Source organism: Drosophila yakuba, chromosome 3R, assembly GCF_016746365.2.
Source record: "Drosophila yakuba strain Tai18E2 chromosome 3R, Prin_Dyak_Tai18E2_2.1, whole genome shotgun sequence".
Classification (NCBI taxonomy): Eukaryota; Metazoa; Arthropoda; class Insecta; order Diptera; family Drosophilidae; genus Drosophila; species Drosophila yakuba.
Window position 1 is genome coordinate 6094688 of NC_052530.2, and position 555834 is coordinate 6650521.

A 555834-nucleotide genomic window follows, 5' to 3' on the forward strand; every position below is an offset into this window, starting at 1 on the left:
CCACGCCATATCTCTCTCTTGCTCTCCCTTTTTTTAAAAAAAGAATGCACTTTATCCCTTTCACTTGAGTTTCCCCATTCCACGCGGAATGAAATTTGGGTACCGACTTCTTTATTGAGCTATTCAAGCCGTAATAAAGTTCAATAGCTTTTTATACACTGAAGAAAATAAGTTCTGTTTTCCCCTCTCTTTCACCAAATAGAATTCCCCCTCTCGTTTTACTCGGTTATGAAATAAGCAAGCTGAAATATAATCTGTATTTCTAAGACTGAATAAAACATTATGAATAGAAAATAAGCTATATTTAAACTAATTTCCAATTTTTTTGAGTTCCTCAACTTTTGTTTAAAAACGCCATCCACCATCCACCGCATATCGAATTTCCCTTCTGCGAACCTTTAATTGATTCGAATGTTTGCTATAGTTTGCTGCTGATTAAGCATTAATAACACAATTTCTTTTGTTTGCCGGGCAGTCAACAATTATATTTCCATGAATGTCTATATAAATACACACACAAAACTGTTGGCTTCAATTGGAGTGGTTGGAAACACAAACATGCCAGTGAGAAACGCCTCTATAAAAAAGTATTTTAATGGGTTAACAATTAGGGGAAGATTGTTGGATGGGATTTAGTCGAATGCGGTAAAAAAAAAAACAAAACAAAAATGTGAAGAAACGATCTGGCGTTTCTTTGTATGGAATATCTTCATATCACATAACTACGTCGCAGAATCGGATTAAAGTTTTAGTGAGCTAGCTAACAGCTCTGAGTAATACGGCTTCATTTTTTAAATAAACTAAAAATTGTAAGGCTAGATAGACCATTATTCTTGTTATAGCCGCAAACCGGAACCATTTCTCCGAAAGTGCGAAAGCGTGGCGATCCTAAGAAGGGGTAAGGGAAGCCCTCAGGTCCGAGATCCGAGTGATAAGGGGCCTCGCCATCGAGAACACGTTCTCCCCCACTGATAAAGCTCGCTCTCTCTGCGCTCCACTCACTCTTTGAGTTGGCCATCCGATCCGGACTGGTTTGTGTCAGTTGTAACCAATTATGAGCACGGGCTCAGCTCCCAGTCGCATTTCCATTTCCATTCGCATTCGCGAATCGTACAATCGGCCGTGGGGCAATGCGGCGTATGCTCAACCAATGGCGTCAGCAGTTTTTCTCCATGAAATTACGAAATTACCAATACCCCGAAATAAAAAGCCACTTCAGCCACAAAGTGTCGTTAATCCAGCCCTCCATAAATACCAAATTGTTGGTTCCTCTCGCCACTCTATAATATACAGTCTACATATGTTCATGCTGCTCCCTCGTTGTTATAGTTAGGAGATAAAGCTCGAATGATACCCAGGGTTTGTAACAAAAAAATGAAATTCTAGACTGAGAACGTGATGGCAGGGCATGTAATAAAACAAAGTCAGGGGAAAACCTTGATGGTTATCTTACTGTCATTAATTTAATTTTAATAGTTTTACAATTTATAGCTCAGTGTTTTATATGTGTATTACTTTCATCGATTAGTCAATTTAAAAATCAAAATTCTACCCAAAGCCCAAACAATTATATATTTTACGTAAGCCTTGACACTGTAGTTTCTTGACCCACCCAGAAAAAGAAATGCGTTCACCAAAAAAGTGATCAAAATCTAAAGAAAGCCATTTAATTGATTGGCCAAACATAAACACAGCAATCAATTATTGCGTAAACAAATCGATGAATGAAAGTGCCGACTCACCCAGAAATGCTGGGCAATTGGATCGAAGTCACCCGAGATCCCGAGATGGACTATGCAAATGATGTCACGGCATCTCCATCCACACATTCATATATACATACATATTTGTATTTCCGAGATATATGCTGGTGGGGTGCCGTACCAGCATAAATGTTGGGAATATTCCATCGACAAGTGGGGGCAGCTCTGGGTCGGAGACAAAACAAATTGATCAGAGGGTTTCTGGGGACAGAGAGCTTTTCCGAACCGGTAAGAATCGGATTGCATGGTCCACACAAAAGGCCGCACAAAGGTTTACCTTTTGCAGCTGGTCGGCAATCAGTTGATAGCTGTAGGAAACAGATCCCCATACCCCGATCCCAGATCCCAGACCCCCGATCCCCGATCCCAGATCCACACCCAGACTACACATTAACATTTTACGATCGGGCTGAATAACAGACTTTCGATCGCGAAACACGTTGGGCAAGTCTTTCTCCGCGCCAGACACATAAAAAATAGTGCAAAACTAAATACTCTGACCCCCAATCAGAAAACAAAAAGTGAGCAGAAAAAATGAAACAAATCCACATCCACAGTCAAAGCCAAACGAGCTTGGCAACGATGTCTCCGGCATAAAAAGTTTAAAATTAAATTCAAACTATATATATTTCTGTTTATCGTTCGCACAAAGCAAACACGCATACAACCGAGTATATTTATGAAGGCAGCAGAGACAAATGAGTCAAAAACGTGACTTAACTTTTGCTTTAATTTTTCTGTTTGTTCTTTAATTTATGCCAAGAAAAAACATGCGCATAATCGATGGTTAATTAAATGGATGTGTATCGGGCGAACGAGCTTACGCCGATCTCGAGCATCAATCATCTAGTTATATATATACATACGTTCAGATACAAATGGGCAGGGTGGAGGTTTGGGTTCGGTATCTATCGGTCAAATGTCATTCGAGGGGTTTTGCTCAAAATCAAAACCAGTTACAAGCGCGAAAATCAAAACAAGTTATGCGATCCCCTACACTAAGGAGACTGTTTCCACGAATGCAATCAAGATTATCGTGCCAATATGTATCATCATACCAGATCCAACTGGTTGCCCCGAGATAATGGTTCTCTGTGGATCGGCTCATTTCCTTCCCGTCGCCGCAGTGCAAAAGACTGCAGTTGCAGCTCAGGTGCAATTGCCCCTAACAACTCTAACGGCACTCTGAAATGTGGAGTGCACTTCTACGGGAAGTACCGACACTTAAAATATTAAAATATTCCCCCAGAGTCTGAGAACGATTCAATCAATTAGTAAGAGGAGTTTTCTGTGCTAATTCAAAGACGAATAGCTACTAAATATTATCTTATCTGAATGTCTTTACTCGTATTCTTTACCTCTTTTTTACTTTACACTCTTTAAGAGTGTTTTTATTTAGCTGCAAAATTCTTAAAAATGAATATATGATAACGGCCCTGACACACAAACGCATTCCGTTGTACCTCTTTGGGAAATATTATTCATAATAAATTGGCACTGCCTTATCGACTGACATCTTTACCCACGGTCGAGTCAACTTATTTCGCGCTTATAGTAAATAAAGTGTGTGTATTATCTCAGCTTTCTGTAATATCACTTCTTTCCGCTGATATTTATACAATTTCCGCGCATGCAAATGTGCTGATTAAGTCAAATACCTCAGTCGCATATCAGTGCACTCCCCTCTCAGCATTTAAGTACTCAACTCCCACGAATCCTTCTCAATATGAGCCGAGGAAACAATGACATCAAGAGGATGCCATTGGCATTCAGATGCATTCGTTTCCAACGCCCCCGCCCACTTGGGTTTCCATTCCCAGAAGTTCCAGTTCGCCACTCCAGAGCCATTAAATTGGCCAAGGCCAATGGAACGTGAGTCTTGGTCGCGATCCAGAAAGGCTAAATTGAAACCGGTTCGGTGGGCGCGGGGGGTGCGGCCGCACTGGGAAAATGGGAAATAAATAGAAAAGCAAACTGTTTGCATTCATTCGGTCTATTTTTAAGGGGGCACAGTTTCATACACGTGCGCTTGAACATATTTATGTGTACATGAAATCATACAACTGACCGAAGTCGATTGCATAAATTTGTTAATTGCTATTTATATGGGCCGACACTTGGCGACAGAACGGCAATAAATAGATCGAATGCAAAACTTTCCACTTGCCTGCAAGAAACTCTTTGCACGCCGCCTTTCGCGATCGCCAACTGCACATCAATTGTCGTCAATTAATTGTTGCCCTGCTCATTCACTCTCGCCCATCAGACTGCACTTGGCACCCGCCGATTTACTCAAAGCACTTAAAGCACTGAAACACTAACACAATCTGGTTGAGGATCTGCGGAGCTACCGGGATGGAGTCCTTTAGTCAGAGGGCTGGGTAGTACTCAATGGATATACGGCGATTCGCCGTTGCACTTGCAATTCCAAATTTTCGCGGATGCGTTTACTGATTTCCCGGTTCCGTTCCTCAGCAAGCGCCGATGTGCGACTGTTCAATGCTCGTCAGGTACTCAAAATATCGGCCATGACTTTGCCAAAGAAAAACTAAAGCAAGTACGGTGGTAGTCGCGTGACCTCGACTGAAAGCTACCCTAGAAAGGGGTGGGGTACGTTGCACTGAGATCGTAGTACTGTACTTGCATGGTCGTATTAAATAAGCAATATATTAATACTTGAAGTTCACCGTAGTACTATTTCTATATATCAATGTTTTATAAAAGTCATTCATCCTTATTCATTACCATCTATGAATAGTCTTCAATAGTCGAGACACATTAATATATGTATTTCTTGGAATGTGAATTCGTTCTGAGAGTCAAAAGCAAAATTCACTTGGACTTGAATATTTCAAACTAAGCATTCAACCGTCATACCCACTGATTTTGTTAACAACTAGGGTACGACTAGAATTCTATTTTGTTGTAGTGCTCTCTCGCTCTTTAACGTTTTCTCTCTCTCTCTCTCTCTCTCTCTATCTTTTTCCTTATGTTTGTTTCTTCTCAGCTGCTAAATGCCGTCTTCCTGGTTTTACAGGGTGCATTCCCTAGCATGATCGTCCGTAGGGATGCTGAGCTGTAAGGAAATTTTCTAGCAGTTGGATTTCGAAGAAACCCACCCCCTTGAGGCACCCAAATTACGCATTTATCTTTCTTAGAATGCAGATCGGGGTCGAAAGGGTTTGTTGCAACATCAAGGTGGGTTTCAATCTGATGCGTAATATAGCAAAAACATGATAACAGGTAAATACAAAAGAAATTTAAAAAAAACCGAATTTGAAGGGAAACAAAAAGTTTTCCGCTAGGAACAACCCCATTCTACCTGTAAAAGTAACAAAAAGAGAGCTGTTGAGCAAAGTCGGCGCGAACAACAATAATGAATCTGATTATTGCAGTTCTTTGTTAACAATTATTTATTATATGAATTTCGATTAAACCAAACGGAACCGGTTCGATTTGCGCTTGATTTATGTTTGTTTTTCGAGGGTCTGGCCCCAAACCAATGACGTCAGTAGTCGTGTGTTCCCTTTACAAATGTCCAAATGTATTTATTTTTTGCATTGTTTGCCTTCATTATGCCTCCGATTTGTTTGCTAGCATTCATCGCCACTCAGCCGAAGAAGAAAACTCTGATAAGTACTCAAAATGTCAACGAGCTTTAGAGGTGGGAGTAATTTATTATCTGTATGCTCGCTAAACAATTCATATACTAACAATAATGAATATTTTAAAAACAAAAAAGGAAATTCGAATTATTTTTATATTTGTTATTTTCTGAACGACTATTCACATATCTTAACCAATGTTGCTTTCCTTAAATTCTATAGGAAACATCGTATTCGTGACACGAATGCATCTCCCCCAGCGACCTTCACATTGAGCAGAAAATTCTATATTTTCGTGGGATTTTTCGATTCTTGGCAGCATCTAACAAATCTGCTTACTCATTTGTTGGCTCTCACAGTTTGGCACATATACTATGTAGGATTATAATTAGTCTTGCACTCTATATTTGCACCGAGGATGCATTTGGAGCAGTTGGGACTACTTTGCAGAAGGGTTAATGGGTTCTTTGCGTTTTGAAAACTGCTGATTTTAAGATCCGAACTTTCGAATACCTTGCCCAGCTACAATTCATTCGTATTGCAACAAATGCATTTATTATGGCTGACATACTTGGATACAATTAGGACTGATTGAAATGAAATTCATGCAAGTAAATAAAAAAGACAAAATGCTATTTTTGCCTCAACAGATCATACATCAAATATTCACTTAATAAAATGCATATACGTTTATAAGAGCGTATCTGCTTATACCGCCTCACAAAAATTCAGCAATCAACTGTGATAGCAAGTAAATTTCCTATTCCTTAAGTATTCCTGCTGTATTTTATTGCGGAAATTAGAAGCTAAACGTTTCTGGCTGTTAAAGTGTAAGATATATTGTATACCATGCGTATACAATTGTATACCATACGTCATTTAAGAAGATTATGTATGTATAAATATCTTTCAAAAAATATATTTTTCTTCTACTAACAAATAAGTGTAAGGTTTGTTTAGTGGCTGGCGTTTATGATTGATAATTTAAGTAAAGGTAACCGAACGGATTAATCGAATTTATTGCCAATCTTTATATAATTATATTGGTTGTTATTGCAGCTCTTCGCAATTAGTTATGCTCATGCTGGGTTTTCGATTATAAGCTTGGATTTATGCGATCGCTAATTCAAATGCGAGTGTGGGGGAAAACAAACTAATTAGGAGTCGAATGACGCAGGTTGGGGTTGTTTATCCCACAACGAAACCCGATCAGCTTTCTCCACGGTAATCAAATCCGTCCCTTGGTGAAAATTTCAAAAAGTCATAAATCATCAGCTAGTATTGTGCGTGGTCCGCTCAATCACTGAAAATGACCATAAAATTTACCATTGTGCCAATACAGTGGCCCGCACTCGGGAAAAGCGACAAGTGCGACTGGTTGGGTCTCCTGGCGTGTAAATGGAACTGGAAACTTGGAACCCCACATCGAATGTCTTCGAGGGACTACGGGGGCCCAGTTCTATTTATAGAACTGCACGAGGACAGCGGAAAAGACACAGACAGACGTAGCCTTATTTATAAGCACGCAAATCGCGTCCGCCATAGTGATATACTCGCATATGATTTTTCATGAACGAAAAGCTTGGAAAGTGCATACAAAGGCCGAAAATTGTGTGACTCAGCGGTTCTTTGATTTCCTCCCATTATGCTCAAAGTGGAAAGGAAATTGCGTTCATTATGGACTTGTTGTTCTTTCGTGGCTTCTGTATTTTGATAACCCAACAATTACCCATGGCTTCTTATGGCTGTGCAAATTGAAGCCTTTGCTATTTATTAGTAAGGAAAACGTGGAATGAAAAGTAAGGCAAGAGAACACCATGTTGTAAAATTGAAAAAGAACTCAAATTAAATTTGCAAATTTGATGTAGTCGTTTCGCCTATATCAATAGCTTTTAGCACCGGAAATGTTCGTTTTCATACACGGCGTATTTGCAATTTGCGCAATTAGTTCGAAATATTCAGTTTAAAGCGGTTTCAATGAAGAAAAGTGAAATTGAAAGGTGAAACAAGACTTTTAAACTGCTGATTTATTAATTGTTAACACATTGCGGTGTATAAATAAAGTGTATGCTAATGAATGTTAAGAAGATATTCGATTGATACAAATAAATTAGAAATATGAATGTTGAATCCTCGGAAAATCCCTGACCTTTTACATGACATTCGTTGTTTTTCGCACACTTCATTGATTCAACAGGCCGGTATCCTGTTCCCTTTCAAAAATGTGTGCTCGTCTTAAGTGAGTTGTCAGGCTGAGTTTGATTGTCCCATGTTATTCAAAAATTGCACACTCACGCCTGAGAAAGCATTAATAACGCCGGCTCACAGAACACAGCGTAAAACATCATTATTCAATGTCAAGTCGCTGTCTTCCGAGTGGAGCAAACAGAGCTGGCGGCACCGAACTAGAAACACTTTGCACTCTCTGTGCATTATTTAGCGCCAACTTGGGGACATCAGGGGATCCAAGGCTGGGGCGACTGGGTGGAATATTGGTCGTGATATTCCTGAAGGGTAATTACAGGCAGACGGGACTTTGTCAGCTGGCGACTAAGCAAATCCATCGTATTTGTAAATAATTAAAATGGCCAAGCATAAGCGATGGAAGTCAATTTACGTCGGAAATGAAATAATAATCAACGGGGGAAGAGTGATTCACTTAGTCGGAATTATTAAATCAATAAAATTATCAATCTCATTAGCATGAAAGCTGCAAAAGTTTTTTGCCATTTCGTGGCGAAAGGTCCCCTCCCTCATGCAATTCTCATTTCTGTTAAAGTTCAAGGAACCTTTTGCCGTAAAAAGGAGGCAACTTTCGTTGTCCTTTTTGCACTGATATAAATCGTTGCCTGTTAGTGGGACTTAACTGTCTGTCAGCACAAAGAACCGATCTCCTAGCGAAGTCCTTCCTCCGGCCAAACGCACAAAGGACGCTGCAGTTCCTAAAAGGGACTTTAAAGCCTCAACTTTCGTTGCTTAAATACGAGTATGTGCCGGCGCCGGCACTAAAAATCAATATCTGGAAAGAGCAGGGGGGCAGGGGGAGTCACGCGGGCCAAACAAAACATAATTGCCAACATTGTTACCCTCCATCGATTCTACGCCCGTGTGCTTCAAAAAAGATTTGCATTTTAAACTTTCAAACTTTAATATTAACGATTAAAGTTTTAATTATTTATTTTAATTTGCATGGCAATCATTCAAGTCTATATCAAAATGTGATGGTTTTGGACCATGAAATTTTTTTTTTTTAAAACTAAATAAAGTGCGTCCAAAAATATAATTAGTGGAAATGTACTGCATTAAAGGTAATTAAAGTTTTTTTTGTCGTTGTTCCACCACTGTGAAAGCTGGACCACGGGGCGTATGTGTAACGGAGCTAGCCACAAAAGGTCATATGTTTGAGCTGATACCGCCGAATACTTTTTAATTATGAAAATAATAAAGACAAATGAAACGAGGGCCTGTACACTAATTGACTCACCCAGAGATGCGGGGCCTGACCCGCGGCAAGGACTGGTTACGAACTTCCAGTTGCCAGGACAACGGTTGTGGGAACTCGAGGAGGACCACTGCTTACGCGTAGATATCCCAGGGCAACGGCGCCAAAGGCTTCAACGCCTTGGGGCAATAAACGAATGCACTGCCAGGGACCAATATCATCGAGCCCGGCATCTCGACCTGCGTCCTGCGATGTTTATCCTGCCAATCCGCGCCGTAAACTGAACCCAAGTACCCCAACTAAAAGCAGGAGTCCACCGCTTGCTCGGCCTCTGCTCTGCACTGCGGAAAACGAGGCAAGCGAATGAAAATGTATGCGAGTTGTGTTTTCACAATACCGCCGTAGCGCCATGTGCGCGTAGCTGGCGGTCCAAAACAGCTGAGAGCGCGCACGCTTTTCACGAGTGACGTCACCGTTGGCGCGACTCATGCGCACCCACGAGAGAGAGCGAGTGAGATTCCCAGATACCCAAGATATTCAGACACTCAAATAAGCGTGCTCGTGTATCTGTATCTTGAGGAAGTCGCCTGCTGTGGCGCCGAATGTGCTTGGCCCAAATGCATGCTTGTTGCGCCACTTGGAACCATCCCTCCCCCCTTTCCATCCCCTTCACCAGCCCCTCAGGCTGCGGAAGGGGGTCGTTCTAGCCGAACAGGGATGGCTGATGGCGTCACAGAGCGCTACGATGTGCGACTGGGGCATATCGACATTCGGAACTGTACTATGCCAACGAAACGGGTTATAACTTCAATCTAAAACGGTTACGTTATAGTAAATATACCGAAATAGGTACTATAATTAATTACATTAAATCAACGAATAATAGGTAGAAATATTTAATAGAATACAAAAAAACTTACTCAATAAACTTTTTTTATTGATATAACCCACATTAAGTAGAGATTCCAGTATATCAACATCAATATACATACGGTTTAATGAATGCAATAAATACATTTATATATGTTACGCTATCTAAAATAAATGATCATGTACGCGTCATTTGAGAGCCTGAGTTATTTAACACCAGTGAGAGATTACTTTATACATTTCGTCATGTTCAATAATTTTTAAAAGCTTATTCAGTGTGCTCGTTTACAGATTGGCACTCACTTGGGCTGCATTAATATAAGATTGAGCCACTAAATAAATCGTCTTCAATTAACAGATCGTAAAATTGGATAACCTATATAACAATTGCAGGGCTCATACAAATAAATAAGGCATGAGTAAAGCTTGTCACAAAGTAGCAAACAAATTGCTACGGATAACTAAATAATGATAAAAGTGATGTCACAACCTAAGGTTGAGTTAAGTGACTGAAAGGAACATCCGTAACACAAATAATCACTTTAAATGATATTAAACTTAGTCGCTGAGTTTTTTGTGCACTTCGTCTAAGCAATCTGCACCGGAAATTCCTGTTATTGCATTTTCGCCGTGTATGATAGCATCCATTTCGATCTGGGTGAGGTTTTCATTAAGGAGCTTTTCAATGTTAATGAACTTGGCATTGGGCTCTTGAATGGAGGCAGCGTCCATGTCCTGGTCAACTGGCGTCTGGAGCACCGAACTGCTGCGCTTGGCGCGCTCTTAAAAGTGAGGTCAGTTAATTTAATAAACATAAACAAGTTAAGATTGCAGCACATACCAAAACGAGCACGGTGGGCCTCCTGCTCGATGATAATTTCATTGGTCACATACACTTCCCGTCGGATTTGGTCGCGCAGTTCCACGCTCATGTCCGGAATGCACCAACGCACCAAAATCATCACCAGTGCCACAAAGTTCTGAAAACAAAAGCAAGCCATCAACTAATTTAGGCAAAAGATTTCATCATCATACGCCCCTGATTTACAATTTTTTTTCTATGACTTTGCCTGCGAATTTGGGGTCAACTGAAGCCAACAAATTGACAACTTTTCAGCCAAGTAAATGGAATTGGCTAAATGCAGCTTAGACAGGTGCTAGCCTCAACCCTAATATAATGTGTATTGGGGCGAAATCGTCGAGTTCTATTTGAAAAAGAAACCCCTTAGAAACAAAAACCGCACAGCAGCACACCGTAAAACAAACATGCAACACATGCAACATACTTGACTCAATGGACTTTGGATTCTTGCAGCATAAGAAAAGCAGAAAGCCGGGAAAGAATGAAAGGTAAATGTAAAGAACCAAACGAAAACTAAATGGATAATGAGCCCTAGTTCTACTTAGAGTCAAAAACTTTAGTTAGTAGCTGTGAATTCCCCGAGCCAAGCGGACGCTCTAGAGCAAAAATTAAATACAAAACTAAAATTTTTAAAAAGGATACAGAATTTGAAAAAAGGAAATAACTACGGAATACACACAAGGATTACAAAAGGACTGGAAAACGGAGGAAACTAGACCATTCGAAAATAAAATCGGTCGAATTATTGTACAAAGTCGATAAGGCCGCCTTTAAGATGAAGTACTTTGAATTTCTAAGTCTATCGTCCGTGGGCCTCTGCATAGCCTGTGGAGACATGTTATTAGCCCTGAGCATACTGGGACCCTCGAGCTATTACCTATACCTCGATTTCATGGATATCGAGAAATGGGAACCGGATACCGAAGTGGAAGCTTTGACACCCATTGGAACCTTTTTTTCCACATTGGGTAACTAAAAGGCAAGAACCAAGTAAAATGGTTTTCTAAACACTATTATTACAGTGAACTATTTGTGGGTGCGGGAGTTCTCGCAGGTTTTCTATATGACAGCAACGTTTATAATTTGGGTAAAGGCAATGATTAACCTAATGGTGGCCTGTATTCTTGTCGACGGCATAAAGCAGGTAACATATTTTAAATATCCCGAGAACACTAGATATTTTATAATCTTATATAATGAAATATTTCAAGAAACGTCTCGTATGTATTGCTCCCTGGTTGATAAACTCATGTCTATCAATGGTTGTTGAAACGGGAATTTTTGTGAGTCTGGAGCTGAGAATTGATGAAGTTGATGCCGCAGTGGATCGTCGAATAGCGAGAAGTCTAATCTTTGGCGTATTTATAGGTGAGCTACCACTTTGTCATTATAGAATACTTCTTTATACTCTATAATATATTTCAGTGCTAAACGCGTTGTTTTCGTATGGTATCTATGCTCTTTATCGCAAGCTAAAGTCTGTGCCCAGTGAGAATGTTGAAGTCATTGCCCAAAGTCCTCACACATTTAATGCCTGAATATAAAGATATAAACTTTGAAGTTTGGGAGGATTTTATGTTTTGGAATCTATTAAAATAAAACTAAACTAAATATTATCCCAAGTATACTCACTTCAAAGACAACCACAAAACCCAATCGGCAGGCCAGAATTATGTAGAACATGCTGCTCAACGTGTATTTTTCTGGAGAGGATGGTGGAAGTCGAAAGTCTGTGTATCTAAAAGCAAGTTAGCTAATGAATAATGAATTTCATGAAAGTATTCCATATATTTTACTTACCTGCACGTTGTTATGTTGGAGAGATCGCCAGCTAAGCTATACAAGGTGGGTGAATCAGCGACCTTGAACTCTGATAGCGTAAAGTTGAGGTAACCATCGAGAGTGCCGTTCTTGTTCACGTAATGCCGGTACACCAAACGCGGAATCATGTCAGAGGTAAAGGCAATGATGAATCCCTAATTATGTGGCAAAGTATTTAGATTTTATGAGTCTTCCAACTTTACGAAGTCTACTTACATTTGTGATCACGCTAAGTTTGCCTATGCAGTCCAGGATCCGATACCACACTCCAATATCTCGAACTCTTTGTGATACTGGACGCTTGTGGTGGGTCAATAGTTTCTTTGCATCCAGACGCATTTCCAGAATATTATTTAGTAGGGCAAAGAATGGTGCCAGGGGAAAAGCGGCCACAAATATAGTTACAAAGCCGTACTGCAAGACCATCTCCAAATACTCTGGAAACAGACCTCGGGCACCCCAATCCAGTAGCTTGAAATCCCGCATCCAGCGTTCGTCTTTCGTCTTGTCTGGGTTCGGGGTGATGTTAAAAAGTCGCGACAGGCCGACCTGAACGGCCAAAACCTTTCGCCAGAACATGGGAAGATACACTTCAAGAATCGTGTTGAATGCCTGCTTGCCCACCATTATAATGGCTAACTGGATGCACAGCTCTGTTAAGCAGCCGCCGGAAGAGCACTATGCAAATTAAAGCGTTTATTTATTTAACTACAATAAGATTTAAAATGAAATGACTCACCTCCTCCTGGCGATAATCAAAAAGTTTATTATACTCCCCCGGATGACCCACGAATTTGCCCTTAAAAAAAGCAATGTAAAAAATGGAGGCATAATAGTTGACAAACTGCAGCAGATAAATTTTAAGGGTCAGCGAGTCATCGAACTGAGTTTGAGTGCGCCACATTTCAAGCTCTGTCAGATACTCCGCCAAATGATTGTACATCTAAAAATTGACCTGGTATTAGTGAATAAAATGTAATTAAATAAAACTATTTGCATACATAATTAAGTATGTAGAGCAGGCACAGATTCACAAAGGCTGCTGATGCGGTGGCCAGGACAATTGCGCTAGAGGTGGTCATGGGACTAGCACCCACTTTAAGAGCCGCCAGCATTGACATTCGGTATACAACCACTGCCAGCAGAGCCACAAAGGCCAGCGCAATTAGGAGCAGTACCACTGAAAAACTGAACACGGTGGCGGGAAGTTTCATGCGCCAAAAGGGAACTGTTGGCTCCTTTATGTTGGTCACATAATCCACCCTGGTCGGCGGTATGTGTTCCAAACGGGCCAAGTACTGTGGTCTCGGATGCTCTTCATGAACATCGAATCCCGTCAGATCCCAGCGGTGTGTTATTTCCGCGGAGTACCGCTTCCACAGCTCCAGGAACAGGGTCGCCCAAAATGACATAAAGACGGCGAAGAACACGGTGCTGGGATTGTCAATGAGGTATGTGACTTTGGCATAGTTGCAGGTCTCTTTCAGGTCCCAAAAGTTGCACCAATCACAAAGAGGGCACATAGTTATGTTTGTATTACCACTCTGGCAAATATCTTTCCTGGAAACAATAGTATTTAGTAAGATAACGTTCTATGAAAAAATATTTCAATAAACTTACACAGGCACATAGTTTTTAAGGGAGAACCATGAGTATAGGAAACAAATGACACCCACTATCGAGGCCAGCAGCAACATGTAGGTGTAGTAGCCCAGCCAGGCGAAGTACAAGCCTAAAATTGATAGTTAAAAGGTAATTAGGCTTTCTTTATCGAATTTTCAATTGTATAATCTCACCGATTTTGACACCAAAGTATTCTTTGATGTCATCCAAGGGCTGATAGCGATACCATTTGGGAACAGAAGCCCAATGTTTGTACAGCAGCGCTCTCATGGTTCCCGTCTCGGTTATTTCACCCTGCGATAAATACATGATTTAGTTTTAACACTTATCGTACAGTTAATCTAATACATCGTGGAGTGGATAGGCAGCAGAGTAGACACCCTCGGCAATCAGTCGCTCAATACCGAAGGCCATGTCATGTTGATTCTTGGCAGGAAATCGCTGGCGATCTAGGATGAACTCTACGATGCGGGAACGAACGGCGGTGGTGAAGAAACAGTCCTGTCGGATGTCAAAGCTGCCAGGCAATAATAAAACCAAATAAAGAGGACATTTTAAGTGAATTTTAATTGTACTCACAGATATTCCTTATCGCGACTGTAAATGGCGGTGAATCGATGAGCTCGCTTTGGAAAAATTTCCTCGTCCACATAAATGTTGCGCAGAAAGAATTGGAAAACATGTTTAAGACTAGAAAACACGCTTTTGGTCGATCGGTTAACCACGGACATTCCTGGAATCTGAAGGCATTAAAAAGTCAAGTATAAATAGTATTAAGAAACGTATTATAATAATTAGGTAATAACATTCAAGCAGGCGTGTTCTAAGTTACATTTTCTTTATACAAAATCTATCAAGGTTAGGCTGGGTATTTTAGTTCGATTTTAAACAACTCACAGCGGAAACTTAACGAAATATGATAATTAAACATTTTTAGGGGATTAATAATAAAATATTTAACTGGTTCAACTTCAACGCTTTGGCCAACCTTATTGGTCAGGTAATGGGCCGCATTTCGTAGGCGATTCGATCTTTCATATATGCGCAAATTGCATAACGACTAAAACATAAGAAATGTAAAATAATTCAAATTATAAATTTCAAATCCAATAAATAAATTACATTTTCGGAAAACTTTTTTGTTTAATTGGGCCTAAAAGAATGCTATATATTTAATTTTAGCGTGCAATAGAAAAGGGGAACTCACTTCCTTCATGGGCATGCGCAGCTTAAGAATTTCCGCATACCGTCGCAGGACCTCCAAAGGAGCATGGATCTAAAATCAACATATATAAAAACATAATGAAACTTGGTTAAGCACTTGAATCCTACCTTGACGAACCAGATTTGGTCCTTCTGACTGGCCTCCACCTCCAGTCCCTGACTAATGAGATTCGCCTCGAAAACACGACGCTTTTCCGTGTTTTCCAGCTCTGTGGGCTCGTGAGAATTGATCCTGTAGGCCAGGACGAAGTCAATGGAGCGGATGCAGTCCTCAAAGAACAGCGAGCTGTTAATCTCTCCCCTCTGGTAGAACTCCCTGGGGCAGCTGCACTCGCGATCATCGTAGACGCCGCCTCCATTGCCCTTCACAAAATCCGGATCAGTCATTGGCAGAAGGGGAGCGGCTGGGTTCGATGGGTTGGTCCTGTCCCCAGTGGGCTTTTTGCCATTGGCCCTTGGCTCGGCAGATTCTGGCAGTTGGAGTGTGGGGACGTTGCTATGGGGTGGACAGTGACAGATAAGGTTAATTATCGTATTTAGCTAGGTAGATAAAGGTTTGGTCAAAGCACATCGCAGACATACTTAAGTAAGATTAATGTACATATATGTATATTGTATAAATATGTACATAATTGTATGTCTAAAGAGATTTGAATCATTCAGAAAGCTTTAATCCGTCACACTAGAACTATAAACAATTGCTACGAAATAATAACAAGTCTTGGATAACTCGGAAATGCTTTCAGGCGTAAAATTCAATGTGATACCATTTGGGGCGAGTTAATAGGAGCACAACACGTTTGGTTCCCGGCTGGCGACTCTTGTCGTGCCGAAAGGTCCTAATGGGACGCACATCCCATCAAAACACCAATAACATATTTAGGTCACCTCCTGGGAGAGCCAGAGCTACTGGAATTTAACGACCCGCCACACTAAATGGGATATTTTTGCGACGAGAAGAAAACGCACAAGATAAGCTTAATTAACGTTTGCTCCGTTAATCCAAGTAAATAAGTAAAGGAACCAAGAAATCTCAGCATATGCTCGGGTTATCTTGAGTTCGATTTGCTCGGAACGAACAGCAGTGGCTGGCGTTTAGTGAGCTATATCGTAAGCTTTAACAAACAATACATCTTTTACATACAAACATTTGGTATTTGTTTGCTAAAAAGCAGCTCCATGTGATGTGATTTCTAGATGGGAAATACTTAATGATTCATAGCTTAGATTGATATAGAATAGTTAAGCTTCAAAGTGCAATGGGGTGAGCAATCTCCGCCATTTAATCCCGGGTTTCATTTAAAATGCATATAGCAAATGAGTAAAAGTATTGAAGGTATAATTTATTTAACTGATAAGCACACAAGCATACAATCTGACTTTAACTTATGAGTGTTATCAACAGTATTAGTCTTATACTCCGCTTTATATATGCCAATTAAATGAATAATGCTTAAATAATATAAAATTTTCTTCCATCAATATACAAGTACGTTTATGTAGATTATCAAGTTAAGAGCTTTATTCATGAGCTAGGATTCTGGTTCAAAATAAATTGGAACCTCCTTTTAAGAGGGGAAAACTTAACTAATGCTTAATTAACCTATTAAAATCATAAATCTTATTTTCCACTGTTTCGTTGCTTAGTTCTTTTTTGTATTATTGCTTGTCTAAGCACTTTTGGCCATTAGGCATTTTTTCACTTTTTTGGCCTTCTCACAACTCGAATCTATCTTTAACTTCTTTGATAAAAAATATAATTAAAATTTACATATAATCGCCGTTTGCTTTGTAGGCCCACACGTTTTAATTTTCGGCATTTGGTTTAATGAAGGCCAGACAGTGAGAGAGACATTAATTTAATAAACATGTGTGTGGGGTTTGTTTTCTGATATATTTTCTCAGTACTGAAAAAATCTTATATGAAAACTTATATAACTTAGACGTCACTGCTAAAATGCCACCGATCATATAGGCCACCGATTATATATGCACATTGAAGGCTTATTCATCCCACAAGATCGCAATACTTAAGGTGCTCAAAAAACGATGCGCGATGCACGACACACGAAGAGTATCATTGTCTTTTGCTTTTCGCCCGAATCGATGAGAAATGCTACAATACACGCAGAAATGTGTCAGAAAAACCCGTTTCCATGAAAGGTGCTCGGATTGCCTTGGTTTACAGAGCTTACAAAACCTAATCACAATCACATTTACCGCGGAAAACTGAAATTTTCACCTCTTGTCCGAGCAAATAATTAATAAACACTGAATTAAAGTCCACAAGTGTTGGCCATGGCAACCAACCAATTTGTTTGACGCGGACTGAGGGGCGACCAACGCGCAGCAGCGAAGACAACAAACTGAGAAGTGAGAGGCAACCAGCTGGGTTTACTTGCCGGTGGCCCCAATCCCCCCGAGCTACCTGCCGCCCTCTTACTACATACATCCCCTAGTCAGCTGTTTTTCTCTCGAGAGAGCTTTGAGCACATGTTTTCCCAAGTCCCGCCGTCTGATCATTCAGATGTCAAGTGCATACACCCACACACTGGCGGGATTAAATGTAAACAAGAAAGAACGCTTCAGTCGAGTTCCCCGACTATCTGATACCCGTTACTCAGCTAGTGGAAGTGCCTTTTTACCCTTTTACTCTGCGAGTAATGGTATAAAGAAATAATGGGTATCTTTGCACCTATAAAAGAAAGAGCAGAACGTTTATTTCTTATTTCCGGGGAAAATGGGATAACACCAAGTACTGAATAAGAGAGCAAATTAGCTCGATTGGAACAATAATACTTGCTCTTGAATATCCACATATCCAATGGTCTGTGGGGACTCACCTAACATCCGTGAGTCACTAAATAACTGAAGTGATTTCCCAGCAACTTTAAGTCAGATGTGAACCATCAAACCAAATATTGGGTGAGTTCAAAGAATCGCACTTCATGTGTTTGGGCAAATGTACTTTTCCCGCTAATGGTTATGTGCTACCTCAATGAGAGATAAAATAGAGTTTTATTATTTTAGAGTGCATACTGAAAAGAATTACAATATTATTAGTTTTATCGGTAATTATCAGTTCAGTTTCTAGACACCCTGTATCCCCTACAAGCGAAACTCAATTACAGAAGACTGACAACAAAAGCAGTCAGCTGCAATTAATTTTAATGGCCACTTCCTAGGCCCAAAAGGTCTGAATGCGGTATCCCGCTCTTTTCGAGCTTTAACGTGCTGGTAGAAGTGGGGCTTACTTACCTCTCTGCAAAGCATGCTCTCTTGTCGGCGGTGCTGAGTGATTCACGCGATGATGATAGTTGCTCCTGGTCCAGGAATCTCTGGGATCTCTCGCGCCCCCGCCAGAAGCTCTCCTTTCCCGTTAGGCGCTCGTGGAGATTGTGGCGCTTCATCAACTCCATATCGAAGGCCGCCAGGGGGGTGGTGAAGGGGGGCTCCAGCGGGACAGTGGAGGTTGGAGATAGGCAGGTGGAGTGGGGGCTGCGCTCTAACAGCTGGAAGCTCTCGTCTTTGGAGAAAGGTGGTGGCGAGGTGGCCTCCTCCAGAGCGGCAACTTTGGCGCTGCCTAAATTTAGCATCTTGTTGCTGAGAAATTCTTAAATTTAGTCAGTTTTGCTAAATCGCGCTCTCTCTTCCTCTTCTCCGGTGCTTTCACAAGGCATCTGCATCTGTGTGCGTTGGCGGCCACAAATTCAGCAGTCAACTTTCATCATTGCCGCCCATGGGAGCTACTACTACTAATATCACACCTAACTATTGCACTTTACACTCGTATTTTTTTGATAATTATGAATGAATCAATTTCCGCCGAATTAGCGACCGACAGCGGAGCGAAAAACCGTTTCTGCCAATGTTTTGTAACAAACTGAGAAAGACCTCAGATGGTGGGGTATTTTTAGTCGGTTTTCGATAACATATCGATATATGCTGGGCGGGTACTTTGAAAGAAAAAAGTTTGATAACAACTCAAAAATGGTTTAATGAATTCACGGTGATCTGTTGAACTTCCAGGTTCAGTGTGTTATATTAAATGTAGGTTGTATTCTTAAGGTAAAAGTACAACGATGATATTTGCGATGCATATGTCTGTTCTACTACTTGGGTACACATTACTATCCCATTGTAATTATACGCTTGATCACTATAACAAGCCATTATAATAAAACAAAATATGTGCATATATGTATAATATTTTACTTATTATTCCAAACTGGTGAGCTTCATTTAGCGGATTAATCTTACAATTTAATTTCGTAGGTAGCCGAAGCCGTGACTATCGCCATCTTCAGTGTTGGGAAGCGATGAAACGTGCCCGCCGAGACAACCTTATCACGCAGCAGCTGACACTGCAGTGCAGATATGGAAAATAATAGCAGCACCAAAATGAGGGAAACAATTGAAACACATGACTTTTCGGATAAAACAACAACGTGTATTGGGCAGAACACAAAACAAAGATAATACAATCCCGCGCGAGTGGGAGGCAAACTAATATGCTCGCTTTTTACATGGAACAACAACGAATTTTCACTTTAATGTATGGAATAATAATACAGCAGTGTTTTCAGTAGATTAACCACTATTATTACGGGTCTAAATTATGGATTAGAGTTGAACGTGGACATTGAATTTACAGCACACAGTTGGCGCCACCTCTTTACTTGTGGTTGTAGTTTTTGTGCACCTCGGGCGAGATGTTGTACACGTACTGCAGGATCTCCTGGATGAAAGGGTCCTTGCGGGTCTGGATGGCCCGGTCCATATCGGCTAGCTTGACGCGGATATCCGCATCGATCTTGGCCGCAACGCCCTCGCGACTGCCCATGTGCTGGAATCGGGGTTCACACGGTATTAAATGTAAGTTTCCCTATGTCGCGTTATGTGCCGTCTTACCTTGGCCTCGAACTCCTTGAAGGCGCGCTCGCGCTCCTGGCGGAACTTCTCGATCTCCTCGGTAGCCTCGTCCTTGGCCTGCTTCAACCTTCTTGCCTTGCCTGCGGTATTACCCAGAGATCCAGATGAAATCAGTGGCACTTAGCAAATCAGAACCCCGCAAGGCGACCTTCCATAACTCAAAGTGCCAACTCGCACAAGAACTATTCATTATAATCATTATATTCGTTCACCATAAGTTAGAGTTCAAGTATATATAAACAAGGCAATCATCGTTTAATTTGGCCTATATCTCGAGTTATGGAGGTTTGACTTGTATTTACTTTTTTCCACCACATCATGTGACCCACACACAACGGTGATGGTGATTATGGAAGAGCGGGGGGCGAGGAGGTGAAAAAGTCGCAGTTACTTTTCGCCCTGCCATTTCCAATTGGATTTATTTTTCCCTAAATTAAACTCACGTTTACGGGCCTCGGCGACCTTCTCGGCTGCCTTTTTCTCGGCAGCGAGCAACTGCTGGATTCCCTGCGTCTGGCTGGCCATAATTTCCCAAGTTCTCTAATTCCTCGCCGTGGTGTATACTGAGCAAGTCGAAAAAAGCAAGTGCGACAGAATCAAAATCGACGACGAACTGTGAAAAATGTCATATGACGAAGTCACACACACGCAAACTCACCACGTTGGCTAGTTGGTGTGGGTGCGCAAAGTGTTAGAAAGCTTGATGCTGGGTAACTCTTAGAGATGGCTCGGTCGATAACATATCTGTTGGCTTAACGCTATAAAGTGTTAAATATTTTTCCATGTATCATTTTTAAGCTTATTAATAAGCGTATACAAATATTTCCTTTGCTATATCCTATTAAAAGATCTGAATGCTTATACGTTTTGATTTACATGTTGTACACTTTGGTACGTGAAAAATTTGTTTTATTTATTTTAAACACTATAATTTACATGTTTTATGTTATATAAAAAAAAAACAATTGATACGTTAAATATATGTTATTTTATTTTAAACCTTATATATCAATAATTAAGAAATCTTAATGCTTGGTTTCGTTTGGTATCAAATAACAACCATGTGGTGGGGGCTTATACTCACCACACCAACACAATAATAAAATCTTTAAAAAAACATTAATCTACTCTATATAAATCTACATTATTGTTTATTAATTGTAACCAAATTTTGTGTTTTTCTTTTTAAATTTAAGTATATTAAAGTATATTAAAATTTTTTCTTGACACATCTCTGCGGTCCACTTATCGATATCATCGATAGTGTCATCTCTGTCTTAGCAGTAAAACTACAGATGCTTCGGCATTAAACAAAAATAATTTCGCAATTTTGGCAGTAAACATAGTTTAGTTATTTAAAATTCTCGTATAAATCGTTAAGAGGGGTGTCTAAGTATGTTTACGCCCAGCACGAACACCCCCATCGGAGGCGCTACCGCTGCTCCCGGCGCTTTTGCTTTTGGCGCGCGACCGGCGACAACGACTGCTCCGCCTCCGTCCTTTGGAGCAGCCACCTCTACGACGTCCTTCGGAGCTGCTCCGGGCACCACCTCCTTGTTCGCAGCTCCGGCGACCACTCCGGCTTTCGGAGCACCAGCTGCTACGCCGGCTTTTAGAGCACCAGCTGCTACGCCTGCCTTTGGCGCAACTTCAACTGCTACGCCTGCCTTTGGCGCAACTTCAACTGCGGCGCCCGCTTTTGGAGCAGCTACTGCCACGCCCGCTTTTGGAGCAGCGGCTGCCACGCCGGCTTTTGGAGCTCCAGCTGCCACTTCCGCTTTTGGAGCCCCCGCCTCCACGTCCGCCTTTGGAGCACCAGCAGCCTCGACGGCGTTTGGAGCGCCAGCTTCCACGCAAGTATCGGCCTTCGGAGCACCTGCACCAGCCGTGGGCACTGTGGCTCCCACCTTCTCCTTCGCCACCCCGGCCACAAGTGCCCCGACCACCGCTCCGCCGGCCTTTGGATTTGGCACCACCGCTACAACGGCGGCAGCTGCTATGCCAGCCTCTCTCGGCTCCGGCATTGGATCCTTTGCCTTTGCCAAGCCTCAGGCCACCACGGCGGCCAGTTTGAACTTTAGCACAACCACGACGACGGCCACCGCACAGCCCTTCAATACGGGTCTCAAACTGGGAACCACCAATGCGACGACAGCCTTAGGAGGAGGAATCTTTGGCAAGCCAGCGGGACAGGCAGCTGCCCCGGCAGCATCTACTTTTGTGGGTCTCGGAGGGATCGATGTGAGTGCCACGCAGCCAAAACTGGGGGACAACAAGCAGGATGGCATCAAGGTGCAGACAAAAAGTCTTTTACAGAGAATCAAGTTAATCATTTTATTTTGACCACTCCAGATCAAGGAAACCCAAGTGCCCGACGAAATAGTAAAAACGGTGGATGCCCTAAAAGCGTATATCAAGCAGCAGAAGACCATTTCCTCTGACATTGGACGGACTTCCACCTCCAAATTCACGAATGTGAGCCACGAGATCACGAACTTGAAGTGGGCGCTGCAGAATATGGCCAGTTTAGTGGAGGGCAGCAACCAGCAGATCCGCCTGATGCGACAGGAGACCGTAAAGGCAATTCAATCTCTGGAGATGGCCCAACGCACGCAGGACACCCCTGCTGGTCTGCAGTTCGAGAACAGTGCTCCGTTCCAGTACTTTCAGTGCCTGGTGGCAAAGTACGAGCAGGATTTGATCGCCTTTCGCCAGCAGATTGCTCTGACCGAACGCCACATGCACGCGCTTTCCAATCCGCAGAGTATTTCGCCGGAGGATCTGAAGCGGGGCTTTCGCCAACTTAACGAGAGCTTCATCTCTCTGGCGGGACGTCTTCACGAGGTGCATCAGCGGGTGGAGGAACAGAAGGAGCACTACCTAAACCTCAGACGCTACCGCCTGCGAGACGCCACCAATGTTTTTGAGCGGATCGACAATCCTCCGCTGCCGTCGGTGGAACCTCAACGAATTAGTAGCGGTCCCACGCCCTTCTCCAACATCTCGGCTCTGATGAACAAGTCTTATGCAGCAGCGGCCAATTCCACCAGCAATGCGGCAGCCAAGTGACAATGGCACTCTTAGCAAGTTTCAATAAATCGTTATGTACAATAGACCCTAGACTTTCGCTTTCAGTTATAGCATAGAATATATATTTCATCTGCAACAATCTTTATTTCTTGACCACCTGGATGACGTCCTCGTCGGCCATCACATGGGCAATCCCGACGCGCTGCGGCGAGTATTTCGTTGAGGTGCCCCACACCAGAGCATACTTAAACTGCGCCGCCAGTGTACGATGGATGGCGTGGCACACGTGCTCTACACTGACGCCCTAAATAGTGAAATAAAAAGAATTAGAGTTGCTTTACCAGGATAAGGAAGAATATTAGGAGATGGAAAACAGTCTTGCCTTTCTCAGAATCAATCCATCGTCGAAGTCTGGGGGAGCGCCTGGCTTCTTTGTGTAGACCCTGATGAGCTGCAGTGCTTCCCAGAGCGCCTCCATCATGTAGTCCAGGTTAAGTTTCATGTTGCAACTAACCACTATCGAGTTGGGCTGTCGCGCCAGGCGGTCCACTTCCTCAATGGAGATCTGATCGATCTTGTTGTAGACATACAGACAGGGCAGATACACACGGTTGGCGGTGACCACGTCGATGAACTCGTCCTCGGTGCAGTCCTCACGGAACAGCACCTCGGCGTTGAAGATCTTGAAGGAGTGCAGGATGGTCTGAACCATTTTCTCGTTGCAACGCGTAAGGGAACAGGTGGCATTGAAGCTCAGGCCGCCGCCCTTCTTCTGCTTGAAGTAGATGTTGGGCTTGCGCTTGTTCAGCCGAATGCCCACGCTCTCCAGTTCCCGCTCGAGCAGCTCCCGGTGAACATTGGGCTTGGTGGCGTCCAGCATCATCAGCACCAGGTCAGCGGTACGGGCCACGGCAATGACCTGCCGACCACGTCCCTTGCCCTGGGCAGCGCCCTCGATAATTCCGGGCAGATCCAGCAGCTGGATATTGGCACCCTGATACTCAATGACGCCCGGAATGCAGGTTAAAGTGGTGAACTCATAGTTTGCTGTCGGGATGGTGTAGTAAAGTTAAAATGCCAGATCTGTAAGGCATCCGCTTACCCGCCTCCGACTCCGTTTTGGTCAAAGTGGACAACATTGTGGACTTGCCCACGGAGGGAAAGCCAATAAGCGCCACCCGGGCATCGCCACTCTTGAGCACATCGAATCCCTCGCCCTTTTCGCCCTTCTTGGATGGCTCCAGCAGCTGGGAGCGGTACTTGGCCAACTTTGCCTTCAGCAGGCCCAGATGGTACTCGGTGGCTTTGGGATGGGAATGAAAAACACGCAGATTTAGCAAACATCCAGCTTCAGAATCCTAACCTAAATTCCGATGGCCAGCGCGGCAATCTTCGCAAACCTTTGTTCTTCTGCGTCCGCGCAATCTCGCGCTCGATCTCCGCGATCTTCTCTAGGATGCCCATGCTGCTGGCTTTCTGAGTCTGGGGCAGGGCATGCAAAGATTCAAATAAAACAAAAGTTCGCTTTTATTTATTGACCAGCGGTGCGTCGCCTGGAATTTCGATCAGCTGTTTTCGGCAGTCAAGGTGGTGGAGCGCTGCGGCTTTGGAACAACGAAACCCCGGGAAGTTATCTTAACATGGCTAATTCGTTAAAACATTTCGATGTACAAATCATAACTCAAGGGATATATTTCCCAGAAATCTTGCAATCTTAGTTGTTTCGTCAATCTTAAGGCGTATTCTATAGTATATTCTTAAAAATAAATTGATATAATTAATTTGTAATTGCAAGGATAAGTAAGGATGTTAATTGAAACAAATGTGGCCTTGCCCTTTTTGAATATTCCAATTTGAAAGGGGCGCAAATCAAAGCTGCAAAGTTTACCAGGTGTTTCTAACAACTAACTAACAAGATCGGTGGTCGGTTACCTCGACTATAAATTACCCGTTACTCGCACACACAGGCAGCAAAGCGACTGTCCCGAAAGTGCACACAGGCTCCACCTAGCGAAGCTTACACTGCGCCTGCCCATTTAGGACGTTACTCGTAGAGCAAAAGGGTATACTAGGCCCGTTGAAAAGTATGTAATATCCAAGGGGAAGCGTTTCCGGCATTAAAAAGTATATGTAATCAGGATCACTAAGCCCATCGATCTGGGGTGTTCAGATTGAAACTATAATTTAAATTTCGTCATAAGGTCAATAAGGAATTTATGATATCAGTTTAGTTTTGTCATTAGTGGAACAACAAGTCTCGTTATATCAATTGACTCACGCGCACTTTCTACACTTACTGCATGCGCTGACAGCAGTAGCTTTTTACACTCTGAAGAAATATGTTCCTCGCACTGAAAACGGGTTCTTCTATTGGGATCCTCATTTTTCTGATGGTTCATTTGGCATATCCTGGTAATGGGAGACAGGACATTAAAAGAGCTTCCAAGTTGTGTTATAAGTGGACTTATTTCACTGAATCTCTTTCATTTCTTTTGTTTACGAATTGCACAACAGAAATGGAAGGCAAAAATTGTTATTTATTAAAATTATGAATTTTTTTTCGTTTTTTCAATAGATAATGTCTGCCAGCAGGATGAGACGTGCGTCAGACTGCAGGATTGCCCACAAGTTTATGACGCTGTGAAGACAAACAGAATGTCCAGAGCCACAAAAAGGGAAATTTTGAACAACAGGCGATGTGGCTCCAGTGTTCGTAAGCAGAAACTTCACCATAGAACCATCTGCTGTCCCGAACCCGCAGACATCTTGCCCAGACTTTCGGCTTGCGGACAAATGAAAATGACTTTCCGGATTATGGGTGGCACGGAGCCGGATCTCAACCAATACCCCTGGCTGACCATGCTTCTATATCGGAACCTCTCGACTCCACTACGGAAACTAGTCCCCGGATGTAGTGGCTCCCTGATCAACACTCGCTATGTCTTGACTGCTGCCCACTGTGTAACCAAGGCGAACATGAATCTCCGACGAGTGCGCCTGGGCGAGCACAACACGTCCCAAAACCCGGACTGCATCAACGTGGGCGCATGGAGGCGTTGCGCTCCCCCCCATCTGGACATCGACGTGGAATCGGTCACGAGCCATGAGGACTACGACCCAGCCAAGTTCACGTCGCACAACGACGTCGCCCTGGTGCGACTCCAAGTGGCAGTGCGGTGAGTAAGCTTCTCGGACACGGCCTATTCCCTCACGTATCATGTAACATGTAATATGTAACCATCAGCTATACGGTCGCAGTCCATCCGATTTGTGTTCTGGACGACCACATCTCCCAGAAGAACTTCAAGTTTCGTGTGGCTGGCTGGGGAAGAACGGACATGTCCAGTGATGGCAGCGACGTATTGCAGCACGCTTTCCTCAAGGAACGGAATCCAAGAACGTGCTCACAGTTCTACGCGCACTGGCACTTCCAGCCCCAATCCCAGATATGCGCCGGTGGGTTGGATGCGATGAGCACCTGCGACGGCGACTCCGGCAGTCCATTGATGGGCATCGCTGGTCGCGGCTACGACGAATACACGTTTTTGGCCGGCATGGTTTCATACGGACGTTCTTGTGGACAGTCTGCCTACCCAGCAGTTTTCACACGAACTGCCACGTTCTTCAAATGGACACTGGCACACTTAAAGCCTTAGAAGCTGCAGAAATCGAAAATTATACTGCTGATTAAATATTACACATAATATGAAACCTAACAATGAGTTCGAAGTTGGGTTTTGGCATGCTCATGTACATTTATATGAAGATCTGATTCGCGTACGTTTTCGTATATAAGTGACGTACTTTTCTGGAATTCCACAGAATCGTTATCAAGGAAACATATACAAAATGCCCCTATGTGCTTGAGTGGTTAGTTAGTGAAAACTTAAATCTCGACGGCTCAACATGTTTATCCCACTGAGAGTTTACATTCCGTTCGTGATCCCATTCCTTCAATTGGCATATTCAACTAAACCTGGTAATTAATCGCAGCCGTCAACAGATCCCTAATTTATTTAACTATGTATAACAAACTAAACAAACCTTCGTAAATAACTGCACTTTAATCGTCGACTCATTTCTTTAAACTACCTAATTAAAATCTTATTAACTCAACACTGTGAAAAGAATTTTAAGTATGAATCATAGCGTTTTTCTGCGTTGAGCTGGAGTGCACGAATCATTATATGTTTTGTAAGTGATCAGTTTCCAAGGGGTTTTATTAATATGCAATGAGGTGGCATCAGAGAGTTTGTATAGCTTCTGCCACAAAAATATCCGAAAATAGCGATTAGAATAGAAACCTTTTTTTCCTTTCCGTTTCTTTGTATACCCTTTACTCGTAGATTAACCGACAATATAAAGTATATATATTCTTGATCAGGATTAATAGCCGAGTCGATCTGGCCATGTTCGTTAGTCTGTCCGTCTGTCTGTCCGTCCGTATGAACGTCGAGATCTCAGGAACTATAAATGCAGTTTGTTAACCCATTAACCCACGCCCACTAAATTTTTCCAAATTTTTTTACAATTTGGTTAGTCTTGTCACGCCCACAAACCGCCAAAAACTGACAGGGTTGAAGGGTCGCCGTTGCACTTCCACTTGCTAGTAACGGGTATCAGATAGTCGGGGAACGCAAGCAAGGCTATAGCGTTCTCTCTTTTTTATCATAATTTCATTCACTTTGAGCTTAATTCGCATTCAAGATCTAGGAGTTCTATTACAAATTTCGAATACCTAGCCCAACCTAATACAGCATGACATCAGCAGCAAGGCAATTCAACATTCCGAAGAGGGTTTGTCTGGTATAAGTCACCAAATTAAATGTGATTTCAGATTGCCATCCGGATGAGAGGTACGTATCTCTGTACGAGTGCTCCCATGTATATAAAACTGCCTGGTCCTGGACGTTGATGAGGGAGTATGATATTGATGTCTGGAGGAGGGACCGAAGGATCTGCTGCCCCCCGCCTGGCAATCGGATCCCGAGCACAGATATCTGCGGCCAGAGTCCACTTGTACCCCGAATTGTGGGTGGCTCGGATGCGCGGCCACACGAATTCCCCTGGATGGCGATGCTTCTGTATCTGAATAGATCCTCCTTGGAGATTTTGCCCCTCTGCGCGGGATCCTTGATCAACAATCGCTATGTCGTGACCTCGGCCCACTGTGTACTTGGAGTTCCGGATGACTTATCGCTCAAAAACGTCCGTCTCGGCGAGCATGACATCACCAATAATCCAGCCTACGATCCGAAGTGCAGAAACCAGGCCAGCCGATGTGCCCTCCCGAATCTAGAGGTCGGAGTGGAGGAAATCATAGTCCATGGGCGATTCAATAGCAGTTTCTTAGGAAGGATCCAAAACGACATCGCTCTCCTGCGACTGAAAATGCCAGTTCGGTGAGTAATGTTTTCGCGGAAAATATACATAGGAAATACTCTTTGTTATTCGCGAATTTTGTATTCGCACGTCCGTTATCAAGAAATGAATGCACTTTCATATCTGAATAACTCAATTAAATTAGAAGAGTTCCGGATCTAATCGTCTCGTTCATCGTCACCAAATGGATAGCTTAAAATAGATATGGACGTTTCTCTTGCAGCTACAGCACAGGAATCCAGCCAATTTGTCTTCAAAACCCCGACCCCTTCACCAAATCGAGATTTGAAGTAGCCGGATGGGGCATAACAAATAATGGAAGCTTTAGCCGTGTTCTGCAGCGCGGAGTCATTCGGGAGAAGGAACTCAGGGTTTGCGCAGGAAGGATTCGTTTTCTGGACTTCAACGTCCACTCCCAAATCTGTGCCGGCGGCGACGGCGGAGTCGATACCTGCAGTGGAGATTCCGGTGGACCGCTGATGGCGACGGTGGGACGCATGGACAATACTCGGATTTACTTAGCTGGCATCACCTCCTACGGAAGTCAAAAGTGCGGAGCGATCGGGTTTCCTGGTGTTTACACTAAAACGAGTGCATTTCTTGGTTGGATAAGAGGGTTATTGAGGCCCTAATGCTAAATACAAGGATAGTTTAAAGTGGATTAGTTTTATTTTGTCAAAAGAACTCGTAAAATATACACAAATACACGCCGGTAAATACTGTTACGATTACAAGAAACCCCACAACACGCAAATGACGATAAATTACAATAGTGACTGTTGACAGAGACATTGAGAGAAAGAGATAGGCTGGCGCGGCAGAAGTTCGGATCCAGATTCGGTGGCCAAAAGGACCAACTCCTCCGCCGCCGAATCCTCCGCGGCCAGCGATTAGCGATTAGCGTTTAGTGGTTGGCATAGAAGCCATGTCCCGAGTTCCCCATGAACTCTGTCCAGCGCTGCGACTCCGCGGGATCCAACTCCGAGCAGACCTCGCCCGGCCGCAGGGAGCGACAGGTGCACGTGATCCCGATGCGGGTCACCACCAGCTGCGACTCGAACTTGGGAAGGGCGGGCTCCGCGTCCACCAGACGCTCGCTGAGGCACTGCTTCAGGAACTGTTTGCGCAGCACGCGCAGGTTGTCGATGGTGTAGCCTGAGGAGCGCAAGTAGTGGTGGATTAGTCGGGAAATGGATCAGTGGGAAATCGTTACGGCTTGGGCTTGGAGTACTTACTCTTATACGCACTGACTTTCTCCTCGACGCAGCTGAGATCCTGGGGTGAGAAGAGTGGCGGATAGGCCTCCGACTCGCGGATGTTGAGGACGAAGGCAAAGTCCAGCGAGGAACTCACATTGCCCAGAGCCTTCAGCAAAACACCGGTGGATGAGATGGAAGCCAAGTACCAGTCAGCTCCGGTGGAGTCCTCTCCACCAGGGGAATCCTCGGCCGCTGTAGTCGTGGTTCCGAAAGCCCTCTCACGTCTTTTGCGACGCCTCTTCTGCTTTTTGTTACCCTCCTGGGCGTCCGCAGCTCGCTCCCGCGCCTCGTTGTCCAGCTCCAGATCCCACAGGCTCAGCGGGGACTGCGCGGACATGGGTTGTCCGGTGGAGCTGGGCGTGGCATGGGTGGTGGCTATGAGGTTGCTGCCACTGGCCCCAAGGAAACCACTGCGCACATCGCGATTTCCGGCGGTGGGATATTTGGACCGCAGGTGAATGGGTCGCTCACGTTCACTCTGCTCCAAAAGCGGAGGCACTTCGTCGTTGTATACCAGTTCGTACTCCTCCGGCAGGCGCAGCGGATTTGCATTATCTGGCGGCAGCTGTAAGGCATCGTAGTCCTTCTGCGGAGTTGGGAAATCGTTATTGTATGTTAAAAAAAGGTAACTACCTAGAAAACTAAAAAACTATAATATGTATGTTTTGCCTTCGTTTGCATAGAAGTTTATGAAATTTAGATATTACCAATTCCAAAATACTTACAAATTCCTTGGGGTAACCACCTCCGATTCCGAAGTTAGGTGGTTCGCTGTCTGCTCCCTGAGGCAGTAGCTCCTGCAGTTGCTGCTCCATCAGCGGATTGGGTCGATGGTGCGCTTTGGGGCGACGGCCGGGGTGCTCCGTCCCACTACCGATGGCATTTTCATTATCAATATCTGATCCGGCGGCCACCTGGCGCAGCAGTTGCTCACGGTTTCCGGCCAGCAGTTTCTTGAGCAGTTTGGGATGCTTCAGTGGGGATTTCTTTCCCGCTGCCGCCGGTCGTTGTGTGCGATTCAGCTGAACCTCCAGGTCATCCGTGCTGAAGAGGACGGCACCCGGCGGTTCGATGTGCCTGGCAATCCCGTAGAGCTTTAGTACAGTGGACTCGTTGTACCGTAGACGACATGTGTCCGCCCTGGCTTGGAGTATGATGTCGCTATCCGGCACAAATTCGTAGGCATCCCGGGCATCCGGACGGTTGCGGCACTGTAGCTCCCAGTGCAAGAAGAAGTCGCCTCCGAAGCTCTGCGAAATGGAGACGCCGCCAAGGAGACTATTGGCACCGCCCGCATCCGTCATCATGGCGTTCAGAAGGGGCTGTCCGTTTCGTCCGTCAAGGATGGTGGTTTGCGAGTAGTAGTATACCGGGAATCCCGGTCCAGTGTTGTACTTCACCATGAAATCCGTGACCCTGTCGTGATTGAAGAGACCCGGAACAATGGCACTGACGCACTCGCTGGCAGGGAAAGTGTAGTTCCACATCATGGTGTAGTTGGCTCCATCGAAGGCCAGAACGCTTCGGTTAAAGGCGGCCACCACCACATCCGAGATGCCATCTCCATTCAGATCGGTGAGCACGGCTGGCACCATCAGACCGGAGCCCTGTTGTCGGTGGAGCGGGGTGAAGTGCTTCTCACTGGTGTGCGCCATCAGGGAGTGCAGTCGCAAGGAGTAAATGCCACCTGGAGTATTCTGGCCACCGGTGACGATCAGTAGGAGCTCCGTTCCATCCGCCTGCGTGATCAGCTGAATCGGCACAAACATCTCTTCGCGGTATGGCGTTGGAATGCTCCGGATCACCTTGCCCGTCTTCCCCGAAATCAGTTTTATGTGCCCCGCCTTGGACTCCTCGCGTTCCTCCAGATGGGCGGCTATTATTTCTGGCACCGAATCGCCATCCAGATCGCGCAGCACATTAATCGTGTACAGGTCCATTACAATGGGCGAGTTGGTTTCCACTTCCAATTCCCGGAAGCTCCAGATTACGGAGCCAGTGCGTCCATTGATGGCGTAGATCATCTGAGTGGTAAAATAACGGGTAAGCTGGATTCAAAAATCGTATTTTTCCTAAATATTAAACTTACTCCCAGTCTTCCAGCTGCCACGCAATCGGTGCCCCCATCACCGTCCACATCCGCGCTGCAGTGCAGCGAGAAGACATTCGCCACGCTCCACGATTGCCAGAGGATGGATCCATCCAGTCCGTTCAAGGCCACCACTCCGCCCTCGCAGGGCACCTCCTCCCCTTGCTGGGCGGACTGGCAGCGCGGCAAGGGGATGCCCTCGTAGGGTATGTTGTCGTCGACCCCGTAGCCAAAGATCACATCCCTGATGCCATCGCCATTCAGGTCAGCCGCCCGCAGCGGACTCTCGCTGTTCATGCGCGCCAAGCTGCGAGACCATCGCTTCTGGACACTGATCTGGGTGCAGGGCACGAACTCACTGCCCAGCGAGCTGCCATATGAGATGCGGGAGGAGCCTGCTGAGATGGCCGCCAGCTGGGCGGGATCGGGGCGCCACCAGTGGCGGATTCGCTGCAGCGGCAGCGGGAAGAGCGTCAGCATGAGGGCCGCCAGGCTGAGCAGGGCGCAGAGCACCGTTAGAGCGGCCAGGGCGTAGCAGAAGGGCTCGCAGCAGCGGCAGCAGCGCCGCCTCCTGTGCTGCTTCATTATGGGAGTGGATCCCGACCCGGATCCGGGTGCGGATCCTGCACTGTGTTTGCGACGCGGCGCCATCAGCGGGCGCTTCAGTCCCTGCTCCTCGCTGCGCTGTGGGAGGAAAACGGATCAGAGTTGAATTATAGTTTATAGATTAGTTCACCAAAAATTGATAACTGCCGCGGAGAGAAAACTAACATTACATTACTCTGCATTTTCTTCTTTTGAAAAATAAGCATTAGCATTGTAAGTCATGTTGTATTTTAATATTCATTATAAAATATTCCTTATTTATTCCTTTATTATCTGCAGCATTATCTATATTATTATGCAATATTTTTTATTTTAATCGTCATACTTTCACGATTTATAGGTGTAATTAATTTTCAAAACAAAAGAAAATGTATGTATTTTAATAAAGTTGCGCACGGCATATGGTACCTTTTAATTTCGGATATGTTTTTGCAAACTATCTTTTAGAACAGAAAATACCTTTTTTTCATTTGTGTCTTGACCAAAAAGAAGCTGAACTTAATAGGTCACTACTTTTTTTCTCTGTACACTTGAAACTATGCACTCCTTCATTAACCCTTCTGTGTCCTGTCACTTGACTATGCTATGTATTTTCCCTCGTGGTTTTTGATTCCGTGCTCACCTTCGCCGACCTGGCATCCTTGATGAACACCTCGTCCTCCACATCATCGCTCGCATCCTCGTCGATGGACGAGTCCCGTATGGCAATCCTCTTGGAGGGCACATATGGCCGCAGTTTGATCATCGTTGGGAGTGGTTCCGCTGACGAGCTTGCACCACCAGGCTGCACCTGCAAGAAAGCTTCTGATTTAGCCGCTCGAAGGTTGCGTTGCGGATCCCTTAAAGCATCCTGCGGCTCCTGTTTTTCCGTGCAACTTTAATTGCAGCGATGCGCGTCCGGCGAGTGTGTAAAAATCAATAGCGACGTCACGGTTTCGCGCTCAGCTGTCCGCGAGCACGGAGCATGCGCCGTGGTGACCTGGCATTGGAACCACCCGAACCACCACCCATGGGAGCGAGCGCCACGTGTTGGCCAGCGGCTACAGGTTTGTTTGTCAACAATGAGCTGGCCCACCTGGTCAGCTCTCTCTCTCTTTTGGGCTCTGCCTCCCCCATCTCTCTCTGGCATCTGTTGCTGGTCAGAGGCACCACCCATACGCGACCCACCACCCATCATCCCCCAGCGAAAACTCCCTGATTAGCTCCTTCCCAGCGGTTCAATGTCCTCGCTTTGAGGCTTTTCATGAATGAAATGGGAATGGGTGGAGTTGGGATATGTGGGCACTGGGCGTTGGGTGTTGGGTGTTGGGTGGGACAGCGGGAGTTCCATTCAGCGAACTTCCGCGTACTGCCGATGTGGGTCACATCTTCTGTGGGATGCTGTGTGGTTGCCCCGCTCGCCAAAGTTGGCGATTAATATTTAATGGCATTTTGTCTGCATTTCAGTGGCAGGAAGTGAATCGGAAATTAGAAAGGATAATTGGCCGATATATCACTCTTCGAATAGGAGCTGGTTTTTACCAAGGTGTACTCCTTACTTGTAGGGTAAAAGGTGATAAAAAGTATAAATAGGATGTAGAATGGGTTTCCAACTTAATGAAGAACAGCGTTCTTATGAACGCAAGATTGTTTCAGAAGATTACTCACAAACAGAAATTTTTAAATTTAAGATTGCATTTGATTTATCAAATTCTGGTATACATTGTTGTAAAACCCACACTATCGCCAACAAAGCTCCCAAAACTGACCAAATTTGAAAATTTTATAAATTTTAAAAATTGGTATGATGCGTCATTATTTGTTTTACTAACTTCTATCGACATGCCAAATATATGAAAACCCAATGTAGATTTTCTAGCTAAGCTAAATTCCATAGTCCAAGTTTTGTAAATTCCAAGTTTTTTGCACATAAAGATATTAAATCGTTAGCGTAAATGTAACCGTCGCTTTCCTACTTGCATAGTCTCCCGCCTACTCCCATTATCTTAGTAAGGGGTACGTGATAGTCGACTCGACTATAGTGCTGCCGCTTACTTTTAACTTTGCAAACTGAAAAGTGTGATAGAACATTATTAAACTGCATTTTTCAATTACCTCCATAAGAATGGTGTACTCATCTCCAGGGTCTGTTGAGTTGGGTTTGGCTATCACAGTCCAATCGACGTTCATCGCATAAGTTCCCTGATTGCTTCAGTAGAGGGAATTAATCCAGAAAATCTTCGTTAACCAGGCCTAGTAACTCTGCAACCTTGGCTCTGTTTACATCACTGATATTTTCTTGCCAAGCAAAAACGCATTTGGCTAGATAAGTTTTCGCTTCTGTATCTATTTATCCTACAATATATTTTACAAAATTTTCTATGACGTAGACCGCTTGTCAAAAGCCAAACACAAGTAAAAAGTTTGCTGGTTTTTTTTTTTACCACCCAAAGTATTCAAATTGCAAGTGCGCCAAAACCTTTTGCGAATTTGCCATAGCCACCGCCCTCTGATGCTGCCCTCAGCAGAAACTTAAGAGCACCACTTAGTGGGGTTGGAATAGGAATACTGGGGTGGCTTCTGGCGAGGAATAGGAGCACTCAGAACAGGTCCAAGCTCGACTGCATTCGAATAAACTATAGAAAAATCTGCGGCTTTTTATAGCTGCCCCATCAATAGGGAGGAGCGTGGCGGGGAGTGGATTTGGATGGCTATGAGGATGAGCATGAGGACGAGGACGAGTATGACGATGTGGAGGACGATGAGGTGTGGTGGTAACTTAAGTGCGCTATTATCGCATCAGAGATAATTTAATAACGACAAGTCTTCTTCCTCGGTCGTGGGCCAGAAAGACAGAAAGGATGTATGGAATCGGTTCAAGAGTGTTGTGGAAAGGCGTTGAGTAGTTCTTGGGTAAATGGGCGTGGCAGGTCTGTGGGACTCACAAAATCTGCATACAGAAAACGGCCTCAGATTTTATAGTGGGTGCGAGCCGCATCAAGGTCGGCCGTAAGTCGAAGGGAAAAGCCAAGTGTTTATTATTTATGATTTTTGCAATTATAAATTGAATAACTACCTCCTTGTTAATAAATTACACACTTAAATAGCACAACAAATGTTTGCTTTTTGACTGGGCAAAATAAATCTTTCAAGTTAGCATTTCAAGTATAAAACAAGAGAGAACGCTATAGTCGAGTTCCCCGACTATCTGATACCCGTTACTCAGCTAGTGTATGTGCGAAGGCCAGTTTTTGGCGGTTTGTGGGCGTTAGAGTGGGCGTGGCAAAAAGTTTTTTTGCAAATCGATAGAAATTTACAAGACCAATACAAAAATTAAAAAAAAAATATTAAAACATTTTTCAAAAGTGTGGGCGTAGCAGTTTTGAGCGGTTTGTGGGCGTTAGAGTAGGCGTGGCAAAAAGTTTTTTTGCAAATCGATAGAAATTTATTTTCATTTTTCAAAAGTGTGGGCGTGGAAGTTTTGGGCGGTTTGTGGGCGTTAGAGTGGGCGTGGCAGCATGATTCGACAAACTTGCGCTGCGTCTATGTCTTGGGAGTCTGTATGCTTAATATCAACTTTCTAGCTTTTGTAGTTCCTGAGATCTCGACGTTCATACGGACAGACAGACGGACAGACGGACGGACGGACCATATATACTTTATATGGTCGGAAACGCTTCCTTCTGCCTGTTACATACTTTTCAACGAATCTAGTATACCCTTTTACTCTACGAGTAACGGGTATAATTATATCCTAATTCAGATCTCAGGACATTTGCATGGAACAGTAACATTTTTTAAAACCTTAGTACAAAACATCTATTCTTTAAGCATGAAATAAGAAGGTGTCAAATTACGTGCTAAAATTTTACTACGTTAAAGGTAAAATCGTCACTTTTATACGTCCTTGCTTCAAACAAGGCAATCGAATTTACCTCCTTTGATTTTCCGAGCTACATGCTTTTTACTTTCCAACTTAATCATCTCATTAAACTTGATTTTCCTTGCGATTTCCCTCTGGCGTTTATTTTCAACTCGTTGTTGTTCCAATTGTTCATTCCGTGTGACATAGGACGGGGATCACAGGATTACCGAGGTACTGCATTCATTAGCCAGTGTCCCCAAGAGTCGCGTCCCCACTGAGGATGCCACTGGCCCCAACTTCTGCTACGACAAATGCCACTTCTGGGGCACTTGGCATCTTGCGGAGAACTTGTTACGGAAGGACTAACGAACTAAATTGATTGAAAAATGCTCAAAACTACAGAATACAAGTGCGGACATATAAAAGCTTGAAACAACTGCAAGAAAGTTCCCCCGAAATCAAGAAGTCGAATCAATAGACACATGTCGCGTCTTGCCATGATGGGAATTGAAGGTCCTGCCCTCCACATCCTAGGGCGCATCATTGGGTTCTGGGCGAGAAGGGTGAGCCGACCACAATGCCGATGACGACAGAGCCTAGCAGATTATGAAGCAAATGGAGGCAATGCCAAAGTACTCGAGGAAATTATGTTAAGTGACAAACACACAGGCCCATGGCGCTTGCAGCCCTGGTAGGCAAAAGGATTTTTGCCTGTCCTATATATAGATGCATTTGCAAGCAGGCATTGGCTTCCTTTGGCGCCGATAGTTCCTTGTTCTCCCCAATATTAAAGAGCACGTTTCTGGCGGCTTTCACTTTTGCTTTTCCCCACTAGTCGAAAAAGAACTCACCCACATGTACGGACCCTTACACCAACATCTCGTCAGGCATCCTGCATCCTTCGTTGGTGAACTGTTCGTTCGTGCCTGTTTTAAATTCAAATCGGTTTGCCTCCAACTGTCAGTTGTCAGCGAATGTTTGAACTGCCAAGACGTTCACAACGGAAAAACGAAATTTTCAAGAATAATTCCAGTAAACTTTTAAATGCTGTAGTGTTTAAAATATTTCATAAAACACAGAAACCTTCTTTGACAATTTTATAAATCTTTAAAGTTCTTTCGGGAAGTTTATGAAAAGCGGTATTTTTAATCATGCCATTTGTGGCGTCAAGCTGATGGTTATGTAATCTCTGTGAAGATTCTCGAAAACCAAGCAAAGATTAGTTGACTGAAGAGGAAAGCTATTTTAAATTCATCTAAAAACTGTGTAAGATTTAAAAGACCGTGTGTAAAATAACTTTTTAAAATATCGCTTAATAATATTTCATACATCCCAACTAATATTAGTTAAAAATTTCTCAGCTTATTGAGAAAATAGTATCTGTTAAATTTTTTGTTGTGGTTTAATTGATTAAATTATTATGATAAAAACTACCTACCTAAAAGTGATGACAAGTTGCACAACTTTTAATTCAAACTTTTACTCAAGTTTAATATATTATGTTGAAGAAACCTATAAATTTCGCAAGATCTTAGAAAAGAACAATTAAGCTATTAAAAACGACTTCATATTCCTTGTTGAAGTATCATTACTTGTAATTTTCTTTTGATTAAATATTAAGCAATAAGCCATTTTGGGATCAGGAACTTTTTTTAATAGTTTAAATTATATTTTATCATAATACTTATATTTCTTGGACATCCCGTTAAACCTTTTTTCTACGAATAAAGCAATTAATGATACCATTAAAGTGTGTACTATCAATGTAACTTGAATTGTGATCTCAAAACATTTTCCCATCTCCGCTTTAAAGCGAATATTTATTGCAGCCTAATCATGAATTCATTATTTAAATAGCTGATTCTTTAAGTTGGCCCAATTTGCCGAGAAGAAAGAAATCCTCAGACTTGTGCCGCGCCGAGTGCCATGGCAATTGTCCTTGTCTAATGGGGGCTCTGCAGCATTGGCAGGATTCTTTCGTTGCCCGCTTTCTTCGGCGTGTTCGTCATGTGGGATGTGGGCGGGTGCACTGCCACGCCCTCATCCTCGCGGGCGCATGGCCACTTAAGGCGCATGGCCACTTAAGGCGCAGTTCGCCCCGCACCGCCCCTGCCTTCCGCCCACACTGCGCCCCTTCGAGTGGCTTTAATTGTGAATTAAGACGGTATTGTGCAGCGAGCGACTGGGACGACGGCAGGTATTGCTGTCTATGTCCTGCGGCCAGGGTTGCCAGGCTGCATTCGGACTCGGACTCGGATTCGATGCCTCCCAATGCCGAGGCTATCCATTGTCGACGGCAAATGGCTCATTGTCTCTTGGGCTCGGCCCCTATTTTATTTACTTGGTTAAGCGGCATAATTGTTGCTATTTTCGTGCCAATCGCTCTCGATGCATTGTCAATGCCAGGACGCCCCTTCAAGAGCCTTTGATCCTTTCCACCTCGTGGCAAGGTCACGGACGAGACCGGAATATCGTTTCAAGTTGTTTGCATCGTTGTAGACCTTTTGTCACCCATTCGGCAGGAAGAACCCTGAATATTCATTCTTATCATAAATGGGCTTCAGGAAGGTCTCACAGAATTTCGATACGTCAATACAAAGGGAACCATAGAGTTCAATCATAATTCTTGTAAATCCTAGTTTGTACAATATAAATTTTTATATTCTCTTTTCAGCACAGCTTATTGATTTGTTAGTGTTCATTATTAATAAATAGAATCAAACGGTGTATTTAAATTTATTAAATTTACAAACAAATTATTGTATATTTCTGACACAGAAAGAGCTCACATTGAAATGGTGTTCCAAATAGTAATTCTGGTGATCTGCACCATCTGCATGAAGCACTACGTCAAAGGGGAGTTTCAGTGAGTATAAACTCAAACGATAAACGAACGAAATATCGAACTAAAATTGTCCTGTTCATCCAGACAAAGTCTGGCCATAACCGACATCCTTCCCGAGGACATCAAGCGCTACGATAAGATGAGACCGCCGAAGAAAGAGGGTCAGCCGACGATAGTCTACTTCCATGTGACGGTGATGGGTCTGGACTCCATTGATGAGAACTCGATGACTTATGTGGCGGATGTGTTCTTTGCTCAGACATGGAAGGATCATCGCCTGCGATTGCCGGAGAATATGACACAGGAATACCGATTGCTGGAGGTGGACTGGCTGAAGAATATGTGGCGGCCGGATTCGTTTTTCAAAAACGCCAAATCGGTGACCTTTCAGACCATGACCATACCCAATCACTATATGTGGCTGTACAAAGATAAGACCATTCTTTACATGGTCAAGCTAACACTGAAGCTGTCGTGCATCATGAACTTTGCCATTTATCCTCATGATACTCAGGAGTGCAAGCTGCAAATGGAAAGCCGTAAGATTTCGTAAACTGGTTTTGAACGGTGAATCAGTCGAATAGCCAACAAGATCGCTGATCCATCATTTTCTTCTACAGGCTTTTGCATAATATATAAATTTAAACCCCTCTTCCAGTGTCACACACCACAGACGACTTAATATTCCAGTGGGATCCTACCACGCCCCTTGTGGTGGACGAAAACATCGAGCTGCCCCAGGTGGCCCTCATTCGGAATGAAACGGCGGATTGCACCCAGGTTTATTCCACGGGCAACTTCACCTGCCTGGAGGTGGTATTCACTCTTAAGCGTCGTTTGGTGTACTACGTCTTCAACACCTACATTCCCACTTGCATGATAGTCATCATGTCCTGGGTTTCCTTCTGGATCAAACCGGAGGCGGCTCCAGCCCGGGTGACTCTGGGGGTCACCTCCTTGCTAACGCTTTCAACGCAACACGCCAAATCGCAGTCGTCCTTGCCACCTGTTTCCTATCTTAAGGCCGTGGACGCCTTTATGTCCGTTTGCACGGTCTTCGTGTTCATGGCCCTCATGGAGTATTGTCTAATAAATATCGTCCTGAGCGACACGCCCATTCCCAAGCCGATGGCCTATCCACCCAAGCCCGTGGCGGGAGACGGACCTAAAAAGGAGGGCGAGGGTGCTCCACCTGGGGGCAGCAACTCGGCGGCCAACAAGCAGCAAGCCACTATGTTGCCACTGGCAGATGAAAAGATCGAGAAGATTGAGAAGATCTTTGACGAGATGACCAAGAACAGAAGGGTAAGTTAGAGTAAGATCTCTTTAGTTGTGACAATTAAGGTGTTTCGATACACCCACTCTTCGTATTTAGTTTGCAATGCAGTAGCTTGTCTTTACTAAAAAATAATTCTGCATATTTTCAGATTGTAACCACCACACGCCGCGTGGTGCGTCCGCCCCTGGACGCCGATGGTCCGTGGATTCCGCGCCAGGAGTCGCGGATTATACTGACCCCGACTATTGCCCCGCCGCCACCGCCCCCTCCGCCAGCGGCACCGGAACCGGAACTGCCCAAGCCGAAGCTCACACCCGCCCAGGAGCGGCTCAAGCGGGCTATATACATAGATCGGTCATCGCGCGTACTTTTCCCCGCCCTCTTCGCCAGTCTGAATGGCATCTACTGGTGTGTGTTCTACGAGTATCTATAAGGACTACGACGACTGTGCCCTGTAAATACTTTCGCTAGCTCACTGGCACTCCATCCGAGTGTTAAACGTTTATTGTTCGCATATATCAAATTGTATATCGCAAATTTAATCTTAAGCTTTCACGCACAAGCTTTAAGTCAATGAATTTTAAACATAGATGATTGTTGAACCGGAGGAGAAGGAAAAAGGAACAGATGGAGAATTACAAATAATCAATTCAATTCCTAAAATGCTTAAAGTTAATCAAGTGACGTAGTAGCTGATGTAGACTAAGTGAAATGTAATTTAATGTCTCAAACAAATGCTTTTAATTGTAAATAAATAGAGAATCCGTTTCAATTGACGAATAGATATAAGTGTGCCTAAGCTTGATAACATGATGATCAAGAAAGTTTAATGGTCTTCATCTTCATGGTAATACCAGTACTAAAACTTTTGCACAAAATAGTTTGTACCGAAACCCTTGATAGTGGAAGCTCTTACAATTCAAAAGCTTAAAGTAAGCTCAAAGCAAAAGGGATTCCCTTTTTCAGGTACTTCTTAAGTCAAATGTTGGCCTTCTTCCCCACTTGAATTACCATTTCTCAGCCACTTTTATTTTATTTTTAACACCCTTTTCTTCTTTTATTTTTACAGTACCAGTTTTATGTTTATTTCGCGCTGCTTTTTCTTTTAAAGGTGTCAGCATTGGATGGAACAATGGAACTTGCTCGATTTTCTACCGCTCGCAGTCGCCAAACAGCCGCAGGGTGAAGAGAAACAGACTTATGAATACCCAATTAATTATGTTGGTCACACGCTCTACACTTTTGCCTTTTCACGGTCGTTAGTGACGCCCGAGCAAAAACCATGATAAGGTTAAAAAACGAAAACAAAATCTAGCACTTGAGCTAAAGATGTGATGAAGACTACCACCAGCTGGGAGTTATTGAGGAGGTGGCAGATTGAAAAGTTGTGAGATGGCATTTGTAGATGAATCGAAAAAGCCTTGCATCTAAGTATTCTCCACCATCATATTTCCACTTAAATTTTCCTAATTTCTATGGGCTTCTCCTCTCTGTTCAATGATCAATCATATGGTGTATGGTGCTGTGTGAATATGTATGCTTGCGGTTAAAACATTTGCATTTGAAGTAGGCCAGGCCAAAAGAGTTTGCTGTTCGTTTTGGGGAATCCACACCATGATTCACTCAAAAACCACATTGAACACTGGCGCAGTACTTGATGGAGTGCGTTGAATTGGCAGAGGCTTTGAGAGCGGAAAATAAGCTAAGGTTGCGCAAATTGACTACATATTTTGGGCTGGGGAATACCTGGGGCCCAGCATTATGTGGGCGTGCTCAATGCAAATTTGCTCAACCTAGTGGCGGAGTTGAATGAGTTCGATGAGTTGGTTTTTCAAGGAACGCACAATGGCTAAGTTGGTCAAATTATAAATTATTTTCGATAAGGAAAATACCCAAATTGAGTGACTCTCCGAGTGCCCAAAGTCCCACCTCTTGCACACACAATGCCCAAAGTCTGAAGAAAGTAAAAATCCAGCCGACAACCTCGCGGCTACCGTCGCGGCTCTTAGCTCCCCCTTTGCCTCCTCTTTGCCACCTCTTTGCTGCCCCTATCCCCTCTAAAGACCAAAAACGAAAACGAAACGAAATGCTCCATCGGCAAAAACAACACTAAAGGCCAAAGCTGCCTGACAACGACGCCACAAAATGTTATGTTGTTGCTGCTGGCGTGGTGTTGTCTTCGGCTTTTGCATTTTCAGTTTCAATTTCAGTCGAACTCGGGCAGCAACGGCACACGGAAGCAGCAGATCGCACTCCGTTCCAACTTCGAAAAACCCTTCAAAAGGCCCAAAACAAACAAATCCAATCATAAGCCCAACTCCCATTGGAATTCGGTGCTTAAACTACCAGTACACAGTAAACGCCTTGCTTGACTCGAACAGGCCTATAAAAAGTGAAATTCGTCCACTTTTCCCAATCAGTTTCGCAATCTTATCGGGCGTAATAAAGATAAATATTACAAAATTCAATTAAAGCAATTGGCAGCTCGTTAAAGTTTACACCAAGGCTAAATTGTCTTTCAGCTAAGCCAAGATAACGAAAAGCCAAAGAAACGTCGCCGCGGCTTAAACACTTTTTAACACTTTCCATTTCGTTCAGAGCAGTTTTCGTTGGGTTCGTCATCGCAGCGGTTGCCTTTCGTCGAGTGTGTTAAATAATAGTAAACAAAATTGTGAACGAAACTACCACATTTTTCGGCAAATGTTCAACGGCTTTGTGAACTGAAAACGGAGACTGCATTTTAAGTTGATGATTGGCAAGATGCAAACGAAGGTGTTTCTGCTGTGCCTGGGTTGGTATTCGAAATAACAGCATGACTGTCCCCGAAATTAACAGATAATTAACCTAGTTTTGGGCATCCCAATTTTATTTGGTAACCATTTATCACCTTATTATGGTTAATTTGTGCTAATGTGCTGCGCAAAATACATCAACGAAAAACAAAAGACTTAGGCAACGAACATGCTGTTGCGCATCCGACGAAAGTCCGAATGCAGCTGATGATTGTGAATGATTTTCTTCTTTTGTGGCTATCATCACGATTCGTGCAACGTGAGGTAGCTTGCAACTTTCTTTGCCCGCACTGCCAATAAAACTTCCGCTCGGTGACGTCACAGACAGGTCGAAAACCAGCTGGCATGCAAATCACATAGATAACGCCACCAAGGCCAATCGGTGATCTCCCCTGGCCCAAAGAGTACACTTGTGTACGTGTTTCTTGGTATTACCGCAACGCCAGGCTTGACCATCTATTATGCAATAAACAACAAAAAAACAGAAAAAAAACTTGTCAACGCCGCAATTTGTTGGCTGTTTGGTCACTTCGGACGTTGCCGGTTGCCAAAACTCAAGGCGGTTTCCCGATAGCCTGACCATGAAGTGTACAATTTGATTTTTCTGCTTCGGAAGTTAATGCAGCCGCTGTTTCTTTCAATTCTCCCCTTTTTGTCCGTCTGTGCAGATTAGCTTGTAATTTTTTCCATCATGGCAATTGCAGCGATGACATTTCAACTGCTTTCTTCGGGATTTTCACTTTCGTTAGCCAAGCAATGATAGGAAGATTGGTTACTCGGAGCAGACAAAACTCCTGGCCTTAACTAATTGCATTTATGATTTTGTGGAACTCGATTAATAATATTAGAAATTGTCTATACAAAAATGGCATGTCATTTAAGTGTAGACGAGATTAAAAAAAATAAAGGCATGGTATAGTAAATTTCCTCAACTATCAGATACCCGTTACCTAACTATTGTATGTGCGAGAAAGAAAATATAATTTTTTAACGACAGAACATGACAGCTGTTGCGGCTTATGGCCTTTAGAGTGGGCGTGGCAAAGTTCTGGAACAAACTTGCACACAATCTGTATGGCTTATCTTTCAAATTTCAAGACATTTAAGTTCCAGAGATCTCGACTTTTATAAAGACACTCAGACAGACATGGACAGATCGACACCGCTGGTGACGCTAATCAAAAATAGTTCTAATTCCTTTTACCTGTTGCACACTTAACAACGAAAATAGTAATAGTCAACGAGTAAGGGGTACAACAAATTTTTTATTAATATGAAAATTCTGTCTTGATAGTGTAATTCTATCTTTGATATGTTATACATAGTTAGATAGCGAAAAGGAAATCTTGGGCTAATAAACCAATAATTTTTGTTTAACTAAGGTTATTAGCAGCAAATATCAGGCAATTTCTTTAAACAATCCTATATAGAACTCACACAAAATTTCATCTTGATTCATCAAAGATTCATCTTGATTTAAACGCGCTCCGCCTGAGAATTTTTTAATACAATTTTTACATTTAATTTTTGAACAGAATGTATATTTTTGGGTCAAAATGCACAACAGTATGATTAACAATGAACCGAAAAGAGAGCACGTATCCACAACGAATGTGCTTAGTCTGCCTAGGGCCTCCGGGGCATTCACTTTTCCGAAGAAATCATTTCTATATAAGCCCTATAATTGGCCAATATTTCATTGTGTTGAGGTGAACAGCAACAAAGTAAAGCAGTGCCATTTGGTATGGGCAATTTTATTCCAAGTGAAAGTGGCAAAGTTGCAGTGCACACCTCGAAAAATGTTAATGAGCCGCGTTCGAATCTGGCATAAAAGCAAAACAAGATAATCAAAATAAAGCAGAAAAAGGCGAAATAAAACCGAAACTATAGCAGCTTAACCCAAATCACTTTAAGATAATCAATTTTGTTTTCCTTCGCTGCGAGGTGAAATCTTTTGGCGACCTTGGCGCCCAGTAACTTACATAAAGAATCATCCGGGAGGAAGTTCCTCATAGCCGAGATCTTCTCCTTCCCAAAATGACAAGTCATTAAGCAAATGGAGACGGAGACAAGCCCACCAAAAAAAACCGAGCAATCCAAGCCCGACGAGCAGAGATTATGTCACGGCAGTCAAGCAAAATAAACTTACAACTAAATAAACATTAAATGCTTCAGTTGAACAACGACATACTTTCCCATTAAGGGACAAGGGGGGCGGGGGCGGAGCGCAGATGCGTAATGCCAATTTGTGACATTACTCAACCGGCGACAAAACCGAAAGACTTTGCATAGGACCATTGTTGAAGTGAGTTTGGCCAGTTGGGCGTTCGCGGATCTCCGGTGTTTCCTGCTTTCAAACTGTGTAATATACATATGTATAAAAACTATATGTCTTGAAACGCGTTATATTGCATCTTACCATTGTAGCTTACTACAATACATTTAGGTATTCCTTTTTCGATACATGAGTTAGTTTAAAGGCCCACTTTCCGGTATGAAGTAAAATCAATAATTTATCAACTAGTCTCCCTTATCAAAGTACTTCGTAATTAGATATGAATTTTGGATATTAAATGGGTGATAATAATATTTAATTATAATTATAGGAATGGAGTCATTTAAACCCAAATGTATACGCGTATTGCGTAGGAATACAAAAACAGCTCAATGGCTTTTTAAAAACTTAAGGACGCATTGATTGGATCGCTTAACTAAACATTATTAGATTTGTCTTTAAAATCAGTGTTGTTGTCCTAGGGAGTTTGAGAAAATTTTCTTTGACTAAGTATGTTATTATGTTAAAGAATAAAATACCATTTTAAAGCGACGCATTTAACTGATTTCATAGGCTCATTAGTTCCGTTAGTTATTACCTTTTTATGCAGAGGGTAAATTAATTGAAGTCAGAAGTTTAATTTGATTAAAGTAAGAAAACTATATCAATTAATTTTTTCACCGTTTCAGGACTCTCCTTGAGCACGTTTCTGGCCGCACAAGGACAATCGAGTGACGCCAACGATGAGGAGCAACCACTCCATTTGACCAACGACGGTAAGTGTGATCAAAATGCAGGATGCTGTGCACGGACATTCACAACTTTAACCCTTAAGGCAGCGTCTTTCTTTCAGCCGCATCTGCACGATCGACGACTGGGTCGCCAGTTGAGCGCGGACCTAGCCGATAGCCAGAGCTCGGCCAGCAGTGTCAGTAGCAGCAGTCAGTCCAGCTCCACCTACGAGGATGACGATGATGACGTTGAGGGTTCCAGCGAGTACTACGATAGCGACGAGGAACAGTCCGAGGGCAGCAACGAGTCCCTGCCTCGTTTGCTCTCCCAATCCACCTTCAATCGCATCTCTGAGACCTTGGGAGCGCTAAACCACGTGGGACACATGCTGGTGGACATAACTCGCGGTGGACAGGATCTGGCCAAGACGGAGGGGGATGAGAAGAGTGAGGATGCGGGCCAGGACAAAAGTCAATCAGTTGGAGCGCCCAGCTCAACCACAAGTGCTTTAAGCACCACTGAAGTTGTTCCCTCTTCCACATCCTCCCCACGCGGAAAATCGGAACCACTTCCAGGAGTCTCCGACAAACTTATGGATACTCTACCGATCACACTCTCTGCCAATAGCTTGCTACCAGCTGGGAAGCCCGCTAATCTGAGTGTTATCCAAGTGGCCACTAAGAGAATCGGTATAGATGACTCTAATCCCATGTTTGTGGAAAACAAGGAGCTCAAGCTAAAGAAGAAAAAGAAGAAGAATAAGAACAAGCAGAAAGTCAAGAAGCCCAGTGAAGAAGGAGTCCCGATTCCGGCAGCCCAGGGAGCTCAGCAATCGCAGCAGAAGATCAAGATACCCACCACTCCGCGCACCACAACTACGTCCACCACCACCACAGAAGCACCTATTACTCTGAGCCCATTGGATCAGTTGGCAGAGGCTAGTGATGAGGCGGGAACCGCGAAAGATGTGGAAAACTACTGCAAGACGCCAAGTGGGAGGAGAGGACGTTGCGAGGATCTCAGCAGTTGTCCCGCTCTGCTGCTGAATCTCAGCAGCCTGAGGGAGTCCCTGTGCTTCAAGAGTCTTTATGTGCCGGGCGTGTGTTGCCCCATTTCCTCATCCTCAACTGTTTTGACCACTCAAAAGCCTTTGAGACTGACCACTCGTCCCACGACCACCACCAGCACCACCAAGGCCACGCAGCCCACAAAGAAAACCACTGTTCGACCCACCACGCGCCCCACATCTGGTCTCGTGCTTATTCCCCAGAAGAAGCCACCCACTACCACGACGACCACCACGACGGAGGTGCCTCTTGAGCCAGAGGGTCTGGATGAGATCGGCAACAACATCGTGGATCCCGATGAGTGCGGTCAGCAGGAGTACTCAACGGGTCGGATTGTGGGCGGAGTAGAGGCCCCGAATGGTCAGTGGCCCTGGATGGCGGCCATTTTCCTCCACGGACCTAAGCGCACCGAGTTCTGGTGCGGTGGCTCGTTGATAGGCACCAAGTATATCCTCACGGCTGCGCATTGCACGCGGGACTCGCGACAGAAACCGTAAGACATTAGGAGTCTTTCACTTAGTTTGGTCTAATTCCTAGTTTCTTTTAGATTTGCTGCTCGACAGTTTACAGTTCGCTTGGGTGACATCGATCTGTCCACGGATGCCGAACCCTCAGACCCCGTGACATTTGCCGTCAAGGAAGTGCGCACCCATGAGCGGTAGGTTATGGCCCTCCTAAAGTGGATAGTATTAGTAACGTGTGTATCCTCAGCTTCTCCCGCATTGGTTTCTACAATGACATTGCCATTCTGGTTTTGGATAAGCCAGTGAGGAAGTCGAAGTATGTGATCCCTGTCTGCCTGCCAAAGGGAATCAGGATGCCGCCCAAGGAGCGTCTTCCCGGACGCAGGGCCACCGTCGTGGGCTGGGGCACCACCTACTATGGTGGCAAGGAATCCACCAGCCAACGGCAGGCGGAACTGCCCATCTGGCGGAATGAGGATTGCGACCGCAGTTACTTCCAGCCCATTAACGAGAACTTCATCTGCGCAGGATACTCCGATGGTGGAGTGGATGCTTGTCAGGTGAGTTGCTATTTGAGTTTTCATTCACAGAGGATCCAAAACTTATTGCATGTTCATTCTAGGGCGATTCTGGCGGCCCTTTGATGATGCGATATGACTCCCACTGGGTTCAACTGGGAGTGGTATCCTTTGGCAACAAGTGTGGTGAGCCCGGGTATCCAGGTATGTTACTCTCCAGTCGGAATACTTAAGCAGTATTGACTTATTTTATGCCCACTCAGGTGTCTATACTCGAGTCACTGAATACCTGGAGTGGATACGCGACCACACGAGGGATTAATCACTTTCCCGATCCAATCGATCCAACCGATCCACCTTAGCCGTAACTGTAGCCTAGATTTAGGTACGCACTAGTCTATGTACTCTTAATGAACATCCCCCCTGATCTAAGCAGTGTACTATTTATTAACCGCATCCCATTGCAATCATTGATGATTGGCATTTGTTGACTAAATTAATATATATTATATTTAATTTTGATAAATAAATTGTGTAAACAAAATGACACTGGAAATCGCTAGATAAAATGTTTTAGTATTTTGAATTGCTCTTTTCAATGTGACTTACTAATTATCAGTGCCTTTTTCACTAGAAATATATGTTTTTATCAAATAGCATTCATTTTATGTCAATCTTTTCTCTACTGAAAAGCCTGAGCTATGTATTTCAAATATACATATGTACATATGTTTATGTATACTGCGCAGTAGTTGGGGAAAACGTTTGTAGTGGTTGATTTCGTGAAATGATCTTACGCAATCCGAAAGCTAATGATCCGTAGCTAAGAGCGCCAATGAAATAGTTTTGGGGGGCTTATTCTTAAATTCCGATTATGTGTGACCCTTCCCTTCTGACATTCTAGCAACTATCAATGAGGAAGTGACTAACTGATAAGTTCATTCATCCGTTGGTTAGTGTTTATCACTTACCGGGAACTACTTGGTAAACAAACGTGAGCAATTGCATAAGGTTTTTTCTCGGTGCCGGTTCTCTCAGTTGGCCATAAGCTTTCACAGCTGACGGACGCGAATTGTTCACTCCAACCGGCAAATTTTTCGAGTTTCTCGCGAATGTTTGTATTATTTTTAAAAATCGACTACCTCAACGAATTTGAAGTAGTGAAATTATAAATTGTGCTTGTTCTGAAGATTTACAACACGAATAAATCATAATATTATACAATTAACTCTGATAATCACGAATTTCACATTGCTACTACTTCAGTGCGTGGACTCTGAAAGCTCTGAGTGTTTTGTTTATGCAAAGCTTTCTTGGGCTATCGCGTGGTAAGTACCAGGGAAGAGAAAGCTCTCTTATATTGGAAATAAAGAGTGTGATTCAGTAAAATTTATAAAAATAAGGGTAAAAAAAGTCGAGAAGCTTCTAGTGTGGTCTTAAGAAAGTGTGAAATAAGAAATTCCTAAGGTTTGAAATCGTTATATTTTCTCTTTCACATAATATTTATGTGTCCATCTTTGTTGGGTAGTGTAAAACACTAACTTAAAGCTTCAGCATACTTAACATATGTTAACTCGTACGGAAGCTGATTGATTCTGTTAACTGCTCTTAAGGGCTTTCGCCGGCCCTTCAAATCTTCAAAATAACAATAAATATTTCTCTAGACGAGCAAATTTGTAAATTTAATGATTTGATTCTGCTCAATTTACAATATATACAAACTTTTGTCATACAACGGCTCAGCACATTGTGCTAAGGTAAATTTAATTCCAATTAAACGTTTCGCACTGGGAAATAGTGACATATTCTCTGTAAAAGTTATTTGATATTCAATGTTATTATTCCAGTTATTACGTAATACGTAAACGTATTGAACAACGTTATGACTTCCTTTAATATGGAGTACTACATTTTGACTTCCGTTTATTTAATTGGTTATATATTATAAAATCAAGTGGTTTCTTGAAAAGCAAGCAAGCGGTATAAGTGTCAAGTAGCTACGACATATCTTTCTTTGAGCCTCCCTTTTTTGTGTTAAGTGCAAACAAAAAACATTTCATCATAATGATAAGTTAAGGTTATAAAATAAAGTAAAACAAAAAGAGACTTTCGACTGTTCCCGCCCGGGTTCGAACCGGGGACCTTGTGCGTGTGAAGCACACGTGATAACCGCTACACTACGGAAACTCTTGGGTGGACTGCGGTTAAGTCCAGTCAGAGGCAAACGAACGGTTTCTATCCGAGTATTTACTCATTAACTAGATTAGTTGATAGAAAATTCACAAGAAAAAATTGTCTTGTTTATGCTGTGGAAATCGTTCCCACGATGTAAAAAAAAAATTGCGGAAATTTAGAAATAAGTATGGAGATGGCGGCAGAAAAGTAGCCAATATATAAAAGTACAGATTAAAAACCTTTGGATAGTGAGTTTCCGCCGTCTTAGAGCCACCCGCTTGGCAGCAACAATGAAAACCCATTTCTTCGCCTTGTCATTCCGCTCTTAATTAGCCTTTATTTGTCCCCTCTTCACGGAGCCTTACAATTGGCCAACATTTGTGCTTGAGAATAGAGGGAAAGGGGCAAGGGCAAGGCATTCATGGCATGCCTGAAACACGCTGACCAGATTACCAACCAAAGAGCCAAGGGGCCAGAGGCGGAGCACTCTGTGGGTGGGGTGCTCCGATGGCCCACCTTTAAATAAATTCGAGCACGCTGATCCTTGATTAAAATTCCTATTGTCTGCTTTGGTCCTGCCAAGATTTCCTCCCCTTTCAGGACTCCGTTTTTGTGCGGCGCCTTGAACGTAATTAATATGCAGGCCAGAACGGACTCTAACTGCTTCTCGGCACTCGTTATAATTACGCATTTAAATTGGCACAAAGGTTGAGGCCAGACATGAACAAAACCGCTCACTCAGCAAAAAAAATCCTTTCCGTGGTCTAATAATCCCATATATTTGCAGGACTTTTGATTAATAGATGGTCGAAATTTATTTGCCCGAGTTGTCCAAATTGACGAAAATAAAATATTATATTTATAAAATAGTATTACTTTAAGGCATTCAAGGTGATTTTCTCTCAGTGCCAGCCAATCCAAGAGCTAAGCCAAGAAGAGTCCACAAGGAAGCGCCTTCAACTCTTGCGTTGAATATGTATGTGCGCCAGTGTGTGTGCGGCTTATGAGTGTGTTGGTGCACGGCCCCATAAATTTGGGTCAATGGGAAAAACGTCAGAATTGAGTAATTACAACATAATTTTCAATTTTGCAGTTTACGTTGTAAATTAATTTGCGGTCGACATTGGCGAAGCAGCCTCCGATCATTCCATCCCCTTTTTGCCTCGGCTTAGGCTCATTCGTAACGGGTTTTGGGTGGGGTCTTGGGGTTCCGAGCTCCGAGCTCCGGCTTTGGGTCTGGGATTGGGCTTGGGCTTGGGTTTGGGGGATTGCACAACAATTAAAGCAACAATTACTGGACAAACCGGACGGCAGACGTTGGACTTAGCGTTGTTGTGCTGCGCCATAGTACACGGAAAACGCACATACATATACTGTTGTCTGTGCCACACGGGTCGCCATTCGCCGGTTGGGGGTCATCTGTTTGTTGTGCATAATTAATTTGCAGTCATTCAGGCTGTCTCGCGTGTTGATACCCAGTAGGTAAAATGCCAATGAGTCCGGCATAGTGAGTTGTCACGCAGGTTCACTGCTTTAGTGCCTAACAAAAGGAAAGCATTAGAGTTATACAGCTGCTGAGAGTTAATCATTAGCAGCATTACTAAATGGATTTTATTATTTGAGCATCAATTTTAAAGATACCTAATCTAAAGTTTTTATATTCATTTTTTCAAATGGCTTCTTTGGAACTAAGATTCCGTTTGGACCTTGTGCAGTCAAACTAAAAAGTTTTAATATATTTAAACACAACATGTTTTTCTATGTTATTACACTTCCATTTATATTATTGTCCTTATAACTGAATGAATAGAACTTGAAAAGGGAACTTCGAGCAACAGAAGATGGACTTTGTTTTCTTCCTATTTTGCCCCAGTGGTTATCAATGTATTTTTAAGAGTGACAAAATAGTATTCTCATCACCATTATCAGCAGACCCAGGAGGTTCTGCTCTCTGCACAAAACTGTTTACGATTTTACAGCTGAATGGATTTTAATTGGAAGACACGCTAGTGTCAATGGCACTCGAAGGGAGCAAGGGGGGATTTGGGGATGGGATTTTTGGGATGTGTGTAGGGTTTTCCGGGGAAAAGCAGTTGCCAGCAGCTGTGACAAGATTTCGGATCATGAGGGTGGGGCCGGCTTAGGCAGAGGAGAGTCGAGTCCCCCGTTGCAATAAAAAACTGACCCGAAAATGTGTAACAAATGTTGTGACATATTTTCGCAACGTTTGCTCAGGCCCTCCCAAAAGCAGAAAACGATTGCGAACCCGCTGCCAATGATCCTGAAAAGCGCAAGCTCAAAGAGTCTCTGAAAGGACGCTCAGAATGGGTTTCCCCCAGTTTCGGGTGAAAATCGGTTTCGGGCAACATTTGTTTTGGCCCACATATAACACAAAATGTGCAAAAATGAATATGAAAGCGTGGGTCGGGCTTGTCCTGGAACTCTGTAACTGTAAATGTAACTGCAGCATGGCATGAACTTAATCTGCTGCCGATTGTTTTTCTTGCTTTTCCATCGGTAGGTGGTGGGGGGTGGGCGGAGGATAGTGGGTAGACGGCGGTTTTGTTGCTCAATTTGTACTGAGGGGTTTTGGAGAGGGCTACTTGGGGCGACGAAGACCCAAATACGGCGCGTTTTCAATATTGCGGCAACAATTTTCATGGATTTTACGCTTTCTTTGTTTTTGCTCTGTTTTTGGCTTGTTTGTATTTGGCAACTCGGTAATAATGAAACCAGCGATTCGGGGCAGCTCTGCTGTATAGTGGGTGGTGCTTGGTGGGCGTTAGGCGGTGGGTGTGTTCATTTAATTGAAAACAAGGCGTGGCAGCGGCCGCGGCAGCGTCGGCAGCACTTAAAGCGAAATTGAGAACAGATGGAATGGCAAACGAAAAACTTACAATAATTGCCCACAACAGTTTGAAATTGAACGAAGCCACTCAAATGGACTGAAGTCCCGGCAGTTTCGGTTAACTGGGATGATTACCATCGACGGCAGATAAAGTTTCCGCGGCCTCTTAATGGGTTATTTATGGAGTTTCCCTTCCACCGGCTGAGTGCTGAAACTAATTAAATTATACAATCAAAATTTTCTTCATATTTGATGGGAAAAACATTTGCACTTATCAGGGGAAAATGAAGGAAAGAGAAAACTTCTCGACTTTTGCAGGGTTTGCTTATAAAAGAAATAGTACAACCTGTTTGGGATTCCATCCGTTTTCTTGGCTGTTCACTAATTGATTGCCCTTTTCAAGGGGACTATCCCTAATAAATTTTCAGTTAGGATAACATTCTTTTTTTTTTTTAATATTTTATGTCTTTAAGATAGGCTATGGCTTCCGTCTTTCACTCTTGCTACATACATTTGCATGGCTTGTCATTAGCGAAGATGTATCATTTTTTCAACGATTTATTTAGATTGAAGTTTCATTTAGATTTTTCTGTGTAAGAATACATCTCTCTTTACTTCTCGGCAGCATCCTTAAATATTCCTTCTTCAAGGCTCAATTCCTCATACCTAATAGTATACAGCAATATAACGTGATACACAATTTTATTGCCATTCGTAAACCGATTCGCACAACAATGAAAGAGGGAAATATCTCAAATTTTGAAAGACAAATATGCACCACAAATCACATTTCCATAATATATGTCCTGTCTATCCTGGCTGCGGACATGTGCGCTGTATTATTTATATCAATTTGAATGGTATACAAATTTGTGTGGCAAACAGCTCGTGACTATAAACAGAGAGTGTAACCTGATACGTTGTTTGTTGCAGTCACTCGCCGATTTCTTTTGTGCAACACATATTTTCCTCCATTATGTGGTGTTGGCTGTTTGTGTGTTTGGACGCCATGGCGACCTTTTCTTTAGAGATTCGCCCACCCAACTATCTTTGTATGTGGCCAAACACTCACACACACATACATGACGAGGAAGGACATCTGACCGTGGAAAGTGGACAAGACAAACAGACGCCGCCCCTTCCATGTGAGTGGGTGGTTGGCTGGGCAAACAGACCGATCCACTGCAGCCTAGGGCTCCTTCTGAACGCATTTCCCATCTAGTACAACCCGCCACCCACCTGCTCCGAATCCTCCTGCCCGTTGCATTATGCTGAATCCGAGGGACTACAATCTCTTTTTCGCCTCGCCACTGAGGGCAGTGCAAAAACCAATAAGTCAAATGACCGAAAAGGCTTAACAGACCATGAAAAAAGGAAAAAGGTAAACCAACGTTGGAGTTGGGAGGAAAGCCCAACAACAATAATCGGAAAATCAGGAAAATATCACAAAAAGCGTTGGCAGGAAATCGATGGGCAAAGAAAAAATGAATAGCGAACGAGCGAATTAAGACGATAAATAAACAATCATGTTCCTTAAGTCGATGCACGGATTGGGTGTGGTGTTTTATAAGATTTTTTCAACAATCTCTAAAGATTTGTTAAAGAATTTTGTTATCTAATGAATATTTTGTAGAAATACTTCAACAAATTTTATTAATTTAAAAAAATATAAGTGGGAGACAAAGAGTTATGCTTTTAGGAAAATACTATGCCCTACAAAAAGCCATATTAAATAGCAATAGCGAGATCCCTTTCAAAAATACTAAGCGAAATGTACAAAACGCTTACTTTTGTGCCTTAAATTATAGTTCTTCCCCTTGGCAGCTCCTTTGTTACGGGCTGCAATTTCCTCAGCATTCCAGTAAAATTTTTATTAGCTACCATATTTTATGGAATTCTTTGGACAGAATAGAAAACCATTACAGCACTCACTTGATTCCTGAATTACCTTTGACTATTGCAGATTGCATTGAAAAGCTCTTCGACTCTTAAGCCAAAAACAAATCTCATTGTTGACTGTTTGCTGCCGTGATTGCCGCATAAGAGCCAAGATCTACGAGCCAGGCACTTCGAGTTGGGTAGGTGATTGGGGATTGGGGATTGAAAACTGGGGGCCAACTGGGGGTCCGAGGAAACTGGGGAGACGGTGGCAGACGGCGATGTCCCATTTGTGCCAAGTGTGTGACAATAAAATGTTTACTGATAGCAATACCAGCAGAGCAAAATGAAGCCTGGCTAGGAACAAACCGGTAAAGCAATTGAATGTGGCACAAAGTGCTCGAGTGGGTGGCGGATTGGCTAGGGATTGGAATTCCGTGCTGGGATTGTGGCTGGGGCTGCGTTCTGGTTTGGGATTGGGCCCATCTATTAGGAAAGGTTGCTAGGCAAAAAAGGCGAGCCGTCGACTATTATAAATAATAAATGCTGACTGGTCAGCTGGGCGACTAGCAGGAGAACTGTCCTTTTTCTCCCCTGCCACAGGCTAAGAAAGGCTACAAAAAATCCCAAGGAAAGACAAAAACAATTTGCCGGTTTCTCACACTTTCTCCATCTTCAAGTTTCGACCTGCTCAGATGCTTTTTTCCAGCTCACGCGCCCTTGGCTCATAAATCTCAGCCAAGAGTGAAATAAAGCTAAGCGTAGCTCCTGACGTTGGTGTCCTGGCACCTGGCAAATTGATTTGTTGGTTTATTTGGTATGCCGGAGAAAAGGAGATGGTGCCCAAAGGAGCCACGTAAATTCATGCGCCGCCTGTTTGTGTCATAAAATACGAGGACATAAGATGAACTGAGGTCCAAGGGCTCGAAAATGACATTACGATGAAGTTAAGCAGCCGAAGGCGCACATAAAGCAATTTTCGATTGGGAAAGTGTGCCGCTCCTTGGTGTCCTTGATCGATTAAATTCAACGTCCGGCCAACCGCTTAATGCCTTTAATTTAAATCAATCAATCAATCAACCAGCTGCTTCCACTTGAACGAAGATTGTCCGTCGCGTCCTTCGTCCTCCCCGTCCTCCGCTCTCTTATTATTATTTTAGTTTTTCCCCCGAATTTCCCAGATTTTCCAATTCCAACGACTTAGTTTAGATGGGCTGGCCATGGATATTTTGGGGGTTGTGATGTAAAACAGCTTAACCGTTTGCCCCAATGATCATTCTTCCTCAGCCTTTTGTCTTGCTAAGCTACTTAATTTATCTGGCCCAATTCGCTCAGTTTTTCCTCCATGTGTTTGGGCTAAGACAATTTAAAGTGGTCCGAAATAGAAATCAAATCAAATCAAAGCCGCTCATCCTGTTCAGCGGGGAAAGTTCCTGGGATCCCGGCTAGTGACCTGAATTGAATGCCCATTTGAATGCGTGTGCACTTCAGGGTGTACTTATCTATTAGTGTGTGGTGTACACACGCTATTAGTACAAAGCGATTTCTGCTTAGAAAGGGTTTTTTCTGACCTTCCACTATTATATCCAGCAGTGTTCTAAAGAGAAGTCATATTATGTAGAGGTAAGGTAAATAAATATAAATATAAATATATACGAGTTTAATGGTTAATAATATAGTTTGAATTAGGGCTTAATTTACACACTTGTAATTCAATTTCCTGATTTCAAACTTTAAATGTTACCTTTGGCTTATGTGCGTAGTTCATGAGCTTTTCTAGAAGGCAAATTGCCACGTCAAGTTTATTTCAGAAATTACTCGAAATCTTAGTCACTTTGCGGTGACCTTTTCAGGTTTCTGGAATGGCCTTGAATCAAATGCGAGTTGAATGCATGACCTGCATTTGCCATAGAAACAGCAGACGCCCCCAACCAATCCTTTTGCAATTTGCCTAACAATCTTTCAATATTTCATGACGCAATCAGTAACGTAAGCTAACAACACGTGCCCTGGCAAACTTTATAGATACAGTAGAACTTGGCTAACGGCTAACAATAACAAACATAAAAGGTTTTTAGTGATTTTAAAGAGAAGAAAACATTTCGATGACTTCTACGATGTATGTTACGAACTGCTTTTTAAATTTAAGTGATTCGCAAAAATGGATTTCAATTTTGGTATAGTTAGTACATAACATAAGGGAGTTTTCCGAAAAAGGTCACCTGGGAAAACCTTGTTTAAGGCGTGCAAAGGCAATTAACTAAGAAAATGTATAAAAAAAACATTCAACTATTAAAGTTCCACTGTTTTTGGAGCTATGTGTATCTTAACCCCTCAATGGCTGCCATTTTGCATGCATTTAGCTGCAGCTCGTTTCGCTTGCATATTTGGCCAATAAATTGAGCTTTCCGGACAAACTGGCGAAACTGGAAGAATGAGAGGCAGTAGCTGCGGCTGCAACTGCCAGATCCTATCTTCAATCGCTTCTGGGGCTGCCTCTGCATTGCTATCGTAATGTCAAAGTTCAATGTGCAATTTAAATGCAACACCCTGCCATTGGCTTTGCCTTTTGTCCGCTGCAGGTGGAGGAACACTAAGGCCGAGAGTGCCACCTCCCCTCAAAATAGAAGGAACTGCAAACAATTTGTATTTAAATTCGGCGCAGCAGCGGCAGCAATGCGGACTGGGAGATTCTAGAGAACGGAGCCTGCGGCTGTTTTTAATTGGCAAATAAAAATGCGGAGACGAGAAATAAAATTTTGCATATGAATGCAGAAAGCCAGCGAGCGTTTCAAAATTGAAATTTATGTGAAAAAATCAGCGAAAAAAGCGGAGTTTGCCATAGAAGGGAAAATAAACTAGGGCCTGGGCAAACACACAGCCCAGCACAAGGACCAACACACACACTCACACTTCCATACACACTCATACACGTGCGCGTACGCATACACACGTATGCATGGCAAGCAGGAAGCATCGATTATTCAAAACATCCGCAATTGGGAGCGCTTATCAACACAGGCGTCATCTATCTCCAGCGTACGCCATCCATGCGCAGTTTGTCAAAAATATTTTTTCCACCGCTTTTTAGAGCCGGAATTTATTAAGCCACGGACAGGTCGTGAAGGCATTAGGCAGGCACATTGGCTGGAAAGTTGTTTGGTTGCGGAACAATATTTCGTTTTTAATAGGTTCTGGAATTCGGAGATTGCTGGAAAAGTTTTTGATTGATTTGTTTACGACCTTTTAAAACTATCAGTACATACATATATGATAAAAGTGATTGTCTCCAATAATCTTCCATGACTTATCATTTCATTCAAAGTTTGGCAAGTAATAATAGTAATTAGAGGTACACATCTGATTTAGGAGCCCTTTTAAGTTATTTGTTTTTTTATACGACTTAGGTCCGAATGAATCGTAAAGAAGCCCTCAAAGTTCAAAAATTATAAACAGTGATTTTAGGAACTATAGCTAATTACAACTAAAAGTATTGCTTTAAATGAAAAAGAATTAAAAATGCTAGGGTAAAATTTGAAATGAAATTATATTTCTTAGAAAACTAGCAATATTGGTGAAAATAATTTCCTGTGAAATAAAATCTATTAAAATATAGGCCCTCTGCTGTACAGAAGTACAGTGAAACACCTCCTTTTTGAAATTCTGAAGCATGAGTTCAGATCAATCGACTGCAATCAGTCGAAAGCAGCTCAATTAATTTGTATGTAGGGTGCCCTCCAATTCAGCTTCCGTTGCGTTCGACCTTTTTTATCCCTCGCTCGTTTGATGAGTTTTAGTGTCTATTGTCGCTGGTGGGATGGCCACACTCATACACATGCACGTGTGTCCTGGCAGATACAGTCATTCTCCCTCACTCACACACTCTTACGCTCACACACTGGTACATTCACACATTGATAGGTATCCTGCGCCTCCTTTGGCTCATTCATATGCATGACGATGTGTCCATTTTTGTGGCTTGTCATTAATGCATAAAAAATGCTAATGGGCCAGCGTTTATGTCAACGCTTTTGCCAAAAAGGTGCAAACTGTTGTTGTCCTGCCTGTAGTTGTTATCCTTGCTGTTAGTGCTGGCATTGTTGTTGTCGTTGCTGGAGTTGTTGGCCAAATGTTTGTCGTAATGCCTTTTAAATGAAGTTGTGCGCCATTTGCCATTTGCCATTTGAAGTTTGCTGCGACTGTTTTGTCCGTGTTTTTGGCCGTTTCAATGATGGCCACCAAATTGAGTTGGCTATGCGGTGAGTGCTATCCCAAAATGGAACCCCTATGCCATCTGGCTCCTCCATCGTTTTGTTTCGGGGATAAGCTGCAATGTCAGATTAGGATGAGGATGTGGTGGTCATGGCCTTTGAGCAGAGCTGGTGTAATGCCAAAAGGGTTCTTATGGGTAATTGTGTGTGGATGGCTTCCATATTAACCCGGCCGAGGTGGCCGAGAGTGCGGCAAAGTGTTTATCACTGGATATTGGATTGGATATTGGTCGATGGGCCAAGGAGGGTCACTTTTCCCTGGGGAAGCCGTAGTCGAGTGCGATTTCAATGAAGATTAAAATAAAATCGGACAAAGGTTTCGAATGTTTGCAGTTAGCTGTTGAAAACTTAATGAAACTCTGTGAACTTCAATTGCCATTTGACATTCGTGTGGTGACCTTTGGCTTTCAATAGTTCTGAAATGGCCAATGCGGGCGTTTTGTACTTGTACTTTCAATTTTACGTTTTCAATTTAAAAGTTAAGGTATTTGTAACTAAATATAGCGGTTTGCTGTTAACATCACCATTTAAAGACTATTTATTGGGTGAATCTTAACTTAAGTTACAAAACACCAGCAAAGGGCATTACTAACAGCGTTTCTGCGGGGCTCCTTTCCTTTTTGTAATACCATTTTCTTGAAATCCATTAGTTTGCCAGGAGCAGAGTGGTCCATTTGGCACTATTGCTCCACTGTGCCGTCCTCGCCTTCAGGAATCAACGATCCGAGGCGGCCCATTACCGCTCCTCCATATCTTTTCCATCTGGGCATGCAGATGTGCCTGTGTGCGTGCCTGTTTGTCTTGGTGTTGGTAGTGGTACTGGCATTGGTATTGGTGTGCGTATTGGTTTGCATACTGGTGGGGGGCTTGCCATAGTGGTCCTGGTGTTTGCAAAGCCACGAATTCGCGTTTTAATGTTATCTGGGCGTCGACATCAGCGGCGCGTAACGCCAACATTTTTCAGCCCAGCCAATGCGCCAAAAACAGTTTGCGGGCCAAAAAGCAGAAGCAGCAGGCATTCGAGGCCAAAACAAACTGGGACTGTGAGGAGCTGAGTGGAGTGGAGTGGAGTAGAGGGGAGTGGAGTTCAGTTCATTGCGTTATTGCAGTGGCGGGGTCAATGTGGGCGGCCAGGGTGACGGGCGGGGGTTTTGTGGATTGGAGGCCGCACCAGGGACCGCAGTCAAAATGGCAATTTATCATTTTGTATTTAAGCGCGGTTCAGGTGAGAGAGCGAGAATGCTAGAGTTGCTGGAAAGGGAAACCAAACGAAAAACCAAACCAAACCAAAACGAACCGAACCAACTGAAATGAAATGAAAGACGGCATGTGGGCCACGTATTTTTAGATACTAACAAGTGATAAAAGCCAACCACGTACCACCCATCGCACACACACAATACACATCCGTGTGTGAACGGATGGACAAATGGACGGATTGATGGAAGGCTGTGATGACTGACTGACGAACTGAGGAACTGACTGACACCTACTGCAGGCAAAGGCTGACTCGGCATTCCTTAACTGCGTATCCATCAATGTCGTATCCTGTCGTCCTTCTGATCCTGCTACCGCTACCATCAACATCGCAGCTCCTGCTGCTTCTGCTTTTCAGGCTGCTCCTTTCCAAATTGCTGCTGCTGACGTGCCTGCATTAAACCTATACGAAGAACCAGGCGCCAGCAGACAGCAAAAAAATTGAAAGCCTTTTATAGGCAGCACACATACAAGGCTCAGCCCTATCTGCACTTGCAGAAAATGCTACAAATATCTAGCGAAATTGTGTAACGCCATTTTCACGAAACTCAAATTAGTTGTTGAAAATATATATATCTTGTTTATAAAATATTCCTAATTTATTTAGTTCAACCGTATGTTCAACCAACGATTACATTTCTTTCCCTACATTATTGGTGCAACTTTTTAAGACAATTTTGTATACAAATTTCGTTAAAAGACGAATAGATTTATGGTCTAGCAAACTAGTTCAGATTAAGTTTATAACAAAGGACAAGTATTCTAAAGAGATTTCCCTGATTATATTTTCTTGCCTTCTAGAAGAGCATGTATTTTTGAGGAGCTTGAAGTTCGGTATAGGCAATTCGCTTTAATACCAATTTACCACTGCCTGATTTACCCCGTATCCCGTTCCCATACCAGACCCCAGTTTCCATCATCTGAGCCTACTCAATCCACCCCAACCAAAGTCAGCCGAGCAGAAGCTGCTAAATTTTTTGGCAATTCAATTGACGAGCCCCAAAGGCGTTTGCTCTTAAATGCTCCACTTGGCCCTGGTTCCTGGATTCCTGGCTTCCTGTGTCTGCTGCGTCTGCTGTGCCTGCTCATCAGGTCCTGCTGCTTAAGCTGTGGCCCGGGATGCGAGATGCGTGGTTTATTAGCTGATCCCATCGCCGTGACAAGCTACTTTTGACACGCCCACTGCCGAAACAACAAATACAGGAAGTCTTAGGCGGTAATTTACTTTTCAGCGCTTTGCAGGCAAATTATGCAAGACTTTCGCCCACTCCGCCACTTTCCCGAGCGCCTTAACTCTGCTCCGCCGGATGGAGCATCCGCATTCGCATCCGCATCCGCATCCGCATCCGCTTTTCCCCCTGGCTGCTGACTTATGGTGGCAACTTAAAGTTTCCCCACTTTTTTCGTGTTCGGGGAAAGCATTAGAAGTTTTCAAGTGCCTCGCGGATTCTTTGGCTTTGCAGGGCGGCGGAAGTTCCTATGAAAATTGATAAAACAAGTTTATTGTAAGTCGCACCTTTGTGATTAGCACTTATGGCACTTAAGCTACGGGGTTTGGTTTGATTTACTGGTTATTCTTAGTGTTTTACCACGCAATGCCCATGGAAAATATACCTTAACATTTAGTGTTATGCGTCACGTTGCAATTATCCTAAATTTTAAAAATCTCGTATTTTATACAAAATGATTTATTTACTGTATTTGGTCAAGTGCAATTGTGGAACCCCCGTCCAAGGTGTTTGTAAAAGCCCCCCAACTAACGTTTCCACCGCAAACTCAAACTGCTTAACCTGAGAGCAGAGCAGAGCTCTGAAGTATCACGCAGTTGCCGGCAATTCATGGCCATCAAAATCTATTGGGGGCAAACTTGAAATCTGTTCCCTGCTCCGTGGCACAACTGAAGTTTTAACCCCCGAAAAACGCCACCTGGAAAATGCCACCCCCCCTTCTTGTCACCTTTGCAAGTCGAACTCATAATCGGGACACGTGCTGGCTTCGTTATTTCTCTCTTATTCTTGGCTGACTTTCATTTGCGGAACTTTCGTCCTTCCCCGTCGTTTCAAATTGTCAAAGTTTTTTCTTCAGCTTTTTTTGGCTGGTTGGTGGGGGCTAACTACTTTGCCGCTTTTATGGATGCTCTTTATTTAGTCAATGACTTTGACGTCGACAACTTTAATCGAAAGCAATCTGGGGAGAGGCCATGAGGTGAGGTGTGCGCACGCGTTCACTTAATGCCGCGTAAATTGTTTCGCAGCCAAAGTTTGCACATTTCGCGTTATCCGCCATTTACATATTAACCCGAAACCCAGAAGCCCGAAACCCGAGACCCGAGACCCAAGGCTCAAAAGCCCAAAAACCCAGGGATCTGCTGGCTCCCAGGAGGGCTGCCGTCCAAAAATAGTTTTCAATTAGTTTGTTTCGGGGCGCCTCTGACTTCACAGGGGCTTCGGATTGTATTTTCCCGAGGGGTGAGGTTGCAAATACCGGGAGATGTACTTAAGTTTATTTGGACAAACTTTGTGCCGAGCTCAGCGAAATTATGCGCATTTTTATCGCTCGCCGGCATTTTGTTCATGTTTATGTTGGTTTATCTCTGGCCAAAAGTTATTGGCCAAATGAAACAGCAAACTTGTTATTGTATCAGGGTATACATCTTTACTTGGCAATTTAAAGCGATATTCGGCGATCACTGACAGCCTGCCTTAGACTTGCCCCACCACATAAATCATGGACATATTTTTATTTTATTGCGGCCTTTTGTACCTTGTGCAGCCAACATATTGTGCATAAATCTTTAATATTAAGTAAACACACATACATTGCCGTCCAAATTTAAATTTATCGCCTGCTGCGCATTAGTTGTACTAGAAAAGAAAAAGGATGCCAGAATGGCACGAGCTGGAGCAGGACACAATGTTGGGAGCTTAGCTTGGGAGCTCTGGATGAAATAGGACTAAAAGTTAAATGGAAATCTATGGCTTTGTGGCTTACCGGGGAATGGAAAAGGAATGTGGAAAAGGGGTTTAGGCCTTGGGAAAATGGAAATGTTATAAGCTGCAGGTAAATGTATGCAGCCAAAGGAGATTTTTTTGTAAAACGAAACGAAACTCAAATAGAAGAAATCCGAAAACCGAGGCTTAAAAACTAATATCTCGAAAAGGCAAGTGTAACAAAAGATGAAAAAGGGAATGGAAGTGGTTGCAAATGCTGAGTTACCTTGTTAACTTAGATGAAAAGTTGACACTCGAGCGTGGAAAATCAGTCAGAAATGCCAAAGCAGCCAACGCAATTGGCCTTGTTAGCAGATGGCAACTCAAGAACCCCGCGCGCAACTGTACCTCAGTCCTTTTCCCCCTAAACTTTCCTTTCTTCGGATCCTTCAACTTCTTCCACTTATTTGACGCTTTTCAAAACCTCTCACATATCCACAACAATCAACTTCGATTCCCGACGTTCAGAGGGCCCACATTTCGAGGCTAAATGTCGAAAACTTTCATATTCACCTCCCGGTGTCCCGCCATTAACTTTGCCCCAAAAATCCGGTGAGAAGTTATGGTGAACAGCAGAAAATCACTGCAGATACAGTCGGAAAAATAATATTATATATTCATTGCTTTATATTTTAGACCTAAAAATAATCAATGTGAATACTTAAATTACAAATGACTTGAATGTAAAATGACTTTCTAAACTAGTGCATAAAGCGGCATAAATTCAATTTAAAAGCTCAATTTCAGATAAATATTTTGCACATTACGTAAATGAATTATCGCCAGGATTATTTTCGATGTCTAGGTGGATAAATCGATATTAATTTATATCAATTAGCAGCCTTTAAACTGTACACATATTACGTTACAGTTGAGTGCAACTATAAGTAAAGTTACCAAAACAATTCCTGTCTCCCTTTTAATATGAAGAAATAACATGGGGAGGAAAGATAAATCTGCTTCAGTGTAAAATGCGCACTTCCTTGATTAGGAAAAACGCCAGGTAATCGTCTGCGGGCGCCGCCACAAAAGCTTGGATGGATATGGATGGTTGAGTGGGCGGTGTGGCAGGGCGAAAATGGTGGGAGTGCCGCAGCCCGTACACGGTGAAAATCAAATAAATAAAATAAACCACAAGATGACATCGTCGCCATGACAATGCCCCGGCTGGCTGGCCAGGCCAAAAAGCTGTGGAGTCGTGGGGCGGGCGGTGTGTCTGTTGTTTATTCGATAAAACTATGGAAGGCAAGCGGAGCTTGGCCATCGAAACGAGCAGAAGGAAGTCAGCCAGCGAGTCAGCCAGTTTTTCAGTAACTGGCAAGCGTTCGAGCTGAACGGGCTAAGCCGGGCCCAAAGTAACAAGAACAACAAGAACAACGTGAGCGCAGAGAGTTCAGTGAGTGGGCGGTATGAGTTGTGGCTGTTGCACCCACCCACTCTCTTGAAAGAAAATAGCTTTTCCACCAACACCACCAGTGTTTACGTGTGTGGCCCTGTGTGTGCGGTTGTTATTATTGATGGCTTCACTTTAACTTGCAGCTGGCTGCGGGAGCTTCATTAAGTGAGAGTTCGCTGCTGGATTCGTTGGCAACATCGTCGCCGTTATGGATTCACCTACACCGCCAATTGTCATCGAAGATTCAAACGGATCAGCAATGGACGCCTGTTTCACGGCATTCGACAAGGATGGGTGAGTTGGTTGTAGTGTGGCGAAATCCTAGGGATTTCGGACTAATTGTATTATGTGCACCAGCAAATAGTCGACAATTTATAAATTAATCCTGTAATTATATAATCTCGAATTGGAACGCAGGCCAATTGTTTTTTAACACTTTCTTTTCAAAATTATATAATTACTCTTATAATTATATATGGGCTTGCTAAACACTGTTAGCACAAGCCACAAAGTAGATTATTTGGCAAAACAAATAATAAAACTCTGCTGAAATATATGTTCAAAGCTTATTCACGGTCGCTTGGAACAAATAAACAACTATTAAAATATTTCAGTTCCCGACCGGCAAATGGAATATCAATTTATTTTATAACAGACTGTCCAACGTAAAATGACGTACATTAATTTTAATTGACATTTTGAGCCTTTTTCTGTGAGACATTTTTAGAGTGAACCAATAAATGCAAATGGCACGAATAAAGTTTGCATGGTGTTAAAACGCTTTGCCAAACACTGCGATTTTTATTTCATCAATTAACAAATTTGAATAACAGAGCGAATTTTCTGATGCCGAGTGTTTAATAATTTGAGAATTAAGTGAATAAATAACATAACATAAAGTAATGAAAGTAAATATAATATATTGGAGAAGGTGTGCTAACAAACTTATAAGTATGACTACGAACAAAATTGCACTTTCAAACACTTTTATGTCAAACCTAATTGGTAATTTGCTTCGCTAATGCTCTCATATTTCCTCATACTCTTTCAATGAAAGAGTTTTCTAACATGAGTTTTTCCGATTTTTTACCCTTTTTCCCAGTGATGACCGCCTGAGTCTTGCCGAGTTTTCGATAATCTGCCGAGCTCTGTTCCGCAACGACAAGGGGCACATCTATGATGTGCCCCCCGAGCGCCTTGAACAGATATTCGCCGTCTTTGATACGAATGGCGACGGCTTCATCGACCGGGAGGAGTTTAAATTCTGTTGGAACCAGTGGATAAAAACGGTGAGCCAGAGTCGAAAGAATTTCGCACATCCTCGGTGCTTTTTCTCGCACTATTTATGAATTCTTGTTTTGCGGTTAACGTTTTGCGTTATTCCGTGATTCTCATCCGGGGACTCGTAAAATCATAAAAAATGTGATAATAAAATATTTGTCAACATGTATCCCACCACCAGCACGACACACACATGAGGCTAAAATTTGCAATCAAAGTGGCCGACTACTCGGATTGTGTGTGTAATTCAATCCTGATCAGTCCTTGGGACTGCAAGGAGTTCCGACGGGGAGGATTTTTGGGGGGATTCGGGTGCTTGGGCACTGGTAAAATGTCGCTTACAGCGAATGTCACACGTCACGGGTCTCCCAGGGATGCTTTCATCATCATTTCCATTCCGCATTTCGTATTTTGCGTACCATCTCCATTGCCATTTCCATTCCGAGTCCCATTCCCATATCCATTCCATCATCATCATCATTGTGCTGGCCTGTCACAAAGAAGAAGCAGCAGGCGGCGGCATATGCAAATGTGATAATCCGATGCCGGGACTGCCTCACACAGATACACACGCACACACACTTAGAGTGCCTCACACAGACACGCACACACACTGGCACAGTGGCCAGACACCGCACGTAAAGAGATAAAAGCGCGTGACAAATAAAATGCCACAGAAAACTGGGAACTGGAAGTTGGGAATTATGGACGAAGTTGCATTCAAGTCCTCTGCGTCTTCCGCCCCAGCATATTAAAATAGAAATGGGCAGAAAAAATTTCAAATAATTTTATTGTTGTAGTCTATGACTTTTGCACATCTTCATATGCATCACAACTTTGTTTGCCACAGTCTCTGCCATAAAATTGCGTACGTGATGGTACCAATTTGCAAAGACTTCTTTATTTATTGCACCCGGATTTAAGCTACTTGAAGCTCGGCGGTTTTGGATTTTTTTCTTTTCGTCGAGTGGAAATCAAAGACGACGACACACTTTCTGTAATGTTTAGCCTATTGATAAAAGAATCTTAATAAAATTCTTTATAAAAGTAAATGGGAGAAAAGGATTTTATTCGTTATTTGGGCAAAAGCCCCTATTGAATTTTTTGTTTAATCCTGTTTTCTGTTTCAATACTGCATTTAACAGTACTCTTAGATTTCGACAAAGATAAGAAGTATGTTTTAATGGTTTTCGTTTCAGTGAAAAGTAAAGTTTATCCAAGGTTCGGATACATTTTTTAGTAGACTGAGCTCCATTGAGTTATCATCTTAAATAGTCTTTGGCATTTAAAGTAGTCTTTTAGAGTATGATGGACAGAGAGAAAACGTAAAGATCCAGTAATTGCCTGGAACTGCTTTAGTACTAACATTTTTCGCAATGTATAAAGTTTGGCCATCCTTTTCTCGGTGTTCTTGCCGTCAGAAAAACTTTTAATGATGAGTTTCCACCTGATATACAGAATACCTTTAAGCTGCTTTTAGTTTTTAATTTTACTATGTTGTGGGGTAGGACTTAAGAACTGTTGCTAAAGACTTCCTGCCATTTGTAAATGGTTAAAAGGTGTTCAGGACAGGGATTTTCGCTTTATCCCGTTTTAATTCTGTATCATTTCACCATTTATATTAAGTCTATTTGAAAGGTTTATGCTATGTGATGGTAAACCAGCAGAGCGTTTATTTTTTTTTGTCCACCTACCACACGGAGGCATCAACTTTGATGGCCTTCTCTTAACAATCTACCCACAGACACATCCCCATTACGTATACGCAGTGGTGGCAGCCGATGTGTTGCCGTTGCCTGTTGAGTCCTGCCCTCCATTGTCACGCGACAAATTATTTTGGAGCGAGGAAAAGAATAATCATTTAATTTTTGATATGCCATTTAGCCCCGCCCACAGGGACCGCCCCTTCCGCTGGCGCACACCAAATTGTGTAATATTGTATAAAAAATTTATTAACGTATAAAAAGCAGAGCGAATGAAATCTTCCGGCAGCTGATATTGTAATAACGGCAACACTTAAAAAAATGACAGCCCCTAACGAAACCGTACTTACGCATTCGCAGTTTTTGCACGAAGAATGAAATAAAGTCGAGTGGATGGAGAATGGGGGATTCAGCAGAAAAAACGAAAAAAACGACAGAAAAATACCGCCCCATAAAATTGACTTTTGTTTGTATTTCCGCATGAATTGCATGAATGGTAATTTTGCAGTTTTGTGTTTGTGTGAAGGGCGGGGGCATGGGCAAAAATCAGAAAGAGAAACGCAGCGCCTAAAAAAAGGAAAAACAATAGACAAGCCGAAAAATTTGCATAATAAACAAATCAACTGATGGAGGGAGGAGAATTTCGGCTTAGCTTAGAATTATGAGGATGAAACTCTCGCACACACACAGACGCAAATTAAATAAACGCATAAATAGAACATTAACGCCATAAATCATTTGCATCGGTCGCTAAATATTTTGCGGCTCCTGCGGCTGTCCGTTTATAAATACGCTCGAACATTTATACGTACATATTTATATCGGTGTGGATAGGATTGCACATTGAAATCGATTGAACTTGCGGAAACGGAAATGGAAATGAAAGCAAATTTATGGAAATAATACGACCGTGGGTCCATCGAATGATTGCGCGTGTCCAGAATTCATTTGAATGTGAAAGGTAGTCGCGGACAGTGTCTGCCTGTCCATTATTTACCCCAATTTTGATTTACAAGCATAATTCAATATGAGGCGCGTTTTCGTTTTGATGTTTTTATTGTGTTTGCATTTGCCCGAAAGTGCGTAATTTATGTGCCTAAATGTGCAGAAAATTTTTTTTAACCAACTGCACAGAGTTCGGTTTTCCGTGTTCCATGTTCCATGTGGAAAGCGCCTCGAGCGTGAAAAGCTGCGGCTTTCTCGTTTCTGGGAGCGGAGCCGTGTTTTTGACGAGGGACAAAACCTTGAGGTGAAGTTTCAGTTTTTGGGTTCCTTGGGTCCCTTTACTTAAAATACTAATTGACAAAGGTGAAAGGACATATACAACACAGCGTTTTCCTGATAAACTCGCTGGCCTGGCACTTTATTTAATGGGAATCTATTCCTTTTGTTTGGGTCTCCCTTTGACATTTTCGGCCCTCTCAATTGACTGCGAGATGCCTTCTTTTCAGGTACAAGTACATACCGTTTTTTCATTTCGGGCTCTTTTGTTCGAAAATATTTCATTTCTTTAAACTGCTCTTATTTCTCGTATAATAAATTTATGGCCACCTCACCTGATCGTTTGCTCCTTTGTGGAAACACACACATACGTAGTAGAGAGTGGGCTGCTCTGTGGGATGTGAGCTGTTCGCTGTTCGCTGTGGGCGGTGGACGATGGGCGATGGGCGTGGTAGCCATAAATCATACAAGGCATCATCATATAGTTCATTGAACCCCCTGGCCATAAAGCAACTCAAAAATCTTCAACAGCTTTAAGTGTCTTACAATGTCTACCGTTAATATCGGCCCCCACTTACAAACACACTTACAGCCCACACACACTAGCACACACACAAATATACGGGCAGCGACACAAAAGCAGACAGTGTCGGTTATAATGTCTTCATTTATGGCATAAAATGTGGGACATTTTTTTGTACTCAGTTACGCACCAACACCGAAAAAGACACGGCGAGTGCTCAATATCTTGGCGGGCAGAAGAATTACAGTGAGTGCCAAAAGTCGCCTCACAACTTCCCTGCTCACCGAGCGGAAAATAATATCGTGCTATAAATTTTGCTCAGTTTTTCCTGTGCTTGCCACGCTCGATTCCAAGCCAAATTTTTCCGAGCTTAATTTTTGCTAGTCGATGGCTGCTGGATTTTCCCTGGGCGGCCATGTGATTCCACTGCTTCCACCGCCGACTGATGAAAGTTTAACGACCAAAGTTGACACGCTGCGGCGATTATTTAGAAAGTTAATGACTTATAACACACCCCCGAAAAAGTCACCGGAAATGAACAGCAGCGGACGAGGAAATCAGAGGGAGCGAGGGAAAGATGACCAGAAGGAGCCAGATTCACTGATTTAGTGACCAGTCTGAGAGTTGGTTTTAGTTGATTGGACTTTATTGAAAAATGAGTCGCCATTTCTTAAGCTCCTGAACAGAATCAAGGAAAAAATACGATAAATTACAGGTTAACTAGGGTTGGTCGATCCGGCCGTTGTGGTTCGAATGTAAATTTGGATTTCTTGTCAGTTGGGTTTGCTGGACATTTTTCAGGTTCTAAGCGCAGTTAAAGTATTATGGTAATAAATCATTTAATATTTTTTCCAATGCTCTTAATAATCCAATTTTTTTTATAGGTAAATGTAGTATAAGTATGTAGTATAAGTATAAGTATTTTATAAGTATGTAGTATTATTTGTATATTAATTGTCACAAAATGATATATTGTGTCACCGTCATTTTAGCCCATTTCCTTTAAAAGACTTTTTGTGTGATATCGTTGAGCAATGAAAAATGACTGCCGCATTTTCATTTCATTTTTGTATCAAACTACTAAGCCGTAAGTCTAGAAAAAGGGGCACCACCCATTTCTACACAAAGTGCAAGTATATACTAGTTACTTCGCAGAAACCTTCCCAAACTTCAGCCTTAATCGAAATCGGCTCAGCAAAACAATTTCCCAGCACCCATAAGTTCTGTCGGATCTCCAGCCACCTTTACCCGAAAAGCACCGTAAGTTCTGGGCGCTTATTTATAGTTAGTTTTCACTTCTTTTGGCGGCTGCACCTCCCACGTCCAACCTCTCACCTTCGAGCCTCCCACAGCCCGGCTGTCTGGCAGCCGCATAAATTGTATAATGTAATTTTCCAGCAACTGTCAGCCCCAGCCCTGTTCAGCCCACAAGTCCACAAAACTGTCAGGACGATGAGGACTGTCTGCCTATGCGAAATATATTTGTGTATATATCTGTCCCATATATGTATGTATTTATACAGGGATGTACGTATGTACGTTTGGGAGTCTCCGGCGACTGGCAGCCACCAACTTATGCAACAATTTCGGAGCGGAAATTGCTTTAGCACCTGCCTCCGCCGCCCCTCCCCCAAAAGGTGTACATTTTGGGGATATGTGTTATACCAAATATACGAGTATGTATGTACATATACATATGGGTGGCAAGTCTGCCATGTGGGTGTGTCTGGTTTGGCTTCGGCACGTTCGCCTTTTTGGCACATACTTCAATAGCAAGTTGAATTCCATTCGATTCGATTCGATTCGTGGCTCTCGTCTCGTCGTCACTCGTTTAGCTTGGCAACTTTTTTGGCTTAAAACCCATAGACACACGTACACTTTGACAGTTTGTCTGCCTGAATGAATTGAAGTTGGCCAGGGCGCCCGATTTGAGATTGGTGGCTCCCGGTAACCCCAAAAAACGTCGACGCTCTGGGTTTTACGGATTTTGAAATTTATTTGCCACCGAAATTGAGTCGAACCGAAAGAAGAAAGTTTTCCCTGAGCAAGAGTGTGTGTGGATCTGACAAAGTTATTCCTATAACTTGTTTCCTTTGTTCGAATTAAAGTGTAATTTGAATTTAAAATTTGCTGTGGTTACCGAAAGGTGCCAAGAATTTTCAGCTTCCCCAAAAAACAAACTTGTGGTTGGGCCCCACCATCTAGCCTTCCATAATTAATTTAAGTGTAGCATGTTTGTGGAAGGGGCAGTGCGGCAGCCTCATTCATCAGAGATTCATAGTTTTAACTTTAAATTAAGATGCCGATTTCCGGGAGGCTATGCCATAACAAAGGCCCAGAGGTTACTTGTTTATATTGGCCAGCAGTTGAGGATGGGGAGCGTGTTAATTTGCCAACTTTTGTAGCAGCCGGACAATGATGGGCGATGATGACGGAGCTGGATCTTGGGTAGCATCTGTGCCCGATGGCTCGTAATTGGAAGCCTGCCCCTGATTTCTTGAGGTGAGCGAAGAGCAACTTGATGTGCAAATTGCGGCAGACAGCGGGGATGCCATCTCCGTCTCACCCATCTCCATCCACTTTATACAAAACCTTTTGTGGCTTTGGCTGTGTTTGCCCCCAGTTATTAACTTGGCTCAGCTTCCTGGCTTGTCTAATGTGTCTGGCTTAATTGTTTGGAGTTGAGCTTTGAGTGAGAAAGGGTTAGCTTTGATTTGTAGTTGCATTAAACAAGGACCAAGTAGCCTACGGACTGCTTAAGTTTGATGTAAGGTATCGCGTACAACGTGTCGTATGAGCAACCAATCTTACCGAGAACATTTTCTCAGCAGGAGTCACTGTCATATTAGCAGCAGATTCTGTCGCTGCTCGTATCTCTGGCATTTAATCTTACCAGGCATTCCCTGAACCCAAATTACCCAACACTTCCTTTCACTTAGACACTCGGTTTCCAACCGACACACACGAACTTGGCTAAATTGATACATTAACTACCTTGATCCGGCTATTATCTGGCTGCAACACCCCTGCCCACTGCTCCCCGACTACCCTGATAGCCTCCTGGAAACTATTCTCAAAATGTTGAGAATGTTCGCCATGTAAATGTAAATCACTTCCTCTCGACTGTGGGCTCCATTCTACAGCCTGGCGTCTCCTATCTGCTGTCTCCTTTCTTCGCTCTTGGCATCCAAAGTGGTTGCATCCCAGTGGCAAGTGCGACTGCCAACATGGTGATAAATCATCAACTGCTTAAGCGCTGTCTCCCCGCTGCCCAGAACTCCTTGGTTCACCTGCTTGTGGATTCTTGCAGCTGCAGCTCACGTTCCAGCGCTTTAAGGCATTTAGCTGGATGACATATTTTAAATGCCCTGCCAGCCCAAACAACACAAATCAAAAGGAGCTGGAGGAGGTGGAGTAGCTGGAGCAGCAGGACGACAACAAGCCGGAGCAGAAGCAGAAGCAGGAGCAGCAGCAGGAGCAGCAGCAGGAGCAGCAACAGGAGCAGCAGCAGGAGCTGCAACTGCGTCTGTGTTTGCGCATAGATCATAATCATTCATAATCAGCGTGCACATAAATAACAAATTAAAAGCGCTTCACTAATTTTAAATATGCTCGAACATAATCAGCTTACAGTGAGCCACGAGGATGCGACTTGGGACGAGGATGAGCGGCATCAGGAGCAGCAGCGCAGGATTCAGATGGGAAGGGGGATGGGGGTGAAATGAGGATGGGGCTGTTGATGATGCTTTCGACACTGTTGATGATGCCGCTGCTCCTGCTGCCAGTCAAGATAGCAATGACAACCTAACGAGCTGCTCCCTGTGTGTCTGTGTTTGCCAAAGTCTGCGCGTGAGTTTGTGCGAGAAATTTAGATGCTCTTCAAAAAATAACAAAAAATAATATAATGAATGGCGCACAACGTTTGGCTCCAACTTTAAATGGGTCAAATTCAATTGAATCATCACAAAAATCATTTTTTTTTTTGGTTGGGAGCCACAAGTATTTGCATTTATAACAAACACGTGTGTAATCAATAAAGCGAATTACCTATCAAGTCAAAGCTAATAAAGCCAACTGTAAATGTTAGAATAAAACAGAGTTCAAAATAATTTGAATATTTTAAAATTGTGTAACAAAATATTTTCAATCATTGTTTTTCAATTTCAAAACCATAAAATACATATTTTTTCCTAATATCTAACTATCTATGAAGCGATATTAATTGTCCTACCTAGTTTATTTTATATTAAAAGCGTATCCATAATTTCGTATACGTGCAAATGATTCTTCTAGATTCCTATTTTATTCCCTTATTTTTTGACTGGCTTTTACTTCATTTAAAACGCATTTATAACGCCGGTCGGCAAAAAAGAAACTCATCAGTCGACGGAGAGCACACACCCGTACACAAAGAGTCCGATACACACGCACACGCTAATGCAGAGCTCATATATGTATACAAATTTTCTTTTTAGCTTTTCATGTTTGTGCTCCGGGTACTCTGGGTCCGCCCAGAAACGAGACCGCCCCTTACCTCGCCTCTCCTTTCACCTTCCACCCCGTACCGCCTTTGTGGCGCCTGCTTCACTTACTTTGCCCATACAATTTTTCTTACAATATTCTTTCATTTTCCGTTGTCCCTGCTCCTGTTTTCCTTTTTTCGTGGCTGCTCATGTTTCCCGCTGTAACATTTTCGTGATACTCACCATCTCTCGTTTTTCTCCTCTTCTCTGGCAGATTGTGCGACCGGTGAACGCGTTCCTCATTGTTGATGTACAAAATGATTTTATAAGTGGTTCCTTGGATATAAGTAATTGCAGTGCACAGCAGCAAGGACACGAGGTGAGCTCCGGAGTCACAAATGGTTGGGTGTGGGCGGGGTTTTCGGGTGGTTAATGTGGCAGCTACCTGGCCAGCAGCTAAGCCCCGACAGGTGCGGTAAGCGGTGACGACGGAAGGACATAAAAAAGTAAAGCGTAACAAGAAATGAAAATGAAGGGCCCGGCCCGGGCCGGGTTCGAGCCAAAGTCATTGCCGCTCTAGATGATGGGGATAAGCTGGTCCTGGGGGGTTGGGCGCTCTGCATGTCAGACCTCAATACCAGATACTTTCAGGGATAAGAAGAAGCGAGACGAGGAGAGAGACAGCGAGAGAGAGAGAACGAGTGGGGGAGTGCAGAGGCGGAAGCGGATATGCTTTACTTAAGTCGCTTCCGCGCTGCGACACACGCCGGAAGTCGTCGAGATCTCTCGTTCCTGCTCGCTCTCGCATTCACTGCCCCGCAATGCCACTCCAACGCCCACTCCATTTCCATTTCCATCTGGCAACTGACATGGCTCTGTGGCTGGTACATGAAAATTTGTCAAAATTAATAACACGCACTTCCGTCTCGTCGCTTTATGGACTCCGCCCGGCTCTCAAGTTGACTTTGTGTGGAAAGTGCCACCGATTCCCAACCAGCTTCTTATCCCAACTTCACCTTCACTGCAGATACTGGAGCCCATCAACAAGCTGCTGGATACGGTGGACTTTGATGCCGTATTCTACTCATTGGACTGGCATCCCAGCGATCACGTTTCATTTATTGATAATGTCAAAATGCGCCCCATGGACGAGTCCTCCTCGGTAAGACGTCGATGGTAATTGAACGGAAGTGTCGGACACTTAACAGACATCCGCTTTGTACATCTCCCCCCGCTCCTTAGTTGGACTCGGATTCCGCCAAGGTGTTTGACACGGTCATTTTCGCAGGACCGCCGCCGATGAAGCAGCGCCTGTGGCCACGTCACTGTGTCCAGGACTCGTGGGGAGCCGAGCTGCACAAGGACCTTAAGGTGGTGGAGCACGGCATAAAGGTGTACAAGGGCACCAATCCCGAGGTGGACTCGTACTCGGTGTTCTGGGACAATAAGAAGCTATCGGACACCACTCTGAATGCCCAGCTGAAGATGAAGGGCGCCACGGATATCTATGTGTGCGGATTGGCCTATGACGTTTGTGTTGGCGCCACAGCCGTCGACGCTTTGTCCGCCGGATACAGGACCATCCTCATCGACGACTGCTGCCGGGGTACGGATGTCCACGACATCGAGCACACCAAGGAGAAGGTGAACACCAGCGATGGCGTTATAGTCCACACTAATCAGGTTAGCTCTTACGCGGTGTCCACCGCGCAATCCACCGCTTTTCAAACCGATAACTAACAATGAATATTTTCCAATTCATAATATATGTCTTTTTATTCTAGGTCAAGGCAATGGCCGAGGGTAGGGATCGTCGTCCTGAACTGGGCTACAAACTGGCCATGGAGCTAAAAAGCCCCGATTCGGTTCTTTCACAGCGCAATGGCTTCAGGCCCTCATACTAAATCCGAGAGGCAACTAAATCACGCTAGGCTTATTTTCATGGATATAAAAAGACAAAAGGCTTTTGTGTAGTCGACGGTTAGAGCGTTTCGATTAGATTAGTTTAGAACACCTGTGAAGTGCCTCTGCAGTTTGGCTAGCTTTTGCTAAAAAATTCTATAAATGGTAACACCTTTTTAAGCCTGTTATCCATGTGGATTTTACATGACATTACAGTACTTACAACAATCGAAAACGAAAAGTGCAAAGTTCTTGCCTAAAGAGATAATGAGGTAAAGAAAATGTTTAAGTATTACCGAGCTCTCTCTATAACCCAAGCACCTTAAAATACAATTCCAAGAGCAACGAAGTACTAAGGGATCTTAATGTTGTGCGCTGCACCTGTTTGATTAAATTGATATTATATACAACCAACAAAAATATAAGTAGAACAAAATTATTTATTTTAAAACAAAATAGAACAACTGCTTCAGTGAGAAATATTGTATGTACTTAAAAATGTTAAAATAAAAGAATGCAAGTGTGGAAGTCAAATTGAAATGATAATATTCAATAAAGGGGCGAATGAAGTAAAAACATAACTTGCGTAGAGATTGGTGTGACAATAGCAATACTTAAAAAATTGCGTATATATCATTTAGTAATTTATTTTTTATGGGGCGATTCACACGCTCCAGTTTGTCGAATATCTGTCAAATCAGTGTCCAATCGAAGCCATGTTCAGATCCAGGGAAGCCATAGAAATACGGTTTACTTATCCCCACTTTGTCCACTCTCCCTGACGAATGAATATATGCGTGTTTTCTTTAAGCGAATTTCAAGTTGAAAGGCAAAAACTTCAAAACAAACCGTATAAATGTCTTGGCCGAAAGTGTGGCACAGACTGTTAAACGTTTTTTCTAGCATGTGTTTTTCTGCTTTTATTTTCGAGCTCAGGAGCAGCATGAGCAAAACTGAAATAACAATCCATGCAGCGTTTAAGGAAACTTTTCTGTTTTCTGTTTTATGTGTCTGTGCTTTTTTCCTTGCCTGCCTTCCTTGCGCTGCCCGAGGTTTTTGTTTTTGACCAATTTTTGGTGTTTTTGTTAAAGGCAAAGAATGAGCTGGAGAAAGTTCTCGCCTGTTACTCTTCGAGCAAGCGACTAAAACCAACTTTAAATTTATTAACACCCGGCCACTAAGCAGAAGCAAAGTGGGCGTGGCACATTGTGTGCCCATTGTAAAGTGCAAACTTTTTATTTTTCACATTTCAGCATATTTTTCCATTTGCCAAATGGGCGAGTCAGTACGAGAGTCCGAGTCTGGCCAAGTTTTATGGTAAGTACTCCCCCCAGAATCCAGAATTTCGCCGACCCGTGTGGTGTCCCTTCTAAGCACTGGCTTTAGGTCTTTTATTTGGATCGGGAACAGAGCCTCAAATCGTTTACCTTTTGTGGCGTCGTCTGCCGTAGACAATGAACTTTAGCTCCGGCTCCAGTTCCCAGATCTAGCAGAAGACTCAGAGCCCTACCGAAAAAAACACACACATACATTTCCATAAAATCACAAATTATAAGTTATAATATTCAATTTTAGACTTGCAATCTTATAGAAGAATTCAAAAATATATTTGAAAAATAAGAATGTAAGTTATTTAATTTACCCCTTTAACCAAAATCCCTTAGTTTTGTAATATAATTTTTAAAATATTAGTTTCTTGTTCCTTTAAAGAACTCCAGCCAGATAAATGGAGTTCATGTTTGAGGGGCTTACTTGGTGCTTTGTTAAAGGGCGAACCACCGTAATGTAATTTTTTCCCTGTGCACCAAACTTTTGTTGTCATGCCCTGTTGTTGAGGGAACTGTTGTAGCTGGCGGTGGCGATGGAAATGGAAATGGCTATGGCGCTGGTGGCGGTGGTGAAGGTGGTGTTGGTGGTGGTATGGTGTGGAGGTGGTAGCGGCATCTCTTGGGGTCATGCCTCTGAAATCCACACGCTGCCAGCTGTCAGCGGCACTGGAAAATGTTCCACTCACACAGCTGCACCACAGGCAGGCACACACGCATACTGACGCGAGGATGCGAGGATACGAGGATAGCAGGAGTAAAAAAACCAAGAATCGCTGATGAAAATAGCTTGCAAGTGGTTTCTGTTTCTGTGTCTCTGGCTCTGGCTCTGACTCTGCCAGCCCTTTTGCCATGTAATGGTCTCTCGTTTTGCTTGTAAAACTTTTGGATTATTGTCAGGCACACATAGGCAGCAACTCACACACACACATACACACACACACACATGCACACGTGGGCTGGCCATTTGCCAAGAGGCCGGGACTTGGACTCGGACTGGGGACTTTGGACTAAGGACTACGAACCACGGACAACGGACAACGGACTGAGGAATACGGGCACGGACATGAGCGCTTCGTTCGCGTTTTGCTCTTAACAGGATATTCTCGCATATTTTTCTCAACCGGTTCTCTTGTGCTCTCACTCTACATATATACCCATCCATCTATCCGGCGCTGCTGCTGCGTAGGCGTCGCCATTTTGTCCATGACCTGGAACTGCAAATTCAACTGTGCGTGTGTGTGTGAGCCAAATGCAGATGAAGCCGGTAAACTCGAAAGCTGGAAGCTGGAGAGAATTCCCATCTGCCGTTCGCCGTCTGCTGGCGACTGCTTGACTTGTAGCTTGTTCAGGGGCGCTAAGCTCGAAGTTCGTGGCAGGAAAGGGGCGCTTAAACCACTATGTTGCGCCCCAGATCTTAATCGGTTCGACAGAGTTACCCCGGGAAAACAAACTGACAACGACGTGCCCCAAGGAAAGCTGCCAAAAGAAGTAATGTCAAATATTATCCTAGAGCCAATATACAATATAGAGCCATTACAATATAACATTTTAAAGAATACATATATACATATGTGAGAGGAGGAGAAGCTTTTATAAGTTTTATCATTGTATTCGATTTTTTTATATTTCTGTGGTAAAAAATATTTAAGATTATCGTCAAGCTTACTTGTAAGTCGGAACAAAAATTAATAAGCAGTTTAATTTATTTTTATTTTTGTATTATTCATACGGTCATACACAACCTTTGCTGCGGCGGATCGGCAAACTCTGGCTATCAGCTGGCAGTAAAGTACATTACTGTTGGTTTTGTCCCCAAATTGAGAAGCTGTCTTCACGAAAATGCAGCGCTCAGAACAACAAAATCAGCTGGCACAATAACTACAAAGGCGATAACAACTAAAACAACAAACTGCTGGCTTAACTGGCGGAGGCTGTCTGCTACCATTTTCGGGGGCGGAGTGGCAAATTAGTTTTTCAGTTTGGGGCTGCCAGCGAAAACCTTATTGAAATTATAATTTATTTATTAGCGGCAGCAGCCGTTGGATGAAGGGTGTGGAGCCGTAAATAAACTGAAAATGTCAAACCAATTTGCTGCGGAAAATTTCGTTCGCTGATTAGATTGGATGCCATGGCCAAAAGTTTTAATTATGAATAAAAATGTTCGTGCACTCTTGGCTGGCGAAACGAGTTGTAATTAAATTTTTGCGCAGGTGAACGAAGTTGTTGCAGGGCGAACGGGGAAATATCTTATTGTTTTTGTTTGTGGGGTTTTCATAACTGATTTAGTGAGAAATATATTGGATCCGAAGGTGAAGTGTAGCCCAAGTTGCAGTTGAGCTGGGTGGCAAAACTTTTAAGCGCCGTTGAACGGGTCGTATGCGCAATGTTCTTCCGCCTTGGATGAAGGAGGGAAATGCATACAGGAAGTTGTTGCTCCGGCAGCCTCGGCCACTTCTTCGTCATGTTAATTCTAATGCAGCCAAATGAGTTTGCCATGCTGGCTGACTGACTGAGATAGAAAGTTTTGAGCTCCGCATGTGCACTTGTGCAGGATGTGATTATGAGCTTTTCGCATTCCAAATATGTGTGTCACCCTCACTTTCACCCTCGCCCTCACCCTCATAGTTATCCATCCCATCAGCAATCCCTTTTTCTTGGCAAGTGTGTGGCAATAAAATGCTTTACTGATTTGCAAAGTTTTGTCATTAAGCACACTTGCTGCCGCCGCCATCACTTTGCCCTGATTACAGTTTAGAATTTCACAAATATTTGCCAGCCAACGTTTCATCTTTCTGTACGTCCGTATTTTTGTATGTCTGTCTGTCAGTTTGGTTATTTAATTGCTGGCTGTTTGTTGGCTTACTTGATTATTTGCCATGCATGATAGCGTGTTAAAATTGATCGACAGATTTGTTGGCGAAACTCTAAAATGTATTCAATAATGCCGCTTTTTTAAGTGGCACTAAAATCAATCAGCCAAAAAATAATTTAATTACCAGCTGGGAGAAATGACTAAATGAAACCTCCAATTTGTTTTGGCTATATATATGTATTTATATATATATAATCAGGACTCCAAAGCCAGTTGCTATAAAAATGAAAGTCAAACTCCGAAAAATGTGCGTGCTTCTTTGGCAATCAGCCATTACTCGCGGCGAGTTGCGGATAAAAAATGTCGTGCTGGTCGGTCATAAATACCCTCTACAATCGGTCCCTTGGGGCACATGCGTCGTATACGTGATATTTTTTAATTACATTCAAAACGCTTTGTGCTGCGTGCGGAAAATTCGCTTTTAATTGCCCCAGCAACAAACGCTTGCGACTGCTGGCCCCAAAAGACGGGCCGAAAATTCAATTGGAAAGCGTACCCAATGCACAGGAACTGGAACCTAAAACTTTAACCCTGCAACACAGATGGAAAGTATCCTTAGGAAATAAAAATTTAATTAATGCCACCACTAAAAACCAGAAAAACCATAACTCGCTGGGGAACGGAATGGGAGTGAAAATTCTAAACTAATATAGAAAATATTTTGAATTTGCAGCAAAACTTTTTCCTCCAGCTGCGACCATCTGCAGCGGATGTGAAAAGGAGGTGATGTGCGCACGACAGAGAGAGGGGATGTGGCAAAGAGCAGATAGCAGATAGCTAGTGTCTGGAGGATATTTGTACACATGTGAACTTGGCATAGCAGTGTTTAAATGTCACATGTCATTAATATTTAAGGATACGAGTATTTAGAAATCATCATCTCAGCTTGAGCACCATTGTGATTCCGTCTGCTCATCGTAGCATTTAGTGGTTCATTAAAGCCTAAATACCAATGGCTTTAAGCTGGTTTTTGGAACAGATTTTCCTATATGGCTAAGGTCAGACCGCACTATTCAATTAAACTGACTGCCGAGTCAAATTTGCGGCCTTAAAGCACAAATTGAACGAAATTAGCGCCCAAAGCGTATGGAGTGGCGGGAGACAAATGAAAAGGCATTTAAAATGTCAACACGACCGCAACATCGTGTGCGAAATGGTCAAAAAGGTATGCTAGTGTGTGCCAGCGTGCATGTGCAGAGGGATAGGTACGGCTGTATGGGTGACAACTGCCTGTGTGTGCGGATTCTCCAACAGCAACAACGACTTTTGCGGTTGCACAAAAGTAAACCAAAGTGACATAGAGTCAAAGGTGAGGGCCAAACTGGTTTTTTGGGGCTGGGGTCCGGAACGCTTAAATGCTTGACCACGAAAAGGCCATTAGAAAATGGTCGCATGTATGGGTATGGGTATGGGTGTGTGTGCGTGTGTGAGTCCCGGGGTCCAAAAGTCATCTCGGGTGACAGTTGGAAATTAGGTAGAGGCCAACCAGAAAGACAAAAAAATAATCCAGAAATGAAACCGCAAAACGTTTGCCAACACGTGTAAGCCTTTGCAAGTTTTTCTGCTAAGGCTGAATGCTCAAGGTGTGTGTTTGTGTAATTATATCTATATCTGTATCTGAATCTGAAACTGTATGTGAGTCTGTAGAGAGGATGGACCTCTTCCCACAGGGTTGATAGCGAGTCCTTCAACATCACACACATCAACTCGTTAAACTTTAATTCAAAAACTTTAATATTTTCTGAAAACTCTTTCCCACTTTCCCTTGAAAAGGGATATTTTTAATCGCAAACGCCTCAGGGAATGTAGTACGGCTCTTAGGTCATTTTGTTTCCACTTTTCCAGAACACCGTCATATGAAACATAAATATTTTATATTATTTTAATTCCTCTTTCACTTTGCTTGTGAAATGTTGCTGGACTAAATACAATTAAAATAATAGTAAGCTAAAACTTTTTCCATTTTAAAACATAAAAAAATAAATATGGAAAGAAAATGAAAGAAGTATGTACTATATTTAAATTGTGATCTTATTATACTATATTTGAACTAAAGCAAATTCTACAAAACGTTGCCACGCTTAGGTCTTGTTAATTTTTCATGAAGCTGCCTTAAGGCAAACTCTCATCCACTGACAAATGAAATGTATTTGGGCAGTGCCGACCCGAAAATCCCACAAAGTCACGCTCTGATTCCCACCTCTAACGACAATGCACACACCTGGGTATCTGGATATTTGGATTCCTGTGTCTAGGTTCACGACTATAATCTCCTGCCGCATTGCCGTTGAATGTGTAATAAAGCACATGACTTCGGTCTTTTATGGTTTGGTCGTGGAGAATTTGGCCGCAGCTCACCTTGAACCCGAGTAACAATGACCAAAGTAAACCCAGATTGTCCGTTGACGTGGATGTCGTGTTTGCTTCGCCATGCTCCTTGCTCGGCCACAAGGACAACAATGTGCAACAATTAAATGTCAAACAGGAGCTTTTGATGGACGCTTAAAATCACTGCATCTGTCAGCTGACACTGAAGCCGGCTTCGTTTTGCGGCAACCGCCGAGCGGAGGCGGTCGGAAATCTGGGGCGGATGGGGCACTGGGTGTTTCTGGTGCTTTGGGGGAGAAGTACAAGTCACGGAACGGTTATACAGGCACTGGCACATTTAGGATCACACAAAAGCAGCCACACATGATGGCGGAGCAGGTGCTCATAGCGTTTAAAATGTACACCCATAAACAAAAGTGCAAACAAAGCCATAAACAAGAGGAGGACTGCAGAGCAGGTGGCAGTGGGGATGGCGATGCTGATGGAGCTGGTGGTGGAGGCCAAACTTTTACCCCACCCATTTGCAGGGTCCTTTTGCCAGGACCCGCCGATGTCGTTCGTTAGTTTTTCCTGCCTGCCAGTTTGCAACGGACACTGATTTAGCACGTGGCCGAGAGTAATTTTATTTCAAGTTTATTTTGCAAATTTGATTTGGGGTATATTGAGGTAAATGATAAAGATCTTCAGTTGAAGGTGAAGCCGAAATTATTAAGTTTAGAGTAACGAACGAAACATTGAATCGTAATTCAGCAAATGGTTTAAATAATATAGAATTTTATTTTAATTTTCAGAAAGTATTTGGTTTTCCCAAAAATTATTTTAATTTTAAATTTTTTGGCTTATGTAGAAAAAATTGAGAGAAGTAATTTACTAGTTCTGGTAGCAAGAGGACACTGTGCTCGTAAACATCGCTGGCAGCCAGCGAACGACATTGAATGTCTGGGCTGACAGCCCCACCCCCTTTGGCCCAGTCTCTGTCCACTCCCCTACGCTCACTCACCCCTCCTTGTCGCGCCACTGCACTTCCTTCCGCTCGCTGGTCGCCGCTATTTGTGCTCCGCTCCGCTCACAGTTTGTTAGCTTTTCTTTGTAACGGGCTTCTGTTGCCGGTTCGCAGGGCTTCAGCGACCATGGGTTTCACGGGAGTTGCTGGGGGATATTGAAGAAGGGGTTCCAAGAGCAGTAGATGTCCTCCAGGATCCCCAAGCTGGTGCTGGTGCTGGAGCTGAAGCTGGAGCAACCGAAGGCAAAGGGCCTGTCAGCGTTTTCTGTGCTGCGCTTTGTTTTTAATGCATGTACGTGGTGGCATCGTTTATTATTATTTTTTGTGTTGCCAGCATAGGGACCGAAGGACATCCCTGCATGCCACAGTATGCGTGTGTGTGTGTGTGCTGGTGTGTGTGCGCATATATAACCCATGGGTCCATGTCACGCACACATTAGAAGGTAAACACGCGTTTCGCCACACGATGCATAAACATTTGGACATTCCATTCGCCCCAGCCATTTTCCCAGCCAAGGCGAAAGGACCTGCGTGTGTGGCATCGTTGGGTTACAAACCAAATTAAATTTTTACATCAACATTTGCGCTTCATTAGAGATGGGAAAAGTGGCAGGAGGGTGTCGGAGGATTTGTGTGGGACAAAGCCAAGTGTTGCTCGTCGAGTGCCCCGTGCGAATGGATTGGCAACGGAATGGGAACATGGACGGGGATGGGTATGGGGATTGGGATTTGGCTAAGCAGTCCCGGCCAGCAGACAAATGAGTTGCGAGTATTATTGGTGGGGAAAATGGCAAAGCAAACTCACTAAATTAGCCCAGGGCCTTCCGGCGGGGAATGGGATGGACTCACGGATGGTGCACGGCCAAAGGATGCTGGCCAGACAGAATGTTAAACTTATCGCAGGCATAACGATTCAATTGATGGACCAGTGGAACTGATAGTAGGCCAGATAATTGGATAGAGTTGGACGTGGATGTGAGTGATGGCAGCGATGAGAATAGTCCACGACTTTAATTTTTCGTGAACCAAATTGTTTAACGGTGTCATTACAAGTTTAAAAGGTAAGGAATGTATATAATTTTACTTTCTATGTACAAATCGTAATAAAAAGTGAATAAAAACGATTTGAAAGATGCTCATACAAAATGTCACACCATCTAATTTACAACATCTACTTAGACATAACTAAAAATTTAGGATCGTCGGGTCCGGAATACTAATTTAACTTCATTAATCCATTGTAATAAATTGCCTACGAAATGATACATTCAATACAAGATATGGTTTGCAATATGAGTGGTATGTCCTCCAAGCGAACTGGCTGTTTTGACATAGGAAGTCTCCAATCCAAAGGACCTTCACTCGGCGTAGTATTCGGCATCCTGAAGGCTCTTTATCTGGACCGTTGACATGCAGCAGATCTTTCGTTTGTTGATACACGTGGTGCGAACGCGACTGCGGAACCTTTCCTCGCAGTTCCACGATTCCCGGCAGGATCCGCCTTTGAGGTAACAGCTCTCCAGATCTGCAAGAAGTAAGGGGTAAGGGGTCACAATATCGGAATAAGCTAGCAGCACGCTGGAGACGGAGACCCAAACTTACGAATCTGTTTCGGGTGAATAATGGTGTAATATCCGCAAGCAGCTAGGACGAGTACGATTAAAACAAGCAGGATCAAAAGACATGGCCACTGACTATGCATCTTCAAAAGGACCAAGAACGCAGCATGAGGCCCCTAACCGCGTGTCCCTCAATTACTTTGTAGTGTGCGGCAGCAATTGTGTTCCAAATATTCAAATATACTTCCAAATTGAAAGCTATCTCATTGCCTTTGGGAACGAAGGAAGTGAATGGAGCGGCCTCGGAAAAAGCCCGTCGACAATTATGCTCTGGAGTGCCCCGCCCCAACTAAGTGAGTAAGTAAATTATTATGATAATGCGCTTTTCGAGAGCGAAGTGCAGTCTATGGGCAATGTTAAATTGAAACTTCTTAATTAAAAACTTGCTGCATAAAAACTGGCAGCAGCAAATCGAGGAAAGCTGCACTGCTGGAAAAGTTTCCTGACTGCGAAGAGTAGCTGCAAAATAATTAGCTGGGAAATCGACCTTTTGAATCATCTCACATTTTTAATGTGTATAACAGCATAAATTAAAATATAAAATAAAAATATGTGACCTATGTTCGACCAACAAATGCAATTCTAATCTTAAAGTTGCCACGCCTGAAAGTTGCTGAGAGAGGTCAAGTATAAATTATCTCTTATAATCGCATAACTTGTATTTAGATGGCGCTAACCCCCATTTTTAGTTTGAAGTGTAAGGGGTGGCAAGGACGGGTCCTCGGGACACCTCGCTGCCTGCAAATCAGTGTGAAGCAAAATAAACCGCTTAAGGACTTGCGACTTGGCTGCGCGTTGGAAATAACAAGAAATCTGCCCTCCAGCAAGAGTCTGCTGATGCTGCGGAGGCTGCAGGTTGGGCGATGGGTCTCGGAAGAGTGGGAATAGAGGGAAAGCGGGAAAAGCGGGAAAAGGGGCACCGGCGGAAGTGGCGGGCGGATGTGCTTGGTCAGGCCATTGGACCATTGGCTGGCCGCAGCGGCCAGTTAGGTAGAAAGCTACAGCAGTCAGGAGCTACAGTGGGAAAAAATTCAATTAAAAGCAACAGCACGTAACTGAAACTTTTCTTTTTCGCTCTCGTTTTTCCAAGTTTTGTATCTTTTCACCGTCACCCTCTATATGTGTATGTGTGTGTGTTTTACTTGTTCGTGGGGAAAAAAGGAAAGGAATTGCTTGGGGCCCAAAGAGCCTTAGCACTTTGAGTTATAAGTTGGTGCCAGCTGTCAGTTCTCCCTGCGTTAAAACTTGCATGTCGACTCCTCCTCTTTATTCTGTCATCCTACGAAGTTGCAGCTGAAAATTGAAGAAATCGGTTTTGTGGCTGGTCAATGGCGGAGTCAAAGTCAAATAGAGTGAAAAAGGAGAAAAGGGACTTTAGTTGAAATGAAGACTGTGACTGTGACATGGCTGCGTCAACTGAAATAATATAATGTATTCCCATTTAATCAAGTTATCCACTTGCCATGCCGGTTCCACCACCACTTTCAGCCTAATGCAGCGCCGCTTCGCACATTACGTATTCGCCGTGAGGCCTACCCTGCGAATGACGTCACTAGAATCAGGTCAAATAGGGCGGCTTTTCGGAAGGGGGCGGGGGGTCTGGAGGCTGGGGCATACAAATTATGTTGGAGCAGCAAAATGGCAACTCACTGTGGAATATTTTCGGCTGGCTTGCTCTCTCTTTTGCACTCTCTCGATAGCCCGAATGCCCGATAGGCCCTCTCTCTCTGGCAAACTCACCTTGAGCTTGAGCTCCTTGGGTCGTTTTTCTATGGGTGTGCTACTTAATGGCCATTCATTCGCCAGCCAACACTACAGCCTAGGAATCACCCAGCAACCCCCTGGAAAGTTCATTTTCGTTTTTGACATTTTTCAGTTTTTGTTTGCCTTATTTTCATTTTCAGCAGTTCGTTTCGTTTGGTTTCGTTTCGTGCCCTGCTGTTTAGCTGTGTGTTTTTGCGGGGTAAATTAAATTCAGATTATGCGGCTGGCAGAGGCTCTTAACTAGATGAAATGAGATGGGGACGAATGGGGCTGGGTGACTGGCATTTATTTTCCATATATTGATTGCTTTTTAATGGATATTTTGCTTTGCTCGCTCAAAGGCATAAGGTGGAACTGTCCGGTGTTATCCAGGCTCTCCCTCAAAGATCCCATTCCCATTCTGGGCCAGCTTCCACTTTCAGGGAGCATTAATTTTATTTACATAGTTAAATGGTTCAATTGTTTGGCTGTTGATTTAGTGCTGGAATTTCAGACAGAGAAATTAATTGTTTGATTTGTGGCGGCCGCGTTCGTTTTCCCAGTGTGCCGAGTTCCATATATTTTATTTTCCCCTATTTTATTATTTTTTTTTTTTGGCCAAGCCTGCCATCTATATAGGTCACTTTTTCCCGACGGTCTTTCGCTGACTGTGTCCCTAGTGATTTACAGTTTTATTTGCACAGTTTATAAATAAAACTGTCAAGTGAGAGACGCCGTTCACTGACGTTGGCAGCTGCTCATCTAATGGCATTTCCCATGCCTGTTTAAAGTCACCACCCACATCGCCACCCCACCGCAGCCATTTGTTATGCTGCAGGGAGTTCGGGATCCCTCTACCCGGTTCTACCCTCCCTATGCCCTCCGATTTCAGTCCAGTCCGTCAGTCACTAGTCTAGTCAATCAGTTGGAACGTCAATCAAGCAGGAGCCAAAGTTACTGCGCTGAGCTCGGCACAGCAGGTAACTAGCTGGAAGTAACTGGCAACCGGCACAGAAAGCGAAACAAAGCAAAACTATCGGGCGGAAAACATTTCCCGGGCAACACTTTAAGCCAGCAGTCTTTATTTTGTTAACATGTCGTAACATTTAACATTTGATTTCTGCACTGGGCAAAACACTAGGAAAATTTGTAGAGAACGTATGCCACATCCAGATGATTGCTCTCTAATTATAATTATATGTCAGCAAATGTAACACACACCAAAAGGTGATTTTCTCGACTATCATATACCTGTTACTCAGTTGGTGGAAGTGCGAGGATATAAGTATGAATGATTAATATCAATCTTCTAGAGAAAATGCTGTCCTAAGATCCTGTTTGGAAAACTAGGGAAACATTAGGTATTCTTCTTACTTCAGGAATAATTTGATATCTGGTGGCTTTATATCATGGCGAGGAAATATGACTTTTTAAATTATTTTCTTATACATTTTTGGATTCATTCCTTTAAAAAAGGTGCAAGCCCTACTGCTTGCACATAAGATTGTACCATAATTTTACATGCGATAAACTTGTATTTTTAAAGCCTGCACTTATAGAGGTCCTATGCCTTTCTACAAAGTAGGGATTATATTTTCCCCTGCGCAGCATATCCCTTCTGGCCTGCAGGGTATAACAATAACAAATCCATATACACACAAGCAGCATACAAAAATTCACCACGCTCTGCTCTTTGGGGCAACAACTCTTTGACGCTGCTTTTGCTTGCCTGCTGCTGCTTTTTGGCTGCTGCTTTTCTGCTTCTGCTTAGCTGCTTTCTCTTCTGGCCAAATGAGCGGGCCAGCCTCTTCTCTCTCCCCGTCTCTCTCACGCATAGACTGGCAACAAGAGTGGTGATGGTAGTGGCAGTGGTAGTGGTAGCAAAGGCAAACGGCAAAAGGCGGCTTTCATCTTTTTTTAGCACACGCGCCCAAGTTGCCTGCTGCGTGGCCCAAAAGTTCGTACCGCATTCCGCATTTCGCATCCCGCATTTCGGTTCCCCTTGGTCGCCTGTCGACTGTCAAATCAATTTGTCAGAAATCACTGACAGCTGCTTACAGCCAAAACACACACACACCGCCACTCTCGCACTCACACACATGCTGGCAAGGACATGGTCGGCCATCGGAATCGTCGTTCGCCTGCTGAAGAGTTGTCATGCCACCAGCAACAAGGACCAAAGGCGAGTCACAGACCCACAGTTCGGATTTTCGAATTTGCGATACCCAATACTATGTTTGATGTGCAGTCCAAATAATGTGGAATTACGCAATTAAATTACTGATGCATTCATAAACTACTTAGCTCTTATTATTTGGCTTGTTTGTCAATTCAGGCGCCTGTAAATTATTGCCGTTCAACTTAAGAATTGAAGATGAAATCTAGGTACATAAACTCGCCTTCTAGCAAACAAAACTGCGCCTTCTTTTGAAAACCTGTTTTCTCCAGAACATTACCACATGTGATTTCAGAATGCGAAAAACAATCACATGGTATGCATACCCCGAGTGCTCCACGGGTAACGGGTATAAAAATAACGACAAGATCCAAACATGAATTGATAATAGAATGGGGCCGTGGCATAGAGGGAAAAAATTGCCTTGGGTGTAAATTATTGCGCATATTTTCATTTCTTTTCAAATTGCTGTGCAGATTGCCAGCATTTGAAAATTGTCTACGGCATCCTCCGAACGCTTTTGACATTTACAACTCATTTTTGTTGTTGTTCTGGCGTTTTACACCCGACTCAACCTAAAACCAAAAACAGGAGCAGAAAAAAATGAAGAAATCTCAACGCAAGAAAGTTTTCAAGTTCGAGTCTGACAGACAAGCGGCTTTTGTTTGCATGCCACACACACTCACATCAGCCGACGGTTGGAAGTTGTGCGCTGCGAGGCGTATACGTAATTTAACAGACAATGCCAAAGCGAAGACGAGAGTCCAATGCGAAGGAAAGGCGCTTCAACAAACAAAACAACGGAAAAAAGGTGGATAAAAAAACAGAAAAGGTCTTTGACTGAGGCGATTCGAGATGCCCTAGCTTAAGGAAGGGCTCTAATAGTTTTGGCATAAAGCTAATGGGTATTATTAAAGGATAAGGAAATACTTTAGCCCCTAAGTTTGAAAGGCATTTCAAAAGTAATTGCGATAATACCATTACTGATAGTTAAATATATATAGAACTGAAGGCGCTCGAAACTAATTATATAGATAATCCTCGTAAGCAAACCAATATTAATAGGTAGAGGAAATATGAAATCTCATAGAGATAACGAAATTTCAAACTAAGTATTATTTTTTAAATTCCATCGGAAGCATGAGGATATCGGGTTGATTATGCAAAGCCTAGGATACCAGCGGAGTTGTGGTAGCGTAGAATGCTTGAGTAATGAAGAGATTTTGGCAATTCTCCATTGTAGCATTGAATATTCCTGCAATTAAGCTAGATTGAATGCCTCAGTTACCGTAGGTTGGAGAAACTTTTGAATACCCAAAGCCGACCCAAAAGTTATGCCAAGTATTTCATACAAACTGGAAAAATGACTCCACTTGAATACATTTTCCGGCTGCAGAGGCCCAAGGGAATCCAAACTTCGTTCATCAGCTCGTCGGCATTGTTTCCTTTTGTTTTGTTTTCCGATTTTCTTTTTCATTTTTCCCATTTTTGGTTTTTGTTGCTACTATTTTGGCCTGCCAGTGGGAAAGGCAGCGGCAGCAACAATCAGTGAGGAGAATCAGTAAGCAGCATGTTACTGCTGTTGCTTTTTATTTATTTTTCGTTTGTAATCTCTACCCCTTTTTTGTTCCAGCTCGTCTTCTTTTCTTTGCCGTGCAGTTTTCCGATGTATTTGCTGTTGTTGTTATATGGTGTGTTTGACCAACTACAACATACTAGCTCATAAATAAGTAGGCAAAGGCCCATGGTCGAGGATGAAAAGGAGGCGGGGCAGTTGACGGGGGCCCAGGCTTGTGACTGAAAATGAAAAATGGATTTCTGTGTCAGTTGGTTGCCATAATTTCAGATTGCTTCGCTTTCGACTTCATCTGCATGCCACGCCCCCGCTTTTCCCCCGCATACCCGCTTGCCCGCCCACCTCAGCCGGCTTTTTCTCAAATTTCCCCTTTTGCCTGATCCATTTCATTTGCTTGGGCTGCTTTGACGCGCATTCATCATTTGGCATACACTTTGGTTTTGTTTTCGGCTTGGCCGCCTTTTTTTCGGCCTGATGCCCTGATGCTCGCCATTTCAGGGAGTCCGATTATTTAATTAATTATTTTAAAGATTTTCGTCCTTTTTCCGCTCGCATTTAATTAATTAATCGAGAGCACAAATGAAAATTGGTTTCGCCGTCGCTTCTTCAGCGCCGCTGGTCCCTTTTCGTTTATGCTTGCTTAATATTTTATTTTATTCTAAATAAAACAAACTTTAAATTAGCCCGAGAGCGCCCGACTTAGACGAGGACAACGCCGATCCCCTTGTGCATAAGTGGGGTTAAGGTGCGTGTCGGTCGGTGTGCCGGTGGGTTAAGCCAAGGCCAAAGTTGTGGCAGAAAAAGTTTGCCGGGCCCCGTCAGCCGGCCCCTACCTCGCCATTCGTTCACACAATTTTTCCGCCCAACTCTCAGGTCGCTGCTAATGCTGATAGGTCTAATAACTCCCCGGGACGCTGTAATCCTTTGGGTTTGGTTGTCTTGTCCGTGTGGTTGTAGTCCTAATGGACACTGTGAGTCACGTAATGAGCCCGGTGATTATGAAACGACCATGATGGCCGTGGTGATGATGATGCTTATGCCGGCTACGTGTTAATTTCTGTGACAGCGCGGCCAAACTTTTGCCCCATGCAAAACTCCCCAATAACCCCAAGCAAGAAATTCTGCGTATACGTAATATTCAATGAACAGCTGCCTGCCAATTTCGAATGTATTAAATATTAATTTGTGCAGCATTTTCGGCCACTTTGCATATATTTCTCCCATACGCTAGCCCGAAAACGGAAATTAGTTACAGAAGTTATAATTAAATTCCATTGGATGCATGTGAGTCCTGGTCGCTCGTTATATCATCCTGGGTGTGTGTGTGTATTTGTGCCCGGCTGAGTGTGTGCAGCAAACTGAGCTTGTAAACAGCCCTGGAGTCTTGTGTCCGCACACATTTGCCAGCCGTTGCCATAGACAACTCTTGAGTGCACAGCCAGGAGAGGCGACAGGCCTTCCTCCACTTTCCTGGGGGCAGCCAGGACAACCCAGTACTGGTCTGGACACTCGGGCCATCGAAGTAGGAGTCCTGATTAGTAACCATTTGAGGCTGAATGATTGCCCTTGGTGTAGGTTCTTTGTTCTCTGGACCTCTGGTTCCCTGAAGATACCATTATAGCCATCGAAGGTCACACGCTTCATTGGATTTTAATTATTGCTTGCAAGACTTTAAAAAAAAAACATGATTTTTTCACATAATAAAAATAATAATTGAATAAAAACCTGGGAGAGTTCTTTATAAAAGCCTCTTCTCGCATAGGTAAGCAGCAAAGTGGCTTGTTCTTGTTAGTTGCTCATAACTTTCTGATTGATAAGTAAAAAAGCCCAGAAAGAAAACCAGTTTTGGGAAAAAAAGATGTTATAATCTTGGGTATACCGATCAGGATCAATATCGGAATTGTTTTGGTCATGTTCGTCTGTGTGCTCTTATGAACGTCGATATTTCGGGTACTATAAGAGCTAGAAAGTGGAGATATGAGACATGGACGCAGCGCAAGTTTGTTAACTGATGGCCGCACCCCCTCTATCGCCCACAAACGGCAAAAAAACTGCTGCTTCCACACTTAAAAAATTCTTTTGATATTTTTTAAGTTTTGTATTGGACTTATAATAAAACGGGAGAACTCGAAACGTATTTTAAAAGTGTGGGCATGGAAGTTATTGTTGTTATTGTTGTTTGTGGGCCTTAGAGTGGTTGTGGTAAATCGATTGAAATTTACAAGACCTATACAAAAATGAAAAAAGAAACTTTACTTACTAGCTATTATAGTTTCCGAGATCTTAACGTTCATACGGACGGACGTTCGACTCGGCTACTGATCCCGATTAAGAATATATATTCTTTAAATGTATACTTTCCAGTATCGGGTAAACAAATTTCAAAAAATGTGTGCACCCAAATATAACGCGATATGATAAAAAACATCAAGGCGAATATTTATTTTTCTTAATTAGTTGGTAACTTTAGGTTCGTTACAACGTATTCTACCTGCAATGGAATAACTTTTGAAAAAGACTTATGCAGCTTTAAAACTTATAGACAAAAAATTTTAATTGTAAAAAACATAGTGCTGTTTTATTTAAAATCTTTATTATCAAAGAAATCTTAAATGCCTAAAAAAACTTTTCAAAATAAAAATAAGTCCGATATCAAAGCTTGTTTTTATATTGTTCTTAGAAATTGAGGCAAACATGAAATATCGGGAATCGGATGTTCTATGACTAATGTGTGCTCTGTACAGCCCAGCATTTTTCTCCAACAACACAGAGCTTTTCAAATTGGGTCCTTCCTTGGGCCTGCCAGTGCCATCAGTTTCTGCATCAAGAACATTTTAGGGAACCGCAAATTTGGGCTGAAGAGCTCTCCGGGGACATTCGGGCATGTGGGCTTGGGTGTGGGTGTCGGTGTGGCTGCCACACCATGGCGCACACACATGTATCTATTATTTCATTTCGATCATAGCCGCCAACTGGTTGTCGATTATTGAAATTGATTTGCACAATTGAACGTGGTGGCGAGGACGCACATAAATCACACATGCATCAATTATGGAACGCTCGTCGTCAACGTAGCTGTGCATCAATATTTGATTCCGCAAAAAAGAGGAAAACAGACAGGGCCTCTCATCCACTTCCGCCCACTTTAGCCCAGTCCTAACAAAGGGGCGGAGTTCGTAAGCCTGCGAAGTTTTCATCTAACTCAGATGGAAACGCCACAGGAACGAAGTCTGGCTGGCGATTACAATCCACGCCAGCGACTCGCTCCCGATGCCGATCAATTATGCAAATGGGATTGGAAAGGGGCGTATGACATATTCAATAATAAAGTGTCGCCGATGACGACGCGACGTCCCTGCAAGCATGCCGCAGCATTTATTACAAGCACTGCGTATACGTAATGTTTGCCAATGGAGTTGCCCTTTTTTCGGTGGGATGTGCACCACCAGCAGACAATTGCGGAGAAAAACAGCTGGGGCGTATACGTAATGTGAGGTCAGAGACCATATGATGTTGTAAGTGGAGCAACTCGATTGAAGTCTGCTGGGTTTTTGGTTTTTGTTTTTTTTTGTCTTTTTATTGGGTTTGTTTTCGGAGTTTGCTGCTGGGGATTGAGACTTTGGGAAATGGGATTTCCAGCTGGAGATAGCTGCGCATTTTCATGGCCTGCTTGGCTGCGAATCATAATTGGATCCGGTCCAGCACTACGCATTCAAGACCAAACTCTCGCCTTCTTGGCCCATTTATTATGGGGTCCATAATTAACATCTTTTGTAATATTTATCCCATATCCCGTATCCGTTTCCGGATTTGTTCCCCCAGTAAACACTTGCCCGCGACCGCCATTAACACATTTTGCTGAGGCCAGTTGAACCATTTTCGAATAACATTACCGGAGCCCGAAAACTGACCCGCTAAAAGACAATAAACTTCAATATTAATGCACCCTTTGACTCAACTCGGCCATTGGGAGGAGTTAGCCGAATCAAGCGCCATAAAAGCAAGACAAACAGGGTACTTAAAATGCGACCCGAAAAAATTTTAATGATCTGTCATAAAAGTGGGACGCTCCTGGGGAGTGGGAGCGAAAATTGAGCGCTGGCCACATAAAACCGAATTTATTAGCATTGCATACTTCTGGGGGCAATCAAGTAACCAGAGGCAGGAGCAAAGGGATGCCCGCCAAAAACTGTTGCTGCCGAACCCAACTTAACTCCGCTGAACTCGGGGCGACAGGAGACGAAATCCTTTAAGCACTCCTACAGCGTGGCGCCGCCAAATATGCGCCTCAGCTTGTGTGTGGTGGCAATTAATTCCAAAATCACAATAGCCCATAAAGATGATGATGCGACTACAATTTGAATGCCCATCCGCCGATTCCCCGCCGAAACCTCGCCCCATCCCCATCCCCATCCCCATCCTCATCCCCATCCCCATCCCCATCCCCACTTCGCAGCTGTCAAAGACAGGACCAAATTGACAACAATGGCGACAAGCGGCGTTCGTAATAAGTAGTTTGGCTGCTGCGGCTCCCCTGGCCCCGCTACGCCCCTGGCCCTGACCCTCAGGGGTGGCGGCCATTAAATCAACGCAGGACATGCCTGGCAGGACACTGCGCCTATTGCCGCACACAATATATCAAAGTTTATGTTGATTTGAGTGGCGCAGCAAACTTTTTGCCCCGAAAGCACACCCACTTAGAGCAAAATGTTACTTTTTATTATATTTCATAATTATTTACTTAACGATAAATACTTAAAAATAGTAGAAGTATACTTAAAGCATTTCTGTTCAGAATAGTTTTAAAGAAATTATAAACGTTAAGACTTGGTTTTACAAAAATAAAAAGGGTAATAGATTAAGCTCTAAAAATGTGTGTCATAGCAAAAGGCAGTTAAAACTATAATACTTATATCAATAAAAATTATTATTTGGCCACATATTTTTCTCACTGCTCCCACAGCGACCGAATTTCGTGTTATTGTCTCCTTTTATTGATTTATTTGGCTTGTGTCCTGCTCCTGCCGCATTCCTTTTTTATCATTTGCCATTTTATTTGTGTGCTTATTTTTGATTAGATTTATTTATTTTTATTTTCGCTGAGCCGTCGTCGTCGTCGGCGTCGTCGATGAAATTTAATAATTCCACTTAATGCAATAATAATTTCGTCGCCTTTTGTTGCCGGCCACAGGATCAGAATCAGTATCCAAATCCGAATACTGGCCGGCCATCCCATCCATTGCCCATTCGTGCCATCGTTGTCGTCATCATTTTTGTGGCCAACGCATAATTTGTGCGAAATTTGTCAGATTGCTGCCACCGCGTCGGACGAGCTCTTAAGGCTGAGTAATGCCTGGAATCGTGGAAATCGGAGGCAGTTGCGGGAAATCGGGGAAACTCTGGGATCCGTGTTTGCCGGGGGTGTCGGAGGTATCGGGGGTGCCGGAGTCATTTGTAATATGTTTTATTTGACTTGCGGCAGCTGCTCCTCTCAATGAAGGCTAAGTAATTGACGCTCCGAACTCTCTGCGGAGGCAAAGGCGGCAACTGATTACAATTAGTTGGGGGAGTTTCGCTAAATTGTTGCCAGCCGGGAAAATTTGCGGAAAATGAGTGAGTGGGTGAGTGGGCAAACGGCGCAGGACTGGCGCCAAAGGGGAGTTGGCGTTTACTCGCCATTTATATTATTGTTACCTATAAAAACACGCACCTGACAGCTCACTTTAATGTATGTCAAACCTCAGCACTTCGGGACCAGTACCCGGCTGGGAAAAAATAACAAAAACACAAATAAGAATGGTACGAAATTCCAGCGGCCTCTTTTTGACATTTTGAGTGACATTATTTGTGTCAACAATAAAACACTCAAGCGGCAAGAACAAGATGAAGACGGTAAGCGAGAGGAAAAAGTGTAATTGCACTGCGGGAAAAGTGGGTCCTTTAACTAAATCCAAATTAAATTATGCGTAGGAAAATTTATTATAGTTAGACAAAATCCAACAATCAAATGTTAAACTTTTGGCGGACACTAACTCTTAAAACTCTTCATTATAAAATATCTTCTTTATTTAAAAACTAATTTACATCTTTCGTTTTGGGAATACACGTAATTCTGGGATCATTACAAGTTGTCTTGTGGACCTTTGCAAATTGAAAAATCAAAGAAACTAGCATAATATATCCGGAAAATGAAAAACAAACCATAAGGTGCCATTGTTACAGCAGATATAGTCAATAGCTGTAAAGAGAGGATAGGAATTTCTTTGTAGTTAGGCATATATATTTATAGCCATAGCGATTTCTTAGGCGAAACTCCGGATTTTCCCAACGTGTTCATCGGGAGTTGCCTGCAAATAAGCACAAGGACAAAGTGGAAAGTGAAAATAAGCAGCAGAAGGAAAGCGAACTCAAACCGAGGCCAGTGCAATTTAAAATTCAATAAAACTTCAATCAGCGTTTAAAAATGTGTGTGTGGGTGTGTCAATGGGTGTGTGTGCGTGGGCTTGTGTGCGAGAGTGCGAGTGTGGCAAGTGGAAAGACAGCGCCCAGCAATTTAAACAAATTGAAAGCAAGCGCAAATAAAAAACAGTTTGTTGCCACTTTTCACATCAATTACGCACTTCAGCCGAAATAGGAGACTAAAACGAGATGAAGACGAAGACGAAGAAGGCGAAAAAGAAGAAGGCAGCCCGGCAACGACGAAGACGCAGAACGAGTCCTTCGACCTGCCTCCCCCTCGACCACCCGCCACCCACCACCCGCCATCCTTAGAGCACCCCCACCACCACCTCAATCTCTTCGGCTGCTGCTGCCGCTGCCTCTAGTACAAAAATAACACTTGAAACTAAACGCGCATTCAGGCATCGCCGCTGCTGCTGCCGCTGCCGCAGTCGACGTCACAGCCTGCCACGCCTACCAACAACAATTTTCGCCTGCGAACACGGGGCGTATTTTCCACGTTGCTGCTGTTGTTGCTTCTCCCTATGACCAGCGGGGGGAAACGCGATTGAGTGGGGTGGTTTGGGGACTGCTCCAATTGCCACCCACAATTTGAATACGTGCCTTTCCCTGCTTTCGTGTGTGTTTGTCTATGTTTTCCTTTGCGAAAAGCGAAAGTAAATGTTTGAAAATCGCAGGAAAGGAAAAATCAAGTAAGCATCTGTAGAAAAAGTAAAACATCGATGGGGGATGACGAAGCTTTGATGCTCTGGGGGTATTTTAAAAAGGATGATAACCGATTCCGCAGGAAAAAATCAGGGCAAATGACTAAAAATCCTTTGTAGAATTTAACTTGCAGCGAAAAGGACCTGAGAGCTCTAAATTTGTAGTTATATGTTTTCAAACCTTTATTCAACCTGAGATTCAAATCATCAAATCATCAACGGTTATTGTTGATCCCTGGGATAAAAATGAGAATAAAGTATTTTCTCCAAGGAAAGCTTTCACTTGGAACGCACTCTGTACCACTTTAAATCCGAGTAGTAAGCTCCGATTGTTGCCCTTCAAGAAACTCCCACAGCCCAGAGCAGTCGTAAGGCGGGAATCTGCAAGTCCGCACCGTGTACCATGTACCGTGTTTCCCCTGGAGAATCTCGACCAACGCTCCATACCCTTTTCGCAGAGTATCGAAGCGGGCGGGCGAGAAGCGAATTGCTGCCGAGCTTTTTATTGCGCGTGATAACAAGCGGGGAGGCTGGTGGCCGGAATTGTCCTAAGGTGCCGAAGGACGTGGGGCGTGGCAAGTGGGGTTGCGGGCGGAGCGGTACGCAGAACTGCGAGATTTGAGAGCTGGCAAGCTGGAATCCGGTGGGCCTCTGGTGTCCGGACAGTGCGCCGTTTGATGTTATTATAGATGACGATGAGGATGACGATGACGATGATGATGGCGGTGACGACAGCGCTCGTCTCTTACATACACGCACACTCACACTCGCACGCACACTCAGACTCACACTCACATAGGCCGCCTCAGTGAGGATGATATCGCCCCCACCTCCTGGCTTCTGGCTGGGAAAACCCCCTACTTTTACCAAGAAGGCTGCCAATCAAAGTCGCCGCGGCAAATGTCTTGTTCTTTGGCTTGTTCAGGTTGTCAAGGCTCCTCAAGTATATGCGTGTGTGTCTGTGTCCTTTCACTATGAGTGTCTTCGTTTGACAGCCATTACTTTGTTGCCTAGGTGTTGCCGTCGCCAATGACAATGATTTGCTCTGGCTTAAAGACGCCCGATCCGCCTGGAATTTAATTCGCTTCGAGCAGATTCCCAGGTACCTAGATGAGCCTAGAAATTCTGTTCTACCTAGCCATTTAAATCTTACTGGATTTCTGTGCCAATTTTCGACTGCCGAATGTAACCGTCCATTATAAGTGCCTTAATTCAATTGTATATAATTATCTTTGTTATTAATGCTGAAGTGTATCAATATTTTACGTAATAATTCAATATACATTTTGGGAATTAAAGTGTGCTATGGAAGTACAATTTTGTCATTGTCGTTTTTATTTGTATGAACAATAATTAATATTGTTCTTAAGGAAAATTTAACTTCTGTTTTTATGTTTTTAGAGTAAAACATGTATGGCAGACTAATATGCATTGTTATTCATAAAGCGAAATTTCTTTGAAGGATTGTGCTTTAAAACGTTCCTTTTACAATTTTAGCAAAATTAATGTTGTATAATTATAATTCAAAAGCAGAAAGCAGGCGTGTCCAAGAACAAGTATTTGGTATTCATTATTTAATTCGCTGAGCGACATTTGTCAAATCTATGGGAATTACTATTTCCGGCGGAAGTTCGCCGCACTTTCCACTTTCTTCGCCTGCTGCGTTACCTGAGCAGCGCTTAGCAAAGAGTCCTTGCCGGAGCTGTTATCCTGTTTCGCGGCTGCTGCTGCTGCTGCTGCTGCTGCTGGCGCCTAACAATATGCAATAATAACAATTTACATATTCATGAGACGCCCTACCCGCAAACAGCAGCAACAACGCAAGGACGAGCGGAAGGAGTTGGGTGGTTGGGTGGGCAGTGGGCGGCAGTGTGTGGGGTCGGAGAGGTGAAAGCGGAGCGGCGACAGTTTGCATAAAGAGCAGCAGAGGCCGCTTAAAAAAATCAACAATGGTGCCCGCCAAACGTTGCCCGCCATCTGTATAAACCCGATTGGGCAGCAGCCCTTTTGTTAAGCCGGGGCGTAACTGTAGCTCGCCAAATATTTATATTTATTCCGACTCACCCTAACCCGCCCCACCGGGCAGATCATTTATTTATTTTTCATATTTTATGATATTTATTTTTGGGGCTGGTATTTTGTTTGCCCCGGCAGCGCAAATTTTTGCGCTTCGAATACTTTTGCGAGTTGGATTTTGAATGCTGATTGCCGAGGGGTTTCAGGGGGTTGAAGGGTTTGAGGGGTCGGGGGGTTTAGGATCGGGTGCCTTGCTGGGTTGGAAAAGGTTAAGCTACAAGTATTATTTTTTAGTCGGGAGCCCGCGATTGAGGCTGTGTCCGCTCTTAGCGTTCTGCTTCCGCTCTTTCGGAATCTCGGAAAGAACCTACCACAAAAATAAATCAAAACAAAGGCCGTTGGAGATGTAAGAGCAGAAGAGAAGGTCTCGCCCGAACAGCATCCACATGGGATTCTCAGATTTTGAGAGCCACTGCTCTGCTTTCTCTCGCGCAGCGACGCCTTTTGAGAATTAAGAAATCGAGAACGGAGAATCGAGAGCTCTGAACAGAGAACTCGAAACATGGAAACTTGGGAACTGCGAGGTCCGTCAGTCAGGTGCAGACAGTTGACGTGTTCGGTTGACAGAGGCGGAAATGTGCACTAGTTTATTTAGCCAAAGATAAAAAACCAACTGACACACACAGAGCGCTTGAGAGAGCAGGACAGCAAGCAGCGGGCGAGCGAGTGAGAAGATAGCCAGTCGAAAAACGAGGTAGCCCCCAACACAACAGCGATGTCAGCGGCAACTAGATAAATGATAAATAGAAAATGTGTAAAATAAATGCGACAACTACTGGCAAATAGCAAATAGAGCAAGACAAACAGCAGCAGCAGCAACAACAAGCGCCTGTGTGTCCGTGTCCCCGTGTGTGTGTGTGTGAGAGAGAGCGAGAGCGCGCGCGTGTGTGTGTGAGTGTTTTGTACATGTGCCAGTGTGAGTGCGTGTCACATATCAGCAGAAGAAAAAACCAGCAGCAGCAGCAGCGGCAGCAGCACTAGAAGCAGAAGCAGCAGCAGTGGAAAAGCGCGCAGCCAAGCAGGAAAATTTGTAAGCCAAGTCGGCAGAGCAGAGGCACCGCGGGAGCAGCGCAGCGCAGCAGCAGCGACGCCAGCAGAAGGTAGGGCCAGGAAAATTTGCGTTTTCCCAAACAGCGGCAGCATAGCAGCATAACTCACCACACCCTGATCCTGCAGCAGCAGCATCTGCGCAGAGATTTTTCCGAAGAGAGATGGGTGTGCAGACAGAGAGAAGCGGCGAGAGAACTGAGAGAGCCAGATTAGCGATGCTTTTCACGTGGAGTCTGTGCACAGAAATTTCCATCCATCCATCTATCCAAACAGGACCTTCCCCCTTGTGAACCGCCCTCTTCCTTTTCCCCTTTCCCAACAAACGCACACGCTGTAAGAGTAGTAGAAAAAAACATACACACAAAGTTATGAAAGTTGGTTGCAATTGTCTTCGGTGATTTTTCATAGCCCGCTTTTCTGGGCCACGTTACTTTTGGCCCGCGGGAAAACGAAAAGCAGCTCAAGTAATTGCTTTAAATTGGCGCAATGTGTAAACAGAGCTGCGGAAAATTCAATTTCCCTGCCAGTCTGACCTTGCTCCGAATTGGTAAAAATTCATTTGGGATTCCGATGCCTCGCCAATTACTAACTGGTAATGCAATGACTTTGATAAACTCTTACTCGCAGACAGGCGCACTTTGGCTAAAGGATGCCAATAAAAATGTAGGATACTGTGTCACATACCCACACAGATTGAGTGTGCGAGTGTGTGTGTGTGTGAGTGTGTGAGTGTGTGTGTACGTGTAAATGACCGGAAACTGTGCTCAAGTGCTCCCTGGCAAGCAATGAGGCTACTTTGGTCTCCTTTCTTTTGGGGGCTCCTCTCGTGAAGAAGCACTTCAATTGTCAAATTGCTCTTGCTTATTGTTGCAATAGTTCTGCTGATGGACAGGTTTTCCCAGCAGAGCTACCCCAGCTCTTGCTCCGGCTTGTGTCCTTTCACTTGTTTTTAAAGCGATTCCCGCAGACATAGTCGCTTTTTATGGGCGTCGTCCTGCCGTCTTTAGCAGTTCTCCTCGCTCAAGAAAAGCCGGGAAAAAACAATCAACACGGAAGCAGATTCCTTGTTGTTTCTCACTCCCGTCTTTGTTTTTTTCTAAGTTTCCCTGTTGTTGTCCTGGCTGCTTGTTGTTCCTTGCCGTTGTGTTGGTTGTGCTGGTGCTTTTTCTATGCCCGGCTGTGTACAAATCAGCGTGGCCTAGTGCGCTGCTTGAGGTTGGTTCTTTTGTGCCGTGAAATGCGAGTTTTATGGCGGAGTGGCTCGGCTTCATCGGGTTGACATTTAAGTTGTTTCTTTCCTGTCATTAAAGTGTGCGAGTGTAACAGTGTGTGTGTGCAAAAGTTCACGAGTCAGCCAAGTCAGCAAAGTTCTGGGAATTTTCTATTTCCCTGCCGGTGCGCACGGGTCGTATGAGCAATGCAAGGCAGCGCGAAGCTATCCGTAGCGCATACGTCCCATGTACGTCGCTCTGCCGAACTGAAAGCCACAACTATCGCCAATCAATTGAATTCAACTCGGGGGGAGGGGCCAAATTCCAGTGCACGTGGCAGCAGGCAGCAGGCAGCCAAAGAAGGAAAATTGAAAATTGTGAATTGCATTTCCCCACTGTCCCACTTCGCCAAGCAAATTGATAGCTGTCAGCCAGCCTGATTCACCGTTCAACAAGCGAAGGCGAGCCGAAGTTGCGAATTTCATAAACAGGACAACTAAAGATGTTGAGATACTCTGGTTCTCAGATACTCTGATACACACAAATAGACACTGACACACAGACACTTGACGTTGGGCTAGACAAAGGCAAAAAGGCAATTATAGAAATACAGACGAGCGGCAACAAATAATAAAAGCAAGTTGCCATAGACAATCACAACAACCACGGGGGAAAACTGGGAAGCTGGCGAGATTGGAGGCTGGGAAGGACTGAACGATGTTGACGACAAGTAGCTGCAAAAGTTCTGCGACGTTTTGCGCATATTAAACAAAGTTGACGACAGCGACGCCGGCAGTGGCCAGCAAACCGAGAACTCCGGACTGAGTTCCCCGGACTCCGGACTCTAGACTCCGACTCCGGACTCCACAATCCGCATCCCCACTCCGGTCGGAGAATAGCGAATTGCGAGCAGAGAACTGAGAGCTCAGACAGCGGCAGCCACAGTCGCCGTCTCATTATTTATTTGATTGCCCGCACAGGCAATGCTCGAATTACCCCCTGGGAAAAGATTGGGGGTGGTGGGAAAATCCAGCGGGAAAGAGGAGCAACAGAAAAAACATAATAGTCAGAAGCATAAACGTAATTAATAAGGCAAATTAATGCAAACAATAATACAAATTCATTTTCGTGCACAAATGAAACTAAATTACAACAACGTGAGCGAAGGGAACCCAAACCAACCCAAACCAAGCCAACCTAACCGAAGCCAAGCATCTAACAATGGGAGGCAAAAAGCTTGGAAAACCATGGAAATTGAATGCTAATTTGGGCTGAGCCGAAAACTTGAATACCCTCCTGGGCATTTTCCGGGTGTGTTCTTGGGGCAAATTAAGCATGCTAAAAGATTTTGCTTTAATTAAACCTTTTGTGGCGCATAAATTGAGGGAAGGGAAATATTTAAATCCACGTTTGAACTTCTTAAATCATTCGCCCACAGTGTAATCCTTCACCTTAAAGCAGAGAGAGGTGGGATGCAAACGCACAGGATTATTATTTCATTTATTGTCACTAAAATGTCTTGCAAAACACGAGTGTTGAATTTCAAAGCATATTCTTGGACAATGCAAATTGAATTATGTAATTAAGAGTTATTCGACCTCTTTCATTCTCTTTGTTCATTTGTTTGACTGGACACATGTTGGATAGGAGGGTTACGTTTCAAAATGTAATTGCAATATTTACTTACCTCAGAAAGTGCTCAGAATGCACGAAAATTACGCAAGTAATTATTTTCAGAATGTCCAAATGTAGACAACCTGTGATGTTACGCATTACTCCTATTACGAAAATACATTCAAGCGTTTTTAGCCCTGCTTTCGATTTTGATACTTTATCATTAAGTAAATATCTTAACCATTAAATAACAAAATATGACTTTTTAAATATTGAACAGTTTACGAGGCAGTAGAGGGATTACTAATTTCCGCAAAAAGCGCAGTGTCGGTTGTCACATGACTAAAGCTCTTCCTAATAAATAAGATTCAGGTCCTAATATTTTCGCAACCTCAACGCCCAAGTTATTATACCCTTTCCTACTTGCAGGAACAACAATAAATGGCTACTAATAAGCACAGGTCACCAACACCCACACCTTCAAGCACATTCAGACACACAAACACACACACACAGAGAGCATCGACAACTAAACAGTTCGTCGAGCAGAAAAACGAGGAAATCTACTTAATCACGTTTAATTAAGGTGAGTTTATAAGTAGCCCTCCGTACGAATGTGGATATGGATGTGGATGTGGCTGCGGGTGTGGGTGTCGGTGTGGGTGTGTATATCTGCGGGTGAGCACACACACTACATCTACACATGCGGATTTTTTGCGAATTGCTTTTATTGCCATTTTGCGGAGGAGCCGTCGACGAATGACACAAAAGAGCTTGCCAGGCAATCACAACTGGCCCCAGTCCCACATAAATGCAAATTAGGGCTAGATGTTTACGAGTGTATATGTGTATAGATGGCATTGGGTGTTTCCAAAGCATAAGTGTGTGCGGCTCTGGAACTATAATACTAATAATTATGCAAGTGGCTTGAATGAGTTTATTGCATGCACCCATTTATTATAAGAAGGTCTCATTCATTTCTCGAATTACCTTCATATCCTCACTTTTAGTAGGAAGCTCTTCATTTTGGGCAGACCAACTCACATGAGTTGGGCAATTTGAGAGGCACTAGCAACCGAAAAATCACCAAAACTTGCTTCGCTTCTTGCTTTCACTTTGATTTATGCCCGGCCAAATGGTTGTCACTGTCACAAACGGAAAGCAGCCTACTATCTGCTTTCCGTACGTCACACATTTGGTTAATTGAAAAAGCATCAAGGCCCTCATCATTAGCAAAGCTTCGTGACTTATGTCGCCATTCGCCCGACCTTTGCTCCTCCTGCCTGCAAGGACCCACATCCTTTGCCACCCAGGATCTGCACCCCCACCACACCACACCACCCCACCCCACCCCACCCATTTATGTAATCGATGCATGTCGAACAGCAGCAACAAAGCCAACAACAAGTGAATGGCGTGTGTGACACGAGCTGAAAAACGAAACGAAAACGAAAGAGCCAGAAAGGAGAGCACACAGGACCTAGAACACACAGGACCTAGGGATATAGGAGGAGGAGGGGTATGGAGGCGGGCTAAAAGGGAACAAACAAAAACCTATCAAGTTGTATGCTCGTTGATTTCAATTTGTGAATTGTTGTTCTTTGGCGAATGCATTTGCATTTGCATATTGCACATACGCCATGCTGGCCGCCTGCAAACCCTTCATACGTACGTATGTGTTTCTAACTAACGATTAAAAAAATAATTAAAAATGCCCGAAAAAACGATGGGGATTGGGGCTGCACTAGAGCACAGATAAGGGAGGAATTTGCTCTATAAATTGCGATGTTTGCCTTTTTTCGGGCGCTCTGTTTGTTTTTTTCCCTTTCTGCTTTCTGCCCTGGCTATAGGGTATATCCTTGCTTTTTGCTGGCGATTGGCTAGAAAGTACATAAATTTCAAATAAGTCACGTTTCCGGCATAGTGTCCCAGCACGCATACAAATACACAGAGTCCCCCCGACCCGCACACACACACTCACACACGCACACAAACACATGCCTGCATGGCGTCTAAAAATATGCTTTGTTGCGGCGTCTGCTGCCCAAGGCAAATAAATAAAAAATAAAATGGGATAGAGCCACGACTTTTTTAAAAACAAAATGACACTAAAACGGACAAAATATTTGCCTGTTAGCTTAGTGTGAGTGGAATTCGCTCTTCCAATCGCTTCAACTTTTAATTTTTGCCACTCTGTCAGTCTATCTATTTGCTTTCGTGAAACTTTTTTGGGCTGTAAAGTGCTTGGTGGTCAGAACTCATTTTAATGCTGATTTGCAGATTATTGTCAGTCAACAACAGTGAAAATGTAGTCATAAAACGGGCCAATGAAAATGTGTAAATAATAAAAAAAATGTGGGAGACTATAAGTTCTATCACATATATTTCAAATGAGTAAATAACTTATTTCCGGCACTATAGGTTGAACTCTATGTAGGTCATGGATCTATCCTTAGTAATTACTTTTAATGGAATTTTTTAAACACAAAAATTTAGTTCTTAGAAAACATGTTCGATTATTTTTAAACGAAATAAAATTACCAGGGCCCCAGTTTATTACTACAATAAGAGTTCCAGGAAGAATGTGGGGCTAACAGAAGACTTATCCGGCTGGCTGCACTTCCTGAAACTAGAAAGTTTTCCCAAGAATTTCGGCACTAGACAGCAATCCCTTTCCGTACGTTTTCCGCTCCGCCTCATGAAGTCACGCAAATAAACCCGAGCAAATGGTTTACAAGCGCCTTCACTTGCAAGTGACTGCTGATTTATTTGCCACATTTGTGTGGTTCCTCAGTTGGTTTTACTACTTTTTAGTCCTCACTTTTTACAGCTGCAACCCACGGACCTGGGCTGCGATATTATACACACTTTATGTGCATATTTTTATGTGGCTTGGTCTCGTTGTTATGGCATTTGGCGTTGCTGTTTGCTCGTTTGCTGATCGCCATTTGCCTTGCCATTTTACGACAGAATTTGTCGTCTGTTTTGTTGCCCAGAGGGCGCAAACTTTAATTGAATAAGTTTTAAGCGGATTTTAAAGAGAATTCCCCAGACAGCTGCTCCTTCTATTACACTTTCTTTCCACTCCCTTCGGTTTCACGGGGCGTATGTGTAATGCTTAATTGAAACATGCAAAGCGCCAAAGCGGCGAGCTCAGCGATTTTTGCATAACAAATACCGCTAGCAACAGTCAACGGCAGCAGGTGAACAAAGGTGTTGCAATTTGATTACAAAATCCTCCAAGCCAGATTTGCATTTCAAATGCGGAGTTCCTAGTAAATAAGTTATTAATTGAGCTTCTCTAAACTACCCAAAACACAGGAGGTTAAGATGGCCAGGAAAATAGTTGGGATAGTATTCAGATAGTCCCCATTTGCTCACTCTTTCTCTCTCGCACTGCGATTCAGAGCCGGAAATCTGTTGGCCTGCAAATAAAATGTCAACGAATAAATGGATTTCTGCTGTGAATATTTTTGCGAAAATTAACAAGTGGAATACGGGATCCGGAATACTCAATAATTCAAGGCTGCGACTGCGGATCGATAAAAATGTATTTCCCGTTTAATTTACCCGCTTGATGGCTGATAAATCAATTTAATAATTGCCCAGGGATTTCTCTTTCGCCCCGCCCCGCCACCGCCCCCGAACTCTAAACCCAAGGCCTTCCCTGCGGAATCTATGGAGAAGGCAGTAGATCTCGGCGGGTGCGGCGGCCACAAACGACTTCATCTCGAACGAAAGTCACTTCCCTTTTGGGGCGCAGTGGAAAGGCTTTTGAACATTTTTACATAAAAATCAACTCTCGGCGTGTGCAAGTTCTTCCTTTCCTACCTTTGAGCAGCCCGGCGCAGTTTCGGAGAGGAAACTCACGTTGAAATGTAATTTCATGGCACACAAGTTTTTAATTAAATTTCATGGCAAAAAGAGCTTCAGGAGCAGCAGCTGCAGCGGAGTCGCCGGCGAAGGCCTTTTAACATGCAATCAGCAAACCACTCTGGCATGCATATAGGGCAGCCGTACAAGAGCGTATTATGGCACATACACACACCCACACACACCCACATATATCGTATAATATATATAATATACAAATGCCACACAAAACTGCAGCCTTAATGCGTTTTTCAAGTGGCAGCCAAGCAGCAGCGCCATGGAACCATTACAATTTCTGCCGAATGGCTCGTGGACCCCGACTACAGGTTGGTGACTACTGGTTACTGGTTACTGGTTACTGTTTTCTGGTTACACTCTCCGCCGGCAATAATCGTCACATAATTTTATTAAGCCCTAGGCCCAGTCATTGCAGTTGGTCCAAGACCCCTTTTTCCGGCTCTCCAGCTTTTCCAGCGCCTCTTCCGGATCCCATTTTGCGGTGGGTGCCAAGCTGCCGGCTATTGCCCATCAAGAGGTTTCGAATAACTTTGTAAAGATGCGGCCACCTGCCAAACTGTTTATGCCGATACTTCGCATTTATGAAGTACAAAAATAGTAACCATCAATTTTAAAAATACGAAAGCGAAGATCTGTGTACAGCAGGAGACATATCAAATATGCTGTGGGAACTATTACGTTTCAGTTATTAGTTAGTGTAATGAATACCTCCTTGTACCCAAAATGTTTCAATTCATTTAAGCCTGGATTTTTTTAAAAAAGATAACCAATAAAAAGCTCTGCTTTAGTTGCCACAACTTCACACAATTTTCACAAGTTTTACTCTGTACACTTTTAATTGCTACAAGCTTACAGATTTCTATATGTTTTACCCCCAGGAATTTCATGTATCCTTGGTTTCCTTCTGAGAAATTGTACGCTTGGACTAAAAGTTGAGATACTTAGCAATTATTTAGTTAGTCTTCCGCTCAAAAGATAGACATAAAATGTGTTTTTTTAATTCATTTTGTATATTTTTGCATGTTTCTCTCTCTGATTTTCCTCTTCCGTTTTGCAAACAGAAAATAAGGAAATTAATTTTGCAATATATTTCTAATAGTTTTTCCTGAAAGCTATCCGCTTTATACTTGCAAATCGGTACCTATAAATGTATTTCATCAGCCTGAATATCAAACAAAAATGCTTGTCAGGCTGAGACATTTGACTTTGTTTATTGTAAACAAGCGACAAGCGATGAGGCCTCGTGCCACGCCCCTCCCGTCCGCACACACTCACACATCTTATGCAATTCGCAGTTGCTGTTGTTGTTGGCAATAGTTCTTAGACAGACGACAGCCGCCATGCGACCATATAGTACGTCTGTCTATCTGCGGCGTTTATTACACACACCCCACAAAATCACACTGTACACATACACAGGCCTCTTTGGGGGCGGGGTGCACGGCTAGTAGGAAGAGGGCGTGGCTCCGAGGGGCGCAACAAGTTATGTCGCCGCAATTAGTTGGCCTTGCCCCTCCGCAAAATTTCTTGGCACTAATGCCAAAACCAAAGGCAGCCAGACCTCCGATTGTGTGTGTGTGTGTGTTTGCACTCATGTGTGACTGTGTGCGTTATGCAATTGATGAGACCCATGGGTAAACACTCTCGAATTCAATGATATTTATAATAAACCTCAAAAGCTTATTACAGATTACACAGTACAAGCGATTTTCAGATTGGCGTATGTATTGCCACTTCGTATGTGCAGTAAACCCATTGGCCTTTTTCGAGTTTTTGAGTCAGTTATGAGAAATAGGGGCTTTAAGTGGGCTTAATGTTTGTTTTCCAACTATATCGCCAGGCTACGACGATAATTAGTTTTGATAATTCATTAAAATGGTATGCAAAATGCTAAGCACATTTAAATATCAAATTAACCCAAAGAACGCCTTAGCAAAGACAGAATAAAATCGTGTCGGGGAAATCCCCTAAAGTCCCAAGGCAAATTTATATTTAGCCATCTAGGCTATTTAGAATTTCGGTGTCCCGTGGTATTTATATAAGTGCATTCCTGGCAAATCATACGTTGAATATTATAGTTAGCCGGCGGCGACCTTCTGACGACGCCCACATATCATCGCCCAGTTTTCCATGTGGTCGTGTCGTGTGAGAAAATTTGATTGCATGCATTATGCAAATGCATAAATATTTAGCAAATTGTTTGGCCAGTGCTGACACTGTGTTTATAATAAAATATCTTGTAGTTTTCGCACATCCTTTGCTTTCAGAATTTATGTGGCAATTATCAACACTCTGAGGGGACCAAGAGTTTCGACCCGAAAATATTCATTAAAATTTGCATTGTTTGCATGGAAAAGTTTCATTTTTTTCCCCTTTTGGATCCGTGTCCCTTTTGTTTGGTATGTGGCTTATCGCAAGTGCAATGTGTCTTCAGTGTCTCTTGTGTAAATTTAGAAATTTATGGTTATTTAAAAATTCATCCCCACACACGGATGTGGTACACTGAGGTGGGGCAGGGGATAGTGTGGCCGAATATGAATAAATTATCGTGTCCATTGTTTGCCGAACTGGGAAAGTAACCAAATTGGGCAAGGGCCAGGAGTTGAAGTTTGTTTCGCTCCTAAGACTTTGGCCACTAGCAACACGGATAAGGGGACACCAATACCAACACCAACAACAACACAAGAGAATCCCCAGCCACGCACACACTTACTTGGGCTCACGGATACACACGCAGGGCATTGTCTTAACTGGAACTCGAACCCCGAACCCTTAAACATGCTGTTGACATGGCTTTTGTCATTTTCTGGTTATGGCCAAGCGGACAAAGGCAGGAAACTCCGAGGGATGAGGAAGCTGGACAAACTTTGGCCACAGTTAGTGCCATGTTGTTGATGCTGTACTGTATCGCCTTTAAAAGTGCCAAAATGGAGAGGGACAGGAGAGAGAGTCAGAGTCAGAGAGAGAGAGAGATGATGTGGTCCTGATGATTTGGTCACATCCTGCATTCAAGTGGCGAGAAATGATTTTAAATATTTGTGGCTCATGCATTTTAATTGGCATTTGCAAACGTGTGTGGCCTGCAAATTCAAGTACTTTCTCTACGGATTATAATAACTAGTTTCTACTATTCTGTTTGCGTGTAAATTAATTTAAATGAGCTTCGCTGCGGATTTTATAATTAACATGAATCGAGTTCCAACCAATTTATTGGCATTTTTGCAGTTTCGCTGTAGAAGTGAAAAGTTTATCAATATTCTCTACATTTTCTTTTTTTCCTCTTCAATTTCTCTTTATTTTGTATTTTTCTTGCCGCACTTTATTTACCTTGCCCTCGTAATTGACTTGAATGTTTGCCCATTTGAGCTTTATGCCATTTCTGTAATTAATAACGGCCTTTCCCCCGCTCTGCCACTCGCGCCTGTCGACCCGCTTTAATGATTAATGAAGCTAAAAATGTCAGCTTTTCCCCCTTCCGCCAACCGAGAAACGCCGAAAAGGTGAGGCGAAGTTTTTGCACCTGGTCGAAAGTCGCCGCCAGGGTTTCGCATCAATTATGCATTAATCAACACTAAATACATTTAAGTTGATATTAATTTCCTATGGAAATTAATTAGCGGAAGTGGATCTGCGGTGCCGTGAATATTTCCACAGACAACTTTGACCGGTGCAAATACACATAAATCGAAACAAGTTGCAACAATTTCAATTTGCAGCGTTAACTTGCTGCAAGCGAGGCGCTCAAAAACTTCGCCCGTAAACAACAAAGAGTTGTTGACGTTCCGCTGGAGAATAAAGCGAAAGAGGGCCCACACGTTGCCATCATTGAAGCAAACCGAAAGCAATAAGCAGTTGCCACTGGGCCATAAAACAAACAGCCAGCTCTTGGCCCGATGGGGAATCACCACCCACTGCCCACCACCCATTTCCCATTGCCCATTGCCACCCTATCCAATCTTCTCTTCAGTCTGTGAAAATGCAATCAAGTCGCTGAAGCTGCAGCTGCAGCTGCTGTTGCATCTGCAGCTCAAATCGCCGGCGACACCAAAGGAGAAGGCAACGGCAACAAAAAGTGTCAATTGACAATGAAACCGAAATGCGATGGTGGCGGTGCTGGTGGTGGTGGATCCTCTGCAAGTCACTCTGTGAGTCAGCAGGACATAAAATCCCCGCCCCAGTAAGTGGGTCTGCTTTCGGTTAACGATTTGGTCATTTGGCCAAGCACTTCCATCCGCCACCTATTGGGGTATCAGCGCGGCCATGGGCGTATGGCGTATGGCAATGCCAACTATTTGCAAGACGTGGGATATTCGAGCAAAAAGTTTTGGCGCCCAACGGAACCTTCAATCTTGGCCAAAACTCTCGGCCAACTTAATTGAAATGCGAAATAAAACATTCCAGCGTGTGAGTGTGCTTGCGCCGGGAAAGTTATTATGGATAACTCCGATTACCCATCAACTAAAGTGAAAGGCACTCTCTCTGGTGTGAAAAAGTTTTTGCCATAGATGATCAATAGCCAATAAATGATTGGGAGCCCGGCAAACGAGCAGCGAGCTCGAATATTTAAAAATTTCTCTGATTTCGTTACCTACTGATTGGTATCATTTGAACATGGTATTGAACATTGGTATTATTTGAACACTCGACAAAATAAGTTCGCAAAAAGTTAAAGTTCATCAGCATTACTTTTTTCATTCGACGTCGATGTGCGCCGTGAAATGAAAGCATTGCACGAAATTTAATTGCTTTGGCCATAGTGATTATATGGCATTTTATTTCAACTAACGTGCGAGCTGCACATTTACTGACATTAAAATGCACTTTGACAGACATCGGATTGCCCGCAGGCTGCCCTCCAGTTTGCACAATGTTTAGGCAATTATTTACTTTGGTTGCACAGTGAAACAGTGAAGCACACACATTCACGGCTATGTGGGGCCGACATGAAGCCCAAATAGAGAGCCCCAAAGCTTATCTTGACAGCCATTAAATGGCCGCAAAGCGCTGGAATACGTGATTTATGTGTATACTGTGTGTGAATAGATCGACCGTTTGGTGAGGGGTGTGTGCGTGCGTGTGCATTTTTAAAAGGGGACCAAATTAGAGGGGCATATACTAACTTCTAATCGCGCTTATCTCGCGACTCCACTGCAACCCACCTCCCAGGACCCCAGTTTTATCGCCTTCGGGGTGCTGCCTAGTTTATTGACCCATTTGACTAGGTGAACGAGGTCCCTGTAACGGGTAATTTGTTTGTGGCGATAAATCCATCAAATTATTGCCCAATTTTCATGCGAGTTAATTTCCAGTTAAAGTTCAGATTTCGCCCGAATATCCTATAAATAGAGCAGGCATGTACATATATATGTACTCTTGTTTGATAGATGATTCCGCCTTTCTTGGAAAGCTAATAATAAGGCACACACATTTCGGCTCCCAACCCCCTTACCCCAAACCCTTATCCAAGGAATTCCTCCCGGCTTTCATTAATATTTTTGCTGGGTCGCACAAACAATGTATTGACATTTCAATTAATTATGAGTGAGCAGGCGGCGGAGGGGAAGTGGGCTGGAATTGTAGATGGCTGGAAGTAAGCTGTGACCTTTTGGACCTGTCAGCTGAGTGATATGAAATTCTGGCTTGGCATTTGCGAGATGAGTGCGGAAAGTTCAAGACTATTTTCTCCGCATATATATCCCAAACGTAGTGCTCTCTACAGAAACATATATGATTTACGATCTATAAACGTTTTGGTTAGTTAAAAGAGGTATTTAGATTATTACGAACTTTCATCGGGAAAATACATTTTTTCTTGTCGAAAAATGACTATGCACCTATATAAAAGAAAAGAAGCGATTTACAATTATCTTAAAGTATAATAACAGAGCACAAATGTAACATCTCGTAGAAAGGCATCAAATCAAAAACACCTTTCAAAGAAAAAACAAACAATTTAATTAGTAATATAACCTTGTAACATAAAATGATTAAAGCTATATATTTATTTTTTTATATGCACGCTCCCAATTTAACAAACCCTTTTCAAAATTTTGATTACTTTCAAAGTACATCGTTAGTGGGATTACTATCAGCTTGAAACGGGCTCTGAAGTGGTGTTCCTCGTTAGAGCTACGTAGTAGGGTCCTCGTGTTCAGTAGGCTTTTTGCAACCGTTCGAACCACTCACGTATGCAACGCACTTTGACCTTTCGATCTCTCCCCCGCTTTGTTCATCCAGCACTTCATTTTGGGGCGCACCAAACGTGTCATCAGCTGTTGCTAAAACGGCTTGTGCCTCATCCACGGCTATTCGGGTGTTTATGAAACTGTCTCCTGAATGTTAAAGTTAAGGCGCCCGTCTGAGGTGAGCTTTTGCAAATCCTGGCTGCAGAATATTACTCATACGCACCAGTACCCGCACCCACATACACATACACAACCAACAAATGGCAAAATGCTACTAAGCCCACTTACTTACAATTTAGCAGAAAAATAAAGCGAACGAGCGTCAGGAAGAGAGGAACAAAATCATATGGCGAAAACGAGAGTGTAAAATTTTTTGCATACATAAAACGAGGAGCAAAGCGTAAGGGCAGCAAATAAAACAACAACAAAATGAATCCTGCTTTATGGCACGCACCCACACAGGCGCACATATCATCTCACAAATACGCCACTTGACTTTATTCAGCAGCTATCGCAAGTGCCTTGATAGTGTGCGTGTGTATCCCTGTATCCGTGTATCCACGAGGCCTGCTCCATGTGCATGTGTGTGAGTGCGTATGTGTGTGTGGACTACTTTCTGGTGCGGGCGGCACAAAATCCAATCAGCATAACGAGCTACAAGCGTTGCTGAGCGGCATAAAACGCAAAAAATATATATGGCTGTGTGCGGGCTGTGATTGTACGGCCTGCGAGTGTTTGTGTGGGTTGAGATTGCACAAGCACAGCACGCTCTTTAGGCCAAAACACTGCGAGAAATAATTCTGCGGATGGAGACAAAGCCATAAGTCAAGAGCAGATTCTGAGCCTAATAAATCGCTTCTAAATGCCACCCAAAGCCTGGAATTAATGAATTTACCGAGAGAGTTCAACCGATTCCCCGAAAACAAATATTCAAAAACAATCAGGCTTCTGTGTCTGACTTTTTAAACAGGGTATAAATCAATTATTTCCATATAATTATACCCGTTACTCGTAGAGTAAAAGGGTATACTAGATTCGTTGAAAAGTATGTAACAGGCAGAACTAAGCGTTTCCGACCATATAAAGTATATATATTCTTGATCAGGATCAATAGCCGAGTCGATCTGGCCATGTCCGTCTGTCCGTCCGTCTGTCCGTCTGTCCGTCTGTCCGTCCGTATTAACGTCGAGATCTCAGGAACTACAAAAGCTAGAAAGTTGAGATTAAGCATACAGACTCCAGGGACATAGAAGCAGCGCAAGTTTGTTGATTCATGTTGCCACGCCCACTCTAACGCCCACAAACCGCCAAAAACTGCCACGCCCACACTTCTGAAAAATGTTTTGAAATTTTTTCATTTTTGTATTAGGCTTGTAATTTTCTATCGATTTATCCAAAAACTTTTTGCCACGCCCACTCTAACGCCCTCAAACCGCCCAAAGCTGCTACGCCCACACTTTTGAAAAATGTTTTGATATTATTTCATTTTTGTATTAGTCTTGTAAATTTCTATCGATTTGCCAAAAAACTTTCTGCCACGCCCACTATAACGCCTACAAACCGCCAAAAACTGCGTTTAAGACTCTCCTACTCTCTTCCACTAGCTGAGTAACGGGTATCAGATAGTCGGGGAACTCGACTATAGCGTTCTCTCTTGTTTTCAAATATATTCACTAGCTTTAAAAGAAAAAAGAAATTTTAATAGTTATTGCATTGAATTCTACTTGAGTGGCATTTAAATCATTGAAATCGAAGGAAACAAATAGATCTGAATTTAAATACGTCTGTTTGTATAGATGATTAAAGATGATAAACCAAAAAAAGTCAATCCGGTTAAATATGTATCATTGTTCATATTTTAAACCTGAATATAGTTCATAAAAACACCTAAACTTTCAGTTTTCTTAGCCAATTATTAATTATATAGGATTGTTGATTTTCAGATTAGTTAGAAATAAACTCAAGTGCTGGATTACAGTACCAACTCAGTATCTACATCCATTTCAATCGGGGATATTTTCCTCATTTTTGCACGTTCATTCAACTCGCAGCTTGGCAACAACAGACGAAGCGGCCAAAACGGCTCAAACTCAAAGCTTTCGCTGAGGTAGACAAGCGCACAAGTGTTGTTGTTTTTATAGTCGGTGGCGAACAGTAAAAACATTGCCAAGCTCAAAAGTGTGTCGACTCGTCACAACCAAACATACACACTCACACTCACACTCGCACTCACACTCACGCACAAACAAATGAAATAAAAGTAAACCCATTTACACCACACACACAGTCGGTAGTCCTTTTTCCTCAACCACCCTCCCCACCCTCCCCTTTCCACCACTCTTTTTTTTTATTTTCCGAGGGAAGGAGGATTGGCGCCAACTGCTTGGCAAGCTGCAAATGTGGGACATTTGGCAGTCGCAGTCGCATTGTTAACTTTCTTTGACAGCGGGCCAATAAACAAAAATAAGGGTGTAGAAGGAGGCTGTTGAAGGCGGGAGAAGGGGAGGATGCCAGCGAGGACCGCCCGGGTCCATGTCCTCAACTCAGCGCCAATGTTGCCGCTGCTTTGCTCGATGCAGATACAACTGCTCGGGTGCATGGTGCATGTTGTATTTATGGCACAAAATTGCAGGCACTGCAGCGGCAAATTAACACAGCACGAATGCAAATTTGGAGCGGCCAGCCTGTTGCCGTTTCAGCCATTACCATTCGAGAGCCCATTCCCATTTTGACCAATTGATTATTTGCCCGGGCATCCCACATGGCAGCAACTGTGAAAGCCCCGACTCGGTCATGGCCAATGTTCCACACATGTATATGTACATACATATATTCATATATACAAATATATATAGACTTTCCTTGTTGCGTGGGCGTGGCATCCCGGTCACCACAACGCACTTATCGCCCATGCACAGCACGTCGGCCATTCGGAGTGGAGAAAAATGCTTATAAAGGATTAATTCGATTCCAATATTCACATACGCATACGCATACGCAAACGCATTTTGCATTTCGCATTTGGCATCCGACATTCTGAACTCGGCATTTTGTATTTTGCATCTCCAGCCTTCCCAAGAGGTGGTCAGCAGTTATATCAGGGATATTGCCGGTCATTGTTGGCATTGTTTTAAATGCCCCGACCGTAATGATTGTTGCAAAATGGGAGCGAGAAACAGAAAGTGGACTTTTCAGAGTATTGAGTGGCAAGCACCTTGCAGGCCAGAGATAAAAGTGTTAAATGCTTCACTTAATAAATACTCGTTAGCTTTGGAACGTTGGAACCCGAGACTTGGGTAACTTCATTTGAATTTCCTGACAAAGTGAAAATCTCTACTGAAGAAAATCACTTCATCCCATCTCAGCGATTTTCCTATAAATGACATCATTGGAAGTACCATCCATTAATACTTGTTTACAGAGCATTCGTACTTCAGATTGAGCTGGACAAAAGTCTTTTGTAGCTCGTTGAATGTGTTGAGATTGCGATTGCAATTTGCATTTTTCATGAATGCCAGGCAACATAATGGATTCCCTGGGCAACAGATTAAAGCTGCATTACGATGTCAAGACCTTTTAAATTTTCAATTTCCCACCTTCAGTGTTGGCCAGAAGGATATTGCAAATTTAATTGCATTTATGGCTGCATTTCGCATTCGCAAAACGCATTAACACACCGACAAAGGCCGAAACCGGAGAGTTGTGTGTGCGCCATAGATTGAGATGCACATGCGTTTGATGCACCGGGACAGATAGCCAAATGGCATGTTAATTTGCTTAATTCGATAGCCAATTGAATTAAACACCACGCTCACACATGCTTAAGACCGTGGAGGGGCTTAAATCACGGAAATTTTCGCTCGACACAAAATGATTTAGTGTACACTTTGATTTTGAGGCAGCGACATCGATATGATTATCAAATAATTCGGTCAGTACCTCGGCGCTAATTGTTAATTACCAATGCATTTCAGGTCGCATCGCACACCACAGGAGGCTGCCACGCCCCACGCCCCCTTTCCAGGAAGCAGGACGCACGACACACCACACCCCCATTCCCAACATGGGCAGCGGACACTATTTCTGGGCGATCTTATACTTTGCCAGCCTGTGCAGTGCTTCACTGTAAGTACCCATCGTACTTTCCACCAATCCAATCCACACAAGTACTCGCCACTCGCACCACAGTAGCTGCAAAATGTAAACCGCTTCATAACTTGCCTCCCGCTCCACTTACCATTTATTTAACACACTTACTTTTTACTTAATATATTGGTTGCCGCGCGGCTCTTGTTCCGCGTGTTTCACACTGCTCTTGGGCGGAAGTGGCGCTCAAAATGCGATTTACATACAATTGTCATTAATTTGGCCAGGCCACGCCTCGTTGTGAAGCAGCAATGCCGATATATTCATCGAAATCCATGTGAATATACACTGAGAATGGTTTCTTACCAGGACATATCTTAGGTGCAAAACAAGTAGTTGTCTTCAAAAAATTAAAAAATTAAAATATATATTAATTAGTTAATTAGTTATTGAAGGATATAGAAGTAATATCAATTATAATTAAATAATCTATACAATTGGAGAGATATTGCCTAACGATAAATTGATAGAAAAACTAGGGGAACGCAGACTGATAACAATATAAAACACTATATCTAGAATATCTCTGTGTATATGCTCATATCGGATGTGGTGCTTCACGATGAGTTAGCAGTGTGGCTTTAAAGCTATAGTTTGCATTTCAGTTGTCGCTTATTTACGAACACACGCTCAGCATTTAGTCGCCTCGATCTACTTGAATTTCCATATCCTTACACACACTCACGAACACACTCTACCAGCAGGACACATTATTAAAATGTAATTAATTTTCGTGCAATTTTTTGTCGGAGCATAAATTTTGGAATTATTTACGCTCAAGTCGAGGTCAGAGTCAGCAGCTATGTGACTTTGCCTGGGCTTTTGATAAGTGCGGCAGTGTATAATAGCAACTATAACGATAAAGCGAACTCTAGCCCACACTTTCGATGATTTGTACATACTTATCTTTAAATATCAACAATAACGTGTTGTAAATTGTATGCAATACTTTTTTTTTATGTGATTTTTCAAACCAAATATTACTTACAAATTGCTCAGCTAATGTTTTTCCAAAACTTCAATACCATTTAAATATTTCAACTTTCAAATTGCCCAATTAATTAAAGCAAACATTTTAAATTATACATGCGTACCTATCCGTATCCTGATTTCAGAGCAAATAATGCCAAAATAAATTTCCGAGAAAAGGAGAAAAAAGTCTTAGATCAAATTTTAGGTGCAGGCAAATACGACGCCCGAATACGACCATCTGGAATAAATGGAACAGGTGAGCATAACTTCCGATTACCCCATATAAAACTTAACTGAACCATACCGTAAATATAACTTTTAATGGTTATTTCCGAATTCTAACAACATTCGTTTGCTTTTATAATTTATTTTTATTTTGCCTTTTTGTTATTAATACAATATTGGTTAAAGCTATCGTTAGGAAGCTATATAAACAAAATTACGAAATTCTAGTTAATGTAAGCCTCTGTTTAAGTTTAACGAAATACAATGTTTAATCATCTGTAACGTAGCCTAGAGTGCCAATCAGATCAAGCAATACATAGCCTAGTTAGATCAGCTCAATAAGTTAACCGTTTTACATTTACGTCGAAAACTCACGTTTAAACCAAACTTTATACCAGATGGTCCCGCCATAGTCAGAATCAATCTATTCGTTCGCAGTATTATGACGATTAGTGATATTAAAATGGTAAGTCGCACTGAAACGGAGCCAGTAAATTCGATATCGTCACTCGAAATCGATAGATGCCCCCACCATCCCTTTTTGTCTTGACTCTCTTAGTCTGTTTCTTGCTATCTCACTCTGCCTCCTCATCCAGAATTAGAACATACTAAAGTTGACTTGGTAGCTCTTGCAACTTACACACACACTTAAACTTACACATAGCCAAAACACAACTCACTTGCAACACCCACTTAACACACTTGTACTTTGCGTTTTACGTTGACTCGTTCTCTAATTCTCTCGATACATGCTACCTTATATATATTGCGTATATACATACATCCAATGCTAAGTATTTGCTTTTGATTTTTGCCACATTTCGGCAGTTTGTACCAGTACCTGTTCTTCCTGTTTGTACATTTCTGTTTCCGTTTCGATTCGTTTCAATCAACAGCGTTCGTTGAGTTTCATTTAAGATATACAGCAAATAATACTCGGAAAAAACGTGAGCAAGAAACATTGCCTACTTTTCTGCGCGCCTTTGCATTGCGCCTGTATTGGTGGACAGGTCCAGGCTTCAACACAATTCTGCGGATTTCCCAAATTTAAAAACTCTTTATTTAATGTATTAATGTTTACCAACTTTTTAGTACAATTATAAATTCAAATACACAATTTTAGTGATTTATGATAAAAAGGTAATAAACATCCTCGATCTATTTATTCCAATTGTTAACGAGTCAAAGCTTCGACAATAAGTTTTCCATTTCAAGTTAAAGCATTTGGCATTCGAAATAAAATACTTTATCAACCAACTATAAGCACCCTTTGCAAGTATACAGTTTTTTTCAAAGGTTATTTCATTTCAATTATCAAAATGTTTTGATTTGATATGCAGTTCATTTTATTGTTGTCATGTTGACTTTTAGCGCTGCAATGACATCATTAAAAATGTAAAGGCAGCATAAATATTTGAAAAAAGCCCGACACAATTTCATTCACATACAAATAGTCTGAATCACCGACTGGGAATGGCCATTAAAAAGGACCCATAAATAAGCTTTTAAATATATACTCCGTATATTTGCCAGTTCGATAAATATTAACTATTAAGGCATATCAATTAGCACAGCCCTCTTTGCCCTTCGGCATTTGGAATAAAATCACACAGATTCAGTTGTAATTTGTTCATACCACACATTCTTACGTACCACACACCCAACACCCCAACACCCCTACCACCCCCTATAAGCCACCCTCGAAGGTCACAAAAACAACTCATAGACAAACAACGCAACTTTAGTAACGTACATAAATTCTAGCTTAACTTAGGTATATAAAAAACGCAAACAAAACGAAACAAAAATCGAGAAGAATATATTCTTTGACTTAGCTTAGCTTTGTAAGCAAAACTGGAAGCGAACTTGCTTAGCAACTTTTGTATCCTAGCAAGTAAGCAAAAAGGAAAACAACAACCGGGAGGAAGGCTATAAAATAAAACTTTATTGCAGAGAGAGAGCCACATAAAGGCATAAGGACCGCCTTTCCTGAAAATTTGGTAGATGGAGGGCAGCATCTCCGTCTCCACCTCCATCTCCATCTCCTCCGCTCCGCTGGTCATTTTAAGTTTGTTTTCAGGGGTTGGACTCTGCGGCAGCTGTTAAAATTTGTAGTATATTACATTGAAAGTTTTGTGCAAATCGGTGAATATGTCTATCTATCATGTATCGCCTGCAGATGGTCCAGCTGTGGTGCGCGTCAACATATTCGTTAGGAGTATATCGAAAATCGATGATGTAACCATGGTAAGTCGGCGCATCCGCAGCCAATCAAATCCACATTAAAACCCGATAGAAAGTCAGACCCCTTCCCCTGACCGCAAGTGGATGCTCAAGTCGTAACCCCCGGTTCACTAGGTTCTTAAAATCCCTGAACTGAACTGTTGACCCCGTTCTCTGTGTTCGATAGGGCTGTGTGTTCTGATCCTTCACTCGATTTTCTGCTGCTAGGCGTCGGAAAGTAACCAAGACACTCGAAATGATACTAAACTATATATGTATAAACTTTATATTATATATGCTAACGTACAAATCTTTATCTGATATTGGTACCTATAATACATAACACTATGTTTGACTATCGATGTGATATGATTTCGTATTTGAGTTGTATGATTTACGTAAGATTTGCCTCTTTGGTTTGGGTTTTTAGAAAACGAAATTGCTCAATTGGTTGGATATTCGGTTGAGAATTGCATTAAATTAGATTTCTTCGTTTGAAAGTTTGCATTGGTAACTTGAATTAACTCACTGTATTTTTCTTTTTTCTCATATTAACAAATTGTAAGATAAACCATTCGGTTTGCTGTTTTGTAGACAACCAAACGAAATACAAAACATTGTGAAAAAATGTCTTTTTGGATCTCTTTCCCACTCAGTCTCTGTCTATTATTCTCTCGCAGCCTCGCCTCTATACCTTTGTTTCGAAACATAAAATAATCAAACTTAGTTAAATTTTCCTTACTTCTCTATCTCTGTTTCTCTTTCTATCTGTATAAATTTATGAATTTATATTAATAATTATTAATTAACTAATCAAACTCATTACGAATTATTTATAACTATGATGAGTGTTGCAGATGTGAACCATCTATTTAGCCTCGGTCTAATAATTATATACAAATTTAATTTTATTATGCCATTTGCTTATTAACAAAAATTATCTGTGAAATGAACAATATTCTTTTATTTATGCTACTCTGTGTACTTAGTGAAACAATAAATTCGATTGTGAACTGTTAATTTTAATCGTGTGCTTTGTATGTGTGTCCCCAACTATGGTTTCCCAGCCTATATCCCGAAGAAGAAAAACAATTTTCACCCAACATTCAATGGATTCGCCATTTAAATATGGTCCTTTTATTTTACGCCCTTCAACAAACACAACGCTGACATGGAAATTATCAGACGCTGTTAGATTTGGAAGCAAAATTTAAACAATCCGTTCTAGCCGACAGAAGGAAAACTAATTGAAAATGTGTGGCATGCATTTTTCAAAAAGTATTTTCAGTAAGAGTATTACACAAATAAAGGGAGAAAAACGTGCACATATTGGCAAAATAACTAAATACATTTTTAGATTTTAGATGACACAAACATCAATATTGAACAGAAATAAACTAAACCAACCCAATTTCATTCTTCAATGAGATCCATGCAGACATTTTCTCTACGCATTGATTCGAATTTAAATTTGCGTTCTCGTATATTTTAAATTCTCGTTTATGTTTTTAATGTAACAACATACATACATTTTGGTCACACATGAAATTCATCAAGAAATTAGAAATTAAGAAAGCACATCCTATTTAAGTTAGTGTGTAAGTGAGCGTAGATTAAGGACCATTCGGCGTAAGGATGACGGAAAAATGAGAAAGGTGCAGAACCAATTTTGATTTGATGATTGATTTTAAATTATATTAAAGCCACCAATGTGTCGGTGAACATGTTCCTGCGCTCCATATCGAAAATCGACGACTACAAAATGGTGAGTCCTGGATCAAGCACAGCTACAAGCACACTACTACTACTACGACCACTCCAACTACCACAAATACAAATGATTAAGTCCCAAGCGCTTACTCTCACTTTGCTCTAATTGTGCGTGCGTGTGTGTGTCTACAAAAGTTAATCCAGTAATTTGGGCCTATTAAATAATTGCATTAATAATACATACGTGTCCTTCGGTGTGTCTGTGTGGGCGTACCTGGGTGTAAAATACATTAGTCAAGTTGCGACGATTCGTCGAGTCTGTGTCAGTGGAATCTGTAAATTTTCTTTGTACCTGCAAGCTGTACTACTTAAGCAAGCTGAATATGTTAACAATACCAATGTACTTGTATCATACAAATATCTATAAATACTCCCTGTACCTAAAATGTATAAACGAATACTTAATATTATTTTACCTCCTATTTTCTCATGATTTTTGAACTTGAAAGGAAAACCTGCTTAATGCTTTGTCTCCACAACCAGCCGACGTCACTGCCAGCGAGCCAAGTATAAGCAAATCAAAACCACGATTCTTTGAACTAAGTTTAAGTTGTAACTTAGGCTAGACTTAAGGCTTAGGTCGGAACCACCGCACGACAAAAACAGACGCTCACCACCACCATCACTACAGCATTTTACCACCGACATTGAAGACACACAAATGCCGCCCACACCACCGCTCATTCAGTTCAGTTCTTGTTCCGTTCGATTCGATTCAGTTCGGTTCGGTTCGGTTCAGTTCTTTCATTTACCTTCATCATTTTAAGCCTCCTTGTTGCAGCCAGCCAGTTTTGGGCTCTATTAAACCAAATGAAAATGCTTACCACACACTAATAAAAACGAGTGTTTCAACTCTGTTTAGGTACTACGGTAGGGCTAACTGTAAGTACAAACTAGGAGATATCATGCCAGTGCCGATAAGAAAAAAGATAACTAATAAAAAACTAAGGAGAAACGAAACGAGGAAAACCATTTACAATCTCCATTTGTCCAGTTCGGTTTCCGCTGTCAGGAAAAAAGCTGGTATAAAGCGGACAGCTCCGGCAGCCAGCGGCCGGCACAAAAAACTCACAGCACATTTAATTTGCATAAAAGAAACCAGTCATAAATAAAAAGCAATTATTTGTAATAATTATTCAAATTTATTTGTTTTCACTCTGCTTAATTGGCAAGTGTTTACAATTACATTTCCCCTTTCTGGGATTCATTAAATCGCGAATAAAATATTGTATAACATGTTAGTTTACTTACATAACAGCGATTTTAGTTGGATTCAGTTGATCATTTAATTAAAATCCCATTTACTTTTTCCAAATCCTATCTCTTGTGGAATGGCATGAGTGTTACTAATCAGTTTTGTAAGCATGCAATTAGCGATTTCTTAGTTGATTATTATAAATAAACTCTAAATAGGGTTTGAAATGGCAACCAGAAGATTAGCTTCTGGAAGTCAATGAAAGCCTTACGACTTTTTTTTAAGTCGTTTCAACTCATATTATTTTTGGCTAACAAGCTTAATATATATAGATATTTTCAAGAATATTTATATGTATTTGACCCACCATTTTCCATCAGTATTCAGAGCACATTAAAGAACTACTAAGATAGTTTTAAGTTAAATTTAAATATGTTTTCAGCTTTTCTTTAAGAGAAAGACTTGAAATAAGTTCTGAATGTATGTATAAGATGCCTTGCTTTTTTCCACTTCGCCTGCCTGTTTTGCTTTTGTCTTGACGTGTTTTTTGCCTGATCTTAGCCTGCTTGCCCGTTTTGAAGTTTGAGTGTGCAACACGTCGCATGCGGCATTCGGTTGCATTTTGTGCAGATATAAAATATTTTTAGCCATGACAAACTATACCATCAGCCCGAACAATGCCGAGTACAATCTAAGCCAGCAGAAGCCCAAGCCAAACGACAGTTATAACCACCATACTCTCTACTATATATATACGAATATCAATAATTACCACTCAGTTATACAAATAACAACTACTTCGCATCGCCTTGCTCGCTCTTTCATACTCCAACAAAAACAAACTTTGCAAAAGTAAAGCTAAAACCCCCCCAAACCAAAAATCAAATTCAATTAAATAAATCGAACTGCCACCCCATTGAAAAAGTCCTCTTAACACACAAGCTTAAAAATTGAGAAGAAAAGAAAACCTGAAAGAAACTCCCCTTTCAATTCGACAAAGAGAAATTCGCATTGTAGTTCAGATTGAATTCCCGCAAAGCCCCCAATTTAATTCGTCTACTAATGAGAATTTTCCCCTGGCCATTCAACTACCAATCGGGCGAATCCGACGTCCACAGGAGTACAGTGTGCAGTTAACCTTCCGTGAGCAGTGGACGGATGAACGCCTCAAGTTCGATGACATCCAGGGTAAGTTCAATATCACTGAACTTTAGAGAGTTTTTAGGTGTTTAACCCAAATCCATTTTCAGGTCGCCTAAAATATCTGACCCTGACGGAGGCCAACCGCGTGTGGATGCCCGATCTTTTCTTCTCGAACGAGAAGGAGGGACACTTTCACAACATCATCATGCCCAATGTGTATATTCGCATCTTCCCCAACGGCTCTGTGCTATATAGTATACGTATCTCGTTGACATTGGCCTGTCCAATGAACTTGAAGCTGTATCCGCTAGATAGACAGATCTGCTCACTACGGATGGCCAGCTGTAAGTAGCAATCATTTAGGGAACACATTTGTAACGAGTTACGAGTTATGGTTATAAAATATATAATATATTTTAGATGGCTGGACCACCAACGACTTGGTGTTCCTGTGGAAGGAGGGCGATCCCGTGCAGGTGGTGAAGAACTTACACCTACCTCGCTTCACACTGGAGAAGTTTCTGACTGATTACTGCAACAGTAAAACCAACACCGGTACGTGCGTTCAGAATGCGTGTTCCACAGTGTTCCTTATGTATAAGCCGATTTTGCCAGATTTCAATATTAACTTAATTCTCCTAGTACTCCCACTCGTATTCGCACGCGGCTTGTTTCGTTTCCTCGCTGCGTTGCGTATTTTGTTTGCATTTGTAATAAGTGTTCCCTTGAGATTGCATGCCAAGTGGTTTAACTTTAGCTTCAATCATATCGTAAACGCTGGGTCCCAACTGGAAAATATTATAAACGGACCCATAACCACTTCATAGCAAGCACATACACCCCATACCCATACACCCATACACCCGCAATTACCCAACCCACACCCACGCCCTCACTCGAACACATCCATTTATATATAGACGTAGCGACTTTCATAAGATGCCGTTCACACATGCGCCATTTCAATGAGCATATCGTTTTGGGCCGTTATCAATGCCCAAAACGCATAGAGCCATCTTTTTACGATGTAATTCGCACACTTGCACACACGTGCCTCTATATAAATGTGTATCTGTATATATATAAGCCCCCACGCCACCATACAGATCGTTTACCTTGCCGTTTTTTATGAGCACTTTGAAATCTGCGCGCGCTTTAAGTAAATGTTTACCTTGGCGAACAACTATTCAGTCGAGGACGAGGCGGCGAGAAGGCATCGAGGGGACTCCCCATCGAATGCGAAACGGAAAATGAAGGCAAAAATGGCAAAAGCCGTACGGAAAGTAAATTAATCGAGGAAATTGTCTGCGACGTTGTTTAAACTTGCACAAAGACGCTGGCTGCACCGAAGATGATGATGATGGCGGCAACAAGGATGTGAATGTAGATATAGCTGAAGAAGTGGAAGTGGCAGTGGGAATGGAGACAAACAAGAGGGCCAGATTTTTCTACAAGTTGGCAAATTGTGTGTCAGCATATTAGGATAGTTTACGGCAGCCAGAGCAAACAGAATTGCGTATTTGTGTAGTGGAGAAGCTTCACCTGAATCAAACCCAAACCCGCTGACACGAAGTTTGTTTGTTCACAAATTAGTGAACGAAATCCAGAGACTACCACTCCCTTAGTTGATAGGGCCATTCCCATCCCCATCATCCATCCACAAATAAGTTAGCATGAGCCTGAACTTCATCATTCCCGATTAAAAAACAAAAACCAAATACCTAAAAATCATTCTCATTTTAGCTCAACTATATTTAATCTCAACTAAATATGACTTTTTCCACCTAGACGTTGAGTAGTTGTTGCAATTTAGATCTCTCGCCTTGAACTTAGTTGCTCACCTAAAGTTTATTAATTTCATATCTTCTATGAGCGTTGAACGTTGAACGGACTTATAGAGCCACGCGAACGAACTCTAGAAACGGGCTCAAGAGTCGAATGCGAATCTCGGCCAAGAGAAAGAGTCATCGCTTGATTGATGATGGCCAGTTGCACAGCCAGAGCCGATGGCAAAAGCAAAAGCAAAATCAAAGCAAAAGCCGCAGTGCGATTTGAGCCAGCTGCGAATTACGGAGACCGTAGACCAGACCCAGATTCAGACCCAGATTCAAAGACCCAGACCCAAAACCCAGACCAAAGAGCCGAGCAAATAAACCACACACGCAGCAGCTTAATGCAAACAGGGCGTAGAGTGCTCCTCCTCACATGCAGACACTGAGAGAAATTCTAATGCGCCAAATCGTCGAAAATCGAAAAATGAGAACCAATCAAAAGCAAAAATATGAGAATGTAAAATAATAAACAACTTTGTCTTGAAGAGTATGGAACGCTTTGCCAACAAATTAACGGAAATGAAGCACAAGAAAGGGGCGTGGCCCATCGCTAACGCGGGGGGGCGGTTTCGGGGGCGGGGGCGTGGCAGCAGCGACTGCCGACCGGAAGCTAACAGAATGAAAATCAAAACCTTCAACAAGATGCTGTTTCTTGCACACAAGCACACAAGAGCCGTCGAACTTCATTTCCGTTAAGATTTTTGTTGCAAAAGTCAGAAATTGAATTCATGTTGATACTTTTTGCCTATGATGCAATTTTTCATTTGATTTTATAATTTTCCACTTTCTGTGTGCCAGCCACCTCCCTCTCCCCCACTGACTTTTCATTTTTGTTTTCCTGTAAATACATTATGTCTTCTTAAGCCCGCCTACCGCCAGACCCCTACCCACTGACTTTGTATGATATGTTTTTACCCGAATTTTTGTTTTTTATCTCTTTGTTTTGGAAAACCCACTTATTGTATATACCCGAAAAGTCTTGGCCCGAACAAAAAACCGTCTGTAAATGTGTTTTAATTTCTTTTCTTGGCAAAATTTCTGAGCAAGACACTTTTTATGTTCACTATTTATTGGATGGCATTTCTCTGTACCTTGTATTGGATATCTATCTGTGTGTATATACCTACTAAAACTGTGTGTGCGTGAAATTTAAGCAAACGAAAGCCAAAAGCTGCAAACGATACCTCTCTTATGACATCCTCCCGTACATTTTGAGTTTGACACATTTTATATACCTTGTATACTCATAGGTGAATACAGTTGCCTCAAAGTCGATCTACTATTCAAGCGAGAATTCTCATATTACTTAATACAAATTTATATACCATGCTGTATGTTGGTCATTGTATCATGGGTATCATTCTGGCTGGATCAAGGAGCAGTGCCGGCGCGTGTTTCACTGGGTAAGTCTGCACTTTTATGTTGCCTAATCTGCCTGAAAAGAAGATATGTATGTGTTTTAATTTTTACCTAATGTTTGACTATTTTATAGCCATTACCTAAAGTATACTTGATTTCAAGCTAAAAAAGATATGTAATGGATGTTTTGGAATGATTGTATCATTTCCCTTAGCTATTTCTAAAATTACAATTTAAAATTAGGGCAATATTATTAACTTTAATCAGTTTAACAATACGAATTTTGCATTGCAGAAAGAGTAATTTTTAGAGGATCTAAAACGACGTAAAAAAGATCTCTTGAACGAACACAAAATATGTTTTGTTTTTTGATACCTGCTCCCAGGATCGTATTTAAAACAAAATGCAATTAATTATTTATGCACAATTTCCGAAAGTAATGATGAAAATGATATATAAAATAAACCCAGTGGCTGCAGATTTGAGATAATAAACTCTTACTGGAAGTTTGCTGTTAACAAAAGCTTTTTTGAGGTGATCCAAGAGTTCACTTCAATGATGAAATAGTCAAGTATAAGTAAATATTTTGGAAATGTATATATCTGAAATTTATCCTCCAACGATAGCTAGTCCTTCGGGCCAGTGCCACGGGCTCTAGTTCAGCAATTTTTTGGGCACTACTCCATTACCTACTCCGTCTTGCAGGTGTCACCACCCTGCTGACGATGGCCACCCAGACGTCGGGCATAAACGCCTCCCTGCCGCCCGTTTCCTATACGAAGGCCATCGATGTGTGGACAGGCGTGTGTCTGACGTTCGTGTTCGGGGCCCTGCTCGAGTTCGCCCTGGTGAACTATGCATCCCGATCAGGTTCGAATAAAGCTAGTAATTGAACTTTTATATGCTTCTTAACCACGTATAAATGTTAATTAATCGATGGTGTTTATCTTTTTTCTGTTGTTTTATTGTACTGAGTGATATCGAATATACTATACGTACATATCTATAGTACCCACATATAAATGTCTACGCATACTGTACATACAACAACTCTGAAACTATGAAACTCTGAACCAACGTCACACTCTCAATATCTCACACACACACGAGTACCCACTGTGGACCGTTATATCAGAACACTCACACACGCAGGACCGGCGTGGCTCACACAACAACAACAAGAACTACAACCAGTCTCGGGCTATATGTATATCTATCTATCGAAAATCGAATATATCCATATAGAGTACTCGTCTATATGTCCGAGCGAAAGCCCAACGATTTAGCCGTGGTGTTTTTGATCGACTTTTTTCCCTTATTTACTTTTCACTTTGATATCTAACCACAAAATGGGTTCATCGTGTGTATTAAACTAATCCAACTTTTTGTTTTACTCTCTTATTTCATTGTGCGCCAACCATTCATCGACATGCATACGAACCCACACATGCACAATCCGCAAAATACACACCTACACTCTCACCCACACGCACACACTAATACCAATACCAATACTGATACCGATACCAATACCAATAACAATACCCACGAACCACGAACTTTAAACGCGTTTGAAAAAACACATTAACCGAAAATTGTAAACAAATTGGTCGAATTTCCTGTCGAATTACTACGATTTGTTCGGTTCCTTGCTGTTGTATAACAAAATGCTTGTAAATAACTACAAACTGTGTTTATATCCACCGATCTTTGTGGTAATCGAACTGTGACTTGCGTACCCCGACCTCGTCGATATAATTGCACCCGATGTAATATTTGGTTTTATATTGTATTTTTTGGTTGGTTAAACATTTCGAATTGTTTAACGTTTTCTGTATGTGTGACTCTCTTTCTGTTTTTCTCTTTCTGACTGTCTCTATCTCTGTCTCGCCTAACACTATCGCTGTCTAACTGTATTATTCGTGTTTTACCTGTGCATCCCAACTAACACACCCAAAAAACCTGTAAAAAAAATCCAACAAAAATCAAAAAATCCGAAAACCACCCAACTGCCGTGGAACAAATAAATTCTTGTCAAACATCTTCCATCACATGCAACATATATCTATGATATATACGGATCGGGCCGCAGACATGCATAAGGAGAATATGAAAAAGAAGCGCCGCGATCTGGAGCAGGCCAGTTTAGATGCCGCTTCAGATCTGCTAGATACAGATAGCAATGCAACGTTCGCAATGGTACTTACCTCTTGATATATCTCTTTAAACTCCAAACAGCTTATGGTTTACTGGGGGTCTAAGCAACTAAGTGGGGGTTTTTATTATTTCTTGGATCTGAGTGGGGGCCTTCTCCGAAGGTTTTACTTCTTGCTTTCAAAAACAAACTACAAACTATAATTGGCTAAATCAAAATTGTTATGATAAAACTATTAAAACAACTATTTCCTTTTATATTTGCCTCCTTTTTATTACCACAAAACAAAACCAAAACAAAAACCAAAACCAAAAACAAATGCAAAATTCAACAACTTTTTTCAAACGTGCTCATCCCAACTACAACTACAACCACACCTTAACATCAACAACCAACCACAAATAAACTGAAAAAAAACTGAAACTGCAAACAAAAAAAACCAACAACCAACCTCCCACCAAACAACCATCACCGAACTTCGCTCGCTGGCAACCAAAACAAACCACTCGACCGGAATTAAATTGAAAAATTGCGACGAAATTAAATCAAATTACGCACATGCCAATGCACTTTTGCCCCACCCGAATCACCAAACCTCCGAATCACCGAACCACCGATACATCGAACAACCGAACCATCGTATATTCAAACCACCAAAACCACCCACCAACTGACCAACCCAACCACTTGCGACCCTTCATTTACATCCGACTACAATCGCAACTTTCATGTCAAACGGCGTCGCAATTTGCGCGCGGTGGTGGCCAACAGAAACCGCTAGTACGCCATCCAGGCGATCCGCTGGCCCTGGAAAAGCGGCTCCAGTGCGAGGTGCACATGCAGGCCCCGAAGCGACCCAACTGCTGCAAGACCTGGCTGTCCAAGTTTCCCACAAGGTAACGCACGGGATCGAGGATCCCGAACCACTCGATCCTACCATGTAGCGACCTCGTTTAGTTCCATATGTGTTCCGTAGTAGTTGATGGATTTACTTTTTGATGTTGTGAACATGTACTATTCTACTCTTTGTATCTCTTTCACTAACTCTTGTTGACTTTTTTGCTATCACATAACTCTAACTCAACTCAACTCAACTCAACAGTCATTGACAAATTGACCTGTGAAAGATACCGAAACGATAACCAAAGAAACCAAACCCGATATCTGCCGCTTGCTTGCCGTTCGTTCGATTCTGTTTGCCCGCTGTCTTTTGTTGCCAAATCAAATCTGTTCAGATCAAATCGAATAATACTACTAATGATAATGACGTGGTTTAATTGCTTGCTGAACTGAGCCAAGTATATGTGAAATATAATTGAATTTCAATTTCTATGTTTTTATTAAGCCCACCAAGTCGAAATGACCTTCGATGGGTTTATGCTTTGCCTTTCTGTCATTTTACGTGCGATTTGTTTGTTTTAAAATTCGTATTTAGTTGTAGATCTTGAGATTCGAACTCCCCGACCTTAAATACATAGCTATCCCCAACACCCCAACACCCCAACACCCTGGCATCCTGGCACCCCGGCATCCTGGACCCACCAATGCCAGTTCTCCCCTTGTTGATATTTATCCCCAGAAAACGCACTTTTCGTTTCCAGCACGTAGTCTTACTACCCCTTTTACCCTTTTAAAACAAACAAATTATTTGCCAAATTTGGAAAGTTTTCAAAACGATATAAAACAAAAGAATAACCAATCAAGTAATCACAAAAATCAAAAAGCCAATCTTTAGATGATCAATTAATTTGCATTTTCGTACTTGTTTAATATCCAAAGACAATGTTCTAGATCCAAGAGAATCGATGTTATATCGCGGATCACCTTCCCGCTGGTCTTCGCCCTGTTCAACCTGGTCTACTGGAGCACATATCTCTTCAGGGAGGAGGAGGATGAGTAAATGCCGTTACCTATTGCCAAACACCAATTACTTTATAGAAGGGTTGGCGCTATTGGCCAACATGAATGTACTAACCTATTTCTTTCATTCTTTTCCATTTCGGTTGTCTTCATTTCGTGCTTTGTGTTGCTTATGGCTTTGTTGGCTTCATTTCCGATTTGGTTGATTTCTTGACACCTTGATTGACACCTTGATTGAATGGTTTAAACCACTAAAGGACCTTCTAAGGCGCGTCTCTGAAATGCGGTGGCTATGTAGAATCTAATACGAAATTAACTAATTATACCGAGGGATACTTTGCGATATCGCTGTATGCTACAGGCTATGTGCCACGTGCTACATTTATGGTTATGTCTCGGAACAGTGCAGATAAGTTAAGCACGGTATCCGGCAAGGCTCCATGGCACTTCCACTGAACAAATAAAATATAATGTTTGATGAATGACGAAATTCTAGTTAATTGTAAGTTAATTGATCAAGAGTGACTGCATAGTAGATAATGTTATGAATAATTATACTATACACAAACTGACACACACCGCAACACTTGTTTGACTTGATTTGTTTTGTGGATGCTCTAAATTGTTACAAATTGATTAATTATTTTAGCTGGTTATCGACGATAATCGAGTTTTGTTCCGGACTCTAGCTTAGTTTTAAACGAAATTCCAATTGATTTGTACTTAAATGCGTTAAGATAGTTAAGCCGTAAACAGCGAGAGGAGGTCGTAAAAAATCCGACTTTTGTAAATATGTCATACAATAAGTTTTAAGCGAAACTAGTTTATATGAATTCTAATTGTAAAAATCGTGTAGATAAATTTAAGTTTAGTCGATAAACAAACCACTAACCGATGCGAGATACCTAGGTAAAATCAATTTAATTATGTTCACCATCAAAGTAAATAAAAATCGAATCGAAAATATCAAAGAATCCTTCAAAACACACAGAAACAAATACAGAACTTTCTTTTTGCATTTTTTACCCAAACTACTCTTAAATGATAAGTTCAACAGAAACTGGTGGGTATCTGCAAGGTATTTCTACCCAAACTTTATTAGAAACTTTCTTCATTATTTATATAGATACGGCTTGCTTTTTGTTATAGAGTTGAATTTTTATAGTAGTTAACTTGTTCTGGTATTCACGGGAAGTAAAGCCCTCGAGATCTGATTTCTTTTTATTTTGAATCGTTAGAATATTATAATAAATTTACATTTACCTAATTATGTATTGGGCCCAAGTGCCGCTTAGCTAGTTAATTTCCTTAATTAGACTTACAATATAAAAATATACAACATGCAAACCATAAACCAATTAACTGACAATACAAAATATTTTATCATGTAGTCGAAGTCCCTAAACAACTTAATGGATACTACACATAAATTTATTAAAATCAGTATTATAAGACATAAATTAGATCCAGATATACATATACGGTTCTTTTCATATCCAACAATATCTTTGGTTATTTAAGTGCCTTTTGTATGCCAAGAAGATTTTTCCCCTCTTTCTTATCTTCTCTATCTCTCTATCTATCTTCCAAACTTTTGAACGACTCCGATCCTTTTTACACTAAACTCCTTTCCGAAACTCAATTAGAGAAATGCACTAACCGACACCATAAACTATGCAGCTCTAATTTTAGAATGATAACTAAAGTGAATTCTACATAGCAACAACAGAAACAGAAACAGAACCAGAACCACAATAACAACTTAAATACTTCAGATAAATCGAATAAAATATTTCAGTAGTTTTTTAATATTTTTATTAACTTGAGCCTGTTTTATCCACATATTTTCTTAAACTTTTTCTTTGGTTAAGGAAATGCTTTTCGTTTGCTATAATTTAAAATCTAAAGGTAAGAAACTAAACGTAAAAGGAAATCAAAAATCAATTGAAACTTATTCTAATATATAGACACTACACAAGGCACCCTGCATAATAATTGTTGTCATTAAACAAGCGTCATAAGTACGATCAGAACATATAGAAAAAACGAAAACGGAAATATTTATAGATACTTTCATGTTGTAAAAGTTGTGCCAAGCAAAGACGAAACCAAAAACTAGTCAAAGAAAGAAAATTGAATAAGATCGCTAATTATAACTATAACTCTAGCTATAGTTGTATTGTATATGAAGAAGCTATTGAACATACAGGGTTTTTAAATGTGAGCATATAGTTGATGAACCAGATGAAATCGGCAAAATCGAACCAAATTGATGGCAGCCGGAAACGGGCTGATTGATTGAAATCCGTTGATTGATGTACGCGATGAAAAATAATCAAGACGTTGGAAAAACAATTAAACTAGGTCATACACAATGGGCGGGGGAAAAACACCGTTTTCGGCATTTATTTTTAGTGAAAAGAGGAAACATACTTAGGTTGTGTGCTGCTCTTCATTTGCCGTTCTCCAATTCGGTCAATTATCATTTTTTCCGGCAAATCGTTTAGCAGCGGCAGTCCAGTTCAGTGTAAATAGTTTGGATCAGAGCATGTAAATGTCATTAAAAAGTTAGGTTAACGTGAAACACAACTACGGGAATCGTAACACGAAATGTGCACAACTTTATATATATATATAGATGCGTTCCAAAAAGACTTACAGGTTTTGATTAACAGACGAGCATAGAGAGTAAATCATTTACCAATGCGATGTAAACACGAAAAGAAAGAACTAAAAGAACGAGTAGATCCTAAGATAACGTATGTGTAGATCTTAAGAGGCAGTCCGAAACCAGACTAGCTAAAGCATGCACATAACTAAGCTATTAAACTACTAAGCGCCACGGCAAATTGCATTCACCACCCACTATCTGAACTCACTTGATCCACTCACTCACTTACCACTCACACCACTCACTCGATGTTTAATCTTTGCTAACCACACGAAAGAAATCAAAAAACGACACCAAATCGAAATCGAAAATGAATCTAATCTTTGCACAGTTTGTCGGGGACAGACGAGTTTGAGTAATGCAAGTAAAAATTTAGATAGATCATAACACATATCTTCCAAAATGGGGGCGGCTCATGGCCCATTGATAACAATCAAGCAACTCAAACTATAATTTCTAGAGAAGTGTAAATATACGAGCGACAAAAAGCCGAATCATTCGAATCGATGTTACGATGGATCGATGGCGATCGAAAAGTGAATCAATAAACACTGCAAATCACCTTACTTTATAGAGCTAAGTCAGGACATGCACACCCGTACACCCCCAACAAAAAAAAAAAACCACAAAACACACGATCCCCGACAGGAGAGGACTTAGCAAAGATCACACTCACACGTTAGCCTGTAAGACCGATTCGATTCGAAGGGAAAGATCGCATGAATTTCTCTGTAGTGCAATCCAATACTGGAACATAACCCAAGCCCAGAAAGAAACAACGCCAAAACCACAAACGAAAGAAATTCTAAAAGTACATACATATAGACCCGGCAATAACACATCCATGCCGTCGGTGGGAAATTAAAAAAGAAAATCAAATGCCTAAGTGAAAGATTAGTAGCATAATTTTACAGTATAGTTGAAATAATTGTTGTCACCCGAAAGGAAGGAAATCCTAGAACGGAAACCAGGATGAAAACGAAATAATTGTGTAAAACCCCAGAATAATGATGTTTGTGAAATGTTTATAAATAAATGATGCAAAACGAAATGAAACAATACACAAAACACGCAATGACTTTAACTTCTCATGGTTGCAAATAATTAATCGTTCTTTAAAACTAAACAAAGTATACATTAGTACTTCAGTTCTCTCCTTTGTCTGTATAGATTTATCCATTTCTAAACAGCTAAGAAAACAGCTAGTAATCGTGGTCGTCCAAATTAATACCTTTAAATTATTGGTACTAACGCAGCCGAGGATGACAAAATAATCAAACTAATAAAAATTTACAATAAAATTTGATTTATATAAAACTATGTCCGATTTTACTTCCTAAAAAAATCGTTCAACTCCTTCTACTCTTTACATTCAAAAAATGGGCCTTATTGGCCATTCGATTGGTCTTTCCATTGGCACTACGCTGTAGGTCCTCAACAATAAGGGCTCCTCCGTTTAACTGCTTGTATTTGGAATCTGTCCGATAGCTCACATAGTCCACCACATCCTCGGCCTCCAGCTCACAGCCCGTTTTCTTTACGACAGCAGCTGCAGCTTCGTCTCCAAAAATGTCGCTCCATATCCCAAAGACACAGACTTCGGCGACTTGGGGCATCTCCGAGATGATGTTTTCAATATCGTTTGGATAGTACATGATGTTCTGGTACTTCAGCATCTCCTTCTTTCGGTCCACTATGTACAGAAAGCCATCTCGATCCATGTACCCAAGGTCTCCGGAGTGATACCAACGCAATGAATCTCGCATGGAACGAGTCTCAACTTCGTTTCCGTAGTATCCCGACCAATGCTGGTTATTCATGATGCACACCTCCCCAACTTCATCGGGTCCAAGCGACACACCCTCATCATTGATAATCTTCAGCTTTAGCCCATTGACCAATCGACCCACCGATCCGGCTTTCTCGTCGAAATGGTAGTTGACAGTGGCCATGGCTCCAAGCTCGGTAAATCCATAAGCAAACTGCAGGCAATCATGGCTAAGACGGCAACGGATGGCTTTCTGAACCTCCAAGGCAGCCCGAGATCCTCCGAACAAGTAGCACTGAAGGCTCGACAGATCGCAAGTTTCAAAATCTGGGCAGTTAATCATTAGAGCCATACACGATGGTGGCTGTATGATCCACGTAACCTTGTACTCCTCGATGATTCGCATTGCAAAGGCGGGATCGAAGGGATTATCCGCGATGATGCGGGTAGTGCTGAACACTCCAGAGGTTATGGTGGTAAGCAAACCGGTGATCCAGTCAAGGGTATTGTGGGAGTACTGTATATCAGCGGTGGTCAGATGACTAGAAGTGCAAAATGAAACAAAATTTTCAATATGTTTCAAGGATTCTGTATAGAATAATTTCTTACTAGTTGGCTGCGAGGATATGCCGACTGTTCGTTATGGTTACTGCCTTTGGAGTTCCAGTTGTTCCCGAAGAGCATAGAATGGCCAATGTCTGATCGTTGCCCCGTTCCAGCTTAGCTGGCTGGAAGTTTCGTTCGATGGGAGTGGTCAAAACTTCATCGATCTTTATGGAATCCAATGGATGATTGCGCATGGTGACAATCTTTACATCCAGTTGGGCCGTGGCTGATCGAACCTTCTCAAACTCATCTCCGTCGCAGAAAATAATACAAGGCCTTGTGACCTTGAAGATCTTTTCGATCGTATCGCGATCGTAGGAAATGTTGAGCGAGTGAAAAGCTATTCCGTTGAAGAAACAGGCGTAGGCTACGGCGAGCATGTGGGTGGTATTCCGGCCTATAATGCCCACTATATCGGATTGAAGGAGTCCCTCTGATCGCATATAGCTGGACACGCGCATGACGTTGGCAAGGAGCTCCCTTCTGGTCAGCACAGTACCCTCCGTTGCAGAGATCTTGAAGATATCATGTTTAATCATCTGTTTAGTGGGTGACCTTCAAAGTACCCACCTGGGCAGTAAGCTGCGGATGCCGCCGCATCTCGTGGAAAATGATCTCTCCGATGGACAAGTCCGGATCGAAGTATTTAATAACTGGCTCACCACTCCAGATCTTTTGATCATTATCGTAGGAATTCACTGGGGTGTACGACATTCTGTAAGTAGGCAAACTTTGTACGTCCGGAAAGTCAGATTTCAACTGTTTCAGATCTGCAACCACAATCCGCTTTTATAGTCACAGCCCTCCAAAAGCTTATCACACTTAGATAAAAAGTTCGGGTGGCAGAGAAAATAAAAATACAAATTCCATGATCAACAAGATTTGGTCGCGATATCGTGAGAACTGTTTGGTGGGTTATCTTCATAAGCAGTAGTACAATCTGTTTGATCAAAGACATTATAATAACAAGAAGCGTGATGGCCATAAATTGGCTATTTTGGTGACGGCCAAAATTGCTCTCTTTTCGCTCGCCTAAAATTGAAAGCGTAAAAATCGAAAAATAGAATTTCCTTGATTGTGTGAGTAAAAACATTAATTAATTAATTCGTACTGAAGGGAATCGAGATAGTGTGTCAGTGTACGTGCTTGTGCTAAAAGACGATTTTCGGGCCGAAATAAATTTTGATCTAATTTACATATTTATAGTTTTGGTCAACTTTGTTATAATATCATCTAATAAAATATTATTGAAAAATATATGTCGTAACTTTTATTTTTATAAAGGAAGTTTTTTTAATATTTGTTTGATAAAACATATTTTACATATTTATATTTATAATAACAGAATGATCTTGTAGTGATGTAAAATGAACATCAACAGACCGCTGAGTAATCTATTTTTGTCCCTTAGTAAATAAGATCTGATTAGATATAAAACAAGAGAGAACGCTATAGTCAAGTTCCCCGACTATCTGATACCCGTTACTCAGCTAGTGGAAGTGCGAAGGAGAGTCTTCAACACTAACAGTTTTTGGCGGTTTGTGGGCGTTAGAGTGGGCGTGACAAAAAGTTTTTTAGCAAATTTATAGAAATTTACAAGACTAATACAAAAATGAAAAAATATAAAAACCTTTTAAAAAAGTGTGGGCGTGGCAGCTTTGGGCGGTTTGAGGGCGTTAGAGTGGGCGTGGCAACATGAATCGACAAACTTGCGCTGCTTCTATGTCTCTGGAGTCTGTATGATTAATCTCAACTTTCTAGCTTTTGTAGTTCCTGAGATCTCGACGTTCATTCGGACGGACAGACGGACGTACAGACGGACATGGCCAGATCGACTCGGCTATTGATCCTGATCAAGAACATATATACTTTATATGGTCGGAAACGCTTCCTTCTGCCTGTTACATACTTTTCAACGAATCTAGTATACACTTTTACTCTACGAGTAACGGGTATAAAAAGGCATTTACTTTTCATTTCGGCCAGACAAAAATGCCGGTTTTTCAAATCAAAATCGTAAAATTCTTACGAATTCGATTTCCGGAGCATTCCTGATTGTCTTCTTAATTTTTTCACACACCGCAAGCTGAATACTCTAATTTCTTGAAATTTATTATGTATTATTATCTACATAGATTGGCCTTTTATTATTTCTATGTTGTATTTAAATAATTGTTATGTCAAGGCAACACAAAATCCGCTCTCTGGCTTTTGAACAAAATTTCGAGTGAGTTCTTGGTTCGATTTTATTTGATTTCGGTATTTAACTTATTTAATCAAACCAAAACTTGCTTATGATAAAATCATGTCAGTTTTTTATTTCTGGTGAAATTATAAACTCGTGGCAAATAATTTTACGATATTTACACCAACGTCTCTAGTATAAATCTACGTAATTATCTTACCTTGTAAAAGTCATGGGACATGTTTTGCTGGTAACTTCTTGGCCAGTTGCTTATCATCAAATCGCACGAAGAGATTTCATTACATATCTGCTTAACTTTCTATCTTATCATCGTTGTTCTTTGGTCCCCTGAAGTTTACGGCAAATCATTCTGCGTTAGCGAATCTTGTTCCGATCTGTGTTTTATCTGACTGAGAATTGCTCTTATCTTGAATTGCATGCGTCGTTTTCCATCTTAAGGACGGGCGTTTTTAATGAATAAATTAAATAAAATTAAAATAGTAATTTGTATACTTTTTTTTACATTTTTTTGTATAGACTTGGAGTCATCCGTATCCGCTTTAGTGAACGTGAACGGCTTGTCTTTGCAAGGCACAATGGCATAACTTTGTATAGCACTTCAGATTTTGGGCTCAGCAAATGTAAAATAAAAAGGCTGCCTTTTATACAGTTTAGTTTATGAACATTTTTTTACTTGGCATATTTAAAAAAAATATATATATATTTTAAAGATCCTAGGATAGCCATAAAAACTGAAGCATTAGTTAACATTTAAATGTAATATATATTGCATTAGTTCAGTATGGGATGTCATGTATTTTTTAGATTAACTACCTGGATAACATGTCATGTAGATATATTTACACGCTTATAACATGTTATGTAGATATGTTTAGACATTATTAACATGTCATGTAGATATATTCACGCGTTATTATGTAGATAATAACATGTAGATAACAAATCATGTAAACGTGTTTACGCACTTTATGTAAATATATAAACTCGTAGTTCTGAAAATAGATAAGTAGGGGGCGCATCAAGAAAAACATACCAGCCGTGAAATAACTTAAATCAAAGTATTTAAAAAAAATTAAAATAAATATGTATGTTCATTAATTGGCAAATAAACGAAACCATTACATATGGTTCAAAATTAGTCAAGTTAACTGCTAAATTAGTTAACTAATTCCTTTCTAACAAAGTTTTTAAACGAACGCGATCTTCCCACTTAAAATTTTCAAATACTTTTCACCTTTAAATTTGTTGATCTTAAAAAACCTTTTACTTAATAACAAATAACGGCTGTCGAAAGCTCAGTTTGATAATCATCCGTTTCGGCAAACGGTTTTCATCGCTGATATCGTGTCAAGAGAACAGCTTGGCAATCAATAGGTAAAATTAAATATCCGGACACTTTAACTGCTAAATTGCCGGCTAATTTTTCCAATTTCGTTGACTTTTAAATAGACGTGGCAGGCGAGTATGCAGCAGTAATAAACCGCGCGTGCATCACGATGTTGGACCTCAATGGCAATCCCGCAACCAGATTTGATCCCGATCAAAAGGTCTGGAGTGGCTGCAGCCTGCAGAGTTTCTACAACGAGGATCTGACCGTGGGCCAGATCATCTTCCGGCAGCTGCAGCGGCAACCCCAAAGGATATTCCAGATTTCTCACACGGATAATTCCCGGCTAACGCGCTACCAGATGCTTCAAAATGCCACCAAGATTGGTTGCTACCTTCGGGATAAGTGTTTCAAGAAGGAGACGGACTTGGTGGGACTCATGGCACGCAACTCCACGCATGTGGCTGCCGTGGCCTACGGCTGTTTGTTCAACGGAACTCCGTTTCACGCCGTTAACCCCAGTCTGGAGCACAATACAATCGCCAGTCTCTACAAGATCACCAGGCCACGCATCCTGTGCTGTGACGTTGCAGACTACGAAAAGATTAAGGACATAGGAGCCTCGCTGGAAGCTCTGATCATCACTGTTAACGGAAAGCTGCCGGGTGTAATGAGCGTTGCGGATCTGCTGCAGACTCCCCTTCCCGATGACTATGAGCCCGCCCAGTTCCAGCGAGGTGTCGATCGCACCATGGCCATCCTCTGCTCCTCGGGCACCACAGGAACTCCCAAGGCGGTTACCCTCTCGAACAGCCGCAAGCTATTCGAAATGCACAGGTACATTTTCAATTACTAACTTACTAAACTACTGAACCTAACTTATCATGGCAATTCAATAAAAACAGCTGTTCCTCTTTTGCATTCCAGCTATCTGGGACCCGATGATGTTCAATATGCTCCGAGCACTTTGGATTGGCTAACAGGACTCATTACCCTGGTCACAGCTGCAGTATTTGGCACAGTTCGCCTGATTTCCAGTGAAATTTTCAGTACCGCACACTTCCTGGACCTTTGTGAGCAGCACGAAGTCTCTTGGACCATCATGGCCAACTCCCATGTGGCCATGCTGGCCAATTGTCCAAAAACCAATGCTCAAAAACTGAGAAGTCTCAGACATCTGCTCTTTGCCGGAGGTCATTGTTTGGTGACGACTTTAAAGAAGATGCAGTCCTTCCTACACGGATCGGGCATTCTACGAAATGCCTATGGCTTGACCGAGGTGGGAACACTAATATCCTATAACTACGACACCCAATCCAAGCCCGCATCTGTGGGTCGCCTATTGGCAAACATTCGAGTGAAAGTGGTTGACTCGTCGGGACAGTTGCAAGGTCCGAAAGGATTGGGTGAGATTCTATGCCACAACGGGCAACTCTGGAGCGGTTATGTGGGAAATTCTCAGGCCACCGCCGAGATGAGAGATTCAGCGGGGTGGTACCATACTGGAGATGTTGGATACTTCGATGAGGATAACTACCTGCACATCGTTGAGCGCAAAAAGGACATGCTGAAATACCTGGGCATGATGTACTATCCCCACGAAGTGGAGGAAGTGATCGCCCAGATGCCCGACGTTGCAGAGGTCTGTGTTTTCGGGATATTTCGGGAGATGGAGGGCGATGCCGCTGCTGCATCCGTGGTTCTGAGGTCCGGAAGCAAACTAGAACCTAGGCACGTGGAGCAGTATGTGCGGAAAAACATATCCGTGCAGTTCAAACATCTCCACGGCGGCGTCCAGTTCGTTCCACAGCTGGCGAAGAGCGCCAACGGAAAGGTCAATCGGCAGGCGGTAAAGGCAGCCTACTTGAAAGATGCGACCCAGTCCAAGGATCAATTTACAATCACAACCAACAATTAGTAGGCAGAGCCCATAATGAAGCAAGCTTGCACTTCCTTAGCACATTGAATTATTGCACCATTGTTATTATTGTTGCGAATAAATAAATATTAGAAAATTATGATTTCAAATTCATCTCTTACATTTCCGAGTGGGTTCGATTTTATTCAACAAACGTGCTATTAAAACGTTTGTTAGCACTGTACTTACGCGAAAAGTTGTTTCTACATGCAGTAGAAACCTACTATTACAGCAGTCTATTAGCGTGCTATTTTATTTTATTTTAGGGCGGCGTTACTCAAACTTCTAATCGATATGCCAATATTTGCTGCAATGCCAGCCAATGTATTTACATTGTCCAAGCAGTGCACATCATTCTCAATTAAAAATCTGCTGAATCATGGCGAAAGCGCAGCCTCACCGCGCTAACAAATGTTGGAGGTCTATCGCCAATTACACGACGAGAGACTAGTGTTTTGTTATGGAGATTGACTCACTTGCTCGACTACTTTGATCTTAACTGCTGCTGTAATCGCGTGTCGGTAATCAGTACAAACGTACCCGTACGCCCCGAAAGTTATCTAAACCGAATAGATAGCTCGACGCTATAAAAGGAGAACTGACACTGCAGCTTGCACTCAGTCCGGAATTTACACCTTATACAAACAGCACGCGGATTGCAATTACTCAGAATGCCGTACAGACCAGCAAGCTATTACGATGCCGACCTCAAGATTTGGAGCGGTGGGCAATTGGAATACTACTTTGACCCACATCTGTCCATCGGGGAGATAATATTCCACGAGATGCAGAGGCATTCACAGCTCATCGCTCAGGTTGGTTAATGGAAAGGAAACCTTTGAGAATTGCACATGGATGACAGATACTCACCTTTCAGATCTCGGCTACGGAGAACACGATACTGACCAGGGCGGAACTCCAGGCCAACTCGATGCACATTGCCAGCTATATGCGATCTTTGGGCCTCCTTCAATCTGATATAGTGGGCATTATAGCGAGGAATACTACCCACATTTCAGCAGTGGTCTACGCATGCTTCTTCAACGGAATTGCATTTCACTCGCTTAACATCTCATATGAACAAAGTACAATCGAAAAGCTCTTTAGCATCACCAAGCCACAAATTATTTTTTGTGATGGGGATGAGTTCGAAAAGGTCCGATCTGCCACGGCACAACTGGATGTAAAGATAATCACCATGCGTAATCATCCATCGGGATCTATACGGATCGATCAAGTCTTGACAACTCCCATTGAGAAAAACTTCCAGCCAGTACGACTGGAACAGGGCAACGATCAAACTCTGGCCATTCTCTGCTCCTCAGGCACAACGGGAATCCCAAAGGCTGTGACAATTACCAACAGTCGACAGATCCTTAACTCCAGCCAGTAAGTAAGGACTTTGGTGACTCAGTTCAATAAATAATCAATCTTCTCCTAGTTCCTTAACCACCAACGACGTTCAGTACAGCCACAGTTCTCTCGACTGGATCACGGGTCTGCTAACCACTGTAACATCCGGGGTCTTCAGCACCAAACGTATCATAGCAGATAATATCTTCGATCCGGAGTTTTTTATGCGACTCGTAGAAGAGCACCAGATCACGTGGATAATTCAGGCCCCATCCCACATGGCCATGATGGTCAACTCTCCCGCGTTCACCACATGCGACTTGTCGAGCTTGCGGTACTATCTCTTTGGGGGATCACGGGCTTCGGTAGAGACACAGCATCGGATCAGGAGTCGCCTGAGCAAGGACTGCCTACACTTTGCCTACGGCTTTACAGAACTGGGCAGCATGGCCGCCTTGAACTTTCACTTCGATGAGAAGCCGAACTCGGTGGGTCGTTTGGTGGCGGGAGTTAAGCTTAAAGTGACCTGTGAAAAGGGTGAATCCCTCGGTCCCGATGAGGTGGGTGAGCTGTGCCTCTGGAATGGTCAATTCTGGGCCGGATACTATGGCAATCCGGAGGAAACACACAAGATGAGAGACCCCCAGAAGTGGTTCCACACGGGGGACCTCGGCTACGTGGATGAAGATGGCTTCATATACATTGTGGAGCGCAAGAAGGACATGCTGAAGTATCAGAACATCATGTACTATCCCAACGATATCGAGAGCGTCATCGCAAAGATGCCAGACGTGGCCGAGGTCTGTGTGTTCGGGGTGTGGAATGAGATAAACGGGGATGAGGCCACCGCCGCCGTGGTCAAGAAGCGGGGGAGTGCTCTTACGGCCCAGGACATTGTAAACTATGTGGCCACTCAAATCGATGCTAAGTACAAGCAATTGAACGGTGGAGCCATCATTGTGGATGATCTGGTGCGCAGCCCCAATGGGAAAACCAACCGCATGGCGAACAAAGCATATTTCTTGGAGGGCAAAAGTTCTGGAAAATAAGACAAAATCTAGGTTACAAATCCAAAGTTTTTATTCAATTAGAACTTGTAAATAGATTGTTAAATGAATTGGTTTTATTACAATTATGTCAATTTCATACTATAAAGTAGTCGAATTTCGAATTAATACATTTATTTTATACACTTATCTAAGACATGGATTAACGGTAAGTGCGTCACGAAAAGGGCATTCGTCCGGTCAAGGTCTTTCCTTTTATCTTCCTCACTCACTCAATTTGCGTTAGCCAACTCAAAATTCGTTCGACTTTGTCTTATCTAGCTGGAAATGCCTTTTAGCGAGCTTTTCGAGCTTCGGCGATTGGAAGCGATAAGATTGGAAGCCACGGATTGCAAATGCCCCGAACTTGTCGGTCGGTCTCCAGTTGCTGAAGAACCGTTAATCGATCCGGACCCGGATTCACGTCCGGACAGAAACCCGTTTGTTGATACTCGGGCTAGGCTTATCAGTCACCGCAATGGATCGCTCGACCACGCAATTCGATAAATACACCAAAATTTGGAGTGGACCAAGGCCGGCGAGTTTCTTCGATGTGGACTGCTCGATTGGTAAAATTCTTTTTGCCTTCATGCGGAATCATCCAAGCAGCATATGTCAGGTGGATAAAGTCCTCAATCAATATATTATATTACACATTAAGTTATTCCCCCGCAGATCTCTGATACGGAAGGCACAGCTTTAACCAATGGCGAAGCTATCACCTTTGCCATTCGCATCGCCCAGCAACTGAAGGCTCTGGGCCTCAAGCAGGATGATGTGGTGGGCATCGTGGGGACCAACACTACCTACCTCATGCCGGTGGTACTGGGATGTCTGCTAAATGGAACCCCCTTTCATGCGGTCAGTCCCTGGCAAGACGAGGATACCATAAAGCATCTGTTCTCCATCACCAGGCCAAAGCTAATCTTCTGCGACGGAAAGTGCTTCCAGCGACTGAGCATCATTGCCAGGATACTTAAGAGCCACGTATACACGCTCAAGGATCATCGACTGGGCATGCCGCGAGTAGAGGATTTGCTGGAGCCAACAAAAGCTGAGCTGTACTATGTGTAGGTTTTGCTTTTATCCTTCCTAGAAACATTCCTAAGAATTCTGCTTCCCTATTCCATAGGCCCGAAACCCTTCTACTCGGAGGTGAACATACAGTCGCCATTCTGTGCACTTCGGGAACTACGGGTTTGCCGAAGGCCGTTTGCATTAGCAACTCAGCTTGTCTCTTTGATTTCGGGTAAGATATATGGATATTGATAACTTTTGGGCTTACAATATGCTAACAGAAATAGTCAATACTCAAATACAACCCACGATATTAAAATCGCTAATTATTCACTCTATTGCAGCTTCGTCACTGGCCAGGATGTGCTGCTCTCCTTCAGCACCATCGACTGGTCGGCGGGGATGTTCAACATGCTATTCAGTTGCTGCCATGGCTCCACGCGGATAATCACGGATCGCCCATATACGCCGGAGTATATGATCCAGCTGGTGGAGAAATACAAGGTGACCTTGTTGACAGTGGTGCCGCAGCAGGTGGCCTCCCTATTGAAGGCGCCCACCCTCAATAAACAGCGACTAGCCAGCATACGTTTCGTCAGCGTTGGCGGTGGCTCCTGCTATGTGGCCAATCTTCTGAAGCTTCAGGAGTTCCTGGTCAGCGGGCAGATATCCTACGGCTATGCCTTGACTGAGTGCGGAGGAGTCGCGGCAAATATGGGCGTGGCGAAGCCATCGTCGGTGGGCAGGATTGTTCCCGGAGTGAGAGTCAAGATCTTAGACGAAGCCGGTCGAAGTCTGGGACACGGAGAGACGGGTGAGATCTTGGTGCACAATGGCAAGGTCTGGAACGGCTACTACGCCAATCCCAATGAATCAAAGCGAATGCAGGACTACCAGGGCTGGTTCCACACCGGGGACATGGGCTATTTCGACAACGAGAACTACCTGCATATCGTGGAGCGAAAGGAGGATCTTCTGCGTTTCCATGGCGCCCAGTATTGTCCCCAAGAAATTGAGCAGGTCATCGCCGAGCTGCCTGACGTGATTGAGGCCTGTGTTTTTGGCCTGTGGAACGAGGTGGATGGTGATCCTGCGGCGGCGGCTGTTGTCAAAATTCCTGGAAGTCGTCTCACCGAGATGGATATCGTGGAATATGTGGCCAAGCGCCTGGTGGTCGAGCACAAGCAGCTTCACTGCGGCGTCTTCTTCCTGCCCGAACTGCCAAAAACTGGAAGCGGCAAGGTTCTACGTCAGCAGGCGCGCGATCAGGCACTGGGAAAAAAATGGGCCGATCACGGCAACGGCCACTAATCGGCCACATTATAGACATAGTTCTGTTAGGCTTAAAGACAATTAGCTATTACCAACGGGTGACTCATCCACTTCAGGAACTGCCGAAAAGAATAAAACACGCACACATACCTAAGCATACGACAGTTTTTACCGATGGCCGACACATTTGGGGCTATTCTTTGATATCGACAGCTTATCTCCTGTTGATTAGCGATTGCGTTTGAGGTGCGATAGTTCACTATTCGGTATGTGGTTCAAGGTAATGGCTCCGCTCCGTTGACACTTTTGAAGTTCGGAATTCCTGGGGAAATATAGTACTATGTTAATGACAAATACTTGATCGGTTAGAAACAGTTAAACAATTATTGACGAACCTTAAGGTAAGATTAAGTCTAATTGAAAGGTGCGGACTTGCACTTGTATTTGTAGTTCGGAATGTTTTAACCTGATAAGCAACACTTAAGTTATTTTCAGTGGTAGGCTCTGTAATTATCAAATTCAACGAAGAAAAAAGAAATAAAGGTATTAGCAGTAGTATTTACTGATACTCCCCGTATCCATATTGTTAAAAAAAAATAATGCAGCAAAGGTTAATAAATTGAAGGTAATTATACCCGTTACTCGTGAAGTAAATAGACGAATCGATTTGGCCCGTCCGTCTGTCCGTCCGTATGAACGTCGAGATCTCGGAAACTATAAGTTCAAGTGAGTTGAGATTCGACTTGTTTGTTGTAGACCGTTCCAACGCCCACTCTAACGCCCTCAAATCGCACCAAATTAGCACTTCTCCAAAATATTTTTAATTAGTTTGTTTTCAAAAGTATGGGCGTGCCTGTTTTGAGCAGTTTGTGCGTCTTAGAGTGGGCGTGGCAGCATGGGTCAACAAACTTGCGCTGCGTCTATGTCTCTGGAGTCTAAATGCTTAATATCAACTTTTTAGCTTTTATAGTTCTTAAGATCTCGACTTTCATAAGGACACACAGATAGACAGACATGGCTAAATCGGCTCGGCTATTGATCCTGATCACGAATCTATATACTTTAACGCTTCCTTCTGCCTATTACATACTTTTCAACAAATCTAGTATACGCTTTTACTCTACGAGGAACGGGTATAAAAAGGAAATTGTTATTAATTTCATGTACTAAATATCTTTCGCCTTTAATTCATCTTTACTTTAGATAAAAGTTCGGTTATATAGAGAAGTTCATATCAGTAGATTATCACATCCTAGTAATCTTCCGAATACCAATACTTAGGACAAGAAAAGATTATAGGATCACCTTAGGACAGACAGCTGAAAACATCAAGACGCCGTCGCAGCGACTTATGGAGTACCTAATGGTGCACATTCCAGTTGAACAAACCCTTTAGTTTTAGTGATGGAACGGAATAACATCATTATTTGATTGACAGCCAGGCAAAGTTGCACTTTGTGCGTGATCTTGTCAGCATTGCAACGTGATCCTTTTGGCCCCGCACTCAAATCTGCCCTTCTGCTACACAAAACTAAATGACATGCCCCCGAATGAATTCCGATCGATGCTTGGGTGCACTCCCGAAATAAACTGCAACAATTAAGAGCCACTTAGGACCAGAAATTAATTTGGTTGGGGATCAGTGATAATGATCGCACGATTCCCCTGCTAAGCGGATTGACAGGCCATGGAGCATCTTCATCTTGTGCCTTCGCCGATGTTTTCAATGTCAAGTTCACGAAATACGATCTCATCCTTGTGGCGCATTTTCGGGAGCATTAGTGCTCATTGATCATGGACCAACTGTCTGGAACTCTCGCAAACCGGCTCAAATATGCAGGAAGTGCTTGGCATGACCAATGGCATTTGCCTCGGACTCCAAGCCAGCTTCTCAAAGACGCCTGGCGCCCATCTGATCCGATCTTGGCAGCTATTCTTGACGGCGATTCTAATTGTCATGCAAATACCAATTATCATTTGTCAGTAGCGCCACTAATAGTATTGTGTGCTGGCGCAATTAAATACCTACGCTCTTTATGCGATTGTCTGAATGGTTTCCGATCGGAGATCGCAGATCTCAGATCCAGAATCGCAAATCTGCGATCTAATCTGCACGCTGATTAATTCATTAGCAACTGTCGACCAGTTTGTCAGTTACATGGCAATAACTGCTGCAAGCCGCCATTGCTGCGATTAATTGGCGTTATTAATCGTGTAGAAAATGCTGGAGCTGTTTGTGCTTATTTATAATGCTAAGCACTAATTTATGTCCCGCGAAGTTACGGCTTGAAGGATTGTTTAATTACTTTTTCCATTTGCATATGTCACAGCAGTCTCAGCTAATACCGCGGCTGTTCTCTTCCCCCTTGAATCCATTTGAAAGGGGATCAAATTCAGCTGCCCAAGTTGCCCGAACCATGCCAAACGAAAATCTTATTAAGTCATATAATCCAACCTCTCATTATGGAACGGTGCTTGAAAGGGCATTATGCTTGAGTAAGTCTGAAGGATTGGTCAACCGAGGGGTTCGATTACGCATACCTATTACCTAGCCAGTAAGTTAAATATGTTACATTTCTTTAACGAATTAGTACTACATATTTTATTACTACATTGCGATCCACGCTAAAGACAGCACAGAAACGTACATAAACAAAGAATTCAAAGGGAAAAATATTTCATGTTAATTTCAGAGAAATTTCGAAATGGGTGTACCCTTTTTAAAGCTATCTAATATTCTATTATTAATAATTGCCAATATAAGTTTCAACATTATATTAAACATTTCTTTACAATTTTAGTAATCGAATTGTTCTTTGTCTGCGCATTCCGCTGCTACCCTGTATAATGCAAGGCCACATAAACTTTGACATATTGCCTTCGACATGGGGAGCTGCGAACAGAATTTATGGCGCTTAAATTGCAGTCATGCGCATGAGCGGCAACGGCTAACAAGATCAGATGTGGCCCCTGCCTCCGCGATCCTGGTTCGGATCAGAATCGATAGCTAACCCTAACCCCCTTAAAGGGGCTGCGGCTTGGAGCGGATGTTTGGTGTCAAAACACAAGCGGGGCGAAGCTGGATGCATTTTCCCTGGAATTCTATACCGGCCCTGGTCCTGGCCCGTAATTTATGTAAGCGATGTGTTCGCCAGTGAAAACAAGAAGAACGGCGGATCGATGATCGTAAAAATAGTCCAAGACCGCTGTGGAGCGCCTCATGTTGTTGATGTTGCTTTTATTAATTTGTGTTAAGTTCGCTTCTAAGCACGAAGCAGGCATAGATCATAAAATGGCACCCCCCGGCATCCGATGGATTGTAGGAGATCGAAACGGAACGGATTGACTGGGATCCGCTGGTATCGGCGGGGAAATTTACATAATTACCGCTGGCGGTGCTTTGGTGAGAGCCGCCCGAACGTGTCAAAATGAAAAGTGTTGCATGATTAGCGAGTAAATTACGCCGCCGAGGCATAAATCTATCCCAAGCCAGTCCGCTGTCCCCGAAGATAATCAAATAAATGGGGCGATTAATAAAAGATGAAGATGCAACCGCAGACAGGGAAAGGAAGATCAATGTGCCTGCTGATGGCCCGCAGCGGTGTTTTGGGGTCTAGGTCCGATCAAATCCGTAGTTCTTGGCCAGTCCAGCTGGTTAGGATCGGCTGGCGCCGCAAGCGTGCGAATTTCTGGACGCCTGTTGTGGGAGGTGTGAAGAATCGCTCCGGCCATCCAAGCCAGCAACTCTAGGAACCTGGCCACATCTGCCCCTGGCTGGCGGCCGACATGACAAGTCCTTGTTCGCGTAGCATAACTTGGTCAACAAGCGATGATGTTGATGATCCGGCCAGTTGCTGATGCTGATGATGATGGAGGTGATGGCGCAGCCTGCAGCCAAACGCAGTTGAAACCGGCTCACGCACTCAGAGAAAGAAATGGGAATTTAGGAAAATACATATTAAATATATTTGCCTTAGGATAACTTATTGCAGTTGCATAAAAATTGCAATTATATATACGCTACTGTTATTTTAAAATTATGTTCCTACTAAGGGAATATTCCTACCAACAAGGTTCGAAATCCAGACAGGATTGAAGGAATGCAGTTATGGGGAATATTCAGCCAATTTCCTCTCCGTGCCATTGGAAATGCTGATCTCGGCGATAGATATGCTTCCTTAACACGTCTTCGATTGAACAGCCTTGTAGCTAAAGTCGCTGAAGTTGTTAAGAGCAAAGTGTTGTAAGGCGGTTATATGTTCTTCACTTGTTGCGTTTTAGCGGTGGTTTCGTATTACCGTTTCCCAGCCGGGACAACCCGGTCAAGGTCTCTCCTTCTTCAGGTGCCAAGTGTCTCCAAGAACGAAGAACTAAAAGCCGACTTTCATTGAGCAACAGCAGCGAGGCGTCGACGGGTTTGCAAAGCATATAGCATATGGCAAATAGCATATTGCATTCCAATTCATCGAATCGAATCGAGCGGAGCAGCCACTAGCATTTCCTGTCGCATGCGCCACATAAATTAGTTTTCCATGTTCACTTGTCACTTGTATCGCCATTGGCCAGTTGAACCCGTTTGCCCGGCCATTGCGGGTGTCCACTTAGAATCCGCATCCGACCGATTGCCCTTATCAGTCGCAGAGGAGCTCCTGCAAAGCCATTGCCGCATCCCGGCACAATTTACAATCAATTTTGGCAAGGAGCCACCTAATTGCTTTTGCAGTTTATTTATAGACGCGCCGCACGCACCGCCTGAATAAATGATATAAACGCTTTCCTTTTATAGAGTTTGACCAATCGAAAGAGTTGATAGTTCATATCGAAAGGGAGCTAACCAAACTCTCTGATGCACCAGCTAGTTTCATACTAGTATAAGTTTGAGCCCAAAAAGCGAAGAGATTCATCAACCAGCACATTCAAAACACTTTTACTCGCTTATCGGAATGTCCATAAATCAGGGCTTTCTGTCAACAACTTCTTGCGTTTTCCCGCATGGAAATTATGCAAATCGAACAATAAACAATGATATATGTGGTAGTTTGTAAAACTTTAAAGATGATTTCCTTCTTGAAGGCAAGCAGCTAAGTGTAAAACGGGTTATTTGCCACTACATCTCCATGTGTTTCCGTAGTGTAGCGGTTATCACGTGTGCTTCACACGCACAAGGTCCCCGGTTCGAACCCGGGCGGGAACAAGCTTTCATTTTTTTTGCATGCATTTTTGGCATTTATTTTCAATGTCAATTGACCCCCCCTGCCCGCTTTTACTATGTTATTGAAGTTTATTTTATTATTTTTCCTCCCGACCACATTAATTTTTATAACGTTTTAATGAGTCTGTGCTGACTTTACGATCAGTTCAGGTGTGTTGCATTTATAAACATGCCGACCCTCGGCACGCACCAAATTTCAACTGTTTTACGACCCGCCTGCAATGTCAGCATCCCGGGTACGACTCCAATTCACGGGAATTTTTACGACTTTAATTTGTTGCAGCCCTTGCAGAGAACCACCCAAGTCGAAAGGTTGGATGTCTGGAAATAGGATTGCGTCCCATTAAAGAAAGTGCTGTTATGGGCTAAATATGTTGCACCATGGAGTGTTATGTCATTCGTTGACAAGGCGTGTGTGCTTTGAACTTGGCAACGAAAGCAGCAGATAGAAGTGGGCCAATAATGACTTTCCCTTTCGTTATTTTAGTACGCATACTGTTTTTTATAGGTTAATAGGTTTATTATATATAACACAAATAATTGATTAGAACATTTGTATTTATAAGAAATTATTAAAAAAAAAAACGTTCCTTGCCAACGCTCTCAGTTTTCTTTTAAAGCTTATGCTAAAAGCTTTTTTCTCAAACATAAAGGGCTTACCGCACTCACGTACATTCTACGACATTCATTGTCCGTCAGGGGATGTAGCTCAGATGGTAGAGCGCTCGCTTAGCATGTGAGAGGTACGGGGATCGATGCCCCGCATCTCCAAGTTGATTTTTTTCACAATTTTTTTTTTCTTTGAAACAGGAACATTAGCATAAGCCACTAGTCACTTTGATATACATGCTCTGCCATCATAGCCGACATTTGTGTCAAATTATTTAGTAAATAGAATATCATGGCGGTTACAACTCCATTTCACACGCTTTTCCAAACGACTGGTCGAACCGGCTTGTTATGCAATCGCTCAGTGACTTTGGCTCTTTGGCCCGCCTCCGTCTCCATTTCCACTTCCCGGCAGACGTCGCAGCTAATCCAATTAAGCGTACTCATCATATTCACGCAATACAGGCCATGAACTAGAAATGCAGCTAAACCGGACTCTACAGAGGGTGGCTTGCGCGGTGACCAACGGGTAAGGCGAAGATTCTGACATTTCCGTCATGTCCGGATGATTGAAATCTGTTTAATTGAATTCAACTATGGAATGCGTTTTGCTGCCCCTTATTTGACCCCATTAATTTTTATTTTAATAATCAACATCTTTTATAAGCAGATTCGATATCTTCCCTTTGCATATCTAGTTTAAATTAAGGTGATGATTATCTTTGTATGAATAAAACAAGTTACCGAATCAAAGGAGGTTTTTGAAGGGGAAACATATTCCTATACCATTTTTTTCTGAGTATATATTTTTTAATAGTGACTAGTGTATTATTAGCACTGATGTGAGTTTCAGATTGAGGCCTAAGTCACTTGTAACGTATTCTCACCGGTAGGGTCATAAGCCCTATAATATACTCATAATTTCTAAGCGCTTTGTAAACAGCGCTTAACAATAATGAAAAAATATATTTGTTTATAAATGTTATTTCTATTAACAGCTAATATATTCCAATGTGATATTTGCTTTTACAATTTATTAAATAAATACTATATTTTTTTTTCTAAATATGTTTTTATAACCACCACATGCAACACGCTGCTTAACGTTTTTAACCTTAATTACGCAATGGGGTATTGCTTTGAATGTATTCTAACAACTTTACTACATGTTTGCTCATAAAGGAACTTAGTTTAGTTTTTATTTCCCGGCTGCAGCCCACTTGTGATGACAGTTAACAGTTGTTAGATCTCACGACAGTATGCTAGTATTGCCCGATTCGTGTGGGTGTTCATTAATAAATCTATCTAATCTGCCTCTCGAATTTGCTGCTTACCAATTGGCACTCGCAATGGCCATGGCATTGGCATTGAGCAGGTGCAGTTGATTGGACGGAGGATCGTTTGGGTATGCCCACACTAAATTTCACCGCTGTGAATCACCACGGGTGTATTCTCCATACGTCACGTAGACCCGAAAATCGTAAAGATTTACCTGCAATCTGCCAAACTGAAATGTCATTTTTGCTGTGATGCTTGTGCGACTATCAGCAGAATATAAACTACAACAAGAGCAAGAAACGGGACCTTTTAACAAGCCGAAATCTATATACTCTCGACTACATTAAACTCATAAATTCACAAAATTGGCTAATGACACCTAATTTATTTTAGAGTTTGTTGTGAAATATATGAACATTAGGACAATATTACTGGCTAATTGAATGTCTATTAGAGAAATAATTAAATAATCTGCAGTTAATATGCATCCTAAATTTAAGCAAAAAATCTATTCCTAACGCAATTCTTAACCCTATTTGCAATATAAAAGTTATTTTTTTATTAACTTGCATTTGCCATTGGATTTATACACACATTAATCTCAACTAGTAATAAGGCTGGAAACCCCATTGAAAAACAGAGCAATATAAGTCTTTGGGGGATACTCCAGATAGAAATTATAGCGGTCGTAAGCTGATGACGCCAAAAACCCGAAAGGTAAACAAAAACGACAAGCAATATTGTGACATTTAAGCACCCATTTAAGTATATTATACGTAAGCGCCGGTAGTTCGCTGGCTCTCCCGATTGAACTCTTTTAATCGCGCGACCAGTTAGCGTAACGCTCTCAGACAGCTGACATAGTATCAGGCTATGGCCGATAGGACGGTCGTAGCCATATGATATGATCATCGCCGCAGCAGCTGATAAGTGCGGAAGTGCCGTGGAGAGCGTGCGACCAACTTTCGGGCGGCAACGTCGACGTCACCCGTTCATTTATGCTTACGTTAGCTTTGCGATCGGGGGACTTTACTTTCCATTCCATTTTATGTTGCCAAGAGAACTTGGACACTCGGCTTGTTGGTTTTGGCTTGGATGGTGCGGTTCGGGGTCTCCGGCGAGTCTCTTTATTTTTTCAGATCGGGTTCTCTGGTGGGCGAGCGGTGTTCTTTTCATGCTCTTCCCCCTTTTAAATTTTTGGATTTTCATTTTTTTGGCTGCTGTGGGGGCTGGTTGTGCCTCGTGTTTCGCCTATTCATGCGAAAAATTCAGCAGCGTTTGAATGAACGCGAATGCGGGAACATGAGCGACCGCGAGCGGCAGCAATTTCGCCATTTCAAGGCCTACGTGACTTGTCTCACGCAGGGAAACGATTTGAACTGGGTAATGCTATTACGGTTCCGACATGGGGAAACTGGGCAAACTGGGGAAACCGGGGGTACCAGGGTCCGGGTCTCCTCGCCGTAATCCGAGCGCAGTTAGCTCCACTTTGTTCTATTATCCATTTACAGGGGAGCAACTGCAATGGGAGCTTCTACAAGGAGTCTCTGGCACGTGCCGCCACCCGAACTGCTATAACCTTTATTTAGAACTAGAAAAAAATTCAGTATTATACCTTTCAATTTTAACATAACCCTCATACTTAGAGAAATTTACAAATTTCCCTATTGAAAACCAACATAGCTGCAATTGAGCCCCTAAAGTTGGTATCCCCAACTAAACCCAAGTTCTACAAAAAGCTATAAATCGCCTAACTCTGATATATGGAGATTTGGCTGTAGCTTTGAGATCGTCGCCTCTCTCTGTTCCGCGATCTCTCAGTATCTATCTGTCCATCTGACCAGAGTCTAGTCGCAACCACATGATCCATACGTTCTCAGCACGTGTTTGGGGCCGGCTCTTCTAGAAAAGGTCTTTGACTGAAGTCAGCTGATATCAGCATATTGTAGCTGGATTTTTGTTCGGCGAGGTGCGACCTGCTCTCCCAAAGCAATTAGCTCTATCTGCGCACCTGTTCGCGGATCGCATTCGATGTGTCCCAAAATGATGAGAGTACCTAATAAGCATGAATATATTTCCCCGTAAATCATTAGATAGCAGCCAAATTATATTTTCAGCGCCAAATTATATTTTAGAATATTTTAGTTTATTTACAGTAAGTTTAGCTTAGTTCTCTTGTGTTCTCTTATCAGTCTTAAACGATAAATACGAAAATACTAAATGCTACGTGTAGTTTTATGCTTAAGATGCTTAAAGATCAGGAACTTTAGCTTGTTGTGTGGATCGCTGGTCCATTGGGTTTCGACGATACATCGAAGGATCTCCACTCACAGGATGGCTCTTTTTCGGAGCAAAACCAGGACGATTAGCTGCAGGCACAGGCTGTAAAGGGCACAAGATATTATAGGGGGGTTTCGAGCTATGGATTTTAGGAAGGATATGTAAAACTGCATTACAGAAAACCATGCCAAAAAATGAGTGAATTGGAATAATTTGTTGAGTTTAACTCAGGCAACGTGCAAATTCTAAAAATAATTCAATTCCATGCAGAAAACCCGGTTATATTGGACATGATCATTACGACTAAGTCTCCTTACCATATCGACAAAAACACACTCGCATTTGATATTAATGTATTTTTATACTTTATTTTTTAGTTTAGTTTTTTCGCGCTTTTCTCATGCTCTTTTCGTTGATCGTTTACTGACTTATCTGGAAAATGTTGGTTTAATGCATTAAGTTATAACAAAGTTTGTTAGTCTAGGCCTAGTAGTTTATAAATAAATATTTTTAAATAAATAAATAAATCCATCATACAGCTACAACTATAATTTCACGCTTTTATCTCGGTGATCAAATAAATTAATAGTAATGTTATTTTAGTATGTATTGTAAATGAAAATACAATCTTGTGATTTGTGAGTTTTTCTTTCCTACATTTCGTTTATTTATTTCATAATAGTTTTTGATGCTTCGTTTGCTTCATTCTTTTGCAGTGGGATTTTTACCTTGAGTGGGAAAAATGGCTACGCGAGGTTCGACAGTACAGACAAAAAATGGATCTTACTTCACTAAGCCGCTTATCTATTTACAATTGTATTTTCTCGACATATTCGAATTATCTGACCGCTTTACTCGGTTACAGTATGCGGAAAGCGTTTTGCAAGTTTTCAAGTTTTGTTTCTGGTAGACTTAACGGAGTGGTCGTATTTTTGAGTATTTTCATCGTCAACCGATCGTGAAAGTTCCGCCACAGAGACTCAAGTATTTCAATAGACTCTTTTGGGTCGTTCGTGTTGCGTAAGGTTAGGGCTTCGAATTACATCTAGTATCTGATTGGATGGGCGAGCGTTTATAATACATTTCCATGATAATTATACTCCAAATGGGTGGTAGAGAGGTTCTTATAAAATACTCGAGACTCCGTCGTAATACATTGATATTCATCGTCTTTAGTGGGATCTTGGTTGCATTTTGGATCATCGCCGGGGGGACAACAGTCCGCTGCATCAAAAATACTTTAGTGAGCCACAGGCGTATGAAGAACATGATATTCAATATTTACACACTGGCATATGATATACATGAATATAGTGTTGTTCTGGTGCTGAATGTGCAGTGTAATAGAGTGTGTTTCTGTTGGTGTCTGATCGTGTGTGGATGTGTTGTGGAAACTTGCAATTACAATATCTTTGCATACCCAAGACAGACTTTTTACATCATTTTAGGTCCTTTCCTCCCTTTTCTTTTTTTCTCAACAGTCGCACTGATTTTTGATGAATTTACCACATTTTGAACGATTTGATTTATGTGCAGCCCAAAGTTTAATTTTTAATTTTTAAAAATAAAAACTTACGAAAATAAAATACAACAACCAAATTAAAATAAATCAAAAAGTACAAAATGTGCGCAATAAATTCGGAAAGTACTCTATGAATTTTAAAAGTTATTAAAAATTTCAATCAATGTTAATGCCAAAAGTAAAGTATTTAAAAAATTTAGAAAAATGTATAAGTGTTTCATATCCGATCCATAAAATATATAAAAATGTTATATCAATATTCAACAAATAAATTTCGAATAATAATATTTTAAATAAAATTTAGAAAATCTAAATAGCGTTTGTTTTTGTGAGAAATAGATGAAGGGTTAGCTTAGAATTTGCTCATGGAAAACTCACAAATCGTAGTAGAGCGAATCATCGCCAGCTGCTCCGCTGCGTCCTTGGGCCTCGGAACTTGCGTCCTCGTAGCTGGCATCCTCCAGGGATCCCCCGTCGCCCTCGGCCTCCTCCTCGCCCTGCTCCGCCAGATCAGCCTGCTCCTGATCCTGGTCGTTATCTTGCTCCTGCTCCTCACCGCTACTCATGCGCACGTTGCGCTCCACCCTATCGCTGGTTTCGCTGAGGGAAAATGCGGGCAAGGGAGAGCTGCTCTCCCAGTGGCTACTTGGCGGCGTGGCCAGGCTGGTGGCCATAGTGGTGGTGGTGCTTGCATCCACTTTCCGGTGCTTCCTCTTGCCACCGGAAATGGATTTGGCCGGATGTTGCTGCGGCTGCTGCTGCAACTGCTGCTGCTGCTTTTTGCCGCCATTTGGGCGCTGTTTAGCCGCCTTGTTTGGCTTCTTTTTGCCTATGTGCTGGATGTTCCCCTTGGGTCGTTGTTGCACCGCTTTGGCTGCCTCAGTGGGATTCTTCCTGGCCCCATTTTTCTTGCCACAATTGGGCGGAGCTCGCTTCTCGGCGGCAGCCTTCTCGCGCAGCTCCTTGCACCTCTTCGCCTTGGGCCCCAGTTTTCGCAGTGCTCCCGCTCCGGCTCCACCGCGCTTTTGGCAATTATGAGTGTCCTCCTGCTCGTGCGGCTTGCACTTGGGCTTCTTCTTCTTGTTGGCCTTGCTTACACTTGGTCTACTACTATTGCTACCGTTACTGTTACTATTACTGTTACTGCTACTGCTATTGCTACTACTATTACTGTTACTGCTACTGCTATTGCTACTACTATTACTGTTACTGTTACTGCTACCACTAAGGCTACTGCTAATATGGCCGCTCTCGCTTTGACTACTGTTACTAATACTACTCAGGCTGCTGATCGCAGGCTCAGGAACGTAACTGCTACTGCTATTGCTACTACTTTTACTACTGCTACTACTGCTGCTGCTGCTGCTGCTGCTGCTGCAATGTGGCGGCCCCTTGAATCTGGCCACATCGATCAGCTCGATCAGCGGCTTGCCCGTATCACAGAGTTGCCGCACGCCGTGCCTAACGCGATTGGCCCCAAAATTCTTGGCGATCAGCTGCTCCACCCGCTCCTGCGGCACCGTCTCCGTTATGGCGTTTGTGTAGGTGCTCAGCTTGCCCAGCGATCGGCTGGCCGGGATCTGGGTGCGGCGGGGCTGACCACTGCCATTCAGAGCCAGGTAGAAGACCCGCCGCGCCTGAGAGTGGTACGTGGAGGAGTACGTGTTGTAGTTCTGAAGACCCATGTTCTCGTTGAAGACGCAGTCGTCGGTGAAGTCTTTCTGCAACAATCAAAGGCTATGATTAAATGACTTGGCTAAGCGAAAGGCAGCGGGAATACGGAGATCACGATATTTTATAGTTTAGCGTTAGGGCTTCATTTCTATATAAATTCTACACTGATTATCCTAAGGTCGCTCAGAGATAGTAATATAAATAATTTATTAATGATCAAGTCCAAGTTTTCAAAAAATTATAAATCAACACATTAATCTAATCCCTATACCGATTTTGCACATAACATTTAGACTTATCAACAAATACAATGAGATAGTAAAAGGTCCTATAAGGTAGCAGAAGCCATGTTCCGTTTTAAAAAATATATTCAAACCAAAATTATATTGGAACCTTTGGTGCCACTTCAAAGGCCACTTCTCTAACCAACTAACTTCTTCAGAACCCTAACCCAATAATAAAACTTCTTTGAATTTGCTGTCCAGGGGCGGCGTCTGTTTCTTTTGTCTATCAGCACCGAAATCAGATGGACAAATGGATAAATGCGCTCATTATCACAGGATGTGCTCCTATCGGTGTTGACCATCGATAGGAGGCCCCCGACCTCGAGCGGAGTACTAACCATAAACATTTCTACTTTATGAACACCTCATGACAGGCGAACAAAAGGACCAAACAGCCAGTTGAAAGAACTTCCCGGCTAAGAATGAGAAATTGTGGGCTGGGTTGAAACGATTAATGTAAATCAAGAGCGGTGAAAGGATTTTCATTAGCCCTTCCTCAGTGGCCTTTGGGATGCGCCGACTGGCAGACATCCTCAGATCAAATTCAATTAACAAACACTGAATTAATTCGCTTGTCAGGCAATTAAAATTGTTTCGTAAATAAATCGCCAGCCAGGCAATTCCCTGCCCGATTGTTTACCCGGTAAAATGTCGCTGCTTAAATTTAGAAATTAATCAGGCGAAAGGCGAACCGCAATGAGCCATCAAATGGGTGAGGGCCAGGCCATGCCAGGAGTGTAGACTTGACGCCATTCGGGTCGAGTCAAGTCGAGACTAGTTTTTTGACATATGTGACAACAATGTGGATCCCCTCCCTGAAAACTCTTTTATGATGTGTATTTCCAGGCATTTCCATTTATTTTTAGCCTTCCACGGCTGGCAAGTGAAAATTGGCAGCCGCCGAAGGGAAATGAAGTTGTACTTGGATAAGGGAAAAAACCGGGCAGGGGGAGTGAGGAGGGAACTGGACGAGATACCCAGAACCATTAGCTCTGCGTGGCCTCTCTATCGGAGCTTATCGAGTGGCGCCAGGCGAGCCCAGAAAGGGTCAACCTGTTAGCTAGATTACTCTGGGACACCTACAAACGGAACCACTTAGGGCGCGCAATCGGAATTCCATCCGAACCCTACGTGACGCGTTCCGCCAGCCACTTATCGCCCCTGAACAGGACAATAACGAAGATAATGATGCAACATATTCATTTTCGGCCTCGGGTCGGCATTAATTGACCAAACCCAAGTTTGTGGACTCCGCGGGCGGTCCTATGTATACCTCGCCGGAGTACAAATTATGCAAATTAATAAGCAAAACCGTAATGTTAACATTTATGGCTACGACATTTTAATTGGGCGAGAAGCTGACTCACGAGGTTTGCTTTCTGTTTTGGGATTGAATTTATGAATTGGCAAGCGATTTGTACATTTTCCCCTGCTCAATGAGCCGAGACCCGAAATCACCTGCCTCGTTTGTCACGAGGCACAAAGCGTTTACAAAACATTTTGGTGAAATGTCGGAAAATCAGTCACATGCCTAATATTCAGTCACTAAGAATAGAAGCGACGAAAAACACTAAAAACACCACTAAATCAGGGCCCATAAATGCAGCCATTTTTGAGATCTTAGAACTCTTGCTGTGAGTACCGGACGCCTTGGTCGCCAAAATAAACAAGACGGCCCAATATAACCGCCCACTTGACCAACTTAGAGCAATGCTGGCTATGCTTTAAGGCATGCGGCGCTTCAAAGGGCCTCCTACAAAGTGGCCGGTGGTGAAGCGCATCAATCAGCAAGTATCGGTGAGTATCAGCGAGATACAGATACAAAAGCGCGTACAAGAAGACACGCCTCGGCTGACAGAATTGGCACACTCGCGACTATTTTGGACGACGAAAGGTCAAAGTGCCTGCGACGGCGGAAAGAAATGAAATTAAATAAATAAAATTAAAAATGTCTAAAATCGAATGAATCGTCCTCCGACGGACCAATGAAACGGTCACATGGCGCCAGCCCAAAAAAGGCATCCGATGATCGTGGATTTCGAAGCGCAGCGGGGTAAAGTGTAGCCTGAATTCCAAGGGTAAGGAGAAGGACATCCCAAGCCAAACCCAGCCGACCGACATCAGTTGCCACTTGACATCCTCACCGCGCATTAGGACATCCACCCGGGGCAGAAGGGAAGGGACCCGACAAAAGGACTCGCTTTGTGGCTGCTGATCGTGTTGCATTGTTTTTGTTCACATTTAATTTTTTATTTATTGCTCGAGCCCTTCGGGTGCTCTTTCATTTATTTGAGGGTCCCTTCGGCTTTTTCGGTTTACCTCAATCTCTTAACAGGCCTTTGTTTGTTTTTGTTTTCGTCAGAGGGGTGGCAACAATGGTCTAGATAGGATTTCTATATGTTTATCTTAGTACTACCAAATGTAGTTATCCGAGAATGGCAAATTGCCATACAAAATCAATTTCGCGGTTCAAAGATTACTGAAACCGGAATGTTACTGTGTTGGAATATATTTTTGCTATGCGGATAAGCATTTCATATATTTCTTTTGATAAAGTACTACAAAATATGCAGTTCTGATTATCCTAGAAACAGATTTAGAATATTTGAGTAGTCTATTTGAATTCTAATCCACTAATCAGCTGATTAGTCCTCCGCATTGGGTTGGTGAAATGAATCTAAATACTGTAAACTGTTTTTTTGTGTTCAAAAAATACGCTTACTTACCGAGCCGTAGGGAACACCGCACGCGTCCATGCAGAGATACAGGCAAGTGGCCACACTCTGCAGCTTGATGCGTCCCACATCCACCGTGGATCGCTGGAGAATCGCTGCAAGTGAAACGGAGAAAGCACATTAATTAATTATCAATCAAAGGTGGCAGATGGAAAGACCTGATTGCGGGCTGACCCAAAATCTGGTCGCAGGTGTCAGGATGTCAAAGCGGCGAGAACCAAAAGGCCCGGTTAAGAAGTGGTTAATTACGACACTTGGTAAGCCGTCCGCCCAGAAGAGTGAGTTAGGCCCCTTCAGCAATAAGTTAAAAAAATAATTTAAAATTAATCAGTGTAAGGAAACCCAGCTGGGAACCCCCTAAATCATAGATTCCTTGCTATGCAAATTTGTCAACTGTACCAAATCGAAAATGCCTTAAGTGCGATTATGGCGGATATTATTTATGGGGAGTACGGCGGCGGGTTAATTGAAATTGCCGCCTTGCACTTGAGAAACGAACATTAAAGACGCACTGCAGCCACACCAAATTCAAGTTCAGCAACGTTTAAGGTCAAACCACTTGTGTGGTCCACAGTCGAGATTCCGGAGTCCGGAGGAGAATACCGCCTGCCTCTTTGTCAGTTGGCAGTTGGCTGGCCAAAGTGTGTCAGCACTTTGAGGCAACGAGGCACTCGTTCAATGAACTTTATGCACTTTGTGCATAATAAACATCAATTTATAAATACGCAGCTTGTTACGGGAGCAATGGAAATTGAAATCTTAGCCAGCTGCTACGGCAGCCAAATGGTTGCTCCTAATAAAAATTATTATTAGAGATTATATAGCCAGCGGAGCACGCTGGGTAGGAAAATCGAAGGGACTGAGTGGCCACTTGAATAGAGGAACTATTCACTATCACACGATATGATAAGACTTAACTACGCTTTATTCATGTACCCTTAAATGAGCTGAAATTATATCTCTGACATAAGAGTTGGCATATGGAAACGCATACTGGCGCGTTGGTATGCTGGTGATTTAATGTCCCATCAAATACTCGATGAATTATCTCATCTCCCTGAAACTATGCCAGGGCATAAACACACGCCCAAAAAAATCATAAAATATTGCCGTCAATAGGTGGGCAATTTATGGCCCACATGCTTATCCCGTATATGCAACTTTTATTGCAACTGCAACTTCGATTGCAACTTCGACTATAAACAGCCCACCTATTTAAAAGGCATGCGTTTTTATTTACAGGGCATCAATCGCCCATCCCCCTTTAAATACGGAAATTGTAAAGTTTCAGCGAAAAGGAAAAACGCATAAATAGTGTAACCCAAACGGAAAACAAAAAAGAAGAGGCTTTAATGCCTTTGCTTACCCGATACCTTCCCTTTCCCGATTCCGTTCCCGTTTATCTGACGGATTTACAATTTCCCTCCCACAGATATTTCCCATCAGCACTCGAAAAAAACGTATAGATTTCGAGCCTAATATACAATTACCGTAGGTCATTTTGCGTTTAATTTTTGTTTAACCTTTTTTTTAATTTTTGCATACATACATTTTAAAACAAGAGAGAACGCTATAGTCGAGTTCCCCGACTATCTGATACACGTTACTCAGCTGGTGGAAGTGCGAAGGAGAGTCTTAAACACTGACAGTTTTTGGCAATTTGTGGGCTTTAGGGTGGGCGTGGCAAAAAGTTTTTTTGCAAATCGATAGAAATTTACGAGACTAATACAATAATGAAAAAATATCAAAACATTTTTTAAAAGTGTGGGCGTGGCAGCTTTGGGCGGTTTGTGGGCGTTAGAGTGGGCGTGGCAAAAAGTTTTTTTGCAAATCGATAGAAATTTAGAAGACCAATACAAAAATTAAAAAATATTACAACATTTTTCAAAAGTGTGGGCGTGGCAGTTTTGGGCGGTTTTTGGGCGTTAGAGTGGGCGTGGCAACATGAATCGACAAACTTGCGCTGCTTCTATGTCTTGGGAGTCTGTATGCTTAATCTCAACTTTCTAGCTTTTGTAGTTCCTGAGATCTCGACGTTCATACGGACAGACAGACGGACAGACGGACAGACGGACGGACAGACGGACATGGCCAGATCGACTTGGCTATAGATCCTGATCAAGAATATATATACTTTATATGGTCGGAAACGCTTCCTTCTGCCTGTTACATACTTTTCAACGAATCTAGTATACCCTTTTACTCTACGAGTAACGGGTATAATTATTTAAGGCAAATAAATACGTTTTGATTTACCTAATATCTTTAAAATATATAGTGTTTTTGAATCACAAGTTTCTTTTACTAACTATCTACTTTCAAATGAATTCATTTTATAAATAAAATCCCATTAGATCGAAAGTAATAGTCACAATATATTTTTCACTGTTGGTAATTGTTCCCTTTTTCTGGAGGATTGTAGTTTTTTTCGCTTTTCAACTCTTTTGAGAGTCCTAAAATATATACAAACTAAACAAATGACATGCTAAGCGCGTCAGTTCATTTGTTAAAATCAAAGAACTCGCAGTGGGCGGGGTTTTTGTGTGAGAGAGAGGGAGAAAGAGTGCAATGGGGGGAGGTTAGGGAGTCAGTGACAACCTTTCACTTCGGTGCCATGTGGTGTTGTATTTCACTTGCGTCGTGTTTGTCGTGTGTGACTTTTTTCTTCGAGGCTCATTTAAAAAACGATTTGTTTTGCTCGAGTTAACAAAAGTAATTTTTCTTCTTTTTATCTACTATGCGTATGTGAGTCTGAGCATGTGTGGATTTAGACAGCAACAACTCTTAGCGTATTAAATTGTTTAAAAAAATAATTTCTTTTTTTGTTCTTGTGGGAAAGTTTCCTCTGCCAACGTGTGTCTATCTCTTTCGCGCAGTGAGCTAATTTTAGCTCTGAGAACGTCAACAAGCTGTGAGAGCGCAGAGGGATGGACGCTCTCTCACCTTGTTACTGAACTCTGGACACTGAAGTCACATGTGGCGCCGTGGCTTAGTTGGTTAAAGCGCCTGTCTAGTAAACAGGAGATCGTGAGTTCGAATCTCGCCGGGGCCTAGCTATCTGGAAGCATTTATATTTTTCTTTATTGAACTATATATATTTTTTATGCTTTGTATTTTCTGTGATGTATGTTGGTATAATTATATCTGCTAGAAATATGTCCGTAGGTTATGACGTTCTTTTGGTTCATCTATCTTTGGATTTGTTATAGCAAGTAAAATTAATAATGTTAAATTAAGATGATGTTTACAATTAACATATAATATAATAAGATAGTAGAACTTATATATGTGCGCCGTTTTCTATCAAATCCATCTATTCTCTAGCAATATTCATAGAAATCTTTTAATTTACTCAGCTCATTATTATGTGTGTTATTGCAGGCGGAACAATAACAATACGAAACGGCTTGAGGTGTGAATTAAATGCATATGGATAATCAAATGATCTTTTATTGATCAATCAGATGGCGTGTGGCAGTTCAATTAGGCGTTGAGTGCAGTTCATTGAACCAAAAATGGGAAACCGAAAGTTCGAACTCCAAAAGTTAATGTATCCAAATTCCTGGCACGCTTCTGAGCTGCTTTAAATTACCCACATATTAAGCACGTAGTCGGTCGAATATGGGGATTGTGGGGAGAGGTCCCCAAAAACCACAATAATAAAATCGACTCCAATGGATGTCACGCCCGGGCGATAATTAAAATGTCAAAAAATATGCCTGTCAAATCGAAGTTTTGGAAGGTGCTCGATTGAGTTATGTTGTGATTGGATGTGTTCTCCTTGGCATCAATGAATCGATGGATCGCTGGGACTCTTTGGTAACCGTTAAAGGGACAGCCGCTCAGTTTATGCAAATGAGGCCTTAATTTTCCACAAGACGACAGCAATGGTAATGTCAAAATTTATGTGCAGGCCCTCAATATAACTTGAAGTTGACAAAAGGAATGGTATATAGTCGGATATTTAAATAAATCCATGCATATATGTATGGATTGGCATTTTATTAAATCTTTAATTATGCTTACAAAAAAAGTGTGACATTTTGGCGTGACATTTTATGAAAATTTATGATCACTTTTGTGGTTATTTAACATAATGTGGTATGCCAGCCATGAATGGTCGTAAAAAATATCTCTGGGAATATCTAATGCCTCGCATTATCCGCTTTGTTTGGACGTTCACTACTGTGCCACGCCGTCTTTTGTAGTTTCTTGAGGCTGTTTTAATTTATGGTCGTGGGCAGCGTATTTTGACAATTTGATTTGAATCGGAGGCGAGCATATCAATCAATAGAGGCCTTACTGTATTCAGATGTTCCCAGATCCAGATGACAATGAAGAGTTAACAGTCGCCGTCTATTAAAGCCCAATTAGTGGCACTTAATAGAGTTGTCGTTTGGCCGGGCAATAAATCTCTCTACTCCACATAAGGCTGCTGTGCCGCCTGCTGCCTGCACTTTCTGCCTAGATAAACGGCGATAAATCAAACCGTGGGCGGTACGATAAGCCGATCTATTTAGCATTGCAGGTGATTGCTTTTTAGATGGGAAAAGCAAGGCAGCCAGACTTCCAGCTTCTTATATATAAAAGTATATCTGCGAGCAGGGCCGTTTCTCACCCTGAATCAGTGGTATTTCATGCTCGACTGGAGAAATTGCAATCCATATCTATTCCGGTATTCGCATCTCAAATTAGCACCCATCCGCACAGACAATCGCTTGAGTGCCAAATTCAGTTCACAGTTGGCTAAACCTCGCACCCTCTCGCCTCTTTGTATCGCTTTCTTGGGCAATCGAAATGCATTTTTTGCGTTTCGGGAGGGAAAGGATATCCTGCAACCGAAAACCTTATTGGCCAATATCCGATAAAACCAAATGCGCAAAAGAATAAATTACATTCGCGTTGACAGGAGGGAGAAATGCTCACTCCAGGGGTTGTTTACCCAAAAAACGCCCACTAAAATCCGTTTTTGCTGCACATGGCAAATCTAAATGGGAATCGTTGCAATATCTGCGGATTGGCAAATTATAATGGAAAATATGCAATATCTCCAGGAAGAGATCTTTTCAAGCTGATGGGATTTGTCACGACCACTTTGGTTTGGAATTTCTCTTCCGACCATCTTCATTCCACACGTGGGGGATTCTGGCTTTCTCCCTGGGACAAATTAGATTTATCATCGCTACCGTTTTCGGTCTAGAAGAGGCTTCATATCAATAGGCTTCCCATCTGGGCCCAATTCATTAATGAAAAATGAACGCGGCTATTGAGAATGCCTTCATTTGATTAAAATAGACTAATAACGTGTAAAGTATGGGCAGTTCCACATTGAAATGCATTGTCTAATCGAGTGGATTGGCCCACCAAAGGAGAGCCCTAAAATAAAAGCCGATTAGGTAAAAGTTTCCCAGTGAAAGCTTACGATATTTGAATAACACCGAAATGTGCGTTCTTACAAATTAATACAAGCTGGAAAAAACAAACGAAAAATTATGTTAAAATTGTAAGCGGAAAAAAAGTTGTAAAATGTAAAATCAAACATATATAAAATATGCCAGAAAAAATAACTTGAGCAAGATGTTAAAAACTGTAAAATGTTTTTCATGGGCCGAAAAACAAGCTCGGCCACGCCCCCACCTCGCCCCAAAGTGCGTGACCAGTGACAGGCCAATTTCGGAGGCGCCCGCAGAGATCCCCGTTCTCCGGACCCAGTTTCCATTCCAGGTTGTGTTTTCCGCATTTTCTGAGGTGGATGTTGTGGCCGCGGCTTTTTCTTGTCCACTAAACAACCAGTTGGAGTGGAAATGAAATATGTAGATGAGTCTTTAATTAATTTGAGACACGACAAGACAAGTGGCGTCGTCTGTGGCTGCGTCTGCGACAGCGCTGTCTGCCCCATCCGCCGTCTCCTGCCGCTCCACCTGCTGCTCCGCTTTCCCCGATCCCCGCCAGAATCTCCCCCTTAAGGCCAGGAATCTAGTCTAGCTGCGAGTTGGAGGAGGTACCTGCTCTTTGGCAGGTGTTGAGTCATTTGGTTGACTGGCCATTAGAGTCCCCATTGATCACCATTGATCATTGATCGAGTGGCACGAGGCGGTCGAGACTATGGCATGGATAGCCCTGGATAATAATCACTGGATGACTTTGACTGGTCTATTACCTAATCTCTTCTGCAATTATTGTATCACTAACAGATGGTTTTGTTAGGTTCAATATTCGACCCGCTAGCATCAATTTAATGAAATACCTCTACTTGTTTTATCTCTATAATCAAGCAAGTGTTATTAGAGCGACTTCTGTCTTCCGTTTCATGGTCACACTCTAGGATCCAGCAGCAAACCGAACGTGAAACTATCTGCTCTGCCTTAGATCTCTGACCTCTGTGCCAAATATTTGCATTTGGCATTAAGTCGGTCATAAATTTTAGACCCGAGCAGCAGTCGTCTAGTAAAGCCCGTTTCGCTCGAATGCGATTCTGTGTCAGTTGGCGAAAGAGAGTGGGAGTCGGAGGTTGTCAACATTGTCGCCGTGGCCGAGAGATAAGCGTTATGACATTATCAGGCCGGGGTCCAGACCAAAGACCAACCGAGTGGGCGTGTCCCCGCCCACCATATGATCCGCCCGCATCCGTTGGCAAATGACAAGCGGGACTCATTGTGCGAGAAACTCTCATCAATGCGTGCCTAACGCTGGAAGCGTAGGTTCTGTGAGTTTACGACCCTTTTGCGTAGAAAATCAATCATAAGAATTCACAGAATGATCCTAAGCCATTTTGGCTAACTGCTTGCGGTGCCACAACGGCCTATCACGAATCAATTAGCCGAGACGAGATGGGGAAAAACATTAATTTTGTAAGATACGCTTGGCTGTGCTGATTTATGCAATCCAACAAATGGAAACTCTTAATTATTCGACAGGCATGCGGAGCTAGGAAAATCAAACTTAAACTGTTATAAGTCGCATATATATTATTTAGCTGGCGTTGCCTGTCAAAGCCGTCGTTGTCAAATTGTTAACCGTTGTTAGTTGTTAGTTGTTGGTTGTCGGACGTTGAGGCCAAGTTGCCCGGCCTGTCAGCCAGTGTTCCACTCTTCCAGTGTCTGGTTAGACGGCATTTTTCGCAGGCCACAGCCACAAAAACAGAAGTCCATAAAACATTTTTAGCATGTGCAGACTGGCGGCTTTTAAAATTATTCACTACGACCGAGGCGACAGATGCGGGCTGATGATCTGGTCGTGTCAATGGTTTGAGGTTTTCTCATTTTATGGTTCCATAGATTATGGTCCATCAAGCACTGAGAGTTTGAAGGAGCCAATTATTCGGGGACACGGATTAAATATTGTTTAGATATGAAGATTGAATGATTGAGTTGTTTTAACATATACATATATGTATCGAAATTGTATTTGAATAATGATTTGGTAGTGGCAATTGTTTAAGGTTTTCTCATATTAAACTAGAAAATTAGCAGGAAACGGAGTTTTTTTTTGTAAACTATCATTTTCAAAATGTTAGCTGGTATTTAAACTTTTTTTTCTAGTGAAACGACCAGAAAAAACGTATATTTTGTTCCCCTAAGTTATTTCCCTACCCTGAAACATCACACATCAATGTATCTACTAGATACATTCCCCAGGCAAAGAAGTCTCTAACCCAGCCGTGACCAGATAAATAAAGCCGCAGTCAAAGTTCAAAGAGTTCTCCCCCATCGACGACGTTTGACATGGCAAACGATTCGTTAGTTCCCGCCTCGCTGACACACATATTATCATTGTGCAGTTCCCCAAAATATATATACATTTGTAGTCGGCCAATTCGGTAATCTCCAAACTGGAGCGTAGCGAATGCGGCAAAGGCCCGCAGCCAAACTGTCGCCTGTCAACTTGGGAGGATTGGAAATTGGGAGTGGAAATGGGAGCGGATTTTGTGTATTTTTAGCTGTCACCAGCTCTCGGGACATTTGACATGAGAAATAACATTTCAATTAGTTGATCCAATGCTCGATTTGAGGCGAATCGCCACTAAGGAGAGAAGCTCCAAAAAAGTCCCAAAAGGGGGCGAATGGGAATGCGGATGGTTACCAGCACAGCGAATAGCTAATGCCTCCTCAAATGTTGAATCCCAGATACATTTGCATCTGATCCAGATATCACGTGTTAATGTGTCTGTATTTGTGCGATATCGCAGAGTGCAAAGCCGTATCTATCAGACACACTCTACAACACTTGCAGCTGTGTTTGTGCGGGGGGCGTAACTAGTACAGAGCGTGCTTAGTTGCGTTCGCAATTAATTCACAGTAAACAGCAAATGTTGCAAATAAATTAGCAGCGACAAAAAGTTTCTGCAAGTGAAAACAAATGCAATCGAAGCCGCATGCGACACTTTGCTTATCGCCTGCAAACATCGAATGTGTTTCAACTCGATTCGATTTTCAATACCTATTACATTGAAAGAGCGTTCCCAACCTTTAAAAGGGCTAAAAATTATATGTATGATTATTATTAAAAACTATGGGAATTGAACTATGTCAGTAATTCATGAATGACTTAAGTAGAAAGTAAAGATGATAATTTTTTGATAAATTAACATAAAGACATTGTGTGAAGCTGTAAAAATAAATTTAAAATTTGTTTTAGTTGTATAATTGGGGGCCATTTGATATTTTTCCATTTCAAAAGTGTTTCGTTGCTAACTAGAGAGTATGGCCATTTCGGTGAGTCAGCCGGTCTAGGAACCCTATCGGAAAACGTCATAATTATCGGGGATAGCAGAGTGGGCCGCCAGTGAACAAGTGAGCAGATACAGATACAAGTGCAGGGAGCACAGAAACAGATACAGATACACTTAATACTACGTTTGTTTGCCTGGCGCAATGCAAAATATATTGACTTAGGTCAGTGGCTCATTGAACGCAAATGCAAATTGTTTTTGCTGCCGTTGCCGCTCGGTAATTCGCACTTCACACCCTGATATGCATGTGTCTAAATGCTTAAATGTATGAACGTGTTCGTGTATCTGTGTATCTGAAAGATACAAGACTGCAAGTAGCTGGCAAAATGTGATAAACAAACCTGACGCCAGACGCCTTGTGAGCAGTTAAATTTAAAGGCAAACAACAGAAAATATTACCTCATCAGGATGGCATAAGTTATAGACCAGACCGATATATCAGCCGATCAAGGTTGAAATTCACATTAACTCCTTCAAAATACTGAGTTACGGCCCAACATAACGTAAAAACCACGACCCGTATGCCACTATCAAGTTACTCGGAAAATAGAAACGAAACTGGAAAACCCAAAATTATTGACCAGTCCGCAGTTAAGTTTTATTGGTCGCGTCAATCTTCATGAGAAATGCTCGAAGAATATTCTGGGAATTTAAGTCCTCTGCCAAGTAATGTCCATTTAAATGCTCATTAATTAGATAATCATAAAGATATTATTGGCTAAGGAATCTTGCTCAATGGGAGTGGAAACAAGCAATAAAAATTCCAAAATATAATAGAGCCATAGGAAATCTGTCAGTGCCTGACAAGATAATAAAAGCGCACACAGCCAATAAAGAAGTATATAAATATTTTCTAGCCTCAAGAAGACTCTCCCCAGAGAGAGTGAAAGTGACGCTCAAGTTCGAAAACCAAAATCAGCATAAAAACTGTTAACTAAATTGTTATTCAACAAAAACTCACAGCCATTATAAACAACAGACTACAAGCACAAATTTAGATAGGAAACTTAGGAAGATATCTTAAGATAGCATGTTTCGCTTTATTGTCGCCGCCATGCATCATTCAATACGATCCAATCCGATTCGATTCGATTCGGAAAGCTGGAAATTTTAGCTTTCAGCGCTGCCATCTGCCTATGCCCGAAAATTTTTACGATGTGCTAGACTATTAAAGATATTTAGATACTTCTGGGGGCTCTATTTTTGGCTCTACCTTTGACTCAATTTGCTCCAAAGTGTGTTTGCATTAATTCGACCTCAAAATGCGCCATGAAATTGGATTACACTTGGGTGTAGTGTGTGCGTAAACGGTTGGTTGGTTGGATGAATAAATGTTGGCGGCTGTGCCATGCCATGGCATGCTCCACATAATCGGATGGATCGCCAATGGATCCAATTATCGCGTCCATTATGCACCAAATTGCATTGTCAACGGACCACCTGCATTATGCATTTCCAGAGCACGCGACTGCCATCGACTTCCATCGGTTGACAGGCAGTCTTTTGTAGAAAACATGAAACACATAACCACATTTGTCATACTCCCGCGGTACGAGGCACTTGTAGATTCAGATAGCCACGGCTTCAGGTGGAACTCCAGTCAAATGAACAACTGGCTTTTAACAACTTCTCCCCCTCGATCATCGATCGCTTATCGACTGACAATGTAATTGTGATTTATGCAAATTGCCACGCTCGACACCTTTTGGCGAATTTATGCATTGGCATTAAATCTGACCACCTCCCGATTCTCCGGCCTCGACGGACTTTCTTCTTTCTTCGCGGAGATTTGCTTATTATGCTTGGTCGTCTCGGAACTGTTTATTGACTTGGTCTGCGAAACAAAATAATTGACTGCAGCCGAGGAACTCACACGAACTCTCCCAGCTTGTTTTGATTTCTATTAATATTTTCGTTGGAAAACGATTGTTGCACCCCATAAAAAATTGCACAGAGCAGCACGGACAGGCATTAATCAGTTAGAAAAAAAAAAAAAGGAAAATGATCAAAAACTAAATTCAAGACGTTCTGTTTGCACACTGCCTGTGTTGTTGCTGCCAAATATCTGCAGATGGGAACATTTTTGTATGGGGAGCTCGGAACATGCGTCAATAACCCCATTCCGATTCCCAATCGATCGATGCGATTCTGCTAATCCTTCGGCCGCCAATGATGAAGATGCTTTTCCTGTATTTTTATGAGCTCTCCGGCTAAGTGGGCAATATAAGCGGTTAGAGGAACTAAAAGTGGTATCTGGTATTTGGCACCCAGTATCTGATAGTGGACCAGACACACTCTCTGCTTATCTTTTGGACCGGCAACAGGCCTCCTCTAACCACTTTCCTGGCCAAGTGTGGCAAGTGCAATTGGCAATAGTTGGTGCTAGTTTATGCGTGCTCTGATTTCATGATGTGTGAATCGGCTCGTTAAATGTTTGGCCAGATGCAGTGAGAAATTTGCCAGTTGCCAGTTTGCCGTGAATATGCCACATAAAATGCAAAAGCTTCACTTAAGAGTGCCAATTGAATATATTTACTTAAATTATTATAAGTATATTTAACGGAAGCAAAACTAGAAAGTTACTAACGATCTACTTACACTGCTTAAGCTTAAATTAAAAATTTTCTTTAACCTTGTTATATACATATAAAAGGAACTTGAAGCGGAGTATAACAACATTTCACCGATCGCATTTAATGTAATGATGCATTGCATTCCTTTTGCTCGGTCAAATTTCCCAACATCTTTTATATCTGCTCAACTGATGCAACTTTGTTGCCTAATGGAGCACCTGTGCCATATTTTCGCTGGACTTTTGTAGGCCATGTTCCAGGCAATTGTTTTTTGTTCACTCGAGTTGTTCGATGTTTGTTTGCTCTGTATATACATACATGCATGCCAGAAACAAATAGCATTGCATAAATCAAAGATTTAACTCGCTGAAGTGCGTGAATAATGAGTGAGAATCAGGGTGCGAAAAATAGGAGTAGATTAGGAGTGGAACACCACTTAATAATCCGTCGACTGCTTGTGTGTGGCTACTGTGCGACATTCTGTCTGATGTCCCACTCGAGTGCGTTTTTATGGTCGCTCATTAATTTTATGGCTTTTCATTTGTCGGATGTGGAGGCGGAACTGCGCGATAAGGAGGGTCCCACACATGGGAGCGTAATATGCGCTTGTTAGAGAGACCCACTGGCTATAGATGGATGGACGCACTTGCTCCAATGACCGCATTGGCCCCTATATCATGCACCGATCGCATAACTCGTCGTGGCGGGATTTCACGCAGGATTGTCAATTCGGTTTGATTGCGAAAACGTTTGCCAAAACACGTCCCACAATCAGCTAATTGGACGGACTTACTCGACTCCCCAGTGTCGCTTTCATTAGCATGCAAATGCAGATCGCGGCGATATCTGAATCCGAATCTGCTCCGCTTCTGTTCCTTAATGGTCGCTACGTGTTTCGGTGCCTGCTCTTTTGTAATTAATGTGATCCGCCGACTGACCTTAACTGTGTGTTGTCAGCCTGATTAAAGAGTGTTGAAAAACAAGTTGTTACTGCCCCCACCTAGCTACCAAGCCAATGAAACGGAAAACGAGGATCCACAACCTGGACTTGTGGACACTCGAGGATCCTGAAAACGAAACTGGCTGTCGGGGCATTCTGTCATTTAAATGGTGACTCTGGGATTGGCTTTTTGGCTTTCGATTTTGAGTCTAATTAAGGCGAACATGTGCCAAGATCAATGTCGGCGGCGCCACGGTGGCGTGCGTATCCGAAAGATACTTATGCGTTTACTACATAGCGGATAAAACCAATATGCCAGCCATAATTGCACTTCGCCAGCAGACAAATTGCACTCGCGTAATGGCATTTTCGACTGGCATTATTAGTGCGTTTTTAAATCCGATCCGCGAATTATGCGCATTTTGCATGCCATTTATGAGAGGCATGCGACATCTGTATGGCATTGAACTCTCAAGGGATGTCTTCATCGGGCTCCTCGCCGTTTGCCGTCAAGTTTAAAGCCACCGAATGAAGTTTGTTTGCGGGAGGATATGTACAATACACAATGTCATTCAGAGTGACACACCCACTACACCCATAAGGCACACCAAAAAAAAATGTTCAAACTGAATTAATAAACGTTTTAAAGAAGTAACTTTAAAGTAGTAAAAAAAAATTACAATAATCGCCTTTACTAAAGTAAAACATGTTTTATTAGGTACAATTAACGAGTGTAATATTTGTGTGCGGTTTCATGTAGAGCATCGCCATTAATATACAAAATTTTAAACTATATTGCTTATGTGAGATATATTTGTTTACTTTTAATTTTTGATCTATTGAGTAAAAGTGAGTAAAAAATGGCGTAATGTCCATGGCTTTAATAATTGATTAATAGTAATGGCTGAATTCAGGCCAAAATTACTCTCACTAAATTTCTAAAGTTACAAAATGTTTTAAATACACGAAACTTTTTCCAGTGCACGTTCTCGCATGCAAATAAAACGTAGTTCGAGTGTGGGCCCTAGGCTCAAACTCAAGTCGTGAGGAAGTCATGGACCGATTTGATGAGTTGGGACTGCCTTCCAAAAGTAATGTCACCAATTTGCATGCAAATTGCACGCGGAAGTTTCTGCTAACAAGGCCGTTAAGGCCATTAAACTTGGCCCAGGTTGAGTCAGTTAGAATCCCTGCGATTCCGACTCCATTTCAGCCAGATGGAGCCAAAGGGCCAGGGAGTCAAAGTGCAAATATGTGGCCACCCGACGCCTCCACATTACTCAAGCTCACGCCTCTGAATACAATTCAATCCAAAGGTTCGCCCGGGGTCGCATGCAACTAATGAAGTTGAAGCACATCCCCCGGGTTTTCAGATCGAAGTCTTGCTAAATTTAGACCGAATGGCGGGGTCCTCCGGCCAGGCTTGCCACCTACGATAAATCAAAGTTAATCAGATCTAGTTTCGATTGGGTTTTTACGGCTCGCTGCGCTCCACTGCCATTCTGCTCCATTCGATGCCATTTAAATTAGCTGCCGGGTAATTTATCGCATTGTTGGCTCTTTGCAGGTTTCGTTTAGCGCCAGGATGCCGCTAGATCCGACCGGCCGGCCCAGACACAAAGGCCTTCGAGCCCCGACTTCAGCCAGTACTCTCCATTCCTAAGTCCCAGTCTACATTCTTCAGGCTGCAGCCTGTCGACTCCTGGCTCTTTGGCTCGAGACTTGTCCGAGTCGTTTGCGCCCGACTGAAACTGAATGGGCTACCAATACTAGTCGATAATTACACATATTTTGTTACCTGTTTTGACGTTGGTTTTTATTTTTATTCAATTTTATGCAGTCCGGCTGGTAAGAGTATGAAGCGCTTGGCTGACCGAAGCAGGGGATTGCCTATCAGCATATAAATTTCCACTTTTATGATGAGCTAAATATTTAAAAGCCTCATAATCAGAGCAAGAGCTACAAACCAGTACAAATCTCAGTCCTGTTTCCAAGAAATATGACTGACAAAACGGGCCAATTAGAACAATTAATTCTCAATAAGTGGATGTCATTTAAGTCTTTGTAAGACCGGAATTGTACAAATTATAAAGGTACATTAAATTTAAATAAAATTCAATGGATTAGTGTACTTAGTTTCTTTTAAAATGTATTAATATATTTTTTTTTGTTGATCAATGAAGAGGTATTATTGACTTCCTTATTTTCCCGACCATTTATTCCTTTGATCCCGCACTTTAAAACTAAATTGACCATTAAAGCAATTTGTTCTCCATCTAATAAGCCTATTTATAGTAGTCTTGTTATTATTGACCTCTATCATTGATAGTTTACACAAGTAGGCCTAGGAAAATAATCCACAAGGGCATGAAAACTTCGGCGCTCCAATAAAAGTGCGCCGGCGAGGTTTTAATATTATTTTCCTACACTCCATTTAGCATGTCGAGCATTGTCTTGGCGTGAGGATTGACCATCGTTGTGTTTTTAGTAGCTGTTAAATGGCACGGACGCAGTCGGTGGTCTCTTCGATTTTTCTTGGCAGCGAGATCTAGTGCTCGGCTTGTTTTTAGCACCCATCCAGAGTCGGGGTTGCCAGTTCTGGATCGGATCTCTGGGTAGGAAACCAAAATGGGTTTCAATTTACACACTTGTCGCCAGGCTCTTTGCTTCGCTTTGCCCACATCGGAGCAGATTGGAGTGCATGTGGATGGAACCTTGTCATCGCCTGGAATAAGGCGCTTATTTATTTGCAATGGCTTATAAGAATCTTAAGGCATCGGAACGGATCGCCTGGTATCGCGTTGCAGAGACGTATCGCAATTATAAATCAGTTTAAGGCTATCTGCAACCCTGGACCCCCGTGACATTAAGCAATGAAACCTTTTGAGCTCTGTTTGGCTTTGTCTTTGTCAAGTGGGCTGTCTGTCCAGTGCGTCAATCCTGTCCAGACCACCTTCCACTGGAGCATCCACGCTCCGTGTGGCACCTTTGTTTGCATCATTCTGACGATGTGGCGATCGCCGCTGATTGCCAAACACGAAAAAATAAATGATTGCCCCAGAGCCCAGTTCAAACGGATCCATCACGGATTTCTCTCACGGCTATACGTCGTCTATGTTTGCTAATAACTCAACAGCTAATCAGCGAGCAGCTCCTCGCAGCATGTAGTCCGCAATTAAGCGAGCAGAAATGTATCTTTATATCTTTAGATCTTCGAATCTTTGGTATCTTTGCATCTGCATCAACAAACAGGCCTCAGCACATGCCGTGCAGCATTAGACAAATCAATTATGCTGACTTTATTTGGGTGGGGCTCGATCTGTTTGACTATCTAATGGAGATGCAGATAAGCTGATCAGAGGTACTGCGTGTGTGGGAAAGCATTACGGCGAGGAATTCTGAATTCTGAATCACGAATTCAAATTGCAGAAAGACTTTTCACACTAAGACTCTTCGCCTGACCTGCAAAAATAAATTTGTAGCAAATTCCATCAAAAGTTGTCAGCTGACGGGAATTTGATCGCTATCGCAAAAGTTTGGGGCAATAGCCGATAAGGCAGTCATATTTAATTTATAATGTGTAGCTAAAGGAGCCGCCCTCTTAACGCACCGACTATTAACACAAGTTTCCGCTTTGGGGCCTCTATTAATCAACATAATTGATGACAATTGGCCTGGTGCTTTCTGGTGCGTTGTGTCGTAACAAAACGCTTATCGGCCATAGCTGAATCTAACACTATTAGTCAATGGATCGCTCCAGCTGCCTATCATCAATTTATCTGCAAAATACCCCCCGCACTTCGTATTCGTACTCGCAGATAGAACTGCATTCTTGTCTAACTGATTTATGAATTTGACCGCCGATCCATTTGCAAGGCAAGTTGGAGAAGCTCAGTTAATGACCCTGCCTACTCTTTTCTTTTGCATTTTCCACTGATTTTCCATTGACTTTTCCCCAACGTAGATCAATGGCCTTTCAGTAAGTTAGTAGGCAACCGATCGGCACAGAAATTGAAATCAATTCAAGGCACACACTCCTAACACACAAAAGCCAGATGAACTTTGACGGTTGAACGGCTTGATTGCTCTGCCGATTGACGGGGTGACTGAGTGACCTAGTGTAGTTCGCGGAACCGAGACACTACCAAGATCAATACCCATTCAATTAAAATCGATCAGAAAATCGCAAGTGGGTGATGCAAGGAGGAAATGCCTGCGCCAAAAGTAGTTAGTCATTTGAAAGAAAACTAAACGCTGTGAAACAAGAATTCAATAATATTAAATATAACTAGTACCATCGTAAGCATTTTTTGTACTTTATTATTATTACATCAGTTACTTAATCTCCATTAGGGCGCGTTCAAATTTACCCTAATGCTCCCATAACAGATCGGTAAAATTCCCATGAATAAGTTTTCCATCATTTGCATGCAATTTCCATTCTTACAGCAACAACTTTCAATGATCCAAATACTTAGCACAATTTTCTTGGAAAAAATCGCGCGCACTTTTAAAGCCACTAGCTTAGTGGCCACTCGCATTTGCTTTGTTCAGCTTTGTTTTTCAGCTATTTAGTCAAGCGATTAGTGTCAATTTGTGCAGAGCATAACTTTAAGTACACACATGGTTATGGCCACTGTGGGTTGCTTTCTCGCGCCAGATTGTGTGTCGGCGTGTTTATTCAATTAGCATACATTTTTTACTATTTTTGCTATTTGGCAACCCGAAGAGGGGTTAAAAAAGAAGTAGCTTGCTGGAGAAGGAGGATCCGCAGGCGGAAAAGACGGCGATGACATGGACATAATTGCAGGCTATTTATCATGGCCAGTTGAACTGGAGACAACTCACTGAGCAAACTACGCAATCGCAGAGCTGGAATTAACACACCTAGGCCACGTAGCAGATGCCATTGGATCGGGAACACCGGCCCCGCTGGGCCAAGTTCAAGTCCCAACCTCAAGTGCATCCTCACACCCATAGCCATAGCCATAGCCATAGCCAAACCCCTACCCATCCCCATTCGCATCCCAATTTAAATGCAGACAAAGTAATTGCCGAGCACCGGCTGATTAAAATGGATTTATAAATTATGCAGCGGTGCGATTAAAATCGCCTCAACAGTCGCGTCGGCGGCGCTTCCAAAAGATATTTCCTCTACCAGTGTCTTTATATATATAAATATATATATCCCCTTGTTCCTTTTGGTTCCTTACGTGCCCGCAGTTTGGCTAATAGAAAGATTTATCACCCCGTCGGCGACTTGCAGGCCAGGCTCGATTTCCAGCTCAGCGATAAAAACGCCTTCAATTCGCGACCGCGTTACGATTTCAATTTTCATTTCACTTGCAAGGCGGCGCGTCAATTCCTCTGCCCTAGGGCATTATTTATGTGCCGCACTGTACGGGGCTTGTGGACTCTATCTTCGCTTTTCCTTTTAATTTATGGCATTTAAATTGCAATTTCATGTCGCGGATTGGCGAGAAAGAGTGCTGAAATGGATGGCACTCTCGGCTGCCATCGATTTTCACACCTTTACAAAAATGCAACGCTTTTTTGGGTTCTTTCTATTAGCAACTTCAAACTGGCCTGGAATTGATTTGGCTCGGACGCTGGGCCAGCCCACATGAGATCGCCACCGATTTCCCTGATTTGTGGTCAACACGGAATCACTTTTCATGGGAAACAAATTTTGTTCAATGGCCAGAGTAACGGGTATGCTGCGATTCCCCGCTGATTTGATAGATTATGTGGAGCACATGGCTCTGCCAGGTGCGAAATCTTAAACGTTTCTCGTGTTTATTTTGCGAGAATTCCATAGATTGGCATTGAATTGGATATGGTTTGGCTATAGTGAATTATAAAGGAATAAATAATCTTGTATAAATAAATGCTTCGTATGAATATTAAAATATATTACAATTATAAGGCTTTTTTACGTCTCAGCATGGAGGGTATATACTTTTAAACGTTTTTACATATTGGAATAGAGAAGATGTTATCAATTCATGTTCCCCATTAACTCTTCTCGTCAATTTGTTAACTACAAGCCATAGCTATAACATTATAATGTTCCATTTTACACACACTCACATCAAACGATGTGCATTAAAAAACCAATAAAATGACGCAAAATGCCCAAGCGAATAACAAATAAATGCGCATACGTCAGGCGTCAGACAAGGTAAACTGTTTGACAATCACGCCCTGAACTCTGGACTCTTAAATGAAAGAAAGTAAATCCCAGTGAATTTATGCATTTAACGTTGGCTATCAATTAGGCGAGAGCGACCGCCCAGCTATTGAACGCGGGCCAATCCGAGGGCATTTATCTTCATTAGACCGCCGAGATGCAAATCAATCTGCCAAGTGCCGGCGAAGATTTGAGCTTGGAGGCTGGACTGGCGGTACAGCATATGTAAATATCGACGGATCGCTGATGTAATGCCGCAGATAGGCAGACCCAGTGAGTTTTCCTTTTGGCCAACTGTGTGGCAATGGTGTGGAAAGCCTGCCGGCGGCCTGATAGGCAAATCAACAGGTTGAACGGGGCGCCACTCACTGGACAAACTGGTAGTGGAGCATCTCACCTCGCTCAATCTCAATCCCAATCAAAGCAAAATTGTATCGAAAATGGATTGAGAGAGGGCACCGGGGAAAATCCGATTCGGAGGTGAGTTGAATTGAATTGGATCTAATCAAGGTCCCGTTAGGCCAAAATCCCCCAGATCAGTATCTAATCGGGAGCCGTCCAAAGAATTTCCATGCAATTAAAAGGCAGCCCCATGACGGATGCTCCACCTTTCGGCACCTAGATCCCCTCCCTAAATCAGTGCAAACAAAATGCAGTTGTCCATTATCGGATCAACTGCTTCAATCGACACCCACGGCGCTCGAACTCAAATAGAGCTAATACACTAATACTTTAATTGATCATGCCGTAAGTAAATCAATTTCGGTGTTGCAACAGAGCAGCTCCCACCCACGGCTACAAAATCAGCTAGCCCCAGATACAAATATACGTTTCTGTTGATTCTTAGCTGCTCAAGCACAAGGAAAGTGTCTTGAACTGATTATGGATGAATTCTTTTTGGATGCGGGCTGGCGCTGTGACTCGTGCTAGTGTCAAGCAGCGACGGTGTCTGGTGGTTCCCCTTTCCCAATGATTAAGTGCAGCGGATTCCCGGATTTGGAGAACAGCAGTGCAGCCACTTAACAGCGTAGTCCGCCGTTTGGAGAGAACATTTCACTTACATTTAATATTCTTAAAACGAGAGCATCTGAATGTAATGGAATTTTTCGGGGTCTTCACAGAGATGCTGTAAATTCTGAATGAAACAGGTCTACAGACTTCGCTAAATTGTAACATAAACAAGTTCTTTTTCTTCTTTGATGATAATTATTGTTTTGCAACGTTTTTTTTTAATTTTCTGAATTACCGCTGAATCACATTTATGGCCAGATTAACCGATCACCTAAGTTGTCGCATTCCCAGGCGGCCAAACACAGATATATTACCATCCGAATCCAATGGGCTCGAAGTGGGTGCGCTGCTAATTTGGCACTCGGCAACAATTCAAGTCCGCGAGTCCAGCGCGACATTTCCCATGGATCACGGCTGTCTGTGGACCTCGCCCCGAGATCTCTTGGTCTGGAGGTCTCGAGATCGCGTGGGAGTTGGAGTGTGAGTGAGGTAGCGGTAGACGGGCGGACTGTCACGGACTGTCGGAGACGTTGCAAAGGTAATTAGCATGGCACCATGCCATACGAACGCCGGTGACATTTGTCAACAATCTGTCAAAATAAAATGCAACAAAGGCCGCTGCGACGGTCATAAATTTAATGCAGTGCCTATTGACCGGGTTTGAGCAATTTTTATGGCCGATATGCGATATGCGGTATCACCACTCGGTTAGTGGAATGGTCAATTAGACGGGCACGATTTCAGTGGGCGAGATGGGAGCCAAACAAAGGCCAGTAGCTCTGCGTATTACTTACATTGTAGAATGCTAATGGAACTGGCCTTTGCCAGCCTCCGAAATTATCATTCATAAATGCACGAACTGCGGCTTATAAATGGGTCAATCAAGTGAAGTAATCGAGACGCGAGGAAGAAAGCCAGAACGAGACCAGAAAATATAAGACAGAAAAAAGAAACATACTGTTGAACAAGTTAACAAGTTGTTGGCCCCCAGGCAGCGGAGCACTTTCAATTGTCGGGGGCCCAGCAAATTGGACGTTTAAAATTTATTGTCGCTGCCCCTGTGAGCCCAGACTGCCCACGTGGGTGGTCATTTTCATTTTCCCTTTTTGGAAAGCCCATCGATGTCGGGGGACTCGAGTTAGTGGGTCACTGGAGTCCGCCTCATTATGCAACTGCAACTGCATTGGCCATTAAATCCGGTCATAAAATCAAGCATCCATCCTGCACTTCAATTACCCGGCAGAAGAAGAAGCCACTCATCCGTGAACTCCTCCGCAGATCTTCTGTTTGTCCGCTGTAAATAACGCGGAATACCATGGCGATGTGGGTCCTCTGCCGGCTGTTCGGCAAATTAGCAAGCTCGTTAAGAAGCCGCTAAGGCTGTTCTTCTATTGGCCAAAAAATGCCATTGAAAACAAACAGATTGCAGCTCTTAAAACTTCTCCCTGCACTTTAGTGGCGCTCATAAAATTGACCCGCCACGGAAGCGATTTCTGGTTGTCTGGGGAAAGTGTTTGATCTTCCACGAAAGTGTGCTCATAAAGCCCACGATCCGATGATGATCAGCGGAGCAATCAAATTGGATAATTAATAGCTCGGCTGTGATGGGGCACAATGTGAGCACGAAAATAAATGAAAAGCAAAATAATTTTCACCTATGCGGAAGAACTTTCCGTAGGAATTCTGCGCAGAATGTAATGTCATTCTGGGAGAGCAAGAGCATTTTGGGTTGGGGGCAGTTCAGGGAGCTCAATCAGCTGCCCATTCAACCAGACACACTTCCTCATTGCCCTGGATAATCCAGCGTGCAGTCATAGATACTAATTGAAACTTATTGTTCACTCTTGACGCCCATCAATTGCCCGGCGTAGTGACTGCGATGACGCTGCTGCCCGCGTCGACCAGCCCAAACAATTGACACTTTTCCAATTGCACCTTTGCACACATGGCCGGAATGGGGTGGTGGGGAAAATGGGAAAAGCATAGGGTGGGGGCCGGTGGAGCGGCATATGCCTGGGGAACCCGCACACCTTGCACACCCGCCGCTGGCGTCAATTAGTTTAAATAATGCGTGTATACACAGAGAACGGGTTAGAGTCATTGGCCCACACTCAGAGAAAATTGGGGATCCAATCTATGCAGTGCAAAAACACTTTGATTGAAGGGTACAAATAAATAAAGTTACGATTGTAAAGAAGATTTGATCAATAGATATAACAGATTTCAGACGGTTTCTGTGACAGCCTTGTTAATATATTGTTCAATAACGATAATTAGTTTAGTCTAAAATAATGTGAAGGTGCTCCCTAATTTTTTCGAGTGCGTGCTCAGTCAGACCTTCTCCCAGACATACCCCACCCATTTAGCCACCACCCCCAACCCCGTGCCCCTGAAACCTCCAGCATGGTCATTAGAATTTTGTATACACTGCACAACATCAGAACGCACTGGGACTCGGTGTGTGTGTCATCACCTCAATTGGGTTCACTTCCTACTTGCAAGATGCAGACACGGGCACTGATCACAAAATGTATCTGCAAGATGCGCGGCCAGCATTAGTCGCTATTCGCTTTTCACTTTTTCCAACGGAAGTCATTTTCAAGTTGAATTTTCCTTTTGCTTTTTTCGTTGAGACACCATCGGGATTGAAGCCGCGTTTTATCTAAGCAAATTGCACACGCACATAACCCGCTTCCAGTAGCTAAAATATCTAATATAAAGCGGGATCCGAGCCACGCGGGTCTCCAGACAGACCGCCATCCACATTTTTTATGGCCTTCCTTCCATAGTCGCGCATACTAAGGAGAATACAGCCCCCTTCTAAGAAATGGGGAACAAAGGGGGGACTGAATGCTTTTTACATGCAAAAATGTATACAGCAGGCCGAAAATTGTTTCGCCGGGCATATTAGTGGCTCAATTTGTCGATTGGCTCTGTAAACTTGAGCTATTAAGTGCGAACATATTTGAGGAGGAGGTGTATCCAATCCAATCCGATCCCCAAGAGAGAAGGCTTTCGTGTAAACCGGATTCATAACGAGCAAACGCCTCCTGTAAATTGAAAATTTGTTATTTTGAGCGCGTGTGCGGTTGTTGTGTGTCTGGTAATGGCAGCGAAACGATCATTAATATGTCATTTACAAGTCGGCAAATTGTCGCTAGTAAATGGCAAGGAAGTTAATACCTATCTTTTTTCCAGGTTATGCCATGTTGAGCCGTTCAAAGGCTCCCTTTCGATTGAACTTTTTCGAAGATTTGCCACTTGTTTACTGAAAATCAAACTAAAATTTCCCAAGCTCGTCCGTCAATTTCGCTTTCAATCACTATCACTCAGCACCCATAAAGAAAGGCAGAACTTTCGCTTTTTCCATACCAAATGTTTGGCTTGAGTAAACAACAATTTCTCAAATCTTTTGGAAAAGTTCGGTGTGTGTGAGTGCCAGATATTTTGAAGGTGTAACTGCAGTTTACTCAAATAATTCTCGGAACTCCGTGATGCCCAACACTTTCTTATCAACTTCTATCGGTGCGCTCACTTTTATTTTACTCGATTTTAGATTTACGATACCACTGGCAATTGGCAATTACAGTGCAATTAATTTATAATCCCCGGGGGCACTACTAGAGACCTACTTAGCCGCAGAGTAGGTGACACACTTAAGTCGAAACATTTATGGGGCAATTGCAAAGATAACATAAGCTTTCCGATATGATATTTATGACTGTTGAACTTCGAAGTGGGGGAATATCTTTTCTTGGCGCCCAAAGAATTCTCAGATATATAATTTATACTGCGATTGACTCCCACTTTGGGTGTTGAGCAATGAGTCGAATTATCTGCGCTATCGGTGAGCAATTTCGGTTCAAATTAATCACTTCATTCGCACGAAATCCGGTTGGCTAAAAAGGCTTCGAGTTGCAGGGGGAAATCGTGTAAAAAAATGCATTTGCATCGCCAACGCAAAATGCATTAATAAATTGATCCAGTTTCGGCCTGGGTTTTTCCTCCTTTTTTGCAACTCGTAGGTGGCCGTGTTTTGATTATTTACCACTTGTTCAATGGCCTCTGTGAAGTTGACCGCTTTTTGGATACCCATCCGATATCGTGCCAACCCAAATTTTTCCAACTTTGCGAAATGCATGTCTGAGCCCACAGATTTACGACTCAAATGACCATGAACGTGTCGGTATGGAAATGTCTATATAGACGAGTACGTATCCGGTTACATTATCGCTCTGTATGCGAAAGAACGAAATGAAAGGAAACTCTACTAAAAGTGCAGAGAATTATAGGACTGTAAGCAAAGTTTTAGAAAGTCTTGCCAATGCTATGCATAGAACAAATTTGAATATGAGGTCTCATAAAACTTAATTGGTAATACATGTACCACATAACTATAATTTTCCTAAAAATGAAATTATAAATATACATCAGACTAGTATCACCCAAAAGCCTATTAATGTCATAAGAAAAACATAAATATTTTTCTAATCTACTGGGTTACTAATGGAACTGAATATAAAAAAGTAACTCCAATAGCCCCATGGCTACATGTTCAATGAGAGTTATATTATCATATTACTCATACGCCCCATTTTACCTTGCAGCCTTCAGTGTTAATTCATTGCCAAAAATATGGTTATGTTTCGAGTGGTTTCTGTGCCACCGGGCACCGCTGCAATATCTGCTGGTTGGACCTGAATGTGAATCGACCTGGGTGAAAATAAATTGACCGTAAAAATGATTGTAAAACAACGCCAATAACCACGGCAGCAACGGCTGTCGAGAACTGCGTGCAAAATGTCATTAATCATTGTAATTTATATAGCGGACCGGCTTCATAAACCATCGACGACTTCGAGGGCCGTTTACAAAATGTTTTCGGTCTTACGAATTTACGCATAATTTCAAATTATTGTCAATGCAGGCGGGGAAGCGGTAATATCAATACTTTTGACCAACTTATCTGGCCTAGACCTTTTTATGTAACCGACAAGTGGAGAGGAGACCGAAGACCGAAACGAAACAAAACAGTTCATTGCCACCTGGCTAAAAATATAGAAGTCAGCGCCGCAGAAAAGACGAGCGGCTGCCGGAAAAACATTTGCAGAGGAAGAGCTCCTCCATCCAAAAGTTTAGCCCACGCCACGTTTGCTGGCAAATCCATTTGACATATTGCGTCGTCCGCTCGCCCATTTTCCGTCCCTGTTTGGCTACCCAGAGAACTGTGGGACATAATCTTATCTAAAACAAAACACTTTCGCGGTATTTTCAAGCCCCTATGCTGCCCGGCGCATAAATCAGCACCACTACCGGCACCACCAGCACCACTGCCACCACCAGTGCCACCGGTGCCACTGCTGCCACTGCTGACTGATGATGAGCCACATCGCTGACAATAGCTTGTCAAGTGTTGTCTCCTCATCTGCCCGCCACCCACTCACTTACACGCAGATATATTCACCGAAAATCGGATCTCCAAATATTTCTCATGAAACGACAGATGGAAAAGTCCACGGGAAGTATATGTATACGCTGTCACTTTAAATTCGGACTTTTAATTATGATTAAAAGTGTAATATCGCTTAGTAAAAAAAACGTCGAATCTGATTAAGGGCTCTTATCCTAACATTTTGAAAAACCTATATTTTCAATACTTTTTTATATAAATTAGATTTACTGAACAATTAAGGTTACAAAAAATCTACCATTTTATTGCTCTTTAAAGTATTAAATAGTCTCTTAGGCTTTCCTAAAATAAGCAACACCTTCCATTTCCTCTACTTCTTTGTCCGATCTGAAAATTCCAACAATAATTTTTGGTCGCCGTCTAGCCAGCAGAAGTGAGATCGCTCACTAGATTGCTTGGGATCCGTGACGTAGCCAGCGGCGAAATGTTTGTGTAAAATTAATTTATCGTATTATGTGCCGAAAGTGATATAATAGTCCGGCCATTTGGTATACTAAGGAATTAACAGTGTTGAAATTTCCTTTTTTCTTTTCATGCCTTATTGCCGTGCCGAATCTATTTATCATGATCTCTGGGGATTAAAATTGATGCAATTATCTAAATTTACATAAAAAAATTCTAGGCCTGCGTTAAAAATAACTCTGAGAAGCTGGAAACCAATCTTTAATTGAGAAATTCGTTATGGATGGGAAACCAATTTTAACGAGTTAACTTTCCCACAAAAATAGCTCGACAAAGGCAAGGTTTGTTGACTTTTTACGCACTAAACATAAGACAAAGACTTTGTGTGTCAAGTCTAGAACACCCCCAGAGCTAAAGGCTTGGACTAAAAATAAATAATAATGTAGAAGGTTTTTATTTATAAAGACAATTAACATGCCGGAGTCAAGAGGCAGTGACAGTGAAAGTAACTGCAGTGGGATCGATGCAATGTTGTCCAAACTGTCGGAGCAACTTCATCAACTTCACCGGCCAAAAGAGCGAAAGACGTGCCGTAAATTAAGTTATTAAACGAGATGCTGTCGGAAGCTTTTAGCATCCACCAACTGCAGTTTGTCTTCTGGGATTTCGGCCGACTTGGGCTTCACTCAACTTCACACCTCGGTCCACGCACTAAATCAGTCGCATAATTGCCGCCTGGCCGCCGGGCCAAGTACTCTCCATATATCATCTCGAAAATATGGTATGCACGCCCCCCATGCTAAGGTTTTCTTTATTTTACCCCGGACTTGGACTTGGGATCAGGTCGGATCGGATCGGGTTGGGGTTCAGTTCAGACTCGGACACCGTTATTCGGTGCTGCAATTTGTGGGCAACTGCAACTGGCGTTGAGCTTCACCCGACTTTTGGAGGTCAACTGGTTGATGAGCCTCGCGAGGTGCCTCTGAAGATGCCAGCTGACAGAGTGGAAAATGCGCAATATTTGGCACTTTTCATTTTGTTTGGACAGCTTTAATTCAAAGCAGTTGTCACTGCCTGACAGCGGTTTTGTAACTCAACGTTTTCCAACGTTTTATATGGGGTAAATATAAAATTTTGTTAATAATAAATCAAATTTAAAAAATCATTTGTTTATTCTAAAAATAAATTAGAATAAAAGCTACTATGAGCCAAGTTCTGAAAATAATGATCTAGACCTTCCTAAACTTCCTTCCTTCCTTTTCAGTAAATATAAGACTTCATCATTAAACGTAATTTTAAAGATATGACTGTATTTCCTTTCGTCACCATCTCATCTTACCATTCTGGGCGATAAAGCTTTACTACTCCAACACAAGTTCAGCACAATATCCGGAGACGTGATTTTTGGAGCACTTTGTACAATTTACAGCCCATAAAAGACTCACTCAGTCACTAATAAACACAAATTGCTTGGTTAGTTGCCACTGATTTGGCTTGTGAAAGTACCAAGTTCGAGGGTGAGAGCACCCACAACGGCTAGAGAAACCTCCCAGCATTTTCCTCTTGCTGCTTGACCATAAAAATCATTCCCAAACCTCACAGCTCCCACAATCTCTCAAAAGCTCTTATACGCGGCAATTTCAATCTTATCGCACTCCACTCGCATTATCGCCGCCTGATCGAGTTTAAAATCAAATTAACACCTGAGGCTGGTTCCGGGAGATATGTAAAGTACAACCGCAGTGGTGAATTAAAAAATTTGTACCCCGGCGAAACAAAATCGCCGCTATCTATGCGGCATCTGGGAAGCTCACGATGATGTTCCTCAATGACGATGATGCGTTCGCCCCGATAAGCGAAAAACCGGAATGAGGTTGTACAACAAGTTTTTCGGTTCCTTTATCAGTGCTGCAAATTGCTGGCCAACTGGAGGGAAGTCAATGAAAATGAAGCTGTAAATTAATTCGACTGGCGGCCCAAAAGTTATGCAAATGCTGCGTGCTGGAGGAGCTGATCTCATGATCATCTTCATCAGACTGAAACTGACTCATTTCCCACTGGGAGCCCGGCTAATCAGGGCAAGCGGTTAATTAAGGCAAGATTTATGCCCTTAGCCCACTAAAGAATTTATATGCCAAATAATACAAAGCCGGGGGGCACAGGCATTGCCAAATCAAGTGTCTAACTTAATGATGCTCAACATAAACAGACGAGAGCCGCGGAAAATACGATTTCTTTGGCGGATCTCAGTGCGTGTTACGCAGCTTTTATGAGAACTTTCAACTTGTGGGCGCTCTACATATGTATGTAGGTGGGGTACACGGACTGCGATCGGATGTGCTGATGACTGTGGGCATGTATTATTTCTGATATTCTAAATATTTCATATGGCCATTGGCATTAGTTTATTTGGTTGTTCATGCAGTCCAAGTGGAATGGGTGGTTCGAAAAAAACCAAACCAAAGAACCACCGAAGGAGTAGAACATAAAACAAATCAAAACCGAAATACAAGATGAGTAATGAGGGGGTGCGAGGATGGGTGGCATCCACTTTGAAGTTCATTATAGCGGCATCCAGTAATAGATCTTTAACAATCATATCTGGAGAAGATAGAAACTACTGTATTGCTACCTCACATTCTAGAAGAACGTATTTGTTAGCTCTCTAGAGCTCACTTCAACATATGAGTACTGTTTTGAAGATCAAACTATATTGTTTATCAGATCGACAGATAATATTAAGAAAAATATCATCACCCAGCGAATTCATGGATTCAAGTTTTATATAAATTGGTTTTTCTACTTACTGAATTCACTATTCTCGTCCTGGGTTCCGTTGACAACGCCATCCCGCAATATCTGAAGGATGCGATTTTTAATATACAGCTGGATCTTGCGGGAGGTCCAGGCCAAATGGGACTGTGGCACTGTGGAGCGTTCGTTACGGTCCAGATTGCTGATAGGTGTGTTACTGCTACTGCTATTTGTGTTAAGACTACTTCTAGGGTTGCTCAGTCTTTTCGATTTCGAACCAATGAAATTATTGTCAGCGGGCTGCTGGTGATGATGATGCTGCTTCTTCTGCTGCTGCTGATTCCGGTGACGAATGCTGCGTTCAGTACGCGACAGGACCGCCAGATGCTCGTTCGGCATCGCTGAGATGACGAATCCCAGCGGCTCCTCCATCTGATCGAAGTCCTTCTCCTGGGATGGGTATTGGGATTGGTCTTGGGTTCGGGGTTGAGCTTGGGTTTGCGGTGTGCTTGTTATGGCAGTTGGATGCGTGCTTAAGCTCTGATTAAATTCAGCATTAATACTTTGATTTGTGGATTGATTTACACTACGTTCACTCACTGCGCTCGGCACTAAACTACTACGACTATGATCACTTTGTAGATAACTATTACTAAGCAGATTGCTATTGTTCGTGCTGTTGGATTTTGATGTGGATTTGTATGTGGATCCGGATGAGTCTGTCAGGTTGTTGTCCATGGCCATGAGGGGCATCGCAGATGCAAGACCCCGCCAGGCAATGATGAACGAGAGGAGGGCGCCCAGCAGCGCCAGGGCCCTCCAGTCCAAGCGCAGGTTTCTTCGCATCAAAGATCACCACTTTGGTTCACAGGAGTTTCTCGAGTTGTTGTTCGGAATCTGAATCCGAATGTTTATAATTTTTGTATAAATCGCTTGTCTCGAAGTTGTTTATAGATTGTTTGCCAGTTTACTGGGCGTTCGCCACGCCCTCGGGTGTCGTTGAAACATATGTACGCCCCGTTTTCAGTAATTTTTTACTTTCGTTTCGATTGCGTTTTTTCTTTCTTTTCACTGACTTTGCTTTGTTTAAAAGTCTCTCTCTGAGCCCGTTTAAATTTGCTTTAAAATCGTTTCGCCTCTTTCCTGGCAGGAAATTAGGTTATCATATCGTGGACTTGTTCAACACTTTTCAATTGCTGCTGTGGCTGTTGCGGATCTTCATCTTCGTCTTCCCCGCTGATAATGCATCTTATCAACGCCAATGACTTTCTTGTCATGTCAGAAATTCCCGCTTTTAAGTTGGGGAGCGAAAAATGAAGCAATCTCAGCTTTTTTATGCGGACAAATTTTGGTTGGCTAACATAGTTGACGAGCTGCAATGAAAAGAGTTTTGGAAGAACATTTAGTTGATTATGATTGACAGAGTATAAGTCATTAACTAAGAGATTATCTGTACCGTAAAATATCTCATCAGGAGAAACTCACTTGCTCAGCATTAAATTTATGGCCTTCGGGAATTGGCTTTGAAAATTCCGTAGCAAACATATGCAACACAAATTTGGATTAAGTCAAATTGTACATAAATTCTTCAGCTAAGCGCTTTTAACGCAATTTTTGACATTTTAATTAGCGTGTGCCTATATAACGAAGAAACGACAAAGTGGCACAGTTTCATTTTAGCCAACGGTCTATCAACGGACCAAAGATACAATTGTATATATATGGGCGACAAGTGATCGGCAAGAGGTTACATAAAAACGGCCCAAAGGGAGCAGTTACGCAAAGGAAAAACTCGGTGAAAACATCGAAAATGACTTTCCCAAACGGGGCAAGTGAGAGGGAAAGCCCCTTCAAGAGTGGCGGACAGGCAAATTGTTTAAAAATAAAATGTGCAACAAAAGCAATTCGCTCAGAAAACTGTGTCGAATTTGAAAATAATCACGCACTAACTTCGTCGGCAAATAGTATCCGTGTATCTGTGTATCTATGTATCTATGACATATTCGCAGGGCCGCCCCGGCTGAGTGACGTTGCCGCTGCACTTCCACTCGACTTCTGTCTTTTTGGCACGTGTTCAGCTAGGCAAGCCTACGCAGCAGCATTTTTGCTGCAACATTTAAGTGCACCCCGTTTTAATTACCATAAACAACAAAAACAGCAGGAAGAGCACTAAGAAATCCAATTGGCGACAAAACAGAGGCAACACAAAATTCTGTTCCATCAACATGTTAATTGCTTTTGCGTCCTTCTGTCCAAACTGCCAGCAATGTTATGCAATGCGTTGACTTTGAGATGAGTTTTTAAAAATCAAAACCATCCCAAAAAGTTATGGAACCATCCAGATCGTAATGTCCGACATTTGCATGCCAGCTAAGCTATAAAGTTATAAAAACAAGAGGCCGATGTGATAAATGAGAGAAACCCAATATTATAAGTGTAATATAAAAATCAGCAAAATTCTTCAGGTTTTCATCATCCTTCAGCATATAAAGAAATTAATTTAGGCCTTTGACTTCGCCGGTTTAATGCCTTTCACCCAAATACGACGATGAATAAAAAGTATATGTGCCACAACAGGCAAAATGTGTGCCAAGCCTGCTGCAGATTCGGTCTCAAGTTGTTGTTTATGTTGTTTTTTCAGTAGTAGAATTTATGAGGAATTCTGTAAGGGCAACAAAAGTTCCAGCCTCAACGACCACAAAATCACCGGCAAGAAAGAAAGATAAAAACCCCCAAAAAGGGAAGCGTGTCTTGACACATGCCGAAAGTTATAAAAATAGCGAGGGAAGAATAAATACCTAAAATGTAGACGGAGTATACAAATAACACCTATGATTCGTAGGGCCAAAATTAAAAAAGTATCTGTTTTTACGACCTCAGGCCATCGGCTCATCTGTCATTTATAAGCCTCCAAAATTCAACAAATTATGAGGGGCATAAAAAAATAACAAAATCTTTTGTGGTTCTCAATATGCATATATTATCGAACGCCATATTAAATCAGAGTAGAAATTTGATTGCCGTAATTGCTCTGGCAAACTACTAAGCTCTTAACGAAACACCCCCATTTCATTAAGTACGGTTGAAGAACTTGAGCTGTCATCTGAGTAGATTGTAGTCTGTTATAAAACTTTGGCAATGGCAATCTTCGGTGGCAGTCGCCTAATCAAATTAATGTCCAAGCCACAAAAAAAAGCGATCACCAAGACCAACAACTAAAAGATAATGTATATTATACAGTGTATAACAATGAATGGCCAGAGACCTGTGGCGGCGTCTTTGGTCAGCAAATAAATTAGTTTTATAATAAAATGATCTTAAATGCCCACAATGGGAGTAATTAAGATATTTTTGAATCAAAATGGACAATAAAAAGACGATTGAGCAAAGGTTTTTTTAAAGCGTAGATAATTTTTAAACTTAATAATCAGCGAAAATAAAAAAAAAAATGCTTACTTAAAATTGTATAATGTCTTAATAAATTGGAGGTATAAATAAATAAATAAAGATTATTCGAAGTGTCAAGAAAATATTTTATAAAACCATCCCATTGTCCATTCAAATTGCATATTGTCTGATGAATAAAGAATATAGTCTGTGCGGCTTTCCGCTGCGAACAGCTTGACAACCAGTCATCAAAGTCGCAAAGCAACAGCCCAGTAAAATATATAAATCGATGTCTTCAACTGTGGGTTTCCATGACGGCTTTGGGAAGCCACTGAAATCGGAGACAGGCCTAGTCATCGATCAAAAATGGCAGTCGCTCCACAACCTGATTAGCAAATTTGAACTGTTTTGTTTTTGGCTTACTGCCCCTTATCAAAAAACGTTAAGTTTATTCGTTTAAAATGCGTTTGACATTCGCGCTAGCCGCTGTTTTAATGGCGGCGCTGACAGATGGGTTTTGTGGCATTCGGAAAGTATTCAGCAGATCGCATGTATCTGGCGGATCGCATTTATCTGGCGGATCGCCTGGAGGGCGATAAATCTAAGCCGAGCTGCGCAACTTAATTAGTTCATGTCAAACGATTGGCTACCCCAATATTAAGACAAAGGCGAGAAACGCTCTTTGGACATTTATTACAAGCTAAAATGTCGGACATATGTAAATTGTTTAGACCCTTTTGAGGTTTTTGCTAATATGCAAATGATTCACGCAGATTGCCCGCTGAGAAAAATGTATATAATTTATAATAACTGAATAACAATTTAAATAGGCTAATAAAATAAATACGAGATTAAATTAGCATAAATTTTAGTTTCCAATGTATATAACACGGTAACCGGTTTAAGCGTTTAAAAAAAAATGTTTCCTGTTTTTAATGGTATTTATTAGTATTTTGGCAATTTTAAAATGTTTACTTTTATTAGTGCTCTTGTAAGGTTTATTTGTTTGTTTTCAGAAGCGGTGCTACTAATTCATAATATTTATTGCGCGAATCTATTACCCAGAGAACCCTTTAGTAATGTCGTATTTCATTCTTCTTGCGGTTGGCAGTAACAAACAGTGCCAAAACCACAAATTCCCAGACTCTTCACTTACATAAGTGTGTGCAATTTATTCATGGCTTGTGGTTATGGTTTTTGACCAACTTTAGTTTGGGCAATAAAATAAATTAGGCCCACAAATAGGCAAAACAATGTTGTGAGCTGCAACACTTTAATTATTAATTATTTTGCCTACTATTAGAAAAAGTATTTCAATGCCACGTTGAAAGCGAAAAGAATTTAACAAATGTGCAAAGATATATATGGGCATAACAATGAAATTCTAGTTCAAGAGAAGATAAATTTGTATTTATTTTCCCCGCCAAGTGTCTGACGTTCATTGTCGTGTTGATACTTGTCACAAGATTGGACGAGAATAAATATACATACAGTACTTGTTTCCATACGTACATTAGTGTATTATTTTGTATTATGGAATGCTTAGCGAAAGATTGATGTGCGGTGGCATTCACTGACAACTGCCCTATAGATAGTATCCACCAGAATGCAAACAAGGCGATGCATTTGGATGAAGATTATTGTCGCTGATCTGGTTCTCTTTGGATCCCATACCCCGTCCCTCGATTCAACTCTCGTGTTTACAAAACAATTAATTTTCTTTGGAAAAACAAGAGAAGCGTCGAACGGGGGAAATGAAGAAGATACCGAAACATAACTCAGGCAGCCAGCCAAATGCACTAATCGATGTGCACTTCATTCGTATGGAAACGAGCATAAGATACTTGAAGGCATCACTGTTAGATACTTGCCAACAATCCGCGGGGAAAGCACTGCCGCCAGGGAAAAGTAGAAAAGAAAAGTACGTTGGAAAACCTGAGCGCTCAAAGACAGCGCTTTTGTGTAATCGATTTGAACCGGAAGCAATTGGGTTGCCGCAGTCGCAGCGGCAGCGGAAAAAATCCTCTCAAGATGCAGCTATTTTAAATATTTAGTGCACGAGACAGGCGAGGGCACAATCGCAGATACACGCATACAAGCCACACAGCAATTCGATTCAATCACACGCGGCGATGCTAACAACAAAGTAAATATCGGTCGCTAGATATATTGACAATATATAGAAAAGTTGATATAGGTAGGCCGCTGCGATTTGCACAAGGAATATAAAATTAAAAAGTTACTTCCATAGATAATCTACATATAATTGAAAGCACACATGGAAGTGCTTAAAAAAGTTTCTTAAAGAAAAAGTTATAGTCAAACAAAGTATGGCAAAATATGTTACTGTTTATTAAAGTATTAATTTATTAAGATAAGGTTCTTCCTTAGAAATTTGAATCGGATCCTGTCACCTTCGCCACCATGCATCTCACTTAAAATGTATCTTGCCTTCACCAGCACATTGCCAATAGGCAGACTAATCTCCCACACATTTTCGCACAGTTATTGTAGTCTAATTAAAAGTCACGCACTTTACGTGCGAAAATTAAAAGGAATACCGACGTTTTAAAATAAAAACAGCAGAAAACGACGAAATCAAAGACAACGCGACGTATTAGTAATGTGACAAACAGACAGCCAACAAAACAACAATTGCGTCTAGGATATTTTTAAAATGCGTCAAACAACCCAAAAAAATATATAAAAAAGAAGAAAAACCGCCAAAAAAGAGAAACAACAACAACAACAAACCTGAGTAAAATACGCGACGATTTTCCCATTTTCATTTTGCCTTTTTGTTGCTTGTTTTTTAACTGAGCGGTGTACCTAAAGCTGTTGCCATGTGAAATCGTCTGTGTGCGTCTCCAAATGTATGCCGCACATTATGTGGTCTAGTGTTCACGCTTCATTAAAACAAACGCTACATTTTTACTGAGTTTCCCGCATTTTCTGCCTTCCTTCGCCGACTTCAGTCGATTTTATTCCCAGTGCAATGCGCCCCTTTGGCCAAAAAGGAAAACGAACCGCAAAACTATTTACGCACGGCCGTAAAACTTTTTTCTTTTGCATGCGATAAGCTTTATCTACGAATTATGATCGTTGTATTTCAAACTTTGCCTTCACTGCTTGGTGCCCATCAATCAGGTACAATTTGTAAATGTGTCACAGGCCAAAGCGAAAAGTTACCCAACTCACGCGTTTCAGAACTAAACCTGATAATTGGACTGCTTTATGACATCTCAAGTCCGAAGGTAAACACGCCAGACTCCGGGGTCCAATAAATATATAAATTCCACACTTAATTTTTTACTACCAAAAAATAAATTTCATTTTCAATTAATTCGGGACTGCCATACAATTTAATGACTTCGGTTGTTTTTTTCTGTATTTTGTCTTAATGTCTTTATTTTACGGTGGGCGTTTCAATTATTCAATCGTTGACGTAGCCAGAAACAGTTTCGTACTAAACAATTATCCAATTATTTTCTTTGCCCTTGAGGGATCTTGGTTTTTAGTTAATGAAATTGTGACGTAAGAACTTTAATGGAAAGAGAAATTGAATTTTATCGGACTATAGATTTGTATGTTTAATCAATTTATTAACCCTAATTTTTGGTGAAAAGGAAAAAGGGTTTGGTAAAAGGCTACTCAACTTGATTCTGAAGATAATTTAATTTGAAATTACATTTAACCGATATTCAATTTAAAATAAATTCAAATTATATTTCAAACTATAAATCACAATTGCCCAAACAATTTTTAATACAATTGTAAATAAAAGATAACTAAAGAACAATTTTAAATTTTCCTTAGACCTGAAATGAGTTTGAAAAATGTACCAACAAAATCTCAAAATACCAAATAGTTAATAGCTTCTATAAATAACGTACCTGATTTGAGTTAAGCACTCTTCGCTGCCATTAATTATGAAGGATATCACCCACTAGTCCACTCAGCCAAAATTCATTCAGTTTATACTTTATCGCGATCCGCACATTTCGCAGTTTATCTGTCGCTGCGCTGTCCAAACTGTGATCCGGCATGTGATTACCAGTTGTTGAACCCGACACACACTTGCGTGCGGCAATAACGCAAATTCGCACACAGATACAGATACAGATACGCAGCGCAAATCAGACGCAGGAACAGCAAGAACAACAAGCGAGCTTAGATAATAGCGCACAAATGTTAGATAATAGTCAGCGCCGCCAATTTATAGGACAAAAAGTGCACGCGCAGAGTGAGCAAGAAAAAAGTTTATAGGGAAAAAGTCGCGAAATGAGATTAAAAGCGCCTGCGTGCGTTTGCAAATAGAGATACGCACAATTCGCAGATACATAGATTCGCAGATACAGATACTTTTAAAGACGGCGATAAATATTCACAAATGTATATGCGTTTTGCAAAAAAAAACTATAAATAATCCCCAAGAGTGTGTGATTAAATTTAAATGGATTTCGCTTTTATAGAGTAGGTTCTGCTAAGGTCGTTTGCTTTCACCGGTTTGCAAAAAAACATTTTGCTAAATTTTGTTTTCCTTACTTATTGTTTATTTGGGGCAAATTAACACGGAAAAGTACTTGAAAGCCAAATTTAATTAAGTCAAATTTAATTTGTTTATAGCTAACTGCATTTAGATTACGTTTTAAGTGATATCATTTTCCATAGTTGTGGATCAATCAAATCGAATATGAATTCAATTATTTCAATTAGCATACCACTAATATAAAATTATTTTTTTTTGCGTTTGCATTAGCTCGCTATTTGTTTGTTGAAATCAATTTATTTCGTATTTATACATTTGGGTATTTAATTACTTTCCCTCGTCGGACATTTAAAAACACTTATTACTTATTATTTTAAAAGTTACCAAACAAACTGCCACAATCCACGAATTCAAAATATTTTATTTAAATGCTCTTCTTTAAGCGACCAAAGCACTGAAATATGAATTTTTATTTCCAAACATCAAATCTAATAATAAAGAAAAACATATTCGAAATACTTAAAACTTTTAATAATTTCAGGCTTTCTTTTACTACGCTCTGAAGACCGAAATTCAAAGAAACATTTTGCAACATTCAAGAAACAACAAACAAATAAATGAACTTATGTAAGAGCGTTGAAACAAAAAATTACGCACCTTGTTTTTATGTTTGTTTGCTTTTTACAATTTTACGATTCTTCGTTGATTTTTAGAGAGTTGCACTTTGCACACTTTAGAACTTACGGCAACAACAATTCAACATATTCATAATATTTTTCTGATATTCCTTTTTAAAACACAGCACAAACCATATTTTTATATATTTTCAGATCTTTGAATTGCTCGTATCGTAACGATTTTAGCGGCCTTTTTAAATTGTAACGACTCTCTTGGATTTCGAAAAGAACTTTCGTGTTTCAAACTTCCTATCCGCCGAGATTATTGTTTCGATCTCCTTTGGACACGATTGCACACAAAACCGGAACATTAAGTGCGGCAAAACGGAGCGATTTAGGGCGCGATCACGATGATTAGATGGTTAGGATGTGCCAGATGGATCGGATCGAATGGAAGGTCGGAAAAATTCGAAAACGCTGCGGATGCGGCTGCGGATGCGGATGCGGATAAGCGGACTTCGAGTGCTACTGCGACTGCGGACGCTCCGCTCACTGTGTGTTCCCAAAGCGTGCTAGTCAGAGACTGAAACCATGAGCAGAAAGACCCTGTCGATGAGTCGACGCTTCGTGCGTTCATGCCGAGCACGTTTGCGGCGGGGCGAGCGCGAGAGAGAGAGTGCGATGCGGCGCGGTGCGGCGGGAGGGAGATGGGGAGAGTGAGAGCGAGTAGTGGGCGAATCAGGTAAACGACAAGAATGGTCAGCTGTAGTGAATGGGAATAGGTGTGATATGGGGTTTATCCACGATTCCCAATTCATCCTTGCGATCTGACGAAACTGCGGCTTAAGTAAATGAGACGGTGCTAACTCTCTTATTCATCCATTAGTCCACTAACGCTAGTATCAAAAATACCGTTAAATTTATCATTGCTTATATATACTTTGTAGCTAAAAAAGTTATTCATTTTAATAAGATATTAATATTTAATTACAAATATGTAAAACTATTGTTTAATTATTTGGGGCTTAAAAACTACTGTTACCAGCTCAGCATTGTACTGAAGTATAAAATGCAAGCTCTGAATAAATGTATATTTGTTTTTTATATATTTATTCCTTTTGTACAAAGTTTATAAATTTTTAGTGTTGATAATTCTTAATATTGTACATGATTTCACCTTTTTTAAAATAGAAAATTGTTGGAAAATACAATTGATTCAAGTCGATCATATATTTACATTTAATGGGTTTTCTAGTTTAAACCCCGTTAAATGTAGATATACTCATATTTAATATAATTTTTATATCAATAATTTGTATTAATTTCTATTTATACAGAAAATAAGTTTATCTTAGTTTTTCTTTTTACACGAATATTTTTTATATTGGTTCGGGGTAACAATCAAACTGAATGTTCTGAAATTTTGCGCTACAATGTAGGCTACAAGGTGGTAACTGTTAGTATAAGAACAACTTTTGCACTTAAAGCTCAACTTAAATGTTCTATAAAATATTGTGTTAAAACTTTTGAAACTTTTAAAAAGCGCTTAAGTTAGTTTAAATTGTAAAATATACTAGTCCTCTAATTTTTGTTAGAGTTATGCGAATATTTTGAGCCCCCAAGTCAACAAAGTCCATCACGTGACAGTTTTCAAACAGACACTGTGAACGGCGAGATTGCAGTTGCTTTTTGTTTTCGATTGGATTGCCTTTGGTGGCGGTTGTGCTTTTTGGCGCGTAGACCTTTTTCAGTGCATTTGTCGTATTTCGCCAGCTAGCGTGGATTTGAACAAATACCAATTAACTAACAACACAAAGTTCAACAATAAGCGTCACACAGCTTTGTATTATTATTATTATTATTGCGTTAAATATTGCCAGTAAATCAGTCGCGTGGGAGAGCCACCTTTTGATATGCGCTAATCAGATCGATGTATTCGCACTGATAAGGCCTAAACTTTGACCAACTCATTTGCCTATGGCTGCAATAATTCCTATATCACAAAATCTATTTCTGATCACCCGAACTTTTGGCTAATTTTAGGTGTTGACCAAAATTCAGCCCAAAAATACTGTTCACGTCAAATGAAAGTTAAAGCCGCTATGCGCGAATTTCGTCGAATACAAGTTTATCTTATCTATTTAGAAGGCGCTTATAAAAAATCACATGGTGCAGATACCCATATGTGTGTATGAATGAACTTGACTCTTGACACCATAGAAATCGCATAAATATTCCAGGGCAGTCGCCGACGTCATTCTTAATGACTTTGTCATTTAGTGGGTGTGGCCGGCGGGAAGAGCAGGTTGGCTACTGATTGGCAAGTCGCGAGAACGCACAGTTTTTATCAAAGTTATAAATTATTATTTATTAAGGCTATAGCTATTTGTAAGTACCAATTTTTTTAAACTGTTTTGTTTGTGTTATGTTATATTATGTTGTGTAGAGGAGAGGTAAATGTGATTAATGAGACATAGTAAATATATACATATATATAAATAGTATCTACATATATGTTATAAAAACTATAAATTATAAACATGAATTCGAATAAAAGAAACTTTCATGTTTGTAAGATTAAATAGTGTGGAGTGGAGGTAAAGGTGATTTATGAAACATAGTAAATATATATATAAATAAATAGTATCTAGATATTATCAAAATTGTAAATTATAAACATGAATTGGAAAAAAACCAATTTACATAGAGCCTGAATTTAATTTGTAGTTCAAATGTGTTTTGAAATGCTTGCTCTTAAGTGGTCTAAGTGATTTCGCCAAGCCACAAAAAGGTCTGCCCCAAAACAATTAACTCAATTAACCGGAATGAAAACATTTTGTGCCCGAGAATTTGACGCCTGGTGTTTTGGAGAAGCACATGCCAAATATGCCTATTCCAATAAATAACCTACGACAGGGAGAACTCCCCCGCAGTTTTCGAAGGCGACCTTTGGAATGTCGATCTGCCCTTTGCGCACTTCATACTATCCATACTATCCCTGTTTCCCCTTTGTCCTTTGACAAGAAGTCAGACAATTAAAATGATTAATTATGCGCAGGAGCAGCGGCAGCAGCAGGACACTTTCGGGCTAATGACTTAATTAACCCAGCAGTCGAGTGTTCCAGCCTAATGTGCTCGCCTCAACGACCTCTGACCCTTTTTCCGCGAAAGTCGGCCAAGATGATAGACGCTAGATTAATTAAAAACCGTGCCCGACCAAAAATGTGGCAAGTGAAGACCGTTAAGGTGTTTAAGTAGCCCGACTTATAGCAGCTGGTTTTGGGTAGCCCCCAACTCTCCAAGGGATCCTCGTAAACCTGACTTCCAGTCTTTTACCTTATGATCCCATCGCACGCGTTTCCCCGGCGACTGAAATCGCGCCATCAAACCGCCTCAAGGCTGGCGCCTTTTTCTTGTTCACAGATCACAGAGCGAACCGTATTAAGATTGCTATCGGTGCGATATACAATTACAGAATATATTCATATATTTATATTGCCATGTCCAGTGTCAACCAACATGATTTCCCAGCTTGTAGCAAATAATAACCAAAGCTTTTTCGAAGATATGATAAGATCGAGTGTCAACTGAAAGCAAATCAACAGTCAAAAGCGCGTTGGGTCAATAAAGTAATTTTGGTGAGGAATTCCACCACCAAGCATTAAAAACCATTAAGCTTCCATTAGTTGTAGGCGACTTACGTACTCGCGATTGGATCGATCTGAACGCAATAATTTATGTTAATAATTGTAATAGCGCCTGTCAGCAAATGGCGACGAACACACTGCCAGCAGCCGACACACAGACTGACAGAAAGTCAATTCAATTCAACTCGAATCGAATCGATTCGATTCGAATCAATTAAAAACAAATCTCAAACAGATTCTGTCGCCAAAGGCTGTCTTTTGTCTTTAGCCAAGTGACAGGCTTTAAGTTGACTGCCGATACGAAAACACGTTAACCCCTAGAACTTGAAAATAGTTAGATATTTTATTATTTATTTATATTTAACATATATTTTAAATTATACTCATAAAAATGCAGCGAATTAATGCAAGTTTTCTCTAGTCCCAACATCCCAATACACGGAAAGATAGTTTTATATTTTAAATAAATTTTGAACTGTATTTCAAGTCTTGTCACACTAAATCTCTTTCTATATTTGACAAATTGAAAACAATTCTAAAGATAAAAATTTAAGAATTTGTTGGTCAGTAATGAACTTAACGTAATACAATTTTCAGCTTACTAACTACACAAAACTACACTACACAAAATAATGTACGTGTTTGATTAATGAGATGACCCTGTCGCAATAGTTTTTTAGAAATTGTATATCTTGCAACGGGTTAAGGGCAATGCAAATTATGATTACTCTGAAATGCTGTCGTCGCCAGCGAGTCGATTGGGAGTGGGGTTGGGGTTCGGATCGGATCGAATTGGATCGTATGGATTACGGAACTGCGACCTGATCGAGAAATGCCCAGCTGGGTGATCGATTATTGTGGAAGTTGCGGCGGCGTTCGCTAATCACAATAATTGGTTTGTAAATATTTTGATTTAGATTGCAATGCTAATTATGATGGCAGCCACTGCCGCCATAAATTATGAGAGCACTATCCGAGTGGGCCTTGACTCTCCACGCAGATCTATCGGAACAGAAATTAATCACAATTTCCCCGCACACGGAAAAACGTAAGGCTCTTTGTTTCGGCAATAAGTTGTTGACGTTAAAAAAAATGAAACAAAAAACAAAAACACCAGACGTCATGATGTGTCTATCCAATGGCGATTTTGTAATATCATTTATTTTCGCCTGTAATGGCAATAATCTTAGTGTCTTGGAAACCTCCTAGGGAAAAATCATTTCAGATTGAAATGGTTGAGAGAAACTCATTACCAGATGACCAACAAACATGTTTTTTCTGTAGCAAATGTATAATTCTAGGGCGGCGTTGACTCTTTTGTTGACAGTCCTCAAAATGGTGGAAAACTTGTGAATCAACATTTTTACCCTCGTTTTGGGCTTCTAAACATTTTTTTAAATTTGAAAGTCACACTGAAATTGGAAGGACGAATTTGGAAAGACAAAATTGATAGTAGAGCAATTCCACAAAATGCCAGTACAGGAATTGTTTATTGTTATCGACAACATTTACCATGGATTCCGACGCTGCTTCGGACCCGAAAAGTAACTAATTTTATCTCAGTATATGTAGAATATGGAATATTTTGATATTTTCCTTAGTCAGACTGAAACCAGAACGTTTCTCGCTTACAATGCGATGAAAAAAATTGGTAAACGACGTCGCAGAATATTTAAAAGTAAACTCGGTTGGCAACATGTGCGGAGGAATCATTTTTCCAGCAGCGAAGAAAGCTTCCAAAATGTGACTGCCACAGAACTCAACGGGTATTTCACCAGGGGCAAGTTTACAGCTCCAATGACTGTGAGCCATGATCCCGATATAAGCCCTTCCATTGGCCTGGTGCATCGTCGGAGACTCCAGAACCGCCCGCTGATGTTGAATGCCCGGCAGGTTCTTCAAGTTCAGTGGGGCGGTTGGTGGCAGAGGTACTGGCCCACTCTCGTGGCAGCCAGTATGCAGGTGAATCAAATATAATCCAAACAAATATTTACGAAAGTATATTTGAATAGCCATAACCCCACAGATGAGCTGCGGATCTTCGGTCCTTTGCCATTCGCTGTTGGGGCTGTACGATGACGAAGAATCAAGTCCACCAATCGTGGTGCTCATTTGTCACTTTGGCCAGGCGATTAAAAAGGTATAGTCGCATCTTCATATAAACAGATATGTTATCCCAAGTATCTATTTCGTCCTTTAGCTTTGCAAAAAGGTTGACTTGGCCATTTGTAGCAATGGCCGTAGTCCCAATTATGTGACCACTTCGGCTGCCATGGAGTTGATCGACATTCGTGGTTTTTTTCAACATATTAACAATGCCCTGGTAGACTTCCTGCTCAGAGCCGCTGATTCTGGGATGTATATGTTATAGGCGATCAAGTGGATTACAATAACTGAGAAATCGGCCAAAAAAGTTATGCAGAAATTGGCAAAATAAACTTTAAAAATCCAGCTAACCAGCATCTAAGCCTATGGTCTAATGCACTGAAACGAATACTTTAAATAAATAAATAACTTACAACTCCAACTTTTTTTTACAAACTAACTTCAATCTGATACAATTTATTGTACGTACATAAAATGTAGGTTTATTAAAAATTTAATAGTATTCAATTTTCGTCCTTGGACATAAATTACGTAGCTATATAGTTGAAACTCTAGATATTTAAAGATCGAGAAGTCTGAAAAACATTTCGGTGCAGTTAACTAATTTAAGAACTTGTCTCTGTGCCATTGCACTTGATTTTAGTGGTCACTCCGAGTCCAAGGTGTGGCTGGGCACATAAAGAAGTCTGTCCAGGAATTAATTGATAGATGGAATCACCAAGTAGAACCAGTTACAAGTTATGATATGCAAGGTAGGCACTAAATCCGTACTCAAAATGGGAGGCAGGTGCTTCGACTGTTGGCTTTTGCACCCATGATGAAGTTTCCACATTTCGATTGTGGTTAGTACTCGATTTATGGGTAAGTTGGATGGCGCCTTCCACCAAAGCAATGAATGTCATCATCAAGTGGCCCAAATCGGTAAAGAATTATGGGGGCGACACATGCAATGGTCGTCGGAGGATCAGATCTGGGCGAGATCGGCGTGGTTATGCTCTGCATTCCTTGGCGCGGGTGCTTACCACATGACGATGACAGGCAAATGAATCTCATTTGGTTTGGCAAAATATTTATGCATCGTTCGCATTGACTTTGATTTCGCTGCAGTGCCTCTGGGACTTTCGGCTTTGGGCCACGCCCAAAGATTTGGCGAGCTTTATTTATGGGTTCCATGAATCAAAAGAAATCTGTCAAACAAGTTTATGACACTTTTTTGAGCCCACCTCCTGCCCCGCCCTCTGGTTTCGGTTTCGGCAAGCCGTTGACATTTTAATTTGGCAGCCATCGATGGCAATTTAATAAATTTGCTGCCCGCTTTTAATTGGGTTCGGCTGGAGAAGTGTTGAGCAATTGATGGTATCATCTGGCCTACGCCCAAGTGAAGGGCACCTTGGGCACACGCGAGACCCTGAACTAGGTAATGGCATTGAATTGAAACTAAGGAATAGGGTGGCATTTGGGGCACTATTTTCGGATCTGGACTGGGGGTGCTGCCACCAAACATAGACGTATTGTGTACCTATGCAATATGGGAAGACATAACATTATAGGAAGCATCTGTACTTAAAATACCCAGAAACAACACAATCATTTTCCAACAGATGTCTTTATAAGAGTTAGTTACTTTAATGTGTTTTTAAAAACAATCAGGTTTTTGAAATTATTGGTTATTTCAAAGACAGTTTTAAGGAAAATTCTTAAGCATCACTTTATTTAGAAACATGAACTGGGTAGATACCTCTAATAAAAGAAAATGTTTGACTCACTAATTCGAATAGAACCATTAGGTAGATCAATGGTCATCCAGATTTCATCAATTTCTATTCACATTTATAGAAGACAACCGCGCCATCTTATCTTATTGAATTCGGATTTCGAAAAGCTTCTAGTCTTTGAGCTGCTGCGTCTGGAAGAGATTCTTCCACCGGCTCTCCCACAATCAGTCAAGCTGTCCCATAAGAATGTCGGAGACACTCAATAGATCTCCTTTCTTCCACAATCTACATAAATGTGAGCAATTTTTATTGTGCCTGCCAACGAAATCGATATCGATATCGCGGCTATTAACCAAATCAGTGGAACGGCTATCTATCGCCATGCATTGGATAAATTTATGTAACTGTGCGGCAATAACAATTAATAAAATTAAAAGAAAGGCTCGAGGCTGTCTTCAAAGTTGGTGGCCAGAGCTCGGGTTACTCTATAAGTCCCCCTCCTTGTGAAATTGGTATCAGAACTTAATCAAAGCAAAGAAAACAAAAGAGAGAGCATCGAGAAGTTTTCTTTCGTTGTATGCACTTGAAAGGAAACAATTTACTAGAAATATTTAAATATATTGTAAACACTAGTTAGCTAACTAAGGATAAATAATTATCCTTATTTTAGAGTATTAATATTTCTATAACGAAACGAAAAGCATTCGTGCTGATAATAAAGAACATTATTTTATTTAGGAATAAAATACAACTTTCTCTTGTTTTCACTCACCATTAATATTTATAATGTGTATACCCGTGTGATCGAGTATCTTTCTATTAATAAACTGAATTGAAACGTTTTTTCAGTGTACACATCTCTTGTTTTGACTCTCCTTATTTTGGTACATTTTCAATGGGCTAGAAGCAGTATATAGCGCCGATCGTAAAGTTGGCCAAACCGGCTGTTGGCCAACAGATGGACCGTTAACACAGCCGAGATCTCAGTGAGAAGAGACCCTGATCGAAGATCTACGCAGATCCCAAGTCTAGACTGGTAATCCTGCGGAGATCTTGTCCGGCGATAAACTTGGCATTCTGTCTGATTATAACAGCCTAATGTGACAGCCGCGCGGAGTTCCAGTTCCTCGGAGAGTGTTTTTTGGTCACCTTAACTGTGGTTTGAGTGATGTAATTGGAGCGGCTTCTATTTGTTTGCCACTGCCAGTTGGCCAGCAGCCTGGTTTCCTGGGCTCTCATAAATCACCATGTTAGTGGGGCCTAAGAACTTGCTACGCATATAGAACATGTACCCAAAAACCGGCTTGTCTGCATCCTTGGCCAAGACCCCTTGGCACCCTTTACTTTACGATTTTTTTCCGGAGGTTATGGTGATGCATCAGCTCCCAGAGCTGGAGATCAGATCTCCCCGAAAGTCCCGCATTTACCATTGAGATTTATGTGTACGGCAGGCAGCGGATTGCGTGTGGTCCCCATCCCCTTAATATTTTCTTGCATTCCATCACTTGAGTTTGTGTTCTGTTTATTTTTTTTAATTACAACTCAATGAACTTCGGGTGTACCGGCGCAACAGGTGGGCCCCTTTCTCTCACCTGACACAAAGTGCTCTTAAACTGATTGAGCCGCCCATCAAGCATTGACATTGAACTTTTTATTTGATCAGCCAGTGATATCATCGCATATACGCGGTTCCAGCTAAATCAAAAATCTGATTTCGTATTTGGCCCCGCTCAGGAGTTTTTGTTTTTCATTTTTGTATTTTCGATGTCGGCTCGTATATCAATTTCAATTTTACCGTTAAGTGATGCGGCAAGCCCGAGGAATGTGCTCTGTGGCAACCCAACCCCCCGAAAAAATTACCTAATCACACGGCCTAAAGACCGAAGACCCAACCCAAATCGGATAGGAATCGACTGCATCTTCAAGTCACGGACAAAAATACAATGACTTTAGCTGTTTTTGACATTCTAATTATATATCACTTTAATGTACGGTATGAAAAAATATGTGAACGTAGTATCAAACAATTTATTTACATTATATGATTGTTATTTATAAGTAAGTACTTTCTCAAACTTTAATGTGATATTTCTGAAACTTCCTTTTTGATTTTTTTCTGCGAAACACTCTTAATGTCAGACTAATTAAACAGTAAAGGAAAACCACGGATTGAATTTAAAAAAAAAAAGCCCAAGGGCTGGCGCTTACCAAAATTTTGTAGCCGCGCTTTTTTTGGGACTTGCGAGCTAATTGAAACGACTTAATTACTACCAAAAGAAAGGTGGAACGGAAAAGGAAACCAAATACTCATTGCGATTTAAACGACTTTATTACTACCAAAAGAAGACCGAAATATTGTGCATTTATATCGATCGTTTTGTGGATTCGAGTTGTGCCCTTGGGCAGTTTTACAAGTCGAACCCTTGGAAGGCGTCAACACAAGCATTTTTATGTGCCAACGGATCTTCTGGACCATCGGATGCTCTGTTGGGATCGGTTGGCGCCTTCTTCTTTTACAACTTTCGCAGGAAATGGATTGGAAAAAGGAAACACAATGCGCCGCTTAAAATCGAAACTAATAATTTACGAGCTCATAACTGGGGAGTAAACGAATCAGGCTTAAAAGGGCGACTTCTTGGCGACCCCAAGATCGAGTTAGTGGAGCAAAGCCTCAAAGTGTCAACTATCCTGGGTTATGAACTTCACCTGAATCGAGCTGGGAAAATGGGAAAAGGACGGACTGCGTCTTGGGTTTCGCGCGACAGCGGAAAATCGAGTGAAATTGATATTTTCCGTTTCGAAAACGAAGAGCAGATAACATTTCTATTGAATTTACACATTGTAGGGGAAGTGCAACAGGTTTCTTTCGATCATTTTATCGTCTTTCAATGGGGACATTTGTTTTCCCATAAAATATTTCGACATTTTTATTGGATTCTAGTTGCATTTTTGTCATATATCATTCCTGCCCATCGTTGCGTACAAATGAGTCTTTGGAACTCAGAACGATTGACGGTCAATAAGTTTATTTGTTCTCGATTTTAGCGTAAATAGAGACGCGACACATGCGGATTTTGGGCATGCCCAATAAAAATCCCCAATATTTTAAGGTCAAATATATACATTTGCGTCAAGAGCGCGCCGCGGAAATTCACGTCGGCAGGATTTTTAATTAGTTTCTGGACGGATCTGTGTGGACTTGAGCACGTAGTCCCCTTTTCGAGTGACTCAAAATTTGCAATAGTTAATAATTTTTAATAGTATTGTCAGTTATGCAGAAATAATTTGGGAAGCCCGGTCAGGTGGGACAATTCTTAGTCATATTTGAATTTTAGAGCTAGTATACTAATGTTGGATACAATTGATTTGAAAATTCAATAAGGTGTGCTTTATTATACGAAAAAACTCTTTATGATATAAATATAAGGCAATTGTTTAAATCTGGAAGCAGGTTAAACGCCTTTTTATACCTTAAACTGCACTAACAATATAAATATTAATTTATATATCAAAAATTAATTAAAGAGGGAACGCTATAGTCGAGTTCCCAGACTATCTGATACCCGTTACTCAGCTGGTGGAAGTGCGAAGGAGAGTCTTAAACACTGGCAGTTTTTGGAATTTGTGGGCTTTAGGATAGAAATCGATAGAAATTTAGAAGACCAAAACAAAAATGAAAAAATATTAAAACATTTTTCAAAAGTGTGGGCGTGGCAGCTTTGGGCGGTTTGTGGGCGTTAGAGTGGGCGTGGCAAAAAGTTTTTTGGCAAATCGATAGAAATTTAGAAGACCAAAAGTGTGGGCGTGGCGTTTTAGGCGGTTTGTGGGCGTTAGAGTGGGCGTGGCAATATGAATCGACAAACTTGCGCTGCTTCTATGTCTTGGGAGTCTGTATGCTTAATCTCAACTTTCTAGCTTTTGTAGTTCCTGAGATCTCGACGTTCATACGGACGGACAGACGGACATGGCCAGATCGACTCGGCAATCGATCCTGATCAAGAATATATATACTTTATATGGTCGGAAACGCTTCTTCTGCCTGTTACATACTTTTCAACGAATCTAGTATACCCTTTTACTCTACGAGTAACGGATATAACTACTATCAGCATTTGAACGAAAATATCTTAAGAACACTTCTCTCAATTTTAATTACTACATTTTTATTAACAAATCGTTTAGACTATAATCAATTAACATATGTATACATCTAAAACTATTTTCTATTTCACTTATAATTCAAATGCCCGCCAAATTGCCGCAGGCAATAGTGTTGATCTGGCAACTCCCTTTTAACTACGTGAGTAGTTTTGGCGTGTTTTCGTTGCTTTTACTTTTTATTGGTTTAATACAATTTAGAATCAGATATAGGAAAAGTCATTATGTGGTAAAAAAAAAACATTTATATTTTTTTTGTATAGTGGAGTTTACCTCATGCCAATAGAACATTACCAAATATATGTATATGTACCGCAACCACAAACTATCGCATAAATCACGCAATTGCGATATCCTCTATGAATAAATGTACCTGGCAACCCTAATACGGTACGCATTCCACGTCTTACGTTGCACACCTCACGTAGTTCTATTTGTCACTAGTTTACTTTTTTACTCTGTAAAACTTGGTCGAAATGGCGGGTGCAGTGGCTAGAATAACGGTTAAAAGTGGTACAATAATCGCCCAGCGGTCAAGTGTGGTCGTCGGTGTTGCTCGATCGGCCAGATTTGCCAGCAGTACGTCACAAACAGGCGGAATTCCGGGACACGAATCGCGACGTCTGCTGACTTTTGTGGGCGGTAGTGCCATTTCCTTGGCCGCCCTGGCGGCTTTCATTAAACTACGGTCCGCGGAAAATCCCGTGAATGCAGTTAGCCTTAAGAGGCGCATGGTAAATGAAGGGCGTGAAAATCGTTCGCAAGTGTTCCAAGTGTTTGGTGTGGAAAAGTCAATAATTAGATGAAAAAAGACCTGCGCAGCTATTTTTAGCTTGTGGCATGTCAGTGACTACGTTACACCACTACGTTACTACGTAACGCAACGGAAGTGATATCTTATCAGCTGTTTTTCAGCGTTTTGTTGTGCTCCGCGCATTCGCTGCATTATTATTGTTTTTCATTACCAAGTCGTTTACCTAGCCCATAAAATGTATTTAATACATATGCATTCTGATTGATTACCAAAGAACAACAACAAAAGCCAACCAAATTCAGTTCAGGGTCGTTATTAATGATGTAAATTGAGCTTTGTTGTTGTGCGTGTCCAAGTTCAATGAAATAGCAACCACTACAACTATGTGCCAACCTGTTGACATTGTCTCTGGGTAGACCTAAAAAACTGGAAAACATGTTGACGTGAGTGGCAGGTTGATAAGCATTTTGTGGTGTGTGATTCAGGGTGTGAAGTTTAAATATTTACATGAGGATTTTTGGCAAGTGCTTATCAGAGATTACGCCTAAAAGGCGGGGAATACCCTAACAGTTTTTGATTAGCAGTTCTACATGTTGAAAACTAGCTAATGAGGATGATATTAGTTCACAAAAATTAGTAACCTTTGTACATATAATATAAGTTAAGAAAAGGAAAGTTTGTTGTTTATATATTTGCGCAAGTAGTAACATTTTGTAAAAGTGATCAACTTAATTTTAATTAATTAATACAACGATTTTGAATTTTTTATAGGCCTTTAAATAGTATTAAAATTATATTTTCTTAAGTTCATGAAGTTAAATAAAAATAATAGTTTTTGACTGACAGGCAGAACTCAGTAAATTACTTAAGTATATCTTCCCAGATCTTCCTTTCCCCAGATGGCAAATCGTCATCTATGATCTGCTTATCTTGCCATCGAAAATATGTAAGCTCCCAAGGCTGCAGCCTTTTGGAATGAATTCCAGCGCCAATGCCACACACCTTGAAACATGATGAAGTGGCAAAGTAGTTAGTCCGATTTCGAAACGCCCACGCACCTGCAGGCGGAAAATGATACGCGGTGGAGCTGCAACTCCCCCGAACGCTGACAGAATGCCAGTTACTGAAAATTTATCTATCAATCGATCTGGTTGCCGATTTGATACACCCACTAATATCGGAGGCAGCCATAATGCCCAATGCCAGACGCGGGCGTGGCTTCCATTTCAGTTGCAGTATGAGCCGGAGTTTGGGACTTGGTTTCGGATTTTGATTTGGTTTCGGTTGTGGTGTTGGCCTGGCCCTGACATGTGTTATGACAACTGCGGCTGATGATGATGAATGAGATTTAATTGTTGCCTATAAATCCAGCGCCTGCAGCCATTTCGAATCTCCTTGTTCTGGGCGCAGGGTTCCAGAACAGTGGTTCTGCCTTATCAAATATAGGTGTAACTAAAAATTAATAAATTAGCTCTTTTAATTTAAATTCGTAGGGTTTATTTAGAGCACCTTTAATGTTAGAGTTAAAATGTAACTTTTAGGATAATTCAATTATTAACACATTATAAGACGAACTACTGTAGCCTCTGCTGCAGTCAGAATGATGTCAGCTTTGCTTTTATGAGAAATTGTCCCCAGCCCCTCGACTTTTCTTGGGGCATGGGCGTGGTCGTGGCCGCGAAGTGTTTGCTGCACATGTCTAACATTCAAAGTGGCCTTTGTTTGAATCAGTTTTTTGGGAACAGGAGGCAGGCAGGCAGGGCTTCTGTGGTGTCTCCAGGGCGAGAGTTATGGCCTGGGAGTTGTCTTTGCCACTAACCACCAATAAAATACAATTGAGTCATTCGCCCTGTCTACGAGTATGCGGGAAAAATGATTGCTGGTTGTGGGTGGCATTAAATGTCAGATTTATGGCGGATCACCGGGCACAACATGTTCTCAAATCAATTTGACACTTTATTTGCCAAACGGTCAACGTGGGAATCCTGTCTGGCGGCCGTCAAAATTCGCATTTCGAATTAAATGCAGATCATACATGTAATTCCCGATGCACGGGGAGTACGGCAAACCGGATCAAATTAATATTTCTGATCGCGGTGCGAGGTGCCATGGCCGGGCATTAATCAAAACGTCACCAGATGAAACCCGTCCAGACTCGAGATTGCAGGCTCAGCTTTTGTGCCCGGCGGTCCGCCTTTGTGACCAACAGGCGGAAATTCGCCTCCCCGCAATCCAATCGTTGGCTGATTTATTTCAATTATGTTCCCCACCAAATACGCACAACGGCATATTAAGTTACCTTCCATCGATGGCCTGATTAATCTCATCCACATCCTCGATCTCTGATCCCGCAGCGCGACGATAGCGAGCTGGAGAACGTGAAACTAACGGCGCGGGAGCGCCGCTTCATCAAGTTTGCATCCGTGGAGTACGATGATCAGCTCTATATGACCCCGCAGGACTTCCTAGACTCTGTTGTGGAGCAGGAACCCAGACGTAAGTGCGGATTTTTAATTATTTAGTATCTGAGAATATTCATCACCCAATTCATCTGCAGCTCGCTTGAAACGTCGGCAGTTGTCCAGCGATGAAGTGGATAAGTACAAGGAAAACACTCCTGCTTTGAAGAAGGGCTCCACACGTCTGTTTCGCAACCTTCGGGATAAGGGTAAGATTTCTTAAATACTATATACAGTAAATGTTAAAAATTTAAATTTAACGGAAAAAAAATTTCTATTTGATTTCTGTTTATATATTTATATTTAATGTTCTATTCCGTTCCACGTCAAATTAACGACGAATGAATATAAAAAGCGGATCTTATTATTAGTCCAATCCAATTATTAATACCTGCCATCAAGTTTTCAGATATATTAGAAAAGTCTTACAATGTTATCGCTGTATCTGCGATAAATAATGATACTTTTTGCATGAAAGTCACTTATCATACATTTTGAATAAATTAGAATAGTCAAGCAGGTATGTTTGTTACCTGGCCATTTCAATAAATTGAATAAGCAGACAAGATCTGATAAAAGCAACTCCTTAACTTAATTTATTGATTGGTGTACTATTACAAATGCTTACGTACTATTTTGTACCGATAAAAATCTTGACAACTTCCATTTTTAAAATACATCCGAACGATAATATAAACAATTAATTTTCCTTTCAGGCATTGTCTCCTATACGGAATATTTGTTTTTGCTATCCATTCTTACAAGTAAGTGGTATTTGAAACTGATTAAGGTCGATTCTACTATAGTTAAAATCATTACAGAACCCAAATCGGGTTTCCGCATCGCCTTCAACATGTTCGACACGGATGGAAATCAGCGCGTTGACAAGGACGAGTTTCTAGTGGTAATTAAGGAATCATGGCCCCATTCGTATGCTCATAATTCCTATGGGTTCCTCGAATTGATTTTATTTACTTATGATTTAATATAATTTTCTAAAATGTTTATTATTAGATAATTTCCATTTTGGCCGGCGCTTTAAAAGACACTCAAAATGTCGATCCGCAAACCAAGCAAATTGTAAGCATTTTATTTTTTAAGTTAAGCTATAATTTAATCGTATAATTTATGAATAATGAAAACTCATTTGAAATAGCTGGCCCAAGGGCACTGAAGTAAGCTGCACAACACTTACCCTTTAGTTTAACATTTCAACTTACGCCTTCTGATTTTTGTATAATTTATTTTATTTGGTTTGTGAAAATATTTCGATGGCAGCTCTCGCGTTTAGTTTCCTACGATGAGCAAAGTCAAATGACGAAACCCATGGCAGTGCCTCAGGCGAAGAGGGGTCTAGTAAGTGTTAGCCACCAGAGTTCCCAAAAAGTATTGACTTTGCTTCGCGAAAACTCCGCTCAAATTGTACAGAACTCGATATATGCCTGGAGCATATGTAGAAGCTACGCTAAGTTACGTTGTGTTTTGTTCTATTTAAGAAGGATACGTTTTCCTACTGGCTTTGCTTTAGTTTTTTGTCTTTTGTTCCATAGACATACCCATACTACTAGTATTAAAGAGTTTTTGAGTTTCAGTTATTGTTACGTTACAAGCTTTTGTTATGTTGAGTTTCGTTCCTGTCGCTTTGTTTTTGATACCAAACCGAAAACAGGCCTACACCCTAGAAACGCTCCACCACTGTCTTGACCCTTACTAAACCACCTAACTTTTCTTCTCTCCAACCTAACCCTCAATCCTGCACAAACAAAAACCTGTCCCCAAAAACTGGCATGTTTATAAAATCCCAGATGGAGCGCATTTTTAGTGGCGCTTGGAAGGAGAAGCACGGCGAGCAAGAGCCAGAAGAGGAACTCGCAACGCCCACTTCCCTTGAGGTAAGGTCATCCCGAGTCCCAAGCATGAGCCTGGTGTAACTAACTAATGGGTAATCTACCGCAGACAGTAACTAATCCTCAATCCCTTAAATGCATTCCAGCAGAACTATGTGAACGATGGCGAGGGTCTGCAGCGACGTCACATGGTGCCCACCACCCTGCAGCTGCACTTCTTCGGAAAGCGGGGCACTGGGGTGATTAACTACGATAACTTCTACCGCTTCATGGACAACCTGCAGACGGAGGTGCTCGAGCTGGAGTTCCACGAGTTCTCCAAGGGCAACAGCGTCATCAGCGAGCTGGACTTTGCCAAAATCCTGCTGCGGTACACGTACTTGGCCACGGACGAGTATGATGTGTTCCTGGAGCGCCTGCTCGAGCGGGTCAAGGATGAGAAGGGCATATCTTTTCACGATTTCCGGGATTTTTGCCATTTCCTTAACAATCTGGATGACTTCACGATCGCCATGCGCATGTATACGCTGGCGGATAGGGCCATTTCAAAAGGTGAGTGGATTATTTTAGTCAGCAGATACAAATTTTGACTCTATGACCAATTGTTAGATGAATTCTCGCGCGCTGTGAAGATCTGCACCGGCTATAAGCTCAGTCCCCACTTGATCGATACCGTGTTTGCCATTTTCGACGCGGATGGCGATGGCCTGCTGTCCTACAAGGAGTTCATCGCCATCATGAAGGATCGCCTGCATCGCGGCTTCAAAGTAAGTGGTCGTTTCTTTGATTACAACGAAGCTCTGGACGCCTACGATGAGCCCGATTATCCGCTGTTTGTGGCCTGGCGACATCGGGTGTGTCGCCACCTGGATTACTTCATTGACAGCGATGCGCTTTGGCACTGATTACTGATTATTTAGATTATCTTAATTTATTTTAAGTCATTTAATGAATACCTCGTTTTGTTTGCCGCTCTTGTCCCTTTATCGCTGACCAGCATTGAATGTGTGTGTTCATTTGATTTTGTCTCGACTGTAATCGTTTTTGCTTTAAGCTTCATGTTTAACTGCGTTAACTTATAATTTAGTTAAGGACATTAACCCGATTTCATGACATTTATTATTATTATTATTAAAATTCGCTTTAATTTGAATTAGCCATATAACCATTAAACCCTGAAATATACACAGAATTGGCTTTTTATTTATTGCACCTTGTATGTCCAAAAACATCACTGAAATGCAAAGGACAGAACTTCTAACTATGCAAATGTATTTTTAGTTTATAAAAAGTGTGTTTCCTCTTAAGCCCATTCCATATCATATTATTTTCATCGCATTGCTCGTCCAAGGTCTATTTTCTGTGACTCACATGTCTAACAACGAACTGGGCTACGAGCTGTGCTTTATTGTCCAGGTTAAAAGTCCAAGCACCAGGTGATTAGCAATGAGTTGTACTTTTTTTCCCTAGCAAGATGTAGACCCCGATGAGCGTGTAAAGGTTTCCATTGAGGTAGTCACACCAAATGGAGAAGAGGTCAGTGGGCGAAGGAACCCACAGTCTTTTGTTTCTTGCTGCTTATCATCACTTTTGTGTCTCCCCTTTCATTTTCACATGGTCTCCAAGAACTTGCACACAACTAATCCCAAACATATTGCTTACAGTCCGTGGCCAAATCGGAAGGCTGGGATGCCTTCAAGTATTGCGTGCGCAACGAGATGAAAACAATGATGAAGTCAGCCAACTAAAATTGACAAAGAAGCGAAAGCGCACAAACAACGAGGAAATGACGCCAAAGTGAAACAAATTTCTAGTTACAAAGTTTTCTTCTAAAGAACCAAAATCTCTATAGCCTTTATATTTGTTATTTATGAATTTGTTATTGAACTAAGCTCCCGTCTCTTATAGCCAAAATATTGAGAAATTTTATAAATCGGCTGTTGGTTGATTGCCACTGTTATAAATGTATAGTGCAAATAAAATTGTATTGTAAAATTTGTTTTACATTTTTATTTAGTTTTCATATTGTTTACGATTTCTTAGAAAATGCAGCTCGTTATCAAGCATGAAGTTATCCATCAACTGAAACATTCCATTATTAAACATTAAAACTATGTGCTTTTATAATGATATACAAACTAAAAACCGCTTGTCAAGGGCCTCCACGAATGAGAGGAGTGTTGGATAGGTATCTTAACTAATGCATAAATATACAATAAGTCTAGGTACTATATATAAAACTCGAACTATTTGTCTAGGTCAACTTGCACTTGGGCATTGAACAAAAATCAAAAATTATCACAGTTAAATTGCGTGCATTCGACAGAAGACACACTACATTATTCTTACTTGGTATATAAAATAGTTTCATCTGTTTACTTATCGTTGAATATTTTTGCTAAAAACTGAATTGGGAATCATTTTGGAATAGTTGCATATACACAAATTGCACAATTAAATAAAAATAAACTTAATTATTGATTAAAACTAAAACTTGTATAATCTGATCTGGTTGGGTCTATGCCCTAATCCTGTGTTGAAGGTGGCAGCGTCCAGCTTACGTACTTCTCCTTTTCCTGTGTGTCCTTTTGGCCACCGTTGTAATTGCGATTGTTTCCCGGCTTCGAGTAGCGACGAAATTTGAAATTGGCAAACACATCCCGCTTGCCATCGGGCTCCAGTGATTGTCCATCTAGCTCCATATTACGCTGCAGACCAACGCCAGGAATCGGCAGCTCATCGCAGGGCTTACGGAAGTTATAAAGCCCTTTTCTTTGCTTTAACTGCTGAATTTGGCTGCTAGCAGGCGAGGGCAACTTTTTAGGACTACCAATCTTGGGTAGGGGCTTCGGATCCCGCATTAGCATGGGGAACAACGCATCGTCCGCATCAAAATACCACGGACGTGAAAAAAGATAGCCGGCACTGTAGTACGGCTTGAAGATCGCCTCGTTTGAGCAAATACTGAACGCGTGGTAGGCGTGTGAAATAAGCTGCGGGAAACGATCCACCCAGTAGTTTGTGAACTCGTGCGGAATGCAGCCCAGCATCTCCTGAGCGGCTGGTGTTAGCTCGTGATAGTGATGCTTCTTGTTGCGCAGAGCACGGAGCAAATCTCTTACACTGGCGCCCATGTATCCGCGGTACTTCCTCAAATCATCTGTGATCATGGGGTCCAGATGTACATTCCAATCGTCTAAAACGACTATCCGCCCGTTTTTCTCCAGCGACTTGAGCGGCTCGGCATGGAATTGCAATTTCTCCACACGATCGCTGACATCCTGAAGGAACGAAAGCATTTTAGGCTCATCCCAAAAGAGCGGATGATTTCCGATACAACGAGCTGGAGGTCGCGATTGCGGATCCTTATGTATCATATCCGATATTAATTGCTCAGCTAGGATCTTTTGAACAATATTAGGTAATTAGAACAACTAGCTGCAACTTTTCTTTTGAAGAACACTTACAATTCGACTGTCCTCACTGTCGTCCTCTGGGCGCAGTTTGGCCAGATTGTACTCGTGAGAGAGTATGTTGGCTTGACGCTTCAGATTGTCCCCAAAGGCGTGGTGACCGCCACTCAAAACATAATAATAAACGCAGCCCAAAGAAAAGATATCCACTGCAGTTGTCTGGAAATAAATTAAAGACATCGATGAAGATGTGGAATAGGTTACAAATAAAAATCAGATCTCACCGTTCGCTGTGATCTCATCATTTCTGGGGCTATCCATCCATCTGTGCCTGTTACACCCGATCGGCGGGAGAAACTAGTCTTGCCAAAATTCAGCTTCTTGCACAGTCCGAAGTCGGAGATCATGACACGTACTTTGCCCTTAGCATCTGGCAGCGAAATCAGAACATTCTGCGGCTTGATGTCGCGATGCACAATATCGAGAGAGTGAAGGTGACTCAGTCCAGATGCAGCCTGGCTCAACACTTGCCAAACATCGATGTGGTTTTGCAGTTCCAGCGAGCGATCCCCTTCGGTATAGTCCTGCAGAGTGGCCGCGCAAAGTTCGACGGCTATGTAGCGGAACTGTCGATCCTGTTCGGTGCAAAAGTAGCGGACCACATTTTCGTGAGCGTCCGATTCCCGCAATAGAGCCACCTCGCGATCAGCAAAGGTGAAGCATTCGGGGAGCAGCCGTTTTACGGCTACGAAACGTTCCTCGAATGTTCCCTTAAAGACAAAAGTACCCTCGCAGCCCTTTCCCAGCACCTCATTTGTGCTGAAGCTGATCTTGCCCACACGCACTTGTCCATTACCCAAGTCAACTAGGTCTTCAGCGTTCGCATTGCTTCCATTGCTGCCAGTGCTTCCATTGGATCCATTCTGGGCTATGGCAAAGGTTTTTGATCCGTTTTCGCTCTGCTTTTGCAATTCCCTCATGGTGCTGCAGGTGTACCAGAACAAGGCAATCATGCCCAGAACGATAACAATCAGAATCTGATGCACCTTTCCGCTGGGATGCTCCATAAACCACTCGTTAATAAAGGCCTGCACCTTATTGCTGTTTTGAATAATTATTGTCTTCGTCCGATTAATGGTGTTCCCATTTGTCCGCTGATCAATGCCAATTTCGACCAGCTCGGGATCCGTTTGCACGCCAATGTCGGCGGCGTTCTTTTCATTATTGGCCAACAGTCCGTAGCCATCGTTATAGTTGTGAATGGTAGCCAGACTCTGAACCACCTTACTGCTTGCTGTCGTCGGGGATAGCTGCAGGTTTCCATTACCCTCATTGGGCATGTTGTAGTGCCCCAGCATTATTCCTGGATGCTCTTGCAGCACATCATTAATGTAAATGGTACGCGGGTCTGTCTCTTGGTTGCTGTTCTGGTCTCCTGTAGGTCCGTCAAGGAGTTTTATAGGTGGTGTTGTGGAAATACGAGGCGTGTTCTTGTCCACCAGCGAAGGCAGAGCGTACAAACCCTTTTGATGTTCACCCACATAAAGGGATTGGCTGTTAAAAATTGTACTATTAGTATAGAAATAAGTACAAAAATCATATGTCCCTTACAATAGCTTTACGGTGTTCACATTTCCTGTTTTCGACTCCTCGAGGATAGCCTGGTAAGCCTCATCGGAGACCGTGGTAAATGGGACGCTAAGGAGCCCATCTGGTCCCAAAAGGAAAGCGGCCACAACTGGGCTGCTAAGATCCCGCTGCCACAGAAATTTACCCTGTTTGCGATCCAGAGTCACAATTTGGCCATTGGTGGTGGTGGTCAGATGTATATACTCTGCGGGCGGGAGATCATTAGCAATTGTATATAAATTAACGTAAGTGTGGCTGGGGGGATCCTCGCTGCAGTCACGGATTTTATGTTGAGAGGAACTTTCCTCTTTTAACTGCCAGCCTTGTGGTCTGGCAGAGTAATTAAAACAAATATATTTTACGACGTTCAGTCGGAGTAATAGGATTGACGAGCAGCCGCTCTTTATTAATGTCAAAAACAAACTGAACTTAAAGCTAACAAAGACTCGCAGCGGCCACGCAAATATGCTGTGTTTGCCGGCTGCGCACGGGTTTCCGGCCCAATGCTGGGTCAGCACTTTTACATTTTGATATTATATTTCGCACACTGAGCCAACTGTTCTAGTTCGTTGGCTTGTGTTAACTACTCCCCCTTCAAGATTACGGCCGTCCTCGGCTGGTCCTAATTCGGCGATCATCCCGTTTAATTGGATTGCAGATCTCCGCGCTCCGAGGAACCGTAGACAGGTGATACCAATGCAAATCAATGCACAACAAATCGCTGCTGCGATAAATATTATGCGATGTGAATGATTAGTATCAATTTCTCTCCCGAACTCTTTGATGAACTCCAAGTTACGTTCACTCAGCTGGTGAAGATAGGGGAGACTCAGAATATCTCTGTTGGCGGTGATATTCAATGATGGGGAACTCGCTACCCCTGGAGCTCGTATTTGGGCCTTGTCGTGATTTATAAAGGTGGTGTCATTTATCACGACGCGATCATTGAAGGTGATGAGATGAGTGCCACGCAGGTAGACTTCTGTTCCGTTGTCCACCGTGACCCTGGCTGGCCGGTCATTGATGATGATGATTCCCTCGTCCACGCGGGTAAGCGGGTGTAGGTCGCTTGGTTGCGACTCGCAATGCGCTATGACACCTGTGTGTAGTTCCCTGGCGCATGAGCTTTCCGTTGATAGTTGGCAAAAGGTAGCCCCCGGTGTTGGGGTGCAGTTTTTGATTTTATGGACTTCTTCTCCACACTTTGCTACCATGTTGTCGGTTATCCGCAGCATAACTCCTTTGCAAGCTACTGGGAAAATAGTGACCTTCTTACAAGACAATTTTATTTTGGGAAATTTGATAATAAAGTGTATCATGTTAGAGGATTGTAGTATTTTTACAGACGATGCGGACATAAGATCCCCTATGGGGGTATCTGTGGGTTCTTTCAACCAAACTGATTTTAAGTCTGCATGATCTAGGATATTTGGACTGACAATATTGTTTTTCGCCAGTGTTACAGCCAACATTAAATTCTGTAACTCCATCATTAGTATTCTATTCCTAGCCAGCAGTGTCTCATATAAATGGCCGGTGTCAATTTGTGTATTTTTATGTGTTTGCAAGATTTGATTTACAGTTGTTGTTAATTGGTTGATTCGACTTTGTATTCTAGTATTAATTTTGATTTGCCTATTGTTTGACTGTGTCAACTGCCACTCTGTGAATCTTATTCTTTCTAGATCGCCGGCATCCGGCGTCCCCGCTACTACCTTTAGCATTGAGCCCAGAAAATCTAAACTCCTTGCGATTCTGTGGTGGACTTTTAACGAATCCAGCGTGTCCCGAAGGTGCGAGGTATCCACTTCTAGCAATTTCCTCATATGAGACTGTGGAAACATCTCGTTCATGCTGCTTGTTTCTTCTATTACGCGCATGTATTCCGAAAGATTTGCCGAGTGGGTCACATACGCGAGCTCCTCCCACACCAGGATCTCTCCATCTATGATGGGGATATACCTTGCTTGTGAATAGTTAGTGATGTGCGCTGACACCAATGACAGTGAAAGGAGGATGAAAATTCTGCACCTGTGGAAATGTATTCTTTTAGTCGCTTTTTCTTGTTCGCTGAGGTTTATCCCATCACCAATTAATTTTATAATAAACTAAAACATCGTGCCTTTGGCAACGGACTTAATGTCTACTAAATGGAAGTTTGCCAAACGGCTGATGATAGGTAGTAATAATAAAAAATTTAAAATTAAGCGAGAGAGTCATTTTAAGTTGTCCTTGTGGACCACCCTCCCTTCAATGAGGACCGTGGTCCCCAGGTCTGCCTGTATGGCTTTTTCCTCACACAAGGGAGTGAGTTTATTGCCGAGCCTTCTATTAGTTTTGACCAAAACCTTTTCGCCCACTTCGAAGACTCTGTTTTGTCGAGAAGCATTCTCTCGAGACCTTAGCGCGTCTTGGGCATTCTTAATTTTGTCAGCAATCCGTTCTTGTGTGTCGTCCGTGCATTCTTGTATTGCGTCGACTGGCCTCTTATCGATGACCGAATGGATTGACTTGTTATATCTGGTAGTGGCTAACAAGATTATTTCCACAGTATCACTTATGCCCTTGTCGATTTTTAGGCACCTGGCGAGCTCTAGTAGAGTGCTGTGAAAACGTTCCACTTGCCCGTTTGAGACACTGTGAAGGGGTGGCGCATTCGTGATGCTGACGCCAAAATGGTTGTCTAGCATGGCCGTGATCGTGTGCGAATTTAGCGATGGCTCGTTGTCGCAGTAAATCACTTTGGCCTTTGGGAAGAAATTCATGACCTGCAATAAGGCTGGTTTCAAATCCTCAATTGTTCTTGACGGCACATGCTGTACGACGGCGAATTTCGAAAACTTGTCGATGCAAGTGAGGAAATACTTTTTATCCGTTGAGAAAATGTCTATGTGTAGCATTTCTCCTACATGAGAGGGAATCGGTGACTCGCCAATCTCTTGTTTCTTCGGATGCCTATCATATTTAGCTTTCGCGCACGTTTTGCAGTTTTGGACAATTTCATTGGCCAGTTTGGCCATTTTTGGGAAGTAGTACTCTGTGATAACCTGCTTCACATTTTCTTGGGCCGACCGGTGGGCCCTATTGTGTTCTGCTAATATGACTTCCCTTCTTTCTTCGACCCCAAAAATGTCTGTAACACGGTTTTTGCAGTGCCAGAATTTTGTAGTCGGGAATCTCCGGACTAAGTCGTCCTGCACCGTTGCTAGCGTGTGCAAATCGCAATGGAGGGCGTTTACGCCCTTGGGGACTATTGCATCCGCAAGGTCATCGAGTAATGACTTCTTGTCGGTGAAGTTGATCGAATGTCGTTTCTTATTTTTAAAGAGAACGAAAGAGCGTTTTAGCGGAAAGCGGGCCTCTTCTAGAATTAGTTGGTTCTGGAAGCAATTTAGGGGCTTATCCGTTGTTTCTATGGTGTGAGTGAGGGAAATCTCACTGTGAATGGTCGCAACGCATGATTCTGCATCCTGTTCTTCTATGGCGTTAATTTGCTGCCTAGACAGGGCATCAGCAACCAAATTTTCTTTTCCCGGTTTATAGACTACCTTCGCACCCGTTTCCTCGATGCGACCCTTCCACCTTTTGATTTTCGCGTTAGGGTTAGAATCTGATACCGAGAATGACAATGGCTGATGGTCAGTGAAGATAGTTATATCTTTCACCGCATATAAATAGTGTCGCAGCTTGGCCAACGCCCAAACGATGGCTAATAATTCCCTTTCATTTGTGGCGTAGTTCATTTCCCTATCCTTTAATGTCCTCGAGATCATTGTAATAGGACGATTCTCTTGTGAAAGCACTGCTCCAATACCGTAGGCTGAAGCATCCGTCGTTAGATGGAATGGCTTCTTGTAATCCGGGTATCTGAGCATAACATCTTCGGATGCCAAAATGTTGCGCAGTTTTTCGAAAGAATTTTTTTGCGCCTCATTGAATTGTACTTGGATGTGTCGCGATCTATGTCTGCTTACACTTCCATTTTCGCCCTTTAAGATGTCCGAAATAGGCCTTGCTATGGCTGCAAAGTCCCTAATAAAGCATCTGTAATAGCTCGCGAGACCTAGGAATGATCTAACCTCAAATATTGTTTTTGGTTCGGGGAACTCTTTTATGGCCCTGACCTTTTCTGGATCGGTGGTAGTGCCATCACTGGTGACTATAAAGCCAAGAAAGTTTACGCTTTTTTTAAAAAAACTTGACTTTTTTACTGAGACCCTCATATTTGCATCGCTTATGGTTTTTAAAACCCAATCCACGTGCTTGACATGAGCATTCTCATTTTCTGAGAAGATTATTACATCATCGACGTAGACATAGCAAGTCTTGCCGATTTGCTCTCTGAGAATGTCATCAATGGCTCTCTGGAAGATGCTGGCAGCATTTCTCAAGCCAAAGGGAAGCCTCTTGAATTCGTACTTCCCTCCGCTTACGGAGAAGGAAGTTTTTTCGCGGTCATTTTCCGCTAAGACGATCTGGTGATACCCGGACTTGAGGTCCAATGTCGTAAAGAATTTGGCCTTGCCCAAGTTGCCCAGTATCATGGAGATATCTGGCATCGGGTATTTGTCTGGGATAGTTCTTTCGTTTAGCTTACGAAAGTCTATGACTAATCGTCTATTTTGATTGCCGGCCTCGTCGGTTCCTTTTTTATCAACCACCCATATTGGGTTGTTATAAGGAGACACCGACCTTTGAATTATACCATTTTTAAGCAGGTCTTGGATTTCGTTGTTGACGAAATCTGCTGCCCCCATGGGGTATGGATATAATTTGGCGTAAATGGGCTCTTCGCTAGTCGTCCTAATCGTGGCCACTACCGATGTGTTATATGGCAGGGCCTCGTTGGGATCTGCGAAGGCGTTTTTTCGGCTCTTTATCATTCCCAGAAATGCCTTCTTCACCAAAGGTGGTGCATCTGCGCACTCCACGTTAGTGAAGTTGACGTCAGTGCATTTATGGAATGAAATCTTCTCAACTTCGTTACCCCATTTGAGCTGGGCGGAAGCGAGGCAAAGTGATGTGCCGGCCTGTGTTAACAGATCGGCCCCGATTATCCCGTCGAATGTTGTAAAATCTGGTAAAATGAAAAAAGTCGCTTTCAGATTAAAAATCGAGACGAAGCATTTTTTTGTAACAGTGGTGGTGCCGTGAATTGAGTGAATTTCGAAAGGAGAGTCCACCGGGCGGATACCCTTTAGCTCTTTGCGAGGTCGGATGAAATTTTTTGACGCGCCGGTGTCTAAAAGGAAATTCATTGGTACCCCTGCTACTCTTCGTCTGATGACGGGTAACAGGGATTTTCCCCTAAAAAATTGACGTAGTCAGAATCATACTCGGCGATGGCATCGTCGTCTATTTTTGATTCCGCTTTGGAGGCGGCGGCGGCATACGCTCCTGTCTTTTCTTCCGTATTCCGCGTAATGAAGTTAATTTGTTGTTGTTTCCTCACGGCGCCTGTGCGCTCAGAGGTGGCTGGTCTTCTGTTCTGGTAGGCGTTTGCCTGAGTCGGCTGCAGCACTCTAGAAAATGAGGGATCGACCTCCATAGGTTCTGGTGTGCCGTTGTTCTTGTAATTTTTGGTACTTTGCGGTTCGGCGTGAACCTGTGCCTTATGCTGCCTATTGAAATATGGGTTTTTGGTATTATTAGGTTGTGGGTCATGGTGGTCGTGCTTGTCAAGTTGACGACCCTGCGCTTTTGCAGTAGGTTTGCGATCTTTATCTTCTTGACTTCTTGCAAAACTGGCTGCAAAAACATATCTCTCGTGGTTAGATTCCACTTCTTGCGCTAAGGCCAGAGCTGACGGCATGTCTTTCGGCTTTGCCGCGAAAAGCACATCAGTGAGGCTGCGTTTAAGTCCCGAGATGAAAATACGCAAGGCGTCCTCTCGGAATTTTTCGCACAATATTTTTGCCGTCGATGGCTCGTGAGACATATGAGCTTTATTTGTGAGTAAGGTGAGTTTTTTCTCGACCTCATCATAATACTGTAGCAGGGTCATGTTGTGTCCCTGTCTTAAAGTGCTCATGTCCTGTTCAATGACATGCATTGGACGCTTGTCACTGTAAGTGAAATCGAGCCGATTTATAATAGCATCGAAATTCAGTACAGTGCCAAACGAGGATAAAACGTTATCGGCCGCGCCCCTAACTTTGTTTCTAATAATTGTCACTGCCTCATAATGGCGAGAGGTGCCGTTGAAATTTTTAAATATGCGATACGCAGCAATCGCCGCTTGTCGCCACGAAACATATGATTCCTGTGACCCCGAGAATTCAGGCAAATATTTAACGGCGTCTAAAGTCACGCCACATTGAGAATTATTAGTTATGTCTATGGGCTCGTAGGCTTTAATTACGGGGGCCACAGCTGAGGTGGGCGCGACATGTGTTGCTGCCAACTGGCTGGCCAGTCCCTGAATTGTCTGACGCAGTTCATTTTGTACGAGTTGGTTTTTGGCGGCCTCGTCCGCTAAAGCGTTGGTCACAATTGCCTGTATTATAGCTTTGAGTTGTTCTGGATCTATCGACATTTCGGGGGGATTCGCGGTTACACGTCTTAGAGAAGAAGCTAGATTTTCGCTGTCGGACTCTGAGTCGCTGGAGTATGGTTTTTTATTCCTATATTGTGAGAACCCGGGCTGCATGAGCGTTTTAATTCGCCTAGGCATGCAGAGACTGCCTGTGTGGGTAGCAGTTGACCACAGACAAACAAACAATAAATAAAGACAAAGGCTGCAGCGTCAAGTGTCACGCTTGAATCGAATGGAAACATAAAACAACAATAAAAAATGAAAAGCTAACGTATGCGCTGTTGTAAAAAATAATTACATGATTTTTGTTCTTATTCACACTGATATGAGACCACGTTTTAGTGTATCTGCTGGATTAATAATTTGTTTTTGTTCATAATAATTTTTGCTGAAAATATATTTTTTTGTTTAAATTATTTTCTGTTGAAAATAATTTTTTGTTCAAAATAATTTCTGTTGAAAATAATTTCTTTTTATTAACTTTTGTTGGAAATAATTTTTTGTTTAAAATAATTTCTGCTGAAAATAATTTTTTTTTACTGTAACATTAGCGTTGATTAACAATTGCTTTATTAAAAAAAAAACGCTTCTGTGCAGCGGTTTGTGGTACATAAAAATATTAACGGACTTAAAATGCGTTTAGCATCGGTTCCCACTCACATGATTTTTTTCGGTGTGTGTGTTATTTTATCACTAATTCCCTTCACTTTTCCCGCGCCGCTGTCTTTTGCTTTGCCGCAAATTTAGAAGCTGTGTGGGCGGTGTTGGTGATGGTGGTGGTGGTGGGTGGTGGTTTTTACCACTAGTTGAGCGCCAATTAACGTAAGTGTGGCTGGGGGGATCCTCGCTGCAGTCACGGATTTTATGTTGAGAGGAACTTTCCTCTTTTAACTGCCAGCCTTGTGGTCTGGCAGAGTAATTAAAACAAATATATTTTACGACGTTCAGTCGGAGTAATAGGATTGACGAGCAGCCGCTCTTTATTAATGTCAAAAACAAACTGAACTTAAAGCTAACAAAGACTCGCAGCGGCCACGCAAATATGCTGTGTTTGCCGGCTGCGCACGGGTTTCCGGCCCAATGCTGGGTCAGCACTTTTACATTTTGATATTATATTTCGCACACTGAGCCAACTGTTCTAGTTCGTTGGCTTGTGTTAACTTATATACATCGTATATATTATTATTATTAGATGCACTCACCATATTCCTTGGCCAGCTCTGGGGGAGCACTCACAGCATTGTAGTCATAAAAGGTGATATTCCAGGGCTTTGCATCCTTGTTCTTAGCCAGACTGTCGTACATCATGACCGTGTACTGAGTCCGTCCCAGATAAATGGCCCGCGAAGTGGCCCAGCCGATCTGCTCGCCCTCCTTGCCATCCATTGAGGCATCTCCAAAGCCCATTACCTTTTCGCGTCTACCCGTCTTGGGATCCACCATATACCACGTGTCGCTCTTTTTTCCGGAGTACAGGATACCATCGGAGGAACGACAGGGGGCATTGGCCACCAGTTGGGGAATGGTGTATGGTAACTTCTTGAGGCTGCCCATCTGACCCAACTGGTAAATGCTGCCATCTCTGGGATCAGGCAGAAAGTGCGGAACCTGGACATTCTCCTGGTGTTCTGCTACTATAGGAGGATCTAAAATGAATACAATTAAAATTTAAAATTCAAGTAATAAAGAAGAAGCAGTTAATAAGCATGGTTGCAAATTCTACATCGTGAATAAATTTAATTCCTATGCAGCCCAGTACAAGCACAATATATGCATATCACCTTAAGTGTATGCGAAGTGGTGTTAAAGTTTTAAAACGTGTTCTGCATCGAACTCATTATAAGTCGTTTTGCTGCGACAAAATTAACTAATATGTAGATATATACTCCGCGCCAAAAACACTTCTGAATAGCCGGCAATAATAGTACTTTCATGATTTATTTTGCTGCCGTATTATATGTATCTATGACCTAGTACCTAGTATACACGAGTGATAAACATTTCATGACAATTTTTGGCGTTTCCAAGACGTAAAGCAAAGAAAAACATAGATATACTTGGATGAAATTTCCAGTGTTATCAATTGAAATTCTAATTTAAGATTAATACTCAATATCCAGTTCTGTTAAAAATAGTACAGATTTATTATTATTATCTTTTTAATTTATAGTGATGTACTCCTTTTACAATAAATTATTTTAAGTGTGTACAGTAAAAACATTAAACAAAATTGCCTGATATCGGTGCAACTAACGTGGAGTAAAGTAAGGAAAATATAATAAATTATAACCAGAACCTGTTCCCGATAACGCTTATCTCGTTGTACTTATACCGAAGGGAACAAAAGTGTAATCTATACATTAACCCCTTACAAAGCAAAGCGTACATTTTCTGGTGCACATTGAAAAACGGAACGTGAATACTTTCCACCAAAAGGCCCGAATAAATTAAGCGGCTTTTTGGCGCGGGAGACAAAGTCAAAGCAAAGAGCAGTTGAGTAAATACGAAATAGACCTGGGACCTGGATGGCTGGCTGATCAAATCCAAAGCGTTTACGCCAGTCGTGTTGGCAATTTCTGTTATCGCCAACAATTTGCTTAAGGCAACAGCGTTGAATTCTGACTTTGGCGAATGCAAAAGGCCACGATCCCAGTAATGCACGAGTAATACAAGTATTGCCAGGCAAGATCGTCGTCCACAATATCGGGTAATGAAAGCAAACCATTGGGAGTACTTCCCATTCTTATCAGTATTTAGTTTCAACCCCAAACACACGGCTGCGTGAAGATTCCCGGCACTAACCGAGTGTTGCCACAATTTCTGGGGCAGGTCATTTAACTCGCCGCGGCACTTTCATTAGCATGGGCATTCTAATTGACTAGCGGTAGTTGCAGACAAAACCTGATTTCCTCTCGTGATGAGGTAATAGAACCCGCCATATCGGTACACAGATCTGCCGTACTAGAGCCGGCGAAACGGTGTAATTACGGCGAATCAAAAACATATTATTGGCTTGAATAACTCGGATAAAAACTACCCAAATACTGCGCTTTGCCAGCAAACCGCAGGTCAGATGCTGTCCACATGTTTGTCTCCATGAATTTTCAATCATTTGCAGTTCCACGAAGTCGGACGATGAGCGGGCAGCATGAAATTTCTAATAATACGAATGGACATGTGTACCTATATACATATGTATTGCAGCTATCACGTTAAAGAATCTTCATGGGGCGTGAGTTTTTTTATTTCAGAAATTAAACAAACATGTGGAGGGCGTATTGTCCAGGGAGTCATTTGGCACAACTCCAATATTTCAGTTGGGGGTGGCATTATTAAAAAAAGTTCTTGAAGCAACACTTATCAGGAAATAAAAAGGAATGCTCTGAAGTGGAAAATCAATCACAAAGCCCGTGGAACTATAAATAGCAAGAGCACTAACGTTCTGGGACCAGGCTTATAGCAATACCCGATAAATCGAATTGGAAATGCCCTCTCCTTTAATTTGATAAGTGAATCCCCATTTCGGTGATCTATTGAATGCTATATACACCAAGCTATCGTAATAATAAACGAAAGCTATGCACATACATGGACCCACTTAATCGCGCAGTTTACTAACTAATTTTCCCTGCTGACTCATATGTGTGTATTTAGAGCTCACCAACTACCAGCTAATCTCAGAGGTTAATACGGAGCAGCCAAATGACCGCAAGATTAACGCACTTAAGCCATCGAAAATCAATACGTCACGCTGATAAATCTTAGGAATATTCAATGAACCGAAAGGAAAATGTCTCAAAGTCCCAACCACCCACTACGGAAAGGGTATGGGAGAACAGCAACTGGTGATATCGCGCACTGGCTAGCAACTTAATTGGTGGAATTGTGTGCCGAGAACGTTTGTCAAGATTGCGTTATACGTGGGACCTTATCAGCTCCCAGCGCAATTCAAAACATTAACAGCGAGAGTGAAAATAATAGAGCAAGAATGGCGGTGGAAAGATCTATCCTAGCCTCTTACATCTGCCAGATACGAAAATTGCGATGAGCTCATTGAGCGCATGCATGTGCTACGCATTTTGCACTTCAAACGGCAAGTGCAACAGCCTGGGGAAGTGGTAATTTTCCAAAACACATATCTAAACCCGAGAGGGTTCTTAAGATCTTTAAATCTACTAAGAAGCGGGAACTATAAAGGCAAATAAATCGATTTCAATTTAGTTTTTAAATGGTTTGAAGAAAATTGCAACATTTGAATGGAAAAAATTATGTTATTTCTGAAACCTTTGAGTTCTTTTTCATAAAAGTTATTTTAGTATTTTGATTTTTTCTAAGAACATAGTGCTTCTACGTTGGATGTTTTTAATATCAAGCAATATAGTTTCTCAATCTTTAAAGACTTTATATACTGAGAACATTCAGTTTGCGAGATATCTGCTGGAAATTTCCACTTCGACTAATAAGGACCCCTTCTGCCCATCATATGTTTCGAGTGAATGCGGAGGACTGCGGAGTGCCCGCGTAATTACCATCTGCTATTGTCCAGCGTATTTCGCTGGTCACCGGATCGATGGCTGTCAGTCCGCCGCCCAATGTGGAGAACACCATCAGCGCCTCCTCGTCGCGGGCGAGGTCCGTGCAGTCCTGCGGGTTGTGGAAGAGCGGGAGAAACTTATGAACAACATATCGGGGAAGGTGATGAAATATTCAATGGGCCCAGTATTAACCCTTAGTGGGTCATACGGCCGCCCTAGCACTTGTGCCGCCCCCACATACCGTCTTCTCATCCTCGCCGCTGCTGACGACTTCTGCCGAGTCGCCCTGTTGTGATTTTGCTGTAGCTGATGCAATAGGTCCGCTGCCCAGCAAAAATAACACGCAACAAACAACAACGCAGAATCTCATTTTGTTTTTGCAACCGGTAGGGCTCGGGGGGCGGAGGTATTAAGAGGGACCGAGAGCGAGAGAGGGGGAACTAGTTTCTGCGATTTCCGATCCGTTTTCAGTTTTGCACGTTCACTCACTTTTGGTTTCTTGTTTGTGGCATATTATCGCCTCTTTTTGATAACTTTTCAATCTCTAAACACCGTTGCAGCTTTGACCGTTGTTGAGCTCACATTTTCTTCGCACTCGCGTTCAATATTTTCCAATTACGTTCGCCATTGTTGAGTTGAGAGTTCATCGAGTGAGCGGAGTAGAGTGACAGTGGGCGGATATTTGGAAAAAGACCGTGCAGGTTTTCAGTGTGACCAAGGCGCAAGCGATTTGAAAAATGTCTAGTAAATAATACCCCTTTCACAGTTGCCGTCGAGATAGCAGTAACAGAAAACTGTTTGTGACCCATCACTTTTGCCATGAATGCTATTTTAATTTGGAAAGACCTTTTTTTAATCCGCCATGAAGAAAATATGTAGCATATGCGTAGTGTAATGATCACAATGAAGCGCAACAACGGGAATGTGAGCTTTTGCATTTGCTGCGTTTGCAGCGTAAACGTCGCAGAAATTGTATCAGCGTTGATATCAGGTTGATACAAATCGATAGCCGTGCTAATTTCGATATTACACAATGCGGCTTGTTTTTACGGGTAATTGTGTTTTTAAACGCCTGCTGCACACCGAAATAGGTGGAAAGTATGCCAAACAGCAGCCGCGGAACCTCAAGGGCCGGAGCAAGAGCTCCCAGGAGTGGCTTACGCGACAACTGGCGGATCCCTACGTGGAAAAGGCCCGTATGATGAACTATCGCTGCCGGAGTGCATTCAAGCTACTGGAGATCGACGACAAATACGAAATCCTGCGCCCCGGAGGCACAGTTTTGGACTGCGGAGCAGCTCCTGGCAGCTGGACCCAGGTGGCCGTGGAGCGGACCAATGCCAACGGAAAGCAGAAGCGGGCTTCACAGGGAGCTGTCTTCAGCATCGACCTGTTGCATTTCCATGCTGTGCCGGGTGCCACAATCTTCGGCGGCATGGATTTCACTACTTCTCTGGCGCAAAAGCGACTGAATGAGGCGTTACAGCACAGAAAGGTCAACTGCGTGCTGTCCGACATGGCGCCCAATGCCACCGGAGTGAGGATGCTGGACCAGGAGAGCATCACCAACCTCTGCTACGAGGTGGTACGCTTTGCACTGGCAATGTCTGCTCCGCAGGCCCATCTCGTAGTCAAGGTGTGGGATAATGGGGACGTGCCCAAGCTGGAGCGGGATATGCTTAGGTTTTATGAGAAAGTGAAGAGAGTAAAACCGCGCGCTAGCCGCGGAGATTCCGCCGAGCACTTCCTGGTGGCCAGAAACTTTAAAGGAGCAACGGAAACTTAATTGTTAATTGCCTTTTGGCATTGTTAGTCTACATTAGTTTTCTTTGTGATAGGATAATTTGTTTGTTTAAATAAAAAATGACTGTTGAACTTGCATCATCTAACAATATCTTTAATTTATTTTGTTTTGTTATATCTTTATAGATTAAACTTTGTTATATATTTGTTTTGTTATATATTATATGAATTTGATTATTTACAAAACAATGCCTAGCTTATCTCATCAACATATTTATACAGTAAAAACTCAAACCAATTTATCTATGATCGATTTTATAAATGGAGATATTTTTTGAATGAAGACCAAATTTTTAGAATAATTCAAGTTTGCAGTTTCTAGTGTTTATAGTGAGTAAGGTGATTAATCATCTCGTACAGCCACTTGGGCTGATCGTGAGGAGCCATGTGTCCGGCATTGCGCACCATGATCTCCACCAGATGTCCGGCGTGCTTGACATAACCGGCAATTTCCCCATCAATGCGCCAGATTTCACGGGGAGCCACCTTGTACTTGTCCGAGCCGGGGAACTTTAGATGGTTGAGGTAATTGCGCGTCAGTGGATAGGCCACAATAATGTCCAGCTGGCCGCTGTAGATGCACACAGTGTAGTGGGCCAGCAGTTCAGCTATCCACGGGGCCACGCTATCCATGACATCCTTCTTCAGGTGAAGTTCCACCTTGTTCTCCTTGTCCAGATCGTGGAATGGCTTATTGCCCACATGAATTGCCCGTCGAGTGGCGCCCGCTTGCAGAAAGTTACCCAAGTTGGCGCCATCATCGTCATGCGTCTTTAAGTAGTTGTAGTACCAGTTGTATCCAGTGAGGTTGCTGAATAGCGAGCCATTGGTAAGGTCCCCATTTATTAGGGAATCGAATACGTCGAAAGCACACTCCATGTCGCGCTTCTCGATGCATGCCGCTCCCTTTGCCTCCGCATCGTGGAAACTCTGCAGTCCGTGCTCATCGATCAGTCCCAGCTGGTAGAGATAGTCGCCGTACTTCAGCTGATGCAGCGGATCCGAGAGACCATTTCCGATAGCCACGCCCTTGAGCGGCACATAGACGCGGGTCTCTATGGCATTTTGGACCTTGTGGATGTGGTAAGCCAGGGCGGGGACGTACTTTCCGGCATAGGACTCACCGGTGACCCAGAATCCAGATGAGTTTCTCCATTCGAAGAGTTCATACAGCTGCATCACGGCTTCGTGCAGATTGCGGCCCACATCTTTCTCGTTCTTAGCATAGCCGGCATCGTTGTCGGTGAAACTAAAGCCAGTGCCCACGGGATTGTCAATGTAGATGAGATTGTGTGTTTTGCTCCAGGTATAGTTGCGTTTTTGAAGCTTCCCATTACCGTCCAACTCCAGAGGGCCGTTCTCCGTAAACAAACCAAACAGGGAGGAGGCACCTGGTCCACCCTGAAGCCACAGGACCACTGGAGCATATTCCGGTTCCTGCTCGGCGGGGAAGTACCAGAAGAACATGTTTGACTTGAAGCCAGGGTCCACGGTCAAAAAGCCAGAGTAGCTCTCAACTCCATGGAACTGGGAGCCCACCACGCGGGCCAGCTCCTGAACCTTTTGCTTGGACATCGAAGCATTGTTGATGAGGGGCGTCAGGAACAGGGGCTCGCCGGGATCAACGCCATCATCGAAGAACTGGCACCGCGGATAGGGATTGATGAAGCTCCGCCTGTAGGGACGTTCCCCGTCGACAGCTTTTACCCCGTTAATGGCGACTACAGTCGCGATAATTAGAAATGCGCAATGAGTTGCAGTTTTCATTGTTCAACTGCGCTGATTCGACTGGAAAGCGATCGAATTGTCAGTGGTTGCTTTGCCTCGGCAGCTAATATATGTTTACGCCCCGACCTGCTCACGGATCGGCCGATAAGGGGTTATAATCAGTTCTTGCACTTGCCTTGTTTCCTTCTATTCGCAGAGCCGGCAAAAATAGTTTTCCAAATTGCGCACTGATTTTGCAGTGTACCGCACCGGTCAAATGGTAGGGTTGTCAAGTGAAGCGAATTCATCAGCTATGGTTTTTTTTTAGAGGGATTCCTGAGATATGGATTGCTAGGTGTTCGATTGTCGGAATTATTAAGGAACACTTATCTATCAACTAACTCTATAAAGGACCGCTTGAATTTGAATGGAATGGAACGAAAGAACCAGGGACCGGAAGAGTTTCCAAAGTATTTATATTTGTTTTGTTTGGCATTTTATATCACCATTTCTTCTCACTTCAAACGTTAAGAAATTCAGCTTTACTTGGTTTTCATTTTCCCAGAATCTAATCGATTGGAAACATCGACTAGACCGCCAATCCGGCAACGCCCGGGCATTTTGCGTCAAAATTTTAAGTAGCGCCGCAGCTGATTTTTCAGCCGCAAACGAAGTTTGAGCAAACAGTACACAATGTCAGTCGCCGACACCATCGAATACGTGACCCTTGGCAATCCTGTCAGCAAGATGGTAGCCTCGTCCGCATCCGCCCTGCTCCGCACCCTTGTAACTAATCAACTTTTCCCAGACGAAGTACCAGGTTGATCATCCCTTTCTTCTTCCTGCAGGGTCTGCGTCCCAAGAAGGTGCCCGTGCAGGAGACGAGCATGGCGCTACTCCCTTCCGCGCACAGCTACGTGCATCCACACGGATCGCTTTACTGCCTGGCCGGCAGCCACTACCACTTCGTACGGCTGGCCGGGATCAGCGGCGCGTCGGCCATCTTTATGGGCGCCTACTGCAAGTATGTCCTGAAGGATGTCAGCGACCCCAAGGAGCAGGTGGACTCACAGGCCTTTGCTGATGTGGCCAATCGCATCCACTTCCTGCACTCCTTTGCCATGATGGCCATGCCTCTGGCCCATTATCCGGTATTCGTAAGTATAAATGGATGAATTCGATTGTTTCATTTGGAATTGGATAATGTAGTCCGGTCTGATATACATATATTCCAGCGATACTATTATCGCAAAGTTTGATGTCTATACCCTTTTGAATGTATAAAATCTCTCGGTCGGCACGGAATTTTGTAACCATTACATTTTTGAGAAACTTAAGCCTAGATGAAATTTAAAGAAGTCGAAATGTGATGTCTTAAATTTCTTGCACATGTTTTCGATATTTTTTTGGAGGTTTCCACATCCTTTCTGTTTAAGTCCTACTTCCGCAAGTTCCATCCTCAGTCATGTAATAATCCCAAGAAAATCAAAAATTTTTTATTATCGATCTGGATCGTATTTGGTTTATTTGTAAAGCTTTTCTTTGTCGGTTTGTCGTTTACATAAACTCTGTGTAAAGTTAAATTTTTGAACGGAATTTATAACAACTCGCGTTACCCTTGAATCGAATAATTGACTTTGCTTAGCTAATCTAAACCGCTGATTGACATTACAAAATTGAGTTGTGAATGAATATTGGTTTAGGGCAAGCGCTTCCAAGTTACTTCTTTATAATATAGGTATGCATATGTATATTCATGTTGTATATGAAATGTTTCCAAAGCTAAAGCTAAATGTTCAACAACCACTAATTGCAGCTTACAAAGTAATCTAATACCACGTACGATACTTGTATAATTGCGTTAATTCGGATAATTCTTAGGTTTGTGATATGAGCAGGTTCATAGCTGATATGGGTTTGGGGTATTGGGTAGGAATTTGTTGAGTACTTCATTATTACAATCGTATTTTAAAAATTTACCAAAAAGGCATAGATTCTCTTGTTTTTGTTGTTATCTTGTAATTGGTATTTGTTGTTATCAGCCTTATTTATTAAGTAAAATTTGAGCTTTCTCGAGCTCCGTTTTGTTGACGTTAAAGCTAACAACTAAAGCTAACACAAAAATATGCACTCAAAACGCTGGCCGTATTCGCTATCTTCTACTTCTAGGCTATAAAATATGGGGCCTGTTCCCTTTTTGAATTTAAGATGTAAATGCAGTTTAGATAACAATATGACTTGTAGCTTGGGCCAAAAAGGGTATTTTCGCTGCTGGTAAACTAATTGGAACTTTTGACTTTCTTACAGGAATCAAGATATATTCCTGACTGAATTTAAGTGCTATAAATTCTTTGTATCCTAAAATCATTTGGTTACAGTAGTCGTTTAGCTTTGATTTTATATAAATTTCGGAAACTGTGGAGATCGGAACAGGCCCAAATGACAGCGATTTCTTAAATTAATTGATTTGTTTCCTCCTGCAGACTGGGTCTTTGATGATTATGGGCACGATGCTCTTCAGCGGCTGCATGTACTACCGCGCCTTGACTGGCGAGAAGCGGCTGCAGCCATACGCGACTGTCGGAGGATTCTGCCTAATGGGCGCGTGGCTTTCGCTGGTCCTGTAGGATGCTAGGAGGGAAGTCTACCTATGTATATCTTATGTAGCACACGCTAAACAACAATGCAGTGCAGAGGCAAATTAAGCTAAGCCAACTCAAATATACAACATCAGCTAAACATGAATGCCGTTTCGTGTTTCTCTAGCCGCATCGGGCCGTTATTTACAATAATTATAGTTAGATTAAAGTCAGCTCTGTGAGGGCCTTGCATCTAATGGAAGATACTTTTGAGTTAAATGCGTACAATTTCTTAATTTATATTTCAGTAGGCAAATGTAAGTCGCTATAATAAAATAAACCAAATGAAAACGTTTTAACAAAAGAACCAACCGAGCTGTTACATTTATTGTACACTAATAAATTACTATAAAAACACTCGTATATAGGCGTAACACTAGGCGTAACATTTCATAGAATTCTCTTGTTTTTTTTTTTTTGGGTTTTCGATTTTTTTCTTTAGGGTTGTTATTGTCGTTTTACTGGAACACATAATACAAATGCAATGCGACCTTTTGAAGGTCAATGCACAAAGTTCAGCTAAAACTAATTATTGCACGGTTTGCCTTTTATATCAATCTTTTTTTAAGGTACAAAAATATTTACTCCCTACGCTCCTCTAACTTCAGCTTATTGTCTTGCTGTTTGATTTTCTAGTTTTATACACCTGACTAACAATTAATTTGATTTGTACACGTATTGTAAAAAGTTCCTCAACGGCCGCTCAGTTGGGATGTCTGCTAGCGCCGCTGATGGTGTGCTATCCTAACAACTTCTGCTTGGAGGCCTCCGCAAAGAGGAAGGTCTTCTGAATGCCCGCATTGGCCGCCGGATGATTCGTAATTGGTTCCAGTATCTTAAGTATGTAGTCTTTAAAAGCCTTCGGCACGGCGAAATGTCAAGAATCCTTCTTGAGCCGCAGGTTGTCGTCATGGGCCTGAAAGCAACACAAAGTATGAGCTTATGTATGAGGAGAAGTTAAATTGAATCCTTAAACGAAATCCCACCTTTTGGGCAACCTTCAGCAGAGCATCAAAAGTGGAGTCTCCTGTCTGCTTCACCATGCTGTGGAACACCTTCTTCTCGCTGGTTGTGAGCAACTCGAACGGAGATCCGAACTCCACCGCCTTTCCTGCGTCCATTACCAGCACCTTGTCCGAGTCCATAACCGTATGCAAGCGATGGGCAATTGTGAGAACCGTGCAGTCCTTGAATTTGTTCCTAATTGTCGTCTGGATGAGAGCATCTGTTTGCGGATCCACGTTAGCCGTTGCCTCGTCCATCACCAGAATGCGATTCTCTCGGAGAATGGCCCTAGCTAGGCACACCAGCTGGCGCTGACCCACGCTGAAGTTGGTGCCTCCTTCGGATATCTTGCTCTGCAAGCCACTGGGAAGATCAGCCACCACATGCTTAAGCTTAACCTCCTCTAGAGACTCCCACAGCTTGGCGTCGCTATACTCGTCGAAGGGATCCAGATTGTAACGCATTGTGCCCGAGAACAGCACCGGCTCCTGAGGAATAATGGAGATCTTGCTGCGCAGATCGTGCAGTCCCAGGTCGTTGGTGTCGCGCCTGTCGATCAGGATGGCTCCCTCGTTGTAGGACAGACGGAAGAGAGCGTTGATCAGCGAAGATTTTCCGGCACCAGTACGTCCCACAATGCCCACCTTTTCGCAACCCTCGATGGCAATGTTCAGAGATCGGAGCACGTAATCGGCCGCCTTATCGGGGAAGTACTTCAGCGAAAGGTCGTCGAACACGATTTTTCCATCCTCTGGCCAATCCTTTGGCGGCTTCTTATTTGGCTTGGACTCGAAGTCACCCTCCGGTTCAAGATCCTCATACTCCACTACTCGCTCCACTGCCGTCATCGTGTTCTCCAGCTCTGCCGATTGTCTCATTCCCCACTGGACCATACCGGTCATGCCCATGGCTTGGGTAATGGCCAGGCCGACATCACCTCCGTTCTCCGGGGAGAACAGGAAGAAGCTCAGTGTTATAACGGCTATGTAGACGACACAAACGCAGTCCAACCAGTATCCAAAGGCTCGACTCGTAGCAAGGAACATATAGTAGCCAGAGCTGTGGATATCCTGGTAGTTGTCGAACTCGGCAATCAGTTCCTTCTGCGCTCCAAATGCTCGGATGGTGGCCAGGCCATTAAGGGAAGCACTCAAATGGGAGTAAATGGGGGAACGTGCTGTGAATTTAAAATATTGATTAAATAAATGTGATGATACTGCAACCCTATGTGCACTTAGTACAATATAAAATCTACTTACTGACAGCTTCGAGCCGCTTTACGTCTCGGGATGTGCTCAGATAGAAGACGCGTAAAAGGTAGAAAACGATCACAAGGACAACCGTGGCCAGGATGTACCATACGTTAACAATACACAGCACCACTACGATGCCCACGATGGCGAGGAAGATTTGCATGACGTCCATCATCACGGAGGGAAGAATCTCGTCCACTTGACCCAAATCCTTGGAGAAGCGGTTGAGGATGCGTCCGGAGGGGTTGGTGTTGAAGAAGTGCATTGCCGCTCGAGTCACACCTTGGAACATGGTGTTGTGCAGTGTCGTGGAACTGCGCATTGCCAGGTAGAAGAAGAGCATGCTCCGCACCAGCGAGAATATGATCACAGACACATTGATACCAGTGAAGTAGTAGATATCTACGGGATCGGTATCTGCGTTGATGCGGGTTTCGGGGAAGGCGCGTCTCAACCTGGCCATAAATGTGTCACGTTCTGCCTCACCATTTTTGTTCACCCTGGATATGCAATTAAACGGTTAACAAAAAGATTAAACTTTTCTTCGGGTCTCTGACTTACCAGTAGGACAAGAAGAGATCACCACCAGAAGCCAGCACCTGGGCACCAATGCAGAAGAACGCAAACACGATAAACAGTCCGTAGCCATTCGCTCCAAAGTACTTCTTGTAGAGCTTCATTCCTATGCGTCCCTCCAAGCGGCCTTCCTGCGTCTGCATGGGAGACTCCGCGGCCAAGGATTCGGCAGCTGATTCCATGGAGGATATGCTACCGTGACGGTCGCGCAATTTACTATTTTGTCGCGAGAGGCTCTTCTTGTCCTCGGCATCGCCGGCACCCTCATCTTTCTTACTGGGATCCGTCAGCATCTGGGCGAAGTCCAGGCCGCTCTTGGCCATGGACTCGTAGGTGCCCATAGCGCTGATCTTGCCCTTGTCCATGATCACAATAACGTCGGCCTGTTCCAGGAACTGCAGTTGATGGGTCACAAGCAGTACGATTTCCTCGCGCAGGAATCCACGCATGCACTGATCGAAAAGATGACGTCCGACGTGGGTGTCCACGGCACTGAGGGGATCGTCCAACAGGTAGATGTCAGCCTTCCGGTAAACAGCTCTGGCCAAACTGATGCGTGCCTTCTGTCCTCCGGAGAGAGAGGCTCCTCTCTCGCCTACAATAGTCTTGTCAGCATAGGGCAACAGCTCGAAGTCCCGCTCCAGGGCACACCTTTTGACCACAGTGCGATAGCGATGCTTGTCCATGGGCAGTCCAAAAAGAATGTTCTGGCGCACAGTGCCGGTGAAGAGCCACGGCTCCTGGGAGGCGTACGAGAGAGTGCCATTAACTTTGACCGAACCAGAATCCGGATTTAGTTCTCCCAGAACAGCCTGGATCAAGCTGGATTTTCCGGAGCCCACTGGCCCAATAACTGCCACAAGCTGGCGGGGCTTGAACTTTAGCGAAATGTTGTCCAGCGTGTTGTCCGTGCTCTTCTTATCCCACTTGGCCTTCAGCTTGCTAATGACAATACTGTGCTCCGCCTCGCTGGTGCGCCGACTGCTGGGCTTCAGGACCCCAGTGGTCTGGGCCACTGTAGGTTCAGCAATTAGACCCGCCTTGCCCAGCTTCTGCTCGTCCATATCCTCAGATTTGTCACGCACCTTCGTCTCCTCGTGCAGCATGAAGGTCTGGATACGGCGGATCGAGACCAAGAGCTCTGCAAACTGGGATATTCCCATGGGGAAGTAGACGGTCATTGTGTTACGCAGGATATTGTAGTAAGCGGTGATCACGAAGGCCTTCTCGGCGGTCAGTAGCTTTCCAAGCAGCACGAATCCCACCAAGCTCACGAACACCGATATCCTCGTGACGAACATGATGAAGCTTTGCAGTGTACCTCGGATGTAATTCACGTTGCGTATGGCGTTCATCTCCTTGGTGCGCACATAGTTTATCATCTTGCTGAAGGGAATCTCCCACGCGTACATCTTGATCACCTGGATGCCCGAAATGATCTCGTTCATCATGCGCACTCGTTCATCCGTCCGCAGAGCCGTCTTCAATCGCAGCACCGAGGTCTTCTTTCCCAGATAAGCTTGCAGGGGTATAAACAGCAACATCACCGCCACGCCGAAGAAGGCGGAGATGCCAATCTGCGAAGGAAGTGGATGTTACAAGGGTGTATGACTTTCAAAGTTGCATATTGAATTTATCAAAGTTCAAACATTTTAAAAGAAACTTTTGGGAGCCATAACAGAGGTTCGTATTACAATGGAACTTCTTTGACTAATAAGTTCTAATCTAATATGCTCTTCTAAATTTAGTTTGGTTTTAATTTTATGCGTTAAATATTAAAAAATTAAAAAGTTCGGATTTCAGTCTTTATTATACACATGTATAATATAGACCTACCCCAAATATATTTTTTTAAGTGCGTAAACTTTTAATCTTGTATAGCTTATAAGTTGATCTAATCTTGTAATAATGTAAATTTTCTTAAAATAATGATATGATATTATATTATGATATAACTATCTGCGATTACATACCTCCCTGTACATGAGGTATGTGATAATGCCAATCTCCACCGGGCCCAGCCATAAATAGTTCATGTGGATGACGGAGACGTCCAGCCGGCCCACATCGTTGGAGATCAGATTGACCACCTGACCAATTGTGGTATCGCCCAGCGCCGTTCGACTCAATCGCAGCGCCTTTCGATATATCATGCCTGGAGGGGGATCGTTATTCATGTGTCACAAAGGGAACAATCCCCATCCCAACTCACTTGTCATGGCTATTCTGGCCTTCATGCCGACGTGGAACATCCCCAGCATGTAGGGATGCATGAAGAGCACGTTGCAAGCGCTTGTCAAGATCACGCCCAGGGCGTAGAGGTATGCTTTCGTCTGGTTATCGCCCTCCTGGTTGCTCGCGTCCGCATAGTAGGCCACCAGACCGCCCAGGAACAGCGGCTGGGTAACTCTGAGAAGAGTATGGGTTACGGGTTATAAATCAGCCAGCTGTCGGGAGGTGGGCGTGGCGCAGCAGCTTACCGGAAACCGATCTCCAAGATGAAGAGGACCAGGCCTAGACCGGCCAGGCGCCAGCCAAACACGTTCATGGAGGCCTTCAGCAGGCTGGGGGTCTTCTTCTTTTTGCGCTTCTTCTCGACCTCCTTCTCCCACGCCTCGCTCAACTTGCTGCCCAGGTGATCTGGAAACAAATGTATTAAGATATAAACCAGGTGCACTCCACCCGTGGACATGTTATGCATTCTCCTGACTGAATAACGAGGCATGTTGACATGTAATTGGCAGATGGTGCTTCGGTGTTTAAAGAAGCCTCCGCATTAAACCCGCAAGAATTGAGTCACTGACGCTAGTTGCTTATGTTCGTAAGGCAGTTCTTAATACTAACTCCATTCCCAAATTGTACACAAGAAACTTTATTAAATTTTTACTCAACTCCACAGTGCTCGTACCAAGGAATATATATATGTATGCCTGATCTATTTTTGAGCTTATCATCATTTAAATTGACTATGTTACGGAACTTATCATTGTATAAACCCTTCAAATTGTCAGGCTGGAAAAATAGACATGATAATCAGATTTTCATTTGTGCTATCTGCTTAATAATAAACATCTCTCTATCTGCTTTATCCAACGTTTAAAAGGTAAATACTGCAATACATTTCAATATTTCATTGGGAATAAGAGAACCACAAATCATGCTAATTCAAATGAAAAACTATTAAGAAAACTAATTGATTATGTTTGTTTACAATAACAAAATGTTACTATTCATGGCAATGTCATGTCCGGGAGTAAACAATTGCGCTTATCGATAACTACTAGCTTCTGTGGTTGAGGACTTTAATGAGCAGTATAATTGCTATCAATTCGCCCGTAACCGTGGCTAATAAATCCAGTAAATTGTCATTTCTTGTGCTTTGGTTTAACTGTAAATTATGGCTGGCAACAAAGCAAATCCCGACCAGCTGCATTGCCTCTAATCGATCTTATCGACGAGCAGATTTCCTAGCCAACTACAGCAAATGGGGATACTGATTCAGGCACTTCCGCAAGGCTTATATCAGCCTCGAGGGGCCTTAGATTGCACACCGATTAGGAACAAAAGCTTCCCATTTCATGTTTGCGCATATTTGGCCAGATATGAGCCATTAAAGTTGGCATTGCATAAGCCCATCGGCACGATCCACTCAATACTATATCTTTGGGGCCCATTTATTATAAGTAAGTAAATAAGCCTGAGTGCCTAATTGCGTGCCATATCGGGGGTGTTGAGAATTGAGAAGGCGTTATCAACTATGTTGGGCAGTAAATTCAATTAATTGTGGCCAGCGGACGTTGTCAAAGATATCAGGATTGTCACTTTTCGGGGCACCTCGAAAGTATTGTGCGAGGAAATCAAAGGTCCGAGAGTGCCAGATTGGATAGCGCTATCTCTGCCGATCGTATAATTCAATGAGAATGAGTGATGGTGCAGAAAGCGCATATCCAAAGACTATCTTATCATCCGGATTAGCCTCGGCCATAGTTTCGCCAAATGATCTCAATGAAATAGTGGTATATGGTGCAAGCAGAAATAAGCAAGCGCTGATATCTAATCGCAACTTCCCCTTTAGAGAAGAGCCCTTCAATGCTCGCTGATCCTTCGAACCCGCGGAATAACCGAAAGGCTTTACAACCACCACAAAGAGTGGGCGCATGCTAAGCCCTATCTAATCGTAATCGTCGGGTGCCTTGAAGTGTCTCCCTGGCACTTCATTCGGGTGGTGTCTGAATGCCGGAGATAGTGTGGTAAATATGCGGTTTAGTTGATTATATAAATTATATACTCCATGCAGGTGGAGTAGGGGGAGCACGGAAGCGTTTGAGACAAGTCGGGTACCTGGGATTTCACACGCGACTAATGTCCATCTTCAGGAACCACTCTAAATAGCTGGGCAAAGGGCGAAGAAATCAAAAGTCACCCCATGTTTGCGTTAAGGAATGGAACTGGGCATGGTGTAAAGCACTTTTACTAGGTGACTAATAGATGGCATGTGGTCACCTAGTAAAACCCAATCTATTGCCACATGACGTCACGTATGGCTTAATCTGGCTACGTGCTGATAAGAAATTCTTCTCTCATTCAAACCTCCTTAAGGGTAAACGAGCTTATCTGACGCGCCGGGCGATTTCTATATAATAATTCAATTAATTTGATTATCGACTAGTCCGCAGATATGTCTATAAATTATCTTAGGCCGTATTCGAGCCCATTTATTATGCAAGGCATGTCGGCAGTTCGTTTTTGGTGCTTTCATCTTTTTCTTTTGGAACTTGGACTGAATCCTACCGAAACTCACCTGATCTATGCTCCTGTAAGGCGCGGTACAAATCACTCTCATCCAGAGTCTTTTTGCGTCCCTTGAAGAATGTGGGCATGGCAAAGCTGAGGATAGAGTTACGATTTAGACAGGGTTTGGTGTAAATCAGAGTGCAAACTGACCAGAACATCAGGGATGAGAAGATGTTCGACGTCTCGCGCGGATTCTCCGGCAGTTCATCGGCTTTCATTGACTGCATCTTGGTCGGATTGGTCTAATTCTATCGATTTCCTAACTTCAGGTGCCAAGTCATTGGTCGGGGTGTACGTATATCCTGTACAGGTGTCGCTGTAATGGGATTACAACTTAAGCTATTACTCGTTACTATACCAATCAGCTGCTACTCAATGAGCTGAATCTTAAGATTGCGGACGCATGATGATTGCGCTCTTTCCGTTCTTTTATTATTTGAGCACTTTTCACGAGCGGTTTGTTTGGCCCGCGATAAAAGCAAAGTGGTAAACGTGACCCATAAATGTTTGTTTTAATTCAAATGCTATTTAGAGCACATATATCAATATTAAAACATATAGTTAGGGTTACACATATTTAAAACAATTAACATTTCTTAAACTTTCAAGTTAAATAATTAAAATTGGTATGCTTATCCTAAGAGGTCATTTAAGCTGCATTAAGTTTCCAAATTTTCATATGTACATAAGGACCAAGTTCAATTTAGTATCATTTTGTTATTTTGTAGCCAATAAATTAAGACTTTTACTGGTTCAGATCACTTTTATGACACTCATTTCTTACAACTTCCTGTAACCGATACTGAATACATTTGGTTTCCACACGCGTCACTTTTTACTAATGGGAAAATCCTAAAGACCGAGACTCACGCTACTTTAACACCTGGCGGATCCGGCGACAGCTTCTCGTTAAAACTTAATGGGCTCGCCGTGAATGAATCGCCCTTTATATAGGCGCCTGGATGAACACCCACGCACACCAGTGCACGCGGAATTATCAAGAGATCGCCAAAGAGCGAGAGAGAGTGAGAGAGCGAGCGTTATCACATCTCACCTCTTTTGTTTATATTTACACATGGAGCACTTGCACTTTGTTTTTACCTGTCTTTCGCGGGCGCAGCGGGAGCGGGAGCGGGCGGTGGATGCCGAAAACGGTGTGCAAGGAATAACGAAAAACTCCAAAAAGTCGGGGCAAATCAATAGGCCAACAAACGGGACTCCTACTACGGTGCTCTTTCTCTTCTTCGTGCTGGTGAAAGTAAATGGGCCTTCCCCTCCCGCAGGACACTCGGAAATAACTGTGCGCGGTTTTAAATGTAGTGTGCTGATTTTACAAAGTTGTGCAGTAAAAACATAAAAATTAAACAAGTTCTAGTGCGTGCGCGTCGAATCTGCGCAGAGATGAAAAGCGGGCTGTCAAAACCAGAACGGAAAACTGCCAGATGAACAGTGGCGAGCAAAAGTATTCGCACTAGCACACGATTGTGCGTGCCTACTTGGGTGAGTTTAATTGCTGGTTGAACTATTAACAACTGTTACGAAACTGTTCCGTTTTAACACTCTTTCCATGGAAACTTAAAATTATACTACAAAAAATAATGTCTGCTGTTTAATGCTTAATAAGTAATTCGTAATATTTATAAGCAGACATACAATTCGCAACGAATAAAATTTGTGGTGTTGTGTAGCTCTAAAACTGTAACCCGATTCTAAAGAAAACTTCAATTATACAACCGTTGAAAAATTTTAAAATTGAAATTCTTTATTCTTAATACCAAATAATAATAACACTACGCAACTACGTGTTTGTATGTACAAAAGCACACCTTTGCTTTCTTAGCTTTTCTCATTTTCATTTTAAATGCTTTATAGCACTCTATCAATTTACTGGCTACGAATAATTCTTGACTTCAAGAATTTTAACTTATCAATAATCAAAAACATGAATACATGATAAATATATCAGGTTTGGTCATTGCATTGATTATACTCAATAATTCGGTGGCAATTATGTTCTTAAGTGTTACCAAATGAGTTGAAAAGCTACAAAGCTACTTAAAACACGGAGAATGACTCATTTATTCATTGTCCAGCGCTATATAGTAGCAAATATCGTCAGGACTGTCTTCAGTGGGCAGGTACACGATCTCCTCGTAAACATTTTCTTCGGCAGTTGTATATTCTATCACTTCGAAGCCGGGCTCTGTTTGAATCACCCCGTCAAGCTCCACTAAATTGTTAGTCTCTTCTGGTACATTTTGCTCATGTAACACTTGTATATCCTCTACAACATTTGACTCTTCCATAACATGAATATCAAACTCCTCCACGAGCGTTATCTCCTCTCCGTGGTCGATATCCTCCAGGTCATTTTCCGCTTCCAAGTATTCAACCGGCTCAAGGTCTTCACTTTCCTCCACGCCATCAAATTCAGCTTGAATCTTGGCCAGGTGCCTTGCCGACCGCATGTGGCGAACGAAGCAAAATCTTCGGGCCGTTCTGTATTCGCAGGGGGCGCACTCCAGAGTGGAGCTACATTCCATCTTGTAGGCCAGGTATTCGTCCTCGGTCGCCACAGACTCCCCAGATAGATCCATCATCTGTTCTTGTCCTTGGGGCACATACTGTATGTACTCATTCGATTCCAGCTGGGTCTGCAAGATCTCGATCTGCGCCTGGCTTTTCGCTTGCAGTTCTATGCGAGATTTTCGAGTGGTGCTGTAGGCACATGGCGTGCAGCTGTGCAGGGTGTCCTCCGCGTATTGTGTTTTTACCGCATCCGAAAGCCCCAGCTCATCCACTCTTTTTATGCGCTTTATGGGCGGTTCTGTCCCCTCTGCCTCGTCCATTAGCTTCTCGCACTCCTCCTGCTCCTTCATTATGTGGCGCCTTGACTCCTTGTGCCGGTCGAAGCAATACCGCTTGGCAGTCTTGTAGCCGCAGACGTTGCACGAGAACAGCGACGATTCCACCTCGGACTCGGAGTCCGAGCAGGACTCCAGCAGCATGTGCTTCTGCGATCGCCTATGGCGCCTCATGTCTCTCCTGCGGTCCGTGGAGTAAGTGCAGCCGTTTATGTTGCAAGTCAGTCGCTTTATTTTCACCGCCTTGGCTTGTTCCTCCTTTATAGGCGCTTTTTTGAGCTGCAAATCTGTAGAAGGGGAAACTGTATTTTTGTTCAACCGGCCTAAAGACCATCGTTAGTACTCACACTCCATTTCATCCTCGTAGATGAAATCTAAAGCCTCTATTGTCAGGGTTTCCATTTTTGTACCTTTTGGGTCGCGTTCTTTCAATAATAATAACAAAACAAATCAACAATTATTTAATGGTACCAACATTATCAAGCTGGATAATGTGGAATGCACCCGCGAACTCACAACTGTAGAAATGTAGTATTTTTCAGGCGGCATGAGGCAAGATTTGGTAATTCCCGAAGAAGAGTCACCCTATAAAAGCCACTTGTTACATGCACATACAGCCGGTACCCGCCTCTGGCCACACTGTCAATTTTTAATTTGTTATAATAGTCGATTTTTTTTTATAATCTTTTATCCGGTTTTTGTGCAATAAATTTATTTAATCATAGTAAAAAATAATCCCACACAAACATGCAATTTGTACTCACCCGCTCGTTAAGCATTGGTAAGACCAGCTGATGCGTGGACTTTGAGCCCCAGCCATTGTAAAGTTCTCTATAAGCAAGATCCTAAGCCAGATATTGATATTCAGCCCGCAGATCTTTAAGTGCTCGGCAGATCGCCTCGTTGTCGGCGCTTTCGGAGACGCATCAGATGCTGCAGAAGTCCTGTCGGGATTTTGCCAACAATGAACTCATTGGAAACGCAGCCAAGTTCGATCGGGAGCACCTGTATCCAGAAAAACAGATCCGACAGATGGGCGAACTGGGCGTGATGGCAATTGCGATCCCCGAGGAGCTAGGTAATTGATATTAAAGGCATCTTAGCCCTCCTTATTGTATCTTTATGTTGTTATACAGGCGGCACTGGATTGGATTATGTGGCCTACGCCATTGCCATGGAGGAAATCTCAAGGGGTTGTGCCTCTGCTGGCGTCATCATGTCGGTAAACAACTCCCTGTATCTGGGACCCCTTCTCTCCTTCGGTAACGATGCCCAGAAAAAGGACTACATCACCCCGTTTACTACTGGCGAACGAGTGGGCTGCTTTGCCCTCTCTGAACCTGGAAACGGATCCGACGCTGGAGCTGCGTCCACCATAGCCACCGACAAGGGAGATCACTTTCTGCTGAATGGCACCAAGGCCTGGATCACCAATGCCTTCGAGGCGGAGGCTGCCATTGTGTTTGCCACCACCAACAAGCAGCTGAAGCACAAGGGCATCTCCGCGTTCATTGTGCCCAAGGCTACCAAGGGCTTTTCCCTGGGCAAGAAGGAGGATAAACTGGGCATTCGGGGATCTTCGACGTGTCAACTGATATTCGAGGACTGCGTAGTGCCCAAGGATAACATGCTGGGCGAGCCGGGTTTCGGTTTTAAGATTGCCATGCAGACGCTGGACGCCGGCCGTATAGGAATCGCTGGTCAGGCGCTCGGCATTGGTCAGGCTGCTCTGGAGCTGGCCGTGGACTACGCTCAGAAGCGACAGGCCTTCGGCAAACCCATTGCCAAGCTCCAGTCCATCCAGCAAAAGATCGCGGACATGTCGTTGGCCATGGAGTCGGCACGTCTGCTCACCTGGCGCGCAGCCTGGCTAAAGGACCAAAAGCAGCCGTACACCAAAGAAGCCGCCATGGCGAAACTGGCTGCTTCGGAGGCAGCCACCTTGTGCTCCCACCAGTGCATCCAGATCCTGGGAGGAATGGGTTATGTGACCGACATGGCTGCCGAGCGTCACTATCGGGACGCCCGCATCACCGAGATCTACGAGGGCACCTCTGAGATCCAGCGGCTGGTCATCGCGGGTTCCATTCTCAAGGAATATGCTAGTTAAGATCAAAGTTAACACAAAAGTCTTTTAAATCCGTACTATCATTAAAATTGTAACTTGTACTTTTGATTAATAAACGATGATAATTATAAATAATTATTAATTTGCTAATCGTATTAGGAAAGATGTTTTCCAAAAACAATTAACATATTTACCACATTCTATTTTTGTGTATAAAAGGTAAAAATACAAGACAAAAACCACATATGTATATATAAACATTTAAATAATAAAATTTTCCAATCGCATTCAAAATAAATAGAAAGTCTTTAAATTACACTCCACTTGCACTATATGATTTGATTCTTGAAAATTAAAGTAAAATATCAGAAACTAATGATCAGAATTATAATCAAAATGATGAAAAAGTGCTTTAAAAATATAAAAATCAAAATACGTAAACTTTCAAAATGTTACCATTTTCTAAACTCTATTGAATATCTTTTAAATCAAGTTTTAAAAAACTCAAAAAGGCGCACTTAGCGCCAAAACTCCGGCAAGGCTTTCCCGTTTAGCATATTTTTGTGGTATATTTATGGCTCCTTTCGGTATATTGCTAGTAGCTCCGGCACGGTCACACCGCAAAAGCAAAAAGTTTCTTTATTTATTTGATAATTATTCGTTACGCGGTAATTAACGCGATGCAAGTGCAGCAGGAACGTGGTAATGAGCGTTTTTGCCACTGAGGTGCGCGCGTCGGCCGTCCAGAAAGTGCAGAAATCGCGCGAAGTGCGCGAAGTCCGTCCAAAAGCAGAAAAGTGCCAAGAATAGCTGCGATCGAATCAGAATCCAAATCGCATCGAACCAGCGATGGATGTGGTGTGTGTAATGGATACGTCGGTGGGCGACCATCTGGAGGATCGCCTCTGTGCGCTGGAGGAGATCAAGCAGGCGGTGCAGTCGGCGGGCGCCAACTTTCAGCGGGTTCAGGTGCGCCAGATGGGTTATACAATGGCATATAGGTGGCTTTACTCCAAACTTGGCATCCTTGCAGTTCGAGCGCCTGGACTTTGGGGAGACAAATGTGCTGGAGACGTTCTACAACGCCGATGTGGCCGTCATCGACCTGAGCATCCTCACCCAGCAGCGACCGCTGTCCTATCACTACGGCGTGAGGGAGAGCTTCGGCATGAAGGAGAACATTCTCACCTACAACGATATCGAGTCCAAGCAGACGCTCAGTCTCAAGGTGCGTTCGGAACTATTTACATGACCAGGTGTGCCTGGTCAAAAATGCGGGCGTGATCGGGAATCCGATTCCGATAAGATAAATGCTATGACCAGCAACTGCGTGGACTCCTGTACTAGTTACTCTTGCTGATCTTTCCACGGTCGAGCTTCCACAACGCGAACTAACGAAGTTTCTAACAGCTGTGCTAAGACACCACTTTAAAATTAATCTTTGTATGTACTTAGTATTGAGCTTTTACAATCCGCAGAAGAAACCGAAAACCTTCTGTAGGACTTTTTCGAAACTAAAAAGTTTTTAGCTACATATTTCCAAAACACTTCCGCAGAGGTCAAAAACTAATTATCTGAAATCTCTTTCCCATATGGTACACAATAATTTGTACCGTGAAAGTTCGACTGTATATCCGTCGAACCGTTTTCGTTATTTTTGTTTTGGCCGCGGCCATAAAGCAACAAAAGCATTGGCCTAGCAATAACAATAACAAATGCGAGCACGCCCACGCCAACACTCAAAGAGGCACGCACACACTTACAGCGCGGCGTACACCAACGCAGTGTGGCCTGCATTCACAGTGGTGGGCACTAAATTGGGTACACTCTACTTCCCTTGCAGCTCTCGTGTGCCAACTACCTGTTTCTAAGCTACAAGCGGAATGCGGAGACCAATTCCTGCCACCTGACCAGCCAGCCCAACAGCAACAATAACAACAAGGAGCCCGCCGCCGAGGGACGCGTGCCCACTTTGCAGTGGCGCCTCAAACGAAAGCTGCAGGATGTGGAGATCCAGTCGAAGTGAGTACCCCCTGGGAGTTCCCTTTGCAGTAATTCATGCACGGTGATTGCATATCTGAGCACTATTTTTAACCTACCCCTGCGGTAGATTGGCTGCTTAAGTCACGACTTACATCTAAAATGAATAAGACCGTTTTATAGTGTTAGCCTTGGAAACAGATGCATATAAAAGATCATTATTCATGCATATAAAATATCATTATTCCCTGTTAATTTTAAAGTTTCCTTATAGGTTCATAATTGTCCTTCCAATTAAAATTACTCGGAACGCTAGTGACAATAACAATAATTGGTCAATACAATTATTGTTCGAATATATGCGATAACAAAAGCTCAAAGTAGCTGGGTCCGCAAAAATCGAATTTTTGAAATTGGAAAGGTGGAACTTCAAAAAGTTGACTTTTATGAACTTTTTTTTTTTTAATCGCAATAACTTCGTTTAACCACCCTTTAGAATTTTGAAAAAACTTTTAGTTTCGAAAATATAAGCACTTAAGCAATTAAGCATTTTTCATACCTCAAAACTAAATATTTTCAAACAAAATCGTTTTACCATCCTTTAAAAATGCTTTTTATCGTTTGACCACCCTTTAAAATTTTTTTTTTTCATTTGCTTACCCTTAAAAAATAATATTTTCGTTTTCCCAACTCTTAAAACTAAATATTTTCAAAAAAAATCGTTTGACCATCCTTTAAAATTGCATTCTATCGTTTGACCACCCTTAAAAAATAATTTTTTTCGCTTGCTTACCCTTAAAAAAAATAAAAACGTTTTCCCACCTCTTAAAACTAAATATTTTCAAAAAAAAATCGTTTGACCATCCTTTAAAATTGCATTCTATCGTTGCTTACCCTTAGCAATCAAAAAAAATAATTTTTGAAAAGTGGTCAAACGATAGAATGCAATTTTAAAGGATGGTCAAACGATTTTTTTTTGAAAATATTTAGTTTTAAGAGTTGGACAAACGAAAATATTTTTTTTTAAAGGTAAGCAAATGAAAAAAAAAAATTTTAAAGGGTGGTCAAACGATAAAAAGCATTTTTAAAGGATGGTAAAACGATTTTGTTTGAAAATATTTAGTTTTGAGGTATGAAAAATGCTTAATTGCTTAAGTGCTTATATTTTCTAAACTAAAAGTTTTTTCAAAATGCTAAAGGGTGGTCAAACGTGGTCAAACGAAGTTATTGCGATTTAAAAAAAAAAAGTTCAAAAAAGTCAACTTTTTGAAGTTCGAAAATTTTCGAAATTCCATATCTTCAAAACTGGACGTGGTCAAAAAAAAGTAATTGGTGGTCAAACATGGTCAAACGATGGTCAAATGATTCCACCTTTCAAATTACAAAAATTCGATTTTTGCGGACCCAGCTTCTTTGAGCTGATAACAAATCTTAAATCTGCTGTGCGAGATGGATGCTTAGTTAATTAGTCTTTCAGCCAGAGCACGAAACACTGTTCCTATTATGCATTATTTATGTACCTACAAACTAAACAGCTATTTTCGGTTATTTACAGAGCCCACATGCGTGAGAAATTTCTGAGTGACATGCGAACGGCGCGGGACACGTACGCCACCAACGGCGCCAAGCTGCAGAGCATCTTGCACGAGATGCGGAAGCGTCTGGACGACCCTCATGTCCTCTCCGGCGAAGTGGTACACAGCTTCATGTGCTCGCTGAGGGATGTGCAGGACTACGATGCCATGGTGAGGCTGGTGAATGACCTGAAGAACATACCCAACACCCGGAAGTACGTAGAGACGGGCAACATGAGTTTTTTGTACGCCTTCGCCTTGAACCGAAGAAATCGGAAGGGAGACCGTGAAAAGGCTCTGGAATCTTCACTGAAGGCGCTGGAAAAGAAGGAGAACCACTTTCCGGACATGCTCTGCTTGTGTGGCCGCATCTACAAGGACATCTTCGTGGAATCCGATTACACAGACGCAACCAGTTTGGCGCACGCCATTAAGTGGTACCGCCAAAGTTTTGAGGTGCAGCCAAATGAGTATGCAGGCATCAACCTGGCCACCCTGCTGGTTATCGAGGGCAAGGAGTTTACCAACACGGAGGAGTTGCAGCACATCGGCATGACCTTGAACAATTTAATTGGCAAAAAGGGCAGCCTATCCTCGCTGAGTGAGTATTGGGATGTGGCCACTTTCTTCGAGATCTCCGTTTTGGCCAAGGACTACGCCAAGGCGATTCAAGCTGCCGAGTGCATGTTCAAGCTAAAGCCACCCAACTGGTATCTGAAGTCCACCATCGGAAATATCTCTCTTATTCATCGGTTTCGAAAGAAGCCCGAGGAGCGCCAACCGCCCATCGAGGAGCAGGTGTTCCAGTTCTGGATGGACTTCTTTCTGGAGGCCACCAACACCGAGGAGGTGAAGAACAGCATTCGTTTTCCGATTCTGGTTCGTACCCCTAATCTGCAGTATAAACTCTATTGTTAACTAAAAATATATTGCAGATCCTCGAGCCGCAGAAGATTTATATGCCCAGTTATGTGACCATTAACATGGATGCGGATGAAAAGTCCATTCAGATTGTGAACAACTGTCTCGCCCACGCAAAGAATGCGTGTAAGAAAATCCACGACTTCCTTTTCGTGGCATCGAAGATCAAGTCCGTCAGTCTTTACAAGCGCGATGATCGTTGTGCCTACTTGTACGTCCATCACAACTCAGATGATTTTCAAATATATTTTCCCTCCCCTGAGCGGCGACAAAAGTTCTACGATTTGATCCTAGAGATGACCGCTGATCAGGTGGTGTTTGTAAATCTCAGCAATGATGACGCTCAAATCGAGGTGAGTAATTTACTATTCATATATCCCCGCCACATTTGCTAAATATTGTTAATTGCAGTACGAGTACGACTACGATGAGCAGAACCGCAAAATGGTGCTGGGCAAAGGCACTTATGGGACAGTGTACGCCGCGAGAGATAAGCAGACGCAAGTTCGAATCGCCATCAAGGAGGTGCCGGAAAAAAACTCCCAGGATGTGCAGCCACTGCACGAGGAGATTAAGTTACACTCTCAGCTGCGACACCGCAACATAGTTCGCTACTTGGGGTCGCGCTCGGAGGACGGCTTCTTCAAGATCTTCATGGAGCAGGTGCCGGGAGGCTCGCTCTCCGACCTCTTAGAGACCAAATGGGGGCCGCTCAAGGACAACGAGTCCACCATGGCTTTCTACTCCAAGCAGATCCTCGAGGGGCTAAAGTACCTCCACGAGCAGGACATTGTTCATCGCGATATTAAGGGTGACAACGTGCTGGTTAACACGTATAGCGGCGTGGTGAAGATCTCCGATTTCGGCACCTCTAAGCGGCTGGCCCGCATCAATCCGATGACGGAGACCTTTACGGGCACTTTGCAGTACATGGCGCCGGAGGTGATTGACCAGGGCGTGCGCGGCTATGGCCCGGCGGCTGACATCTGGTCCTTTGGATGCACAAACGTTGAGATGGCCACGGGAAAGCCACCGTTCATCGAGTTGGGTTGCGCCCAGGCGGCAATGTTCAAGGTGGGCTACTACAAGAAGCATCCGAACATACCCGAGGAGCTGTCCGCCAACGCAAAGAACTTTATTCTACGTTGCTTCGCCATAAGCGTGATGGACCGACCCTCCGCATCGCAACTTCTGGAAGATCCCTTTTTACAAGAGTAAGTTTCTTAATTGACTAGCTTAAACCCTTTTTAATTGCACTTTTAATTTTCTCAAAAAGTAAACCTCGCAAGGTGCGCCCAGCCTTGCCCATTAATACTGAGTTTGGACGCAGTATTTCGGTGCCGGCTGATCGATTTGTGCACAAGACCACACCACCGCTGAGCTACAACACAACCTGCAATACGCCCACAACGCCGGAATTGGAGTAAGTTAATCGCTGGGACTATTCTTATCATGTTTGACCTTCCTTAATTACAAGTAAAGGTTATCTTATCTGTAACACTATTATCATTTGTATTTTGCTAATTTGAATGTCTATAAACCATTTTTCTTGTTTCTTTATATTTTACCATATCGTCTTCTATTAAACAAATAACAAGTGCCTTTGTTATTATCGTTAGTTAACATTGATTGTTGCTATCAGTTAAGTGCATATTTTTTAATAATTGGAAAATCCGAACATGGATGTAGATACCGAGAAGGGCATTATGTGTACTGTAAATGTAACGTCATTTTAAATTGTTCTTTCTTTTCCCCGTTTCAGCATAACTCATACATCGTCCGTAGACATTGATGAGCTCCCCAGCAACCAGTTTATGCTTGAGCGTCGAAATTCCCATGGATTTTTGCTATCGCCAGAAATTGAACCCTCCACTCCGTCCTTGCGTACGAGCATCAGTGAGACGAGCGAGACTGACGGTTTTTACAGGCTAAAAAAGGATTCGCAGCGGCGAACAACGCTATCCAAGGTGCTGGCACTTGATGAATCCAAAATCTGCGATATTTGGCTGAAGAAGGTCGACGCCGATCAGCACTCGATTGCGATTAGGAAGAGCGATTTGGAGGTGTTGATCCGAGGCCTGCGGGACTACATAATGAACGAAAACGAAAAGCATTTGGAGGCGACTATCAACGAACTGAAACAAAAGCTGAACAACGACGCAGTGGCTTTAGACCATCTGCACTTAGCGCTGTACTCATTTCAGGACGCCGTGGTCTGCGTACTGCGGTACCACTGCATTAAACCTCACTGGATGTTTGCACTAGATAATCTGGTAAAGCGGGCCGTTCAGGCAGCGGTAACGATTTTCTCTCCTGAACTGGGTGCCAATCTGGCGGACAAGGACCTGTCGGGAAATGATGATGAGAGCTTGCATACAAGTCTAATGCAGCAGGCTTCCACCGAGAGCCAGGAAAAGCAGAGCCTGGAAAAAATGCTACCCACGAGCAGCACTCGCGAAGGTATGGGACTAACGCCTGCGGAATCGGGCGGGGATGCCCTGTCCAGTTCAATGGAGTGCGCCCGCATCCTGAGAGACATCCGTGACAATCAACAAAAGCTGCAACGCCAGCTCCTTGAGCAGCAGCGCCAGAGCATGAGGGCCCTGCATAATATCAGCCAGGAACTGGCTCACATTTACATGGGCGGCAGAAAGAGATTAAGGTGGGTAAACAGTAGGGCATTTTAAATTTCTAGGTTAAATAAAAACATCTTAACAGACGTACTATCAACGGCTTTAACAAAAAGTGCCATAGAATGAGTCCCAGTGTGGGCGGAACGTCCGGAGTCCGTACAAATACAGCGAGCAATCCCCGGAGGCAGCTTAATAAGCATCACTTTGGCCTTCACGAAATAGACGAGCAGTTGGAGCAGTGGCTGACCCAGCAAGAAATAGACGAATTCTCAAAGACGCTCATTCTGAATGAAGGTTTTACATTTGACGATTTTATCTATAACATGGAAAAGCTGGACCTCATGAGGCTGGGACTGCGGTACGTTAAAGCTATTCCGAAAATGAAGTTAATCCATGCTTAGCTAACACTTGTATTTTGCAGTGTTGGCATCGAAGTGCGCTTGTGGAAACTCATTATACAGGAACGCGTCTGCACCTCCTCCGATTGTGTGGACAGTCCCCCAAGCACTTACCACAAACCCATTGGAGGCAATAGCTCTTTTGCGCTAATTGATAACAACAATACGCTACCATCACCCACAACCACAACTCCCGGAACGCCAGGCATCAAAACGAAAATAAAAAAAAGCGAAAGCGAGTACGATTCTTGCAGCGAGTGACTGGAGTTGGAAGCTTTCTAAGTTGTGCCTTTACAGATACTACTGATTAATTGTTTATGTTCTCCATGTGCTACTAACCGCTGCGAGGCTCAGCTCAATGAGTTTCCAGCAGCCCTGGGTAAAATTCTCCTATGCTGACTCATGTCCTTTAAACTTCGAGTTCGAAAAGACATTGTCTGTGTGTCCAGTTTTTACAATTGCATGTTAACTTATAAAAATGGAATTTAAGTGCCTTTAATTTAAAAAAAAATGAAATATAAAATATATTGTGAAGTGCTTTGCAGAAATTTGATGTTTTTTTTTTCAACTGGCAGGAATTTTAAGCTTCTGACTCACTTTAAACGTAGTAACGAAGCGCAGAACGGAAATGTGCGAAGAAAACTTTTATATAAGCACGAATAAATACAAGACTTCTGTGGTTGTTTATCAACTAATAGGGGAAGATACCAGATACCAAGAACTTGAAAAATGGGTGATTTTAGTTGATATTAAAATTTTTGCATTACTTAAGGTGCGATCGTCACCAGTATTTTACCACGCTGAGATCGGTTTCTGTTAGATATACCATGATATAGGAAAGGCTCATTCAGTTTATAACTTTTCTAGTTCGTTTGCATTTATTTTTTTTTGTTGATTTTTTGTAGTCCTTAACTGACATTGCATGAGATTTAATAATTGAGTTTACATTGCTTTTTGTTATGTAAGAAAGTTGCATAATTTGTTTATTATTGTAGTTCTTGATGTTATTCGAAAGCGTTTCGTTCTGTTGCTGCAGTTGTTATTGCTGTTGTTTTTGTTGCTGTTGTTGTTGTAAGTAGTAAGATGTTGTTGTTGTTGTTGCTGTTCTGGTTGTTGCGCCAAAGAATTTATGCCTTGGACTCGGCCTCGCTGGCGGTGGCCTGGGATTGGGCATCGCTCGATTTGCCATCGTCGACCTTGCCAAAGACGCAGCAAGGACACTTTTCCTTGAGGGCCAGGCGGTACTTGGGATGGCTATATGGTAACAAAAGAAATTAGTAACATATTAAAGGATACAGTTGCATAACCAAAACCCACCTGATGCCGTATACAATTGGATTGTAGCAGGCGGCCGACTTGGCGAAGCATGCTCCCCAAATGGTGTTCAGTGGTGTGAGACCCTCGAACTTGAACAGTCCCATGCAGTTGATCACCAGGTATGGAGTCCACGCCATGAACCACAGGGTGATGGTGACCAGAGCAACCTTGGCCAGCTTGCCCTCGGCGCTCTTCTCGGCATCCTCAGAGGAGCGGAGGGACTTGACATTCATCTTCTTGGCCTGCTCGCGCATGGCCTTCTCGTGGGCGGAGACAGCCTGGGGGATGATATATCGGGATAAGTCACTGGGATTAGCGAGCCTCCTAGCCACTTACAGCAATGATGAACCAGTAAGAGTAGCAGATCAGGAACAGCGGAATATAGTACACGAATATGGAGTAGAAGATCAGGTATGAACGGGGGTTCCAGTCGCGTTCCAAGTAGTCAATACCGCAAGATGTCAGGTTACCCTCCGGCACATACCTATGACAAGCAGGATAAATATTTGTGAAAATGTTATGTAGGCAGGCACAAGATAAATAAAAGAAGAATTTCATAACCCTCTTATGGAAGTGGGTCCATAAATGGCTTTAAAACCCCATATAATTTCAGATTTTCATATTGTTTGTTGTTTTAGAATGTTTAAGATTATGTTTAAGTATCCCATACAGAAAAGACCAAAATAAATAAGTTCACAGATGGTCTACCAGGTAGAGGACTCACCTGCTCCAGCCGAAGGCGGGCGCCAGGCACCAAATGCTCGACATGAACCAGATGTAGGCTATCTTGCCCAGGGCCAGCGGAATGGTCATTGGCCGGCCGGCCATGCCCTTGACGATCACTTGGTATCGATCCAGGGAGATCATGCACATGGACCAGATGGAGCTGCAGCCGAAGGCCGAGCCCAGTCCGGCGTAAATGTCGCACATCATCGGGCCGAGCACCCAGGTCTCGAAATACAGATTGATGCCCATCATGGGCGTGTTGGTGATCATGATGCCAAAGTCGGAGATGGCCAGGTTGATGACCAGCAGGTTAGCGGGCGTGCGCAGAGATTTGGTGGTGGCGAATATGTAGATCACCACGCCATTTCCGCACCAGGAAATCATGCCGATGATGATCATGTAGGCGGTCAGGATCTTGGCCCAAATGGGGTCCATGGCGGGGAACTGGTTCCAGTACGGGCTGATAAGGTGGGCCATGTCGGGCGTGACCTTGTCCACCACCGATCCATTGGACAGGGGGGCAAAGTGTGGCCCCAGTTGCGCGGCTGCTACTGCAAAGCTGCAACACCGAAGCAAAAGTTAAGTTGCAGACCATTACTCCCAGTGGATCCGCGGATCGTACCTCTCCATTGTGTTTTGGTTACTGGCTGCGTCACTATATCCCGCCTATATCACACTGTCTACATAAAAAGCAGCAAATTCACTAACAATATTTCTAACACTTTTTACATAAAGGGTTCCTGGATTCTGAATATTTCACTGGGCGGACTATTCGCGGCGATTGGTCGTTGGAAACCTGCATTGTCTGCATTCTGAACCCTGGCTTTTATAGTTTTCGTGGCGCTCGTGTAACCCCTAGTCTTGAAATTCAATTAGGCCAGCCTAAAAATATGTGTGCAGTGTGCAGAGGAAAGTGTCGACAGCTTTTGGCTTATAATCATAATAGCCATAAGAAAAGCAAGCGCGCATCGCAATGGGCCAATGTCAATAGTTAAAGGCATTTCAAGGGTTTCCAAGAGGGTTCTGGCCGAGCATTAGTCTTCTCCCGAGGCTGTGCAGAAAGCAACGGCGAAAGTCAGCGATTTAATGTGTTAATGCCTAGACATATTTAAAGAACAACATGAAAACATATCGCAGCAGAAGAAATGTCAGTGTCAATCGCCTGCGACACCAGTGCGTATGCGCAATTAAGTATACGCAGCATGTGCGCTGATGAAGGCACATCTTGAGAGATCGGTTAATCTTGGATTAGATGAGGAACGCCAGCTGTCGGGAGTCGTAAAATAATCTATTTAAATGAACAAAATGAACACCCTCTCCCAGACGCTAAGCTGCTTATAGATTTTGTGTGTCGATTGATCTTTTCGCACCTCCATTGAATTTTCCGCACATGTTTTGTTTTTTTTTTGTGTGGCAGCTTGTATTTTAATTTGTCAGCCCACTTTTGGCATAAAAGCCTTTTGTTCGCCATTGTGCGATGGCTCTACACATCAGCTTAAATTGGGTCAAGTTTTAGGCTAATCCAAATGGCTGGGATGCCACGCTTTGTGCCCAGCCCAAATATGGAAATCAACCGAAACAACTGTCAAGCAGTCTGACAGTCGACACATGTTGGCAGATCTTTCGGTTTAAATCAATTACACACCGCAAAACAATAAAAACAAAAACGCTGGTAATAAATATTCATATGAAGTTAGCCAGCGCAAAAAACTAACAAAAATACCGAGGCGCAAAACCGGAAGCTGCGCTCATATCGCCATTTTCATTACGATCAATTTGATCATTATGATCGTTATACCGGCGTCATCGTTAGCCGCACTTGCGGTTCCCATACTTGCGTATTTACCTACAAGTCTGTGTGTGTATATACATATGTATATAAATACTATAATCTGGCTATAAACCAAAACACGAATCGCATTACAATTTATTCGGCATTTTCGGGTTCTCTAAACAAACAAAAGTAACCCGCCCACCTGCTAGATGCTAGATGGCCCAAACATAAAAAGCCAAGAAACGAAATGGCTACAGCAACAACGGAGACATATGGACAACTAAATGCAACAAACATTGCGATGTGAAGTGGCAGAAGGCTGCCGAAGGCGGGGAAGAAGACGATCATTTAGCATTAGCAAATAAGCGAGATAAACGCTTCGATCCGTAGTCGTTGTTATTGTTGTGGAATTTGTTGTTTTCCTGCTCAATGAGGCGGACAAATTTGAAATTGGAGAGGAAGAACCAAACTTACCTGGGACTTTGAATACCCTATTCAAAAACATCTTTTATTTAGCTGATCATTTGCTTTTTGAACTAAGAGTAAGGAACGTAGACTAAATATCCCAAAAATTATATACAATTCTGTTGATCATGTGATCAAGAGGAATACAAAAGAGAGTTTAGGGTGTGTGCGCCTGAAAGTATGCTGTACTTATTCTACGAATTAATTAAATGTAATTTAGTGTGGAATTTGAATTGAACCCATATCCTTACGCGAACGTATTCAATGCAAATTCGTTTTATTATGGTACGTGCTGTTTACGTGACTCGTCAAAACTTTTCAAACGAACCGTGACACCCTGCCTCCAGGGCACAGTGTATAATTAACAAACACCTATGATTTGATTTTTGTATTTTTATGTTCGACACTGGATTGTGTGAGTGAGTGTGCGTGTGAGTGGGTAAACGACGGCAAGTGTTCTGCCGACGTCGCTGCTGCTGCGCCGTCGTGTGGGGGTAGGTGAGAGCGCAGAGAGAGCGAGAGGATGGGGATGGTGGAGCAGATGCTCAAAGAACGCCAAAGTAATGGATCTTTTCGGGCGCCGCTCTCTTATTCTCTCACTGCGACTGCGCTGTTCTTATAGCTATTTTCTAGCTCATTTTAAAACACATAATTTAAATGAAGTCTAATATGGTCAAAATGGTCCTTTCTATTTTTTACACTGTTATAACTTTAAATATTCTACTATTATTGTATTTATTATAATAGTGATATTAAACTACTTACGTAAAAACAATTCAATGTAGCTCTCTCTTTACAAAATGTCCCCATTTTGTTTAAATATTGTATTATGTTAATTTTGCCAACTGAATGACATTTTACATACATTTGTAAGGTCTGTGAAAATTACTTTCTTACTGGCAAGACCTTGACCCAGAAGGGTCAGTATAATCGCCCCCTTCAAAATGTTTGCTTAATCCGATCTGTCGGACTTCCCAGTCGATTTGTCAGCGGTTTTTTCCGTCGCTTGGCTCACCTCTGATTTGATCGCAAGTCGCTCGTGTGTGGGAGCGCTCGTTCTTGGGGGCTGCGAGTGTCATTAGCGTAGTTGCAGCAGTAGGAGCAGCAGCAGCAACAGCTGAGATCACCGCGGAGCACTCTCGCTCATCCGCTCCGTTGGCTTGTCGTCTCTGCGGACCGACCGATTGGATCGCTCGCAGAACGGAGGCTGATGTTATATTCAGCGGCCGAAGATTTACAGTAACAACACGGACCTTAACAGCATCGCGTGCACCGCTAGTCGCTCGGATATACGACGGTTTTCCGTTTTCGGACTCGCATTTTCTGATCTGTGGATTCTGCCGTTCTGTTTGCTGTTAATTTTAGACTCGTCAAGCGGAAGCTTGCCAGAGTTTTCCAAAATATCCCGCTGCCGCGAGTGTTTTCCCCCGTTTGTTAATATTTCGCGCATTTCGCCAAAAAAATGTCGTGACGCGAAAATTTCGATTAACCTCTAGTCGGTTTCGGTTTCGGTTCGGCTTTGTTAATTAATTAATGACGGAATCTCTCGGTGTCGCCGTTGTTGTCAGCACGCGCCCTCCGGGCCCAAATGCAATTAAATCATTAATAAAGGCAGACAAATATCAAACTATATGTACGTCATGCACTATACACCCCACCAACCACACACACACATACGCACACACTGGGTCGTAAAGTGTATGTAAAGTGCATTGGGCGAGTGTGCGTGCACGTGTGTCTGTGAGCGGCAACTACTTCGAAATTTATTTTCGAATAAATAGTACAAAGTTGAAGAAGCAGCAGCCGCAGTCGCAACGCAGCTCCCGGTTTCATCTCGTCCCCATCCCCATTCCCATATCTATCCCAGTGGAACCCCACGTAAAAACGGCGAAATAGTACAACCGACAGCTGCGCCCAAGACAATAGCAGAGCTAAATGCATTGGCAAACGACTTTTCTTTTTGGCTATCTATGAACTTTGTTTTGCACAATGCTGAAATTTAAAAAAACCATTTAACAGAGACTAAAATTGAAAACAAAAATGATTATCAAAGTTTTTACAAAAGATACTGACTCAATATAAGTACATGTGTAGGTCAGTTTCGTTCGTCAATGCAATGCATGGTCACCGTCAACAAAATATCTTTGATAACGCTAATTTATAAATGAGGCATTTTGTTAATTTATAAAGTAAGATGAGACTAAAATGCCTTTCTAGTAATCTCAGATTTAAGTACTAATTGAAAATATTTATTTATTTATATAACTAAAATCAAGTTAAATTTAAGTAACTGCAAACAAACAGGAATGATAACTTCTATGAGATCACTTAGTGCTACAATTTTGGCCGCTCTTGTCTATTTCTTACGCATGCACAGTGGGTTCCCGTTTATCTTTGACCCGTCAAAAAGATTCAATTAATTCAATTGATTAATTGATTGTTTTTGCACAAACATAACCAAATGGAATGTCGAGATCATTCAACGTGACACTATAATTGTTCACGCTTTTGGCGCCAAAGGTGTGGGCCATTAATTAAGCCCCTGATATGTTAATTGCTCCTGGCAGTTGAATGTCTATTTTTTCTGGTTTTCAATGGCTCCGCAACCACTGTGCCCGCCGTGTACGCGTCTTACGTATCTGCTCGATATTCCTATGCCGATGCGATGCCTAGTCTGAATCCGTATCCGTATATTTTCGTGTGGTGCGTCTGTGTTTCGAATGTTTCGTATTCGGCGTCTGAAATAAACGAAATAGGAAATTTTGGTATTTTCCTTTATATAAATAGATTTTGCTATACGCAGTCTACGTAGAAAATGTTGAAAACGCTGAAAATGTGAAAAGTGAATGAAACGCATGTGAATCTCGCAGTGCCAAACGACGCAACAAAGCCGGGAAAATTCAATAAAACCCAATTAAGATTTCAATAAATTATTTAAATGAAAATGTGAGCAGTGAACATGTGAATACCCAAACAGCGAAAAAGAAGAATACACATTTTCCGAGATACTGAATCAAAATGCAAGCCAATTCGAGCACCACCACCACAACAACGACCACCAAGACCAAGAAGCTCAGCAGCGGCACGGGGACCAACATGATCAGTTCGGTGGCGGTCACGAGTGCCATCAAAACCACCACCACGACTCGTAAGCCAGCGGGATCTGGAGTCAGTCCCAAGACGTCCAAGGCACAAGGAGCGTCGAACAGCACTTCAGCCACCAGCGATTCAAATGCGGAAATAGCCGAGTTGACCAAGAAGATCAACGACCATGCCGACGCCATCTACCACACGTGGAAAAGCCAGGGCATTCCGCCCCCAGAACTCCTACAGATGTACACAAACGCCGCAGCCTCCGGCGACCTTTCGGATGTGGCCTCGCCCACCGCCGATGCCGAGGGTCTCCAGAAGATGGTCACCAGCTTCGTCAACAAGGACAAGGAGCAGCGCGGCAAGACCAACAGCCTAAAGAAGTCCGACATCACAGCCAATGGCAAGGTGAAAAAGGCAGTGGTCTCCAGCTTCAGTCCGGTGCCTGATCAAGCACTGCAATCGCCCAAAAAAGTGGCCGCCGTTTCCGTCAGCAAGACCCTGCCCGATGTCAATCTCAACTACGACATCAGCCTGGATCTGGACGTAAACAACCTCTCCTCGCAGCAAACCCAGAATCTCCTGAAGATCAGCGAGCTCATCCAGCAGCAGAAGGACGCCCCAGCTACAGTGGGCAAAAAGCGGCAGAACAGCAAGGCCAACAGCAGCACCAGCAACAACCACATCGGCAACTCTGCCAGCACCAACAAGTTAACAGCCTCAGAGCAACCCACCAAAAAACAGAGCAAGGCCAGCAGCGGCGGGAGCGGTGGAAGCAGCAGGATCGGATCGGCTGCTGTTAGTCTAGATGTCGTCGATGGGCCATCGGCTGCGAGAATGGCCAACAGCACGGCAGTGAGTGATAAGGGCGCCGAGCCAGTGGCCACCACCAGTCGCAAGTCGAGCAAAACCAAAGAAACAAAAGAAACTAGCGCCGATTCGAAGCCGGCAACCAAAGAAAAGCCCACAGGGGTAGCCACAGTAGCCAACGCACGCAAATCAACAAGTCGCATCGCCACTGATAACGCCGGCAACATAGCGGCAGCGACAACGGCAACATCGGCAACATCGGCAGCATCGGCAACATCAGCAACATCGATGGATGCAGCGCCAGCGACAGCGGCCAGCACAACGATGCCAACGTTGAATAAAGTCAAACCGACCAGCGGGGCGCGGGCGGCCCTCACCAATGGCCAGGACAAAAGTAATACCATCGACTTTAATCCCATATAGTGCGATAGCTATCCATCCAGATATCGGTCTCTACTTCCAGTGAATCTCCTCACCCGCGGCTCCGTGGCCGAGCGCGTGCTTATGTTCGAGAAGTGTCCGGATGTTCGGCACGCCTTCCTGAACATCAAACGACCCCAGACGGACCCTCCGCCCAAGAGTCTCTTGAAGGTGAGTTATGAAAACCTGTGCAGAAATCTTCATTTTCTGCGGCCGAGTGTAGTGTGCTCGTGGTGTTATCTAATAGCTGAAAATGCCAGAAGACAATGTGCAAAAAACCGAACCAATTGCAATCGCCCATTTGTTTTCGTTCGACTTTTTGTGGGCTGCTCTTATCGGTGCGAGCGCACTGCATCATTGATTGATTTAAGGTTACCCCAAGACGCCATGCGAGAAACGCTTGCCAAGTGGCTGGCGAAGATCGGCGTATCGGCCATAGAAGCGCCGAGTGAAAGAGGTTCCTCTGACCTAGAGGGGTTTCATTTCGCAAGCAATATGGCTATCCAATACTATCAACCGAAAACATATATATTAGCCAGAGACTTAAACAGCTCACATTGTTTCATTAATTGTTTGTTGTTTCTATTGTACCAATTTGTATACAAGAATAGCAAATATTTGTTAACTTACGGTCTTAAAATGTAATATTTAATTATTATTTGCCTCATTGTATACAAAACTTCCAAGACCGATTGATTAAATATTTTGGATCATATAATAAAGAGTTAGAACTTTAGGGACGTATAAAACTCAAAGTTGTAGCATTATAAAAGCAAGCAAGTTTTGGCGAAATCCTTAGTCTGCGTTTTAAAGCGACTTCTTTTAATGTACATAAAGTTAGCTCATACGTCCAAGAACCTGTTGACTACTCATCTGCTCAGCAGAGTTTGTTGGGAATCATAGTGGTCTCGCATGCCCACATCGAGTGCTCCCAGTGTTGTGTGCATATTTTCGTATATAAACAATCAAATCAAGCATTTGCGATCAGCACAATCGTGCATAAGCAAAGCAACAAAAATAAACTAAATAACAACCAAACCGAATTCAACACAACCCCAGCACACGATCATCATCACTTTTGAGCACTTCGAAATGCAATTCGCTTTGCTTTTTTCAGGCTTTGGTGCGAATTGTTGCTTTGGTCGGGGGTTTTTGTTTCAGAATTGTTTAATTGCTTAATTACATGTGCGGGCGGGCGCGGCATATTTGGTTTTTTTATGAATGGCTTACCAAACCGAAAATCTCTCCAGCTTAATTGAACTTTGCTTTACTACGAGTGTCTGAGAAATTCCCCACTTCTTGCCAAGCGTCTGATCAAAGCAAACAAATCGGCTAAAAATAGCTATAATCCTGAGAAAAAAACAAATTTTTTGCAATTTTGTTTTAAGCAGGGGGCAGACACAAGAATCGATCTGCTAGTGCTTTTTGGTCTTTGTCTATAAATTGGGCAACAGTGCGTATGCGTAATATTTGACTATAAACTATGTGTAGCCGGGCGTATACGTAATGTGCGCACATGCCAATGAATTGTTTTCCCTTCCATAGGGGCTCTTCGACGTGGTCGAGTGAGGAGATTAATATTTATGTCTCCGTTGACAGTTTTAAAATCATGAATGGCCTGGCCATGAATTATAATAGATTAAAAGTTCTCACAAGAATAAAAACCAAATAGAGTGATTTTATGTTAAAGGGAAAAACAGGAAAAACGTTAATAAAAGAATTTAGATTTAGTGGACTGAATTTACAAGTTAAATCTGTTTAAATCGGCATAGCTCAACAAATTGTTGATGTTTTTTTTTTAACTTAAATTAACTTAATCTTTTAAATTTATAGCAAGCGATCTTTTGCCTCCTCTTTTTCGAAACCATTAAAATCCCACGTAGCAAATATGTTTCCATTATTTACCAAATAGCTGCGAGGTAATTTAAACAAAAAGTATTTACTCTTGCGCCTACACTCACCAATTAGACAAAAATTTTTTGATGTTTATTTGAATGGCAAACATTTAATAATAAATTCAAAGGTAAAGGGCGAATGTACGTCGATATGGACGTGGCAGTCTGTGGCTTTTAGGGCGAGAGTGGGAAAACAAATTTCCGCAAAAACGTAAACAAAGCCAAAAATTCAAGAATAAATTGCACATTTTATTGAGTGGCGCTTTGGCAGCCACAACAAGGGAATGTAAACAATTAGTGAGTGAAATTCATTTTCGCATTCATATTCGTCGACAGGTCAAGCTACATGCCACACCGCCCCCGCCGCCCCAAGAGCAGAATCTGCTGCAGAAGGAGATCCGCTCCACAAAGAGCGTCTACATACCCAGGTGAGCGGATCCATTGATGTGGTTTCTAAGGTGTGCATTACCTATCTATCATCCGCCAGATTCTACTTTCCACACGGCAAGCCTCAGCCCAACATCGCCATGGAGCGCGTGGTGCGCGGCATCCTCTCCGCCTTCGACAGCTTTCCCAACAACCAGGTGACCAAGGACGAGCTGCCGCGCATCCTCAAGATCTGTGGCCTGCCCTTCTACTGGCGCATGCCGGTGATGGTCTTCTGCCAGTCGGCCAGCTCGGGTCTCGTCGAGCGTCAGAGGTTCGTCGAGTTCTGGAAACAGTAAGTACCTCCTAGATCCTGAAATATCCTTACAATGTACCTGTTCAGATATTGCCAATGTGATGAATAAACAGCACAAGATATCCTGACATATTATACGCTTCTGTATTCAAATTGTAAAAATCGTTTGGGTTGATTTCAGATTTTAATTTGATTCTTGCAATATTTTACCTCGATATTACCACTCAAAATAAATAAAAGATACCAATTCAACCGTAGGCGTTGGAATGTGCGTTCGCTAACACATTTTATAAGGCAGATGTAATATTACACAGAAATAAGATTTGACTCAGGAATTTTATGATTTATTTTTATTTTCGTGTTTAAATGGAAAGAAGAAAAAGAAAAAAAAGTGAATCATCTTATTATTATTATTTATTAGATCGTCTAGAAAACAATACTCGTTCTGGACGAAGAAAGTACTAAACTCCACTCACTCATATGTTTGTATTGTATTGTGTAAATCTTTATAGGCTCAAATATTTTTGTATTTATTATTTTATTTATTTTAATTTTACTTGCAGAATGAATGTTTATTGCCATGAGGCGGCCTCGAGATTCGTGTACATTCTGTCGCGTGGTCAGAGATTCCGTTCATACATCGTGCCCGAGGACCTGGTGCCCATGGTGCAGGATGTGGTGGACACACACCCCGGCTTGGCCTTTCTCAAGGAAGCCACGGAGTTCCATTCCAGATACGTGCACACAGTCATCGCGCGCATTTTCTATTCAGTAAACCGCAGTTGGAGCGGCAAGATCACAATAGCCGAACTAAAACGGTCCGATCTGCTGGAGGTGAGAAAAGTATATCAGTGATCTATCTAAAATATAATTATATTAAAACTTGATAAAACAGATGATCAGTCTGCTCGAGGAAGAAGAGGACATCAATCAGATAATGGCCTTTTTCAGCTACGAGCACTTCTACGTGATTTACTGCAAGTTTTGGGAACTGGACAAGGACCACGACCTGCTGATCAACCAGGAGGACCTGGCCAAGCACAGTGATCATGCCCTGTCATCGCGCATCGTGGAGCGCATCTTCTCGGGATGTGTAACGCGCAGCGATAACAAAAAGGCGCCGGAAGATGAGGCCAAGATGTCCTACACGGACTTTGTGTGGTTCATCCTCTCGGAGGAGGACAAACGGACGCCGACGGCAATCGAGTATTGGTTTAGATGTATGGACGTTGACGGAGATGGAGTGCTGTCCATGTACGAACTGGAATACTTCTACGAGGAGCAGCAGCAAAGAATGGAGGGAATCGGCATTGAGTGCCTGCCTTTCGAAGACTGCCTGTGCCAGGTGAGGATCAGATATTTTATTCCAATTTGAAGAAATTATCAATTTTGTTTATATTAGATGCTAGATATGATCAAGCCCGCAAATCGGGACTGTATCACCCTGGGCGATTTGAAACGCTGCAAAATGACGCACGTCTTTTTCGACACTTTCTTCAATCTGGAGAAGTATCTGGATCACGAACAACGAGATCCGTTTGCCTCTCAGCGAGATGAATATGTAAGTGGTTCTAGCAACAATTGGTGAAGCCCTTCTCAAACTGTTATCTATTTCGCAGACCTCCGATTGGGATCGCTTTGCGGCACAGGAATACGAACTGCTCATTTCCGAGGAAAACGATTAAGGGTCGCCAAAAGATATTTATTAACTTACAAATTTTTATACAAATTTATACACTACGAGATGAAAAGAAAACGTAAAAACAAACAAGAAGGAACTACTATTAGTCCACTATGTGCAATAAATTCAAATTATTTATTATGAGTTCTGCAGACTTAGTTGAATTTGAATGACGAATAAAATAAAATGAACGAAAACTGAAAATTGATATCTACGTTGTTTACCAACGTTACGTTGTGAATGGAAAACCCCTTGACGCATTTCTCCAAAAGTTAGCTTTCAGCTTTTTATTTTGAAAAGTCAGAGGAATTCAATTTTTTCATTTTTTTATTTATTTTTTGTTTTAGAAATGTATTTTTCAACTTAAATTAGTTAAAAGTAGAACGTGCTTCTCGTTTGTCATAATTACAACGCTACAAGAACTCATTTAGAAACTCAATTAAGACTATGCAAAAATTTGCCTAGATATATGTTTACGTTTGTATATATAATTGGTATATGCAAGAGAGGATCCTAGCGCCAATTGACCACATCATTGCCAACATTGCAGATTTCCGATCTTTGTGTAATATAATGTTTAAAAAACTGTGGCTCTTATTCATGAATCACTTTTGGATTTGTTATTCCACTTACAATTGCTTCGGGCTCAAAAGCTTGCGCTGCTTGTCGTTAATGAATCACAGATGCATATGGGATTGAGGAAATATTCTTTATGATTGTATGCGAAAGCATTCATACACTCCTCAGCGGGTCATATTTTACAGAGTGATGGGTTCGAGGAAGGGATCTACGATGAACCAATCAATTTACCATTCAAACCAGACTAAAAAATATACATGTTAAAGTAGGAAAAATGAAAGTATCATAAGGGTTCAACATTAAATTGTGTTTATGAGAAAAATTAGCGCTGACGATTCGAAATTAAGCAGCTGGACAAGCTTAATAAGCTGTATAGGGAATATAAGATAAAAGAGTTTACAGAGAAGAAGCTATTCGGAAAGCGTTGCGAATTAAAAGGTTTCTCTTTGTTCAAGTGTGGTCTCAATTTCGGTTTTGGTTGGCTTTGAATGTGGATCTGTCTGATTACTGTTTTAGTCGTACTTTCTCACTATTCTCAAAGTTCTTATCATTATCGGTTGTGGTATCGGAATCCGTCGCAACCGTCCCAGATGCCGGGGCGTCTGCATCACGACTGTACTCGGGGGTGGAGCTGCCCTTGACATAATCGGCGGTTATGTGAACACCTCGAATATCTGAACCAGGCACTATGAACATGGGATCCAGCAGCAGTTGTTCCTGAAAAGGATGATAAACATATTTATGGTTTATCTCTTATTTGTTTCACAAATTCAATGTTTTACCATTATGGAGCGCAGTCCACGAGCTCCCGTGTGCCTTTCCATTGCCAGCTGGGCTATCGACTTTACAGCATCCTCGGTGAACGTAAGATCTACCTCATCAAGACCCAGGAGTGCCTTATATTGCGGCACTAGAGCGTTTCGCGGTTCGGTAAGAATACGCACAAGCATGCTAACGTTCAAACTGTGGAAGGGAACGATAACCGGGAAACGTCCAACGAATTCCTGCAAAACAAATTGGGTTTTAAAATAATCCAAGATTGTTTTATGACTACATAGTAACTACTCCTGATACTTACCGGTATCATGCCGAACTCAACGAGATCACGAGCCTGCACTTTGGTCAGGCATTTATCACGCTCCTCCTGGTCGTTGTCCATTGGACTGGCGGCTGATTGAGCTGCACGACGGCCAGATCCGCTGGTCGAAGGCATGCCGAAACCCAAATACTAAAAAGTATAAGAGGCAATCCGTAAGTAAACGCTGAGTGAATAAAACTAACTTACCTTTTCGTTGAGACGACGTGCGATAAGCCTGTCCAGTCCTGTGTAGGCACCAGAGGCCACGAAAAGGATATTTGTGGTGTCCACCTGGACTGTTTCGCCACGCAGCTTGCGCGGGGAGTTCCGCTCCGGCACGTTGACCACTGTGCCTTCGAGCATTTTTAGCATGCCCTGCTGCACGCCCTCGCCTCCAACGTCACGAAGCTGGTGAATTCCGGGGACGGCACCGATTTTGTCCACCTCGTCGAGGAAAACAATGCCCGTCTGTGCGCGCTCTACATTGTAGTTGGCATCTTGCAGCAGCTTTGAAATAACGCTCTCGATGTCCTCACCCACATAGCCCGCCTGTGTCAACGTCGTGCAGTCGCAAATGGCGAAGGGCACATCCAGGCACTTGGCTATGGTCTGGGCGATCAGCGTCTTACCGGATCCCGTGGGACCCAACATGATTATGTTACTCTTCTCCAGTTTGACATCGCCGGACTGGCGGTCAAGTATTTCTGATCCGGATCGATGGTCGCCACCTCCACGCGCATTGCTGGATGATGCACCCGTTAGTCCTGCTCCAAGTCCAGGTCCTCCCATTCCCCCGCCCATGCCCATCTGAGACGGCGACTTTGGAGGCAGTTCGTTGCCCGGGGAGCTGTTCAGAGTGTGTCCTATACCGGTAATGTGTAGCAGGTCGGGCCGAGGAATACCATCTAGGCCGCCCCCGGATCCACTGGCACCAGCTCCCTGGTTTTGCAGTTGCGGCAGATTGTGGTGGATGCGCTTGTAGTGGTTGTAGACGGCCACCGCCAGCACCTTTTTGGCAAAGTCCTGACCCACAACGTGCTTGTCCAGGTACTCCATTATCTTTTGTGGTGGAGGTGGCGGCTTGCGCTGGTTCTTGGGTTCGTCCTTGGTGCGCTGCTTGGTCTCCACTTCCGAGAGCACAACGAAGAAGTAGTTGCACTTGGCGCACTTAACGAACCGCGTCGAGCTGACAAAAGTCTCAACCTGGGTGCAGGCGCTGCCGCACTTTGGGCACGAGAGGAACTTGTCACTGCCGCCGCCTGGCGGATCGGCGCCACTAGTCGAACTGGCTCCAGAACCAGCCGCACTGCCGGGGCTCTTCGCTCCACTACCTCCTGACGCACTGGCTCCCCCTTCGCTGCCGCTACCACTGTCGCTGGAGTCCCCTGGCGTTCTGGAAGTGGCGTTGGTTACATCAATATATGCTGGTATTGCCATCGCGGGCTCCAATCTCATCAGTCGATTCCTCGCGCAGTTCCGTGTTGCTAGGTGGAAGCGTCTTACGCCGCAGTTGCTGTCATCCGCAGATCCTGCGCTTAGGATAACACATCTTGCCGAGCGCTGTGATTGACCAGCCCCGCTTCCTGGAAATAAAGAATATGTATCAATATAGATAACTGTGCTATAAAGGGTTTCTTTAAAAAGTCGAGTTTATAAATTGCGTACAATTTGGTAGTCATCTAAGGTTTGTTGTCACTGTGCATGGATCCGAAAGATTTAAATTGCGTCTCGTGCACAAAGCAGAAAAATGGAAGCATCGACCCCATGTGCGGGGTTAATGCTTTCCAAAGCACAGGCAATTGATAACAACAAAGGTAATCCGGGGAACAGAGTCTTTAGATTGGCCCACAAAAACTAACTAACAAGTGGAGGCCAAGGGCAATTAGCATCTTCCAATATCGCAGATGACTCGCACCTTTTTCGCATTAGTGCCATTCGAACAGGGCACTGATAATGGCTAATCTCGGAATTCACAGGTGCTGTAAATTAGACAACAGAAAACAATCTCTGCTGGTTTCTTTCAGTGAAATTTGTGAGGTAAACTTCCGGCTCTCGCTTTCCTAACCTGCAGGCCAGCAAATATAATAACCAACAGTTGGCCATTAAATATGTGTAAAAAATTGCTCCACTGCAGACATGTAATGATAAAACAAAACATTATTGCGTCAGAGCGGCAAGCAGTAGTTGCGCTACCTGGCCATTCGGGCCTTATAAAACAATTCAAGTTCAGTTGGTCCAAGAGCCACGCTTGTCTGATTGGAAACGTCGAGGGGGTGGCCTCCAATCAGATGCGTGTGGCTTGTGAATGTAAATTCAGTTGGGCGAAACCCCTATTCAGCGACGCCACTGTGGCATGTTGACCGCGAGCAGCTTTTTGGTATCAAAAGAAGACGACCTTCACTCAGTGTTTTGGTTGCTTGACACTAGACAAGAAAAGTTTAGCAAGCAGAGCAGCTAGAAAATTCTGATAAGCCAAATGGCGGGGGGAGGGTTGGGATTCCGATTCGGATTGGTAAACTGCAGGCTGTTTTTTAGTTGCCATTGCCAGTTGTTGTTGATTCACGGCTAATGACGCAGTTACGTATGCGATTGGCAGCACAGCAACAACAATACGGGGCAGCACTTACCCTTTGCCCACACACTGTATTTGGGGCCCAGCAGGATAATCCGCCGCACCATGCTCATGGTGGCTGCTGCCCGCCGCCTCTGCGCCTTCTACCTCTGTTCCTTCTACCGCTTTCTCCGCGCCCGCTGCAGTTGCTCCTGGACTCGGATTCCCCTGCGCCCCTGCTTTGCTACGATACTCAGCTGGCCGCCGCTTCTTCTTCTTGCTCTGCTGATCTGCAAAGTTGATCTGGAAGTTGTTATGACTCCTGCTGGGGATGGCTCGTATTTCAGGGATTCCTTTTTGTATCCACTTGTTGGTTTTCCGTCGCTCTCCAAAATGCGTCGCAATTTGGATTATTTTCCGCCTGCCTTGCTTTATTTTCGGAGGAAAATGGGGGGAATAGATTGCGCTCAGCACGTAATTTTTGTGGCTGTGTGCGTGCGTGTGATTCTCGTTGTTTTGCTTGCCACACTCGCTATGCTTCTTCTTGCTTATTCGGTGGTTATACGGTATTAAAAGATCCGCTAATTTGTAGGGTCTCCACCATTATCTGATCCAATTTTTGTCTCTTGTAAGTAAGTACTCGGAAAATCCGGAAAAATCGAAGCAATCCAAGTAAACGATTACGATAGCAATCGATTGTTACTATCGGCCTCAGCTGTTCGCCGCTCTTCTTCTTCTCAATCTTCGGTGAGGCCGCGCAACGCACAGTGGAACACAAAGTGACATAAAGTGGACAAAAACGAGGAGCCAAAAACTGTGGCTTTGAAACTGGGAATTTTGTTGTCTGCTGGAATTTTGACTGTGTCGAGGCCGGAAAAGTAAATTTTTAACACGAAAATGTAAGAACGAGAATTTCGGAAAGATAACTCTGTTTTCTAAAGCATTCTGAGTTGAATTTCAACGTGGCATACATTTACACTACTTTACACTTAAGGCTAGATCATAGTTAATAGCCGGGTATGATGCGACCCTTCTTGCTGGCCGTCTTTAGTTTCCGGTTCTTCTTGTCCTTGCTGCGCTTATCCAGGTTCTCCTGTCGCTTTTTCTGCCGCTTCTCCTTGTCGTGCTCAACCTTCTGTTTGCGTTCCGTCCACTTGGTCTTAGACTTCTTCTTCTCCACGCGCCGCTTTTTAATGGCCTTTTGCAGGAGCTTGGTGTCGTCCTTGACCTTCTTGCCCTCGACCTTGTCGAAGGCGTTGCGCCAGGCGATGTCCGTCTGAATCTCCGCCGCCTTATTCGTTTCGCCCTGTTCGCGCAGCTCGCTTAGGTGCTTCTTGGTGTCGCGCAACTTCTTCAGAATCTCCTTGGGGTTTTGGTGTGACTTCTTGGCTTTGCCTCCTGGATTGGCGGCAAAGTCCACCTTGGAGTAGACGATCTTGGCCTCCTGGTTGTACACCGGCTGCACTTTAACCGGCTGAATATGTTCCTTGCTGTCCTCTGTCTCCTGTTCGGCCTTCACCAAGCCGTTCTTCAGCTTCTGGTGCTTGACGTTCTCGTTCTTGAGGTTTTTGGCAGAGGAGAGGAGCAGTTTCTGAACGCCCTTGCTGCGCTTCAGCTTTTTGGACTCGCGCCGTTTCTGCTGGCGCTCCGTGGTGGGACCCTTCTTTTGACGGAGCTTGTTCTTGATGGAGGCAATGCGCGCCTCCACATCCTCGTCGTCTGAGTCTTGTTTTTTCAATTTTCCCTGGTTTCTCTTTTTCTTGTTGCCCGATTCCTCCGTGTCCGACAGCAGGTACTCTTCGTAGGTCTCTTCATCTGTAGGAAAATCGATAAATTTAACGAATAAATGCTTTTTATAAATGGTTTTACCTTCTTGTTTGGAGTAGGGCACTTTGTGAGTGGTCAGTAGTTCCAAGACACGCTGATGGAACTTCTTGGTAATCGTGAGCAGGTCCTCCTTCTTGGGCTTCTGCTCCTTGTTGTGCGCGATTTCGTACTCTTCCCGGAGGCATTTCACGATCTCCGCCTGGGTCATTTTCGGTATAAAATAATAATAAAAATATTATTTACGCACGCACACGTGCAGAAAAGCAAGGCGGTTGGATGCAGTGTGACCCCAAAGAATGTGGTTAAAATGTTTTCACTAGGGCAATGTCTGGCAACACTGCAAGGTATGAAGGGTGGTCTCTTACTCAAAGAAATAAAGCATTGATTTCAGATCTAATGAATATTGAGAAGGCATAGGAGTTAGGTAACCGCAGTTCCATTTTATAAATCTCGCTTAAAACCGTAGAAATCTCTATAAGCAGTCATCAAACAGTGTGACCAAATACACACTTTTGAAAAATGCGTTCTCCAGCCTTTTGTCATTTCTTAGCGCTCCCCCTACGGTCACATCCGTCTCACTTTTCCGTAAAACATCGTTGAAGAATGACTAATTTGCCAGTTTTAAGTATTTACTCAATGCCTAGCTAATTGCACATCGCAAACAAACACACAGAAGTTCAGTTTAAGTTGGAGACGCGAGCGGCACCAGCGAATCAGCCAAGATGAAGAGGCAGTTTGCGAAAATCAAAATAGCAGCCGAAAATCTGTCAAGGTAAGTTCAAAGGCCAGTCAGTCGGATGTCTGTGGGTGTGTGTAAATGCGCTCCAGGTGGACAGACAGGTGTGTTGCCTCATCACGAAAGCAGCAGCAGCAGCAACAACAACAGCAATAACGATAACAGACAGGCGACCACAGAGCAACTGCATCAATAACAAAGCGCAATGACAGCAATAATAACAACAACAACCACAACAGTGGACTACTGATGATGACCTAACCCGTGTCAAAACCTCCTTTCGCACCCGCAGATCGAGCAAGTCGGACAGCAAGGACTCCGAGCTCGAGGCGATCGAGCGGCAGGTGGACAGGTACCGGGACACCATCGAGAAGATCGTCCGCAAGCTGCCGGCTCTGAGCGGCGGAGGCGGAAGTGGCAGCGGGAGCAGCGAGGAACAGGACAAGCGGACCAAGAAGAACAGCCACTACAAAATCGCCCAGGCCCTGGACGAGTCCGCCAAGGAACTGCCCAAGGAAATGCCGCTGCAGAAGGTCCTCTCCAATTGCGGTTAGTTATCGGGCAAGCGGGATTTCAATGTGGGAGTCAGGGGCGTATGCGGGCATTTCTTAGAGGGGGATGTAATAAGCCATTTCTTCATTAAGTGATTATATATTGCAGTCAAACTGTTCGTCTTGCTTCAGTTACCTACCTAGCTAATCATAGTTTGTTAGCAACATCTATTTGCTTATTTTGACAGTCTTAAAATAGTTACCATTCCTACGGCCCTGTTGGCAGTCATGTTGTCGCTGCTGATAAGGCGCACAGTGGTTGTCGTTCGTTACAAATCCGATAATCGCCGCCAGACATGCACAATGGCACACGAATACGGGTACGGGTACGGGTTCGCAGGGGACTTGGAGAACACTCGCGGATGACTGTGTCACGGGCTTCGGTTTGTCTGTGTGTATTGGAGGCCTCGCCTTGTCGCTTGGCCTTGTGGCATTTACATTTCTCAACTGCAAACGGCAACATCAACATCGACGGCGTTTTTTAATCATTATTATAATTTTTATTATGACTTTTTCGCTGCTTTCTTTCGCAGCCCGTTCGTCGTATGCCCGCAGCATTGGTATTGGTTATTATTTGCGGTTTCGGCATTGTCTATTTATACACCTTTTTGTTTTGCCAGCCAAGTTAGCCCGCCCCCATTGGCGCCCGCTTTTATTGCCCAGCTTCTATACAATTCACTGTCCGATTTACTGTGCATTTCATTTAAATTTGTTACACATCGCGCGCGAAGTGGCATAACAAAGCCCGGTAAACGGCGATAATTATGCTAGCTCGGTTAGTTCACTATCTAGCTGGTTAATAAAATTAAAAGTCTGGGCCAAATTCATACATCATCGTATCGTCATGATCTCTTCTTCGCTGCTCATTTATTTCGTGGGCGCTCCCCCTATGCCGCATTACTCATTCCGAGTGTTATTTTTATTTGGCTGTATTGTTTCCATTCGCTGTTTCCCCCTTTCAGGCACTTTGCATTCCACATACTCGGAGATGCGTGTGCGTCAATTGCAATTGCCGTTTCTGCCACAGTTGCAACCTCGCAGCGGTTCAAGAGCATCTCGGTGGTTGTGTAACGGCCAGGGATCTGGAGAGCCCCACGTCCCCCCGGGTTTTGTTCCCCACGTTCCTGATTAGACACGAACGTTTCCACATGCAACTATCGCAGCCACAGTGAACGTGTGTCCGTGTGTTAAGTAGGAGCTCCAATTGAACGTTCAGGAAATCATAATTGGGTCAAGCTGGGGAAATCGATCGCCAAACGATGCAAACTTGCTAAAAACGGTTTTTTTCGATCGGGCTAGAAAGCATAAAGCATTGTCACAGTTTCCCATACAAATTTTCGGTGAATTAAATCCTGTTTCTTTGCAAATGTTTCGAAAGTACATATTATAAAATCAAACTCGATTTCAAGTTGACTTTAAGTAAAGATGGTTATATATCGGTTATATTCATTGTGTAACTCCAAGCTATAGCTTCTTTAACTCGAAAATTTGGGAGACGTAGACTCCCCATCATATTTGAGAAAAGTTGTTGTAAGTCATATTTACGACTTAATTTCTTTGGTAAATAATATATCAATGTTTAATTGCGAGCACAGCCACTTAAATGTTAGGCAACCACTTGAATGCTCGGGAGAAGCTACAACTCCAGACCCACGAAAACCAAAATTAGCGCACCAAAATGAGCTTTTTGTCGCCAGTGTTATGTCGGTAATTGCGGTGAAATATCATCGCACTTTAACCCACTGTGCGCCCTTTGCAACTTTTATTGTTAGCCACGATGCGCTTCAATTCAATTTATTCAGCAAGGGGAGCCAGAAGCGAACGTACCTCGAATGTTATACTCCAGTGCCGACGTCGTCTTCGCTTTTGACTCCGACTCCCTCATTCTCCGCCACCGCTTCCGCCTGCGCCTGTGCTTGTGCCTTCTGTGGTGCGACCTTTTTGCCTCTACTTTGCCTCCATGGCGGGTTCAGCTGCTGAGGCTCGAGTCTCGGGGCACTCAACACAATTATCACAATTTTGCTTACTCAGCTCGTCAACCTATTCGCCGGGCACCTCCCCCTCGGATTGCCCCAATCTCGCCCCGCATCTAAGCGGAGCTGCTCCAGCAACTGGAAACCGGCACGCCAACATCTTTGCAGCTACCGCTTGGCGATAAGGTCTTAAATAAGCAGTGACTTCCTCACTTGCGGGTGGAATGAAATGGAATGCAAGAGGCTGCGCGATACACACAGCAAACTATCTCAATGTACTTGCGATTCACTTCATGATTGATAATGTTAGCAAAACACTGAGTGTTATAATTTCCATTCCTTTGAAAAGATAGATTCGCTTTACATAGCTTTATAAATTCATAATTTAGTTTGGCTCTGGTACTAATTTTGGTTAATGTTTAAGATTCTAAGGATCACGAAATTAAAAATTAGTTTTGCAATGATAAAGAAACTAATATTGCCACTTGATGTGTATATAAATAAGAGGGACATATTATCTTTAGTATGCTTCTAATATTCCCGACATTTATTGAGTGGCAGATAGGTGAGGGCTATGGAGCTCCAGAGCCGATACTCATGTCAGTGTGTGTGTTTCCCCATTGCAGGCGAGCTGGAGAAGACGATGGCCGAGTGCATTATCGAGAGCGAACTGGAGACGGAGACCAAGGTGGTGAGGCGGCTGAAGAACATCTTGGACAAGGAGATCCAGGAGATCTCCACGCTCAAGCGCAACGTGTCGCGCACTCTGCAGGAGTACACCTCGCTGAAGCGCAGTCATGAGGTGAGTGGCGATCATAAAACTAGCGCGGATTCGGCGTTACGTGTATGCTCGGTGAATCGGTAAATCGGTGAACAGGCCAGAGAGAGTGAATAATGTTGGATTTCCGTTTTCGCCAAACTGTGCACGATGACAATGGGATATTGTTAAATTAATTAAGAAATCTGCTCGGTGGAAGTGATGGGCAGCCAAAAGTTACCTCAGCCGGTCAAGTAATTCGTTTTTCCCCAACGCAATCCAATCGCGAGGTTGTCTCTGATTGACGAAGAATAACAACGATTGTCGGTCGTTGGGGTAGACTGTATCCCTCTTGGCCAAAGTGCACCGTGGTTTGATTTCTTGTGTGTCACACCAGTTCAAGTTTGATTAGAAGTAAACAAAGTAAGAAAGTAAGAATTCCCAGAATGAAAGCAGCCGAAAGATAGTCCCGTCCCAGAATGAAATGCCATAAAGCTACCAATCAAAGCTGAGCCTTCGCTTTTCAATCAATGCACAACCACTGTACTGAGGCGGATGCGAAGAAGCGCCGGCCAAAGAAGCAATCAATTTTTAATTTCCATTTATTATTATTACCATTGTTGTTGGTCTTTCTTTCATACTGGCTTTATCTCACGCCAGTTTCTATTGTATTGTTTGTTTGCCGTGCGTTTCGCTTTTGTCGTTTACGTTTTTATGATTCGAATCCGATACTCGACGCTGCTGCCTTATCGCCGACTTGGGACATCTGGAGTGGGATGTGGCGGACCGGGGGAGATGAGATGGCATGAACGGCTCTTTGGTGTTCCAATTTCTAGGCGTCCGATTGGTTCTGTCCCTTGGCGCCTTCAAGTGTGTTCGGTTAGAACAGTTATGGCCGGCTTCTGGACACAAAAACTTACTTTTCGAGTTTCATTGTTTTCTGTCTTATCTTCGTATATTTTTCGCCCATTTTTTCCTTCCGCTGTATTTTGTACAAATCACGACGCCGTTTGCCATATGGAGACGTCGGTCGGGGATGACTAGTCGCTGTAAATGTTGATGTATGTTGTCTTGCTTTCTGTTTAAGGTGTCGGGAGACGTTCATTGACTTGGCGACAGTGACATCATAATTGAAATGGGCGACCGCTGGCCACTGGCCACGGGTTCTATCAGAAAATTCGAAACCCAAGTTATTTATACTCCCCAGTAATCTTATCGCCCATTAAACGCCCGTCGGCTTGCCATAATTCGCTAATCAGGCGCTCACCGATGCCTCGGTGCTGTTCTAATTGCACTCCCTGACATAAATCCGATCCGAAAACAATACGTACGCGTATGAGCACACGGCTGCCTTTGGAAGTGCTAAGTTTGGTGCCCGGAATGTGTAACTTGCGGTGCCAACTGGGATGTAGGTCGCCGAAAGGTTGCGGCTCATGGAAATGATGTGACTCAGTCACACTCCGATCCGATTTGCAGGTGGGGAGGGCGAGGAAATTGATAGGTGGATGCCATTGTCTTCTGGAGGCAGATAACGACGGGTGCACTTACAGCTATTTGTCACGATTTGTTTATATTTAGCGCTGTTGTGATACGGGAGCCGTGGGGTAGGATGATGAATGCCACCACCCCTTTGCTTGCTCACAAGGCGTAATGCTGTAGTAAGCAAAACTTACATCATAAAGCGGAAACTTTACTCTACTCAAAGAATCTCTGTTTTGAACGTTAGCGCACCAAAATTCCGCAGAGGCAATGCGATTATGAATTATCTGAAGAAATTTATAATTTCAATCTTGATAAATTACAGTAAACATTTTTATAAACGCTTTTATGGGTCAATCCTGAAACGCATTGTTCGTTTAGTTTTTCTCATTGATAAGCCCCTTTCTCTTTCACTCTTGATGAAAGTATTGTACGGAGCTCAATTGCCCTTCTTATCAGCCTATGTGCTTCGGGAGAATGGCATGTTCTAAAGTCACCTCAGTCAGTGGCCCCAAGGCAGCGGTGCATGTGAGCTGACTCTCAAACCAAACCCATTGTCGGAAGTGGGTGAAATGAAACAACGTCCGCAGTGAGAGGGGTAACAGCTGGTTGGGCTGCGGTAGAGGTCGTTCTATTTTTAATTGGCCCGCAAAACATTCCTCTACAGGCATCTTCCATTAGTCATTCGGGAAACTATTTTAAGATAAGATTCGTTTGGCGCTTGCACTTTGCTCCTTTTAAAATGTGACGATGTCCGAGACATTGCTTCTTATCTGACAAGGTTTAATCAGTGCTTTGCTTTACTCCCGCAGGCGGCAATCCGTCTGGAGGAACCGGCGGCCAAGGTTAATCACATCAAGAGCCAGCAGGAGGAGTGCGAGCTGAAGCTGGAGAAGGAACGGGATGCCTGGGCCGCCCAGATGCTGGAGCTGATTGCCAAAGAGGACGAGATCGTTAGCTGCATCCGCGACTATGTACTCAACCAAAGAAACTATCATGAACGCGCCCTGCAGCACGTAAACGCCTCGCTGGCCCGCATCCAGGATACTATCCAGGGCACAGAGAAGTCCCGCTTTGGCACCTCGCTCAAGGAGCACCTGACGTCCACTAACCGCGAGATCTCTTACATTGTGGAGCTCTGCTGCTGCTGTCTGTTAGAGCACGGCCTGGAGGAAGAGGGTCTGCTGCGCGTGGGATGCGCCAGCACGAAACTGCGGCGCATGAAGCACGCCCTGGAGGCACAGCATGTAAAGACGCCGCTTCCATTGGACTACCAGGACCCCCATGTCATTGGTTCCATACTCAAGCTGTACTTGCGCGAGTTGCCCGAGCCGCTGCTCACCTACAACCTGTACAAAGACTTCATCCGGATCGCTGAAAGGCACAGCGAAGCCGAGCGCAAGACGGAGATTAAGGCCATTCTGACCAAGCTGCCCAAGGAGAACTATGCGAACCTGCGCTACCTCACCCGCTTCCTGTCAATCGTGCAGCAGCGCTCGGCGCTTAACAAGATGAGCTCGCAGAACCTGGCCATCGTGATGTCGCCAAACATGCTGTGGCCACGCGTCGACAAGAGCAGCAACGCCCCGGCCGACTACATTGGTCAGGTGAACAGCTCCTCGGCAGCCAACATCATCGTTGAGCTGCTGATTAGCCAGTGGGACTACTTCTTCACCGGCGAAGTCGAGTTCTATTTGACCCTGCAGAAGCAAAAGCTATTCGTCGAGGGCAAGAGCAAATCCAACTCCTCCAACGAGAACCTGGATAGAAACGACAGTGGTAAGCATACTACACAGTCGGACATCTATGAAACGGGCCAATATACAGTATTCGACCTATGACGACTTTTTCTTTACCCTTCAACAACGAAACATACGAGAACTCCACGTTTAGTATTTTCCCGTGCCTTATATTATTTTTCAAAATGTGGTTTTACGCACCAAGAAACTGTTTAAGTGCAATATTAGTGATAGTATTTTATTCAATAAAATGGATTGGAACTATATTTAGTATTGTACTTTTGGAAGTGAATGGTGTCATAGGAATAATGATTCAACATTTTTGTTAACTTAAACAAAATAGTTTGACTAGTTTGAAATTTAAGTTCTTGTACTTGTACTTTTCGATTTTAAAGTAAATTCTATTTAACAGAGTCTGGAAAAATATATAATTTTATAATATTTAAGTAATGATTTAGTTTCTATAAATGATTGTTGCTCACTTAAAAGCTCATTTCATATTTAACGATCCATTTTCATTTATAGAAGTCATGGAAAGTCCACGCTACGGTACATTGCGAAGGCAAAAAGCTAATGCACCTTCGCCTCCCACCACCAATGGAAACGGCACAATCCTCACCACATCACAGACTTCGCACCGACCACATGCAAAGGAGCTGTTCCCACAACAGACGCTGGACAAGCAGGAAAAGCCCGCCAAGCCGCCGCTCCCGAATCTGCCGCAGTTTCAATCGCCAGCTGCTAATCAGCCGACGCAGACGCAGCTAGAACCACTTCCTCCGCCGCCTGTAACGCCAGCCAAGCCTGTTCCGATGACGCGGACACAGTTCTTCGGATTGGACAACCTGCCCTCTCCAACGGCCGATCGCAAGAGCACCGACAGCATTGGCAGCTTCAAGCTGAAGCCAGATGTGCCGCAGAAGCCTCTGCTGCCCAAGCGACCGACTGTGCTGGGTGTGGGAGCGGCTAAGGCAGATGGAAAGAGCGATGATGAGGGCGGTACAACTCCCACTCAGGCGACAATTGATAATGGCAATGGCAGTGTGCGATTTAAAACGGAGCATTTTCTTGACAAGCTGCGACAGGAGAACGGTGAGACGAACGGAACGCGGGAGGGGCCGTCGACGGCGAAGGAAAGCAATCACAACCACGATCCGCCTCCTACGGCTGCCGAGCCAAATCAGCAACAAGCTCAGCCCCAAGTCACGACGCCCATCTCTCCGAACTCATTTCAAACGCCCAAGAGGCCAACGGTGCCAGCGCCGCCACCGCCCACAAATTGGAAGTCCTCGGACTAGAGGGAAAGGAGGAGACGCGGAAGGGAAATGGGGTCAGAGTCATTAGGTGTTACTGTTTACTCGTTAAGACTTGAACGCACAGTAATATATATATTTATATATAATCGAAATGATCCTTTCGGTAGGGAGGCATTGTGCATTATAGAGAGAAAAGCCTCGGCGTATTATGCATTTGTATTTTTGCCTTGTTAATAAGCAATCTAATTTGTACGTGTTTAGCCATATAACAATATCACACGATATCCATTACGTATATGTATGCATATATAGGCCTTCATAAATCAATTGTTCGAAATTCGATTTGTTAGCCCGAGCAGCTCTTAATTGTTATTCCTTGTTTGAAAGGTTGTGATACTTCAGAAAGGTTTTGTGTTTCCTTAATTTTTTTGCATTGCTCTTGAGTCCATTTTGTTTCCGTCTCCAGCAAAAGACATTGTGATTCCCTTTTATTAAAAATTATGATTTCGATTAAAGCTCCATTCTAAATTCGGGCTAGTACAGCAGTAGAATTCCAATGTATTATTCAACTCATGAAGTACATTATCATTGAATTATTATTTCGATGTACGATGTACTATACTTTGTATCTTTGCTTTATTAATTTGTAATGCAATTATTATTATTTTTATTTTATAATAAAATTATGTACGATAAACTGTTGTGTATATAAAATATACATAAAAAGATGAATATGATTTTGTCTTTGTTCGTTATTGTTTGTTAAGTTCATTTCACGAAATTGGCGGGCATGGCTTATGTTAGAATGTCGATCTCTTATAAAATTGATAATACCTAGCTTTTAATCACATACAGACCTCTTTAAATCAAATGATACTAAAGATATCTTCAGCTTTGCGGTATCTTTAAAACTCCACAATTTGTGCCACAAAAAGAATACCTGAACACAAACGATTTGTAGACAGCACTTATAAACCTAATGGCATAGCTTCCAAGTCAAATACCTAACTACTTCATATCTGCATATAACTATTTTTCACACGCTGCTTCAGATATAAACTTGGAATGACTAGATCTTGATGAAATAGAGCTTACTTACAGGCCCAATCAATATATTCTCTTATACTTATAGAAATTAGTGATTATAAAGTTTTGTGAATAGGTTAGTAAGTGAGCTGATGCTGGAAATACTTCAATATATTGTGAACAAATTTGAATAAAAAAGTGAAAACCACAGGTTGAAGTAAGTTTGTATTATAATTCATAATGGTGGCATACAATGTTTTCTTCGAATGTAGAGAAAAAGACCCATAAGTATGCAATTCCGTTTTTAGTGCTATGCTTTATTTTTCGAAATCCATATAAAATACACTAAATATAATTGATACTTTATAATTATAGGATGGGCTATCTTAAGTTGCTCGTAATTAATTCAGGAGGTGCAAGAGTGCCGGTAATCTCCAAAAATCGTAGAAGGATGTGACAATGGGCTTCTCCTATATGCCAAGTTTCATTTCCTTCCGCCGGGCTCCTAGCCACCTCGTCCGTAGAGTCCAACTCCCTAACATAATCCATAAAGTTGTCCACATTGATGGGTGTCTCTGCCTTCGCCTTCGCTGGTTCCGTTTGCAACTTCCGCTGGAACTCACTTCTATAGTAGTCGTTGATCATGGACATCATCCCCTTGGAGTACCAGTAGATGATGCCAATCAAGAAGAGGCCCTGCATGAAGGGGCCGACCATTTTGTTGCCTTCGACTTGATTTACTAATTTCTTCGATAGATCCCTCGTATTTTACTGCTGATGCTCTTCGCGGAAGCTTTCAAGCCATTGGTTAACCATGTAGAACTGTTCCTTGATGTGCGGCCAGGCCATGGTGACAATTAACATTATTGTATTGGCGAAGACAAACAGCTTCATCATTTCAAATGCTGATGGAGAGGATAATAATTAATAGTTAACTTGAATATATTTTTAAGGAGCCTTTATTTCAGACCCTCCGGAGTGCGAAGATAGTCGCCGAAGCCGGAATTTAGGTCCTTGTCGTCCTTTTCGTCGACCTCCTGCTTCTGCCTCTGATCATGCTTATGCTTAACCTTCTCCTCCCGGTTCTTGCCCTTACCACCACCCTCGGCTTTATCCTTGCCAGAGTGTCCTTTACCGTGCTTGTTCCTGCCGTATCCCGTGGAAGAGTTGGCAAAGGCCGATTTCTTCGGTTTCATTGCATCCAGATAGCAGCAGTTGGTCAGCCGGCCGCCTGCATTTGATTGGAGATGACCCTGGAGCTGCTCCCCGAATGGTCCTTCCTCGCCAACTGCCGCTCCGCAAATGACACGGTCTTTGTGGTGCCAATTGGCGTGGCGCCGCTGCTGGCAATTTTATGGTTTCTATTTTATTGATTTGCGATTTCTGCTTGTCGCTTTGGATGGGTGGGAATAGTGGGAGTGTGGGCCGGGACAGGTGACTAAATAGAAATATGTTGTTAGTAGAGCAATGCGCTTGGATATTTAGCCAGGCATGTGTGCTTATTACACGAGTCACACGAAATGTGTGTCAGCTTGGTGGATGAATGTGGTCGACGGGTGAGCTGGTGTTGTGGGTGAACATTGGTCCCAAAACGCTTGGCGTCATGAAAGCTTATCGAAGAACACTATTTAAATACCATGCAAGCATTTTTTAATATATTTAATGCATTTATCTGCCAAATACTAAACTTCTTCGTAAAGTAAAAAGTACTAAGAAAAACTTAAATATAAACTATTTCAAAGTTTTTTGATAAGTTTTGTCATGATCAGGCCTGAAAATAGGGAAAGATGTACATTTGAAACAAAAAACGTGTAGATGTGAAACCTTTGTGTTATGCCCAAAAGTATGCAACCCAATATACATATTCGGTTCGCGTTAAGCGAATGTTTAATGAGCTAAATTCGAATACTGTTTGCGAATACTTGACAGACACTAAAACTAACTTATCATATACACCTAACCATATTTTAAGTATACGTTATTACGTGAGCCCTATTAGTTGCTGTCTCTTATTAACCGCAGCTCCTACCGGTTGCTGCTCCTTGTCCCGCGTGACCAGGCAACATGTGCAGAGGCCGCCCAGGATGGCCAGAAGACAGAAGGCGGACAGGGAGAGGGCGGGGCTCACCTGCCTGAGCAGCGTGAGAAAAGAGGCGGAGAGCTGCCACACCCTCGCCCACGTGACGGCGGAAAATGAGAGGCAACTACGCTGCTCCAATGGCACCAACTCGCCCAGGCAGGCCATGATCATGGACTGGGCGCAGGCCACGGCCGCCTGGGGAAGCGAGGCCATCAGCAATCCCATCGTGAGTCCATAAACCTCGGGCATATTCCCCTCGGCCAGGAACCAACAGATGCTACCGATGCAGCCGACCACAATGGCAAATCCTCCGGCCCACTGCCACTTGCGTTCCCTCTGGTTGAAGGTCAGGTGCAGGGCCAGGAGGCAGCCCAGAATCTCGGCCACGCCCATGGCCAATGTGTTGGACACCAGGTGCTCCCTGCCAAAGGACCGCACATGGAGCAGCAGCCCGGTGTTGACCACCATGAAAGTGGCTAGTGCCATGTGCACAGCCACCAAGTGGAAAGTACTCTTCCGCTGCCCCATCCACAAATGCATCCAATGCACTGCGGGCATTGGCTCCAGCATCATTTCCCTCAGCTGTTCCAACAGCTGTGGTAACTCCTTGGATACCTTGTGCATCCTTTCATTGGTACGGGCTGCTTCCAGCAGGATTCCCACCGTTCGCTCGATGGCCAGTTGGGCTTCCTTGGTGTGCTGCAGCTGCCAGCGCGGGGAATCCGGAGTCCAGGGCAGCAGGAAGACAATCACCAGCAAGGAGAGAGTTACACCCAAGTATATGTGCTGCCAGCTGGGAGCACCAGAGGCCATGCCTGGGAGCAGGATCAAGCCCACAGCCCAGAAGCAGTCGTAAAGTAGAACTGCTCCAACGCGATATTTTCCCGTTGTTATGTCACTAACTGGAAAGCATGTTATTTAATATTAAAATATTTCTAAATGTAACACTTTACTCACATATATAAAGCCCGGAGGTGATCATAAAGCAGCATGAAACAGCAGCCAAGCATCGGAGTCCGCAGTGCAGACTGAAGTCCTTGACCAGACCCATCAGCAGACTGCACATGAGAAGGCACCAGATGCCAGTTGCATAAATCTGTCGGGGACTCAACACCCGCATCAACTTGGTGGCCGCCACTCCACCGATTAGAAGGCCAAAGAGGTGCCAGTACTGGGACCAGGCCACAAAGAAGTCGCACAGACACACCAAATCGAACTCCATGGTCAGGGAGTGGAAGCCCGTGGTGTAGAGGAACTTGCGACACTGACGCATGGCGTAGCCGGACTCCCCGTAGTTAACCATCACATAGCAGTGGTCCAGCGAGACGGTAGAGTTAACCTCCGGCCCGAAAGCCCTCGCATCACACTTGTACTCCTCCTCCGGGTACAGATCCGGCGCTGTGAACAGGATGCAGGCCATGAACCAGGCGGCGGGAATTTTGCAGAGGAACAGGATGAGCAGGGAGCGAAGTTGCCAAGGCCCAAAGTCCCCCAGGACGTGTGCGATCACATCATCATCACTGCCATCTACCGTTTTGTTGGCCTTGGTAGGTGGAGTTTGATCGTTGGCTTTCGTATCGGTGCAGGTGAAGTTGGGCGCCATATGGCCCAAATCCAGGGAAAAGGTTACGTGTCGGTGTATATTAGGCATCCAGCCTTGGTAAAGATTCTCCTCCTTCATTCTTCGCTAGCGACGGAATTTAGTTACCACGTCTTGGGAGTGCCGACCCTCCAGCATGACTGCGACTTCGCTTAGCACCTCACCTGGGCAGGTAAACTCGAGGGCTCCGGTTTGCGGTGCCTGCCTACGACGTCGTCGCTAATCAAATCATTCCAAATAAGCGAAGCAACGTTCCTAACCGATTGTGCAAACATTTTGGCCGTCGAGCTGCGATCTATTTCGCGGAGATCTTACGGATTTAAGGGAGGATCTTGTCGGGGAATCCGATCGCGGTGGCGGGTAATTGACATGATTGAAGCTAATGAATTGGAGAGGTAAACAGCATCGCCATTCGATCTTATTGGAAAGCTGCGCGGCTGTGGAATAATTTGGTGGTATAACCAAATTTGCTGTAAAGATATTTGTTTATCTCTAGTTTTCAAGTTCATGGCTTTTAAATTATTAAAAGTACGTAGATGCTTGTTAGAAATGTACTGTTCATATAACAAAATTCAGCAGGTTGAACGTGGACTATAACTCTTGGCCAAAGCTTTGATTTCCCATTTTATTTTTTTTTGAATGATCATGAACCAAGGCCTAGCGTTGTCCACATCCCATCCCCATCGAAATATGATGCAATATGTTTGTGCTCAAGTGTTACATCTGAGCTGCTACTTTCGTTGGCCAATTGCATTCTCCACTTGCATTTTCAGGGAAAACTTGTTTCAGGAGGACCAAGGCATTTCTTTTGCCAAGCCAGTTGAGCGTTGAAAGTGAGTAGCTCACCGGATCAGTAGCGATCGTGGCTTTAAAGTGGCCACACCATGGACAACGCCAAAGTGAATACTGTGGAGCACCAGACGGATATTTACCAAGATGCTGTGGTCTTTATAACGGGTAATATAGAGGCGATCTCCAAAAGAGGCTGCTCAAAGATGGTAAACTTTATTAGGAGCAACTGGTTTTGTGGGAAAATCGCTGCTGGAGAAGCTGCTCTGGAGTTTTCCGCAGATCAAGCGGATCTACATACTCATTCGACCAAAGGGCGGGGTTACAGTGCAGGAACGATTTCGAGGATTCCTTCAGAATCCCATTTTCGAACGCCTAAAATCGGAGCATCCAACGCAACTGAAGAAAATCGTTCACTTTTCTGGCAACATTGAGGACGACAACTTCGGTATAGCTTTTTAGAGAAACTGTAAATGACAACTCATGACTTCACCTGAGTCTTCCACCAACAGGTTTAAGTGAGTCCGACAGATCGGTTTTGTGTGCCGAGGTCAACATTATTTTCCACAGTGCAGCAACAGTGAGTCCGAGGGGGATTCCCCAAGATTTTCCCACTGATTTGAATATTTAAATTCCAGGTACGATTCAATGAGTGTCTAAAGGTGTCGGCTCGAGTCAATTCGCAGGCCACCTATAATCTTGTAGAGCTTTGCAGACAGATGCCTCATCTGAGGGTAAGGAGCTTCAGTCCGTTGATTGCACCTTACCAACTTCATAATAACCGAAATCTCTAGAGTTTTCTGTACGTTTCGACGGCCTACTGCAATCCGGGTCGCAAGTACGTGGATGAGCAAGTGTACCCCACCATGCCGCCGGTGGATTGGCGACAGTTTCTGACCGCCACCCAGAAAATACCCGACGACTATCTGAATCGCCTGGCCGATTATATAAAGGGTCCGCATGTCAACACCTACACCTTCACGAAGTCCATTGCCGAGCAGATTGTTAATGCATATAAGGATGTGATTCCCATTGTGATAGTGAGGCCCTCGATAGTCACTGCTGCGTATAGGGAGCCCTATCCCGGTTGGATTGACAACATCCAGGCCATCAGCGGGATAATGATGGAAATTGGGAAGGGCGGCATCAGCAGCATCCTAGGGGATAAGGATCTTATATGTGACATCATCCCTGTGGACTTTGTGGTCAATGCCATGATCATGATGGTCGGCAAGGCTAAATTAGGGAGGTAACTGGAAATAATCTACTCCTTACCAATGTTAGTTCACATGTTGGTATTCCACAGCTTAAGCATCTGTAACGCCACTTCTGGAGTGACCAATCCAATCACCTGGCAGCATCTTGGAGAACTCACAATGAAGTGGTCCAGAATCTATCCCACCCGGCGTATGATCATGTTTCCAAACTTCAAGTACAGGTGCAGTGCTTTTAAGCATGAGTTGGCTGTGTGGGTTCTTCACTTTGTGCCCGCCTTGCTAATGGATTTGCAAACGCTGCTGTTGGCCCAAAAGAAGCGACTGGTGACACCCATTGCCAAGAAATTCCGACAGGCTTGTCTAGCAGGTGACTTTAGAAATACCATTAGTATAAACTAAATCATTCAGTGGACTGCTTACAGGTAGCTTTTTTTCGCTGAACGATTGGATCTTCAAGAACAAGAGCCGCTTCCATTTCAAGGAGGTGATTGAAAATGGTACATATCCCACTCTCTATTGGAATCTCGAAGAGCTGGACTACGATGAGTATGTGCGGCGTCACATGATTGGGATCAACAAGTACCTGCACCGCGAGAAGTTCTCCGTTGACTCAAACAAGTTTATGGTGACCAGGTGAGTCGTTTGCTCACCATTTCTGTCTTTGTGTCCAGCTCAGTATGGGATTGTTGTCTAAATTACCTTTTGCAAGAAACTTTTAGAAATTTGTCGTATGCCATGTATTTTATTTGTAATATGTATTATATTTTTACAGGATTTACTGGTTCTGGATATTCCTGCATTTGATTTTCTACATGTTGCTTGTCTATATAACATTTTAGTGAAGTAGATTATGAGTTATTAGCGATATGCAATTGAATTAAAATAAGAGTAAAATGACATCATTTAAATATTTATTAATAACTTAAGTTTCAGTCTCTATGGTCCTCCTTAATGCCATCAAATGTCTTTTGAGCAGTAGTTTCTTGTCTGTGGTCCAAAGCCGTCCTGACCCATGGCAAAACTATCTAAGAACTTATCCACCTCATTGTACAAATCGTTCCCTGGCTGAAGTCTTCTCCGACACCCACAAAAACAAAGTATCCACCCTAGGCTGTGCATAATCCGTTTTTGTGGGAGTGGGTGAAGGCATCCGCCTAGGAAACGATGAGATGCAATGAGATGCTTAAAGACTATGTCCTAGTAATGGGGTTTTATTTGCATTCCATCGGTTATCCACCAACTGTTTGACCATTCAACAAGCCGCCACCTTAAGGGGTCAGTTTAATCAAATTGGTAATTCGAATTATATTCTTGCTTACTAGAATGTCCTCATTGTCCTGTCTGTGGACCTCATTGGTTGCAATATAAAGTCTATAAGTGGAATTCTTATAAGCTCGCAGTGCTAGTACGTCTGACCTGTTGAGTTTCAACTCTTAGTCTATGACTAACTACCTTTTAGCTCGTAGTGCAGAAACACACCATTTAGGAATTCTTACAAGTTTGCAGACCAAATTAAAAATTGGCTGAATATAATTTCAGCCATTGTCACTGTCTAATTACGGACTAGATTTCCATGCTCTAAACGTCACTTGTATCGTATCTTGTTTCGTACCTATCGTATAGTTAAAGTGATATTTGTTGGGTAGTGTTCGATAAAAGAACTAATATCGCCCATGCCGAACACGGAAAATCACACGAATATGTCCTCGGCTATGGAACTGACGATGGACATTGAGAACGGAAGGAAGGAACAGAGTAGCATCTATACGAAGGATACTATGAGTCATGTGGAAATGATGCGGCTTCTTGGCTTGCGATCTAATTCTGAGGAATCCGCGGTTGTGGCTAAGATGCGCAACAGTCGGAAGAGATCTTTTAGTGTAGATCCTGAAGAGCGTAACAACGGCAGAATTTAAAAATTCAGAACCATAAGACAAGGTGATCAGCGTACTTATGTTATCGTTTTATAAATAAAATATATAATACGGTTCTCTAAGCAAAATATTTGGTGGTAAGATAATCGTGTCAAGCAAAACAATTCAAGTTTTACTTTTGTCAAATCAACTGCTTTCTATGAATATTTTCAGAGCTTTTTTAATAGTTAGAAAGAGCGGGGACGAAAGTACCATTTTTATACCCGCCACGCCTAACTTTTGAAAAATGTTTTGATATTTTTTCATTTTTGTATTTGTCTTGTAAATTTCTATCGATTTGCCAAAAAACTTTTTGCCACGCCCACCCTAACGCCCACAAACCGCCAAACACTGTCAGCGTTAAAGACTCTCCTTCGCACTTCCACTAGCTGAGTAACGGGTATCAGATAGTCGGGGAACTCGACTATAGCGTTCTCTCTTGTTGCTATTAAGTAACCAGATAAGTAACAAGACATTTATGATAAGAACAATTTATTTGTATTTTTATTATTTGTTCGACCAACTTTAATCGCACAAATATTCTTTAGTAAAACTTCAAGCATTTAAAACAACAATTTACTTAACCTAATCACAGAAGAATGTCGTTTCATCAGATGACTAATACAAAGACTATTAATTGGCAAAATTACGCTGTCGTCCTGCGCTACAATCGAGTATTGTTCACATCAGACTCGACGGTCCACACTGGGGCGTTCAATGGGGACTGCTCCTTCTTGTTGCTCGGCTCCAAGTGCAGCATAACCGGCGACACACTAGTCCTGGGCGTGAGGAGCAGGCTGGTGCAGATTCCGCCCAAAATACTAAATACACAGTACGAAGTCAGCGACATGGCCGTGTCGATCTTCTTCAGGACGTTGAAAAACGGAGCTGAGAGGAGCCACACCCGGGCCCAGGTAACTACGGAGAAGACGAAGAGCTGCTTCTTGTTCGCCGGCATCAGTTCGTTCATGCAGGCCAGGATCATCGACTGGGCACACGAAACAGCCGCCTTGGGAATGGTGGCGATGATCATCCAGAGGCTCACTTTTAGATCAGCATCCACTGAAGAATAATCATATTAAATGTATTACATCCATGAAGTTATAAACATACTTACTTGAGTCCGCATTGGTGAAGATCCAGCCCATGCAACCAAGGATTCCAGCTAAAATATTAAACACCCCTGCACATTGCCATTTCCATTTGTTGTGCTTGAGTGCAAAGTGGAGCGCCAAGAAGCAGCCAATGATTTCAGAGAAACCTGCAGACAGAATAGTTTATAAAAAATTAAATTAAATATTTCAAAAGTTCTAAAAAATAATTTTAGTGAATTTTTATCCTAATAAGTGGGTTAATAAATTAATGACATTTAATACACTAAATTAACTGCGAACGCCCAACTCACCCATGGCTATAGTGTTTGGTACCAGATAGTCTCTGCCAAATGATCTTATGTTGAGCAGCATGCCCATGAAATTGATGACGAAGAAGGCCAGTGCCAAGTGGGCAGCTACCATGTGCGTCTTGGCCCGCTTTCCCTTCCACAACTCCCTCCAAGGAGCCAGAGGGGGTTGAGTCTTCAAGCGCTCACTTAGCTGCTCCAGCTGCATCCGGAAATCCGGAGGGATCTTGAACGAGCGATCATTGATCGCCGCTCCCTCACGCACGATCTCCTCCACATTGTCGATGGAGAAGCGATTTACGGCGTGCCGGAGCAGCCAGCGAGGTGAGTCCGGGGTCCAGTAGAGCAGCAAGATCAGCATGACAGTGGGGAATGTAATGCCCACGTAGATCAGGGACCAGCTGTTGAAGAACGAGGAGAGTCCTGGTAATAGGATGACGCCAATGGACCAGAAAGTGTCGTATAGGATAATGGCACCAATTCGATGCATTCCCGCCGTGATATCGACAACTGGAAGATTGGATTTCTTTATAAATATTTATACTGAATATCTGTGATTGTACTTATAAATACACTTACATATTGCTTGACCAGCTGTGAACATGATCGCACAACAGACAGCAGAGAGGCAACGGAAGGCGCAGTGGAGACTGAAATCCCTGGCGTATCCAGTGACTACTCCGCACAAAATCTGGGCTACAGCTCCTACACAATAGGTGCTCCGCGGGCTTATTCCCAGCATCATCTTGGTGCCCACAACGCCGCCTACAAGAACTCCGAACAGATGCCAGTACTGAGTCCAGGCCACGAAGATGTCCCTCAGACAGACCAGATTGAATTGCATGATCAGGGAGTCGAAACTGGAGACGTAGGTGAACTGCTCGCATTCGGAGCTCGTGCCAGTGAGTTCGTCCCTGATATAGCACTGGTTATCCGAAACACTGAAACTGGAGTTGCTGCTGCTAGTCATATAACTGGTGTCGCAGGTGAACTCCGAGCCGGGATAGAGTTCCGGTCCAGTGAAGATGATGCAGGCCATGAACCAGGCGGCGGGGATTTTGCACAGGAAGATGATGAGGATGGTTCTCAGCTGCCAGATGCCAAAGTCGCCCACAACATCGGTGATGACATCGCTACTCGCAGGGGCAGGAGGTGGCGTTGCCACCCTCTTGTCCAGGTCATTCTCCATCTCATTGGGGAGGATGTGGGGGCCAGTGGATTCTCCACCTCGATCGGGCGACGGATTGACCATGGCTCCTATTTAGTGGAACATTCTGCAAACGATGAGTGAAATGGACGCATATTTGATGATTTCCCATTTATTTCTTTCTTTTTTTTCAATACCCCTCATAGTAGACAGATGTACCCTCCCATCCCAATTAATTTAAATTGAAAGCGGTTTACTGATGAAATCAGTCGAACAAGCCATTGAATATCACGAGTGATTGTTGAAATATATGCGGTTACTTTTCATTTGACTGACTTTCATTATTACATTGACAAGTAAATGCCATAAGTAAACACCTGGGCATAATTCACAGATTATAACAGACTTTAAACTTTCCTAAAACACTTTACATGAAACACCTTTGTATCTGCTAATGCACTGATTTCTTAACTTATAACCCTGTAATCTCGTTTAATTGAACTCATTAATAAATTAGCTAAGCTCTTGATTTACTTTAACCAGTTCGAAGTTCTCGCTTGCTTTATTCTTTCTCTGATATCATATCTCAAATCATGACTGCCTGTAGTTGTATCGATAAGCCAGAAGGAAAGATAATGATCATTCCATTTCGAGACCTTATCTGTTTGCTAGCCCTTATTTGCCAAGGGCACTCATGGCGATTTGCAGCCATATTATTTAGTTGTTAATTCGCAACAGATTCGCTTTGTTGGATCATCTGAATTGACAGACTCTTTATGCTTCGGTTTCACAGGTGCTAATTCGCGATTGTCTGACGCACAATTGGTTCCACCTCTGTGGAGGTGGTCTGTCCACCTATTGGTAGCGCAAATATTTTAATTTCTAATTTTCCAGGCAATGCTAATTGCAGAAAACTGGTCGTGCCGGTGCTAGATATTCGAATTTCCTATTCGGCATTCGATATTTATCTGGGCAATGACTGAGGAGGCATGTCTTTCTATCAAAGCGACTTGTTTCGATTCAAGCCCAAATGCAAATTAATAATTGCTTATGGGGCAGGCAAACTGAGACACTGGAAAGGCGTTACTCGTTTCAAATTAATGGAATGCTCGACTTTTCAACAAGAGTATGATGAAGTGCACTGTGTATAGACTCACGTCTATAATGCACTTTTCCAGGGTAACCAATAAACGAAGATAATAAATCGATATGCATAGTGAATAGTTTTCCTATTTAAAAACCGACCTTTATAAAGCAAAATATCACTTTTTGATTTATCAAGGGTTTATTCACAAACACTTAAATATTTTTCAATACACTTTATTTCTCGCGATGATTCTTTGCTGTTTGTGTTTGTTCGATTGATTTCATATAAATTGTTTTAATTAATTAAGCGACAATAAAAGTTATTCACGCCGCTCGGATTTCGGCGGATCCCCGTTCGAAAAAGGCAGCTTTCCGATTCGCACGTCCCAGCCCGATTTCTTAATAGATTCTTGGAGCACACGCGTCCCAATCGGCCGAGAATCAAATAGCAACTGAAGCCAATGTCGCACTGGGAGCTATAGACAGGGAGTGAGCCGACTGGCTGTCCACTCGGAAACTCGAGGCGTTAATTTACTTAATGAATTTGCTCAAATAATAAAAAGTTATTGAACGGGTTAGTTTTTCCAGCATTTCACTCTAGTTTCTATTGTGTTTTATGGTTCATAAAGTATTTGGCCCGGACGGGATTTTCTTTTGGTTACTGAGGCATTTTTTCTTTGTTTGTCCATTAAACATTTAATTTTATTGAATAGCTGACGGATCGATACGGTGTCTTTTAACGCTCTTTATGTTATTAGTTTGAGTTTACCCCTATCGAGTGTGCATTATCTCAGGTGAGGAGCGGAAAGTGTCCAAACCGGGGGCTGCTGGCTTGGGAGCCATAACATTATTGCTTCACAATATCAGCGATTGGCATTCGGGCTTGTACAAATTCCTCAACGCCTTCCTAGCGGATTTCTATTTTAATCTTTATTGTCTAGGTCGCTTTTTTTAGCGCTCCTAGTGACACATCGATTGTGGTGCTCTTCATTAACCTACATTAATATCGAGCTATAGATTAATAGCTAATGCGGTCTTGAATTCAACACAAAATATTCCTTCCAGGATCTACATAATCATTTCAATATCATATATTTGTCATTAAAATTAGTTTAATTTTGTGTCATTTGTTGCTCATTGCTTGCGAATTAGGACTGAAGAAATAAATAATTTAATTAGCAATATATGACGAGAAATGATCGAATTTGGTGGGATTCCGGTTACGTTTAACTTTGAGCAAGCCTTTAATTTTGTGGCGAAATTCGATAAACACGTGGTTTATGGATCATCTATTTAAAATTGGGCGGGTTTTCTATCACGAAAATTTCCTACATCGGTCAGATAATGTAAAGAATATGTTAAGGGATAGGGATGATATTTAAATATATTATAATTATCGGATACTGTTACATTTATTGTTATAATCGCCAAATAATAGAGTGTACACTGTACACCTAACAACTTAATATCTTTAGATCGAACAAAGCCTACTTTCGGGCTCTGCAAAAGCTCTTCAAATGGTTTCCGAGCTGTGCGCTCTGTGAGCTTCCCCACAATTCCGATCCACTGCCAATTCGATTTCACTGGAGGGATGGAAATTGATGTGCCATATATCGGCTATGCTAACTGCCATGTTCCGCTCAAAGTTGCTGAGAAGTTCATTGCTATAGGCACTGCAATCCGAACTCACGGTGCTGCAGCGGCGCAGGATGATGGCCGACTGGCGACGATAGGTGTTGGGCGTGGGCACCTGACTGATCTGCGGCTGCTCCGTGTTCCAGTAATAGCGGTTGAGGCGGCGCAGGGCCAAGCCGTAAACCCAGCCCATGGTGGCCAGGATGGTGATGGGAACCAGGTGGTGGATGACAGTGAGACAGCTCAGAAGGGGGCAGAAGACCAGGCACACTCGGCTAAATGAGATCACAGAAAGCATAAGGAGCACTCGCTTTTCCTTGGACACAATTTCACTGGTGCAAGTGGTCAGCACTGCAATCGATGCGGAGTTGCCTATCTTTAATAAGAGCCAAAATACCAGTTCCAGTCCCACGCGTCGCGAATTGCGTTCTATAAGAAGAATGTCCGATTTAGAAAGTAATTACAAGATAACCAGAACAATGCTCACCAGTTTCGGGCAGCAGCCAAACCAGATAGGTGCTGAGACCAGCCATGATCATCAGATTTCCTGCCCACCGCCAATGACGACGCGTGTATAGGATCAGATAGAGACCAACAAAAATGCCCACCATCTCAGCAAATCCCATGGCCGCTGTGTTTACATGCACTTGTTCGGCGCCCAGGTTTCGAATCATCAGCAGAATGATGTTATACAGCACCATAGCACCGCCCCAGATCAGGTGGATGTACACGAGTTGGCTGCGTTTCGTCTCGCCATCCCAGACTTGGCAGTAGCTGTGCTTCTGTTTGGATTTCTGGTCCAGGTCATTGGCGTACATCGTGAGCTGAACATCGAGTGTAAGTGGAACCTTCTGGTTATTGTATGTGGCTGATTCCAGCAGCTGCCGCAGGGCAGCCTCCACTCGCTGGTGCCGCAGCAGCCAGCGAGGAGCATCAGCTATCCAACGATGCAGCCATACAAGCACAATGAGGGAGGACGAGATGGCCACGTACAGGTAGCTCCAGTTGTCAAAGTATATCGATATGGCGGGCAGCAGGACGAGACCCATGGACCAGAAGAGCTCCGATAAAGTAACCACTATGATGCGAGCCTTACCCGAGGTAATGTCGTTCACTAAAAAGTGGAAGTGAATTAGTTCGTGTCTTGGGTCTTTTGATTTGCATAGATGGAACCTAAGCTAGACACTATTCTTGCATACTTACAAATAAATTGCCCGGAAGTGTACATGAGAGCACAAAATATGGAAGTGAGGCAGCGGAAGTAGATATGCAACTGATAGGTGTCCACTAAGCCGGTGAGATTACCGCAAAATATCTGCCCAATCATGCCCAGCAGCATTAAGCGACGCGGACTGATTCTTCAGAATTAAAAAGTCGAGTTATCACACTAAAATAATATAAATATTTAAACCAAATACATACTTCTTGAGAGCAGAATGGGCCATGAGTCCGCCAATGAGGGCACCAAGTGCATGAAAAGATTGCGTCAGAGCCACTAGCACGCGACGGGAGCAGATTAAATCAAACTGACTGATCAGGGACTTGTAGTCAGTTCGATGTTCCACGTGCGCGCAGGGCAGCGAAGGTGGGCCACCTAGTTCCTGTGATTCCGAGGCGTTCCACTCCTGACCATGTCTACGCACGAACCCTCGGGCCAGGGAATCGGAATACGCATTGCACACGTCCACATTAAAGAGCCGATCCGTGCTGCGAGCATCCTGCCAAAGAGCATGGTTCCGGTCCACATGGTCCCCCTGCGACCGGCTAACATTCCAATCCGCCGGGTGGCAAACGAGTTCTCCCTTCCAGGGATACGGTGCCGTATAGATAATGATGGTTGTGAACCATGCGCTGGGAATCTTGCAGAGGAATATCAACAGGATGGTGCGCAACTGCCAGCGGCCAAAACTGCCGTTAACCTGCTCCACCACGTCCAGTTCTGGAGAGGACTTCCTCGGAAAGCTACCCGTCGACTGCGAATCCGGCATTTCGGAGCTTACACCGTGCCGTACGTACGCGTACTGAGCTTGCTAATTTTTCATCGATCCCATGGGCTTGGAATGACGGGAGGGAAAATTATGTTTGCTCTTCCGTTTAGTTGTACCCTCAAATTGGTGCAAATTAGTCGCAGATTTTGCGCTCCGTCTGGGTGATGTCTTATTATTAGGTTTGTTTTCTCCGTGCTTATAACATCTATGACGTAGTGGCGTTGAAAAATGAGGAAGCTCTGTTTAGAGCCTAATAAATATTTATTGTCTTTAAAACGGAGAAATAAATTTTCCATTATTGCATGGTGCATGGTGCCATTGCACTAATTCATTTCAGTAATTTTGTTTATTTTATTTGTCAACAAAGATTAGCTTTATCTATATTTGGACCAGTAGAATGCTCCGCGAGTCAACAAATATTTATATTTGTAGTCAAACGATAAAAATGTTTACAATATGAATATCCGTAAAACAAATATAAATAACTTCTGAACATTACATTTTTAAATTCGCGGCACTCCTGAAAGAACACACCCTCTTTAATAATAAAAGGGACCACCTAAAAGAAGGCAACACAAATAGTTTGTATAATATTTATACATCCGATTTTACAATGGTCTTTCAACTATACTTTATGACCCACTGACCAACATTTTGAAGCCCAGGCAGCCAAGTAATAAATAAAGGCAGTGTTGTATATTCAATAATTCATCTTTTATTAAATTATCCTGCTTTTATTTGTTTTTCATATAATTCCCATTGTGTGTTTGCTTCCTACAAAATTGTTTGTTTCCCAAAAAATCGCAAATAATATTGTTTCTTTTATACCTGTTATATAAAATGGCCCATGCGTGTGCCCCATAGATTAAATTGCAATTAATCAATATTTGAAATATATTACATTAATTTTGTTATGGGAAATGTTCTATAATGCATTAGGCAATTGGCTTTGTGTGTATTTCGTTGGTTTTGTTTGATCAATTTTGCTTTTTCGATTTTGGTATCAATTTCCAGTTATTGTCTGAAATAATGATGTCAGCTAACAAATCCACATGTGTTCATTTTAACTGGTGAAAACAATAGGTGAAAAAAAGACGATACTAATTGCATTTCGTTGCTCCTAATTAAATTGTTTCCGTTTAACATTATTCTGCAGTATTTACAGTGATGCCTAGTAGTAAAATAAAATAAATGCGTTGTTGGATCGAAACATTTTCCAAGCACTATGCTTTTAGACTAAGTGTGGATTTGGCTTTGCAGAGACTTGGCGTAACAATAAACGAAAAGCTACGTGTTACAAATTAATTATTTAATCTAATTTATGGCGGTGTAGTGTGGGTGCGTTGTGAAGGTGAAAAGTGGATTCAAGTGGGCTCGCACCTCACAATGTTTGGAAAGGGAACTCGCGTTTAAAAAATACACATTTTATGCAATATATTTACATTATTAAAGATCTTCGGGGTGCGACTTAAGCCTGGAGTACAGTTGTGGTCATAGATTTTAAAGATTTTCTTAGGATTAGGTTTAGAGATAATATGCGCTCTGAGATTTTGCTCGTTTGCCATTAGTTGTGTTACTTTTGAATGAAAGAAGCCAAGTCCGCTAGATGTTTTTTGTCTGCTTAATTAACATTATTCTTAATCGCTAGTTTAAAGTCCTTCGGTTGATTTTTATGCTGATGCTTCTGCGTATTGGTAACCTTAGTGACCGCCCCCTATTTCGCCCCTCCCAGCTACATAATTATGAGTTGGTGTGTCCTACATCTAGTTTCTAATCGGTAATTTTTGGTTTCGAGTTCAATGATCCGTGCTGAGCCCATCCTCCACGTTGCTGTCCCAGTTGAATTCCGTAACGCCCTGCTTGAAGTAGATGTTGCCCAGATTAGCGTAGCGCTGCTCAAAGTTTATGTCCTTTGCCTTCAGATGTTCGAAACTGAAAAGAAAATATATGTAAGTTATTATTAAAATAATAAATAAAATATACAAATTTGAAAAAATCTAAGCCAATATCGCATGGGAATTGGAAGCCGTGAGGCGACTCCTATAAATACGTACGATTTCTTGTTACAAATTTGGTATCGGGGAAAATATGTCTTCAGGTATATTAAACAAAAGACTGCTTTGGCTTAATTTTTATACCTGTTACTCGTAAAAGTAAAAGGGTATACTAGATTCGTTGAAAAGTATGTAACAGGCAGAAGGAAGCGTTTCCGACCATATAAAGTATATATATTTTTGATCAGGATCAATAGCCGAGTCGATCTGGCCATGTCCGTCTGTCCGTCTGCCTGTCCGTCCGTATGAACGTCGAGATCTCAGGAACTACTAAAGCTAGAAAGATTAGATTAAGCACACAGACTCCAGGGATATAGACGCAGCGCAAGTTTGTCGATTCATGTTGCCACGCCCACTCAGTGTTGAAGACTCTCCTTCGCACTTCCACTAGCTAAGTAACGGGTATCAGAAAGTCGGGGAACTCGAATATAGCGTTCTATCTTGATTGAGTTTGAAGTATATAGCTCTGGCGTAATTGATATGATCCGTGGAAATGCAAATGCTGTTGGTAGTAGGTAGGTGGACGAATACCTTAATCACCATTTGTCTGAATGCGTAATCTACTTTCTTCGGGGATTTACGGTGCAACTTGTGTAGGCATTTCCTCTTCGCCATCCTTGGCAATATTTCCACCCGACTCTCTGCATTGTAGCCCTCCAATCCTACAAAAGCTGCTCAATTTACTTCTGCGCAATAGAATGGTTTCCTATATGGTTTCCTATATGCACCCCACCATAAAAGAGAACCTTCAATTGTTGATGCAGCTGCCCGAAGTACAGCTGTATATACCTATGTGCACAATGAATAAATCCATGTCTTGGGCAAGTCTTCAGTTACCTTGCCCGGGGCAATGTGAGCATTGCAGAAAATGTCAAAGGTCATAAGCGGCTATTATGCGGCCCAAGACAAAGGGTCGCTTGGGATGCATTCAGACAGGCAACCAGGCAGCCAGAGATTTTTACGGGGAAGGAAAAGGAGCGGAAAAACAAAGAAGGTGAGGGAAAACCCGGTCCACAGGCTTAAGTCACAGTTAATGAAGCGAGCTTGCAACTACCAGTGGTTGGTGGTGCATGGGTATTTCCCTTCGTTTTCGGCCCTATTTACAAGACGGTTGAGTTAAGCCACCCTTGAGGAATAAGCGCAGGCGCAGCTGTTCCGATTCGCTCGAGAAACTTAGGAACTGCGCAACTCTGGAACCGTTCCCATCGAGTAGCCATCGGGGATAAGGCGGTGCCAAGGGACACGTGTGCGTAATCAGCGTCGCAAGAATCCATCGGATTGCGTGGCAGCCCTCACCACTTTTTTTTTTTTCTTCGAGGAGGTTCAGCATGAGAAAATTCCACCACATAGAAATCAAAACGAGTTCTATGGGGTTGGCATGAAAAATGTAAACAATTTCCGCATCCTATAGGTACAGGCTTTTTTTAATGCACATACAAGATATGACGTCCTCTAAAACCGAAGTTTTCAGAATTATCAAGCTGCTTTGTAATGATGAAACTGTACACTTCTACATTTTAGATCAGAATTTCATTTATTATTTTTTTACAGCTAATGTGACCATAAATGTATACCTTTTCTTAATAAATGGATAAAGTAGTTGATACACAAAAAGGTTTTGGTTACATTCAAGTATGAGTCTATATAGACTATTTATTAAAAAATATCTTTAAAAAAGCTCGGAATAAAATCCACGTTCAATAACGCCTATAATCAAATGTCTATGAAGGTTTGAAAAGACTGAGTGTAACGATATTTCCCGTCTTAAAACCCATTAATAAATAAGGTATGGTATATAAGATTTATATAATCTCATACAAAAACGCGAAAGATATAACACAAAATATTTGATATTTAGTCGGAGTGTGCCCGAAAGAGATTTCGAAAACACCTCCGGCTGTGTTGTGTGCAACGTGTATTGATTATATTTCGAATCGGATCTTAGCTAAGGTATATAATTTATAATAGTTCGATAGAGTAGTTGGTACAAAGGAATAGCCTAGATGTTGCGTGCCTTGAGCACCTGCTTCTGCGGCGGACTGGGCACGTTCTCCTTGCCGGCGAACAGGACAGTCTTTTTGGGAGTACTGGCCGCCGAGCGAGGTGTTCGTGGCGTGTGGGGGGTGCGCGGACTGCGCGGGGTGTGCGGCGCCGCCTTGGGAGTGCGGGGGGCGGGACGGGGCGAGCACTTGCCGGCGGAAAGGAGCTCGCTGATCTCGCTGGTGCTGTCCTGGCGCACGCACTTCTCCGAGGAGTTGAGCAGCCACGAGGTGATCTTCTCGCAGTCGGATCGCAGCTCCGAGTCGCACAGCAGATCCTCGATCTTCTCCAGATCGGTGGTGTTCGAGCGGTTGGCTTTGCCAGGTGTTCCCAGCAGGGAGGCGGATGCCGGTTGCTTGGACTTGAGGGCAATGTTCTCCAACTTGAGCTGCTCGCACTCCTCGCGGACCTTCACAAGCATTTGCTCCTTGTTGTCCAGCTCCAGCTGGGCGAACTGCAGCACAGTGGCGAACTCATCGAGCGCCTTCTTCATGTCCACCATATAGGCCTCGCGCGTCTCGTCCTTGCGGCGCAGCTCGTGGTAGTGGGCCAGTTGGGCGTCGCCATCGATGCGCTCCTGGAACGAGTTTGCAATCTGATTGAATTTAGCCAACGTCTCCGCCTCGCCGGCGAGCAGCTCGTGGAGCAAGGACTCCTTTAACGATACCTCGCTCTGCAGCGTCTGGGAGGAAGATCTCAGTGCGTTGAGCGCATCCTGGCTCTCGGTCAATTGCTGGCGCAGTTGCTCTGCGTCCGCCTGCAACACCAGATAGCTCTGCTCCAGAGCTCCCTTGGCCAGCTGCACCGATTCGAGCTCCGCACGGTACTGCTCCACGTCCGCATCGGACTTCTTTAGACGCTCCATCAGTATGTTGACGGTGGCTCGAGTGTTGGTCAAAGTCAACTGATAGTTGTACTTCTCGGTGATCGTCTTGGCCATGTCCTGCTTAAGCTGCACCAGCTGCTGCTGCAGTGCGTCGCTCAGCTGGATGTAGTAGTCGATGCCGTTGCGCAACTGGTCCTCGCACTTCTGCAGCTTCTCGTCGCGCATGCGCAGCATATCATTAGTGGTCTCCAGCAGTACCATCACGTCCTGCTTCTCCAGCTCGATCTTGATCAGCTCGTTCTCGGCCAGCTTCTGGCGCTTGTCCAGCTCGGCGCGCCAGTAGCTCTTCTCGCGCTCCACAGCGCTCTCCAGGTCACTCTCAACCTGCTGCTGCACCTTGGCCACCGCCTGCTGCTGCTCGGTGTGGCGCGCCTGTTCCCGGCACAACTGGCGGATAGTGTCGCAGTGAGCATCGATCTCGCAGTTCTTGTCGAGGAGCTCGTCTTGCAGCGAGCGGATCAGGGTGCACTTGTTGGCCAAGTCGTTCTTCAGGGTGTTGCGCTCCACCTTCAGACACTCCAGTTCCGCCTGACAGCTCTTGGCCTCCTGAGCGTAGGACAGGGCATCCTGTTCGATCTGCTGCTTCAGCTGGACCACGTCGGCCAACAGGGAGGCATTGCTCTTCTGGAGATTCTCCACCAGCTCAATGTTCTCGGCAGTCTTGGCCTGTTCCAGGCTGCAGTGCTCGCGAGCCTGAGCCACGTCTCCTTGAAGGGCAGAGAGTTGTGCTTGCAACTGCTCCTCCACCTTTTGACGATCGTCATTCGCCGCCTGGAGCAGCTCGTTGGCTAGACGCAGTGCCTCGCTCTCGGCAACCAACGCCTCCACTTGGCTCTCATGCTCCTCGCGCTGCTGCTGCAACTGATGCTCCATGACGGCCAAACGCTCCAGGAGATCAGCGTGCTCCTGGCCCATCTGCTCGTTCAAAGCTTTGTGCGACAAATTCTCAGTGGTCAGGGCTTCAATGAGCTGGTCCGTCTTGTTGGTGGCCAACTCATGCTCCTCGCGCAACTTGGCCTCGGCTTCCTTTAACTGATCCACATGGCGGCGCAGTACGTCCAGTTGGCTCAACTGGCTCTCAATCAGCTCGTTCTTGTGACGGATTTCGTACTGGAGTGCCTCCTTGCCCTTTAGACGACTGGCGGACTTGGCCTCCTTCACGGGTGTGGTGGCTGCCGAATGCAGCGGAGTGGATGCCGCTGTTGAGGCGCCACTTCCGCTTCCGGTGGCCGTATCTGTGTGACTGGGTGTCGGACGGAAGCGCAGGCGCTGCGGCAACGAAGGAGTACGGAAGAGGCGTAATCCCTTGGACTTTTTGTCCTCCTTGGGAATGGCGAATTCCTTGGCCTCCTTCGAGCTCGACGCGAAGCGCACGGCGTCCTTGAAGAACTTTTCGATCTGCTCCTTGCGCTCCGGTTGAACGGTGGGCGGAGCAGCGGCTGCCGAAGACGCGGTGGGCGTGGCACTGCCCGCCGATCCCGCCGAGCTGTTGGACGCAGCCGGCGACCCGCAGATGGCCACATCCACGTCGTTGAAACGCTTTAGCTTAGCCTTGGAGAAAGACATTTTCGAACTGCTTTTTCGTTTTTTTGAACTTTCGGTTTAACTCGGTAACGATTATTTTTGGTATTTTTCTTAATATCTCAATAACAACGCTCGTTTAACTTTTGAAATAACAATAACTCAACGATTAAACATAAACACAACTTTAACTTTCGGTTTGGTTATCTTTTCCTTATGTTTTTGGGTAAACTGTTTAACAATATCGTAGTCTGTAGTCGTTTTTAATTTTTCTGTACTTTGTGGTCTGTTCTGTTCTACACTAAACCCGCTACCCGTTGCTACCCGCTTCGCTGTACCTACGCGTTCCGCTGTCAAAACCTAACTGAGCTCACCTTCTGTCCAAGATCTCTGAGGCAGACATCTCCTCCAGCTGGAGTGAGCGAGCGAAAGAGGGATGGGTAGAGTGTCAGAACGAGACAGAGCCAGGGGAGGCACAGAAAACAACCCTCGAGCAGGGGTCGCTTCAACGATCCTGTATTGCTTCACCTATGTGGGTTATACCCTATATGTCAGGTTGGGTATTTTAGAGACCTTAAAACGATAACTGTCTATATGTGCGGTGTTATATGTCTCATATGGATCTGTGGACACAGGAAACATAGTCACAAATGCACGCTTTTAAGTTGTCTAGAACTGCATAGAAGAAGCTCTATACAAGTTCTTATTCTTTAATCAGTCTGATGTTAATTCATGAATAAGAATACCATTTTTACAAGGCATCGTTTTTTAGATCTCGATACCTTTAAATTAAAATTGTACTTGTACTATAATCTCCCAAAAATACTCTCCTAAGAGTATCTAGAATTCAGATAAGCCGAGTTACTTCTTTTCTCATTTCTAGATTTGGTGGTGGTTCGTGCCAGAGTCCTTGATCCCCTGGTCGTCTTATCTGTGTGTTTGTCAAGACGTCGGCCTCGTGTATGTGAAGGAAATGTTTTCATTTTAGCGCGCGCAAATGTTGCAATTGTAGCTCAAGACAGCACGAGGAGGGTTCGAGATCGGAGTTCGGAGTGGGGGTAGGAAGATGGTTAGGGGTGGAGATAGGACCACGGGGTTCCGCATTCCCTGGCTTAAATACATATAGGAAATGTGCCGTGGCCGACGAGCAGAGACATACGCACTCACATCTGCCTGGGCTTCTCCTTCCCTTTGAGGACTACAAGTAAATGCGATTGCTTTCGAGGATAGCGAGGCTACGAGTGAGTACAAGGATATGAGTTGATGGCTGGATGGGCTGCCTTATCCGTTAGCTCCAACCCAGCTGGCAGCCAGCATAATTTGTTAATTCGATACGAAATCCGATGCCAGCATAATTAAAGGAAAATGCGTCGGAAATGGGCGAGTTGCGCCTGCGCAATGAGTTGAATGGCATTGAGGCGAATTGAATTGCATGGAAAATGGAAAGGCGTCGGGAGAACTGATTTTTCAGGTGATATCACCAAGCAGTTGTGCAATCGACCGTCCTTAATTTGGATAGGGACCCTCATGACATCCTGCTGGTCCTGCGGTGGCTGCCTGTGTATCCTGCCATTTTTCGGCTTCTTCTTTCCAGTGAGTTTGTCACAACTGCCAACTGCTCAGCTGGTTTTTCCTTTGATGGCAAACAATGGTCGGCAGATTCTAGCAACTGGGAGGTGATTATTCTAGGTTAAAGCAAACAGGCATGAAATTCTGGGTGGGTCAGCCACACACAGCTGTGCCAAAGACAAGAAAAAAATAATTGACATAAGGAAAGATAATAGAGGGCTCCATAGATCAATGGATATCGTCTGGAAATCGATAAAATATCAATAATCAATAAGTAATTTTTAATTGATATGGGTTCTTCATAACCTGTGTAAGTTTATATACAGCACGTATCTATTATAAGGTAATATTTTCCCACTTATAAATATTCATTTTGAAAATACTTAGATTTCGTTGAACAGTTTCATGTTTTGTTGCCTTTTTCGAACTCTCTTATAATAAAAATGGAAGTTGTACGAGAAAGGGGTTTCACAATTGGCTGATCCGATGATGTTCAGCACAGTAATATAAATGATGTTAATGACATTTACCCTACGCAGCGACACCTTCAACCATATTTTCCCATGCCTGGCCATGCATAAATGCTATTCATTGAACGCGCTATAAGGTAACGCGATCTGATGGTTCCATGGGATCCATTCTCCCTTCTTCGCACTCTCCTGTTCCAGAACCAATGTCATCACAACACTAAGTGAGTGCAACAAAGGACTGACTTGGCCCCTGATGACTAAAAGGGTTTCGCACCCTCAAGGCATACAAAACGCAACTAAAGGACGAGTACGTGGACCTGAGTCACTGACCTTCGAGCGACGTCCCGATGAAGCTTTGCAGGAAAGGATCCAGGAAACCGGACCCACGACTTTGGATCGGGTTTTTCCCGACCAGATAAACTAGCTGCTACTACGGTAACTAAGAAGGGGCACACGGAAACAACATAACTAAAGCCATGTTCTATCGGCACATAAGCCAATTAAGCAGGGTGTTATAAATATCAATACATAGGTCGCGACCAGGGAAAGATCCTGATGCCAGTGTGTGGTACTCACCGCTGAAAGAGCAATGTCTTGGCAAAGGCGTACAGCTCGATGTCCAGGCTGTTGAGCTTGTCGATGCGACGCTTTTGGTCGGGTCGAAGATTCTGGACAGCAGTCGCCGAGATTGTGGTGTTGTGCTGCTCGAAGGGAATGGCGAAACGCAGGTTGAAAGTCTCCTCGAAAATGTACTGGGACATCTAAATGCAAACGGGAAATTACAATTAGATATAGTCTTTGGAGTTCACTATAGAAACTCGCCTTTTGATATTCAGTCAGTCCAAAGTAGGCCATGGCGGCTAGATTGCGCTTTGCGCTGGCAAGCATCACGCGATCCCGCTCGTGAGCGGGCATCGAGGACTTGTTGTAACAGCCGACGAGGGCGAGGTCGGCCAGCATGCGGGTCTGCCGGTTAGCCGCCAGATTGGACTCGCAGCCGGCGAACTGGTCGAGATCCACGTCCAGCCAGTCCTTGCCCTTGTAGCAAGCGGGCAGCTCGGCGGCGGTGGCCTGGCGACCCAGGCACCAGTGGCGTGATCCCTTCCAGGTGGCGCCACGCCGCACATGTCGATACTCGGACATGTAGCGGGCAATGGGTTGTCGCAGCAGCGAAATGTAGAAGTACCGCCGCTTGGCCGTCTCCCCTTCGTTCTTGTCCAGCTCCACGTCCACGCAGCTGGTGAGCTCGGTCCAGTCGGCGTGGAGGCCGCACTTCCAGCCCGTCGAGTAGCGGGAAAAGAGCCAGTTCTCATTGCGATGCGGTCGGAAGCAGTAGCAACGCTTCCTTTGCCGCTGGCACTCACAGGGACGCTGGATATGATTGGAAAACATATCAGTTACTGGAGCTCATTTTGGGATATGTATATCAGTTACTCACCTTTAGGTCCAGATCCCTGACCAAATGGCGGCCAAACGAGGTGCCGCCCGTCTTCTGGATGTGCAGGAAGACCATCACGTCGTGGCCATCCATGTCGAACTGAAAATCATCGTTAAGCACATCCTCGTAACTCAGCCCTGCATTGGCGATGATGTTTTGCGGGGCGGAGGACTTGGAGGCCATAGCCGTGATGCCGCCCACACTGTTGCCATTGCCGTTCGCATTGCCATTAATGCTGTTGGCCTGATGGAGTGGGAGCTCATTATAGGCGAGGATATCCGAGGACTGCAGTATGACGGCACGTTTGGATAGGGCACATACCTGCGGTTACGAAGAGGAGGAAAAACATTAAATATTACACAGAGTTCAATGGGAAGGAATACCGACACGCCCTATACCCATTAAATAAAGCTCTTAATTCCCATTTCAATGTATGGAGTAAGTCCATTTTTATTTAATGTACTTCACTCAGGGTGCAAGAATATTTCACGCTCTCTCAACTTTAATTTTTAATACCGCCAAGGGCCTTAAAAGTAAATTTATTGGCTGCAAAAACTGCAAAAAGTTCGCAAATGTGTGCGCGGCGAGGTGTTTACTCTGCGCATTAATTAAATGCACAACAGAATTAAATGCATATTTTTGGCTCAACACAGGTTACTCCTCCAACTACACGCAACTTAATTTAACGCAGAGTGAATGGAGGCTTGTGGAATTTTCCCACTCCGTTCGCATTTTCCTTTTTTCCTTTGTATGCGCACTTTATTTACTTGGTGGAATGTGTACTTTTATTGATGGCACGCACTCAAGGCTTATTAATATCGAACATGAGTTTATCCCCATTTTACTGCACTCACAACAATTACATTGGATATGAGCTGTTTAAAGATATTTAATATTTACTTGCCATTATTTCAATGGAGGTGGATAAAAGTGCAAACAGCTAAAGAGCTAAAGGATAGTAAACGTTTTGTGGCATATCTTCAGGCTGTGAAAAAAATGACTATCAAATTTGGGGTATAGTTTTCAATTGAAATATTCATATTCCTGGATTCCAACTGGATTGTTTGCTTTTCCTAATTGGATTTACAACAGGATAGGCCATAGTTATAAAAACCAATATGTCAATATTTTGAACTAAGAATGTATATGCCCGTGGTTGATTATATGAAACCATCAACAAACAATTAAATTTTTCGTAAATATATATTAACAGTCGCCGTGTGTAGTCTCCTGGGGCGCTTTGGCACTACGTAAACTTCTGTCCACATTGATAAGCTCTTATTTCAAGTTGATGGTAGATTTGTTTAACTTTAGTTTGTTTTTTAGAACACATATAGCAATATTCAAGCATTTTAGGACGTCGACTTTTTGCATTTCAAAACTTTATAATTAGAATAAGTTTTGCGCCTTGTTGTTGTCATTATTCGTCAATTTTCCCCTCAGCCAGGCCTGAATAGAAGATAAAACAAGACCTCAGTTGTCCACAAGCCAGGGACTGCCACACATACACATAGTCACACTCAGCAATCAAACTAGACGAAAGTTTCTCGATTAAAATGAGCAACTTTTGTGAAATTCTCTTATCTAACAATTTCCGCTGCTTAGTTGAACCAAAATGAGCAAAGCACGCAACAAGAAAAGCGGGGAAAAACAAGAAACAACCGAGGAAAACTCAGCTCATTAGACAATTGGCAGGCAGGCGGAATCGTTGCTGGCCATAAGGAATTAAGAGCTCCTGGGTTGCCAAGGCCTTTCGTCCTCCCAATCATTAAGTCTTTGCTCCATCGAACTCAGTGCGAGTGGAACCATGAATGCATGTAAGCTTGTTTCCACAAAAGTTCACCATTTAAATGTCCAGCAAAAAAGGGTGATGGAAGAGGGGAAATACCCAGTGGTTAGGTGTGCTGCCCTGGGGCGAAAAGTTTTGAATTTATTGTGGCCGCCACCACAGCGCACCAATTTGATATTACAAAAAAAAAGAAGAAAGGAAAGGATATCGGGGGATATCGTTGGGGCCTGGCAAGGACTCTTTACCCTAATCCCCTTTGTGGCTCTCGTTCCGTTTATTTGTTTCTTATTTATTGTTGTCAAGTTGTTTAGTGGCTCAAGTCAGTTACTAGCACTTGAAATGAGCTTTTAAAAACAAGATTTCTTTTGAGCAGAACGCATTAAATGCGAGACAGTGTGTCCAGCGGCTTAATGACGACCAATAAATTCAAAACATAGTAAATTTATATGGACCACGTAAGTTCGCATTAAATATACAATTTGGTGAGTCGAAAATGAGAGGAAAGTCTACCACTAATGGGTCATTTAATTTTGTTTTCGGTGCTACAGCGACATAACTAAAATGGAATTCACCCAGAAGGCCCACAGCTTCCACAACGAAAAAATGATAATAATAATAGCTGTTTTGTGTCCGGCAACGTGTGAGCACTTTGCCCAGACGTTAATTGCTTTTATTCCCCGAAAATCGGTGCCCAGTCTTGTGAAATAATATAATAACAACCATTATGTGGTAAATTTGTTAGTAATTTATGCGTATTGGACGCACACACAGCGGAAGTATAAACATTTAATTCAGCTTAGCGGAAATGCAAAATGATGTGTGCACTTTTTTTTTGGCATTTCCGTTGGGAAATCAAATTGAGAGCCAATAGAAATTTACAAAATACGAGTATGCTAAATAATTGATAGACACGACGAGGCCAAAATTTTCACTGAGTTTGCATTCAAAATATATTCCGATTCCACCCAATAATGACGGAATAATTTGAAAGCACATTTTTTTTAGTAATCTGAAAGGATGTAATTCAATTTGCATGGCCAGTCCCTAGTTGAAAGATTACAATGTGCATTTTCTATGCGTAATCCACTAAATTACCCAGAACAGTGAATTTGATTCCTTGGGGGCAGTACCGGTTTTGTTAAATATAATAACATCAACAATCAACCGAACAGGTTGACATCATAAAATGTCTGATCTTGCTGGTGATTGCATTCATAAAAGCCAACAAAGCAGCCATTTAACTTCGGCATGAGCATGACGAGAGCCAGCAATAAAAACATGCTGAAAAATAAAAATGCTCGGCTATAATTTCCATGAAGTAAAGTCCAAGCAAACAAATGACACACATCAAAAGCCACAGCTAAAGTCAAAAAAACGTAAAAGAACGAAAGAAACTGCGGCTAAATTAATATTTATGTTGTAGAAGCAGCACAGATTTAAGATTGTTCGCTTTATGAACTGGCAGCCGGCCACAAAAACCAGATCCTCCAACATCAGAAGGAAGTTCCCTAGAAATGGGGTCAGGACACCGACGAAGTCGTAAATCTCGAGCACCGCAAAAATCAACAATAAAACTTTCGCTGCCAAAAACGTTGAATTCCCAAGATACAATTCCGTGCCATTGTCGTTAAAGAAAAGAGAGCTACAACTGAGTCGGGAAAGAGCCATAGAAATGGAGCACGCAGAACAAGTCTGTAAAAATCTCGGAGCATGTGAATTGACAAAGACCTTTGGAATGTAGAATGGCCATTGGCAATAAAGTTAAAATCTCTACAATTTGTTTTATATCTTATATGGTGTAAACATATTTTCTAAAAACTGTATCCCATGTAAACTGGGATGTACGTACAATTAATTAAGTTTATTATACGTGCTTGTTTGGAAAGGCATGAATTTGAATTTAAATGAAATATGATTAAGTACACTTTAAAAAATGGGAACGCTAAGCTGGCGCACTGGCATTTTGCACTCCAGGACGGAAATGCATCGGTAATCGAGATCATGGCGAATATATCCAAACTTGCAGCCACATCCAAGTCGACACCTTTTTATGAAAACGCAAAGGGGCTCTTCGATGTAGGGATGCGAACATTTGGGCTCAGTGCAGAGTAAGCAGGCTCGCTCCTCGTTTTCCCCGCAGGCTAAAGGAGTAGAGACACACAGTTCCTGTGACTTCGGTTTATGCAACTTTTTGTCTTACCTACGTTGACTTAACGGGGAAACTACGGAACGACCCATCAGAATAAATAGAGAAAAAACCTTCAAAGTTATTTGCCGATGCAACATGGGCGTTGTGCGAGATGAGATGTTAAACTAAGAGCAAGCGTTCTAGGCCATTAGGCAAAAGAAATCGTTTTCATGGGACAATTAGCTACGGCGTAAAAATTATAAAAAATAATGGGTTTAAGAATATATAAAGCAAATGTTAGTAACATGTGGTTTCCTTTACAAATTGTTATCCATTTCCTTTGGAATTTAACTTTATAATAAATAAAATTCAACAACGTGAATTCTGATTACAATAAACAACAAACTACAAGTAAGTACAAGTAAGTTCGCTCAAAAGCCACATTCCGCTGCATTCAATGGTGTCATTGGTTAGCTACAAAAGCTGTGGGCATCCACTCCAATCCATTCCAATGGTCAACAGCCACTCGGACGTACAAATATTCGCAGACAGATAATTAAAGTGTTCCGCCAAAGGGCTATTTAAGTCGTCATTCAGGCCGGCAGAGGTAAACAGCATACCCAAAAGCCCTTGTGCTGCGTAGATAAAGCTGAACTATGACCTATGCCTCGAACAGGGATTTCGGAAAACGAAAAGGTAAAAATATTACCCAAACTGGCCAACCGAATGATAAATGAGGGTAGGGCCCTGCATTTGATTATCATTCGAACAAATATGCAGCTAAAATTGCGTTGGCGGGTGGAATTTGCAACGAAAATCGTGTAGATTGCGGTCATAGCAGGGTTTAAGGTATTGGCATGCCAGCAACCCCCAGTTCTCCTGACTTTGTGTGGGTTTTGGCCAAGTCACGCCGTTAGCGAGCGAAGTAAATATTTTATTGCCTGCTTTTGAGCGCTGCTCATTTGCTCCTGCCAATTGCTTCCCTATGGGCACTTGTTTAATTTGCTCCGATGGTGGACAATGACCCTACCAGAGAGTCTTCTCTTCTACGGTACACATTTCAATTAAAGACTTAGTTGCACATCGTGGGAACCAAGAAAGTGGTCTGTCACTCAGTTGGCAGGCAATTCGTTTAAGAGCAGACGGCCGCCATGGCTCGCCTATTTTTTGTACAGCAAAAACCATTGACAATTTGCATAAATAAACCATTCTACGTTATTTTTTCATTCCCCCATTGACCCCTTTTCTTCGTAACCTATTTTTTTTCAAGGATTCTCCTTCAGCAGAACGATTGAGCGGCAGCTAATATTTTTGCCCTTTTTTTGTGGGCCAACAACGGCGAGTTGGAGGAACAATAATAGCTGCGGCAACAGCAGGACACAGATTGCGATGATGGGGCCGCATGGAGCGTAGGAGCATTTTTAGTTTGGCCTTCTCGCAGACGATGATGTGAGATTGGGGCCCCAACGCTGCCATAACTTTGAAGAAGCCGTGGCGAATGAAATGAAATATGAAGGGGCTTGGATTGGCCATCAAGTGAACAGATCCTTTTCAGTAGTACGCAGTACTTGGGGCCCATAATCGCTGGCACTTAAAGGTTTTCGGCTGAAAAAGGCAAATAAATTGATTCTCCTTGAGATAGTACTCCCTTATCATGGCTTTTTATTTTCCACCTTCCTGATGTCTTTATTCCGTTGTGACCACTTTTCCCGGATGGTGTAGACCATGATTGAGAAGCTGTTGGCTTTCGAATGTTTGCCATTTCATTTATCAAAGTGTCGTTTTGTCCGGGGTCCTCGAACTTGCCATTTCTGCGACCTGTCACCTATAACTATTTCTGATTTTAGACATTAAATCACTGACAGTTGCTTATGTTTTCAATGGCTTTTCTATTGCATGTGAAGGGAAGAACTCCTCCAGAAACCTAATTGAATTATGGTTGGGCCATTTATTATTTCCATTTTGGTTTTTTTTCAGTTTTGTTTCGCCTAAGAGCTCGAAACGTTGAAAGCTAATCTATTTTAAGTGGCTGTAAAGCATTCAAGGATGTGGGAATGCGTTTGTGTGAGTGTTTCTTTAATGAAATGTAGCATAATATTTCCATTTCGTCCTGGACATGTGTGTATGTGTGATAAGCGTGTAAATCCCCAAAAATAGCCAAAGACAAGCACAAATCCCACATGTAAGTAGGATGCGGATGCGGAGTGCGAGGAGCATTTGGTGGCGACCAGTGACCATAAATCCGAGTAAAATGTATTTTGACATTTTGCACGCAAAGCGTGTGGCAGAAACTAACTAAGCGTGCTCGGGATTCCACAGTGCTACATGCCATACACGCCCCAAAACGAAAGGTCATTCCAATGATGACGAGAAAGGACATCAGGCCAGGACGACTGGCTACCCGGCTGGCTAGGATTTGCCATGAAGTGTTAACATGCGATAACAGCGGCAACGAATAAAACACAATGAAGCGCAACTGATGAGGATGCGGTGAATGGGCATTCGAATGGGGGACCTTGATGATGCCTAATGCGAATGGAAAGACCCAGATCCCACCCGAGCGAACCCATTCTCGTTGCCCATACCACACCCAATTCCCAAGCGAAACTGAAACACAGACCACAAACGAAATCAATCTTGGCTCAGGCTTCAGTTCGAAGGAAGTAAATGATGTGAAATGGCTTGAAACGAAGGATAAGGGCGAAATCAATGTCTGCATTTTTGTTTTTATACTTTTGTATCTTAGCATTGAGTTATGAATTTCAAAATGGAAACTAGCAATAGACTGATACGATATATAAGAATTACTCCATATATGAAAACAGCCTGGCAACCGAACAACTATATAACTATTTAACTATAATCTTTAACACTGTAACATCCCAGAACTTTAAGCTTTGTAACTTAAAAACATGTGACATGTGACGTCATAGTAAAAAAAATCTTTTAATTACCTTTTTTCCTGGAGCATAAAACAGTGACTTTATTTCGCAAAAAAAGGAGCAAAAAATTTGAGGAAAACAAAAACAAGTTGAAGCGTTTCGAAGCTCTAACCAGTAAACATTTTTTCACGCTCATAAACTCGACGGAAAATTGTTTGGTTTACCTTGGTGTGGGCGAGGAGTGTGATATATAATGGAGGGGGCTGGCTGGCAGGCTGGAAATGGAAATGGAAAATGGGAAATGGAAGTTGCGAAGGGGAGAGTGGACGAAGACCAGGAGCAGTTTCCGTGGGCACCTTGGTCGCACTGTCACGGTCATAAAAATGTGCAAAGTATTTTGTATAGCGCTGCCTTCTCCCTCATACCGACCGAAGCTAATAACAAGCGAGGGTATGAAAATGGTTTTAATGCATAGAGCAAGAAAACAAAAAAAAACAAGAGAGAACGCTGTAGTCGAGTTCCCCGACTATCTGATACCCGTTACTCAGCTAGTGTAAGTGCGAAGGACAGTTTTTGGCGGTTTGTGGGTGTTAGAGTGGGCGTGGCCAAAAGTTTTTTTGGCGGATAGATAGAAATTTACAAGACTAATACAAAAATGAAAAATATCAAAACATTTTTCAAAAGTGTGGGCGTGGCAGCTTTGGGCGGTTTGTGGGCGTTAGAGTGGGCGTGGCAAAAAGTTTTTTTGCAAATCGATAGAAATTTCAAGACAAAAAAAAATAAAAATTTAAAACATTTTCAAAAGTGTGGGCGTGGCAGTTTTGGGCGGTTTGGGGGCGTTAGAGTGGGCGTGGCAAATATTTTTTTTGCAAATCGATAGAAATTTTCAACACCAATACAAAAATGAAGAAATTTTAAAACATTTTTCAAAAGTGTGGGCGTTAGAGTGGGCGTGGCAAAAAGTTTTTTGGCAAATCGATAGAAATTTACAAGACCAATACAAAAATGAAAAAATATTAAAACATTTTTCAAAAATGTGGGCGTCACAGTTTTGGGCGGTTTGTGGGCGTTAGAGTGGGCGTGGCAACATGAATCGACAAACTTGCGCTGCGTCTATGTCCCTGAAGTCTGTATGCCTAATCTCAACTTTCTAGCTTTTGTAGTTCCTGAGATCTCGACGTTCATACGAACAGACAGACGGACGGACAGACGGACATGGCCAAATCGACTCCGCTATTGATCCTGATCTAGAATATATATACTTTATATGGTCGGAAACGCTTCCTTCTGCCTGTTACATACTTTTCAACGAATCTAGTATACCCTTTTACTCTACGAGTAACGGGTATAAAAATGTTTATAAAAACCATTTTCTTGTTAAGTGGACTTTTGGACTTTACATTTTACTTGCTGGCACGGCGTTTCGTTGCGGGCAACTGTTTCACATTTGCTTTCATTGTACTCAAGTTGGCGCGTAAATTTAAATGAAAGACCATTTTTTCTGGAGGGTTTAGTGCAGAGCACTTCCGCGGACCCTGGCCATTTTTCATGTATTTCCGGGGATGCCAGGACAGGACTTACATCAACCTTAAAGCGGAAGTCCCTGAATCATATGTAATGTTGGGCATCAGAGTTCTGAGACTGACGGATAAGGTTAGCTGTCTGTCTGTGGTCAGGTAGTAGAATTTATATAATACATTTGGAGGGGAATTCATTTAAGGCAAATGGGATAAACTGCGTGGAATAAAAATTGCACGTAGCAATAGCTTGACATTCATGCGACCGCAATCTGTAATCAAATTCAGTTTCCTTTTTTAATTGATTAATAATATTATTTTGCTGTTCTTCTGTCGCCAACATGCTGGGCAAAACGTGTTTTTTCAATGAAATTACTCATACGCCGGGTGTACACCATATAATGCGGATATACGAACTTTTACTGCGCGTTCTATTTTGGCACTGTCATCTTTTTGCCACAAATTCAATTTTCGTATGGCATTTGTTTTGGGTGGACATGAAAAATGGTCAAATGTTTTCCTATAATGCGATTTTCTTACCGTTTTCTTTTATGTGTTTGTGTTTAAGTGCGAGACGCTTGAAAAATGCTGATTGAAATGTCAAAAAAAAAAGGAAAAACATTGGATTTGTCCTTTTTTTATCAGGAATTTTCCTCCACAGCCTTTTGTTTGTACGCTCCTATTTTATTTCGGTTTCTGGTCCGTTTTGTTTTGTGTTTTTATCTGATTTGATTTGGCTTTCGGCCATTTGTTGTTAAATTCTCCCACTTTAATCAGAAGGAAAAATAATGCTCTGGCTAATCTGCTAAGCGTTTTATGTCCCCTGGGAATCTGGCTGTTATTATTGGAACCCTGTGAAACCCAGGGAGGGAGACGCACTTTGCGAATTACTCATTTGACAGGATATCAGAATAGTGTTTAGTTCCCGGCAACCAAAGCCATGAAGTCCCTAGCCGGGTTGTCATAAACGGACAACAAAATGTAACTTAATTGGGTTTTTGTTTGTAATTGAAACTGCAAAACTAAACTGCACATTGTCCGGCCATGAGCTGCACACAGTGTCCAATTTTAACTTAATTAAATTCGAAGCACTTTATATGCCGCTATTTTCGGCAGTTGCCGGCGCAACACATACCATCCTGTCTGGCATCTCAAAACTCCACATCCCGGTAGTGGTGCTGGTGGTAGTGGTGGATCCGGGCACATGCCTGGCACGTTTGCTCGTTTCTGAATATGTGCACTAGCTGCGATACATTCTCAGATCTCCGATGAAGTCGTTGCACTTGGAGAATAATGGCGTTAGTAGATACAAATTACTCTACTAAATGATTGCTGCACTTTTTAATCCGTTAGTGAAACATCAATTTAAACGGACATTATTTGATTTTAAATGTTCGTTTTTTATAAGCTTTATGTATATACTACTTATATTACCAATAAAATGACAATTTTAAGTGATAAGAGGTACAAAACACAAAGAATAATAAAACAGCCAAAATAATTTAAATGCTTCTTTTAGGATTCTATTTTAAACTTTAATTATTCTGCGTGCACAGTCGCCTGTTGCCTGCGTTTCAAAATGTGATACAATATGCCACAACAATGAAGCGACTCGTGCAGCAAGCCGTGCAACGAGGCGTATGAGTGTTGACTGCCACCCGAGCAGGATAAATTGAGGGCGGCGGGGTGGAGCTGAGCTGCTCGCTTAGCTTATTATGCTATTGCAAGCAAGGCTGCACCAAATCATGACGAATGACAACCCATTGTCCCAGAAAGTAAACCATCTTTTTACCGCTTTGAAACAAAAATAATAGCAGCGAAAATACCCTAAAAGGAAAGGAAAACTTTACTGCAAATAATAAACCGTAGGGGGAATTACACCACTTGACATTATTTATGGGCAGATACTCTACCTTTATGGGCTGAGTGTTGGACAGATAAATATTCACATATTTGCGTGCACAAAAATTTGCAAAACGTGTCATCGTCTTCGATTGCACTTAATGTTATTTTAGGGGTCTTGTTGGGTATGGCTCAACTGATTGCCCATTCATATGCTTCACAAAGAATATCAAGATTCTACAGACAATGTCTTTTCCGGGCCATTATTGGACTTGCTCCCAGTTCTTCTTATGTTTCGGACAAGAAAGGGGAAAGACAACACCCTTTTGTGGCTGTCCTACGCTCATTATGGTGTGTTTATATGATAAATTTTACCTTTTTAGCTTCCAAAAAGGGGAGACATAAAACAATATAAAAACAGGTGACTTGATATTGCTCATGCGCGCCTTTGGCCGCAACGAACGCATAATAGCCTGCAATCAAAAAAAAAAAAAAAAAACAAAAACAACTTAAATAGTATTTGCTTGGTTTTTGGTTTCAGACCTTATCCTTCACTTTTGGCCAAAACATGCTGGCAGGCCATTCGGAGGTGAGCTCTAATTCATTTCTATTCCGTTTCGGCTTGGCATTGCATGCAACTTTCGGTTTTCAATACATTTTTTTTGTGGCGCTGTTCCGACTTTATACTACCTTATCGCACTCTATGGCAAAGCGAGGCGATAGCCTCGAGTGGCTCGTGAATAATAGCAGGTGAGAACACAAATAACTCACATTCGCAATCAGTCAGTCCGACACCTGCGACATGAACTGGGCTACAATAATAATTGCAATTATCCTGCTGCTGCCAGCCAGCCAGCAAAGGTAACTCTTTACTTTAATCAAATTACAATCAGTTACACTAAATACGTTCAAACTTAGCTCGCAAGGCTTGGAACGCAAAGTTCTGTCGTACAATCCCACATACGATTTCTGGTTTTTCGTGCCAACTGGCAGACCCAAGGTGGTTACTCAGAATGTACAGAATGCATATTGGGCTGCCCGGACAAAAGGAGGTGTTTGCTTCACAGATCTTTGGTTCTACTGCGCCACTGGCATAAAAATAGAGGAGTAAATACCTTGGAAGAAAGCAACACACACCACTTCCTTTAGGTGTAAAGGTTCATTAAAAGTAAAAATAAAAAATATGCGTAATGATAACGTTTCAGATAACGCAACTCTTAACTGTGTGCTTTATCGGTCATGTTAACGCCCAAGTCGTAGAAATGTAAATCATTTGTGTTATCTTATTTGCTTTGAAAAAACAACTTTTCCTTAAGAAACCAAATTCTCTTCACGTTTGTCTTAAAGAATAAGCTACTTTTGGCAATTTCCTCGACTATTAGATACTCGTTACTCCCGTGCGCGGGAGATGCAGACATGCAGTTAAACAGCAATGTTTTTCCCTTATCAGCTACAAGGCCACCTAATGGACTGAACCTCATTCGTTAGACTGAAAACAGGGTTTTGTAATTGGACTAAGAAAGGGCGTGAAATTGAAAAACATATAACAAACACTTAAAAATTCATTCAATTTTCGAGAGTGCGGTCGTTGCAGTTCAACTTGTAGGCGTTTCAGTTTCAAAAAATATAATCAAATTAAAAAGAAAACAATTTTAAAAATTATGCCAGTGACAGATTTAGCACACGAAACTGGAAAATTAAACAAAACTAAAGCTTGTATAAAAAGTATTACACTTCAAATCCACTAGCTTACACGCTACTTGAACACAGTCACGTTTGGCGTAGATTTATTGCATGAAAGCTGATAAAAACGTAAATTGCAGTTCAGTTCAAGTTTATAATATAGTCATTCTTGCTTGCGCTTTATTTTCCCAGTTGCCTCTGCTTCCCCTGATGTTATCACTTTCCATTTTTATATTCATTCTTTGAATGGACATGTTAAAGTATTTTTAAGAGGAAAATTGAAGTTGCAGTTGAAATTATGATTATTGTGTTTACTTTGGCTGTGCTTGGACAAGAAACGAATAAAATCAGCAGAAGCAGACATTTTATTGCATCGCCGAGGGGCAGAGACTGAAATATAGTCCTTTTTGGAGAGGCGAACTGTGATTCTGTGTATATTTGCTTGTGCTGTTTCCCATTTTTGTATTATTACTTTTTTGCTGCATCACGCAGAGGAAATGAAATATCAAATAATTTATGAATCAAGGCGGTTCCAAACTGCCGCAGATATGAAACTGGGAGAGCCAAAGGAAGCCGCATTAAAGCAATGCCATTGCAATGCGCAGTCAAATGTGTGATAAATATCCTGGCTACATGGAACGCAAAACTACGACTATACTCGTACAGATGTATTTTTATGAATCAGAAAGTCAAAAGTGGAAGTCAGTTTGATTGCTCATCCTCTTTCTCAGCGCGATGGCATTGTTTGGTTTTGCAGAGACTGACGAAAACTTTTGCAACAGAAACATGAAGTGCGTGGAAAATGAGTCATTTGTTGTAGCTGCTGTCAGTGTTGCTTTCGCACAAAAAAGCAAATCAAAAGTGAAGACAAGTTTCCGACAATCCCCGAAATCCAGCTAAGAGTTGAGCCAACGAAAACTAAGAAGTTGCCGAGGAGTCTCTGAAATGTTAAGACTTGAGCATTCTGTTGCATGTTATGTTGAAATGCACCACTTCTTTCGCCGTATATTAAGCGTGAATCGTGCAAATTCAACAGACTTACTGAGATCCTAAAAGTGTGCAACGCCTTTTGACATCACACATACGCCATGTTAGACAATTGCTAGGTGCAGCTTGGTAACAGTGCACTGCAGAGACACGAACAAATTCGTGAATATAAAACAAACAACTCCATTTTAATTTATAATTAAGTTGGTTCGTCTGTTTTTCATATAAATAAAAAATCTTGAATACAAATATTGCCCTAACTAATTGACTCGATCATTGGCATCGGCTTTCGCAAAGTTTTTCCCACAAACTTGTCATTTAAACGGCATGGAATTTTCCACAAACCTGTCGCAAAGTTTTCCAGCACCAGCAGTGCCTAAAAAGTGAAAAAATAAACTTATTCCAAACTAATCAAATTGTCATTCTGGCTTAAAAAACTTCGTCCAACAGGGAAACCAACTGCCAACTAAATGTCTGCAAATCAAAACATATTTTATCGGCCAAAAATCGAATATATCTTGGGGCCATTCGTACTAAAATAATCTCGGTTTTTACTTTCCTTTTGTTTGCCCATATCGAAAGCAAATTGATATCCTTGCTGCGTGGATGAACAATTTTTACTGGCCAACATTTTCAATTTATTTCGACAGGTTTTTCGAGAACCAAATGACTTTCTACATATTAAAACAGCTCGTTTAAACGTGTTTTTACCAGCAATCAATGGCTTTGTGTAGCCAAAGTGATTTTTTGTTTTCATTTCTCATTTTAATTCTGACCACATATCATCGGACATCATTTGCCTAAGCTGCGCTCCAGACATTTGAACTGATATTGGTTTTGTCTGGAATGCATAGGAAAGATTGTGAAAGCGGTATTTTACGTCGGTATCGTGTTTAGAAAATTTGCGTTATAAATATTTATGAGTATTATGATGCAAAAATGCTGCAACATAATCAAAATGCTGAACGGAGCGAACGAAAATGCAGGGAGGACAAAGAAAACGAACGAAGTAATAAAACAACCAAGAAGCGAATCTCAGTGCAATCAAATCAACCAAGATGGGGTGGAAAAACCGCCGGAGGTCCAACAGTAGCACAAACAGCCATCCGCATCTCCGCCAGGAGTGTGAAAATTATACACCGCCGACAATAAAAGACATCCACACCCAGAACATCCACTGAGTGAGCATCCGCACCTGTGAGTGCAATGTCATAAAGACTTCATGTCTCGCATTTCCTCCTTGGCTCAATCGAATGGTGGGCCAGGTAAACAGGACCAGTACCTGTGGGGCGGGTTCTCCAGTTGGAAGCTCACAGCTGGTCATCTTCAATGTGACAAATATGCAAAATATAAAAAAATTACGACGGGCGGGGGATTACTTGTGCATTGATGCAGGGAAATTGGATTTTTTGAATAACAATTTCTGGGAAATCAGTAAGCGAAATTTGAACCATTCAAGCTTAAATTCAGCTTTTTCAGGGATTCTTTGGGAAAGCGGGGGACTATTGCGAAATTCGTCTGGTTGAATGTGGTACTTTAGTGAGACTGCTTGCTGAAGGTAACGAATAAGAGACAACTAAAAGCAAAGAGTAACAAATTTGTATACCCATTACTCGAAGAGTTAGAGTGGGCGTGGGCGTGGCAACATGTTAACAATCTTGCGCTGCGTCTACGTCTATGAAATTTGCATGCTGAATCTCAAATTTCTAGCTTTTATATTTCTTGAGATCTCGAAGTTCATACGGACAGACAGACGGACGGACAGACGGACGGACAGACGGACAAGGCCAGATCGACTCCGCTGTTCCTGATCAAGAATATATATACTTTATATGGCTTAAAATGTTTTCCTATGCCTGCAACATACTTTTAACGAATCTAGTATACTGGTGTAATAAAAACTACATTTACCTCAAAACTACATTTACCTAATTAGGTTTTAAATTAAAGATACTCACACCGCAAAAGCGAAAAGGACCGAAATTAAAATTTTATCTCTTGTTAAAATAAATCGCTCAACAATGCATTCCTTCTCGGAACCTTTATTTTCAATTTCCCCCCATAAATAGCCGCAGAATGCTGGACAATTCCATATACCCATGTGTATGTGTGTGCGACGGGGCACGGAAAGATGGTCCTTACGGATATTTATTCCATTACCGAGGAAGTGACTTTTGTTTTCTGGTGGTGCACAGCAGCGGCTGTCTCCGCTGTCCACAATGAGCTATTGCCCTGTGCCCGGCACTGAAAGGATGAGAATTTGTGCCTCCCTTTCGGGACTCCGTTTCTGGTTACCATTCATTTCACACACGGAAATTTACGATTTACACGTATGCCAAATGCAATGGCAACTGCAAATGGGAATTGGGAGCAGCAGGATTGGGAGAACACGGCTGTCGCTGCTCTTGGCGATAATGGTTTGCCAGGATGCGACTGTTTTCCTTATTGTTTCGGGTCTGCTGGATGGCGTGCAAGATGCAATCGATGGCAAATAGCGTGGAATGCAGTGGTATTCTCAAGTATATGCAGCACATATGCAGACGTGCTGAGAGCTCCAACAATTATTGCCTAGGCTGACAACAATAAGGGAGATGGCATTGAAATTCCATTTCATTGTTGTGCAGCAAGTAGTAGCACCCGTTCCCCAGTTCCATTCCCATTGCCGATCATCAGTTTGTTTACACAATCAGCTGTGTTTGCATGGCCAATGCGATTCCCTTGTTCTTCTTTTCAAAAGGATGAAGCCTGGGTAACTCTTTTGCCTTGGCTGCATATTTTTGATTTATCGCTACGCACGTTGCAGCATTCAAATCGGGGTTGTTGTGCTGCTGTTTCATGCAAATTTCTACTCTGTTTTCCTGTTTTTTTCTTCCCAACCAGCTCTACGAGTCAAGCAAACCAGCCACAAATTTTCGGTTCTTCGCTGGAGAACGACGTAAACCAGCAATTAGAAGGAGAACAGGGATAGTGTTCAATTGAAACCAAACTGAGGCAATTCAAGCAGGAAATGAGAGTATGAGAAATATGTAGTAGAAAACCATATAAAGGCTCTCTGCAGAACATTTTGAAAGCAGCATAATCGTTTGATTAACGAGTTTGAGAAGTAATCAGAATAAGTCATTCTCTGTTACTTGATTCCACCCAGCGAATCAGCCTTGGGCATTTTACTTTGATTTTCAGTGGCCCTGACTCACATACATACCTCCCAGCTGCCAATACCAGGCTGTCATTAACAACCCGAAAGGTCTATTGACCATTTACATAAGTTCAAAATGGCCAGCAAAGAGAAAGCAATGCTTTAGAAAGTGCAAAAGTAGACCGAGAAATGAGAGAAAAGAGCAAACACAACACACTCGAGGACGTCAGGAAGTCATGCAAATTTTTGCTGCTTTTGTCTACTTGTCTAGGGAATATGTTTGGCCCTCCGGACTCCTTGAAGCCATGTGTGTGGGCAGGTTCTACCTTATTTTTTCCCCCAAAGCTGTTTCTTGGTTTTTGGCCGATGCCATCAGGTGGACCCTTGGCTGGTGGCTCGTTTGCTGATTCGTATCATGATTGCGGCACTTGTAAACAAAAAGCGCTGGGGACCAAGTGGCTTGGGCCACCGAGACAGAACAGTGACAGCTGATGGACCGCAGAATCAATAAGCATTTGAATATGCTGCTGGCTCAGCGAAGCAGCTCATGTACCATTGATGCTCATGTCCTGATGCCATGAGCAGTCCGCCGACAGACAAACACACAACTTTCCACGCACGTGACCCCACGTCTCAGTTTTCGAAATTTATTTGGTCCCTCTGCATGGCCAGGGAATTTCACATTTGGGAGCCATTTTGAATAAGAAAGTAAACGATATACATTCGTTGCAGCAAAGAGTATCGCAGGTTGATCAGATGTTGAATGAAATTTAGATTATTTGGTTTTAAACAAATTGTTTAGTTAAGTTTTTTGGTTGAGTGAATTAGTCATTTGGAAACGCATTACTGAAAAGTCTAAGAACCGAGTACATCAGATTATATAAATCTTTTTAACCAACATGTTTCTACTTAGAAAAAGTAGAGGTTTACAGATAAAATACAAGATAGAGAGCATATACAAACGTCAATGCTAAGTAGTTGAGATAGCAGGATGACGGCCAACAGCATTTGCATAAGAAGTGACTGATGGCGTCCGATGGGAGACAGGTGGGAGAATATGTACATATATCAAAAGGCAAACTTAATTATACCAGATGCTGGCGAAAAACGAGGGAGCCGGTACGCGGTGGAAAAAATATAAATCCCAATACTGCATGAGCAACATCAGCAAATCCCAAATCCAATAAATAAGAACAGACGGGGAAATGCTTTCGCCACGAGATGGCATGTGTGAAGAAGCCAATGAAAAGTCATAATAATAAGCCTGGGGAATGCCAAACAAGAGCAACAAATTAATGGAAGCCTGCGGAGCTTAGACTTCGGTGTACATAAATGTAATTAAATTGGGATGTGTTTTTTTGTGAATAGGAAAAGAGTGGTGGATGTTGACACCTATATGTCAGGCCACATGATTAATTAACGTTAACTAACGAAGACTTTGCCTAACAGTGAATAAGATAAGTTACACAAATCTGTCTTTTCAAGTATCCGAAATTCATTAGTGTACAAATGGGATTCAATTTCAGAGACACTAGTAATCGTAATCACGTAATTAAAACCATTTATATTTAGGAAGGGCAATGTTTGCATGTCATTGGTTGTGTAAATAACTGGAGCTTCTTTTATTGGAGTTTTACAAATGAATTATTTTGCTACTTGCAGACAAATGTTTTCAGCAAGATTGTAAGCTATAAGTGTTCGCAAAAGAAAGCCGAACTAGACATAAAATATTTAACGCTTAGCTAGAGGATGATTTGTATTAAAGCTAGCTAGCCAATCTAGCTATCTAACAAATTTCTTTGACACTAAGCGAGGAACGAAACTAATTAAAATCCTAAACTTCACCTGAATTCGCAGGACTGTGCCCCAACTATTCTTATACAAAATCGCTGCCATGCCAACCGGCGAACGACAACAGTCCAACTTTCCCTTGATGGGTGGGCGTGGCCAATTTGGAGCAAAGTTTCTCATACAAAAGTTCGGCCTGCAATAATGCCAAAAACAAATGAGAAACAGCTTCAGGAAACGAAACCAGAACCAGAACGAAAAACCCAAAACCCCAAAACCAGCGCGAAACTATGTAAAGTTTTTAATCATGATGCCTCTTTCACAAAATCAAAATCAGGCAGCGACAGTAGTAGTGGAAAAAACCCACTCGCGACAAACCAATTAAAATTTACCACAAGGCGGCTTACATGTCGTATGCGTAACATTGCCGCACGCCCACAAACGGAAAAGGCGATTTAGCCAAAGACCATTTTGGGTTTATTAAAATTTCATTTATCACAGTGGCGACTGGCGCGGCCAAAGTTTGGTCTGCATATTTTCTCTCCATTTTGGCAGTGTGCATTTTTCCATTTTTAGGCTTCGAAAATTGGTTTTTCCGTCCAGCCTCTGCTGAAGTGTAAGTGTAGTAGTTTTTGGGGCTATTTTTTATTATTTGACGCTGGGAAACTTTTAACCAAACTAAAGGTGCTTCAAATTTTGCCGTTATGTCCTCGAAAAAAGTTGTGGACGCTTTTGAATATCAGCGCCTGCGGTTGAATGAAGCCTTTGCCCCGCACATACTAAATTCCAGTAACAATAAATGGGAAGCGAACTGTACTTTAAATTCAACGGCAAAGCAAATTTATTCCGGGTAGGGAGAAAAATAGTTTTCTCATTGTTCAAAACTTGTTCAGGAGCACAATCTGAATTGCATTATATATTGATTTAAACTGGATAAAGAATCTCAAGGAAATTAATAAATATGATAATAAAATGAGCAAGAGTTTGAAGAAAGGAAATAGCTAGTTTGGAAAACTTTGCATTTGTCGAAAAGGTAAACGAAAACGATTTTTCCTTTTTTTTGTATCAGACGAAGCGGAAAATTTCAAGAGTTATTAAAATTTCCAATTGAATGCCAATTTTTTGTTTTAAGTAATCATCAAAAGTTTCATCTTGAGTTTAATTTTAGAGTTCAATAAAGGTGAAATGGCTTCTATTGTAATCAATATAGCCTTAGCTTTTGTGGTAAATTGATATGCGTAATCTGCCTTTTCTTGTTTGGCCAATTTGTAGTTTCCATTCTTTATGGTCAAGCAAATTCAATTAAATTATCCATTGCACATAGCTGAAGTGATTTTCTTGGGAGCCTTCAAAAAGTCTGTTCGGATTGTCAAATAGCAAGGAATTTGCTGCCAAACCAGTCGAGTGTATGTGCGAAACGCAACAACAAGTAACAAAAACAGAGTCATATCAAATAATGCACATTTCCGCTTCCGCTGCGAGAATGTAGAACGTCGAAAGTTTAAAAGCAGCAAGGATATGTCTTTGTCATAAGTAGTGGCTCACTCAATATTGGCTCTGCCCACTTTTCGCCTTCTCGCAAGTGTTTCGAAATAAACAACTTCAGTGTAAATTGCCTTTGGCAACGGCTTTTGACTTGACTTGGGACTATATATGTGGGTGTATCATAGCTGAGCACTGCCATTTTCTTCATGAAGACAAACAGTGTATCCTTGGAAGACATTAAGAAATCAACTTTAGACGCCAACGCGCCTTTTGTTATGGCCACACCAAATGCTACAGCTACAGTCTGTGTGTTTTTGCACTTTGTTTGCTGTTTTAGTCTTTGTCCTTGGCGGGCCTTCCATCCTCTTACCCATCGTTGTTATTGTAAATTTCCTCAAAGAAAGGGACGAAAATCTACAACATAAACATAAAGTTATTATATAAATATGAAGTTACCAAAGGCAAAAAGTGGCATGGGTGGAAATCTGCTAAACGAGAGGGAAAACTTTTCCGCCTCGAAGGGAACTTCCTTTCCCATTTCTTCGGTTTGGGATGGTATTTTTTTCTGCCAATGCTGTAGGTTCTTGGTTTCTTCGGTTTTGGCCTGTCATGATGCAGAGGCTTTTGAGTTATGCGGCACATAAAGTCCCAAGTGCATGCCTTCAGAGTTTATTTAGTCCCGTCCAAACCAAAGAAAACCCTCGTCGAAATGATGAATGAGTATGAAATTTTTGAATTGTGTTGAAGGGTTCATCAGGACAAACAAAACAAGCTTAAGAAATAGATGGCAGGATCAGGATTACTTACTGTATTACTAGCTTAAGTGTAAAACCAATTAAATGCTCTGATTGTTCGTTAAAACTCATTTGAGCATTTTTTTTCTGCAGAAACCAAACAACAATTCCATTTTTATCGACCAAAAGCTCTAGAGGGAAAACCCCTGTCTTTTTCCCTTAACAAAACACTACAATGTATTCAATTTAAGCAAACCAATTTGACAATGCAGGAAAGAGGCAGACAGTAATACCAGCAGCAACACCAGAAACAAAAGCACCACCGACGCAGAACAGATATGTGTACTATATCGCATAGTTTCGGATAAAATCCATGCATATCCATGCATATGCGATTGCGGACAGGGACCGCCAAAAGGGGTGTAGTGTGGAGGGGCTGTAAACGCGACCGCAGAATAAACAAGAACAGAAGCTGCAACAAAAATTCCGACAGTGAGAGACAAAAGCAGGGCAGGCTAAAGCCATTACTCATACGTCATGTGGCACCGGCAAAAGGGAATTTACTCGCACAAATACAAAATTCATAAAAAGCAACTATAGCGTCAGGGCGCAAAAACAGCAAACATATATGTACGACGGATTGGCAAGTGGATCAGAGAGTAAAATCCACATTCCCATTCCCATTCCTATCCACCAATTTCCCCGGAGGGATTTCGGTATCGTGCAGTTTTTCTCATGCGTTTTCTGGTTTTCCTTGGCTTCGCATTATTTCTATTCCCCAATTACCCGTTGCCAGGACAACTTCTTAATTTTTGCACCCCTTTCAGCTCCTCCGTGTTTTCGGGGCTATACTTGTCGTCTGGGTTGCGTTTAACCACAAATTAAATTATCTGAAAATGTACAACTGCATGCAGCACCAGACCGTACCACAACACACCGCTTTCCCCCTGGAGTGGATAACTCACCCACAAATGAAACCCTTCAATGCCACACGCTTAGAGGTCTTGTTGCATAACATTTTTAGAGCATTGGGGATTGAAGCACAAACATAAATCCATGTATACCAAGGGCACTGAATCGGAAGCATACCTGCAAAGGAAAATTAATAACGGTTATTAAATTAATGCCAAATATTAAATTGAATAAACTAGTTTCCAAATATATAATATAATATAATATACCATATAATTATTTCTTTTAAAATTAATCGAAATTTTTTTTTCTTATTGTTATCAAATTTATTGGTCTTTCTGGAATAAAATGCTTCTATAACTAAAAGGCATTTAAAGTGGGGAAACTGTTTATTATTGTGCTTTAAATTTAATATGTACATAATTACCACATGAAATATGCATTATTCATTTATTTTACTTGTAGATACCGTCGAATTATAATATATTAAATAAATGCTCATATAACTTGCAATGAGTTATGTGCATATTTATATTACTGTCCAGTCAAAACAAAGACAACCTTATAAGGTGTACTTTTCAACACACTAACCACAAGTGATCGATCATGACCCAACATAGAAATGTCAATCAATTTCCTCAAAAAAAAAGGAAAATAGAATGTACAAAATGTATTTTAGAACATTATATTAGGCATTTGCAGCACGTAGCTGACAAGCAAAATCAGGAGTCTAAATAAATAAAATATTTATATACGTACGGGCATTCTGGCCCCTCTTCCCAGCACCCAGCATAAAACGTCAGCCGGAACTGACAAGGACGTTTCCTAAATGATTCCTTCCTGGTTATGTCAACAAGAATTCACCGGTCTCCCTAATTGCCAAGTATTCATCACACGTGCGTCCATGCGACTAAACGTGACAGATGGCGAACCATTTATGTACAAGGAGTTTAATAGAAACAGGAAAAAATAGGGAAAAATATATCATCGAATTTGGTAAACTTATGAGATTTGCTTTAAAGTGTCCACCGAAAACATAACGATTCTCGTTATTCGGTCTAGAAAGCGTAATGCATTTTTCTTGTTTAATATTGGGTAAGACTTAGGACAAAGAGGGAACATGAAATGAAAACGGATGGCTAGCAAAGTGGAAAGATTTTGGCCCAGTTGCCTGCCAGAAAAGCAAAATGAAGCGAATGTGGCGATAGGAAGCTCCTAGAGAAGATTGCTCCTGCTAGCATTTAGATAACTTGGCAAGTATCCTAAAGCAAACATTGAATTATGGGCAACGACTGCTTTTTGGTATTATCTGGATATCAGGATATCTGTGCGTTTGCTAATGCATTTAATATTTTATAGGTAAAACTGTCTAAGACCTTCGGACGATTTATCGCAAAATGTAGGCAATATATTTGCCATTATCCGATGAGCAGCTGGCCAAATGCATTCCTTTAAGGGTGTCGGGAAAATATTGACAGCATGCTTGACTTGGAATAATCTGTCTCGTGGGAGCAGGCACTCGACCACTCGACTTATTTGAATCCAAGTAAGCGGCTTATCCGGAAAACACCAAATGGGATGATGTACAGCCAAGTGGAGCTCATAAACATTGCGGGCGTCGCACCAAATCCATTTGCAACCTTGTTTACGCTGCGTATAGGTAACAAATCAACGGAGCGAGGAACACGGAGCAGTACAGAGTGCAACCGCAAGCAAAATGCCTGATTGGCAACATAAATCTGAGAGGACAGGCAGCTCCACAGCAGCAGCCACAACACCTGCCCGCCCCTTTTTCGTTCCGCCCCAATCCCGCTTGAAAACCCGACAGTTGGGATGGCCGCAAAATAGTATCCCCCAAAAAACAACAGGAAAGGAGGCCGGCATCGCATACCAAAGCATGGAATACCCTCCCAGATACACGATACGGTGATGTGGTTTATGCCAAACCAAAAAGTATGTAAGAAACATTTCAAAACATGACTTTGTTGGAGTTTCGCGGAAAAAAATACCTATATATGAATGTAGTACCAATAATACCTATAATGGGCTTAACAAGAACCTATTATTTATACTAACCATTCTTATGCAGCAACGAAATGGTTACTCATCTGTTATAATGGAATTGAGAAAAATGTAGCAATCTAAAAATAAATTTAGGTACCAAAAGTTAAAATCACACTTGTAAATGGAAATGTAATTCAAAGTTACATTTCGTTTAGAATTAATTTAAAAGGCTGTCTCAGCTATATATGTTCTATAATACAAACTAAGCAGTGCCTTTGCTTTACAAGATCGGAAGTGATTGTTAGTCGGTAAGATAGTAAGAAAAAAATAGTACCCTTCAGATAGAGTGTGCCAACACACATGCCACAGCGACGTGGCAGAGTGGCAACATAATGAACGCAGCTTCGTGACGCGCTTTTTGGGCAAGTTGCAGCTGCAACCAGGTGGGCTACCTCCGGTTCCCAGTTCCCGCAGTCCTGTCGAGCTTCATGGCCCCTCGAAACTACTGTGACACAAACGCTGAATGACTTCGTTAGCGGCACATGCACATGGATAGAGAAAGCTGTCAAACTTATGCAAAACAGGGCAGAGGGACAGGTGAGCAGCCGCTGACAAAGTGAACAAGATAGAGCTGCAGGCAGGTGGGCCTGCAATCCGTGCGAGTTCAATTGAGCAGCAAATTGTCATGGCAAATGTTCAAAAAAAGTATATGTGTATGACTGTGGAAATTCGGGAGGAAGGGGTCTGCTTACTTGCAGTTTGCAGGCGACAAAATTGTTAGCACAAATAAATGGCGAACGGCAGAAAGTCAAACTGCAAGGGAAAAACGTTTCAAATTTATTGCGCCAACCTGCGCTATTTGCATTTACTCCAGTCCTCTTGTGGCCCCTTTTTAAGGTTTATGGGGGAAAACGTTTGTGGTGTGTATTTCGGGCATGGAACTTGGTTTGCCATAAGCTTCACCTTTTATAGCTAGCAATCCTCATCGACTTAAAGTTACTTTATCGAATTATTTTGTGAATATTTTAGACGTTTATTCATGCATAAGCAAACAAATCAAGTTAAACACATTTTATCTGTAAAGCTAAAAAAAAAAAGTTCTGTAGACAACGAAACAAATCCGTTTAAAAGCAAAGAAATTAAAGACAATCGTTCTGAAAAAAGTATTTGTAGACTTTCACATTCTCAAGGTCTTCATTGTACCCTTGAGCGAACATCAAAATTAAGAAACCGAAAGAACTTTTAATTTAGCAGAAGAATTCCCTTTTACCAGAAGAACCTAAAGGAGATCAAGGAAAGTGCACCAGTACGGAAAACTAAGGCACGTGTATCCTTAATGTCGCATCCCCCCAGTCTCCCCGGTTGCTTCTCAACTGTTCGATTACTCAAACTCCGATTGGCGATTTCCTTCGCTTTTTGTGCTGCCGTTACACCTTTTTGCCGCATTCCGAACTGATTTGCATGCTGTTCGCTTCCTGCCGCTTGTTTTTCCGCCGATTTAGCAAGACTACCTGGCGTTTCTTTGGCTCTTAACTTTTTCTTTGCAGCAGGATTCTAACGAATTTGCTCTGCTGCCCGAAAATGTAGTTCAACTCGTTTCCATCCTTTTAGTAACTGAAGCTGGTGAAAGTATTTGCTTTAGCTCTAGCCCGAGCTTTATTTATTTATGTCCCTTGGCTGCTGGAAATTTTTGGTGTGTAAATTAAAATGCAACTCAAGTTGATCTCGCTCCATGTGGGTTAAGCAAAGTCTGGCTGAAATGAAATGGAAATGCTCCCAGTGCCCGTTGGAAGATGTGCCCAGTTCCCCAGCCAGAACAGAGAAGTCCTTGTGTAAGCACTTGTGTGGTTCAACAATTAAAACGAAGCGATTTCCTCCATTCCGCTCCGTGAACCACCATGGTCCTCCTAGTTGTCGTAGGTTTGTCGGTGTTTACCCATGTGTACGTGTGAATCTGTACGAAATGTGAGCTTGTTGTTCTTTCTCTCTGCTCCGGGTTTATTTTTTGTATATTTTTTCGATGCTATTTGCTGAGAGAAGACAGAAGCGCAGCTGTGCGTCAACTACATTCCCGGCAGCCGTCAGAATGCTAAGGGGAATTGTAGCTATTGCAGGGAACGTCGTCTCCTTTCAATGTGCAATATTTCTAATGCACTCTGAGAAAGAAAATAAGGCGAGAGATCTTGCAATCAGTAAAATCGATTGGATGGGTTTTAAGCCTGTCACCTCGAGTGCTGATTTCTGCTAAGTAAATTGTAAAAATATTCCTATTTCTTAGAAAAAAGTTTATTTGAGTTCTGGGTCGCATCAAAATAAAAAGTTATACGTATTAGCGAATACAAGCCATGGATTTCCACTCTATTCTACGCATGTCCATTTACGTGCTCCAAACTTTCACAATTTGCATTATCCACCCTGAATCCCATATCAACTCCAAGTAAATATGCTTCAAAAAAGCCGAAGTAAAGTCATTTCGGGTTCAAGGGAATATTCAATATGTTTGAGCGGGCGATTCAGTGGTGTGAGTCCAAGGAATACTATAAAATTTGCCTGATAATCCAATAAAGTCAACGAGCAGCATGGAGAGCCACTCGGCTAACTGCTTCATTGATACGCACAAGCCGCAGCCACTTACACACTCGCCCAAACACACACAAACACAGACGGCGTGTGCTGTGCACACACTTATGACAAAACCAGATGGAAGCCAAACCGCATTTATAAGTCGGCACGGTACGGACAGCCGACGTTCTAACATATAGTGCAATGCCTGTCGCTGAATGATTCACTCAGTGTCTGTTCTGTTGACATTAGATTGTGTTTAAAGTGGTAAGACACACACCAGCATTAGGGTGGACCTGTCAAGAAGTATGTAAGGGAGCTTCAATGTTTCGTCCGAGCAAAATTCTATTTCCCTATATTCCCTTGACTTAATAAAATGTAATAAAATATATGTAAGTACAACAAAATATGTAAGTACTAAAACCACAAAAAATTACTAATTGGTTCTTGAGCTTAGTTTTTATTGAGTAACGTTGTGAATGTTTAAATGATTAAGTTATAAACCAACTCCGAAACAGCCTAAAACACACTCAAATATTCACTTAAAGCCTTGAAAATCGTCAGCATATGTACATTTATACATTTATGCAACGGCGGTATCACATGCCACATTGTCACATACTTTGTGGCAGGCATGTGAATATGTGCGAGTTTATGTTTGACAATTGTATGTTCTTCAGCCGTTTTTTGTTGCTGGGAAGGGCGGATGTCTAAATGACATTTACTCAATTTGCGCGAAATTGATTTTTCGCTTAGCCCAAGCACAAACAAGGGAGACCGAAAAAAAATAATGAAATATAAATACGTGACTTCTAGGGATATGAAAAGTATAAAATAAGCAGCGGCAGCAAATGGGAGAAATAAAAAAGGCCAAAGTCGAACCACTTCGCCATTGAACCCTATTCAAGTATTCCCTTTTTTTATTAACTTCACACAATTTGCTCTACAGAGCTCCCCGTTTTTTCTATCCGCAATATGTTGGCTGGCTGACTGACGTTAAGGGTCTTAGAAGTTGGGTGGTCTGGGCTGTGCTGATTGTAGTCGATATAATCGCACATTATTGACACATTATTCTAGGGGCACTTGGCCCACACTTGACTGCCAAGTCGAATTTTTGTTTCTTAGCTCGATCACATTTGTTTTCATTTATACATAGCACTGGCCATTTCGGTTTTTATTTTGCCTTTCATTTTCCTCGGTTAATATTTTAATTCAATATTTATAATGATTTATGGTTAATATTTGAGCACACATATGTTATGCATACATTGGCCATCAATTATAATTATGCAAATTGGCCACTTTTTTCAATGGTAAAGGGAGTGCAACAATTGAAAGGAGTTACGCATGACAGGCAGTTGATTCGTTAAATTGATTTCAGTGATAATACGAATATGTTTAACCTTATTAATTTCACTGCACCGTACATTTTTATTTAATGCTTTGCTGAATTCCGTGTAAATAAAATCAAAGAACAGGGTATCCTTCAACCGAATACTTTTTACATTTATTACATCTGCCATTAATTAAATGAATGGCGATTTGCAGGCTGTGAGTTTGTGACGTGGCAATTAATGCAACGTAAATCAATCGGTACGTGTTAATTAATGTGCCTTGCATTTAAATAAATACCTCAAAATTGTTAACAGCGAAATTTTAAATTAACGAGTGCTAGAAGTCTGCTCAACAACTGGCATCAGTCAGCAGACAAAAAGAGGCCATAATTGAATTTTTATCTCATGCAGGGAAAACAAGGAATGAAACATGGCTGAAAGGCGCTAGAGAAACGTTCGAAATTCGATTCAATGAACAAGAAAAACGAATGGGGATATTATACTTCTTTATATATGTACGTATATGAACGCATGTACATATATATCAGCCGAAAAGTATGCTGCATAACTTCCAAAAGTTGTGTAGTTAAAGGCATCGCCAGTATACGGGCATGCAGATACACAGATACATATACACATACAGATACGTGACCCACTTGGCAAGCTCCGCAGAGGAGCTCGACGATACGGAATTGATACCCAGAGCTCCGCATCCTTTGACGACCATTTATGCATGCAAAATAGCAATAAAGTATAAATGTTTCCAACACTTTGGCCTGCATGCGTAAATAGCAGGGGAATCAAGTCCAAAACCTAATGCAATTGGCAGTGCTCCGCCTGACCTTTCCACTGTATTGATTTACAGAGCAGAGTCATAATCGTATTAAAACACTGCTCCGTAGATACTTGCAGATCCAACAAAAACCGCAGCCCTGTTAACTCAATCTGCAAGTAAACACCTCTTGGACAACTTTTTATTAGCAACATAATCCGTCGAGTAACGAGCTCGTAAACAAGAACTGAACCTTATTTTTAGTTTGTGGGAAAATATTCAAAACTTCACACTCCATTAAGCGCGATGGGGATAATCGAGTGGCCGATGGCAGAAGTGTTTAACGAGCTCTCTCTAATTTGACATCATTTTGCAGTAAGTAATCTCACTATGCTCCATCCTGCTGCCACATGCCCCATTTAACTTGCTGGGAAAATATGAATATTTAAATTTTTATTGTCAGTGCATCTAATTGATTTTAGTTTAATTGCTGTAAGGACGTCGTTTTGGGGCTTGTCTAACTCTAACTCTATTTGTGTGTGCGAGTGTTTATGTGTGCTGAGTGCGAAAGGATTTGAGATCTGTGCCTTGTGCGAGAGATTTTGAGGGTGAGTTTTCATTTAATGGAATTATGCGCTTAGGGGCAAAAACTGATTGTAAGTGTAAAATGGAAAATATTCTACATTTTTGAAAGTTACTAAGTAATTTCTGTAGAGGCGTTGGCTGAAAAACTTAGTCAACGTTTAATGAACGATTAGCCCAAGGACTAGCTTACACTTATACGTACTCCTCCTGTTGCCAAAAACGGAGATACTTTGGTAGTGTGGGCACCTGACTCCTTTAAAACTTGCCTTCAATTGTCGCTTTCTTTTTTTTTCCTCTGCAGAGATCAAATGCCTTGCGAACCCATCTCGGAAAATCCCCAACTTATTTGTTATATTAAAACCTTTTTCCAAGTTTCACTGCCTTAGCGTCTCTGCATAAATCAAACCAAACATTAAATTATGCACACCAAACGACAGACAAATCCTCCGCCAGGATCCGAGGACAAAGGAAAGAAAGTCGGCGACAAAGGCAAAAGAGAAATGTGAAATCTGGTACAATTATGTGTTTAATGCATAAATCAAAACTCATTTAAAATAAAATCATGGCTCTCAACGAATCGTAACAAAAAGTCATAGCAGCCAAGCACCCTGAAAGCAATTATGTACAAAAATCGTGAGGGGGAAGAAACGTATGAAAAATTCAGAAAGCTCTACACAAAAACGTGTGTATAAGATGTTTGTGAAAGGACATAAATTGAATGCCCGAAGAGTTTGCGGGAGAGCAGCTATTAAACGTAATGCAGCATACACATTGTAATTTAGGGGTGGCGCTTACAGCAGTCATATCACTGAGCAGTGATGAAAAAAGTGATTATATGCATTAAATACATTGTGATTAATACGAGTATAGGACAAATATTGTATGTTTAAATATTATTTAGAAAAATAAATCAAAGCTAAACCGTTTTAAAAATCCAATAAATGTAAGTCCTTACATATTATTTCTTTTAAACATCAAGGGAATCCCTTTTCAAAGTTCTTCTTAGTAACCAGAGCTTGGCATTCAATTCAGTACTTTTATTACTTGCAGCTAAAAGCGGAATGCTTTCCGTATCGAGCTTTTCGAGTGAAGGATGTTGGTTGGCCTGAAAAGGGCCAAATTGGCATCGCTGGTGGCAGGACTTGTCTCTGTCGGAGGACGAGTTCGAGTCTGTCAGCATGTCAACTGTCATCCGCCGCTGCTGCTCCTCACACGTGATGTCAGACACTCCAATGGCGCCTCCTCGGGAGCGACGGCAGTTGCATTGTTCGACGCCATTGCTGTTGCCACTGCCGCTGCACTTGGAGTTGCAGGAAGTGAATGGAGCACTCGACCAGACAGGCAACTTCAGTCGGGCGGGGAGGCAGTGGAGATGAGCAATAAGCTTGGCCAGAAAGGATGTGATCCTATCAAACTGTTCATGTTCTCCCAAGCCAAAGTAATTAAAACGCAAATGCATATAAGGAATTGTTGTTTTTTTTCAAACTGATTATCATAATTATGCTTTTATGCTAACTTATATTTCTAATAAAATATATTATTTCCCTAAGATTAAGATTAAAGTCTGTTTTTATCGTCAATATTTGATTAATAAATACGTTTTGTCTTGCTAAATTTCATTACCTAGTTATAGCAAATTTTTACAATATTTTAATTGGATTTAGGGCCACATAAATACTTTGTGGATCATTATAAATAATTAAATGTAATTATTTCATGGTTGTAGAATACGTATAAACACACTATTGTTTCCACACCGTGTGTGGAACTCAAATCAAGGGTCACCGACTCTTTTGAGACTATCTTTAGATAATGCTTTTGTTCGCCACATGTCAAAGGGACGCAGTGGGCAAACAATTAAAGGTTTGAAGAGTGCGGAGAAGTGTGTGTGGGCCAAGCCATGGGTCTCCTTTTGGCCTCCTTTTCTTTTTGGCCCATATGCTCTCTAGTGGGTGTGACAAGTAGTTGGCTTCATTTCAAAAAGCCATTCGGTCAAATGGCCCCAGCACCGCACAACGTTGAGGAATTTTAAGTGGAGCAATTCAAGTGTTGCTCCACAAAAATGTATTGACATCAATTTGATATTAAACTAGTCTAAGCCAATAAGGACAAAGTGAAAACCCTCGAATTTCAATTGTAGTTGCACATGGAAGACTCACAATTTATGTCTCTCCATTGTATAATTCATCAGCCCTGGATGGAAGTTACATTTCTACATTTTCTAAATTCCCATAAGCTTAGACCCAAGCAAGTGCACTATAATCGCATTTCATATGCATACACAAAGTTATTTGTTTACCGACGAGTGCACAAAATCCAGTCTAAGCCAATATTGCGCCACTCAGCAGTATTATTTCAATTCAAACACTCAACAGCGGGTAATGCCTGTGCTTATTTATTGTGTTTGGTAACTTTTTAACACAATCCCATTGAAAGTTGGCTACTTCACCCTTCATGTGCCTCATTTTCCGCCGAGAGTTTGAAAAGTGCTTTATATTGATGGCTCCCATCATACATTTTACAACCGAACTGGGCGTCTCCTCTCAGGACTTTTGTCCCCGATAAAAGAGGGGAAACTCTTTTATCTCTAGAGCTCTGGCAGATAGTCGCTGGTAATAATTCATAACCATAAAATATCAATTTCTCGTCTACAGTTTTTGGTTTGCCGCGCATACATTCCAATCCTTTACGTCTGCGGAGTCCCATCCGTAGGACTTGGCAGTAGTGACATCAGCACCAGGAGGAGCGGCATCATGGCAGACAGGCAGACAAGTGTATCGAGGACAAGTGACAGTTATAACGGCAGCAGTTACAGCGCCAAAAACAACCAGATCTACAATATACATATACAAGGCTGTGTGTCGAGAGGAAGGAACAGCTGCAGGGAAGCATATGCCCAACAATACAAATGTACCCCTGATTGGAGTTTGAAAGATTGCGATTTTTCACTTGCATGCAAAAAAAAAAAACAAAACAGCCAGGTGGTATTTTGCGCTGAATTATTCATAAAGCGTTTCTCGACCTACTAATTGAAGAGCTGGTTGATACTCAAAGATGGTTTTAAGAAAACACAGCCCTTAGAATTTAAAATATATCCTATATTTTGAAATATTTCTAATATTATGAAGTATTATTATCTTTTTTTTTTGTGCAAACACTTTTGACCTAGGTGCAGCAATATCGAACGCATGGACTGCTTTGTTTAAAGGGCATTTTAATAAATATTCGAGAAGCAACAAGCAATGTTAAATCATTACAAATAAAACAGGAGCTAGAAGGAAGGTGCTAAAGAAAGCAAGCCGTGACAGTTACAAAACATTTTACAAGCAATTCACCAGAAACAATTCAGGGACAAGAGCTGAAAGTAGTAAACGGAGTGGAATGGGCTTGAATTTAGAGGAATACACCATCACCAACCCCAGCCAGAGTCAACGATAAAGTTGTCATAGTGTGAAGCGAACAATTCATCAGCGTCAATGTGATAAATTGTACTTCCACCGCACCGAAATTGCTGGAAATTTTTATTTCAAACCCAGGCGGGGGCATTGAATGAGAAGAGATGGTATGCATCGCCAAGGAGAACAAGATAAATTAGCCCACTCAATTGAAATATAAACAACACAATACTAACATTAAGCATACGCACCGTGAACACAGCGATGTTGACGATAAGAAACTGGATGTGCTTGAATCAACTGGCGAATTCCGACTTTAATAATTAGCATTTTAGGTTGAAGTATATTAATGAATGAACTAATGAAAATACAATCAGCAATCGGTAACACACATATTATAAATTGTTAAGAATGTAATGCTTAAATACCAATAAAAAGCCAAATGTTGCTCATTTGATAACTATTTCTTTGATGCCAATCATTACGTATATGTATGAAAGTCACAGGGATAATGACCGCGAAAAGTGAGAGCTAAACACAGTTATCAGTTGGCATGTTTGTGGTAAGTGATAATCACTAATAGGACTATGAAACCACGGTCAATGCTTAATTTGCTAACTATAAAAAGAAAAAGGAAAAAAATAAAATCGGGATATTAAAATAATTGCATTTTTTCTTATGTAAATTTTGGTTCATATATAACAATTTCCAAAACCACCCCTATCCAAGAAGGCATCAACAGGAGCCTTCGAATAAGCTAGATAATTAAGCGTCAAGCTTGAAGGATACGCACTATGAGTGGCAGACATACTCGGTCTCCGAGCTGGGGGCCAATGTCTAAAGTTGCGTTTTGTGGCACGACCAACTAACTAAATGACTGGTTGAGTAGACAACTGACTGATATACTGACTGACTGGCTAACTGACAGAGTGACGACCGCACACAGCCTAGTCCCCTAGAACCTTGTGAAAGATTGGAGGAATGGTTTGCCACCGTTTGGAAGGAACCACAAAGCGCCAACCACGGCTTTGACTGACAGCTGTTGACTACTGGGTGGCTGTCGACCGCATATTCCATTGTTAACGACTCGTTTTGACATATTGAATTAAAATGCAAAAGAGCCCGGCGCAGCTAAGGAAATTACAGTCACTCCAAATAGTGGATTCGTCGAAAAGTCGAATTTCCAATGAATCGCTGCCTATCGAACTTGCCATTATGCGTGTTTATAAATTTGTAGAAGCGCTTTTTCGAAGGGCTGCCAAGATCATAAGTCTGCATAGAATTTAAATGCAAATGGAAAAATTATTTCCAGCCAATGGAAAACGCAAATGATGCTATTAAAATGCAAAATATTTGTATGTATATGAGAATTTACACTAGACGTACAGGCAACAGAAGGATAAAATATTTCCCACATTAAAATAACCATTTGTCTGCAGTTTTTCTTGGGCTATGATAAGATAAGTAGAACAGATATTCAAATCTTTGATTTTTATACGCGTTACTCGTAGAGTAAAAGGGTATACTAGATTCGTTGAAAAGTATGTAACAGGCAGAAGGAAGCGTTTCCGACCATGTAAAGTATATATATTCTTGATCAGGATCAATAGCCGAGTCGATCTGGCCATGTCCGTCTGTCCGTCCGTCTGTCCGTCTGTCTGTTCGTATGAACGTCGAGATCTCAGGAACTACAAAAGCTAGAAAGTTGATATTAAGCATACAGACTCCCAAGACATAGAAGCAGCGCAAGTTTGTCGATTCATGTTGCCACGCCCACTCTAACGCCCACAAACCGCCCAAAACTGCCACGCCCACACTTTTGAAAAATGTTTTAATATTTTTTCATTTTTGTATTGGTCTTCTAAATTTCTATCGATTTGCTAAAAACATTTTGCCACGCCCGCTCTAACGCCCACAAACCGCCCAAAGCTGCCACGCCCACACTTTTGAAAAATGTTTTGATATTTTTTCATTTTTGTATTAGTCTTGTAAATTTCTATCGATTTGCAAAAAAACTTTTTTCCACGCCCACCCTAACGCCCACAAATTGCCAAAAACTGTCAGTGTTTAAGACTCTCTCTCGCACTTCCACTACCTGAGTAACGGGTATCAGATAATCGGGGAACTCGACTATAGCGTTCTCTCTTGTTTATTTTGTTTACGTAAATATAGGTAAAATTTCGGTTTAAACAGCAAACAAAGCTCTCTTCATTTGAGAGTTATTAAAATAAATTACATAACAATATAGCAAAAACAAGAGAGAACGCTATAGTCGAGTTCCCCGACCATCTGATACCCGTTACTCAGCTAGCGGAAGGGAGAAGGAGGGTCTTAAACACAGTTTTTAGCGGTTTGTAGGCGTTATAGTGGGCGTGGCAGAAAGTTTTTTGGCAAATCGATAGAAATTTACAAGACCAATACAAAAATGAAAAAATATCAAAACATTTTTCAAAAGTGTGGGCGTGGCAGTTTTTGGCGGTTTGTGGGCGTTAGAGTGGGCGTGGCAACATGAATCGACAAACTTGCGCTGCGTCTATGTCTCTGGAGTCTGTATGCTTACTCTCAACTTTCTAACTTGTGTAGTTCCTGAGATCACAGCGTTCATACGGACGGACAGACAGACGGACGGACAGACGGACATTGTCATATCGACTCGGCTATTGATCCTGATCAAGAATATATATACTTTATATGGTCGGAAACAATTCCTTCTGCCTGTTACATACTTTTCAACGAATCTAGTATACCCTTTTACTCTACGAGTAACGGGTATAATAAACCCCACCGTTATAAAAAAAAGTAATTGCTTTGTAATGGTTCATCTCTATCCTGCGCTTTATATTCTAATTAAGTTCAGCAAAGTAAAATATTTTGTTTTATATATTAAACTGTGCAAATTTTTTCCCATTTTATGGCTGGATGTGCTGGTTAAGTTGCCATTTCAACTGCAATACCACTTCGGCGCCACCTGTAATGGTCATTTAAGGTAATAAAACTACCAGGCTAATACTCCTAGCCACGTGGGTACTTTTTAAACAGTTTCGAAATTAATTAAGTTGAGGTAGATATACCGTAAACAAGAGGAAAATCCAATTTAAAACGTAGTTTCACAATTGCATTGGCTATGCCATTTACGAAATTAGCTTAGTTGAAATAAATGTAATAGCCATTTCCAAATTATTATAGTGAGACACCAATATAAAAAGCTTTAATGGGTAAATTGAAATAAAAACCTATTAATAGTTATATGTGGTCCTTATTACTTGATTCTTGTTATGCTTATTATAATGAATGTAAAACCTAGGTTTTATAGGTATATATTGTGCAGTTTGCAAAGTTTGCACTGTTTCTTTTTAGGTTCGCAGGACTTTTTATTCATTCGCGTTCATGGAAAAGATGGTAAGTGGATTAAACTTGGGTTGGATAAACGCCGTCGAATCATGAAACTCAAATGGCAATAAAAATGAAACTATGCGTTAATTGCAATTCCCAAATGACCACACCACGAACACGAGCCACAAAATTTCCAAAATAAGCTTGACCGGGTACTTTGAAAAACGACTGTGGATGTGTGGGTGGCTGTGTGGCAATGTGTGTGTGGGCCGTGGCATAATGTAGCTAATTGCCGTTAGTTATGTTGCCACCCACAAAATTCCGCAATTAATGTATCTCCCTCTAGCGGAAAAATGTGTGTGTCGTGCGGTTAAAAGACCAGCAAATGTTCGTCCTGGAAAAACACAAAGCGCAGAAAAGAAAGCTACATGATGTTTGCTGTACTGCGGAATTCTACTCCTTTCTTCAAAACATGTAGTATTTATAATATGAAAATATGGTAATTATATAAGATTGTTTCTCACAAGTAATGCAAAGACTGTCGCATAAACTGAAAAAATTCGATTTGATATTATGCAATTAATGCCACTAATTAAAAGTAATTACTTAATCTTACAATATTGACAAAGAAAGTGTGTTAACTTTCTGAGCAAACGGGTCAAAAAAATTGCTAGTCCCGCAATTCCAGTATGAAAGTACAATTAAAGTTTCATAAAATCGTAAACTCCTTGCGATATTGGTCATCTTAACAATCGGTGTACATATAAGCCATTGTTTCTAGCCAATGGCCCTAAAACTAAGTCCATGTTTCTCTTCCCTCATCTTGTTTTCATTTTAATGTTTATACCCGTTACTCGTAGAGTAAAAGGGTATACTAGATTCGTTGAAAAGTATGTAACAGGCAGAAGGAAGCGTTTCCGACCATATAAAGTATATATATTCTTGATCAGGATCAGTAGCCGAGTCGATTTGGCCATGTCCGTCTGTCCGTCCGTATGAACGCTGTGATCTCAGGAACTACAAAAGCTAGAAAGTTGAGATTAAGCATACAGACTCCAGAGACATAGACGCAGCGCAAGTTTGTCGATTCATGTTGCCACGCCTACTCTAACGCCCACAAACTGCCACGCCCACACTTTTGAAAAATGTTTTGATATGTTTTCATTTTTGTATTGGTCTTGTAAATTTCTATCGATTTGCTAAAAAACTTTTTGCCACGCCCACTCTAACGCCCACAAACCGCCCGAAGCTGCTACGCCCACACTTTTTAAAAATGTTTTGATATTTTTTCATTTTTGTATTGGTCTTGTAAATTTCTATCTATTTGCCAAAAAACTTTCTGCCACGCCCACTATAACGCCTAGAAACCGCCAAAAACTGTGTTTAAGACTCTCCTTCTCCCTTCCACTAGCTGAGTAACGGGTATCACATAGTCGGGGAACTCGACTATAGCGTTCTCTCTTGTTTTTATTAATCACACGCAAAAAAAAAAAGAAACAGAAGAATATGCCATGTTACTAAAATGGGCTTGGCAACCCAATCTCATTAAGTCAGAAAAATATACAAATGTTATAGTAAATATTTTGGGAACAACAGTGATTCCATAGACACTGGCGTGGTCACAACAGTGGAGGAGCAAAGTGGTAATGAATCGAAACTTGACCTATTGCCAAAAGTACCGGTTACTTCTATGGAAGGACATAAAACTACAACTTGCAAATGTGGTAGAACTTGTTATGATCATTTTGCTTTTTGCTTTAATGCCCATCATTTTTACTATTGGCACAAAAGTAGCAAGATCAGTATTTCCCCCTGATATAGAAGTAGAAAAGACTCCCGGCCCGAAAAGTGTCAACACTAGTTTGTAAGTAAATATTTCATTAAAGTCAACATTTATTTGATTTTATATATATATATTTAGATTTGAGAAATTATATTTTACACCTAACAATGGGATACTTGAGCAATTAATAAATCAGCTTGCAAATATTTCCGGCATTAAAGATGTCGATGTGTATGACTCTAACACTGAACTCTATTTGAATTTGATGACCAACAAAAAAGCAATGGGGATTGCGTTCCCTAGTGAATGGCATGACATAAAATCTTGCCCGAAAGTGCTAAATATAACAATATTTATGCCGTTATCTATAAAAAGGAAAGATTTCAAATATTTCGAATCGGGCTTTTTGTTGCTTCAAGAGCGGATGTCCCAAATCTTCATATATCATAGGAATGCTGGCAAAGAGAAGATTCCACGTGTTCTGATGAATCATTTTCCATACCCCCTATATGTGCCCAATCATTATGCGCAGTCGGCAAAAGCCATGACATACCTGACCCTGACATCATTTTTTCTTCCCTGCATCACGATTGCCAAGGTATGATAAACTAACTAAGTACATTAATAAAATCCCTAAACCTTATTTTGTTGCAAAGTATGTAGTAGCTGAAAAGGAGCGCCGGCAAAAAGCTATTCTACGCGCGATGGGATTTGGTAATAGTGTTCACTGGTTCGCCTGGTATACCAAATCAATGTTGCTTTTGATACCATGCGTGATGATTATGATTATTATTTTTGCTATTGGATCGGTTTATGAATTCAGCAACCTGATTTGCCTGATCTTAATTTTTATTGTATACGTCCACTCACTAGTACTTTTTGCCTTCTTCGTAAGCTCATTTTTCTCAAAAAGTTTATCGGCTGTCGTGGCCACACTTTTGATATACTTGGCCACAGGTATTCCCTTTCTGATTGTGGGTGCGGAAGACTCTAGTGTTGCATCCCAAACGGCTGCCAGTTTTGGACTCAACTCTGCGCTGTTCTACATTTTGGCTTCCGTGGCCACAATGGAGATGCAGTCGGTGGGATTGCAATGGCACACCATGGACAGTACCGCCTCTAACGGCCATAAGCTCAGCATAGTAGCCCACATGCTAATCATGTTTGCGATCAGCTGGATCGAGCTGCTCATCTGCCTGTATGTCGAGGCGTTGCGTCCTGGTGAGTTTGAAGTGCCTCAGCCATGGAACTATCCATGCCAAAAAAGATATTGGTGTCCACACCGATATGTATCTTCAGTTTTCCACCAAGGGCCGCTTCTTCCCCTTTCAAAGAAATCATCCAATGGAAATTCACCCATAACTTCTCCATTGGGACAACCGTTTACTAATCTTGATGATCGAACACAAGAAAATTTTCAAAATGTACCCATTAACTCAAAAATTGGCGTGGAAATCAGAAGCCTTTCCAAGAATTTCGGATATCGCAATATAGTAAGAAATCTATTTTTGAATGCGCACGAAAATGAGATTACAGCTTTGGTGGGACATAAAGGTTCTGGCAAGACTACCACCATAATGATGCTCTGCGGGATTTTGCAACCCACTACGGGAACAGCTCTGATCAATGGATACGATATAGTTAGCGAACCAAAATTAGCAAAAAGTAGTTTGGGAATCTGCCCGCAGCATAGCGTTCTTTTCAAAGGAATGAGTGCAAGGGATCACATATACTTCTTTAGTCGCATAAAGGGCTACACAAAAAAAGAGGCCATGTTGGAATCGAATATCTACATCAACAAGCTTAGCTTGCTCAATTTCCAGAGGAGGGACGCTATGAAACTCTCACCAGGGAATCAGCGGCGATTGTCACTGGCCTGTGCCCTTTGTGCCGGCTCCAAGGTAATACTCTGCGACGAGCCATCCTCCGGTTTGGATGCCGTTGGCCGCCACGAGCTATGGCGATTTTTGCAGAAGGAAAAACGTGGACGCACCATCTTAGTGACAACCCAAATCTTGGAGGAGGGTGAAATCCTTGCTGACCGCATAGCTATCATGAACGATGGTCAGATTCTGTGCTTCGGCACTTTGGGATACATAAAACAATTGCAATTCGCCAGCTTTACACTCTCCTGCCAGATGGCTCCCAACAGCAAAGCGGAGAAACTGACAGACCTCATTATGCTCTATATGACCACCACTACACCGTTGTTCCGCGGATCGAATGTGAACTACAAACTGCCACGATGCAAAATGAACCGCTTCCCGGAGTTGTTCCAACAGTTGGAGAACAATAAAAAAAGTCTCGATGTCGTCAGTTTTGGAGTGAGCGATACAAGTCTGGATGGGATCTATCTCAGTCTGGATTATGGTCAGGGCTTACGCAACAGGGGCGGTGCTGATCCAGAAGATAAAGGTAAGATTACGGCTTTCTATATATACTATAGGTCTTTCAATATTCAAACTATAGGGGTCTATATTATGTACACTGTTCCCAATTTGATTTGCAGATAAAGCCGATTTTTCACTCCAAACTGAGAAGTCAGTTCGGTCGAAGGAAAGAGCAACCAGCTCACTAGTTAGGTATCAGCAGACGGTGGAGTCAAGCTCGAAATCGGAGTTCCAAAACGATTCTATCCTAAAACCGAAAGCGTCCATATACCCAATAGAAACTTGGGAACCAAAGAATCGGAGAAAAGGAAGTTGTATGGCCCAATGGCAGGCAATGATTATAAAAAAAACTAATTACATAGCGTCGCGAGCTCTCATATTTATTATTATCCTCATCATTCCACTTCTTTATGGTGTCGTAGTACTTTGGACTGCCAGCTTAGAAAAATGTACCCGTCAAACAGATATACCACCTGTGCTCCCATTGTCATTGGATTATTATAGCTATGATGACATGACCGTCTTACTCGAAATTGATAATGACTTGTACAAGAGCGCAGGAGATGCCTATGTCAAATCGGTCAAAGAGCCTGCCACCGTTCAAAGGATACGCTCAATTTTTTCGTATCTATTGAAAGCATCGCCATTAGTACGCCGGGATATTAGGCGAAAATACGTCTCTGGTGCTACTTTTAATAATTTGTCGACTGTCACAGCCTGGTTCAATAGCGATGCCTTCGAACACTCGGCACCTATAGCCATGAATTTGGTGTACAATGCCTTAGGAAAGGCAGTGCTTGGAGAAAACGATTTCAGTATTTTTGTAAACAGGGGAGATCTTCATGATTTCGTTTTTAAAGATATAATATCAAGGACAAAGCGCAGATCTAAACGACAGAATGATCCGGACTATGAAGATTATCCGGACTACGAAACTCAAGAAGATGATAATATTGTCATCAAACCAAGTACCTCCACCACACCCGCTGATAACTATGATTCTCTTTATAAACCTGGTGATGGTAATCAACTTGCTGCTCAGCTGTCTATTCTGGAAGCCTCTTCAACATTACTGAATGAAAAGGGCAAAAGAAAGCAGCTCCTCGGTTCACTTCTTATAATAACAGCATATATTGCCCTAGCTTTAAGCATTTTTTCCGTATTTGTAACAAAGGAGCGAGTGCAGTATCTAAAATTACAACAAGAAATTTACGGAGTGACCCTATCTCACTTTTGGTTAACCCACTTTCTTGGCGATCTCCTTATTTTTGCAATTTATATGGTGGCTTTAACAATTTCAATATATCACTTAACAAAGTGGTACCAAGTGTTTATAATGCTTCTACTTATTGGATTTGCTTGCTTGCCATTTGTGTACCTATGTAGTTTCTTGTTTAGACAGCCTACTTCTGCGTTTGCTGGAAACTTTACGATTTTGGTAATGACGGGTAAGTAACAAATTAGATTTTGTATAAAATAAGACAAACCAAATGGCTATTTACAATAATATAGTTCAGTCGATCTTTACAGCTCTATGTAGGGAATGTAGATTGTACATAAATTCTTTTAAAAGGCATACGCAAATCTGCAAATAAAATGCAGATTCCATTTTCAATGATATAAATAAATAATCTAAGTTGTCTTTCTCTGTAGGCGGACTGCTATTTTACATTCTCTACATGTTCAAATTACTCACGGATGTTAATTTTAGGACAGTATTTGCGATACTTCCAATGTACGTGGGTGCCTTTGGCCTATTTAAATGCCTCGCCTCGCGTGAATATTGCGACCGTGAAGTACTTCCTCCCATCGATGATCTTGATTGCAAATTCGGATCTTGTAACGTGTTCTGCGCGTGCAAACGTAAGTACTTTTATTTTACGTAATGTAAAAGAATATATTTACTTGTTTTATTGTTGACTAGCCGAAAATAATTGGATAGAGGTTTGGCTACTAATTATCCACTGCTTAGTTTGGTTTTTATTTCTTTGGTTTTCGACTTTTGGATACGAAATTGGCTACAGATTTAAGCAAAAGCAATCTAACCGGAATTGGAATATTAGTGAGAAAAATATTCGAGTTCTGGACGAGGAAAAACGTGTCAGTCAAATCCCGAAGTACGAACATGATGAGTATCCTATAATTGTGGACCAGGTTACTAAGAAATACTGCCGCACAAAAGCCGTCCAATTAGTGTCATTTGCGATAAGACCGTATGTTTTTAACTAATTAATTTCCTAAATATCTTTACAATATGAGTATAAATAGCGCCGACTGTTTTGGCCTTCTGGGGGCTCGAGGCGCTGGAAAGACATCTATTTTCCGGATGATTGCGGGCGAGACCAACATGACCAATGGAAACATCTATGTGAGAGGAAAAAGTCTTAGGGAACACAGGAAAGCTGCAAAAATGGAGGTCGGCTACTGTCCCCAGGGCGACACGGCCTTCAAATTTCTCACCGGTCGACAAGTGCTGAGGATCTATTGCCTGCTCCATGGAGTGCCGAAAAAAGACATTAAGACGGTGTCAGAGCAAATTGCCATCGAATTCGGCTTTAAGGATCAACTTGACAAGCAAATTCGGACATATAGCGGTGGGAACAGGAGAAAACTGAATATTGCCCTCGCTATCGATTGCGGATCGGTAATTTGTCTGGATGAGTCGAATGGTTATGTCGATCCAACGGCCCGAAGATTTATTTGTCAAAAATTGGAGGCTGTAAAGAAGAGCGGCAGACCCGTACTTCTGACCACCCAGAGCATGGAGGAGGCGAATGCACTGTGCTCAACAGTGGGTTTGTTAGTTTCCGGCACTATGATGTTTGTCGGGTCGTTGCAGCAACTGCGATCAGAAGTAACTAATACCATAATGATAAGGCTTAAAGTCAATGCCAGTGCGGAAGAGTAAGTACCGTGTTTCGAAAATGTATCAGGACAAACAGTTCTTAAAAATCCTAGCTGCTTGGCTAAAGAATTCGTGAATTTTCAGTTAACTAATGAATATGAATCATAATATTTATTGTTAATTTGTTTTCAGACAGAAAGGAAACATTCAGCAAGTAATGACTGATATGGAGGAACTTTTTCCATTGGCCACGTTACGGTAAGATCCAGTTAATTACTTAATGGACGATAGTAATCTAATCTTGAGTGGTATCCTATTTAAAGAGAATTCCTTGGAAACTATCTCATATATAACATAAACAATAATGTTACAACGTTGTCCAACTTATTTTACCAAATGGAAAAATTACGAGATAAAGGAAAGTTGGAGGACTATTCCATAACGCAAGTTTCCCTAAACGAAATATACAAAATACTAGATGAGGAAGACGATCCTAAGCTCATAGACCTAGACCCTACTGAAAATAGCGAAGGTTCAGATGACAAGCAAAGCCAAAGAAAAAATATAGAATCAGATACGGATACAAGAAAAGAAAAGGATGAACGGAAGAGAGTTGAAAAGGAAGATATAAATAAGCAGAAAAGTAACGAAAATAAGCAACAATTTAAGAAAAGGCCTACCACCTCATCTGAGAGTACTGATAGTGATGATATGGTAGTTAAAAAAGGCGGAAAATGAAAAAAATGGCAACAATTCATCGCGATATGAAAATCAAAATTGTTTTGTATTTTATATTTTTATATTTTTTTATATTACAAGAAATATTTATATTATATCACACCTCAACTTACATAGCTTTTAAACCAAAGAAGGGGAGCAAAGCAGTCGACCGTATTTGTATTCATTAAGGAATTTCCGCAAGTTTTACCGGTTTTTTTCCGTCATCCTTTTGGGGCTGCACTTAAGCTTTTTGGTGTGCCTGGCTGACTTCTGAGGGCAACGGTTGATTAAAATGTCAAATGCCTTGAATATTTTAAATGCCATCGCGTCAGCCCCCGGGAAAAATTTATTCGAAAATTGAGGCGCAGGCCGAAAAGCACACAAGGACCATTCGACGGGGCAATTAAGGATAAGAAGAACTCAGCTTAAACCAAGGATGAGCCCCAGAATATGAATGGCGCATACTTAATTGCCTCAGCAGGTGTTTAAGAAATGCGTATATGGGGAAGAAAACGTGGTACAATTTGTACCAATATTATTACTAAATTTGTACATATGTTTATAAAAATTGCATTTACTTTGCAAAATCAAATCAAACGTAAACTTAAAAATGACCGATTTTCTAATTGATGCCTTTTTGGTATCACACAAGTTTTTAATAAATATTGTTTTCCTTTTTCAATGCGATGTTGCCTTGTTTACCCTATGGTTATCACCTCAAGAGATAATTAAAACAAGTTACATAGATTTGATTAGTTGGATTGAAGCACTGCGTAGTCCAAAATGTTTCAGCTAAACAACTATCTTGAATTAAAGTCCTACTTTTGGCGACCATTTTGAGAAATAGCAACCGAAAGGCGAAAGTTTCCCGGTTATCAAGTGTTGGCCAAGGTAGCGTTTGCCGGAGCAAAAAACAAATTGTTGCTGGGCTGCAACCAATGGTGCTTTAGATAAAGCTGGGTAGCCAAACGACAACGATGGCAAATACTAATTTTGCAAAGCAACGCGGAAACGGCAAACTGCGAACGGCCGTACTGCGCGAGGGAAAGTAGGACGAGTTGAGTTCGCTTGCAAAACTTTCTTGAAAACAAAGTGAAAATGGGGAAAATAAAGAAAATTAAGAAAATGGTAGCCAAAAAGCAGCAACAGCGAAAGCTTAAATTAGTTAAGCGCAAAATCAAGGCGCTGACTCTTTGGCGCGGCGTAATGCTGATATATTAACTTGTTACTTGTGTGAAGTACAGAATTAATTGTAGTCAACTGAGTAACAAATAAATTGCTTAGTTCGTTTTACACAGCTTGAAGCAGTACTTTCATTCTATATTTCTTGAAAAATTGCTTCCAAAAATATTTTTTTTCTAAGACTGGCTTATGTTTGCGGCATTATTTCCCGAACTTTTTTTGCGATTTAAGTGAGCTGCCATTTTTAATAATATTTTACCATTCACTAAGTAATACTAGTAAATGTTATGTTATGGTTAATAAAAAATAAGGCAACTTTTTGTATTATCTTCTTAGATTTTTAATAGTAGTAACACATTTTCATACCCGTTACTCGTAGAGTAAAAGGGTATACTAGATTCGTTGAAAAGTATGTAACAGGCAGAAGGAAGCGTATCCGACCATATAAAGTATATATATTCTTGATCAGGATCAATAGCCGAGTCGATTTGGCCATGTCCGTCTGTCCGTCCGTCTGTCCGTCTGTCTGTCCGTATGAACGTCGAGATCTCAGGAACTACAAAAGCTAGAGTTGAGATTAGGCATACAGACTCCAGAGACATAGACGCAGCGCAAGTTTGTCGCAAGTTTGTGCTGCCACGCCCACTCTAACGCCCACAAACCGCCCAAAGCTGCAACGCCCACACTTTTGAAAAATGTTTTAATATTTTTTCATTTTTGTATTGGTCTTGTAATTTTCTACCGATTTGCAAAAAACTTTTTGCCACGCCCACTCTAACGCCCACAAACCGCCAAAAGCTGCCACGCCCACACTTTTGAAAAATGTTGTGATATTTTTTCATTTTTGTATTAGTCTTGTAAATTTCTATCTATTCGCCAAAAATCTTTTGGCCACGCCCACTCTAACGCCCACAAACCGCCAAAAACTGTCCTTCGCACTTACACTAGCTGAGTAACGGGTATCAGATAGTCAGGGAACTCGACTAAAGCGTTCTCTCTTGTTATATTTTGCCTCAAGTATAAATGTATTATGAGTTATTGTTTTACAGGAGCTTCGCAAATGGTGCACCACATATTTTTACTACCTTTCCCCTTTTCTAAGTTTTTCAATACCTGCAACTTTAAGCAACTTATACGTGTTTTCACTGCTGTTGGCATAAAATAATAAATCACAGAAAATATATGCGCCCGACACTCTTTACCTCGATTCACCTTATTTTACTGTAATGTTCGCTGCTATGAGTGAGTAGAGTGAGTATGTGTGTGTTCCGGAAACACGTCAGCATGTTATGGCAGCGGAAGCTGATATAGCTGGGATCGGGTGAGGTGGTGGCAGTCCAGCCAGGTTGCATGTAATGAGGCACTGATTGGTGCCTGAGAAATTGCCACTTGGAGAGCTCCGCTGATTATTATGCACCATTTTATACGCTCGGGCTCCAACTTGTGAGCTAAATCAAACAAGTTGACACTTGCCACGCCCTGGTTTTTAGCACGGGCGCATGCATAACTTTTGTCACTTTATGTGGATGTGCAGTTGGAAGTGGCGGTGGCGTCAAGAACTTAACCTGCATCCTGTTGCAGTTGGCAGGCAAAATGTCGTAGAGCGACCAGACGTGCACCCCTGCCTTTTGGCCCATTATGCTTTGTAACACTACTTTTCATTCTACCATTTTTCCCTCTGCTTGGGAATTTTCGCAGCTCTGTTTCTCAAGTGGCAAGCGGAGCTGTCTTTCCCACGACTGCTGCAGCATGCTGGCTGCACTTTGCATAACTTTGTTGCATACTTTTGAGCGTGTTTCGTCCCCGGATCGTGTTTCACTGCTCCCGTTGGAGCTGTTCCCCGGCCTCGCCTGTCCTATTCCACATTATGTATTATAAAAGCATTAACGTTATGCCTGACGTTTACTTAATGCTCAAATAACTCGGGAAAACTTTTCAATAATTCCTGTGAAAAACATCACGGAGGCAAGCGACCTAAGCAGGTGTGGCTTGATTAGGCTTTTATGCCTTTTGTCTGGTGCGTTTGAAAGAAATTCGTAAAGTAAGGAATTGGAAAGTAGTATGATAGTATAGTAATAAGAGAAATAACACTACAAGACATAACACTGAAAGGTTAATAACTACGCAGCTAAGCCCCTGCTAAATACAAATATATAAATGTATAAATGTATAAGTAAGAATGTACGGCACAAAGTAAAGAGAATTCCATTCTTGGAATATATTCGCTTAAAGCAGCTTTGCAGTAACTCTCCAAAGTATTATAATTTTCAATTCCGAGCAGTGGGCTACATTCTCCGCCCCTTAAAGTCCTCTTATGTGAGGAACAACAACAAAAAGTCAACATCGCAGAGTCTTATCCTTTGAGATCCCCGCCGCCCCTATAAACACGAATATCTCGCCCGTTTAAGCCCATCAAAGCTGCTGCAATTACCTTGTTAATACGCATAAAAATGCTCTAACAAGCGAGCACCAGAGACTGGAGTCCTCTTTGAACCCAGAAAGTCGGGGAATCCCCTGTGAAGAAGCTTTGCCGACAGCGACAAAACGCAATCAGATTAAAAAATAATGCAAAAAGAACCGAGTTTTCTTTTTCAGTTGCCGTAACGCACAGCCGTTTTAATCCGCTTTTAATTGCCTGAAATCCAATTGGCGACCTACATAGCAACCTGGTTCAAAGTTACTCGCATCCTCTTGCCTTTCGCCTCTGCCCAATCCCAATCTCAATCCCGCACACCCACAATCCATAGCCCGTAAAATGGACAAGCAATTAGTACAGTAAAAAAACAGAAAAACTAGTTTGTTGAACTGGGCTGAAGGGGTCAAATAAAAACTTATTTCCGCAGTCCAGCTTAAAGGTGGCAAATTCAAAACGCAGGCAACGAAGAGAGTTTCATTCAACCCCTAATGATTAAATTGCCCTGGCCACAAATGTTTTATTTGATTTGCTAATTTACTAAATAAAATGAAGGAAGAACTTCCTTTGGCAGTTGCATTTTTAATTGTTTCCTAGCTGCAGAATACTTTGAGTAAATTCTTTAAAATATATTCGACAGACAGCTGTCAAAAATACAAAAATGAATTTTACAACCGCAATATTTTTATTGCCAAAGTGTGAATATTTCAGTGACAAGTAAACCCAATTTCCACCACAAGCTTGGTTTTTTCCTAACTGGTTACTGGTTTTCCCTTCGTTGTCAGTTGGCTTTGTTGACTCTTCTGCCCGCCTGCACTTGACATTATTCAGAGGCAGGATAAATCGCCTTGGCTGTTTTCCGTATCAACTGGCCCATGCCAGTAACTGCCTTCAATTGACTTGGCTGAAATCAACGAGGCTTTGCTGTCATATTCCGTTTTTTGAGTAAGCTGTCAAAACAACTAAATTCTAATTGTAATGGTGCTGTGAGACAGGTGCCCTAAAAATTTACGTCCCCTTTTGCGCTCTTCCCCGCGAAATGAATAAGCGTGACGTAAGGGTAGATGTAGTTAAACATTAATAATAAATATTCAAATCAAAATTGAATTACACAATTTATTTATGTTTTAAAAGGCTTAAAAAGGGTTTGTGGTGTGTTCATTGTGTTCATTTTACCAAAATTTCAGCTTCAACTAGTTCATTTATAAATTGCGATCCTGGACAATGCTAACCAACCCGCGCAAATTTATTATCGCCGAGTCTATATGGGCGTTGTCCGGCGTGAGAATGATGATAATAAATTCTCGCACTAAAACCTGAGCGACATTCAACAAAATAATTACCAGCATATTTCGAATGTCTCACGGGGCGCACCCAGCCACAATTTATCATTTTGCTTCAGCTTTGGGCAAACTAGTGGGTGAACCGGTGGGTGAATCAGTGGGTAAATAGTGGGTGGTAAGAAGAAGAGGAGCTCATTTCATAACTCAAAAGCCTCGAGAGTCATTTATAAGGCTAGAAGGCGAAAAGTTGTTTTTTCCTGCAACTGGAGTGGGGTGGGAAACTTTGACTTGAACTTGTTATTTAACACTTTGCAGGCGAGGCGAGCTGACAACTGGGCGTGGTCAGAGGCTGTTAGAATGCGCATATATACAATCATATTAATGCACATAAGGGGGGCGGAATGGATGCATGGAGTCCAAAGGAGGGATGGTCCAACTTGCACGGACACTTGAGACAGTCCGGAGTACTCGACAGGATATTTCATTTGAAGTGCGAATAGTTTAGGCGAATAGTTTGCAGTGTGTGCGTGCCACTATTCTCGGTTAAGCATGGCAAACACGTCGTATTAGTAATTAATTACACTTGTGCCAGAGTGCTGGACAGAGACGGGGGAAGAGTACGACTTCTAGACTTCTCGGTTTGACATGTGATTATGCGCTTTTAGCATCTGTTTGCAAATTGGTACTACTATGCACATGTCCTGTCAGTTGTCATCTGAGCACTTTGAAATCACCCAATCGCATCAAATGGAAAACGTTAAACTTTGCGACTGCAACCACCTTAAGGTTTCAGTCATTTATTCAAAATCGATTTAAAAGAAATCCAAGAAAGGCTAATTTCTGTATCTAAAATTGAAATTCTGTGGATTAAGTATTTGGACAACCATTTCATATAAGCCCTCACACGATTTAAAACTCATTAAAAGGTTTGTTTACGCTTAAGCCGCTTGAAAGATTGCAAACGGGTAAGAATTTGCAACGTTGCCCTGAAAAGTAGGCATCATAAAGTCTGCGTAGAAACTTTCAAAGTTGGGAAAGCTTTAAAGAATGCAGTCGAGGTAGTAGTTTCGAGTCCCCCCTCATAACTCCATCTCATAACGCTTCACTTGCTCTCATTTTCTTTGGGTTCGCAAAAGTTGGCAAGGGTAAAAATATAAATTCTTTCTGCTAAGCGAATTTTTAGCTTAAGGCGCTTTCAAATGATTTGGCGGAAAAACCCGAAAAAAATGGGAGGATAAAGGACCATTTTTTAACTTTTCACTGGATGTTTTTTCTTTTTAGGCGCCTCGTTACATGTGTCAGCAGCACACCTGAATTCGTGTAACGTTAACACGTGCTTACATAATGGATACAAGTCGGAGGTAAACGAAACCCCGTTTAACAAAAATGTAAACAAAACTTTTTAACTCAACTAATTTGTTTAAGCTCTGTCGGTTGAATAATTTTACTCCTGTATTTCTTAAATTAAGGCCTAATTTGATACGCTGGATCACTGACTTTGATGTCCATTAAACTTTGTTTGCCCATGTCGTATGCAAACCAATATTCCTATTCAAGACTTTCATTTTCCGGCTCAGATTTAATTGAAGAAATTAATTTGATTGAAATTGTAATTACAATTAACATAAAAGATTCCTATGATCCATATTTGACTCGTAAATAACTTTGTAAACTCCGAAAAGGCTTAATAGCATTTCATTTTTACAACCATATTGCCAAGTTATTTATAGAGGCACTTGCAGATAAGAATGCCAGTTTTGGGTTTTGTTTCGAACTTGATGAACAGAATATGGTTCAAAAAAATATCCAAAGATTTTTCAAAAGTGTGGGCGTGGCAGCTTCGGGCGGTTTGTGGGCGTTAGAGTGGGCGTGGCAAAACTTTTTTGGGCAGATCGATAGAAATTTACAAGACCAATACAAAAATGAAAAAATATCAAAACATTTTTCAAAAGTGTGGGCGTGGCAGTTTTGGCGGTTTGTGGGCGTTAGAGTGGGCGTGGCAACATGAATCGACAAACTTGCGCTGCGTCTATTACTCTGCAGTCTGTATGCTTAATCTCAACTTTCTAGCTTTTGTAGTTCCTGAGATCTCAGCGTTCATACGGACGAACAGACAGACGGACGGACAGACGGAGATGGCCAGATAGACTCGACTATTGATCCTGATCAAGAATATATATACTTTATATGGTCGGAAACGCTTCCTTCTGCCTGTTACATACTTTTAAACGAATCTAGTATACCCTTTTACTCTACGAGTAACGGGTATAATTAGAATTTAATGACAATATTTATTTCCCAGGCCATTGAAATAACAATGCGATTCTGAATTACACATCCAAACTTCCATTCGTATTCATAAACTATTTTCCAAACACTTAATAGCACTTCAATTGCGCTTCAAATGGCAAACATAACGGTGTCCGCTGATAGCCGATGCGAAGTCACATAAAAACTGCGAGGACAGAAGTGTACGGTCATGTCGTAATGTCGATTGACAAGTATGCCCCACAATTTGGCCACCACCAATATATGTACGTAGACTGGTACCCTCTGTCCCCAGCTCGTGGAAAGTTTTTTCGCAGATAAAACGCGAGAAAAGTGGAAAGACATAAAACCCGGGACAAGTTAAGTGCAATCATGGATTGGTCTAGTCCGCTGCCATGTGCCGTCATTAACGTGGCAACACGTTATTGTTTGAGGGCTGGCGGGGCGGGGCGGGGTAAGGTGGCGGTTGGATGGGGGGCATGGCACTAGAGGCAACGCTATAACCGCACATAATGGTGGGCCATTTTATCGAGCGGCCAGGAGAACGGAAAAGCATTAGAAGTCCGGGAAAAGCGCGCTTTATTTTCGCCATTTACGTGTTGAACATGGAATTTAATTTCTTCGGTAATTAATTGCAATCGTGTTGGCATTAGGTTTAATGCTCTAATTGGGCAGATGTTTGTCCGCTCTTCCACGTGTGTGTTTTGCGCGAATGTGTGTGTATCCTGTGTCCTGCGACTGTGTGTTAGTGTGTGTGCGCGTTTAATGGGGTGTCCGTGGAGCGTGGTGTGCGTGCCTCCATATCAAATTGTTTGACTTTGGCTTCGCCATTTTATTTGTCAAGTCAATGAACATTAAGATGAAATGCAATGCTCGCCTAATTGATTTTATGATTTGGTTAATTGTCTTGGCACTCAAGCACTTTACTTGAGTTGTCTCTGCTTGCTTAGTTTGCTTAGGCGGAGCAGAGCGGGAACTCATTAACGGAAATTGCACTTTAATTTAATTAAGGTGCTCGGAAGTTGGATTGACTTTCCATGGTATCTTACACGAATCTAAGTTCATATTAAAATATAAAATATCTCCGAAACATATTTCTCGTAGATTTGTTTTTTTTTTTTTGAATATCAGTTTAATTAAAATACTTAATATTCTTTCCAATCAAATTAAATTTAAAAATATAAGTTAAATTTAAGCGTAATTTTTTCCTTTCCAAATCCTTTCCAATTTTTTATTCTCTGTTAAAGGCTTCAACTTAGACTTTTAGAATTTAATATCGAGATTCATATTTTTTTACCCCTTTAGATGCGAATCCAAAGCTTACCTGAAAAGACAAACAAAGAAAAGAATATAAATTAAAGAAATACATTTTCAGTCATTAAATCTGGTTATGATGTATTTTAAATATAGAAGTGTATGGATTCCCGGGTCATTTTGTTAGCTACATCCCAAAGGCGAGTTAACCGAAACCAAGAAAAAAGCCTATTAAGTTCCACACCCACTCGCTCAAAAAAAAAAAGACAAAAAGGATGCCGAAAGAAAAACAGAAAAAAAAGACTGAAAAAAGTTAAAGAAACAAATACTGGGAAAGAGAACCCTCAAAAGACCCTTATTATTTTTCATGCCCCCTTTCTTGGCGGGCGCTAAAACGTTAGTACCCGTTTATCAAAAAAAACGCCTCAGACGTCACTCTTTGAAGTTTAATGTATATTTTAAGAACCAGCGATCTCTTGAATCGAAATTCTTTGGGTTGAAATAGAGCTCTCATGTAGTACTTTGTGTTATTACACGTTTAACAACAAACACGAAAGATGATATTGTTAGGGAGCAGAGAAATTTATAAACGTAAAGATTCATTATCGGAACATTATGCTATTAATATTTGGCACAGCCACGTTCGCAGCTGCTAACGAAATCCAACTCACCTCGAAAGTAGACAACAATGTTGCTCGTGCCCCGTCATTAATGCGAAAAGAGTGTCAAAACACACAAAGACCTTTCTAAGCTGCCTCCTCGGAAACCCAAAAAACCCCTGAGGATGAAAAGCGTGAAACAAAAGCAAACTGTTCCCTCTACACGTGCCAACATCAGCGGAAACGTCAACGTTTCGATGTCTACGACGACGCACTTGACGGAAAATTTGGCCAGACCTGCGAAATGTCTGCAATGTGTCTTTTGGCACAGGTACATTGAAACGATACAAACCTAAATGTAACTGCTTAACATTGCAATACTTAAACCAGAACAACAGTATAGTTCTGTGTCCCAACTGTAAGATACCCTTTACTTACATACTGGAAGTGCGTCAAAGATATGCAAGAGGCAAAGCAACTGAGTAATAGTTGTCAGTGCATGAACAGCAAAATCTGTAGCCAACAAACACGAAAGATGATATTGTTAGGGAGCAGAGAAATTTATAAACGTAAAGATTCATTATCGGAACATTATGCTATTAATATTTGGCACAGCCACGTTCGCAGCTGCTAACGAAATCCAACTCACCTCGAAAGTAGACAACAATGTTGCTCGTGCCCCGTCATTAATGCGAAAAGAGTGTCAAAACACACAAAGACCTTTCTAAGCTGCCTCCTCGGAAACCCAAAAAACCCCTGAGGATGAAAAGCGTAAAACAAAAGCAAACTGTTCCCTCTACACGTGCCAACATCAGCGGAAACGTCAACGTTTCGATGTCTACGACGACGCACTTGACGGAAAATTTGGCCAGACCTGCGAAATGTCTGCAATGTGTCTTTTGGCACAGGTACATTGAAACGATACAAACCTAAATGTAACTGCTTAACATTGCAATACTTAAACCAGAACAACAGTATAGTTCTGTGTCCCAACTGTAAGATACCCTTTACTTACATACTGGAAGTGCGTCAAAGATATGCAAGAGGCAAAGCAACTGAGTAATAGTTGTCAGTGCATGAACAGCAAAATCTGTAGCCAAAGCAGGCACGGCATGAAATTAGAGGAAAGTAGCTAGAAAAGGATGCTCTGTAGGGATGGCCTGCGGTCCTAGCTACCAGCTACTTTATGCCTTCCATGCTTCCTGTGTCATGTCGGTTGACCGCAAAATTAAATTACAAGAAAACCCCAAACGAACAACATGGCCAAAAAGAACGGTTGCAAGCGAAAGCGAGCAATAATGCAGCCAACTAGGGAAGGAAGACAAGGATTTAAAACGTTAAAGTAGGACAGCCCAAAGTCGGAACAATAACCAAACTAGAAGCCACGGGAGCGGAAGGACGAAACAAAGTTTGGGAACTGATTCAGCCGAACATGGTAATTACGTGTGTCCAGGCCAAACTGACCCCATACACGTCATCACAACCGACGACTCTGGGCCATTAGTCCGTATTCGGTTTGGGTTTTTGATTCCTCTCACTCCGCTTCACGCCGCTCAATTAGCAATTAGTTTTATTTCAATTCAGTTTACTTAAGTACGAGATCCCCACCCTAACCCCGTTCTACCAGTAAAATGGGGATTTGTCTAACTTTTGCAAGTACTTAAGAGCTTAAGGTAAAAAGTTTTTTGGGTCTTCAGTTTTTGCTTTTCATTTAGGTTTTTTGGGTCATAGCTTTGTCAAATGGCTTGTAAGGGTTGTCGGTCAGGTGAGCATAAAATAGGTTCAAAGCTACTTCCTTCCAGGCTTACTACCTTAATTATAAAATAAAACGGAGAAATGGGATTTTTTTTTAGTTAATTATTCATAAGCATTTCTTAGCTCTCTAACAATACATAAACTTTTTCAAATCACGAAGATATTAAATGTTCTTTACCAAGTGCTTTTCCTGCGAAATGTATACACATTCTATATATGGCACTATTAATTAATTAAAAGTTTATTGAATACTGGCAGCGTTTTCATATTAGCTTTAACTTTTTGTAACTAGCCGAGCACTAATAATTGAGTGGGTCTTGTAAGAGTCGTGAATGGAAAGTCATCGCCAGTCCACAACATAAGCCCACTCCCATATGCAGATGTACTATTTAAGCAGACGGACAAAATACTCAAGTTGGCCTTCGTCATCGTCAGAGAATGGGAGCTGGGAAGAAATCGAGTGAGCTGGGAGTGTCAAGGCGGGAGATGTCAAGATATATACGAGTATGTATATCGAAGCCAAACCAACTCAACAAGCCGCTTAACGCATCCCCACGCCTTTTTATCACATCACATATGGATGGATTTCTCGATTCTATCAATGCATATCGCAGCGATATATTATCATTTGCAATCGGAAAAGCATAACGAATATGAAATATAATTAATGACACGACGGCGATATTCTCAGTTTCTGTTTTGTTTACTTATCTTATTACTGCTTCCTTTTTTTGTGGTTTTCAGCTTGCTGTCTAGTCGCTGTGACATTTTTATCGCCCTAAACGGTTTGCATATGCTTAACACACTTTTGCGTTACTTAAGATTTTCTAGCCAAATGTTATTTGATTTTAATGAGTGTGTCTCGTGAATGGAACCAAAAATCTGGCGCCAACATAAATTGTGTACGGATGTTTGCTTTTTTGTCCTCCGCCTTTTTATTGTTTTAGGCAGTTGACGACACAATGTGCACAATATTGAATGAAAAACAAAAGCGTTGTTGCTGATTTTCAATGGCTATTGCTATTGAAATATGTTTATACCCGTTACTCGTAGAGTAAAAGGGTATACTAGATTCGTTGAAAAGTATGTAACAGGCAGAAGGAAGCGTTTCCGACCATATAAAGTATATATTCTTGATCAGGATCAATAGCCGAGTCGATTTGGCCATGTCCGTCTGTCCGTCCGTCTGTCCGTCTGTCCGTCTGTCCGTATGAACGTCGAGATCTCAGGAACTACAAAAGCTAGAAAGTTGAGACTAAGCACACAGACTCCAGAGACATAGACGCAGCGCAAGTTTGTCGATTCATGTTGCCACGCCCACTCTAACGCCCACAAACCGCCCAAAACTGCGACGCCCACACTTTTGAAAAATGTTTTAATATTTTTTCATTTTTGTATTGGTATGGTAAATTTCTATCGATTTGCAAAAAAACTTTTTGCCACGCCCACTCTAACGCCCACAAACCGCCCAAAACTGCCACGCCCACACTTTTGAAAAATGTTTAAATATTTTTTTATTTTTGTATTGGTCTTGAAAATTTCTATCGACTTGCAAAAAATCTTTTTGCCACGCCCACTCTTACGCCCACAAACCGCCCAAAGCTGCCACGCCCACACTTTTGAAAAATGTTTTGATATTTTTTCATTTTTGTATTAGTCTTGTAAATTTCTATCTATTCGCCAAAAAACTTTTTGCCACGCCCACTCTAACGCCCACAAACCGCCAAAAACTAGCTGAGTAACGGGTATCAGATAGTCGGGGAACTCGACTATAGCGTTCTCTCTTGTTTTAACTTGTAAAGGAACTTTGCCCGTAGGTGGGAAAATACAATATTGTGATTGCGTCTTTTTGGCATTCAATAAATATTTTATGTGGTTATCAATTATTTTATCAAACCACCGCGCTCTTTTCGGCTAATATAATCATAAAATGTAAATATGTTTTCGATTCGCAAGTGCGCACGCAAATTATGGCTATACATTATTTTATCAAACCGCGTTATTTTCGGCCAATATAATCGAAAATGTAAATAGGTTTTCAATTATGTGGACAAACAATCCTTTATAATAGGTATAATTTGATTAAAATATTTAAACTAGATATTTTGTTATTATTTGATTAAAGTGAAGTAATTGAAGGAGCGTTGTACTGTCTACCAATTTTAACTGTAGTCCCCGACTTTATTTGGCCTAATGTAATTCATATTCTTAATGCCAATTATCTGGCAATAAGTGAACGCAATTCACCAATTTTCCTCGAGTTTGGGTCCAAACAAGTTTGCACATTTATCGACTGCATAATTTACGAGCCGTCTAATTAACCCAGCTCGCAACTAAAATTTGCACCCGAAAAGAATGTAAATAAGCCGCAATTATGGCTGCTGTTAATTGAAGCAAAAAGTCGCGGAGCAGACGCAGTTTGCCAGGGAATATTAAGGCCCTATGCGGAAACTGTGGCGCATTGTAAACTAGGTAAATAACCGGCTCACACTCACACAGGCCCATGAATATTTCTGGGCCATTATAACAATTACTTGCACTTGCCCCTTTGCTGGCATGGCCCCAAAAAAAGAATTAAATAAAAAGTAAAATATAAAATGTTAAAAGAGGAAAATACGGACTACAAAAATTAACCAAAAATAGGAGAAAAGTGTAAAGAGTGGGAAAGTGAGTGAGGCAAGTCAAACACTCAAATGTTGGGGCAAGGCGAAGGCGCTAAAAACCCGAACACACTTTTGTGGGTAATGGGCTTTGGCAAAGACTGCCTGTCGCCCCATTTTTCTATTTTTCCACAGGCTTTTTTGTACCATGCAGCGTATGTGTAATATCGTGCGGTGCAAGTGCATGTTGACTTTGGTTTTCAGTCTGTGTGTGTGTGCGAGTGTGTTTTTGTGAGTGTGAACAAACAACATACACAAATGAAGAAACGTACACACTGACCTACATCGGCGCCTGAGTTGAAGGCTGCATTTCCTACAAAAACGAATTTTCCTTACGCAATTCCTCCTTTTTTCTGCTTTTTTGTTGTTGGTTGCATGTCCTTTATTTTGAATTTTCCGTCTCGATGGAGTTCAGGGTAAAAGAAGAACCCAAACCGAACAACACATTGCAGGCCTCAACGAGTATTTAGTTAATGGAAATTATTAACAAGAGAGAAATAGTCGAGTTCCCCGACTATCTGATACCCGTTACTCAGCTAGTTGTTGCCGGTTTGCGGGCGTTAGAGGACAAAAATTTTGTTGGATAATTCAAAAATGAAAAAATATCAAAACAATTTTTAAAAGTGTGGGCGTGTCAGCTTTGGGCGGTTTGTGGGCGTTGCAAAAAGTTTTTTGGCAAATCAATAGAAATTTACAAGACTAATACAAAAATTAAAAAATATCAAAACATTTTTCAAAAATGTGGGTGTGGCAGCTTCGGGTGGTTTGTGGGCGTTAGAGTGGGCGTGGCATCATGAATCGACAAACTTGCGCTGCGTCTTGTACTCTGGAGTCTGTATGCTTAGTCTCAACTTTCTAGCTTTTGTAGTTCCTGAGATCTCAGCGTTCATACGGACGGACAGACAGACGGACGGACAGACGGACATGGCCAGATCGACTCGACTATTGATCCTGATCAAGAATATATATACTTTATATGGTCGGAAACGCATCCTTTTGCCTGTTACATACTTTTCAACGAATCTAGTATACCCTTTTACTCTACGAGTAACGGGTATAAATATGCATTTTTTATTGCCGCATTCATTCTGAAAGGCGGGATATTGAAAACGGTTTTCGTTTTCACGCAAATATTTGTGTTATGAATTATTCTTGTATTTCATTTTTACCAAATTCCGTTTAAGTATGGATAAGGTTCTTTAAGCTGTCACCTGTTCGTGTTTAAAGGATTGTTGTTCAACTGTGTAACGCTTTGTGTTATTATACAAATCGTGTTACAAGTACCTACTTTTAATATTTATTTAACTTAACAAAATTGCATGCTCTTTTTTCTCCTTCTTTTAGTGTTCTTATTTGTAATTTTGCGTTCAGTAAGGATTCATTCCAATCTAGCATTTTCCAAGGCTATTCCATATCAATACAACTTGTTGGCAAAATTAAGGCTAAATAGAATAATTTCCATGAGTGGCAGTTACCATTACTGTGCTGCCTTTGTTCTAACCAACTAAATTAGCCGCATGGCTTAGTCATCGCTGTGGGTATCGTGAACACACATATTTTTGCCAAAATTACTTTAAATATTTTCCTGTCTGCCTCGCAATAAAATGAATCCTAGCAATTGCCATCGAAGGAATGACGGAAAGAGGACCATTTCAGCCTGACAAGGTCTCCAGTCCTGAAAATGATCCCCCAAAAAAGCTTTTTGAACATTTTTCGAGGCCATTGCTATTTTTTTGTTCGCCGACGTCGTCTGTGTGGCTGTCGTAAACCAGGCGTAGGCTATTAATTTTATCACCGGGCCAGGTAGAATATTCTAGGACCAGAATCGAGCTACCGCATGCCGTTTTACAGGATTCCGGATGGGGAGGATAATTTTAATAAAATTTTCGTACTCGAAGCGTGGAACTGAAGCTTTTCATAATGTAGATTTTATGCTGATTCAATGTTTTCTTCATTTATTTCCGTTTTGCTATGTGAGTAAATGGCACAGATTGAAGTTGGGCGTAGCGTTAAATTAAACGGAGGGGGGTAACAGAAATTGTTCGAGCCTTATGTGCCGCAGTCAATTTGTGTTAAATTTTATCAATCGCCAAGGGATAGCAGAACTTAAAGCATAAGTCTCGTTTAGTACCGCTGTATCCAGCTCCATATGGATAAGGTATCTCAAAGATACATACAGCCCCGAAAGCGGCAAAAGTTATGAATATTGATAAGGTTGGGTAAGTAGGATAAGGTGTACCAATCCACTGTTACATATAAAGCGATCTGCCAAGATTGAGTTTGGCCTCATTTGGGATTACACACCCACAGAAGTGGGTGGAAATAGGCCGGAAATTGCTTTTAATATTCAGTCGCAGAAAATTAGTTTTATGTGCGAAAGGTCAAAGGTGAGCGAAGCATACAGCCTACTGGGTAATGAAACGCAGCTGACGAAAAAGGTGGGTCGTATAAGCAAATTACTGGATGTCATACGGGTTAATTAAATTGCTGCGGGAACACTGACACGTGTGTCACTGATAGGACGTTTTAGGAAAGTGCAAAATGCTTACATGTGGGGATAAAGTTAAATGTTAATTCTCAAATTCGAGGATGCTATTTGAAATCACAAAAGTAAGAGCTGCCTAAGAGTTTGTAACTATGTATTCCTTGAGTTTGTTACGACGATGGATTCATTACGTAACACGAGGAGTGTTTCACTTTGTTACCCCTATTTTTAATTGTGTCACTACAGTTTTTCAATCATTAACAAATTAATAAAAAACAAGAGAGAACGCTATAGTCGAGTTCCCCGACTATCTGATACCCGTTACTCAGCTAGTGTAAGTGCGAAGGACAGTTTTTGGCGGTTTGTGGGCGTTAGAGTGGGCGTGGCCTAAAGTTTTTTGGCAAATAGATAGAAATTTACAAGACTAATACAAAAATGAAAAAATATCAAAACATTTTTCAAAAGTGTGGGCGTGGCAGCTTTGGGCGGTTTGTGGGCGTTAGAGTGGGCATGGCAAAAAGTGTTTTTGCAAATCGATAGAAATTCACAACACCAATACAAAAATGAAAAAATATTAAAACATTTTTCAAAAGTGTGGGCGTGGCAGTTTTGGGCGGTTTGTGGGCGTTAGAGTGGGCGTGGCAGCATGATTCGACAAACTTGCGCTGCGTCTATGTCCCTGGAGTCTGTATGCTTAGTCTCAACTTTCTAGCTTTTGTAGTTCCTGAGATCTCGACGTTCATACGGACAGACAGACGGACAGACGGACGGACAGACGGACAGACGGACAGACGGACGGACAGACGGACATGGCCAAATCGACTCGGCTATTGATCCTGATCAAGAATATATATACTTTATATGGTCGGAAACGCTTCCTTCTGCCTGTTACATACTTTTCAACGAATCTAGTATACCCTTTTACTCTACGAGTAACGGGTATAAAAATGTAGCTCTTCTTTCCTTTCTCCACTTGAACTGCATCCAGTCTCAATAGCTCAAGCTATTAATCGACGCCAATAAAATGTGTAAAATCATTATAAACTATGCAAAACACTCAATTGAGTTGAGAGGCAAACGGTTCCAGCACTTGGTAATTACGTGGATCCATTCCAGATTTTCCCCCCGCCGAAGCACTTGAAGTAGTCAGCTTGAGCAGCTGCAGCTGCACTTCACCACTTCCCAGGCATGCAAAGAGCTGGGCAGGAAAAGCCCGGAAAAGAAAGGCGGTAAGGAAATGCAAACAATCATAAAGAACAATTACAGAAAAGCTTATAGGCAATTAAAGAAACGCGCCCCACGGAAATGCAAACTCTTCACTGTGCCCCAGGTCAGTTCCCCTGAGTGAAGCCCAGTAAAGTTCAGTTCAGTTAAGTGGTGTGGTGTGGAGTGAAATAGTGTTAAGTTGAGGAGCTCTAATCACTTGGTTGCCATTAATTGTTGCACAAAATGCCTCCTCCTTGGGCATGCAACACATGCGATAATTTTTGCAGTTTTCATGCAATTTAACTCAAAGCACATCGCACTTTTCAATTGTTGGCGACAACTTGCAGTTTAATGGCATAATTTATGCAATGTTAACGGCCAGCAAAAAGCGACACAACCGGGACTTGTGATGTGACATGTCTACTGGCAATTTGAATTAATAGTAGTTAATGTGTTCTGGCCTGCGAACAATGGTTCCCATCGCTCTGGAGTTCACTGGAGCGACTGACGTACACATATGCGGATATGTATCATCCACTTACCCACCCGCAACCTCTATAACTAACCCCCTTTGGATCCCTCTAGATGCTGACAACAAGATGGGGTAATGTTGAAGTGGCATTTGCCCCTAGCAGACCTCCAAACGTGATTGATGGACGACTCTGGACGACGAGAGCGGGATTAAGATAATCGACATTTGCATAATATAATTTCCCAGTCCCAGCGATCTGCGGGTTAAGTGAATTTGGGGAGATGTCATTGCTACACAAATTGAATAAATATTAATAAAGTCAAGAGTTAACGGATGTGTAGCTAACTAAGTGTAGTTCACTCAATATGGGCTGATTGATTGAAATCATTGTTAATACAACCTTTTTAATGGACATTGGGACATTGATTTCGAAGTATTAAATTCAAAATTAAGTTTACTTAACTGGTTGAAACATACAACTCAATGATGTTTGATAAACGTTTTCAACATCCATCACAATTTGAATTGGCAGCGCACTGCCATTTGAATCATTTCAATTAGCTGCACTTCATTGGAGATTGAGTTCAATATAATGCAGGTTACCAATAACTGGAAAGACAATATAGAATCATATTTACAAAGCAACCAAATCAGTGCTCCCATAGATGAATGTAGATACATGACACCTCCCTTTAAGTGGTACTAATTATGTTGAATTCTAGGTACTTTCATGTACGTACATATGTCTTCCTTCAATTCGCTCTTGCGAACGTGAAACGCTCTAATACTTTTGAGCAATATGTGCACACCCATTTTGGCTCTGAACAGCGATGGATAAATAGAAATCGATATTTCCTTCCTGATTTGACACCTTCCGTTGTCATTGTGGCAGCTGATGTCCTTCTTGGCTGCACTTTCAGGTAGATGTACTCCGCACACAATTTTCGAGCACAAGCACAACAAGGTACGGCCACAAAGAAGGTCCGGGAAAATCAATAGAAACAATGCCTAAGCCCCGGTTGGGTGTGTGTTTGCCAGGGTCTTGTGGGTCTCGCAAACAATGGCCACGTACCACAGGACTCAGGCAGATATTATCCAAAAGTCGGGCCAAACGTAGGGGAACGGAAAAGAACGTGTTAATAGATATTAGGCTGGTTGTTAGTTGTCCCTGTTCTGAGTACAGGAAATCGGAAATCGTGACTGAAATCTTTAAATGCTGTTTTTAATTCCACCGAAATTTTCAAAGAATATTAACCTGTGGAGTTTTTTTTCTTTTGTGAATCAAAGTTGTTAATTTTACCATACACATCCGTATGTCGATGGCATACGTAATTTCTTGGTTATGAATTCCTCCAAAAGGGTCAGTACAATTTAAGTTTCGTTGGGGTCGAGAATTTCTAATGTATTTTGCAAGATAACCAGTCAATGTCTGAATGGTATTCCATTTAAAAAGCGCTACTTAAATGGAGATTCTCTTGAAACCCGTAAACACAAAAGCCATCTTTAATTTGTCTATTTTCGTTGCCCACCAAAAGTGCATTGACATTGCCACATTGCTAAATTCATTGGCAGCCCATGCCAATTTTAATTCGTATTTTTTGCCTCTGCTGCCTCATTTCTTTTTTGCTATTTTTTATTTTTCCTGAACCCGCATTCGTTTAGCTCTCAAGTGACGACAAACGACCGAATGCCAAATGCCAGCCGTTGTCGGAGTCAACGGAGTCAGCTTCACTCTTCGTTTCACTAAACTGCCTCAAATGCCGCTTGACGCATAGAGACGATTTAATTCTTCTGCCCCTCATTGAAATACCCTACCTAGGGGATACTTACAGACACTGTGGAGTTGGGAGTTTTGAATTATCTCTATCGTTCAGTAGCATAGTACAGTAGTATACAAACTGTATACCACAACAAATGTATAGTCTTATCACTATAATTAGCTTATAGGGGAATTTCAGGAATTTACCATTAACTCGTATATTGGGGCATACAAACACTTATTGATATTAGGAAGTTACAGGAGTTTTTAATAACTAGAATCCAGTATCGGATATCTAAAATTGAAAGCAATAACCGTTCTTAAGTATAAGAAAGTGTCAGCAGAATCCCCTTATAAATGTTTTTTCAAGAGTGATGATCTTGCTATAGGGTATCTGCATCAGTAGATCTTTTTCCAACTTTCCCCTTGGTGTTTTGTTTTTTACATATTTTGCATGTCTCCTGCGGGGCCTCAACGCCTCGTTGGCCGCCCAGTTGTCCAGCTCTCCGCCTCCGCTGTTCCCCGACCCCTGAGGGCCCATCCCATCCCACTTTCGTTTCCATCTCCATTTCCAGTTCCAGTAACCCCAGTACGCATTTTAAAACTGCAGCAACAAACACAGCGGAATCGCATTCATATTCATGTGACAATTTGCATGAGATACAATGAGGCCATAATATGAGTAGAAGTCACCATAGAACTTTTGTTGCCCATGCTGAAAAAGCAACTTTTTCTAATTTATGTGCCCGTTTATATAATACAAAAGAGGCAAACCCACTGTGCTGAATGGGCAAAGTTTTTGGCACCAATACTCGAATTGTTTGTGGCAGATTAAAAGGAACTTGTTTGTGTCTGGAAGCATTAGTGTAGATAATTGAAAGATGCTTTGCTTGATGACTGATAAGCCGATTTCAAATGTGGCAAAAGTCGGAAAACCGTGACAAAAACTGCTGTACTTGCCATAAATGAAGGTGAATAAACAACATACCCCAGTTCCCATTACCCCAAACTACACATCCATAGAATTTATACGCATAACTATGAAGTGTTCCTCAGTTGGAAAATACGAGAACAGAGAATAAGCAAATCGAAAAGACAGAAGCTGCTTCCGTTTGGTCTCAATTGCATTTCTGTGTTCTCATGTGCGGTCCATGTTCGGGTTTGGGTCGCTTTGGTTTCTCCTGCCTCCAAATTTGTCAACATATGTTCAACATAATCACAAACAAGCTAGGGTATTACTTTAACACAAACATTATCTTTGAAGAAGAAAGCGGAAAAATCCAACAGTCAAAGGAGTAGGACTCGAAATTCCACTTGCTGCATTTGGAATTTAATCTGAGTAGATTCGATGAGTTCGAATTGAATCCCCTTCGGTTTGCGCAGTGCCTTTGTTTTCGTACTGCCTGTCGGCCACTTGAGCGGCTTATGCTAAATAGGCAAACACATTTTTGTAACAATTCTCGAAAGTCTGGTGAATGTGTGGCATATAGGAGCTGTCTAAGTGCTCCATTGGCCCATTTGTTATGGGGCGATGAAAGTTGGCTGCACTTTTTGAAGTTGCGATGATGAATTGTTTGAAGCACTGGCGGACGGCAGCTGCTGATGGCCTGTCGGTCAAGATGAAAAGATGAGTGGCAAATTCGATTGAACCATAACAAATATTCAGATATCCGAGCGCGAGTTTCTGGGGATCCATTAATGGATTTGGGACTATGCGCCTTGGTATCTACCTAAGGAATTGTTTGATATTTCCATATAAATAGCCCTAGCATCGCACTTTTGACATTTTGCACTGCTCACTCGAACTAAGTCCTCGGTCAGCTCGATTTCTCGAAACGATTTACGACTTCCGTGAGGCACTTTCAGTGGCCGATAGTATGCAATCGGCATTCACGGAGTGCCTCCGATTTAAATATACAAATCCGCAGACATACACCTAAACGTCTGGTAGCCTGTGCGTGTTTGATATGCAGTTCATGTCTCGGATGTCTGCATTGATTGAAATTGCAAGAAGTAACCATGCGGTAGAAGAAATATACAGAGAAGCCTCCTAGGTTGCATTTCTTCAAAAAAAGGTAGGCAGCGAAAACCGTTCACTTACAATGTAAATTCATTTACAGAATTTCAAAACCAAGTTAAGAAAGTAAAAGAAATTATTATCGAGTTTGCTGGTAGCACTTAACAGTCCGTGCCGTATAAGCCCCACTGTACCATCAGACATATCACAAACAACTCTCGCACACTAAGAATGCGAGTTTAGGGGAGGGCATGGGGTTAAAAGAAATTGTGATTTGAGATGGGGTGTGCTGGTGGTGATGGAAGCCCACTCAATTCTGTATGGGAGGTCCAAGAAGAAGCTAATCTGATTTATCAGACTGAAAATATATTTGTGCAAAAAGAAAATCCAAAGCGGATGAAGAAAGGATATCCCAATGAAAACGAACCCTAAGGATTAAGGCAGCATAAGTTGCTTTGCTTTGAAAAGAAACCATTTGAAGTAAAGAAATTGAAAATTTGAATACTCGACGACTGGGCTTGAATTAATTAGAGAAAACAGCATAACTATCCTGCAATTAAACCTTATAATTAAGCCTCATATCTAACGACTTCCCCTCGCACACTACAATTAATTAAATTACTGCAACACTTCAGACACAATACTGTCATTAATTTGGGCTAATTTAATATACCCTCTCTCCAAGCCACACCCAATTAATCACCAATATAAACCCTTCATAAATCAACAAGAAAAAACCCTAGTAAGGACATATAAAGTATATCTTGGGTTCAAGTGCTGGGAAACAAAACATGTTTCGGTCAATAGCAATTCCTTACTTTACTACTGTCATTTTTTTTCACTTTCCTTGTCGCTTCCACTTGAGCAATTAATACGTGAGCAAACTGAAAATTTTTCAGAGATGTGGTGAAGTGGGTGCTTTTTGAGGGGTGTTGTATGGGAGAGAAACAGCGTCTAAGCCGAGTGCAAAACAGTGTTCAAGTGATGTACTGTTACCAAAACAATACTTCATGTAATATTGCTGGGCCGAATTTGATATACCCTGTAGGACCACATTTTACGAAAATTAAATTATGAAATACTCAAATGAGAACCAAACTGCAAGTAAATAGCTTTTATGCCAAACAGTTGAGACTTATGTATGAAGCTATGACCATCATACCTACCCTAGTAGCATTTAAAGGTAAAACATCCGTCATAACAGTTGGAGTGTGCAGACTTCAGATTTTTCTCATCTTTGGCTTCTGTTTCCAGCGTCTGCCGATGGATTATTTTTATCACAGCTCACAAACACCCCACATAAAGAACGAAACGAAGAAGTTGTAAAAAAAAAAAGAAACCCGAGGGGACAAACACAGATAGAATCCATAAAGCGAAACATTTTGCAATTGCGAAACCCAAACACGCCCCTCGCATTATCGCTGAACTTGATCTATAAACATACGAGTATGTATATGCATGTGTAGGGTAGACAATAGGGATGATTGTAATTATCACTATCATTATTGCGGCGATGACGATGATTAAGTTTAGTGTTTTAGAATGGAATATAAAGCATTTTACGCAGCATAATGAATTGTAGCCTATTCTGGTTTTCCACGACTCCGAGTGTAGATGTACTCAGAAAAGTATAGCATTGTCGAAAATCTGCTCATATTACAGTCAACCAAGCGGAAATCCCATCTTGAACCCACCAGCCCCGTAACCACCCAACCATCCTCGTATAATAAATACTAACGGTTTTGCCAGGCTTTTCCAGCCAACTCACATTTTTGCAGCTCGTTAAATAGGCGACAGTCTAGAGGAAAGTTGCCCCTTTCCCGCTTTTAGACACTCTGCATTCATTGTTGGTCCGTAGTCCGTAGACTTTTTAGTTGCTTGGCTTGGGTTGCATTGTGTGAAAAAGTTTTAATTGGATGCTTATTACACAAATTTGCTCGTTTTCTTTTCTGCCACACACTTTTTTCATTTGTTAGTGGAAGCAATGTGTATTTATATTTGTTAGTTAGAAGCCAAACGGGCATAAAAATGTTAAAAGTTAGTTTTAATGTTTTATTGAGGCCAATAATGATGTAGAAAATTTCTGCACATATTTTGCAATTATTTAAGCCGTTTATTCCCAAGTAAATGAATTTTTGGTAAGCTTTTTGAATTAAAGGAGCTGGTAAAACAGAATTAAATGCTGAGTTCATAACGTAAATTAGGTTTAAGCTAAGAATAATGGTAGTCAAATTCAAACACTTCGAAATTACAGAAGACATGGCATTATACGCATATTTTATTTCACAGAAACTGAATCTGGCCCTTAAGCGCTGCTCGCAAAATCCAACTTACATTTCAATGCCGCACCATTTTCTGCACCGAAATGATAATTCAGCTTGGCTCACTATTCTCCCTATCGTTCGCAGTGCATAATGCTGAGCCCAAAATAATCCAATTAGCCAGGACTTAAATGCACGTGCTGCTGCAACAACGAAATGATTGCAATTAGTATTACAAAACGCTAATTGCATTTTACATAACGATTGAATTGAATTTCTAATTGCCAATTGCTGCGGCACAATGATTTTGCACATAAATGAATAATTCTAAATGGATTTCAAAACGCCAAGAGTGGAAAAACAGACGAATGGAAAATTTGTTAATGCCCGCGGCGCACATCTGTTACCACCACTGACGAATAGAATTTGACTTAAAATTAGTGATTCCATTCAAACAATTGAATGTGCAGTTTAGAGCATCGCATATTTCGAAATATTTCTGATTTCCGACACCACGATTGAAATTGTAGAAAATGCTAAGTATACATTTGTTCGTTCGAAATAATCAGGATTATGATGCAAACGTTTAATGCTTTTATAAACTGCTTTAGGGATTTAACAATCAACAGACATAGAGGGTCTTTTATCTACCTGCATTGCCATTTAAGATCATAAACGGCTATCATTTACAGCGCTTAAAAAAACATCAGAGCTCGCTTTAGAAACTTAAGAAATGGTGAATAGATGGTGGCTTCTTAATGCCCTTTATAGAGATTTTAAAATTAATTACTTTATATTTAGATAGTTATTATACCCGTTACTCGTAGAGTAAAAGGGTATACTAGATTCGTTGAAAAGTATGTAACAGGCAGAAGGAAGCGTTTCCGACAATATAAAGTATATATATTCTTGATCAGGATCAGTAGCCGAGTCGATCTGGCCATGTCCGTCTGTCCGTCCGTCTGTCCGTCTGTCTGTCCGTATGAACGTCGAGATCTCAGGAACTACAAAAGCTAGAAAGTTGAGATTAAGTATACAGACTCCAGGGACATAGACGCAGCGCAAGTTTGTCGATTCATGTTGCCACGCCCACTCTAACGCCCACAAACCGCCAAAAACTGTCAGTGTTGAAATTTCTTCTTCGCACATCCACTAGCTGAGTAACGGGTATTAGATAGTCGGGGAACTCGACTATAGCGTTCTCTCTTGTTAGTTATTTAAATTGTGTCATTTTTGATCGGAAATGGATAAACAATAAATTTGTATTTACGAGAAATATTTTCAATAAACCAAACTTATCTGAAACACGACGAACGTAATATAATATAAAATATAATATGTTTATATATATTAATCTGTAAATTACCGAACTATCTACAATGCTTAAAACATATAGTATTTAAATTTGAATGTCTTTGACCGTGAATAATTTTATGTATATTACTTTATTTAATGTATTCCTTAACGTTGACTCGTGGATACTTTTATATTTATTAAAAGTACTCAATAGGATGCCAAAAACCAAATCTTTGCCATAAGCACCTTACCCGAGCACGTACACCAGATTTGAAGCTTTCGAGACACGTAACCCAAACCGGTTTTTTAACAGAGAAAAAAAGGGAGAACGGCGCGCAAGGCTGGGCTATCAAAAAACTTTTATCACAAAGAAAAGCTAAACCAGTCAACGGGTTTATTTTGGGCCTCTGTGGATGGCTAATTTGTCCAGGGGTTCCGGTACTCCAGACGCTGCATCTTTCGCGTGGACGGAGAACCGATATCTGAGCATCATCTGATTTGCAGGCTGACCACTTTTTTGATCTTTTGCGCAAGAATTAACTTCAAACAGGCGTGAATAATGCCCAGCTGATCTTTTGTCTCTGGTTTTTAGGGAATCTGGAATCTGAAAATTCATTTGCCCCAGTGCGAGGGAAAGATGCCACATTAAAGTGCCGCCTGACTTCCCAACACTTCCCCCGGATTTTACCCATCGACAAACAGCTTTATGACATGTGCGGTCTGAGTTATGACCGGCTCTTGATTTTTGCGGCATGTGCGGAGCTTGAATTTCTTTATGCCCCCTGCCAGCCGCACATATATTTCAGATGTCTGATAGTTTAATTGGTCTGGACTTTATGTGCTTTGCTGTTTTTATTTGCCCTCGTCTTGGCAGTGTTTGCGCCTCTTTTTTTGCTTTTCTCCAGTAGCTTCTGGTCTTGGACTGAACCGTAATGAAGACGTCACTTGGCAGGCATAATAATTCTAATTGATTAGGCCAAAGTTCCTGAAATTGTTAGGGCGGCTCTGAAACGTATCTTGATCGTGCAGCCAAAACAATTAGGAGACATTTCGTAGCTATATTGATGTTTGACCCATAGAACTCATGAAATTATATATAAAATAAAAGCCCACACACCCAGGTTCACCGTTTGAAGCAATAAATAGCTTAGACTTGGGTATTAAATCACCTACTAATTCATTAGCATGATCACAAAGATCCAAAGAGCTAAAGGTAATTGAGACATTTAAGGCGCAGCAGGGCTTCATTTCACCAGAAAGATTTAAAGCCTATCGGGGATTTATAATCTTGTGACAAATCTGTTAAAGCGACTTGCCAAAAATTCTCAATTAAAATCTAGAAATCCCACACTCAATTAAATTAACTAACGGTGCCATAAAACGACAACAATAAAATGAGGGGAGCGGACAAACAAATCTTTGCTAATAAAACGCATAAGCAAAAACCGAAATGGATTCATGGAGTAAACTTTTTATCGCCCGAAAGCCGAAGTCAATGTTTGGAGCGATCTAACTGGTAACGACAAGTGTTTTGCAGTTTTAATAGAGACATAAAAAGAGTGATATAAATACAGGATTTTCATATGCTGTTCATTTCCCTGTATTTTGCTCACAAAAAAAAGTGGGACAAAACGAATATATATGCGGAAAAGGCGCCATAAAAACCTAAAACAAAACATTTTCATTGTGGTTAAGGTATGGGTATAAATTTCGGAAAACATTCGGACAAACAAAACAGAAAAAGTCATAAACAGTTTTCATTTCATTAGCTGCGCTTTGTGAATTGGGTCAAAATCCAGGCAACCATTGCAGCAATTATGAAAACTGAATATGCAAGCATACTGAAATAATAAACATTGCCTTTTGCTTGTTCAATCAGATAAACCAAAGAGTCCAAGAAGAGGGCATAAACAAAAACACACCTGTAATCGAACTTTGGACCTTATTTCAAATTTACGTAAACAATTGCAGATAGGACGTCACAACAATCACAAAATCCTCCAACCACAATTTATTTAAAACTCAAACATACTCAAAAAACTCGAGCCACTCGAACGCGATATTTAATTAATGGCCTTTTATCAGGACTGAATAAATATTCAGTGATTTAAAATTTGCATAAAATGAAATAAATAAAACCAAATTAGAAAAAAATACAGCATTTCAACAAGCCAGAGCGTTAAATATTCAGAGTAAAAGTCAACGATTATGTTTATGTTCAACTGGCAGTTTGTGTTTACACATTTGTTGCTACTTTAGAAAAGGCAAAGACTGTCAAATAAACTTTACATATTCACTGACATTATTATTACCACAGACTATTAAATTAAGAGCTGGAATTAAAAAATGTGTCCGAAAGAAAGTAAAATTATAGAAAGCGCTACTAAAATAAAACTATCCAAGTTCCTTTTTTAGCCAATCTAAATTTGTTTCTTTTAGCAGTTTTTTATAGATTTAAATAACTTTTCTTTTGCTATATTAAATTAAGTGTAAACTATTGTTGCGGTGTATCCTTTAATACTAAATTAAATCTAGTTTATCAAAGAAAATTAATATATATTTTTTTTTCTTCCTGTCATATTATTAAAGCAATGTAACATTACTGGCTTAATGGTCTGAAGGAAGACAATAACTGCTACTCAAGTTCAGCAAGGAAGGACAATTAAAAATGGCTTGTAATTTGTGAAGCCAAGTACCAAAAGTTCAAGTATTCTGGGAACAGAATACTCCCATCGCGACCGAGTAATTTATATTCAACTTGGCCCATTAAGGATACAAATCTGAAAGAATCACCGAAATGAGCCGCCCTCGCATCCGAAATAATAGAATAATCTGTCTGTTTTCCATTGGACACGCAACCTCAAGAGGCTCGTTTTCATGTTTGCCTTTCGCCGCACCATGCATTTAAGCATGTTTTTCGTTTATAGCGCGTACAACTAATTAAGCTATTTTTAAAGACGGCGAATTTTCCAACGCACGCACATCGATTTGGCAGGGGGCGTGGCCACGCCCTACTCGTCACTATGTCTGGCTAGATTGCGTGCGGAAAAAAGGGATAAAGGCAGCTGCGCTCAATTAATGTCATTTTGGCTAGCTATTTTAATTTAAAAAATATTTAATACGACAGCCTCGCCGAAATTAAACAAAAAATCTTTGGAATAATCACTTATTATACCCGTTACTCGTAGAGTAAAAGGGTATACTAGATTCGTTGAAAAGTATGTAACAGGCAGAAGGAAGCGTTTCCGACCATATAAAGTATATATATTCTTGATCAGGATCAGTAGCCGAGTCGATCTGGCCATGTCCGTCTGTCCGTCCGTCTGTCTGTCCGTCTGTCCGTATGAACGTCGAGATCTCAGGAACTACAAAAGCTAGAAAGTTGAGATTAAGCATACAGACTCCAGAGACATAGACGCAGCGCAAGTTTGTCGATTCATGTTGCCACGCCCACTCTAACGCCCACAAACCGCCCAAAACTGCCACGCCCACACTTTTGAAAAATGTTTTGATATTTTTTCATTTTTGTATTGGTCTTGTAAATTTCTATCGATTTGCCAAAAAACTTTTTGCCACGCCCACTCTAACGCCCACAAACCGCCCAAAGCTGCTACGCCCACACTTTTGAAAAATGTTTTGATATTTTTTCATTTTTGTATTAGTCTTAAAAATTTCTATCGATTTGCCCAAAAACTTTCTGCCACGCCCACTATAACGCCTACAAACCGCCAAAAACTGAGTTTAAGACTCTCCTTCTCTCTTCCACTAGCTGAGTAACGGGTATCAGATAGTCGGGGAACTCGACTATAGCGTTCTCTCTTGTATCTAAATGTATATATCTATATCTATATTAGAAACACTCTCATTTGACATTGAACTCATGCTAGCAGTCACGCCCACTTGGCTTCTTTTTCCGTTCTTAGAGACTTAACGAATTTGTTTCTTGTTTAATTAATGACCGCAAAAACAAAATTGAAACATTTTTCAACAGCCAAACATTTAGAACTCATCAAGACATTGGTTTTTTTTCGCCTGCAATGGCAATTTATGGCCTTTTTCAAACATTTTATCGGGGCTTATTTTAGATGTGACTGGCACGAGCCGGATTAATAGTTGAATATATCCGAAGCACGTATGTATGTATGTATATGAACACTGCAATACGGCAAGTTGAAGGAATACCGTCTGGCCTGGGTTTATGTGTCCCCAGGGTAGAATTTTATGCGCTGTTTTTGCCTCGGTTTGGGTTTTATGGCCCATGAATGCACTTTACACCTCGACCATTAAATCATTCATTAAAAGCGAGGGAAGCCTTATTAGTCCTACAGATTAGACAAATTTCAATCAACCACGTCAAAGATTTATGGGCGATATTATGAGTAGTGACCTACATATAGCAACCAGAAATAGTTGTTTGTAAACTTTATGATACAGATTAGACTCATTCCCATACAGGGCGCGCGTGTCAAAGATTTATGAATAATAACAGAAGCACAATCGCTTCAAGCAAAACTTTACAATGTTACATATTTCCCATCCTGGACGAATTTCTTTAGCACCTTTGCGTTTGCATAAACAATTTCCAAGTTTTGAAGGCGCCAACCGAAAGGCTGTAAACAAAACATTTTGTTTTGTCTAATTTAAGCTCACAAAAATAGGTAAACATTGAGGGAGAGTTCTATATTATAAAAGCTGACTATCGACCGCAGGGAAACACTCCAACGCATATTTTTATACGATTATACAGCAAACACATAGCTAATAAATTTATTGATGCGCCGTAGAAAAACGAGTTCCGTCCCCCCAAAAATTGTATGAATGGTAATTCCAATAAAAACACAAACGCAAATATAAATGATTAAATTCAGCATTTCGCCAATAGGTGTGCTAATTTGCATTGGCGCCAAGGGACGAAAAAGTAAATTATGTGCAACGCTATGGAAGTTAATTAGGGGCTTTTCAGCTTACCTGATCTTGACAAAAGTATCCGAATCCGATGATACCGGCGATGGCCAGGAAGAGACAAAACACAATGATTGTTCGGATTTTGGAGCGCGGTTCCATTTTCTTGATTTCATAAACTCCACTGGGTAGCAATAAGGCAAAATCACTATCGACTTGAACAGATACGTTCTTATGCATATCCCCGGGCATGTTCCATTCCCCTGGACTCCGTCAAAAATCGCACTAAAGGTCCATCAAGAGTCCACCCGATTGGAGTTCAAGCGGGTATCCGTATCGGCCTACCGCAGCCAAAACCTGACGCGAATCGGTGGCGAGGCCAACTCAATCATACTTCAGACGCTGTCCGATAAGAACTCTGAAAATGGGAACACCTTCGCCCATCGTACTTGGCGCGGAAATGAGTTTTCCTTGTTTCTAGGGTTTCAGTGCCTGCGAATAGAGTAAGAGTAAAAAACTGTTAGAAACCTATTAGTTTTGGGAACACTACAAAGCAACACCGTCTCCGATTAGTTACCTCTTGACCATACCGATATGGCGGTCTGTCAAATCTATGCCTTATCTAGCCACTTACTTAGTAGCTGAAAGCTCCTCAAAAGAAAACAAAACACAAAAATACATGGTTCAAAAGAACTTAATTCAATTGCTGACTGATAAGAAGTTCACAATTCCAGCGAACAAGATTATAATGAACTTTATATTTTTGGTTAGGGTCACAACTGATAACAAAGCGGTGAAGTTGATTTATCGTTTTATATGACGTTATTTTAATTGCAAATCTATTAGTAAATATTGAATCTATTAGTAAATTTCCGTCCGTGCAGGAAAAAATTGTCTTTATTTGCGTGGGAAATCTTAAATTTTATATGACACAAGCAAATGCGATCTGCAAATGTATAGCGTAACGATAGAAGACATTAATCAGATATACATGTATATGCATATGTAAGTATATGTACATATCCACACACAAGAGAATAAGTGAGCCGAAAGCAAAGCATTAATCATTAAAAAAAAGCTTTCAGTTAAAAATCAAAAGCAAGAGAGAACGCTATAGTCGAGTTCCCCGACAATCTGATACCCGTTACTCTGCTAGTGAAAGTGCGAAGGAGAGTCTTTAACACAGTTTTTGGTGGTTTGTAGGCGTTATAGTGGGCGTGGCAAAAAGTTTTTTGGCAAATCGATAGAAATTTACAAGACTAATACAAAACTGAAAAAATATCTAAACATTTTTCAAAAGTGTGGGCGTAGCAGCTTCGGGTGGTTTGTGGGCGTTAGAGTGGGCGTGGCAAAAAGCTATTTAACAAATCAATAGAAATTTACAAGACCAATACAAAAATGAAAAAATATCAAACCATTTTTTAAAAGTGTGGGCGTTGCAGCTTTGGGCGGTTTGTGGGCGTTAGAGTGGGCGTGGCAAAAAGTTTTTTGACAAATCAATAGAAATTTGCAAGACTAATACAAAAATTAAAAAATATCAAAACATTTTTCAAAAGTATGGGCGTGACAGTTTTAGCCGGTTTGTGGGCGTTAAAGTGGGCGTGGCAACATGAATCAACTTTATAGCTTTTGTAGTTCCTGGATCTCAGCGTTCATACGGACGGACAGACGGATGGACGGACGGACAGACGGACATGGCCAGATAGACTCGACTATTGATCCTGATCAAGAATATATATACTTTATATGGTCGGAAACGCTTCCTTCTGCCTGTTACATACTTTTCAACGAATCTGGTATACCCTTTTACTCTACGAGTAACGGGTATAAATACATATGTTCAAATTAAAGTACACATACAATTATTTAGTTATCAATAACATAAGTTTGTTTGAAAACTATTTTGTACATGATCTAATTTTATTTATATTTAAATTGCCTAGTGTTGGATTGTTAAGAGTATGTTCTAGTAAACATTTTGATACACAAAATCATAAAGGCGTGCAAATATCAAAATAGTTGTCAATACTTCGGTAAATATAAGTTTTTATTACCTTTGATAAAGACTTAACAAATGTATAATGAACAGACTTTGTTGTATGGGCATTCAATTAGTTTGTAATCATAAGTTGCTTTATCTGGGTTTGATATTCTTGTTTATATGTGATAAATCCGCTTGGCAAATGTGTAATGTATCAAGGTTTGAATGTTACTGGGCATATGTGAGTTAGTTGGCTTCAGTGAGGATATTTAAATGTAAAATCCAAACTAAACTGACCGGAGATCAGAAGTCAAAGTGACGCCCAGGCAAAACTGGTGCTTTACATTTATGTAGGCGATTTCATTTCGCGATTTTTGCTACTGCAGCGAGCACAATTGTTGTAAACAAATGAAAAAGTTGCTTATTGGCAAATCTTAAAAAGAGAGACAAGAAGAAAAAGGCAGATGTGACGAAACATGTTGCCAGGCAACAATAACAAAAAAGCACAGCATGCAGTGCACACATGGCCGTTTAATTTACTTCTTTATACTCTAAACTACACTTAAACCATGCTGATTGCCAGGCCAAATGATCAGGTTTTTCGATGAAGTGACGTCAGGGCAAGGAGTATAATTATAATAATAGAATCAAACGATTTAGCAACATTGCAGTACAAAAAAAGAGAAGCAAAGGGGAGCAACAAAAACAGAGAGAGGGCAAAAATAAAGGAGAGAGAAAGACAAACCAGACAGAGAGAGATGCCAAACAACAGCTGTTCTTCTTGCCAAATACGAAGTGGGCAATTCAATGATATTTAACCAGATTTCACTCACTTTTCACTTGCCAAATGGCGTGTTTGTTGACTTTTCACGATTGTCGCGGAGTCACACGTTTATTTATTTACATTTCTCTGCGTTTTAGGCGCTCGCACGCTCAATTAGCGCGCTTTCCACTTTGTGCCACACATTCTGTGACAGCCTTAAAAAAAGCCCGCAATATGCACTATTGGATGTTTTCAGCAATCCCAACGTTCGTTTTTCATGCACTTGCACTGCTCAATATCCAATGTTTTGTTAATTGACACTTTTTAAGCGTTTTGCGTGTGTTTTTACGAATTTTTTTTGGCAAAACGACGCGATGCCAGCGTCAGCGTCCGTATTCTTCAAAATCGGCGAATGAACTGAACAAAACGAACTGCGCAAGTTGGGCAATAGGAACAGCTGACCGCGCTGCCAGACTGCTGCGCGAAAACTTGCTGCAAGAGTCTGGCAGCACTTGACACCATCGGTATAAACTATTGGTAACAAATATTTAAAGAATTAACTACATCATTTCACTGACAACGCGATTAAATGCTTACATCAAATAAGAAGGTTAACTAGTAAAAAATATTTGATTAAGTAAAACATAAGTAATGAAACTGATAAAACACCAAACAATTATTTTTTTTATTCGGAAAACAAATATTTTTTCAATAGAATTTCAATATTTTGATTCGATAGAAGACAAATTCTGAAGATAATTTGTATATGATTTAAATTCAATTTAATATATAGTTTTTAATTAATTTCTTCGGCAGCCCCAGCAATTGCCAAGCGATGACTAAGAGCTGACTATCGATAGTAGCGCAGCGATATCCAAAACAAACGAAAAAAGTGAAGGAGCGGTGAATAGCAGACAACATAGTTTACGTTTTTTGCAACAAGTTTTCCAACTTAAGGCCAACTCCCACCCTCCGGATTAAGAATGGAGGTGGACCAGATTCCCCTGGCCGACGTGGTCTTCATCATCGAAGGCAGCGCCATAAACGGAGCCTACATTAACGAGCTAAAGACCAATTACATCCTGCCGACTTTGGAACACTTCACCACTGGCTCCATCGACGAGCGGGAGTACCTGATTGCAGAGCGCTTTGCCACTCTGTACGGTATTGTGGTCTACCGTACTGCGGCCAATCTGCTAGAGCCGGTTTGTTCTACTTATGGACCATTTCTGCAGCCTCAGAAAGTTATGGAGACGATAGATAGATTGCCATTAGTGGGAGGCGGAATGGAATCCTGTGCCCACATGGCCGAAGGATTCGCTGCAGCCCACGGTTGTTTCGATGACATCAGCGAACGGCGGCAGCTTCTCGATCAGACCAGCGTTCAGAGACACTGCATTCTCATCTGCAACAGTCCGCCGTACCAGATGCCCACAACGGAATCGTGGAAGTATCCGGGAAAATCATGTGAGCAGCTGGCGGCACTCTTTAACGAGCGCAAAATCAATCTCTCCATCATTGCTCCACGCAAGATGCCGGTGTTGTTTAAACTTTTTATGAAAGCTGACGGAGATCAGCCCATTACGAGCAAAAACTATGCCAAGAACATCCGACACCTGGTGCTACTAAAGGGATACAGCCTCAAGGAACGAGCACCTAGTCCCAACAGCATGGCGGCCCAAATGGCCGCCCCCAATGCTGCACAGGCTACAGTGCAGCAGCAGCAGCAACAGCAACAAAACCCAGTTGGTCAGCAACAACAAGGCCAGGGCATGCCCATGGACACCACACCAGGCCAGCAGCAGCAACAACAACAACAGCAGCAGCAACAACAAGGCAATCCTCAGCAGCAGGTCATGAACATGAACACGATGCAACAACAGCAACCCGGCCCAAATACCCCAGCGGCCTTACTCAATCCACAGCAGCAGCAACAACTTTTGCAGCAGCAACAACAGAACCAATTTGTCCCCAATCAAATGCAGAACCCGAACTTCCAGCAAAACGTGGGACCCGGCCAAAACCGTTGGATGTATCCCAACCAACCGGGTCAGGCGCGTCCGCCCTTCATGCAGGGAGCAGGCAATGTTGGCGGTGTAGGCCAAGGCGGTGGCATGCAACAGAATCCAAATTCTGCTCTAATATCGCGCATTAATGCTCCGCCGCCGAACCAAACTGTAACCTCGCTACAGCAGCAGCAACAGCAGCAAGCGCAGCAGCAACAACAACAGGCCCAACAGCAGCAGCAACAAAGGATGCAGATGCTAAGCCAGCAGCAGATGCTAAATCATCAGCAGCTGCAGCAGCAACAACAACTGGCTCAGCAACAGCAGCAGCAAGGACAGCAGCAACAGCAGGGAAATCCCAATGCAGGAAACAATATGATGCCGGCAAGCAATGCCGGCAGCATGCCTAATCCACCGCAACAGCAACAAGTGGGACAGCAGCCTAACCCCCAGCAACAAGGCAATCCACAGCAGCAGCAGCAGGGAAATTCGCAACAGGAGCAGGCCTCCTTGAGGGAAAAGATCTGGACCGGAGTGCTGGAGTGGTCAGAGAAGCCGAAGTCGGATCAGCAGAAGATTCCCCATACACTCCAGTGCACCGTGTGCACCAACATTAAAGATGGCGAACCAGAGATCAAGGCTGAGAACTGGCCGCCCAAGCTGTTGATGCAGCTAATGCCCAAGCACCTGGTTGGCAATATCGGTGGTCAGTTTCTCAAGGATTCTAAAATGGTAGTTTTTCGACCCACTCCAGGAGAGGCGCTTGATTCGCTGGCAAAGATGATGACCTCCGGCTACGCTGGCTGCGTCCACTTTTCCTCTATCCCAAACTCGCCTGCCTGCGACCTTAAGGTTCTCATTCTGCTCTACACGCCAGATCGCAACGCTTTCCTGGGTTTTATTCCTAACAATCAGGCAATGTTTGTGGAGCGTTTGCGCAAAGTCATACAACAAAAGCAGCACGGCAACATGCAACAGCAGCAACAACAACAGCAAATGATGCAGCAGCAGGGCAAGTCGCCAATGGAGCTACAGCAGCAACAGCAACAACAGCAGCAGCAACATTTGCAACAGGATAACTCGCAGCAGCAACACTACAACCAGTTCCAACTCAATATGCAGATGGGTGGAGGAGTTCCTGGCGGCGGACCGGGTCCTGGGACCGGCGGCATGCCCATGCAACAAAATCAAATGCAGATGAACATGATGCAGCAACAGCGGATGCCGCTGGGCGTAGGCGTGGGCGTTGGTCCCGGTGGCGTGCCCAATCCAAATCTGCAACAGCAGTTGCAACAAGTGGCGCCAAACGTCGCCGCCATGCAGCAGCAGCAGGCGCAACAACAGCAGCAGCGTATGGTGCGTCCCATGATGAGCAACAACAACCCAGGTCTGCGCCAGCTATTGCAGCATCAGACTACGCCAGGAAATCAGTTTCGGCCGCAAATGGGCGGCCAGAATCCCAATCAAATGGGAGCAGGCGGCCCAATGGTCGGCAACCGCAACTTTGACGACGGAAACTATGAGTTCATGTAGGCTACTTTAAAATATCTTATCGCAAACGAGGATTAAGACAGTAAAATATTTCATAAAATCCAACTGAATGTCTATTTTGGGGCAGTACCAGTAGTCATCAAAGATTTTGCCGTCGGTTCGGCCTAACACCATAAGGTTTATACTAGAATTATCTCTACTAAAATTAATTTACTTATTTTCTCAAATCGAGACATACAACCAATATTTTCGACATTTTCATATAATTCCGTTTATTTGATTAGTAAGAATCAAAGGTGAATCTCAATTTGCATAAGGCTTATATTAATCACAGAACATAATCTCCAAAGGAACGACTCTAATTTGCTCCTCCACCGCCGCCCCCTGAAGATGCGGAGCTTGCACTTCCGGCACTAGCGGCAAACACCTTTCGAAGATTCTGCAAGATGCTGAATAGAACAGTTCCCGCGGTGCCCAACGTTTCCAGAACATCGAATCCGGTGCTGTCGATAGCTGTCTCTCGATCCTCCTCCGTTTCGATGGCCGGAGAGCTGATGTTCCCGCCATTGTGATGAGGTTCGTGGACACCATGGTGTCCAATCAGCCGATGAGTATTGTTCTTGACATGGGAGTCGTTCACCCCGCCGCCACCTACCGTATTTATCAAGTGCTTCACGGGCTCCAGGACCGGAATATTCAACTTAATGCGATGCCATGCATCCGCTGATTCTGTGAAGCCCTCATGCTGCTCCCCAGTGGCCTCCATTCCATCATCCAGCTGGTTCCGCTCACTGACCGGATCGTCGTCTGTCTCCAAGGATAGCTCCAGGCTCATGTTTCCCTTACCTGGCAGTTGTAGCAAACTGCCAAAAAGCTGTTGCAGGTGCGCCGAGTTGGTGGCTTCCGCCTCATTTTGCTCGAAATCGAACTCTTCACGGACTCCCGACTTGGGTATCTGGTTCACGAAGCTGGTCACATGTTGCATTCCATTCCTGGAACTAGAATCGCTGGATTGGTTGGTTGGATTGGCGGACGTCGTCGTCAGCAGCAGCAGCCACAAAAACTGCAGATACATTCGGAGAAATGGAATTTATAATTGGCGCTTAATGACTGGCTACATGTACGTTAATGAATATTGAGTATGCCAGGTAATAAGGCTTTCTGTATTCAAATCCCGGCGCGCACTCGTCACTGGACCTTGAATTCGTTTAATAAGATAAAGCAGTTACAAATAAAATTGAATAGATTTAGGAATTATGATATGTGCCTGTCTATATTATGGCTGCTTTAAAAAATCGTCTTTATTCTTACTATTACGCAGAGACTATAGTTATATTACTTCTTTGATTTACATTTTTTAGCGATGGAACGGCATTGATTTCAAAAATCAAGTGATACATATGTTAAATTTTTTAGCTTCGTGTTAACTTGTGGAAGGGAAGACAGTCAAAATATCAAAAAATAAATACATGGTGATCCCTGACTTGCAACCAAACTCTATTCCTGACCTACACCATTTTCTTTAATAGTTTATGAGTCACCCAATTGTTTAAAAAAAATCCCACATTATGAATTAAGACATAACAAAGTTCCCAATTAATCGGCAATGCCAAGTGTTTGCTTACATTAAAAAATACAATAAAACATATGGAACTAAGTGTGGAGCTGGCCAATCGCAACATTGTCAATGAAATCACGGATCTAGCTCTGGGCTAGAAATCAAAATCAAAGCCAAATCCGAACCGAAACAAAACGAACCGAAGCAGAAACAGAAACCGCTGCCAGCAAAAGCAAAAATCGAACTGAAGCACCAATTACTTGGGTGACCAGGGCGCAGCTGAAGGCAGTGAATCAATTAATATGCAGCAGCGGTAGGGGCGATTGTAGTACCTAAATTTAATTTAATATGCATTTAGAGGCCCCCAAAAAAGTCGGTTCTTCGGGTTTGGAGTGATATCATTTAAGGTATCTGCATCAAAATGTTGCAGTAATCCCTTTTTTTCAAGGACTTTTTAATAAAACTTATTAACGAATTTATCGACATTTCGGGAAAACAGTAGGCTTTCCAATTTTAGTTATCAATTTTCCCTGGTTTACTAACTCAGTCTGAAAGCATAGCCCAGAGCTAACACACATCCTTTTTAAAAACCCACAAAAAATTCCACCAAAATTCCAAATTTATAGTTTTTAGTTTTGGGCATTTCAGCACACGTGAAAAATTAAGTAGTATGCGATTATTTGGCAGAGTAACAAACTTTTTACAGGTAAGTACGCTTAATTTATAAAAAAACTAATTATTTTGAAATTAGGTCTAATCGCCATAATCAGTAGGCCCTTCACTTTTACGTTAAACTTCAGCTAGGCTTGTAGATCATTTTCTCTTGCTACGTCTTACACACTACACATTTTGGTTTCTTTCCTTTTTCGAAACTGAAATTCTACAGTGATAACTTATGTATTCTTGATCAAGTTAAATTTTTATACATAAAAAAAAAATGCCAGGAATATTCGGGAAGTTCCCGACTAACCGTCTCGGACCTAATCTCCTTCAGATATCTCGATGCGTTAGCTACCATGCACCGCTCTTCCGACCGCGCAACCTACTCTATACTGAACGGTTAAGACAGCTCTGCATCTGTGCCTCCTCCAAATCCAAGTCTAGCCGAAGGATCGCTCATCCAGGTCGCGTCCGGGTGCAGAAGTACTCTCAAAAGAGTGGCAATGTGTTCTCGGTCAGCGATAATGTGGACATGTTGCGCAAGCGGATCAGTTTTTCCGGATCCTCGGGCAATGCGCCCAAGATCATGCCCATTGGTCTGATTACACCGGAAACGGGTGATGGCAAGGATCTGAAGATTGTCATTGTGCCCTTGGATATGTCTGGCATGGATGCCAACCAACTCAAGGATACGCTTGAAACCATCAACAAGTTGCGCTTGTACGCCAACCACATCGAGACCTTCTCCAACAGCATGGTCGAGGAATACAGTGCTCTGAACGAGGCAGTGCAGGAAGTGGAATCGGGGAATCAGTCGCAAGCCGAGGCAAGGGCCGAAAAACGCACCTCTTGGGAAGTCTACCCATCCTCGCCATCAGCAGACGTTAACGCTGTGGGAACAGCATTGGATGCGGGTCAAGGTGTCAACTTACCGATGCACCGCCAGGCGGCAGTCAATAGTTGCCTCCAAAACGCTCTAAGTAATCCAGTTACCAACTCGGCTCTGAAAACCACGAAGTCCATGTCGGCCATGGCTCAGGCGGAACCCATCCATCACCAAGAGCTCGCTAACCAAGAGAGCGACTTCGTCGAGGAGGTGCGTGTCGATGTGCCGCAGGATTTGAGCAATCGCCTTAACGATATGGCCGTTTCCTCAATGGAGCTGTCCTTCGAAATGGACATGACCAACCTGCGGCTTGCTCTCGAAAGCAAGGACTTGAACGCCGTGGCTCCGCAGGATCCCATGATCTGTATGCACACAAAGGTGGAATTGGATGCGCCTGGCACTGTAGAGAAAGCGCTGCCGCTAAGGTTTAACGCCTTGATTTCGGGCGTAGTGGAGATAGATACCCAGAAGTTAAATCCCGCCCAGCTGACGGAGGACAAAATGCCGGGCTTCAACGATGACCTCACCTCGCTGGCTGCTAACCTTTGCAGTACCGCCTTGGAGAAGGGTTTCGCCGGAAGCTCGAAATCCTCGGATACCTACATCGCCGACCTGGATCTGACCAAAAAGGAGGAGACCCTTCCTACTAGGATCATCGATACTTCCTATATGTCGGCGGCTAATCAAGTTGGTCACGTGCGGGAAGCCCAGCAGAAGATAGCCGAAGAAGCGTGTGCAGTGCCGGGCACCCAGGAGCAAGAGGTGCCAGTTCCCGTGGACAAAGACGGCTGCAAGCATCCACCCGTTAAGCCCAAGCGAAAATGTCCTGGAAAATGTCCCCTAATCACAGATCCTTGCAAGGAGGATCCCTGCGTGCGGCCTCCAAAAAAGAAGCCACCCAAGAAGGCTTTAAAAACCAACGACATTACGTGCAAGGCAAAGAGCTCTTGTGGGAAGGACAGTAAGAAAAAGGATCCTTGTGACAAGAAGGACGGTAAGGAAAAGAACAAGAAAAAGGACCCTTGTGCTAAGTTCAAGTCTGGGGAGAAGAAGGACCCGTGCGCCAAGAAAAAGGAAGATCCATGTGCCAAGAAAAAGGAAGATCCATGTGCCAAGAAGAAGGAAGATCCATGTGCCAAGAAAAAGGATCCCTGTGCCAAGAAAAAGAAGGATCCCTGTGCCAAGAAAAAGAAAGACCCCTGCGCAAAGAAGGATAAGAAGGATCCCTGCGCCAAGAAGGATACAAAGAAGGATCCCTGCGCAAAGGGCAAGAAGGATGACAAGAAAAAAAAGGATCCCTGTGCCAAGGGCAAAAAGGATGATAAGAAAAAGAAGGATCCGTGCGCCAAGTTCAAAAAGGGTGCTGGTGGCAACAAAAACAAATGCAAGTTCTCTACCTTCACTAACCATCCCGATGCAAGCAGGCGCTACTTGTCCACCGCCTTAAGCCAAGTCTTCCGTGAATCTAATACTGCTTCTAATGGTCCCCGCTTCCAAGTCTACTCCACTCTTGTGCGCCGTCACTATCGTGTCCCAGTTGCAAGGACCGCAAGCTCTTGCGCGTGTTCCTTCTGCAAGAGTCGGCTGCTCCACAAGGCAGTTGCTCCAGCCCGTTTTACTATCAACACGGCTCTCTTGAGAAGACGCTTCGGTGGACTTACGGGAAGGATCTCCGGGGAAGCCCTACCGCAAGGCAGCAATCGCGGATACGCCAAGAAGGGCAAATCTGGCGGCAAGTGTGGCGAAATGATGCCGAAGTACCCCATTAATCGTGGCAAGGACATCAAGGAGCGAACGGGACTGCGCGACGATTGCTTCAGCAACGAAGACGGCTGTCCAAAGAAAGCCTGCACCGGCAAATGCGCAAAGGTGAAGTTCCCGAAGAAGAAGTGCGATCGCAAGAAAAAAAAGGATGGTGCGTAGTCATGTGATTTGTATTTGCTCAGTTTGCTCAGGTCCATCATCTCTTCCCAAGACAGAATAGGCAGTCTCCTGACCCGAAGTACTATTACCCAGCTGCAGGCGCAGAGATCATTCAGCACACGGGTATGTTGCCATCCACCCTCTGAAAACCGCTCTGTGCATGATCAAGCTCTTACGCTGCACATAACGAATCCATACGAGATCAGCGTGGTTCCTGTATCCAAGCCTCGACCAAAGGATTTTGGTAAGTTTATCCTTTAACTGAGAATTTAAGCCGTTATAATCGATCTCTCCTTTCTTATACAGACGTTCTTATTCGGACGGGCTCAGTGGCCGTCTCGAACTCGGACATCCATGTCTACGAGAACGGCAATAAAGACATAGAAGCCATGTCCCTGGGCCATGATGCGACGGGTGTTGTGGAGGAACTCGGTCGATGCGTCCATCATCTGCACGTGGGTGACCGCGTCGTCATGGAGTCGGCGTTGTCCTGCGGCATCTGTGACTTATGCAAGAAGGGCCTGTACAACATGTGCTCCGGATTGGTGTACAACGGCTTCCTAAGCACCTACCAAACGCACCCTGCGGACCTCTGTCACCGGCTTCCCTCGTCTATAAGCTTGGAGGAGGGTGCCTTAACTCAAACACTAGCACTGGGATGTCAGGCGTGCTTCAAGGCCAACGTCACGCCCACCAGTAATGTACTCATCCTGGGATCCTGCCCAACGGCAGTGGCGGCCGGCATATGCGCAAAGGCCATCGGAGCCAAGCGTGTGGCCATAGCCGGATGTATGGCTCCGGCTCTGGATGTGGTCGCCCGGGACTTTGGTTTCCAAGCAGTTGAGTTCGACAGCAACGCCCTGTTTGGAGAGGTCCTCGAAGCCATCTACTGCAAGTTCAAGGACTGGCCGGACTGCGTGATTAACTGCTCCATCTCTGCAATGACGATGAATCTGGCAGTCATGGCCTTGCAGCCTTGTGGGGTGTGTGTGCTGGCAGAGTGCGATTCCGAGTGTGCCAGCTTCAATGCCCTGGACGTTCTAATGAAGAACATCCGCCTTGTGCCCAGTTTCCGTTCCGCCAATATGTGTGTGCATCAGAATCCACTTATTTAACCATTTAGTTACTCTGGTATCTCCACAGGTATCCGACTGCTCTTCAACTTATGCGATCTGGTCGAGCACAAATGCACAAGTTCATAACGGCAAATTATCCTTTGAGCAAGGCGGAGGAGGCCTTTCGAACTGCCCAGCACGAGTCCAACATTGGGCTGGGCAAGGTGATTGTTAACTGTGCAGAAGAAGTAGACGTCTAGGAAGACAAAATCCAAGCAGGCAAAAAATAAATTTATGGTGGTAAAAGCTCTGTGAAAGCCGCAACAAAAACCTCTTATTCTAATTGAAGTTAATTCTGTGTTTTCGACTTTAAATTCGAAATTAGAATAAAACAATAGATTTAAGTATTGCAACAAAAATCGTCTCGCATTTTACTAAGTTCTGCGTGGGCCCATAAAACAATAAATTTAAAAGTGCGCTTATTAAAATACTTTAAATAAATAATATTTTTCAACAGCATTCTAAAATCTATCCTCTCTGGCTCATAAGATTGGTTTATGTGTATACATACATTCATTCATATATTTATGTAAATATATTTTATAAAATTATTATTGTACTTCGCTGCTTACAACAAACTATTTTACAATTTTACAAGAACAAAAGTGACTCACTAAAGGTGTGTATGCTACGGGGGAATCAATGTACACAAAATAAAAATGAAAACATAAGCTAACAACAATTACAATAACGCATACAAGTTTAATTTTTAAGCATTTGACTACATCGCACACTTTGGAACATTGCTTGGACTGAGTATAAATAATAATTAGAGCTAACTAATAAGAATTAAAGATATGCCATTTCATATGTGAGTGTGGAACTAATTAATGGACTGTTTTGTGGTTTCGGTTGCCTATGGTACTGCCGCTTTGCTGATTCTTTGTTCCCTTGTTGGTTTTGGATATAGCTTTCCAGTTACTATCGATCGTTTGGCCAACAGTAGTAGTTACATACATATATACTAGTAGAATCGTCAGAGTCTAAAATAAAAACCACTCGCTCTGCCACCCGGAGCATACGATCATGAAGGTAGTTTGTCTTTAGCTATTCAATTGCTTCCTCTTCTCCTGTTAATTGTCATGTATCTGCATTTCCAGTTCCACATCCGAGAGATTTATCTGACGCATCGAGTTAATGAACATGTAGCGCGAAAAGTAAATATAGAGCCAGCGAAACCATCGCATCTGCGAGTGATGCTCCTTCATCGCACTCCTGACAATAGCAGCTTCCTTCCAATTCAGAATGCACCTGTGTGGAGCACTCATGTTAGAATTTGTATATGAATTCAGCATTTCTTTATACCAGTGCGTAGACATAAAGCACGTGCACAGCAGGTCCAAGATGGAAAGATATTTTCTGACCAGATTGATCGAGTCCAAGGTGTAGAATTTGCAATCTGCATTGGGAAGGTACATAAAAAATTGCTGTATACTATAATATCTAAGGCTATTAATAGCGACAAATGCAGCGATGGGCACAATTAACATGCACCCATTGTTTGCATCCGTCGCCGCCCGCGTGACTCACACGCCTCCTCACCTTTGGGCAAAAGGTTGGCCAAACAGAGCGAGGCGGCCGCGTAATACACGGCACAATGGTTCGGATGCGAGCTGACGCCATCCCGATCAAAAGTGAATATCGCCTGGATGTCGAGGCTTTCGATCGTGTGCAGTATCAAACTGGCGACCGCATCTGGGCGCCAGTCCACATAGGGGTCGTCAGGCAGGTTGGTGGCATTCATCAGCACGATGTTGGACTCGGGAATACCCAGTTTGGAGCAAGAGCGCCACAGTTCCTGACGCCTTACCTTTGCCTTGTGCTCAAAGTTTCCTGCGAAAGAATGCAATTGATTAATACAGGTAATTTTTAAAAAGACAGAGATTGGATAGGATTGACAACAAATATTTATTTCTATCCTAAATTAACTATCAACGAACCCTACTAATTAATATACATATGTAAATTCAATTATTGGAAATCGTTGATATATTTAAAAGGTCTATACGGTTTTTAATAAAATGTCTACACTTTAAAAGAAATAGGAAAATCGGTCGTATATTAATAACATATTTGTCAAATACGTGTTATTTAAAAAAAAGATAAAATCAGTGATACCCCTGATTCATTAAAAAAATTCAAATAATAATAATAGTATGGCTCAGAACATATACGGTTTAAGAGAATAAAATATTCCTATCGGCACTATATTGCAGGGAATGGGTTGGTGGCTATAACACAGAAATTATTGTTCCCATATGGAAGCAATAAAGCTAAATCAGATTCGCTACTGATTTGGAAACGTGTACTATCGTTTAATGCTTCCAGATCTATTGGTGGTATGAGAATGATGTCACTGCTGGTGGTCTCACCGTTGGACAAACAAAGTATGTACACCTGGCAGCCTTGGCGCTGCGTCAGCGAGTAGATCAGCGGTCCAAAGAACATGCACTCGTCATCCGGATGGGCGGTGATCAGCAGGACGCGCTCCATGTACGCCGTTTTGGGCAGCCGGACGCTACGCAGCCGTAGTCCAGACTGCAGGGCCTGCTTCAGACCGCCAGAACTCCGATTGCCATCCGGACTTGGGTTTAGCTCTTCCCCCTCACCCGACCCGGCATTGCTGTTGTCATCGGAGTGGTGGGCGTCCAATCCCGATCCGGATCCCGAGAGCCAAAAAGTGAGCTTGTAGAGGCCCAGGCATACTAGCAAGTACACCGCACAGGCGATCAGTACGTGCTCCAGTGCTTCGGCGGATGATGATCTGATACGGCAGTAGATGGCCTGCGGATTGGGGACGAGCTGCTGCACCTGCTGCTGCAGTTGGCGCCACGGGGATGTTGATGAAATGCTGCTTGATATGCTGGCCACGTACTCGCTCAGCCAGTTAAATCTCATCGCTCATTGCGTCCGGCCAAGGGCAAGATTTTTGGCGAGAAATTCTTCACCAAAAATGGACATGCAGCGCAATTTGGTAGCGAGGAAAAGCGGAAAAGCGGCGATAACGGTGCTCGTGCGGTTACTTAAACTATTTCACTAAGTTGATGTGTTTCATAAACGGTATTTTAATACTTGAAAACGTTTGGTTACGAGCCCGCGCGCCGCTTAATCGGCTAATCTCTGCATTTTATTCGAAAACTTTACGCGTTTTCGACTTTCGGGGGCAGCAGCTAGAGATGGGCAACTAGCGTGGTGCGTGGCAGGTGCGTGACTCACGCCGACTTAATCACGATTTCCGTTACGCTTTTAATCAACTTGTCAGGTGCGCCGTGCAACTACAACGGCGCAATTATCTAATTAGCACTCGAATAAATTGATAAACTCTTTTCTGCCATTCATCGTTCGCTGGCAAGTTCCTATTCGTAAGAAACAATCAGTCCATCTCCAGCGGTCAGCTGTTTGACAAAAAGCCCAGCGGTACGGGTACTCTTGTTACTGTTCTCTTAAGTTCTGGTATCATGTGTATTATTTAAAATGTATTTTATTAAAACTTCTATCAAACCTTATACATATAAAATGTTCAGTGCCCTATCTTATGTATAGCATCTAAAACATAATTTATTTTAATTATAAAATATATACGAATATCAATACATTGTTAGAAGTAGAATCTTACGAAAAAAATAAGAATATACAAGAATTTATAAATTCCCTTATATAAAAGACAACTAACGACAGCCTAAGAACCATGATTGAATGGATTGCTTAAGTTTTCAGATTTATATAGTAATTGCATACCGCGACTTGAGCGAACACCCCTAACGTTGGCATGCTCTTCGCAAAAAATACCAGAAAAATACTCCCGAAAATACAGGGGCCGCTCTCTTTTCTTTGAATATGCAGTCTGAGGTTTTTTTATTTTGAATAAAATTTAAAGTCACTAGTTTCTATGAAAATAAGCACCTAATTAGCCTTTGACCGTGTGATTCGAGTGCCTGAGAGCCAACCGCCCGCCCCCGACCGCCCAAGCAACGCGGGCAACCTAAGGAGAGTCCCAAACGATTGGAGGAAATTGATCAAAGACGACAGCGTGCCGCAAACCCCAAAAGAGAGCGAATCTCAGTGCGAGGTGCATGCAGCACGTTGTAATTAGGTTAGCAGCATACAGCAGCACCACATAACACGATAACATGGCACATCAGCAGGGCATGGACTCGACCTTGTTCGAGCGACGACTGCGGCCGGTCTACGGTGAGTGTGTCCCCGGAATGGAGGGCTCCAACTACCGGGTGCAGGCTCACCGACTAACCGCAATCCTCTACAGACAACCTAGAGGTGGGAAACAACCGCAAGGCTCTGCAGGAATCCGAGAAGTTGCTCCGCAAACATCCCACCCTCCTCTGCGCCCGGGCTCTGAAAGGCCTATCCCTCCTCCGACTGGGACGCTATGACGAAAGCCACGGATGCCTCCAGACCGTTGCCGAGGAGAAGCCCACGGACGACTCCACGCTGCAGGTGCTATCCTTCTGCTACCGTGAAATGGAACAACGTACGTACGGTTTAAGCCACCGCCGTGTTGACATACTGAGCCCACGTGGTGCCAGAGTTAGCTTGGCATAAGGTTCCGACAATTGGATCCTACGTAAGACTGACAACATTACTACCAAAGCCTATTCTAGGAGGTAGCTTCCTTATGATGGAACCAAGTAACACCAGTCTTACACGGTTACAATTTTGGCTCCCTTTGCCATTTGAATCCCCTGATCCCCGTTTTTAAACTATAAAACATTGAAAACTACCGGTTTATTGATATGGGGCTCCCATTATAGGAAATATGTTAAAAGGAAGCAGATAAAAAAGACAAAAAATGATCTTGGCTTTTAAAAAATATTTAGGGATTTTAGAAGATTTAATAAATTATATGAACCAAAAATGATGTGGTTAGAAATATTTGCAAATTTAGCTAGCTTTAATAACAAAAGACCAAACCATACAATCGAATAGATTTCTTTTGAAATCAGAAATTTTTTGCCGACGTCCAGTTTTAAAAATACGAAATTTCAAAAAATCAGAAGGTTTACTTTTTTGAAATATTTTTCTTAAATCGCAATAACAAGTTAGCGCGTCCTTTAGAATTTTGAAAAAATGTCTAATTTAGGAATTATAACCCATTAAAGATCATCTCCATCTTATCAGAGAATTATGTGTAAAAAATTATATATAGAACCATGCTGGAATTGAGAGTGTATAAAAACGAACTGCTTCCTTTTTAATAAAAAAAACACGTAGAGAAAGTATAGTCGAGTTCCCCGACTATTTGATACCCTTTACTACCTAGTGAAAGAGCAAAGAAGAAATTTCAACACTCACAGTTTTTGGCGGTTTGTAGGCGTTAGAGTGGGCGTGGCAACATCACAAACTTAGAATCTGGATGCTAAATCTCAACTTTCTAGATTTAGTTTCTGAGATCTCGACGTTCATACGGACGGTCAGACAGACGAATATTCTTTCTGCCCTTTTACTCTACGAGTAACGGGTATAAAAAGGATTACCAGACACCATTATATGTATATTGGTGTATCAATTTTTTGTATATTTTCAAAAAACAATCATAATTAAGTATTAGTTCCATGCCTAGAATTATAATTAGAGTTTACAAAATATTTTTAGTCTTAGACTGATGTATATAAAGCTAAATTATTTCAGCAAAACCTTTTTTTTTGACACGTCTGCCGGACGATATCCGCGAAGTGATTCCCCGAGAGACGCCCATGCTACGCACACGAAGAGGCCACAATTCATATTTTCTTATTTTCTTGGCACGCGCACCTCGCCCGACTAATTAAAATCGCATTCTCTTAGTCGGACGTCGGGCGGCAAGTGCGTGCCAACGATCTGAATATATAGATACCTGTACCTGCAAGAGCAATCGCTAATAATGTAAAAATATCTGCCTTTTTTGCAGTGGACAAAATTGTGGAACTGTACCAACACGCTGTAAAGCAGAATCCGGGCAATGAGGAGCTTCTCGCCCACCTCTTTATCTCCCATGTGAGGGTGGAGGACTACAAGGCACAGCAGGCGGTGGCCCTGCAGCTCTACAAGGCTCAGCCGAAAAATGCGTACTACTTTTGGTCGGTGATCAGCGTAGTCTTCCAGGGAATCCGTGGGCCAGAGTCGGCGTTACCCGAGAAGCGGAAAATCTACTTGGGACTGGCGCAGCGCATGGTCGACAAGCACATCAAGGAGGGCAAAATGGAGACGGAACAGGAGGCCTTTCTTTATCTGCACATCCTTAAGCTACAAAACAAGTACCAGGAGGCGTGGGAATTCCTTACTGGTGAGCTGTGCGCGAAGCTGTACCCTGGTGCTCCAGTCAGCATGAAGTTCGAACTGCTCAAGGAACTGGGAAACTGGCGGGAGTTAAATGAGCTGCTGCAGCAGCTGCTTGATGCAGAGTGAGCGTTAACAATAGGTATATGTATAAATACGATTTCTAAGTTTTCTCTATCCTTAAGTCGTGACCGTTGGGACTTCTACAAGGAGTATATCCAAAGCTCGTTCGAACTGCTTAGACTTTCGACGCAGGGCGTGCAGAACGGGGAAAAGGACTCTCTGGCCAGGTGTCAGGAGTTTCTTCAGGGCATCATTGATTCATCAGAGCGCAAGAAAAGGGGTCCCTATCTGGCACGGTTAGAGCTACACCAGCGCATGCGAGCGGAACAATTGCCGGCGGAAAAACTAATCGGTGACTTTGACGAGATGGTCATTGAGTATTTCCGTCTGTTCGGCGACAAATCGTGCTGCACTCATGATATCGCCTTGTTCTTGCCTTCGATCAGCATGAACCAGAGGCAAGCGCTGGCCAGCAAGTTGTTGTTAGAGAGCGGAGTAACCTCCACGTCGCTTCCGAAAAATGTAAGTGTGTAAAAAGTACAAATTGAACTCTGAGTCTTACGATTGGTATATAATTGTAGAAGGAGCAGTTGCAGAAACATCTTTGTGCTCTGCAAATCTCTCGAATGTGCGGTTCCCACATGGATCTGCCTGTGGACCACCTGCTCGCCTTCTACACGGCCCTCAAGCTGCACTACGAACATGGCAGGAGTACTTTTGGTAAGAAGTTACTTGCCACGGAAATGGGACCATCGGATGCATACGCCCTGCTTGCGGCAAATGTGATGTACGACCTGAGTAGACGGGAAAATAAGTCGGATCACCTGTTCGAGGCTTTGTGCCTGCTGCAGTATGTTCTGCGAAACAGTACGAGTAACTTTCACGTGAAACTGCTAAGTCTAAAGATCTACCATCTGTTTGGCTGCCAAGTGGGCGCACAAGAGATGTACGAGTATTTGGACATCAAGCAGATTCAGCTGGACTCCATGGGCTATGTGCACTGCCAACTGTTGCCTCTAGGTGGTCGCTTCTCGGGTAATCGCAACGTGTACGATGCCACCTTAAAGTTCTTTACGAACAGCTATAAGGAGAGGTTGGAATACATTGCGTTAACATATCGCTTTTGCACGTTTTCTAAAATGGAAGAGTTCATGAACTTTAAGGAACGGTTAACCAACAGCCTACAGTACGTGGCTTGCTCGGTGGAGGCGCAGATCTGCGACTTGGTCGGTTGCTACGGCAATATCACGCAGAATCTGACTGCATATGTGGCGATGAGTATTGAGCCGGCGGAGGACAGGATCGCTTGGCATGAGTTGAGCGACAATCGCGACTTGGAGGCAATTATCCGATGGGATCCGCTACATGAGGTAGATGCTGCGGAGGAGCGCAAGGAGTCATTCGACCAGGAAGTTGAGGTGCTACAAGTACGCTCGCTGATGCTTCGACTCTTTGCCTCTTTCATTGACTTATACCACGGCGCCGGCTTGAAGGATTCGGCACCGGGAACGGAGACGACTACCTTGGAACTTCTGCGGGAGTCCTGGACGGGATTATTCCAGAGATTGCGTCTAATGCACTACAAGCCTTTGGCGCAAAAATTTCTAGTCAACCTGCTGCCCACACGCCTTCACCTGCTGCTCGACATGCCATATGAACGATTCTTTGACGACCTGGCCCAGCTGGTTCTTGACTTGCAGAGCGGGTCAGGAAAGCTGGCCGAGCAATGCAAGCGGGTGGGTGACAACGTTATTACGGTTATGGAGCTGTGCGTGCAGACCATCAACGAGAGCAACGAAAGTAACGGCATGGACGGTCTGTGGAAGCGGCGAGGGAACCAGCAGAAAGTGGCTGCCACTTTGGAGGTACATTTGTGATCGCGAAAGCCGTACATCTAATGTTAACCTATGTTTTAATAATTATAACTTTTCAGATGCTATCGCTGTACGCCTTCCTGCTGTCCGTGTTAAACGATAAGCTGCAGGTCAGCTCAAAGACCAAGGCCAAGAAGAAGCCAGTAGAAAACAAGGTGGATGGACCGCAACCCATCAGCGAAAAGGAGCGATCCCAGATGTTGCAGGAGCTGATGCGACAGCTGAAGCACAAGCTTGAGGCCTGCGATGCAGCCATACGTAAGTAGCTCTAGGTTAATCAGGCAAAGATAAGCTAGGGTACAATTCTCTAATCCTTAGGCACCTGGAAGGCTCCCGTGCTTCCACGCGACCTAAGCTCCTTCATGTCTGACATGTCGTTGAAGCCGGAGGTGGAAGCCACGCTCATCGGCGACGTTTCGGCCACCTTCAAGGACTCCCACGAGCTGATGATCACCGAGCTGCGCAATCTGCTGAAGGACAAGATACGCATGGTGGCCAAGTAGATGCTTCTTTGCTGTGCAAAGGCCATCAGCCAATCCGGCCATCATTGCCCAAACACAATCCAAGATAATAGTTTGTTATTTAATTTTGTTAACGGATACAATCGACCTCCTACTCCTACACCACAATTATCTCGAACACCAGAGCCAAGTCAGCACTTATCAATCAATTTTCGGCATTTCCCTCGTACAACATATAGAAGTTGTAAAATGCGTAAAACAAAAATTAGAAAAGAACAAAACAAAACAAGAAGATTGCGTACCGCTTTGCAAGTAAGTCAAATAAAAGAAGAAATTGTAAAAATTTGAACAAATTGTTTTTCTAGTATGTTCCCTAATTGGTTTTATTTTTCCGGCGGCTTACATAAAAATAATAATTTACATAATAAAGTTCGTATATACAGAGTTTTAACATTTAATCATAAAATCAACAGTTTAAAGTTTGGTAGTTTCACGATCTTATCAAATGCCCTATTTTATATTACTTAAAATTGTGCAATTGTTAAGCATTAGCTACAGTATTCCCCACTTTAAAAGTACTCAGATAACCAGTCAGTTGTGGATCATTTATATGCTGTTGGGTTTGCAGATGTGCCACGAGATTGTGAATGCGAGCGAAGCTTTTGTTGCAGAGTTGGCATCTGAAGCAATAATAAAACCGTTATTAAGTCTTATTTATGCTGAATATAAATCCACCTACATGTAGGGCCTCTCGCCCGTGTGTGTTTTGTAATGCATTTTAAGGACACTGGCGTATGTGAACTTCTTTCCGCAGGTGTGACAGGCATAAGGACGCTCATTTCGATGGGTTCTGTGGAGGAATACAATTTAGTTAACAGGATATTATTTGAAGTTAAGTAATAGGGTTTGCTCAAATATAAAATTATATTTTGTTTACCTTTCATGCTTAACGAGAGAAGTGCGGTCTGCGAAGCTGCGATGGCAATATTGGCAGGTATATGGCTTAGCTCCCGTGTGCTGGCGGATGTGGCGCTTTAGCTGGTAGTTGACGTGAAAGCTCTTTTGGCAGATCCTAAAAAGACCAACATGACAAGGAAATGTATATATACAAGAATGAGGAAAGTAAACTTACTCGCACTCGTAGGGCCGCTCATCGTTGTGCCTTCGCATATGGGTGTCAAGGGTGCTCTTCCTGGGATAACCATTGCCACAGATCCCGCACACATGTAATTTAGCAGTGACTGCAACAGCAGGAGCAGGTTCTGGCGCAGGATAAGGAGCAGGAAGCGTTTGTACCGTCTCCTTTTCCGCTGGCTCAGGTGGCGTTTCCACGATGGGATCTTCCGTGGACCAAACTCCCTCTTCAAGTAGCTCCTCCTCAAGTGATTCGTACTGCTCAGTCTCGATGGGCTGAGTTGCAGGACCCACCTGTTGCACCACGTATTCCCTGAGAAATTCATTAGAGCGCTGGCAAATCTGTCGGAATTTGTGAGCCAGAGTTAGGAATGCCTTACATCTGAGGCAGATTCTCGTGGGCAGCGCATCCTCTTCTATTGCTTTTATCTGTGGATGAGATAGTACTTGGATTCAATGAGAAAGATCAAAGGAAACAAATGAATCCTACCTGAATTCCACTCAAACTTTCAATTTTGTCGCAGAGGGATACGCCACCGGACAGCTTATCGTCCGCTGTCTGGAAAATGGACACCATTTGGGCTTCGCCATCCTGCAGGCAAGTCCTGCACAGGGTCATCATGTTCAACCGTATCGCCATTCAAACCAAACAAGTAACAAACATTAACGATCCGAATAACTATGCTTGCTCTTTGCTTTTTGGCCATTCATCGATACTTATCGGTTTATTTATTGTTATTCGCCCCGAAGCCGCACAAATTTTAATTGTTTGGTCGGTAAACAAAATCATTGAATATTTCGAAATTCGTGCTTGCGATAACAGAAGAATGCATACCAACGTAAATAAAAAGGACTTTCAGTGTCGCATTTGCTTGGTGCAGCCGAAGGACGAGTCCCTCATGTGCACGGAGCCGGATTTTCCAGATCAAATCAAACGGTGCACTGGAGTTGAGGTGGATTTTTAAATACTATGTTATGATATATATTAACTCACAAAACCCTATCCACAGTTGAGTGAGAGTCCCAACTGTCCCAATCGCATCTGCACTAGCTGCGCACTGCTTTTCAGAGCGGCCCTCAAACTCAGATCGCTTTGCCAGCAGACGGAGAAGGAGCTGAAGGAGCAGAAACTGCAGGAGCTAAACATAGAGATTGTTTACGATGAGCAGGAGACCACAAAGAAGAAAAGGGAATCAAGAGACCTTTCAAAGAATGAGGCTACCGGCACCGACAGCGAGGTCGAGTACGAGTACCTAGAGCCCTACGATGTGACGCTGGAGAGCAGCGAGGATGTGGCCGGTAGTGCCGATGAATTGGTCAGCATAGAGCCCGCCAACTCTGCTCCAGAGGAATCAGTCTATTCACTCAGTCCCAAACCGCAAACTTTTGAGGATGAGGACTCCGGACAGGCTACTTCCTTTACCTGCCATATATGCAACAATGTCTATTCCGAGCGGGTAAAGTTGAATAACCACATGAAAGTCCACAGCACGGAAAAACCCCATGAGTGCGAGTAAGTAGAAATTTGGAATATACCCGATCGTATCCTATATCATATAATCTCCTCACCTTGTAGGATCTGCCATAAACGCTTTCGCCAGACCCCGCAGCTGGCGAGGCACATGAACACGCACACTGGCAATCGTCCCTACAAATGTGACTACTGCGACTCCAGGTTCGCCGATCCCTCCACACGCATTAAGCATCAGAGGTAAGCAAGAACATTTTATAGGACTGTCATAGCTTCAACAAAAGAGAGAGATTTCTGTTAATTAGCTTCAACTTCAATTAAATGTAATACTTATATTAATACAAGATGTCTTTAATATATATTTCTAAAGCTATAACACTCTTTAAGTAATGCATATTTCTATATATACATTTTACGTTATCTACACTTTAGAATTCACACCAACGAACGACCGTACAAATGCAAGTTCTGCAGCAAGTCCTTTGGCTACTCCAATGTTCTCCGGGTTCATTTGAAGACCCATACGGGTGAGCGTCCATTCAGCTGCCAGTACTGCCAGAAGTCCTTCTCTCAGCTGCACCATAAAAATACTCACGAAAAATCACACAAAACGCCGAAAGAGGCGAAAGCATGGCAGTGACTTACGCAAATAATTAAAGAGCGAATTACACATGTTTCTCTTTGAAAATTGTTCAATAAATGGTTCAAAAATAAAACCACAATTGTACAGTTAATTAGAAAAAAATATATATATCCTGTGTACATATATTTGCTTAATGGAAGAACTTAACAATGGCTTTCTTAATGCTTAGACGTAACTTTTCATATAAACTAAAAAGAACTCTCTGGGGAATTAACTGAGGAACTCTGGCGTTTCCCCCTTGACATCTTCTCCTTTGGTGCTCATTTCCATGTCAGCTTTCCAGGTGCCAACACGTCTATCATGCGTCCCCCGATGCAAACGCATTTTGTAGGCCTTTACAAATCCCTTGCCGCAAAGATCACAACTGATAGATAATAGCGGTCATTAGGGTAGAAAGAACAGTAATGTATGTTAATACTTACACATGCGGCTTCTCCCCCGTGTGAATCATCTTGTGGAACTTCAGGTTGTCCGAGTAGGTAAACGTTCTAGAGCAAACGTCGCACTCGTAAGGACGCTCCTTGGTGTGGATTCTGGAGAGGATTAAAGTTAGTTTGGTTTATTTCCATCGTCATTTTTTGTCTTTCAGATCACCTATGATGTTTGGTTTTGGTGGATCGATCGGCGAAGGCAGCTGGACAGTAGTTGCACTTGTAAGGCCGATTCCCCGTGTGCGTGTTCATGTGCCGCACAAGCTGTTGATTTTGTACAAAGCCTCTTCCGCAGATCCTTTAAAAAGAGCTTTTATTAGTCACAGATATTATATATTATCCACCCTCTAAACTTACTCGCACTCGTGTGGTTTTACGCCGGAATGGAATTTCATGTGCTCGGTGAGACGCGCCTGAGTCGGATAGATATTTCCGCACACATCGCAGATGTATGTGCTCAGCCTGTTGCGCGGCTTCCTGCCAAGCTTCTTTTTCACAGGTTCCACTTCTGAGGTATTTTTGTAGTATGCAACAGCCTTCCCGCCAGATCGATCGCGTTTTTCCGGCTTAGTATGAGTTGGCACATAATCTTCGTCTGAGCTGAGTATGTCTTCAGTAATGTCTTCTTCGGGCGGTTCTTCAGTGGTAACATCTGTAACGGTGGAGCTTTTTTCATGTGTGATTTCCGGCGAGTTTTCGTTGGTGAGCAGTTCATATTCCTCATATTCAGCATACGGTTCAGCCTTATCGATCTCAGTCTGCTCCGGCTGAGTGGAATCGTGGTCACTGAACATATTGGTATCGTCAGCGTCGGCATCCTCCACGACGTAGGTAATAACCTGCTGTTGCTGATGTTCCGGCTGGTCAAAATCCTCATCGCCCTCCACTTTCATGCCGCCATCAAGCTGACTGGCGTTCTCCTCCCAAGTCTTGAGCACGCTCTCCACCGAAAGGTCCTCCGAGTTGTTCAGCAATTCTCCTTCGCCGGCGGCATTGGCGTTGCTAGCCTCCCGGACCAGCATGTCCATTATGTGTTGATGAGATCGCTGGCAGGTCAGGCGGAACTTGTAGCAGAGCCGCAGGCAGCGCACGCACTTGCTGCACATCTTGTCCGGGAAGTTGTCATCCAGGCTGACCTGTGTGGTGAAATAATTGTCTCTGAAAATGCACAAATGAATCAGGTGTCTTGCTTACTGGAATGCCTGCGCAAATGTGCAGCATTTGGTCCAGGCGCGTGCTAGCCGTTTCGCTGAATATCTCGTGGAGCAGCTCCTCGCCCTCGCTGGGATTGTTCAGGCAAACGCGGCACACAACCCACTTCTCGTTGGACTCAGTTTTCATGGCTAATTCTATAAAACAATTACTTCAGTTGCTCCAAAAGATTCAAACAGCTGAATGCAAGCGTCCACGGCCACTCGCCATTCACAGCGAGACGCGGTTCCCTTACCTGATACGGTGAATGAACGTTATGAACGACATAGATGGATTGTATCGATTGTATAGCTGTGTTTAATATTTACCAAAATTATTATTAAATAAATCACCTCATATTGTAAGATAACAATGTAAAAATGTGTCAATTAATGTTTTGCAACAATACGGCAATAATGGTGTTTATACTTTGTTGACTTAATAATATAAGAAACCCATTTTTCTATTTAAGTACCAATCTTTTAGTTCTGTAAATACCTTCCTCTTTTGTTGAAGTTACCGTGTGCACTGTCGAACTGTGGTCACCCTGTGGTCGCCATTCGCCTTGCGACGCGTGCACTTCGCTCCAGACTACATTATATTTTTTTGGCGTCGTCTTCGTCCAGCGAGCGTGCTAATCGAAATATTAAAGCGGAGAATAGCTTTCTGGAATAGTTCCACCTCCTTTTCGCGACAATGAGAGACTCGGCGGCACATGCGAGTCCGGCGGCGGCGCCAGCGACCACGCAGAAGTGGATCGTTTGCCGGGTTTGCCTGCAGCAGCCCAAGGAGCCCATGGCCTGCATTTTTAACGACGATTCGGAGAAGGATTTGACCAACATGATTCGCGAGTGCGGCGGAGTGCCCGTAAGTTTGTCCCATTGTACCTCCAAACAATTCAAAAACGCAATTTCCTTGGCAGATCAAACAGTTCGATCATTATCCGGACAAGATATGCGAGAAATGCTTCAGGGTGCTGAAAATGGCATTCAAGTTCAGAGAGACCTGCCAAAGATCGTACGGCCATTTGCGGCAGTTCGTTGGTCCCGTGGAGGTGGAGCAGCGAACACCCGAGAAGAAAAGTGCCGAGCCAGCCACCAAGCTGGAGCAGGACCCCGATCCCGATGAGGCTGAGCAGGAGCCAGAACATGAGGAGGAAGAAGAGGAGGTGGATCTTGACGAAAGCCAATACGCCGAGGCGGAGGATGCCGCCGAAGCCCAGGGAGGTGTCTTTCACGACGAGCTGGAGGATGGCATCCTTGTGGAACTGGAAAAGGATCGCATTGTACATGTGAAAAGCGAGCAAGTGGAGGAGGACGGCATAATCGAGGAGGTTTATGACGTGTACGAAACCTACGAGGGCGACCTCATCACCGAGCAGGGCTATGATCATGAGATGGCCGATCAATCCCTGTCCGAATTATCTGCCGAAATCGAATACTTGGATCAGGTCGAACACGATCAGTTGACCGAAAGTGCTCACGAGGATGATGCGGATGGCGATCTGAACTCAACGGAAGAAGATTTCGTTCCCACAAAAAGTGTTCGCGCATCCATCAATGCGCGAAATGCCACTAAGCGGAGAGTGAATCCCCGCAGGTCTGCTACTTCGACGACTTCGGTGGCTGTAGAATCAGGAACCTCCAAGACAACTGCACGCAGCAATCCGCTTAAGGTCAGGAGGGGAAACAGTGATGCGGCTGGCAACAAAATGGTCATCAAATCGGAGGAGGGAATCTCCATTGGCGAGGTGTTGGCGCGCAAGCATTCCGGCATCAAGACCAAGGGCGGCCACAAGATCCTTGTAGGGGACAAGAAGGAGTTCAAATACATCTGCGATGTCTGCGGCAACATGTATCCCTCCCAGAGTCGTCTTACCGAGCACATCAAGGTCCACTCCGGCGTGAAGCCCCACGAGTGCGAGTAAGTTACTTATTAGACTTTACTGAGGTCACTATGTTCTATGGTGTGTTATTGCGACTTTAAACATAAAGTAAAACCCATGCATTAAACAATCTAATGTCGCTTATGAATCGTGGAAATATGTCTTCTCCATAAATCTTTCTAAACTGAACTTCTTTTCAGGATCTGTGGTCACTGTTTCGCCCAGGCTCAGCAATTGGCGCGCCACATGAACACCCACACTGGAAATCGGCCGTACAAATGCAGCTATTGCCCGGCAGCCTTCGCCGACTTGTCCACTCGTAACAAGCACCACAGGTAAGTTGGTAAATTCCGAGTCCAATCCCGAATTGATTGAATAATTACCTCCCGCAGAATTCACACCAACGAGCGTCCCTACGAATGCGACGTTTGCCACAAGACATTCACATACACCAACACATTGAAGTTCCACAAAATGATTCATACGGGAGAGAAGCCGCACGTGTAAGTTCCCGCTTTCCCCTGCGGATACAGTCCATATTCTCTAGTACGAACTTTCACTGTTCGATAACGTGTGTATGCAGACCGCTTTAAAAGCAGTTTAAGTTTTTTGGGATAAATAAATAGATTTGGTAGAGAGATAGAAATCGTTTATATATATATATATATATATAATATACTTTTTATTCCATTAGAATGTACAATTCACAGTGGAAACTATGTTGAAAGAGCTATGCTGTTTCAAAAGATTAATTTTTTACGATCATTACGTAACATTAATGGTTTGAGTTTATTTGATTGTTTATTAGGTTTCTGAGGGTTAAAAAAAATTATATAAACAGGGAAAGAAAGATTTGACGAGTATTTAAATATTATAAATTATAAATAAGTCATAAATTAATCAAAAAGTTCGCAGTTCTTTAAAATCAATTGTAATCAATTTAAAACATGTTTACTCTCTCTGCAGATGCGAAGTGTGCGGCAAGGGTTTCCCGCAGGCGTACAAACTGCGCAACCACCGGATAATTCACGAGAGGCGCGGCCAATCCACACGGGAATCCGTCACGGGGCTGCTGCCCTACGACACGGCCAACATCGTTGGCCTGGAGATGTAAATTTCGAGCGGGGGCTTCTCGTCGTCCCAAAGCGACACTTTAAACAGACACACGCGTGTAATTACACATCTAAGTATATTGATGAAATTTAAGTCTAGCCTAATTATGCGGAAATAAATTAAGAATAGCTGCGCAGATGGTCTTGGCGTCGGTCTCCTCCGGATAAAGCTGCAGTACAGCATGCACCTGGTGCGGCGGGAACAGGCTGCCCAGATGATAGCGAAGCAACCGGCGCTGCTCCTCCCGCGGAAGCTGCTGCGAGGCATGCAGTTCCTCGTTGATGCGCGAATCGGAGGCGGACAGATGGGCGAAGTTGTGAGCGGGCAGTGGCAGACCCAGTCCCTGATCCGTGACCGGGGCGGATGGCGTGCGCGTTAGATACTGGTGGTGATAGTTGGAGTTGGACTGCTGATGCTGTTGCTGTGCCTGGGGCTGTTGCTGCTGGAGGGGCGCACTGTAGGTGGGCACCAGGAGGCGGTAGGTGGGTGGCGGTTGTTGGCGCTGCAGCTTCTTGTGGCGGTTAGGCTGGTTGGAATCCACGGAGCCCTCTGACAGCTCCATTTGAGCGGAAAAGCCCTGGCACACCTGTTCGATGGTATTGGATTTGGTGCGCCCCAGGGGCTCCCGACTAATCAATGAGCTGATTTTAACATTGTTATTGTTGCCACTCAGACTGATCATCTGTTGGCCAACGTTCGTGTGTAGGGGTGCACTGTGGGAGGCCTGCAGTGGTAGGCGCTGCAGCAGTGGCCCCTGATTGTGATGACGAAACTTGCACTTTTGCCCGTAGGTGCACTTCTTGCCGTACGGACACAATTGCTGCGCATCCGCCATTTTTTGTTGCGTCTGCGAGCACAGGAAGAGGTCCAGATTTGGTCCCGATCTGCCCAGAGGATCATCGGGTGGCATGAATATATCATTTACGAACGAGTACATCAACAGGCGTTCCTGCACCACGCGCCTGAACTCGTTGCTTTCGAGGATCAGATCCCTGTAGTTGTCGTTGGACACCACAATGCCGTCGGTTTCTACTGCCAGCTTAAGTATGAACCGATCATCGTAACAGGACACACGCTTGCCATCCAGATGTCGCGATGGCGTGAACACCAAGAATCGTTCGTGTTCCAGCTCGTAGAGCAGCTCCTGGTCGGCTATGTTGTTGTTTGCCATCTCCTTGCGCCAGTTGGGCACAAAAGCGGTGATGTCGCGATGTCCACGCTGCCGGAACCAGTCCACACAGATGCGGATGCCGCGACAGGAGAATATCAGGTTGTTGCCGTGAGAAAGGGCGACATTACTGCCATCGATTACAATGTGTCGCAAGCCAGAGATGTTGCCACCGGCGATGGAGGAGGACAGAGTGGTAGTCATGCTGGATGGGCTTCCGCCCCCGCCAATGTGGGCGGGTCGTGGTGCATCGGCCGTCAGCTTGATCAGCTCCGCCAGCAGCTCGTTCTGCTTGGCTTCCGAGCCAAGGCGCGTTAACGCCGAATGGATGGACTGTTCGCTGTAGCCCAGCTTCTTGGCGAACTCTAGGTTCTGCCGCTCCGTCGTGCGGCTGGGACTCTCATCGTCGTCGGAGCAGCTTTCCTGCTTTCTCACTGGCAACTTGTTGCTGCTGCCGTGATGTTGTTGCTGATGTATCTGCTGTTGTTGTTGCTGTTCCTGCCCTGGCTGATGTTTGTGTTGCTCCTGCACTTCGCAATCCATTTTGATGCGCATCTAACTGACCAGCGGCTGGCTATCCCTCGGCTGCTCGCACCTGCTCTTTGTGTAGCCCAATTCCTTGCGTTGTAGCTGTCCTCTGCAGCAAGTTCCGTCTATTTACATTTACAGACTAGAGCTGGGTTGCCCTTTCGCGATGTAATCGATCTTTTATCGAACATTTCGATTCGCGAAACACCATTTACGCTTTGGTATCGATAGTAGCCGAGCTAAACGCTTTAAAATTTGTTCATCGCTGGTTTGGGAGAACAGGAAACGGATTTTCGGATTCATCTTCCGCTTATTCTGGATTATAAATGTCCGCGAAACATTTTCGGTTCTTGAAAACATTATGCCTTAATCTTATCTTATTATTAAAGGAGCCTTTTTCTTTCATATTTGCAATTTCACTTAAAAGACACAAGCGAAGTAACATATGTATTTATATCTAAATAATTTATCTTAATAATGTTTCGTCAAAACTTAAATTTTGATTTAGTTATGAATGAAAGTAAGTATACAAAAAACCAAATTATTTTTTTAATCATTACTTACTATTTATTTTTAAATTAAAATGAGCTCTGATAAAATCAATTGTATAATATTCGTGTTTACGAGTTCCATAAAGGATCCAAGCGAACAAGCATATATAACATAAGTTTATTTTAAAATAGTTTAATACTTACTAATATTTAAACCTACAAAGACTTTTAAATAAAATACCAGCGTAAATTTAGTAACATGCATAAACATTTCTTTATTGTATTGATGTACATAAAGTATTTCGAATATAGTTTTAACAATTTCGCACTACTATCAACATTTATAGATCTCACTTAGTTAGATTCAATTAGTTAAAATAAAGTACACATTTTTTCGTATTGAATTCTTTGTTTCATTGTACGTTTGGTCCCCCTTTTCATGACAAAAAGGATGCACTGCCTCGAATTAGCCACAAATTCAATAGTTTACTAGGTATAAGTGGTCACATCTATCTTGGTTACATAGATATCTATATGCTACGGTCGAAGTGCAATTGGATAAATGCATATACAATACGCAATACGTCCCTTCTTTCCAGCGACACTAAAGTAATTTCATTAATTTCGTTTCGTCCCGCAGCGTCCTTTCATCTTTTGCCAAGTCATGTGGCAATTAGTGGGACAGCGCTACATAAAAAAACTATAAAACTGGACGTAAAGTTCGCTACGTGTGCCATGGGAGGTCTCTTTGTGGGGTGGTTATATATCTGGGTTCGGTCCGCTTAAATAGGAACGAGTCATTTATTTCGCACGCAGGGAAAGTGAGTTTCCCTAAAAGGATAAGGATGCATTTTGAAGGGCGAATTCTTGCGAATCCTCCTCCGAAACTAAACTCTGAAACTCCTTCCTGACTCAGACACACGACAAGTGCTAAAATTTTTGCTCCAATAATTTTTTTTATGGTCGTCGTAAAATTTATTGTTGTTCTCGGAGCGTGTTTGGATTTTTATGCTGGCATTCTTCCTGCCTAACGGATAATTAGTAAAGTCCTCTTCTTATATTCTCTTGCTTTGAATCCTTGTCTAATAGGGCTGATGCACTTTTAAGCTACATTTTGGTGGTTGAGTGTCAAGTTAACTTTTGTGTTCGTGGTCAAAGTTTTGTCTTATGAGGTGTAAGAATAAAATAGTTTAAAGAAACTTGAATAGCAGCATAACTGAACAAGGAAAATCCTGGAAAATAAAATAAAGCTATAAAAGAAGTCATATATGACACAGAAACAAAGAACATATTCGCGATCTTACTTTAAGTACTTCATCGTATATCCTTCAACATAAAATCTTCTCAGAGTTAATTTTCCAAGTCAATAGACCCATTTGGTCACAAGTAATTCGTCTGGCTCTGCAGTAAGTGCCCTCCATCCGCAGGATCTAAAAAGGACTCGCTCACCACGTGGTTGCCAGGCAATAGATGAGCTCTCATCAGGGCCTGCCAATTTGTCAAACGATAATTTCTGGTCCAACGAACTTTGTCATTTATCAGTTGTTTAATTTTTAAAAGCATTTCCAGAGGATAAAGCCCCTTGCCCATCAAACTCGGGTTATTTGTTTGCTCTTAGGCCTCTTGATGTGCCTAAAATGCGGGAGATACAACAAAATGCCTCCCAACCGATGACGGAGGTTGTCTAAGCTGATTAACCATGAGTTCCCGACACATGGCCAAAAGGCGGATGTGTGTTGGTTTTTTCGATTTCAGGATGTGAGATGCTTTTTTTTGTGGAACCTTCCGCCTGACATGAGCTTTAATTTATGCCCACAGTTCTGTTTGCCGAAAAGGACCTTTAAATGTGGTCCATTTTGCTCTAGTTCAATGACAACTCTTTCTGGCCTTTTTATCTTTCTCTCATTTCCCTCGGAATCGCTTTGCTACCACGGAATCGTTAGGCGATTTCCCTTATTGTTCCTTAACGCTTTGTTCGTGTGCACTGCACCCAGTTTCCGCTACTGTTTTTATTATTACAGCCTCGAGCCACGGTCTTGAACCCCAATCCAAAAAAAGCGGATTCCACAGAGCATCAAGGAAAAAGGCAACCAAAAAAAGGATATAAGAAAAGTCACTCACTAGCTGGTGGCGTCTTTTCCCTCTCCATTGGATGGTTAAATGCTCCCGCGCTGTCAATACTCGAAATTTGAATGTGTGTACGAGCACACCGAAAACAGTCTGCCAGAAGTTGGAGCTATTAAAATTTATGCGAATAATATAAATCTTGAAATCACTTAAAAAACAAAACTATGAAATCATAATTTACTGGGATAAAACTGGTTTAAATTTATTATTAATAATAATTCATATAAAAATCAAAACTCATATTGGTTTTTTTATTTTTAGCCATTGTCTGTCCTAGTATTTTTGAATTTGTATTTCATTTTAATATTACATTCATACTTGGAAATTGATCAAACTTTATTGGTGATGCATGTTAATTAAAGCTTTTGTAAATTTAAATCTACGTCCCGTGTAATTTGTCGTTTTTCTGCGGTTTTCAATGAACTTACTTTGTTTCTCAGTGCACATATGCACAATGTTTCCAGAATTCAGTTTGGAGCAACCATATCTACGTAGCGCAGTGCAAAAGTATCGCTTATATATCTTGCGCTGCCATTATTCCGTGGTGTGAGGTTTCGGTTGGGACTTTTTTATTATTCCTGCTCGGTTTGACAAACAAGAGGTTGCTGCATGGTGGAATTCGAGTGAATTGCATTTTAAATTGAAATGCCTGGGTGCGGCATAAAAACCCATATTTATGAAAGTCTTAAGAAGTCTGCTTCTTTTGCAGCAGCCGAATTTAAAAAGTGCTATGCCAGCGCAGAAACCATTTCACTTGTGTTGGCTATGTTTTCCTAACGGGAATGCAACGGGGAAAACACAAAATGGGAAAATACAAACGCCTAATTGGCTGGTCAAATGTCAAGTGCCAAGTAGCTAGTGGTGGCACCCACTGTGCACAGTGGACAAACAATCCGAACAATGAAGCCATGTTTCCCGGCACTTGAGAAACTGCAACTGTGGCAAAGTCAACGGAGATGCCGGAACGTTTAAGCAGCACAAAAATGCCACTGGTTTCCGATTTGGGTACGTGTCTGCTCGATGTTTGGGTTGCAAGTTGGGTTGGGGCTAGAAGAAAACGGAAGCATGCGGTTGGATGCAGCTTCTCTGGGTTATTTTTGTTGGCCAACTAAATCGTCAACGTCAATATTGTCGCAGACCGTGTTGACATTTGGCCTTGCACCGCCTCCCACTGCAGAGGATAACAAAAACACAGGACGAAAAGAGGGGAAGTCCCATTGTGGGCTCTTAAATTCCGGTGGGGACACCCTCTAGGCGTTGATATAGTACTCCCGCTTCTTCTGGCACTTCTCATACGCAATGTAGCACAGGGCGATGGTGATGAGGACCAGTATGGTGATACCCATTATTATGCTGACCAGTATAATCTCATCGTTGATGCTCTTGTACGAGTGACCTGCAAAAAGACAAGGATAAGCAAAGAAAACTCGATTTAGAGGCCTCGCTGACAAATTACAGGCAATTATTCTTGTCAGGTGGGTGCATTTTTTTGGGGGTGGGGGACAGGTGATCCAGTTCCCCACTGTCACTCACCAATCCCCAGTTTGGTTTTTAAGGGTTCAGTCCATGCTTATTTAAACAATGGGAACAAGGGATCATGACAAATGCAGTGCTGTAAAGAATAAACGATGGCCATATGCCACAAGCAATCTGAATGACAACCCACGCACACACAAAGCAGCTATAAAAACTCGCAATAAACAAAAATAATATGAGAATTGGATTTGCAACTCGCATTTTTATATCAGCAGATGTGCAGATTTTTTACAATTCCGTGTTATTAACGCAATTATTGGCGAAAGATAGAGAAAAAATATTTTAAGGATTAAGATTTAAGCATGATTTACGATTAAGTTGAAATGGTTTCTAGGTTTGAAAAAACAAGAAGTGAAGGTTTTTCTTTTATTCTATACATATATGGCAGATGGTTCCCATTACAATATATTTCATTCAAGGTTAAAAATTTAAAATAACGTTTAGCAAGAATAAGGAATTCATTTCTGTTTATTCAAAACACTTTACTTATGCATTGCTAAATATTTGTCATCAGTGTTTTGAAGTAAATTGTTTAAAAATATTAAAGTTTTTAAATTCGAATATTATAAATAATATTCCTTATATATACAGCAATTGCTAACATATAAATTTCAAGCCCGACAAATTAAATCTGAATTCTCGAATTATTTGTTAAAAAATCGCATTGCGGCTAAATTTATTTATTTATTATAATAGATAGTGCAGTTTACAAAACTAAACTAACTTAAGTAATATAGCACTGACTGCAGGGCCTATGGCTATGTTGGTTTACAATTTTTATTTATTAATTTATTTTTTTTAACATTGCGGCTAAATAATTTGCAATGTCATTAGCTTTGGAGGTTTGATTTAATTTATATACGAGGGGGGCATTTGCAAATGTAAAGCATTTATTTAAAAAGCGGTTGGTAGAATTTCAATTTGCCGTAACCAAAACCATCTGCACCCTCCCAACTTTTGCAAATAGCCTCGCATTGTTCGGCTCCATTTGGGCCAAATGTTTGTTTTATGGGTAATTTAGCACATAATCGATGTCGAGCACTCAGTCGACATACATCAAACCGTTTCAAATCTTGTTCTAGTCTTGTGGTCGGCAGTCAAGCCGACGCCGCCAGAGATTTGTTAATTAAAAGGCTCGTGTTACGAGGTCTCAAAGCCCAATGGCCCAAGAGCCGTGGCCCAAAACTATGGTACTACATAAATCTCATATTCCGTATATTATGTATATAAAATATAGTATGTTACACGGCTTAACATTCGAGTGTTTGTGCGTTAATGTACTTGGTCGTCGGCATCAAGGCGTTGAGTGTTTTTCATGGCTCACAGTTCACGGTCACTCAGCCTTACTCAGATAAATAGGCAATCATTTGGATTGCTTTTTGCTGGCCAAATGGCTCACCTGCTGCTATGCTGGCCATAAAACACAAATGGATGCACAAAATATTGTGCGAAACTCCAGAGGATAAAATGAGATTTATGGGTGATGTATATTTACCAACATTTAAATATAAGACACTTGATAAGATACATAATTTATTCATCTTAAAAGCGAGGTGTTTTGATTTCGGCTGACCAACCTAAATATTTCACAATTTTATTGTTAATATTTTTTCAAATATTTTACGGGTTTTGCAGCATGAATTTGGTACAATCATATTGACGAGCTGAAGCAAAATGCTTTAAAGCTGCAGATACAAAAACTGCAATTTTTTTTCAATGGTCTTCAAGTGCGGTCAAAGTCTTCTGTCCAAAGGCAAAGTACACGCTTCTTGGGGTTTGTTCTTTTTCAAGACAACAAATTTGCGGTTGCTTAAAACATCAAAAGCGCACAGAAAAGTTTGCCATATCAAATAATAATTCACAGAAATGCCTTTCCGGGACGTCTGACAAAGTTCAGGCTGTCAAAATGAAAGTTATGATAGCGTGAAATATGCAAAACGAATGCAAGGCGCCTACTCTTCAGCCACAAATTGAAAACTGAAATGGATTTGGAAGAGCCCATGGGCAAAAACTGGGCTAAACTGAGCGTAAATTATTAAGGTTCACGAGCAGATGAGCCTAACTATATTAGGGGATTCACCCAAGGACACATGTCCTGCCAGCCGATATGTATTAAATTTCATTTATTGTTCTCTTTCCGCACAAAAATACAGCCAATAAAGTCATTTGACAGATTATGTGAATAGACAGTGGACAAAAAACATAAAGGCATCGGAGTGTGTGTTCTGTGTGTCCTGAGTCTGACATCTTCCGAAATGTTTTGTGGCCACAAGGATTTGGCCAACATTGAAGAATTTCATTTGGGCCAGATTGTAGAAGCACTCCTTTAACACTCCGACCGCTGTAAGAAAATATTTAGTACTATACCGAGAAAAAATCGCAAAACGTATAAACCAACCAAAGCAATTGTGTTTTTCTCCAATACAATTGTAATGCAAATTACTTTTCAAACATTCCTCAAAATAACTTCTTGTTTAATATTCGTTGAAAAGTATGTAACAGGCAGAAGGAAACGTTTCCGACCATATAAAGTATACATATTCTTGATCAGGATCAATAGCCGAGTCGATCTGGCCATGTCCGTCTGCCCGTCCGTATGAACGTCGAGATCTCAGGAAAGTTGAGATTAAGCGTACAGACTCCAGAGACATAGAAGCAGCGCAGGTTTGTCGATTCAGGCTGCCACGCCCACTCTAACGCCGACAAACCGCCCAAAGCTGCCACGCCCACACTTTTGAAAAATGTTTTGATATTTTTTCACTTTTGTATTAGTCTTGTAAATTTCTATCGATTTGCCAAAAAACTTTTTGCCACGCCCACTCTAACGTCCACAAACCGCCAAAAACTGTCAGTGTTGAAGACTCTCCTTTGCACTTCCACTAGCGGAGTAACGGGTATCAGATCGTCGGGGAACTCGACTATAGCGTTCTCTCTTGTTTTTAGCTTGAATGCTAACATTCAATAAATCATTTCGTCCAGTGCAGGTTTCGAAAAGTTGAATTTGACCTTCCCAGAGCAAAGAATTGCGTCGGGAAATTATCAATTAGATGACAGATTAAATGGTCCCCTCTAAAGCGGCACTAGTTGTTCCCGACCACCAGCTAAAGATTTTTTAAATGTTGCTGAATAACCCAGCACTCCGTTCTCCTTAGATCTAATTATTTACACATAGGTACTAAACTCATATATACATTTTAACACAACTGGGAACTGCAACTAGGCAAGATGGCAGATCAAGAAGCACAACGGTGGGTTCGCATTTGTTTTAGGAGGTAACTCCCAACTTACATATCGAATTCCTTAGGAAATTCGTCTTGGGACGCTGTTGTAAGTTCCACTGGCGAGGTATTATCACAATAATCATACCTACACTCACAATGCCGATTCTTTTACATGGTCTCCTGAGCAACATGGCCGTAAGTACGATTTCTATTCTTTAGATATCACAAACTTGATTAAAGTGATGTTTTAGGAGTACAAGTGCTTGTGGCTTATTGTCACCATGGCCCTAATGTGGATTACTGAAGCCCTACCGATTTATGTCACCGCATTGTTGCCCCTTATCTTTTGTCCGATACTTGGTCTTGTGGTGAGTTAAAAAATGTCCCAAGAATAGAACTCAATGAAATAAGTGAAAATCCGATTCAAATAAAATAAACTTTCTTTTTAGAATGCCGATAAGCTTTGCCAACAGTACTTCACCGAAACCATAGTGGTATTCATAGGTGGTCTTATTGTGGCCTTGGGAATTGAGTACTGCAATCTACACACGAGAATTGCCCTGAGAGTTATTCGGATTATCGGTGGAAGTCCTAGGCGGTAAGCCTTATTTCAATCAGTCATGCTTTAAGATGTTAAGGTTTTAATTGAAGTCGAACAAGTACAGTAGTAGGGAGTGAGTTGAATATACTCGTATATATGTATGTATATATTCTTTAACAATATCAGTAATATCAGTCTTGCACTTTAGAGATTGTGCAATAAGGCAACATGCTCGCATTACTGCTTGCGTATTGGCATCTTTCTCTTAAAGTATTTAGTAGACTGTGTCCCTCTCTCTTTTTGGATTTCTAATAACTTATTTAACGAGAATGAGTAGAGTTAAAGGGTATACATAGATTCTGTCTGACCATAGCGACGACTAAGTTGAAAAAGTTAGTTTAGAAAGTTCACATTCCCATTCTATGGTTAATTTGTATATTTGTGCCATATATATTTTTTGAGCATGCCAAAGACGTAAGTTCCATTGGTAATTTAAAAGAAAATAGGGTGTCTGATGGGGGATAAACTCGGTTAAAAGTTTTTTCTTGTTAATCGTTAATGTTCACACTTTTTACAATATTAATTATAACATGCATTTGAATTAGTTTACAATCATAGCTATATTTTTTCCTAATTCGATAATCCTTTTAGGTTATTTGTAGGCATTATGATTGTTAGTTCGTTTATGGGATTGTGGATATCCAACTCTGCCGGAACGGCTATGATGTGTCCCATTGTTAAGGCGCTGATCACAGAATTGAATGCCGTGAGTATAATAATAATTCGAGTAATTCGAACCTAATATAAATATTTTGATTTTATTACTTTCTACTACAATTCGAAGAACAACATATTTCCCGTTTATATGACGCAAGAAGAAGAACCAGTAGAGGAGGGAGAGTAAGTATAATACAGTTTTAGATCTTAAATCTTTAATTTTAATCTTGCGCAGACCACCACATCCGTCCAAGATTACGATAGCCTTCTACGCTGGCATAGCCTACGCCAACACCATTGGGGGACTGGGAACTCTGATTGGTACAGGAACGAATCTGGTCTTTAAAGGCATATACTCGGAGTAATAAAATTGGTTTTGAAATGCTGAATACCAAATTAAGATAATGTGTTTCGACAGCCGGTTTCCCACTTCCACGGTGGAGATTACATTTGCCAACTTCATGTTCTACTCGATCCCCGTGATGGTGATTTTAAACATTACGCTGGTTATCATTTGTTTTCTCATAACACACATGGGCCTGTTTCGACCAAAAAGTAGGACCGGACTAATTATTTCTGAGGCCAACAAAAACAGGAAACTAATGGAGGATGTTTTGCGCCAGCGCCATATTGATTTGGGCCCAATGAACTGTCATGAAATTCAAATGGCCATCGCCTTTGGTTCTATGATAGTGCTTTTAATTACCCGCAAACCGGGCTTCTTTCCGGGCTGGAGTGATTTGATTGATAGAAAGTGTGTACCCATTCATATATGTAGGTCTCAATGATGTGACCCCTAAATGATAAATGATGATATACATTATGATATTCATAATTTTAATGCTCTTCCATTTCAGGGTAGTCGGTAGTTCAGCTGGAATATTCATGATTGTTCTACTGATTTTTGCTTTGCCCACCCAATATACGTTCTTTAAGTACTGCTGCGGTAAAGGTAGGTTTCTTTATAACATAGGTGAAGACAGTCTCACATTGCATCTCGAATTACAGCTCCGTTTACCGCCCAGGCGATAGATGCGTTATTATCTTGGGAATATGTTTTACGTAACATTCCCTGGGGCCTAGCATTTCTTCTGGGTAGGTTTCTTTGGTTCAGGCCCACATATTCGAAATATGTACCGAGTATATGAGTAAGTAACAGCGTATACTAGATTCGTTGAACATGAAGTAAGAGGTAGAAGGGAGCGTGTTCGACCCTCCAGAATATGTATATTCTTGATCTGACGTTGTCCGTCCGCCTGTCCGTTTGAACGTTGTCAGATCGGGAACTATTAAAGATCAAGATTTAGCAAGCTGATTCTAAAGGTTAAAGTTGCCTCTCCAACCTAACAATCTAACGCACATTCTTTGTAAAATGTTTTGATATTGTTTGCCAATTTCTATTGCTATTCAAAAATATTGATTGAAATTTTTCTTTCACACTTGCACTATATGTTTTTCCTATCAACATTCATATACATGCCAAAAGTGGTCAGTGGCAAGCAATTACAAGTGAAGCATTCCTCTCTCCATCTATCTTCCACGTAGCACGGGTATCTGATAGTCTGATAGTACTAGACTATAGGAATCTTGTTTTAATTGCAGGTGGTGGCTTTGCCTTGGCCGAGGCCAGCCGACAAAGTGGACTTAACATAATGATCGCCAAGGCCATGCAAGTCCTCAACGGATTGCCGAGTATGGTGTTGCAGTTGATTACGCTTGTAATGTCCAATTTTTTCTCGTCTTTCAACGCCAATGTTGTTGTGGCGAACATTGTCCTACCAGTTCTATGCGAAATGGTAAGATGCCTTTTACTTTTTATTTATTACTTATTTGTTTCTTTTTTACATGAAGGCCCTTGCCCTGGAAATGCATCCTTTAATTTTAACTCTACCAGCTTGTTTGGCAATTAGCATGGTCTACTTTTTACCCGTGAGCACGCCCCCAAATGCTATTGTTACCCAATATGCACATATTAAGACAAAATACTTTGTAAGCTTTAAGATAATACAAACTTCCAGTTTAAAAAATTTATTTTCTAGGCGTGCTGCGGTATTTTGCCCACCTTTATCGGGCTTTTCGTGTCAATGCTGAACACGAATACATGGGGAATGCTAATTTTTCCAGAAGCGAGTAGCTTTCCAGATTGGGCAAAGGAAATTAAGAATCGTACAAAAATTTAATGATGGAATATATAAATATACCCCGTACATACCTCTTCAGTTAAAGGTCATACCTTTTTATTATTTAGGTATTCTATAAAAATTACGTATTCGACCTTAAGAAGTACGCAAGAATGTCATGTATGTTATATCTGTAATGAGTATCTGATAACCAAGGCAATCCCTCGGCTACATTCGTGCCATCGATTTCATTGATTTGTTCGAACTTTATTCTTGGCATAGAGTCGGCCATGATATATCTGTTTGGTTTTTAAAGCGAGAAATTCTTTACAATCGTACTAGAAGAGAAACAAAATGGGAGAGTGAGTATTTGATAAATCAATTTTAAAGGACCTAACGACTTTAGACCTCGTCTTGCAGTGCCGACGGAAAACTTGAAGGCGGCCAGGCCGTAAAGAGATGTTGCGGCTTCCATTGGAGGGGCAAGGCAACCGTCATAATTCCTCTCATCACATTGCCGTTACTGATCTATGGGATCCTGGAGAATAACTTGGCAAGTTAAGTAGGCCACATCCCCGAGTGGATAATTTGTTATCCCTACCCGCAGGCATATGTGTGCATGTATCTGGTGGCCAATATGGCGCTCTTCTGGATAACGGAAGCCATTCCATTATATTTGACAGCTCTGTTTCCAGTTTTCTTTCTGCCACTGTCCGGTATTTTGGTAAGTTATTAAGGTTGAAAAATATTTAAGATTTAATGCTTAATTTGCAATACTTTTGCCCTACTTTACAAAGACTTCGGAAAAGGTGTGTGGCTTTTATTTCAGTGACACCGTGGTTATGTTCGTGGGAGGACTGCTTATTGCTCTGGCCATAGAATACAGCAATCTCCATCAGCGCATCGCACTCAACACTATTCTACTAGTGGGTTGCAGTCCGAGACGGTAAGGACTTTTTTGAAACCTATTTAAAAACTAAGGAGATATCCCTTTGACCAGCTTGCACTTCGGATTGGTCATGGTGACTTGCTTCATATCGCTTTGGATTTCAAACTCAGCTGCCACTGCTATGATGTGTCCCATAGTCAAAGCAGTACTCAATGAAATGGAAGCTGTGAGTAGATTCCTATTAACCGAGGTAACACTTTTCCAATAATGCAAGGATCCTTGTCGGATATTTTTTGAAAATCAATATCGGTCCTTCAGGCCGGATAGCCCGTAAAATTGGTACTATTATCGGTCATACGCTTACAATCCACATCGCCTAATAAACTAATAGTTTCTGTAAAGAATTCATGTAAACTCTTACTTTTAGCAAAAAATTTTTGCCATTTACAAGTCGCAGGAAGAGGAGCCGGTGGAGGAAGGCGAGTATGTGAAAATTTCCTGCAATTAGGGAATCTGTATTACAAACGGCAATTTTCTTGCAGCCCCCCGCATCCGTCGACCATCTCGATGGCTTTCTATTTTGGCATCGCATATTCTTCGTCCATCGGTGGTTGTGGCACCTTGATTGGAACTGGCACGAATCTGACTTATAAGGGCTTATACGATACGTAAGGACGATAGGTTGAGTTTGCCGGTCATTTTGATAGTATGTAGCTGATAAAACCCATAGACGGTTTCCCAACTCCGAGGAGAAGATTGACTTCCCCATCTTCATGGCCTACTCCATTCCGTTTGTAGTGATCGTGCTCATCTTTCTCACCTACTTCTCGCTGCAAGTCACCCACATGGGGCTCTTCCGGCCTAATAGCAAAATTGGTCAGGAGGTGAAGAAGGGCACCGAGAGCCAAGACGTTGTCAAGGACGTGATCAAGCAGCGCAAGGTGGAGTTGGGACCGATGAGTTGCCATGAGATTCAAGTGGGTCTGCTCTTCGTGCTGATGATTATCCTACTGTTTACCCGTAAGCCGGGTTTCTTTCCCGGATGGGCTGATTTTCTTAATGCCAAGTTCGTTTTTCCCAAAGATCTCTGTAGCTGTAAGCACGTTTAGTATAAATGATTCCATTCTAGAGCCATAGGCAGTGGCCCGCCAGTATTTTTCGCGACAGTTCTGCTCTTCGCCCTGCCCACACAGTATACCTTCTTCAAGTACTGCTGCGGAAAGGCTCCTTTCCCAGCACAAGCGTTGGATGCCTGTCTGTCGTGGGTCTACTGCCAGAAGTATACTCCTTTTGGCCTGGCCTTTCTGTTGGGTAAATACCTCTCTCTCTCTTGTTATTGAAATAGTTTTCGCAATGTATCTACAACATAATCTCGCATTGAATTTATCATATTTGGTGCCAATCTATTTAATTTCCTTGTCAGGAGGAGGATTTGCTTTGGCTGAAGGCAGCAGGGTAAGCGGAATGGCCAAGATGCTGGGCGAGTCCTTAGCATTTGCTGGTAAAATGCATTCCGTTCTCGTTATTTCTATGTGTATTATAATCTCCCTATTCTGCACTGCATTCGCTTCCAACGTGGCCATCTGCAACATTCTGATCCCGATCTTCTCGGAAATGGTATGTTGATCCCGGCCGCACCCCTCAAATATTTTCCACATAAGAATACATTTATCCTTTAGGCCCTGGCCATCAAAGTGCATCCCATGAAATTGACTTTTCCTGCTGCTCTGGCCTGCAGCCTAGCCTTTCATCTGCCCGTAAGCACCCCACCTAATGCAATTATATCGGGCTTTACGGGCTTGAAGACAAAGTACATGGCCATCGCCGGGGTTCTGCCCACATTTTTTTCCTTTCTATGTCTGCTGTTCACCGGAACCGTGTGGACCATGCTGATCTATCCGGGGACGACGGAATTCCCCAAGTGGGCTGTTTAGGTCCATTTATATAGTGAACAATAGTAATAGCAAAGTGAGTTAAGATCCAACACCACGACCAATTTAGAAAAACCTTGTTAATAATTTTTTTTTCAGATTAATCCATATCTACAGACATACCTTAAAAAGATGATAGGTGTACAAAATTTCTGGTATCCCCAATAATATTTCTGTCAAATCAAAAGGCCTTTAAATTCAAAAGAACGGGATTTTTTTTTTTGGCAGCAATTTTGTTGAGTTGTATGCCGTGTTTTGCTAAATGTGGGTACCATGTTCGTTATAAACTGACCTTTAATAATTTTTGCGTTTCAGTTTTAGGTGTCTGCACATTTCTCAGTCCAAGCTTATTCAGTATTTTGTTTGATGGCTAATAAATAAAAAGCCCACAATTTGCGGCAATACAACTAAAAATAACTTGTTTAAAAGTACAGAAACCTTCCTAATGTCTAAACGTGGCATAGAATTTTGAGAAGGGCGAAATTGTAGCCTACGGGTGGGCATTCAAACTCACTTAGCAGACAATTTGGGACAAGGAAAAACAAAAATTGTATGCAAACACAAGTTCCTCACCTAAACTCATTCACCGTCGCAGGTATTGTTTGGTGGCATATAATCAAGCGAAACGTCCTTACCCCCCAACTGAGTTATATTGCTTTCATGCGTGAATGATATGCTGAGCACCCGAACAGCTCAGCTATCTGTAGCGCACAAATGTCCTGCCGACACACGAACAAATAAAAAGTGTACACTTCCGAGAAAAACGCCTGTGCGAATGCTCATGTGAGTAAAAGACGCACCGAAATAAATGTAATAAAACACTGACAAGCAGAATATACATACGTAATCAAGACTCGAATAAAAACACGCTTTTCAACACTGATTACGGTGAGGCATGCGGCAGGACTTCATCAGCAGGACTCCAGGACGACAGGACGCCAGGACGACGCCATCGGGGGCCGACATAAGCCCGCCAAATGGGCGACAGTGCGGAGAACGAATCGCCCATTCACCACCCCCAAAGTGCCCGGGGCGAAAGTACAGTGGTTAGGGGGTGAAATAACAACAAGACTCGTAATTTATTCATATACCAATAATATTTCATTAAACATAATTCGGTTTTGCCGTTGTATGGCAGACAGGCAGTAAGCTGAATGGATTTCATGAATTATTGAAAAACAGCAAATAATAATATTAATAATATTTGTTGCGATATATAAAATGGCAAATTAAAATAAATCATCTGTGGTGATAATAAAAACATTTCATGAGATGCGGAGTAATGGAAGCCCAAGTATCTATAGGGATGTCATTCTCAAATATGACCGGCACATTATCCTTATCTACTCACCACTGTAATAATTGTTGTCCGAATATCCGTATTTGCCGGCTGTCCTACCCCCGCCGGCCATCGTTATAGATTGCTTTGTTTCCTTGGCTCGTGCTAATACTTCCTGTTGCCCTAAGCCGATGTTGTGCTTGTTAGTTGTATGTTAGGGCTGTAGCTGCCACTTCGGGACCATAAAACACTCAAGCTGATCGGCTTTGGCTTTGGATGGGCTACAGTTCCTGCTGCAAATTCTGCTGCTGGTGGCGAGAGGCGGAATGGAATGCAAATAAAATTTGGGTAAATCATAACCGGCAAATTGTTAATGACTCTGTCAGAAGCACAATGAACTTGTGTATAAAACAGATATCGGAAATCACACACACAAGGACCTAACATTTGCCTACGGCACTCAAACATGATATGAAAGTAAGTCACAGTGTTCTGCAATTGCCAAAAGAGCGTTCAGTAATGTCTTCAGAGCTACAAAATTATATTCTCCTGCTTCTCGAAAAGATGTTATGCTTTAAACTAGCTTAAAATAAATTTGTTTATGTGACTTCAGAAAGAAATTGTGTAAAATTGAAGAAAGAATTTAGTTAAATGGTGTTTTAAGAATACATTTTTAACCCCACTTTTAGGTTCTATCAAACGTAAGCATTGACAGCGTTACGTATACGTGATATTTAGCTTGTACTCCACTGAACAAAACATAATTTTAATTCAGTCAAAATATAGGCCCATCCAAACATGCAAAAAATCGGTCTAGCTCTGTTCGCCTTCAATATAATTCGCTTTCGAGAACACGGCAGCTTAGCCGCCAGTCACGTTACATATACGCAGTGTCAGCACGTTTTAATTACAGCAAACACCCTAACAGGAGTGCGCGCCTCGTCTGGTCGTGTAATTATGCATATAATTAATATGCAAGTACTTATTTAATATTAACCAAATTGCTGCCACTTGAAGCGTGTCGCCAACGGCAACAGCAGGAGTAACCATAGAGTTTTGTGCTCCCATGGCAACAATAAATTGTGTTCAATTTGTGTAATTAGTGTAAGAAGCTTTGGCTGCCAAAGGTGAATGAGCTTGAGTATGTGGGATTGTGTGCCAATGGGCGGGGCCAATTTACACACATAAATTGTTTCCCCAGCTTAGAGAAAGCAATTTGGAAATTGCATGCCAAGTGATCACGGGGGTTGCAGGTGGGGGCTGTGCGGTTCATGCCTGATGCATTCCTCTAGTTAATCCGCTCCATTTACTTGCCTTACTATGCCTTGGGGGTTTTGATGGGAACCAAGAACCGCAGAGCAACGGGGCGGGCCAAATGAGCTCTGCGATTTGCCATTGCAATTTGCTAACGATAAATTTCGAGTTAAAATCGGGGCTTAGTGCAAATTGGATTTTCTTTGTCTCTGGTATGCAAAGTGTGGATATAACTTAATTATAAACTTCAACAAAAGCTATCGGAATCAAGTGTCAGAACTATGTTATCGGATAATTTAAAAGCCTGTTATGGCAAAACAAATTATTTTGGATATTTACCGAAACAAAGGGCCATCAAAAATGAACAGCAGGAAATAAGAAGTACTTAACACAAACTAAATAATAGAGCTTAGTCAATTTAGATTTGAATTCTAATTATCCGAACAAAGAAAAATGTGGTTTTATATTGACTCCTTGATATGTTAGTTAAAATGGTGCAACCCCATCTGAAACTGTTCGATTTCAACTACCAACTTATACCATACTACATCATCAATCAGGGCAAGTTCCGCCATCTGGCTAAATAGCTTAGAAAGTTTGAACGCAGTCCAAACTCCAGGGGCAGCTAATCTGTGTACCAGATCTCATCACTCACTTAGGAGTCATCTATTTATGTCTGGAGCTATTAGATTCATGCCAATCGAGACGAACTTAGGGCTGGCAAACTTTCCTGTTGGCCAATTTCCCTGCCGTAATGCAATTAATCGGCTCCTACGCTCAAGAATATGTTGTTTCGGCAAAGTTATTCAAATTAAACGACGCTTCCTTTTGGTTATTTTTTTGGAGCAACAAATTTGATTATTACGGAAAGTTTTCACTGGATCAGTTTTAAGAATTTCCTGCACGTACTGCGTGAAAACTCAATTACACCTTCAAAAAGCCATTCCTCTTGCGTCTTCTAAAGGCGGGGATGCTGGTCCTGGTTTCCAAAAGGTGGCAAGCAAATAATAATAGATGTTTTTCCACTCTGCTGTTTGTGTGCTTTGTATTTTCTAATGCCATGTTGTTCCGCACTCGAAAAAAATAAAACGCTTAAAAGCCAAGATTAACCAGATAATCTTTGTGAATTAATAATATGAATTAATAATGTGAATTAATAATGTGAATTAATAATGTGAATTAATATGCGAGTTAAATAACATGATGTCAACAAAACCTAAAAAGACTGAAGCTATTTAAAATAGTAACTTAAGCATAAATAAATAATAATCATAACTTATATTAAATGAATTATCGGGTGTGTATAAAAACAGTTTCTTTTCAGGTCTAGCTCTAACAACAAATCATAATTACTTTTCGCAGTGACCACAATTTTGCTTTTTTGTTTCCCACCGTTCAAAGTCTCCTTTTCGTCAAGTGTACTTGCAGCTGTTGGAATCCAATCCAAGGGAAGAAGACCGCAGTCTAAGTGAGAACATATGTTGGACAGCAGATACACACTAGCGCATAAGAAATAATAGGAGTACGAATGGTGGCGCAGGGTGGGGAATGGGGTACGGGAGAACGGAGATGGGAACTAGGAGGCTGTCCGGAGTGATGGCTTCCATGTCGGGTCCCAATAGGTTCCGCTCCTGGGCTCTGACCCGCTCTAAAGCCAAGTGATGACCGAAAATAGCACTAAAATTGTCGCTTCGGTTTCTCTGCATTCATTCAGGTTCTGTCTGGTTGTGTGTGTGTGTGTGTGTGTGTGTGAGTATCCTCGCTGGCGTATCTGTGTTGCTTTATGGTGGCGTTTCCGTGTGTGTGGTGACGGTTTTCGATGGATAGGCTGAGTGTGTGTGCGAGGAGTAACCCTCATCCTGTTTCCTGGGCATGGCGTGTGCGCACGAGTGCCATGGTCTAAATTATTTGGATGGCGTACGCTTTCTGTTGAATTTGCGTGCCCTGCACCGAAGTCCCGACAAACCATGGAGTCTACTTCTCACCCACCTCTTTGCCGAGAGTCCTATGATGGCTTCTGATGGTCCACTCGGCGTCCCAAAAACAATACATCAATTTGTTCGTATGCACGTGGCCCGGGCGTTTGTCATCGCAAGTGATTCCTCATGATTGGCCTAATTGTCTGTCAGGTCAGAAACACCCATACCCACACCCACGACATGTCTCAATGTAAAACCGATTCGATCTCTCCATTTTCTCTAATCATATGAAGTACTGCATACACATTTGCGCAAAGTGTGTGGGTTCTGGGATGGACTTTTAAACGTTATGGTTGTTATGAAAATAAAAAGATATGAAAAAAACCAGGAATCAAATTTGTTAAATAATTCTTGTGCAATAAGATTTGATGGTGTGAACGGTTAATAAAATAGCAACTAAAATGAATTGAGAATTTTAAAGAGCTATATAATGCTGATATTAAAACTATATCTCAAAACTATAATGATTGATAATAAATTCCAAAACTTGTCTATTACCTTCTCATAGATCTGTATAAAGCTAATATGTGGAACATAATGCCCACATTAATTAATCATAAAAGCCATACATTATTGCTTGTAAATCTAATCCGCTTATTAGAGTGTGACAGTAACATTTGACTGTGCGTCAAATCAAGAACGGAATTTAATAATATGTGACAACACTGCGTATGCGTGATAAACGTTAGCACAAAGTCCACACCAGAACGCACGTGCTGTGTGAGTGGTTTTTCAGGTTCAATATGTACATAAAGTTAATTGATGTGCTAATGGATGCTTTATTTTAGAGCGACTCTTATTTATATTGTACCGAAGACATTTTATTTGAAAAAGGCTATAAATAATTTCAAGTTGGCGTTGGTATAATATGCAGTTGTGGTAAATATGTTTCATAAGACATTGAGTCAATTTGTTTTATATAATCAGCATTTGTACTCAAATTTAGTAGAGTCTTAAGGATAAAATACATTTTTCAACAAATGACCAACTTGAGCAAATAAGCGAATATTTTGCCTTTAATAGATAAATCTTATTCATTCGAACCAAGAGTCTCGCAAACAAATGACAACACTCTTCCTCTCGCTTTTCTTATATTGGCTTTTATTGATTTTACGTTCAGTTTATTGAAATTTTCCTTTATAACGTCTTGCCAAACAAATCTGTTTTCCCCTTGAACTGCACAGATATACAACACTTGTATTTACCCATCGTATTTGGCCACCTCAATACACAAATCCTTTGAGGATTTAATATGGTTGTTGAAGTGGTTTACCAGTAATTAGGCCGGGGAAAACTTATCGACCAAGTTGTTTAATTACTACACATGTGTGGGCCTCAACTTTAATCCGAAAAACTCCCCATATCTACGTGTTTTCCTTCACGATATTTAATGGAAATCGACGCTTATAATGTGTTAGCCGGCTTTTGCTGCGGCTTTTCCTTAAGTAACAAAAACTTTATTCACGTTTTTCTCAAATCGATGTTTTTTGAGTCGGTGCACTCTGTATCTCAAAATCTATTCAACCGATCGTTCTCAAATTTTTTACAGTATTTCCTTACATAATTTATGAGGTAACCCAGTCGAGATTTTTTCGTTTTTGATTTTAATTTTTTTAATTATTAACAACAATAGTCATGAACTTTGGCCAAAAATCGGTATTTTCACTTTCAAGTTTTGTAAAAAGTTCAAAAATTATAATAAATGGAAAAACTCGACAGGGATACCTAGAGGACATAAAAATTGATGGAAAAACTTTGGGTATTTCATATCAGATTATCCAGTGCTGAGGTATGACGTGCACCGCAAAATGTATTTTTTCTGAGGCGCCTGCGAAGAATTGCTGCCATTCGGTCAATTTTCAATATTTTTCAACCAATATTTCACAGAATATAGTTCAAATACTACTCTTTAATGTACAATAATCAGAAATAAATTTACTTTTACCGTACGCCCAAAAAAAAATCTGTAAAAACCTGTTTTTTTCTCCCTTTAAAACCCTACCACCCCCCCTTAAGTTGAGAGCGTTTAATAGTTAAATGCTGTTTGAAGGTAGCACGATACCGAAATTTTCCAAAGTTTATATTTTAACGGGCCAACGAAATCTAAAATTTCCTTTCGAATTCAACTTTTTAAGTAGAGGGCCAGCAAAATGAAGCGGATTTATCACCGCTTGTGCAAGCTTAATAGATACTAACAAAATATAAGTTTAAATTCGGCAAGAAAATTAATCTATTCGTAATAAACTTATTGGGAAAAAAAATGGAGAGAAAGAAGAGCGTCAAAAAATAAAAATAGTTTCGGCAGTACTAATTGAAAATTCAAGGCTGTTCACGTATGCTTTTCCCGTATGGAACGAATTTTGTTGGGTTCAAGTTTTTTTTTCCAAAAGTCAATTAAAAAACGTGTCAAAATGGGTTGAATAATTTATAAATAATCAAAACGTCTAGCGAAATACTTGCCATAATTTAAAACAATTTGGTGATAAACTTTTCACAGTTTATACTTTAGTAGTCATATAAAATGTGAAATATGGTTTCTTAATGCTAATTTTAAATGGGGCTCACGCGAATCATTCTTCTATCTTGATATACAACTTGAAATTGACGTGTTTTGGCTTTAATTTAGTTTTATGACTAATTAATTTATATAATAGGTTGCTATCTTAACTCTTTGTCCAGAACCTAAAAACCAGGTTTTCTTTGCATAAATTTGAACAGTTCAACGTTTGTCAAACCAAAATAAAGTGGAAAATTCTTCGTAATCTCTGTTTGCTTGGCAGTCAAGAAAGAAACGATTTCGTCGCAGCTGCGAAAGCATTTTGCAACCTCTTTTGAAAGATCAAGTTCATGGCTTTTTGTCACTGAAGCCCGACAATCCCAACCTTAAACGAATTGTTCGAAATTTAAGTGAAGCTCTGGTGATAAGAAACCAAGACTGTTTTTCTTTTATCTAATTCTACCCCAAAAGTACGATTGCCTTAAAAGTAATAATGGAAAATTTATAATGAGTGGAATAACCAATTCTAAGTCTAAGACGGCCCAATATTAAAACGATAAAATTTAATAGCTAAATCATAATATGCAAATAATGGCCAGTACATACAAGCCCTAAATACTTTAAATAAGTTTGAAGCCCACCACCCGCGCAGGAATCGACAAACTTGATGGATGGTGAAGGGATACCGAGTGTGAACTTGACTCTGAACTGTGAAAAATGGAGTGCTGATGGAAGCGTAAAAATGCTAGCGTGCAGTAAAACGGTGGCCATAAAACATGTCGTGCAGTTGCTCATAAAAATCAGAGAAGGCAGTTCCACTACCACACCTGACTGGCTGACTCGCTGACAGACTGCCAAGATCTGAGCTCGGTTTGAAATTGATTTACATTGGCCATATGGCCAAGGGCTTACCCTCGGGCTTTGTTGTGTGCCAACTGCCATTAAATAGCTAATTAAGATTTCAGTCCGCTGGCAGTCGTCTAGCAGCTGGCCGCAAATCTCACGCCTTTTCAAATCCCTTTTTTTTGGTACCCGATTTTCCGACCCGTTGGTATATAAGACACAAAAGCGCGCGAAGTTACACAAACAAACGGGGGCCAAAAAACAGGACTATCTCGCGCACACACGCAGTCACGTAAATACAGAGCTGCCGACTCCGATTGGTCTTAGTAAATATGGCGCCAAACAAGCCGAGAATGTCGCCTTTTGGAGCCTCCGTTCGGTTCGGATCCCTGTGTGTCACTAGCGCATCTATTCCATCAGACGGCGTTTATACTACTGATGAATGAATCCTCCGCAGAATGCCAGGATGCGGAAAGTTCCCAGCATGCCGTGGACCCACAGCCTGAGAGCTTTTACTACGTTGCGAGCTTTTCCCTAACCCCAAGTCTGGTTTGAAGGAAAAGTGCTCAGTAATTCTACGAATTGGGAATACCTATTACATTCAATTTTAATGGTGAACGGAAATTGCAAAATTCAGAAGCAGAACTTAAAAACCTTAATAACAAAATAGAAATTGATAAAAACATTTTTTTTTTCTTCAGCTCTAAAAATTCATTTTAGAAGCTCCGTGGAAATTGTTTTATTTACTGGCGATTTTACTTTGAATTACGGATTTTTTGGAATACAAGCAGAGGGACATCAAGCGGAAGGGGTGAGCAGGGCGGCGTGGTAGGCGATGTGCTCGGCGACGAAGGTGGCGATGTAGAAGTAGCTGTGGTCGTATCCCTCGCGCTGCTTGAAGATGGTCTGGATGTGGTCGTTGCCATCGGCGGCAGCTAGCAGGTTCTCCGGAAGCAGCTGCTTGCCGGCCAGGAAGTTGTCTGCTGCCCCTTGGTCGATAAAGAGCTCTTGCGGTGTGCTCTCGTACTGCGACACCAGATGCGTGGCATCCCACTGGGCCCAGTCATCTGGATTGGAACCCAGATAGCCGGCAAAGGCCTTCTGACCCCACGGGCATTCGGCGGGGTTAGCAATCGGGGCGAAGGCGGACACCGACTGGTACAGTCCAGGATTCTTAAGGGCGCTGATCAGGGCTCCGTGGCCGCCCATACTGTGGCCGAATATTCCCCGCCTACCGGGAACCACGGGAAGATTGGCATTGACCACATCCACTAACTCCTGAGTCACATAGCTGTACATTTTGTAGTGCTTGGACCACGGCTCCTTCTTGGCATCCACGTAGAATCCAGCCCCGCTCCCAAAGTCGTAGGCATCATCCTGCCCGGCGATTTCCACTCCCCGAGGCGAAGTGTCCGGATTGACGACGATTAGGTTGTGACGGGCGGCGTGCTGCTGGAACCCGCTCTTCTGGATGAAGTTCTCGTGGGTGCAGGTCAGTCCGCTCAGGAAGAACAGCACCGGACACGGTTTGCCCTCTAGAGCAGCCGGCGGCAGGAAGACGCCAAAGGTCATGTCGCAATTTAAGGTGCCGGAGCGATGGCGGTACACGCGTTGCTCGCCCTCGAAGCACTTGTTTGCGGACAGCTGTTCGAGCGTCATGTTCTGCGGGTAAACGGCGTAAATAATATGTAAATTTAAACTGAAATATATAAATTTGCTAGACGCACTTGACTTTAATGTTCCAAAAATAACAAACGATAAAAAAACAGTGTGGCCGCGTGCAGAGCGCCAAAAATATATATTCCGGTTATGAAAGCTTTCAAAACATATGGGGAACTATCGATGAATATACATAGATAAGTCCTCATAAAAATTAATATTACATTTTCTTATAAAATTTATTCAAATAAAAGTAAATCCGTAATGATTAACGCCGTTTATTGCTATTCTTAACACTAAACATATTCTTTTAAAGAAAATAACTAATTGCAGTGTGCCCATTTCAAAAAAAAAAAACCTAACTCCGTAACGATAATTTCGGAGATACCATCCCTAGCCGGGAAGAAGAAGCGTCAGTTGGCAAAATTGCAATTGTTTATTGTTGTTAAAGTGATTTAATAAAAGTACACCTATTAATGAGCCAAAGAATGTCAGAAGAAGCGGCCAGCACGTCGGCCTTTGGCTTTAAGAAGCGAAACATCAAGAAGGGAGCAGGAATTCGTCGCAAAAAGGAATCTAGCAGTAATGAATCTGGTAAGAACATAACTTTACCGCCAAAAAAGAAAACCGGCAAATATTATTGATTTTCTAGCAAAAAGCAGCGATGAAGAGACTAAAGGCAAAGCCAGTGCCCTAGTGCGAGCCGAGAACCGTCGAAAGCGGACCAATCCCAACTTTCAGAGCACCAAGACTCTCAGCAAAGCGAAGAGACAGGCGGGAGCACCCGGTGAAGATTGCTCATCCTCCGCCTCTGACGATGATAAACTGGGCATTGCGTACAAATCCAAACGCGAGGCGCTGCCCAGTGGACCCCAAGATCAGGGAGCCACATCCATTAATGAAGTGGACACTGAATTGGATCGCGATGCGCAGGCCATTCACGCGAGAGCCTTGAAAATCAACGAGGAGCTGGAGGGCAAGGCGGACGATAAGATCTATCGCGGACTCAATAACTATGCGCAGTACTACAAAAAACAGGATACAGCAGCAGGGAATGCCAGCTCCGGAATGGTACGAAGTGGTCCTATTAGGGCTCCTGCCCATCTTAGAGCAACTGTCAGGTGGGATTATCAGCCGGATATCTGCAAGGACTACAAGGAAACAGGATACTGCGGCTTTGGCGACAGCTGTAAGTTTCTGCACGATCGCAGTGATTACAAGGCGGGCTGGCAACTGGAAATGGATCATGACAATCAGCGAACGGGTGATGTAGACTCCGATGGCGATGATGGCAAGTATGAGATTCACTCTGATGAAGAAACACTGCCTTTCAAGTGCCATATCTGCCGTCAGAGTTTTGTCAATCCCGTGGTAACAAAGTACGAACATGAAAATTATTTCTTAACCTGTTTTACAAGACATATACATATTCATTTTCCCTTCAGGTGCAAGCACTATTTCTGTGAGAAGTGCGCCTTGGCCCAGTACAAAAAGTCACAACGCTGCATCATCTGCTCTCAGCAAACAAATGGGATTTTTAATCCTGCAAAAGAACTGATAGCTCGTCTCAAGACGAACCCAATAGAAAACTCTGATAGCGATGAGCAGGAACTTGGAGCCAAAGAGGGTAAACCTCGAGCAGAGGAAGAGGCACAGGAGATATCTTCCGATGATAGTGATTAATTAAAATTCAAATCACGTGGCTTATAGGCCACTAAAAATCCTAGAGTCGAAACCACTGCCTACTACTAAAGAAACTAACGGTTCTGGTGAAAATTAATTAGACAATAACGTATTTTTATTAGAAATAAAAATTTGATTAAATGCTTTAAATAAAATCTTCTACATACATTCATAGCATTGAAAAGGTGTAGAAAGTAATGTGAGGTGTGTACAGTGTACACCGATAGGTGGCGGGTAAGAAAATGTAAAAATCTTTGTTTATGTAAAAGATACACAAATATTTACACACGCGAGACTAAAGAAACGAAAATAATACTTGGCCAAAAGTCAAAATATATTTGGTAAATTTTAAAAAGCCTATTTATTATTCAGATAATATTATTTAGTATGATAAATAATATTAAGTTAAAAATAATTTTAGGGCTAATTATTATAATTGAATAACCTACAAATCATGCTAAGCAGTTCTGGTTGTTTGTTCTACGTTAGTTTATCTATATATGTATGTCTTTTTTTATATTTCCTTAATTCAGATACAAATTCATTTTGATGCATAGGCTTTTAAAGGCGGCTGGAAAATACATTGTAAAAATCTTTATATAAAACGAATCACGACGGCTTGGGTTTTGATACCATTTAGTCTGCAGGACCTAAAAGCCTTACTCACCTCGGTCATTATGTGGCCAAAGCTGAGTACAATGCTCCTTCGCTTGGGAAGATTTGAACACGCGACTATGGAGTATGCGAACGAGCTTCTACCACTTACATTGGGCAGACGAAGAAAATTTCTTCCCATCCCCAAGGATGCTGTAATAACTTTGTGATTTCGATCGAGTTTTGCTTAACGTTTAGAACAAACCAAGGCCAACTCTGATTCCTTCTGCGTTGGCAATCGTGGAAAACCAACAACCTAACCCCAAATTTAAACTTGGCAAGCCATTGTAATAAAACTCTTATAATTTAATTACCAGCACTTTTTTTTCCGGTTTCACTCGCATCAAAATGCACAGGCACAATAGAAAGTTCGGGAATTGTAATGATAGATAGGAAAATGAGTAAAGCGGGCCAAACTTATTCGGAAGTAAATTCGTTGACTTTTGCCCGCTAAAATCAAAACCTCCTGCCAAACTTCTACGCCCCATTGTTTTGCAGCACAAAGCCGAAATATTGGCCAATGGTAACGAATCGATGCTTAGCCACAAATTCCAAAATCCATCCGGCTTCTCTGTTCACCGGGCAGCTAAGCAAAAAAGATACAACTTCTACTTTCCGGGATTCTGGATGCCACAATGTTGAAACGTTTTGGTTGGGGGTAAGCTATGGGGTATATGGAGAAGACTTCCCTATTGCTGTGTTAACATATAAATCTTAGAGATTAATATAATATAATATAATATAATATAACATAGCCACGTGTTTATACCAAGTTTGCTTATGGTATTCACATTCACATTTCTTTAAGACAGTAATTACTCCAGTCAGGAAATTTACCTCTGCTAAGGATTTCTCCAAGGAAAACAATCACGGTACATCATCAAACTAGCTCACGGCTGGTAGGTCACGTTCGCATTTCCTCACATTTTATGTGCCACTCACTTATTGGCAGTGCAATGGTTAATTGAATGACAAAGTCGTGCATGATGAACGCGTCTTAATTGAGGGGGCGGTAACGATTGTTTCGACATGAAGCTGCGGCGCAAATAAAATTGGCGCCAAATCAGTTTTAATTATTTCCATAAATGCGAAAGTGAGCGGCAGACGTGAGCTCTGAAATTTTATAGTTTCTCTGAGGGGCTTTGATTGCCAAAGCGCAATAAGTAGGCAGGGGATTTGGGTTGCTTTTTGGCGAAGGACGGGTAATTTTTCCGCCTAATTAGGATATAGAAATTTGTGTGCGGTTGCTCACACGATTGCGTCTCGGCCCAGTGAAATTGGGCGTTAAATGTGTTTGACGCCTCCAGAAGTAGGCGAACTTTTTTTCACTTTTATCAAAGTAAGTTACATTCAATTTTTGTCATATATATTATATATATTTATATATATATAATAAAACTATAATTAAAACAAGGCGAACGAAAAAGCAATAGTCGACTGGCTGTTTAAATCTGACTATACAAATCACTTATGTACATATATCAGATAGCTAAAATGATCGTAAATTAAGGTATACAAATAAATTTTCGTTCAGAACTAGTTTGAATAACATCTTAAAAATTTGACAAATTTATGTATGAACATAAGCAAACAATTAAAGATATCGTTTTTCCCCGTGTATATGTATACCCAAGGGCATCTATCTGCACGTTTGTTGGGCTGCACGCTGTTTGTTTTCATTCGCTTTTATTTATTGGCTTCTAATGTCATTGACTATTATATTATCCCAGTTGCTGGATGGGATGGTCCGCGCAGAAGTGCCCCTACCCTGAATTTGCTCCCTGGACTTGGGCTCAACTTGTCGCTTATTGTGTCAATTATCATTAATTCCTAAATGCCCTCCTGTCCGCACCAAGGCTGCAGCACCGTTTTGAATGATACTGCTCCTGGAGCGACCTGAACGGGCTCTGAACTTTCAGTACGTGTCCTGGCCACGTTGAAATGTCAGGCCCGGCCATATAAATTGTTATTGCCTGTGCGTTCCATCACCAGGACTCCTAGAACATCGTGGCCCGGCATTCTAAAAGTTTGCCAAACTTTGCCATACGTATTTACGCTTTGACTCCCAATAATTTATGGTCCATTCAGTGTTAAGTTCGCTCGTTGTCCAGGAGCTATGTTGTCGTTGAGGATTAACTTTAGTTTCAAATCGAACAATTAAGAACGCGCCATAATTACTGTGTAAATGAACCCCGCACTGCAGGCCGTAAATAATACACAACAGCAATATTATGCCACCGCAAAAACCCCAGGCTCATTAATCTTTTACTTAATAGTCCCGAATAATTAAACAGGACAATTGCACACTGGCCCCAGCCGACCAATTAAAAGCCAATTTAAAGAGATAACAATTTATGAAATTCCTCAATTGAAAGAACACATTTTCTAAGCACAAACATGGCCCCGAATGTGAATAAGTGTGAATTTCCATGTGCGACTGAGCATCACAAGTTATGGCCCTCAAATCTGTGTCTCTGATAAAGGATCATGCCCCTGCAGGCACGACCGCAGCTTTAATTTATAACAAACACTCTGTGTTGCTGGGGCCTTTCCGAATCCGAAGAATCTTTGACACTTGCACTGCGCTGGCAGTTATCCAGGAAAAACGGCTGAGGACAAAAAAAAGAAGGAAAGAAGGAAAGTTTTCTTCAAAACAAAAACCACTCGACATGTCCGGCCACAAGAATGCTTGTCGCTGGTTAGCCGCAATGCAAATAAAGATAAAATGCAAAGTGGGCAGAAACTGGCCAAATGCACCAGGCCAAATGCAGCAACGAGGATGCTTGATGGCCACAATGGCAGCTACAGCAGGCAAACAAATCGCTGCTACTTTTGCGCCATTTTCGAATTGATGTTGGTCGATTTCTTGGTATCCCCCGGAATAGCGTGTAGTCGCCCTCTGGTTTTCTGGTTTACGACTTAGCGAGACTTGCCCGCTTTTGGGCAGAATCTTTTGCCTGCACTTTATGATTTTTGCGCAAACTTTTGTCAGCTCGGCTTTCGCTTTGTTTGTCGCCCTTGCTTTATGGACACCAAGGAGCAGATGCCTTATGTCTGCTGTTTCCACCATATTGATGTTTATTGTACTCGTAACATAAAAAAATATTCAAAAAAATAAAATAAACCGAACAAAACAAATGTATAATAAGAAGGTTACGAAAGTTTGTGGCATTTCGTCTGACATTTCTTCGATTGCTCGAAAAGTGGTTGCACGTGCACGGGACAAGCCAAATCAATATTTTCATTACTGATGTGTTAAAATGGATCTCTATGAAATAAAAAATAAATTGAAATTTTGGGGACGATACACTAAGATACCCTGCTTACGAGGGTACGGGTAAAACTGCGAAACTAGTGATTTTTTTATAGTTGTTATTATTATAATTACCACTATCTTGATTTATTCTCGGAATTTCCAGTTTTAATAGCGGAATTTCCAGTTTCTTATCAGCGGAAGTGCAATGGAATAGAAATTCCCCTGAAATCTTGGTCTTGTATTTATTCTATTATATCCCAAGAAAAAACTTATTTAATTTAATTAATTTGCATTAGTTAGGCATTTTTACGATATAAGTAAATTGTATAAAACAACCCAAAAGAAAAGTTTGAATAAAATTTTAATAAGTACTGTGTTTACTGACACAAATGTAGTTAAAACCCAGTGAAAAAGTTTTGTAAATTGTAAAATTTTTTTGCAACTAGAATTGTTGTTTTATTACTAAACGGTAAGTAAAAGCAGTAAAACGGATTATCCAAGTTATGCTTTTAGAAAACAGCGTTCAATTAAATATATAAGCTATGAGTAATTGTCCCAATAGCGGAAACATTAAAAACCCAGGTTTGCATTTAATGTTTGCACCTTGCCCGTGAATGTCCGGCACGAATATTGTGGGTCCGGCCGTTCTCGTGTGAATTCGGAGCACTCATCGTATCCTGTGCACAGTTACAACTTCCGGGCAAACACACAAATGAGCTACAAAATACATTTGCCGCCACAAAATAGCAAAATGCCTGCAACGAGCAGGCACTAAGACAACAATAGAATGGTTGACTGGTCCGCATGTCCTTTTCAGTCTAGGCAAATTAGGCCATTTTGCTGGAATAAGTCTGTAAAGGCCTTGCAGGATAGACTGGCAGAATGGGTGGTGTGGTCGGGAGCAAAGCCATTGTCCCGTCCATAAAAAGTTTCAATAAGGAAATATGGACAAATAAAATAAATGAAAAGTGTCTGAAAAATGTAACTTTAATAAGCTCAAGAATGGGAAGACAAAAAGCAAAATGTTTTTAAGCGAATGTGTATTAGGGTGTGTCAAGGGGTTTTTGCTTTTGACAGTTTTGTGAGAGTTTTAAACAACAACAAGTAGCCATTTGCCGTTTTCCGGACTTTCTTTGGCCGTTGCTAAGCTGAAAATATTTTCATTATAAACTTTGCGACAGGTTTTCCCCTCTAAATGTGTGTGCGTGAGTGTGTGTGGCTGTGACTTTGTGTCGCTGAACGGAAACGGAAATGCGCCATTAACTGGCAAGTCAAGCTTATTAGCTGCAATAAAAAATAATAAGCTGCAAAGTTATGTTGCAATTGTGGCATATTTTTTCACCCAGCAGACTGTCTATTGCTTTCCCCCGTACAAAGGAAAACATATACGTGGCTTTTCTTGTGTTAAAAATTCTTTGCTACTTACTGACTTGGCTTTTTGCACTTTTGCCTCCTTCGCCAAAGGAGAACTTTTCTTCACATTGTGCTTCTGCGGGTGATTGTGTGACAGCCAAGGACAACATGCCAAAGGGGACAGGACAGTGCAGTCTTTCTTTCACTTCGCCGGCGCAGAGAGCAAATTCGAGTTAATTTTATTTTAAAAATCGTGCTACAATATGTTCCCGGTCTTTGTGGAAAGTGACCGAGGCTTCCTTTCCGACTCTAACTTGATATCTGATAGTTAACTCCCACACGACCCTCAGATGAGTGCGATTATGAGACGGGGAATGGGCACGGGCATCACAATGGGTGTGAGAATGGGTATGGGAATGGGCTTGAGAATGGCACTGAGCCCGAGAAAGCGAGAATGTGTGGACAAGACACTGAGAACTTGACAAATTGACAGTGTGCCAGGCGTTGATAGAGTCTATTGAAAGTTGATACTGGGAAGCCTGGAGACAAATGAAAATTTTGAATTGACAGCTTTTAAGGAGCTAATTTATTTAATATCCTTTTGTGCGTATTTTACTGTTTTTACTAATTAAAATATCTAAAGAATTATTGTTAGATATATTTATATTACAACAATAGTTGCTTGAATATTAATATTTGTAATATGTTTATTAGGTAATGCAGTTGAAATCAGCCGAGTCCACTTATATATTTAAATTATTTTTTCTTATGCGTACTTAGCAAATCTAGTCAATTAAATATAAATTAATTTACTCTAATCCATTTACGCTTTCTTTATGAAGTGTATTGTGCCACATTGTCAGCACATTTTAGCTTAATTTCCCATTGGTTTCCGCTCCCTAAGTTATTTGAATAAACATCCAATCAGAACTTATTGTTTACCATTATAATTATAATAATAATAATCATGGCTGTGGCTGTGGCTGGCGCTGCCATTAAAAGTTTTGAAATTTAAACACCTGTCAGTCGTTTCAGCGCTCAATGGCCCAGCCCGGGATTAATAACAAAACAATTTATGCAACTTTTTCGCCGGGAGTGGGGTTTTCCAAAACAGGAGCGAGGAATCGAGGAGCGATGGAAAGTGCTGAGCGGGTGGAAAGGTACATAATTTTAATAATGTCCTGCTAATATCGAGCGCAATAACAATAACAACCGCAGGGAAAGTTAAATGGAGAAGGAAACGAAAGATGGCGACCCTGCGAAAAAGGGGAGATGTATATGTCTGCACCTCTCAATCATGGCTTATACTCCTGCTTTTTCGTTAGGCAGCAGTCGAAAGTAAAGTTTTCGTTACCTTAATGGAGCCCGAAGTGAAGTAAGGTCGGTGGCCAAAACTGTGGCTGCGGGGTGCAACGGCTTCGTTACGTATTAAAAAAGTTTTTGCTGCCAGTTGAACTCCGACAACAGGTTGTACTACCTCGTACTAACACAGTTGAAACCGCAGTCGAGCCACCCTCCCAAAAAATCAGAAGACACTTTTATGTATTTCGTTTCGGATTCCGGGGAAATTCAGCTGCCGAGCTCGGAACTAAGATACACTCTAGAACTGCTACGATTCGGTCTCTGAGTAAATTATGTTGAAAAACTTTACTTTTATCTGTTGATACAAAGTAGGTGGTTTCCTAGTCACCTTCTCTGTTCTTCTTGGTTGGCTCCTCTCCTTTGTGGTTCGTCTACATCTTGTTTTGGCCAAAGCTTTTCGCCCTGTTTTTCTTGGCTTTGGGACGAACGGAAAGTGTTTTCAAGCTTATCTGGGTCCGAAAACGGAACTTGTTTTTATTTTAAGACTTTATAAATGGACTGTCAGCGCAATTGCTTATTATAAAAACAAGTAAATAGTACATTGGCGTCGGGTTAAAATATAAATTTTCTTTGTCAGTTCAATGTTGTATACGATCCGGATTAAAACTCTCCTTCTTCGCTGTTGTTTCTATGCTGTTTTAATATTTTGTTATTAACTTTCTTCGTTGCTATTATCTTTTGTTTAATTTATCTTTATACCCGTTACTCGTAGAGTAAAAGGGTATACTAGATTCGTTGAAAAGTATGTAACAGGCAGAAGGAAGGGTTTCCGACCATATAAAGTATATATATTCTTGATCAGGACCAATAGCCGAGTCGATATGACCATGTCCGTCTGTCCGTCTGTCCGTCTGTCCGTCTGTCCGTCTGTCCGTCTGTCTGTCCGTCCGTATGAACGCTGTGATCTCAGGAACTACAAAAGCTACAAAGTTGAGATTAAGCATACAGACTCCAGAGACATAGACGCAGCGCAAGTTTGTCGATTCATGTTGCCACGCCCACTATAACGCCCACAAACCGCCTAAAACTGCTACGCCCACACTTTTGAAAAATGTTTTGATATTTTTTCATTTTTGTATTGGTCTTGTAAATTTCTATCGATTTGCCAAAAAACTTTTCGCCACGCCCACTCTAACGCCCACAAACCGCCCAAAGCTGCTACGCCCACACTTTTGAAAAATGTTTTGAAATTTTTTCATTTTTGTATTGGTCTTGTAAATTTCTATCGATTTGCCAAAAAACTTTTTGCCACGCCCACTCTAACGCCCACAAACCGCCAAAAACTGTGTTTAAGACTCTCCTTCTCCCTTCCACTAACTGAGTAACGGGTATCAGATAGTCGGGGAACTCGACTATAGCGTTCTCTCTTGTTTTTTTTTACGATTAATGTTATTTTTTAAATTATGCAAATGGAATTTTATTTGGTAATTTGTAGTTGTTGTACCCGTCACTCGTAGAGTAGAAGGGTATACTAGATTCGTTTAAGAGTATGTGACAGGTAGAAGAATATGCCAAAATAGCTAAGCAACGAGTATCTGATAGTCAAGAACACTAATATAGCGTTCCTTTTGGTTTTTCTTCTGCATTATACGCGTATTTTGGGGTCAATTCGGGGAAAGTTTGGGTGCATTATTGGCCGATTGTTTTTACGCTCTCGTATAGATATGGAGGTGCATGTTCGTGTTGATTTTGGGTCTAAGAGAAAAGGCTTTCTGAAATATCCTGGGAACGGAGAGTATCAAGTAAAGCAACTGTTTTAAAAATAAATTATTTAAAAAGTTGTATTACTCACGAATTGTAGAATTACACAAATCGTTACCATTAAAGGTAAACTTATATAGTGTAGGCAGTACAGTGGTAAAATTATCGAATCGAACAAACGCCTGGCCAAGATATCCGTTTTCGATGTTACGCCTGGAATCATTCTTTGATGGGTACGGTGCAAATTCACTGACTTGCTGCAGAGTAGATAAAGGATTTAGGAAAACCTCATAGCTTCCAGACCTTTGGTTCTCACTCACATGTATAGAGCCCTTGTACAAGAATACAGCATTAAAGTTTAACTCTTGAACACCTGCTTTATCGGCAGTAAAAACGCCTATGTAACCTCCGTTGGCTTCTATGCCGTATGTAAAATATTTCGAGCAATTGTGGTTTGGAAAGCTTAAAGCATCTGTGCAGGCTAAAAAGAAGCACATAAATATCAGAAATATGTTTGCCATTCCGGTGGTATGAAATGAAACTCTCTCGGTGAACACTTAAGGAGAACTGGCAATTTGCTGAGCCGATAGGCGTAATGATTCTGTTTAAATAAAAAAAAAGAAAAAGCTCTGCGCTGGAGATAAGCAAAGCGATTGCTCACGAGCTCCACCCGGCGGCGGGAACTTTTTTTTTGAAAAAGTACGATCTTACATACATACATATATATTTTGGCCGTTCGGTTTATGGCGCATCTCCATTTGCCAAGTCTTAAGAACGTTTATTCTACGAGTTATGATTTATAAATTAAAACAAACGTTTTTTTATACCCGTTACTCGTAGAGTAAAAGGGTATACTAGATTCGTTGAAAAGTATGTAACAGGCAGAAGGAAGGGTTTCCGACCATATAAAGTATATATATTCTTGATCAGGACCAATAGCCGAGTCGATATGACCATGTCCGTCTGTCCGTCTGTCCGTCTGTCCGTCTGTCCGTCTGTCCGTCTGTCCGTCTGTCCGTCTGTCTGTCCGTCCGTATGAACGCTGTGATCTCAGGAACTACAAAAGCTACAAAGTTGAGATTAAGCATACAGACTCCAGAGACATAGACGCAGCGCAAGTTTGTCGATTCATGTTGCCACGCCCACTATAACGCCCACAAACCGCCTAAAACTGCTACGCCCACACTTTTGAAAAATGTTTTGATATTTTTTCATTTTTGTATTGGTCTTGTAAATTTCTATCGATTTGCCAAAAAACTTTTCGCCACGCCCACTCTAACGCCCACAAACCGCCCAAAGCTGCTACGCCCACACTTTTGAAAAATGTTTTGAAATTTTTTCATTTTTGTATTGGTCTTGTAAATTTCTATCGATTTGCCAAAAAACTTTTTGCCACGCCCACTCTAACGCCCACAAACCGCCAAAAACTGTGTTTAAGACTCTCCTTCTCCCTTCCACTAACTGAGTAACGGGTATCAGATAGTCGGGGAACTCGACTATAGCGTTCTCTCTTGTTTTTTTATTGATAACGCTTCGGTCGTATTGTTGGTATGAATGTGTGTGTGTTTTGATTACTTATAAAGCCTTTGCTAATCTCTTATTTTATGATTTTATGATTTATAAATTAAAACAAACGTTTTTTTATATTTCTGATAACGCTTCGGTCGTATTGTTTGTATGAATATGTGTGTGTTTTGATTACTTATAAAGCCTTTGCTAATCTCTTATTTTATTTATAAGGAGTATATTATGTGTAATGTTGTGATTTGAGATATGGACGCTTATATAACATAATTTTACAGCAATTTATTATATTTCATGGTTAAGCATTGGTAAGATTATAAATAGCTTACATATACCACAATTACATGCTGTCATTTTTTTTTGAGCGTGGCAAATGTTAATACTAACATATAGATTTCTTTCAATTCTCGCCTGGCAAAGCTATAAATCTCAATTTAAAATCAGTGCCAAGTGAATAGGTTTAACTTTTCATTTAATAAATACTGAGCAGAGACGTATGCCCCTGCTTCGTCGTATGTGTGTCCTTCTAAAAGTGGGCAGAGTGCACGTAGAATGCATTAAAGATAAAAGCCGCTGCAGTTTGGAAAACTTCAAACTGGAAAATATGATACAAAAGGCAACAGTGGATGGCAAAGAAGATGGGGTGAGCAATGGAATGTTGGCTATATGCAGTGTGGCCATAATTTCCAACAGTGGTTTTTATGCTGAATGTGCATTTTACGACTTTTTAAGTGCCAGGGCAAACAAAACTTTCCGTGGGAGCCGCAGGACCTCCAGGACTTCCAGGACCAACACCAGAAGCAGCAACAGCAGCAGAAGCAGAAACAGAACGAGAACCAGAACCCTGCCGTGCAAATGGCAGCTGGTGCTTTGTGCTGCCGGCGGGACACCTTGTATGTATACAAAAAACGCCAGACATATTTTCTTTCAACGAGAATAAACTTTGCTTTTCAAATATATATTTTCAAACTTTCAAACCATGGCGAAGCCAAAGCCCGAAAGGGGCGCATTAAGTCCAAGTGTACGAAAACTTAATTCTATTTTTAAAGCACCGACAACGAAACAACCTTAGACTCACACCAACACACCTACGCAGGACATGGAAAGGCGAAGAAAGGCAAGGCAGTTGCAGTTGCAGTTCCGTTTCCGCCCGTTGTTGCATGCAGGCACTAAGTTATCGTCTTTATTGTTTGTCACATACATGACCTCACAATTGTGTTCCTGTTCCTTGGCGGCTCTGCCTTAGCCGCTATACTCATTCCCTTTCGCATTCCCATTGGCATTGCCGAGTTCTGCGCTGAATGGCAATGCGAGCGGAAACGGAAATGGCATAAGTTGTTGTCGCCTACTAGTTCACACGTAAGTCCGTTCATTCAACAATAAAAAGACGTTGCTGCAGCGCTAAAGACGCTACAAAAGCAGGGGAAATGCTGTGGACCTGGCCACTGAGCTGGTGAGGGCCAACAATGAAATCCCATAAAAGAAAATCAAGGCGGTGGCTTTTCCGGGAATTCAGAGATGGCAATGTGATATACTGAGTGTCGGCGCTCAAACGGAGAAGCCTTTCAGTGTTCCTTGTCGTTGCGGCACTTTTCGCTCTCGGGTTTGTTTAGGATGACCTTTAAGGAACCAAATAATTTTGATCAAAGAGCTTTTGATAGTGTTTTTTCTTAAACTTAATAATAAACTGCTTTTAAAAATAAATGTAGTTAACAGTGACTATAACTTTGTGAGCTTAGGTCTAAATAAAATTTTTAAACTTCCATATGGCAATTTTGGTTAAAATAACACTCAATGGTCCCAGTCTAAAAAATTTTATTATTACTTGATTAGGTATTCTTTTTATTGGATGTTCTGATGCTGTTTTTATTAGATTGAACCTAAAAGAAATTTAAAACCATTCTAGTGTTGATTAATTTCAACCGAATGTTTAAGAACTAATATCATGTCGTTTGCCTGCCAAAATCACAGTTTCCCATCTCTATGGCCCACCTGGATTACTGCTATTCTTAGCAGAAATTTGCTGCATCCACCACGTCGTATACGTAATGTGCGTTGTAAAATTAGCAAAAGCTCTCACAAACGGAAGGATTTGGGAGGTGAAAGAGGTGAAAGAGGATCGGAAAAATAAGCGGGGGAAGGACAGAGGGCATTTCATAAAAACTGCTAACTTCCTAAACTGATTGTGCCCTCCTCTCGATGGAGGGAGTGAGCTTCAAGTTGAATAGAAAATTGCAGCTGCAAAAGTTCTTTTCTGTCGTTTGTTGTCACTGTATTGGATCAACCTTCAACCTCTTTAGTCCGGTCCCGATGCGAAAACTCCGCCCACACTTCCCGTTTCTCCTTTCTGAAGCGTTGCACGTTTTTCTTATTCAAAAGTTATTGTGCTGCCGTCAGGAAAGTTTCCCTTTTTCCCCATCTCCACCTTCTCAAATGTCCAGTAGCCGGCCAAAATCCAATAATGGCTCAGAGGAATACAGAGAGCGAGAGGGAGATTTACGCACACACAGACACATGCGTAGCTTTCAAATACTAATCTACGCGCTATAATTGAAAAACTAACAGTTTTTGTAACGAGTTTTTCGTGCTTTTACTGCAAGTGTGCGCATTTTTAGTTTCTCTATCCCGGCGAGAGTGTCGCCCACTTTCTCTTTTCCACACATGCAGCCACTTTTGCCAGGCCTCCAGTAAAACTGTAGCTCGGATGGAGTTTTTCCCATAAGCTGCAACAATCATTCTTTCAGGTTCGTTTTTTCCCGCCCTTTCAAGCACGCGCGCATATTTTTGCTGACTTTTGGGCATTTTTCCTCTTTTTTTTAAAGATTCAGCTGGGTGCTGTTTTCAAACTACGACGGTTCACCCTTTGTTTTTGGGTTGCTTAGTTGCTTGTGAGAAGCTCTAGAATCTGCGCAAGGCAACTAAATAGTTTTATAAGTGGAGTTTCTTAAATAAAATGTAAGGACAAACGCTGGGTAAACATATTAAACTAAATTTTTTTAGTAAGAGAATGTAAAAACAAAAGACTATAAATTTAAACATTTCTGTATAAAAATGTATTTTTAAACTACAGCTTAGGAAATAGTTTAAGGCATTTACTTGATGACCTCAAGTAAGTTGAGTTGGTAACCATTAAACCCTAAACCAAACACTTTCATTTGTACATATTTCAGTGATATGAGGCAAGTGCCAATGCAATGAATGAACGGAAAAATATCCATGAAATTGAAAAAATATGATGACACCTTCATTGCAAGTGAAATAATAGCTGCCGTTCGAGTGTGGTGCCGTGTTTCTGTATGTGCTTGTATGGGTGAGTCCCCTTTCAGGGATTTGTAGTTTGGGCTTTTGTGTGCACGCTGGCTTGAAACATTTTTGCACTGCTCTGTTGGCCAGATTTCACTCGAAGCGAACGCAAACAACAAAACCGAAGCCGCACAAAAAGTGAAAGATAATTTTTGAAAAATTTCGTCTGAAAACATTTTGCCCCTGTCAGACTGATGGCAGCTTTCAATTCCCCTTTTTATGACTTAAGAGCCATATATGGCCAGGAGGATTTTGGCTTTTTTGTCACGATCTAAGCCGCGGTTCTGTTCCGATTGCCCGCGTGCGTTGTGACTCGCATGAATATTGGCATTCTTGGCTTTTCAATTTCGCCGAGAGCTTTACCAGCTTGATTTTTCCACTTTTTCTGTCCACATTTCGGCAGTGTACGTGAAATGCTCATAGTTCAAATTACCTGGCCAAGTGGCGCAAGCATTAAATTAAATACCTATTGTCTGTGGCCATTAAATGGAACGAGTTTTGTTCAAAGGAGCGTGTTTTTTACCCCCCTAGTTGAGGTCGAAATAACCAAGGGTTATGGCCACGTTGACCAAAAAAGCGTGCGTTCGAAGAGCAACAAAAGGCGCTCGAGGGAGAAATTCAATCAATTCGTACGTGACATGATTATTTTATGTTTTTATTTATTTATGGTGCCCGTATTTTATTTAATTTTGTTTTTTTTTATTCCTATACTTTAAAAGTGTGTGCAGCCATAACGTGATACCTGTCACATTCTGGCGATCAATAAAGAGGTTGGGGCTGAATCTTGAGTTAGAAAATGTTCATAAGCAGACTAGTGATTGTTTAATCATTTAAAATAGGTACCATATTGAAAAGGCTTTCTTATGTGTCAAATGCTCTGTTAAAAATACCAAGTATGTGATTTTAATGATATTATAAAATATAATATTTTATACTTAGCTCAATAAGTGATCGTCTTTAATGTTGCTACTGAAGTCTACTGTTAAAAATACCAAGTATGTGATTTTAATGATATTATAATATATAATATTTTATACTTAGCTCAATAAGTGATCGTCTTTAATGTTGCTACTGAAGTCAATTCATTTAAAAGTTTTGTCGTAGATCCAAGGTATGTGGCTTAATAATAAAATGTATAATATTATATATAATACTCACTATAATTAATGATTTTTTTGAATAGATTTTTATACCCGTTACTCGTAGAGTAAAAGGGTATACTAGATGTAACAGGCAGAAGAAAGCGTTTCCGACCATATAAAGTATATATATTCTTGATCAGGATCAATAGCCAAGTCGATCTGGCCATGTCCGTCTGTCCGGCCGTCTGTCCGTCCGTCTGTCCGTCTATGTAAAAAGAGCCCTTGGAATATAATTTAACTCCTACCCTAATCGGTGGAATTATTTTATTTTATGAGTCTTGCTGGCACTACCATTTGAATTCGACCATCTGCTTTAAGAACAGAGGGGAAATATGTCCTCCCTCAATCTTGAAGAAACATTTCAAGTTGGGAGGAATGAAAGCGAAAAGAAAAACACAAAAAGGAGGCTAAAACAAGAAGGCAAACAATAAAGGCGTCCACAACGATCCAGCGATGGCAACTTGTTAGTTACACTTAACGAGCCAAAAACCGTATTTAAGCCAAATCGAGGCGGCAAAAAACAAAACCCAAGCCCATGTCCCAAAAATGTTTGAGGAGTGTGGGATCGGTTGGAGGTGTGACTATTGGGGATGTTGTTGGCTTTGGTGTCAAAGTAAATACATTCAATTTGATTGTGTTGTCCTTTTTTGGCTGGTCTTTCTATTTGACCCTTGTGCCTGGGCCATCGATTGATAATTTAATTCAATTGTGCTGTGACTGCCATTAAAATTGGCAACTCGATAGCAAATGGCGACTCGACGGGGGCCACATAGAATGTTAATTTCTGGGTAAATGTGAGGCAGGCCACGTTCCTAGAGATTTGTACTCTTTTCGAGGACCGAAATCATCGACACGTTTTTAATGGATAACAACACAATTTAGCTGGAAAAAATATTCTATTCGGTCACGTGTTGTTGTCATATAAAAATCGTATTCAATTGTCCTTGCCAGTACGGAATTTCTGATCAGGCAATCACAGCTTCATCTCGTGGTTTATTTTTTGGCGTTCACGGGTGCCATTTCATTCGAACTTTCATTGTCCCGCGCTCAGGGCAATAATAGATTTGTTTTGCTTGGCTTTAGATCCTGTTAACTTTAGTTTTACTATGCGATTGCATACGAGTTATTTCTAAAAAATTGTGGATGGTTGATGGCATTTTAAGACCATTTAAATTAAAGCGAAATATAAAATTCGCATACCACCTTCACAAACTATTCAGGCTGTGCACGTAATCATTTAAAACAAGAAAGAACGCTATAGTCGCTATATAGTCAGATACCTTTTACTTAGCTAGAGGGAGTGCAAACGGAAAAGTTCTTTTTGGAATATCAAAAAAAATCACAAAAGTTTTTGAAAGTGTGGAGTGGGAGTTGTGGGCGGTTTATGGGCGTTGGAGTGGGCGTGACAAAATCGACTTGGCTATTGATTGTGATTAGGAATATATAAATACGTGATATGGTCGGAAACTCTTCCTTTTACTTGGTACATACTTTTTAATGAATCTATTACACCCTTTTACTTTTATAAAAATATTTTGATGTATGTATCTGTTTGTTAGAAACTAGTAAGTTAAAACTGTGGATGTGTCGAATGAAGTTAGTTAGTTAGTTAGATATGAGAAAAAACTGTGTATTTGTTGAATTAAATAACAAATTTAAGAATTACTTGATACTATCGAGGTGGGTAAAGACATTCTTCAATTAATAATGTAAATACCAGGGGCCCCATATATTATTCACTTTCAATTGTTCATCTCTAAAATACGATTATTGCTCTGCTAGGATCCTCTCATTAAGGAGCCACATTTAATCCCAACCGCCAGATAACAACGAGCGTGGCCTATTAATTAGCAAAACAGTTTTATTCCACCCTTTTGGTGGCTAAGAAAAGGATAACAAAGGCCACAACCGGTCTGGACAGTCGACAAGAAGAAACGAAAGGATTCAATTTGCATGAGCCACGTTAACAATAAATTTATAGTCTGTTTCTGCGGGCTTGTCCATGATATTACTGCACTCCCCTCCATTCGCTCGAAATGAAATGCTGGAGGTCCAAACACGTTCGGCTAACGTATTCGTGTAATTTGCATTTGGGTGATGCTTCTGCAGAGTCCTGCTTTTCGAATGTTATCCCTGGGGTGTTTCCCGCTTTCCCTGTGAATAGTTTAAACGAGCTTTAGATGCGGTTAGTATCGCGGAAAGTAGTGGAGTATAAAAAATATTTCAGTGTTAAAAAAGGTTCGATATAGTACTAAATTATTTTATCTACATACTATAAAAATTAAAAATATAAAAATGAACTTAAAATTAAAAATATATTCATATATTGTAATGGAAGCAATATTTCTTTTAGCGGCGTTAAACAGTAATCGCAATATTTACGGGATATGAAAATAAATAAATTCTAGTGATAGAATAGAAAAACGCGACTTCCTCCCACTTTTTGTGCCCAAAGTGGTTGTCGCTTCATTGACATGCGTGTGTCTGAAACGGAAGCTGTGTCTTCTATGGCGGCAACATTTGTTGATATGTCGCCTTTGTTTCGCAGGCTACCAGTGCCACGATTGCCGCCAGTGCCACCATCCGTTTCCCTTCCCATGCGGCCCTTTGCTATCGCCCAGACAAATCCAATGAGTCCTGTGTGCTGCACCGCTCCGGGCTAAAGAAAGATGGGTATGGGCATGGGCATGGGAATTTTTTCGCGTCTCAACTTGTCCGCTTGTGTGCTTTTTGTGCCTTTGTCAAATGGCTTTATCATTCGAATGACAGCAAATCCAGATCCGGTTACCAGGCTGACTTACAAGGGGGAATGGCATGGTATCTCTATGTGGGCGTGGGCATCCCACCAAGCCGCACTCAAGTGGCTGGTGGCTGGCGGCTTAGCTAATGATTCCAAGTGGCAAGTTATTGAAATCATTTAAATGCGCCATAAGCCAACGCATAGCCAGCCAAATCCGTAGACTTTAGACCCACCAGCAGACTATCTGCTTTACAATCGGCAGCAGTCATCACAAAGTCATTTGCAGAACTGCACTTTAAGTGCACAGTGGAATGATTACTACTTAAGGGGGAAATGGGGAATATTACAAAAATTGCCTACATAATTACACAAACGATATTATTTACAGGACTTTAGCTTCATAATTGAATGGGAATGTAAGGTATACATATAGTGTACTTTTTGTGTGGTTATAAACAACATTATTATGCCATCAGTTAAGTTATCTGTGAGGTATGCTATGTTGCTTGTGTGTTTACAATTCTTAAATAAAGCACATATAATATGAAGTATCAGAATTGTTCTATATAGAAAAAAAGCCATTTAAGAGTTTAATTTTTAGGTTCACAAATAATTTTGTTCATTACTGACCACAGTTCCTGAATAAAATAAGTATTAGTCGTTAGTAACAATCGGATCAGTTGTCACACACTGAACTGCAAAAGACTCGTCACAGCGACTTACTGACAGACTGACAAACCGACAAGCTGACAGACTGACAAAGTGACAAACTGAGAAAATGACAGTCTGACAGGCAGACGGCGATTTCGTTTGCAGTCACAACTTTGTGAACTTTCCCATGGCCAGACTGGGATCTCCCAGATTTTGAGCCGGCGGCAGAGCCGGGATGAGTCACAGCCACTGCTGGACTTTATGCAAATTTTAATTTTATACATAGACACATAAAAATAAATTGTTTTTACTCTGGCAACACTTGCCAGCATATGCGAAGCTCTGATTCGAATACTCGTATATGTGTATTTACGTGTGAGTTGTGGGGCTACTTGTCATGCAGGCATTGTGTCTAACCCCCGTTTTTGGCCCGATTTCGGAAATTACTGGCCCAACTTTCTCTGTGGCACTGCAGCATATTGATTTTCTATTTTAAGGGATTAAAAGGAAAATTATTTTACCACAGATTTTGCATATTTATTGAACGTATCTGTGCTGGGAATCGGGTTGTGTACATCTGTGCTTATGTAGTACGTAAGAGTATTTTGCATTCACTTTGTATGAATTCTGGTCTTTCGTACGCAATATGCAAAATAGTGGATGTCCAATGAGTGCGGCTTTGTTATGGAAATATGATTTTGTAAGTTCTGTAAATTAGTCGAGTCCGTGCGGCCTTGGGTGAAACGGAAAAAATAATATTTATTTGATTGCATGCCTTTACATTTGGTAGTTCAGCATAACACACTTTCTTATATGTCATCCATGAATCGGCAATTGATTTGAAACACAAGCCGAAAATCTGCTTTGCAAGCTCAAAGGCATTGGCCATTTCCTGTTTATACAGAGCAAACCAAGCAAATCCAAGCTTTTGTTTCTAATTTTGGGAATACTCGTAACTCGAAAGGCAAAAGTTTCAGTTCAGTTTCCTTTGTCGTTCGATTTAAGAGTAGCTCGGGGCCAAGTTTTTATACTTTTTGGCATAACAAATCAATTTCGTATTAGACTTGGGTCCTCTCAATCCAGCCCAATAAGCTTTGCCCGGAAATAACTTTCTGTTATTGTTGCCACAAACTATAACAAGGCGCTTAAAATATATAAAATATATAAAATATTGTTTTCGTTTTGTGGGATGGCAGGGGATGCATGGTTTGAAATTGAAATGTGCCTGAGGGCAGCACCAAACTCCCCGAACGAAGAAAGTCGATCAAAACCAGCAGCCAAGGAAAGTAATAAAAACTTGCTGAAAGCTCGGCATTAAAAATATAACAAGCTAAAGGTTTTCTGTGTCATCCGTGCAACTTGAACTTGAAATTGAACTGCTTGAAAGTTGAGTGAGCATAAAAGGCAAAACGCAAATCAAAGACTTTCAACCCCATCTGGAAGCCACATGCGGGTCTGTAGCTGTGGATACACCTCCTCCTTTGCAGGGCTGCTTCCGATGTTTGCCTAATGCCGCTGCCAACATTGTCAACTAAAACTCGATGCTAACAAGCAGAAAATGGCAGGCAACTACATACCAAGTTGAGCTCGTAAAACTGCCGCCCAAGGATAACTTTTTAACAACAGCTCGTGGTAGCTGGTAGCTGGGAGCTACGAGCTTCCTGCCTAACTAGCAGCAGAGCAGATTGAGCCTGGGTCCTGGTTGACTCGGGATCGGGCAATTTGATTTTTACGAGGCTGGCTAACGAGCTTCAGCTGCAGTTTGCAGGGGGAACAAATAAATACAACGTGGCGTATGAGCCATATGACTAGGCAGAACGAAGGCAATCAACAGTGGGGCCACGTACAACGGGGCGTATGCGTAGTCCGGCCCACTTCTAAGTGCCTCCAAGGCTGTGGTATGGGGTGGGTGTGGATATGTGGGCTAATCTGCCATTACTCAGGTGTGTTAATTGCCTCAAATAAAGGCAGTTTTAACTTGGTCCGCAGGCATCTCTCATTTTTGCATGTGACCTCTCATTTAATCCATTTGGATGGGTAGGCAGATGTGTTCCACATGCGAAGACTTGTATTATCATATGTTTAAAATGAAATTTTTAATGGAATTCATCTTTTGCTTAAACTTCTATGGCCACGCTTAGAAGTGGGATAAGATCAGTTGGCGACAGGCAGACAGTACGCAGCCAACACGTGTCAGTCTTTAGTTGACGGCTATGGAGAGTTTCGACAATCCGGGTAATTGAAAATATTTATGCAGAGCCTCGAAGGCAAGGGGAAATAATTTTAATGTTCACTTAATTTGTCAAACAAAACAATTTGCATAAATTAGTAGCTTGTATTTCTGCTCTTTGCCACTCGTAATTTTATTTATAAAGCGAAAGTTTCCCCGCGCCCGCTGTTCAGGATCTGGATCTGCCTCAAAGTTTGACATTTACATGACACGCGGAAGGACGCGGAAGGGAATGGAACGCTGGGGGGCAGATGAGACCAGGAACGAGCCCAGGAACCCACGCAAAATATGTCAAGCAAGAGCAAATTTTACTTTGAGTCAATTAGGCGCATAAATTAGAAAAGTCTACCACAAGTTTAGCCGGCTTCGCTGCCATGGTTAATGCGATTAGAGGCAGCCCCGAACAATGAACAATTTGCGTATAATTAATGCGCATAGTTGGCATTTTTATGATGCCTGGCGACGTCATAGCCACGACTTTAAAGACGACATATCTTTACCGACAAAAGTGCTCCCCTGACTCACTTGGCAGCGGAAATGAATGTGTTTATGTGCAGGCCATGGATTTGCTTGGCCGCCAGCCAAGTGCCTGCCTCAGACAGGCCAACACTTTTCTTCATTGTTTGCCCGGCAACAGCAACAGCAAAACCAACATCAACTCAAGTCAAGAAAAAACAACAGGAAAACCAGTACTGGAAACAAAATGTGAATAAAAAGTTCTCAAACGAATACTTTTTGACGCGCCTGGGCCGCATTGCAGTTTGTGTCATTTCAACTTCCTAACCAAAAATGAACTTGGTGGCAGAGGTTAGGCAATGAAGCCAAGAGGTCACGTCAAATGTTGCCAATTCGACAACTCTACTTCACTGTTCTTTGCTTTTAAGTTTTATTTATCTCCAAGCATCTGGAGGGATTCTAAATAGTTTCCATGCCTTAATAATTTCATGTAATAAATGACTTAGCTATAAAAACGCCAAAACTGCATAATAAATACAATATTAATGTAGTCAATTATTTAGCTATTTTACCTTTCTAATTTATCGCCATTTATATCGCTTTGAAATTGGGACAGCACTGGTCAAGTTTTGAAGAAACTTTAACAAAAATAAAATAAATAATTTGCATGCGGGCCAACGAACTCTTTTCCATTTGCAAAGGGTTCAGAATCCAATTTGCAGAAGTCATCCACAGAAATTAAACGAAATTCGTTACTTTTAATAAAGTAAAACTCGTAGTTGTAAAACCAACACACACATTCAGCAAGGCTTTTATTTATTCTAACTCTTCTAATCCGAATTGCAAGTATATAATACAATTTATATTGATATTTTTGATTGATTGCCATGACCAAAACATTACAAATACAAATGTTGATTTACTTAGGAATAAGTAGTTAGAAAGTCCTTTGTTTACTGAACTTAATGTCAGACATATTCTGTAATAATTCCATTGAGGCCTCCACCATCATCAATCGATGTGAGTACCTACAAGGGCTCCGTTCGACGAGTCATTCAATTGGTGGAGACCGTTTTTGCCCAACAGGCCGAGTGCTCCATGACTTGCAAATGCAGGCGCTAACCAGAAAGATTTGCATATTCCCATTTCGAGTCCAGACCATTACCGACCATCCTGGCCCGCCGACCATCTACCTATCCGCAGATGAGGCTCCGACCATTTTAGCCCTCCACGTAGCAGGGCCTAAATTATGTCCTGTTGCGGAGTCTCGCTGTTCGCCGAGTTGGCTGAGTTGGTTGAGTTGGTCCGGCCACTGTGAGTCTGTGGCCACATTGCGTATACGCCCGCTAGTCCCTCGTTAATTGCAATGTTTGTCATTTGCCTGTCAATTTGCATTTAAATTACAAAATTTAAACGCTCTTTTTTGTTGCCATGCCAGGAACTTTACGACTGCCAAGATATGGACGAGAATGCCATTCTGGAGGAGGAGTAAAACAGGGATCCGGGATGAGGCTGTTGCGCCAGGAAAAAGAGGTGGCAACGAGGCATTTGTCATGATGGCCCATCCATGGAGAGTCACTTAGAAGTATGCTCCATTCCTGATTCCCACGATCACGCTTAACCCAATCTTTTGTTTATGTGGATTCTGAATGAGGCACGGCCATGGCCGCGTAACGTTTTTGGGCTAATTTTGTTGCAAATTGCTGGGCTGTAAAAAATTGTGACGGCAGGGCGAAATGGCTGTGAAGCGTCGACTGGCAGATGTCCTCGAACTTTGCTCTCTGACGCGCTGGATGTTGCCATTTAATTAAAGCGACACCCAACTAGGCGCCACCCAAAACCCACCACCCACAAGCAGTTCGTCCTTAGTCCTGTGTGCGTGTTGACCTTATTATGTTGACTTTGTGTGCAGTGCATAAACTGTGATAAAAATCGCATATTCCATGCCGCATAGCTCCCTTCTCCGCCCACCCCCCCCCATCCGATAAGTGAACGTGGCATCCACCACCCCATTTTTAAATGTCTATAATTTATGTTGGCCGTTAAACTCACTGGCTGACTTTAGCCTTCCCGTTTGCTGCCTTTTGCTGTAGCTTTTGCGTTGCCTTTGCCGCTGCCGCTGCTTACAACAATTTGATGGCATATAATTATTAGTTCGTATAATTTATGGCTTCATTTTGGCTCACAAAGTTGTGAGCTGCCTTGTGTCTTGTGCATTTCAAGTTGAGTTTGCTAGAAAACAGCAAGGGGTCACCCCAGTTGATTTATAACTAATTTAGCTGACATTTTTATGAGCTATCGAGAATGCAGCTGCAAGTGATTTTAATCAGTTGAAGCAATATGCAAAAATATGAAAAGAAATTGACTTTCGCAAGTCAAAAGGAAATCGAGTTTTGCTTCATCAAAGCCAAAATATAAACATGGCCAAGTGGGCAATGAAAACTGGAAGTATTTAGAGAGACTTAAAATACATATATACATTTATACAACATATTTAAATAGGCATCATTACTTGATAAGTTTGTTAATGATGATTTGTAACAAAGGGTTTATTTTAATCATAATCCAGTAAACTTCATTTAGAGAAAGCTGAAAGAAGAAATTATGTTTAACGGAAAGGTATTTAAAGGTTATCATTTGAAATATTATAAAATCTTATATTGAACAGATATGTACATACTTCGTTGAACGGGTTGCGCCACTGTACAGTGAACTCTGACGATGACAAATTGTTGGATTGCCACCATGTCCGCAATTTCTGTTGCGGTTGCATTCAAAGGCTCCTTAAAATATATCTCTGCACGACGAAGGTCCTTGAATAAGCGGTTTTGCGACCATGTGGGGCAATCAAACGCAAGAAAGCCGCCAACCAGTCATTAAGGAAAGCCCACGGAGAATTTCCCCACGCCAAATATGTACTGCATATACCATATATGGCTAGAGGCAAATTGTAGAGCCCACCTTTTGGGAGTTACTGCAACATGCGATGCTGAACGTTGAACTGTCACAAAATGCGGCCTTCTTGTTGCCCACATTTTGTTGTGCGTTTTCCTTTCACTTTGGCCTTTTTTGCACGTTGAACTTTGAAGGCGTCGAAAAGGCCTAATTATCTTAATTAATGAGAGCCAAAGCGAATTTCGTGGAAGACAAATGTGCCGTGCCGTCGTGCGGTGGCTGGTTTTCGCATGGCCTGTGGGGGCTGGGTGGTTTGGGTGGTTTGTGTGGCGTTGCCTGGCGGCATTCACTCAGCGGTGCAAGGACGTTCTGTGGGTGCCATTTTAATTGTCTCTGCCCGCCGACCGCTCCGTCTGGCTGCCTGTCTGTTTTTGTATATATAAATATCAGGCTGGGTGTGTGTGTGTGATTTTCATTAATTTTACTTCGTTTTTACCATTTGCGCGCGTCGGTGGCTGCGACCGATTTTGGTTTATGGCCCCGCTACTCGCTCAGCGCTCTTCTGCCGCTTCTGCCTCGTTTCTCCCCTTGATATTCCCTGGCTTTTCCACCATTTTCCCAGCTCGTTTTGCGCTGGCTGTCTGTGTGCGGTTTTTGGGTTCGCCGCATAACGACGCAGGGAAAAGGCTCTGGCAAATGCCCGGCAGGCAATAAGTGGAAAAGCGTGCTAGGCTAGGCGCCAAGAAGAAAGGCAGAGATAGGAAAACTCAGGGGCGGAAAGGGAGGGGAGGGGCTTTATGAAAAGTGTGAAGGAAATGGTAGCTGGGAAAACAATAATAATGAAGCGCAACACAAACACACGGTGCAACACTTTGGTCAACAATTTGTTAAATGCCATTTGGGGTGGGGGTGGGCGTGAGTCAAAGTGGAGGCCATGTGGAAGTCGTGTGGCACAAAAATCTAGGCATCCTTTGTGGCCAAGGTTTTGCTGATTTGCAGACAGTTACCGCAGGCTCCAAGATCCAAAGGACGTGTGACTTATGAGACCGGGATGCAAGTGGACTCAATGTGGATTTCGGCTGTTGTTTTGTTTACTCTGATGGTTAGGATACAAATGCAAATTCCCTCGGGTGCCACGTGCAGGTATTTAAGTGTGTGTGGATCCCAAGTTCGTTATTTATCAAAATTCCTGTAATATTCTGCCGTGTTCGATTCAGCATTCCCCCATTTATGTTTCATTCCCAATAATGTTATATTTTTCCAACTGCGCAGGATCCTTCCAGCTGCTAAAGCTTTCCCTCTCCGGAGAAATTGAGAGAGCACAAGAGAGCCGCTTTCCCGTTTGTGGATCCCATTGGAACTGGCACAATTCCCCCATTGTTCTTGGCCAACTCTTTTGCTGTTGGCCATCTCCGCTCCTGGGAGCATCGAGTCGCCTTCTTCGGCTCGTCTGAGTGCCCTGCAATGGCCGCGTCAAGTGCTCGATTGACAACTGACAAGGGGCCAAAGTTCAAAGCGGGGTTGGGCTCACTCCAACATTTTTACATCATGTGGGGAGGTAGAGGTTTTTCCCGGTGGATGAATGCACATTTTCCTTATCAGCTAAATAATAAAACTAAAAGCCATTTTTTTTAAAGTAAAACTGGTGCAGTATAGTGCAGTATATATACTGATTATATATTAAATCTTAAAGATTTCAAAGAAATCATTTAATCAATGTTATCAACTGAGTAGACATAATGATTAGCGTTTCCTACGTTTTGCTTATTAAATTGATACCTGTGTTGTAAGCCTGTTAAAGCTGTCAATGAAGATTAATTTTTTGTAACCTTTTACTTTGCTAGTAATGAAACATAAAGAATTTTGTGAACAACTAAACCATTTTTGAGTTTGCCCATCTAATAGTTCATTTTAATAGTTCAACTTAAATTTAAAAGACCACTCTTTTCAACGCTTTTTTCTGTAGCTTGCTGTAATATTACTATATTTCTTTGAAAAACACAAAAGTGACTACAAATCATAACAAGAAAACATTTTTTACTCCTTGCACCAAGAGTGCCACTGAAACTCCGTGAAATATTTATACAATTTTCCCTGGCGTTTGGTATTACGAGTTCGTTGCCGTTTCAGTTCATCATCATTGTCAGCATTTTTTGGAAGGGCTGGCTGTAGGGTGGGAATTTGCATTAGGCGGCGGTGGTTTGCTGCGGTTCCTGGGTGGTGCTGGTGGAGGCGACAGCCGACGATTCCGGCGCCTTTTCGTTGAGCGCCAGCCAGGGACATCGCTTTTGCAGCTCCATGCGGTATCTGGGGTGACTTATGGCGTACACGAACGGATCGATGCAGGCCACCATTTTGCAGGCACAGGCGGGAATCATTGTGGCTCCGGGCGTCAGAAGGGTCTTATCCCCAAAGGCGCCAATCAGCGACATAACTCCGTACGGCGTCCACGAGCAAAAGAACAGGAAGCAGATGGTAATGGCCGCTTTGGCTATCCGGATTTCCGCCGTCTCCTTGCTTTTGTCCACATTCGAGCGCAGAGATTCCACGTTCATCTTCTTAGCCTGATCTCTCAGTGCCTTTTCGTGGCTGAAGACATGGCCCACTATCTGGGAGTAGTAGTACGTGATCATCGTGGTGGGGCACACGAAGCTGAAGAAGAAGATGCAGCCCACAAAGAGGCGCGTATCAAAGTTGTCGGTTAGATAGTCGAAGGTGCAGGAGGTCAGATAACCCTCCGGCACAAAACGACCCCAAGTCTCCGTGTAGCAGGCTACCACCCAAGGAGTGGCGTACATGTAGATGAATATGATCATGGCAATGGCCTTGCCATGCGTCATCTTGCCCTCCATGGGTCGCGTGATCACATTGAATCGATCGTAGGCTATAAACGCATTCGTGGCACCGGCAGCGATTCCCGTATAGGAGCCAATGATCCCAAAGATCTGGCATCCCAGATGACCCAGTGCGTATCCCTGGTGGAAACTATTGTAGATGAATATGGGAGTCTTGACCATCATCATAAAGTCGCAGAAGGCCAGATTGATGACCAGTATATTGGAGGGAGTGCGCAGCGATTTGGCTGCCGAGAAGACCCAGATCACCAGTCCATTGCCCAGCATCGACATCAGGGTGAAGAAGATGTACAGCGTGCCCAGCAGGTAGTTCATCGACTCGGGCGGCTCCGGATAAGTTAGCCAGTGCTCGGGAATGTGACGCAGCTCCTCCGGCGGCACATTCCAGCCTAGCAGTCGCGTTTCGGCGGAGAGCCGCGCCTCCGGCCGCAGCGCGGTGGACACGTTGCCAAACAGACTCGACGACACGTTAGCGGACTCCATGCTCCGGTCTTCGGGCCAAGACAAAATCACAGCCAGCACAGCTTGGGGCTTTTATACGGCCCAACGGAATTGGATTAGCAATGTCACGGCGGGATTAGCCGTTTGGGATTGGCCTAGTCCCTTGCTGACATTTTCGCTGGCACTGCATTTGCATTGATTCTCGATTGAGGGTGCAGTGCAGCTCATCCAAAGGTTAGTGTATTGCCCATTTTGGGTTCTACTCGAACAAACTGATTGCATAATAAATATTAGTTAACCAAACTTTTTTACGCCGAAGCCATTTATTTTCGGATGGGAGTTTCACCTTGAAAGTATATACAACATATTCATTTCTAATTGAAACAGAATATTGTGTTCTTATGAGTAAAAACAAAGCTCCTATTGAAATTAGGAAGGCAAAACCAGATTATATGAAATAATTGAATTACTTTATATAATTAATTATAATTAATTATGAATTATGTTAAACGCGTCTATATGCCAGGCTATTTAACGTGCGGTGCATTTAGGGAATTTAGTCGGCTGCTCCATTAAACTTGAACTCGAAGAAAAAGGCGGTTCGATCCCAAGAGCGAGTGCAGCTCAGTCGACTGGTAAAATAATTTCTCCGACACCGAGGTACATTTTCTAAATTGCGTGCCCCAAAAGTATACTTGAAGAAGTTTGTGCTATCTGATCTGCACATATATGTATGTAGGTTCGGAAATTCCCCATCTGGCAGTGAGGTGGCTGGGCGGCTATGTGGGTATCCGGTGCCATAATCAGAGTGTAGCAATTGGGCTGGGCCACGCCTACTTATTAACTCATAAAACAAAAAGTGTAGCATACTTTGGCGTGCGTCCCAAGACGACACACACACACATGGCCGAAGCGATGTGTGTGTAATTATATGTACGCGAGCAGCAACAATTTAGGTCATAAATCATATGGAAAAAGTACACAAAGGCATGCAAATATTCCCCAATTCCCCGTAAAGCCGACAACCGCACACATATACACAAGGCCTTGCATGTGTGTGGTTGTTTCATGGGGATCATACGTGTGCATATGCTAAAAGTATGTACAAAGATTGATTTCCCTTTGTTTGCCTTTTAGTGTGTGTGAATGTGTTCTTCGCTTATTCACCTCGATTCCGCAGGTCTACAGAGCCCAAACCCTCGATTCTTCAACCCCCCAATTTACCACAACTCTCAAAAGGCCCAATCCCCACCCCATATCCGCCAACGTGGGCTCCACATCATAGACTACGTACATCAACTACATAAAGCTCCATGGGTGGTAATATTATATGCTGAATGAGTTGCCTGTTGAAATAATATGTTATATTCACTTGGTTTCGATTTTTGCTTGCGCCTTTTGGCTTCCGCCACGTTTTTGCATTCCCTAACAGAGTATTTTCATTCAGTGTCTTTCGAGAAAATCTTATTATTTTGTGTTTCTTTTATTTACTTATATAATTTCTACAAATTATAAAATTGGAGAATCCAAACAAAACTCTATTGTTAATGTAGGAAGTCTAATAAATAGAATAGCTTAAGATTATTAGACAATTTTTGTTAGGCGCAATTTATCGTACTATACAAGTCTTTTCTGTAGTTACAAAAATACAGAGCGTTGACATGACATGTCAAGTATTGCAGCGGTATTAATGTTCTAGAGTATCTAATTAGACTTGCTGTAGTATAAAAGGCTAGCTAAATGTGATATATGAAGGCAGAAAATGGGGCTTTAAGGGTATCGCTCAGCCTTCGAATCGAACTTTCCCTTTACTTGCTGTCGTTTTTTTTTGGTGGTGGCAAGGTGAATGACTCTGTGGGGACTTCGGTTGCAAGTGCGGGGCTGGGGCACGAATCTAGTGTGGATTTCCATGTAATTAAGGACAGCTGTCGGCGGCCCACAATTCCCTGGTGTCATTGGAGCAAGCGATGGCGATGGGGAGCCAAATAGCACTGAGCTAGCAGTGCCAGGTTGATTAGTGTGCAGCATAAATGGAACATGTGTTCCTAGAGAACTGAGCGGAAGAGCTCCCACTTCCACTTGGTCGATTGTCGCCGGCACTGATTAAATGATTTCATTAAGTGATTGCTGCCAAAGCTGACAGCGTCAAATAATGGCAAGCGGAAATAAAAGTTGCTGCTTAAAAAGAAGTGTCATCCAAAACGTAATTGTCAAGTAAAACAATAAAAAGTCAGCTGGGCTTTAATTGTCCTACGCCAGTCCAACTTTGCAGATCGAAAGTTAACTAAGCCAACTCTGGGGCATTTATTTTAAACAAGAAATTACGTAGCTAAAATGTATCTTGAAGATAAGTATTTGATAACTAAGCCTTTAAATGCACTTTAAGGAAAGATTTTGGAAAGTTTTCTTTGTTTCGATCTACAGTCAGCCATAAATCCCTGCCTTTTGAATGCAAACAAGGTTTGAGGAATGTTGAGCATTTGTGGCTGGCAATCCATTAATTGTTTTAGGATATGCAACGACAAGGATATATTTACATGAATACGGCCAGCGGGTAGCAGCTGTTGAGCAGACACAAACCAATTTGCAGTTTGTAATGAACATTTTTTGGTAAATCTGGGGGAATTCGGATATTTATTTGCATTACCACCTGCAACTCACCCACACGTGCCCCTTGGCATAGACAATCCCGCATATTACTCATACGAGGCGTTATACAAAGTCGAGTGAATGCGGGGCATTTACTTGTGTTTGGGGTCATATGTGGTCCCCACAGGACCTCGGTCCCTTCCTTTCGGCTATGGCACGGTAATTGATTATCAAATTCAGCGTTGCATTTTGCCATGGCTCCGGGCCATAAAAGGTTGAGTTGCAGCATCGCAGAATCGCAGCATTGGCCACAACGACCCCTTCTGCCGGCACCTCCTTCTGAATCCCGTTCCTCGATTTCTTTTTCACATTCACTTCCTTTTTTTGCCCTCGTTGGCATAAAAACTTTACTCGTCCTTTTTTTGGCATGCAAAAAATGGGCTCATGGGAGGCGTGGCATAATGTGTGCTTGCGTGTATGTAGCTTGTGGAGTAGCGAACATATTTTTAATGTGCAAAAATCTGTGAAATTTGTGCTATGTCGCTTTGATTGCAGTTTGGTGAACATATTTTACTGTGCGTGTGTGTTTGGTATGTCATGCAGCAAAAGGGAAAGATGTGAATTCACTTTGGGAAAGCTTATGCTCGCCAAATGGGAACAAAGTTTGCAAAACGGTTTGCCGCATTAGCGAAACTATTTAAGGTCGGTTAACAGTGTTTATTTCTTTATGATTTGGGAAGCAAAGATGGTACTTAAGCATATTGTTTTTGTTTTCCTTTGTTTTGACTTGTCGAATATATTTAGTTTTTTTTTGTATTTTTTGCATTTATTTTTTTAATTTTGTCGGAATAGCATCAAGAGTTACCATGAACATTTAATTCAGTTTTTCAAAAACATCTATGTAGCAAGACTATAACAAATTGTATTTATCCTTGATTGATAGTTCAGATAATTTTTGAACATTATAATTTGCTTATATTTAGGTAAAAGTGTTCAAGAGCTAGCAGTTTTAAATTCTAGTTAAATTCAATACCGCGCTCAGGCAGTTTATCGTCATACAATGAAACACTTAATAAATAAAAATAATATACATAAATAGTTCCCATTTAATATTCTGTGTATTTCCCACGTGAAATTTAAGAACATGCTAACTCAATTTACTGGTATTAATATAGTTGCCCACAAGCTTTGATGAAACTACAGTTCTGTCAGCATTTAATAAAGTTTCATTGTCAATTCGATTATTTTGATATCTCGGTAAATTCAATCAATAATTATCCCGGACATTCGTGGATATACATTATTTTGGCCCTAACCCCGATTTCCTAATAATGATTTTTCCGGTTGGATCTTGATGGCGACTCCATAAAGTGATACCTCCCTCCTCCGCTGGCTAAAACAAATATAAACCCATTAAGGCATTTATTATTCTACGAGGTCAAAACAAAAAGTGCATGGAAACCCGTTATTGTTATCAATTCTAATTAATTAAAATGAAATTTGGTTGCGGCACCAAGTTGAACATTTTTGCAATCAATTGAAATTCAATTAAAATACGTTGCCAGCTGCCAATAGCTATTGTAGAAAGCCCACGAATACAAATGCGTCAAGTGTAAGGGTTAAGTGGGTGGAGGTGGTGTGTGTTTGAAAGCCATTAGGCAGAATACCAACGGTTACATGACGCAAAACGAAATCCATTTAGTTCAATTAAATTTATTCATCAATAAAAAATAAAAGCTCTGCAACGGCAATTTTACAACAAAGGGGGCCACATAAACCCGAATTTCGAATTAATTACGTAAAGCGGAAACGGAAATGCGAGCACGCCACTTAGGCGAGCCCCAGCCAAAACATTCCCCCTTTCCCCATGGAAACACGCCTCGGCGGTCCTAAACATAATAAACTTGGTTATGCCGCAAATTATTCAAGCGAAGCGCTCCACTGAATCCGTTTTCCAAGCGAGCATTCGAGTCTTTGGGGCAGCTTTCCCAGCGACCTTGAGCACAACTGTACTACGGGCACAAGGACACGCCCCGCTCTTGGCCATGTGGCCATCAACCGCATGATTGTGTTCATCAATTAGTTATAAATCACACGCCTTTGGTCACGGCTTTCGACTCGGACTTGCGGAGCCAAAGTGGAAGATGCAATCCGCTGAAGCTAAGATTATTCCACAGTTGTATTTGAAGGCACACTGAGCAAAACTATTAAGTTATACTTAAATATATACTTCCCAATGAAAGGACGGCAAACGAAAGGTTATAATATTTCAAGAGCCAGCATTTGAAGCGCTGGAACTATTATTACTATAAATAAACTTTTTCGATTAGTTTCGATACCAAGTAAGCTTCTAAGATTCGGAGTGTATAAAATCTGTATAGTTATGTTTAGCACTGTGTGCCATAGAGTTTAGATGGACCCTAACAAATTGCAATGTTTACAGACAATTGTGTGCCGGCCCATGCGCCGTATGCGTAATTTGTTGAGATGACCTCTGATTATGTTCCTTGAAGAACATCGATATAATTTTTCTTTCCCCATACTTCAAAATGTCAATAGATGATTAACTTGACCGTTGATTCGCATATCCTTGTTTGTAAGTTCATATAATAGGTACACAAAGTGTCTCTAACACGTTTTTACATCCTCTTTGCAGCTTATTTATATAACCCTAGAAAAACTCATCACATGACCATTGTAAGCATGTTGTTTGTGCCCGTGTGTACGTGGTCAGTAAAATAATCACTGCACAATTATTTGTATAACTCATTTAAGTGCTGGCCCAGATGCAGATGACCATGGCTAGGCTGTTGTCGTTGCTGTTTCACTGTCCGCTCCACTGTCAGTTTGTTTGTGTGCACTTTTGTTATGTAATTACCGCTGCGCACGAGCCCTGAGTTGGCACTCTGATTCGGATTTGGATTCGGATTCTGACTCTGATTCTGATGCGAACCGGGCGGGCTTGTACGGCCAACTGTTACAGCTGTTTATGCTGGCGCTAAACAAACAGCCCAAATAGCCGCCCACACATGGCCAAGGACACAAAGGAACAATGTGGCAGCAGCACAGGAAAGTTCGTTTTCCGATGGAAAATAATATTTTACCTAAAAACAGAGAACATATAAGGTTGCCTAGTTTTAATGAGGTAGGAGTTCGATTCAACAAAGCAGCAACTTTTATATGATGGCAAATATAGCAACATTGTATCAAAGTCTGAAATTATTTATATATTTGTGATATAGAAAATCTTTTTTTTAATGGAAAAAAATATCTAGCAAGCCTTTTCTCTGTGTGCATCCAGTAGGATCTGTTGTTGCCCCTGCTGGATTTCCTTTAATTTGCCCACTACACATGCGAAAATGTCAACAGGCAAGTGCGCAAATGCATTTCAGCCGAGGGGTAGAGAAGTGGGTTTTCTGCCACTTCCTGCTGGACTGTTTTCCGTTTGTTACGGAGAGTGTGTGCCTCGTGCTGATTTTTCACGGATAAGCCGGGAAAAGTGCGAAAAGTCGGGCTATCTGGATGAGCTCTCTCAGAGGCTCATAAGATGATTCTTTCGATTTGCATGATGGCCCACTTAGAAAACAATTTTGCCACAAAACTAATCGCAAATCCAATTACTCGTACCAATCAACTGCAATCCCAAACCAACTGGAACTATTTTCAACTTGTTTTGACTCGGTTACTGTCGAAATTTATAGTTTTGAACTTGGCCAGGACGACCAGCGAAGAGGAGGGAGACGGTCTGAGTTGCCCATAATGTTGTCGTTAATTTTTACGATATTTGCCAAGTTTAATGCATTTTGCCGATGTTTGCGCACAAGTTTAATGATGGCAAGCGCACGGATGGCCCATCTCTCTGACTTTCTGCATATTTCTTCGTTTTCCTCCCGGGAAAGGACCGCAAATGTAAACTTGCTGACGGCGCAAAGGCAAGGGGGCAAAGGGTGGGGTGTGGTCTGGTGGAGTCGGATGGCAAATGCTTATCATGAAATGTTTCCAAAGCACTTTACAGCAAACCAAAGGGGGACGTGAGGCCGACTAGACAACGCTAAAGGTTAATGGCATAAAGTTTATCTGCAATTACGATATGGGTTGGCAATCAGCCACGCCCCGAGTCTGCAGAAATCCACTCCACCGCTTCCCCTCTGGTAAATATTTATGGCTCAATTTTAAAATGCACTTTAATGCATTGACGACGAAGCTTGAGGACAACGATAATGGCATCGAAATGGAGACATTTGCTTTATGTGCAGAGAGCTCCCACCACTTTCATTAAGACGAAGATATATTCGTGCGCAATCTGATCTGGAGCATCAAAAATGAATTTTAATTCGATTCAATTTAATATTTCTCCCCAAAAAAGAGAGCGACAAAGTTGTCACAACAAACAGTCGGGCCCGCAAATAGAAACTGAAATGAAAATTTCTATTTGTCTCCCAGGGAAATCCAATTAATCAAAAATGCGAATTAGATGGGGACGGGTCGAAAGGATGTGGGCACAGCGGACGACATCATATTGCATCAGGACAAACGATAATTTATCATTTTCAGGACCAGGAAATACAATTGCCCGCGGTGGGCAGGGGATTCCAGTTTCAAGGGTTTTCAGATTGTGAAATTGGAAGCGTAAATGAAAATGTGCAAAAAGCTTTGCCAGCAGGTGGAAGTGTAGGACCAGGACATGTCCTCAGCCAGAGCCTGGGCCCAAAGCATGGGCAAAGCCGAAAATTCTCGTTACATGCAAACTGGCTCAGCCTCGGGGCTTGTCACTTGAGCTGAGGCTGACACAAACATGTCTGCATAGGATAGTTGACTAAGGAAAACGAACGGACACTCTTTTAGCCAAAAAGTAGGGTGGGTTGGACTGCTGCTGGTCCGCCGCTGGTGTTTGTCATGCAAACGATTATAAAATCATAATTTATCACATTAAGTCACTCTCCTCGTCGCTGGCAACAGTCCGAGGAGACGTTCTAGGCTGTGACCCAGACTGAACTCGGCCTGAACTTAGAGTTTATGCCTGAAATAATGACGTCTCTTGATATATGACAAGGTAACCGAAGCTTATGCCCTGACATTGTCAAATATATATAATTTAATCTGAGAACCTTACTGCGCTCACTAATCTTTATATGATTGATAATGTGTATTTAATTAAATAATATTCACAGAAATCAATTGTTTTCAAAATCACTGGTAAAGCTTTCAATAAGCATACAACTGTAATGATTTAATGTGAATTTGACAAAACGTAAGGATTTCTTAGGTTCTTCGTGTCCTTTTACGAAACTATGTAAAATTGAAGCAAAATTGTTTAACTCTAGAATTTGAAATCCCGTAAAATCCCAATGCGCACTCGCTGGACGGCGTCACATACTATATGACAAACTTTAACGAAAGAACAACTTTAGCATGACATGGAATACAAATATATGTACTAAATATGTTCCATTGCACACAGCCCACATCGGAGGAGTGGTCCTTGAACTCGTATTCCTATTCGTATTCACTGCAAAACAATGGCGAAGCGAAACTATTTCACATTGTTGGAGAAGCGGAGGAAATGCAAACGTCGCACTTAAAACTCTCGAATATCCTTGGGGAACCCTTCAATGACATTAAGTAAAAGTAATTTTCTAACTGCACCACTTTCTTTTTAGCCCATCCTCTGTTTTTCCCATTCTCTGTCTATCTTTCGCTCTGCCTTCTTGACCCAAATGCAACTTTCACTTTCGGGTTCGTGTGACATTAAATTTTACGTGAATTGCTTCATCTTTACAAGTATTTTTTGCACCTTGGGCCGGCTACGCGTTTGTCTGTGTTTTCTCAGCTGGAAAACTGAAAATGTTGCCCGCTGGCGGTTGGATAAGTTTTCTGAAAGGGGTAACCGAATTACGTGGGTCGCTTCAATGCCAGTGTTGAGAACCGCTACAAAACAGCTTAATGATGATGGAAAAGGGGGAAGATGTTAACATGAACGGTTACTAAAGAAACATTGAAATGATAATAAAGTTGCATTAACTCGATTTATTCAGTATTGGTAGGAACACAATTACCATTTAAACACAGTGTTGATAAGCGTTATATATTGTTGATAGTCGCAAGAGAACAAAAGCAAGTGTTATATAAATTTATATGTCTATAAAGTCGATAAAGCAGGAATTTCGCATAGAAAAACGGATCCTACAAAAAAGACTCTTTACTCCGACTATTTTAAAAAACTATTTTTTGGCTTTAAATACAGAAGAAAAGTCGCATAGCAAGCAATCGCTAGTGGAAGGGGTGTGAGCGTAACAGTTGAGTAAGCCTGTCAACATGTCAGTCGTGTCCAAAAGCAATTTGTCAACCAGTTGTGATTGGCAGCTAAAGCGAGGCAGAGGACTTACACACACATAGACACAGATACAGATACAGAGATACCCACAAATACACGCAAGCACGTAGGAGTAGAAACCGGAAATTCGCAGCATAAACAAAATGGTGACACATGAGCCGAAATGCCCAACAGGCTTGTCAGGAGCTAAGACAATCTCCTGCCCATGCCATCGACTTATAAATTTGATTGCTGTCGCCCTGATGCTGAAGTTAGCGCAACCGAAGCGCACAGTTAATATTCAATAATGCACAAATAGATTCCAGGCAATTGTTATTACCTTTCTGCCTCCTTCCTGTCCGAAAATTAAAGTTATTATGTAAGCCACTTTGAATCAATATCTTGGGTAATTGGCTGAATTGTTGGACTCTATTGTGAGGTAATGTTGTTGATTCTACTTATTAAATTTGATTATGTGAAATGCGCTTACGTAATTTAATATGTCTATAAGCGATTTTGAATTATGTTATATCATGCGGATCTAAATTACATTCAATAGGACATGCAATAAGGCTGACCGAGAGATAACAAGATTTGCATTTTTGTACTTAATAAAAAGTAATACCAACTCATCAGCAATGCTTGAAGGACCCAAATATGCTGCTAAAACCAAAAACTATGGAAATGAAAAACTTTATAGCGGTGAAAAAAAAATGATATAAACGTGCTATACTAGTTAATATTAAGGTTTATTTATAGAGTGGCTAAGAAGATAACGGTATATTTTAACGTCATCCAATTTATTCAAGATGGGATGGAAAGCAGCTGATGTATATAAACTATTTTCTAAACAATCTGCTTTTATGGCTACCGATAAAAATGAAAAAAAAATTCATTCTTTCACCCATTGAGTCTTGAAACTGTCACCTGTTTTTGTCAATCTTAATGGACTTCCGAGGACGCACTGGCAGTAGAAAAAAGAAAGGCGCTCTTGAGGTGCAAAGCATGGACATAAAAGTGTTTGGGGTCAACGGAAAGTATCGAATGAATAATTAGAAAGTGGGGGGTTGTGATACTGAAACTGAGATTGCACGACGTGGCCATAGAGGAAATTGAAAATCTTTAGAGTGGAACACATTTCAAAAATTAATTTAAACTTTTCCCACATTTACTCATTAGCAGAAAGTTTTCGACCAAATATTTTAGAAGAGCGCAAACTTGTAGATCAACAAGTTTGCCCAAGAGCGAGAGGGACATCACTAGGAGTGGGAGCGAGAGGGGTGATAGCAACTAATTTGCCTGTGATTTGTGTGGGAGGCAGCTCCTTGCACACTTTGGGCCAAGATTTATTCGAGTTGGACAAAGTAACATAATTTGCAAATAACGGCAGCGCGAACGCAAAACGCCATGGCGGCCGCCATTGTGCAATTGCAAAGTGGCAAAAGGGCGAAATGGTAAAATGGCGGCCAAGTTAGGCTCGAAAAAAGTTGCAAATGCAAAAGAGAAATGATTTAAAAACTTGGCTAGCTAGGTGGAAGTTCGAGTGTTTGGGACCCCTGAAGTCAACAATGACCCCTCCAGCCACTTTTGGCGGAAGTTCGTCGTAAATAACTTTTTTCTCCTATTTTTCTAACTTGAAGCGGGAGAGCAACAATGGCGCTCAGTTGCATTAGTTGCATAAACCAAGACCAGGCTCAGACTTCGCAAAAGTGATGGCCAAAACCCTCCCTTCCCTTTCTCTTTTTTACCAGCTTTCTACACACTTTTCTTTATTTTTCGACTGCAGTGAGACCATAAATCATGCACGCGCTGCCTTTTGGTGCTAGTCTGCACTTGAGTGCGTGTGTGTGATGGAGTAAATTTTAAGCCGATTTCCGCTACATGGCCGAAAGCCATATATATGGTCGTGAGTGTGTGTGTGTCGCATGTTGGCCATCAACGCCATTGCGGTCATAAAGTTCACAATAACAAGGCAAACAAATGAACAGATATCGTGATTCCGTTGTCAAAGTTTATGGGGTCGAAGTTTATAGTTAAGGAAGGCAGGAAAATATCCAAGGGTTCAGTTTCAACAAAATATTAACGAAGGGCGTGAAAAACACAGAAAGAGAAACAAGTAGGACTCTTTCTACTAGTCCTTAAAAATGTACCAAACGCAAATTGAATTTTTGCGCATTAGGTTTTTAGGTTCTGATAAAACATGATAAGAAATTAATTTTAAAGTAATAGGCATTTCATCTAAATTAGTTTAGGCGGAACACAAATTTATTTTCCATGCTACAGAATTTTTGATTTCCGTTTGATTCCAACCCTCTTCGCAGTCAGGAAAATCAAATAAATATCAGACATACGACGCGTGGCCATCAGACATGCCAAGAACCATATAATTTTGTCATTTCTACGCCCAATAAACAAGTCTCAGAAGAGGGTCAGGAAAGTGAAGGACTGGTTTTATCATACATCGCACAAGCCCACATCCTCCGAATTGGTCTTGCGATGCAGAAGAACAACAAAAAATTTTAATAGAGCACTTAATGCATAATATATGAGCGTTAAAAGTTGCCAAGCCCGGCGCAGGCGAAAACCACATCGTTCGGCGAAAAAATGCCATAAAGCAACATAAAACCGCAAGCAAGTTGCGTGCATCATGGCTTAAATGGAGGGCCCAATAGGATGTCGCCTGCAGAAGAGCGCAGAGCGCAGAGGGCGACACAGCTCCAATTTAATTGCGTTCCGAATAGTGTAAATTGAATTTTTAACACCAGGGCACTCCTTCTTTTTGGCGCAGACATGCATAGTTACACGCATGTGAACACGGTGCTTCCCGGACTCCCAACTTCCGACTCAGGGACTCTGGAGTCCTGCCGAAGGCGGGGCTAAGCGGAAATTAAGTTGTTTCACACGCAGCCAGTCAAAAAGCCACAAGGAGCCACTGCGTCAGCACCACCCCGAGAATCTGAATCAGTGCCACAACCATTTCCATGGCCCACCGACTGACTACTGAACCGGGTACAGCGTCTGGATGGGATTCCGCTCGCCATCTTGTTATGTGGCTTGTCGTCCGCCATGTTTTATGCCCGCGAGCCGGCAAACAATTCACTATCTTGGACCCCAGCACGTTCCGCGCCAGCATGTGACGGTCATGTCCGAGTGCGAATAAAAATTGGAGGAAGTCTTGTGGTCCACAAGGTGACAAATAGTATACTCTGCTCTGAATCTTTGGCAAATTGCTGTCCCTTTTTGTAGTTACTTTGCTAAAGATTGTGGTTATTTAATTAGGAAAAACAGGTTTAGGATGTGGAGGAGTTTATTCAATATGGTATACATATGTACATCTAAAATACCTAGATAGGCCCTAACAATCCTGACAGTAACATTATAATACCCTCTAAAAGAGTATTTAAAAACGAAATCGTTGAAAAAAGGGTTCGCAGTTCTCTCGCCTGACTGGCCGTTTCTCCATTCTCTGGCGGCCAGCTCCGCTTGCTTTATGCAGACAAATGGGCTTTTAAATTGCTTGCGTGTAGCCAGCTGTCTGTCTCGAATGTCTTGGCTGTCTGGCCTGTCCCACATTCATCCCACACCCCCCCATACCACACTCAATCCCCCCGCCATTCTGCGGCCCTAACGCATTTACATGATGATTTGATATATGAATCGCTGCCGCACAATCAATCAGCGCCTTGAATGCCGAAGAGCCAAATGCCGAGCTAAGCTCACATCGATCGCACTGTAATTGTCTTTGACAATTTGGTAGGCATTGAGGGGTTAAAGATGCTCGCATGAGGTGTCAAAGGACCCACAAATTAGACCACGGATTCAAAGTTAAGCAGAGTAAGGACTGCAACCAGAGTGCTTTAAATGCTTAAAGGGGAACTGTAAAGTAAACAACTTTTATTCAAAAAATATCAAACTCTTGAAAGTCTCCAAACTATCATTTTTGTTAAAGTTTTTTGCTAGTAATTGGGAACTGATATCCTTTTTATGCGATGTACACCACCAAATCTTTTAAGCACTCAAATAATTGCTACTTATTTTGAGACCCCATCAAAATGATAACCCGCAAACCGATTTCCAGCACATTAGAATGGCGTTATATAAATGCCGTAAACACATAATTATTCCAATTGTATCGCAAATCAGAGCACGGACAGCGGATATTGCTACACACGCCCACACTCACCCACCTAGTGGGATGTGGGGAAAATTGCCGTCATCAAATTGGTTGTCAGCGGAACCGCAAAATGTTGCAGGATTCGCGGGCGGATAGGAAGGAAACCTAATGCTTCCGATGGAGCGGCCCAGGGCTAAATTCGCAATCCGTTGGAGGACACGCAACTCGCTTGATTAATTGCGCCCGGTAATGTGAGGCATGAAAAGCGGGTGGGCGCCGGCCTGGGAGACACACCAGGATTCCCATGGCCTTGGCCGGCCGAATAACTAATTCCAGTTGGCTGCATTTGCCACTGGCTCGACTGGAAATCATTTGATCTGCTAAAAATTTTTATTTAATTTTTTTTTTTTGTCTGGGGGTAATTTAATTTGAGGACCTTGTCCAAGCAAACGTGAAATGCCTGGGGCAATTGGGCGTGCCAACAAGTTAAGGCGTATTAATCGTCTTTCGAAGGCCAAAGGACAGACACTCATACCCAAAGTTAGAGCAACCGAAAAGAACAAAATTGAATGCTCTGAAAAATGCCGGAAAACGAAAGCAATTTTCCTGTACATCATCCACGAGCACTTGTGCCTCCCCTTGACTTTTCACATATATTCGTTCGCAGCCAGACTTTTATTGCAGTTGCTGTTGTTGTTAATGGTCAGTTATATGGCATTGTTATACTCAGCAATTGCTTCATGCTCAGCGGTTGTAGAAATAAAATAAAGGGCTTCCCACCCACAGAGGCCAAAGAAAAACAAAAACCAATAAAACAAAATGGGAATGTGGGATGGGCAATGGGCAGTGGGAAAAACGCCGATGTAACCAGTCAAGCCCTTTGTGCCGCTATTAAATAAGGATTTAACCTATTATGTTAATCCCTAAAAAGAGAGCAAAAGGAGGTGTTGATATATGTTGATCAGATGTTTTACTTAAATTGTGAATTGGTAGTGGACTTAAAAAATAACAGCTTGGTATTGGAATAAAATTAATAAAATCAGTTTACGAAATGGATTTTTCCAATGTTTCTGTCGTCTATAGCTTCGAATAACTTTCTATTTGTTTCAAACATACACATAAAATCCTTTGTGCTGCAGACCTCATTGTTTCATTCAATTCTTTACTGTAATGTGCATGTATGGTTTATGCCTTTGTTATGAGCATTTTTGTGCCTTTTGTCTACGTCATTGATGCCTTCTACAGTTTCATTCCCATTTGCAAACAATGAGCCACTCAAAGTTTTCGCTACACAAAATAGAATACCAAACTTCTGATATATCATTTGTTTTTAGCTTGAACACGGCATATTTTGGTTCAAATATCAAGGGATTTCCATAGGGAAGCCCTTTAAAAACGCGTTCAAGTGACCAATTTATTATTTGGGGCTGTGACAAAAGCTCAACATTTTATGACAGTCATGACTTGCTGGAAAAATTAAATAAAAATGTAAATAATTTAAACAGAAACGAAGTTAAACCAATTCCGAACCCACCGGATACCACCATCATCTAGCATTATGCAGATATCGCGATATATACCCATATGCAAATGTATTTATGCATTTTTAATATTGTTTTTACAAACCAACTTTTGCATTGCCCTGAGAGCAAATTTGTCTACCCAATTGGCCAAGCAGAATTGTGAAAAAATGTGAGTATGGGGGAGAACTTTTTTGTTATTTGCTTTGTAACGCATTTTCCAGTTGAACAAGGCAATCAATAGAAATGCATGGCCAGGCAAAGTTATTATAAAGAATAACATCAGAAATATGGCTGCGGGGCTGGGAAGAGGAGAGCAGGCTGAAAAGCATATTACAAAAGCCAAAAAGTCTCCGGCCCTTTTGGCCGACATATTAAAAACGCTTTTTGAAATTTCCACTTGACCAAACCAATTAAAATCATAAATTTTCAGCGCCTGTGGTGAAATTTCATTCAAATATAACAAGTCTTTTTGTACTGCTCTCCTTTTTTACGATATTGCAATATATGCAGATAAATTCTGAGCGGCTTCCAATGGGCGGAAAAAAAGAAGCCATGGATATATGTATATGGGTTTCATATTTTTCCGTTCTGTTGGTTGTGCGAGCTAGTGCGAGCCTGTGGGTGTACAACAGGCATTTTAAAATTTCACACCAGAACGCGAAAAAATGAACGCGAAAAGTCTCAGGCAAATTTCACTTCTCAACCTTTACATTAATACTCATAGTAGTTCAGTATGCACTACGCAAGTGGATATATGCAATTTTGTTCGCTAAACTTCGCAATTAAAAGGAAAAGTACCAAGCTTACAAACGAACTAAGTCCACATACTGAAGGGTCTATAAATCAGACAGCAAAACACAATGTTAACATTTAACCATTCTCCGACACATACATATATAAATTATATATATATATCTATTTATCTCATATCTATATCTATATATATATATATCTATATTTATATATATCTCAACAATATTCATCGCAATCGACCTATAATTAAAAAAGTATTGACTTTGATTGTTTTTTTTTGAATATACTTCCAAAAACAATAGAGAAAATTCTCTTATAAGAGATTCGCAACCGAAATGTGACCTTAAATCATTAAAAAATGCCTATTTACATATGCAGCAATTACAGCTTTATGTGTAGCATACATGTGTAAATATATATACAACTTCCCTTTCGGGCAGTTTGGTCAATACAAATTGTAATAATTGTTTGAAAATTGTAGCTCTTAAAAATACATTCCCTTTCCCACTTTTTTGCTCTCCGGGGAGAAATAAAGGGCTGCGTTCGTGTTTGCAACTTCCGGTTCGACCACTCACACAAACGCACATACGTTTATGTAGTATTGGTCGCCATATTGTTTTCGACATGTGCATGTTTTTGATGTCGAGTGGCCGTCTACTTGAAAACAATTTTCTCTGCGAGTGTGTGGGTATGTGTATGTACGCTGGTGAGTTTGGGACATTTTCCGAGTCTGCCAACGCAATTCTGTTGTCCCTTTGATATTTCTATTGAGCCCGTTTCGGTTTGAGCCTTAGTTTTAGCTTTAGCTTTTGCTTCTGCCGATGCTGCTGCTGCTGTTATTGTTGTTTTCGACCCAATTGCGACCATGGCATCCATTTTGTTGACGTCGTTATCAATTAAGCGACACGTTGCGTAGTAGCCAGGCCACAGTTGGCGTCAATTGACTGAACGAAATGGCCAAAATGGGCAAAGAACTATGGGCGGGGGGAGTGGCCCAGAAGCTGTTGAATTGTACAGGGTCAATTGGACCGTCGAAGGCGCATAAAAACAAGTTCCAGTTAACATGGACAGGCCACTTTCATCTCCCCCATATAGCGTTATTGTCCTGTAAATAGCTGTTGGCTGTGTCTGAGCGAAATATTACCCGTTACCGGCGTTGATTCCACTCGAAATAATTAAAGTAAACTTCCAATAAGGGAGTAAATAATAAGCATAACATAGCACGCTATTTATGGCCCGCATAGCGAAACCCAGTTTCTTTTGAGGGGAATGGTGTTGGTCTCATCATTGATTTAATAATAAATAAGTTCTCAGCGGCGTTTAAATTTCTTGTAAAATGAAATCTATTGTCTTGTATTAGCACTTGTCTTCATTTAAAGATTAAGTTATTCTGTTTGGTTACATTATTTTCGATTAATGAAGTGCAGAAGTTGGAAGTGGCCGACCTATAGAAACGTACAGAGGGGCTCGCCAGTTAGTTAGAAGTGTGTTACCAAACATACGCACAATTATGCATGTCAAATTAAGTGCAAATCCGCCCAAGTAATAAAACCTACTGGGGTGACAGAAGACCAGGGAGGAGTGTTGAGGGCGGGTCATAAATCTTAACGTTGCTAGTCTGGAGAATCAGCGAGCGGTAACTAATGATGTTCATAATCGGAGTGGCATGTAAAAGGATAATGGCGAATGGCTGATTAACAAGGAAGGCAAGCCACAACTTCATTTAAGCTCTCTCGGCACACTTGTGTGCTCTGTGTGTGTGCTTTTGTGCGCTTATGCTTGTGTGAGTGAGCCGGAAGTGTCAGTAGTGGACGCCATTAATTTAGCGGAAATAAACAAACAAAATCAACGGGGAAACAGTAAACCGCAAGAGGAGCCGGGGGAAGCGGGTGAAGTGGCGACTGAGAAGCAGGCTGAAATCTCAGTACTTGGCATGGCTTGTGTTTGAACAGGATATGCTCGTGCTCCGCTTATAATTGGAGCATAAAGTGAAGCTGTAAGAGATGTGCAAGACCGTAAAAAAGGCCAGGAAGTGGCAACAGAAACCAAAACTCAAACCGAATCAGAAAAGGCCAGCTGAGAGGGAAGAACAGCGCCAGCAAAGATACATTTACAGCATGGCCTCGTTACACACACTCAGCAAAAGAATTCTAGAGTCTCCCCCTATAAATAAAATCCCCAAGCGACTCTATTTCTTTTATTTTTGGATCCTGCTACACGGCAGAGTTAATTTATGACCTACAGCCATACACATACAGAAGCACAGATTGTTCCTCCACTTAAGTGTTATAGCCGAATAGACTTTCCAATGCCATCCTGTGCCGAGTCATGAATTTTAAGTAACTCTGTCTGCCTGCCTGCCTTTGTTTCTGGGCCTTTCCGTTTGCATTCTTTTCACAATTAATGTAAAATTTAATTTGGCTGGGCTTGAGCACACGTTGCGTGTGAAAAGGGAATAGATAGGGCCGAAATAAAAAGGATTCTCATATAAATATTTTACTTGTCTGGAATGCGAAAACAATTAAAAGCGGTTAGGAATTTAAAGCAAGGCTATGCCTAAAGGAAAAACTTATTTAAATGCTTACCACTATAACCACGATAACTTAAGAAATAACTACGAAAAAAACAAGACATCAAGGATATGCTTTAAGCCATAAATACTTAAATAATATGATTCAATATAAAGAATTGTAACTAAAGACATTGTTAAACTTACTCGTCCATTGTTATCATATTCATTTATTTTAATAGTAAGCTTAGCAAAGCTCTTGAAATTTGAATTCTAGCTTGTGTTATGCCAGCCTTATGTCTTTTTTCTTGCCTATGGAAAATAGCGTCCAATTAAATTTATTTCTGCCAAGTTATTGCTACCCTATTTATTAAATATTTGTTTTGATTCAATTATTTCATTACGGAATGCAAACACTATTAACTATGTCCCGGCATTTATATTACATATTAACTGTGACCAAAGCAGCAACAACTACATACGAGTATGTACGTACACAGTAATGTTGTGGAGTCCGTTGAAAACCTGGTCCATACAGACACACTTATAGTAAATTGAATGGGCAATTGTGGTTTTCTATTAAAAATGAGTGGGCTTCTCACACAAACTGCAGTGAGTATGGAAACCACACAGGCACATCGACAAATTCCGTTTCTGCGTAAGTGTTAGCCAGCAATTTTATGGCTTTGGCTATTATTTTACCATTTTTTTTGTGTGAGTGGGTCTGTGTGTTTGTCTGTGTCTATAAATATTTATTACAGTTTTGTTGGGAGCTACAGGATTGAATAGGAAACGCTGCAGCAAAGCAGTTAGTTAGTATACATATGTAGACAGACATATACTTGCAATGACAGCAAAGTTTGCCGGGACCTTACTCACCCGATTTGGCCCAGACTACCCAATCAATTAGGCACACATAACTCAGAGTACACCAAACCCACATCAGCGCACCAAATTGCTGATTCAATTGTGGATGCGGGTCAACAAATTTTTTTGGGGTAACGAACGGTCAGACCGAAGATTTCCATTTAGACTCGTGCCACAAAACTTTGTACAAGTACATAAATTAGAACGCAACGCGAGCTGGGGAAAATCACTTTTAATTATTTGCAAATAAAAGGCGTCCGAACTCTTGCAATTAAGAACCAAAAAGTACCCACCGAAAAATGAGCAAATCATAATGAATAAATGTCGCTCCGGAAGTGAGCGGAAGTCTGGCCAAGAGTTGCCCTCCTCCGTTCGCCATTACATTTCCGCTCAAGTAACGGGATTTATCAGGAAGGGTTGTCGCCGGGCTTATTCCTAATGGGAAACGCTGCGTGGCATAATAAACCGTTCGCCTCTTTTCCCTGCTTTTGTTGTTGCCATGAAAGCGTGTTGACTTTGTTAATAAGTTTAGTAATAAGTTGCCGGCCAGGCCAAGGGACTGTCCAAGGATAAAACAAACCGCAAGGGCATAAATAACCCAAGAATGCGGCTAAAAAAGTGCGGTGCAAATGGAAGAAAAGAAGTACATTTGTTTGTGGTCCTTAAATGTCCTTGGTGTTCTGAGTTTTAAGAACGATCTAAGATCTGAACCCTAAGAACACGGCTTAAAGGATTAATCAAAACTTTTTAGAATACTTACTATCATTTTACCTATTTTGCAACTGCGAACCTCTTCTGATAAATGCCCCTTTTTCGAGAAGTAAAAAGAGAAAGTATCATTTAACTCTCACCAAACCGCAATACCGCCATCCAAAGCCAAAGTTCCAGACTGTGCAAAAACTAAAGAAGAATGAGGAGAGCGCCAAAAAAAGATGATTAATTTACGCGTCCATTGGTCTATTCGGTGTCCTTCCTAGGGACTTTCGCCCTCAATGGGAATGGGGCCCATTGTTTGCCCAGATTTACAAAAGCAGCCGAAACTTAATTTGATTAACTTGAGTAGGTTTTTTTGTCGTCTTTGTCTTTCCGGCTTCGGTTCATCAGCAGATGAGATGCGAGCGGGAAAAGTGGATAGAAGAGGATTGGATTTGTGTGATGGTGGGAAAAACGGGCGGCCGAAGAACAAAGGATGGGATGAAGGCAACGTTGACGTTGATAATGATGTGGCCTGCCATCATCAGCGCTCGTCCGCTGGCCATAAAAAGTTACAGACTTTTAAGTGTCCTGCGTTGGCGTTTTATTTTAGTTTATTGGTTGGCAATGGCAAATGAAAATGCCAGCTGAGAGGAGAGGTGGATCGTGTTTACGGTCGGGGCGTTCTAAATAGATGGGTGCTCGTAAATCGGTATTAGTATACCTAAATGATGACCACGGCAGTGCACAGATACTGAATACGAAACGCGGACCGAAGGGAAATTGAATGTCAATTTTATTCGAACTTAATTAAATGGCGAAACTTATTTAGAAAGAAAAATGGCTTGAAAAACAAAGTTCGCAACAGCTGCTACCCTAGCTTGTAGCAGTATGCTCACACGAGCACAAAAGAGGCGCCACATTGAAGATTTTAGACTTTATACTTCAAGCTGAAATTTGAAAGTACAATATGAAATGTTCGCTTAAATTAATTTTATTAATAATCATATTATATTGATGTTGTTTAGGAAAGGCGCATGTTTATTAGAACTTAGTTCTGAATTTTAGTTCATGTCCTATCTAAAATTATATTTGAATCAGTACCCTATCAGTGTTTCTCATAGTGCTCTTATTGTTCATATTTTATTCCAACAATATTGAACTTTTCATAACTTAATTAAACAACAACGAGACTGGAATTGCCTTCATATATGCATTAGTTTGAGTTGCTGTAACCCGGGCTAAAACTTTGCCGAGTCTGTGTAGTCTAATGTCTTTGCATTGGCAATTTGGCTAAGGGCGTTTTGCTGTTTTGTTGGTGCTTTTCAGCTGATGCGATCCTTTCTGTTTCCCTGGTGCGACGCTGTTCCCGGTAATGTTTGCTTTCATTAAAATTATTGTTGCTATTGTTGTTCGCCCCGCAACAACAACAAACATTGACGCAACTACACTTCAATGCATTTTGTGCAACAGCTACAACAGCACCGCCAGCAACCCCAAGAACAATAGCAACAACTCCGAAAAGCCCCCAAAGGTATAATTTCAATTTCAACACTTTACAAACACGCCACAGTTGCGTCATTAACTGGGAAGTTTGCATGCGCGTCTCGTCCGCAGTTTTCCGTCGGTACACTGAAATAATTAATTGCATGCAAAGGGTATTTAGTTGAAATATTCTGAAGCCAGCTAAATAAGCACTTATTAAGTGGTTTCGAAGATAACCATATTACTTTTTTTTTATTACTGCAGACCAGATATTAAGAACTACAAATTTAAATTGAACATCGCAAAAGATTACAGATTGAATTATTGCCAGTTTTAGAGAAATTAAAAGTGGTTTGCAAAGAGGTTTGTACATTGAGTTAATGTGTAAACTATTACATTACGTCGTGTTTAATTTTAAGACTTATCAAAATAACTTCAAAGGTGATACTAATCAAAGATTTTGAATAGCCAACCAATTTATTGTTTTTAATAAGTTCAAACAATTTTTGTTGTGCTTCTGAGTATTTAAGTCCGTATCGCTGCGTGGCACTAAGTGCGCTGACCGAAAGCAGCAACGGCGACAGCAACAACGGCGGAGATGAGTTCAACGCGGCGTCAGGTGCATCAGCACGATGGTCGCAACTGCAGCAGCAGCAGCAGCGAGAACAACAAGCTAAAAAAAAAACACTTTTCCAGTAGTTTCTGTTGTTTCATAAAACTTTATTGTTGCATGTTTGTTGCTTTGTGCCGCCGCTATCGTTGTTGCTGTTGCTGTCGTCCTGTTGTCGCGGCTGCTGCATTGCTTCAAGCCATACATAAAATCATTTGTGCCACCCCGCCCTCGAGCATTGACTAATGCTGACACTCCGCCAACACGAACCCCGCAGCAACGGCAGCAACAGCAACAGCAGCTATAGCAACTGCAACACAGCAGCAGAACATTACAACAGTTGTGGCCCATTAGGTTGACGCTTTTCCGTTGCATTTGCTGTGACATTCGTCCCAATGCCATCGAGATGCTATCCCGACTGTCTGTCGGGGGCGTTGATAGCCATCTAACTGGGCGAGCAGCCACCAAGCAAAGTGGAAAAAGGCCACAGTTCCGCTTAGTTATACACGCCAACCTTCAAGGTGAGCGGGGGTGAGATTGCAGATGGCTGGCGGAGAAGTGGGGATGGGCGAAAGCCCTTGGTGTGCACTAAATCGATTTCCAAGAGAGGTGGACCAGGAACGAGGGAGAAAATTTATTTCAGTCCTGATGGAATAATCTAATTTTTAATACTACTGCATAGCCATTCGTCATTTGCTTATTCCTTTAGACCATCTTGTATTATATCATTTTGACCTACATAATATTAAAGTAAATATAGCCAAGTAAACCTTATTTTAAATAGGCATGGCCAGATCAACTTTAGTAGATTTAACGTTTGTTAGATACTTTTAAAAATCAAGTGTGCCGTTTTGTGTTACGAACAACGGGTATGAAAATGTTAGTGCTTTAAGAAGATTTTGTAGATGCCTTTTATTTTTGCCCATACTTGGATTTGTTGGATAAATAGGGAGTTCTGGTCCTCACCATCAGTCTGAACTAAGCAAAAGAAGCGAAGACAATTCTATGACCTGCCTTATTCTGTTTTTCCCTTTCCTTTGCTTGGGCAACTTTAAATTTTACAAAATGCAGTTTCCCTTAACTGTCGACAGTGCTATTGTTTTATCCGCTGTTGTGCCAACATAACTTTTATCTACTTCCACCATTTCCCATCGACTAAATGCTGCCGGATGCACAAGCTGCAAAAACAACGCCAAACAGGATTGCACATTTCTTTTATGCAGTAATTATTTGCGGCACTTTATTGAATTCGAGCGGCAGCAGCAACCGAAAACAGCCCGCACAACAAGTACCGCCCACTTCCGCCCACCGCTGGCAGGTGTTGGCTTTCCATTCCCTGCCCCTGCCGCCAACCGTATCCTTCGCTTGGCATTTTCCCCGAGCGCTTTTTCCGCTTCGATTTTCCCTCTTGTTATTCTTTCCCACACATCACATGCTCGCTTTGGCTTCTCGCTGCCTCATCGTGATGTTTGCCTTGCTTTGCCCTTCCAAAAAGTGCATCAGAACGCTGCATACTTTAAGGCGAAAGTCAACCGCAAAGTGAATTCCGCCATCGACAAGCGCCATCTTGAAAGAGCGCGATTCTTGGCTACTTTTCAGTTGGATTTCTAGAAATTAGGTATTTGCTGAAAAATAAAAAAACAGGAAAACTACGCGAATAGATTTTACAACTCTGGCTTAGTTGGGAGGTATATTAAAATAAAACAAGAGAGAACGCTATAGTCGAGTTCCCCGACTATCTGATACTCGTTACATAGCTAGTGGAAGGGAGGAGAGTCTTAAACACAGTTTTTGGCGGTTTGTAGGCGTTATAGTGGGCGTGGAAGAAAGTTTTTTGGCAAATCGATAGAAATTTACAAGACCAATACGAAAATGAAAAAATATCAAAAAATTTTGCAAAAGTGTGGGCGTAGCAGCTTTGGGCGATCTGTGGGCGTTAGAGTGGGCGTGGCTAAAAGTTTTTTGGTAAATCGATAGAAAATTACTAGACTAATACAAAAATGAAAACATATCAAAACATTTTTCAAAAGTGTGGGCGTGGCAGTTTGGGGCGGTTTGTGGGCGTTAGAGTGGCCGTGGCAACATGAGTCGACAAAATTGCACTGCGTCTATGTCTCTGGAGTCTGTATGCTTAATCTCAACTTTCTAGCTTTTGTAGTTCCTGAGATCACAGCGTTCATACGGACGGATAGACAGACGGACAGACGGACATGGTCATATCGACTCGGCTATTGGTCCTGATCAAGAATATATATACTTTATATGGTCGGAAACTCTTCCTTCTGCCTGTTACATACTTTTAAACGAATCTAGTATACCCTTTTACTCTACGAGTAACGGGTATAACTACATTTAAATATCAGAACATTTTTCAAAAGTGTGGGCGTGGTAGTTTTGGTTTTTTGGCAAATCGATAGAAATTTACAAGACTAATGCAAAAATGAAAAAAATTTAAAACATTTTTCAAAAGTGTGGGCGTGGCAGTTTTGGGCGGTTTGTGGACGTTAAAGTGGGCGTGGCAACATGAATCGTTAAACCTGCGCTGCGTCTATGTCTCTGGAATATGCATGCTTAAGCTCAACATTCTAGCTTTTATAGTTCCTTAGATCTCGACGTTCATACGGACAGACAGACGGAGAGACGGACAGACGGACGGACAGACGGACATGGCAAGATCGACTCGGCTATTGATCCTGATCAAGAATATATATACTTTATATGGTCGGAAACGCTTCCTTCTGCCTGTTATATACTTTTCATCGAATCTAGTATACCCTTTTACTCTACGAGTAACGGGTATAACTACATTTAAATGCGTTCAATTTTTAAAACCCATCCTGTAAAAGTGGTTTATTTTGATTATTCAAACAGTTAATTGTGACCAAGAACCCAATCCTAGGCGTTTTGCTTTTATGCACTTATCTTCGGTAAGTTTCCCTGTTTCAGATCCGCTTTGCTTCTTTCTGCATTTTTTCTAGCCAAAAATGTGCCAGCACTGCACATGTAGAAACTCAGGGTGTGTTAATCTTCGGCAATCTTAATGCGGATATATTAAACTTATTTTTACAGCTTTTTTCTCGGCGATTGCCTGCCCCTCAACGATCTGGATTCTTTATTTTCATATACTTTGTACTCGTATTACTTGTGCCGCGCCCTGCTGCCTCCCACACTCGCAGCCTGCCAGTTCCTCAGATTTCGAAAGCGCGATAAAATAACTGCCTGCCAGCCCCACCCCTGGGCGCTTTTCAACACTGGCGGAGAGACAGTAAGTGGTGCAGAGTGGGTGGCATTGGGCGGTGGGCTGATGGTGGGTGGTGATGGGCCATGTGTATGTATTTCGCAACTTGAGGCGCTTGCCACTTCCGCTGACGGTCTATAAGAAAACACCAACAAAGTCGCTGTGTGGGGATAGTACTTCTCGACTGCTTTCCATTTATTATACCCGTTACTCGTAGAGTAAAAGGGTATACTAGATTCGTTGAAAAGTATGTAACAGGCAGAAGGAAGCGTTTCCGACCATATAAAGTATATATACTTGATCAGGATCAATAGCCGAGTCGATCTGGCCATGTCCGTCTGTCCGTCCGTCTGTCCGTCCGTATGAACGTCGAGATCTAAGGAACTACTAAAGCTAAAAAGTTGAGATTAAGCATACAAGCTACAGGGAAATAGAAGCAGCGCAAGTTTGTCGATTCATGTTGCCACGCCCACTCTAACGCCCACAAACCGCCCAAAACTGCCACGCCCACACTTTTGAAAAATGTTTTGATATTTTTTCATTTTTATATTGGTCTTGTAAATTTCTATCGATTTGCCAAGAAACGTTCTGCCACGCCCGCTATAACGCCTACAAACCGCCAAAAACTGTGTTTAAGACTCTCCTTATCCCTTCCACTGGCTGAGTAACGGGTATCAGATAGTCGGGGAACTCGACTATAGCGTTCTCTCTTGTTTTTTGTATATTTTGGGTTTTCTAGCACTTATTTTAGTTTTATTGCTCGGCATTTTATTGCACAAATTTTAATATTTATTTTTGCTGTTGGTTTATTTTGCACTATGCCTGCAGGGCGCTTCCTGTGTATGAGTGTGCATGTGTGGGTTGAAGTGTGTTTGTGTTGGTTTTACCGAAACACACACTCCCACGCACACACTTAGAAACGTGGGATGCTTTGTTTGCTGTCTGCTCGCGTTTAGTTAGCGTTTTTCTATTGCAGCTCCATTTTAATGTTTAACAAACTTGAATGGCGCAGTTGAGAGCTCCAAACAAACAGAAAGAAAATACAAACGATTTTTGCTTTTTTCGCCTTTTTTACATCGTGTTTGCCCCTTGTTTTGTGAATGAACTTCTGTGAAAAAACTTTTGTGAAAATTATTTTGTTCCTTTTTTGTTTCGCTTGAATATTTATCTCATTTGGAAAAATGTATAGTTTTATAATGTCACTCAATGATGAGTCATTCCATGTCATTATATTAAAAACCATTAATGTGGGAGTGGAGTAAGTTGGAATTATTATGCAGCCTAGATGTGTAGGGAGAGCACAGACTTTTTCCTATTTGACCACAACCGCCAAGTATTTCATCAGCCAGATCCTAACAGCATTGCCAACAGTCTCTCTCTTCCATGGGTTCTCTAAAGTAATACGTTGAAGTTGTAGCATATAACGAAGATTAGTTATATTGCGAGCAGATGTAATTGTCGTAGTGCTAACAGTGGCACGCGCTGGTTCCGGCTCTATGTTGTCGGCAATGGGCTGGGTTAGAATTTAAATACTGTAATACTACGTGCTCTTGAAAGTTAAAACAAATAAACTAAAATCGCGTGCGAATAGCCAACAAATAATCTTGAGGGAAAAGAGAAAGCTAGATCGGAAGGAAAAAAAAGATATAGTTAAAAAGAAAGGAAATCTCAAACAAAATATTCTAGTGGATCTTTTAGGCGCACCCCAGAATCTGGAGTGGCCGCTGCCCCACCCTTCCATGATCGCCACGAGCAAAACCATGTTTATTGGCGATCCCATTGGTCCACTAAGAATTCAGGTCACTGCATCAAATCCGCTGTTCATAATCCCAGATAAATAACTTCTATTCGGACTTCATTATAAATTTATTCATTAAAATTAATTAAACCAAAACCTTTCATTTGTTGTTCCTGCTTAACTTAATTTTTAACCTAAAATCCTAATTAGATAACATGTAAAATAGATTTATATATTAATAGAAAGAAAAAGTAAACAAAAATTTTAAAACCCCAAGAAATTACCTAACCTTATTTTGGTTCTTTTACTTGTTATCATGGGCGATTATTATTTTATCATTATTATATTATATATATATAGTTTTATCCTATTTTAATTATTAATGCAAAAGAAATTATTCCTAAATTATTTATTCATTGTAATAGTCGTTGTATATATGTAAGTATGAGTGAAAATACAGTGGCTGAAAAGAAAATATGTTTCAAAACCACCTATACCATTCGCATAGGTATTAATATAATATAAATGTAATATAATTCGATAAGAAGAAAAAGAAATTAAAATATTTTCAATTTACTACCGGCGTACCCAATATTTCGGTCCTCGACTGTACCTATACACGAGAGAGGCTCGGTGTACACAATATTTCGATCCTCGACTGTACCTATACACGAGAGAGGCTCGGTGTACACAATATTTCGATCCTCGACTGTACCATGCAATAACATGTTGTCGTAGGTCAAGCTTGGGTTTTGGGTTTCGCGACGAATTAGGCGATCAAAAGAAAGAATAGATTTAATATATAAAACTGTAAAATTTAAAGACTGAAAGAGCCATCCCCCAAAAATGCAATGCCGTTTTTAAATAATATATCGTTGCAAGTAATAGAGACAAATTTTGAGATATAACTTACATGTTATTTTCTCCCACGGCGAAAGTACTTTCTCCGGCGAATTTCTTCTTATTGTTTCATGTTTTGGGTCTTGATAAATGTTTGCGGAAAAAGTTGTGTATGGATATATATATATTATTGAGGTATTGCGTTGGATGAATGGCTGGAGTATGATTAACCCATTATGTTTTTAATTTTAATTATTTTTCTATATTACTATTTATTTAAAAAGTTTTTTTTTATTTTATTTATTTTTTTCTAGCTGGCATGGCCAAATCTTTCCACCACTGACTTTCACTTTTTACCTTTTTTTATTTATTTAATTTAATTTAATCTATTTATAATTTAATTTATTCTATATTTAAAATATATATAATTTCTTTTTTTTTTTCTCGGGTATAGTAAACTCGTAGTTTTCGTAACGTTTTAAATTGAATTCATTCTTTTTGTTTTGGCGATCGTTGGTGTCCAATTATTTTATTAGTGTATTAGCACATGTTTTGTAATGCGTGCGGTAAAACCATTAGTTTGTCACAGTGTAGCCACCTCGTGGTATAACCAAAAAAAAATTGAACCGCTTAATGTGAGGGGCTTTTGTTTTCCCTTTTTTTTCGTTTTTCGCTACAGGTTTTGTTTTTCACTGAACTTTTGCGGGGGGTAGATTAATTCACACTAATAACACTTGAACACCGATGGCTTCGGCCAAAAGAGATGTTCTGATGATCGATGTGCATCGGCTACTCTGCTGGACGTGCTGCTCTGGTGGTACGGCTTGGAGCCGGCGGTTGCTTGTGGGTAGCACAAGGTGCCAGAACCTTGTGAAATTATTAAATTTTCAGTTAGATTCTGAAGTAAAAAAAAACTCGAATAAATAGTTACCTTTGATCTGGCACCGAACTAACCCCAAATTTAAATACAGTTGGTGGGATTTCTAATCTGGGCTTGGGTACTAAAGACGAAAATAATTAGCAAAAGCGAATTTCACTTTAGAAACTAACTCACCGAAGAATATCGAAATACAAAAAAAATTAGAAAGAAAACGTGGGTGTGTTTTTTTTTTTTTTGGTTGGTCGCACCTGTACGTCTGATCACCTCCAAGGTTAAAACGGAAAGAGAACGACCGGCATGGCGTTCACTAGTATGCCCAGGTTGCGTTTTCTTATCTATTACAGTGTAAGCTTGCAATTTCGATAGAACCCAAACTGCATTGATAGGTTAATGGGTAGGTGGCCCTACTTAAAGCAAGTTCCTAACCCCGATAATGCTACTTTCGGACTAACCCAAAACTGTGACAAGCGACACTTCAAATCCCCCCCACTAAAATCACGCTTGATTAGACAATCAAGGGTGATCCACGCTTGGAGCGGAAACTATTGTTTAAGATCCTTCGCATGAAATTTTCCAACAATTCGTCCTTGTAAATCCTCAAGCTCATAATATGCCGAGCCTAGTTTTCTTCTCACTCGAGCTTTTAAGAAGGCTGGAGCTAACTTGGCATTGAAACCTTTTGCAAAATTGCTCTGTTGGAAGTTTCTACGGTAAATTTCTTGACCTACCGCATACGATACTTCTCGACTACGCATGTTGTACGTCTTTTCGTTGCGCGCATGTTGCTTTACCACCTTTTCTTTAGCTTGTTCTCTCATGATATCGAACGAATCGTCCCTATTAAATACAATGGATCTATCTTCTAACAGATTCAATCGTCGTAACAATTCGTATGTAGAACCATTAGTTATCATGTGTTGTCCGAAAACAAGGCGATACGGCGTTTGCTGTACGGCAGTGTGAAGACTTGAGCGAAGTGCACAGCTAATCTTACTGAGGTTCTCGTCCCAGTTGGTCTGATTTGGATGGACATAGGCTTTAATGGCAGCCAGAACGGATCGATTTACTCGCTCAGATGCGTTTCCTTGTGGTGCATATGAAGCAGTGTAGGCGTGGTTAATTCCATAGCTAGTTAACAGATTGTTAAAAGCGTGCGACTTAAATTGCACACCGTTATCGGATACGATAGTTGCAGGTACGCCAAAGCAATGGAATAACTCTTCCATATACGGCACGATTGCATCCACAGTAAATTTTTTTACTGCTTTTAGAAAAGGAAATTTGCTAAAATGATCAAGGACTATGAATATGCCAATGTGGCCAGACTTCGTCCGAGGGTAAGGACCCAAATAATCCACGTATAGTCTTTGAAATAGTCGCATACTGGTCGTTACTTTGGCTAACGGTGGTCTAAGCACTTGGTTAGGGTGCTTAGTGCTTTTGCAGACCTCGCATTGGTTAATATAATTGCGAACATCGGTTACCAGATTAGGCCAAAAATAATATCGACGAATTCGCTCTAAAGTTTTATTTATTCCGCCATGAGAAGCTAAAGGATCGTCATGGGCAGCCTTAATAGCCACTGACACTAATTCCGAAGGTAGCCAAAGTTTCCAAACTGATTCATCAGCAACTTGCTCAGCCGAAGCATGCTCGGTACGACGATAAACATAACCGTTTACAACTTTTACGTCGGGACTTAGAAGACTTCCTTGCTCAATTTTTTTCTTCAACTCCTGATAGCTCGGTACTTCAAAAGCTGCTGATTTTAAATCAACCTCAATCGCCGAGAGATCGTTAGCGTGCGTCCGTGACAGCGCATCAGGAACGATGTTTCGACTACCCTTGCGATGCTGTATCGTGAAGTCATAACCCTGGAGCTTTAAAGCCCAACGGGCTAGTCTACTGCTTAGGTCAGATTGATTCATCAACCATTTCAACGACGCATGGTCGGTAATGACGGTGAACGCATGTCCTTCAACATACGCACGAAATTTTTTTATGCTTAATATAGCCGCTAAACATTCTTTTTCGGTGACCGAGTAATTTCTCTGACATTGATTAAGTTTCTTGGACATGTAAGAGATAGGAACTTCGTCACCTTCGTCATTTATCTGCATAAGCACGCCACCAACGCCGGTGTGGCTGGCGTCACAGTGGATATAAAACGGCCGTTGAAAATCTGGGGTATGTAACACTGGGGCATTACAAAGCTGCTTTTTTAAATTCTCAAAAGCTTCATTAGCTGCCTCGGACCAATTAAAACGTAGTTTTCCTTTCAACGCATCCGTTAAAGGTGCAGAGACAGAAGCATAATTTCGAATAAATTTCTGGTACCACCCAGTCATACCCAGGAATCGTCGCAATTGCTTAATAGACTTAGGAACAGGATAATCTACGATAGCACTAATTTTATCCATATCCATTGCGATTGCGCCATTGCCTACAATATGGCCTAAGTAGCTGACCTCCTTTCTACAAAATTTGCTTTTCTGAACATTGATGGTTAATCCCGCTTTTCTTAAACAAGATGCTAATTCTTTCAGAACTAAGACATGTCGTTCAAAAGTATCGGATACAATCAAAAGGTCATCTAGATATATAAATACTTCGTTTTTTAAAGTGCATGGAATTATTCGATCCATTAATTTGGACATGGTTGAAGGCGCGTTGGTAAGACCAAATGGCATTACAGTGAATTGGTAGAGAGGTCTACCTGGTACCGTAAATGCTGTTTTATCACGCGAACTTGGCTCTAGTGGGATTTGCCAATAGGCATCTTTAAGATCCAGGCTCGTTAGATATTCCGCTTTAGGCAACCGGCTTAGGATGCCATCAATGATGGGCATTGGATAAGCATCCTTACGTGTCGCTTGGTTCACCTTTCGGCAATCTATGCATAATCGCACTTTTCCGGGTTTGCGGACCAATACAACAGGGGAAGACCACGCACTGGTCGATTCTTCAATAACCCCTAACGCAAGCATGCGATCCAGTTCATCATACATAAGTTTTTCGATAGCTGGGGACACAGGATAATGTCGCTGCTTGATAGGTACGGAATCGCCAACGTCAATGGAGTGGGAAAGCATGGTCGTTTTCCCTAGACCCTTTTCGGCAAAAGAAGGAAAGCATGTGACTACGGCGTTCAATTGCTGTTTTTGTTCTTCCGTCAGAAAACGAACATCGTCTAGGTCTACTGCTGAGAGATTACTTTCTGGACTAGGTTTCATGATAGTATATGGCAATAGCTGATATTTTGTCCAAAAGTCGATCCCTAAATACAGTGATTGTTTTAACGAAGGTACGATGTACAAAGTAATATCTTTGGTCATATTGTTATACTGAACTTCTGTGCGAATCTTGCCCACGATGTTTTGGGATTTTCCATCGGCAGTATGAACAATACTTTGAACAGGCTTATGAGGACACTTTTCTATCAGTATTTCTTCGGCTAGTTTTCCACCTATACAACTAATAGAGGCACCAGTATCCATTAATCCAGATACTGATCGGCCAAGAAGTTTTACGTCTGCGTATGGTCGTACATCAGAGGCAATAATTGCTGATAATAAAAACCGTTTTTCGATTTTTATCTGGTCATAAAAATCTCTAATACGCTGTGCAGATCGCGAAGGCTGTCGCTGGTGTTTATTGAAAGATTCGCCGGGTGGACATAATTCAGTAAAAGGATAGTCTGGTTGTTGAGACAAATCAGGGAGAGAGGGTACAGAGCAGCTATTGGTTACTCCGTATTGGTGGCTTTCGTCACCACTTGTTTGTGTGCCCCTTTCAAAGGTGCACGGCCTCGGTAGTTTTTTGAGCGACAATGAGGACATGAAGGAAGGTAGGTGTCTGGTTTGCCACACCCATAGCAGAACACACGACGTTCGGCTAAGCACTCCTGATATCTGTGTCCGATTTTGCTACAATTCCAACAGGATAAATTAATTGCGGAAATTTCAGCTGTCTCTGAATCCGACTCCACTTCGGACTCAAGACTTACCTCCTGCACAAACCTACGAGGAGCAGGAAGAGGTTTTCGAAATCCTGGCTTGACAGTCAGCATGAACGTTTCCCTTTTGCGAATAATACTCCTTAGCTGAGAAATGCTACTGATCTCCTTATATAAAAGCTCATGTTGAATTTCTGGCAATAAGTTTGACCTAATGGATTCTAACACTGATAATTCTGACAATGGTTCAGATAACTTATCAGTTAATAGGATGATACTTTCGTAAAAGTCATCAAAGGACTCCCCTTCCTTTTGTTTACGACGATAAATTTCTGCTTTAATGCTAACATCTGGACGTTCTTCCTTAAATTGATGCCGTAAGGCTTTGCATAAGGCCTTCCATTCAACTTGGGGTACACTTTGGTGGTAACGCCAATACCAATCACTAGCAACCCCTTCAAATAAAATATTGACATGGCTAGTTAGAAGCATAAAATTACCTTCTAGTGTCTGTTTGGTAAGAGCTTCGACCCTATAGATAAACATATCAATGCTCATGCCTGTTCGTCCAGCGAATCTAATTTTCCAGTTTGCAATTATTTGGCTTACGCGATCAAATCGCAACCCTGACCCTATAGTTGAGAAACTAGATTGATTTGGGACATTACTCTGCACTTGCTGTTGTCGATCTATTAACTCGGCTACTGGAGGTCTTGGCTGTTCGGGTCCAGTAGAAAGTGTCGATAAAATGTTCTGCAGCCCGGTGTGTAAAACCTGCGCTAAACGTTCGGTCTGTTTTGCCGTTGCTACGGCCATCGCCTCGGTTATCTGCTGCATATCATTTAGACCTGGAGACATATTCCTATTGTTTGCATCCTCTGAGGTAGGTATTTCGTTAGATTGGTCCATATTTAACGTTCCTGGACTAGAGTCTATCCGTACTTGTTCTTCAACACGAGTATTTATGCGCGAGGTCCCTGGAAGACTTTGTGTTGACTGACTTAATTCGGTGTTTACAGTTAAATTAAGTAAAGAAGCTTGTAAAGACGCTTTACAAACTGGACAACGGTCGCGATTGGTAGCTTTTGTATTGAAGCAAACCCAATGGAAGGTATGATTGCAGCTTGTAGACAACAACTGGGCAGTGTATTCGATAGGTTTCAAACAAATATAGCAATGAGTTTCTTGTTGAAGGTGTTCATAACTACGAGACAACGGCATTTTGTTTTCTTTAAAGAAAAGTTTTTTTTTTTTTTTTTTTTTTTTTTTTCGATAGTTATGATATAATTATTTTAGGTGTTTATAATTTTATTTTTCAATATAAATGCATAAAAATATCTAGGGATTATGAATCACTTCAATGAGCAGTTTCGACTATTAACTTTGTTTAGATTGCCATTAGGATTAGATAGAAAATAAAAGGGAAGAAAATAGATAAGAATAAGTTTTATCAGGGGTAGAGTGTAGTTTATTCACCCACAACTCTAGGTCTAAACTGAAAAGGAAACAGGAAATACAAAAATGTTAACCTGTTCAATCGGTAGGGTATGGTTTAATCACCCATATCCCTAAATCCATACTAAACAGGAACGAAGCTAAGTTTACTTTACTGGACACGAAGCACAGCCGAAGATGAAAAGGCAAACGGCATCAACTTCACTTCTTGTCACTCACGATCCAAGTCAAATAAACTAAGACATCGATACACTTTAGCGGTAGATTGTAGATTCTTTCCACCATATCAAAATCCAGCTAAAATGCAAAAGCCATCATGTGAACTATGGCAAGCGCGGTGAGTAAAGTTTATTACCTAATCCAGCGTCTAGCTCATAATTACATGCGAGTGTTACTTGGTAATAGCACCGTCATACAAGGTACTAGAAAATCCATTGTAACTGAGTCACCAAAAGAAATAAGAACATCAAGATTATTTGGACGCGGTCGAGAGATGTAAGTGACCGATTAAAATTTTATTATTCATTTGGAGCCTGCCGGATCTGGCCCCACGTTGGGCGCCATTATTTATTTGTAGCATATAACGAAGATTAGTTATATTGCGAGCAGATGTAATTGTCGTAGTGCTAACAGTGGCACGCGCTGGTTCCGGCTCTATGTTGTCGGCAATGGGCTGGGTTAGAATTTAAATACTGTAATACTACGTGCTCTTGAAAGTTAAAACAAATAAACTAAAATCGCGTGCGAATAGCCAACAAATAATCTTGAGGGAAAAGAGAAAGCTAGATCGGAAGGAAAAAAAAGATATAGTTAAAAAGAAAGGAAATCTCAAACAAAATATTCTAGTGGATCTTTTAGGCGCACCCCAGAATCTGGAGTGGCCGCTGCCCCACCCTTCCATGATCGCCACGAGCAAAACCATGTTTATTGGCGATCCCATTGGTCCACTAAGAATTCAGGTCACTGCATCAAATCCGCTGTTCATAATCCCAGATAAATAACTTCTATTCGGACTTCATTATAAATTTATTCATTAAAATTAATTAAACCAAAACCTTTCATTTGTTGTTCCTGCTTAACTTAATTTTTAACCTAAAATCCTAATTAGATAACATGTAAAATAGATTTATATATTAATAGAAAGAAAAAGTAAACAAAAATTTTAAAACCCCAAGAAATTACCTAACCTTATTTTGGTTCTTTTACTTGTTATCATGGGCGATTATTATTTTATCATTATTATATTATATATATATAGTTTTATCCTATTTTAATTATTAATGCAAAAGAAATTATTCCTAAATTATTTATTCATTGTAATAGTCGTTGTATATATGTAAGTATGAGTGAAAATACAGTGGCTGAAAAGAAAATATGTTTCAAAACCACCTATACCATTCGCATAGGTATTAATATAATATAAATGTAATATAATTCGATAAGAAGAAAAAGAAATTAAAATATTTTTAATTTACTACCGGCGTACCCAATATTTCGGTCCTCGACTGTACCTATACACGAGAGAGGCTCGGTGTACACAATATTTCGATCCTCGACTGTACCTATACACGAGAGAGGCTCGGTGTACACAATATTTCGATCCTCGACTGTACCATGCAATAACATGTTGTCGTAGGTCAAGCTTGGGTTTTGGGTTTCGCGACGAATTAGGCGATCAAAAGAAAGAATAGATTTAATATATAAAACTGTAAAATTTAAAGACTGAAAGAGCCATCCCCCAAAAATGCAATGCCGTTTTTAAATAATATATCGTTGCAAGTAATAGAGACAAATTTTGAGATATAACTTACATGTTATTTTCTCCCACGGCGAAAGTACTTTCTCCGGCGAATTTCTTCTTATTGTTTCATGTTTTGGGTCTTGATAAATGTTTGCGGAAAAAGTTGTGTATGGATATATATATATTATTGAGGTATTGCGTTGGATGAATGGCTGGAGTATGATTAACCCATTATGTTTTTAATTTTAATTATTTTTCTATATTACTATTTATTTAAAAAGTTTTTTTTTATTTTATTTATTTTTTTCTAGCTGGCATGGCCAAATCTTTCCACCACTGACTTTCACTTTTTACCTTTTTTTATTTATTTAATTTAATTTAATCTATTTATAATTTAATTTATTCTATATTTAAAATATATATAATTTCTTTTTTTTTTTTCTCGGGTATAGTAAACTCGTAGTTTTCGTAACGTTTTAAATTGAATTCATTCTTTTTGTTTTGGCGATCGTTGGTGTCCAATTATTTTATTAGTGTATTAGCACATGTTTTGTAATGCGTGCGGTAAAACCATTAGTTTGTCACAGTGTAGCCACCTCGTGGTATAACCAAAAAAAAATTGAACCGCTTAATGTGAGGGGCTTTTGTTTTCCCTTTTTTTTCGTTTTTCGCTACAGGTTTTGTTTTTCACTGAACTTTTGCGGGGGGTAGATTAATTCACACTAATAACACTTGAACACCGATAGCTTCGGCCAAAAGAGATGTTCTGATGATCGATGTGCATCGGCTACTCTGCTGGACGTGCTGCTCTGGTGGTACGGCTTGGAGCCGGCGGTTGCTTGTGGGTAGCACAAGGTGCCAGAACCTTGTGAAATTATTAAATTTTCAGTTAGATTCTGAAGTAAAAAAAAACTCGAATAAATAGTTACCTTTGATCTGGCACCGAACTAACCCCAAATTTAAATACAGTTGGTGGGATTTCTAATCTGGGCTTGGGTACTAAAGACGAAAATAATTAGCAAAAGCGAATTTCACTTTAGAAACTAACTCACCGAAGAATATCGAAATACAAAAAAATTAGAAAGAAAACGTGGGTGTGTTTTTTTTTTTTTTGGTTGGTCGCACCTGTACGTCTGATCACCTCCAAGGTTAAAACGGAAAGAGAACGACCGGCATGGCGTTCACTAGTATGCCCAGGTTGCGTTTTCTTATCTATTACAGTGTAAGCTTGCAATTTCGATAGAACCCAAACTGCATTGATAGGTTAATGGGTAGGTGGCCCTACTTAAAGCAAGTTCCTAACCCCGATAATGCTACTTTCGGACTAACCCAAAACTGTGACAAGCGACACTTCAAAGTCAGTCGCTGCAGAATTTTTAACGATGTCAGTCGATGCGTTCTTTAGTGCGAAAGTCGTAGTTCTTTTCATTTTTGCAATTATTAATTTTAAACTTGGTGAACATTACCCAAAATAATAAACTTAATTTGTATTATCTTTACATTAATGATTTACTGGTTTAAGTTTTTGGTATAATTTAGACAGTCACCACTATATTGTGATACCAAATAATAATTTCGATAAAGAATTACACGAAACGGGTAAACTTTTTAACAACCAAACATAAAAACTAGCGAAGTTATCATTATTAAATAGATTTGGCTGGAAAAAGTGATTTAAAGCCAGGGAAATCTGGGTCCAGGTGGAGGTGGATAATAATAATTCAGATGCTGATAGACCTGAGTATTGCAGTGCATTTCGCTCGGATTATGGGTTCCCGATTTATCGGGTCTAACAGGATATTCAGGTTTAAAGTTCTGCAAATTTGCCGAACGACAATAGTGGTCACCACAGCCTCTATGCATGGCCCCAGATCCTTGAGAAGCGCTACGGGATAACATTAATTAAAGCCATAGACCAAATCCCTTATCTCTCTTACATACTTTGTAGCAAACCGGGGACTACCTTTCAAATATCGATGCTGAATTCCCGGTTGCGGATAGGATGGGGCCTGCACATTACTGGAAAGATTGTTCGGGTGCCGACAGGTAGGGCTTTAAAATATCGATTGAGTCTGATACATGCACATGCAACACTTACTTAGTAGTATATCGGTGATTAACTTTTAAATTTCGATTATGTGCTGTTTTTGCATTCCCATAAAACCTGCACGGATTCCCCTCCATCATTCCTGGAGGCGAATGAGTTGTGGCCTGCACAGTCCTCGGAGGACTGGTCGTGGCCATTATCATCATTTTGCTAAAATTATCACTTCCGTAAAGTCTTGCAAACTGCTCAATGCTTTCCTGTAAGCCATTATATATGCTATAGTTAAATGTAAACAAATAATAGCGAGTTCTTACATCCGGACAAAAAATTCCGGGTAGCCGCACGCCGCTGTATTCCATGCTCTAATTTATGAAATAATTTAAAATAGTTTAATTTGGATAGTATAAAAACAGAATTTTGGAGTGGATTTGGCTTGTTGTAATGGAAACGAAAGCCGAAAATAAAATGGCAATTTTTGACAGGAAACTTATGGAATTGAACCAATATTTGACGTAGTTTTCTTGGCATATATTCATTGAAGGGAAAACAAAGATTAAATTTAAGCGCATAGAGACTTTGCAGTGAAATTTAAAGTTGAATTCAGATCAATACATTGAAGTAAGATACCTTTATTAATTTGATTACCATTCATCGGACCTTTCAGTGCCTCTGGCCAAGTTAAGCGTTAAACAGTTGACAGGCAATAATTGCACCCGCATAAGGACCTCAACTACTCGGCACATTCGTTTAATTCTCCGTTTATTAATTTACGTTGAAAATCCTTAACGACAGGTTCATATTTTTATGGCTGCCACGGCAACCTCATTACCGGCGACTTGTTGTAAATAATTATTGGCGGCTTACAAGCATTTTTTGTGCCCTTAGCGTATGCGGAATTTATGAATAAATCATTTGATCCGCATTCGCCAGTGGCTGTTCTGCTTTCGAGTGGATGACCTCTTCGCCGGATAATATGCTATATGCATTTCCGTGGCGCCACCGATTCGCCGCGCAGGTGCTTGCCGTTGAGTTTTAATTAATCGAAAACTCATAAAAATATTAAAATGCAAAAAAGCACAGGGCTTATGCCCATACGGCAATTCCAGGGCCATATCGTCAAGAGTCGATGACGAGTGGGAAATGGCGATGCATGTTTTATTGCCCGGCATGTGGTGCCACATGAGTATGAGTGGGCAAAAGGCATAAAGCGGAGAGGTCCTTGCTGTCTGCAATATATTAAATTAAGGCAGAATTTTATTTCTGCTTTTATAATTGCGCATAATGTGTCATGGCTCAACTTTTTCTTTCTAGATCATTTCATCTAAGGACTTTAATCTGAGAAAAATATCCGCTTACCAGCATTGGTAGAACAATAATCAAGACAGAATACTACAGTCGATTTCCCCAACTGTCAAATACCCGTTACTTAGTAGGATTGCCGGGAATTCTGAACATTTTCTAGAAGTGTGAGGGCGACAGTTTTGGAGGGTTTGTGGGCGTTCCAGTGCCAAACTTGCTCTGCGTTTACGTCTGAAGAATCTTAACATTCTTAACGTTCACACAGACAGACACACAGATAGATGGACATGTCTATATCGGCTTGTGATCCTGATTAAAAATATAGAGACAAAAATTATTCAGGCATGCTCCGGTAATCGTAAGATTTTTTTGATTTCGATTTGGGCCAAATCGTACGATTTCGTTTATTGGTGCCCGGTTTTCGCTAGAGAAAATCTTGAGCTGCCACCTTTTTCACAGTTTTAATTCCGATGTTCGCAATTACTTTTTTACTGCATTTGGACCATTTAAGTAATTAAATTATATAGCATTATTTACAAAGAACACATGTGGCCCTCCTTTTAATTAATTAATGAATTCTTTTATATTTTATAAGTACTTTTATCTGACTGTCCACGAACAATATGGCAACCTTCGGGATAGCTTTTGGCGACGTACTTCGACCCCTTACCAAATCGTAAATTGTTGTTGCCGACGGCAACATTTTGTTTGTAAAATCTGAGGTGGGGTCAGAAATATAACTAAGTGTGGAATTAACATCAATAGACCACTGAGTTAACTATTTTTTTCCCTTAGTAAATAAGATCTGATTTGATATAAAAAAAGGCATTTGCTTTTTATTTCGGCCAGACAAAAGTGCCCGTTTTACAAATCGAAAAATTCTTACGATTTCGAAAACCGGAGCACCAATTTTACGATTTCAAATCAAAATCGTAAAAATCTTACGAATTTGATTACCGTAATAAACATAAACATTAATTTATAATTGCCAGTTTTAAAACCAATTATAATTGTATGTGACAAATCGAATGGGTTTAACGCAGCACTGAGAAAAGCTGACAACTCTTGACCAGACAATCGATAAGTCTAGTCCCCTGGCTCGACTGTCATTACGCAAAAAATTAGTTTTTTTCTGTGAAGCTTGCGAAGGACCTATTTTTCATCATTATTATTTTTTCGTATACTACGCTAACAATGGTTGACCCCGATGTTCACCCGCAATACAAAGAACTGCAAATAGGTTTGAAGAAACACTATTTTCTAGATTGTTAATTAATATTAAATAATTATTAAATACTATTTAATTTAGGGGATAAAATTACCAAAAATGGTAATAAAAGGTAGGTCTAGATAAATATATTCTGCTGCTTTAGTAATCCCATATGGGGTTTTCAGCATCCCGCGGGAAATGTCGCCCAGCATTGAAAGAGATGAAAATTACATCAAGCCAAGTCATCACATAAGCCGTTCACGTTCTCGTCGACTAACAACAAATAGTGTTAATTCAATTATAAATCATGAAACTGATGGGTATGCTAAGAGTTTCTTCCCTATGAGCATGAGTTCAACTTCTGTTTGTAGTTCTGGATCTGTAAAATATCCATATGATCTCAACGCACAGACATCGTCGTCTATAAGTGGACAATCAGATGTAAAAAATTCCACCGTGAGCTCAAGCACAAGATCTATTTTCAGATTCGAAAGCTCTGGCTCCGAATCAAAATCCTCAAGTTCAACATCAACATCGACTTCGTCATCGTCGAAATCAGCTTTGACACCAAATGAACAAAATGTAGAAAATAATGTCAGGGACACTTTGCCCTTGAGTCAAAACTATCCCGGACCGAGATCTATTAACTGCAGCAACCCAAACTCTTTTTCAATTATCTCCAATGAAGCAATACCTTCGACTAGTCAGATTGGCGGCATGGGAGAAAGGGATGACCAGGGTAGTATCGATTCTGAAGTAATTTATAGCATCAGAGAATCAACTTCACTAATTGAACTCAAAGACAATTCCAATACGATCATTGACGAAGATCATAATCAAGAATATAATATTGGAGGGAACGTATTGCCTACGGGTCCCATTTCTTGTTCCAATTTTGATTGCCAACCCGAAGAAAGTATCCCAGCTCTTACGTCCCAGGACATGTTGCCTAGACAAATTTATAGACGAAGCCTGTCACCAAGGTCGAAAGAAGTAGCAAATGGAACAAGTAATGAGAAGGAACTAGAACTTTGCTCGATGCAATATTCTTCAACGATGATGATAGAAAATCAGCACTGTGGAGAAAAAAATGACATGGAACAGGATCTGCGCCCATTGCAAAATTCTTTGGTTTTACCGCCACCATTCAAAAGTATGACTGAGATCTTAAATCCAAGAAAAGTGCCTTTCAGTCTCAGCTCTAACGAACGCCCAAACTCGAATTTAGAGTATGAATCAAATGGAGCAAATTATAACCAGGAGAAAACTTTGTCCGAATTGCGATATAGTACAGATCCAATGGGATCCAATGACTTGGTGTATGCTTCTTCTGATAGTCTCGATATTGTTTCCGAGTTCGATGATAATCCAGAGAATCAGCAGCCTGGTGGAAAAGTAAATGCTTATAAGAAGTCGCCCGAGAAGGAGTTGTTCTCCAACAGTGGAATGCAAGTTTCGCAAGTTCTAGATACTTCACATTCCGTAGAATGCGAACAACGTAAAATGTTTGGAAAAGAGGTAGCAGTTAAGTTTCAGTCCACTATACCAACTGATAATTGTGGACTTCTTAAAGGTCCAACTCATTTTTTGAAGATGCCTTCTTTCATACCCGTGGAATCCAAGCCATACGTGCCTCAAACCTTTGAGAATCGCATGACTAAAGATGATTTAAAGGATGAACAGGCGCGCGAGGATTTCTTAAATCGTCTAAGGGCAACTGTTAGGTGGCGAGAGGACGAAAACAAAGTCAAGGAGTCGAATTCGAAAATTGTTCGCTGGTCCGATGGCAGCGAGACTTTCCATGTGGGCGATGAGGTTTTCGATGTAATGCACCACCCGGTGACCGATAACCAGAACCATTTGTATGTTCGCCTGGCCAGCTGCTACCAGCCTCAGGGAACGATCAAGGATAAGATGACGCTGCGTCCCATGCTGGACTCCAGTTTCGGGCAGAGCCATGTCCAGGGGTTGCGTAATCGAACCACCAATAAGCCGCAACAGGGGTGCGTCAAGGTGATAATGGACTTGGGTTCCAACCCCGAGCAGGATCAGGAGTGGCTCATGAAGCAGGAACTGGCAAAGCTTCGCCAGGAGGAGCGTGGAAACCGACGTGAGATGATCAAGAATCGGCATTTGAAACGTGGCAAGCCCTACCAGGGCTCAGATCGCAATGTGGCTAAAAAGTCAGAGACATTCCAAGAGGACGATTCAGTGGACGGCGAGGCAAACTTTGAGGACGAGGATATGGATAGAGCAATGGGCCCAGAGGAACCTACCGATGATTACATGGACGACGAACCTTCTTGCAGCACACCGAAGTCCAAGGAGGGAAAGCAATCCATTAACGAAGACGGTTTCCCGATCGGAGGTGCTATCCGCAAGGCCAGGCGGTTGGTCTATTCTGATTTAAGCTCGGACTAAATATTAAATAGCCGTTGGTTACGAATCTGAATAAACATAAGGCATTAGCCAGCCCACAACAAAGAGTAGAGTAGAGCGTAGCTGCAACTGATAATTAATTAACAATTTCTCGCCCCCACGGGGGCGTACGGCCATTGCCGTAATTAGGGGGCGTGGCAGCAGAGGCACACATTGGTAGCCTGCGCAGAAATTGCTTAAGGTCACAATGGGGTCGTGATTGCAGCGCGGAGCACTCTAACCCAAATGCCATTGTCCGACTGCCAAACTGGCCGGCATTCCAACGCCCAAAGCAATTAGTGGTAGGTGCATTAGATTGCTGCCTGGTGTTTTTGGGAGATTGGACTCGTGACTTGGTGGGTCGTATGTGGATTTTGGAGGCGGCAAGTGGGTGGGTTTCGGGTCAGCGGCTCAGTCGGATTCTGCTCTATGATTCCAACTTGATATTTGTCACCCTCCAAAAGCTGACTGCATCACAGGTATCCGAAATAACAAGAATTCTCAGGTTGATCAAAATTTAAAAATGAATGCAACATTCAAAAAGTAGCTCATAAAAAATACATTTTGCTGTTAATTATGAATAGAATTTAAAAGTTTTTCTCGTTAAAAAATAGTTTCTCTTTGAGACAATGAACTTAACTGCTTTTGAAGGAACATATACGATTAAGTTCAGTGCATTAGTACATAAATAAAATAAAACATCTAGAAATATTCCATTTTTAGACATTTTTATACACGTTGCTCGTAGTTAGGGGTATTCTAAATTCGTTGAAAAGTAGGATGTCCGTCTGTCCATATGCTTGTCAAGATGCCGGGAAGCAGTACGTACGTAAGTCTCTCAATATATAATGAAACATCTGCATTACATTACCTTACATTACATTTTATTTTTCTTCAAGCATTTATGCTTAACTTTCCTTTTCAGTTAACACCAATCATAATGAGAAACTTGAGCTGTGATGCCTATTAATTAACATTGGACCCAGCATTATTGATTTTCGAAATGCATTCAGTCATGATGTGGACGGAGAGAGTTGTATTTGCTCATTTAACTGGTGAAATTTGATCAGGAGCTCCTGAAACTTATGGGCTTGCATGCCACGGGGGAATTGTGTGTACTGACAAGGCTCGTTTGCTTCAAAGGCACATAAGCTCATTACAATGCCAGTGTCTTGACGTTGCTGCCTTAGCATTCAGAGCAACGCATTCGAATGTAACCGAGATATAGGCCCCCCCACATGCTATGGGCTATAAACTAAACTGTCACGGATTTTCGGGCTGGGCCGAAAATCGACCAGCTACACGACACGCCCGTAGGCCAAATATCTTGCACACATATTTGTCGACAAGTTGGCAAACTGTGCGGGCAAAAGGTGCAAGTGGGTCGGTGGCATGTCAGCCTTTGTGCTAATGCAATTTAGTGCCTCCTGCAGCAAATGAACCTTGATTATGTGTTTATTAGACACCAATTTACGCCTGCTGCAATGTTGCCTCTTCTCCGTCGGCCGCTTCTCGTATACGTAAAATTTCATACCTCCATTGTCATAAATATCATCTGTCGGTTTACCTGCATTTATACATTCCAGTTATGGGCTCAGCCTCTCAGAATTTAATTACATCGATACTGCTGATCAATGAGGCGAAACTGGGGAAGTGTTGCTTAGTATATCTGCTTGTTGATTAAAAGTCCTATTTATTGATTAAAAGTAATATTTTTACCGTATAACTTTTGTTCGGGACAATGCACTTAAGACCTCAGGCTCAGGCACGGATTTTGTACGCTCTAATTAATTCAGGTGATTCGAATAAATAGCGCACACTAAAATTACAACGGCGTGCAAAATTAATTGGTTATTGTGTTAATGTAATATTATTGAAATGTTTTTCATGTAGGGGTGGCAAACTAAATAACCAAAAACCATTACACTTCAAAATTAATTCACTGAAAGCTTGTGCCTTTATGATCTAATAAAATGATAAGTAACCCACTTTTCATGACCGACCCATAACCCATATCAAATTTTGTTCCCTGCCTGATGAGCCCGAAAGGTATTCTGACCACTTACAACCGTCAAGTAGATACACTCATTAACCCGAAAGTCTTGGTTTTATAGCCATTAAACATATGCGTGAAGTTGTTCTCGTTAGCCAAAGCAAACACAATTACACTTACGCACTCAAATTTATTTACAGCACATAAAGTAGACACTCGTTTTCGCACACACACCCGCCAGTTTACATACCTCAAAGACATTAATTATTTATGAAGAGACAGGCTGAAATGGAAGCTCGCTGCACTGGAGAAAGGAATGTAATAAAATTACAAGCGAATGCCGTAAACCCGAAAGGTTTTGAAATTCGAGCAAGAGAAGGCCGTATTAAATTTGCTGGCCGTGACAACTGGCAAACTGGCTAACTGGTAAGCTGGTCCCCAGTAATTAGAGGCTCTTTTAAAGCTAACGTTTCTCCAGACAGTAGATGGGACAGTGGGCACATCTCACTTGTCAACGCAGCAATTTGACAGGACCCGCAATGAAAAGCCCAGATATATGTACATATATATATGTACATCTGTATATATACTATATTTTTCTACAAACGCAAGGATAACGTAACCACAAAAACGTAGCGAATGCCGACCGAACAAACCGATGGAGGAGGTCATTGTTGGTAAGGTGAGAATTATAATTTTTATTTATATAAGGATAAATCTCCTTTAAGTTTGATGAGCTCTAGAACCACATTCCATATTATAGTAATGTTATAATGATTGGTTTCAGAAACATTTTGTATACATATTTAAAACGACTTACTTGAGTACGCTATAATATTAATGAACAATCTTTATTTTATTATTTCTAATTTATTTCAAGAATAACAGAAAACATTTCTTCTTATCGAACAAAAATGAAGGAAATTGGTAAAATCTTTTAGTTTTACCACAATATTTTCGGTAAGCTCTGCCTTTATGGAGCGCGCTGTATAAATGTATATATGTCTCTCTTCAGATACTCAACTTGTATTCTCAACCACTTTGGCTTTGTAGATTTTATGTCTTGCGGCTTGCATTATAAAATTAGTGGCATGCTCTAATGTGGCAAATAGTTGATGGGTGGTTCGTAAATGGGTGGTGTGACAGTAGAGGTTTGTGGGTCAATTTAGTCCCCTGGGCGACTTTAGAGAATTTCTGTATGTGACAGTTGTTGAAATTTTACTGTCTCTCATTAACAATTGGCAATTATGCCGTAAACTCGAAATGTGTTTGTGCACATGTATTGTGCTAGTACTTGCTTAAAACAATGGGCGCTTAGGCAGCGAAATTATTTCCTTTTATTTCATTCCATATGCAGCCGAAATGGTATTAATTGCATTACCATACCAATGTTTGCGGACACTGAAGAGCCCGAAAATCGAATGTGTGTGTCATTAGTTGAATATGCATTAACGTTCATAAATAACTTTACACTTAATGCGAAACGGGTCGAATGGACACCATATGAGCAGATATACACATATCCTCCCGTAATGCATTTAAGCGGTTTTCGTTGATCACATTTATCATTAAAGCTGCAATCATTGAATTAATAATTCACAGAAACAAGCATAACTGTAAATTGCAAATCTGCTTGATTTGACTAATTGTTGAAATTGATAGCAATAATTGAAATATTTGGGCGCTCAAGAGCTATTGCATTACATAACCCTATTAATCTCTCAGCAGATGGAATAGGATAAATTAGGAAATCTTTTTATAATAGCACAATTCTCGCATCCACTCAAGATATTAATCGACGCTTTCAGTCAAGTTTTTAGGAAAATTAAATTAAACTGTAAATTACCGTAAAAATCTTTTTTATCCTTGTTATACCTGTCTCGCATTTTTTTTGTAAGCCATCACATTTTGGTTATTCTGTTAATTAAATAAATACACTTTTGAGAATTCTGATGATAGTAATATGTCACCTGTTGTCACCTGTCATCGTGAGATACAATCCGGTACTGAGTTAAGTTTTCATCAAGTAATGCACCGCTTGTTCTATCGTTTATTTTTCAAATTCAGTCGAAATTCAAACCCAAAGTGGTCATGTTCGAGTTCCTTCATTTGATGAGCGCACCCAAACTTTCCACCGGGATTTTGAGATACAATTTTCGTTACGCGCAATTTATTGGAGCTATCTTTTTCTGTCTACACAATAAAAAGGATGTGGAAACTGTATTTAATCACAATTGGCTCAAGTGGCTGAATGTTACGCATCGGATATTTACCTTCTGCAGATTCTTTTGGCTCTATTTGGCGACCATATCAATGGATACAAATGTGCAACACATTCTTTATGGTATGCGACTTTTACTGAGCATTCCCAACGTTGTAATAATCTTGGTCTACCAAATTGTTCGAGGCCAAGAAATAATTGATCTTGTCAACCAGTTTTTGCATCTCTTTCGGAAAGTGAATGATTTATTTCAACCGAAAACACCTGGATTTGGCGGCAGACGAGAATTGATATTAATACTACTGAATTTGATTTCCTTCGCCCATGAGCAAACATATCTGTGGTTTACGGTACGAAAAGTATATTCTTGGCGGTTTTTTATCAATTGGTGGTGCGACTTTTACGTAGTCAGTGCCACCAATATGTTTATCCACATCAATTTTATCGGCTATCTCAGTCTGGGTGTTCTTTATTCCGAGGTCAATAAATATGTTTATACAAACTTGCAAATTCAATTACAAAAGTTAAATACTTCGTCCAGCCAAAAAAAAATACGAAGGGTACAAAATCGTTTGGAAAAATGCATAAGCTTATACAGAGAGATATATAACACCAGCGTTTCGTTTCACAAGCTATTTGTTCTTCCCCTTTTTCTGGCACTGATATATAAGTTTGCACTAATCGCCTTGATCGGCCGGAATGTGGCTGTAGAATTTTATTCAAGCAGCTTTGTTTTCTGGATACTTTTGCTCAAACACGTGTTAGATCTTTTTCTGGTAACTGTCTCCGTTCAGGGTGCTGTTAATCAATATTTAAACATTGGGTTGGAATTTGGAAATGTCGGCGAACTAAGCAAGTTTCAAACTACGGTTAGTCAATTTATTTTGATCAATTTTATACTAATTTTAATATTTTATTCATTGCAGCTGGATATTTTATTCATCCATCTAAGGCTTTGCCACTTTCGAGTCAGCATTTTGGGTCTATTTGATGTTACCAATAAGCTTTTTTTAAAGTTCATATCAGCACTTATATCTTTGCTAGCTTTTATTGCACAATATAAAATGCAGAAGAAAACGGGCTAGGTCATTTTATAAGTTATTCGGTTTCATTTAATAGAAGAAGTCCTTAGAAGATGATTTGTTTTTCCTTTAGCTCAATAATATGTTGTAATAAAATAAAAAAAAATATGCTCAATAAATTAAAATTGTATAAATTACCAGCCTCAAATCGCTGTAGTATGCTGTAACATAATATTTGCCGTACCCTGTGAAGTCACCTAATAAACTGCATTTACGTGAAAGCCACTAAATTTTGAAAGATCGCACCATATGCCCGTGTGGCCACCTGTCAGGGGGCACATAGCTCATTTTAATGGCTGTGGAAATGAACTTTTGCCACGTGATTTGCCCAGAAGTTGGACCTTGGGGCCAGTCACATCAATAGATAATTTTTCATAATTAAAGTTTATGTGTATGTGGTTCGCTTATCCAACACACTTTCCCCGGTGGAGTAATCCCTCGACTCGCTTTGGGTTCATTAAGGATCATAAAATGTTTCATTTTCATTCCAGGAAACGTTTTGTTTAGTGGTGATTATTGTGTTGCTTCCACAGGAATTTTAAACCGAAAAAAAAACTTGGCTTTAGTATGTCATACACAATTTGCTTTGATTTATTAAATTTCATGTTCATCCTTTTTGCCTTAGCTCAATTTACAAACATTTTTTTAATGTATTAAGCCAATTAAGGTTGACATGCAGACGGAAAACTGTAACACTGACCGTTGTCCTTCGAGCAGGTTGTCCTTCCCGAGAAGATTAATTTAGACGGAGCTGCCTTTGTGTTTCATTAAACAGATTTGGTATTATTTACTTAAACACTTAAAATAAATGTGCAAATATTTCTATCGGCTGCTGAGTTTAATTGAAATTCCTTCGTCCTGTCCCTGTTCTGGTCAGCCTGCTATCCTTGAGGTGACAATTTAAGCACGCTCAATGCCAACGGATAATGACGTTGATTGTGGCATCATCTTGGTAGTTTCTTCCGTCTCGTTCTCTTCCTTACAGCCATCCATCAATCGCAGGACCCGGCTTCCTGGTCGTCCTGGAAGCCTGGTCTTCTGAGCAGCAGCTGCAGCATCATCGGCAAAAGCAACAAAGGCACATCATGTTGAGATGTTGCCATTGCTGTCCTCATCCCTCTTTCAAGGACCTGCGTTCTGCTTCCCATGTGTATCCTTGGGCCCATGCTCGTTCTCCGTTGTTCTTGTTGCACTTTGCTATGACATTTTGAGTTTATGGCATATTTGCATTATGGCTCTGCTGCCTGGCCCGGCCTTTCCTACGTCCTACGTCCTTCTCGTAGCAGTGTGTGTCCTTTTCATGGTGCACTTGAACAATGACGTTGACTTTGTCGTTGAGGTTGCCATGAATGCATGGGCCAGGACTCTGAACCGGACTCCTGCTGACGCAGCTGTTAACAAGGCAAATAACAACGCATGCTTGCATAAAAATTATGCAAGGCTTAACAACCTAAAACTATTTCGACCCCGCCCAGCTCCCTTAATTGGTCAATTTCGCTGCCATCTCTTGGCCCACGCACGACCTATGCACAAAATGGGATATTCTTGAGCGCTTTTTAAGGCTCAATCTGTGTCCACCCATCCAGCTCATCAATGGGTTCCGACTGTCACTGCCCAGTTAGAGTTGCATTTTGTCATCTGGACTGCTGGATAGCATGGCAACGAGAGTAAGCCGGCAGATCACTTTGCAAGGCCTTCATCTATCAAGCATTACCGTACGGCTTTCGGCCAAATCTATTTAAGTTCAACCCAGGCACGTTTTGGGTTGCACAGTACAGAGCGAAAATAGGAGAGAAATAGGTCATTAGTCAACGTACTCCCAAGATTGACGAGGTTTTCAGTTGTAACAATTTTATAAATTTAAATATATGTCTTTCTTTCGTGAAATAAGTCGGATATTTATAGCAATATTACAAAAACGCGTAATATAATATACAAATACGCGTTATCACAGTCACATTATCATTATCACGTTCTTTTGATATTTAATAGTTAGAAATAAATGAATAAATTAGTGAGTCATTGCATTATATTGAAAACTCCAGGAATATATGTCAACATATTAAATTTCTTCAGATATAACACTTAGTTAGAACACTGAATGCTTCATGTTTTTTCCCGTGTACATGAAACGTTGTGGCGTATTATAGTTTATGCCTTTTAAATATTACCAAAATTAAAGTCAAGCTTAGTCCCAGAAAACTTCATAAGCCGTTTAGCCGTTTTAGTCTTTTGTTATCCCTCTCTAATGTCAGACTTTCATGTGGAGCAAGTGACTGTGTTGATATCACTTTTAATTGGAAGTTCAGAGACTCGCATTTGACTCAGTATAAAATGCTGCATGTCACACTGCAAACGCTCTGACTGACCACGGATAAAGCTACGATTTTGTTTCACAATTTACCACGCTTTTGCTTTTTTATGCTTAACAAACGTGTCTGTTAACCAAAAAATCGGGTAAGGAAGAAAGAACTTTAACAAAACCCCACTGATGTTGATAAAGACAGTGATGAGAAGGATGTTGCAGATACAAGCACGCATACACACCCGTGCTAAAACAAAGTTGAACAAAGCAAGGGTCCACAATGTATACACTAAACCTGAAAGTGTAGCAATTTGCTAAACAAGAAAATAATTGACTTGCCACGATATGTGGCAAGCTATATCACACATTCCCGGGCGAAGGAGAAGCATTCTTAAAGAGAGCAAATTGAATTTCAACCGAAGGAAGAGCGGCGCGCCTAAGTATGCAACACTTTTTTTTCCAGCCCTCCACTTGAGCGGCTAATGGCGTAGAAAAACGGGTCGCGTGAAAAGCGCATGGCATAAAAATGTATGCCCTCAAATGAAGCCCGTGATGGCTGCCAGTCATTGTTGCTGCTTTTATTGCTGTTGATGCTGATAAGTGGAACTTGAGCGTCAACAATGCATGATGCCGGCCCCCGTCATGACCCTATTTTTCCCACTTCCACTGCACTCGGCGATAAGATAAATTAATTCAAGTAGTTGGCCAGACACTAAGCCCAAACTAACGCCCACAATTCCACTCCAATGCCACCCATGGCCGACTGGCCAACTGGTCGACTGGCCAACTGGTCGACTGGCCAACGAAATTAGCTTCATTTTCCAACACCCCCCGCCATCAAAGAACATGCATAATGACTTGACCTGCGGCTTATGAAATTCGAAAAGCGGCTACAGCATGCGGGTGTCCACTGATGATGATACGGAGTGTGGGGCAGGACAATCAGGACGACGATGATGCCATGTCAACAGGCCCGAGACACGCGTCGCCAATTGCCGTCCCGTGATTTAGCATCCAAAAATTGTGGCCTTAGGCCGCCCAAAAACTCAGCCGTCGCTCGTCAAACAACGCAAATTAGAGCGCGTGGGGAATTTTCATTCTGCTGCCAAAGAATGTAATCAAGCCACGAGCTGCAAATTGCGATCGAGTTAATTGAACCCCGCCGATATGTGACTGAGTTTGAAAAAGAATATCATTCAAAAAATAACATTCGCTACGGTTTACTGTGGTAACGCAAGTTAAAGTTTGTGTTCTATCTTAAAATATCGCTGTAGTCTGAGGTTGGAAATCCAATGTTTACTGAAAATAGGGTTAAAAAGTGGTTGAAAATTATTGAAAATTTCAATAACTATTTAAAAAAGCATCCATATTATTTTTCAATTTATTTCTATATAATATTACCATAATTTATTCCTTGCAAAAACGAAGATTATTTGCTTAAATTCACGTACAACTTAGGCTTTTTCAAAAAAAGACTTCATAATTTAAATTTAATTGTATTTGCTAACTTATTTGCTTAATTTCTGTACTTTAAACAGTTTATTTAGCACTTTTTAGCCAAAGTTTAAGAATCACAAAATAACTGTGTCCTTTGAGAAAGGGGGAAAATATTTAAAGGTACTGAAGTGCATAAGAGACCTTACAGGCTGAATGCTTCATATTTACCGATGACTGAAGTGGCTGTTCATCGACATCGTTATAATCAACTCTTATCCAAACATATCCGTAATTTCTAATCAAATGTAAAATGAATAATTAAACTGTTACGTTGATTTTCAAGCCGTTCAAACGGAAATTGCGTCCGATGGAGATCAAGGAAATTTTCCCTACCCCAGCTCCTTTGAATCGCTTGCTCTTTGAATATAGCCAGTCTGGCCACCTATGTAAATTTTAGCCAAGTATACCAGGCTGTGGAGTCCTATTGGTAAACAGACTTGAAAGCTTAACTGAATTTGAATTAGGCCCAGCCAAGTAAAGGAATTTGAGCAGGGTGGGCCATGCCGGAAGCCGAAAGTCATCATATGAATTTATGACTTGCTCCTTTATCAACTCCATTAAGCTGCAAAATATCTTGCAAAGTACCATATAATGCTGGATATCTTGGATGTGTGTCCAAATCGAAACAGACATTTTGAAGCCGAGAATAATAGGACTGAATGCTTAGCCATGACAGCTGGAAAGTGTGCAGTTTTTGTTTTTCCCAGCTTGGGCCTGGGCAGATCCACTCCCAATGGGTCTCTCTATTTTCCAGGACCTGCCAGCCACTTCATGTAAATTAAAGGATGAGACGAACCGGACAGGACGTTAGAGACCCCAGAGCTCACTGACGGATGCAGGAGTAGCCTCCAAAAAAACCTAAACCTAGGGATGCAAAATAACAAGCAGAATCGAGTGGCTCAATAGCCGACGATGTACTTAACCCATTTTCCGAAAAAAAAAAAATATATATAGTAAGCCTGAGCAATCGAAGTTAAACGATTGAAGTGGTGGCTCTGCTTATATACTATAAAGGTGGGTCATTGAACGAGCGGCTGAATGTTTTGCCTGTTTAATAATTGAATGCAGCATTCAGAGTGTCTGAAAATTTCATTAAAAAGTATAATCGAAATGTTAGCAGGCAGTGAGGAGCCGAGCTACGAAAAAAGAAAAATGTAAATATAAATTTTAAGCACTCTCCAAGCAGCAATGCCGGATTCACTTCCAGTCCGCCTGTCTAAATCGCTCGGATGCTAATGTCCGTGGGCAGCGGGCTCCATCGGCGCTGTGCATCCTCCTTCGAACTCCAGGCCCGGTATCACTTGGTCAGGCCCACTCGAAGACTTCTGCCCTTTGCACATGGCCTGCATAATGAATGGGAATTTGTCTAAGAGCTTTTTTCAACCGGCGAAACTCTGCGGTTGTTTTTGCAGTTTAATTTTCCTTTTTAGCTGCGTTTTACATTCCTTGTTTTGGCCTGGCTCTGCCAAGCCATGTTGATTACAATGCGAAATAAAAGCGCAATTTGTGGGCATATTGTGGGCGAGCATTATTCGGAAACATCATGAAAGGCTCTTTCGCAGAGGAGTAAGAGCGAATATATATTTTTGGTAACGGAAGCTGCATTAAAAAAACTTTAAGGGTAATGCAAAGAAGGGAATAAGCTTTGCAGAGTTGAACACAGGCAGAAAAATCACTATTGAAATATTGAACGTTAAAAACTCTAACTTAAAATAAACTTAATGTTCTTTAAGTGCTATGATGAATTTTTTAAGTATGCTCCTATCATATAAGGAGACTTAATAAAATATGTAATACATAATTTTAAAAAAATTTAATAGAAACGGGAAACGAGAAATATATTTTTTAAAATGTATATGCCGAAACCATAAATTTATGTGTATTTTGGTTACCAAATCTCCACTAATTACTGAAATAACGCAAATATCATGCTTTCCCAGCTTATTGCATTATCAACTTTGGCAAAACACTTGGAACTCCGCCAATTTGCGAATTACAAACATTGAATGCTGGAACTCACTCTGGTTTTCGACCAGGTCTTAAGTGGCCGAAGGTTTAAGTGAGGGATTTCGTGTAAATTTTGTTAAATATGGTTCCACGTCGCCCATCTAATAAATGGATATCCCCATTGGAGTTCACTTCCCTCCGGTTATCAGTCACAGCTTTGAGCAGTACATTTTGGGGCAAATGAGTTGACTGTTTTGTGCCTTTGTGTTTCGCTACTTTTTCCATTTTTTATACTTTCCTTATCGGAAAAATAATAAGTGGCTGAAGGCCAAGCTCGTAGTGTGTGTGGCTGAGTCAAGGACATCCGATTTCGGATCTAGTCACATCCCTCGACTGACCCAACTAATTTTATGCCCATTTGCAGAAGGCTGCCTTGCGGCAAAAGCCCTTTACAATTTGAAAACAGAAAAAAAAACAACCGAAATGTGTTAACTTTATCTAAATTGTTAAAACATTTACCAAATGACCTCACGTAGCTAAAAGTGAGTTTGTGAGTGTGTGCGAGTGTGTGGTATGCTATAGCTCGATCGTCCTGTGGCCTTTTGCATGTCGCATGTCGTCCTTCCTGGAACGTGACTCCCTTCCTGTTGAAGCCCCTATTCTTTTTCATCCCTGCAAAGTTCATTTGATGCTCTCCTTTAGTCCACCGACTTTTCTCCTCCTGTCTACGCTTTATTGGCCGGCCAACATGTTCTTTATGGCATTTTGATGCATGATGCATGGTAACCCTTTAACTTCCTCCTAGCTTTTCGGGCTGCTTTGACGGAAGCCTTCCAGTCTGGCATTTATTATGCTTATTTCGGAGCAGGCTCACGTATTTTGCGTATTAAGCATACGCCCCGTATGACGTTCCCTGCGTCACTTAAAGTATTACCAAAAATGCCAGATGCCATGCAAACATTAAAGCTGGATGAGAACGAACAAGCAGATTAGAGTGTAGGATAAACAGAGACCATAAGCTTAAGAAAAGTAAGAAAAGGGGCTTAGTATTTTGCCCCAAGTACTCAGTGGAGTGGGTGAAAAGCTTTTCAAATCGCAAATACTCCACATGAAAGAATGAATTGCACATAACTCTGTTGGGCAAACTATGCTAAAATATTTAAACAAATTTTAATAATAAACGAAAATACAATTTTGTGGTAAAAAAAGTTTTACAAGTCAAATGTCTGACAAACATTTGCATTTTACCGCATTCGGAATTTCACAAATGTATCTGTATCTGGCCAACCTTTTTGTATCTTTACCTACCTTTGCATAATTTTTAACGCAGCAGACCATATTCATTGACATCTCCGGCGCACATTCGACAAATGAGGGCCTCATGGTATGCTAAACCAAAATTGTGAAAGTAAACAGGATGGGTGAAACAAATACATTTTTTTCTATCCCCTCCCCTAAATTATCCTTTGTAAATTGACAAGTTGATTTAATAGACGGGAGCAGGGGTATTTTTCGGATCACAGAAACTAAAAAAAACCAGAGCTTAAATTGTTTAAATTTCATTCGTGGTTGCCTTTCATCATGAAAATGCAAATGCCACTATGGATCTGTGTGTGTGGATGTTTATGTGTGCTTAATGCTTTTTCTTTTGCCGAGCATTTACAAAATGTTTTTGGCCTGCGCCCGAAAGTATGTTATAAAAATATTTTATGACATGTAAAAAGCATCAATAAAAAGGTTTCGGGCTGGTTTATTTTCTCCCCACTCCACCGCACACCCACACTTCGCAGGCTGCTCTTTGACCCCCATTATTTTCTTTTTCGACTGTGTTTATCGCATGCCTCATTGTTGTTGTTACCGCGCTTTATCCTTTTGGCCAGGATCTGGGGTTATATTTCATGCGAGTGCGGCTGGCTTTTAGCTTTCGCTTTTCGGGCCGTTTTACGGAAAATTACATTTAAGTATGTGTTAGAATTCACGCTGTAACAGGTTGTAAATAAAGAAATTTGTAATACATTCGACTTTAGTCCGTCTGCATATTACATTTATCATTCAAAGGTCACGGAAGTTAAGTGTTTAGAGGCAAAATAGCCATCAACTTTTCGCATCCAAGCCTCTTTATACCAATTTTGACTTTGACATCCCAATAGCAAGCCCACATGTAATTAGCACATGTAATTAATCCTGAGAAACAGGTTAAAGTGCATAATATTGACTCACTAGACTGGACCAAAAAATGAAAGCCAGCAAAAAGTGTCGTTAAAAGTTTTTTCGAAAATACATTTTATGCACTCGAACGCACAGCTAATATGATAAAAACGGAGAGCGGTCCCAGGATGGGAAAAAGTATTTTGATAAGCCGCTTACGACACGCCCCCTTAGCTGATGTCACAAACGGGCATTTGTGACAATTTTCCCACCGCCCGCTTTTACTTCATTTTTTGGACAGCGCAGTAACTTTTCCATGTGCATTTCGAACTTTTGTTTTCGTTTTGCTAATTGCCAGTGCTAAGCCGCAAGCGGTATAAAAACTTTTTCCGTTTTTTGTCGGATACTTTTTTTGAGCTGTGTTTGCCAGCAACTGTAAAGTAGAAATTAATTTCACTGTAAATGCACATAATCAAGTGTGTGCATAGAAGGGGGTGGGAAAATTCTGGGGGCATAAAAAAAGAAAATGAAAAGGAGCCTGCTCTTGAGGCAATCAGCACGACTGGTGCAGAAGCCGTAGACCAACTCCATCAACGCCATGTAAAAACTTTCCCAGCAAACAAGAGAGAAAGAGACGAATGCGGGTCGGCAGAAAGAGCCAGAGTATCGTATCAGACGCACAAAAAGATGAAGCACTTGGGAGCAGACATTTCGCGACCCAACTCGGATCTTAATGAAAATGCAATCCCATCTCCTTGTCTGCCCTGTATGCTCTAGACATTCGAAAAACCACCAAAGGATGCAGAACGGAGTGCAGCTCGGCAAAACCGAAATGGCGGATGTAAGATGGAATATGGAAGATGGAGGGTGGGGGGTGGCAGCCCTAATTGAAAAAAAATTATGCAGACTGCGAAATTAATGGGAATTACTTGATGACCGGGTAAGATTTGTCCAAACCACACAAAAGCAAAGCCGCTGAGTGCAGTTCCATGCGAGTGCGTGCTTAGGTTAACATCAAGCATACGCCTCATGTGCAGGGTCATGCATATTCAAGCGTTCAAGCGTTTTACGTCATATGCACATCAAATTCAAGATTCCAGCTAGAGAAGCATTTCCTAACTGGCAAAGGCCTGAGCATGGGATTTCAGCAGTATGAAGAAGCTATTAATACGTCTATGCTACGAGTCTTATATGTATATACCCTGAAGCCAATTCATATTTGCTCCTGTTTATGCTTTTATTTGGTTTAAGCTAATAGGGGTGCCTGATTGTTAGGAACAAGTAAGTTTGCCCACAAACTTAAGGGAAATCTATAAGAATGTTTATTAGATCTTACGTTTTAAAACAAAAAAGTTTATAAAGCAAAATGTTTATCTCTAAACATTTAATTAAATTTATAAAGTAGGCAGTACATTTTATCTTTTTACCCAAAATAATTAACGATGAACCCATATTAAGTATTTTTCTTCACAGCTAAATATATTATATGGATATATCAGAAGATAACAATTTCCTTGACAGAAAATGTTTTAATGTTCCGCAAAATACTTGGGTACTGCCTTTATCTACACCTGTATTAACTCGACTTAATCGAGCCAATAACCTTCAGATGTGAATCTCTTTTAAAGCAATAAAAACCCGCAGCAGCAGCCATAACAAGCTCTTCATCATGGCCAACAACTTGACTTCAACAGGAAACAAGCCAAATGCAGTGCGGGAAGATGAGTATAAGAACCTGACACTAGCGGTTTATAATCTATGCTAATTTTCGCCTTCTCTATGGCCAAGAGATTGTCGGACAGCTTTCATTTCTTTATGCAACACGCAAAAAATACAGGGAAAAAGAAGTGGCATTAAAATTAATGAAGTTGAGACAGCAACAACAATAGTTAAATGGGACATACGAAACTTACTGAACTAAGAATTACCCTGCAACCTCAAATAAACGGAAATAATTACTCTTGTTATGTTTATTTATAAATGTTGAGCTTAAAATTAATTTAGTAGTGCATAAATGCGTTTATAATAGGTTAAACATTAATATTTAATTTATAGTGCCATGCTTGCATAGACACATATATTGTTTCAACATTTTTTATATCGTCTCAGATATTTCCCTTTTCAAAAATAAAAGCATACCCATACATTTCGTGAGTACCTGGAATAAAGAACAACAACAGATGAGACAGTGTCCAGGACTTTAGTCCTTTGCCAAGCATGTTTCCACCGCTGGTCGAGAGAGAAAATCTTAATCGTGATCTTATTACGCGCGTTAATTACGAAATACAGCACAAATAGAGAAAAAAGTCTGGTGTAAGCGAAATGCCAGAGCTGGGCAGGATTCCACTCTGGATTATGGCCAAAGAGGCGAAAATTAAGATGCCAGTAGAGGGAGTCCGGCGATGAGGAATATTTTGCCGGCGCCGAGGGATTGTAAGAAAAATTAAGAAAATAGACGGCGCATAGATAAGCAAGTGCAATCTAGCACATTTTGCGGGTTGTTCATTTATCCTTTGCTGTTGTTGCTGCCGCACAAGTTTTATGACCCGCTGAGCAACATTGTTGCCACTGGCCATTTTTCATTAGAACAATGCAATGGAGCTGCAGCAATATTACATGCACAGCGATGGCCAGATGGCAAAGGGCAAAAAAAGGACGAAAAACACACAGATTGTAACAAGTAACTTTAATCAAAGAGCAGAAATGCACGGAAAATGAGAAGAATAGAAGTTGGAGAACTCAGAGTGAAGGCTATGGAATGCAATGATCAATGAACTGGTTATTTCTTTATTTCTTGCAAAATATCAATTGTTTATAAAATAAATAATAAGGCAGAGTCTTTAATGCTACGATATTTTATCAAAGACCATAAGAATTTTATACATATATTGTATATATAATAGCCACAGATATCGTTGTTCATATTATCTCTTCAAAAGAGCAGAAGTTTCTCAGATATACATATTTGAAAACACAATAGCCATAAGCTAGTAGACTCTACTCTATGTTTCTGACTATACCAAAACTTTATTTTAGCAAAACTCATTACCAACTACTTAACATAGTTGACCAAATTTATCTTGGAAAAGGCCTAGAATTGGAAAACAGGCAGCTGTTAAATATTTTATGCAGCTCATGCAGGGAACTAAAGCAAACAAACGCACTAATAAACAATGCAAAAGCGAATCAAAAACTCGAGCAAAGGCAAACAAATTTTGCAAAAATAAAACAATAAGTTGGGTTGGTAGTATTTTTTTGACCAGCACGAAGGTGGGGAAATGCAAATAAACCGCTGGCCGGGATTACACACATAAGCGGCTTGGCTGTCACCACTAAAACAAGCGATGCAACAATAAACAGGCCAACTGAACGGCACAAACAAAAAGGGAGTTAAGTATTGCCAGGCAGCGGTTTGAAATATTTATATGGCCCGTTACTGGAGCGGAACGGATAGATTCAAAGCTGGAGAATAACTCACCAGAAGGCCACTTAAAGACCCGGCCAAGGATATAATTATAAATCACCGGCCGTCCACATTCGCCGGCTTCGATCCGCTTGGCCACACTCAAATAACTTAACGCCAAGTTGATGCATTCAACGCAGGATTTAATGCCAAACAGAGTTTGAAAAGCCATCATCAAGTGCATGTAACCGACCAGGACATGGCCGGCAGTGGCAGCGAACCAGGACGAACCAGGACGAGCCAGAACGAAGTAGATGAACCAAAGATATACATGGCCTGGACATTGAACGACAAGTATAAATGCTTGACCATCAATACCAGATACAAGGGTGGATGTGGAGATTCAGATGGAGCTGGAGCGATGGCAAAGGGCCCGGCACCGAAATGAAATTGGCGTTGACACAACACATCTACAAACATACAGATGCACTGAAAAATAATAAAATGTAAAAGTTTGATGGTTTGACGGTTGCTGTTCCTGAAGGAACTGCAGCTTACTACTGAAAAGACTCCTTTATAAATTTTATAAGCATACAATATTATTCACTGCATAATGACTGCTCATTTTTGATGTCATACTCCCTTTCTAGGAGTGTACTGGGAATATTGGAAGCAGGATCCTGGTCAGGATAAATGGTCACAAAAAGCGCAACAAATGGAGCTGCCAAGCTGGGCAATGCGATGATGTGTATCGCCAGCTCTTCTAATGTTTGCGGCTGCGGTCGAGAAATGTTCTTGCGGCCAGGACAACTGGGAAAGGGTTGTTTCCTATCAAACTCCACCTCAGCACACATTTCCGGAGCGGACAAAAGTTCATTTTGCGTTTATCAAGGAATTCAATTAGCATTTGCTTTATGCATGAAACTGAAACCCGAAAACATTTCTTCCTTAAAACGAAATACCCGCCCTCGGTTACCCCAATGCTCACCCTTTCTCTCGCTTTTTTACTGTAATTGCCCTACAAAACTTTGCTATTTGTATTTATCTTTTGGCAACTTTGAGACGCACGTGGAGCGAAATGGGAAAGAGGGGGAACCCGATCTGCACATATGTGCCAGATGCTGCAGTCCACGGGGCGTATGCGTAATTTTGTGTCGCACTCCTTTTTTCGTGCTTTTCCGAGAGTTTTTCTCTGCTCTGCGGGTTTTCCCCACCATTTTGTTGTGGGAAATTGTGGGCGGTGCCACATTGTAACAAAACGGAATGGGAGTGAAGGATAGTGAGAAGTATCCTTTATTTCCTTGTCGCACACCAAAACGTCTCGTATTTTAATTGTCAGCCATCTCTGCCAGTTTTTCTCTATAATGAGTTTTTGCCTTCTTAAGTGGTAGTTAGTATAAAATTAAATATATGGAATTCAAAAGTATTTATTTTTAATGAACACGCCTGTTTTTGCTGGTCAAAACTGTCAGCAAAAGTAATATTTTCCAATTTGTAACCTGCACATATTAATGTATGGAAAAACACTCCAATCATAGCAGCAAATAACTATCGAGGCTTATGCTGAAACATCTCTACAGAAACATAATCAGAGTTCGTTTTTGCTGCCAATGTCCTGCTGTTAAATTGATGAATGCGTCGCCATCGACAGAGGCGGTGAAAATGCGTCAACTTTTTTATGTGGGATTGTGGAAAAAATTGCCTTGCATGCGATTTGATAATCAAAGATGGAGGCACAAAGCTGTTTCTGCTTTGGTGCTTGTGTCGCTGACAGCAAAAAACAGAGAGCAGCAAATGGAAATCAGAAAAGTTTTCCATGTTTTGAGGGGCTGGCTCGGGGTGGGTTCGACATTTGTGATGCATGTAAACAATAAAATGAACAAATCAACATTTTATGGATTATTGACAAGTGATATCAATCTTCGTGGCTGCTTTTTCCGCCCCTGGCTGTACTGCCCCATATATTGACCAACTCTCGTTTCCAGTTTGTTTTTAGCTGTTTTCGAAACTGTAGATGGTTGTGAGTGTGCACTTTTTTCTATAGCATTTAGCTGGTTGTTTTCCACGCTTTGGTTGATTAGCTGTGAAGTTGTTTATGGCCTTTCGAATATAGTTCTCCACTGCAGTTATGACCGTTTGTGCGGCTCCAAAATCGAGCTATTAAAATTGACCCGTTCAAAATGAACAACGTGAGCTACCGTATGAGTTTAACAAGTTTTCAAAGGGTAAACAAACCGTAAAACTCCAGCACAGGTGCTAAAAATTTAGAATATTACAAGAGATATAGAACAAACAAAACCCCAACCGCACAAGTCAAATTACCCAAACATACTCGAGTTTGTGTGCTGAATTGAAAAGTACGGGTAATTGGGAAAATAAGAGCAAAGCTAGAGCAAAACGGGAATGCGAACTTTAGCAGCTGTGTGAATGGTAAACTGTTATTATCTTGCCAACTAAACCAAAAAGGCAAAACAAAATATTTTCATAAGACTAAAAAAAAACACAAGTACGATTTGGAGTGCGGAAAGCTGTTTTGGCCATACATGTTCTCGCTAATTAAATGGCAGTACACAAAATCTAATCAAATTTAAATACATAAGCTCACGCGCACCGCGCACCGCCACCTAAAAGTTGGACCAGCGTTTTCGCCAAAAATATAATTGGCAAAAATCATATTTCGAATGGTTGGAGAATATGCACCGCAATTTTGGGCTCATTTGGCACGCACCGAGCAATTTTATGCCACAATGCGCAATTTGAAATTAAAAATACTTTGGTTTCTAACAGCTCTTTATACAAATGTACCGTGTGCACGCGTCCTATCTTAATAAAATTAAATGAAATTCGCCAACAAATTTTGCGTCATGGGCAATATTTGGTTAATTATAATTGCGGTTGAATAACTGCTAGTTAATTAAGTTTCATGGTCATGATAGTTCTTTCGTAGAATGGCAAGGGTGTTACATCGCTTTGATTCATTAAGCGTCAATTTTTTCAATTTGTTGAAAAGTAAGTAATTTTAGAATTTTGATGCCTTTGGATGGGATGTATGGAATTTAGCCAAAAGTTCTCAACGCAGTTAATATAGAGTATTTCTATATTTGATGATTATAAACAACCGAGTCGAATTACAACGCTTTGTTTCATTAAGCACCAATTTTTTCAATTTGTTGAAAAGTAAGTCATTTTAAAGTTTTGATGCCTTTGGATGGGCTGTATGGAATTCAGTCAAAAGTTCTCAACGCAGTAAACCAGACATTTCGACCATATAAAGTATTTCTATATTTGATGAGTATAAACAACCGAGTCGATATAGCTATGTACATATGTCTAGCCAAACTAGTCTTATAGTTGTAAAACAACTTGCATAAAACTTTTCACACAGAGCCGTATCGTACTAAATTTAACATTCTTTTTTATTATTAAGTTGAAATTAATATACATACATAAGTGCATTCTCAGATCTCATCATAGTTGCTTATTTGTTCCAAACGGCATTTCCTGTGTTTCAGTCTCCTCGAGCATAAATTGTAGATTGCAAGGAATCATTAGTAGCAATTAAATCTCATTCAGTTGTTTAACTACGATTGAAAGTATCACTTTTGGGTAAAGTCTAGAATGTTGTACCAATTTAAAATGGGGCCATGGTCCAAAAACTTCGTGTTGATGTTGTAGAAATTTCTGTTTTGAATTTACATAGTACTAGCACTTACATATATGCACACACGGCGTATATACCCAAATGAATTGCTTCCGCCTGCGCTTTGCTTCCGTTTCCCTTCCGAAAATGGCCAAATTCTGCCGCAGTCCCTGGCCCCCCAACATTCTTGGCTACTTCCAACCCAAAGCCACGCCCAGCGCCCACTCCACCCACCACTCCAGTGCACTCCCCCTTGGGGACCCCTTTTTGGTCCTTCACGTTCGCTTCGCTGTCACTTTTGTTTAATTTTATTTGTTTTGGCCGACGGCGCGTATACGCAACGCACTGCAATATTGAAAAATTCCTTTGTTGTCATTTGCCGTACCATTTCTTCTTCACAGTTTCGTTGTCGCTCGTTGTAACTGGTGCGATTCTCAGCTTGCGACAGTGTCGGTGACTTTGTTTGCATTTGCTTTCATTGTAAACCTTTTGTGTCAATGCAATATAGCCATTTGGACTGGCATACATATCTTCAAATATATATGTGTTGCTCGTGATGGCGGAGAATATTTGGGATTTGGAGCTATAATAAGATAAGGTTCTTACATTTCCTAAATAAGTAGTTAAAAAAGTAAGCATTAAAAGCAAAGACTTAATAAGAAAATATTTAAATTATTGTTAAATTAGTTACGCGTAAGATGTACTGTGTAGAAGGTACTGGTTTTGCTGGTTTTAATAAATAATTGTTTCAGGAAGAATTGCTTGTAAGAAAGTACTTCAGATGTTCATCTTGGTATACTTCAAACATTTTCCCGTAAGCGCATTAAAAAAATTAAATGTAATTGTCACGGCCACTTCCATGCAATTTCGAGACGCGTCCCCAATTCCCCGAAAAGCTCCGCCGGAAAACTTCTATAAATACCTGTGAGCGAAAGCAAAGTTCATGGGTACAAGGACAGTGGCCCATTTTCGATCATTAATCATGCGGACTCGTAATTTATCTTGGCACTGGCTTTTTATTTTCCCCCCCTTGATGAGTTGGTAACGGATCCCAAGGATCCGCTCTCACCTGGTGGGAATGAAAACTTCGCCCCCAGGCGGTTGGTTGCCTCGAAAATACTTTCTAAATACTTTTTTAATAGCTTAAGCGCATTTCCTGTTTTTATTAAAATGAGACCAAGACCAAGACCAAGAGCGAGACCGAGGCCGAAACCGACCCCGAAACATATGCCAAACAATTTCTTTTTCTCCCCGTAAGTAGGGAACTTTGTCACCGTGGAAAGTTTCGTCCTGGGACGGCATTCCTTGCCGTGATGGGGACTTGCACCTGCAGCCACACGCCTCGATAGGCAAGTTTTGGCTGCTTGGCTGGGCACTTTTATGTAAATCTGCTAAATTAAGTGCCAGTCGCTTGTCATCTCCCTCCAGGTGATTGTCGGTTGCCTTGTCAGAGCTCTCGTTTCCCTGTTCTTTGCCTTTGGCTTCCATATCATTCCCTTTCCCGACATCATATTTTTCATTAGTGGAAAAATTTAAATGAAATATTTGATGGTCTCCGCCGAGTGCGCAAACAGAGAAGGAGAAAAACGAACTAACGAAGAAATTTAATATTGCATTGAAAAATATTTTACCTACTGGCTAGCCATTCCTTAAAGTGGGAGTACCTGCTCCTAGGTAATAAAACCTTGCAACTGGCCTCAATTAACTTTGTTTGATTGTCATAATCTTGTGCTCTATTTTAAGCAAACTCCCCCTACTTCACGCTAACCTCCTTTACAAATTTGGGATCCGTTTAAATACCCTTCACAACGCCGGCGGGCTAATGACTAAGCCCGCCCAAAAGCAAAGAGCGGAAATGCAACAAATAAACACAAAAAGCCGACTTAATTCCACCAGCCGCAGTGGAAACTGAACTGAAATAAAGTTGTCACAGAGCCGGGAAGCCTTTGGGCCTCCATGCAGGACCTCGACCTCGTCCTGGGCACACGCTCATTTAGTTGGAGGGTCTGCAACAATCCAAAAAAGACAAAAATAAAAATAAGATGATGCAAAAACAAAGTAGAGAACAAAACAAACCAGAAGTGAAATAAAATTCTCGCCAGAGAGAAGAAACAGGAACGGCAGGCGTTGCACGTCATTAGGGCAACATGCACGGCTGAGTTGCAAGGCCAGCTGAGGGCCACCCACCATCCAGCCCCACCCACTCACTCATTTCCCAGCCCCATTGGATGTGGACAAACATGAAACGGTTTGGCTTAACTGAAAATTTTATTTTGCAATTTCTGTTTAAGGATTTCTATTTCCGCAGGGTCCTGGGCCAGACAGGCTAGCATCTCCCTAAAAAAATAAAAATAGTTGCAAAAAAGCCATAAACAAATAAGAGAGGAGATGCAGGGAGTCGTAGTAGGAAAAAAGAAATAAATAATGTATGGTGTCGCCGGCATTTTAATAGTTTTGTTAGCCTTTTTCTCGGCCACCGACGAGCAACGGAAGTAACTTTTATGCGCGGCCTTAAAAAGGGGCAGGATCAGGATCACGACGGGGATGAGCGCGCGGACGAGGTTTGGAGCAGGGGGCCTGCCACTGACGCTGGCTGTGTTCTAATGGATTTTGTGGCTCTTTTTATTTGGCACCATGCAGAGAGCTGAATTTCCTGCGGCTATCCTCCGGCTTAAGTCGTGTTCCACGATATTCCTCTTTAAAGTAGGCTCAAGGGTTGGGCTTCTTCCAATCCGATTGGGTGTTTATGGTTGGTTGGTAAACTCACAGATAGGATACTGAAATCAGTGAAGCTCGACCATTATTTCAGTTTTCTTTTCTAGGATTGTTTAAAGGAATAAACTTATTTGCCCGAGTTTTTTAACATAAATGTGTGTCGCACTGAAGGCTAGAAAGATACTTCAAATAATTTTATTCAAGCATAGTATTTTGATTGAAATGATTTTAAGATCATTTTATGTCTTGGATAAGACACCATGGTCTTGGCAATTGCCTTGTTCCGCTTCGGCATCGAAGTCTCGCTTAAGCGACTGAAATGCCTGCGAGGGATGAAAATAAATCTCCGATCTGGACTGATCTATTTTTTGATTCTCGTATCGCAGTGGTTCTATTGGTCCAGCCCTGCGTATTTTGGTTCTCCAGTAGGCTCGGACCTTTGCTAGCAGCCCCATTATTAAGCGATTTTTGAAACGAGAACTTATGAGTAAAAAGGAAAGGCCAAGGTTGGATATATAGAAATTCGGATTCAAAGCGCTGGCACTCATATAAAATGCTTACATGTGGAACACCCAGCGGCTGCAACACACGGAAGAATATGTCAGATCGCATTTTCTATACTTTAATGGGGGAAAATTCTCCAGGCACCAATTGAAATGACTAGCACTACTGCTGTGGATGAATATTTTTTGTTTTGGTAACTTTTCTGTCAACAGCGAGCTTGTAAGTTGTATCTCATGTCTGCGTTGTGAGCGAACAAAAGTCAGCACTCATAATTTGAGTAGGTGTCTGAATACCCACGGAGGGGAGCTTTTGTCTGTGCGGTTTGACGAGTGGTGGCGATAAGATTTCCATTTGAAATGCATACGATCCGGATGCCACTTAAAAGTTGGCAAGTCCCAGTTTCTGTAACGCATTTTGTCATTCCGCGCTGCGACAACTTTTCTAAGCGTCTTTTAATTAACAGCCATCAAGTGCAGGGATTTCAAGGATCTTGCATCTACCGCATTCAGGGACAAACACACACAAGCCCACACACATGCAAGGATTCAGTCTTGAGTCCCGACGCCATATTGAAATTCATTAACATGGCGTCCTTTACGTCTTCGTCGCCTCTTCTTCTCATTAATGTGGCAAGTTAAATATTTATAGCATAATTCTAGGAGCTGCTACATCACCAGCGCATTGTCTCATTCATTGTTGTGGCGTGGATGGCGCGGAGAGCGTGTTAAAGAAATTAATTAATATTCCGTTCGCCACACCCACACTGACACACACACACACACACGTTCACCACACACACAAACACTCGACGGGCTTAATAATGGCACATGTGCGACGCGATTTCCACCCGTCTCCCCCTCCCAATTTTCCGCAACTCCCGCGCCTTCTTTGCGGATTACTTGCCATTTTTCGTTATAGCTCCTCAAGTCTGACGCCGCTCATTGTGTTTCTCACTTTATAGAGCACACACACAGATACACAGCCTAGGGTGCTCATCTGTTGTTGGAAAATTTAAGGTCAATCCGCTGGTATTTTAAACGTTTATGTTCAATTGAGAAACTATATGTTCGGATGTCCGCAGTCCCTCAAGTTTCATTTGACACATCATACTTTTTAACACCTGTATATATTTTTGCGCACTTCTTCGGATTTATTTATTTGCATAAATATAGCATTCGATGAACAGTTCGTGGTTTAATGTTAGCTATCTAAAATATCTCAGCTACACTGGTCCACCCCAATGTCCTTAAACAGACATGTGTGTATACACATGCAAACAGCTAAAGGCGCTTTCGTGCCGTTCGGCTTGTTTTAATCGTGACATGCCCGCAATCCATTTTTATATATCTCATGGCTTCCAAATTAAGTTATAAATTAAAAAAGCACTTTATCTTGCGCTTGCTTTTGAAGCGAATTAGAAGTCGACCTAAAAGGTGGCAGGAAAGGGATTAGCGTTTCGGGAAATGGCTTTCTTTTAATGAGCGTAATTTCCAGCGAAGATTAAGATGGAGAATCTCTGTGACTTATGTGTTCCTAATGTGTTTTATTTCGCCCTCAGCCGCCATTGGGAAAATTCAGCCCATTTGGAGTTTGAAATTGACTTTGCCGCGTATGCAACACTTATCTTCAAGTGCAACATATGCCTCTTGAGGACCAGTTCTATCTAGCCTGAAGTACTTATGAGCAGGCAGCACTCGACTCGACTCCCCCACTTTGGACCCTTTTAATGGGGTCCAACCCCTCGCTAAGCAGACAATTTAACTTAATTACATCCCCGCTAACTGGCGCTTTCCACCGCTCCAGCTGACACATCAGGCGTAAATGAACGGAAATGAATTCATAAAATGCGAGGAGCAACTGCGTTGCAAACAGAAAAACAAAACGTGACGCAGAGTTGCGCGTTTAAAAGTGTAAATAATATGCACGCCTGTGTGCCGTCGGTTGCTTTGTCGCCTTACCATACAGGTACCTGCCATATTAAATGTACGACTATGTGTGGCATGCAAAAGGGGTGCAGAGTTCTGTGGCAACTGCAACTGCAACTGCCACTGCCAGTGCAGCCGAAGCATTGACGTTGTCCCGAGTTGTCAGCCTAAAAAACCTCATCATATTTGAAATAAAGGCAATAAACAAAAAAGCCGCAAAATGTCAGAGCACGGGTGGATGGCCAAAGTGCTGGGTCACATGGTGTCACCAAATTAAAACCGAAATAGAAAGCTCCCCCGAACAGGAAGTTGCATTCAAACGCGTTGACATTAAGCCATTGCAGTGCTGCGTAAATAGGAAAATTTTCACACTGTGGACTTTGGGAGCAAAAAGGGAATGGGGGTGAAAAATGGCTAACCAATTGCCTACAGGTGCCAACTGAAAAGCGGTGGATGGCAGCTGAAATTCGTTTAGCTTTATGTTTTAAACGGTAACTTAAATATGGAGCTTAACGTCAAATGGGATAACTACTATTGCCAATAAATATAGGAAAATCAACTTGATGTTTTTGAACTTTAATGGGACCAAGCATTTTTGTGCAATTAGCATGCTTGTGTTAATTTTAAACGAAAGAAGTATGATAGTGTACATAAATTTAGATGTCTCTTATCTTTCTAATATTATACTATTTTAAAATCTTGGCTTGAAGTATGTAACAGAGAACTGCAGCGAGCCACCGGCACCCTAAGTGTACCCGCTAAACACCGGGAGTCTCCACACCCGGGTGTTTGGAGACACCCTAAATTTAGCAATGACAAACACCCGGGTGTTTTGCCACCAGGGTGTTTTTTGTACTTGCACAAAAAACACCCGGGTGTCTGCTGTGCAAAGAAGTTTAGGGTGGGTGACGCGCAAGCAAGGATCGGCCGCAGGTACTTTTCTGTATGCATAAAAATTGTATGGGTGGAAGCGAGACACGGTCCAAAAAATTTAGGGTGATTGGAAACACCCAAGAAAAAGGTCGTGCACATGTTTTTGCGTTTTGATGTATCTAATGTCTTAACAAAAAACAAACTTGTGTATTATTAAATAATATATTATGTATATTATTAAATAGTATTTATACTTAACTAACACAATTCTATTTCTATTGTTTTTTTCATCATTTTAAAAAGAAAAATTATACATACAAAGTTAAATATGGTAATTAAATATTAAAAATTTTAACAAAGCAAATAATATAAGATATAAAAAAGAAATGTCTATTTCGTGTTGGTTAAATTTCTGTAAATAGAACGCATAATTCTACAGATTTTCGTCATAATATATTTCGTTTTTCAGTACTTAATGTACTTTTCTTTTTCGTATGTTACCTACCACAGGCACTCAAATGTCTACCAGACACCCGGGTGTTCACCAAAACACCCGGGTGTTTACCAAAACACCCGGGTGTTTACCAAGACACCCGGGTGTTTTCGAGAAAAAGGCACTTGCCTTTTTCTGCATGTTTGCCTTCTCTACCCTTCGTTATGAGTGGCGAGTGTGATCGGTACCCGCGACGTAGGGTGCCGCATTGATTCGGGTGCGCAGGCACCAGGGTGTTTGCAGACACCCGAATATTTTGACCGGGTGTTTGTATGTACCCGCGAAAACCGGTGTGAGTGGCACCCGCACTCAAAATTGTTGAGTGTGATCAGGGTGGCAAAAAATGCCACTCTTGCAGTTCTCTGGTATGTAAATCACTTTTAAATTCTAGAAAACAGCATAGTATACATCTAGGCTATATCATTTAAATTCCTCTCACATAGATCGGTGGCTACAATCTTTCATCGTTAGTTACTCCACTGTAAGCCGTTGAAGAAAAGGTTTAGCAGTGAAACTTGCAGTTTGCTTATCTCTCGCTTGTTGGCTGTCGTTACGTGAGCCTGTCATCCCGGATTAAGTGCGTATCCTCGACTGCTCATTTGGCCTTTTGTTTGGCATTGGACCGTGAGCCGAGCAAGTTGCCAACGAACTTTGGCCCCCAAAAAAGTTACCTTTCTCGCAGAAACACAAACACATACACACACGCGCAACGGCTTTTCACACATGTGAGGCGACGACGCGTGTAAAAGTTTTTGTTGCATAAAATTAGGCGCGGCAGCGGGATTCGTGCAAGGACCTCGGGATGGGAGCAGCTGCCTCATCGTCTTTAATCAGCGGCGTGCGCTCGTTTAACGAAAATTAAATTTTTGTTGTGCAGGAAAACTCCACTCTACTCTACTCATGATTAACGCATTTTCCTTTTAATTTCCCTCAAGCCCACACACATCAAGGAAGCCTACACACAGAACCGCCTGCATTTGTTGATAAGATTTTAACACGCCGCGTAGGTTTTTCGCAACAAGCCCGAAAAACTTTTTCCGTCAGCCTCTGGCTGTTTGTTCTCCTTTCCGACAACTTTCCGAGCCGGGTCCTAATACCCGTGGAAGGGCATTGGGAGAAAGGTGAACGGGATCGGGGTCCCGAAACCGTCTAAAGCCTTTGCCGCACTTGGCAACCCGTAACAGAAATCGAGAGTGCCTCTAAAAATACCCTTTAAATTGCGGGGCGATATGATATACATTAATGGCTATTGGAAACAACTACTTTCGAGTTAAATTTCCTTGAATTGAAAGTTTCCCCCCTTATATATCTAATTTCTTGTTTTCCAAAATTGGCAAGCTTTATTATTTTATTCTTCATCTTGTTAGGCCTAAGATTAGGGTTTAATCCACTCATTAAGGTAGTAAACATGATTTTTCCACACCTTTTAAGGGGTATAATCCTTGTCATAGCCCTTAAGTATTACAAAATTTTCTGCTCCTTTCTGCCGCTAGGTTGTGACTTTTTTAGCATGTTTCCAAGGCTTGTGTGGAAAAATCTCAAAGCTGTCTTAAAATTTCACCAGCAAAGTTGTGTGAAAGTGGGAAAAAACTTCCTGGTCTCTTTTTGGACCTAGGCTGTCACAAGAGCAGATCAACAGATTAAATGAAAGTTTCCATACTTCCCCTAGCATTCCTGTTGTTCTGGTTGCTGTTAATTCCCCAGGTAATATTTAGGGATGCCATACAAGGCATAAAGCATTTTATATTGCTGCTGTCATTTGGCAAAAATACTCGCTGATTGCGGTTAATGATGACACCTGAGATAGCCCGAAACGAAGCTTTTTCTGGCGGGTTGGCGGCCGATAACACTTTTGACAAATGTGCACTTTTAACACCTGGCGGCACCTGGGGGAATGGCTTGATTTGAACTGCAGATTGCTCCCGGAGCTTTGCATCATGCAATTAAGATTTGCTAAATTGCCTCGAGATCTCTGCATGGACTGGATGGCTGAATGGCTGAATTCCTAAACGGTAGTCCTCATATCTCTGCACATAAAGTGTTTATTTAATGAGAGCAATACAAATATTAATTTTTATTGTTCAGAAGAAAATATAGTTTGATATTTAAGTAAAAACAACATAGTTAAATGGTATGCATGTCGAAAAGACAAATAAAATTAACTAAACGCACTTGATTGTTCAGCAATTCATTTCGCCTAAAATAGCGTTTTAATATCAAGAAAATTAAAAATGAAAAAAAAATGGAACTTGATGACAAGTGAAGAACAGGCCACTCCTTTTAAATTTTATAAACGGAGGAGTCCGTTATTACCAAGTTAGTTACAATTAATACATTCAATTTTAATATGGACTCTGTACTGCAAGCCATATTCCAATTAGAAATGTTTGCTCCAAGCAAACAACAATGAATCGATTACTTGTTTGCCACGGCTTCATTTGAATATGCATGACAAATATTTGATCTCTGAATCGCAGCTCAACTAATCATCTGTCAAAATAAGAGCTGCTAAAAGCCAGAACAGGGGAAATGACTACAGCAGCTACTCCTATACATCCAAACTATGGTGCGAGTACAGTGGTACATCCCATGGAACAGAGGCCGACAAGTGCACTTCGACACCGCCAAAGCGGAGGAGTCGGTGTCGGCAGGGGCGTGGCACGTTGGACTGTGTGTGGCGGCAACATGTGAGTTGCGTTTAGCTAACGCCAACTGTCAGTGGCGTGAACAAGTGCCATTGAAGTATCCCGTTCACGTTCATTTCGCCCTGCCCCTTTCTCCATTTCCATTCCTACCTCAATTCCACTTTCCCCTTTCACCGGACTACGTGAAATTGTTTCGAAGGTGTTTGTGTGCGTTTGTGAGTGTGTGTGTGAGCGAAGTGGATTATAATGTTAATGGAGGGATGAGAGTGGAAATGTCTGCTTATGACATTCATTTCAGCACAAGACACACACACTGCGTACGCTCATGATTCCACACATACGAGTACATATGTATGCATATATCTATCTCCATGTTCAACAAGCAACATTATCGTCATTATCATTCGGCTTCAAGATAGCGGACAAATGGAATACAAAAATTCGGCGAAATAAATGCACAAAAAAAAAAGTAACTAAGATACATTTTAAGCATTTTTGCATATTTTTGTCCTATATTTTTTTAATGAAACATTGATTAAAAAATATTAATAAATTTGCCAAGCCAGGCATATTAGGAGCTGTACTTTAAGCTCAAACTTAGTTTACTATGGAATAATAATACAAATATTATAAATATATATATATATATGAATAATATATTAATGGACTTATCATAAACTTAATTGTTTTGAGTATCAACAGTGATTTGTTTTAAGTGCACTTACACAAAGGCATTTATAATTAAGGAGCGGCTCAAATCCCCGAACCGCAGGAACCGCACAATCAATCTTAAGTTGTCTAAGTGGATACACCTCCTCCCATTCCCGCCTCAGAGCATAAAATAGATTTATCAGGAAAGTGGTTCTGCCGGCTTGGGCCAAAAATATCAACTTCAAAGGCAGCCAAATGGCAGAAAGTCCTGTATTGAAGCGACAGCTGTGGCATCGGCCTGAAATCACGTATACGCCGCGTGCACACCGAAGTTGTCCTGTAATTGAAACTATTTACTTTCTGGCGTTTTCATTAAGGGCAATTTTCGGAAAATTTAACGCACTTCCCTGCAAATGTTGCCCGTTCACCGAAATTGGCAGCAGCAGCGGTGCCTGAGGTGCGGGGGTGCTAATTACTTGAAAATCAATTGTTGCAATTCATTTTGAGATCGGGCTTCCGTTGCCCCATGGCTACGTGACTGTGTGAGTGTCAGGGTGAGTGTGCTGTGTAAAATTAAGTATGTTAATTTAAATTTATCGTTCCAATGATTTTCATTTCCTTTTCGCCGTTTCCCTTTCACTCAATCCAACTTGCATACTTCTTCAAACGGACTTTTGTACTACCTACCTCGCCTCCACCTTTCCCTGAATGGCAATGATTTTTGCAAATGTCCTTAATTAAGGCGAAGGCAGCAGCTGCTTCACCCCCTCTATCAAGCCGTGTAATCAACGGCGACGAAGCCATGGCCATCAAATTAGCAAACGCCGCTAAATTGGTGGTAAAAATAAAAAAATCACTAGAAAAGTCTACTTTTGTGTGTGCTAGCCTTGTGCTTGTGCAGGGTTACAAATGAAGCCATAATTCGTGAAAAGGAGTATAATTGGATGGGATATGTGAGAGATTGGGTAATCAGCCGAATCTGACGAATCGTTTGCATTTCATCCGTCTTCCGCTTCCACCCACATTTATATACATACATACATATAAAGTCAAAGTGTTTTTCCCAGAATAAACTTTTTGCACAACTTTTATTTCCATTTGCTAAATGCTTTTCCTCTTTCTATTATATTCTAGGGGACTCTTTTTTGTGTTGTTTCCTTCACCATGGGACTCCCATACAAACACATGAATTTAGTTTAATTTTATTTTCCTAAAAAATTTTTCGTTTATCAATTCCTTTGTGGCTACAAATTTACGTTTTATTTACCATGTGCGTTTTGTTCGGTTTTTATTTTGCCCAAATTTAATTTTTATAAAAATGTTGTATATTTTGCAGCAATAATGAACAGTTTTTGTTGTCTCTGGGGATCATAAACAGTTTTGCATTTGATTGTTTGAAAATAAGACTTAAATTTCGGCTTAATGGAAATTGTGAAAAAACGGGGAATCCGTTTTATGATTTCAGTTTGTTTAATACTCTTGCAGACACTTCTCATGATTTAAATTATGTATACAATTAAGCAATTCCCGAACATATTTCCTAATGAATTTGAAAACAAGTTTCCGCCAAGAGGACTGAAAATGGCTGTAAATAAGTTAATGACTCGACGGAGAATCAATTTTTAACATTTTATGAGCTTGACTGACTTTCTCCTGGTGTCACATTCTTGCGCATAAAAAGACAAAGGAGGGTGCGATGCCAAAGGAAATTGCTGCGAAAGTGAAAGCTGTGCTAAGTGCTTAAGTTGCTGAAGAGGGAAAATGGGGATTGTGGCTGCTTATTTTCACCACATATGCTTCTCCCCCGGTCTGTGCGTCGGTGTTGGCCATATAAATGCAAATGGCTTATGAAAATAATTTGACAGTAAATTACAAATTTATGGTAAATTGCATATTGAGGGATTTTTCTCATTGCCATCTGCTGCCACCACTTCTTTTTCCCACTTAAGAGCCTTCATTATGGTGGCGTAATAAAGGGCGCCTTCTACCTGTCCTTCAATGTACCTTTTCCTATGCCTCCTGGCAGCTGGAAAACTCGCCTTCCTTCTTATCAACTTGATTGCGTTAAATGGAACATTTTCATTTTCTTTCTTTTGGATATAATTGGGTGTTTAAGGTGAACAATTTGCGTTCTTCTCTATGATTCAGGAAACCATTACAAAGAAAAAAAAGATTCCAGGAATGGGTCCGCTCGAAAGGAGACAGTAGGCAGAAAAGGCTTAAGTGCCACGCCCCTTCTGCCCATGTCGCCCCATAATATGGGGGACTGTGCACTCGACTGATTACTCCATAAATGTGACGGAATTCGTATTGAAAGGAGTGAAAATCCATTAAGCTCATTCCCAGGAAAAAGCTTTAAGTGGGAGAAGATTATTCTTCGAGTATGCAAATGTAAAGCGTAAACCGTCAGACCTACGGTAACCACTAATTTATATATATAACATGTAAAATATATAACTTATATGTTGTTTTGTGCAACGTCCATTGCCTATGAATATTCATAATATTATAATCATAATTTTCGTTGGGCATTATACAATTTAACATAATAATACGATGTTCAATTGCTAAACGGAAAAAATATAAAATGGTCAAAAATATAATAAGATATATATAAAAGGAAATATCTTGTTATATCTTTACAGTGTTTTATAATACAAATAAGCACAAAGAAATGCATATAAATTCTTCTTCGAGTTTCCAGCTTAGTTAAATTGTTTTCATTAACAATAATAACATCTTTAATATTGCTTGAGCAAATTGCTTAAAATATTTATTTATGTAATATGTTTCAAGGAAACTGATATATAATATTTGAAGCAAAACTAAATCAGATTTAAGAACTTAATTAGATTCAGTTTTGATCAATCTGAATCTCTAATTTCCACATTAAAGGCTTTCTCTATTTTGCCATCTTTGTTTGCCTTTCCTCGGTTGTTTTGCTTGCATCCAGAAAGCCAGAAAGAAAAGTCAATTTCCATTTGAAAAATCCAATTTCTTACGCTCTAATCTGTGCTCGGAAATGTTTTTCGTGTATCAACAACCGCCGTGGCTGTGGGCTGCTTACCTCGCCGGATGCAGGACGCAGGATGCAGGACTCTCGTCTGTCCTGGCCAATTCCATTGAAAAACAGCTGCATCGCATCGGTCACTCGGTCTGTTTGTCTATCAATCCGGGCGGCGAACAGCTGGTACCAGGGCGAGCTTGCTGTCAGAAGACCCGGATCCTCGCAATTTCTGAACCTGAAGCTGCTCATTGCCCTGATTTATCCAATCCATGGGTACCTTTAACTTTGTGTTTTTGCTGGTCAAAGTTTTGTGCAATTTTCCATGCTGTTTACAGAATGAGCGAAGCAAGAAGCAAACAAAACAAATTGCGAAAGAAAACTTTGTACGTTTTGCTCGGTTTTTGTTTCGTGGCCAAAATGGTAGTGGGGTGGGGCTTTAACGAGAAAAATGCAATTTTGTGCAGGCGCTTCGGGTTCGCAGAAAGATGTTGCAGCTGACTTGGCATTGTTTTCCCCATTTCAGTTCTCAGTTTGGCTAGGTGAAAGTATTCCTTTGTTGGTCATTAAATTACACTTTTCCTCTGCTTTTATACGTAGGTTTCATTTCGCCCGGACCACGTTCGCGTTGCCTTTCAATTGTACTTTTCAAAGTTGTTTAAGATTCAGGACATCTCACTTTGCTCCCTCTCCCCCAGCACTTGCAATTGCAACCGTCAAGTGTGTACTTAGGCAAGAATATCCTTAGAACTTAAATTACTTTCACAGTTATCTATCTAAACGTGAGGGTCTGGTCATCTGAACCTTCTCTCACTATGCGCTAAAAATTGCGGAAATGCAACAGCAGGTGCAACATACAAAACGCTGAGGTAACCAGGCTTAACACCGATCCATTGATGTGCAAATATATTTTTATTTGTGCATTCCTGTGAAAAAACGTTAGTTTATTGGCCGGATGTCGCCACATTATCGGAAACATCTGGCGGTGCTAAAATGCATTTGTTGTAGGCTATGAGGTCACTTCTCCTAAAAAACAGTGGAATCAAAATGCCTTCTTTTCGTTTTAAAAAATGTGTTTGTGCCAAAAATGAAAACAGTTTCGGAACAGTGATTATTCAAGTGAATACTGTTATTAAAAAAGTGTTTGGAAGTTCAACAAAAGGTATTTTCCATTTAAGCTGTGCCCTATGTAACTTATCACGTATCATTTTGATTTGAAAGAACTTTAATTGTTTTGCATTTGTAACTACTTTGATAATATTCGCCTGGCGTCAGAAAGAGGGGAGCGACTACTCGGATTAAAAAAAACATAATGGAAATGGTTTAAATGAGTATCCACTTCATCTGCCGTTTGTTTTGCCATTGTAAATGGCCAACAGGGATGAAATTGGGGCCATCCTCAGGCCGAAAGGAATCAGTTATCAAGATAGCAGTGACTGGGAAGCAGGACAGATGGGAAGAAAAGCCAACCGAAATGGCCAGACTCGGTGGCATTCAAATGCGATTGGAATGCTTTTTGCTCGGTTGTCCGAAAACCATCTGCCAGAACACTTGAAACACGGAGTGGCCTTCATTGAGGCGTTAAACTTGGAGAAAAGAGTGGATTCAGGTGAAGATGGGAGGAAAAAAACAGTAGAATGGAAAAAATTCCGTTTGAGCTTTGAGTTGCGATTCAACACACACGTCGCTGTCGGGGCTGGATTCCTAATTGAATTCGCACAAAAATGATTAATTCTCCCGGATTTCCCACGGCAGCCGCCACCTGCCACTGTCACCACTTGATGTATTGATGCCGGCAAAAATTTATAAAGAGGAACACCCTATAGTCAATTGCAGCGATGAGCGACTAACAAACAAGTGCTCAAGATCCACTGTATTATTTCCCTGGACAAATTTCGGCTAATAATTGCGCCAAAGACTTTGTAAAGACACGTTTTATTACACAGTTTGCATTTCACCGGAGACGCAGTAGTCGAAAATAAACAGTCGAGGCGAAAAATGACATTGAATCGTGACGTTCCGTTTGTTTACCTGTTTTTCTGACTTTTTAATGTTTTCTTTATATGGCGTATTTTCTCTTATTTCCGTTCACCTTGGCTGCTCTTTATTATTATATCCGGCTTACGTGGCGTATGATGAACACGTCTATCGGTTGCCAGGCATTCCCGCCCCAATAGCAAAATGTTTGCCTAACCTCGAGGTGTCTGCAAGTGTGTTACTGCTGGCTTATTGAGTTTTGGGAGCAGAAAAACACGCACACAATGGCAAGTGCACACGTGTGCGTAGGTTGGTTGTTGTCATTGAATAGCTCGTTATATTCGACTCCGCTTTAAAGTGGCATTAAAATCGCACAAAGGCACTGCCAACAATTGCGAAAACAGAATTGCCAGTCGGCATAGTTACAAATGGTAACTAATTCCGCTGTGTGCCAAGAACACTTCTGACTAACATATATGTATTAGAGAAAATTGGGCACTTCATCACGAATACAAAAATATAAATCTTATTATCTTAAACATTTACAGATACCTGCATATATGTACGTACCACTATTTAAAGAAAACATTGGCTTATTCAGTTATATTTCTTTTCTATTTTTTTGTTTGTCAACATTTTGATTATTTATTTTATAATGTCAATACATTTAGAAAAAAATTTTTAATTTAAACTATTTTGTTACACATTTCCCAGTTTGTAATTAAATGGATATTGGGCTATATTATGTTAAGCAAAGATAAATATACAACGTTTGTGTTCTAAACCCGTATAGATATTTAGCCCATTTAATTTTCTCTCATTTATTTTATTTATTTTGTTTCGAGATGCTTACGAGAAACCACATTTTCAAAACAGCTTTTAATTTTTTTAGTATATTTTATATCCAATTACAATTTTTGCATAAAACATAAATTTAAACTACTAAACCTAACGAATATGAAAAAAAAGAAGCTTTAAAATGTAAGCTGAGCAGGGGCTATCTGTTAAAAAACATACAAGAGTGTCGAGTTGCCCGGATATCAGATACCCGTTCTTAGCTAATGGAAGTGCAAACGAGAAATTCAAAAATTTTCTGGAATGTTGGTAGAAATTGGGTAAAAAATAATAAAATGTGGAGATGGAGCGGGAATGGAAAGTAGTTTTGAAATTATATCAAAACAGACAAACGGGCGGACATGGCTAGTTCGACTCGGCTATTGATCCTGATAAGGAATATACATACTTAACGTGGTCGTTTCCTTATTTCTGTTACATACTTTTCAACGAATTTAGTATACCCTTTCCTCCACGAATAACGGGTATAATTTGGGCGATACATTTAAAATATAATTAAATTTGAATTTACTTGTAAGCTTCTTTAGTGCCCACATGCTTAAAATATATATAAAGTAAGATGCAACATCAACTTTATTTTTATCAACTTAATTCTACCCAATTGCTCACAAACCGCATATTAAGTGGCAAGAAAGCTTTATGGCCAATATGGTGCTGAATTTCTGAATTGCGGCTTGTAACTTGGCTTTGGCCCCGTGGGAAATGTTAAGCCCGGGTCGACAGTCTGTGCATACGCATCTATCTGCCGCGTTACCAGCATAGACAAACGCGAGGACTAACTGCAAAGTGTCAAGGGTCACGCGGATGAACCCGCGATAAAAGCGAATCGCTTCCTCACAGCTAAGAAGAGTCCTTGCTGACAGCGCCATTAATGACACGGCGATAACTTTAATTTTTCATTTCGACAGCGGGGCACATTGTTGCCATTTCCGTTTCCGGCTGATGGTGACACACGTACACTTCCGCGTTGACACTCGACAATTACAACACGTGCTAAGGTTTCTTTCAGGGTGCCCTCTTCTTTTCTTATCCGTTTTTTTTTCTCTCTCACATTTTAGGCACAATTCAGTCGACAAGTTTTCTTCAATGGCGGCTTAAATCACATATAAGCACAAGAGCTGACACACACCTGACTGAATGGATGTTCGTTTTGGGGAAAGTTGAACGATAGCGGCGCAGGGAAGGGCCCTAAGTTGCCACCGTAAAATATTCAAATTAAAAGGACTTATGTAGGCACTCAATGTTACCGCCATTATGTTACATTGTTGTCTGCTGTCAGCATCGTGAGCAACGACCAGGAGCCAAGACCAGGACCTCGACCTCTGCCTGCTTCTTTCTTCATCCCCTTCAGCTACGCCCTCCTCCTACTCCCCCCACTCCTTCTCCACCAACCACCGTCCCCAGGCATCTGCTCCACTTGCATTGTGGGGACAGCTTCCGCTGCTTTCAACGCTCAACTTGCCATTTTTTTACACTTTAGTTGACAGCGGGAGCCATTTGCGGGAACAGCCACGCCCCGAATTCAACTCCCTACCTACCAACCTTTCTCCTTTCACTGCACAGAGAACAAATTTTGCTGAAATTTTTACATCGTTCGTTTAATTTAAAAGGAAGTTAAAAAGTTGAAGGGATATATTTTGACCGAACACCTTAAAACTAGGAAGGCTCATAAAAAACATATTTAACTTGTGCTTAATATGAAGCTGTTTATTTCAAATAACCATTATTCGATTCTTATTGTAATTTGTTAATACTATTGGGTAAATACAAAAATACAAGTTTAATTAGATAACTTATTATTAACTTAATAATTTTTTAAGGTGTAGGCTGCAAGTTGTCCTTGCCGATGCTTATGTTGTTGCTGTTGGTATTGCTGTAAACGTATATATGTCGCATTTTCCGGGTAATTTACATTCTCATCACAACATTGCGGGGAAGGCGGCGTTGGGCGTGGCACCCAACTCACCTATACAACAGCAGCGGCAACAACAAATGACAGCGGAGAAATTTCTCCTTGGCTGCTCCCAGTGACTCGGAAGGTTTTAAAATAATAAAACAAGCATAAGGTATGTATGTCAGTGTACTCGTGCCACGAAGAGAAGATGCCCTGTAAGCAGAGATGATAGATGGACTTTCACATATTTCCGACACCTTAAGTAAAGACAGAAACCCAACTGATTCTATTAAAATCAGGGACATCTTACTTCAAACCGGCTATGTAGGGTACCAAATTGTGGTCCCATTTAAAATGATGTGCTCGTTATTTGCTTTTATTACTACTTGCTGTAGTTTCGCATTTGACGTTTTTATTATTTTATTACATCTGCTGCGGGTATGCATTTTATAAACGTAAAATTAAGCGCATCAGTTCGGTGCCGTCCAGGGAATTTGATGAGTTTATTGAAATGGTTTGCATAAATTGCAGCCAACGGCAAAAGTTTAAATTGAAGTCTAGGAATGTTGGCTCAGTTTTCGTGCTTTATTTCCACGAATGTCAAGTGCTCGGCTTGTAAGCCTGAGAAGTGGAAAATCGGCATATCACATTGGATTCATTATAAATACAATTTCACAGCGCGTGCTCCTTGCCATTCGGAGACAGAATAAAAATTCAGGGTAAAAAGTATATACAGTATATAGTACAAAAAAGGGAAAGAATCGGCTGGGTGAAAATACGTAGTAAAAGGCGATTCTCAAGCGGTTGGTCTGCACTCTGTTTCTGCTTTTCATTCGGTTACTTTCAGTGCTCCTTTTCATGCTTTTTGCTCCGACAAGTGAAGCGCACTCAAAAATTTATTGTCTGCAACTCGAAGTTCGACATGAATTTTATTTATTTGCATGTAAATCGGATTTGTGTGACCCCAAAGACGTTCGAGCGTGAAATATACGAGCAAACAGCCGCTGACCACCTCTCTGCCTTTCCTCTTGTTTTTCCCCAGAATTTTCTATCTGTTCGTGTAGGTGAAAGGTGCAGCGGCATTCGCAGCTTGAATCAGTCCGAGAATCAGGATCGCCTTTCGTTTTCCTCAGCTTGTTGTTTTCCATTTGGACTCTTGGCTTTATTGTTGAAGCATGGCAACCTTTTTGGGTTTTTTTTTATATTTATTTTCCCACACCGCCTGTCTCTTTCGGCCTGCCTTTATCATTTTAAATGTAGTCGGACATGGACACGTCGTTTCGGTTAGGCTTGCATGATTCCGAGGCATTTTTGGACTTGGATTGCTTCTCAGTCGGCTGGCCACTTTGGTGTGTGTTTTATTAGCTATTATGCCTAAAATATGGCTTACGTCCCGTTTATTGTTATTTATAATGATTCATTTTGCACGTTTTTATGGCTGTCTGGGGCTGAGTAGGGACAGGAATCACACAGAAGGCCCATTGGATAATGTTCTGCGGTTTGTCTGCCATCCGCATTCACTCTATGAAAGTGTATTTGCTTAATGGCTTTCTCCGCATTCTCGCATGTAGCGAAAGTCCGGAATCTGCCCTGGATGTTTATTGATATGTTCCCAAATTATCTCCGTAATTGTTCTAATGGGCCTTCAAAATGTTTTTAACTAAATAAGTCGGAAAAAAATGGGTGTTTTGCTGCTTTAGTAATTTTTGCCAACAAAAAATGCAATAATTGGCTTATGTACCATAAATCTCACTGCTTAAAGGTTTACAAGTGTAAACTCGTAAGCTTTGCAAAATTGACTATTCGAAGTTTATATAATATAAAAGGTTAAATATATTTGATACAAGTATATAGAAACTGCACATTTTCCGAATCAAAGTATTTACTTGGAAATTAAACAGTTTCGAAGCCATTCGAATGGCATTCCTTGCATAGCGGCTAAAATTGTTTCAAGTGCCTGAAAGTATGCAAGCCATTTGAAAGTCAATCAAGCCATATATACGTATTTGCCGTGCAAGCAGTCGACTGCAGTCTCCGCAGCCAGCAAGCAGTGCAGGCAGCAATTTGCAATCATTTTCCTCCTGGCTAAAGTTTAATCCTGCACAATCAATTAGGGGAATAATGTAATCTGCCAGGGACACTCCATCCGCACTCCAAGCCCTGCAGCAATTTTGCTTTTAGTTGGCTGCTTCTTGTGCAACACATCATGGCTTGCTTATGTCTTGAATAATTTAGTCGGATATCCCTAAGTCGTTTTTTGCCATTTTCTTGCATTTTTTTCATTGTGCAAGCGATTTTGCCAATGTAAAACGTGAAATGCAAAACTACCAGTGCAACACATGAGCTGCGCTCGCATGTTGCAGCTGCTGTTGCCAGGATGTTGCCTGCACAGGAGGAGCAATATCAGCTGCAGGACATCGAGGCGCGTGGGTGTAAGCTGGAGAAATTGTCGCATAATGATGTCTACGATAAATTTTACAAATCCTTGAGCAAGTTTATGCCGCTCAACGTCTTCAGCTCGGAGCTTCCCCCAATTTCCCGTCCGTCGCAATGTTTTAGTTTTATTTCATTTACTGACAGCTTTTCTTTCTAGGTACCTTCTGCATGCCTGTGTGTGAGACTGAGAGCGACGTGGCTGTGGCAACCTTTAAAATATTTTTGCAATTTATTTACTCGCACACACATGTGCGCCCCCATACACTTAGCTCAGTTCACATATGCAAAATAAAGTGATTACAAAGATACACACTCACACACCGACACACAGGAGGTGCTGGAGGTGGAAAAGATGGCTCATACATGTTTTAATGCACTTGCTTGCAAGGAAGACAAGGAAATTTCATTTGCATTTACATACAAACAAACGCATTACCTCTCTGCGTGTGTGTTTTTGGGCGTCCTTTTCGATTTGTTTGCCTGCACTTGTGTTTTCCACCCAAATATTTATACACTGTGCTCTAAACACAAGCCCACACAAGATCAGAGTTATATTTTACGCAAAATTAAACGTTTGCGGAAAACATTTGGGCATATATCTTAAAGGAAAATGATGGACATTAAATTTACAAGCAAACAAAGTTTTTTGTTTTTCCGGAACATTTTATACCTGTTTTCTTAAGCATAAACACAAAAATATGTTTATTTAATGGTAAACTTAATGTTTTAAAGCATAGGGAAAAAATTATATGAATATATCTACATATACTACATACAAAATGTATGATCTTGTTTGGCATGATGTTATAGCGAAAAAATATACCGCAATAATATGACATTTTTATAAGAGTTTATATACCTTCTTCCTTTCTACAAAACCAATAAAACAATAAATAATCAACCTCTCTAAAATATCAAGTAGACAGCTCATCGCAATGAATGTCGGAAAAAGTCAGAGAACATCAGTCAGTAAAACCAACAAGAAACTGTTGGAAAAATTAGCCACATATGAAATATGCAAACAAACAACATTCCATACACCCCCACTTCTTTTTTCAGAAATAGAAGGCATTCAATGAGCCCAAAGTCGATGCGCAACACATGCTGGCTGTCATTAAATTTGTGCGAAAATGCCGAGCAAAAAAACAAGTCCTAGCCAGGCTGACGAAGATTTGGTCGGATCGTACACAAAAACGCCTACCGGAAATGAGTGGCAAATTTAGTGGGAAAATACAGAACTGCGAATAGAGACATACAAATGTTTACTAATAGGGGAAGCAGAAGCAGAAACAGAAACAGTAACAGATATCCAGAAACTGTTTACACGCTGCACACGTTGCACACCAAGTGTGAGCTGAATCTACAATTCAAATGGAGGGAATTGGTGGGTGGCAGTGGGCTGTCTTATTAGTAAACAGGCCCGGGGTAAAATATGCTACGTAAAGATAGCAGCCGAATGGCAAAAAAATAATATTAGGCGAACAACAGTGCATATAACAAAAATAAACTCCGACTTTTTTGCGTATATAAATTTGTGCATTTTTATGAGTTTATATCGCAAATTGTTTGCGTGTTGCCTTTTAATGCCGGCGGCTAGAATACATTTTCGCATTGCCTTTCGCCCGTTACCATATTTTTCTTTTTGTTATTTCTGTTTTAATATCTATTCAACTATCCCAGAAGAAGAAGTGCTCGGCACATTGTTCAAGATATGCAGAGGGAATTATTTAAATTGAAAATTGTTTGTTTAGCATTTTTTGGCGCCGGGCAAAGATACATTTCCAGCAGCATGACCATCGAGGGGAATATTTAGTTGAGGCATAAACAAAAAGTGCAGAGGAATAATCTTCGCACTGGAACTAGGACATTCAACCTTTGGAGCCTGAATTTTATGCGTATTTCGAAGCTTCAAACCTGGTGAAATTCACTTTTGGCTTATCCATGAAGCTCCGTCTCTAAACTTCAATCTTTTAATGGCTTGCCAGGCACATAAAGCACAAATAATTGTTTCTACATGTGTGTTGACTCCTCGTAAACAGCAAATCTATGTCGGATAATGGTTAGGGTAAACAGGAGACCAAATGCAAAAAACAATTCAAGACTCAGTGTACATCTCACATATTTTGCATGAAAAATTCATTTACGACCCTGTTCGGAGATAAAGCGAATTAACAATGTAAATGTAGCTTTTGGTGTTCCAGTAAGAATTTTTCAGATAAGTGGGAACTTTATTTCATCCATCGCTTTGTTTTGCAACCAAGCATCGCTGCGCCCCTAATGGCAATATGCATAATTAATTACTGCGTTTTATGCACTCCATGTTTGTTTCTAATTAACGTAAAATTGTTTTCACTTTGTTCAACCGAGACTAAAGCTAATGGCTGACTAACAACTACTGTCAGTCCTCACAGTGCACCAATCAATTTAATTAAATTGCTCGTTTTCCCGTAATTCAATTTAAAAGTGTAATATATTGAGCGCAAAGCTTAAAATTCCAGCCACATAAATTGCTTCATGTGAAATACAAATTTTAATACTCGCTTTAATGCAAAGGAATCCCTATGAAAATATCAGCAAATTCCGGGAATAAATAAATTGAGAGCAAACCAAGCAAAAAGGACTAATTAGCACAGTTAAGTGAAACGAAAGTATAGGAGGATGAGGGTTGAAATCGAGTCTTTGGATACTACAAATTGCTGTATGTGTCCAGATATACACAGTTGACCTCGATTTGTTGGGGTCTGCCTTGAACATAATTATCGACAAGTGCTCCTCCAGCCGCAAAGCTGCTTATTTTTTTTCTTTTGTCCATTCGACTGTTGTTCTTAAAAGCCCATTTTCCATTGCTTATTTATGCGCAACAGTTGGCCCGATGTCTTGGCCAAGAAACAAAAGTTAGCCGCCTCGTCTTTGATGCTCTTTGCGGTGGCTGGAAGTATTTCATTTTATTGACTTGGGAACGCGATGATAGGAAGAATAATAACAGAATTATTGGGAATAAATAATTGAAAATCGTAAACATTTGTGGTTAAATAAACGAAATAAAATTATACCTAAATACTGAATTTTATAACTTTTTCATTAAATTAAAGTAACTACAAATGTTAAAGTACTTTATTTAATTATTATACGAAAATGTTTGATTTATTTTTTTAATAAATCAATAAATTTTAAAATAACGTTAATAAGAAAATTTTTTATGTAGAGGCCGTTTTAATTGAATTTAATTATTTATTTGTATATATAATGCTAACAAGTACATAATTACAAATTGCTAGCTAACAATTGCATATGTAAAAAAAAAAGTTTTAACATATTAACTATGTTGATTTTGTTTCGTACAATTTTATACTATTTATAATTTTTTGGGATTGTCATAGGTAGGACTTGCAATTGCAAAGATGGGACGCGTTGGGTGGTAAGCGAGGGACAGAAGCGAATAAAGCGAGCATTGTTGCACAATGGTCACACGTTACTTTTGGTTTTATTTATTTTATATTCCTTAGCCGACTTTAAAATTATCAAAACAAATTACTCTTATGTAAGGAGTGAAAAGCTAGATAGATAGGTTTTGGGCTCGCTTATTATAGAAAATTGTTCAAACTGGGAAGAGCATTTCCACTTCGTCTATCGCATTTGTGATGGATGCGCCCACCCCCATCGTGTTCTCATAATTCCGCTGCTTTTTACACAAAACGATTTCGATTGCCAGATCTTGGCAGCAAATGCTGAGACTTTGGGCCACTTTTTGTAGGTCGATGTTTTCGGCGAACTGACGCCCACGCCAACGCCTTCACTTTGACATAGACTCATAGATTCATAGACACACAGATACAGCCCCAAATTAATATGTAGATGTCCACAATCAGAATCACACTTACACGAAGACGAACGTTCTGACACTGAGCTCCGAGTTGCTCAATTAATTTTGATTGCAGCCTTGGCAGCTGTTTTTGCTTTTCCCCTAGGTGTTTTGTTTGTGCTCGCGCCTTCACACTTTTCATCGAGGACTTTCCACAGACACAGTTCATGGTTAAGTTCATTTGTCCATAAATTTTCATATTCGAGCATTTTGTTTTCGTTGTGTGTGAAATAAATAAATAAGAAAATTATTCATTCGGTTGGGTGAGAAAAATTCATTGAGCGTTTTTAGATGAAGCGTGAATATACCACAAGGCTGAGGTTTATCAAAGATTTTGCAATTCATTCGGTATATGTAATTGTAAAATGCAATTAATTAAACCAAAGTGAATTTATGATTTGAAGCGAATAATTTGGTAAGAATAGCAATCAATAAACCCATCACATATGTATGGACGAATTTAAATCGATGATAACGCCCAGCAGCAAATGTCAGAAAATCACAGATATGTGTGTCTCAGGTGTGAAAAGACATACAGATTTACCCCTTTACTATTTGTTTATGTTTGTTTTCAGGAGATTTTATAGAGCACCTTGCTTGAAAACTTAAACTTGAACTTGGCCGAATGTCAGACTATATAATTTAATTACTCTATCGCAGAGTGCAGCGAAATAAATAAATGAAAGCTTTTAAACTTTATTGTGTTTGCTTTTAGCCAAATTATTTGGTTCCAAAACTTTGTCATATGGGACGAACTTTTAATGTAATTGCAAAATGATTTTAGTTTCGCTAGATTTTCGGCTGAAAGATAAATTGAATTGGCTTTATTGAGAGTTTAAGAGTGTTCCGCACTTATTGTCAACGGGATTAGTTGGAGGTACGCAAACAGCCCACACAAATATGTATCTTTGGGATACATGTATGAGCTCTTGACTAAGCATAATTGCTGGCAAATTGCTTGAAATTTGTTTTGCCAACCATGAAAGCGAAAGGGAAACGACTTCAATACCGATATCTGGCACACTTCTGTCTGAGATAATTTTCAATCTTTTTTTATTTCCCCCTACTCTTTACGTGGTGACGTCACAAAGAGTTTCCGCCGTCGCTGTTGGCATCTAAATTTTGCTTTTCCCGCCCCTCCTCTGTGCCCCGATGGGTTTATTTCGGGCGATTTTGGCATCGGGCAAGTCTATATCTGCCCGCTGACGTCGACGTCGACAGAGGTAGCAGCAGCAGCGGCATTAGCCTAACCTAAAATCGTTTTCAGTATTTTCGTACATTATCTTAGGCCAAATGGAAAACTGTTTCAACAAACCTGCGTCAGTTGAAATTTGTGTTTCAAACGCGCCACACACTAATTTGCATTTCACTTTCAAATCCAATAATTCACAATGGCTGTAAGTCCCACAAGCTTCGCAAAGGATAATCAAGTGTCCTGGGTGGATTGAATTAAACTGAGCAAATTAGCATCATACATTTTGGATTTTTCCATAGAATTTACGAGTATCGCGCTTACTTTAATTGCCAATTTCCTCATTTTGATTTTTCGTTTCCGATTTCTTTTTCAAAGTGAAAAGAGCCTTAATATGGCTGGCTTATAAAAAACAAATCCAGCAGCTATAATTGTTTATGAAATAAAATTATTCAGCCGTTAATAGTAGGAAAGTCACGTAGTGGTGAATGTACTCATTCAATAAATATGCGCACTCGTTCGCAGAGAGGTATCAAATAAAACGAAACAAATGAGGAAATCAACAAATTAAAGTAAAGCAAAAAAAGTGCGAAGTAAATACGAAATACATTTTTGAAAAAGTGCCAAATATCAGCATATTCATTTAAATGAAAATGATTATTAAAACAATATATTGAACGTTGATTTATGCCTTTATATACTCGTACATTTACGTGCGTGTACGAGTATAAGCAGCAATCGGCTCACAAATACATAATGCAATCAATGTTTGTATGTATTTATAATTAAATAAGCAATTAAAAGACAAAATATTCAATTGCATACAGCGCGGGCGATTTAATTAAAAATTTCTTAAATTGGTTAAATATTTAAATAGTCAATTAACAGCTTTCCGATACAAGAATTGTGTGGATTAACATACTCGTACATATTATCCTACACATTATAACCAGATACTGCCCGGGGCCCTTGTAGAATTTTCTGGCCAAGTGATTTCAGCTACGCCCACTCGCAGCAGCTGCCAGATAATAATTCATACTCATATATAGCGTATTTGTGCTATTTATTTTCTCTTATATTAAAATAAAAAATCACTTAGTTGGCAGTCTGGTTGGGGATGACAAATGCCCTTGAGCCCTTCGGTCATTAGGCCCTTGGACTGCCCGGTAGTTAACCAGCCATTAATTCCCACCGAATCGATGGAAAACAGTGGCCTCCATTTGGTCGCAAATCACTCAGGACGCAGGACTTTACAATTTAACACAAACAAATTACGCTTTTCATGCATCACTTGGCGTTTGGCATTCCTTTTGCACTTTCGATTCATAATTAATTTGCGAGTTTTCCGCTGTTGACATTTGTCTCTCAATAATGCTGACA

The 555834-nt window shown here is 41.8% G+C and overlaps 64 protein-coding genes, 7 long non-coding RNA genes and 4 other non-coding genes across 152 annotated transcripts in view; 39 read left to right on the forward strand and 36 right to left on the reverse strand.

Annotated features, from left to right (window-relative positions):
• Positions 1 to 9781: 9781 nt before the first annotated feature.
• Positions 9782 to 19090, reverse strand: LOC6535707 (anoctamin-1). 4 transcript variants are annotated; one of them, XM_015191804.3, is made up of 15 exons: positions 18469 to 19090; positions 15319 to 15706; positions 15194 to 15262; positions 14975 to 15046; positions 14566 to 14726; positions 14335 to 14503; positions 14160 to 14280; positions 13984 to 14095; positions 13365 to 13923; positions 13103 to 13306; positions 12580 to 13041; positions 12343 to 12518; positions 12175 to 12280; positions 10522 to 10660; positions 9782 to 10462 (listed from the first exon to the last, which is right to left on the reverse strand). In XM_015191804.3, exons 1-15 carry the CDS (start codon positions 18804 to 18806, stop codon positions 10239 to 10241), a joined length of 3300 nt encoding a protein of 1099 aa, XP_015047290.1. In that variant the 5' UTR covers positions 18807 to 19090; the 3' UTR covers positions 9782 to 10238. The 4 variants fall into 4 exon arrangements, with proteins under 4 accessions (XP_015047290.1, XP_039232647.1, XP_015047288.1 ...); XM_039376713.2 differs by lacking the exon at positions 18469 to 19090 and adding an exon at positions 18054 to 18200; XM_015191802.3 differs by lacking the exon at positions 18469 to 19090 and adding an exon at positions 17431 to 17539.
• Positions 10691 to 12158, forward strand: LOC26536407. 2 transcript variants are annotated; one of them, XM_039376715.2, is made up of 5 exons: positions 10691 to 11030; positions 11088 to 11510; positions 11565 to 11686; positions 11754 to 11910; positions 11968 to 12158. In XM_039376715.2, the coding sequence occupies exons 2-5, from the start codon at positions 11318 to 11320 to the stop codon at positions 12078 to 12080; spliced, it is 585 nt and encodes a 194-aa protein (XP_039232649.1). In that variant the 5' UTR covers positions 10691 to 11030; positions 11088 to 11317; the 3' UTR covers positions 12081 to 12158. The 2 variants fall into 2 exon arrangements, with proteins under 2 accessions (XP_039232649.1, XP_015047291.1); XM_015191805.2 differs by lacking the exon at positions 10691 to 11030 and having other exon boundaries at positions 11078 to 11510.
• A 548-nt stretch (positions 19091 to 19638) lies between the features above and the next one.
• Positions 19639 to 20748, reverse strand: LOC6535708 (V-type proton ATPase subunit G). The gene is made up of 3 exons (XM_002096299.3): positions 20586 to 20748; positions 20122 to 20222; positions 19639 to 20056 (listed from the first exon to the last, which is right to left on the reverse strand). Exons 1-3 carry the CDS (start codon positions 20665 to 20667, stop codon positions 19886 to 19888), a joined length of 354 nt encoding a protein of 117 aa, XP_002096335.1. The 5' UTR covers positions 20668 to 20748; the 3' UTR covers positions 19639 to 19885.
• Positions 20749 to 21405: 657 nt separating this feature from the next.
• On the forward strand, positions 21406 to 23255 carry LOC6535709 (nuclear pore complex protein Nup58). The gene is made up of 2 exons (XM_002096300.3): positions 21406 to 22434; positions 22495 to 23255. Exons 1-2 carry the CDS (start codon positions 21538 to 21540, stop codon positions 23209 to 23211), a joined length of 1614 nt encoding a protein of 537 aa, XP_002096336.1. The 5' UTR covers positions 21406 to 21537; the 3' UTR covers positions 23212 to 23255.
• A 16-nt stretch (positions 23256 to 23271) lies between these two features.
• On the reverse strand, positions 23272 to 24757 carry LOC6535710 (developmentally-regulated GTP-binding protein 2). Its single transcript, XM_002096301.4, has 4 exons — positions 24573 to 24757; positions 24275 to 24475; positions 23555 to 24219; positions 23272 to 23476 (listed from the first exon to the last, which is right to left on the reverse strand). The coding sequence occupies exons 1-4, from the start codon at positions 24634 to 24636 to the stop codon at positions 23315 to 23317; spliced, it is 1092 nt and encodes a 363-aa protein (XP_002096337.1). The 5' UTR covers positions 24637 to 24757; the 3' UTR covers positions 23272 to 23314.
• Positions 24758 to 25464: 707 nt separating this feature from the next.
• Positions 25465 to 26888, forward strand: LOC6535711 (spaetzle-processing enzyme). Its single transcript, XM_002096302.3, has 3 exons — positions 25465 to 25584; positions 25748 to 26348; positions 26417 to 26888. Exons 1-3 carry the CDS (start codon positions 25512 to 25514, stop codon positions 26826 to 26828), a joined length of 1086 nt encoding a protein of 361 aa, XP_002096338.3. The 5' UTR covers positions 25465 to 25511; the 3' UTR covers positions 26829 to 26888.
• A 125-nt stretch (positions 26889 to 27013) lies between these two features.
• Positions 27014 to 29355, forward strand: LOC6535712 (spaetzle-processing enzyme). The gene is made up of 3 exons (XM_002096303.3): positions 27014 to 27151; positions 28010 to 28574; positions 28778 to 29355. Exons 1-3 carry the CDS (start codon positions 27079 to 27081, stop codon positions 29184 to 29186), a joined length of 1047 nt encoding a protein of 348 aa, XP_002096339.3. The 5' UTR covers positions 27014 to 27078; the 3' UTR covers positions 29187 to 29355.
• Positions 29205 to 34811, reverse strand: LOC6535713. Of its 2 annotated transcripts, XM_002096304.4 has the most exons (6): positions 34603 to 34811; positions 33131 to 33298; positions 31903 to 32586; positions 30539 to 31837; positions 29790 to 30399; positions 29205 to 29709 (listed from the first exon to the last, which is right to left on the reverse strand). In XM_002096304.4, the coding sequence occupies exons 1-6, from the start codon at positions 34675 to 34677 to the stop codon at positions 29459 to 29461; spliced, it is 3087 nt and encodes a 1028-aa protein (XP_002096340.2). In that variant the 5' UTR covers positions 34678 to 34811; the 3' UTR covers positions 29205 to 29458. The 2 variants fall into 2 exon arrangements, with proteins under 2 accessions (XP_002096340.2, XP_015047295.2); XM_015191809.2 differs by lacking the exon at positions 33131 to 33298.
• A 141-nt stretch (positions 34812 to 34952) lies between these two features.
• On the forward strand, positions 34953 to 35603 carry LOC120321715. Its single transcript, XR_005561421.1, has 2 exons — positions 34953 to 35261; positions 35336 to 35603. It is a non-coding gene; the product is annotated as an uncharacterized LOC120321715 (long non-coding RNA).
• Positions 35604 to 37307: 1704 nt separating this feature from the next.
• LOC6535714 (glycine receptor subunit alpha-4) lies at positions 37308 to 41258 on the forward strand. Of its 2 annotated transcripts, none has more exons than XM_002096305.3 (5): positions 37308 to 37618; positions 39131 to 39218; positions 39282 to 39736; positions 39856 to 40502; positions 40625 to 41258. In XM_002096305.3, exons 2-5 carry the CDS (start codon positions 39148 to 39150, stop codon positions 40907 to 40909), a joined length of 1458 nt encoding a protein of 485 aa, XP_002096341.1. In that variant the 5' UTR covers positions 37308 to 37618; positions 39131 to 39147; the 3' UTR covers positions 40910 to 41258. The 2 variants fall into 2 exon arrangements, with proteins under 2 accessions (XP_002096341.1, XP_039231107.1); XM_039375173.1 differs by having other exon boundaries at positions 39135 to 39218.
• Positions 41259 to 41385: 127 nt separating this feature from the next.
• LOC6535715 (serine proteinase stubble) lies at positions 41386 to 48880 on the forward strand. 2 transcript variants are annotated; one of them, XM_002096306.4, is made up of 7 exons: positions 41386 to 43267; positions 46233 to 46319; positions 46383 to 47835; positions 47890 to 48000; positions 48054 to 48366; positions 48429 to 48528; positions 48588 to 48880. In XM_002096306.4, the coding sequence occupies exons 1-7, from the start codon at positions 43225 to 43227 to the stop codon at positions 48644 to 48646; spliced, it is 2166 nt and encodes a 721-aa protein (XP_002096342.2). In that variant the 5' UTR covers positions 41386 to 43224; the 3' UTR covers positions 48647 to 48880. The 2 variants fall into 2 exon arrangements, with proteins under 2 accessions (XP_002096342.2, XP_039231106.1); XM_039375172.2 differs by having other exon boundaries at positions 46233 to 47835.
• A 502-nt stretch (positions 48881 to 49382) lies between these two features.
• LOC6535717 (nicotinamidase) lies at positions 49383 to 76766 on the forward strand. Of its 4 annotated transcripts, none has more exons than XM_015191810.3 (7): positions 49383 to 49652; positions 65283 to 65433; positions 66242 to 66428; positions 74605 to 74709; positions 75358 to 75492; positions 75573 to 76013; positions 76115 to 76766. In XM_015191810.3, exons 2-7 carry the CDS (start codon positions 65348 to 65350, stop codon positions 76232 to 76234), a joined length of 1074 nt encoding a protein of 357 aa, XP_015047296.1. In that variant the 5' UTR covers positions 49383 to 49652; positions 65283 to 65347; the 3' UTR covers positions 76235 to 76766. The 4 variants fall into 4 exon arrangements, with proteins under 4 accessions (XP_015047296.1, XP_039231109.1, XP_015047297.1 ...); XM_039375175.1 differs by lacking the exon at positions 49383 to 49652 and adding an exon at positions 50065 to 50081; XM_015191811.2 differs by lacking the exon at positions 49383 to 49652 and adding an exon at positions 65047 to 65121.
• Positions 50439 to 50511, reverse strand: Trnav-cac. The gene has a single exon. It is a non-coding gene; the product is annotated as a tRNA-Val (tRNA).
• Positions 76767 to 84896: 8130 nt separating the features above from the next.
• Positions 84897 to 85608, reverse strand: LOC6535718. Its single transcript, XM_002096308.4, has 2 exons — positions 85366 to 85608; positions 84897 to 85288 (listed from the first exon to the last, which is right to left on the reverse strand). Exons 1-2 carry the CDS (start codon positions 85463 to 85465, stop codon positions 85122 to 85124), a joined length of 267 nt encoding a protein of 88 aa, XP_002096344.1. The 5' UTR covers positions 85466 to 85608; the 3' UTR covers positions 84897 to 85121.
• A 6447-nt stretch (positions 85609 to 92055) lies between these two features.
• LOC26536209 lies at positions 92056 to 92831 on the reverse strand. Its single transcript, XR_001453926.3, has 2 exons — positions 92603 to 92831; positions 92056 to 92546 (listed from the first exon to the last, which is right to left on the reverse strand). It is a non-coding gene; the product is annotated as an uncharacterized LOC26536209 (long non-coding RNA).
• A 4088-nt stretch (positions 92832 to 96919) lies between these two features.
• LOC120322045 lies at positions 96920 to 113870 on the reverse strand. The gene is made up of 2 exons (XR_005561840.2): positions 104982 to 113870; positions 96920 to 97115 (listed from the first exon to the last, which is right to left on the reverse strand). It is a non-coding gene; the product is annotated as an uncharacterized LOC120322045 (long non-coding RNA).
• On the forward strand, positions 100648 to 136688 carry LOC6535719 (glutamate-gated chloride channel). 17 transcript variants are annotated; one of them, XM_015191816.3, is made up of 13 exons: positions 100648 to 101216; positions 118042 to 118192; positions 119329 to 119441; positions 119809 to 119876; positions 125717 to 125786; positions 125849 to 126085; positions 126162 to 126296; positions 128824 to 128976; positions 129638 to 129817; positions 131013 to 131131; positions 131859 to 131983; positions 132867 to 132983; positions 133205 to 136688. In XM_015191816.3, the coding sequence occupies exons 2-13, from the start codon at positions 118131 to 118133 to the stop codon at positions 133212 to 133214; spliced, it is 1389 nt and encodes a 462-aa protein (XP_015047302.2). In that variant the 5' UTR covers positions 100648 to 101216; positions 118042 to 118130; the 3' UTR covers positions 133215 to 136688. The 17 variants fall into 17 exon arrangements, with proteins under 17 accessions (XP_015047302.2, XP_039232825.1, XP_039232826.1 ...); XM_039376891.2 differs by lacking the exon at positions 100648 to 101216 and having other exon boundaries at positions 132879 to 132983; XM_039376892.2 differs by lacking the exon at positions 100648 to 101216 and having other exon boundaries at positions 129638 to 129802.
• Positions 136689 to 136919: 231 nt separating this feature from the next.
• On the reverse strand, positions 136920 to 138762 carry LOC6535720 (luciferin 4-monooxygenase). Its single transcript, XM_002096310.4, has 3 exons — positions 138563 to 138762; positions 137996 to 138507; positions 136920 to 137928 (listed from the first exon to the last, which is right to left on the reverse strand). The coding sequence occupies exons 1-3, from the start codon at positions 138704 to 138706 to the stop codon at positions 136968 to 136970; spliced, it is 1617 nt and encodes a 538-aa protein (XP_002096346.1). The 5' UTR covers positions 138707 to 138762; the 3' UTR covers positions 136920 to 136967.
• A 2900-nt stretch (positions 138763 to 141662) lies between these two features.
• Positions 141663 to 143564, forward strand: LOC6535721 (luciferin 4-monooxygenase). The gene is made up of 2 exons (XM_002096311.3): positions 141663 to 142362; positions 142453 to 143564. The coding sequence occupies exons 1-2, from the start codon at positions 141695 to 141697 to the stop codon at positions 143441 to 143443; spliced, it is 1659 nt and encodes a 552-aa protein (XP_002096347.1). The 5' UTR covers positions 141663 to 141694; the 3' UTR covers positions 143444 to 143564.
• A 476-nt stretch (positions 143565 to 144040) lies between these two features.
• On the forward strand, positions 144041 to 145971 carry LOC6535722 (luciferin 4-monooxygenase). Its single transcript, XM_002096312.3, has 3 exons — positions 144041 to 144258; positions 144321 to 144832; positions 144885 to 145971. Exons 1-3 carry the CDS (start codon positions 144115 to 144117, stop codon positions 145843 to 145845), a joined length of 1617 nt encoding a protein of 538 aa, XP_002096348.1. The 5' UTR covers positions 144041 to 144114; the 3' UTR covers positions 145846 to 145971.
• A 147-nt stretch (positions 145972 to 146118) lies between these two features.
• Positions 146119 to 148288, forward strand: LOC6535723 (4-coumarate--CoA ligase 1). Of its 2 annotated transcripts, none has more exons than XM_002096313.3 (4): positions 146119 to 146461; positions 146518 to 146912; positions 146975 to 147091; positions 147204 to 148288. In XM_002096313.3, the coding sequence occupies exons 1-4, from the start codon at positions 146321 to 146323 to the stop codon at positions 148168 to 148170; spliced, it is 1620 nt and encodes a 539-aa protein (XP_002096349.3). In that variant the 5' UTR covers positions 146119 to 146320; the 3' UTR covers positions 148171 to 148288. The 2 variants fall into 2 exon arrangements, with proteins under 2 accessions (XP_002096349.3, XP_039231490.1); XM_039375556.1 differs by having other exon boundaries at positions 146119 to 146456.
• Positions 148289 to 153252: 4964 nt separating this feature from the next.
• On the forward strand, positions 153253 to 153325 carry Trnav-cac. Its single transcript has one exon. It is a non-coding gene; the product is annotated as a tRNA-Val (tRNA).
• Positions 153326 to 154041: 716 nt separating this feature from the next.
• Trnaa-agc lies at positions 154042 to 154114 on the forward strand. Its single transcript has one exon. It is a non-coding gene; the product is annotated as a tRNA-Ala (tRNA).
• A 3240-nt stretch (positions 154115 to 157354) lies between these two features.
• Positions 157355 to 200884, reverse strand: LOC6535726 (uncharacterized protein DDB_G0271670). 5 transcript variants are annotated; one of them, XM_039375472.1, is made up of 5 exons: positions 200330 to 200884; positions 191850 to 193169; positions 163717 to 163820; positions 159411 to 160753; positions 157359 to 157612 (listed from the first exon to the last, which is right to left on the reverse strand). In XM_039375472.1, exons 2-5 carry the CDS (start codon positions 192640 to 192642, stop codon positions 157558 to 157560), a joined length of 2295 nt encoding a protein of 764 aa, XP_039231406.1. In that variant the 5' UTR covers positions 192643 to 193169; positions 200330 to 200884; the 3' UTR covers positions 157359 to 157557. The 5 variants fall into 5 exon arrangements, with proteins under 5 accessions (XP_039231408.1, XP_039231406.1, XP_039231407.1 ...); XM_039375473.1 differs by lacking the exon at positions 200330 to 200884 and adding an exon at positions 199077 to 200107; XM_002096314.4 differs by lacking the exon at positions 157359 to 157612 and adding an exon at positions 158146 to 158734 and having other exon boundaries at positions 200330 to 200882.
• Positions 166704 to 166777, forward strand: Trnat-agu. The gene has a single exon. It is a non-coding gene; the product is annotated as a tRNA-Thr (tRNA).
• A 2846-nt stretch (positions 200885 to 203730) lies between the features above and the next one.
• Positions 203731 to 204246, reverse strand: LOC120321963. Its single transcript, XR_005561695.2, has 2 exons — positions 203991 to 204246; positions 203731 to 203876 (listed from the first exon to the last, which is right to left on the reverse strand). It is a non-coding gene; the product is annotated as an uncharacterized LOC120321963 (long non-coding RNA).
• A 985-nt stretch (positions 204247 to 205231) lies between these two features.
• LOC6535728 lies at positions 205232 to 206463 on the forward strand. Of its 3 annotated transcripts, none has more exons than XM_002096315.4 (4): positions 205239 to 205480; positions 205538 to 205898; positions 205963 to 206076; positions 206137 to 206463. In XM_002096315.4, exons 1-4 carry the CDS (start codon positions 205407 to 205409, stop codon positions 206305 to 206307), a joined length of 720 nt encoding a protein of 239 aa, XP_002096351.3. In that variant the 5' UTR covers positions 205239 to 205406; the 3' UTR covers positions 206308 to 206463. The 3 variants fall into 3 exon arrangements, with proteins under 3 accessions (XP_039231905.1, XP_002096351.3, XP_039231904.1); XM_039375970.1 differs by having other exon boundaries at positions 205402 to 205480; positions 205542 to 205898; XM_039375971.1 differs by lacking the exon at positions 206137 to 206463 and having other exon boundaries at positions 205232 to 205480; positions 205949 to 206037.
• A 5850-nt stretch (positions 206464 to 212313) lies between these two features.
• On the forward strand, positions 212314 to 218970 carry LOC6535729 (calcium uptake protein 3, mitochondrial). Of its 17 annotated transcripts, none has more exons than XM_015191830.3 (11): positions 212316 to 212649; positions 215024 to 215165; positions 215227 to 215337; positions 215845 to 215892; positions 215950 to 216032; positions 216143 to 216208; positions 216407 to 216484; positions 216934 to 217020; positions 217122 to 217527; positions 217585 to 217742; positions 218640 to 218970. In XM_015191830.3, the coding sequence occupies exons 1-11, from the start codon at positions 212392 to 212394 to the stop codon at positions 218721 to 218723; spliced, it is 1521 nt and encodes a 506-aa protein (XP_015047316.1). In that variant the 5' UTR covers positions 212316 to 212391; the 3' UTR covers positions 218724 to 218970. The 17 variants fall into 17 exon arrangements, with proteins under 17 accessions (XP_002096352.2, XP_039231558.1, XP_039231560.1 ...); XM_015191832.3 differs by having other exon boundaries at positions 217125 to 217527; XM_002096316.4 differs by lacking the exon at positions 218640 to 218970 and having other exon boundaries at positions 212314 to 212649; positions 217585 to 218160.
• LOC6535731 (serine/threonine-protein kinase/endoribonuclease IRE1) lies at positions 218971 to 233765 on the reverse strand. Its single transcript, XM_015191834.2, has 7 exons — positions 233329 to 233765; positions 233082 to 233196; positions 229755 to 230198; positions 222000 to 222222; positions 220673 to 221942; positions 220443 to 220607; positions 218971 to 220379 (listed from the first exon to the last, which is right to left on the reverse strand). The coding sequence occupies exons 1-7, from the start codon at positions 233455 to 233457 to the stop codon at positions 219501 to 219503; spliced, it is 3225 nt and encodes a 1074-aa protein (XP_015047320.1). The 5' UTR covers positions 233458 to 233765; the 3' UTR covers positions 218971 to 219500.
• A 309-nt stretch (positions 233766 to 234074) lies between these two features.
• Positions 234075 to 234976, forward strand: LOC6535732 (rRNA methyltransferase 2, mitochondrial). Its single transcript, XM_002096319.3, has one exon. The coding sequence runs from the start codon at positions 234121 to 234123 to the stop codon at positions 234871 to 234873; it is 753 nt and encodes a 250-aa protein (XP_002096355.1). The 5' UTR covers positions 234075 to 234120; the 3' UTR covers positions 234874 to 234976.
• On the reverse strand, positions 234958 to 236943 carry LOC6535733 (venom serine carboxypeptidase). Its single transcript, XM_002096320.3, has 2 exons — positions 236794 to 236943; positions 234958 to 236678 (listed from the first exon to the last, which is right to left on the reverse strand). The coding sequence occupies exon 2, from the start codon at positions 236655 to 236657 to the stop codon at positions 235209 to 235211; it is 1449 nt and encodes a 482-aa protein (XP_002096356.1). The 5' UTR covers positions 236658 to 236678; positions 236794 to 236943; the 3' UTR covers positions 234958 to 235208.
• Positions 236944 to 237135: 192 nt separating this feature from the next.
• On the forward strand, positions 237136 to 239336 carry LOC6535734 (transmembrane protein 256 homolog). The gene is made up of 3 exons (XM_002096321.4): positions 237136 to 237383; positions 237446 to 237754; positions 239081 to 239336. The coding sequence occupies exons 1-3, from the start codon at positions 237291 to 237293 to the stop codon at positions 239222 to 239224; spliced, it is 546 nt and encodes a 181-aa protein (XP_002096357.1). The 5' UTR covers positions 237136 to 237290; the 3' UTR covers positions 239225 to 239336.
• Positions 239337 to 239529: 193 nt separating this feature from the next.
• Positions 239530 to 247822, reverse strand: LOC6535735 (probable multidrug resistance-associated protein lethal(2)03659). 2 transcript variants are annotated; one of them, XM_039375623.2, is made up of 10 exons: positions 247735 to 247822; positions 247015 to 247180; positions 246872 to 246957; positions 244551 to 244710; positions 244283 to 244479; positions 244044 to 244225; positions 242056 to 243647; positions 241501 to 241994; positions 240223 to 241418; positions 239530 to 240152 (listed from the first exon to the last, which is right to left on the reverse strand). In XM_039375623.2, exons 2-10 carry the CDS (start codon positions 247089 to 247091, stop codon positions 240114 to 240116), a joined length of 4023 nt encoding a protein of 1340 aa, XP_039231557.1. In that variant the 5' UTR covers positions 247092 to 247180; positions 247735 to 247822; the 3' UTR covers positions 239530 to 240113. The 2 variants fall into 2 exon arrangements, with proteins under 2 accessions (XP_039231557.1, XP_039231556.1); XM_039375622.2 differs by having other exon boundaries at positions 239530 to 241418.
• LOC6535738 (mitogen-activated protein kinase kinase kinase 15) lies at positions 245970 to 259679 on the forward strand. Of its 3 annotated transcripts, XM_039375620.2 has the most exons (11): positions 252398 to 252765; positions 252830 to 253024; positions 253640 to 253818; positions 255332 to 256229; positions 256286 to 256624; positions 256683 to 257485; positions 257548 to 257694; positions 258034 to 258933; positions 258990 to 259262; positions 259326 to 259541; positions 259600 to 259679. In XM_039375620.2, the coding sequence occupies exons 1-11, from the start codon at positions 252646 to 252648 to the stop codon at positions 259607 to 259609; spliced, it is 4080 nt and encodes a 1359-aa protein (XP_039231554.1). In that variant the 5' UTR covers positions 252398 to 252645; the 3' UTR covers positions 259610 to 259679. The 3 variants fall into 3 exon arrangements, with proteins under 3 accessions (XP_039231555.1, XP_039231554.1, XP_002096361.1); XM_002096325.4 differs by having other exon boundaries at positions 259326 to 259679; XM_039375621.2 differs by lacking the exons at positions 252398 to 252765; positions 252830 to 253024; positions 253640 to 253818 and adding an exon at positions 245970 to 245974 and having other exon boundaries at positions 255567 to 256229; positions 259326 to 259679.
• LOC6535737 (short-chain specific acyl-CoA dehydrogenase, mitochondrial) lies at positions 248350 to 251931 on the forward strand. 2 transcript variants are annotated; one of them, XM_039375634.1, is made up of 3 exons: positions 248350 to 248364; positions 250597 to 250806; positions 250865 to 251931. In XM_039375634.1, exons 2-3 carry the CDS (start codon positions 250659 to 250661, stop codon positions 251836 to 251838), a joined length of 1122 nt encoding a protein of 373 aa, XP_039231568.1. In that variant the 5' UTR covers positions 248350 to 248364; positions 250597 to 250658; the 3' UTR covers positions 251839 to 251931. The 2 variants fall into 2 exon arrangements, with proteins under 2 accessions (XP_039231568.1, XP_002096360.2); XM_002096324.3 differs by lacking the exon at positions 248350 to 248364 and adding an exon at positions 250341 to 250509.
• Positions 248609 to 250234, reverse strand: LOC6535736. Of its 2 annotated transcripts, XR_005561496.1 has the most exons (3): positions 250076 to 250234; positions 248850 to 250015; positions 248609 to 248802 (listed from the first exon to the last, which is right to left on the reverse strand). XR_005561496.1 is itself a non-coding variant. In XM_002096323.4 (2 exons), exons 1-2 carry the CDS (start codon positions 250128 to 250130, stop codon positions 248943 to 248945), a joined length of 1128 nt encoding a protein of 375 aa, XP_002096359.2. In that variant the 5' UTR covers positions 250131 to 250234; the 3' UTR covers positions 248609 to 248942. The 2 variants fall into 2 exon arrangements, 1 of the variants encoding a protein (XP_002096359.2); XM_002096323.4 differs by having other exon boundaries at positions 248609 to 250015.
• Positions 259680 to 260148: 469 nt separating the features above from the next.
• On the reverse strand, positions 260149 to 262156 carry LOC6535739 (opsin Rh1). Its single transcript, XM_002096326.3, has 5 exons — positions 261968 to 262156; positions 261344 to 261904; positions 260956 to 261103; positions 260620 to 260897; positions 260149 to 260556 (listed from the first exon to the last, which is right to left on the reverse strand). The coding sequence occupies exons 1-5, from the start codon at positions 261973 to 261975 to the stop codon at positions 260430 to 260432; spliced, it is 1122 nt and encodes a 373-aa protein (XP_002096362.1). The 5' UTR covers positions 261976 to 262156; the 3' UTR covers positions 260149 to 260429.
• Positions 262157 to 264829: 2673 nt separating this feature from the next.
• LOC6535740 (mucin-5AC) lies at positions 264830 to 272976 on the forward strand. 6 transcript variants are annotated; one of them, XM_039376588.1, is made up of 9 exons: positions 264830 to 265217; positions 266372 to 267878; positions 267948 to 268075; positions 270136 to 270227; positions 270287 to 270520; positions 271045 to 271315; positions 271377 to 271826; positions 271884 to 272042; positions 272101 to 272359. In XM_039376588.1, the coding sequence occupies exons 2-9, from the start codon at positions 266603 to 266605 to the stop codon at positions 272164 to 272166; spliced, it is 2676 nt and encodes an 891-aa protein (XP_039232522.1). In that variant the 5' UTR covers positions 264830 to 265217; positions 266372 to 266602; the 3' UTR covers positions 272167 to 272359. The 6 variants fall into 6 exon arrangements, with proteins under 6 accessions (XP_039232522.1, XP_015047322.1, XP_015047321.1 ...); XM_015191836.2 differs by having other exon boundaries at positions 266388 to 267878; XM_015191835.2 differs by having other exon boundaries at positions 266455 to 267878.
• Positions 271001 to 277337, reverse strand: LOC6535741 (ATP-dependent Clp protease ATP-binding subunit clpX-like, mitochondrial). 4 transcript variants are annotated; one of them, XM_015191839.3, is made up of 6 exons: positions 276447 to 277337; positions 274027 to 275402; positions 273820 to 273969; positions 273524 to 273745; positions 273264 to 273458; positions 271001 to 271306 (listed from the first exon to the last, which is right to left on the reverse strand). In XM_015191839.3, the coding sequence occupies exons 1-6, from the start codon at positions 276502 to 276504 to the stop codon at positions 271292 to 271294; spliced, it is 2016 nt and encodes a 671-aa protein (XP_015047325.1). In that variant the 5' UTR covers positions 276505 to 277337; the 3' UTR covers positions 271001 to 271291. The 4 variants fall into 4 exon arrangements, with proteins under 4 accessions (XP_015047325.1, XP_015047323.1, XP_015047326.1 ...); XM_015191837.3 differs by having other exon boundaries at positions 271001 to 271309; XM_015191840.3 differs by lacking the exon at positions 271001 to 271306 and adding an exon at positions 272163 to 272949.
• LOC6535742 (surfeit locus protein 6 homolog) lies at positions 277283 to 278486 on the reverse strand. The gene is made up of 2 exons (XM_002096329.4): positions 278240 to 278486; positions 277283 to 278185 (listed from the first exon to the last, which is right to left on the reverse strand). The coding sequence occupies exons 1-2, from the start codon at positions 278403 to 278405 to the stop codon at positions 277377 to 277379; spliced, it is 975 nt and encodes a 324-aa protein (XP_002096365.1). The 5' UTR covers positions 278406 to 278486; the 3' UTR covers positions 277283 to 277376.
• A 279-nt stretch (positions 278487 to 278765) lies between these two features.
• LOC6535743 (rho GTPase-activating protein 92B) lies at positions 278766 to 287931 on the forward strand. 2 transcript variants are annotated; one of them, XM_002096330.4, is made up of 5 exons: positions 278766 to 278969; positions 279226 to 279482; positions 282084 to 282259; positions 284506 to 285472; positions 285958 to 287931. In XM_002096330.4, exons 1-5 carry the CDS (start codon positions 278920 to 278922, stop codon positions 286728 to 286730), a joined length of 2223 nt encoding a protein of 740 aa, XP_002096366.1. In that variant the 5' UTR covers positions 278766 to 278919; the 3' UTR covers positions 286731 to 287931. The 2 variants fall into 2 exon arrangements, with proteins under 2 accessions (XP_002096366.1, XP_015047328.3); XM_015191842.3 differs by lacking the exon at positions 278766 to 278969 and adding an exon at positions 279015 to 279037.
• LOC26536368 lies at positions 282237 to 284498 on the reverse strand. The gene is made up of 3 exons (XR_001453927.2): positions 283135 to 284498; positions 282456 to 283078; positions 282237 to 282376 (listed from the first exon to the last, which is right to left on the reverse strand). It is a non-coding gene; the product is annotated as an uncharacterized LOC26536368 (long non-coding RNA).
• Positions 287932 to 288010: 79 nt separating the features above from the next.
• On the reverse strand, positions 288011 to 288431 carry LOC6535745. The gene has a single exon (XM_039376591.2). It carries the CDS (start codon positions 288429 to 288431, stop codon positions 288096 to 288098), a length of 336 nt encoding a protein of 111 aa, XP_039232525.1. The 3' UTR covers positions 288011 to 288095.
• Positions 288432 to 288444: 13 nt separating this feature from the next.
• LOC6535744 lies at positions 288445 to 289029 on the reverse strand. The gene is made up of 2 exons (XM_002096331.4): positions 288685 to 289029; positions 288445 to 288619 (listed from the first exon to the last, which is right to left on the reverse strand). Exons 1-2 carry the CDS (start codon positions 288908 to 288910, stop codon positions 288483 to 288485), a joined length of 363 nt encoding a protein of 120 aa, XP_002096367.2. The 5' UTR covers positions 288911 to 289029; the 3' UTR covers positions 288445 to 288482.
• Positions 289030 to 289572: 543 nt separating this feature from the next.
• On the reverse strand, positions 289573 to 291571 carry LOC6535746 (solute carrier family 22 member 14). Its single transcript, XM_002096333.3, has 2 exons — positions 290752 to 291571; positions 289573 to 290696 (listed from the first exon to the last, which is right to left on the reverse strand). The coding sequence occupies exons 1-2, from the start codon at positions 291473 to 291475 to the stop codon at positions 289696 to 289698; spliced, it is 1725 nt and encodes a 574-aa protein (XP_002096369.1). The 5' UTR covers positions 291476 to 291571; the 3' UTR covers positions 289573 to 289695.
• A 256-nt stretch (positions 291572 to 291827) lies between these two features.
• On the forward strand, positions 291828 to 294239 carry LOC6535747 (putative fatty acyl-CoA reductase CG5065). The gene is made up of 8 exons (XM_002096334.3): positions 291828 to 292351; positions 292407 to 292631; positions 292696 to 292763; positions 292822 to 292917; positions 292978 to 293432; positions 293490 to 293767; positions 293823 to 294033; positions 294173 to 294239. The coding sequence occupies exons 1-8, from the start codon at positions 292279 to 292281 to the stop codon at positions 294237 to 294239; spliced, it is 1473 nt and encodes a 490-aa protein (XP_002096370.1). The 5' UTR covers positions 291828 to 292278.
• Positions 294240 to 295788: 1549 nt separating this feature from the next.
• LOC6535748 (solute carrier family 22 member 13) lies at positions 295789 to 299392 on the reverse strand. The gene is made up of 5 exons (XM_002096335.3): positions 299108 to 299392; positions 297295 to 297989; positions 296719 to 297225; positions 296431 to 296574; positions 295789 to 296375 (listed from the first exon to the last, which is right to left on the reverse strand). Exons 2-5 carry the CDS (start codon positions 297965 to 297967, stop codon positions 295978 to 295980), a joined length of 1722 nt encoding a protein of 573 aa, XP_002096371.2. The 5' UTR covers positions 297968 to 297989; positions 299108 to 299392; the 3' UTR covers positions 295789 to 295977.
• Positions 299129 to 302846, reverse strand: LOC6535749 (solute carrier family 22 member 3). The gene is made up of 4 exons (XM_002096336.4): positions 302006 to 302846; positions 301787 to 301941; positions 301071 to 301697; positions 299129 to 301012 (listed from the first exon to the last, which is right to left on the reverse strand). The coding sequence occupies exons 1-4, from the start codon at positions 302569 to 302571 to the stop codon at positions 300462 to 300464; spliced, it is 1899 nt and encodes a 632-aa protein (XP_002096372.2). The 5' UTR covers positions 302572 to 302846; the 3' UTR covers positions 299129 to 300461.
• A 417-nt stretch (positions 302847 to 303263) lies between these two features.
• LOC6535750 (heparan-sulfate 6-O-sulfotransferase 3-B) lies at positions 303264 to 388130 on the reverse strand. Of its 4 annotated transcripts, none has more exons than XM_039376667.2 (6): positions 387782 to 388130; positions 385034 to 385459; positions 312550 to 312792; positions 311934 to 312482; positions 311688 to 311872; positions 303264 to 304503 (listed from the first exon to the last, which is right to left on the reverse strand). In XM_039376667.2, exons 2-6 carry the CDS (start codon positions 385217 to 385219, stop codon positions 304368 to 304370), a joined length of 1299 nt encoding a protein of 432 aa, XP_039232601.1. In that variant the 5' UTR covers positions 385220 to 385459; positions 387782 to 388130; the 3' UTR covers positions 303264 to 304367. The 4 variants fall into 4 exon arrangements, with proteins under 4 accessions (XP_039232601.1, XP_039232599.1, XP_039232600.1 ...); XM_039376665.2 differs by having other exon boundaries at positions 312550 to 312870; positions 387782 to 388129; XM_039376666.2 differs by having other exon boundaries at positions 312550 to 312870; positions 387694 to 388129.
• On the reverse strand, positions 306524 to 309767 carry LOC26534584 (early endosome antigen 1). 3 transcript variants are annotated; one of them, XM_015191845.3, is made up of 2 exons: positions 307333 to 309766; positions 306524 to 307260 (listed from the first exon to the last, which is right to left on the reverse strand). In XM_015191845.3, the coding sequence occupies exons 1-2, from the start codon at positions 309115 to 309117 to the stop codon at positions 306625 to 306627; spliced, it is 2421 nt and encodes an 806-aa protein (XP_015047331.1). In that variant the 5' UTR covers positions 309118 to 309766; the 3' UTR covers positions 306524 to 306624. The 3 variants fall into 3 exon arrangements, with proteins under 3 accessions (XP_015047331.1, XP_015047333.1, XP_015047332.1); XM_015191847.3 differs by having other exon boundaries at positions 306524 to 307242; positions 307333 to 309765; XM_015191846.3 differs by having other exon boundaries at positions 306524 to 309767.
• LOC26536260 lies at positions 316185 to 316660 on the reverse strand. The gene is made up of 2 exons (XM_015189372.3): positions 316543 to 316660; positions 316185 to 316479 (listed from the first exon to the last, which is right to left on the reverse strand). Exons 1-2 carry the CDS (start codon positions 316622 to 316624, stop codon positions 316265 to 316267), a joined length of 297 nt encoding a protein of 98 aa, XP_015044858.1. The 5' UTR covers positions 316625 to 316660; the 3' UTR covers positions 316185 to 316264.
• LOC120322020 lies at positions 316712 to 318118 on the forward strand. Its single transcript, XR_005561769.2, has 2 exons — positions 316712 to 316877; positions 317737 to 318118. It is a non-coding gene; the product is annotated as an uncharacterized LOC120322020 (long non-coding RNA).
• Positions 323460 to 323976, forward strand: LOC6539944. The gene is made up of 2 exons (XM_002086783.3): positions 323460 to 323568; positions 323626 to 323976. Exons 1-2 carry the CDS (start codon positions 323510 to 323512, stop codon positions 323816 to 323818), a joined length of 252 nt encoding a protein of 83 aa, XP_002086819.1. The 5' UTR covers positions 323460 to 323509; the 3' UTR covers positions 323819 to 323976.
• On the forward strand, positions 333871 to 335390 carry LOC26535314. Of its 2 annotated transcripts, XR_001453928.2 has the most exons (3): positions 334033 to 334428; positions 334495 to 334734; positions 334792 to 335390. It is a non-coding gene; the product is annotated as an uncharacterized LOC26535314 (long non-coding RNA). The 2 variants fall into 2 exon arrangements; XR_005561768.2 differs by having other exon boundaries at positions 333871 to 334734.
• On the forward strand, positions 348945 to 355209 carry LOC6535752 (phospholipid-transporting ATPase ABCA3). Its single transcript, XM_002096339.4, has 9 exons — positions 348945 to 349281; positions 349339 to 349798; positions 349857 to 351615; positions 351710 to 353038; positions 353244 to 353453; positions 353515 to 353803; positions 353859 to 354494; positions 354628 to 354693; positions 354759 to 355209. Exons 1-9 carry the CDS (start codon positions 349064 to 349066, stop codon positions 355171 to 355173), a joined length of 5382 nt encoding a protein of 1793 aa, XP_002096375.3. The 5' UTR covers positions 348945 to 349063; the 3' UTR covers positions 355174 to 355209.
• A 446-nt stretch (positions 388131 to 388576) lies between the features above and the next one.
• On the forward strand, positions 388577 to 391313 carry LOC6535753 (mediator of RNA polymerase II transcription subunit 25). Its single transcript, XM_002096340.3, has one exon. It carries the CDS (start codon positions 388695 to 388697, stop codon positions 391248 to 391250), a length of 2556 nt encoding a protein of 851 aa, XP_002096376.2. The 5' UTR covers positions 388577 to 388694; the 3' UTR covers positions 391251 to 391313.
• Positions 391314 to 391454: 141 nt separating this feature from the next.
• On the reverse strand, positions 391455 to 393005 carry LOC6535754. Its single transcript, XM_002096341.3, has 2 exons — positions 392834 to 393005; positions 391455 to 392271 (listed from the first exon to the last, which is right to left on the reverse strand). The coding sequence occupies exons 1-2, from the start codon at positions 392888 to 392890 to the stop codon at positions 391567 to 391569; spliced, it is 762 nt and encodes a 253-aa protein (XP_002096377.3). The 5' UTR covers positions 392891 to 393005; the 3' UTR covers positions 391455 to 391566.
• Positions 393006 to 393300: 295 nt separating this feature from the next.
• LOC6535755 lies at positions 393301 to 397709 on the forward strand. 3 transcript variants are annotated; one of them, XM_002096342.4, is made up of 5 exons: positions 393301 to 393472; positions 393761 to 396227; positions 396288 to 396479; positions 396542 to 397322; positions 397379 to 397709. In XM_002096342.4, exons 1-5 carry the CDS (start codon positions 393437 to 393439, stop codon positions 397548 to 397550), a joined length of 3648 nt encoding a protein of 1215 aa, XP_002096378.1. In that variant the 5' UTR covers positions 393301 to 393436; the 3' UTR covers positions 397551 to 397709. The 3 variants fall into 3 exon arrangements, with proteins under 3 accessions (XP_002096378.1, XP_015047336.1, XP_015047337.1); XM_015191850.2 differs by lacking the exon at positions 393301 to 393472 and having other exon boundaries at positions 393588 to 396227; XM_015191851.2 differs by lacking the exons at positions 393301 to 393472; positions 396542 to 397322; positions 397379 to 397709 and having other exon boundaries at positions 393588 to 396227; positions 396292 to 396413.
• LOC6535756 (N-acetylglucosaminyl-phosphatidylinositol de-N-acetylase) lies at positions 397690 to 400643 on the reverse strand. Its single transcript, XM_002096343.4, has 4 exons — positions 399723 to 400643; positions 398893 to 399183; positions 398656 to 398749; positions 397690 to 398601 (listed from the first exon to the last, which is right to left on the reverse strand). The coding sequence occupies exons 1-4, from the start codon at positions 400246 to 400248 to the stop codon at positions 398424 to 398426; spliced, it is 1089 nt and encodes a 362-aa protein (XP_002096379.3). The 5' UTR covers positions 400249 to 400643; the 3' UTR covers positions 397690 to 398423.
• A 527-nt stretch (positions 400644 to 401170) lies between these two features.
• On the forward strand, positions 401171 to 406487 carry LOC6535757 (phagocyte signaling-impaired protein). Of its 2 annotated transcripts, XR_006245227.1 has the most exons (8): positions 401171 to 401541; positions 401615 to 401839; positions 403256 to 403748; positions 403809 to 404208; positions 404268 to 405551; positions 405620 to 405818; positions 405879 to 406333; positions 406387 to 406487. XR_006245227.1 is itself a non-coding variant. In XM_002096344.4 (7 exons), exons 1-7 carry the CDS (start codon positions 401481 to 401483, stop codon positions 406061 to 406063), a joined length of 2847 nt encoding a protein of 948 aa, XP_002096380.2. In that variant the 5' UTR covers positions 401171 to 401480; the 3' UTR covers positions 406064 to 406479. The 2 variants fall into 2 exon arrangements, 1 of the variants encoding a protein (XP_002096380.2); XM_002096344.4 differs by having other exon boundaries at positions 405879 to 406479.
• Positions 406452 to 407850, reverse strand: LOC6535758 (myoneurin). Its single transcript, XM_002096345.4, has 5 exons — positions 407646 to 407850; positions 407154 to 407584; positions 406959 to 407093; positions 406761 to 406871; positions 406452 to 406701 (listed from the first exon to the last, which is right to left on the reverse strand). Exons 1-5 carry the CDS (start codon positions 407793 to 407795, stop codon positions 406563 to 406565), a joined length of 966 nt encoding a protein of 321 aa, XP_002096381.3. The 5' UTR covers positions 407796 to 407850; the 3' UTR covers positions 406452 to 406562.
• Positions 407851 to 407894: 44 nt separating this feature from the next.
• LOC6535761 (zinc finger protein 544) lies at positions 407895 to 409342 on the forward strand. The gene is made up of 4 exons (XM_002096348.4): positions 407895 to 408108; positions 408166 to 408668; positions 408732 to 408866; positions 409059 to 409342. Exons 1-4 carry the CDS (start codon positions 407983 to 407985, stop codon positions 409264 to 409266), a joined length of 972 nt encoding a protein of 323 aa, XP_002096384.2. The 5' UTR covers positions 407895 to 407982; the 3' UTR covers positions 409267 to 409342.
• A 35-nt stretch (positions 409343 to 409377) lies between these two features.
• Positions 409378 to 411135, reverse strand: LOC6535760 (zinc finger and SCAN domain-containing protein 12). Its single transcript, XM_039376102.1, has 5 exons — positions 410895 to 411135; positions 410058 to 410836; positions 409864 to 409998; positions 409692 to 409802; positions 409378 to 409633 (listed from the first exon to the last, which is right to left on the reverse strand). Exons 1-5 carry the CDS (start codon positions 411039 to 411041, stop codon positions 409480 to 409482), a joined length of 1326 nt encoding a protein of 441 aa, XP_039232036.1. The 5' UTR covers positions 411042 to 411135; the 3' UTR covers positions 409378 to 409479.
• A 330-nt stretch (positions 411136 to 411465) lies between these two features.
• Positions 411466 to 414025, forward strand: LOC6535764 (zinc finger protein 90 homolog). Its single transcript, XM_002096351.4, has 5 exons — positions 411466 to 411758; positions 411814 to 412814; positions 412977 to 413111; positions 413169 to 413279; positions 413743 to 414025. The coding sequence occupies exons 1-5, from the start codon at positions 411588 to 411590 to the stop codon at positions 413888 to 413890; spliced, it is 1566 nt and encodes a 521-aa protein (XP_002096387.1). The 5' UTR covers positions 411466 to 411587; the 3' UTR covers positions 413891 to 414025.
• Positions 413949 to 415885, reverse strand: LOC6535765 (endoribonuclease ZC3H12A). Its single transcript, XM_002096352.3, has one exon. It carries the CDS (start codon positions 415610 to 415612, stop codon positions 413990 to 413992), a length of 1623 nt encoding a protein of 540 aa, XP_002096388.2. The 5' UTR covers positions 415613 to 415885; the 3' UTR covers positions 413949 to 413989.
• Positions 415886 to 416326: 441 nt separating this feature from the next.
• On the reverse strand, positions 416327 to 437543 carry LOC26536336. The gene is made up of 3 exons (XM_015191855.3): positions 437080 to 437543; positions 430510 to 430745; positions 416327 to 419599 (listed from the first exon to the last, which is right to left on the reverse strand). The coding sequence occupies exons 2-3, from the start codon at positions 430568 to 430570 to the stop codon at positions 419454 to 419456; spliced, it is 207 nt and encodes a 68-aa protein (XP_015047341.1). The 5' UTR covers positions 430571 to 430745; positions 437080 to 437543; the 3' UTR covers positions 416327 to 419453.
• LOC6535767 (protein I'm not dead yet 2) lies at positions 422878 to 426461 on the forward strand. Of its 3 annotated transcripts, XM_002096354.4 has the most exons (13): positions 422882 to 422987; positions 423044 to 423155; positions 423212 to 423328; positions 423410 to 423558; positions 424153 to 424267; positions 424346 to 424401; positions 424454 to 424579; positions 424637 to 424972; positions 425076 to 425170; positions 425227 to 425313; positions 425821 to 426014; positions 426070 to 426207; positions 426258 to 426461. In XM_002096354.4, exons 1-13 carry the CDS (start codon positions 422965 to 422967, stop codon positions 426396 to 426398), a joined length of 1689 nt encoding a protein of 562 aa, XP_002096390.3. In that variant the 5' UTR covers positions 422882 to 422964; the 3' UTR covers positions 426399 to 426461. The 3 variants fall into 3 exon arrangements, with proteins under 3 accessions (XP_015047343.2, XP_015047344.1, XP_002096390.3); XM_015191857.2 differs by lacking the exons at positions 426070 to 426207; positions 426258 to 426461 and having other exon boundaries at positions 422878 to 422987; positions 425227 to 425366; positions 425821 to 425910; XM_015191858.2 differs by lacking the exons at positions 425227 to 425313; positions 425821 to 426014; positions 426070 to 426207; positions 426258 to 426461 and having other exon boundaries at positions 422878 to 422987; positions 424637 to 424992; positions 425076 to 425166.
• On the forward strand, positions 426434 to 429572 carry LOC6535768 (protein I'm not dead yet 2). The gene is made up of 13 exons (XM_002096355.3): positions 426434 to 426700; positions 426759 to 426891; positions 426946 to 427062; positions 427136 to 427284; positions 427339 to 427453; positions 427655 to 427710; positions 427770 to 427895; positions 427958 to 428293; positions 428357 to 428538; positions 428651 to 428844; positions 428907 to 429195; positions 429258 to 429422; positions 429474 to 429572. The coding sequence occupies exons 1-11, from the start codon at positions 426693 to 426695 to the stop codon at positions 429159 to 429161; spliced, it is 1671 nt and encodes a 556-aa protein (XP_002096391.3). The 5' UTR covers positions 426434 to 426692; the 3' UTR covers positions 429162 to 429195; positions 429258 to 429422; positions 429474 to 429572.
• Positions 437544 to 437734: 191 nt separating the features above from the next.
• Positions 437735 to 441205, reverse strand: LOC6535769 (S-formylglutathione hydrolase). 2 transcript variants are annotated; one of them, XM_002096356.4, is made up of 2 exons: positions 441020 to 441205; positions 437735 to 438672 (listed from the first exon to the last, which is right to left on the reverse strand). In XM_002096356.4, exons 1-2 carry the CDS (start codon positions 441146 to 441148, stop codon positions 437809 to 437811), a joined length of 993 nt encoding a protein of 330 aa, XP_002096392.1. In that variant the 5' UTR covers positions 441149 to 441205; the 3' UTR covers positions 437735 to 437808. The 2 variants fall into 2 exon arrangements, with proteins under 2 accessions (XP_002096392.1, XP_015047345.1); XM_015191859.3 differs by lacking the exon at positions 441020 to 441205 and adding an exon at positions 438738 to 438889.
• On the forward strand, positions 439052 to 440536 carry LOC6535770 (E3 ubiquitin-protein ligase RNF113A). The gene is made up of 3 exons (XM_002096357.3): positions 439052 to 439263; positions 439322 to 440048; positions 440115 to 440536. Exons 1-3 carry the CDS (start codon positions 439146 to 439148, stop codon positions 440350 to 440352), a joined length of 1083 nt encoding a protein of 360 aa, XP_002096393.2. The 5' UTR covers positions 439052 to 439145; the 3' UTR covers positions 440353 to 440536.
• Positions 441206 to 465500: 24295 nt separating the features above from the next.
• LOC6535772 (opsin Rh3) lies at positions 465501 to 466994 on the reverse strand. Its single transcript, XM_002096359.4, has one exon. It carries the CDS (start codon positions 466955 to 466957, stop codon positions 465806 to 465808), a length of 1152 nt encoding a protein of 383 aa, XP_002096395.1. The 5' UTR covers positions 466958 to 466994; the 3' UTR covers positions 465501 to 465805.
• A 36714-nt stretch (positions 466995 to 503708) lies between these two features.
• Positions 503709 to 504769, reverse strand: LOC26535415. 2 transcript variants are annotated; one of them, XM_015189370.3, is made up of 4 exons: positions 504580 to 504769; positions 504317 to 504522; positions 504160 to 504237; positions 503709 to 504103 (listed from the first exon to the last, which is right to left on the reverse strand). In XM_015189370.3, exons 1-4 carry the CDS (start codon positions 504622 to 504624, stop codon positions 503893 to 503895), a joined length of 540 nt encoding a protein of 179 aa, XP_015044856.2. In that variant the 5' UTR covers positions 504625 to 504769; the 3' UTR covers positions 503709 to 503892. The 2 variants fall into 2 exon arrangements, with proteins under 2 accessions (XP_015044856.2, XP_039231514.1); XM_039375580.2 differs by having other exon boundaries at positions 504160 to 504270; positions 504580 to 504737.
• Positions 504770 to 506627: 1858 nt separating this feature from the next.
• On the forward strand, positions 506628 to 509258 carry LOC6535774 (RNA polymerase-associated protein LEO1). Of its 2 annotated transcripts, XM_039375579.2 has the most exons (4): positions 506628 to 506804; positions 506874 to 506904; positions 506960 to 507094; positions 507146 to 509258. In XM_039375579.2, exons 1-4 carry the CDS (start codon positions 506759 to 506761, stop codon positions 509193 to 509195), a joined length of 2262 nt encoding a protein of 753 aa, XP_039231513.1. In that variant the 5' UTR covers positions 506628 to 506758; the 3' UTR covers positions 509196 to 509258. The 2 variants fall into 2 exon arrangements, with proteins under 2 accessions (XP_039231513.1, XP_015047348.2); XM_015191862.3 differs by having other exon boundaries at positions 506960 to 509258.
• Positions 509259 to 513160: 3902 nt separating this feature from the next.
• Positions 513161 to 514491, forward strand: LOC6535775 (putative gustatory receptor 92a). Its single transcript, XM_002096362.2, has 2 exons — positions 513161 to 514275; positions 514333 to 514491. Exons 1-2 carry the CDS (start codon positions 513277 to 513279, stop codon positions 514489 to 514491), a joined length of 1158 nt encoding a protein of 385 aa, XP_002096398.2. The 5' UTR covers positions 513161 to 513276.
• A 40069-nt stretch (positions 514492 to 554560) lies between these two features.
• The window catches only part of LOC6535778 (myophilin), a 5213-nt gene continuing 3939 nt past the window's right edge, over positions 554561 to 555834 (forward strand). Inside the window, exon 1 of the mRNA XM_039375711.2 lies at positions 554561 to 554659. Within this exon, the coding sequence (XP_039231645.1) occupies positions 554654 to 554659 (6 nt within the window). The 5' untranslated portion in view covers positions 554561 to 554653. The remainder of the gene's footprint in view (positions 554660 to 555834) is intronic.

Excerpts from the sequence above, each read along its gene's own strand:
- LOC6535768 (XM_002096355.3), top strand. Across the intron at positions 427,454-427,654 it reads TACTCAATGAAATGGAAGCT|CAAAAAATTTTTGCCATTTA; the intron begins GTGAGTAGATTC and ends TCTTACTTTTAG. Across the intron at positions 428,294-428,356 it reads GCTGATTTTCTTAATGCCAA|AGCCATAGGCAGTGGCCCGC; the intron begins GTTCGTTTTTCC and ends ATTCCATTCTAG.
- LOC6535741 (XM_015191840.3), bottom strand. The coding sequence starts at position 276,504 with ATGAGCATGGTGCGGCGGATTATCCTGCTGGGCCCCAAATACAGTGTG. Across the intron at positions 273,746-273,819 it reads TTGAGTTCGGCATGATACCG|GAATTCGTTGGACGTTTCCC; the intron begins GTAAGTATCAGG and ends TTTGTTTTGCAG. Across the intron at positions 272,950-273,263 it reads ACTTTGAGAATAGTGAGAAA|ATCCCTTCCTCGAACCCATC; the intron begins GTACGACTAAAA and ends GGTTCATCGTAG.
- LOC26534584 (XM_015191846.3), bottom strand. The coding sequence starts at position 309,117 with ATGTCTTTCTCCAAGGCTAAGCTAAAGCGTTTCAACGACGTGGATGTG.
- LOC6535731 (XM_015191834.2), bottom strand. The coding sequence starts at position 233,457 with ATGAGATTCTGCGTTGTTGTTTGTTGCGTGTTATTTTTGCTGGGCAGC. Across the intron at positions 233,197-233,328 it reads GCGGCGAGGATGAGAAGACG|GACTGCACGGACCTCGCCCG; the intron begins GTATGTGGGGGC and ends CACAACCCGCAG. Across the intron at positions 222,223-229,754 it reads AGAGCTGGCCAAGGAATATG|AGTATATACATCTGACCACC; the intron begins GTGAGTGCATCT and ends TCCCGCCCGCAG.
- LOC6535745 (XM_039376591.2), bottom strand. The coding sequence starts at position 288,431 with ATGGTCGGCCCCTTCATGCAGGGCCTCTTCTTGATTGGCATCATCTAC.
- LOC6535712 (XM_002096303.3), top strand. The coding sequence starts at position 27,079 with ATGTTTATCCCACTGAGAGTTTACATTCCGTTCGTGATCCCATTCCTT. Across the intron at positions 27,152-28,009 it reads GGCATATTCAACTAAACCTG|ATTGCCATCCGGATGAGAGG; the intron begins GTAATTAATCGC and ends ATGTGATTTCAG. Across the intron at positions 28,575-28,777 it reads CGACTGAAAATGCCAGTTCG|CTACAGCACAGGAATCCAGC; the intron begins GTGAGTAATGTT and ends TTTCTCTTGCAG.
- LOC6535729 (XM_002096316.4), top strand. The coding sequence starts at position 212,392 with ATGGCGGGTGCAGTGGCTAGAATAACGGTTAAAAGTGGTACAATAATC. Across the intron at positions 215,166-215,226 it reads TGTGGAGCAGGAACCCAGAC|CTCGCTTGAAACGTCGGCAG; the intron begins GTAAGTGCGGAT and ends ATTCATCTGCAG. Across the intron at positions 217,528-217,584 it reads GGATAGGGCCATTTCAAAAG|ATGAATTCTCGCGCGCTGTG; the intron begins GTGAGTGGATTA and ends ACCAATTGTTAG.
- LOC6535718 (XM_002096308.4), bottom strand. The coding sequence starts at position 85,465 with ATGCATAGTCAGTGGCCATGTCTTTTGATCCTGCTTGTTTTAATCGTA. Across the intron at positions 85,289-85,365 it reads TATTCACCCGAAACAGATTC|ATCTGGAGAGCTGTTACCTC; the intron begins GTAAGTTTGGGT and ends TACTTCTTGCAG.
- LOC6535733 (XM_002096320.3), bottom strand. The coding sequence starts at position 236,657 with ATGAAAACTGCAACTCATTGCGCATTTCTAATTATCGCGACTGTAGTC.
- LOC6535711 (XM_002096302.3), top strand. The coding sequence starts at position 25,512 with ATGTTCCTCGCACTGAAAACGGGTTCTTCTATTGGGATCCTCATTTTT. Across the intron at positions 25,585-25,747 it reads GGTTCATTTGGCATATCCTG|ATAATGTCTGCCAGCAGGAT; the intron begins GTAATGGGAGAC and ends TTTTTTCAATAG. Across the intron at positions 26,349-26,416 it reads CGACTCCAAGTGGCAGTGCG|CTATACGGTCGCAGTCCATC; the intron begins GTGAGTAAGCTT and ends TGTAACCATCAG.
- LOC6535769 (XM_002096356.4), bottom strand. The coding sequence starts at position 441,148 with ATGGGAAGAAATTTTCTTCGTCTGCCCAATGTAAGTGGTAGAAGCTCG. Across the intron at positions 438,673-441,019 it reads TTGGCCACATAATGACCGAG|AACATGACGCTCGAACAGCT; the intron begins GTGAGTAAGGCT and ends GTTTACCCGCAG.
- LOC6535744 (XM_002096331.4), bottom strand. The coding sequence starts at position 288,910 with ATGAAACCGAAGAAATCGGCCTTTGCCAACTCTTCCACGGGATACGGC. Across the intron at positions 288,620-288,684 it reads CTATCTTCGCACTCCGGAGG|CATTTGAAATGATGAAGCTG; the intron begins GTCTGAAATAAA and ends CCTCTCCATCAG.
- LOC6535746 (XM_002096333.3), bottom strand. The coding sequence starts at position 291,475 with ATGAAGGAGGAGAATCTTTACCAAGGCTGGATGCCTAATATACACCGA. Across the intron at positions 290,697-290,751 it reads CACCTCCGGGCTTTATATAT|TTAGTGACATAACAACGGGA; the intron begins GTGAGTAAAGTG and ends CATGCTTTCCAG.
- LOC26536336 (XM_015191855.3), bottom strand. The coding sequence starts at position 430,570 with ATGGCCGGCGGGGGTAGGACAGCCGGCAAATACGGATATTCGGACAAC. Across the intron at positions 419,600-430,509 it reads GGACAACAATTATTACAGTG|GTCACTCGTACAAGAGCATC; the intron begins GTGAGTAGATAA and ends GTCTTTTTGCAG.
- LOC6535719 (XM_039376898.2), top strand. The coding sequence starts at position 118,131 with ATGGGCAGCGGACACTATTTCTGGGCGATCTTATACTTTGCCAGCCTG. Across the intron at positions 126,297-128,823 it reads CAACAGTAAAACCAACACCG|GTGAATACAGTTGCCTCAAA; the intron begins GTACGTGCGTTC and ends GTATACTCATAG. Across the intron at positions 129,818-131,024 it reads ATCAGGTTCGAATAAAGCTA|ACATGCATAAGGAGAATATG; the intron begins GTAATTGAACTT and ends ATCGGGCCGCAG.
- LOC26536260 (XM_015189372.3), bottom strand. The coding sequence starts at position 316,624 with ATGTTGCATCGGCAAATAACTTTGAAGGTTTTTTCTCTATTTATTCTG. Across the intron at positions 316,480-316,542 it reads AGTTTCCCCGTTAAGTCAAC|CCTGCGGGGAAAACGAGGAG; the intron begins GTAGGTAAGACA and ends CTACTCCTTTAG.
- LOC6535760 (XM_039376102.1), bottom strand. The coding sequence starts at position 411,041 with ATGAAAACTGAGTCCAACGAGAAGTGGGTTGTGTGCCGCGTTTGCCTG. Across the intron at positions 409,999-410,057 it reads GTAAAACCACACGAGTGCGA|GATCTGCGGAAGAGGCTTTG; the intron begins GTAAGTTTAGAG and ends CTCTTTTTAAAG. Across the intron at positions 409,803-409,863 it reads ACCAAAACCAAACATCATAG|AATCCACACCAAGGAGCGTC; the intron begins GTGATCTGAAAG and ends AATCCTCTCCAG.
- LOC6535723 (XM_002096313.3), top strand. The coding sequence starts at position 146,321 with ATGGATCGCTCGACCACGCAATTCGATAAATACACCAAAATTTGGAGT. Across the intron at positions 146,462-146,517 it reads ATCCAAGCAGCATATGTCAG|ATCTCTGATACGGAAGGCAC; the intron begins GTGGATAAAGTC and ends ATTCCCCCGCAG. Across the intron at positions 147,092-147,203 it reads GCTTGTCTCTTTGATTTCGG|CTTCGTCACTGGCCAGGATG; the intron begins GTAAGATATATG and ends ACTCTATTGCAG.
- LOC6535752 (XM_002096339.4), top strand. The coding sequence starts at position 349,064 with ATGAATCGAAACTTGACCTATTGCCAAAAGTACCGGTTACTTCTATGG. Across the intron at positions 349,282-349,338 it reads AAAAGTGTCAACACTAGTTT|ATTTGAGAAATTATATTTTA; the intron begins GTAAGTAAATAT and ends ATATATATTTAG. Across the intron at positions 353,454-353,514 it reads CGTGTTCTGCGCGTGCAAAC|CCGAAAATAATTGGATAGAG; the intron begins GTAAGTACTTTT and ends ATTGTTGACTAG.
- LOC6535720 (XM_002096310.4), bottom strand. The coding sequence starts at position 138,706 with ATGTCGTACACCCCAGTGAATTCCTACGATAATGATCAAAAGATCTGG. Across the intron at positions 138,508-138,562 it reads ATCCGCAGCTTACTGCCCAG|ATCTCTGCAACGGAGGGTAC; the intron begins GTGGGTACTTTG and ends GATATCTTCAAG. Across the intron at positions 137,929-137,995 it reads CATATCCTCGCAGCCAACTA|TCATCTGACCACCGCTGATA; the intron begins GTAAGAAATTAT and ends TTGCACTTCTAG.
- LOC6539944 (XM_002086783.3), top strand. The coding sequence starts at position 323,510 with ATGAACTGGGCTACAATAATAATTGCAATTATCCTGCTGCTGCCAGCC. Across the intron at positions 323,569-323,625 it reads CTGCCAGCCAGCCAGCAAAG|CTCGCAAGGCTTGGAACGCA; the intron begins GTAACTCTTTAC and ends GTTCAAACTTAG.
- LOC6535708 (XM_002096299.3), bottom strand. The coding sequence starts at position 20,667 with ATGGCCAGCCAGACGCAGGGAATCCAGCAGTTGCTCGCTGCCGAGAAA. Across the intron at positions 20,223-20,585 it reads GGTCGCCGAGGCCCGTAAAC|GCAAGGCAAGAAGGTTGAAG; the intron begins GTGAGTTTAATT and ends GTAATACCGCAG. Across the intron at positions 20,057-20,121 it reads TCAAGGAGTTCGAGGCCAAG|CACATGGGCAGTCGCGAGGG; the intron begins GTAAGACGGCAC and ends CCCCGATTCCAG.
- LOC6535757 (XM_002096344.4), top strand. The coding sequence starts at position 401,481 with ATGGCACATCAGCAGGGCATGGACTCGACCTTGTTCGAGCGACGACTG. Across the intron at positions 404,209-404,267 it reads CCACGTCGCTTCCGAAAAAT|AAGGAGCAGTTGCAGAAACA; the intron begins GTAAGTGTGTAA and ends ATATAATTGTAG. Across the intron at positions 405,819-405,878 it reads GGCCTGCGATGCAGCCATAC|GCACCTGGAAGGCTCCCGTG; the intron begins GTAAGTAGCTCT and ends TCTAATCCTTAG.
- LOC6535738 (XM_002096325.4), top strand. The coding sequence starts at position 252,646 with ATGGATGTGGTGTGTGTAATGGATACGTCGGTGGGCGACCATCTGGAG. Across the intron at positions 253,025-253,639 it reads AGCAGACGCTCAGTCTCAAG|CTCTCGTGTGCCAACTACCT; the intron begins GTGCGTTCGGAA and ends CTTCCCTTGCAG. Across the intron at positions 256,625-256,682 it reads ATGATGACGCTCAAATCGAG|TACGAGTACGACTACGATGA; the intron begins GTGAGTAATTTA and ends TGTTAATTGCAG.
- LOC6535739 (XM_002096326.3), bottom strand. Across the intron at positions 260,898-260,955 it reads CTTACTGGTTCATCATTGCT|GCTGTCTCCGCCCACGAGAA; the intron begins GTAAGTGGCTAG and ends ATCATCCCCCAG. Across the intron at positions 260,557-260,619 it reads CCAATTGTATACGGCATCAG|CCATCCCAAGTACCGCCTGG; the intron begins GTGGGTTTTGGT and ends GTTACCATATAG.
- LOC6535734 (XM_002096321.4), top strand. The coding sequence starts at position 237,291 with ATGTCAGTCGCCGACACCATCGAATACGTGACCCTTGGCAATCCTGTC. Across the intron at positions 237,384-237,445 it reads CCGCCCTGCTCCGCACCCTT|GGTCTGCGTCCCAAGAAGGT; the intron begins GTAACTAATCAA and ends TTCTTCCTGCAG. Across the intron at positions 237,755-239,080 it reads TGGCCCATTATCCGGTATTC|ACTGGGTCTTTGATGATTAT; the intron begins GTAAGTATAAAT and ends TTCCTCCTGCAG.
- LOC6535721 (XM_002096311.3), top strand. The coding sequence starts at position 141,695 with ATGTTGGACCTCAATGGCAATCCCGCAACCAGATTTGATCCCGATCAA. Across the intron at positions 142,363-142,452 it reads AAGCTATTCGAAATGCACAG|CTATCTGGGACCCGATGATG; the intron begins GTACATTTTCAA and ends TTTGCATTCCAG.
- LOC6535758 (XM_002096345.4), bottom strand. The coding sequence starts at position 407,795 with ATGGCGATACGGTTGAACATGATGACCCTGTGCAGGACTTGCCTGCAG. Across the intron at positions 407,585-407,645 it reads AAAGTTTGAGTGGAATTCAG|ATAAAAGCAATAGAAGAGGA; the intron begins GTAGGATTCATT and ends TCTCATCCACAG. Across the intron at positions 406,702-406,760 it reads ACGGGCGAGAGGCCCTACAT|ATGCCAACTCTGCAACAAAA; the intron begins GTAGGTGGATTT and ends TTATTGCTTCAG.
- LOC6535740 (XM_039376588.1), top strand. The coding sequence starts at position 266,603 with ATGCAAGCCAATTCGAGCACCACCACCACAACAACGACCACCAAGACC. Across the intron at positions 267,879-267,947 it reads CACCAATGGCCAGGACAAAA|TGAATCTCCTCACCCGCGGC; the intron begins GTAATACCATCG and ends CTCTACTTCCAG. Across the intron at positions 271,827-271,883 it reads TCGAAGACTGCCTGTGCCAG|ATGCTAGATATGATCAAGCC; the intron begins GTGAGGATCAGA and ends TGTTTATATTAG.
- LOC6535722 (XM_002096312.3), top strand. The coding sequence starts at position 144,115 with ATGCCGTACAGACCAGCAAGCTATTACGATGCCGACCTCAAGATTTGG. Across the intron at positions 144,259-144,320 it reads ATTCACAGCTCATCGCTCAG|ATCTCGGCTACGGAGAACAC; the intron begins GTTGGTTAATGG and ends CTCACCTTTCAG. Across the intron at positions 144,833-144,884 it reads CAGATCCTTAACTCCAGCCA|TTCCTTAACCACCAACGACG; the intron begins GTAAGTAAGGAC and ends ATCTTCTCCTAG.
- LOC6535756 (XM_002096343.4), bottom strand. The coding sequence starts at position 400,248 with ATGAGATTTAACTGGCTGAGCGAGTACGTGGCCAGCATATCAAGCAGC. Across the intron at positions 399,184-399,722 it reads CATACTTTGTTTGTCCAACG|GAAACTTTGAGCACAAGGCA; the intron begins GTGAGACCACCA and ends ATTCTTTCGCAG. Across the intron at positions 398,750-398,892 it reads GGCCAACCTTTTGCCCAAAG|ATTGCAAATTCTACACCTTG; the intron begins GTGAGGAGGCGT and ends TTCCCAATGCAG.
- LOC6535767 (XM_002096354.4), top strand. The coding sequence starts at position 422,965 with ATGGCAGATCAAGAAGCACAACG. Across the intron at positions 424,973-425,075 it reads AGTGATTTGATTGATAGAAA|GGTAGTCGGTAGTTCAGCTG; the intron begins GTGTGTACCCAT and ends CTTCCATTTCAG. Across the intron at positions 426,208-426,257 it reads ATATTAAGACAAAATACTTT|GCGTGCTGCGGTATTTTGCC; the intron begins GTAAGCTTTAAG and ends TTTATTTTCTAG.
- LOC26535415 (XM_039375580.2), bottom strand. The coding sequence starts at position 504,624 with ATGGAATACAGCGGCGTGCGGCTACCCGGAATTTTTTGTCCGGAT. Across the intron at positions 504,523-504,579 it reads CCGGAATTTTTTGTCCGGAT|GAAAGCATTGAGCAGTTTGC; the intron begins GTAAGAACTCGC and ends AATGGCTTACAG. Across the intron at positions 504,104-504,159 it reads AGTCCCCGGTTTGCTACAAA|CGCTTCTCAAGGATCTGGGG; the intron begins GTATGTAAGAGA and ends GTTATCCCGTAG.
- LOC6535735 (XM_039375622.2), bottom strand. The coding sequence starts at position 247,091 with ATGCAGTCAATGAAAGCCGATGAACTGCCGGAGAATCCGCGCGAGACG. Across the intron at positions 243,648-244,043 it reads CATACCTCATGTACAGGGAG|ATTGGCATCTCCGCCTTCTT; the intron begins GTATGTAATCGC and ends CTTCCTTCGCAG. Across the intron at positions 241,419-241,500 it reads AAAGCGGCTCGAAGCTGTCA|CACGTTCCCCCATTTACTCC; the intron begins GTAAGTAGATTT and ends TTAAATTCACAG.
- LOC6535765 (XM_002096352.3), bottom strand. The coding sequence starts at position 415,612 with ATGCGCATCAAAATGGATTGCGAAGTGCAGGAGCAACACAAACATCAG.
- LOC26536407 (XM_039376715.2), top strand. The coding sequence starts at position 11,318 with ATGAAGTACTTTGAATTTCTAAGTCTATCGTCCGTGGGCCTCTGCATA. Across the intron at positions 11,687-11,753 it reads TTGTCGACGGCATAAAGCAG|AAACGTCTCGTATGTATTGC; the intron begins GTAACATATTTT and ends AAATATTTCAAG. Across the intron at positions 11,911-11,967 it reads AATCTTTGGCGTATTTATAG|TGCTAAACGCGTTGTTTTCG; the intron begins GTGAGCTACCAC and ends AATATATTTCAG.
- LOC6535761 (XM_002096348.4), top strand. The coding sequence starts at position 407,983 with ATGCATACCAACGTAAATAAAAAGGACTTTCAGTGTCGCATTTGCTTG. Across the intron at positions 408,109-408,165 it reads AACGGTGCACTGGAGTTGAG|TTGAGTGAGAGTCCCAACTG; the intron begins GTGGATTTTTAA and ends CCCTATCCACAG. Across the intron at positions 408,867-409,058 it reads ACACGCATTAAGCATCAGAG|AATTCACACCAACGAACGAC; the intron begins GTAAGCAAGAAC and ends TCTACACTTTAG.
- LOC6535774 (XM_015191862.3), top strand. The coding sequence starts at position 506,759 with ATGGTTGACCCCGATGTTCACCCGCAATACAAAGAACTGCAAATAG. Across the intron at positions 506,805-506,873 it reads ATACAAAGAACTGCAAATAG|GGGATAAAATTACCAAAAAT; the intron begins GTTTGAAGAAAC and ends TATTTAATTTAG. Across the intron at positions 506,905-506,959 it reads ACCAAAAATGGTAATAAAAG|CATCCCGCGGGAAATGTCGC; the intron begins GTAGGTCTAGAT and ends TGGGGTTTTCAG.
- LOC6535713 (XM_002096304.4), bottom strand. The coding sequence starts at position 34,677 with ATGAACGTCGATTGGACTGTGATAGCCAAACCCAACTCAACAGACCCT. Across the intron at positions 32,587-33,130 it reads AGGATGCCAGGTCGGCGAAG|CGCAGCGAGGAGCAGGGACT; the intron begins GTGAGCACGGAA and ends TTCCTCCCACAG. Across the intron at positions 30,400-30,538 it reads GTGGTTACCCCAAGGAATTT|AAGGACTACGATGCCTTACA; the intron begins GTAAGTATTTTG and ends CCAACTCCGCAG.
- LOC6535770 (XM_002096357.3), top strand. The coding sequence starts at position 439,146 with ATGAGCCAAAGAATGTCAGAAGAAGCGGCCAGCACGTCGGCCTTTGGC. Across the intron at positions 439,264-439,321 it reads ATCTAGCAGTAATGAATCTG|CAAAAAGCAGCGATGAAGAG; the intron begins GTAAGAACATAA and ends TTGATTTTCTAG. Across the intron at positions 440,049-440,114 it reads GTCAATCCCGTGGTAACAAA|GTGCAAGCACTATTTCTGTG; the intron begins GTACGAACATGA and ends TTTTCCCTTCAG.
- LOC6535747 (XM_002096334.3), top strand. The coding sequence starts at position 292,279 with ATGGACAACGCCAAAGTGAATACTGTGGAGCACCAGACGGATATTTAC. Across the intron at positions 292,918-292,977 it reads GACAGATGCCTCATCTGAGG|AGTTTTCTGTACGTTTCGAC; the intron begins GTAAGGAGCTTC and ends CGAAATCTCTAG. Across the intron at positions 293,768-293,822 it reads CCGACAGGCTTGTCTAGCAG|GTAGCTTTTTTTCGCTGAAC; the intron begins GTGACTTTAGAA and ends GACTGCTTACAG.
- LOC6535714 (XM_002096305.3), top strand. The coding sequence starts at position 39,148 with ATGGTGTTCCAAATAGTAATTCTGGTGATCTGCACCATCTGCATGAAG. Across the intron at positions 39,219-39,281 it reads TACGTCAAAGGGGAGTTTCA|ACAAAGTCTGGCCATAACCG; the intron begins GTGAGTATAAAC and ends CTGTTCATCCAG. Across the intron at positions 39,737-39,855 it reads CAAGCTGCAAATGGAAAGCC|TGTCACACACCACAGACGAC; the intron begins GTAAGATTTCGT and ends CCCCTCTTCCAG.
- LOC6535742 (XM_002096329.4), bottom strand. The coding sequence starts at position 278,405 with ATGACCCAGGCGGAGATCGTGAAATGCCTCCGGGAAGAGTACGAAATC. Across the intron at positions 278,186-278,239 it reads GCCCTACTCCAAACAAGAAG|ATGAAGAGACCTACGAAGAG; the intron begins GTAAAACCATTT and ends ATTTTCCTACAG.
- LOC6535710 (XM_002096301.4), bottom strand. The coding sequence starts at position 24,636 with ATGGGCATCCTAGAGAAGATCGCGGAGATCGAGCGCGAGATTGCGCGG. Across the intron at positions 24,476-24,572 it reads GCGGACGCAGAAGAACAAAG|CCACCGAGTACCATCTGGGC; the intron begins GTTTGCGAAGAT and ends CCCATCCCAAAG. Across the intron at positions 23,477-23,554 it reads ATGGATTGATTCTGAGAAAG|GGCGTCAGTGTAGAGCACGT; the intron begins GCAAGACTGTTT and ends TTCACTATTTAG.
- LOC6535748 (XM_002096335.3), bottom strand. The coding sequence starts at position 297,967 with ATGGTCAATCCGTCGCCCGATCGAGGTGGAGAATCCACTGGCCCCCAC. Across the intron at positions 297,226-297,294 it reads CACAGCTGGTCAAGCAATAT|TTGTCGATATCACGGCGGGA; the intron begins GTAAGTGTATTT and ends CCAATCTTCCAG. Across the intron at positions 296,376-296,430 it reads CTTCACCAATGCGGACTCAA|TGGATGCTGATCTAAAAGTG; the intron begins GTAAGTATGTTT and ends ATTATTCTTCAG.
- LOC6535743 (XM_002096330.4), top strand. The coding sequence starts at position 278,920 with ATGAAGAGGCAGTTTGCGAAAATCAAAATAGCAGCCGAAAATCTGTCA. Across the intron at positions 279,483-282,083 it reads GAAGGTCCTCTCCAATTGCG|GCGAGCTGGAGAAGACGATG; the intron begins GTTAGTTATCGG and ends TCCCCATTGCAG. Across the intron at positions 282,260-284,505 it reads CGCTGAAGCGCAGTCATGAG|GCGGCAATCCGTCTGGAGGA; the intron begins GTGAGTGGCGAT and ends TTACTCCCGCAG.
- LOC6535736 (XM_002096323.4), bottom strand. The coding sequence starts at position 250,130 with ATGGAAACCCTGACAATAGAGGCTTTAGATTTCATCTACGAGGATGAA. Across the intron at positions 250,016-250,075 it reads CTACGAGGATGAAATGGAGT|ATTTGCAGCTCAAAAAAGCG; the intron begins GTGAGTACTAAC and ends CCCCTTCTACAG.
- LOC6535772 (XM_002096359.4), bottom strand. The coding sequence starts at position 466,957 with ATGGAGTCCGCTAACGTGTCGTCGAGTCTGTTTGGCAACGTGTCCACC.
- LOC6535728 (XM_002096315.4), top strand. The coding sequence starts at position 205,407 with ATGCCAGTACAGGAATTGTTTATTGTTATCGACAACATTTACCATGGA. Across the intron at positions 205,481-205,537 it reads CGCTGCTTCGGACCCGAAAA|TCAGACTGAAACCAGAACGT; the intron begins GTAACTAATTTT and ends TATTTTCCTTAG. Across the intron at positions 206,077-206,136 it reads TTGGCCAGGCGATTAAAAAG|CTTTGCAAAAAGGTTGACTT; the intron begins GTATAGTCGCAT and ends TTCGTCCTTTAG.
- LOC6535755 (XM_015191850.2), top strand. The coding sequence starts at position 393,704 with ATGCCAGGAATATTCGGGAAGTTCCCGACTAACCGTCTCGGACCTAAT. Across the intron at positions 396,228-396,287 it reads TCGCAAGAAAAAAAAGGATG|ACAGAATAGGCAGTCTCCTG; the intron begins GTGCGTAGTCAT and ends TCTCTTCCCAAG. Across the intron at positions 396,480-396,541 it reads GCCTCGACCAAAGGATTTTG|ACGTTCTTATTCGGACGGGC; the intron begins GTAAGTTTATCC and ends TTTCTTATACAG.
- LOC6535754 (XM_002096341.3), bottom strand. The coding sequence starts at position 392,890 with ATGTTGCGATTGGCCAGCTCCACACTTAGTTCCATATGTTTTATTGTA. Across the intron at positions 392,272-392,833 it reads GTTTTATTGTATTTTTTAAT|TTTTTGTGGCTGCTGCTGCT; the intron begins GTAAGCAAACAC and ends ATGTATCTGCAG.
- LOC6535749 (XM_002096336.4), bottom strand. The coding sequence starts at position 302,571 with ATGCCGGATTCGCAGTCGACGGGTAGCTTTCCGAGGAAGTCCTCTCCA. Across the intron at positions 301,942-302,005 it reads GCCCATTCTGCTCTCAAGAA|AATCAGTCCGCGTCGCTTAA; the intron begins GTATGTATTTGG and ends TTAATTCTGAAG. Across the intron at positions 301,013-301,070 it reads TTGGCTGCTGCCCGAAACTG|AACGCAATTCGCGACGCGTG; the intron begins GTGAGCATTGTT and ends TTCTTCTTATAG.
- LOC6535726 (XM_039375472.1), bottom strand. The coding sequence starts at position 192,642 with ATGCGAAGAAACCTGCGCTTGGACTGGAGGGCCCTGGCGCTGCTGGGC. Across the intron at positions 163,821-191,849 it reads GGACGAGAATAGTGAATTCA|CGATTCTCCAGCGATCCACG; the intron begins GTAAGTAGAAAA and ends TTTCACTTGCAG. Across the intron at positions 157,613-159,410 it reads GATTCGCTCTACTACGATTT|CCTGTGCCTGCAGCTAATCG; the intron begins GTGAGTTTTCCA and ends TGCCCTTTACAG.
- LOC6535715 (XM_039375172.2), top strand. The coding sequence starts at position 43,225 with ATGATTGGCAAGATGCAAACGAAGGTGTTTCTGCTGTGCCTGG. Across the intron at positions 43,268-46,232 it reads GGTGTTTCTGCTGTGCCTGG|GACTCTCCTTGAGCACGTTT; the intron begins GTTGGTATTCGA and ends TCACCGTTTCAG. Across the intron at positions 48,529-48,587 it reads TGGTGAGCCCGGGTATCCAG|GTGTCTATACTCGAGTCACT; the intron begins GTATGTTACTCT and ends ATGCCCACTCAG.
- LOC6535737 (XM_002096324.3), top strand. The coding sequence starts at position 250,476 with ATGCAATTTGTACTCACCCGCTCGTTAAGCATTG. Across the intron at positions 250,510-250,596 it reads CACCCGCTCGTTAAGCATTG|CCCGCAGATCTTTAAGTGCT; the intron begins GTAAGACCAGCT and ends ATTGATATTCAG. Across the intron at positions 250,807-250,864 it reads TGCGATCCCCGAGGAGCTAG|GCGGCACTGGATTGGATTAT; the intron begins GTAATTGATATT and ends GTTGTTATACAG.
- LOC6535753 (XM_002096340.3), top strand. The coding sequence starts at position 388,695 with ATGGAGGTGGACCAGATTCCCCTGGCCGACGTGGTCTTCATCATCGAA.
- LOC6535750 (XM_039376665.2), bottom strand. The coding sequence starts at position 385,219 with ATGCCCGGGGATATGCATAAGAACGTATCTGTTCAAGTCGATAGTGAT. Across the intron at positions 311,873-311,933 it reads GACTGACTGAATATCAAAAG|ATGTCCCAGTACATTTTCGA; the intron begins GCGAGTTTCTAT and ends GTTTGCATTTAG. Across the intron at positions 304,504-311,687 it reads AAGACATTGCTCTTTCAGCG|TTTCGAACATCTGAAGGCAA; the intron begins GTGAGTACCACA and ends TTTTCTTTTCAG.
- LOC6535764 (XM_002096351.4), top strand. The coding sequence starts at position 411,588 with ATGAGAGACTCGGCGGCACATGCGAGTCCGGCGGCGGCGCCAGCGACC. Across the intron at positions 413,112-413,168 it reads ACTCGTAACAAGCACCACAG|AATTCACACCAACGAGCGTC; the intron begins GTAAGTTGGTAA and ends TACCTCCCGCAG. Across the intron at positions 413,280-413,742 it reads ACGGGAGAGAAGCCGCACGT|ATGCGAAGTGTGCGGCAAGG; the intron begins GTAAGTTCCCGC and ends CTCTCTCTGCAG.
- LOC6535775 (XM_002096362.2), top strand. The coding sequence starts at position 513,277 with ATGTTCGAGTTCCTTCATTTGATGAGCGCACCCAAACTTTCCACCGGG. Across the intron at positions 514,276-514,332 it reads TAAGCAAGTTTCAAACTACG|CTGGATATTTTATTCATCCA; the intron begins GTTAGTCAATTT and ends TATTCATTGCAG.
- LOC6535717 (XM_015191810.3), top strand. The coding sequence starts at position 65,348 with ATGGATTCACCTACACCGCCAATTGTCATCGAAGATTCAAACGGATCA. Across the intron at positions 65,434-66,241 it reads ACGGCATTCGACAAGGATGG|TGATGACCGCCTGAGTCTTG; the intron begins GTGAGTTGGTTG and ends CCTTTTTCCCAG. Across the intron at positions 76,014-76,114 it reads TTATAGTCCACACTAATCAG|GTCAAGGCAATGGCCGAGGG; the intron begins GTTAGCTCTTAC and ends TTTTTATTCTAG.
- LOC6535732 (XM_002096319.3), top strand. The coding sequence starts at position 234,121 with ATGCGGCTTGTTTTTACGGGTAATTGTGTTTTTAAACGCCTGCTGCAC.
- LOC6535709 (XM_002096300.3), top strand. The coding sequence starts at position 21,538 with ATGTTTACGCCCAGCACGAACACCCCCATCGGAGGCGCTACCGCTGCT. Across the intron at positions 22,435-22,494 it reads ACAAGCAGGATGGCATCAAG|ATCAAGGAAACCCAAGTGCC; the intron begins GTGCAGACAAAA and ends TGACCACTCCAG.
- LOC6535707 (XM_015191804.3), bottom strand. The coding sequence starts at position 18,806 with ATGCTAAATTTAGGCAGCGCCAAAGTTGCCGCTCTGGAGGAGGCCACC. Across the intron at positions 13,924-13,983 it reads CTTAAAAACTATGTGCCTGT|GAAAGATATTTGCCAGAGTG; the intron begins GTAAGTTTATTG and ends TATTGTTTCCAG. Across the intron at positions 10,463-10,521 it reads GGCCCACCGTGCTCGTTTTG|AGCGCGCCAAGCGCAGCAGT; the intron begins GTATGTGCTGCA and ends CTCACTTTTAAG.